This window comes from Schistocerca cancellata, chromosome 7 (genome assembly GCF_023864275.1).
Source record: "Schistocerca cancellata isolate TAMUIC-IGC-003103 chromosome 7, iqSchCanc2.1, whole genome shotgun sequence".
Taxonomy (NCBI): Eukaryota; Metazoa; Arthropoda; class Insecta; order Orthoptera; family Acrididae; genus Schistocerca; species Schistocerca cancellata.
Window position 1 is genome coordinate 205,788,354 of NC_064632.1, and position 576,716 is coordinate 206,365,069.

The window sequence follows — 576,716 nt, forward strand, 5'->3', positions numbered from 1 at the left end:
ATGAACAATAAATAATGTAAGATTTTAGAAATAAAGTGTGTGAGGTCCTCCACATGGCTACTGTACTGAAAGGAATTGTTAAATTTCAATATCACGATAAATACGATAAATTTAAAGGTTGTCGATTCAACAAAATACTTACAAGAATCATTACGGGCAACGAGAGCCAAAGACTGCGTTTCGTTCGCATAACAGAAGATACAATAAATCTACTGAAGAGACTGCCTACAACACGCTTGCTGTCCTTTGCTAGAGCGTTGCTGCGTCATGGGGGATCCTTATTTAGTACTGACGGAGGACATCGAAAAGGTTTAAAGAATGACACGGGTATGACACTCGGGCAGGAGTGGCAATCTTTAACACACAGAGTTCTTTACTGTGGCGGGATCATTTCACAAAATTTCAATCCCCATCTTTCGTCTCCGAATGTGTAGATGTTATGTTGACTTTCACCTACAGAGGGATGAAATGACCATAGAAATAAAGTGAGATAAATCAGAGCTCGCACGGAAAGATTTTGGTGTTAAATTTTTCCACGTTCCATTCGAGTGTGGAACAGTCCGGAAATAGTCTGAAAGTGGTTCCTTAGGTCTTTTGTGAAGCAGCTAATTGTGACCTTCAGAGTAGAAACAACACGATGTCTGCAGTATATTGGTGAAGGTGAAAAAACAGTGCTCGATTGCAAAAGAGTACACTCTAAAACAATAGAAATGACGCACCACGAAGAGATTGTCAGAATAGGATAGAAACCGGTATATTTGATGTATACGTACAGACTAGCAAATGATTACAATATCATAAGAACTGGATGATTTATTCAAGAGAAAGAAATTCACAAATTGCGTGAGTGATAACACTTTGGTCCCCATCTGGCTATTATGAAAGCAGTTATTTGGCTTGGTACTGAATGAAAGAGTTATTGGTTATTGTCTTGAAGGATATCGTGCCGAGTTATGTGCAACTGGCATGTTAGATCGTTAAAATCTCGTGATTGTTTGAAGGCCGTGCCCACAGTTCTCCAAAAGTTCTCAGTTGGGAAGAGATTCGGCGAACTTTCTGGCCAAAGTTGGGTTTGGCAAGCACGAAGGCAAGCAGCAGAAACTCTCACCGTGTGCGGGCGGGCATTATCTTGCTTTCCAGGAAGTGCAACAAAACGTGGCGTGCGGTGGTATTATGAAAAGAAATTGCACGTCAAACCGTTACCCCTGGATGTCAGTGCTTATGGCCGGTGACAATCATAGAACTGCTTTCTGGGACGTCTGCAGACACGTCTTTGACCTAGAAACTCATTGACTGGGGTAGAATTGTCTTCAGTGATGAGTCCTGTCTTCTGGGGCACCTCCACGCACCTTTTCGGACTGGAATCTCATTGGTTGGAGTCTTGAGTGATGAGTCCCTGGAAACGTTCCGGACACGGGGGGATACCAACATGACTGAATGTATGAAAAGCCGTCCTTATGACATTTGTTGTATAACTACCTGTCCGGAGCTTTAGTGCACCATCTTCAGGCCTTAGCTGACCATCCTTACACACGGTGCATCAGTGTTGCTGTAACAACACAATCACAGGTAGTCAGTATAAACCAGTTGCGTTGGCTACTAATAAAACGTGTATACGGATGGTGTTAAGCCCTTTAGTATCGGCTAAGGCCTGAAGATGGTGCACTGAAGCACTGATATTGGTAGCCAGACAATAAATGACATACTAAATACGGCTGTTAGTGTTTCATTTTCTTACAACAATGAACGGCTGAAATTCCCCAGGACTCCAATCACAAGGATGACTGTGGCCCGCCATACTGCCCTACAAACTCATGTGATGGTCTATGGTGTCATTTCTGTCCCCTTAGAACCTCTTTAGTTGCCATCTGTGGCGCCCTTACAACACAGCGGTACGTCGTCGATATTCTATGAGCAATTTTGTTACCCTTCATAACAAACCCTGGTCATAAGTTTCAGCAAGAGAATTCGTGTTTGCGAAATCTTCTTTTTCTAGGCGCTACTGTCTTGAACCGCGCGACCGCTACGGTCGCAAGTTCTAATCCTGCCTCGGGCATGAATGTGTCTAATGTCCTTAGGTTAGTTAGGTTTAAGTAGTTCTAATTTCTACGATGATGAGTACCATAGTGCTCAGAGCCATTTGAACCATTTGAAATCTTCTTTTGCCCAGCAAAGATGCCGAATGTCTCCAAAAATTAGAAGGTTTGGAGCATTATGTGCAGGATCCTCCAACCACGGCCACGATGGAACTTTCTGCTGAGCTACCCAAAATTTGACTTCAAAATTTGGCTTCAAAGGTTCACTTCCGGCTATCTGTCTCTCTCTGTCCTATTACCACACAGTGTGGGCTGCGAGAGCAAGTGGTGTTCAATGCTGGGATAGCTCAGTCACTACAGCAGGTTCCCCTGGAAGGCAAAGTTCGCAGGCTGGAGTCCTCGTCGACACACTTTGAAACTACCAGGAACTTTCGTAACAGCGCACACACCGCTTGATGTCCCTCCGAGATCTGCAAACCACATAAAAATGCAATCCTAAGTATTATTCCTCAGGGACATACCACATGTCTCAAAAACTGACAAAATACCGGCTACTGCAGAGACGTCTAACGACATTGGTACAAAACTTGAGGCCTGAAACATCGCCGATGAGAAATATGACAATACACTCCAGAAATCCGGAAGACAAAAATGGACTGTGAGTGAACAATTGACCGAAGATTTTTTTAATTACGATGGACTGAAAAAAAAACGGAAGTTTCACAGACATAAAATCGTGAGCCAACACGAAAATCGAAGACGAACGAATTCTTTGGCACTGTATAGACACGTAGAAATGTGAGGCTTTAGTATAGAACTATCGAAGACCAACAACTAGCGGGAGTGGTCGGGCCCTTTAGATCCGTAATTAAATTGGCGTTCCGGACTCAGCTATACTGTCACTGTCTGTCGAAGCCGTGACTCGCCTTTTAGATACACTCAACAACCACTACAAACCATTCTCACTGCCGATCTTTTCCGTGCAATTTAACTATCCACAGATATTGTAACAAAGCTGTATAAAAACTGATAAGTCGTTTCGGCTCCGTAGTTTCTGTTGTCTGTTCCTTTTAGTAGACAAAACGAAGACCAATCAAGAAGCAACTGTCCGAATAGGACGGAAAACGGTAAATGTGATGTACATGTACAAACAAATGATTACAATTTCAGGAGAATTGCATGATTCATTCAAGAGAAAGACTCTCACAAATTGAGCAAATCAATAACGCTTTGGTCCATCTATGGCATTATTGCGAGCAGTTTTTGGCTCGGAATCGATTTATAGAGTTTCTGGATGTCCTCCTGAGGAATATCGTGCGAAATTCTTTGAAATTGTCGAGTTAAATCTTCAAAATCCCGAACTATCATTGAGCGCCTGATGAGTCTGCGGCACAGCAGAACTGTTAGTTAGCTAATCTCGTGTTGTATTGATCAATCGCACGCTACGGTAGCCGTTATGATGTAGAACGTGTCAAGTGCGCAAGAAATTTATGTATGTACAATACAGAATCAAAGATTAATATTTCTATTAATTACCCCACTCCCTTAAGTGGTGCAAAATGTATATATTACATTTATAGATTTATTTATTCCTATTCAACAATTCATCTATGTTATAGGAGAAGTTGTCAAGGAGATATGATTATAATTTATTTTTGAAGCTATTCCTGCTGTCTGTCAGACAACGTATTTCATCTGGCAATTTGTCGGACGCCGGCCGGTGTGGCCGTGCGGTTCCAGGCGCTTCAGTCTGGAACCGCGTGAGCGCTACGTTCGCAGGTTCGAATCCTGCCTCGGGCATGGATGTGTGTGATGTCCTTAGGTTAGTTAGGTTTAAGTAGTTCTGAGTTCTAGGGGACTGACGACCACAGATGTTAAGTCCCATAGTTCTCAGAGCCATTTGAACCATTTTGAATTTGTCGCAAAATTTTATAGCAGCATATTTTACACCTTGCTGTGCCAAAGATAGGCTGAGCAAAGGATAGTGTATGTCATTCTTTTTCTGGTATTATAATCATGAATGTCACTGTTGTTTTTAAATTGGTCGATAATGTTGACAAAATATTTCATTAGTTAGTAGATGTACTGTGAGGCCGTTGTAAGAATTCCCAATCTTTTAAAAAGATGCCTACAAGATGTGTGACTATGAACTCCACACATTATTCTAACCACTTTCTTTTGAGCAGTCAATAGATTTTGTCTAAATGTTAGGTAACCTCAAAATATTATTCAGTATGACATAAGAGAGCGAAAGTATGCAAAGTACGTTAGCTTACTAATTTCTATATACTCAAATGTCAGGATGTAGAGGCGTATATCATTAGTGGTAAGGCAGATACTGCCTACAGGAAAATTAAAGAGACCTTTGGAAGAAAAAGAGAACCACTTGCATGAATATCAAGAGCTCAGATGGAAACCCAGTTCTAAGCAAAGAAGGGAATGCAGAAAAGTGGGAGTTGTATATAGAGGGTCTATACAAGGGCGATGTTCTTGAGGACAATATTATGGAAATGGAAGAGGATGTAGACGAAGATGAAATGGGACGTATGATACTGCGTGAAGAGTTTGACAGAGCACTGAAAGACGTAAGTCGATACAAGGGCCTGGGAGTAGACAACATTCCGTTAGATCTACTGACAGCCTTGGGAGACCCAGTCCTCACAAAACACTACCACTTGGTGAGCTAAATGTATAATACAGGCGAAATAACCTCAGAGTTCAAGAAGAATATAATAATTCCAATCCCAAAGAAAGCAGGTGTTGACAGATGTGAAAATTACCTAACTATCAGTTTAATAAGTCACGGCTGCAAAATACCAACGTGAATTCTTTACAGACGAATGGAAAAACTGGTAGAAGGCGACCTTGGGGAAGATCAGTTTGGATTCCGCAGGAATGTTGGAACACGTGAGGCAATACTGACCCTACAGCTTGTCTTAGAAGCTGGATTGAGAAAAGGCAAAACTACGTTTCTAGCATTAGTAGACTTAGAGAAAACTTTTGACAATATTGACTGGAATACTCTCTTTCAAATTCTGAAGGTGGCTGGGGTAAAATAAAGAGAGCGAAAGGCTATTTACAATTTGTTCAGAAAACAGATGGCAGTTATAAGAGTTGAAGGACATGAAAGGGAAGCTGTGGTTTGGAAGGGAGTGAGACAGGGTTTCAGCCTCTCCCCAACGTTATTCATTCTGTATATTGAGCAAGCAGTGAAGTAAACAAAAGAAAAATTCGGAGTACGAATTAAAATCCATAGAGAAGAAATAAAAACTTTGAGGTTCGTCGATGACATTGTATTTCTGTCAGAGACAGCAAAGGACGTGGAAGAGCAGTTGAACGGAATGGACAGTGTCTTGAAAGGAGGACATGAGATTAACATAAAAAAAAGCAAAACGAGGATAATGGAATGCACTCGAGTTAACTCGGATGATGCTGAGGGAATTAGATTAGGAAATGAGACACTTAAAGCAGTAAAGGGATTTTGCTATTTGGGAAGCAAAATAACTGATGATGGTCGACGTAGAGATGATATAAAATGTAGACTGGGAATTGGAAGGAAAGCATTTCTGAATAAGAGAAATTTGTTAACATCGAGTATAGATTTAACTGTCAGGACGTCGTTTCTGAAAGTATATGTATGGGGTGTAGCCATGTATGGAAGTGAAACATGGACGATAAATAGTTTGGACAAGAAGAGAATAGAAGCTTTTGAAATGTGGTGCTACACAACAATGCTGAAGATTAGATGGGTAGATCACATATCTAATGAAGAGGTATTGAATAGAATTGGGGAGAAGAGGAGTTTGTGGCACAACTTGACTAGAAGAAGGGATCGGTTGGTAGGACATGTTCTTAGGAATCAAGGGATCACCATTTTAGTATAGGAGGGAAGCATGGAGGGTAAAAATCGTAGAGGGAGACCAAGAGATGAATACGCTAAGCAGATTCAGAAAGATGTAGGCAGCATTACGTATTTTGAGATGAAGCAGCATGCGCTGGATAGGGTAGCATGGAGAGCTGCATCAAACCAGTCTCAGGACTGAATTCCACAACAACAACATGTACTCAAAATTGGCAATTATTCTGATCGCAACAATTGCTGAACCTAGTCATTTTAGGAGATCCAAAATATGAATTTTCTAATTAAAATTCTCATCAATATGTACACCCAAAACTTAGTATGCTCTACCCTGTCAGTTGATGTGTTATATTTATTGAAGGAACTGTACTTTTTGCAGCAGAAAAATGGATGTATTTTGTTTATTCAAAGTTTAGAGCAAGCCCATTTGCAGAAAACCAGTTAAAGAATTTTCCAAAGACCTTATTTATATCATTTTCAATTGGTCTATCCTTTTATTGGATTAATAATGATGCTTCTATCATCAGCAAACAGTGTCAGTTTAGCTTCGTGTTTTAGATAGGAAGGGAGGTCGTTCACATATATCAAGAATAGAACCCATGATTGACCCATGATTGAACCCTGTAGAACACCTAATGTAATTTCACCCCAGTTGGATGAAGTGGCAAACTTATTTAAATCACTTGACCCATATAAGGAATCTTTTATTGTGAGGACAGAGACACACACCAACAGGGAATCTAATATTCGCAATTGTAACTTGAAATTTGCATTCCACTGGTGTGTTGAACGAACAAAAGAATTCAAACTGGATGAGTGATTTCACAACAAAATGTATTTAAGACGCAATAAATTGAGAGGTTTCCAGTACAGTTTCGTTTCAAATGCGATGTACATTCAAATTTGCGAAGACAAAACTTGTGTTAGAATATCTATGAAAGGTAAGAGACCGCGGATTTTATGGGGATATACAGAGAGATCAATGAAGTAGCTACCAGTTGTGCAGATCTGGGAATTACGGCAGTCAGAATTTACATTGTTCGCTTTGAAGTTACAATGGACCAGTGTCGAAAGACATTTGTTTGTTACGGAATGGTTCTGTAAATAACCTAGTAAAATTGGACCGTCAGTAAGAACTTTCATGTAGGCGGCAGTGTAAAGAGTGCTGTAGCTGATTTACAGAAATATATCCTGTCATATTTATTCGTTCAGGGATTTAAAACTTAAGTAGTGTATGAATAATAACCAATCACTTACATAACTTGTGGTTCCATCCAGCACTTACATTCAACATACGGAAAAGTCAACAACCCGAGCAAAAGCTTTCACTTGCATCTAGAAGCGGAACTAGAAATCTCAACAAACAGTCCGACTTATGCGTGTGTATTTGCATACTCCCGGCACGCTAGCGAATAATCGGGAACAACAGGTCGTCCCTAAAAAGTAACTGCGCACTCACAGATATGGAAAGGAACATACCACATGTCTCAAAAACATGCAAAATACCGGCTACTGCAGAAACATTGCCGATGAGGAATATGACAATGCACTCCAGACATTCGGAAGACCAAAATGGACTGTGAGTGAACAAATGACCTAAGATTTTATTAATGACGACGGACTCGTAAAAAAACAAAAAAACTAGGAAGTTACATAGACACAAAATCGTGATCCAAGACAAAAATTGAAGATGAACGAATACATTGGCGCTGTATAGACGCGTAGAAATCTGAGGAACTAGAAGCGACTGAGTCGAACACAATACAAACTACTTTAATGTGGTCTAAGGACATCGGCGAATAAATATGAAACTACTTCAGATAATAGCTGTATTAGCATCATGCAGGATTAAAAATTCGAAACAGTGTACATTTAACAAAATAGAGTCGTGTATTAAAATTAAAATATTAAACCATTACCTATACACGACTGATTGTGGACATCATTTCTACCCAGGCAGTGGTGATAGTAATCCGCCACAATAAGTTATTAAATTTTGTAGTTTTTAAGATATTGAAAACCCGTTTCACTGGATGCGCCTCATTTTTCTGAGATCGCCATTGTATTCGGATTTCGTCTGTGATGTAACTGTATATAATTTCAGATATTTGCTTTATTGTGTAAGCGTACAGAAAATCTAAGAGTTGTAAGCAACCATATTTCAGAATGTCTAACCTTCAGCGATTTCTGGTGCATCAGCTGTTCTTCAGCTAAGCCAGCAAATTCCCTGCACCGGAGATTTTCCCATTTCCGACTGTGTTGACAGCCTTTGTACCTGGGCAAAGCCATAACCGTCGCTTTGCTGGTCCTGGGGCTATTGGCAAGCGTTCAGCTGCACAAACAAATTCACCTCACTTCGTGCCATTGTAGGTGACCGAATAACTCGCCTACATACGCGTAATCTGACACCCGCAGAATTTGCTGTTAATCGGGCTCGCTATCTGTCTAAGGAGGACTACACCTGGCGAACTTCATCTCTAAACATCGAAATGTTACGGCCTGCAGTTCTCTGTAGACATTACTTTTGTAAGGCTGAAGGTTCTTAGCCAAATGATGGTCGGTGGCACAGGATGGTTTTAAATTTAATATTCGTATACTGAAAATCTACAACTCTTAACTATTCGACAGCTGAGAGGCCAAACATGCTGTAGAAGCGACAACAGAAGAAGGTCCTACATGTAGGACAATCCCAAACATGCTTCTACTAACACAGAAACTGGTTTTCATGTAAATCAGGTCCCGGATAAGAACATTAATCCACTAAGTCCAGTAAGCTCAGATCTTTCCACAATTGCTCTTAAAATTTCTGACAAATTGACAGAATTGTAATACATTCAGTGTAATAATAACATACGAAATCGTCTTAACATGGGACCGCCTCAACTTTACGATAAATGTGTGACGGACGCAAGCAAACCGAAAATTTGTAACAGATACAGGAGACGCAGAGACCAGAAGGTGAAATAAAAGTATACTCGTCTTTGACCTACAAGTAAGCTTGCGGAAAACGACAGCACTCCACCGGCAAGATGGAATTACCGCACATTAACAACGTAAACGTAGACACCGATCCCTGTCCTTAAGTTTCATTCTTCCACCGTGATACCACGATCGGAGCTTGCTCGGGTCGACCACGGTCAATTACCTGAAACATAAACACATCAGCAGCAGACAAAATTCTGACACCACTGCTACACAAGGATATTAACCCAACAAGTTATCAAGAAACGTTTGGTTCTACGCTGCACAAATGAACCTTCAGCAGACTTAACGTACGTGATAGTGGATCTTAAGATTTGATTAGACAATCTCAGAGACAACAAATAAAATAATAAAATAGAAAAGGAATTATGGAAAATATTTCGGCCCGCCTCTGAACACCAGGAACATACTTACGCACTATTTGGTATGCATTAAACATGGCTTCATGTCTATTGGTTGTGCGTCACTAGCACTACTTTAAATGACGTCGACATATCAGGCAGCAGGATCAAAGGTAACTGGAACAGCCAAAATAGTTTTCAGTGCACAGGGGTATTCAATTATCATGAACCCATCGATGAACACTTCGATGACTCCTGTTCATTGACTTTGAATCACATGCAAGAGACACGAAGGAAATGTGTCCTTCACATATTCAAGAAATCCCAATCACCGTCGGCAGCGGATCTGCACTACAACGACTAAACAAGCTGCAGCAGCGGCCCAAGCTCCTTCGTCGAACTGACTCAGCCACTTGCCACGGTGCATACAAGCACAACGCCAGACACAGTTGATACCCGAAATGAGGACCCAGAGAGCGAGCGCGCCGCAGTTAAATAGCCGTCCGCCAAAGATACGAAGCCAAGCAGGCATCGAAAATCGACTCAGATGATCGTCATGAGAATCGATGGAGACTGGCGCCAGCGGCGAACCAGCTCAGTCGGGAAACATGATCGTCATGAAATGATGTACGTGGTCTCCAACCAGTGTACGATACACTTCGGCCTTTATGGTGCCATGCACGAGCTCCAATGGACCCATAGGTGCCAAGGACGCCCATGTGAATGTTATGCGGAGCGTGATGAGGTCGCCGCCGGCTTGTCTCCGTCCGAAAGTACAAGTGTCCAGGAGCTCTTCTGCTGCAAGACGACGGATTCGCGACGTCCCACGGGCTTGATAAAGAAAGTATAGGAATTTATCAGACCATGTAACGCTCTGCTACTGCGTCAAGTCCAGCGAGTCGTAATTGCCAATGTCGGGGTGTTAATAATGGCACACGCATGAGTCTTCGGCTGCAGAGGCCCATCGTTAGAAGTGGTCGGTGCACTGTGTATTCAGACACACTTGTACTCAGACCAGAATTTAAGTCTGATATCAGTTTCGCCACAGTTAGCCGCCTGCCCTGTTTTATCAGTCTGCCCAGCCTACTACGTCAGACATCTGTAATGAGAGGGGGCCGGCCAAACCCACGACGTCTGGACGTGGTTACACCTTGGTTTCGCCTTGTGTTGAAGATGCTTACCACAGCACTGCTCTAACACCCGAAAAGTCACGCAGTTTCCGAAATGCTGAGCATCAGAGCCATCGCAGTCTACCCTTGGTTAAACGATCGCCTTCTCCATTCTACACACCTGGATAGCACACTTACTGATACGACGTACATTGTGATGCATGTGTCTGACTAGAAACTGCTGTAGCCTGGACGGGTTTATGTCGATAGGAAGTCGGTGGCCATATTGTTACGGCTGAACAGTGTAAGTAATTAATGTAGTAGGATTTTTCACCTTCTTGTCGTTAGCCTGTATAAGATTTCACTAGCATACAGTGTTTACTGGTTATTACTTTGGGTTCCCGATTACAAAATAAATTAATCAAACATTATGTAATGAAATGGCTGAAAATACGTTATTTAATTAATCTGAGGCAAATACATGCTGTTGCGTCTCTATACGAGTTTTATTTTTGTATAATATTAACGATGCCATTAAGTTCACTAGTACTGTTTCCCATCTGTCACCCAAATGATTCTGTGTATGATACAGATCGACATATTTACTAACCTGCGATTCACTATCCTATCGTTGCATCAATACCTGCATGGCTTGAGCGGTGGCGCCACTGAGTTAGTAGACTGTTCTGTTCAAAAATGGCTGTGAGCACTATGGGACTCAACTTCTGAGGTCATCAGTCCCCTATAACTTAGAAATACTAAAACCTAACTGACCTAAGGACAACACACACACCCATGCCCGAGGCAGGATTCGAAACTGCGACCGTAACGGTCGCGCGGTTCCAGACTGTAGCGCCCAGAATGACTGTTCTGTCTGGCGCCACTGGCTCAGGTGTAGTATCGACCCCTCTTGCAGCCCCATTGCCTATATCTATGGGGAAGAGTTGGTATTTGTGGGTTGTGTCCTCTAATGGCCTTTGCTTGCCGAGGTATACACGGGGTTCGTAGGCTCGAGAGGGATTGGCGGTGGCGTCGCGACAAGAGGTGGTCACGAGGTCGATTGGTTGGCAACATTCGTGTCGGACGACCGCTCATGGCCTGGCTGCGCTCTTCTACCTGGTTTTCATCGGCACCACGCAGTAACCGCTCCGACGGGCCGTGGATCCACGAAACTGCTTGACGATAAAGGGGAGGAACACTCTGTAATCCCCGTGGTGATCTGTTTCATTCTCTGCCCGCCCTCCTTATTACTTTCTTGTTTGTACCCGACCCTCACAGCTTTACTCGGTCGGCTCTTTGGTCGTAGATATAGGCGGTAGTATTGTAGTAAGACACTAGTTGTCGTTTGAAAATTTGTCCCGCTATTACATTGCCTTTCCTTTCTGCTTTGAACACGATCATTAATGTTCTAATTAATCCGCTGTTGGTCGTCTATACAGCCGGAACATTTGTACTAAGACACAGGTTGCCGTTAAGCAAAAGAGGGTCCTTATGGTTAGATAAGCTGTTAACCGGTTCAGTTCTTTGCTTGTAATTGCATTTCTCAGCCATTAGTTACAATCTGAACAACCTGCTATACTAAGCTGTTCATTTCTGTGTTAAACAGTCCGAGTCAATTTTGATGTATTTTAGCTGGATCTTGTGGTTCCGCTGAGTGAGTTCTCTGGTAATAAGTGTCCACAAGTAATGTTTTAAGACGTTAATTCAGAGCGGTCCTAATAACTAACAGTCAGTTTAACTTTGAAAATATTAACAGTCAACTGTCACCACGGCCTTAGTCAAAATAAAATTGTCAGAATGGACGGGTTGGTATCCAGTCGCAAAATGATTGCCGAATGATATTAAGAGGTTGATTACTTTGAAGTAAGCCTTATCATTGTTATATTGTTTGCTAATCTGTTTAATCTTTAAACAAAGGTGCGTATCTTAACTCCGAACCTTTCGACATACAGCTTTCGAATTAAAAGTTAAGTCATCTGTTGTGAGTAATTGAACCACTCTTGTCATCAATGGTGCTTATATAGTTTTCATGTGTTGCAGAAGGGGGTTTAATAAGGGAGACTGTGTCCGGTGCGACAGTACCCACAGGTGTTTCACCAGATAACGGGCGGGCTGCAGGTCCGGCCGTCTTTTAATCATTGTCGTATTGTTCGCTGTTCTACAATACAGCATTTCAGATTTCTTTAGCAAAGATTATTCAACTTAAGATTTAAGGTCAAAAGAATTTGGCAAATTTGTTCCTTTTTGTTAAAGAAATTTTATGATTAATTGCTTCGGTTATCTGTAAAACACAGGTTATATATTGAAACTTCCTGGCAGATTAAAACTGTGTGCCCGACCGAGACTCGAACTCGGGACCTTTGCCTTTCGCGGGCAAGTGCTCTACCAACTGAGCTACCGAAGCACGACTCACGCCCGGTACTCACAGCTTTACTTCTGCCAGTACCTCGTCTCCTACCTTCCAAACTTTACAGAAGCTCTCCTGCGAACCTTGCAGAACTAGCACTCCTGAAAGAAAGGATATTGCGGAGACATGGCTTAGCCACAGCCTGGGGGATGTTTCCAGAATGAGATTTTCACTCTGCAGCGGAGTGTGCGCTGATATGAAACTTCCTGGCAGATTAAAACTGTGTGCCCGACCGAGACTCGAACTCGGGACCTTTGCCTTTCGCGGGCAAGTGCTCTACCAACTCCGCAATATCCTTTCTTTCAGGAGTGCTAGTTCTGCAAGGTTCGCAGGAGAGCTTCTGTAAAGTTTGGAAGGTAGGAGACGAGGTACTGGCAGAAGTAAAGCTGTGAGTACCGGGCGTGAGTCGTGCTTCGGTAGCTCAGTTGGTAGAGCACTTGCCCGCGAAAGGCAAAGGTCCCGAGTTCGAGTCTCGGTCGGGCACACAGTTTTAATCTGCCGGGAAGTTTCATATCAGCGCACACTCCGCTGCAGAGTGAAAATCTCATTCTGGAAACATCCCCCAGGCTGTGGCTAAGCCATGTCTCCGCAATATCCTTTCTTTCAGGAGTGCTAGTTCTGCAAGGTTCGCAGGAGAGCTTCTGTAAAGTTTGGAAGGTAGGAGACGAGGTACTGGCAGAAGTAAAGCTGTGAGTACCGGGCGTGAGTCGTGCTTCGGTAGCTCAGTTGGTAGAGCACTTGCCCGCGAAAGGCAAAGGTCCCGAGTTCGAGTCTCGGTCGGGCACACAGTTTTAATCTGCCAGGAAGTTTCATATCAGCGCACACTCCGCTGCAGAGTGAAAATCTCATTCTGGAAACATCCCCCAGGCTGTGGCTAAGCCATGTCTCCGCAATATCCTTTCTTTCAGGAGTGCTAGTTCTGCGAGGTTCGCAGGAGAGCTTCTGTAAAGTTTGGAAGGTAGGAGACGAGGTACTGGCAGAAGTAAAGCTGTGAGTACCGGGCGTGAGTCGTGCTTCGGTAGCTCAGTTGGTAGAGCACTTGCCCGCGAAAGGCAAAGGTCCCGAGTTCGAGTCTCGGTCGGGCACACAGTTTTAATCTGCCAGGAAGTTTCATATCAGCGCACACTCCGCTGCAGAGTGAAAATCTCATTCTGGAGGTTATATATTGTTAATTATATAGGTTGTGTGAAGTTATATTGTTTTTTTATTTTTATTTATTTATTTATTGTTCCGTGGGACCAAATTAAGGAGAAGTCTCCATGGTCATGGAACGAGTCAATACATGATATTATAACACGATATTAGAAACAGATAAAATGAAATATAAAAAAAACATATTCAGGTGACAAGTCGTAAGTTTAAATGAAGAAAATCAACAATGTAACACTGGAATTTGCTTAATTTTTTAGCTCTTCCAGGAGCTCCTCGACAGAATGGAAGGAGTGAGCCATGAGGAAACTCTTCAGTTTAGACTTAAAAGAGTTTGGGCTACCGTCCTCCAGTCCACTTTTTCCATAATTCCAGTAAGTACAGTAAGTACCACGCATCATTCGGGTAACAGAGAGTGGTTTTGGAACAGTAAGCGGCGTGGAAGTGAGGGGGAGGGGGGTTGAAACGATTTTCATTGCACCCAACCTGCTTCAGTTTAAATTTTGTACTTTATTCTTGTGGGACATTGTCTAATTATTTTCTTTTGACCATAACCGCACTATGGATCCACGTCAGTGTCCCGGTATTTCGTATCTAAACCGGGATCAGCTCGAGTATGAACTGAGCATTAGGCAACAAAATGTTCAAGGTACAGTGGGGAAGCTGGCAGCCAGGCTGCTGTCGTTGGAACATACTGTTCTTTTCTATTTCTAACGGCAGCGGGATTCCAGTCTGTAATTGGCTGTAATCGTTGGCCCTATTATTAAGGTTTTCCATCTTGTAAATAAGCTTTGCCTCCTTTGCCAAATAGCCCTAAAAGGACGAAACAACGGATATAGTCCTCGGCTTTTCGTACATCATCCTGAGGCAATGCTCTATGTTGAAGACCCTTCTGCCCTGGCGTGTATGACGACGTTGTTCATATCTTCGGTCTCACATTGTACGACGTGCGTCATTAATATACGATACACGATACTCACACGGAATGTTGAATATGCCTCGTTTCCGAAGGTTTCCTTTGGGTCGAAAGGCATATCGATTGTATCTGTCGAGGATAGCTCCGAAGCAAGGAGATACTGCCAAATAAAAGGAGGCTGCGTGCACATTGTTCGTGAGACCCATCTAAGAAACGCTGTTGAAGCGTTTGGGACCCATATCAAATAGGACTAACAGGAGACATTGAACGTACACAGAGTAGGGCTGCACGAATGGGAGAGTGTCAAATTGATAGTGCAGAGACTGGACTGGCAGAATCTCAAAGACAGACGAAAAATATCCAGAGAAAGCCTTCTTATAAAGTTTCAAGAGCCCTAGGAATATATTAGGGAGACCGGAGAGGTAATGTCGGTTCCGCTCTCGTCAGTATTCGCTTGCGTTTATCAGCACTTTGTGTTTTTCAAAATCGTCCCAGGGGGTCTTAAGGTTAGAGTGACTTATTTACTCGTAAATAATTAAATCTTAATTTTGTTTTTGCAACGTATGGTGAAATGTCCAGCGAAATATCAGAAGAGATACACACATATCCGTCACTGTATGACTTTCGTGTTCCGCTAGTGTAGTAACATAAGAGTTGCTACCAAAAAACATTTAACATGTTTATCCGTTAGACGCCCGTAAACGAAAAAGTGGGTTGTCTAAGTTTAGACCTGTTAATTTCTATCTTTCTGACTCTTATCGAAGAGGACGACCAAAAAACCGAGATAATGACATGTTAAAGGCAGATGTGGAAAAAAATCCGTGTCGGACACCGTCAGACACTTCTAACCAACCTTGTGTGACAATCCGAGAACATTTGCAAGAAATTGGTCAAGAAAAACAAAGCTAACCGATGCATCACGTGCAACTTATTGCTTCGGCGGCACAATACAGAACAGTTATTTGATCGCGTGATCACTGCAGATGAAAAATGGAACCTCTGCTATAACCCAAAATGCCAAAGATAGTCGCTCTTTCCGAATGAATGGCCACGAAGCAAAGCTAAGTTAGATTTACACCCTAAATAGGTGCTTTTGTGTGTTTGGTGAAGTATTCGCGGGGTTTTGAAGTGCTGGAACCTGGACTAACTGTGCATACCGATCTTTACTGCGAGCAACTGGATCTAGTAAATCAATCTTTAATTGGAAGTTTCCATGTGAATGTCAGTAGAGTTGGTGTTGTTCTTCAACACGATGATGCAAGACCGCACAGCGCAAGATGAACCACAGGAAAAATTAATGAATTCTGGTGGGGGCTATTCCACCATCGGATTTCCATTTATTCCGTTCGCTACAACATTTTCTAAGTGGAAAAAAGGTGAACTTTGGTTGATATCCAGATATTTTTCTCAAAAACCATTTTTTGTATCGTTCCGGCATTTAAAATTTTAGCTGCAAAATGTTATGATAACGGGGTTGAATACTACACTGATTAAGAATAAAAACGTGCCAACAACTTATCTGCTTGAACATACGGTAGGAAAACGACATTACTTTCCAGTCCTCCTAAGTAATATGTGTCGTTCACGGATGGATCGCGAGGTCAAAATTTTAACTACGGCGCCCACGAAAGCATTTAGTCATTCTTCCCATGACCCATACCTGAAGGCAACGAAGAAGGGCCTGCGCAACTGATACAAAGGGACGTACCCTCTGCTATGCACTTCACAGTGGTTTGCAGAGTATAGATGTTGATGTAGATGTTGAAAGTTCAAATGGTTCAAATGGCTCTGAGCACTATGGGACTCAACTGCTGTGGTCATAAGTCCCCTAGAACTTAGAACTACTTAAACCTAACTAACCTAAGGACAGCACACAACACCCAGCCATCACGAGGCAGAGAAAATCCCTGACCCCGCCGGGAATCGAACCCGGGAACCCGGGCGTGGGAAGCGAGAGCGCTACCGCACGACCACGAGATGCGGGCTGATGTTGAAAGTATTGTAAGAAATCTGTGTTAGTAGATCCCTCTGTTTCTTCCCCTCGGCAAGGATGTTCCAGAATACAGTATTCCTCTATTCGTTCGTTCATGTGCCTTGTGCTGCTACTTATAATCGCTTTCCCTTTTTTAATGCTATACTCAATCCAAATTTAGCTGTATACAGGGTTTTTCGATGACTATAGGAATTTCGCCTGCAGAAAGTGTCGGTAAATTGAGGACGAAAATTCTTCTTCGATGTTTATTATTTTTCCGATGATGTAGTCCGCAATTAAGAGCAAAGTATTCATCGGAACAGCCTTTGGAAATTCCCTTGTGGCCGAAACAGGCAGCAAGCCCTTGGTTATCGGAACAAGCTACTACGTGGGTAGCTACTTGACTTATGATGTTGATATGCTGTGGTTTCTCCGTTTATTCGATAATATTCACAATGTAGCGCTTCAAGCCAAGCCTGGAGGTCGATCAAAGCTTCTAAAGTTATGGTCCTCTGGACTTTCAGCTCTACAGAAAGAAGAAATAGTTTCGTTTAGATGATGCAGCTACATGAAATATTTGGAATGTAATCGTTTTATTAATGAATTAGCTAGTTTCACGTTCATGACGTGCTTCCAGCTGTTCAGTCAAGTTGTCATTTCAGCTTTATGGCAAATATTTTGTCAATGGAGGGAGCTGCTTTCTTCGCGCGAATGTGTTATTATACGTACTCGCTCCTCGGACTCCAATCAGACTGTGTTGTTAGTCTCGCGCTGCTATTTATAACAGAGCTTGACTCAGCACGCGTACTAAGCTCCCAGCTGCTCTTTAGTTTTCCAGAATCTTTACTGACATTCCGTGACATTCACGTTCTTTTAGAGTTTTCCAGCTCTATTGGACGTTGTGACTAGCAATATCTTAAGGAAATGAATACCAGGTTTCGCACAAGAGCTGGGAAATTTGATCACAACTTTCGAATTAAGTTTTATTGCAATTATCAGCAAGTTACTTGGTTTCCCATTCCCATAAAAAATTCAGTCTCTGTCGTATAAGATTGAGGCTTCAAGCAGAGAACATTATTTACAGAATGAGATTTTCACTCTGTGTGCCGAACAGGACTGAAAATGTAAGGACGGAAACGTACATAACCTCTACCCTCGAAACAGCTCTCCACAAATACTCAATAATTTTCTTCATGGCTAGTTTTCAGATGACAAGCTGTCAAAAAAATCGACGAAAACGAACACTAAAATCGATGTATAATAATACAATTTAATTAGCGATGTAATTTTAAGGTGGGTGTCCTAACAAAACGAAGCAAATTGGGAATATTGTATTTCTTAGGCCTACAGCCTAAGATTTTGTACTTTACAGAAATAAAAATTTGACCCACAGAAGATGATACATTGGCGTCGAAACATGTCTGGGTAAATATAAAAATAAACTAATTGTATTTGCATAAGGTTGATATCCAAAACCACCTAGTTTTTGTATCTCAAACACGGACGAAAGGAAAGAGTTGCTTAAAACCTTAGTAAAATGAGAATTCATGTTCTGAATCGACAAACAAGAAAGAGCTGCGACAGACCACTTCACTAATGGTATGTGGGATATGGAGCTTTGTGGTTTCACCCACCTCCTCCCCCCGCCCCCCACCACCACCACACACACACACCAACAAATAAGGTTCGCTCTCACGCATTTCGTCAAACATTACCACGTTGTGAGGATGAATGGAAATCCCGACAAGTGTAAACTAGATTTCGACCAAAAAGGTAATAGTATCGCTACAACAAAATCAGAGTAATAGTACAGTACCACCCATAGTTTAATTAAAGAGGTTTCTCTATAAATATAAGGAAAATCCTGACTGATCAACCAGATCAAACCTGTAAGGATAAAAACTTGAAATTTGAGTAGGGTGTCGATCTTATACTGTAGGTATCGTGTAAGAGTGCGGTTTTCGAAATTCCGGGGCTATAGGGGTGAAACAGAGGATGAAATGTATTTCGAAACTATGTCGCTGTAAAGGGGATTTAGAAGCTAGATCTACGATATCTGGTATTTGGTTTCTCGGTCAGAAATAAAAAGTTACATGTGTCAGTATTTTTTGAAACTCAGTCCTTAAAGGAAGAGGTTTGCAGCTGAAAGTGTTCTTGTACGCAAATCATTATTAAAGAACTGCTAAGGCGAAATACCCTCAGACTTCAAGAAGAATATAATAATTCCAATCCCAAAGAAAGCAGGTGTTGACAGATGTGAAAATTACCGAACTATTAGTTTAATTAGTCACAGCTGCAAAATACTAACGCGAATTCTTTACAGACGAATGGAAAAACTGGTGGAAGCCGACCGCGGGGTAGATCAGTTTGGATTCCGTAGAAATGTTGGAACACGTGAGGCAATACTGACCTTACGACTTATCGTTGAAGAAAGATTAAGGAAAGGCAAACCTACTTTTCTAGCATTTGTAGACTTAGAGAAAGCTTTTGACAATATTGACTGGAATACTCTCTTTCAAATTCTGAAGGTGGCAGGGGTAAAATACAGAGAGCGAAAGGCTATTTACAATTAGTACGGAAACCAGATGGCAGTTATAAGAGTCGAGGGGCATGAAAAGGAGGCAGTAGTTGGGAAGGGAGTGAGACAAGGTTGTAGCCTCTCCTCGATGTTATTCATTCTGTATATTGAGCAAACAGTGAAGGAAACAAAAGAAAAATTCGGAGTAGGTATTAAAATCCATGGAGAAGAAATAAAAGTTTGACGTTCGCCGATGACATTGTAATTCTATCAGAGACAGCAAAGGACTTGGAAGAGCAGTTGAACGGAATGGACAGTGTCTTGAAAGGAGGATATAAGATGAACATCAACAAAAGCAAAACGAGGATAATGGAATGCGGTCGAATTAAGTCGGGTGATGCTGAGGGAACTAGATTAGGAAATGAAACACTTAAAGTAGTGAAGGAGTTTTGCTATTTGGGCAGCAAAATAACTGATGATGGTCGAAGTAGAGAAGATATAAAATGTAGACTGGCAATGGCAAGGAAAGCGTTTCTGAAGAAGAAAAATTTTTTAACATCGGATATAGATTTAAGCGTCAGGAAGTCGTTTCCGAAAGTATTTGTATGGAGTGTAGCCACGTATGGAAGAGAAACATGGACGATAAACAGTTTGGACATGAAGAGAATAGAAGCTATCGAAATGTGGTGCTACAGAAGAATGCCGAAGATTAGAAGGGTAGATCACATAACTAATGATGAAGTATTGAATGGAATTGGGGAGAAGAGGAGTATGTGGCACAACTTGACAAAAAGAAGGGACCGGTTAGTAGATCATGTTCTGAGGCATCAAGGGATCACAAATTTAGCATTGGAGGGCAGCGTGGAGGGTAAAAATCGTAGAGGGAGACCAAGAGATGAATACACTAAGCAGATTCAGAAGGATGTGGGTTGCAGTAAGTACTGGGAGATGAAGAAGCTTGCACAGGATAGGGTAGCATGGAGAGCTGCATCAAACCAGTCTCAGGACTGAACACCACAACAACAACAAGCATTTTTACATCTGCATCTGTGGAATTGGGAAACTAACATCTCGATTAGAAATAAGAAATACTTATTTCCGTGTTTTTGGAAATTCAGCTCCTGAGGGGGCTGAAATAGAGGGTGAAAATATTTATAAAAATTATCTCTTTTTTGTCATAAGTACGTACGGAAAGGCTATGTTCCTATGGCCCAAATTAGCGTGAAAATTTTGAAGGTTTTGCATTTTGTGAACTAAATTCGAGAAAGCTATTTAACAATTATCACCGCAGAAGTGCACATAAAATGATACGAATCTTCAGTACATTAATTTTTTCAGAAGGCGTAATATGGGTTTATAAAATTATTTTTTTTGTGATTAGCATGGAAAGTATTCTTTACTTACGCTAAAAAAAGATACCACGCTAATGTTCGATTCCACGTGCAAGAATATCAATCTGAGAGGAGCGAATTTAGTATGGGTTCTAAGAAATTGGAAATTTGTAGTAAGTTCCTACGGGACCAAACGGCTGAGGTCATCGGCCCATAGGCTTGCACACTACTTAATGTAACTTAAACTAACCTACGTTAAGGGCAACACACACTTCCATGCCGGTTGGAGGACCCGAACCTCCAATGGGGGGAGCCGCGCGATCTGTGGCAAGGCGCCCTAAACCCCGCGGCGTTCGGTTGTTAGATTGGCGCTATAGAACTAACCTGATTTATCTCTTTCTTTTTAACTTGCTATATGAATTTAAATGAAACCCGCTAGAACACTTTAACTATCCAACGACTGGCTGCAGTGGACGTGACAACATCCAAATTCAATTAAAGTAAAAATAAATCTATGCAGGTTGAGACCATATAGTTTACGGTGACGAAGCAGCGGATGCTCAACTAGCAACCCCATCAATAATTTCTTCTTTTTATCATGATTTCTCTCTCTCTCTCTCCCTCTCTCTTTCTCTCTCCCTCTCCCTCTGTTCTAATTTTGCTTACTTTGAGTTTGTTAATGTCAATAGAGAGTGTTCTATTTTTAAGAAGTATAAGTTTGCACAAAAAACACTTTGTCAGATTTATTACAATGTGTTTATTGGGTAACAGTACGAGCCCCTAACTACCAATGCATTCTGTGAAAATCACACCACAACATTTCAGCATTATTTGCTGTGTATGTTATAGGTGATTCACCCTATATTTATATAGGCTGAATATATACATGGATTATTGTGTCAGTGTAACCTCAGTTTATACTTAGAGAGAACTGCGATGCGTATCCAGTTTACAATGAAGCAGTTATTTACCGACGATGAAATAATATCGGCTACAACCACGCAACATGACAGCTTAATAGGAAAGTGAACTCTGAGGCACTCTAAGTGGAACAAGTCGTCTGGTAAAGATTGAAGATTAGAGCAACATTACCGGTTCACAGTCGAAAAATGTCACTGTTCTGTTTTTTTATTTTTTCTCTTGGCGACGTCTTCAGCGTACTTTCAAATGGCTGAAATCGCACTGCTCACTATGGGACTTAACATCTGATGTCATCATTCCCCCTATAACTTAGAACTACTTAAACCTAACTAACCTAAGGACATCACACACATCCATGCCCGAGGCAGGATTCGAACCTGCGACCGAAGCGGTCGGGTGCTTCCAGAATGAAGCGCTTGGATCCGCTCGGCCTCACGTGGCCGGCTCAGTGTACTTTATTTTGAAGTAAACACTGGCGCAGTGATGCCTTACGAGACAGTAAGGTCATATTCGAGCAACAGTTCGTATTACCCATTTAGGTTCTGCCCGTTGTCAAAAGTCTTATATGACAGAAAAGGAAATTGAAATGCTGAGACAAGCGAAAAAAGTCATTTGACTTTTCGCTGTTAGCCACAAAGGAGGAAGAGGATGTAAATCATTCTGCTAACATAGGTAAACGTGAGAAGAACGGTTAGAACGTCACGGAACTGTAGGAGTAGATGTCACATTTTCATAGTGTATATGTCGACAGAAACTCCCACGCAGCGACACAGAACAGTGCCACAGAAGTTACCACGAGTTGAGCCGGCGAGACACTTGCCCCGCTGCCAAGTCCCCTCAGCGAACTACAGCTGCGGTCGGGCTGGAACGCGGAATGGCACGTCAGATCTGAAACTCCAGTCTCAGTTTCCCACTCGCGGCCGTATCGACTCGTCTTTCTGCCGTGGTGCGGTTTGCTCTTCGAACAAGTTGCACACTAGCAGCGTCGTAGACTGTTTGAATGTCCAGAGCCAGCTTCTGCCGAAATCTGATGTGTGGAGCAGATAGATAGCAGCATCGAAATCAATCAGACTAATAATACCGCGTACATTATAAATAAGTACTAATCCCACAGGCAATTTCGTCCTTTTATAATTAAATCTAGACATCAGAATAAATCATTAGTACATTGCCTAGCATTAGATTGTAGTATCTTTGGCTAATTAAGCCTATGCTGAGAGCTACAAATCCTGACACACCATTTTCCTGTATTGGGAAACAGTCATCCCATTTCAATGATGCTGCATATAGAAGCTGTAATAATGTGCACGGGAGGATATGTACAACGGTATGCCACCTGATGCTTCGTCATCAGGCACTGGGTGCGAGGTCGAACCGGTGAAACGACTGATAAATAAGTTACTCTCTTCCCAAGGGATATCCAAAGAACGTCGTTATAAGGAATTGTTCCCTTAACCCTCGAAATACCAAGGATTGGAAGGAGCGGGGATACATTATGCTCTCCATTTGAAAATAATGTAATAAGGTGATGTTCCTTATATTTTAAGGTTCTGACAAAAAACCATATGTTTTCTTTAATGAATTCTTATAGCAGATTCCGATTTTGAGTTTTTCAGTATCACAAGCCAAAAGAGTGTTAGAAGTGAGTGTGACTTTTATAAACAAACGTCATATTCTTTTTTCATGTTCAGTACCATTATTACACACGTACATACCTTTAAAAAGTGTGTTGCGAATGAAAATAAGCAAAAATTAACGAAATCTGTATTTTTTAATTTTTTTGTGTTGGCCATAAAGTACCCCTCCTCTTCGTGTTAACAAACGTTAACAGCATACTAACTAAATCTGTTTTTCCCTTTCTTTGTGGTGGGCGCAGAGTACACCCTATACCCCTTTGTAGCATTGGTAGTATGCATTATGGGAAATGCACTGCTGCATGGTATTGCTAGGGATAACTGGCCTCTGATTGACTAGGACAATACGTACAGCTCTCTGATGTTAGGTTCTGAATCAGACAAGACGGATTGCTGACGTAACTATTATATATATATATATATATATATATATATATATATATATATATATATATATATATATATATATATACTCCTGGAAATGGAAAAAAGAACACATTGACACCGGTGTGTCAGACCCACCATACTTGCTCCGGACACTGCGAGAGGGCTGTACAAGCAATGATCACACGCACGGCACAGCGGACACTTCAGGAACCGCGGTGTTGGCCGTCGAATGGCGCTAGCTGCGCAGCATTTGTGCACCGCCGCCGTCAGTATCAGCCAGTTTGCCGTGGCATACGGAGCTCCATCGCAGTCTTTAACACTGGTAGCATGCCGCGACAGCGTGGACGTGAACCGTATGTGTAGTTGACGGACCTTGAGCGAGGGCGTATAGTGGGCATGCGGGAGGCCGGGTGGACGTACCGCCGAATTGCTCAACACGTGGGGCGTGAGGTCTCCACAGTACATCGATGTTGCCGCCAGTGGTCGGCGGAAGGTGCACGTGCCCGTCGACCTGGGACCGGACCGCAGCGACGCACGGATGCACGCCAAGACCGTAGGATCCTACGCAGTGTCGTAGGGGACCGCACCGCCACTTCCCAGCAAATTAGGGACACTGTTGCTCCTGGGGTATCGGCGAGGACCATTCGCAACCGTCTCCATGAAGCTGGGCTACGGTCCCGCACACCGTTAGGCCGTCTTCCGCTCACGCCCCAACATCGTGCAGCCCGCCTCCAGTGGTGTCGCGACAGGCGTGAATGGAGGGACGAATGGAGACGTGTCGTCTTCAGCGATGAGAGTCGCTTCTGCCTTGGTGCCAATGATGGTCGTATGCGTGTTTGGCGCCGTGCAGGTGAGCGCCACAATCAGGACTGCATACGACCGAGGCACACAGGGCCAACACCCGGCATCATGGTGTGGGGAGCGATCTCCTACACTGGCCGTACACCACTGGTGATCGTCGAGGGGACACTGAATAGTGCACGGTACATCCAAACCGTCATCGAACCCATCGTTCTACCATTCCTAGACCGGCAAGGGAACTTGCTGTTCCAACAGGACAATGCACGTCCGCATGTATCCCGTGCCACCCAACGTGCTGTAGAAGGTGTAAGTCAACTACCCTGGCCAGCAAGATCTCCGGATCTGTCCCCCATTGAGCATGTTTGGGACTGGATGAAGCGTCGTCTCACGCGGTCTGCACGTCTGCACGTCCAGCACGAACGCTGGTCCAACTGAGGCGCCAGGTGGAAATGGCATGGCAAGCCGTTCCACAGGACTACATCCAGCATCTCTACGATCGTCTCCATGGGAGAATAGCAGCCTGCATTGCTGCGAAAGGTGGATATACACTGTACTAGTGCCGACATTGTGCATGCTCTGTTGCCTGTGTCTATGTGCCTGTGGTTCTGTCAGTGTGATCATGTGATGTATCTGACCCCAGGAATGTGTCAATAAAGTTTCCCCTTCCTGGGACAATGAATTCATGGTGTTCTTATTTCTATTTCCAGGAGTGTATATATATATATATATATATATATGATCCTAAGTGACCGAAATACATCGTGAAATGAAAAATGAGCCAGTTAGACTGAAGAATAAATGAGAACTGTTTTGATTGTCTGTGCAGTTGCTGTTTGTATTGAGCCGATTACGTCTGTCACAGAAATGTTTAAACGCACCTATTACATTATTCATTTCTCAATTGACTCACACGACAAAACAACAACTCGACACGCTTCAAAAGAACAAATACTCCATAGCCATAGTCGCTTAAGTTGGCGGCAATCGAAAACTGAAGACAATCTAAACGAAATGTTCCGATTAGTATAGAATCTTTTCCGCCTAGTAAAGTGAATCAGCTTTCATGATGTGTTCTCGCAGTGGAAATGAATATGCAACACGTATTACTTAAAATACACTTCCATTAAGGAATGTATATGCTAGAAAATGTAGCTAGTATATCTAATTCTTTGAGTAGGTTATGCTTTGTTGTTTTTGAGTTTGCACCACAAATGAGTCTCATTACACGCTTTTGCATTGTGAAAACCCTCTCCCCATTTGTGGAGTTAACGCAAAATATGGTATCATATGACACAATATAACAAAAGCAAGTAAAGTATGCCATTTATTTTGATATTTATATCACTACTGCCACCCGCTCCATGAATAAGTAATGTAGTTGAGCAGCTGTAATTTTCTTCGAGTAAATCTCCCGTAGTCCTCCCTAAAATAATGGTCAAATTTTGGTTAAAACCACTGACGAAAAATGGTCGCCATTTGTTTTCTTCAAAATGATGTGAATACCAGTGGTAGGGATTCGCCGATAGTGTCATAATGTTGCCTAATTACTTATTGCCAGTAGCAACGCAGCCTATTCATCATTTATAATGACGCTCATTGTAGTCAAGGTGAATGCTACCAACGTACCACCGTTTAAGATATCTACTGCGTAAGGGACCCTTTCTAGTGACGCGTGGATAAAACATTCGCCACGTCTAGAGTGCCCGTCTGCAAAACCTTTGTAAAATATCTGCCTGTTATAATCAGCTCATGTCGTTACTTTTTCGACAGTAACAGCGAAAGGACATGTTGCAAGCTATGTACAAATCAATGACAGCAGTGACGCGTCTTGATATTGAAGCCTTGTTAGTTCGCTGTAAGGAGTTGACACCACATCGGCACACACAAGTCACCAAATTCCCGTAAATTCCGGGGACGGTCGTGATGATCCCTGGCGCCACGTCCAATCACATCCTAGATGTGTTCGATCGGGTTCAGATCTCGCGAGTTGTGGGGCCAGCAGAGCAACTGGATCTCGCTTCTTTATTCTCGAACCACTCCATCACACTCCTGGCCTTGTGACATGGCGCATTATCTTGTTAAAACTGCCACTGGGAAACATGGTGCAATGAAGGGTTGTAAGTGGTGTGAAACCAGTGAACGACACTCATTTGCCATCATGGTACCTTCCACAAGCTCCAATTGACCCATGCATGCCCACGTGAATGTTTTCCAGGCAAGAATGGGGTCGCTACCAACTTGTCTCCGTCGTACATTAGAGATGTGAAGGAGTTGTTGCCCTGGAAGACGACTGATTGACGCCCTTCCATCGGCATAATGAAGAAGGTACCGCGATTCATCAAACCATGCAACACTCTGCCACTGCGCCAACGTTCAGTGCCGACGCTCACGCACCCATTTCAATCGTAGTTGCCTATGTCGTGGTGCTAACATTGGCACATGTATGGCTCGTAAGCTCCGGAGGCCAATCGTTAAGAGTGTTCGCAGCACTGTGTGTTCAGACACACTTGTACTCTGCGCAGTATTACAGTCTGATGTTATTTACTCCAAAGTTCGCAATCTCTGCTGTTTTAGCAGTCGCCCCAGCCTACGACGTCCAATATCTGTAATGAGGAGTGATCGGCCAATTCCACGACGTCTAGATGTGGTTTCGCCATGGTTTCGACACGTGTTGAAGATACCGTGATAGATCAAGCACCTTTCCCATTTGACACGCAGACAACACGTTCACTGATACTACATATTCCTCGCCAAGATACGCTGCAATCGACTGAGGAGTTTCTATCGATAGCAGGTCGGTAACCATAATGTTCTAGCTGATCAGTTTAAGTAGTACAGAAGCTCTACATTGGGATCAGCCGGTAGAAGACAACATTGTGAGCCCAGATGTATCTCGAAGAGAATGGTCTCTTCTGTGCCAACCAACATGTGTTCTGTAAACGTCAGTCATGTCAAACATAACTGCCCCTCTTGTCGCACGACTGGTTGGCCCCAACACACGAAACAGCTGAACGAATAAGAAAAAAAAAATGTTCGTCTATCAGCGGGCAGTTGCTCTTCACTGTTGTGGTGTTCTTCATTCCAACTTGGTCCAGAGATATTTGGATGACTTCACACAAGGAGTACCCATACAACGTGCGATTAACGTAGCCCGGGAGTTTATTGTTGCACACAGCACTATTTTACGAGCATGGGGAGCGCTCTGAACCACAAGCACTGCTGGCCGAAGGAGAGGAGACGATCGACCACGGCCACTTCAGCGTCTGATTGCAAGATTCTGCTCTATCAATTACAATCAAGACTTTAATAAAAATGGGAAAGGTAATGTTAATCAGAAAACTGGGAGGAGTTATGGTATAAATAACAATAAATTTATTCTTTCTTAACATCACAAGACAAAAATGGCTAAAGAAGTGAGAGTGCCCTGCAATCTCTCAAGATGATCGCTGCAGTTGACCGCTGCATAGTACCATAGGCAAAAACGAAATTGCATCAACCAGTGGGTGCAATTGCAAACAACTTTAAATTGGTTTAGGCGCACAGTTTGACGCTCTTAAATGGTACAGCGACTGCTTAGGTGCGACTTCTTTTTCCGATGACCAATACGTTGTGTCCCATGGACATCTGCTGATCAGCGGCGCCATTTGCGATTGTGCCAAGAGCACGGGGACTCGACCGACTAGGAGTGGAGTAGCGGATGAGAATGCGAAGAATAATCGATGCCACTGCATCGACAGCATCGCTCTTGCCTGCGCTGAGTGTTACCATCAAGCAGAACTGCTCCTCATTCGCTGCTGGAATGCTGGTAATTCTTCGTCTTTTAATGCCCCTGTTAATACATACCGATAAAACGATAATCTCTCCTGACTGATTTGAAACCACTCTATCCAGTTTCAAAGTTATTATGTAACTACAACCAAAGCGACGCTTCCTGTCGACGCTGGGCGTCGCATGAATGGTACGATGAGCATAGTTTGTTTGAGCTGAATCCTGCTACACATTCCAAAGTAGCTATTCCCAATATTTGCCGAAACGTCAGACAAAATGTGTACATACACAGGATGTTCCAAAATTAAATTACTCCTCTAAACTTCGAGGGGATGTAAAAATTGTCTAGAGGAATAAAAAGATCCTGGGAGCCCGTGTCCGGAAATGTCACCCTACGACACTACAGATCGTCGAAGTTATAGGCACCGGCGATTGAATGTGTATATACTGGGAGATTGCGTGATGACGTTACGAACTTTCAGGAATGACGAAGACGGACAAATGTACCAATTTGAGGTACAGGACATGAGTCCGGGAACGAACGAGTTGAAATTAGTAAACGTAAGTCTTTCTGATAACTCTGACAGTAAAATACTTGTAACGGTATTGTTTTGGCTAACGTTGGAGGGTAGGAAACATTCATAGGTAGTTGTATGGAAGAAACCACGGAAAAATTTCGGTTAACATGGACTCGTATATGCATACTTGAGGAGCTATGAGTGTGGATTATAGAGCTCATTTTAACTAGATATTTTGTCTTGGTTTGGTCAATACCTTGAAAGTAGCCTACCCAAAAATCTTTGCAAGAACAGTATTGCTGCATCTCTTCAACCATAAGAGGTATCAGAACGTTAAGCTTCCGAACCAAGGTCCCTTACATCACATTGCTACATTTATCATTCTTCATCATCCCCGAAAGTCTGTAACGCATCATGGATGACCGTGCATTTTCGCACATGTACAGCCGCCGGCGCCTATAGCTCCGACGCTCTGTAGCGCCACTGGATGACATTTCCCGACGCAGGTCCCTGTCGTCATTTTGTTGCTCAAGAAACCTTCTACTTCCCCTCGGAGTCTGTCGGTGTTTTTTCAAACACCCTGTATTTATAACGGGAAACATCTTCTGTTCGATACAAAATGTTTGCTGATGCTTTTAGCTACAATAAGCATCCTTCAGTAACTTTCAGGCACCTAACGATGAGACATGGCGAAGCAGGGGTGCTGCATACTTTTAGGCCCGTATCACGCTGGGACACTGGTGACGGTCACCAGTAACTGGTAATTGTGGTGAACACTCCTGGATCACCGGTGTCCGACACCGCAGGTATTGCCAACTGATTAGTTAGTGAAATGGAGTCGAGCGAGGAGGAATTTCTGTTAGTACTTCTAAGCAGGAGGAGGAGGAGAAGGAGGAGGAGGAGAGTGAAGACAAAACGTTCATTATACGTACATCCACTGCTACATGATCGGCTGGAGAAAGGATTGTTTTATACTCTTTATGTCGTTTGAGGATTCGTTAACTATTCAGGTATTGCAGGACATGTCACCTTGTTTAGTCTGTGGAGGAAATATTGCAATCAGTATCAGAGATGACTCTGTAAACTACTTCCTTAGCCCTGAAGTTGAAGTGCCATGGCAGCTGCAAATATGTGATTGCTCGAAATATTAAGTGAATGTTAATGTGGTTGGTGTTGTGTTGTCAGAAGAGCCAACACCGTGTTACTAGAGGAGGCCGCAATGCACGCGTTTTAGCTCATGCAGGCTGGCGTGAGGAGGGAAGGACTATACTGAGTTGAGGTCCGGAACATGACAAGGAATTAGAATTCAGAAAGCGGACATAATTAGTTTGATACTTAACTGTAATCCATTAATAATGAACGTCGCTCTAGACGGTACATGATTCACAATATTAGCTGTTCAGATTATAGTAACTGAATATGGTGCCTTGATAGGTAGTAGCAAATGACGTAGCTGAAGGCTATGCTAAACTGTCGTCTTTGCAATTGAGAGCGTCTGTATACAGTGAACCATCGCTAGCAAAGTCGGCTGTACAACTGGGGCGAGTGCTAGAGATTCTCTCTAGACTAGACCTGCCGTGTGGCGGCGCTCGGTCTGCAATCACTGACAGTGGCGACACGCCGGTCCGACGTATACTAACGGACCGCGGCCGATTTAAAGGCTACCACCTAGCAAGTGGGGTGTCTGGCGGTGACACCACAGTTAGGCCTCATTGTTCATGTGGCATTGTATTCGTGATGTACATTGTGTAATTATTACTATGTTAACTGTAAGAAGTTACATTATCGTATTCACTGAACTGATTGGATGGTTCAAATGGCTCTCAGCACTATGGGACTCAACATCTGAGGTCATCAGGCCCCTAGAACTTTGAACTACTGGAACCTAACTAACCTAAGGACATCACACACATCCATGCCCGAGGCAGGATTCGAACCTGCGACCGTAGCGGTCTTGCGGTTCCAGACTGAAGCGCCTAGAACCGCTCGGCCACAGAGGCCGGAAACTGATTGGGATGTACAACTAAAATTATAGCGTGTCAGGAACTTGAACCTCTATTATATTTCAGTAAATAAATAAAATTTATTATTGGACTAGCAACATATGTAAGTATGAATAATATTTTAACTCTAGTTTTTGGACCATAATGCGGAACGCCTTAAGTCGGCAATTAGACGCAACCCTAATTTTGTTATGTAAACTTTTAAATATAAGTATTGTTTTAGCCTTTCACTTCATTCACTCTGCAGGGGTGAGTTCATGGTTTCCACGCTCATCCGTTTTGTCCCTTCTTATCGCATTAAGACTGCATAACGGTACACTTGATCTGGTAAACGTAAAGGAAGAGTGGCGAGGGATGCAAATGTGCTTGAAGGTTACTACCGTCGTAGCCTCATACGGGAATAGCAACTAAATTTCGCTGGTCTTTTATGGACCTAAAAATAAGGTATTAAATTTGAAGAAAATGACATACAACTTACCAATTTGGTTTTTTGCATCCATGGTCTTCTCATTAAAATGAATCACAAACTTCGCTGTAATTTCTTGCCACGCATTCATTTTCACCACTTCGTTGCTGTAGTCATCACTTTTGACACACCAAATAGCAGCACGACTTTGTACTTCACTTATAAAATCTTCCGTGTTAATCAAATCTAAACTCATGGCTACGATGTGTACAGTATAATGCTAAACTCATTGCTACAATCTGTACAGTATAATGTACAATGTATGTTTTGCGTCACTGTCTCAGAAATGACTGCCTGCCTGTAGGCAAATCTGCAGAGCTGTGTCTGTGATCTGTGTCCCAGTGCGAACACTCCAATTCAAACTGACGTACATCCGGCGGTGACTGTTGTTGACACAGTGACCGTGTCTGTCACATGTGGCGAGGATCAGTCGCTGCTGCTTCATAGTGGCTCAGTGAGGCGATATAGTGTCCCGCTGTGAATGCTCCAGTTGAAACGAATGTACGTCTGTCGGTGACCGTCGCTGGTGACCGTCACCAGTGTCCCAGTGTGAAACGGGCGTTAGAAGCGAGTCAGAAACAACAGTTTTGCTTCGCCCAGACCCTTCACACAGTACAGATGACTGGTTTATGGTAACACACTTTACACATGCATGCAGCGTAGTGCCTTCACCCTGCCACCTCACAGGGGCCTAAAAGAAACAAAGGATGCCTACCGACACCGAGAAACATCAGTGAAAATTTTGTCTCTGACAAAAGTAGTTCCCGTCTAGCCGTTTGGTGGCAAGACACTGGAGCACCATATACATATGTGTGTTTAGGTAGGATGTAATGGGTATAAGAGCAGATATTCTCATGACTAAGAGGCTGGTCTACCGAACAGCGTTCAATCCGCATTTAAGTCACTCGCAGACTAATAAGTACAGTGATGACAGTTTGCACATCTACAGTTTGGTTAGTGCCTCCAAGAACATGCCCCTGGCAAGAGTAAGTTAGTAACCTTTATTTCCCTCTGGGCAGCATGCCAGGTATTGGACGGTGGACATGTGGACGCAAAATGATTAGACTATACTGAGAGTCATATCCGCCTAGTGGTGCAGTATGACTGTCCAGAAAACATCAGGTCGCGAAGTTTCTGACGGATTTGTTGGATGATTGTTCGAAGCAGACAAAAAAAAATACACTGATAGGTCTACATATTAACATATTAAGGTACGACGTATAAAAATATCTGCAGTGCACAGGGAGTAAGAGGTAAAAGTGCACATAATTTTATTTGTGGTACTTTAATACACTCCTGGAAATTGAAATAAGAACACCGTGAATTCATTGTCCCAGGAAGGGGAAACTTTATTGACACATTCCTGGGGTCAGATACATCACATGATCACACTGACAGAACCACAGGCACATAGACACAGGCAACAGAGCATGCACAATGTCGGCACTAGTACAGTGTATATCCACCTTCCGCAGCAATGCAGGCTGCTATTCTCTCATGGAGACGATCGTAGAGATGCTGGATGTAGTCCTGTGGAACGGCTTGCCATGCCATTTCCACCTGCCGCCTCAGTTGGACCAGCGTTCGTGCTGGACGTGCAGACCGCGTGAGACGACGCTTCATCCAGTCCCAAACATGCTCAATGGGGGACAGATCCGGAGATCTTGCTGGCCAGGGTAGTTGACTTACACCTTCTAGAGCACGTTGGGTGGCACGGAATACATGCGGACGTGCATTGTCCTGTTGGAACAGCAAGTTCCCTTGCCGGTCTAGGAATGGTAGAACGATGGGTTCGATGACGGTTTGGATGTACCGTGCACTATTCAGTGTCCCCTCGATGATCACCAGTGGTGTACGGCCAGTGTAGGAGATCGCTCCACACACCATGATGCCGGGTGTTGGCCCTGTGTGCCTTGGTCGTATGCAGTCCTGATTGTGGCGCTCACCTGCACGGCGCCAAACACGCATACGACCATCATTGGCACCAAGGCAGAAGCGACTCTCATCGCTGAAGACGACACGTCTCCATTCGTCCCTCCATTCACGCCTGTCGCGACACCACTGGAGGCGGGCTGCACGATGTTGGGGCGTGAGCGGAAGACGGCCTAACGGTGTGCGGGACCGTAGCCCAGCTTCATGGAGACGGTTGCGAATGGTCCTCGCCGATACCCCAGGAGCAACAGTGTCCCTAATTTGCTGGGAAGTGGCGGTGCGGTCCCCTACGGCACTGCGTAGGATCCTACGGTCTTGGCGTGCATCCGTGCGTCGCTGCGGTCCGGTCCCAGGTCGACGGGCACGTGCACCTTCCGCCGACCACTGGCGACAACATCGATGTACTGTGGAGACCTCACGCCCCACGTGTTGAGCAATTCGGCGGTACGTCCACCCGGCCTCCCGCATGCCCACTATACGCCCTGGCTCAAAGTCCGTCAACTGCACATACGGTTCACGTCCACGCTGTCGCGGCATGCTACCAGTGTTAAAGACTGCGATGGAGCTCCGTATGCCACGGCAAACTGGCTGACACTGACGGCGGCGGTGCACAAATGCTGCGCAGCTAGCGCCATTCGACGGCCAACACCGCGGTTCCTGGTGTGTCCGCTGTGCCGTGCGTGTGATCATTGCTTGTACAGCCCTCTCGCAGTGTCCGGAGCAAGTATGGTGGATCTGACACACCGGTGTCAATGTGTTCTTTTTTCCATTTCCAGGAGTGTATATAGACATATCAATGCGTTGGTTGTTTTTTTCTGTCAAACTGTCACCCCACGAACAAGTATCGCACTTTGCAACATGATGTTTTCTGCATGGTCGTAACTGCACCACAGAGTGAACTACATCTATCCGTGCAGACTAACTATTCTGCGTCGATGTGTCCATGGTTCGACACATGACCTGCTGCTGACGGGGAAATAAGCATTAACGACTTGCTCTTGTCCCAAATTCTTGGAGGTACCAACCAACCTAAAAACATATGACTTGTGGTAGCTGTAAATATTAGTCTGGATATGACGTAAATACTGATGTAATGTTGTTCAGCCACCATCCTCAGTCACTAATATAAATATACATACTTATATCCATTACAGACTGTATATATAAACGATGATCAGAAACAGTCTGAAAATATTGTAAGGATGTCATAGGATAGGTTTTGCTGGGAAACAAGTGTTAAGAAAAAAAATGGTATATTGCGCTGTTTTTGATTTAATTAACATTGGAGCTATCCAATCAGGACATTGTGAGCGCAAATTCAAGCAGCCTGCCAGAGACAGTAATGGCAAACGTTTTTTCGTTGGTTTCCTAAATTTAATTTTTCGCTTCCAAAAAAGCACAGTGTAAGTGGTAATAAGTATTTGAACCAGGACCCACAGAAGTTCGTGCATTGACATGTTTTAGCTCGTGCTTGTGCTTGAACTTGTGTGTGCGATGACCTGACTGGCTAACTTCAATGCTAAATAATTCGGAATCGGTGCAACGGATATCATTTTTTTCATAAGATTTATTTCGCAGCACAACCTCCCCTACAACACCGCTACAAGCTTTCCAGACTTCAACTGACCTCCCTGCCTATGTATACGTATGTGTGTGTGTGTGTGTGTGTGTGTGAACACACGGAGTACGACTCTGCCTTCACCAGGATGCAGATTAGGCAGCTTGAGAGGCTCTTGCAATTTGCTTGGCAGAGGAGATATTGTAGTGTTCTGCGCAGCAAACAGCGATTACGCCGGCTGATATATGGTGGCAATAAGCAGGTGCATGAACTTGTGTGGCACTACCTCGCGGTGGACGGAGCTGCGAACGCAATAAAAGCGGGCCGTGACTCCAAACGCAGTTACTGCGGCTGTATACGCCAACTGCCTATGGAACTGGCCGAACGAGACTGCTGCTCGAAATTGCGATGAAACGGACCACACACGGTGTTTGATGCGACGTGGACGCTATCTGCAGTACACTCCCCAACTTCGCCATAGATTGCATGGTAGGCGTGACGACACTGATATTGCATTTCCCCTCTTACTTTCCCCGTTTCAACATACACTTTCATTGTTACACTCTGCAATGGACAGGTGTTGATTTGGTCACACGAATTTTAGAGCAAATATCTTCAGGATGCACCAGCCATTAACACAAAAGAAGGATCTAACTACACATACGGCCCAAAAATCTATCCTACAGCCTATAAATAGTAGAATTTTTATAACCCTTTGCATCCGGTAATCTCCACTGTGCCCTCCCTTCTTAACTCGTGCTATTATAGTAATAATTGCCGGCCGCGGTGGTCTCGCGGTTCTAGGCGCGCAGTTCGGAACCGCGCGACTGCTACGGTCGCAGGTTCGAATCCTGCCTCGGGCATGGATGTGTGTGATGTCCTTAGGTTAGTTAGGTTTAAGTAGTTGTCAGTTCTAGGGGACTGATGACCACAGCTGTTAAGTCCCATAGTGCTCAGAGCCATTTGAACCATATAGTAATAATTGTTGGGTCAATCGCTTCTATTTAGTTTCTTATCTCTTACTACCATCAATAAAGGTAAGCAAGAGGTGACTTCAGAAAGCCAAATAACAGCTAATACCGGAAGATTTTATCGAAAATAGCATTACACTTCAAAGTGACACTGACATGTGATACTATTTCTGATAATGCTCAGCACGTCAGTGTAAATAATAGACAAGACATTCTACCAATCTTCCAATTCCTCCTCTGTCACGCAGTCATTCTAGAACCTATGTGTGAACGTTCTCAACGTCGGAAAATCCGTTTCCCTTGAGCTGTTCTTCATTGACTTCTTGGACAATGTCGTCTATGTCGGATACTTTCCTTCCACATCAGCATAACCTACATCTGTGCGGCTTTGGTCAAATTGTTGGCACCACTTTGCCTTAGCTGGATACGACAACACATGTGGTCCATAAATAGCCTGAATTTCGAGGCGAATATGAGTGCAGTTTAGTCGTTTTGCACATAAGAATCGTACTGTCTTATGTACTTGCGAATACGTTACCACTTGTCGCGCAATGTCACTCGCACGTTGTGCTGCATCTGTTATTCGTATCGCAGCAAAACTGTCTGTGCAGGCAACTCAGTCATCCAACAGAAAACCTACTAACTCTGTATGTCCATCTTTATTCAGATGATTGTGGGATCACAGAATGTTCAATCAAAACACCTTCCAGCAGTCTAAATTTCCAACAAGTTATTTTAGTGAGCAACGCGTTTCGTGGATATATTATGCCATCTTGAAGTCCCATGATGGACGTGTTCGAAGATTCCCACCTTTGTTCCAGTCTCAACACGGACTACCTTTCAATGGCCAGTATCCGTTTAATTTTGACACTGTGATCCCTTCTATCATCGCAAGAGACTTCATAGAGTGAACAGTTTTTTTCCGTCCACTTAGTCATCTGCTTCATTTAATGTCTACACATTTTTAATAATTCAGAGGTAAGTTTCATTCTTTGAAACAAGTAGTTCATCTTAGCAGAATTATTATATTTAGTATTATTCAGGTTCAGCTTTATGTAATACGGAGAGCCGCGTCTAATAGTTTACATGGTGAACGTAAGTCGTCAACAGATCAGTGTAGTCGTGCATTATAATTGTCCGTCTTGCCAGAATTAATCAACTTCCGTCACCGTCTCAGTACTGGGACGGCAGCCTCAGCACACGCTTCGACAACACACAGGCCGCTCGTACGTAGCATATGTTGTCAGCTGCTGTGATGGTGGGAAATACATATGAGCGTATCGGCTTTTGGTAAGTCTGACTGGCAGCATACGCTTCTCCCTTTCGGTAAATGATGTCACCCCACGATACGTAAAATAATTTTCAGTAGATTTCAATGGATTAAAATTACTAGTTTTCATCACTAATTTTATTTCATTCTTCATTCACTACAGGGTCCAGTACATCCCTGAATAATGTCTATGAGGGGCATTTTATTGCCCGACATAGCCGGACTAGAGCGTATTTTAGCCGTAATGTGTGCAGTTCGCAACCTAATACTCAGTCTCGTTTTTTGTAATTGATCCGCATCACATGGGGACGATCCCCAACTCATTTTCATTTGAGTTAGTGTTTCACTATATTTTAATTAAGGAAGGATCAGTTCTGATTCCAAATTATATTCTTCCGCTATAGACATGATTTACATAACAGCCGATGGTATTTTTTACCATTTGATGATGGCTTCTTATCAACTGAGGAGTGCTGAAAACATTACCTACCCACGTCAATTGGTACATAGCGGCATTCTGTAACCTCTGACACAGCATTTGCGAGTAATTTCTTTTAGCATGAACTTACAAGTATATTGCGCAAACACGGCGTAAACACGATTTTCAAACCGACAAGGAAGATCAAAGGATGTCTTAGATCCGCAAAGGAGAAAAGGGACCCACTTGCAATGTAGGGAATATACCGTATACCATGCACATGCGGAAAAGTTTATGTCGGAGTGACTGGACGTTCAATCAACATCAGTATCAAAGTACATAAGCGACATTGCAGGTCGGGGCAGGTGGAGAAATCGGCTGTGGCAGAGCACGCACAGAGTGAGTCCGATCACGTAATAAAATTCGCCGACACGAACTGGCTGTAGAGAATCAGTATCGCACCCGCTTGTTCAGGAAGCGGTAGAAACACAAAAGCAAGCTTCGACAAGAAAGAGAAAGGTAAACGCATCCTGGCTCCCGGAATGCAGCTAACGAAAGTCGCAGGTAGCAAGAGGAGAGCCGCATCCGAAATGATTGTGGAGAAGCCCTCGGACATTGCGGCGCCAGGAACTAGTAATCTACGGCCTCGTGCTCGGCTCCAGTTCACCACCGGCCATGGAGGTTGAAGCTTTGATAATGCCAGCCACTCGTGCTGGCGAAACGTCATTAAAATAATGAGCTGAACGTTGGCCAAAGAACCCGAGACAGATGCCAATAGGCAGTTCAATACGTAATATTTCTTTCCCAAGTTTGTCTAGTCATTCAGTATTTTAGGATATCTCAGATAAATGCATTAAGTTTTAAAAAACTAGCCGGCCGGTGTGACCGAGCGGTTCTAGGAGCTTCATCTCTGGAACCGCGCTACAGCTACGGTCGCAGGTTCGAATCCTGTTTCGGGCATGGATGTGTGTGATGTCCTTAGGTTAGTTAGGTTTCAGTAGTTCTAAGTTCTAGGGGACTGACGACCTCAGATGTTAAGTCCCATATTGCTCAGAGCCATTTGAACCATTTGAAAGGTGTTTTGATGCGACATTCTCCAAACTATTAACTGGTCGAGCATGCCTCTTGCATCTGTCCCCACCATCCAGTATTTCTACAAAGTCTTTCCAATTTCAAAGTTATTAGGGTATCTACTCCACCAATATTCTGCTAGTTCCTCCGAGGCGTTGAAGTCCATGCTGTACGCCTGGCTTTCTACGCTGCTCCCCTACGCCTAGAAAGAAGACGTCGATTTTGATCCGATAACGGCATATGCCACCTGTGGGGTAGTTGACGTGCTGATAATGGTTTCGACGTCGTCTGCCAACAGATAGCGTCGAGGCATAGCTGCCACAGCGTCATCAGTGTCTACCCATAAACAGGGAATGCCTACAACGAGGAACCTCAGTGTTGTGAGAACGTGTGAAGCAAACAAGAAACCATAACACGGCGGAGACGCACTCGTGTTCCTGCAGCCAAGAGAGGGAGTTCTGAAGAGGTCATATTGCGGCCTTCCGAATGGCGGGATGGTCCTTCCGGAGAAATGTCACGCAAGTTGGAAGTGCTGCGTCAGTTGTGCAACGATGCTGGTCTCAGTGGTTTCGTGAAGATTCTTACACCCGTAGGTGAGGTTCTGGTCGTACACGCAGCACAGTCGTCCACCAGGATCGTCTTACTAGAAGGGCAGCAGTGTGTAAAGCAGTAGTTATTACGAGTTGACATTCGTTGCAGTAAGCCTCGCAGCCATATAGTAGGGTGTCTGCAGTATGGCTATGTTTTTTTCGCTTTCCTGACAGCACAGATGACGTCGCCTGAAGTGAGAACTACGTAGTGCAACATTTAGTCGATACGAAAATTCATACCCTCTACGAATCTAAATAATCCATATTAGTTATTATCCCACTTTGCTCAAACTTGGTACGCAGTCTTTTGTTATTAATGTAATGATGCTGTCAAAATTTCAGATTTTTATTTACTATAGTTTGGGAGATAAAGAGAACTACCTAAAACTTCTAAAACCTACGCTTGTTTTTTAAAACCAAGTTAGGAACAATAACAGATCATGTTTCGTTACTATTTGATGCCATTCCAAAGTTATCAGTGCATAAAAATCAATTAAATAGAATTTTGTTTTTAAAACTTTAGTTGCGTTGGGTTGTTTCGGGGGAAGAGACAAGACAGCGAGTTCATTGGTATCATCGGATTAGGGAAGGATGAGAAAGGAAGTCGGCCGTGCCCTTCCGAAGGAACCATCGCGGCATTTGCCTGGACCGATTTAGGGAAATCACAGAAAACCTAAATCAGGATGGCCAGACGCGGGATTGCACCGTCGTCCTCCCGAATGCGAATCCAGTGTAAAACTTTAGTCACTGCGCATTACGTAATACAAATATCGGTCAAAATTATTATTTTATTTTACTTTGCCGTGTGAGTGCGTGACAATGATTGAGATAGTGTATGTGGGGCATACGTTAAAATTTATGTTTCATTTTACATAAAGACCTTGTACAAACGAACCTGGGGAAAGTTATGCTGTAGCCACGATTCAGGTGACGTATGTTGGTGGGTGCTTCCTTCTGTATATTTCGCTTCTGTGCAGAAGCAGCCAGAATGGAAGTTAGAGGCGGAATAAGTTTCTTTATCAGTTTGAAGAATATTTCCCACTTCGTTTATATTGATTAAATGAAATAAAACAATAAGAAGTTTTGCTGACATTAATTACTACAAATTAGTGATTGGGTAAGTCAAGATTTGCCGCCAGAACGGTATGGAAGGAACGCTCTGATTGGTCGTTTAGCCAATCAGAATTAAGCCGTTACCGCACGAAAAGAGGAGCGGGCTTAGAGGAGGGTACTTCGAGAGGAGTCGCTTGCGAGCCGGTCCACGGATAACATGATGTCAGAAAGCTCCTTAAAAATACTCTGTAAGATGAGGAAATAGTGAGATAATTTCGATTCGAACATCTCGTGATAAAAGCGAATGGAGCTACAAACATTTTAATGAAAGTTTGGTGTCTCTAAATTAAATAGTTTGAGAGATATTAGCGCGTGAACATTCTGGTCGTAGTAACAACTCCGTGTGGCGTGTTTCGCGCTTTGTACGGAATATTTTGGCGAGCATATCTTATGAAGAAGACCACTGAAACGACCGAATGCTTAGCTCGCGAATAGTTGTGGGTCTGTGACTGGTAGAACGTCAAAATTAGTCTGGTTGGACTTAATAAAATTCTGGCTGCTTTTCGAGTGAATATTTGTTATACAGACAGTGAAATTTGAATGATGACGTTTTTAAATACTGACTGGATAGCGATTTCATATGTTTCAATGTGAATAAAAAGCATAGTTAATCTAATTTTAAACGCTTTTCTGCAAGTAGACTGAAGATCCCGAACGTCCGACTTTTTTAATCATGGTCGTCCACTGTGCCCGAGCGGTTCTAGGCCCTTCAGCCCGGAACCGCGCTGCTGCTGCGGTCGCGGGTTCGAGTCTTGCCTGGGGCATGGATGTGTGTGACGTCCTGAGGTTTAAGTACTTCTAAGTCTAGGGGACTGATGACCTCAGATGTTAAATCCCATAGTGCTTAGAGCCATTTGAACCGAGCCATTTTTAATCATGAACTTTCAGGAACTGACTTTCATGAGTTACGTGGCCTCTGTATGGTAGGTATTAGGTGGTGGTTTCGTAAACACTGCCCTACACTAACTAGCATGTATCTGCTACCACAGAGTGAAGGGACGTAAGCGAGAATCCTATAGAGGTAGGTTGACTGGACGATAGCGTAGTGACAAAAACGCAGACGACCGACCCCGCTCCGCCCCGAGTGGCAGATCGTGCAGCTGCCACAGCGCCGGTAAGACGTCTTGTGAGCCCAGACGAACTGTTTCCAATCGGTTATTATCAGTGGAACTACGAACACCCACACCTCTAGCCCGCCACTCATGCCACAGCATCGACATTCACGGATTGACTGGTGCCGTCAGATTATCAGTTGGAATATGGGGTGGCGCTCCGTTGTGTTCAGCGATGAGAGCAGATTCTGCCCGCACACAAGTGATGGTCATTTGCGCGTACGAAGCAGATATGCTGAGAGCTGTCATAGACACATTGGTACGATAAGGCTGGCTCTGAGCACTATGCGACTTAACTTCTGAGGTCATCAGTCGCCTAGAACATAGAACTAATTAAACCTAACTAACCTAAGGACATCGCACACATCCATGCCCGAGGCAGGATTCGAATCTGCGACCGTACGGTCACGCGGTTCCAGCCTGAAGCGCCTAGAACCGCTCTGCCACACTGGCCGTCCGGTACGATAAGCTACAACTCTCGTTCATCTGTGTCGTTTCTGCAGGGGAAGCTAACCAGCACTTGTACATGCTAGATGTTTTGATACCCGTCCTTTTGGCGTTCTTGGTGCAGAAAAGTGATGTGCTGTTCAAACAGGATAATGCTCAGCCCACACACTGAGCGGAAACTCGACGTGCTCTGTAAGACGTGCAGCAACGTTACAGGCCAGCGTTATCTGCGGGAATTTCTCCAATCGAACACATGTGGGAAATGATGGTATGAAAAGTAACTCGTGAGACTCGTCAACCAACAACTCTTGCAGAACAACGTGAACAGGTCGAGTAGGGTGGTATAATGTATGCCAGGACAGTATTCGTCACCTGTACTATGGACTGGATGCCAGAGTCAGTGCCTGCATTGTCCCCTATTGAGGCTGCACCACGTACTAATATGTGTGTTTCAACATGCGTCGATACCTGGTGCCCCAGAGCCGCTTTTGGTCTTAATACGTAAATGCAGTCATTTCATGTATTCCATGAGTACTGTTACAACACTAAATCCTGAGTGCATTGTAAACCTCTATAACTGTGCCCTATTTTTTTACAGTAGTTAATATTCATTTATCTCCCTCTACAAGTATTTTTTAAACAACTGAGTTTCTCATGTCTCCACAATGAACATCCCATAAACATTTTTCAGTGATATACGTGGCGTCACGTCTGCAGTTCCATTGACAACGATCACTTGTGGCCCCGTATCGACACGAAAATGTATTGCAATTTGACAAAATTCTTTTTTTTTGTAGTATAATGAGCTAGACTAAGGTTGGTTTATGCAAAACGGAAATCGCTTAATACCATGACCTGGGTAACACAAGGGCTACTGCAAATCCACTGAAATATGCTGGAGGCTGCCGGGAGTTCCGCAAGAATTTCAGGAAAACTACACAGAAATATGAGGTCTGAAACAATGAAATTTCGAAGTTTGAATTTACGTATATTGAGTCATTGCAAATGATTGTTTACAGACCCTGCAAGCAGTTAACTGAAGAAGTAGATTATGCTAGACATATAGAGATAATAAATTAACTAGAAAGTAGAAACTGATTTCGAACGAAACTTCAGATAAGCGAAAATATTCAAAAATATACACACACTGACAGAAAAAAAACCGCAACACCAAGAGGGCGTTCCGCAAAATCTGAAAGATGGTGTCTATTAAAATTACGCGCCAGTCGCTTAAGAATGGCACTAGTAGTGAGTGTACTTTGAGGACGCAAATCATGTTAGCTTTAAATACGCACTGCAAAGGTCGTGAGCGTTACGTACCTTTGAGACTGGACGTGGTGAGCTGATGTTAGTCAAGAATGCCTTGAAGCGACAAAGACGGCATTATCAACAACTAACTGAGTCTGAACGAGGTCTTGCAATAGTGCTACGTCAAGCTGGGTGTTCCTTCTACAATACTGAACAAAGACACGGCATAAATATAGCCACTGCACATTATTGCTGGCAGCGGTGTCCACGACAATGTACGGTCGCAGCAAGACCGGACTCCCGACGGTCACGTGGTGCTACCGAGAGGGAAGACCATCGTGTTCGGCGTGTGGCTCTGGCGGCTCGTACTGCAGCTGCAGCAGCAACTTCAGCAGCAGTTGACACCACAGTGACACAACTAACCGCAATAACTCGGTTACTTCAAAGATAGCTCCGAACCAGACGCCCTGTAGCTTGCATTCCACTGACTCCAAACCATCACCAATTGCGACTTCATTGGTGTCAAGTGAGAGCTGTTGGACGGCACGGTGGAGGTCGCTTTTTATGAAAATAGCTGGTTATGCCTCGGTACCAGTGATGACCGCGTGTAGGTTACAAGAAGCCCAGTTTTCGACCTCCAAACAACCTGTCAGCGTGCTAGACACACTGGACCTGCACCTGGCGTTACAGTGTGGGGTGCGATGTCGGATGACAGTAGGAGCAGTCTCGCGGTTATCCCAAGCGCCCTTACTGCAGATTTGTACGTCAGTCTGATGATTCACCCTGTTATGTTGACTTGTGATCTTGTAATGTTAATCGCTTAACGTATGTTACACAAGCAAATGTACTCCCGCGATTTCATTATTCTAAATAAATTATATTTTGGTGCTATGATTTTTTATTCTGTCAGTGTATAAAAACTGATGATACCACAAAAGAATTTTGGTTATTGTTAATTCACGGACAAGTCAATAATATGGAATATATTGAGAATTTCACAGATGTGTATGAATGACGACTTATCATTTCTTATTGTGTTACCGGAAAGATTTTATAGCGTACTACCTCTTAGAATCCTGTGCTACATTTTCCTTCTCTTTCCTCGTTTCAGTATACTGTAGTTGTGAGCTAGCTTTATTTCTGGAGCAGGCCTTCGTTATGCCAATGTAATTTCGTAGCGGGGTACAAGTTAAACTAAGGTCTACCGTGAACTGTCAGAAGAAACTGTAATATAGCTTTTCTAGTGTTGAGATGGCTGTATGGGCACGTTCAGAAAGCCAGTAAATTGAAATGGAGTGACAGAGAATTTCGGTCTCTCGTATGCATCTCGCATTTCTTACCATCAAAACCTTAACATCGCAAAAATAGACAAATGTCACTTGTATGCAAATTTTCCATCCGTGCTCTATCATTTCTCACAGACCACATTTTGTGGAAAATATGTGTGCTTTGACCTGGTAATATACTATCGGGTGTTATTATCGTAACAGTATTTTTAATTTGGAGTCAGAGGAGATCTCCTTTTAATCGTTTTGCAGTTAAATCTACCACTCCATATTTCCATTTCTAATTAAGTGGACGGTCTTTAAATCCGGAGATGCGTCTCATTTATCCTTCCTAACTTTGAGAAAGTTTCGTTTCAGAAGTTTTTGATGCCGATGTCAGTATTGAATATGAAGATAAATCGTCTAAGATTAACTATGAAGATTACGATTCTCTATTAAGCAATGGTATTTCGTTGAGCAGAAGCCATTTTTATAGACCGAATGAGAAGGCTTAAATGGAAATATTTACATGTAATTCGCACTGATCATTGCAGGGAGTACAACAAAACGTTATACTTTAGTGCTACAGCTCCCGTCGAGTATTCTTCTCTATTGTTTACCTCCTGCAGTACTTACCAAAATACTTTCGGGTGTTTTAATATCGAAAATGCCATCTCCATTTCTCGTTCTCCAAGGTATTTCTATATCTTTCAGTGAGAACCGGGATGTGATTTTGAGCTTAGGCTACTAGGCGAACAAAAGTTTTCGATTAAGTGGCTTCTGTTGTTGCTTAAATCAGACCGCAATGAGAGATTGTATAATGGTGTGGCAATAGTGTTTGCACTGATCAATATTAACGGTCAGTTATTTCGGTAACGACATTTACTAAAAGCCTCATCAGTAAAAATAAGTGCCGCATTCCTGACGGCAGTATTAATGGCCAGTGGGATATTAGTGGATCGTAATGAAATTCCCAACGCGGTAATAGCGGAGTCTGGGGACGGTGGCAGGACTAATATTTTCAATGCGCTGAATTGGCGACCGTAAAGGGGACGTTCTCCAGCTCTTTTATTCCGCACAACGCTGCGACTGACACCCAGTAACGGCTGCACCGCACTCGTCGAGAGAAAGTGACGTGCCCTTTCGGCTGTGCCTGTTCCAGACGGCCGTCGCGCCCCACGAGTGGCTGTCGCGTCGGCTGCCTGGCCGATTTTCACGTGCCGCCGGCCGGCCCGCGACAGCCACTCGTGGTTATTGTTCGGCATTTGTTTTGGCCGCTCGCTGGCGCTGCGGCCGCGGCCTTTGTGTGATTCCACGAGACTGTTATCTGCGCTGCGCTCGCCCAAACTCGTGTGTGGACAACGCGCCGCACCTTTCTGGTTGTGTGTTCAGTTCTACTGCATCGCGCGCTGGCGATTCCGGCATGACGGTGCATACTGTTGGTTTACGAAAGTAAGGTGAGGAAAAGGAGGAGGGAAGGAACATTTGGGTTTTTTCACACATAACTCCACACCATTTTGGCCTGATGCAGCAACATTGGCTGAATGTCACAGAAACTGACGACAGTCTCTGTCGCTTCAGTCCGGAACGGCGCTGCTGTTACGGTCACAGGTTCGAATCCTGCCTCGGGCATGGTTGTGTGTGATTTTCTTAGGTTAGTTAGGCTTAAGTAGTTCTAAGTCTAGGGGACTGATGAGCTCTGTTTTATTGATAATGACGCGTTTCGCGCGGTAAGCGCTTCCTCAGGTTATCTGTAAATACCAATAAGAATTTCTTAGATAAGAAATGCAGCAGTCATTAATGGGATAGCAGAGCTGAGCCGTGTATCGACTCGTGCTACCCCTTGTGTTTGGATTGAATTGGTTTTCCTTTTCTTCCCCTGACATATTTGTTTGGTATGTTGTCTGTCATTAAGCGGCTGCTTGGTTGTCTTTTCCCTCTGCTATCGATATCTGAGTTTTTGCTTCACGGAAACTGCTATGGAGGAAGTGAGATCTTTGAACAGTGGTAACCTCGTGTGGTGGCGCGGAAGTAGGGGCGTTGCGCGCAGAGAGTGTGGTGGACACGGGAGGGCAGTGTGGCTCTCCAGCGCGAAGCAGGCGTGTTCGGTTGTACCGAGTCGCCACGTGATGTATGTCGATTGTGTGTAACGAACGGGTCGAGTTGACGGAAGAGCTCCCCGCGTGTTGGTTGTATACAGAATTGCACCACGAGTAGTTGCTGTTCATTTCGCCTTGGTGGGACGTTAACAAGCTTCTTTAAATCCTCCGTTTCAACACTGGAGTTTAAAAGGAGACACCTAACATGAAGGAGCGGTCACTACCCGTCAACGTTGCAGAGAAGACGTGAACTCCGGTGACAGTGCCTGTTGTCGCGTGACCATGGCGTGTTGGGCACGCTGGCGACGCGTGCGAGGTCGGATGTGTGGATCCTGGCCATTGGAGCTCGTATACTGCCTGTTCGAGCATAATTGCAAGTTAAGTTCGTGGAAGGTTTAATCATTAAGTAATAATTCTCCCTTGTGGCCTCCGGCGACCGGGTTTCCTGTCCCTGGCACTGGTGTAAATGAAGACAGTTATCTTTCCTCCTCCACTCGTTACTGTCCGATGGGAGGTGTAGTTTTGGCAGTTTAATTGTTTCGCTATTCTGTCGTGGGTTATGAGCAAATTCATGCTTCTTGTTGGTTGTTAATGTGGTCGCTCATTCAGGACTGCGTGGTGTAATGGTTCCTTGGACGAGGTTAGCTCTAATTCTGTCAGCAAGTTAAGCCATCTTATAACAAGTTTTCGCTGGCTAAAAGTCGGTGCAGTGAGCAGCCTGAGAGTGGAAATTGTGTTTACGGACGTATTTAAATTGGTCTGTATTCTGTCTAGCCTGAGCATCCCTTAGTGGGTGATTTGTGGCCGCCTTACACGGGTCAGTCATATCGGTTATGTTCTAACGATATTCCAAGACACTTTTGTTTAAATTTTTTTTTTAAATTCCTCCAAGTTTATAAATTCCTTTTATTGCCATTAATCGTGTGTTTGCTGAGACCTGTTTAATTTTTTAATGGCGGTGTTGGTAGCTTCATTACCTCACCGTACTTTATTAACAAAGTTCTGCATTTGCTTTAGTAGCCTGTTTACTAATGTTATTTTAATTTTTTAAATTGTTGTATTGCTATAAATTACTTTGATCGGCGTTAGCGGCGTGTTTTAAAAGGTAGCTTTTTGCCGTATTGTTAGCTTCTGTGTTGTTGTTTTTTTAATCTTTTATACTGTTGTATTGCTATAAATTATTTGATTGCCGTTAGCGGCGTGTTTCAAAAGGTTGTTTATTGCCGTACTGCTAGTTTCTGTAAGATACGAATAAAACATTGGTGAAAATCTCAACTCGACAGTAAACTACTAGAAATTTGGCCCCGTTTCCCAACTTGTGGTGTGGCTTGTAGTAACCGTAACCACTGTGTGTGTCAAGAGCTAAAGGTGAGATGTAATGTAATATAGTTATATGAACGCGTGGTGTCCGTTCTTTCGGACATTTACGGAAGAAACGACTCCTCGATGAATCCGCAACCGTGGGTACCATGTAAACAGAGGGCAGATGGGGGAGAAGGGAAAGGAAAAGGAAAGAACTAATTACATCAACTGCATCGGGACTTTATGCAGAATCAGCGGTGACGAGTGAACATGCGGGTAGATAGCGCTAGGTAGGTACGTGGGTCGTCTAAGGTGCGTGCCGACATAGTCTGCGCATTTACGATAAACAGTGTACGGGTGGCGCAGTGATTAACGCAACTGCCAAGCAAGCAGATCCCAGGTTCGAGTCCCAGGCAGGCACATATTCTCATTCGTTATTATGATGCCGCATAAACCCCCTATGCAGCTCATATCATTAGTTCCTCCTCTTCCCTTTCTTATGTCCTCCTTCTGTTTTCAATTTACATAATAATGTGATTCACTTCCGTTGAACAGCGGAGACAGCATTTGTCATGTTTAAAAGCAATTAATATGGTGGTATTAAAGCGAAGGCCGCAATCGTCGAATATAAACACAGGAAAGCCAGAATCGGGAAGTGAAAACTTCTAAGTTAAAAGCGTAAAATTACAACATTAATAATTAATTAAATTTGAGTGAGCACAGGATTAGAAACCAAAAAGAAACTTAACAACCCACGGAAATATGCGGTGCGAAGATAGCTTAGCGATCACAGCTATGAATCACAGTGGTAAACAAACAGTGCTCTAGACAACGTATATGCTGAAGAGAATGGGCTGCATAGTGGATTAACTTGAGAATAAAATTTGGTGAAATCGCCAATTAGTGGCGCTAATAGTGAAAAGAAGATGAAATAAAATAAATACTGAACAAAGCCAACTATGAACATGGACCGAAATGTCAACCTAAATGAATAGGTCTCCGTTGTTCAAGGCATAAGTGAATCACTTCTCACGTTCAGCTTAGCTATCCCATTGATCGGTACCAGACCTAACGACAGACAATCTGAAGATGCCCTAATTGAGCGAAGCCCCTCGCTAATAATAAACCACTTGCAACATAGACTGTTTTCCATTTTTGCAACGTTACGGTTTAATATCCAATCGAGGATTAGTACGGAGCACAAGTTCGGATTGATGCAGAGATGGGCAGGAAACTGGCAGTGTCCTGCGAAGGAATCTTTCGGCGTTTGCCTGGAGCGATTTAGAGAATTCACGGAAAACCTAGATCTGAATGGCCGCACAAAAGTTAGAACCATCATCTACCCGGATGCGAGTCCAGTGGTTCAAAGCTACATCCGGCCGTCCTGATTTATGTTTTCCGTAATTTCCCTAAATCGCTTTAGGCATGTGCCAGGGTGGTTTCTTCGAATTGGCACGGCCGGTTTCCTTCCACATCATTCCCTAATCGAAGATGTATTCCGTCTCGGAGTCGACGGGACGTTAAACACTCATCTCCTCGTCCTTAAGCTTAGTTGGGGACTGCAGTGACTGACTGTGTTGAAAGAAGTCTTTCGCCCGACAGTAGCACATTAATTTCAAGCGAAATGATCGTTTTCGTCTATCGTCTGCAATCCTCAGATCTACAAGATTTCTAACGTGTTTCAGCAAGTAATACTCGTAGTACAGAAACAATACTCAATAATAATATTGTACCATTCACCACATTGCATTAGTCGGCTAGGAGAACTGGTTCCCAGAATGTGGATTGTATTGGGAATATCGCAAAGCAATACCAACGGTGAATTATCATTTCTTGAACCCGCAGGTTTTTCACAATCAGCATGTATGGGCAGACGTAAATTCTCACGCAACCGTTGAAGAAAGTCGTCAACAAGGATTTTCTCTGAATGTTTGAGGCCGCGTTTTTGGTGCCTGTTTGGTAGGGCCTCACTTTCATCCACCGAAGCTCCACGGACAGAGTCATTATGATTTCGTTGAGAATGTTCTGCCGAATCTGTCTGGAGATGTACCCTTAGCTTTGCGATAAAAAGTGGAATTCATGCACGATGGAACACCTCGTCATTTGAGTTAATGTCCGTCGGTTTCTGTATAACAGATTCGGCGTCGGATTGATAGGTAGAGATAAACCATTTGTCAAGCCTCCACGCTTTCTAGACCTAAGCCCAATAGATTTTTATTTTTGGGGGGCTTTTGATAGCTCTTGTGTATGAAACCTGAGGACAATATATTCAGTCTCTGTGGGCGTATTATGAAATCAAAGGCTACATCAGCGCAGCCGAGATTCAGTACGATGGCCGGTTGATGCGTGTATCAGTGTCCACGGAAGGTATATCTCCTGTGAGAAAGAGTTGCCTGCGCTGTAATGGTGCGTTCTGTTCGTCTGTGTTTCCCATGATTAATGAGTTGGAGAAAATGAGATGTAACGCAGAAACAAGGTGTTTCCAGATTCATATTCATGTAACATAATTTCTTCGTCAACGTGTGAGGAACGTGTCCTGCATTTTGTGCCGTACATTTTTCTTACACGCTGTATATTGGAGGTTATCCACAATGAGGTAGGCAGCTGCGCGCCACATGGGACGCTATTGCCGCCTGCTTAGGCGTACTATGCCGAAGGTGGAGCTGCCTCGTGTTTCTCATTTCTGTAGGTTGCCGGTGCATTAAAACAGATACACGTGTCACAACCTGATGACGAGACATCTGAAACTTGAAACTTGTCCTGTTAAGACTAATTTATAGCGTGGTGGAACGCTACAACTTTCTTCTTGTTTGTACATTAATTGTCACCTCGTGTCTGAGAATTGGGTAAAATTTATATACATGGAATAGTTACATTAATATGACCCACCGTCTGTGTTCAACATCAGCCTGCCATAGACGGCATGTTGCAGTACGAGCAGTGGAAGTTATATAGTGTCAGGGGACGCGGAAAACGTGCAGTCTACTGCGGAAATGGAGCAAGTCATCTGACGTCCGAAACCACACGATCATTGCTTTTCCCGCCAAGGGCGGAAGCGTTTTCAAAACAGGTAAGTTTGTAAACTGTTCGAGTGCCGCCGTGGTTAAGATATACCGTGCATGACGAAATGGCGATAACCAACTTTAACACCGTGGTAACTGTGGTGCACTACGGCCCCTAGACGTAAGGTGCGAAGACTGCTGCGGAGATGTGTACGGAGGAATAGGCGTGCAACAGTTGAGCGACCGACCGGCCAGGTGAACCGAGGGGTTACTAGCGGTGTCTCCTCACCTGCTGTTCAGAGAACATAGCTCAGGTGGACTTTCGCAGCAGGCGCCTGGTTCATGCACCGATGCTGACTATTGTTCATAGGCGACGAAGACTGTAATGTCCTACCGCATCTCGATGTCCACTGAGTGGCGACAGGTGACATTTTCAGATGAATCACGCCTTATGCTTCATCGGACTGAAGGCGAATACCATGCAACAATCTCCGCAATGAGTGCAAGCTGGAGGAGAGAACTTACGGTCTGGGGAATGTTTTTGTGGCGTACCCGGGAGATCTTGTCATTCTGGAAGACACATTGGATCAACACGGGTATGCCTCTATCCTTGTCTAGCCCTACATACAATTTTTTCATCACAGCACGATGGCATCTACAATACGATGTGTCACACATCTCGCAGAGTATGTGCGTGGTTGGAAGAGTACCAGTATACGTTCACCACACGTTCCTGGCCACAAAACTGCGCGGATTTGAACCCAATCGAGACTCTATGGGAGTACCTCGATGGGGCTCTTCAGGCCATGGAATCCTAACCGAGAAATTTCTGGTAGCTGGCTGAAGCACTGAAGTCGACATGGCTCCATGTCCCTGTTAGTGCCTTCTGGAATCTCACTGACACTCTTCACGCACTTCTCTCAGCGGTCCGCGCTGCAGAAGGTGGTTATTCAGTCTTTTGACAGGTGGTCACGTTAAAGTGACTTGACAGTGCAGTATAGCACATAATGTTGTTATTATAAATTTTAAAGATATTGGCCGCGATATAATGTAATAAAAACTGGAATATTACAATTGTTGTTATTATAGTTATTATTACATTATATCGCGATCAAGTCCATTAAAGTTTATAATAAACAATAAAGACCGTCGTGCCTCTCTCACCTGGAGGCATGAAGTCTGATATATAATGTGGCTGATACAGACATTGCAACATAAACTAAATGCAGGATTGCATAAAAAATGTTTACGATTTCCGATCTGTGCATGTTCTTTAGATGTAACTATGTTATTTAGCATGAATGTGACACAAGCAGACGCTGTACAGTGGAAAATCTCTTTCGTGAAGGGAGAAGTATTTTGTCACCCAAACATCACTCTAAGGCCCATTAGAGACATACAGAGGCAGCGAGGTGGCGCAACTGGACTCGCATTCGGGAGGACGACGGTTCAATCCCGCGTCCGGCCATCCTGATTCAGGTTTTCCGTGATTTCCCTAAATCTCTCCAGACAAATGTCGGTATGGTTCCTTTGAAAGGACACGACCGACTTCCTTCACCGTCTTTCCTTAATTCGATGAGATCGATGACCTCGCTGTCTGGTCTCTTCCCCCAAAAAAAGAAACAACGACAAAACATACAGAAAATAGAAATCTGGTGCCATCTTATCATCAGTAACAGTCCCGCCAATCGTATTAAAACACTGTAATATCTTTTTCTAATCCTTGCTGGGAAACTAACATGACTTCCTAGTCCACTAACCATGCAACAGAAGGCCCAAAACCGGCTAAAATTGCTAAAACTACTAACGTGCCGGACAAGGAACTCCTACAAAAGCACTATTCATCGGATACTTGCCTTTTCCAACATAACACGCACCTCTGCATCTGCAAAATTTTACCACTCCAAACGTTCCAGAAAGCTAAGGTCTCCTTCCGCATCTATCTTCCCAGACCTCCAAGCATCCTCTTCCAATTGATGAAATCCCTACCCTCATGCCCCCCTCGCCCCTCTCGTCCACGTTATGACTTACCGGATGATGATTTTCCGCCTTCTCTATGTTCGGTATAGGTCTCTGACAAGGTGTCTCTTGAAACACCAAACGTTTCTGTTAACTTGGTTACTGAAGCACTCATAATAATAGTACCTACCATATGCCCAAGTACGAATATACTTCGACAGAATGTGCTCACAACTATAGAGAACATTGTTCTGACCAGTACTAACGTTTGCAAACTATTGAGGCCATTGTACCGATGCCATTCTTGGTCAAATACAGCAGCGCAACCCTCGGGCTTGGCTAGCATCAGCATTTATGTTCAAGCATGCGTTTCCCGTGGTGTGTCAATGTTTTTATCCTACCCCTGTAGATTCATATGAGATGGACGCTGTCTGACATAACAGATATCATTCAAATGTATATGTCCCGTATATTCGTTTCACCACCGTCAAAACTCTATTACTTGATGATATAGTTCCTTTTGGCAGTTACAGTGACTTCCTAATTCGTGTGTGGCTCCATAGAGATTGATGCAACAGCAACCTTTCTGGGCGTCGGGTTTTCAGATGTTCCACTTGCCTTCATTCGTGGTAACTTACTGCTATTACGCTTACACATTTTCCAAGATCGGGCTGTTTTTTTTTCTGAGTTGTGTCATTTTTATAAACGGTAACGTGTAATCATGTTTCCCCAATCCGATCTCTATCTGCTATCTTACCATAAAGGTCTCCTTGGTGTAAACCGCTTCATGTGGCAGATAAGCTTCTTTGTTTCAGATAGACCAGTCAAAGGACACGTCATACAGCTATTGCATTTGGAGTGGCTTTTGATGCTCACCGACTATTTGCGCACTTTATCGTTGAATTATCCGTTCCTCTCTATCGTCCAGAGGGCATTTGTCATCTTTCTTGGTAGTTTCTCCAGGAACCTCATTTGACCAATCTTTCTGGTGAGAGATTTTCGGTCTTTAGTCTCTTTAAGTGGCGTTCTGTTCTCCTGGACAGTCGATATGCCCTTTCCATCTTATTTACTAGAGATGAAAACGCTATTCTTTCGGAAAAATTGGGTACCTGTCATTGTTCGAGTTATTTAAACCTTTTAGTTGCTGTAGATCTGCACCGCATCAGGCGCCCACGTTCGACAGGAGCTCAGGACGTTCGACATCTACTATATTTGTGTCAAAGGAACCGTGGACTGAGTGCTCCAGAACTGAATTACGCTATCGAAGAGGCTACAGGGCGCCACGTATCGCTTCAGGCTGTTAGAAAACGATTGCATGATGCGAATTTCCATTCCCGAGGACCATTGCGGGCACCACGTGGCACACCACAACACCGTGTACGCGATTACAGAGGGCAAGCAATCACAAAGTCCTGACACCTAAGGATTAACATCGGATGTTGTTTGCTGATGAATCTCAGATCATTTTGCACTCTGATAATCGTACACAAGGTGTTTGGAGATAATTCGGTAATATCTAACGCCTGCAAAACTGTGTTCACACGTGCAACAAGGCGGTGATGGAGTGATGCTCTGGGCTGGCATTACAAGGGGCCACCATAAAACTCGTGGATCTTCAGGTCGTTCCGCTGCGCTTCGGCGCAGGGATGACATTCTGCATTCATTGGTAGGACCGCATCACCAGCATTTTGATGTATGAAACTCTCGTGCTTATCGCAGTGCACAAGTGAACACGTTCTCTCAGCATGTTAGGATCACCAGAATGGTTTCCTCTCTGCTCCCTGGACATGAAGACAATCGACTATATGGGGATCGATTCCTCTGACAAAGACCATTTACTCTGTACGACTTCGACAGAATCGCCATGATATCATTTGGACTAGGGTTCGTTTGATGATCTCACAGACGGTATACCGTACTACGTGACGTCCCATCACGTGTTTACGTTATTCAGCGGCGGTGTAAACCCTTCTCACTGGAAACCTACGTTTCGTCGTTACAGAAATGTTATTTTTTCATTTGGTGACATAAGTCCATTGAAAATAAATGATTATGCATGCCTCAGAGCCAACTTTTATTTATTTATTTTGGGTCATCAGTTTTCTGAGTTGTTTGAGGTGGTTTGCCTTTTCATCTGACTAGCACTTGCGATCTACATGCTCAGCAACTTGCTGAAGATATTTCAGCCTCTGACTTCCTCTACAGGTTTTACCATCTGCAGCTCACTCTGGTGTCAAGGAAGTTAATCTCTGATGTCTCTACGTATGTCCTATCTCCTGTACCTTCTTCTAGTCGGTGTTTTCCATACATCTTTTCTCGCCGTTTCAGAGGAGAACCTCTTCATTCCTTACCTTATCAGTCCACATTTTCAACATTATTCTGTAGTACCGTGTCTGAGATGCTTCGATTATCTTACGGTCTTCCCACAATCCAAGTTTCACTACCATACACTGCAGTGCTTCAAACGTAGATTCTCAGAAATTTCTTCCTAAATTAAGGCATATATTTGATACTAGCAGACGTCTCTTAGCCAGAAATTCCCTGTTTGCCAGAGCAAGTCGCCTTTTTTATTTCCTGATTGCCCTATCATGGGCTACTTTGCTGCCTAGGTAGCAGAATTGCTTAAATTCATCTACATCGTGATAACCAATTCAGATGACAAGCTTCTCGCGGCTCTCAGATCCACTACTTGGTATTCCTTATTATTTTATGTTGCCGCGCGGGATTAACCCAGCGGTCTACGGCGCTACAGTCATGGACTGTGCGGCTGGTCCAGGCGGAGGTTCGAGTCCTCCCTCCGCCTTGGGTATGTGTGTTTGTCCTTAGGATAATTTAGGTTAAGTAGTGTGTAAACTTAGGGACTGAAGACCTCAGTAGTTAAGTCCCATAAGATTTAACACACGTTTTTTATGTGCCCTCAGTTTCGAAATAAAGGGGTAATTCAAGTGGGGTAGCTCAGGACATTTGTTGATGGGTGCTCTTCCTCAGTATGTATGAAACTGTGACATGACATACGTGTCGACAGGTGCGGAAGCCCTGCGTGATGCCGTGTCCGTAACGGCATGGGAGGCTCGGGATCTACGCTGAAAGGTGGCGGCGCGGAAGCGGCCGCCGGCGGAGGTGGAGGTGGGGGCGGCAGCGGGGGCGGCAGCGGGCGCCGCTTCTCGCAGCGTGCCTCCTCGCTTTTATCGCCGTCCTCGCCGCCGCCGCCCCCACCGCCGCCGGAGATCTCGGAGCAGCAGAAGCAGCTGCTCACGGACGCCTGGAAGACTCTCGAGGACGACATCGCCAGCGTGGGCGTCATCACGTTCATCAGGTGAGGCGGCCGCTGCAGCAGCCTGCTTGGTCGACAGGCGAAGCTTTTGTCGTATATACGGGATTCCTGTTCTGATCGCAGGCTTGGAAAGGAACAAACCACAGAGGGTGTAAAAAGAAGGTATGAACAAACTTACTTTGAACAACCCTAGCACTTACAGGGAGAATATTCAGTAATAGAAAAGAAATCGCTACACGAAGAAATGATTAATGTAGAGTAACGAAATCGAGGGAATAGATCTGTCTAGGTAACATATTTAAGTGATTAATGAAAGCGCGAGGTAACCCATTGCCAATGTAAAATGCTGGTACATTAACAACTGGTGTAACCGCCAGAATTTTGCATCGTGTCGTATTAGTGCTGATATCAGTCTGTGAGATGGAAGTCCATCCCTGTGGCTCTTGGTTTGTCAATAGGACGATTGATGCTGGTTGTGGAAGACGCTGGAGTTATCGTCCGGTGGTGCCCACATTTGCTCGATTGAAGCCAGATCTGGTGATCGAGCAGGCAAACACAACGTGTTAAAACTGTGTAAAGCATGTTGGGTTACAGCTGCAGTACGTGGGCAATCGTTATCGTGTTGGAAAGCACCTCTTGGAATGTTGTTCATGAGTGGCAGCACAACAGGTCAAATCACCAGAGTTAATTCCAAATTGGCAGTCAGGATCGTGCGATAACCACTAAAGTGCTCCTGCTACCATAATAAATCGCATTGTAGACCACAACTTCAGGAGTAGGTCCAATATGTCTAGCACGCGACAAGTACGCTGCAGGGCGTCTCCTTGCCTCCTTGTATGCATCATCAGGCCAAACCGAGAGGCATAACAAACTTTTATCAGAAAACACCCTGCCCTCCAGTGAACTCTCGTTTGACACCACTAAAGTCGCTAACGGCGATAGTTTGGGGCCAGTGGAATGCACGGTATAGGGCGTTTGGCTCTGAGCTGTCCTTGTAGTGGAAGATTTTACCAAGTCGTTGTGTCACTGTGATACCAACTACTGCTAAAATTACTGCTGCAGATGCAGTACAAGTCGCCAGAGCCATATGCTGAACACCACGGTCTTCCCTCTCGGTGTCACGTGGCTGGAGTCCGGTCTTAGCCGGACGGTGTGGCCAAGCGGTCTTAGGCTCCTCAGTCTGGAACCGCGCGACCGTTACGGTCGCAGGTTCGAATCCTGCCTCGGGCGTGGATGTGTGTGATTTCCTTAGGTTATTTAGGTTTAAGTATTTCTACGTTCTAGGGGACTGATGACCTTAGCTGTTAAGTCCCATAGTGCTCAGAGCCATTTGAACCAAACCGGTCTCCTTGCGACCATACATTCTCGTGACCACTGCAGCCAGCAGTCACGACGATTGACTACATTCATGACAAGTCTCTCTGCAGTATCTCAGAAAGAATATTCAGTGTTTCGTAGCCATATTTCACAACCCCGTTCAAACTCAGTGAGGGGTCGATGAGAATGTCTTCGTCGCCTTGACTAACATCAACTCACCACGTCCAGTCTGATAGGTAACTAAGACTCACGATTGTTGCAGAGTGTATTTAAAGCAAACTCGATTTTCATCCTCTTAATGGCGCTATCAGCGCCACTCTTCTACGACTGGTACAAAATTGGAATAGACATCACCTTCCGTACCCGTCGCACAACTCCGTCTCCATTTTACGATTCTCCTTCCGTCAGCGTATGTTATATGGACACTGGTCCGGAAATGCTTTTTTTCTATGTTGTAGCTCAGCTTCTACAAACGCTCAACACATTAATCATAGGAAACACATAGGAAGGGAAGGAATCGGCACAGTGTGAAACACTGTCCTATGTGTAATATTCAAAATGCCCTCCGTTAGCAAGGATACCTGCGCCAATTTGCCATTCATTGGTTAGCAAGGATACCTGCGCCAATTTGAATTCATATTGCGCTGATGTATCCCTGGAGAATTCCATTTTGTTTCACAGCCTTCCACAATACCTGCGTGAAGACTCTGTGCATCTTGTAGCCGGGTTCCTCTACACAAGAGCTTCCAAATGCCCCCATAAATAAAATTCTAGTTGCACATGTTCTTAGGGAGCGATCTGCCATATAGTGAGTAGAAATATCTTCTGCGGCCTTGATCACTTGGTATTTTTATTTTACTTCACAACGACTGATTTCGACAAAATCTTTCTGCCATCAACTGATCTACAGTGTACAAAGGTAAATCCGTTAAAAAGAGAATTTATCATAGTGTACAAACCCGTACATCACAATAAGAAGTGCGTAAGTATTAGTTTACACTTGTTTAGAAAACTGATATTAACATGCATACATGCCATCAATATAATGAAAACTCTTTCTGCTGGTAGGATACGACACCACGTGGACTTGCAAAACACGTAAAACAGAGTGCAGTTATCCATCGCACCAACTGTATGCCTTCGAGTGGGTATCTGATCTGTGATCTATGAGGTCCTGCTTGTGTCACTCAATCTATGGTGTACGAATCGTTCCATACTCTACTAGCATTCCATGTGTATTCTACTTAGTCGCACTAGAGCTGATAGTATTTGCTGTAATTTACTATCTATGATGCTGCAAATACTCACTGCATCGTATGGTATATTTTGGATTCCGGGTCTAATGATTCTCCACTGCAGTTTTTGTGAGAATGTCCACTAATGATTCTCTAGTGTATTTCTGTAGGAATGTCAATATCGATTTTTGCACACATACACCTGTTGACCGATCACGCAACGGTTCGCTCTGCCCTAGGCTGCTTGCCTACTCACAGGGGAACGCGGATTTACTGCAAACTTCCCACACTCGTAGTACTCTGCGAGGACAACAAAATGTGTAAGCAGTATCTCGTACTTCTCAAGCGTTATTGAGAAAATCGCAAGATAATTTCGGTCGGCAAACATACCTGTGTGTGGCCATTTTCATCCTGAAGCGTTGGCAGCCGAGTGGTTAGCGTTCAAGTCCCGTAATCGATGAATTGAGTCCCGCTCGTCAGTTTTTTGTAGTTTCTAACACAGTAATTTTCTTTACTATTTATATTACAATTGATATTACGAGAAAAATACGTGTAATCAGATGAACTTTTATTAAATTTACAAATTTTATTTGGCAGCCTACAAATTTTAACTATCACAAATAATATAATATTCATAACTATGGACTAGTAAACGAGCAAACGCATAAAGTGATACTGAAAATGTATGCTTGTCTGTCATTTGAGTAATCCGTTATACCTGGAAGGAGTCCTAAACGACTTGTTTTGACCGGCACAGTCTGATTTCGAAAGATGTACAGTTAATCGTCGCTTTCGACATTACAAGTTGCAGGATGGTATTTTCCGTAAAAACATGGAAAATTTAAACGGCACCAGCTGAATAAATGCTGTGTTTCCGCACATGCAAGGTCTTTTGAGGTTTTCCGTGGAAAACAAACGTCGCTAGCATTTTCAAAAACCTCTCTTTCAGACGATAATTTGGAAGCAAATCATGCATAACGCAGCATTTCCTTAAATATCGGCGCTGATAATTGGTCATGCAGTATCGACTGTATTTTAATAGCGTCTTCACGAGAATCAATTTCTCGTTCTCTTTTGATTAAGTACGAACAATTTTGAAGACACGGACAATCATATATTTCCAGTATTACTTAATGCGTTTGGTCGTTTACTGGTCCATAGTTATGAATATTATAATATTTGTGATAATAAAAATTTGTAGACAGCCAAATAACACTGTACATTTGATTAAAAGTTCATCCGATTAGACGTATTTTTCCCATTATATCAATTGTAATATAAATAGTAAAGAAAATAACTGTTTTAGAAGTAAAAAGAAAAGCATGGCGAGCTAGACTCGATCCAACGATCCAGTGATTACAGGGTTTGAACGCTAACCACTTTTTAAAATTTTGTTTTTTTCTTTTTTTCCATTTTTTTCCACAGTGTCAGACTTACAACCTTTGGTGACATACATTTTGTTATACTACAGCATAAATAGTGTCTACAATGTCCATTATATTGATGGCATGTATGCATGTTAATATCAGTTTTCTAAACATGAGTAAACTAATACTTACGCACTTCTTATTGTGATGTACGGGTTTGTACACTATGATAAATTCTCTTTTTAAAGGATTTACCTTTGCACACTGTAGATCAGTTAATGGCAGAAAGATTCTGTCGAAATCGGTCGTTGTGAAGTAAAATAAAAATACCAAGTGATCAAGGCTGCAGAAGATATTTCTACTCACTATATGGCATATCGCTCCCTAAGAACATGTGCAACTAGAATTTTATTTATGGGGGCATTTGGAAGCTCTTGTGTACAGGAACCCGGCTACAATATGCACAGAGTATTCACGCAGGTATTGTGAAAGGCTGTGAAACAAAATGGAATTCTCCATGGATACATCAGCGCAATATGAATTCAACGCTATGGCAAATTGGCGCAGGTTGACAAATAGTGGCTAATTAGAAAATTAAGTAAGGAAATGAAAAAAACTGAAAATGTCCAAATGAAAATGACATGAAGACATCGCGGATAGTACAAATACAAAACATTTTCTCTGCCTCGTGATGACTGGGTGTTGTGTGATGTCCTTAGGTTAATTAGGTTTAAGTAGTTCTAAGTTCTAGGGGACTGATGACCATAGATGTTAAGTCCCATAGTGCTCAGAGCCATTTGAACAAATACAAAACAAACATGCTCCTCTAGTAATGAAATAAAATTCGTGTCGGGGGCGACCCCTGCTCACGACCTGACGTTCGATAGAGTAAGAGAGCCATCTATCGACCCGTTCTCCAGACGTTGGTGTAAGACTGAGTCGTCTTCTCGAAATTAACTAAGGGTCCGTAAGTGTGTTCGATGTATATCTCGGCTTCTTCGCCTATCTCATCTCTCACCCGTCACATCCCATCTGGGTGACGGATCGGTAAATGTAAGTCGCAGGTAAATTTCGCCGTCTTGCCTATGTTTCTTATGCTGTTGCAGCTTCTTGTGTCCATCCAGGTGAAATGCCAAAAATCTATTTTGACCTTTTCCGATTCGTTATAGACGTAGTCCGCAACCATTCTCCGCACCCATGTCACTGCATTGGTTTTTGGACCGGAAAATAAGATTCTTGGGGGAAAAACAGTGTGTCTGATGAAATTGTGTGAGGGGCGGAGCGTAACAGGAACGCCAATATCTGTTGTGCCAAGTACCACACCGGAGCCGTCCCACTACATGCTAAACGATGTTCATCAGTGTCCACTGTTGCGCAGCTCAAACATAGTGGAGTGTCTGCCAAATGAATCACGTGCCGCCGATGATTCGTTGCGAACTTCCTACTTACCACCACATACCATGTTGAGCGTACCGACGTTGGGAGGTAGACATTCCGTATAAAGCGCCATATCTGTTGCCAGTTCTTGTCTGGGTACTTCTTTTCCAGGGTATTCCTGGGCACCGGCGCAGTATGAGTTGGTATACATCTCGCGTCGTATTGTTGGGAAGGATTCTCTGGCATAGCTAAGCTACACAAAAAAAGACAAAAAGACTTGAAATGTGACATTTTCGGTGAAATATGGCCCACATTGACTGGGGGCAGCATTGAAGTGGGTGCTAGTACATCGTCCAACGCACCCGAGATATTGCGAAATTGACTGCGCCACTGTCGTAAAATCGTACTGACGAATAACGCCCGTACCTTTTCATATACGTTCACCAGACCAAGTCCACCCTCTCCAGTTGGTGGTACACACTCACGTAAGTTCCGAAAGTTGCTTGTATCCGTGATGCCATTGTGCGCGTTAAAGGCAGAACATAAGCTACGTGAGTGAGTCTCGGTGCTAGGTATACCTTAACATAGGTCACCCTCTGAATCATATCCAACGCTCTTAATTTCTGTAACAGCACCATTGTCCACATCAGCTTCAATATGCGTCTGTAGTTATCCGCTGCTGTCCGCTGCATATCCGTGTGGAACGTAACACCTAGACATTTTATGGTGTTAACTTACATGAGCGGGCCTTCCTCCCCCGGTTGTAATCCTCGACCGACTGCAGCGTGACTTCTGTAGATTAAGCACGCTTCCCGCCGCCATCCCGTACGCTGTATCCACGCCAACGCTGTGCGTACTTCGTCGCCTGTCCTTGCCATCAGCATCACATCGTCAGCAGAAGCGCGGCAATGAAAGGTCAGTTGTGGCAACGGCACTCGCTCCAGCCTTCTTCGGATATCATATAGACAGGGTTCCAAAGCCATTACATACAAAAATATCGAAAGGGGACAACCTTGACGAACTGACCTTGAAATAACAATGTAGTTAGTGCCCCGCCCATTCACCGAGACCTTTGATCGCACGTCGTGTAACAGTCGCATGATCACTAGAATGAAGGCCTGTATGATTCCCAATCTGCCCATCACTGCGTGCAAAATGATACGATCCACTCTGTCGAACGCATGATCGTAGTCACTAGCACTTAGTGCCCTACGCACTCGGCATGCCGCTGCTAATGCGATGAAATCTCGGTAGTCACCGAGCGCCGTATGTACGTTACTCTTACCGCCGAGGCATGTTTGATCAATGAGGAGTCTATCATAAATTGAAGACCGCAGGCGAGCCCCAAGAATGCGCGCGAAAATCTTGTAGTCGCAGTTCAAGAGAGTGAGTGGTCTACAGTCTCCTGGCCTTCTGCCACCGCGTGATTTGGGTATTGGGATGATGAAACCCTCCGTGAATTCGACTGGTATCTCAGTCTGCGGTAACAGGAGTTCGTTGTACATCTGAATCCAGGCCCGTCCCATGAGGTATGCAAAGGAGCGGTAGAATTCAATTGGGAAGGCGTCCTGTCCTGGGGAGTTGTTCGGAGCCCCCTGGCAATTGCGTCTGTCAGCTCGTCCTCCGTTATCTCTGTGATGAAAATCTCTGCATGCAATGGTGGTCCTTTATGTGGCATTTCGGAGATGACATCATGTAGTGTCTCGTGGTTCACTTGTACAGGTCCATATAACTGGCGGAAACAGTCAGTAAACCCATGCGCAATATCACGCTGGTTCACAACTTGCTGACCAGTTTCCGAGATTATTTCCCTGATCAATGTCTTTCGTCGTCGTTAGCGTTCACGTACTACGAGGTGCATGGAGGGGGCTTCGGCAGCAACTGTGTCCGCCAATCTCCCTCGGACCATTATCCCTTCCATTCTGAGTCTCGTCAGCTGTAATAACATGGCTTTTATCCCGCGCATGGCTGTGCGCCTTTCCGGCGATGGTTGTTGGGTCATCAGCTCCCTGAGGGCTGTAAAATAAAAATCCGCCGTTGTGCGGTTCCACTGCGCTTTGTCCTGCCAGTATCGTATCAACGTTCTCCGTAACGTTGGTTTTGCGCATTTGATCCACCACTGGAGAACCGAAGTATATGCTCGTTGGTGGCGAACGCAGGTCTCCCAGACCACCTCTATCGACCGGCGACATGCAGTGTCACGTAAAAGGGCATAATTCATTTTCCAGGAACCCTTACTCCGCCTTATCTTCTGACGCGTTAGTGAAATCGTACAGAGGTACGCCATATATCCGTAAAAGCCGCTGGACAGATTTCGGCATCCAGTATCGTCGTCCGTAGAGCTCGTGTCACATACACTCTATCAAGTCTACTCGCCGAGTGTCCCGTAACATACGTATAACCCGTTCTGTCTCCATGCTGCAGTTCCCAGGTATCCAGAAGCGCCATTTCGGTAATCAAAGCACGCAATTCCGTGCATGGCATATAACGAGGTACTTGGTCGTTTTGGTCGACGACACAATTAAAGTCGCCGCCCTCTACATAGTTATCAAAGGGTCCAGCTAACAACCGTGCTATCTCTTCGGTGTAAAAGGTCGCCCTTTCTCTTCGTTTTGTGGAACCAGATGGCGCGTATAAATTGATGAAACGAACGCCGTCGCCAGTGATCACTTTTCCACTTGCTGAAGGGAGAGACATGACTTCCTCCGATCCTTTTCCTTCCCTGCTAAGGATCGCCACTCCGCATCCACTCTCATTGTGCACTGAATAATGTACTTCGTAGCCGTAGAACTCCGGCGGCGATGTGAAACGCACTTCTTGTAGGAGTACAATATCCACGTCCGCAGCGTGTAACATATGTTTCAGCATTTCAATTTTAAGCGGTGTCCGAATGCCATTAATGTTTATCGTTGCAATGCGGTACGCGTGGCGTGTGTTCATCAGTTGTAGGGGGGTGTCATCAAGCGATGGTGTTGAAAACCGGACTGCTGTCGTCTATCGGCACCCCCGGCGCTCCTCGCCACACCAAGTTGTTCAACATTCCCCGGCCCCTCCCAGCGTCTGGCCAGGACTATCCCCAATCGTCGCGCTCATATCTTCATTCTGTTCCTGTTGATCTATTTCTTGCGCCCAGTCCCCCAGCATATTTCCGGAACTGGCCGAAGGGTTGTCACCGCTCTGATGTTGGACAATTGTCATCTCCATTTCTGCCTTCCGGTCACCAGAAGGAGAATTCAAGTTATCGTCGCTGTGCAATTCCTGCACGGTCATCTCGGTCGATACTATCATTGTCGTCCACTGTCCCCTCGGGACTGTGGCTATTGTCAGCAGAAGTCACTCGACGCTTCTTTCTTCTCTTCGGCGAACGCTGTTTCCGTTGCCTTGCTTCCGCTTCTTTCGTTTGGGATGCGTATCCTCCGTCTTGCGCCTTGCCTATCACGCTCTCGGTGGAAGCACTGGCAGCCACTACGGTTGATCCTGCAGCAGCCGTCAGCTGCATCTCTTGTGTGGTGTCCTCCGTCTGCTGTGGTTGAACCGGTGGTCGGAGTTCCAGTCCGTTGGTGTCCATGTTCTCTATGGGGCGCAGCTGCTGGTGCCCATCGGAAATCTCCCTCACGTCTCCTCTTAGGGCTTCCACAAAGGTCAATGGTAATAGTCATCTGTTGTGGCGCCCGAACGTCATCCAGTGGGGTTTGCACTAAACGTCGCTGGAGGCATACCGAGCGGACCTGACCTTCTTTCCCGCACCCCGAGCAGGTGCGAGGTTGTCCCTCATTGATTATAATCACTAGACAACCTCCTATGTACATATAAGATGGAACGTGGTTTCGCAGTTCTATCCGTATTTGTCTCACCCCATTTAGGACATGTTGTAAAACATGTCAATTTTTCGGCCATATGGGATAGAACTGTACCGTATGATCGAAAGGCGTCTGTCACAAGTTCAGACGGGATGTCAAACGGATGTTCGAAGACCCGTATAGTGCGTATCCCCATTCCCGCGTGATCGACCGTAGCACCACCAACATTCCCGTCGGCATGACAGAAACGATATCCGTTCAGTGATCGTTGTAGAAGTATTTCGCATGCAGCCTCGTCAATAAGCTTGACATAGAGGACACTTGAAACGATCGATAAATGGATTCCCACGATTTTCTGTGGATCGATTTTTACCTCTTGTCTTAAAAAACGTTCAATCTCGTGTGCCTTTGATCGTGTATAGTCGTTCGCAAAACTGAACTTCAAAGTATTTTTTCTGTACGAGTGTGCCATCTCGTTCTAGACTCACAACACCGTAAACGCGAAGCTGCTCCAGCGTAAACAAACAGACGCGCGCACCACAGCGCGGCCGGCGGGTAACACGGCCCGAACTGTGTCACTGCCGAAGGCAGACTGAACCACTCGGCTGCCGCCGCTTCATGGTAAAAATGGCCACGCACAGGTACGAGGTGCATTCAAGTTCTAAGGCCTCCGATTTTTTTCTCCGGACTGGAAAGAGATAGAAACATGCGCATTGTTTTAAAATGAGGCCGCGTTAATTGTCAATACGTCCCAGAGATGGCAGCACCGTACGGCAGATGGAATTTTACCGCCAGCGGCGAGAATGAGAACTGTTTTAAATACTTAAAATAACGACGTTTCCCTTACTTGAACAGCGTGCAATCATTCGTTTTCTGAATTTGCGTGGTATGAAACCAATTGAAATTCATCGACAGTTGAAGGAGACATGTGGTGATGGAGTTATGGATGTGTCGAAAGTGCGTTCGTGGGTGCTACAGTTTAATGAAGGCAGAACATCGTGTGACAACAACCTCGGAAACAACCTCGGGCTCGCACAAGCCGGTCTGACGACATGATCGAGAAAGTGGAGAGAATTGTTTTGGGCGATCGCCGAATGACTGTTGAACAGATCACCTCCTGAGTTGCCATTTCTGTGGGTTCTGTACATACAATTCTGCTTGACTATCTGAAAATGCGAAAGGTGTTATCCAGGTGGGTGCCACGAATGCTGACGGACGACCACATGGCTGCCCGTGTGGCATGTTGCCAAGCAATGTTGACGCCCAACGACAGCATGAGTGGAACTTTCTTTTCGTCGGTTGTGACAATGGATGAGACGTGGATGCCATTTTTCAATCCAGAAACAAAGCGCCAATCAGCTCAATGGAAGCACACAGATTCACCGCCACCAAAAAAATTTCGGGTAACCGCCAGTGCTGTAAAAATGATGGTGTCCATGTTCTGGGACAGCGAGGGCGTAATCCTTACCCATTGCGTTCCAAAGGGCACTACGGTAACAGGTGCATTCTACGAAAATGTTTTGAAGAACAAATTCCTTCCTGCACTGCAACAAAAACGTCCGGGAAGGGCTGCGCGTGTGCTGTTTCGCCAAGACAACGCACCCGCACATCGAACTGACGTTACGCAACAGTTTCTTCGTGATAATAACTTTGAAGTGATTCCTCATGCTCCCTACTCACCAGACCTGGCTGCTAGTGACTTTTGGCTTTTTCCAACAATAAAAGACACTCTCCATGGCCTCACATTCACCAGCCGTGCTGCTATTGCCTCAACGATTTTCCAGTGGTCAAAACAGACTCCTAAAGAAGCCTTCGCCGCTGCCATGAAATCATGGCGTCAGCGTTGTGAAAAATGTGTACGTCTGCAGGGCGATTACGTCGAGAAGTAACGCCAGTTTCATCGATTTCGGGTGAGTAGTTAATTAGAAATAAAATCGGAGGCCTTGGAACTTGAATGCACCTCGTATATATTTGACGACCGAAATTATCTTGTGATTTTCTCAATGACGCTTGAGAAGTACGCGCTACTGTTTACACATTTTTTTGTCCTCATGGAGTACTACGAGTGTAAAAATTTGCAGTAAATCCGCCTTCCAAACGTCGTGGCCTCCCCTTGTCAGTATTCCTGTGACGTTCTTCGCCACGACTGCACGGTCTATTTGTACATCTTTACTCCTGGACACACGGGACCAAGCATATTTTACATGTTCTTTTTCCGTGTTTGACAAGCCAAGTTGATGTTCATTCCTATTAAGTGGAAAGAATTCTTATTGTATTGCAGGCATGTATCGGTGTTAATAAAAATTTTCCGAAGGTAGACCCATGTAAACTAATACTTACCTACTTCTCATCAATGATATACGGGTTTGTAGACAGTTATAAATAGTCTTTGTAATAGCTTTGGCATTGTGAAATAAAATAAAAGCCGGCCGCTGTGGCCTAGTGGTTCTACGCACTTCTGTCCGAAACCACGCGGCTGCTACGGTCGCAAGTTCAAATCCTGCCTCGGGTATGGATGTGTGTGATACCCTTAGGTTAGTTAGGTTTAAGTAGTTCTAAGTTTGGGGGACTGATTACCTCAAATGTTAAGTCCCATAGTGCTTAGAGCCATTTGAATAAAATAAAAATACCAAGCGATCTTGGCTACAGAAGATTTTCCTTTTTACCTAGATTCTAGTTTATATAGATCTGGAGGGAGTAGAGTCCAAGGCACTTGTCCGCCTCTACCTATCCATCTGCCACAGAATCTGTTATTTAGAAGCATACGAGTAATAACACCGAAATGAGGAGGAGCTCATCGTGCATGAAGTACGCTTTCGTTGCACTCGTAAAGACACATCGTCTAGCAGAACAGGTGAGTATTCTCTATGAAAACATGCAAAGTTTCTCAGCTGAGCCTCAACACAAACAATCAGACGCCAACGATGCCGGCCTGAACGTTGGCAGAAAATCTTTGTTGATGACTTGATTGCACAGTTTCGTGAAGCCCATATAAGGAATAGGAGTGGACCCAAAATTGGACCTTGTGGCATCCTCTTTGTGGTCTCTCCATTGACAATCAAAATTTTTCTGCCTCCAATATTGTGTGAATCATTGAACACAACTTTTTACAATCTGTTTGTTAGGTATCATTCAAACCTGCTGCGTTAACCATCATCAATGTAATTACAAAGAGAAGTGAAAAATGAGTTCTATCATGAAAGTAAAGTGTTTCGGAATCGATGCTCATATAGCAGATTTTATTCCTCTGTGATTAATGTTTCCTGAAAGTGTGGCTATACTTTTTGTTACATCCTGTACAACAGAAGTTTTAATGTCAAGTGCGAATGCACATTCAGAAATCAAAAAGACAACTTCTTCACAGGCGCAAAATTCATTTTGTCAACTGCTCGGGATACGACACCGCTCACGGAAGTCACTTTTCCACTGGGACTCGCCACAAGTGTACGCTGGATAGTGTAAACTTCCTCCCACTTTCACATATACCGAGCGAGGTGGCGCAGTGGTTAGACACTGGACTCGCATTCGGGAGGACGACGGTTCAATCCCGCGTCTGGCCATCCTGATTTAGGTTTTCCGTGATTTCCCTAAATCGCTCCAGGCAAATGCCGGGATGGTTCCTTTCAAAGGGCACGGCCGAATTCCTTCCCCGTCCTTCCCTAATTCGATGAGACCGATGTCCTCGCTGTCTGGTCTCCTTCCCCGAACCAACCAACCAACCTTTCACATATTACACTGTTTGGTGTCTTGTGTCTACGTTTTAGGCATCGAATGTAACGTTTATAACAGTTCTGGAGGACAGGCTGAAGCCCAAAGTATAGGTGTGAACCTATTGAATTTTCTGACTGTGTTTTCTAACATCTGTCCTGTCGTAACCTCCTACGATTCCTGTAAATCACCCCCCCCCCTCTACCCGAAAATGATAATAATTAAATTATTGAAAGTTTCTCTTCAGATTAGAAACAACTGAAAACTGAGTTATTACTCTTTCGGCCAAGTAAACTGTACCTACGTTGCCTAATCGCCGGTCACATTATTCATAACCTCACGTATCTCTTGGTTACTCCCTACTCTTACTTAGAGATACGGCAGCGTACTGTTAAATATTCTTTCACTGAACACGAAATTAATGCGAGTGTTATATTAATACAGTTCCACTTCCGATTAAGTAAATTGCGCCCCCTCGGAATTCGATACGCTGGGTCTGATCTGGCCATGTCACTCATGCTCACGAAAACCGAAAGGCGCCAATGCTTCACCCAGCTGGTTATATGGGGCACATACGCTGCCACACCCGATTGAAGATAAGTAAGGGCAAATTCGTACATTGCCAACAATATAGATATCTGTACCATTACAATAAGTCTGACTACACAGCGTTAGTAAGATGTGTTTTCGTTTATCTCGCTCCCATTGCAATGACAATTAGTGGGATACTTATTGAATATATATAGCAGCGGGTAGGAATGGTGCTTGTATGAAGTTATTCGTAGAAATTTAGTTTAGGATGTGACAGAGTTAATTAAATGTTCAAATGTGTGTTAATTCCTAAGGAACCAAACTGGTGAGGTCATCGTTCTCTCGACTTACACACTACTTAAAGTAACTTAAACTAACTTATGCTAAGAACAACACAAACACCCATGCCCCACACGGGAGGGGCCGCACAATCTGTGACATGGCGCCTCAAACCGCGAGGTCACTCCGCGCGGCCAGAGTTAATTAAAGCAATTTCCAAATGACTGTAATTTATTCTGTGTTTGAACCCCGGTGACGGCTTTATCTTGCGTCCAGTTATAGCTGCTCCTGTTACACATGCATAATGTAGTATTATAAGTGCATTTGTAACGCTGCAGGGCGCAGATGTGAAGGTATGGGGCGAAGTTGATTTTGTCTTTGCAGGACAAAGTAGGTCTCCATTCCCAGGTTTCCTCAGGTTCAGGAATATACAGGCACGATCACGATATGAAGCGCCATACAATACAATAGCATTCCATACCACAATACGACGCAAACGAGTTCAGTGGCATATTTTACTGCGGAATGGAGCGCTTTTCGCGAGCGGCGCCGATCAGACCTGTTACGATGAAAGGGTACGACGATGTCCTACTCTGCTCTTTTTCGGTGACATGCAAGAGACAAAATAAACCGTTGCATACCGACATCGACTGCAGAGCCGCGAACTATTTCGTCAAAACATACACAGTGATTATTTTAATTTACATCTTTGACTCTAATATGTTTCACGTTCCAAAGCATGTATTTTCACTACTGCCTTCTTTGGGCCTTCCGTATTCGGAATTTTTAATGTACTCTCATGTAAGAGAACACAGAAAACACAATTTTAAGATGATAGATGCACTTTAGGAGATTACGAATTTGCAGGAAACCGAGACAGACCGGTGAAATAACAACAGGACGGTAGAGACCTGGAGGAGGACAATAGGGAGATACATCTTGGAAATCAAAGAATTTGTGATGAAGAGAGGAGAAGACGAAAACTGTGTGGAGAGAAAAACGTGCTGGAAGATGAAATATGGAGAGCCTTTGTTTTAACAAATCCAGTCTTTGGCTAGAAAACGTAAAACATGAAGAACGAGAAGAATCTAATATATTCAAGGTATTATGTAAGAATACCATAAATGCACCTAACGTCACTGAACTCTCCAGGAACGTAGTGCGGAAAACTTTTGTGGTACAACACTAGTCAACGTGCTTTTTGCAGTCTCCGTGTATCATTATACATTGACAAAACAGACCTCTGAGTTGAAAAGCATTTGACCCCTTAGCTTGGACGTGTTGTTTACGATAGGGCTGTGAACTGCTGCTTCGCCACTACTTTCCATATTGTGTTTTGCGTAGTGTAATTTCCCGTTAACTTTGGCGGGTGCTGAGCAATGAATCGTGACCAAAACGTTATGTGTCTACAAACTCCATTGCGTGAAAATTTTTGTATCTGGTATTTAGGTCACCTGACTGCGACTTATAGCACTTAGTTTCTTGATTTTATTCACTGCTGTCAGTGTTGCGTCTCTTTCTTACACTTTCGTAAAATAGATAACTAACACTCCCCCGGTCACAAATCGTGGTTTTTATTCCAATATTCTGTACATTTCGAGCCCTTGGTGCGCCTCTTCAACTGACTGTTCAGTTTAAACAATTTTTTGAATGTGGGTTGCCAACGGCGTGTTGTCCGCCCCCGGTAGCTGAGTGGTCAGCGCGACAGACTGTCAAACCTCAGGGCCAGGGTTCGATTCCAGGCTGGGTCTGCGATCTTCACCGCTCAGGGACGGGGTGTTGTGTTGTCCTAATCATCATCATTTCATCCCCATCGAATCGCAAGTCGCCGAAGTGGCGTCAAATCGGAAGACGTGCACCAGGCGAGCGGTCTACCCGACGGGAGGCCCTCGTCATACGACATTATTATTATTAACGGCGTGTTTCCAGTGGTGTTTACGTATTTTTTAAGGATGGTGGGTGTAGGCATATCTATACTCGTATATATACTCAGTTTAGTCTCACAGCATATTTCTGAGAAAAAAAAATCAAACTACAATGGCTGTTTGAATTTTATTTAAAGTGGTCGTTTCAATTTTTTTCATAAATATGATGGGAAACGAAAAGTTGTATGCTTACATAAACATGTCTACTCATACTGTCCTCAAAACTACGTAACCGGTATTGGGAACAGATCAGTTGCAGTCTATATAAGAAATGTGATGTAAACTGACAAAGCAGCTGCAGCTATATTGAAATAAAAATCACGTATTATGACTGAATGCCTTTTTTTGTAATTGATTTAGTTTCGTTACGATTCTGTCCTCAAGAATGAATATCTTACAGTTAGTTCACGCTTGTTGCCAAACTTCTCTTCTTACACTCTCTCTGCCTTCTAGAAAGTACAACCTGCTACACCACGTATTACATACGTCTGTGCAAGTTCTTGTAGACAGCAATGCTCCACAGTCGTAAACCACCCCCATAGGGAGGCATTTAGATGTAGGCTGTGTAGGACGCAGTCTACCTACCTGCATCAAAAAGGGGTCACCACCACAAAATTTTCAAATAAAAGCAAGTTTCCGCTTTAATAAAGTTGTGCGGGTTCTTTTATAATAGTAAAATACGTACTCGTTAATATTTAGTCTGCGCTTCTTCAGCTGAATTGTTCAGTGGACAAGCCTGTATAACGTCGTTTGGGTAATTCAGTAAGACTTATAAAAGAATGGATACAGGAAACCTTACAGGCTGAAGTGAAATTAATTTCGCGGAAAGCCGATTTATCCCTTCTCTCATTTTATCCAAATCAGGAGTCGTACTTTATTTCGTTTATTTCTTTTTAATTCTGTCACTTTATGCACATTATTAAGTCTTGAAGCTGTGGATAGTTGTTTCCAGTAACTTTATTTGCTGATGAGCTACTGTGCTAATTCATTGATAATTCAAATGCATTTAAAATTTGATTGTTTTCTAAATTTCTTTCTTGATCTGGCATTTAATTAAAATATGTTTGCTTACACTTACAACAAATTATTTTAAATAGGAAACACTGATTTATGCATTGATATGAATCTCAAGTTTACGTTCCTTTCTCTCTGTCTTTTTCTTAAACAGTGGTTTTTCATAGCAATCTTAATAAAGCATATTCAATACCTGAGTGAAATGAAAGCTTTTAATTTTTTGTCTCATCAGTCCATAACATCATAAACTTGGTTGTGAAATTTTATACAACTAAATAGTAAACCTTACAGCAGCATTATGGACCTTTAAGTAAGAAACTGTTCTAAAAATGTACTTGTTACACATTAGATAATACAAATTTTCTCCCATAGTGCCCGCCCCACAGGTCCAGCCTATGCACGGTGTAAACAGTAACTATTTACTATGTACCACGTAGTCGTAGGGGAAGTCGAGTCGAACAATTTAATATAGGATGCATGTTGTCTATCAAGCATGGAAAGAATCTCGAATCAGCCTACAAAAGCCATTTATTGATGTTGCGAACGCTCTGATAAGAGAGAAAGACATTTTTGTGGAAATATTAGACATAAAAGGTTCTCCTAGACAACTAACTACTAATGGAGGTGTTCGATAAGGGTGCAGTCTATCACCCACTTTACTTAATTTATATACTGACGATCTAGGCATGAAGTGAGAAAATTAAATACTTTTAGTAATTAAAACAGGATCCAGCGTACCTCTAAATAATTTTATGTGCTGATAACTAGATAATTGTATAGAAAACAGAATGTAATTTAGAAAGATCATTATTTGGATTGAACCTAAATGCCATCTATTATAACTTAACTACATATGCAAATAAAACAACGATAATGGATTTCAAAGGAAAGAATCCAGTCAGACCGAAAATAATATAAAATGAGTAAGTTTTAGGACACGTATCCCATCTCAGTAATCTAGGATGTGAGATTAGTTTCCAGTATGACAAAGACATTGAGAAGACGGATAATAAATATTAAGCTATCTGCGGAACAACTGGAAGAAACTTGGAAAGAGAAACAAGGAAAGAAATACAAATGAAATTGTATATAGTTATGGCTGCACCCACACCTGTATATGGTTCCGAATCATGGACAGAAACAGAAAAAAATGGCACGTATACAAGCAGGAGAAACGAAGTTCATGAGGTACATAATAAACTGGATAAAATAAGGAATGAAATAATGAGATCAGATTTAAAAATCTTTTCAGTTAATGATAAGATAGAAGAAGTCGTTTTGCCTACTCGTGCACGACTCACGGCCCGACATAAACTTCCATCTGTCGTCATTCCTGTGGCAGTACCTGTACTCTTACATGCATTAAGTAATTCCAGGACTGGGAGGACATTTTAATTGACAGTCGCTACCTGGTATCAGCAGAGAATTGCGATATTGCACTGTTTGTGTTGTTAAGAACAACAATGCAATGTTGCTTCCAGAGCGCATTCATGTCCGAAGGAACATTGCAGCTTTCTTAATACCAATACAGGCACTGCGGTATCATACAAAAACGATTTAATTATTAATTGTACGCTGCCAAAATTACGTAAATTTTACACTAAAAGGACAGTCTTAGAATTGGTAAGATTAATAACAAAAGTGTCTAATATTCGGGGACGATTTCTACGAGAAAATAAATGAGCTACAAACAGTTAAGGTCGACGATGGATCTGGCATAGAAAATAAAACGATTTTCAGAATCTCGCGCGGCGATCGCACTCTAGCTTAGATGGCCTTTGTGCCACGATTTGAGGCTGTTTCCCAACTTGATAGAGCACAAGAGTTCTGTATGAAGTTGTTCCTCTCGTCATTTCCAATGGTATGTTAACAGTTATCGTTTACACCTTGCAGACCCCATAGCGCCTACAATTTACGATACTTTTAGCCTTACAGTTGTTCCAATGGTTTTGAGGAACACGCATTCATATTTTAATGTCATCTGAACAGTGGCTACTTAGGTTATACTGTAGAGATCTGATTATTTTATTCAACATTATCGATTTTAGAAGATCCGCTCCCACTGTCAGAAGTTTCCGAAAACTCCAGTACATCAGTCGAAAAAACACACCTATACTGTGCGAAACTACTGTATCTACTCTTGACGCCATTCAGAGACCGCATCAGAGACTAACTGAAATAGTTATACTTCTCGTATTCATCTCCCAGAGGTGTAACTAAAAGCCGTGCTTTGGTATGGTGGCGGGTGAAGGGGGGGGGGGGTTGGAAGAATTACAGTTTGTTACTGTGGTCTACTATCCACGCTCCAATCTCCGCAGGTGATGACCAGTTTTAAATGGGTCACCAGACGTATACGAGAGGCGTGTCATGGCGATCAAAAGACCCCTTACCAAACCTTCCAATTCTCTCTCTCTCTCTCTCTCTCTCTCTCTCTCTCTCTCTTCCACTCTCTCCCTCCCCTTTCTCTCCTGCTCTCTCTCTCTCTCTCTCTCTCTCTCTCTCTCTCTCACTGACACACACACACACACACACACACACACACACACACACACACAAACACACACAAACACGCGCGCGCGCGCACATGCTCACGCACACCACCACCACAATCACTACACCCACACACACATATTCTGCTAAGAGCGTTTATATTTTTACCTACACCCGATTCCAAACTTCTCAGCTTTCGGTCTCTGACAAGGCAAAATTCGCACAGGAAGCGGACACAAATATTAATACCCCACTTACAGAACACATAACCAAGCGTAATACCATGTAAGAAAATAGCTGGCTCTCAAAACAGCTTCCAGTCGTTTCGGAACGGATAAATGTAGGTCCTGGGTTTTCAAGGTAATCTTCTACCATTCATTCTTCAAAACAATGACAAGTTCCGGTACCAGTGATGGAGGTGGATAGCAATCACACAAACTTCTCTCCAAATTAGACATCAGAGCTTCAATAATATTGAAATATGTGGTGGCCGGAACAGACGTGGCTATTCGTCCTTAAGCTCCCAAAACTAGTCCTGGATTACGTGAGCTCTGTGAACAGGGGCGATGTCTTCTTGGAACACATCACTACTGGGGAACAAAAACTGTACCATGGGATGTACCTGATTAGCCTAAATGTTCACGTAATTCTTAGTAGTAATGCAACTTCGCAGAGTTAACCGTGCGCTCTCAACATGTTTGCCCAAATCATCAATGAACCCTGTCATGTTTACTCTTGAGGCCTAAACTCGGCCAGAACCTGTAAACACTGTGAAACAACGCTCACCCAAGCAAATGACATCGTTATATTCTTCCATTGTTCCATAGTACAGATTTTAAGGCATAGGCATCACCTTGCCCTGTTACGGGCATTTGCATCACTGAGGGATGGTTAACTTTAACAAAGACAATTTCTCAGTCACGATCGCATTTGTACAAGCTTTATTTAAGGTGACCAGCTTCGGTGAACAGAGTTATCATCTTCTCACCTATGAACAGTATAGATAAACATATTACATTGTGTAAACCAGCGTACATGTCATTAATAAAACACATATTCTTAGTTATTATAATACACAGCTCAGTACAGTGGTGAATTTGAGAACTAAATGTACTCTAGTCTTAATCAGATGGACGGTTGACGTAAAATTCACAGGCAACTAAAACCAGTATACACAATATGTTCAAAGTTAAAACCAGTATTTACAAACTGTTTCGCCAAGTGCATCCGTCCCTTATTACAAATCACACAGAGCACATCACTGATGTAAAATCGCTGCTGAACTGAGACTTAGGGAGAGCCACTACAGAACATGTTGACATTTAGCGCCACTAGAGGCTGCGTATTTGGGTCATTGTCCACAGCACATATAAACTTCTAATTTCAATAAAATTATTTTAGTAGCAGGTCTAGCGCATCACTGTACAGTGATTTCAATTAGATTTGTTTTACATATTTACTGGTATACTGTTGATGAAATATGATGTTTGTAGAATAACCTCAGATTGCGTTTTGTGAACACGACAGACAATAAATGTTGTTTCAAAGTCAATATCACACTGGTCGTTAGATTTTTGGTGACCACGACTTACATTCCGATGGCAACTAACATTGTAAACTCGCCATGTCGTACATCAAGCGCAAACTAACCGCGCCAACAACGCGGCGCGTCATCCTCGTACTACGTCAGCCAAGTCTTTCGATCGTCAAGAGACGGTGTACTCTGTCAGCCGCGCCGCGCGCTGTCCACATGGAGCAGTGTAGCAGTGTCGGGCCTGGCTCTACCCGTCGACGTGTCCCCGAGCGCTCCAGTCATTCGTGTCGCTGTCAAATCACCACGTTTTTGGGAGCGAACACCATCTGACGGTCCGCGCAACTCGAAAGTCAACTCGTAGTCGCCAATGTCAGAGCGGACGAAACCAAGCACTGTTACGGCGTAGCCGCACTCAATAAAGACGTGTCTGTCGAGATACAGTATATCTTGGTCTTACTGCCGAGCGCTGACCGACATACAACTCCCAAGAACGCTCTGATTACGCAAATATAGCAATCTGAAGCAAAATTACTTGAAAAGGTACTGCGAACAGAGGAGTAGGGAGACCGCACTCCCCAGCAGTTGCTGCGCCGGTTACGAACAGTAGCGAGCAATGCCGTCAGCGAAGATATGGTGAATATCTGGCTGTCGCGTCTCCCCTCAGACGAAGCGGAAGATCCTCACAGTAGGCGCTTGAGACCTGGAAGCGTACGTGTTTCGAACAGTAGCAGTTGTCAGTTCACCACCGGATTCGGGTCTACCTTCAGTACAAGCGCAGATTACGAACTTCACCGTGCAACTCGCTGTACTGCGACAGCGTCGTCGTTTTCACCGGGAAAACGTAACTGATCGCACCCATCTAAGATATGCTGGTACGACAGAAGGTTGGGGTGTAAGGCGCTGAAATGCACATCCCCCACCAACCATTGATTTTGCCGTTGGTGGGGAGGCTTGCGTGCCACAGCTATACAGATAGCCGTACGGTAGGTGCAACCACAAAGGAGGGTATCTGTTGAGAGGCAAGACAAAAACGTGTGGTTCCTCAAGAGGGGCAGCAGCCTTTTCAGTAGTTGCAGGGGCAACAGTCTGGATGATTGACTGATCTGTCCTTGTAACACTAACAAAAACGGCATTGCTGTGCTGGTACTGCGAACTGCTCTAAGCAAGGGGAAACTACAGACGTAATTTTTCCCGAGGGCATGCAGCTTTACTGTATGGTTAAATGATGATGGCGTCCTCTTAGGTAAAATATTCCGGAGGTAAAATAGTCCCCCATTCGGATCTCCGGGCGGGGACTACCCAAGAGGACGTCGTTATCAGGAGAAAGAAAACTGGCGTTCTACGGGTCGGAGCGTGGACTATCAGATCCCTTAATCGAGCAGGTAGGTTAGAAATTTTAAAAAGGGAAATGGATAGGTTAAAGTTAGATATAGTGGGAATTAGTGAAGTTTGGTGGCAGGACTCTTGGTCAGGCGAATACAGGAATACAAAATAAAATAGGGATAACGCAGGAGTAGGTTTAATAATGAATTAAAAAATAGGAGTGCGGATAAGCTACTACAATCAGCATAGTGAACGCATTATTGCGGCCAAGATAGACATGAAGCCCACTCCTACTACAGTAGTACAAGTTTATATGCCAATGTAATGGCGACTACGAATTGACATTCGAGTTTCGCGTACCGTCAGATGGGGTTCGCTCCCAAAAACGTGCTGATTTGACAGCGACACGAATGACTGGAGCGCTCGGGGACACGTCGACGGGTAGAGCCACGTCCGACACTGCTATATTGCTCCATGTGGACAGCGCGCGGCGCGGTTGTCAGGGTAGACCGGCTCTTGGCGTTCGAAGGACGTCGGTGATGCACTACGAGGACGACGCACCGCGCAGTTGGCGTGGTTACTTTGCGCTTGATGTACGACATGGCGAGCTTATATGCTCTGCAAATGACGAAGAAACTGAAGAAATGTATGATGAAATAAAAGAGATTATTCAGATAGTGAAGGGGGACGAAAATTTAATAGTCATGGGTGACTGGACACCAGTAGTAGGAAAATGGAGAGAAGGAAACATAGTAGGTGAATATGGATTGAGGGTAAGAAATGAAAGAGGAAGCCACCTGGTAGAATTTTGCACAGAACACAACTTAATCATAGCTAACACTTGGTTCAAGAATCATAAAAGAAGATTGTATACATGGAAGAAGCCTGGAGATACTGACATGTTTCAGTTAGAGTATTTATAATGGTAAGACAGAGATTTAGGAACCAGGATTTTAGTTGTAAAACATTTCCATGGGCAGATGTGGACTCTGACCACAATCTATTGGTTATGAACAGTAGATTAAAACTGAAGAATATGCAAAAAGATGGGAATTTAAGGAGATAGGACCTGGATAAAGTGACTAAACCAGAGGTTGTACAGAGTTTCAGGGAGAGCATAAGGGAACAATTTACAGGAATGGGGGAAACAAATACAGTAGAAGAATGGGTAGCTTTGAGGGATTAAGCGGTGAAGGCAGCAGAGGATCAAGTAGGTAAAAAGACGAGGGCTACTAGATATCCTTGGGTAACACAAGAATTATTGATTTTAATTTATGAAAGGAGAAAATATGAAATTGCAGTAAATGAATCAGGCAAAAAGGAATACAAACGTCTCAAAAATGAGATCGACAGGAAGTGCAAAATGGGTAATCAGGGATGGCTAGGGGACAAATGTAAGGATTTAGAGGCTTATCTCACTAGGGGTAAGATAGATACTGCCTACAGAAAATCAAAGAGATCTTTGGACAAAAGAGAACCACTTGTTTGAACATCAAGAGCTCAGATGGAAACCCAGTTTTAAGCAAAGAAGGGAAAGCAGAAAGGTGGAAGGAGTATATAGAGGGTCTATACAAGGGCGATGTACTTGAGGACAATTTTATGGAAATGGAAGAGGATGTAGATGAAGATGAAATGAGAGATATGATACTGCGTGAAGCGTTTGACAGAGCAATGAAAGACCTGAGTCGAAACAAGGCCCCGGGAGAGCCAGTCCTGACATATCTCTATCATCTGGCGAGCAAGATATATGAGACAGGCGAAATACCCTCAGACTTCAAGAAGAATTTAATAATTCCAATCCCAGAGAAAGCTGGTGTTGACAGATGCGAAAATCACGGAACTATTAGTTTAATAAGTCACAGCTGCAAAATACTAACACGAATTTTTTACAGACGAATGGAAAAGTTTATAGAAGCCGACCTTGGGGAAGATCAGTCTGGATTCTGTAGAAATCTTAGAACATATTAGGTAATACTGACACGACGACTTATCTTAGTATCTAGAATAGGAAAAGGCAAACCTACGTTTCAAGCATTTATAGACTTAGAGAAAGCTTTTGACAATGTTGACTGGAATACTCTATTTCAAACTCTGAGGGTGGCTGGGGTAATATACCGGTAGCGAAAGTCTATTTACAATGTGTAAAGAAACCAGATGGCAGTTATAAGAGTAGAGGGGCATGAAAGGGAAGCAGCGGTTGGGAAGGGAGTGAGACAGGGTTTTAGCCTTACCCCGATGTTATTCTATCTCTATATTGAGCACGTAGTGAAGGAAACAAAAGAAAAATTCGGAGTAGGTATTAAAATCCATGGAGAAGAAATAAAAACTTTGAGGTTCGCCGATGACACTGTAATTCTGTCAGAAACAGCGAAGGACTTTGAAGAGCAGTTGAACGGAATGGACAGTGTCTTGAAAGGAGGATATAAGATGAACATCAACAAAAGCAAAACGAGGATAATGGAATGTAGTCGAATTAAGTCGGGTGATGCTGAGGGAATTAGATTAGGAAATGAAACACTTAAAGTGGTTAAGGAGTTTTGCTATTTTGGGAGCAAAATAACTGATGATGGTCGAAATAGAGAGGATATATAATGTAGACTGGCAATGGCAAGGAAAGCGTTTCTGAAGAAGAGAAATTTGTTAACATCGAGTACAGATTTAAGTGTCAGAAGTCGTTGCTGAAAGTATTTGTATGGAGTGTAGCCATGTATGGAAGTGAAACATGGACGATAAATAGTTTAGACAAGAAGAGCGTAAAAGCTTTCGAAATGTGGTGCTACAGAAGAATGCAGGAGATTAGATGGGTAGATCACGTAACTAATGAGGAGGTATTGAATAGGATTGGGGAGAAGAGAATTTTGTGGCATAACTTGACTAGAAGAACGGATCAGTTGGTAGGACATGTTCTGAGGCATCAAGAGATCACCAATTTAGATTTGGAGGGCAGCGTGGAGGGTAAAAATCGTAGAGGGAGACCAAGAGATGAATACACCAAGCAGATTCAGAAGAATGTAGGTTGTAGTAGGTACCGGGAGATGAAGAAGCTTGCCCAGAATAGAGCAGCAGGGAGAGCTGCATCAAACCAGTCTCAGGACTGAAGACCACAACAAGAACAAAAACATGCTACGATGGGAAACGTGGCAGGAGGTCAGTGATGGCGGCGACTGACTTTCCGAACTGCAGCCGTCGATTTTTCGTTACAGATAACCACAACTAACTCCAGGTTTCGGTGGATACCGGTTCTGACGTAGCTTTCTATCCATCAGTTCGTCTACCTTGCCGTAACTATGATGGTTCTTACCTCTTCGTTGGTGACGGTCGAGTGACGTGCACGATAAACCTAGGTCAACGTCCAAAAGTTCGAATGTCTATTTATCGTAGCGAATGTGAGACATCTCACAAAAGAAGCATATTTTCTGTCGTTTTCTGGCATATTACTCGTTCTCCTACATGATCGACCAAGATACGACTGCCAATCTAGCCAGTCGAGTTAGTGTAGGTTGTATAGATGGTACTGCTGTTCGAATGATCACTGGTGACTCGCACTATGCCGAACTTCTTGAGCAGTTCCAAGAGATCACCAGACAACTATCGACCCCACCTAAACGCCATCAGACAGTGCATACGTCCTCAGAAGTCCCAAACCGCCGATCCATGCCCTACCAACCCGTTTGACACCTGAGAAGCGGAGAATAGCTAAGCAAGAGTTCTTTTCTATGCTTGTGCAGGGCCCCCGCAGAACGTCTAGTAGCAGCTGGGCGTCACCGTTGCATGTCTTGCATATGAAGAACAGTGGATGGCGTCCGTGCGGTGTTTATGTTCGACTAAATGCAAGAACAATTCCGGATTGATACCCTGAACCATACATTGAGGACTTAACATTTAATCTCTACAGTAAGCCTTTCACATGGTTTACTCATTTTGTCAAGTACCAATGGTCTCAGACGATACAACTAAAACCGCTGCCCCACCCCGTTTCGCCTCTTCGAGTTTACAAGAATTCCTTTCGGATTGTTTAGTGGTACACTAACATTCCAGCTTTTCATAGACGAAGTGACGCGAGACTTGAGCTTCTGTTAAGTTTACAATGATGATGTACTAGTTATATGCATTTCCATTGCCGAGGATCTGGAACATCTAAGCCAGTATTCAGTTGCCTTCGTTCACATGAACCACTTGTCAACACCCTAAATATGTCTTTGGACCTTCGGAAGTTCACTTTCTGGGCTGCACAATCAATTCGCAGGTAATTTGGCAGCCACAAGACAAAGTAGACACAATAGTTAATTATCCACAACCGGTCACTGTTTTCGAATTGCTGTATTTTCTAGGCGTCATCAACTTGTATTGTCATTGTGTGTTGAACTAGGCGTTATTGGCACCTCTTCTGAACGATCTCCTACACGGTTCACATTGGCGAGGTAACAGACGAAGTGCACCCATAGTCTAACGGCAGTCTTTAATTAGCAGTCGAAACGTCCTCGGATCCGGATTCGAACAGCCCTCACCCCCCCCCCCCCCAGCTTAAACTCTGGCTCCCATTCAGCTTTGGTGGCCGAAGACTTGTGACATAAGAAGTCATTCTCGTTTGGCTAATGGCCTTGTCAAAGAAGTCGGAGGAGGATTCAGAGGTTCAGGTCACTCTCTTGTCACCGGGGTGGGAAACTGCCTCCGAAGGGGGAAAAATCAGCAATGATCAACGGCATGAGGATGCAGAAGGCAATGGAAACCACTGCAATAAACCCACATAACGTTTATCCACAGGACATGTGGCCTGTAATTAAAAAATTGAAGTGATGACCTCTGCATTGTCAAAAGATTGCGGAATAGCCCAATTTAGATCTCTGGGAGGGGACCGCCAAGGGGAATGTGATAATGAGAAAACGCATGAATAACCAACGAAAGGATAACGTTCTACGAATCGGAGCGTGGAATGTCGGAAACTTGAACCTGGTAGGGATGTTTGAAAATCTGAAAAAGGAAATGAAAAGCCTCAGTCTAGATATGGTAGGGGTCAGTGAAATGAAATAAAAAGAAGAAAAGCACTTCTGGTCAGACGAGTATAGAGTAATATCAACAGCAATAGAAAATGGTATAGCGGGACTAGATTCGTTGTGAATAGGAAGGTAGGGCATAGGGTGTGTTATTGTAAACAAGTCAGTGATAGGGTTATTCCGGTCAGAATCGGCAGCAAATTGACGCCGACAATGATAGTTCAGGTACACATGCCTACGTCGCAAGCTGAAGACGACGAGACAGAGAAAGTATATGAGGATATTGATAATGTAAAACAGTACGTAAAGGGAGATGCAAATCTAATAGTCATGGGGGACAGGAATGCAGGAGTAGAAGAAAAGGTTACAGGGGAATGGGCTTGGGACAAGGAATGAAAAACGGGAAAGACTAATTGAGTTATGTAACAAATTTCGGCTAGTATTAGCGAATACACTGTTCTAGAATCACAATTGGAAAAGGCCTGGTGATACGGAAAAATTTCAGTTACATTTCATCATGGTCGGACAGCGATTCCAAAATCAGATACTGGATTGTAAGGCGTACCCAGGAGCAGGTATAGAGTCACATCATGATGTAGAATTGATGAAGAGTAGACTGAAGTTTAAGAGATTAGTCAAAAAGTTTCAATGCAAATGGAAGTACTAGGGAATGACGAGATACATTTGAAGTTCCCTAAGGGTATTGATACAACAAAAAGTTATAGTTCAGTAGAGAGTACAGGTGGAGAGGAATGGACATCTCTAAAATGGGAAACCAGGGACGTTGAAAAGAAACACAGAGGTAAAAAGAAGGTAACTGCGAAGGGACCACGGGTGAAAGAAGAATTAATTAAGCTGATAAAGAAGGAAATACAAAAACGTACAGGGAAATTCAGGCGTACAGAAATACAAATCGATGAGGAATGAAATAAATAGGAAGTGCAGGCAAGCTAAGACGAAATGGCCTTATACAAATATGAACAAATTGAAAAATAAATGTTTGTAGGACAGACTCAGCATATTTTTACGTGAAAACAAGCTTCGGTTAAACTGAAGGCAAGAGAGATCACATTAAGAGTGCAGTGGTTAAATTTGATGAAGTGATCATTGCATAGTTAAATGCAGAGAAGAGAGCACAAAGGTGGAAAGAGTACACTCAAGGCCTCTGTGAGGAGGTATGTAATACAAGAAGAAACAGGAGTCGGTTCAGAACAGATAGGGGATCCACTACTAGAATCAAAATTTAAGAGAGATTTGGAGGAGTTAAAACTAAATGGGGCAGAATGGCTAGATAACGCATCATCAGAGTATCTAAAATCGTTGAGGGAAGTGGAAATAAAACGACTATTAACGTTTGTGTATAGGATGTATGAGTCTGGCGGCATACCATATGACTTTCGGAAAAATATCATCCACGTACTTCCGAAGAGTGCAAGAGCTGACAAGTGCGAGTAATATAGCACAATCAGCTTAACAGCTCATGCAGCCAAGATGCTATCAAGAATAATATATAGAAGAATGGAAAGAAAATTGAGGATGTGTTAGAGACGATAACTTTGACTTTAGGAAAGGTAAAGGCATCAGAGAGGCAATTCTGACGATGTAGTTGATCACGGAAGCAAAACTAAACGACAATCAGGACACGTTCATAGAATCTGTCGACCTGGAAAACAATTTCGTTGACGTAAAATGATGCAAGATCTTCGAAATTCTGAGAGAAATAGGTGTAATCTACAAAGACAGCTGCGTCATATACAATACGTACAAGAGCCAAGAAGAACCTATCTAGCAAGCACTCCCCTCCTTAATAGCTAATGCGTCAGCTACTGCAGTAGGGGCCACACAGATGAACGATCCGTTACAACCTTTGGCATTCAATGGCAAAAAGCTGTCTCTTTCACGTGGTCGAAGGCACACTCTTCACTCTCGTCACCGACCGCCAACCGTTGAAAAATGCACTTCATCAACGCCCAGACAAAGCGACGCCACGCCAGCTTCGTCATCTGGACTTCATAGGACAGGTTACATCAAATATTGTCCGCACTGACAGAGAACTTAATACCCTAACAGTTACTTTCTATCGCGCTGAGTGGTCTCAAAGGCAAACGATTACAAGGCACTAGATGTAGTACAACAGTCTGGCGGCGAACTGTGAGTTGTCTTGACTCGACCATCTTACCATCAGTTGCTTATTACTCAAGTGTCCCCCAGAAAACTTGATTTTGTATGTTAAAGGCTCTTCGTCGAAGCCACGACCCTTGGTGACTCAAGGTTTTCGACAGCAAGCAGTTGCTTCACTACACGAATTGTCTCATCCTGGTATTCGTGCTGCAGCGTAGTTGGTTAAAAGATCGTTTGTGTGGCCTAACCAAGACAGGTACTGTAAGACCTCGGTCTACCAGTGAATGGCCTGTGAGCATAATTCTCATCATGTTAGTGCAGCCTTCTACATGTTAGTTCCGTCTAATCAACCGCTCGAACATGCTCACAATGACATCGGTGGGCCGTTACCGGCTTGAGGGGGATGTACTCATATCTGACTGCCATAGACCGATTCACTTGCTGGTAGGAGGTAATCCTCATATCTGATGCACCGCCGAGACGTCGCCACTACTTTTCTCCAGCGATAGATTGCCACTTTTGGCGTACAATTATGCATCACTACCGACAAGGGCAGGCAAATCAAATATGATCTATGCAAGGCACACGCCACCCTGTTAGGTAGGAAACGCGTACGGAAAACTGCTTGCCACCGAGCAGCGAATGGTTTGACAGAACACACACACTGTCAGCTCGCAGTATCCCTTCCATTCATGAGTCACGGCGTTTGACTGAGACACTGGCGATCGTGTTGATTGGTCTCAGCGCAACCATCAAAGACGATCTTAATACATCCTCAGCTGAGCTAGTCTATGGACAGCCAAGTTGAGTTCTATGTAGCATGCTGGGCACTATCATCGCCGGCCGCTGTGGCCGAGCGGTTCATGGCGCATCAGCCCGGATCCACGCGGCTGCTACGGCTGCAGGTTCGAATCCTCCCTCGGGCATGGATGTGTCTGATGTCTTTAGGTTAGTTAGGTTTAAGTAGTTCTAAGTCTAAGGGACTGATGACCTCAGATGTTAAGCCCCATAGTGCTTAGAGCCATTTGAACCATTTGAACACTATCATCAACGCGTCGGATTTCGTCGGCACGTTACGCGCACAGATGCAACAACTTCGGCGTATTTCAGCATGAGAGCAAATGACTCATCACTTATTTGTCTTCATCGATTTGTCGAGCTGCATACAAGTGTTCATTCGGCACGACACAGTACGTAAACCTCTACAACCACCGTACTGTGGGCCATATAGCCAGCTCAGCAGTGAGGATAAAATATTAAGAGTTGACTTCATGGGAACAGTTTCCATCGACCGCCTAAAACCCTCCTTTAGCGCCGCTGATACTGGCGCACACCAATCAGCTAGCACACCAGCTAAGGACACCTCTGTACCATCCGCTACCCTGCCACATGCCGCCAATAACGCCAAGGACATCGAGTTCTACAACTGACGACTCCAAAACTGTAACATCAGACGTCTCGCTATCCGGACGACATGTCAAGTTTAATCTGAGATATCGTTAACATTGGGGTGGGGGAGGAGGGACATGGAGAGTGTTGTAGTGGTTGATAGTGTTTGTTTGGTGTAGTGTATGAAGGTGCAGAAGAGCGCAAGTTGCACAGTGATTGTATTTAGATGTAATATCTTTGACTTTGTGTTTATTCTTCGTTTTAAATATTGGGATATGCTGTTGGAGAATTTTGAAGTTTGTAGAGTCTTCTCAGAATGTGTTCTGTGAACACGCTAGGCAACAAATGTTGCTTCAAAGTTGATTTCACACTTGCCGTAATACGCTCTTCAACAGTGATATCCATATTCATTACATATCCATATGTGTGTGTGTGTGTGTGTGTGTGTGTGTGTGTGTGTGTGTTGCCGCGCGGGATTAGCCGAGCGGTCTGGGCGCTGCAGTCATGGACTGTACGGCTAGTCCCGGCGGAGGTTCGAGTCCACTCTCGGGCATGGGTGTGTATGTTTGTCCTTAGGATAATTTAGGTTAAGTAGTGTGTAAGCTTAGGGACTGATGACCTTAGCAGTTAAGTCCCATAAGATTTCACACACATTTCAACACTTTTTTATGTGTGTGTTCCACATCTCCTCCACGCGGACTGAGGCACCTTGTCATTGTCCGTGCGGTTTCCCCCGTCGGAGGTTCAAGTCCACCTTGGGCATGGGTGTGTGTGTTGTCCATAGCGTAAGTTAGTTTAAGTTAGATTAAGAAGTATGTAGGCTTAGGGACCGATGACCTCAGCAGTTTGGCCCCATAAGACCTTACCGCAAATTTCCAAATTCCACATTTCCTCCTTAACCATTGCACCGATTTCAACTAAACATCGACACACATCCCTTACTATCACAGAATAGTCGCTGTGGAGGTAAGAACCACCTACCTATAAAAGTTTAGGAGATGTGACTATTAAATGCACGAAGAACTATCATGCATGACTTTTAAATTTTTTGCTTCTTTGCTAGTAACTGTATTCACAACATATTTTTCAACCAACATTAACATACCCGGCTGAATTCTAACATTGTGTGACACATAGATTAGGAGATACGGCATCATAAACACTGAGTTTCACGAAAAAAGACGCATAATCAATGAAGTTTTAATAGATTTATTGTTTACTACTAAGACAAGTCTGAAATTTAGACAAGGAAATCCGTGACAGCTAGCAATGCCGTTGAGAGCTGTCAACTGCGAAGCGGAAATGGCTGTATACGAGAATAGCCAGCTATAAAGCCGTTAAGAGTCGTTGCTATAGATACATAGAAAATCGCGTTGTAGACACGGGTAGCAGCAGAACTCAGCCTAGAGACACTGTGTCATAATTTCAAACGTGTTTTCATGAATATATGGAAATATATATTTCTTTTTTCGATATAACAGTACACAGTTCATTTTTGGTTTTCACTTCTAATAGAAAATTGGCAAAATGAATGCTGGGGCAATGTCAGATTTCTCAGCTAGTATGGAATAAATCCATTCACAAGGAGAAGGCAACCAGGAGGGAAACTGCTAATCTGAACGTCAAAACATTCCTGCAAACCACCACCACAAAGAGTGGGAGCGCAACCTGTTCGATTTAGAGTCTGACAGGCAGACATTGCGTTCGCAGTTATAATCATTTACGTGAAATTTCGAAGTACATCAGAGAAAAGGGTGACACTAGGTGATTAAAAATTGGGAAATTGCTTAAAGTTTCTAACAGTCTTTCGATCACTGATAAAAGGCTGTTACGGTCAGTGAATATTACTTTGAAATTAAACATATTTTCTATTTATGCTCTGTATCATATTACAGATCCATGTTCTGAACCTTATTGGCGCTCATCGAATTAAAATAACTTTCTTCCGGAACGAAGAAGTAGGCTAGTGCCCTGGACGCGTGCCCCAGACGGCGTGAGGAATTGTTCCGGGTTTGCCCTCGACCCGAAGGGAAGACAAATTAGACGAGGGACACGTAGAGGCCGCAGGACACCGCAGGGAGCCGGCCGGCAATCTGGTCTGGGCTGGGCAGCGGCGACGGCGGTGGCCCTGAGGGCGTGGCAATTAGCGCGGGCCAACCTGTGGACACGGCTGACGAAGCTGGCCGCACGGCCGCTCCCTCAAAGGCACCACACGGCTCCTCACGCACAGGTCTGCTGTCTCGACTCCTGATGAAAGAGGAGGCGGCTAACCTTTGAAAGTAACCAAGGAAATAACGGAAAGGCTTGACGTAACATTTGGTTCAGTGAAGACAAATGCACGAGCTCTGTTCAAAAAATTCCGGGACATTATTCACATAATATTTTCAAGATTTACCCTTTACTTATTGTTCTTTGTCTCCTCCGAAATTCGCTGCTCCACAGTTGATACACAGCTACCATTACCTTTCCCACTTCAGGAAGCAGTCTTGGTACGCCTCTTGCTGGATCGCGCGAAACGCCGATGCGAATTTCTTTCATCTCTTCTGTCGTTCCAAATCTTCGTCCTTTGACGGGGTTTTCAACTTTGGAAATAAAGAAGAATCCGCAGGGGCAAGGTCGGGAGAGTATGGAGCATGAGGCAGCACAATGGTTTCGTTTTTTGTGCAATAGTCACCCACATACAGGGATGAATATGCTTGTGCGTTATCGTGATGCGAGGGCCATGAATTGTCTCGCCGTATTCCTTCCCATATTTTCTCACAGGTGCCGCAACACGTCCCGATAGTATTATCGATTAACAGTTTATCCCTGTGCCGAGAATTCATGATGAACTGTCCGCCCCTGGTAACTGAGTGCTCAGCGCGACGGAATGTCATACCTAACGGCTAGGGTTCGATTCCCAGCTGGGTCGGAGGTTTTTCTCCGCTCATGGACTGGGGGTTGTGTGATCCTTATTATCATCATTTCATCCTCATCGACACGCAAGTCGCCGAAGTGGCGTCAACTCGAAAGACTTGCACCAGGCGAACGGTCTACCCGACGGGAGGCCCTAGCTACACGGCATTCCCATGATGAACTGACCCTTCAAAGTAAAAGAAAAAACAAGAACTGTCACACGGCTTTGACATTTGACATAACCTGACGAGATTTTTTAGTCTTGGAGAACGTTCCCCGACTCATTGTGGAGGCTGAACCTTCGTCTCAAGATCGTAACCGTAGAACCACCTCTCGTCACCAGTTATGATTCACTTAAGGAACATCTCGTTCTCATGTTGCGTGATCCAAAGGCTCTTCACAGATTGTGAGGCGAAGGTCCTTCTGGTCTTGACTCATGAGGCGTGGGACGATCTTGGTGGCAACAATACGCATTCCAAGATGCTGTGTCAGATTATCAAGACATGATCGAACAGAAAAGTTACGAGTACATTCTTCTTCAATCTCACGGACAGTCAGACTTTGATTGGCTCGTACGATTTCGTTGATGGACCTGACACGTGCATCGCCGGTTGACGACGATCACCTTTAACTTCCGTCCGACCGTTCTTAAACCGTGTGAATCATACGTAACGCCGAGCACGGCTTAACAACTCATCACAGTAGGCTTTCTGCATTATTTGGTGGGCTCTATAAAGATTGTCTTGAGTTCCACGCAAAATTTAATGCAGACGCGTTGCTCCTCTTTCTATGTCATCTCTAAATTCGTAAAACGTTCAAGACAATGTTCTAATCAACACAGCAAACGGTTCAAATGGCTCTGAGGACTATGGTACTTAATATCAGAGGTCACCAGTCCCCTAGAACGTAGAACTACTTAATACTAACAATCCTAAGGACACACACACATCCATGTCCGAGGGGGGATTCAAACCTGCGACCGTCGCGGCCGCGCGGTTCCAGACTGAAGTGCCTAGAACCGCTCGGTCACACCGGCCGGCTAATCAATACAGCACTGAACAATACTTCCGGCAGTTTCACAGTACTCCCAGGCGTGTGAGGGATGATAGTTTTACATCTGTCATAGTTTTTTCCTCTAAAGTCACTTCCTTTTTACCAAACTACTGTCACTACATAAGGACGAAAGGTACTTTCGCATGATGTGTCACTACCAAGTAATATAGCGAAATGAAACTCGGAACTACTATAGAATAGTACAGAAGGTAACTGAATGACGTACGCAATGAGACAAACTGAAATCCCTTCTTTATTTAAGGGCAGTAATTGTGGTGAAGTCATCATAAGTCATGATGGTCCACTGGATGTTACAAACGGCGGTACATGATTATTAACAGATTGTGCCGTGACAACAGATGACAGAGCACTCTCTGAAACGTATTCCTATGTTGGCCACAAGGTTAGTAAAAAGTTCTTGCGCCAGGGAGATCCATTCTCCCACCAACGCGGTTGACAACTGCAGACCGTCGTTAGTGCATGCGGACGAGCTGCAATACGTCTCCCCAGAGCATTCCAAAAGGGCTCAAAAGGGCTTCAGCTGGGGCAACGGACAGACCACTCCATTTGCTGAATATCCTCTAGTTCCAAGAGTTCAGTGGCAAAATATTGTTGATTGGTGATTGTACCATGTTCCAAGATTTGGAGATCTATTCATGCACGCAACATTGTGCCTTCCCACATCATAATACATTGTCCACGATCATGCTTCATAATTGGCCATGGTGCATTAGATGTTGCACCTCTTGCCATATGAGGATACGTCCAACGTTCTAGATATTATTGTTTGACAGACATCCTAATCGTTGAACACAGTACACTCATCAGCGAACGACATTGTGGTACTGTACTCCTTCCCAATATCCGTCTCTTCAATTGTGCATATGACCCTGGCGTCATTGCTATGGGTGACAATACACAACCACATCAAGCAGCACAGGTCTCCACCTCCTATCTCCTAGAATGAGATGATATTAAGTGAATGGCTTACTGGCCCATTTCCCCTACTTTAGTCCTACACAATACATGTGGGATGTGTTGGGGAGATGTACTGCTGCACATCCACATGCAACGTGCAGCATGCCTGACACTCAGTCCCGATAAGTGCCATTTCGCTCAAACAAACGCTAAATGTGGCTTGTAATTAGCCAGTAACGAGTAATAACTGGTCCTTAGGTGATATCAGCGGTTCATGATTTTGAACTATCACAGACTACAAAATAGTTACAGTCGTTTGTAGACCTCTCTAATTATTACAGAAAGTTTGTGGGGATGCTACACAAATAGCCCATGGTTTCCACCACCCTATTTGCAGCAACACGTCATATCACGAACCATACGCAATGCGTGAGTGTAAATTGTGTCATCAACTATGCAAACATTGCCATATAGCACTCTGTACCAAAAGTCAATAAGTGACTATGGAAACCACAATATCTAAAAGTTCTAATTTCCTTTATTATTATCATTGTACTTTTAATTTGTGTGGCTATTTGGCAGCAATAAACTTATTATTATAACATTGAATCATTTTCCTCTGTTCATAGCAGTGATAGCAATTCTGGACCAGCATGCAAACACATTCGCAAATACAATAGTTGTTAACTGGATACTATCAGTTTGGTGTTACTGGTAGTATAATTGCAGATCAGTGTATAAATTTTATGCTGGACCTCTTGAAGCAGTTTTCTTACCTGTTCTGTGTCAAAAATCGTTTTACTAGTCCTGTCCACCCAGAAGTGAATGGGCATACCGAAAGCGTTCATTACACAATTTCGAAAATGGTGGGATGTTATATAAATAGTCAGCATATTATATGGGGCAAGGATCTTCAATACATTGCCTAAATGGATAATTCTACTTCACACGCTTGTGTAGGTCTTCCATCATATAAGGTGGTGTAACAGTAGAAAGATACCATCTCCTTTCAATGTTCTGAAACCTAAATTAGATATTAATAAGGAGTCAGTGACAAAATTCACGAAACGGTTAAGAGAAGTTTGGCAGAAAGTCAAACAAACAATTACAGAGGCACTCAAACATCAAGAATAGATGAGGCAACATATGGGGTATTTGCTATAATATTAGGTGAGTCAGTGGCTTTTGGTAATGAACCTTAGCACCAAATGGGAGCTATAAAGGTTTCTAACTATGTAGCAAGGTCCATATCAAGTTATAGAGATGACGTCGGTGGTAAATGTGAAGGTACAGCTTAAACAAAGACATCATTTAGTCATATAAGCCAAACCTCACCGTTCAGTGCAGTGGTAAATGCTTTACCAAATGTTCCAGCCCACAGATGGTCAGAAACACACGGTGAAGAAGCCAATGGCTAAAAAGGTGCAGGATTCATACAGCATGCCATATGAAATAAGAGCATGTGTTTAGTTTCCTTTTGTTCATTGTGTTCATTGTTTCGTTTCTGAACTATTGAGGTTGATGTTGTTTTGTTTTGGCGTCTGTGTCTTTTTTACACTAGGTATGCTAATGGGTTCACATTGTCATAGTATTCAGTAGTATTTTATTATATATTAACAGTTTTTGGTGGAGTGAGGTGTGACAGTACAGGCAGCCAGGATGAATTTAATAATACTGCTGTGCCTGAACCTCATCCAGAGAGGGGGGTAAGGGTAGGGAGTGAACTACAGAACCAGCCTCTTGCATCTTGTGCAGTGTTCTTAAGAAAAACCGACGTCCTGTTAACAAATCATCAGTGGATGCTTGGATTGACTGCGAATGTATGGACGATGACGAATGAAGTCCACAGGTCAGAAGACGCCTTTGAAGAACTGTAGAAGGAAGTGGAGACGGAGTTCTGGCAGAAGCTCAGAAAGAGTACTGAGGATTACAGTTCTTATATGATAAACTGAGGAAGCAGTTGAAAGAGGCGATCAACCTGTTGTGAAGAACTCTGAATCAAAGAAAGAGAGGCTGGATAAACAGAGGTGGCAGACTGATGAAGCCAGTTTTCGGGACAGCGTACATATGAAGATATTCAGAAGTTAAACATCACATTAGGCCAGATATAAATGGTAGCAGATACCACGAAGTGTAAAGTAGAATGACACGTCACCAAATTGGTGAACAGAAGGCAGGTTGTACTCAACAACACAATATGGCTAAGTTAATTGGCAGTGGAATTCATGCAATATATAGAAAGCACCAAGCAGACTGTAAATGATAATCTTCAAAGGATACAGTATTAGTTGAGTGCTATAGGTGGGCACATAGCTGTAGCTAGACTGTTATGAATGTTGGCAGATAATATCAATGACACAAGATTGTAAATGCTTACATTACAGGAATCTGTCTTCCATACCGTACATAGACAAACAAGTGCTACATTATTGCCACCACAGCAGGTCCTGTCTAAACTACAAGAAACACAAAAGGATGGTTGGGTTATGACACATAGCAGAACCAAATGAGTGAAATTTATCCATTTTTTCCCAAATGTCAGTAGTCAATGGGAAGTTAGATGGACTGAGACTACATGTCCCTATACGTTTTCTGGTGTAGGCTTGAATACGCAGTACCAGTGTTTTATTGTACACCATTATCCAGTGAAATGTGGCACAGAAGTAAAGCTCCAATAGTGTCATAGACCTCGGAAACTTATCCACTGACATCAAAAAATGAGCTACAGGGTTGCCAGCAGCAGTGTATCATGGTCTGCCCAAACAGGCATGTGAGATACAATTGTTCCTGAGGAAGTCTGAAGCAACAGAGTGGCAGAGAAACTGTTAAACCCCTGTTCACAATTTCAAAATATGGTCATGCAGGGGTATATTCGGTATACTTTCCAGAAATTATATTTTGGATTATAATTCTGGTGTTACAAAAAAGGAAATTCACAGAGTATGTCCAAGATGGAGCTAATAACAGTTGAATCGTAATAAATCAGTTATAGCTGGGACAACATTTCGCCAACCAGCCACAATTACGGCTATAACAATGATCGAACTGAGACACTCTTTGCTGTCTTGGCCAGAGAAGGCGTCAGATAAACTGCCAGTCCACATCCTAACTTCCCTAAACGATACCTTAAAGGTGGATATTTTTAACTCAGTATATAAACCAATAGCGTTCTATAAGGAGTGTATTTCTACAGAACAGATGGTCCAAGACATTCAACAATAGCATAAGAAACAGTATAACCAAATTATGAACAAAAACATTTCGGTTACCGGTACTATATCGATTTTGGCCACAATTTGTGTAACTTACGTTTGTTACAATTGAATAATGGTACAACTCTCGCAATTATTTCTGCACCATATACCTGTTGCCTGGTTTAGTAGCATGCCAGAGGATATTGTGCAGTAGTTAAAATCTAATCACAAACCTAAGCGCTAGGAAGTAAGAGTAAAGAACTGATTAGGAGCTAGAGTTCTAATTTAAGATTTATGAAATAACCTTCAATTTTGAAACAGAGACACTCCAGAAAGGTTTAATAAATAGTATGTGTATACTACACACCTGGAAATGGAAAAAAGAACACATTGACACCGGTGTGTCAGACCCACCATACTTGCTCCGGACACTGCGAGAGGGCTGTACAAGCAATGATCACACGCACGGCACAGCGGACACACCAGGAACCGCGGTGTTGGCCGTCGAATGGCGCTAGCTGCGCAGCATTTGTGCACCGCCGCCGTCAGTGTCAGCCAGTTTGCCGTGGCATACGGAGCTCCATCGCAGTCTTTAACACTGGTAGCATGCCGCGACAGCGTGGACGTGAACCGTATGTGCAGTTGACGGACTTTGAGCGAGGGCGTATAGTGGGCATGCGGGAGGCCGGGTGGACGTAACGCCGAATTGCTCAACACGTGGGGCGTGAGGTCTCCACAGTACATCGATGTTGTCGCCAGTGGTCGGCGGAAGGTGCACGTGCCCGTCGACCTGGGACCGGACCGCAGCGACGCACGGATGCACGCCAAGACCGCAGGATCCTACGCAGTGCCGTAGGGGACCGCACCGCCACTTCCCAGCAAATTAGGGATACTGTTGCTCCTGGGGTATCGGCGAGGACCATTCGCAACCGTCTCCATGAAGCTGGGCTACGGTCCCGCACACCGTTAGGCCGTCTTCCGCTCACGCCCCAACATCGTGCAGCCCGCCTCCAGTGGTGTCGCGACAGGCGTGAATGGAGGGACGAATGGAGACGTGTCGCTTCAGCGATGAGAGTCGCTTCTGCCTTGGTGCCAATGATGGTCGTATGCGTGTTTGGCGCCGTGCAGGTGAGCGCCACAATCAGGACAGCATACGACCGAGGCACACAGGGCCAACACCCGGCATCACGGTGTGGGGAGCGATCTCCTACACTGGCCGTACACCACTGGTGATCGTCGAGGGGACACTGAATAGTGCACGGTACATCCAAACCGTCATCGAACCCATCGTTCTACCATTCCTAGACCGGCAAGGGAACTTGCTGTTCCAACAGGACAATGCACGTCCGCATGTATCCCGTGCCACCCAACGTGCTCTAGAAGGTGTAAGTCAACTACCCTGGCCAGCAAGATCTCCGGATCTGTCCCCCATTGAGCATGTTTGGGACTGGATGAAGCGTCGTCTCACGCGGTCTGCACGTCCAGCACGAACGCTGGTCCAACTGAGGCGCCAGGTGGAAACGGCATGGCAAGCCGTTCCACAGGACTACATCCAGCATCTCTACGATCGTCTCCATGGGAGAATAGCAGCCTGCATTGCTGCGAAAGGTGGATATGCACTGTACTAGTGCCGACATTGTGCATGCTCTGTTGCCTGTGTCTATGTGCCTGTGGTTCTGTCAGTGTGATCATGTGATGTATCTGACCCCAGGAATGTGTCAATAAAGTTTCCCCTTCCTGGGACAATGAATTCACGGTGTTCTTATTTCAATTTCCAGGAGTGTAGTTAGTAAAGCGCAAAAATGTATGACCAGATTTATGAGGATGGGGGAATGTAGTACCTAAGAATATTATTTAAGTGTAGGAATAAAATTTTATTGAAATCAACTTCACGATGGTAACTGGAGCACATTTGTTGAGAATGCAACAATGGCGAAAGCACTGTTAACACTTCGAGGAACAACGGTGCAAACAAAAATGGAGATCATTGTCGCAGAGTCTGTGATAGAGGATCTAAGGATGTGCGTCAGCACTTACACACTAGTGCAGAGCAGGAAAAACACTCTTCTGTAACGGGGCTACATGTAGTATCTTCAGGCTGCAAACGTCCCTACTAATTTCTTCATTATAAGTAAACCTAAACGTTTGCACCTAAGAGGTGCAATACTACCAGTGACAATTGACGCAGATGTTTAGTTCGTGCGTTAGTTGCTGGATTCATATGAACGTTTTATTCCTGCAAGTATTAGATAATAATATTACGACATCTGATCTCCGCGATAAAGCTGCCGTGTTCAGTCTTGCATTCCCGATAATGGTCAATGACCGGTTTCTACATTTTGTTTTCCGCTGTATACAATGAAATGGCTCTGAGCGCTATGGGTCTTAACATCCGAGGTCACCATTCCCCTAGAAATTAGAACTACTTAAACCTAACTAACCTAAGGACAACACACACATCCATGCCCGAAACAGGATTAGAACCTGCCACCGTAGCGGTCGTGCGGTTCCAGACTGAAGCGCCTAGAACCGCTTGTCCACAGTGGCCGGAAGCTGTATACATATCTACTCCAGGGATAACATCTGAATATTGAATGAAAGCAAAATTTTCTTTACACTGTTCTGTTGTGATGTTACTTTCTTTTCCTGAAGTGCTTTTGGTTTGAGCAAACATCTGTCTCTCCGTGGTTAGTAGTTGGTGTTTCGGACTCTCAATCTCTGCGAGTGTATATTAGATGCAACTCGGCTTTAGACGCTTTACTTAAACATGTAGTTTTGAAACGGTAGTGCTTCAAGAAAAAATATTACCCTTCGTTTGTGCTCTCGCGATCTGCTGATTAAAGAAGACAATCTCGCTCTCTTTATCCTTACCTCCAAAGGGACCTTAATATTAATAAGTTTCCGTAGCTTCTGTTGTAATTTGTAGACGATGTTCTTGGATTAAAGACATTTTCTCGCGAAAAAGGTATTCTGTTACGCCACTATAAGTAAACCTTAATTCTGCGTTGTGGGTCTTGTCTGGTTATTAACTAAGTCTTCATTTCCTTACTGTACTTAATATTGAAAGTTAGGTGTTTTATCTGCAAATTTCTTTATTTCATGAGGAACTTTCACAGGTCTACAGTTTCACGTATTTGTTAGCGCAAGACTTCTGCAAATATACAATTCTGAGCCTAGTTATTATCAACTAAGTCTGTCTTCAGCCTGTTTCTAGATGTTCAAGAAGAGTCCTCTAAGTTCCCACTGAGACGACAAATCGTATTACGGCCCGTCTAGCGGGGAATTCACGGTCACCTGTTTAAAGCAATCAGTTGGTATTCTTCTGGGCGGAATAGAGGTTCACGTTCACAGTTTTTCTGTATAGTTCGTCGTATTTTGACGGAGTGCATTAGTGCATTTGTTGTATGAGTTTGCAATTTGTTCACGGAAACTGTTTACTCCATGCATAATTATTTTCCTCCTTCGTACTGCAAAATTGGAAACAGTGGCTCTCAGTGAAACAATCATAGCTTGGGGTGATGTATCTTAAGTGCTCATCTGCTCTTTGTCCTTCTGTGAAGAGAATAGACTAGTACACTTGGTGCTGTATATGTTCGTTAGCAGTTCATCCGAATGGTAGAATATTTAATTTCGTCACACTCGTTATCAATCAACATTGGTCAATGTTATGCTAATTTTATTTATTTTGCTTTGTTCTATTTTCTCCCTTGTTGGAATATTGCGTGACACGTTTTTTTCTGAAAATTGATTGTTTAGGTCCTACTATGGGTTTACTGACTTTGGTGAGAATCATATGGATCTATACCTAAACGTCCTTTCTAAGTAATTTAAGTTGTACAGGACTTTTCTATTTAGACGAGCTTTTTTCCGGCTCATACGTGGCAATGAGCATACAGTCACTTAATTAGTAGAGTTTTAATGGTGTTCCCACTGCAAATTGTATCTCAGCTATGTGAATGGAATACTTAGCATGTCAGTGCTTGATATTTTAGCAGAAAAGCCAAGTGTTCGAGTCGACGTGGCGATATTTCATTGTATATAAATTGTGATTATCTGATATGTTGTATTTCTGAGGAAATAACGTAGTATGTATCCATATACTCACAGTATTGCATGAGGTTAAGAGCCACGTTGCTTACTCATTTTCATGCAAAGTGAGATTTTTGTTACAGCTGTTCAGGTTCATGGAAATTCAGTGATCCTTTGCTGTGCTCACTGTAAATCTTTGCGGAAAGCAGCTGTTCGCTCTCTAGGTAATATGCTATGGAATAAGCAGACTGCAGTACTAGTGTGCTACATGGGGCTAAGCAACCTATATGAGAGTGAATTAGTTTCAGTTCAGGACATATTCAGACTCACTTCCACAGGCAACCCATGTTGAGAACCTTGCAGGATGCTTACAGTAGTGTATGGAATTAATGTTAACATTACATAGCTACAGTGCTTCTTATTATTCGTTAGGCGCCTGATATTAGGTGGTAGCCTCCGGAAACTGGTTGAAAAGCCAGTAACGAAAGCTGCAGTGGCAGAGTTTGACCATATGATGTATTATGATTCACGACCTCGTAAAACACGAATGTACCCAACATAGTGTTTCACAATTCTGATACGAATAGCGCCCAGCAGAAACGAAGCAATTACGGCAAACCGTACCAAAGGTTCGATATTGTACGATGTTGGCCAGAGTGTATGTGTAGCAGTGCAATGGAGTGTCGTTTCTTACACTTAGGGACTGGTGAAGTATGTACAAAATGACAAACACGTCACTGCGAAAGATGTTGCCACTAAACACGTTTGTATTAGACGCCAATGACCCTTCCTTAAACTTCATTTAGTGTCAACCCATTGCGTAATTGTAGTGGCTTTTCGAAAATTATACGCGGGTCCAAACCTTAAAAATGAAAGCAAACTGATAGAAGTAACTTTCACATGATATCATTTCCATTGAACACTGTTCGATGGAACATTTAGCATACACTTAAAAAACTGCTACAGTGTAGTACACAACGTAATTTAAAGAGATATGTAATGAGGCGAACAGATATTACGCTTTCATTCAAAGACAATAATTCCATTGAAGCCACCGCGATTCACGGTGGTCCCCTGGCCATTAGAAGAAGGTAGGACACGATACTGAATGGATAGTGTGATCGCTACGCATGGCAACGGAAGCCTGTGCTACGTACATCCACGTTGGCCGCAGGGTTGGTAAGCAGTTCTTGTGCTTAACTAGCCGATACCTCCACCAGCGTGGCTGAAAATAGCTGAATGCTCGTTAATGCATGTGGTCGTTGTGCAATACGTCTCTCCAACGCATTCGACTCGATGTCAATGGGAGTTAACCAGGTGGAACGCAGAGGCCAGCCGAAAATGCTCTCGTTCCAAACGCTGTTCCATGTGGTCGAGCATTGTCAGCCATAAATGAAATCAGGTCTAAATGCATCCTTGGAAAGACACACATTATGAAGGAATACAATGTCAAGAATAACGTTGAAAGTTGAGTGTACTGTGTTTAAGTATTTGGAGGTCAGTGAACGAATGCAACGTTATGCTTCCCCACATCACGACATCTTGAGCACCAACGATATCAACCGACAATTTTCCTGTGTGCATTAAGTATTGTAATCCTTCAACATATAAGGGTAAGTCTAGCACTCTGAAATATGACCGTTTTGTTGGCACAAGTGTTACGGTATGAGGACGTACAACGTTGCGTGGGCTTAGTGTCCGTCTAATCACTGAACCCCGTACACTCATGGGTCAACGTTCTTGTGGCATTTTATCCTCATGTGACTCTTTTCTGACATGCATTCGGCGCTCACTTCTTTTCTATGGGGGACAGTGCCTACCGAGTCAAACAGTGCGGTTGGTGGTTCGGTTGGGTTCTTTGGGGAAGAGACTAAACAGCGAGGTCATCGGTCTCATTGGATTAGGGAATGATGGGGAAGGAAGTCGGCCGTGCCCTTTCAAAGGTACCATCCCGGCATTTGACTGATATGATTTAGGGAAATCACGGAAAAAATAAATCAGGATGGCCGGACTCGGGATTGAATCGTAGTCCTCCCGAATGCGAGTCCATTGTGCTAACCGCTGCGCTACCTCGCTCGGTAGTGCGAGTGGAGGAGCTCTTGGAATAAGGGGATATTCGGCGATGACCGGCCCTCGTTCCGGCTTAATTCCCATCGAGCACACTTTGGATACATTGGGGAGAGGTACTGCTCCACGGTCACATGCACCAACCATCCAGCAGTTGTCAACAGCACTGGTGGAAGAATGGAACGTCCTACCACAACAAATACTCACCAACTTTGTGGCCACAGTGGGATCACTTTGAGGAGCACGCACTGACGTCCGTGGTTTCACACCCCCTGTTAATAACCATATTCCTCTTTTAAATGAGGAGCCAAAAATCTGGTACATTTATCGATAATCGCGTAGGGCACCCGCGAGTACGCAAAAGTGCCGCAATAGGACATGGCATGGGCTCGACTAATGTCTGAAGTAGTGACGAAGGGAATTGACGCCATGAATCCTGCAGGGCTCTCCATAAATCCGTAAGAGTACGAGGGGGCGGAGATCTCCTCTGAATAGCACGTTGCAAGGCATTCGACATGTGCTCAGTAATGTTATGTCTGGAGGGTGTGGTGGTCAGCGGAAGTGTTTAAACTCAGAAGACTGTTCATGAAGCTACTCCGTAGCAATTATGGACGTGTGAGGTATCGCACTGACCTGCTTGACTTGCAAAAGTCCATCGGAGTGCGCAATGGAGACGTATGGATGTAGATGATCAGAGAGGATGCTTACGTCGGTGTCACCTGTCAGAGTCGTATCTAGACGTATCAGGGGTCCATTATCGCGCCAAATTCACACACCCCACACCATTGTAGAGCCTCCACCAGCTTCACAGTCACATGCTGACATGCAGGGTCCATGGATTCATGAGGTTGTCTCCATAACCGTACGCGTCCATTAGCTCGATACAATCTGAAGCGAGACTCGTCCTACCAGGCAACATGTTTCCAGTCACCAATAGATGAATGTCGATGTTTTTTGGACAAGGCGAGGCGTAAAGTTTTGTGTAGTGCAGTCATCAAGGGTACACGAGTGGGTCTTCGGCTCCGACAGCCCACATAAATGATGTTTCGTTTATTAGTTTGCACGCTGACACTTGTTGATGGGCCAGCATTGAAATCTGCAGCAATTTGCGGGAGTGTTGCACCTCTGTCACGTTGAACGATTCTCTTCAGTCGTCGTTGGTCCCGTACTTGCAGGATCTCTTACTGGCCGCAGCGATGCCGGAGATCTGACGTTTTGGAGGATCCCTGATATTCACGGTACACTCGTGAAATGATTTTACGGGGAAATTCCCATTTCATCCCTACCTCGGAGGTGCTGTTTCCCGTCTCTCGTGGGCCGACTATAACACCACGTTCGAACTCACTTAAATCTTGATAACCTGCCATTGTAGTAGCAGTAAACAATCTAACAACTGCGCCAGACACTTGTTGTCTTATGTAGGCATTGAAGACCGCAGCTCCGTATTCTTACTGTTTACATATCTCTGTATTGGAATACGCATGCCTATACCAGTGTCTTTGGCTCTTCAATGTATAATGCTTAGAGAAGCAGTATAAATCCCTGAAACTTCATTGCAGTTATTGTTCGTCAATAAAAGTGACATGTCTGTTTGTCTCATTCTCTATTTCTTTAAGTTATGTTCTGTACAATACTGCAGCAGTTCTTTCTGTGTATGGTCCAAGTTTCATCTTGCCGTCCTACTTGTCAGTGACCCATGGTTACTTTCGAAATCTGCACACAAGGTAGCTGTATGTGAATTAGTATTCATTACAAAATTTTCTGCTATTTCCGTGACACCTTTTTTCAGATGAACTGGTGTTGTTCAGCACTGCCAACATTAAATATTTTAAAAGCGCTATCTTTGCCGTAACGATGACGTACTAGTTGCTTTTACGAAACATTTCTCCCATTGTCTTTACGTGGCTAGTGTTATATTGTATTGGCCAGCAGTAAATTCCACTAGCAGGTTAAACAAGCAGAAATTCAGTCTATCGTAATTCTCAGGACTGCCGCCCAAAGTTTAAATCTCGCTAAATTTCACTGCCCTGGGCGGTCGACTAGTTTGCGGATGAGGTACTACCGACGCTAGTTACCACGCCGTAAATGAAGCCTTAGGCCAAGGTACTGCATCGCGACCGTAATTACATATTTCTGACGGATTACCTCTTCCTATCTTACCTAGAGTACAAGCGCTGTCGTGCGTAATTTATCGCTGTTTGTGTGATAGCGTAGTTAACACAGGTGAGTAATAGCTGTTGTCGCTATCTGCGTTGTTTCGCAGACCTACGTGCACAGAATGCAGTCCGCAATCCCCTCGCTTGGAAATTCGATCAGTGCGACGCGATTCCCCGGGCGTTAAGCATTTAATTACAACAAGCTATTGTTTTTCAACTCTAAACCTGTGTAAGTCAATTCGAAAGAATTGCTATGCACGGATTACACGCTGCATCGAAATTACACGTGCTCTACTGCAGCATTAATTAAGAATTACAAAGCAATTATAGTTTTTTAACAGCACGTCTGTACCATTCGCAACATTGCTTGGTTGCGACTGTACCATCTGTATTCGTCGGATGTTCTGATTTTCCGGCACTAAAGGCAAATCGCAGTCAGCGAAGGACAAAATCATCGCATTTCGAGCTTAGTTATTGATACACATACGTGAATATAGAAATTGATAATCTGTAAGCCACAACAATCACTGGTCACGAATATTCGTTTATTCAGTTACCGGTTTCGACCGTTCTGATCATCTTCAGTTTGATCTAAATACAGAAACGTCGCTTTCTCTGCGAAACATATCAATGAAGAAATAAGAAAGTTACCTACCAAGTAACGCTGTCACAGCTTCACAGTTCAGCCACTTGCGTTTTAAAACAACATTCGGGAAAAGTGTTGGATGTGATGTTTTCTTTGTAGTTCTGTTAACTCATTTCTTATTCTACTCATCAATATTACGAGCCGACTGATATTTTTCTCCAGTGTTTAAGACTGCATAGTGAGTAACCGTCAAGAATCAAATAATTTTTTTATTATTTGGATGTGTAGGATAATGTTGATTATTGCTGATTTAAGACTTCCGAAAGTAGCGATTAATAGCGCTATTACTAATTCCTTCCACAGTGAATGTGATTAAAATTTATAAACCCATTAAATTTGAAGCCGTGAAAATATTCTTTTAAGCTCGACCGATACACGCCCCACACATACACTGTGACATATATAAACACAGACATTGAAAATCAGTGAGCTGTCACCAATCACTGGTCGCGAATATTCTTTTATTCGGTTACCGGTTTCGACCGTTGTGATCACCTTCAGATTGATCTAAATCCAGAAAAGTGTATATGTTACGAAAAAGGTTCATAATGGTAAGCTAACAACTGCTATAAACAATGTCGTAATGCACATGGACTGGAAAGTTAGCAATCGTACCAGTCTTCATGAAGTAAACAGAAAAAGTACTCAAAATACTTAGGCACAAGTGGCATTGGCACAACTCGTCACTAAATGAGAAGCCGCTAGCTGATAAAACAATGATTTTATTTATGCGTTTCAGGTAGTATCCGTCATCAGATTCTCCGAAAACCAGAAATACGTAGCAAATAACAGAAAATATAAATATATAAGGACTATGCAAGAGTATGAATCCCCAACTATCGTCAAAATTAAACAGCTGAGATACACACCATGAAAATCTTGATCATCAGATCATATACACAGGGTTAGTCACTAACTATTGCCACCTAGAATAATTCCGGAGGTATGACAGTAGCTGAGAAGTTTCTGGGACAAATGTTGCATGGGACAACGGGGGCCATAATATGACGTTGGTTTCTTGTTGCTAGGTGGGGTCGCCTCAGATATATCAAGGTCAACTTTGCTTTTGAAATGAGATGCTATATTTTGGTACTCATTTTCTGACAGCGGCTATCGAGACGAATCAAGTGATGTGTAACAGTAAGGTCTTTGACGGTCAACAAAGGTCACAAAGGTGGCATGAACTTCCATTTACGGAAAGTGTTCGAAGTGATGACCATTGGTGTCAATGCAGTGCTGCAATCTTCTTATCATGGATTGAGTTGTATCGCTTATCACATCGGCACTTATCGAAGCACATTCTCCGACAATTCTCTCTCGCATACCTTCAGGTGTGGTTGCAACCACTTTATAAACAGTGTCTTTACGAATCCCCACAAGTATAAATCCAGAGCGGTCAAGTCTGGCGAACGAGCCTGCCACGACACATCTCCACCGCGTCCAATCCTACGATATGGGAATTGTCTCTGCAACTCATATCTAGCCATCTGCGAAAAATGTGCCGAACACCCATCGGGTTGATGCCACATTCTGTTCCTTGTTCCTAAAGGTACACTCCTGGAAATGGAAAAAAGAACACATTGACACCGGTGTGTCAGACCCACCATACTTGCTCCGGACACTGCGAGAGGGCTGTACAAGCAATGATAACACGCACGGCACAGCGGACACACCAGGAACCGCGGTGTTGGCCGTCGAATGGCGCTAGCTGCGCAGCATTTGTGCACCGCCGCCGTCAGTGTCAGCCAGTTTGCCGTGGCATACAGAGCTCCATCGCAGTCTTTAACACTGGTAGCATGACGCGACAGCGTGGACGTGAACCGTATGTGCAGTTGACGGACTTTGAGCGAGGGCGTATAGTGGGCATGCGGGAGGCCGGGTGGACGTACCGCCGAATTGCTCAACACGTGGGGCGTGAGGTCTCCACAGTACATCGATGTTGTCGCCAGTGGTCGGCGGAAGGTGCACGTGCCCGTCGACCTGGGACCGGACCGCAGCGACGCACGGATGCACGCCAAGACCGTAGGATCCTACGCAGTGCCGTAGGGGACCGCACCGCCACTTCCCAGCAAATTAGGGACACTGTTGCTCCTGGGGTATCGGCGAGGACCATTCGCAACCGTCTCCATTAAGCTGGGCTACGGTCCCGCACACCGTTAGGCCGTCTTCCGCTCACGCCCCAACATCGTGCAGCCCGCCTCCAGTGGTGTCGCGACAGGCGTGAATGGAGGGACGAATGGAGACGTGTCGTCTTCAGCGATGAGAGTCGCTTCTGCCTTGGTGCCAATGATGGTAGTATGCGTGTTTGGCGCCGTGCAGGTGAGCGCCACAATCAGGACTGCATACGACCGAGGCACACAGGGCCAACACCCGGCATCATGGTGTGGGAAGCGATCTCCTACACTGGCCGTACACCACTGGTGATCGTCGAGGGGACACTGAATAGTGCACGGTACATCCAAACCGTCATCGAACCCATCGTTCTACCATTTCTAGACCGGCAAGGGAACTTGCTGTTCCAACAGGACAATGCACCTCCGCATGTATCCCGTGCCACCCAACGTGCTCTAGAAGGTGTAAGTCAACTACCCTGGCCAGCAAGATCTCCGGATCTGTCCCCCATTGAGCATGTTTGGGACTGGATGAAGCGTCGTCTCACGCGGTCTGCACGTCCTGCACGAACGCTGGTCCAACTGAGGCGCCAGGTGGAAATGGCATGGCAAGCCGTTCCACAGGACTATATCCAGCATCTCTACGATCGTCTCCATGGGAGAATAGCAACCTGCATTGCTGCGAAAGGTGGATATACACTGTACTAGTGCCGACATTGTGCATGCTCTGTTGCCTGTGTCTATGTGCCTGTGGTTCTGTCAGTGTGATCATGTGATGTATCTGACCCCAGGAATGTGTCAATAAAGTTTCCCCTTCCTGGGACAATGAATTCACGGTGTTCTTATTTCAATTTCCAGGAGTGTATTTCATCTAATAACTGACCTAAGGTTTCTTGCAGGAATGTAGTGTAATTCCTACCATTAAGATTTCCTTCGATGAAATGGGGGCCTATTATTCTGTCCTCCAGAATAACACACCATACATTCACCGACCACGATTTTTGGTGTGCAACTTGCAGCAGCCAACATGGATTTTCAGTTGCCCAATAATGCATTTTATGCAAATTAACATTTCCATGTTTCGTGAATGTAGCCTCGTCAGTAAATAAAATCAAATTAATAAGTGTGTCATCCCTCTGAACCTGAAATTGAGCCCATCGGCAGAATTCAATGCGACACATACAATCCGTACCAGTTAATTCTTGGTTAAAACTGATATGATGAGGATGGTATTTATGGCAGCGCAGAACACGAACGACACTACTCTGGCTCATGTCAGATTCCCTGGACACAAGTGGCAAGAGTACCAATTTCCGTTTCCTCGTTAATAACTTTCCTTTGTCGGATATGTATCCGATGCGTTAACGACCCAGTTGCGCTCAATTTATCATACACATATTTAAATGTATGACGTGTAGCGTGGTGATGAATAGAAAGGTAGCGCAACGTAGCGAAAAAGACAGAATTGTTTTTCTCTGTTTAGTAAGAACTGTGGTATACAAAATTAAACATTTACGGTAGTTTCCAAAGTGAAATAAATAAAATGAACGAAGAATAGGAGTACACAGTTATATAAAATATACTATCGCCAAAGAAGACAGATATGTAAACTGGCAGATGAACAGAGTAAAAATTCCAGAACAGTTACATAAATTCAGAGTTGCAGACAAAATCGCATAGCTACCACAAGTTTAAAAAGTTAAAATAAAATAAAAATAACAAAAGTAATCGTACGATTTGGCAAGATCTCAAGCCTTCATAACATGAGGTGAGGGAGATCGTGCAAGTAAAACTCGTTGAAAGATAAAATACATAATTTAATAAGAAAAGACCATATGCACGCAATGGAAAGTAAAGGACGTAAAATATTGACCAAATGCACTAGGCTAAGGAGTAACGACAGCCATTTCGATACTTGGGCATTTATTACTATATTATTAGACGCCTAGATTGCCAGGGTTTCGAGCGCTGATCTCGCTGTGTACAAAATTAAATGTGGTTCCTGTGATTCAATTTACGTATGTCAAACAGGTAAAAACTTTGTCACTAGGTTTCATGAACACTCTTACAAACAAAACTTTTTACTTAGTTGCCCTTCATCGCAAGAGGGCCACCTTATATTACCCATTTATAGAAACCTACAGATACTCCACAATGAACTAAAAAGGCGTTAGCTGGGTATATTAAGGGAATTACAAATCCTTATACCCAAATTGCGTAACTCATCTTGAATCTTGAACGAGCAGTTGTCTTCTTGACGAAAGTGGTTCTTTAAAATATTCAGTGATACCTGGGCGAGTAATTTCTAGCATTCCTGTACATATTATCCCATTCCTTATATCTCTACCTCCGTTCAGGTGTTTCCCATAATTACCGCATTTGTTATGGGTGTTTCATAAGGGTTCAAGTCCCCAGCATCCGTGATATTTACAATCATAATAACTAATGCCCACATATCGAACAGAATGTTGTTACTGCTTACCCTTGTACTTTGGGAAGTTATGTTACGTCTTTTAATTTCCTTTGAGTTCCTATGGTCATTTGTTATAACATTATTTCATCTTTCAACTAGTTTTACTTGGATGATCTACTCCGTTTAATCTTGCGAATGTTTCAGTCCGTGCCTTGTCTTATGATTACTTACGTTATTTCTGTTTTTTTTTTAAATTTTTTTGTACCTTTCTAGTTGTTTTCCATCATTGCTTTTTGTTTATGTAATTTTCTATGATTCTTTGAATTTATGTAACTGTTCTGGAATTTTTGTTCTGTTAATCTGTCAGTTTACATGAACATATTTTTTGTACATGGCATTTTTATATAACCGTCAATTTCTATTGTTCGTTCATTTTGTTTGTTTACAATTTGTAAACTTTTACAAATGTTTAATTTTGTTTGCTGTATTTTCTATGAAAAAGGCGAAAATAGGTCTGCGTTTGGCACTACTTGACGCTACTTTTGTATTGATCGCCGCTGTCTGGTGGCTTAAATTGTCTTACTGGTTATTGCGTTGTAGCCAGTTACTAAGTCTGCAATTACAGTTTCCCTTGTTCTAGACTGTCTTTACCCATGTTTTCGCCAAGTTCTTCATGAGGTGTATTTCAGCTGTTTAATTTTGCGCATTGCTTATATTTTCATATTCTTCGTATAATTACATTTTCTGTTATTTATTATGTATTCCTAGTTTACAGAGAATCTGATGGTGGGTTCTACCCGGACGTGTTAAACAAAATGTTTGGCTTATCTGCTGGTGGCACCTTATTAATGACCAATACAACAGTTGTGGAGTACTCTTATTCGTATATAGTATGGTCGCATTCTTCTTGCGTGACTATGTTTCACAATTACAAGTTACATAAAAATGTTGGAAATTAGATGGATTGATTAGGTACGGTATCAGGGTGTTCACCAAAGACTTGGCGAAGAAAGGAGTATGTGGGAAACTCTGACGAGAAGGACACAATGACAAAACATGTATTAAGACATTATCAAATGACTTCCATGGTAGCAGAGGGAGCTGTAGAGAGCAAAAACTGTAGAGGTAGACAGAGACTGGGTTAGATACAGAAAATAATTGTGGATGCAAGTCCCATGTGGGATGTAATTGTAGAAAGGCTTGACTAAGGCATAGCTTTCTGGAGAGGGGTAGCCGTCTTTCCAGTGGTTTCAGGGCTAACAGTCTGGATGATTCAATGATCTGGCCTCGTAACTTAACCAACATGACCCTGCTGTGCTGGCACTGCGAGCGAATGAAAGCAAGGGAAAACTACACCATAGTTCTTTTCCCGGTAGCATGCAGGTCCACTCTATACCTTAATGAAGTTGGTACGATCAGGGCAAGTATTCCGGCATAGAATAGTCCCAAACTGGGATCTCCAGACTGTAAATGCTTAGGGGGATGTCGTCCTCAGTTATAACGAAACTGATATTCTATGGGTCGGAACGTGGAATGGTAGGTTCCTTAATAGGTCGGGTAGGTTAGGGAGTCTGAAGTGAGAAAAGTATTAAGTTGAAGTACGATACAGTGAGAAAGGTGAAGTGCGATGGCCTGTAGAACAGGACTTCTGGTCCGGTCATTACAGGATTATCAACACAAAATCACAGTGGGGTGCTGCAGGAGTAGGCCTAACAATGAAAATGAAAATAGGAATGCGGGTAAGCTAATATGAAGACAATAGTGAACTCATATTTATAGCTAAGATAGATACGAAATGAAAACCTACAACAGTAGCACAAATCTATGTATCAACTCGATCCGTAGTCGACGAAGAGATTGAAAGAATGTATGACGAGATAACGATTATTTAAACAGCTAACCGAAGATGAAAATTTGTTAGTGTTGAGTAACTGGAATTCGGTAGCAGTGAAAGGAATTAAAAGAAATATAGCAGGAGAACGTGGACTAGGCGAAGGGAATGAAATAAGATTCAGATTGAGAGAATTTTACACGGAATCATCTTTAATTTTAGCTAAAACTTTACTTAAGTATCATGAAAGACGGTCGCAAACTTATACGTGGAAAAGACCTAGGGATAGTGGAAGATATCAGATTGATTATAGGACGCTACGTCAGAGATTTCGAAGACAGATTTTAAACTGTAACACATTTCCAGGAGCATATGTGGCCTCTGACGATAATGTATTAGTTAGGAAGTATATAGACTGAAACTCAATAAATTGCAAAAAGACTGGGAAGTAAGGAAATGGGATCTGGATCAACTGAAAGAACCAGAGGCTTTGGAGAGTTTCACGGGGAGCATTAGGCAAAGTGGAACTGGCACAGGGGACAGGAATATAACAGAAAACAATTCAGTAGTTTTGAAGGATGAAACAGTGAAGATAGGAGAGGATCAAATAGGTAGAAAGATAAGAGCTAGAACCAATCCTTGGATAACCCAGGAGTAGTTGAATTTACTTGATGAAAGTATAAAATATAAAAATGAAGCAGGTGAAGGGAAATGCAGACTCCTAAAAAATTATATTGAGAGAAAGTACCAAATGACTTAGCACGAGTCGATAGACAGCAAATGTAAGGCTGTAAAACATATATAAATACAGAAAAGCCTGATGCCCCCTTTTAGGAATATTAAGTGTATCTAGGGAGAAAAGAGAAGCAACTGCATGTATGTCAAGAAGACACGCATCGTCGTTCAATGTGATTGCGGCTGGCACTGTGGACAGTGCCAACTCATGCCAACATGCTCATAATTTGCTCAGCAGAGCCAACATTATTGTGTTTGTGTAAGTTTTCATTGGGGTATATCGAATCTTTCAAGACAAGTAATTTATTTTGCACAGAAAAATGTTCAGGTTTCGATGTTTCGGTTTTCGGACGCTCTCCACGCAATGTGCTATCAACTGATGCCTTAACGTTTTACGTCACAAATCATCCGAAAAATCTCGGACGTATTATCGAGAAACGGATTTGAATTGTACGTCTGGGGCGCGGTATCTTTCTCTTTGGTGCAATAAGAGGTCACACGAATGCGATACATTGGTGGAATGGGAGGAATACAATGACAGTCCGCAGAAATAGAATTTTTACTTTGTTTTTCAATGGATGATTGCGCCCCGGTAGAGCTGGGTGTAGAGATATTTTCATATGTGATGAGCAAAAACAATAAGTTATTTGGTATCACATTTAATCCAGGTGCCGTATTACGTGCGATGGAAAGTTTTAAACTGGATTTACTGAGGGATTATGCGCTTCCATTAATTATTTGTAGATACTTTTTATCATAATTATCATATAATGCATTTTTCTCCATTTAACAGAGTAATATCATATAATATAAACACTGGTAAAATAGCTATATGTAGAATGGTGAGCTTTCTGCTTAACAACAGATTTTCCACCCCACAAATGTGCAACCAGCGCTTTGTCCCTCACTTGCGCTAGCGTAGCGTCAGAGCCTGAGATCCACACTATCTGACCAGAAGAATCCTGACTACCCTATGTAATGCCAAAATTAGGAACTACATCTCACGACGTGTGGACCAGCTAGGATAAAAGAAGGTGGTGAGAATTGTCAGTAGAGAAACAGTAGAAGCACAGCGGCGCTGTAACAGCAGGAGTAGTCAGTGACGTTGAACGTGCATTAGTAACTGGACGTAATTTGTGTGACAAATCCATCAAGGACATTTCAGTGCTCCTAAAGCTGGCCAAGTTGATTCTCGGTTATCGGGCTGACAGGTGGAAATGCGAAGGAACGACCACGGCTAAACCGAGACCATGCACGTGCTGACGGACAGAGACAGCCGAGAGTTTCACAGGCTAGTTGTAAGGAATCGCATAAAAAGACCAGGAGAAATTACTTGTGACTTTCAACGTGTTACCAGCAATCCTGCTGCCACAATGATTATGAGTAGGAAGTTAAAAAGAACTGAATACAGCGCTCAGGCAGCTTCTCATAAGTCACACATTTCTGTATCAACAGTAAGCTGTGCTTCAGGTAGTGTCAAGAGCGACGTCACTGGACATGGAGGACTGGAAACGAGTGATTTGGAGTTATGGACACCATACGCCGTGGCAATCCCATGGATGGGTTTGGCTTGGCGAATACTTGGAGCTCGTTACCTGACATCAAGTGTAGTGCCAACCGTAATGTGCGGAGGAAGTACTTCTACAGTATGGAGAATTTTTTGTGGTGGGCGTATGGACCCTTATTGCGGTTAAGGAAACGCTAAATGTGGAAAGATGTGAACACATTTTAAAGCATTGTGTACTACTTATAATACAGGAAATTATAGGTGAAGATGATTGCTCCTCTCAGCACGACAATGCACCCAGTCATAAAATAGCATATATGAGGCTGTTGTTCGTGGACAAATTCCTAAAATGACAGCCTCAGGAATATGTAGGTGGCGGCCGCTGTGGCCGAGAGGTACTAGGCGCTTCAGTCTGGACCGTGCTGCTGCTATGGTTGCAGGTTCGAATTCTGCCTCAGGCATGGATGTGTGTCTTGTCGTTAGGTTAGTTAGGTTTAAGTAGTTCTAAGTCTAACGGACTGATGATCTCAGATGTTAACTCCCAAAGTGCTTAGAGCCATTTGAACCATTTTGAACTTGTAGGTGAAGACGATTGTTTCTTTCAGCATGACAATGCACGCTGCCATAAAACAGCATATATGAGGCAGTTGTTTGTGGACAACGTCCTGAAATGGAACAGTGTCAGGAACATATAGGTGAAAATGATTGTATCTTTCAGCATGACAATGCCCACTGTGATAAAACAGCATAAATGAGGCAGTTATTTGTGGACAAATTCCTGAAATAAGACAGCCTCAGGAACATATGGGTGAAGATGATAGTTTCTTTCAGCATGACAATGCATCCTGAAACTTCCTGGCAAATTAAAACTGTGTGTGAAGAAGTTTCATATCAGCTCACACTCTGCTGTAGGGAGAAAATCTGATTCTCTGACAATACACCCTGTCATAAAACAGCATATATGAGGAAGTTATTTGTGGACATATTCCTGAAATGAAACAGCCTCAGGAATGTATAGGTGAAGATGATTGCCTCTTTCAGCACAACAATGCACCCTGTCAAAAAACAGCGTATATGAGGCAGTTTTTTGTGGACAAATTCCTGAAATGAAACAGCCTCAGGGACATATGGATGAAGACGATTGTTTCTTTCAGCACTACAGTACACCATGTCGTAAAACATGGTTTTTTGCTTGTGGACAAATTCCTGGTATGGAACAGTCTGTCTGGAGTCCTGCTCTGAATCCACCGGAACTCCTGTATAATGGCTTAGAAGGTCGGATTTGTCCCAGATCCCAGTCCGACATCAGTATCTTCTCTGGTTTCGGTTCTTCCCATCAGAGTTCAGGCCGTCATAAAGGTGAAGGGTGGACACACCCCATATTAATGTCTACTAATAGCTGTCCGGTTACTTTTGGTCAGATAGCGTATGTCTTTATAAGTTGCAGTAAACCTCTGTTACTCTGTCAGAAATCTTCATGACAGTATGTTGTCATTATGCTGTCGTCAGTTTCGCTGTAGAATTACCGATCATCCTAAAATTACTTAATTATGTCTTCTGCAATTTTTTGACCAACAAAAGCAGATTTATTTGTTGAAAGTCAGTACGATAGTAGTGTTAGCTCCCAAAGTTTCAGTTACATGTTTATGTCTGTTTACCATGATAAATTCTTCACAAGAGCTAATACTGAATGTTCTGAAACATGTTTCATCTATCAAGGTTTTGCCCACATGTGTTTATATGGGTGTATAGTAATTTTCTGAGTAGTATTGTGCCTATTGAATTTCTTATGTACATTAACAAAATCAATGCTGATGTTTTCCTTCCGTTTTCCATGTATGTTTTGGAATCTCCTTGAGTAATACGAGCACATTTTATCCCTACCTATCCCTGAAATTTTACAGATATCTAGAATGGCGGTAAAGACTTTTGCTTGACGTAGTTTTTGCCATGAAGAAAGAGGAAACTGATGCATATCACATGCAGGCTCAGTAATATCCTCATCTTGAGGCAGTTCTATTTAGTTTCCCAAAATGTTGTAATGCAATAATGAAGAGTGTCCAACCGAACTCTGTTATCTGTGAACTGACAAACAGACTAGCTTTTGGAATATACTGAATTCATCAGAAGGAAATTTACAGCTATGATGCAATAATAATATTGAAACCAAAAGTTGAATTTCAAAAATGAAAGCAATACCTGGAACTAATAATAATGTGATAATTCGCAACGGGTAAAATGAGAAGAGCGTAAGAACTGGTATCTCTTCCAGCAAAATTCAATACACGACGCGATACAATAGCGAACTCCCATATTGGAAATTTTCCATTGCCTCCAGCTGCTTGTAGTGCGAACGCCCTACATAATTTCCTTGATTGAAAAAGAAATTTTGATTTTTCGCAAAGTCAGTTCCACCATTTTACCTGATAGGCTTCTAAATACTAACTCCACGCTTTTCGTTTCGTTTATTTTCTAGTGATCGTGGGTCTAGTACGAACAAAACGAAATTATTAAACAGTGTTTATAGTATATATTTAAATTTTTACGTTAGCGTCTATCTTTAGACAGTTGATGGTGCAATGGTCGTCAGAATCGGAAGCGAAGAATAAAAAATGGTAGATGAAGCAAAATTCGGTGATATTTCCAAGCTACACAGCAATACGGTCATACCGTTCGCCGGTACGGTATAAATCGCTGTAATATAAGCCAAAGTTATTCAATGGGTGCTCATATAGCGTGGTGCGTAGCGAGCTGGTCCGTAAAACCGGACGGTAACCCACATACGGAAGGAATTCGCTTGTCGGTTTAAAAAACTGTTGCTGTTATACAGCAGCTAGAATATTTTTTGGGTAGTTTAACCAAATGTGTAGCTACACGTCTCTGGCGCAGGAACACAAAACGTGAACGGAAAAGTTACGAGTTCTGAGCGAACACTGCACATATTATATATACGTATTTATAAAATATACAAGCTTCTTATATACATGCTGATTACAAAACTTTCCTGCATTAAGCCAGCATCTTTCAATAATACTGGCATATACCCACTGACTTTAAATGAAAGTAATTATTAGGTACAATTAGTACTTGTGAGTACTTGGTCCTGGAAGACTATGTCAGCAATCAGACTATACACATTATGATGGCCAGACTGTCCATTACTTCAGAACAGCACAGCTGGCTGACTCCCTGATATTGTCGTTTTTTAGGCATCTCATACTGCATTATGGTTCAGTCGGCCACTAAAACTTCAAAATATTCCCGACAACGTTATGTAACGGCTTCTAGAGTTACATTAAAAGATAAAAGAGTCACCGCGCATAAAATATGTCGTTCGTTCGAAACAGTAAATCTAAATTCAGCACCTTCTGGGAAGAGAAAATACCGAATTTGAGAGTGTTTCGGCATGTTTGTATAGAATTGTTTTCTTAAACGACAATTTTAACTATAGTTTTCGCTAACGCACCTGATTTATTTATTGCCTTTGTGTCGGCAATGCATCTCGTATAATGTTTATGAGAAAATTCAGTTCATGCAAACAATAGTTCCACAGTAGGAATGGAAGATGTATATTGATTACACGGTAAACTTAAATGTCGAGTCGGTCAGGAAACACATTACAGAAGCATTAAGCCGTGCTGTAACCGTTATGAGTGGTGACCAGCGAGGTTTCCACGAGAGCAGCAGTTTTCAGTACTCGCGACGAAACTGTCGCTGGAATTAACTTCTAAATTTATTAATTAAGTTCAAAATTACATGAAATACATTATCGAATGGTGTGAAAAATTAATTGCTGGACTGTCGCAAATAATGCCAGCATCAGCAGTATTGTATACAGCCATTTGTTATAGGAAGCGTTTCAGTGCCTAGAAGTGTAATAACTTTTTACTGTGGGAGAGAGTTATTTATGAATGCACGAGATTTAAATTTGGAACAAGTTTAACTCTGTAGTGTTACGTATTCGTAGCAATACAAGCACGATGAGTGACATTGTAATGAACGTACAGGGGACATACCGTGTCATTAACTTTGAATAAATACACTACTGGGCGTTACAATTGCTACACCACGAAGATGACGTGCCACAGAAGCGAAACTTAACCGACAGGAAGAAGATGCTATGATATGCAAATGGTTAGCTTTTCAGAGCACTCACACAAGGTTGGCGCCGGTGGCGACACCTACAACGTGAAGACATGAGGAAAGTTTCCATCCAATTTCTCATTCATAATCATCCGTTGACCGGCGTTGCCTTGTCAAAAGTTGTTGTGATGCCTCGTGTAAGGAGGACAAATGCGTGCCGTCACGTTTCCGACATTGATAAAGGTCGGATTGTAGCCTATCGCGATTGCGGTTTATAGTAACACGACACTGCTGCTCGAGTTGGTCGAGATCCAACGACTGTTAGCAGAATATTGAATCGGTGGGCTCAGGAGGGTAATACGGAACGCCGTGCTGGATCCCAACGGCCTCGTATCACTAGCAGCCGAGATGACAGGCATCGTATCCGCATGGCTGTAATGGATCGTGCAGCCATGTCTCGATCCCTGAGTCAACAGATGGGGACATTTGCAAGACAACAACCATCTGCACGAACAGTTCGACGACGTTTGCAGCAGCATGGACTATCAGCCCGGAGACCATGGCTGCGGTTACCCTTGACGCTGCATCACAGACAGGAGCGCCTGCGATGCTGTACTCAACGACGAACATGGGTGCACGAATGGCAAAACGTCATTGTTTCGGATAAATCCAGGTTCTGTTACAGTGTCATGACGGTCGCATCCGTGTTTAGCGACATCGCGGTGAACGTACATTGGAAGCGTGTGTTCGTCTTCGCCATACCGGCGTATCACCGGACGTGATGGTATGAGGTGCCATTCGTTACACGTCTCGGTCACCTCTTGTTCGCATTGACGGCACTTTGAACAGTGGCCGTTACATTTAAGATATGTTACGACCCGTGGCTATACCCTTCATTAGATCTCTGCGAAACCCTACATTTCAGCAAGATAATGCACGACCACATGTTGCAGGTCCTGTACGGGCCTTTCTGGATACGGAAAATGTTCGACTGCTACCCTGACCAGCACATTCTCCAGATCTCTCACCAATTGAAAATGTCTGGTCAATTGTGGCCGAGTAACTGGCTCGTCACAATACGCCAGTCACTACTCTTGATGATCTGTGATATCGTGTTGAAGCTGCATGGGCAGCTGTACGTGTACACGCTATCCAAGCTCTGTTTGACTCAATGCCCAAGCGTATCAAGGAAGTTATTACGGCCAGAGGTGGTTGTTCTGGGTACTGATTTCTCAGGATCTATGCACCCAAATTGCGTGAAGATGTAATCACATGTCAGTTCTAGTACAATATATTTGTCCAATGAATACCCGTTTATCACCTACATCTCTTCTTCGTGTAGCAACTTTAATGGCCATTAGTGTATTACGTTCTAGATTTGTTGGATTTATTCCAGCCTCTGACTTGACACCACTGGATGTTCGGGATTCGGCAGGCGTGACGCCACCAGTTCGAATCAGTCTGGCGGATTAACGATGGGAGCCGGTGTGGCGGTCAACCTGGATGTGATTTATAGGCAGTTTATCACTCCAGAGTAGGTGAACGCAGGGACGGTTCACCTGTTGCAACTCAGTTAGCCTAATCAAGGACAATTAGAATACATTCTCACACATTCACCAAGGAATGAAACTAGACGGAGACAGAGTTCCGTTGTCGAAGGGCGGTGGGGGGGAGGAGGCAGGGAGGGATGGCGACATCTGGATGTAACTCTAAGACTTTTCTGAGACATGTGAACCAGGTCACGAAATCTCAGCAGCTGTCGGTTCCACTTGCACACAAACAAAATGATTTTAATCAAACATATTAATCATTCATACTGCATACCTAATCGCTAATTCAACGATAACAAACATGGTACTATTGCTTCGTTGATGAATGAGGCAATAAAATCCACCGATGGTTTGCCTACCTAGGGTCGTTGCAGATCACTTTACACGCCTATTGCTCAGGTAAATAAGGAAAAAAAAAATTTGAGTAATCTGTTTTCTGAGTGATTTGACGCGGTCAGTCGCGAATTACTCTCCTGTGACAACCTCTTCATCTTAGAGTACCACTTACAACCAAGTCCTGAATTATTTGCTGGATGTATTCCATTCCCTGTATTCATCTACAGTTTCTACGCCCTAATAGATCCCACTACTACCATGGAAGTCAGCCCTGATGTCATAACAGATGTCCTATCATCCTCTCCCTTCACTTTGTCTGTGTTTTCCATGTATTCCTTTCCTCTTCGATTCCGCGCAAAACCTCCTTATTCCTTATCTTATCAGCCCACGTAATTTTCAACATTCGTCTATAGCACCACATCACTAATGCTTCCATTCCTTTCTCCTCCGGTTTTTCTACAGTCGATGTAGCAGTACCATACAATGCTGTGCTCCATACATACATTCTGAGGGATATCTTCCTCAAATTAAGGCCTATGTTTGATACTAGTAGACGTCTCTTGGGCAGTAATGTTCTTTTTGCTGGTGATAGTCTGATTCTGATATCCAGCTTGCTCCGTCCGTCAATGGTTATTTGGCTGCCTAGGTCGTAGGATTCCTTAGCTTCATCAGCCCCGAAGTTAAGTTCCTCACTGTTCAACACCTCATTAATTTTGTCTTTCTTCGATTTATCCTGAATTCATGTTCTGTATTCATTAGACAGTCCATTCCCTGCAGCAGATCATGTAATTCTTCTTCACATTCACTCAGGATAGCAATGTCTTCAGCGAACTGTAACATTGATACCCTTTCACCGCGAATTTTAATTCAATTCCTGAACCGTTCTTTTGTTCGCGTCATTGCTTCTTCGATATACAGATTAAACAGTAGGGCCGAAAGATTAGATCCCTTTCTTACACCCTCTTTAATCCGAGCTCTTAGTTCTTGTTCGTCTACTCGTATTATTCCGTATTGGCTCTTGTACATACTGTACATTACCCATCTCTTCATATAGCTTACCCCAATATTTCACAGATATTCCAACATCTTGTCGAACACCTTTTCTACGTCGACAAAAGCTACGAACTTGTCTTGTTTTTTCTTTAGTCTTGCTTCCATTATCAACCGCAAATTCACAATTGCCTCCTAGGTTCCTTTACCTTTTCTAAAGCAAAACTTGTCGTCATGTAACACGTCTTCAACTTTCTTTTCCATTCTTCTACATATTATTCTTGTAAGAAACTAGGATGCATGAGCTGTTAAGCTGATTGTGCGATATTTCTCGGACTTGTCAGCTCTTGCAGTCTTCGAAATTGTGTGGATGGTACTTTTCCGGAAGTCGGTTGGTATGTCACCAGACTCATACATTCTACACAACAATATGATCACTCGTTTTGTTGCCACTTCCCCCAATGATTTTAGAAATTTTGATGGAGTGTTATCTATACCTTCAGCCTTATTTGATCTTAAGTCCTCCAAAGCTCCTATGAATTCTGATTGTAATACTGGATTTCCTTTCTCTACTAAATCAACTCCTGTTTCTTCTTAATCACTGACAGAATTCTCCCCTCCCCCCTCCTTATAGGGGTCTTCAATGTACTCTTTCCACCTATCTGTTGTCTCCCCTGCAGCTAACAGTGGAATTCCAGTTGTACTCTTAATGTTACCAACCTTTCTTTTACTCTCACCAAAGGTTCTCTTGACTTCACTACATGCTAAGTCAGAACTCCCGACCATTATTTCTTTTTCTATTTCTTCACATTTTTCATGCAGCCACTTCGTCTTAGCTTCTCTGCATGCACTTCCTACTTATTTATTTCCCCAGCGACTTGTATTTCTGTATTTCTAAATTTCCCTCTACATTTTTGTACTTCCTTCTTTCATAGATCAGTGTCTCAGCTTTCATATCGGTAATTCCTCGTGGCTCACTACTTCCTTCCTCGTTATTTATCGCCAAGAGTTCATCTAAATTCCTCAAATGCCTCTTTCTAAGGATTTGACGAGTTATCGTTGTTTCTTATTGTTTCTAGATATATTTTTACTGTTGTAGAACAAGACGAATGCAACAGCATTAATCCATATTTGTGAGATGATTTAGTCCCAGTTGTGTAGAAATTCTATCTCGACCTTCTACTGTTTCCTGCTAACAGTACTCTTTGATTTATTTAAAACGGCTGTCTGCTACAGATCTGTTGTTTACGCTCCGTGCGCTTCTATCTTCATATTATAATCTCTGGCAACATATCCAGTTGTCCTGGAGCCAGGGTAACATTTTCCGAGAATATTCCAAGAAATATTTCAGTTACCTGCACAGAATGTCCAGCAACGACGGGGCTTGATATACAACATATAATTTACATTTTTCCAGACAGTCAGTCATGATTATGCTGCGTGGTAAGAGAAAGTAATAGTCATCAGCCGATGGTCACAAGAAACAATCATGATCAGCTGGCAGAACAGTTATAACTCTTCTCCGTTTCTCTCTGTTTTCCGAGTCACCTACCGGGACGGAATTACTACACCCGCCTGTCTAAGTCTAGTGTTATCCCCTAGAGAAAGTGTGAAAGAGGGTAAGGAGGAGATAGACAAAGAAATATCAGATCTGAAATGGACAGAGGGAAGAGGGCCGAGGAGACGGACAGATGGCGGGGTAGGCAATGGAAAGAGAGAGAGAGCAGGAGGAGACTGTGTAGTAAACGTGTCTTCCAACTTTCCAACTGCTACGGTCAGGGAAAATAACATCATACCCTCAGCCCAAGAGACCACAACTCATTGACCGCAAAGTGAATCATTAGTCTCGACCTATCGCCATGTTGTGTCTCAGCTGTTGATATCGATTCCATTGGCTAGCACACTTACATTGGTCTCCTGATTTTCCACTACCGTAGATTTTACACTTCGTATTAAAAATGGTTCAAATGGCTCTGAGCACTATGGGACTTAACTTCAGAGATCATCAGTCCCCTAGAACTTAGAACTACTTAGACCTAAATAACCTAAGGACATCACACACATCCATGCCCAAGGCACTTCGTATTAACTGCGTCTTAAGATCGTACTCTTTGATACGTTCTCTCGCTGTCCTTCATATTTTGTCTATATACGCTCTCAAGAATACAGTCGTATTACCATACTCAGTTGGAAAACTAAGCCTTTGTAGGAAAAATTGGTTACTGACCTCTTGTCCATTTAGATTCGTGTACGAATTGTAATTAAATTAGCAGGTCATTTACTTTCACACTCAAAGACACAAATTTCTTTATCAAAAATTTATTTCTTCAATAGTATTTTGATAAGTAGTTACGCGCTTTACAAAAATTCGAGAGACATTTACAAGTGCTGTTATTAATCGCATGGCAATTTCACATCACTTTAGAAATAGAAATAAAATAAATTCGTAATTCATAAATTTATTGACATATTATTTATATAATTGATCACATCTGGTGTAGTGTTCAGGTGGTCCTAGCTGTTTTTCTGAAAGTCTGTTTTGGAAAGTCACAGTTGCACAACGCAGTGGTAGTCTTTCCCCATCTCCCGTGGCTGTTTCGGATCCAGTTATGTGTAGCACACGTCATCTGGAGCAGATGGTTTGTTACTGAGTTGGAGGTAGCTATGGATATCTGGTTGGCTATTTGTTATATTAATCTTGCGTCCACGCATCTTAGAGACTGAAGCTTTGGTTCACCATTTTACTAGCTGTTTTCACTTGAGGATGTCTGTGGCGGAGTCTGTTGATTTGGGTGGCAGGTATATCCTAATTGATTGATAATGATTTTCTTACATTCCTGCAGAAGGATGCTGCTTCTTTTCGGGTTGGGTGGTGTAATGCGGTTCAGGGCAGGTAGCCAGAATACTGGAGTAGACTGCATTGTACCAGTAACAATCTGCAATGTCTGATGTAGCTGCGTGGGGGCTGTTTACCCAGCCAGTGCTGTGATATTCTGCTGCTCTGTAGACAAAGCCAAAGGCTGTTGACCGTAAGGTGAAAGCTGCAGAACCATACGTTGTACCATATTACTCTTGCAAAATATTGCTTCTTGAAGTTAGTTTAACTGTAATCTTTGTTAGATGCTGTTTAAATGACAGCATTCTGTCGAGCATAAATTCAAGATATCGTGGATATTTGTTATGTGCCAGGCAACTATCCTCGAAAAATATGTCCAGTTAGCGGTTGCCTACGATATTACTAGGATAAAACAAGTGTATGTAGTTTTGTTAGGGTTTGGCTGAAATCTCCATTTACAAAATAGTGTGCCTTTATACTGTTCATATATCTTCAGTGGCCTCGATTTATTTGTGCTATGTTGTTATCAACCATTCGTCAGCATAAGCACTTCCTTGACTGAGAGGCTGTCGTACCTGCACTGTACACGCTAAAGCCAAATAATAGCCTAATAGTGGCACTGTGCCTTGAGGCAGTCCATTGTTAAAGATCTTATGATCACTAATACCATTGCCTATAATTACCGAAAATAGTACATCATGTACCATATTGCTAAGAAACTGTGCTATTTGTCTACATGGTATTACACGGAGCAGCTGACAGAAAACACCCTGCCTCCACACAGTACCATACGTTGTAGACAGATCTTTAATTTTTTCTTTAAGTCAGCTTCTTTGTAAGCTTTCAGTGAATGTACTAGCACCACACATCTACTGTTTGGTCAAAGTCAGGCCTGCTCAACACGAGTATTTCCAGTATGCCGATGCATATTCATTTATAACGCAGCCCCTCAAATAATTTGCACGTGAAGCGTACGTTTCTGATGCTTCACATCCGTAGCTACAACCATAAAATGTACTTATTACACGTGACTCCTGGGTGATGCAAGGCAAGCAACAACACTGTTTGCTACACGAAGTCATGATTTCGTAGCACAACTCACCACTAAGACTACTATAATCAACAACTGTTGTTTTAAGGGTGAAAGACGTAGATACACTCTTGGAAATTGAAACAAGAACACCGTGAATTCATTGTCCCGGGAAGGGGAAACTTTATTGACACATTTCTGGGGTCAGATACATCACATGATCACATTGACAGAACCACAGGCACATAGACACAGGCAACAGAGCATGCACAACGTCGGCACTAGTACAGTGTATATCCACCTTTCGCAGCAATGCAGGCTGCTATTCTCCCATGGAGACGATCGTAGAGATGCTGGATGTAGTCCTGTGGAACGGCTTGCCATGCCATTTCCACCTGGGGCCTCAGTTGGACCAGCGTTCGTGCTGGACGTGCAGACCGCGTGAGACGACGCTTCACCCAGTCCCAAACATGCTCAATGGGGTACAGATCCGGAGATCTTGCTGGCCAGGGTAGTTGACTTACACCTTCTAGAGCACGTTGGGTGACACGGGATACATGCGGAGGTGCATTGTCCTGTTGGAACAGCAAGTTCCCTTGCCGGTCTAGGAATGGTAGAACGATGGGTTCGATGACGGTTTGGATGTACCGTGCACTATTCAGTGTCCCCTCGACGATCACCAGTGGTGTACGGCCAGTGTAGGAGATCGCTCCCCACACCATGATGCCGGGTGTTGGCCCTGTGTGCCTCGGTCGTATGCAGTCCTGATTGTGGCGCTCACCTGCACGGCGCCAAACACGCATACGAGCATCATTGGCACCAAGGCAGAAGCGACTCTCATCGCTGAAGACGACACGTCTCCATTCGTCCCTCCATTCACGCCTGTCGCGACACCACTGGAGGCGGGCTGCACGATGTTGGGGCGTGAGCGGAAGACGGCCTAACGGTGTGCGGGACCGTAGCCCAGCTTCAAGGAGACGGTTGTGAATGGTAATCGTCGATACCCCAGGAGCAACAGTGTCCCTAATTTGCTGGGAAGTGGCGGTGCGGTCCCCTACGGCACTGCGTAGGATCCTACGGTCTTGACGTGCATCCGTGCGTCGCTGCGGTCCGGTCCCAGGTCGACGGGCACGTGCACCTTCCGCCGACCACTGGCGACAACATCGATGTACTGTGGAGACCTCACGCCCCACGTGTTGAGCAATTCGGCGGTACGTCCACCCGGCCTCCCGCATGCACACTATACGCCCTCTCTCAAAGTCCGTCAACTGCACATACGGTTCACGTCCACGCTGTCGCGGCATGCTACCAGTGTTAAAGACTGCGATGGAGCTCCGTATGCCACGGCAAACTGGCTGACACTGACGGCGGCGGTGCACAAATGCTGCGCAGCTAGCGCCATTCGACGGCCAACACCGCGGTTCCTGGTGTGTCCGCTGTGCCGTGCGTGTGATCATTGCTTGTACAGCCCTCTCGCAGTGTCCGGAGCAAGTATGGTGGGTCTGACACACCGGTGTCAATGTGTTCTTTTTTCCATTTCCAGGAGTGTATTTTGGGCCCAGTACTAGAATTATACAGACTGGCATAGAGAGTGCTAGATAATCTAAATGCCAGCGTTTATCTTAACTTCTCCTGGAATATAATTGCAGTAGGAACATTATCTTATGGCGTTCTGAACTGCAAATTTTCTTATGTGTACTTATGTGTCTTCATTTATTCGATATAAATGCTAACGAACTGTTATCATCCTCTTTTTTTGTACCAAAAAAACAATAGTAAACAAGTCAGTTATCTTGTAACGTAAAGTGGTGAGTCGATTTGAAAATAAATACCACTAGACATAAATAAGATAGTTCCAACTGCAGTAGATTTATATGTTTACAATGATCGACTGAGCAGTGCTGGCAGGAGAAACGCTCCTGACTGGGTCACCCATGCCAGACCGGTCAGCTGCTGAGGTTCCAGACAAATTTTAGTACCCCTAGGGGGCTCTTGAGAGTATGTTGGTGGCACCCACATGGGCTCCTAGGTTAGTCTGACGTTTCTTCCACTTTCTTGTGTCAGAATATTTTTTCTTTTGTGTCCGCCCAACGCTTTTCTTTCTGATCTCTCATTTCCCTTCTCCTTTTCCTTTTCTATCTCTATAGGTCAAAGGTGGGAAAAGGATCTCAGTGTCTGTTCAGGTTGTCCATGTATGCTCAGAATGAAAGGAACAGCAACTGAAATTTGATGAATGAATAAGACCTTGAAGAATTCAGGGCGTCTCTCCCAATAAACCATACTCCCACGTCCAAGAAGACATGAGTCTCGTCACCTTTGCTCGATTCGTGGCCTACAGTAGCTGTACGTTATATGGTCAACTGGAGAGGATGAAAGGCGAGGTATTCCGGCGCCTTTAAATAACCAGAACATATCGGCTAAGGGAAATAGCCTCGAAAGGAAACCATGATCCTCTTAGAAAGGGGACTGAGCAGGTAAAAGGAGACGATACAAGTAAACAGTATTGAGGAAGAAAAATAGGTAAATAATTGCAAAGAATTACGGTGTTCTGGTTCAGCGCGTGAAACTGAAATTGAGACAGCAGATGATAAGGGACTACACTACTGGCTATTAAAATTGCTGCACCAAGAGGAAATGCAAATGATAAACGGGTATTCATTGGACAAATATATTATACTAGAACTGACATGTGATTACTTTTTCACGCAATTTGGGTGGATAGATCCTGAGAAATCAGTACCCAGAACAACCACCTCTGGCCGTAATAACGGCCTTGATACGCCTGGGCATTGTGTCAAACAGAGCCTGGATGGTGTACAGGTACAGCTGCCCATGCAGCTTCAACACGATACCACAGTTCATCAAGAGTAGTGACTGGCGTATTGTGACGAGCAGGTTGCTCGGTCTCCATTGACCATACGTTTTCAATTGGCGAGAGAACTGGAGAATGTGCTGGCCAGGGCAGCAGTCGAACATTTTCTGTATCCAATAAGGCCCGTACAGGACCTGCAACATGCGGTTGTGCATTATCCTGATTAAATGTAGAGTCTCGCAGGGATCGAATGAAGGGTAGATCCACGAGTCGTAACACGTCTGAAATGTAACGGCCGGCCGAAGTGGCCGTGCGGTTAAAGGCGCTGCAGCCTGGAACCGCGAGACCGCTACGGTCGCAGGTTCGAATCCTGCCTCGGTCATGGATGTTTGTGATGTCCTTAGGTTAGTTAGGTTTAACTAGTTCTAAGTTCTAGGGGACTAATGACCTCAGCAGTTGAGTCCCATAGTGCTCAGAGCCATTTGAACCATTTGAAATGTAACGTCCACTGTTCAAAGTGCCGTCAATGCGAACAAGAGGTAACCGAGGCGTGTAACCAATGGCACCCCGTACCATCACCCCGGGTGATACGCCAGTATGGCGATGACAAATACACGCTTCCAATGTGCGTAAACCGCGATGTCACGAAACATGGATGCGACAATCATGATGCTGTAAACAGAATCTGGATTCATCTGAAAAAATGACGTTTTGCCATTCGTGCACCCAGGTTCGTCGTTGAGTACACCATCGCAGGCGCTCCTGTCCGTGATGCAGCGTCAAGGGTAACAGCAGCCATGGTCTCCGAGCTAACAGTCCATGCTTCTGCAAACGTCCTCGAACTGTTCGTGCAGATAGTTGTCGTCTTGCAAACGTCTGCATCTGTTAAATCTGGGATCGAGACGTGGCTGCACGATCCGTTACAACCATGCGAATAGGATGCCTGTCATCTCGACTGATAGAACGAGGCCATTGAGATCCAGCACGGCGTTCCGTATTACCCTCCTGAACTCATCGATTCCATTTTTTGCCTACAGTCATTGGATCTCGACCAACGCGAGCAGCAATGTCGCGATACGATAAGCCACACTCGTGATAGGCTACAATCCGAATTTTACCGCAGTGGCAAACGTGATGGTACGCATTTCTCCTCCTTACACGAGGCATCACAACAACGTTTCACCAGGCAACGCCGGTCAACTGCTGTTTGTGTATAAGAAATCGGTTGGAAACTTTCCTCATGTCAGCACGTTGTAGGTGTCGCCACCGACGCCAACCTTGTGTGAATGCTCTCAAAAGCTAATCATTTGCATATCACAGCATCTTCTTCCTGTCGATTAAATTTCCCGTCTGTAGCACGTCATTTACGTGGTGTAGCAATTTTATTGGAAGTAGTGTAGATGAAATGCATTCTGATGAAATAAAATGTGCCTCAACAGCACTTAAGAACTGAAAAGCGACAGGAAGAGTTGGTATCAATGTTCAGTTGATAACGTAAAGATGAATGACGCTACATCTGCAACTCTTATGTCTCTTAAACGAATGTTGGAAGAGAAAAAGTATCCCTAAGTACTGGAAGCAGCTACAAATAAATAGGTTTAATGGACACAGCATACAGTGTACGTGCGGAGATTTTAAACACAAGACTCAAAGGCATAACGGAAGCAGTGCTGCATGAGGAACGAATGAGTCTTACGAGACGACTCACTATAATAGATACAGTTTCTGCTTTACAACAGGTAATACAAAACTTCAGAGAATGTAATAAAGAAACACACTTTGCTGTTTTCGATTTTTTTTTAAAAAAAAGCTTTTGACACTATCAACAGACAATTGCTTTGGAAGTTAAGTACGAATCGCTGATATCCAAAACATCTAATTAATGTGTTGGAAAGTGTGTATCACAAACCAAATATCACTCTAAATCGACTAATGAGATACTAACTAGCAAAGGAGAACGAGAAGTCTGCTGTATTTCCATATCCTTCTCAAATATTTACATACAGAAATAATACATATATTGAAAGAAGAATTGCGGAAAAGTACATACCTGGACAGGACGACTCTTTTAAGTAACTTACTACATGCTGACGATGCAGTGATTCTGGCAGATAATGATGAGGACCTTCAGAAAATAATTTATTCACTGACACAAATAATGCGAGACTTGGCATGGAGAAATGAACAGCAACAGCTAAGACAGTGACCCTCATGGGGAAAAGACACATTAGAATCAAAACACTGGTGGATCAAACGATGTTAGAAGAAGGATACCACTTCAGTTACGTAGGACGTGAAGTGACATATGGCTACAGCAAAGATATGGAAATTAGGCTTCGTTTGTTTAGCTATATATGTGGAACAATTAAAAGAGAGTTTAAAAAGAAAACTAGGAAAAATAATCAAACTAAATTCAACAACACAGTAGCAGTCCTCACACTGCTTTAAGGAAGTGAGACCCGGGTGGTTAGCAAAAAGCGAAAAAGCCGCGTTCTGGCTTCGCTCAAATGGTTCAAATGGCTCTGAGCACAATGGGACTTAACACCTGTGGTCATCAGTCCCCTTGAACTTAGAACTACTTAAACCTAACTAACCTAAGGACATCACACACATCCATGCCCGAGGCAGGATTCGAACCTACGACCGTAGCAATCGCGCGGTTCCGGACTGAGCGCCTTAACCGCGAGACCACCGCAGCCGGCGCATTCTGGCACATTGATAAAGTTGTAGAGTGTAGGAGAAAATGGAACGAACACACAGAAAGAATAGAGAGTGACAGATTCCCTTTAAGGGCTTGAACTTGTAGTTTCAACGAAGAACAGATAGATGAAGACCCCGGAAACAATTGGTACCGTAACAGGTAATTTCGCCTAATACCTGAAGAGATGATGAAGAAAAAGACAAAACAAGGAAAAAATCTCCATTCGGTAATGGGAAGCCGAAACCTGGTGTGATACGTCAACAAATGTATCCATGGCGTAAACTAGCTCATACCTGCAACAAAACACAGTTGGACACAAGCTAATACTTAGTCAGCTAAAGTGACATCAGAGCCCGACTGTCTGAAAAATCATCACTGAAGTCACAAAAAGACATTCTGTTTGATTTTGTAGCAATTCAGCCAGCGTAACTTGTTGAAATGCGCCAGTTTTAAAACTCGAATAACGACGAGTATGTCTTAATCACTAACAGTTCTTCCCTTTACAGCGAAGCAGACGTCGGTATACGTTTATTTCTTTGTGCTTTCCTCATTGCGGACACAAAAATTATCATATCCTTCTTTTCGTCTCAAATTGGGTATCTTTGCTTCTTGTCGACAGAGTAATATATCAGGGAACGGGAGCATGCTCTAGTTGTTAAACATGACTTCACCTATCTCACGCCACAACTTGAAGTTTCTGTCAGACCATTCCGCGTTCGCTGAGCTTAAAATTGCGTCTCCCTTCCTGATGCCTCCCGTCCCCCCCTCTCCCTGTGTGAGTGTGTGTGCGTGTGTGTGTGTGTGTGTGTGTGTGTGGTGGGGGGGGGGGGGGTAGGTGCAAATCTGTGCCTCTGCGACGCAGCTGAACATTAAACGCATTACGTGCGGTAATCCTAAGTTCTAATGAAGTCACAGTTACCCACCACACGTCTCTCCTAGTGAGATTCAGCCTTTGTTCCCCAGACTTCGTCACTACTCAGAAAGCTTGGCCGTCTGCCTCAGTCTTGAAAGTTGCTTCTCCATAAACATCTATACCCAGTACTGGATTTCGCATTGAAATGCACTGCTCGTATTATTTCGTTTCGGAAAGTCTTTCACAGCCAATACTTATAAATTCAAAAGTGTACACAGGCTGCTGTAAACTCTCCCGCGTAGTACACGTACGGAAGCTAATCACTGACGCCCCTGCATGTTTTCAAATGTCATGTACCAACTGTCTATTTGGTATGATTTATTTCTTATAAAGTATGATTTATTTCTTCTAAAGAACTTCAGTAATAAACTATATTCCATTACAGTCATAATTACATCTCTCACTTCAGTTTGGTCACTGATGCGTATTATTGTTGTCCTATCTTTCTTAGTAACACCATTGCAGTCCGACCAATCGTAAGATCCTAATGATGTTCTAGTTAGAAGCCTGTATGGCATTGTGAAGAGAAAAATGTGGTATTGTCAATGATTGAAAACTTCCCGTTTCAGACACTTCGAAAACTTTATTTTGACAACTCTATTAAAGACACACACACACACACACACACACACACACAAATGACAATTTGTCCCTATTTATTTCTTCGCTGTCGTGTCATCTACAGCTGCCTTAAATACGAAACTCATTAATTAGTTAAAAGAATTTAGATCATCATACCGCAACAACATGACACCGCAATGTATTAGCCGATCACAATATTATTACACTACAGATTGAGGGCGCTTCAGTCGCAATGTCGTGAGTAAGCACGTAATCGGAGTTGGAGAGTAAAGGAACTAAAGTACAACTAAAATTATGCAACGAAAAGCGTGTTGAAGTGGATGATTATAATTGTGAAGTAGATGAGCCATCAACCTAGGGGTAGGCACCAAGTTCTGCGTCTGTTGTATCTGTTTCACTGGAATCTGTTCCAGTTTCATCCGCCGTTTCAGTTTCCATGTCATTGTCGTCTTCTTCGTGTGTTGCATATCTACATCCATTCTTCCGGCCGGCACTGATTGTTATACTCTCCATTGCTTCTTCCATTAACCTATCCCTTTTCATTTTCAATTGCTTTTGCATGTTCGCAGGCCTTTAACCAAACATTTTGGGTAATCTTTGATGAAGACTCTTTCTTTATTTGTTTAAGGGGAGTTAATTTAATGGAAGCCACGTTGCTTCTGCAGTAATTTGTTGAGTTGTATTCCAGTTTAGCTCTATAGGGCTTAGATCACAATGGTGGAAGCCTCAGAACAATACATCCCTTACTCTTTAAAACTGTATCTGATTTATAAAGAGGCTTTGCTTTATTAAAACACTTTAATTTTAAAGGCCCATTGCGTATTAAGCTTGATTCAAAACTGATTTTGTTCTGAATGAGGCCTTTAATTACGTTTTTCTTGCGAGTTGTAGTACTGGTGTTTTATTGGGGTGAACAGTATGACATGTGCATGTTCAAGAACAATACTACCTACCAGCTGGGATGTTAGAAACAAGTTTCTCTTCGAACGATCTGTGATAATTATCCCCATTCACATCATAGTGATAGTCTTTCGATGGGGTTTCTAGAAGTAAATTAATTCCGCTCCGTCTATGAGACCCATTGCTCTTTCTGGTTGGTCCAAAGCAGCTATTTGACGTGCACTGATATTAAACCTTTTTCATGGTATAATGCATAATGCCCCCAAGTTTCGACCGAGAATACGATTGATTTACTGGGCTCCTTGTCATTTTTTCTGATTGCACGTAAGTATTCTGCACACTTGGCAACCATGTCCGAACATTCTGTTAGGATGGTTGTCTTGGTTTTTACATATTTTGAAAACTAATTCCCACCTACTTCGAAATTTTCCGAAGTGTTTCCCTTCCTCTCTGTACATTTATCTGCGTTTCTGAAACTATAAGTAGCTTTCTCAACGTTGGGATTTGCTTCTTCTGCTCATAACCCTCCAAATATTTTCTTCGAATAAGTGCTTTATCGCAGTTATCTAAAAAATAACCTTTCTAGACGACGTTCGTTTTCTAGGAGATTACAGTTTCCTCTCAAGTTTATTTCTCCTGCTTAAAGTATTTCAAAATATATTTTACTGTTCTTTCCGACTTGCCTAACACTTTTTCCGCCTGCTAATATGCTTTTTGTGGAGGTATCATTAAGTATTATGCTTTTTTCTTCCTGGTAAAATTGTACACCTCTGAATATAAGTTCCTTTTACCCAGAATACGTCCACTTTCGCGACATGTTCCTCTGTTTTCCACTCTCAGGCGTATTCATAATTGTAGATAAAACATCACTAGACTGCTGACGTTATGTCACGAGGCCAGGCTGATTCACTTGACACTGAGGACAACTCAACTGGAAGCACTGAGAGTGCCATGCGTTTCCTTTAGTCACTTCTTGTTTACTGTAACGTCATCGCGTTTTTGGGATAACGGCCACGGGAGACCAAGTGCAATAACATCGTAACTGGGTGGTGCACACAACCATTACACCCTCATAAACTCAACAAATTCGGTTAAACCAAAACATCTACAGGCTGCCAGCAAATGGGCCTATGTGTACAGAGGAAGAAAATTCTTTCCCATTCGATACTGAATCTACCCCTAGGGGTGTCTCAGCCAATAGTGCCTTACGACTCTATATTCTTTTTTGGAAACTCGCATAAATTAAGAAACCCATTTACATCGTGCATGGTTAATGGTGTGTAAAAGAGACGTTTTGCTTTTGCTACTACGTACACAGGCATATAGTTTTGTTACGTGTTTAATAATCATAACTCTTGTGCCAGGCTCGATACAGAAAAAATCATGTTTATTTATGTTTACTTATGCAGTGGAACACTTTTGTTATAATCATTTGAAAGCGCATGAAAATTCTAATATAGTAGTATTAAGCGCGCTGATGTTCAAATACTTCGCAAAAGTATGTGAGAAATCTATGAACTGTGCACCTCGGTAAAGAGGGTTCCTTCCGTGTTGTAATGATACGTATACGCTGATGCAGGTATCTGGAGAGACGAGATCAACCTTTGCTCTCTTTGAATGACTATAATGGGTTTAAAAATAGTAGCGACTTTTGACGTTTGGCTGATCTGAGGGGTGCACGATGCCGTTGCCCTGGTAGCACCAACGGCGATCAGGCTTTCCTTACCAGGCCGCACGAGGTTCGACTGGTAAAGAGCCCCTGTTGACACTGTAAATAAACATTATCACGTGGTTTGACGCATTAGATGCACCAACGTTCCTCACCTCTCGCTGTAAACTCGTATTGTCTGGCGTCGAAGTGTTTTGTAATCGTCAGGTATTGTGAACAAGTGTTTAGTGTTCTCGTTGCATTAATAACAACAGTGAAGTACATCTGAATACCAGATCTGGAATAAAAGTGTTGTCCAAGAACACATTCACCGGCTGGGAATCTAACGTTCTGATGCAAAACATTTTGTCCATTACTATACGATGATAGTAATGGAGAAAACGGCATACCAGTCTGTTAAGATGTATAAAGCTCCAACAGCTCTTTGGAGGAAAACGGGTATTTTGCTCTGGGCACAAAGAAATTTTCCATGGGATAAAGTTGTCTAAGGCAAAATTTATGACATTGAAGGGCTGTACAAGCCAATAACTCCACAGTACCAAGTTTATGAACTGGCTAACGGTAAAGGGAATAGTTTAATCAGGCTTCCTCCGTATCATGCTCGTTTACGTCCGACAGAGTATGTGGGCCTAGATGAAAACTGATGTGCCAAAAAACAACAAGAAGTTTACGTTCAGTGAGGTTGAAATTCTGACAAAAGAAGCCACTGCAAACGTCATACGGCAGGAAAGGTTTAGCCCGCCATACCAAGCAGGTAGATGAAGAGATATGATCAATGGATAACTATGACGAGTTTTGAGGAATATGTAACTTCTCTTGTTGCCGTGTTGAAATCTGCTTCTTTTGCTGAAACGCAGCAGAATATAGAAATATTCATGTCACTCACATTCTAATGCAGTTAAAATTGCGACAGAGTCCTGAAATAGTGTATTATTACACTAACAATTTATTGCAAGTCATGACGATAGTTAATGAAACAGCCCATCCTCAGAACAAAAACAGCACAGTACGGTAACTTCCATACATACATTGTCGCAAAGCCCACAGCAGTTCTAGTTTCACCACCTATCGATGACCCTCAACAATTACATTATTTCATTAAAAAATCTTTAGTCGCTTGAATATCGCAATAAGTTTCAAATATTAACCACATTCAAAATATTCTCATCTTTGCACACAATCATTTGCCAAACTTTGGCTTCGATGTTGTGAGGTACGAGGAACTTAAATCTAAAAGCACTTGTCCCGAAATGCCAACGTCCCGAGGTCGAGTGTCGGTCCAGCACACAGTTTTAATCTGCCAGGAAGTTTCTTACCAGCGCACACTCTGCTGCAGAGTGAAAATCTCGTTCTGGTATTTCATTCTAGTTATTTCATTGATATATGAGTTCGTGACGGTGCGCTTTACATTCCTTTCATTTTCTGGAGTTTGGAAAATGACAGCGATGTCCTTCCATGTTTAAACAATAATTCAATAGATTGTTTACGTTTAATACGTAGCATAATGTAACCTAACACGCACCAAGCACCAATCCATTGTGATACCTATTTTTCACTGGAAACTGAGAATTTCTTGCAGTAGTTTACCTACATCAAGATATTACAATAACTATGGCCATTAACGAAATGATAGGCTGTTGATCATGAAGCTGACGAATTTAAGTATGCCGGCCGCTGTGGCCGAGCGGTGCTAGGCTGTTCAGTCCGGAACCGCGCTGTTGCTACGGACACGTGTTCGAATCCTGCCTCTGCCATGGATGTGTAATGTCCTAAGGTTAGTTAGGTTTAAGTAGTTCTAAGTCTACGACAGTGATGAACTCAGACGTTAAGTCCGCTAGTGCTTAGAGCTATTTGAATTAAAGCTGACGAATTTAAGTATGCCGGCCGCTGTGGCCGAGCGGTGATAGGCGGTTCAGTCCGGAACCGCACTGCTGCTGCGTACGCAGGTTCAAATCCCGCCTCTGGCATGGATGTGTAATGTCCTTAGGATGGTTAGGTTTAAGTAGTTCTAAGTCTAGGACAGTGATGAACTCAGTTGTTGAGTCCTCTAGTGCTTAGAGCTATTTGAATTAAAGTATATGCGAACGTGCAGAACAATATTTCGCATGTCAGATATTCTGAGCGTGCGTCTGAGCGTTGACCAATGAAATGGCAGAACGCCACCTACGTCACACGTACGCCGTCTCCCTTCAGTATAGAGTTGTGAGGCGCCATATTAGCATCCATTTCAAGCCGGGAGTTATTTCCAAACAGTTGCTTTGGAATCGTTTGAGATAGATCTCAGAGGCCGTCTTACACGCCTTGCTGTCCACGCAGTCCGAGTCTGACAGGTTCCGTGCCGAGTAGTCCTGGCATTATACTGTGGTCTCCTGGTGATGTGCTCGGGACACGTTAGCAACTCCGCTTCTATCCACTCGCTCCGTACTGAGCTGTCAAATATCGCAACTTATTTTCAAGGCGCTATAGAGGAGTAGATGCCACCTAGGTAAAGGAAAGAGACGGTTGGAGAGAAGAGCCTGTACGAATAACCAGAGCTCAGATGGCAAACCTGTATTGTGCAAAGAAGGTAAAGCTGAATCGTGGAAGGACTGTAGAGAAGTACTTTACAAGGGAAAGGAAGACAAGAGGAAATAGATGAAGATGAGACATTGTGAGAATAATTTGACAGACTACTAAAAGATCCAACCCGAATAATGCGTCTGGTACAGATGAGATTCCTTCAGGTTTATTCAGATCGTTGGGAGAAGGTACCATGACCAAACAAGTATGAAAGAGGAATGTAAAAAAATCTAACTCCAAAGCGAAGAAGGCAGGTGCTCTCAAGTGCAAGTATTTCAGAATCATCAGTTTAATAACAAGTGCCGACCTCCGTGGCCGAGCGGTTCTAGGCGCTTCAGTCCTGAACTGCGCGACTGCTACCGTCGCAGGTTCGAATCCTGCCTCGGGCATGAATGTGTGTGATGTCCTTAGGTTAGTTAGGTTGAAGTAGTTCTACGTTCTAGGGGACTGATGACTTCAGATGTTAAGTCCCATAGTGCTCAGAGCCATTTTTTTTTTTTAATAAGAAGTCGTGACTGCAAATTAGTGGCACAAATTACTTACAACAGAATAGGGAGCCTAGCAGAAGTCTACCAAGTACAAGGTCAGGTAGGGTACAGGGAAGTTGGGAACACGCGAGGCAATACTGACCCAAGATGAATCAGCTTTTCAACGTGTAAATAATAAATAAACAAGTTTTCTATGCTGAACTCAAATGGCTCAAATGGCTCTGAGCACTATGGGACTTAACATCTATGGTCATCAGTCCCCTAGAACTTAGAACTACTTAAACCTAGCTAACCTAAGGACATCACACAACACCCAGTCATCACGAGGAAGAGAAAATCCCTGACCCCGCCGGGAATCGAACCCGGGAACACGGGCGCGGGAAGCGAGAACGATACCGCACGACCACGAGCTGCGGACTCTGCTGAATTCGGCCACGGAAGGATTATGAACACAAACCAAGAAGAGGTGTAGTAAATACTACGTATTTATTTAAACAATAATGACAACAATCCTAAGTTGTAACAACGAACAGTAGATTCAGGATTAGACATTAAAAAGTAATTTACGTTACAGTGATGTAGGCAGTTCCCCCCATGCCGTGGCTATGACGGCTACAGCGCCTTATATGCTCAGTGGCAATTGCCATCACAAACACATTGACAAAGAAAGGTCAGGAAAAATCTAAAACATACATGTTACAGCAAAAGAGACAACAGTTATAGAAGATCGGACTTAGTCGGCGAGTGTTGCTCTAGTTAAGAACTTGAATTTAGTAGTTACTCAGAGGACAGCGACTAGAACAGCTCTGTCTCTTAAAAAAAAGTTGAAGTATTTGACCAGTAAAATTCCAATAAAATAAATCACTCGTAAACTGGTCCGTAACTAAAAAGAAACTTGAGTCAATTGAACACAACAATGACTAACAGAAACATGTAAATCTATTAGCGGCTAGAAGAGCTCAGTCTTAAAATGGTTAACCAGAAAAATTCTAAGGAAGCTTTCTTCATATAAACCTTAAGACCAGAGCAACACAGGATTCTTTTTTTCAAAAAGGAGATGAAATAACGGAAGAAAGAAAGGAAGAACCGCTTTCGTTCTCAGCTTATTCCAAACTCTGAATGGAACACAGCCAGACAATCTGCTCTAAAAGCTTAGTTATCGAATAAGCTGTCGTTAACCAAGAAAGTGAACCAGAATGTAAACAAGCAAAATATTGCTCCAAAGAAACAGACTGAACTCTAAACAAGTTTTCTCAAGAAGAGGGTGCCTTTAGCCCTCTAGATGTCCGAAGTCTGCCGTAGTTTCCGTAGAACTAGGGAGGCACTTGTTCAAAGCCAACTGAAATCGTTTTACAAGTGTACACCATGCTCACCATTCCATGTATTGAAGTAATGATAAATTTCCAACATTGAACTTCATCAGCCATGTATCACAATCAAACGCCAAGTAACTAATCGATGAATGGCTTGTAAGCTCCGTCTGTTGCACTATTCAGACGTCCAATTAACATCAGTATCAGCCGGCTGTATTCGCCAACAAACTCTACAGCTCCTACAACCGGCTGTTTCCAATACTAACTGCAACTGCGAGTCCATTAAACAGCATCGGGTCACACAGACCGACACTAGCTCTTCCCTCTAACGAAGTCAACAAGCGCTCACTAGCTAGACCAGACACTGCTGGCTTAGCAGCTCGTTCACGAGGCACTTGGCGGGCCCTCCCCAGCCATGAGCCGGGCCGCGGGAATCCTTTATAAGCACCTCCTGGAAGGCGGCCTTAATCTTTGTTAATCGATAGAGCACCGGCACAGTTTATAGCATTTTTATGCTTAGAGAAAGCGCCTGCGAATACTGAAACACTTTCTTTGTCATTATGAAGGCACAAAATACAGCGAGCGAAGAGTCATCTAGAGCTCTTACAGAAAGCGGACTGCTGTTCTGTGTGTCGAAGGATATGAAAGCGAAGCAGTGATTGATAAGGGAGTGAGACATCTGTGCACTGAGTAGTAAAGGATATTATAGACAAACGTGGAATGGGAATTAAAGTTCAGGGACAAATTATACATATTTAGGGGTTCGTCCATGTAATTCTGCCGCAAACCCCAAGGGAATCGGAAGTTCATCGCACGAAATACGATGTTATTGCTTTTAATCAGGCGTTGCTATGAAATTTATACAGGGTCCCAGAATTTTTCCATGATCACAAACATACATGAGGTAGAAAATATGGCACATAGATACATATATTTTATTTTGAAGGGAAGGCGAAGCATTCAGGCTTTCAGATTTTCGTTGCACGAAGAATATCCAGGCGATATTCTATTTCCACCCATGTTTTGCTCAACATTTAGTGAAGACTAAAAATTATGACGTCAGCAATGTCGTTCACTGGTTTTAAGTAGTCCTTGACATGCCCCAAAGCAAGAAATCCAGTTTTATGTCCGGTGATCACGAAGGCCAGTTGATGCACCAACGAGCAGAATCCATCTTTCCAGATTTGTATCCAAATAGGCACAAACATTTAACGTCATATGAGGTGGTGCATCATCTTCTTTAAAATTAGGTCCAGAATGTCTGGAACAACAAACAACTGCAAAGTATCAAGGTAAGTATTGGTTGTGATTGTCGTTTCACTAAAGAAAAAACGATCTTATGATTTTATTGTGCAGAACACTGAAGCACGCGTTCACTTAAGTGTGCCTCTGACAGTGTGGCATTTCGTCTGGAAGTTTCTCTGGACTTTTTTTCTTTACTGTGTCTTATGATACCAGACGACACACTGAACTCGTTTGAGTAAATGTTGTTTGCAAATGGTATACGATTGTGCTCTTTTTACTTCACTGGGCCCTGTAACAAACAAAGTAACTAAATATGAATACACGTATGTACGTATGTACGTACGTATGTATGCCACATGTAATTAAAAATAAAATGAATTTATCTATGTGTCACACTTCATGACTTACGAATGTAAGCAGGGAATGACTTTAGGGACACCCATATTAGGAAATGAGACACTTAAAGTACATGAGCTTTACTATTTCGTTAGCAAACAAAAATATGATGGCGGAGTAGGGAGGATATAAAACGCGATTTTAGAATAGCAAACAAAGCATTTCTGAAGGTGAGAAGTTCGGTACATCGAATTTCAAATTACTGAGAAGTGTTTCATTAGGCGTATCGTGCGTAGACTTATACGGAAGTGAAACATGAACTATAAGCAGTTCAGAAAAGAGTGAAATAGAGGCATTTGAAATGGGTGCTACGAATGAATGCTGAAGAAGGGGAGATCGAATGAGGACGTACTGAATCAAATTGGAAAGGAAGAAGACTATCGCACAACGTGACTAAAGGAAAGTTCGGCTAATATGTGAATACTGAACCATCAACAAACAGTCAGTTTGGTAATGGAGAGGATTTGGAATGGGGGCTAAATTTATACAGGGAGACCATGGTTGAATCCAGTGACCTAATGCAAATGGAAGTATTTGGCAGTAGTAATGGAGAGATGAGGAGTGTGGCCCACTAAACCAGACTTCGGGCTGAATACAGCAACCCATGAGAATCGTTCTGAAATTGAGAGAGAAGACAGGCGTCAAGCAGGGCTTACATTGCAGGCTCCGTCGTTATGGGGAGCCGTGAAACTGAACGTATTTACAGCCCAACAGCTTCACCTATCGGTTACAGAACGTTACTCGGATACTTCCACGAAGCGGTTCCAACCTCACATTTACAAGCATTTTCTGTCTGTAACTCTCCACTGAAGATCTTTCGATTTCCGGAAATACAATTATGCCCCTGTATTAAAATTGAGGTAGTCCTTCAATATTTCGACTGATAGAGATACTTCAAGCTCTGACCACGTAACAAATTTAAGTGCCCCTTTGCATGTTACCATTTGCCGAAAATGTTATTTCGATATCCTCATATGGCAATAAAGGAAGCCTTAAATGACTCACACCAGTAGTGTTTGATATACATAGGGCGAAGCAAAAAGTTGTTTGTCGATGTCAGTACAAAGCTTTTTGTAAGTGAATCAGATGCTACTGCGAAACCATGGAAAGGGAGAATTTCATGGTATTTGTTCCGTTCTATGATTTCTTACAAGTTATCAAAAGTGCTACATGTACATGCTGTGATACTAGCATATTCCTTCGCTTAGTTCAAATCTAGTGCTTTTTATGCTCCTTTGGTCGATAACTTACACGTCAAGAAGAGAGTACTGATAGGTCTACAAAATTTTTACGTCTTTGGTGTCACCTGTCGTGAGAAGTACGAAGGTATTCTGAGAAGCAATACAGACATACTTATAGAAAACAAACAAAAACAATGAGGAAGATTGGGTAAAATTACGTTGAAGTACAATTATTAAGATTCAAAATCATTTTTTTAACATAGTCACCGTTGAGACTAACACATTTACGAAAATGTATGAAACGTTTATCCATTACGTCACTGAAAATATCTTTCGACTTTTCTCTAATTCTTGACTTAACAGCTGCCTGAACCTCATCGTCTGAGGTGTAATGATTACATTTGAAGTCTCTTTTGAGTAGAGGAATAAAAGATCTCTAGGCGCACTAGCGGGGGAGTGAGAGGGCGCGGATTCGTTTCAGACTTCAGGTTTCGCGGAGCCGTTTCAGTTTATAACACTGCAACAGCATTTACGTAGCTTGTACAATCAAATACCAAGTTTGGCTTATTACGTACTATGACCCAACAGAACAAATAGTCCTGTCACGGAAAAACCACGTATAACACTTCTGCCTGTTACTGCTGTACCATAACCTTAAAATTGGAGGCAGGTCGCGAAATATAACTATCTAGTTATAACAATTATGGTATAAAGCAACAGAGCAGTGTTACCCTCTGAGAGGAATTTTGTTATATTGACCGTGTTGTACCTAACGGAGGTGGCTTATCGGCCGTGAAAGTCAGAATTACGTAAATATTTGAACAGTAACAAACAAAATTTTTGCCTATCTGCACTGTTTAACGGATAAAGAAAACGGTCGCCAGCCTAATTAGGCAAGAGAGTGATTAACATTCTTGTTCAAGAAAATAGTTATTAGTAACATTAACGGATAAACACAACATATACTTTGTCACACGCGAGTGCAATGAACTCTGACACATACATATGTTTACGGTAAGATTGAAGCTAGCAGCTAGAGCAGCACAAACTATTTGCAAAAATATAACAGATACTGAAACACACTATTACTTTCAGGGCTTGTTCAAACTGAATGGTCTTTATAACATTACTATTAACATTCGTTGCAGAATCATTAATTGGACATAGGTTCAGTATTATTGTTCAAACATTTTCCTAGCTGGCATGAAATCATAAAAGTAGTTCACTGCAAAATTATGAACTGGTCACAGGTTAAGTATCTCTCAACTAAATACTATTCTGTTTAGAATGAAAATTAAATGGAATTCACTAACAGGTTACTTCTCACTTTCGTTTGAATAAAGAAACTATGGTTTTCATAAAAAGTAGTCTTCCTGTTACTTGTTACCTAGCATTAGCACAATAGACAAACTGTGGATCCTGATATACTATTAATATGTACTTTCAATACACAAGAGAGACAAACACTTAGCAAACATGAACATATAATTTTCCACTATTGCAGTTTTCCACTTTTACTACGGTGAAACACAATGTTGACAAAATTGCAAAAAACTGACACCTTCTGCGATTTACAACTGGCAGTAATGTGATCATTTACTAAGCAAAACTTTATGAGCCTCAGTCTTAAGGACTTTTAATTTTGAAGTTGGCAACAACACTTTAATAAGCAGTTTTAATAGGAAAATTATTTTCAGTAAGCATCATTTACTTTAACTCGCTCTCTTTTCACACTAACTTTAACTTTCTTTTTACTATGTTTGAGAGTCATTAATTAGCAAAACACTGGCCTTAATGTTCTTTCAGTAGGGACACTCGGTAATCACTTTAGTTCAAACGGAGAGAAACCTGAGAGGTTTTATGATAAGGAAAAAATTAAGGTAGGTACATAAATTCAGTTATAAGTTACCTTGTATTTGAGCACACTAACACATCCAATAAGCTGATCCTTCACTGTACGTCATTACAGTATTCCGTTACAGTGATTGCGCAATGTGGTGGCAACTGCATTTTGGTAGGCGGATTTGCAGACAGAATTGCTGGACTCTGGCCCTTCTTGGTGGCGATAATGAATACCAATTCCAGAATCGTTCCAGCTATTGATCCATCCATCCGAGGCATTGGAAAGTAGCAGAAAAAGCCTCTCTCGGAACCAGCACAATTTGCAACATTTACATGGTAGTGCACAGTTTGGTAGCTCGTTCCCGACTGACTCTTGATTCCACCTTTTCTACCTAGGCCAACCACAATTTGCGCGCGCTACTCAGCTCCGTTCGCGAGGGGAACCACACAGCTTTTACATACAGAATATCCAAGACTCCTAAGTGAAGGTCAGCAGTTTACATAACAGCAAACAAACATTTTAAATAAAACAGAACATTTGCACATATTGACATTTCTACAAAAAATTATTCACACAGAAATTACAGTTATATACAGTAAGTTTTGTTCCCTCCAAATGGGACAAAGCATTTAAATGACAGATACACTACTTTGCATAGATCCAATCATGACATCAAAGTTGGTACAAAGAAAGGAGTATACAATTTTATGTTATCGATCCAATCAAACAACATTTACAGAAGCTCAACGATGTAACATTAAATAAAGCAAAAGGCAAAATAAATCAGTAGAGTATTAGACCTATGGTGTTACAAGTTGCTCGCGAGATGTGTGGACGAGCGACGATTACTGGCGCCAAGCTGTCTGTAACATGACAGACTCGCAGCGGAGTGTTTTAGAGTCGCTATGTACTGAAAACAATTTTCAGTTGTCTGTCGTACAAGAAACCGGTCGCATTAGCTCCGATACCGTCCAAAAATACATCAAAACATTTTGTTTTTTTTTCGGATGGTGGAAACTGTGCTCCTTCGCTTTATTCGAACAAACACACAATAGTCAGTCAGCTAAAAGATCGTCTCTGACACTTCCAGCAGGCCGACCGCATTTTTGGAAGGGGGACTATAGTGTCAATCCGAGCTCTGGAATTCTTTAGCATTGCTATGTTGATAGTGCCGGGTTGCCATTCTTGTCAGTCAAGGTCAGGCATGGTGCCATGCTTTCATAGTGGTTGCAAAGCATGTGTCGCGTGTTCATCGTCTGTCGTATGACTTACCGACTTAGTTCATGTTAACGGTGGAGTGTAAAGTGTCGCTAATTTAAAATTTATTTGATATGGCCTCTCCCTCTACCCGTCGGAAAGTAGGCAGGGGCTCTACCTTAAGCGGAATAAATCGTGAGCTCGTACACAATGTACGATGCTATTTATACCGTTGTCCAAAGTCGTAGAAAGAATAGCTATTGTTCTGGAAATTGGGGCGACAGATTTGAAGAATGTAGCAGGGTCAAGTGCGTTGAAGATCTACAGCCACCAACTGATGCTGTTTCGATTTCAAGGAAAAATAGAATGCGTTCTGCTGAAACGACAGAACTGGATAATTTTCAAGAGGACGCAAATCGGCGACGTATTCATGACTAATACGCGTGGAAAGAATATCCGATCCGAAAGAACCTGCTTCTCTCACCTCGAGATAGTGAGATGTTTTACGGAGGAAAAACCAGTATTTAAAATGTACTGTAGAAATAGAGTTTCGATGGAAATCTTTTTTCGGGAAGAAGAGTTGTGCTTGAAAGATCGTTTTCTGGAGAGGCCGTTTTCTGGGGGAAATATCTGAGCGTAAACCTCAGGAAATCGTTTAGTTTGACGAAACATGGGTGAATGCTGAGTATTGCAGACCGGCAGCATAGCCTGAAGACACGGCACGACGGAAAATTAAAGCTCCAGTTAGGGAGGCAGTCGGCTCATGCTTTTTACAAGCTGGAACGATGGGTGAGTTCGTACAAACGCTTTGTTGCTTTTTATCAGAGGCATTTGGGGACAGCCTCGAGGAAATGACAGTAACGAGATTTGAAGAGTGGAAAGTACAAATGGTTCAAATGGCTCTGAGCACTATGGGACTTAACTTCTGAATTCATCAGTCCCATATAACTTGGAGCTACTTAAATCTAACTAAACTAAGGACATCACACACATCCATGCCCGAGGCAGGATTCGAACCTGCGACCGTAGCGGTTGCGCGATTCCAGACTGAAGTGCATAGAACCTCTCGGCCACACGGGATGGCGTGGAAAGTACACTTTTTGCTTCCGAACACATAAAGGAACTCCACTATAAACTGGATAATACACCATATCACTCTGTTCGGTTAAACAAAGCCGCTACATAAAGCATCAGAGAGAGTGACATAGTGGACAGACTACAGAAGAACGGCGTACATTAATTTGATAGGGAAATGAGAAAGACAGAACTGCTAGCAATCGTGAAAGAGCACAATCATATAATATCACTTACGAGATTGAAAAAAATTGCAAACTGGTATGGGCTATTGTATTTTGCAGAGGGAAATGGAAGTTTTAAATTAAAAGACGTCGACTTGTTTGGGTATTACACCCAGAAAATGGTACAATAATGTGAAACGTACGTGACACATTTGGAAGACATGGCAATGAGAAGGTGCATTGGAAGAAAGTATGGAAAAGCTAATAATAAGGTTAGAGGGTGAGAGCAGCAGCAGGAATTGTAATAATTGGGGCAGAGACATAAGAGACGTAGATTAAAAAGAAAAGCTGTGTAATCTACCATCTTCCGAAAAATGCAGTTCAGACAGGTATCTATGCATTAAAATGTCTAGTGAAATACAACTTTCGTGAAGTTTTCTCAAAACCCTTCTTCTTAATTAGGAAGAAAGTGTGTATAGAACCCCGATGTTATTAGTGTTTTTTCGGGCTACAGTGATACGGCATTACAGCAGACGTAAAATTGTCAGCTGGGATATCGACCGACACGGCGCAACGGTAAACAGGAGCGTAGTAGCACTGGAAATATAGCCTCTGGCTGTCAGGGACGTTCTTTCAGCGGATCGATAATAGTTACTAGTTGGGGACATGTCCGCTGTTCTTCCATCAGAAATCGAGGGAAACACCAATGGAAAAAAAGGAAGGAATAGGTCAATACCAGGGCAAGTAGCAAAAAAAATGGCTCTGAGCACTATGGGACTCAACTGCTGAGGTCATTAGTCCCCTAGAACTTAGAACTAGTTAAACCTAACTAACCTAATGACATCACAAACATCCATGCCCGAGGCAGGATTCGAACCTGCGACCGTAGCGGTCTTGCGATTCCAGACTGCAGCGCCTTTAACCGCACGGCCACTTCGGCCGGCAAGTAGCACTTTATTATGTGGGAATCATGTAGAATGAATACCTGAATAGGTGTCTTGAGACGTGGGATCACGTCGAATGACGTGACTTGGCGAAGGAGAGCGAGTTTCTGGCCCACTGCGGTGTTCACGCAGCCTGTCTCGCGTATGTAGCGACGCCGTTATTGGAAGCAAGTACATGGTTCAGCGAGACTGGCTGTAGCATCCCTACTTCCCTTTCCTAGGCGTGAATGGTTCGCGGGAAGGACAACTGTTATCTTTCTTCTGTATTACCTCAGATCCCTCTAACTTAAACTTCACGGTTTTTTCATGGGACACATGTAGGGGCTAGCAATAGATTGGCTGACCCACCTAAGCTCGTACGCTTTCGTAACTTAAATAACAAAAATGGTTCAAATGGCTCTGAGCACTATGGTATTTAACATCTGAGGTCATTAGTACCCTAGAAATTACAACTACTTAAATGTAACTATCCTAAGGACATCACATATCGATGCCCGAAGCAGGATTCGAACCTGCAACCGTAGCGGTTGCGCGGTTCCAGATTGAAGCGCCTAGAACCGCTCGGTCACAACGGCCGTCTTTAAATAACAAACAACACCGTCATGCTCAACGCCAGTTTTGTAGATTCTGCAACTGGAGTTGGATGATCTCTCCGTAACGTCTTCGAGTTACGAAACCACACCGAGTGGAAACGTATCACTCTTCACTGGAATTTTATTGTTTCAGCTGTCGGTCTATCATGATAAGTTCTTCACACAGATGTAAGTATGCAAGGTAAGGTCCGTCTTATGGCCATGACGCACATATCGGGCTCTACCGACAGCCGGGTCGTCCTCTGCTAATGTCTACATCTGCATCTCCATTTATACTCCGCAAGCCACCCAACGGTGTGTGGCGGAGAGCACTTCACGTTCCACTGTCATTACCTCCCTTTTCTGTTCCAGTCGCGTGTGTTTCGCGGGAAGAACGGCTACCGGAAAGCCTCCGAGCGCGCTCGAATCTAATTTTACATTCGTGATCTCCTCGGGAGGTATACGTAGAGGGAAGCAATATATTCGACACCTCTTCCAGAAACGCACCCTCTCGAAAACTGGACAGCTAGCTACACCGCGATGCAGAGCGCCTCTCTTGCAGAGTCTGCCACTTGAGTTTGCTAAACATCTCCGTAACGCTATCACGCTTACCAGATAACCCAGTGACGAAAAGCGTCGCTGTTCTTTGAATCTTCTCTATCTCCTCCGTCAACCCGATCTGGTACGGATCCCACACTGATGAGCAATACTCAAGTATAGGTCCAACGAGTGTGTTGGAAGCCACCTGCTTTGTTGATGGACTACATTTTCTAAGGACTCTCCCAACGAATCTCAATCTAGCACCCGCCTTACCAACAATTAATTTTATATGATCATTCCACTTCAAATCGTTCCGCACGCATACTCCCAGATATTTTACAGAAGTAACAGCTACCAGTGTTTGTTCCGCTATCATATAAACATACAATAAAGGATTCTTCTTTCTGTGTATTCGCAATACATTACATTTGTTATGTTAAGGGTCAGTTGCCACTCCCTGCACCAACTGCCTATTCGCTGCAGACCTTCATGGTTCAAAATGGTTCAAATGGCACTGAGCACTATGGGACTTAACATCTGTGGTCATCAGTCCCCTAGAACTTAGAACTACTTAAACTTAATTAACCTAAGGACATTACACACATCCATGCCCGAGGCAGGATTCGAACCTGCGACCGTAGCAGTCGCGCGGTTCCGGACTGCTCGCCTAGAACGCAGATCTTCCTGCACTTTGCTACAATTTTCTAATGCTGCAACTTCTCTGTTTATTACAGCATCATCCGCGAAAAGCCGCATGGAACTTCCGACACTATCTACGAGGTCATTTACATATAATGTGAAAAGCAATGGTCCCATAACACTCCCCTGCGGCACGCCAGAGGATACTTTAACGTCTGTAGAAGTCTCTCCATTGAGAACAACATGCTGTGTTCTGTTTGCTAAAATCTCTTCAATCCAACCACACAGCTGGCCTGATATTTCGCAGGCTCTTACTTTGTTTATCAGGCGACAGTGCAGAACTGTATCGAACGCTTTCCGGGAGTCAAGGAAAATAGCATCTCCATTTGAGCCTGTATCTAATATTTTCTGGGACTCATGAACAAATAAAGCGAGTTGGGTCTAACACGATCGCTGTTTCCGGAATCCATGTTGATTCTTACAGAGTAGATTCTGGGTTTCCAGAAACGACATGATACGCGACATGATACGCACCTGTGTGTGCGGATGTAGTGCCAAGCCGGACGGAGTGGCCGTGCGGTTCTAGGCGCTGCAGTCTTGAGCCGAGCGACCGCTACGGTCGCTGGTTCGAATCCTGCCTTGGGCATGGATGTGTGCGATATCCTTAGGTTAGTTATGTTTAATTAGTTCTAAGTTCTAGGCGACTGATGATCTCACAAGTTAAGTAGGATAGTGCTCAGAGCCATTTGAACTTTTTTTTTTTTTGGACATACTGGCTATTAAGTGGGTGGTCATAATGTTGTGACTGATCAGTGTGCATCAGCAACAAAAGTGTTTTGAGAGCTACGTCCATCATGAACTTACTGCACCTCGTGAGAATTCTCTCAACGGATCTTTTTCCTACGTTCAGCTTTATGTGCTGAGCTTTTGGCTGTCTTGTAATGAAACAATAACGGGAATCTTCTCCTGTTTATTAGTACTATGTTACACATGTTTATGTGCAGCCTAAAAGAATCCTTGTATCATGTGTTGGTCCCCTGCAGCCATTCCTGCATTTCACTACAGTTTTGTACTATGACTTCTCTAAGCACACCAGCATCCCATACGAACTCCCTTTTAGAGCTTTCGATGTTTTCAATTATCTATACTGTGAATGTAAAGGTCCTATAGCACGTGCGAGCTACTTAGAATTCTGAACATCAGTCTCCTTTCAGAATGACATACTATGTTTTTGTTGCTAGGAAACCACCAATACAACCCCAATATTTCCTCTGTACTGTATGACGTAGTTCAGTGGGTGACAGTGCGGGACTATACTGAACTTCTCTGGAAGTTAAAGCATACACAATAAACATGGTCTCCCTGCTCCCATGCTGTTATAGACGACCAAAGTACCTATAAAACGTGTTACTAAAAGCCACGATAGAGTGACATCTATGATGTAATCCTGTCGCTGTGTGTATCTATTCGACGACACTTCTTGAAATGTGATCGGTTCAAAATGGCTCAAATGGCTCTGAGCACTATGGGACTTAATATCTGAGGTCATCAGTCCCCCCCCCTTTTTTGTAATCTCATTTTGTACGTTATAGTTCGTTGCAATTGTTCGTGGCGGACGACCCCTGGCGCCCATTGTAGTTCAGTATTTATCCATTCACTCAGTTTTTTTTATTACAGAGGGCAGCTAGCCCTCTGACCGAACACGCTGAGTTACCGTGCCGGCGTCCCCTACAACGAAGAACTAGTTAAACCTAACTAACCTAAGGACATCACACACATCCATGCCCGAGACAGGATTCGAATCTGCAACCGTAGCAGTCGTGCGGTTCCGGATTGCAGCGCCTAGAACCGCTCCACCACTGCGGCTGGCTCGAAATGTGATCGATGTGATTCTTCCACTAGCCTGGAATACTTTAACCTCATATATCCCGCAATATATTCTGTTACACTGCGTATATCCTATTTCCTGTCTCAACCATCTGGATGGTACTATGCTTTTCCTCTACAGTCTTTGTGGACGTTCAATACAGTGAAAAGGAAGATAGGGTTTCCAGCTTCTATATCACAGTTTGTTTGTTTTCATGCTCTGCTGTCCTTGTTAAATTTTCCTCTCGTTCCATTTCTGGTTTGAATACAAACAAAATAAGTCTATGTATGTTGCCAAAGGCATTATAATTAACACTCATTTTATTTGACTCACTAGCCTGCGGAACTGAGGGCACTAATTCACACGGTGTGCTGGTCAACTATCGAGTGCTCACTGCAGCAATTAGTTCGATTCTTCTCTTTCCATTTCTTTTTTTGAATAATAATTGTAGCTGCCCTAATGAAACTATTCAAATACCTCATTCAAATGAAGCTAATGCGTCTACCGTCCGATATTACTTGCAAGCCTTTTGGAATAAATAGTAGTTTCCGCTTCCCGCATATTCGGTTATGGAATTCCCTGAACTAATATGAAGTATATTTAATGAATTATGAAAACTTATGTACACAGTGTCAGAAAACATAATAGGCTATTCTAAATTTTTGTCTTATGTAAGGAACATAGTGTGTCCAAAAGTATCTAATTTAGATATAAAGGGAATAAAAATAGGAATGTAAAGCCGTTTCTCGATAAAACTAGACCTAGAATATCCCCTCCCCACAGCCTTCCAGACAAAGCCCGGCCACCGCCCTCCGCCCTCTCCATTCTCTCCCCCCTTCCTCACTCCATTCCTCACTCCCTTTGCCTTCCCACGCCCACCCTCACCAGCGTCCTCTGCTTCCCCAGTCAACCCTCCAACAGCTCAGCATTTCACAGCCATGAAAACGAGACAGCTTTTCACATTTCTCAGCAGCATCGTAACCAAAGTCCCTTTCTTGGAAATAGCCCAGTCAGCGAACCTTTAATCCCGTTATGTTATACATTTTTAGCACTCTCAGTCACTGCTCAGTTGCCCCAAAAATGAAATTAAAGTTTTAAAGGAGTATACTGGAGCACTCCTGTATATGGCACCAGAATAAGATAAGAATATTAATAAATTAAAATGGAACTAGTATACTACAAACAGTGAATGTCACTCATAGGCTCGATAGTGGGGATCGCTGACTGTGCGCGACCGCAGAGCCAAAGATACTGCACTGCGTTGTTTGGAGTAAGAGAGCGCTGGGCGGTCACTTGTAGGTAGCTGTCTGTGAGGGAAAGACGATGGGGTAGGCAGTTTCTGTGGTGTGCTGAGTTAGATTAATGTAGGTATGTCAATATTGTAGAACCTGGAAGCAGAAGTCTTCCGGCAAATAAGGTAAAGATGTTCAATAATTATGCTTTCTGTTTTCGCCAGCACAGTAGTAGAGATGAGATGAGTGAAAAGTTCTTTATTGTCTGAAATACATCTTTACGATTATGTTAGATGAAGTCTGGACTGTGGAATGAGAACTGAACTCGAATTGTCGTGTTGGGTGTTGTAAGAGCAAATGGTTTGCGTATTCTGTCTTATTGTTGGCAAAACTTTACGAGTCAATTGGGCAATACGACTTCCAATACCAATAAAGAAATATAGTGACTGCAACATACATTCAACCCCTTAAGCACTGAATCATAAGGGCCTGTTCACATAACAAATAAATTAAATTGTCTTACCTCTAACCGCAGCAACAAGTGAACGATATATTCTGATCTCTCACAAAAAATATGACCATGCTAAGTACAGGCTCAGCAGTATGCAATGCTGGCCATAATACTTGAAATGCACTTGAAATTCTTTTGACTGATAAACGAGAACGTTTAAGAAAATACGACTTCCTTAAAAAAAAAGAGCTAGACTGGGAGACAGTACTGATTATGGTAAATTACTAACACCCACATGTTGAGCAAAATTACATTGCAAGTTAAGTCTGTCTTTTCGAAAACATCTGACAATTGAAGTACCATTACTCACAACTGATTGAATAACAATGAGATTTAAACAGCAAGTATTATCTAACTTCATTAATCCATCATAAATGTGTTTCAGCAAATTACAAAAAAAAAAAAAATGGTTCAAATGGCTCTGAGCACTATGGGACTCAACATCTTAGGTCATAAGTCCCCTAGAACTTAGAACTACTTAAACCTAACTAACCTAAGGACATCACACACACCCATGCCCGATGCAGGATTCGAACCTGCGACCGTAGCAGTCCCGCGGTTCGGACTGCAGCGTCAGAACCGCTAGACCACCGCGGCCGGCTCAGCAAATTACACATAGCTCTGTTAACAAATCTTAAAAACACCTCAATATTGTAATAATTAAATAGACTTTTCATCAAAACCGTTTACATATATTCTGGGTTGACTCAACAATTACAAGTTATCAGCCAACTTTTATCTATACTAACGCGCTGGTTAAAAGCATAAATCATTATTATTTAAACATTTACCATATTTGCGTGAAGACTTCTACTTCCAGGTTTAATAATATTAACATACATACATTAATCTAACTCTAGATGGCTTCACACAGCGAACCACAGAAGATAACTACTCCATCGTCTTTCCCTCACAGACATCAACATACAGCTGAGCGTCCAGCGCTCTCTTACTCCAACTACGCAGTACAGTATCTTTGGCTCTGTGGTTACGCACAGTCAGTGATGCACAACATCGAGCCTATCAAAGACAATCATTGCTTATAATACACTAGTTTCAATTTCATTTATTAATATTCCTATCTTATTCTGGTGCCACATACAGGTGTGCCCCAGTATACTCCTTTCTTAACCCTCCAGCAGAGTTTAAGAAATTTTGCACATATTTGAGAGTACCTTGTACAACAAATGTGTGGAAAATTTATCTAACGGTACAACACCTTTAAACTCAAAAGAATTGATAGTGCTCATGTGCACTAGTATAAATCATAATCTGGTTATAATCTGAGTAAATTATATCATAAACAAGGTTACTGGCAAACAAAACACGTAAAGCAGAATCAGCATACAATCCTAATTGTCAAGATAATGGTATAGGATTGGACAAGGGAAAGGAAGAGTCACGGCTGAAGCCTAAGAGCATGTTGAAGTGACTACATAAAGTCCATATCATCTTGTTTTGTGCAGGTTCAGCAACTAACAGTTATCCATGAGGATTGCATTCAGTATCCCAAGACATCTAAACTCTCTACTGTTTTCTTCAGTCATCTGCAGTGGCATAAGAGGTACTCAGCAACAGATTGCCAATAACGGTAGTGGGCCACTACCATAAGATCTGTAACGCGATGACCATCATCGTCACTGCTCTTTATAGTAGAGATTCTTCTGACATCCAAATAATATTTGCAGTCGCTTATATTGAAGTATGAATAGCAGTAGTAAATAGCTCCAATACCATGAACAGAGGAAGGAGACTGGACTGTGGAAGGTACAAAATTAGTAGCAAAGGCAAGGTAGTTGAACATGACCTATGTCAACATCGAGTAATCTTTCTCAACAGAATAAGTACATTATCCTAATGAAATGGATGAAGCAACAATGCTTTACATCAGAGTGAATATCAAAAAGGAAAGTGAACTCTGAATAAGATAAAATCAATAACTGTGGCATCAGGTTGCCAATTAGACAATGAATAAGCTAATATTACGCAGAACATGACTGGTTCATAACATACTGCGGCTCTCAGTGGCCATGTATACGCAATATTGTGCTGCAATTACATAAGAATGTAGAAGGATAATCAAGAACTGAATGCCTCCAGGTTGCCTTGTGCTTAGAATACCTGCAGATCTAAATAACTAAAACAACTGAATAGAAAAAAGTCAATCAGAGGCGACAAGAGGCATTTCTACATACATAAATGCTGATGTTAGTAGCTACAAAATATTACAGGCATCATATTTGTGATGAAGTTTTACAAATAAATAATTGCTGACCTTAATAACTAAAGGATGACAAATTAACCTTTGAGGTACACAGTGGTCTGGTTTTACATGAGATAAATGCTGATCTTAATAGCAGATGTGAAAGAAAACTTTTTTCTTGCTCAAGGTGGCTGAGAATGTATCATAACGTATCAATTACGTATTGTTTTATATGCCACTCAGAGGCGTAAGCATAATTCATAATGAGAAAACATAACTCGAGATGGCTTTTACAAGAACAAAGTGCATAAATAGCAGGATTATATAAAAGTACGACTCTGTATTGCCTGTACGAGTACATATTAGACAAATAGCGCCATAAAATCGAAGTATGGCTTTATATGAGTAAAGACACAATATTTATAGGTTGTGTAGCACATTCGGGGCCTCATAAAACTATCTATTAAATGACCTATATCTCTAACAATGCACATATATACAAGAAAGGATATGGGAATGATTGATGAGGGCAGTGCACTTAATCTGTAAAAAGAATGATTAACAGTCAATCATCATTCGTCTTGAGTCAAGAACTGCTATGGCCAAAGCAAAGAAAAAAAATTTGATTATAGAATACGCAAGCAAATAATGCAAGAGTAGTAAGACCAATATATCTTAGTGACTAGATAAATGTAATTTATTCCAAGAAATCAAAAGATAAATATAAAAAGATGAGGGTGAATTGCAGAAATAGTGGAACCTGGAAATGTGATTATTAATCTTAAAGAAAGACAGTCAGGCATGCTAACATAACAGGGCATTATCATAATCAAACTTAAAGGAACGTTGGAAAAAATGTTTTTAGGTGTAAAACTTCTGTGACAGTCTCCCAAAAACACCTCCAATTATGTAGCACAAGGCTAGACAGATATTCCTAGAAGGGACAAAACACACACACAATACATATTATAATCATAGAACATCATTAAGGAAAATCATCAGTATTTCAATATAATACTCGATATTGGAGTGGAGACTAGGCCATGAACACTCATTAAACATCAGCATTCCATCATTATCCCAAAACGTTGGTGCAGTTCAGGGCATGAGCACTCATTAAATATTCGAATAATACTCTTATATCCATCACTAAAAGCAGAGAAAAATTATTCTAAATCATAAATCTTTGTAGGCAATCTCCCTAATTTACCTAGTAAAGTATGAGAAAAATGTTTATGAAAGGTGTGCCAGGAAATAGTGTGAGAAGTGTCAACAGTATTTAGAATGCAATTTAAGTTGCTTATGTTGTGCTTTTCACACTATTGGCGATTAAAACTGCTACACCACGAAGATGACGTGCTAAAGACGCGAAATGTAACCGACAGGAAGAAGATGCTGTGATATGCCAATGATTAGCTTTTCAGAGCATTCACACAAGATTGGCACCGGTGGCCACACCTACAACGTGCTGACATGAGGAAAGTTTCCAACCGCTTTCTCATACAAAAACAGCACTCGACCGGCGTAATTGCTGTTTATCGTATTGCGACATTCCTGCTCGCGTTGGTTGAGACCCAATGACTGTTAGCAGAATATGAAATCGGTGGGTTCAGGAGGGTAATACGGAACGCCGCGCTGGATTCCAACGGCCTCGTATCACTAGCAGTCGAGATGAAAGGCTTCTTATCCGCATGGCTGAACGGATCTTGCAGCCACGTCTCGATCCCTGAGAGAAATGATGTGGGCGTTTTAAAGACAACAACCATCTGCACGAACAGTTCGACGACGTTTGCAGCAGCATAGACTATCAGCTCGGAGAACATGGTGGCGGTTACCCTTGACACAGCATGACAGACTGGAGCGCCTGCGATGGTGTACTCAACGACGAACCTGGGTGCACGAATGGCAAAACAAATTTTTTTCGGATGAATCCAGGTTCTGTTTACAGCATAATGATGGTCGCATAGTGTTTGACAACATCGCGGTGAACGCACATTCGAAGCATGTTTTCGTCATCGCCATACTGGCGTATCAGCCGGCGTGATGTGATGGGGTGCCATTGGTTACACGACTCGGTCACCTCTTGTTCGCATTGACGGGACTTTGAACAGTGGACGTTACGTTTGAGATGTGCTACGACCCGTGGATCGACCCTTCATTCGATCCCTGCGAAACCTTACATTTCAGCAGGATAATGCACGACAGCATGTTGCAGCTCCTGTACTGGCTTTTCTGGATAAAGAAAAAGTGTGACTGCTGCCCGGGCCAGCCCATTCTCCAGATCTCTCACGAATTGCAAACGTCTGGTCAATGGTGGCCGAGCAACTGGCTCGTCACAATACGCCAGTCGCTACTCTTGATGAACTGTGGTATAGTGTTGAAGCTGCATGGGCAGCTGTACTTGTACACGCCTTCCAAGCTCTGTTTGACTCAATGCCCAGGCGTATCAAGGAAGTTATTACGGCCAGAGGTGGTTGTTCTGGATACTGTCTTCTCAGGTTCTATGCACCCAAATTGCGTGAAAATGTAATCACATGTCAGTTCTAGTATAATATATTTGTCAAATGAATACCCGTTTATCATCTGCATTTCTTCTTGGTGTAGCAATTTTAATGGCCAGTTGTGTATGTACAGCGTTTTCTGCACTTTCATGTGCTTCTGTTTATGAGTATAATGTCTCGTTTGAATGCAATGAGGCTTCGGTACACTGCTTTTGCAAAATATGCAAAAAGTATGATTACATGTTATGGACATGTGTTACAGGGTACATTGATTTATTAAATGTTGATAGGTGAACGAATGTGAACTAGTGACATCATCAAGTACAAGAGATATATTGCGCAAATTAGAGCAAAATACTTGGCATAAATAATCTATGGGACCATTATAAAGTACAAAGAATGGAATGATAATTCATTAGACAATTGCGTAAATTTCAGCATAGTATCATAAAAGTAGCACATTACATGGTATCAGTAAAGACAAAGTAGCATCAGTAATAAAAGAACGTAAGATACATATAATCAATATACCAAAGGACACAAAATCTTATAATGAAATCAAAACTTTGAATTACAGTTTGCAGCGGTCAGACCACCCAAGGGATGTGATCCGCTGGACACATGTCAAAATAAACGTTGTCTTTTTCAATTGAAGTTTTCATTAACACCCGCATGAAAACAGAAAAAATGTGCTAGGCCTTAGCTCATGGTGAGAGAATCGACCTACAAGATTCTCTCTTCCGGGCATATCGCCACCTCATAATATGCTGAATAATCAAGGAAACGTGAAAACAAGGTACCAATAGAATTTGTGTAAACATGGGAAATCCAGCAGGTACTGGGGCTATTCTAGAAGTCGTCAAGGAGTGGGGTAATGGGGGGCGGGGTGGGGGTGATGGAATATATCTTAACAAAAGTAGAGTTGGGGTCCCCTACCGACAAACTGGTAAAATTTAGTGTTGATTATAGTAGTTTTTGGTAACTGTTGTGGAGTTCAGGGTAAAAAGTGTGTATTAATAAATAATAAGGCTCCTATTTTAAGTTAAATCATACTTATTGTTTTAGGTGGTAAGCTATTTGCCGCTATTTTTCTTTTGTTAAAATGTGTTTGCACCTATATTGCTACATAATTATAAAAAAATTATTGAATCTGTTGGAGTAATATTATCGCTGATTTCTGAAGTCATTTTATCTAGTGTAATATGATACTCCTTGGGGGCGGGGGGGGGGGGGCATAGACCTCACAGCCCTCCTGCTTGTCACAGCCACTGGGTACAAATATGTGTGTTGTGTCATATCATGTACACTCATATGTAAATCAGAATTATCATACATGAAAGCTGCCAATATACATACGCCAGTCTATAAAAAACTTGACAATTAGCTTAGTTTTTGAAAAATAGAAAAAAAAAGTTATACAAAGCTGAAAAGGGAGAAAATAAGAATTCTCGTGTGTTATCATCGAAAATTCTATATATCTACGTGAAATGAACCAAAGTATAATTTATAAAGTGCTTGACTTTGCTGATGTGATGACTGACTCGCGATTTCCTCGTTCGTAAAGTTTCAATGTGAATAACACTGGGATATGTAATATTACGAATCCTATAAGGTACTGAAATTGAAAGTTCAAATTTACTGCGACGCCGTAGTGTGTACGTACCAACACTATCTGTCATATATGACTTTCCTAGAGCTTACTCACCTATTTTTGTTGACATTTGCGGCGTTGTGCTGCCCGCTTTATATTGTTAAGTGCAATGTCTATAATTTTATGGTGACGTAATCTTCTTGTAGTAGGAAAAGAAACAATTTCACGAATTTTATTTGGTGGATCTATAGTTTTCAACACAGGATGCGGTGAAAGCATGGTGCAGCCATTTGGTATTGAACTGATGACGTCCTGAAAATCTGAAATGTGCTTGTCCCAATCAATATGTTTTTTGGGACAGTAGATGCGACAAAGTTTTCCTATTTCTTTCATGATGCTCCCTGATGGGTCTAGCTTTCAGTGTGCGCTTTCGTATTACTGATCGAAATTGCTGTCCATTGTCGGAGGTTACCTTCTGAATATGTCCAACATGAGGCAAGAAATTTTTAGTGAAAGCGTTAGAAGCAGTTGTAGCAGTGACTTTTTGTAACGGAGTGAAGTCAGCTATACTGCAACGAATATGTAACAGAAGCCTCTAGTAACTCTTGGCATAGGTCCAAATCGATCTACAGCTGTCGTATGTCTTAATTTCAGGGGTGCAGAGGGGCAGTGTGAGATGTTGTGGAGGATTTAGCTTTGTGACAAATTCTGCAAGTCACTAAGACTCGTCAAATACGCTTTTCCATGTTTGTAAAGTAACAGTTCTGTCGTAGTATCAAAAAGCATATTCGAACACCAAAGTGGGCGTATCTTTAGTGTGTATTCCACATTAATTTACTGACAAGTTCTTCAGGTACGCAGAGACTCAAATTACCGCTGTCAGGGTGAACACGGCGAAACAGAATATTATTGTATACAGTGTAGTAATTTCTGATTGTTGTCTGTGTCGTGTCACGCCAGAGAGGTTTGATCTCTTTCCAGACGTCTCTTTGCTCTGCTCTCGGGCGATATCTTTTAACGATGCTCAAATAAAATTTTCAAAACCTACTTGTTTAATGTAGAGAAGGTTGGAATTAGCGCCGATTTCTGGCCGGTTATTGCACAGTGAGCGAGAAAGCGCACTTGCTACTGTATTCTGGGTTCCTGGGATGTGGACAGTCGTAAAGTCTAGTTCCTGCAAATAAAGTTTCCGACGACTGTCGGTCATTTGTGAATTTAGCTAATAAAAGAAATTGAATAGCTCTCTGATCTGTTGTATATTGTTTTGTGTCTGCCGTACATAAAGTGAAGAATTTTAGTGAAGGTCCTAACAATACATAATGTTTCGAGTTCCGTGATAGAATAATTTCCTTCAGACGATGTGAAGGTGCGACTAGCAAACGCGATGTTCTTCTTAACAGTTGTACCATTTTCCTCTATATCCTGAAATACATGGGCACCAAGAGTAGTCTTGGAACTGTCTGTAGCAATCGTTAAATTCTCTGTCAGGTCAGGATGTGAAAAAAAGTTGAGCGTTAAGTAAAGCCTTTTTCAGATTGAGAATCTCGGACTGTGCTTCGTCGTCCTACCACCAGATAGTAGTTTTACCAGTAAGATGACACATCTAGGGGTATCTAGTGCAAAGTGATGTATGAAACGACGAAAAAAAAATGATGAAATCGACGTACCTGCTATGTAGGTTCTGACGGAACTTTAATGTCACAGATGACCTAGAAATTTAATGGGAGTGTTGCCAAAATGAGATTTACTGAGGTTCACGGTAACACTTTTTGTAATAAAAGTTTGCAATAGCATACGAAGATCAGAATTATGTTCCGACCAAAAAGGTTCTGCAATTAGAGTGTCGCCAATGTAAGTGGCGATTCTGTCTTTTAAATCATTTGGAAGAATAGTATTTATCGCACGGATGTACAGAGCTAACTTTTAAACGAAAAGGCAATGCACAAAATTGGCAGCTGTTACCAAAATAAAGGAAAGCAGTGTATTTTTTGCAATTAGGATGCAGTTGAATTAGCCAGAATCAAGATATTAGGTCCAAAGTAGAACAGAGTGACATTACGCCAAATTTTTACAAGAGCTCTTCCAGCGTTTCCGGACGATCGGTTTCAGCAATGATGATTTCGTTGGTCTGAGGTGAATCCAACACAAGACGAAGTGAAGAGCATTAATATATTGACTAATGGCTGGTTTAATGAAACCTTGCTCTAACATAGCCTGAAGTTGTTGCTTGTTTGATTTAGATAGATGAACGGAGTGGAATAATGTTTTGCCTAGAATGTTTCATGCGGTTTTACTTGAAATTCGTAAGCAAAACGGGACATGATTGCTGGTACATTGTTAAACACTTCATAGTGCTGTAAAAGAATATATGGCAACTGTTGGCGCTCTTCGTCGGTCGAAGCTTTACATTCATTCACCTTACTGTTGATCGTCTGTATAATGTCTTAGTCTACTTCCTCTGGGATATTGTTACTACGGAAATAAGTGTCTGTAAAGAATATTGTAAGCCAATTAGTATTCTTAGATGCTGAAATTACCTCTACTCTGTTAATGTCTTGCTCCTCAGCTGACAAAGTACTCTGAAAAGTGACAGATAGTTGTTGCGTATCGGATTTCAGTATAAGCAATGATTTCTTAAAGTTGATAACAGCATCATGTTCGACAAGGAAATACATACCTAGAATGACGTCGGTTGTTAAGAGAGGAACGATCGAGCAATTAGCATGAAATGTTCTGTTTCATTTATAACTGTTACTAGCGAACCAGAGTCGATAACTGCTGAAAATAAATAAAAACCAATTTGAATTTCAATTACAGGATGATAAGTATTGTTTTGAGTTTGGCGTCTCTCTTGTAATAATGTGTCCCTAGTGTCGTCGAAGATTATGACGTTTTGCTGAACGGTATTACGAGTAGAAGAACTGCACTGCACGTTTTCCGATTGAACAGCATCCATAGTTTTTAGTCATACGTTACTAGTGGGCTGACTGGTGGCAGAAGGTTGCTGTGTTAGTTCAATTATATGTACTGTACGGTTTTTTCTTCTGCAGAATGCCGCTGTGGATGGAAACGAAGATTAGCTTCATTAAGAATGAACTGAGACTGGTGGGGCGCATTATGGTGAAAGCTACTGTTGCCATAATTATCTCTAAATTGTTGATTATTCCCTTCATGCTTGTGGTGAAAATTTCTTTGCTCTTGATCTTTTTGAGGTGACTGTGACCATTGGTTTTTGTGAGAGAAGTTTTTCCCTTGGAGTTGGGTAAAATTACTGGGCTGGGCTGTACTGGCAAAGCTGGGAGGTTGGCACATAGACCTTGGGCTGGGCTTGTCGACCGTATTGTTGCTGGATATTTTCGGACTGCTGCGGCTGCGGCTGCGGCAAGAATCGCGGTTCGAAACTGTGATTGTTGGCGTCGAAATTGTGTTACAGTTGCTGCTACTGAATATACAGGTTGACAATATACTGTCTCTTATTAAAACGTCCATGAAAAACGTAATTGGAACGAAATCTTTTTTTTCTCTTGTTATGGAATGGTCGGGATTGCTCGTTGTAACCGAATGAGTTGTTACCTTGACTGCTGTTAATAAAGTTTTTATTGACAAATGAGTAATCCGACTGCTGAATTTTAAATGATTGTAATAAATCCCTGAAAGCTGAAATGGTTTCCTCTTGCTGTCCGGTGAGAAGGGAAACTCGTAATGAGCGCAAAGTTTTGAGATGCATAAGTGTAAGAGCGCAGATTGTCTATACGGTTCGGTCAGGTACTGGTTTTGTTGAACCTTATATTCAAAAAACAGAGTGATATTTGGAAAACTAGAGTGATTAAAATTGGGTAAACTGATTAACTGGTTTTTAATGCCTGGTTGAGTCGTTTCCGACCAAAACGCAGATAGAAATGCATTTTGGAACTTTTCGGAGGAGTGGAAGTGCCTTGCTATGGGTCTCATACGCATCGAAAGATCTCCCTCTGAAAAACTACAGATAAACTCCAGCATGTATGTCACTGGCGAGTTTGGTGGCAGCGAAAATAAAAATTGCTGCACCCAATCAAAGGGATGCAGATCTTTGGGCTTATTGCTAAATACCTTTAATTTGTTTACAGATAGGAAATGTTTATGCTCGAATCCTTCGTGTTGTAGATTCTGAGAGGATTCGGCGGCGTAAAAAACTGATTTTTAGATGAATGGCTTGTATCAAAGTCGCGCACTGTTTGTAGTCTGCTCAAATTATTGTGAGGTTGAAAAGTAGGTGACTGTTGCTGTTGTACGTTAGTTTGAAACTAATTATATGGAGAAAATTTTCTTATATTGTCCACTTCCTGATGCAAACTGTTAACTTTCCTATGTAGCGAACTGTTATGTGCACCATGCTGGTTTAATGTTTGCTGCATGTACTGATATTCTTAAGATTCAGTGAACGGAATGGGAGCTGTGTCGCATGATTTTCAAGTGTTACTAATCTTTCCGATAGCTCATATTCGTGTGCAACAGTGGATTTGAAATCAGTTACATCTGTCTGTATTTGGTTCTGTGATTGTTTTACTGTATTAACCTCGAGTGCAACAGAATTTATACCAGAGTCAGCATGGGTTGTACGACTAGTGGGCAACTGCTGTTCTACTTCCTGTGTTTTTACTGCTAATGACTGTAACAACAGATTCTCTTTCTGTGTGTGTTTACGGATAAATTCTTTGTATTGCTTTTCTGAGCTCTCAGTGTGAACTTTAAGACGTGCACCCAATCGGGTGTCTTGTTCATCTATTCTTTCATTAACTGATCGGATTTCATGAGTAAGCTTTTTATATAGTTCACAACATTGATATCTTAGAGCGTTAATTACATCCCTCAAAGGTTTTGTACTGTCTTCGCATTGCCTGGCTATATCTTTAATTTTATCGCAAAGACGTTTTCACTGTCCTTAATGTCTGTATCTGCCTTTTTGAAACGGTTATCAGTCGTTTCTGTGACGATTTCAGCTCGTAACGTATGATGGAAAATGATTCATAATTTTTATTAAACCGTTCGTTGAAGTGAGTGGTGGTATCACTCTGTATTCCTCGTCTTTCCTATCGAAACTGACTCGTGGTGTCAACTTGTATTTCTCGTATTTCTTGTCGTAAGTGAATATTAAGGTTAACCATCATTTCCATGAGATTTTCAAGCGTCGCTTACGTATTCTTTTCAAGTGATACGTCGGGTGTGGCTTGTGTCGCCTTTTTTGTGGCGTGGAGACATCATCTACAACTATGAACGTCTCGTTTGTTGCAGTAACAGCACCATTACCGTTAATTAAATATGATGGGTTTTTAGAACTGACTCAGTGCTGTCCACTATTGTTTCCTCTGACATACTGTTGGCAGTCTGATTAATTGTGTGAAAAGTAGTTAAAACACTGACCTCATTCGTTAAACAATCAAGTTTTGAATTGTGCACATCAGCCATGTGCAGATCAGCGGTGTCCGCAATACCGTAATCTATCGCCTAATTACGAGTCAAATTAGTGGGTGAAATTAGAGTGTCAGGAATTTGTTCACTATTTTTCGATAAGGAACTCACGTTTTCTGTGGTGCTTTGCAACTGTTTCACCGTAGAGTGGTCACTATCATTCTCAACATTTTTGTCAACAAGAGGAAAATCGTCTATTTTGGTATCTTTAATTGTGAGAATACGCTGCAACCTGTCTCCACTGTTGTTCATATTATTTATGGATCATATGTTGAAAACAATAGACTGGCTGGGTGAGATTAAGACAAGTGAACACAAAATAAGCAGTCTTGCATATGCGGATGACTTAGTTGTGATGGCAGATTCGATTGAAAGTTTGCAAAGTAATATTTCAGAGCTAGATCAGAAATGTAAGGACTATGGTATGAAGATTAGCATCTCCAAAACGAAAGTAATGTCAGTGGGAAAGAAATATAAACGGATTGAGTGCCAAACAGGAGGAACAAAGTTAGAACAGGTGGACGGTTTCAAGTACTTAGGATGCATATTCTCACAGGATGGCAACATAGTGAAAGAAGCGAGGTGTAGCAAAGCTAATGCAGTTAAGCGCTCAGCTACGATCTACTCTCTTCTGCAAGAAGGAAGTCAGTACCAAGACTAAGTTATCTGCGCAACGTTCAATTTTTCGACCAACTTCGTTGTATGGGAGCGAAAGCTGGGTGGATTCAGGTTACCTTATCAACAAGGTTGAGGTTACGGATATGAAAGTAGCTAGGATGATTGCAGGTACTAGTAGATGGGAACAATGGCAGGAGGGTGTCCACAATGAGGAAATCAAAGAAAAACTGGGAATGAACTCTATAGATGTAGCAGTCAGGGCGAACAGGCTTAGATGGTGGGGTCATGTTACACGCATGGGAGAAGCAAGGTTACCCAAGAGACTCATGGATTCAGCAGTAGAGGGTAGGAGGAGTCGGGGCAGACCGAGGAGAAGGTACCTGGATTCGGTTAAGAATTATTTTGAAGTAATAGGTTTAACATCAGAAGAGGCACCAATGTTAGCACTGAATAGGGGATCATGGAGGAACTGTATAAGGGGGGCTATACTCCAGACTGAACGCTGAAAGGCATAATCAGTCTTAAATGATGATGATGATGATGATGAATGATGTGGCTTCTTCGAGTCGTGGATTCAGTTGGGTTTCAACAGTCTTCTCCAAATGGGACGGTCTTGGGCAGTTCTCTGCCAGGTGTTACCAGCGATCTTCTTGATGTCTTTGTCCCATCTGAAAGAGCTGTCGCCAAGAGTAATGTTCTTTATTATGTGAAGTATAACTTTACGTTTACGTTAAATCAAGTCAGGACCGTGGAATGTGTACTGAACTCGAATTGTCGTGTGGCGTGTTGTAAATGCAAGTGGTGTGCTTACTCTGTGATATTGTTAGCAAAACTTTACCAATCGATTGGGCAATGCAACTCCCAATACCAATAAAGAAATACAGTCACTGCAAAATACATTCAGCCCCTTAAGCACTGAATCTTAAGGCCCTGTTCACATAACAAATAAGTTCAATTCTCTTACCTCTAAACCAGCAACGGAGTAACGCTATATATTTTGGTCTCTCATAAAAAAATTAATATGCTAACTGCAGGCTCAGCAGTGTGCGGTGCTGGCCTTAATACTTGAAGTGATGAGGAAGTCCAATACTCCTTAACAGTGCGTAGGGGAACGACGCGGGAGACCCGCGCCGCCTTACTAGGCAAGATCCTAGTGGAGGTGGTTTGCCATTGACTTTCTCCGACCGTAGTGGGGATGAATGATGATTATGAAAACGACGCAACAGAACCCAGTCATCTCGAAGCAGGTAAAAGTCCCTGATCCCACCGGGTATCGAACCCGGGACCCCGTGCTCGGAAATTGAGTACGCTACCGCGAGACCACAGGCTGCGGACATACTTCAAATGCACTTCAAATTCTTATGGCTGTTTATGGAGAACATTTAATAAAGTTAAACTACTTAAAAAATAAATGACCTGGACTGGGAGGCGGTACTGATTATGGTGAATTACTAACACTCACTTTTCAGCAAAATTATGTTGCAAGTTAACTTTGTCTTTTCAGAATCATCTAATAATTGAAGTTACATTACTCACAACTGATTCACAAGCAACGATATTTAAACAGCAAGTATTATCTAACTTCACTAATCCAACATAAATACAATCATCAGTTACACATAGCTCTGTTAACGAATCTTAAAATTACTACAAAAATGAGATATATAATTAGACTTTTATCAAAACCTGTGCGATGCGCAACAGGAAGGCGTTATTTACAACATTTCACACCGCTGACACCTGCAAGCGTTTCAACCATTCTCGAAGGACAGTGTGGGGTTTTACCTCCGTCACACGTTATCGAGCCATGTGGACCACAGGGCGACAGTAATTTTAGCTCTCATCGACCGTTAAAAACCATTCGACGAAATGCGGCGGTGATCCAAAGCAGCTAAATGTGCTTATGTTTTCTCAGAGCTCCTGTTTTGTTTTCTCCCGTGGCGTGATCACGGCATACGTGATATCACCACATGCGTAGATAAAATTGCAGAGGGTCGCTCTAACGACCCTCAGTTCGGTAAAACGCGCGTTAGCACCCGCTCTCCTTCACTGTGAATTTTAAACATGCACCTGTACAGAAAGAATCCATGACGAGAGTACCAGGCACGTGCTCGTTCGCCGGTGTGCAAGTGGCTAGGATGAAGTCAAGGCTTTTGTCTGTGTAGGTGCTGTTTTAAAATACAGAACTGTCGACAGAAAGCCTCTCTTAATGAGAAAATGGTATGGGTTTTATCTCCACCATGAATAATGTACCTTTCCAAGGTGGGATGGCTTGTATACCTCAAAGGTAAAACAGCTGTACCGAAGGCGCAGCCACAACGTTAGAATAGCTCTGGAGAGGCGAAACGAGCAGGTGGTTCCCGAGGAAGAGGAGCTGCGTTTTCAGTAGCTTCAGGCACAGTATGCAGAATAATTGACTGGCCTGGTCTTGTAGCATCAACCAGCATGGCGTTGCTGTAGTGGTACTGCTAACACAAGGTGAAGCTGTAATTTTTCCCGAGGTCATGCGAATGGATAGATGATGATGACTTCTCTTGTGTAAACTATTCCGAAGGCCAAATAAACCCCAGTCGGATCTCCAGGCGGGGACTCAGAGGAGTCGTCGTCAGGAAAAACAAAACTAGCAATCTATGTGTCGGCACGTGGAATGGTAGAGCCCTTAATCCGGTAGTTAGGTTACAAAGATATAAGAAAACGGGTAGGTTGAAGCTATGAATACTGGGAAGTTCAATGTCAGATTGAACAGAACGTCCGGTCACGTAAGTACAGGGCCATGGGCGTACCCAGCGAGGGGCACGGGGGGGGCAGCTGCCCCCCCCCCCCTAGAAGATTTTCGCAGTTTTTCACTAGTTTACTGTTTTATTTAATAAGATATGCTGCATGTTTTCTCGGATTGTACAAGTGCATTCTTGTATTTAAAATGTTTATTAAAAGCAGTTTTTCACTGGTTTACTGTTTTATTTAATAAGAAGTGCTGTATGTTGTCTCGAGTCCTTGTTTCCTGAGACTGGTAAGACCTGCCACCCGCCCCCCACCCCCAGTTCAGATCAAGCGTGAGCCCTTGTACAGGGCTATTAATACAAAATAGCGGTAATATAGGAACACACCTAATAATGAGAAAGAAAATTGGAGTGTGAGCAAACTACTATTAATAGCATAGTGAATGCACTATCATAGACAACACTCACCACAGTAGGCAGCAATTACTGCTGATGATGACGATATTAAAAGACTGTATGTTAAGGTAAGAGAAACTATTCAGATAGTTGAAGTATGAGAAACTATTCAGATAGTCGATAGATAGAAAAATTTAAAAGCGACGAGGGACTGGAATTCAGTAGTAGGAAAAGAAAGAGAAGGAAAATAGAAGAAGGATAAAGACTAGGGTAAAGGAGTGGCAAAATTTTGCATAGTGCATAATTTAATCTTTGGTATCACTTGTTTTAAGAATCACGAACAGGTCTGGAAAATCTGGAAAGCTTCAGACTGATTACAGAATGGTGGAGCAGAGCATTCCGTAACAGATTTTAAAATGGGCAGATGTGGACGCTGACCACGATTTATTGGTTATGAAACGTAGATTGAAACAGTATAAGTCGCAAAAATGTAAGAAAGTAGAATGACAAGACGTTGTTGAGAGTTGCAGCGGGAGCATTAGGCAACAATTGACTGAAACGGGGGAAAGGAAAATAGTAGAAAATGGGTGAGTGACTTTGAGAGGTGAGAAAGACAGAATATCAAGACCTCACATATACGGCGTAACGATGTGTAGGGTTCTCAAAAGTTGTAAATTTTTAACAAAGTGTGCATGGCTAATTATTGTATCTGCCGCATCAAAATACGGAATGACTCGAATTGTGTAGTACAATACATTTACTCAAGTACGAAGAAGCTCATAGTCGGCCGAAATTGATAAAATGATTAATAAATATTTGTACTCCATGACTCAATTTATAATAAAATAAAAAAGAAGACATAATTTTTTCGTTGTGCAAACTTACAAACATCATGGACTTTTCACCGTTGTCTAGTGGAATTGGTGTCTAGAGCTTGGATTTTACCGTATTAGCAAACTGATGGTCGTTAAACATTTTTGATCTTTATCTTAATGCGTATTGTCAAGTCCACCCCATTTAGATACAGTGCAACTATCCTTTTTAAGAAGATACAAAAGGGAATGGATGATTATTAATAGGTTTCTAGAATACAGTCTGATGCAATAAATATTCTTTGATTCAACGTTTTACATCAATGTTTCAACATATGGCCACTTTCCACGGTATTTTCAGTGGTCACTGATATCTTTTACTTCCTCAGTCATATCCAGATTTGCACATATACTTTCGCGTGTCCTCAAATGTAGTAAACATCCTTGGGTCCTTTATCTTCTGCGAGTTCTCACATTTACTGCCGCGTTACATGCTATTTACAGTAAGTGCTACGTTGCATTCCTCATTTGTATACATGAGTATGCAGTCAGCTGTATACAGGTTTTTCACTCCAGATTTCTTTTGTGTATCCATAATACATTAACGGCATTTAAAGGAGTAATTTCTGTACTAGGCGGTGTTTTAAATCTGTTTGACAAATGCTTCTTTTCCTTAAGACCTGCAGAATAACATTATTCGTGAGAACCAATCCCAACTCAGCAATTTTTATATTCGATGGTACTGTGGAGAAGACTGACCTTAGCTGAGAAAAATAAGTTTCCTCAGCTTTAATATAAAACATGTTGTCCTTATGGTGTCTCTGTTAACAAATTGCAATTAGTTTACAGTTCAATAACTAAAGTTACAGGCAGACAGAGCGTACACACAACCTTCTCTGGATCTTGATTGTCTGATAGGGTATCTTGTACACCAGTCAACTCTCACGTATTCTGTATGCCCTAGCAGATACATTGCAGAACTGCACTAAACACAACACATCTAGTGCTCTGTAAATTATCCAGTAGTTTACACCAAATGAAAGCAATAACCGCAGAGTATAACGAACCAGATTAAACCTATGTGCCGGACCGAGAATCGAACTCGGGATCTTTGCCTTTCAACGGCTAAATTAAAACTGTGTGAACGGGTCGTGAGTCATGCTAGGGTATCTCAGTCAGTAGAGCACTTGCCCGCGAAAGGCAAAGGTCCCGATTTCGAGTCTCGTTCCGGCACACAGTTTTAATCTGCCAGGAAGTTTCATATCAACGCACACTTCGCTGTAGAGTGAAAATTTCATTCCATAACGAACACCTCATAAATAGTGTTTCTTGGCATTTGATAATCTTAGGCCCCACAGGTTCAAAACAACATCCATTATGTAGATGCAAATTGTAGCTTCCAGTCTGGTAAAACCAACTTCTTTGGCGAAGGAAGACATAAAAGTTAATTATAGACATATCATGGCACTTTATACAGCCGATGATATGGTTACCTGTATCGCAGCTCACGCCAGGGCTTGTGATTTGATGTAAAAGTTTGTTATATAGCGTAAATTAATTCTGTGTAACGTGTTACACGACGTATGACCTTTGAATCCGCTAGTACTGTAAGACGTAAAACGTATGGACTGACAATAAGGCTATTTTCCTCGTAAGTATAAATGGTTCAAATGGCTCTGAGCACTATGAGACTTAACATCTGAGGTCATCAGTCCCCTAGAACTTAGAACTTCTTGAACCTAACTAACCTAAGGACATCACACACATCCATGCCCGAGGCAGGATTCGAACATGCGACCGTAGCGGTCGCGCGGTTCCAGACTGAACTCGTAAGTATAGCTACTAGTTTTAGATAGTATTAAGCTGTACATCAGGAAGTTCGACATACTTTTAATTTTTTAAGGTCACAGTGAATGCTACAATCGGACATATAGATGACAGATGGTGTGTAAGCTGCTATTTCGCTAGTACTAAAAGACTTAAAAATAATGAGATCTAAATGAGTCTGTTTTTCACAAAATTATCTATTCTTTCTGTATCGCATCACATTGTATAGTAATTTAGATGGCCCACACAGGCAATCCAGAATGGGTCCCTTCTCCTTCAAATAAGATCTATACTGTACTGTCATGGTGTAATTCATCCTTGATTTCAGTTTTTATTGTAACATTGTATATAGTGAAACTGCGCTTCGTATACAATCTGTAGCTTGTTCTTTAGTAATATTTTATTTTGTAGTCTGACTGCTGACTAGCATGCATCTTTTAGAGACCGGCATAATCTTCGTACTTTCTACTGTAACTGCAATACTACATGTGGCAAGACGTATGTATTGTGTGTGTCGATACGCTACTTTTAATAAGGTTGACATGAGACAACAAAGAACTTGATATGCCAATGAATATTGTGCCAGTAGCTTAGTTAATGTTTTCAAACTTCCATAGATAGAACTCTAAACATCTTTGGTCACATCACAACAGCTACGCCTATATCACGATATGACAGCTTTCTGTGTGTGTCGGGTAATGGTTGTCAACACGTACGCTATTGTATTGTTTTTATATCACATATTCACAGAAATATGATTATACCTGTCCACATTTACCAGTGATGTAGCAAAATTTGAAATGAAGGGTGAAGCTTAAAATATGTAAGGAATTTGGGTAATGAAGTATATGTATTCGCGAGAGCTTGTAGGCATATAACGTATACACGAATGTCACCGTTTTATGAGTTTATCACAGGAGCGTGAAAATGACTCATGGTTGAAACTGGTGGATTCCACAGATAAAAAACAATTTGCAACCTATTTGGACCATGTATTCATTCTCAAAAATTTATGCTACAATTTTAACTCATTATTTAAAATTACCTATCCAGCTGTTTTATCGTTGTTCACAATAATATTCTTGTGTCATCGGTAGTCTTCTTGCACTCAGAAGTCATGGTTTAATACTAGATAATCACAAATCTGCTTTTTGTTTCAAACTTCAACAAAATCTAGCACTATATCTGGGTCCATATGGTAATAATAGGCTACACAGGGTTACTGCAATATCCCAGGAAGTTCATCACTGAGAAACTACCACATAGATAACAGTAAAATACAACACACATTTCCTTCTTCAACATTAGAGGCCGTCCCCTTTCTAACTGTTCGTGGGAGTCCACCAGTACATACCTGTCACGTTCTTACAGCAATCTGAAACACTTACAGTCCACAGTTCAGTAATATGAGAAGTAAGCCATGTGCATGTTTGAAAATTTCAAAAATACTCGTGTAAGACGTTGCTGGCTAGGCATACATGCACAGCACAGTCTTCCTGATACTACATACATGTTGTCCCTTCCAGTCTCCCCACATTCCTCCACCCCGCATGCCTCCGTAAACATGAGGACTTCAAACTAATGCCCTTCACATCACTTTTCTCCCTATAACCACTAATGCCCAGAGAACTGAATACTGTAGGCGCTGATAGGTATACACTCTAAGAGTCAAATATAAAAACGAATAAGAATGACACATCACGAAAGAATAATCTGAATGGGACGGAAATTGCTTGATGTTACCTAAACGTACAACAACAAAAAAAGATTACAATTTCAGAAAAATTCGATGATTCATTCAAGAGACGGAGATCCACGAAATGGGCAATTCACCCTGACAAAACCAATTGTCTGGCTTGGCATTGATTGATGGAAGTCTCCTCAGGGAAATCGTACCAAATTCTGCTCAAATGATGCGATAGGTCGTCAAAATCTCGAGCTGTTTGGAGAGCTCTGTCTTTACTGCTCCAAAAGTTCTTAATTGAGGAGAGATCCGGTAGCACTGATGGAGTAGTTGGGGCTTGGAAAGGACAGAGACAGGCAGTAGAAACTCTCGTCCTTTGTGGGCGGACATTATATTCCTGATACGTATTCCCAGGATGGCTTCCCATGAAGGCAACACAACGTGGCGTAGAATATCAACGACGTACCTCTGTGCTGTATGAGTGCCTCGCGCTACGACGAGAGGGGTCCTGCTATGAAACGGAATGTCAACCCAAGCCACCACTCCTGGTTGTCGGGCAGTATGATTGTTATCACATCGCTGTCGGGGACGTCTCCAGACACATCTTCGCTGGTCAGCGGTGTCCAAAACGAATAACTGAAGACAATTCAGAATGCATCAGGCAGCGGGGAGGTACCAACCTGATTGTTACGAGCTAGGCGGCTAGACAGCTCATAGTCATGGTCTGGGACGCTACATCGTATCAAAGTACGATACCATGGGATTTCATCCGCGGTGCCTTTACAGCACAGCGGTAAGTCGACGATTTTCCACTACCTGTTTCCTAGCCCTTCTTGTGAAGCGAGCCCTGCGTTTACATTTCAGTTATATTATGTCCGCTTTCTACTGTTTTTTTTTTCGTATTTGCAAAACCTTACTTTGACCATCAATGTCGCCTGACCTCTCCCCAATTGAGAAAGTTTGGAGGGTAATGGCTGGTCCCTCCACCGAGCTTGGGATTCTGACGATGTAACCCGCTAGTTACACAGAGTTTGGCACAATAACCATCAGGAGAACATTCACTAAATCTATCAATCAGTTCGAAGCCGAATAACTACTTGCGTAAGGGCCAGAGGTAGACCGACGCGTTTCGGTCTTGCTTAGTTTGTGAAGCTCCTTCTCTTGAACAAATCATCAAATTTTTCTGAAATTGTTACTTGTTTGTCTGTACGTGTACATCACATCTCTCGATTTCCTTCATGGTGCATCGATTATTTATTTATTTGCGTGGTGTGTATTTTCTGTGTTTTCTCAAATATCTGGCCCCACGTCACATCGTTAAGAAACATAATATTTGCAAAACTTGTTCATGTTCATAGGTACGTTAATGAGATACGCAGGGGTCACCCACTGTTGTGTTGGGAGCCACTACCTTTTTTTCAGGATGCAGACGAAGACCTGTGTGGCAAAACAATATTCAAGATTAGACCATTTACTACTTCGAATACAAGTTGTTTGCCGTGTCCTCTGCGACGGCTGGTGACTACGTAATACGGAGACGAATGCACTGAATGCAACAGCAGACTCAATGCTCCATCAGATCGGAGTGGAGGAGTGATGCGGCGGTGTGACGTCCGTTGGTCAGGTAGGCACTCCCCGTAAGTAGCCCTAATTGGAGATGGTGACCGCGACGTGTGTATTTGATTCACATACCGTTTCTGTGAGCGCTCAGACCCACCCTCTCCGAACAGGCAGACCATGATGTCGGATGCCATGATGTCGTTCTCAACCTGGCCCGCCATTAGGATAGGCTGTCAGATTCGAGCGACGCTAATGTCTTGCAGGAGCTTCTGTCCTGGAGCGGAGACGTGTTGGTAGACCCCTGGACTAGCCATCAGTTCTGGGAGCTGTGCTGACTTTTTTTAACAGTGGCTACAGATTGCTGATCTTCTCGTAAGATAGCAAGTGTAAGATCATCACTAGAACTATTTCACACACAAGATGTCACCGTACCAGAACGCGGGCATAGTGTGCGAACGACATGAACGGCATCGATGCCACTGATCGGATCTTATAGGCTAGTGGGGGTTGAGTATTAATATCGTCGAGGAAAGGCTCCGCTCTATGGCGTTATTTGTAATGACCGAATCGGTTTTGCTCTTCTACAGTCGTCTGTGCTCTCCAAATCTGCTACATTTCCTTAACGAATTTCTTACGTTGTACTTACTCCTTAATCAAACCCCTGCTGGACGATGTTGCGTCCGACCTAGTACCTCTCCTATAACATTATGGAGGCAATTCGGTCCGTACTCTTCTAATTTCTGCTGTACTCGCTCTCAGTCTCGTTCAAGAGTGTTGATGTTACTGTCTTCCTGACTGAGTAAAGCTGATGAAACATTTACGCTTTCTGTCTGGGGGATGTTGCTACTTCCGGATGATTCCGTAATGCGGGCTGTCCGAACTTAGAAAATCTTCTTGTATCATTTCCTTACTAACCTCTCACTTAACAGGAATTTAGCACACGGTTTCAATGTGTAGATATAAAGCAGTTATAATAGGCTATTTAAAGCAAGAATTATCGTTCTTTGAAACGACAAATTTTGTAAGAGAAAGCATGTTTAAAAACTATGCTGTACTCAGAGAGTAAACTACTTAACCGCTCCAATGTGCATGGTGGACAGTTCCTTGAAACGTATTCAAACATTTGCGGACTTCATGCATCTCCCAAGTGCAAACACCACTGGATGAGAATAAACCTACGTCCCATCCCTCGTTACCATCTAACTGGCTGTTTTACTTTTATAGCAGTAAAATATGAGGTTTAGAAGCTCCTTGATTTGCTTATTTCGAAGAAAGGGGTATCACTCAGGATGGAGTTGTGAAATGTGGTCAACTGTTTAGGTTTTATGACAGTGAAATACTTAGCTGCTGTTGGGAGAGCCGAATATGTATAGCAAATTTGGTACCGGAAATCTATGATCAGCCTATTTAAAAAAAAATGGACATGGCTTAGGAAGCTTGGAGGGGGAGTGAGCGGAGAGGGATGAGCGGCAGGGAGAGGTTGAGCGAAGAAGCAGAGCGTTGGAGAGGGGGAAAATAAATGAGTGGGAAAGGGGAGGCGGTGAGAGAGTGAATGTGACAGGAACGGTAGCGGAGGCGAGGAGAAAAGGTTGTAGGGAGGGGTAGTCCCAAGTTAAATTTTATCCAAAAGTGGTTATTACCACTGATAAAGTTTTGAGATTGAGTAAACTATCCCTCTTGTATGCAAACTACCTCTCTTAAGTAATAAATGTCATTGACAAATTTTGCATGAATTACGTGATTTTGAGAATTGATGTAATCATACGATTTTATTCCACAAAGTGTACAGCCGATCAAAGAGAAGCCACTTCCAAATCAGTGAAAGTAAGAAAAGGAAGAAAATGTTTCGGTCGTAAGTTTGTGTCTATAAAATACATACGACAAAAAAATGGAAAAATCTGCGTGCTGCATCAAAACTGGTATTAGTCTCTGGGAAGACAATACATAGTCAGCTGTGAAATGTCCATTCCGCTTCCTTCCGATCACTATATACGGGGCAAACGGAAGAATGTGCTAATCTTAAAATTAGAAATAATGAGGTTGATCACATTTTCAGTTGTGGTTTCGATTTCACAACACGCTAGCAAGTCATTGTTCCAAATTTACCACTGGAGGACACTGTATGATTTATAAAATGTTTGCTCTAACTGAACTTAATTTCCCATCTTTGAATTGATTCGATTACGTAATATTTCAAACAAATCTCTTGTGAATTAGCAATTTCTTCCGCCTACCCCTGCAATTCGTGGGTGGTTGCTGAAGATAGAACACATCTGTTTGCAGGATACTGTAGACACGATTTAAGAGTATGCCGTAGCAGAAGCTTTTGCCCAGAAAACCAAAAGATTGTTTTCTGATAACTTTCGCATGTGGCGTCGTCCAAAATCGAGGAAATGTTTTGACGTGGATGCAAACAAATGAAAAACATTGCGAAAGCGAACCCCTTTCATCGCTACGCTACTGGGTAAAAGTCTACTTCTTCGTGGTTTCTCGGATAAGATTTAGATTAGACATAGTAAAGTTTGTTTTGATTCTATGATCTCGCTTAGGAACCTTATGTAACAGCATCACTTTCCGATGCGGCGAACGTGGATCTGTAGGCACAAAAGAGAAAGTAACACGAAGATGTTTTACCATCAGTACTGGTCAGTAACGAAAGTAACTAAAACTCTACCAATATTATGCTTTACTTTTAACATTTACTCTCACAGGATGGATTTCTACGGAACATTTCAGTAAATAAGACTACTGTAGCCATCCCAGCCGAATACTATATTAAAGCACAAATATAGTCACAACCGAATTCCGAGCAATACAGCGTGTACGAAATTCTCTTCAGTCGAATTAAGTTTTTCGTCAACCTACTGTTATCTGTATTTATGTCCCTGTTATAGGTTACATACCAATAATCCCCGAAAAGTCTGGTTAAATCACAGCGTGACGTAACCTTGTATGTGGCATCAATTGGAGGGGTGTGTCTGACGATGGTAGACGTGCTGAAAGACCAACTGGGTAGATGATACTTGAAGGCGCTGGAGACTGCCGAAATCATTTTACAGATCGGTCAACAAGTGGTACATGCAGAGAAAGCGACTCACTCTGTGTCGGAATTTCCTTAAAATTTCCACCCAACGAGCAACCACAGTATTAATTTACAGACTGTCCAAACGCAGCAATTCATTTCGATCAATACGGGAACACTGTCGTTTTTCTCTCGAATTATTAAAAAAAATTATTTTATATAATTGTCGGTAGGGAGTTATCCACGATCAAAGTTTCTCTAAAATATCCTTACTTTCCATCTGTCGATCGTTGTTTTTTTTCCCTCAAATTGCCCAACTAGGCTATGTGGAATCGTTCTCAGAATAGACGAATACATGTGCATACACTATTCACGCTTAGGAAAAAACATTGCAGTTCAAATAGATTGTTTGACAAGTTCTGTTTACACGTCATAATTTTTGGTAATTGGATATTTAATTTCTTCGTGTAATATCTCAGCTGAAATTAATTGGAATTACTTTTCGCTGATCCGCAGGAAATAAATCTCAGTTTCTGGTTTGGCTACATAAATTTTCAATTTTCTGTTACAGCTTGTTTGAGACACATCCAGATGTGCAACAGGTCTTCATGCCTTTCAACGGAATCGCCATAGAGGATCTGAAGCACAGCAAGCAACTAAGGGCTCACGCGCTAAGGTATGTTTACATTATCACTTGCAAAATCGAAACTCATACGTGTCATTGACATATGAATCAAACAACTTTACAGACACCGACTGTATTCAAAATAATCAATAGAATTAATTGTATTATTAAATATGTCTTGTCTACTCTGCTTTTGGAATGCTCTGCGAAATGTTTTGGTCCCAGTGTCATATTCAGTTGAAGGGAATAAGACTCATTTCTGTAACGGGAATGTGTAGGGATTGCCAAGAATTCTGAAATGACTAAAGTAACAAGATCAGCAAAAATCTGTCAAAAGTTTTAAAAATACGAAGTAAACGAAGTTTTCACAACTGAGCTAGAAAACTTGTGTTTTTTCACTATATTTGGCAGCATTCAGGAAGGCTATTCGTAGATGAAGAGGAAATCAATAAGTTAAGGACTAGAAAGCTACGAAAATATATTGCAGTGTTGTTTAATGATTTAAAGGAAAACAAACTGAGTCTGTCGTCCCTATGATAGTAAAAAATTTCCTGAACTAGCACTTTAATACTGTTAGGAAAACATTGTAAAGGAATGTGTGGACATCCGTGGAACTGCAGTTAACAGCAACAGTAAGCTTCAACTTGTACAGACTTATGTATATTAGTACAAGCTGCGACACAGACGCGAATAAAACAGTAAATTTAAAAGTGGGTAATATCTTTCTTTTATTTCCATCGACGTACCAAGAGTTTTGTGGTCATAGATGGAGAAAAATTTGTTCCACCTTATACTAATGCGTATGTCTGGTGCGGACGTCTTAAAAACCAATTTAGATTTCCTGAAAATGTATGGAGCTGTTTAAACATGTTAACAAGTAGAAAATTGTTCCCATTGTTTACACTTCCCAATTTCTAAGTGTTCTAGTTTACTTGGAAATACACTGATATCTATAACTTCAAAGCTGTCCAAAGTAGTAGACTGGACTGTAACACAACACGTCTTTTTACAACGTGGTGCGACTTCAGTAATAAATAGTTGTCTCTCTCCTGTGACAAACTTGCAAATTGCAATTTCAGCCTACGTTCTCAATTATTTGCTGGATGTATTCGAATCTCACACTCACTCTACAGTTCTTAACCTCTACAGTACATGGAAGTTATGCCCTGACGTCTTAACATATGTCTGTTATCCCGACCCTTCTTATTGTCAGCGTTTCCCATGTATTTCATTCCTCCCAGATTCTGCGGAGAACCTCCACATACCTTATATTAGAGGTCTACATAATTTTCAACATACTTCAGTAGCATCACATCTCAAATGCCTCTATTCTCTTCTGTTCCGTTTTTCCCACAGTCAGTATTCCACTACTATATAATACTGTGCTCCAAAAGGACTTTATCATAAAACTATTCCTCAGATTAAGTCCTACACAGACTTCTCTTGGCCAGGAACAACCTTTTCGCTAGTTCTGGTCTGATTTTTATGTTCTCCTTGTTCCGTCCATCATGGATCATTTTTCTTCACCTAGTCTATTCTCATTTCCCCTTCCGTTTTATTTCTGTCTTTCTTCAATTTACTCCCAACTTATATTTTGCATTCATTAGACTGTTCATTCAATTCTATAGTTTCTGTAATTGCTCTTCACTGAGGATAGAAACGTCATCGGCGAAACTTATCATTGATATCCTTTCATCTTGATTTTTAATCCCAAGGAACTATTTTCGTGGTATCCGATGGAGACACGGAGATCTAGAATAGTACGGTAAGACAGAGATTAAGTGCTACTCCTGGTGACAAGGTTGACACACGAATCATGATCCGAACAAATGAAATAAGAAACAACATCTCTCAGACAGTGAATGGACCAGTTCCATAGATATGTGACATCACTCGTCCATCAAAAATATCTTCGCTGGCATTGTTGTCTTACTGAATCACAAATAATGTCGAAACAATTCTCATTGTACAAATGAAGTATGGATTTTATAACGATTGCACGTTATTTGTTTGTAAAGTTCAATAGCATTTTATTAGAGAAAAGAAGAAATATATTGCAAATTTCAGTGCATTTTAAAAACATCTAGACAAATAAAAGCGTTCTCCTTTTTGAATACTTATTTCCATACTCATTTAGATCTCGAAATGGTTAGTTATCACTTGATACTGTGTAATGTTTTAAATCAAACAAATCATAATACATTCAACTATTCTTCGAAACTACCTGTAATATTTCACGTCCATGACCCTTGGTAAAGTGCTGTGAGCACGATGAAACATAGAATTAGCACGTACTGAGCTGATACCGTCTTTGTACCACCGCTTGTGCCATATGAATAGTCAGCATTGACGGTTAATCAATATGTGCTTCATCAAGTCAGAGACTGCGGCCAGATGCTGTTGCTGATATCATGAATAGTGTTCTACCACCGGGACTGTAACTAACGTGATTGTCTACTCGTTATTTACAAGGGGAGATAAATAAATGAAATGGCGGATCATTGCCAAAAAGCCAACCACAAACGAACTGTATCGACACCACGTAACATGGAGATACAATACGTAGCAGACGTGCAGTTGGAAATCATATTGAAACGGCTTGTTACTTCGACACCTTTGTGAATCCAGGTGCTTGTATATTAGCGTTGCGCGGGAGTGTACGGCTTTTTGTGAATATCAGTATCATACTCTGAGCCAAAAGTCTCCTGTTGAACACTATAAGTTGTATGAATTGTAATTACAGATTCTGGTACTAATGAAGTTAGCGATTTCATATCAGTAACGAACTCACATTTTGGTCTTTCTGTGAAAATGTTCTGACTTTCTGTGACCTCACTACATCTAAATATATTGACACCGCAATCCCGAAAATCAGTATTGCTTTTTGTAACATTTATTGTGCTACAGCTTTCCTCCCATACCGGTTCTTTCCCTTCTAGCATAACGTTTTCTTAGTGATTTTATTCCTAGTGAAAAAAATTCTTCCACTGCTTAATTTTGTATTGATTATGATCTGTTTTGGTCGAATCCTTTGAGGGTAGGATACATAATGATCATTAAAGAATTTTCTTAAATAAATTTTGGAAAATATTCTGCATTCAACGTTATTTATACAGAAAGTCTCATGAATAACCGTCATTAGAAATTGAGAGACTATTATTGATCAACGTATTTTGCAAAAAGTATACTACGGAATGACAATGTGAAACTGAGCTGTGGTTCTTTTCATGCTTCACTTTTTTGCTCTTTGCAGTTGCGTCGAAAGGTCGTAAACGGTGGAGGAAACTTTTTTGGTTGATATTATCAACATAGTATGCACTAAGGTCGCAGAAAGTGCTATGTGCCTACATTCCGACGGACATTATACGAGTACACCACTCACTGCAGTAGAAATTCTCGTGCAGTCGCTTCATAGTGAAGCGTTGTTTTGCTGTTCTTACTCCCATGTTGAACGTCATTAAACTGGAAAACAACGTCATAATTGGCCACACGTGCTAGGAGCGTTTTTTAGCCTAGTTTGTGACACTACGCCGGATACATCAGCTTACCAGTCACGGGATTGTTCATAATATACAAATGTACAACACTCTACGTACAGCAACGCCTTCTATACCTGCGTGAAAGTTCCGGCTAAGGCTTTTATTGTACTTAATATTCTGACTTGATGAATATAGTGATATTTAATTTAAAATTAATCGGAAATGCGTGAAAGAACATACGAAATAAATAGTACAAAGAGGCGAGGGAAAGCAAGCCGAAAATTCATACCAGGTACTTTCAGTAGGGAAGCAAATAGACCATGCATATTATTTTAAACTGAATTGTATTCACAAATAAAATATGGTAATTCCGACGAAAATATGTCACTGTGACCCCAAACAGTCATTTGCGGATTTGAAGTTTAGTACTACTAATTTCTTAACGTCGCCCTCAATGTTCGTGCAATGCTTCCGCAGCAGGGAAGCTATGGCGTTTTCCGCATCAATCTGCTATCCGCTAAAAAAGAGGGATACAATCTGTGTCTGTATTTAGTATCTCGCACAATGCGGCCTTAGTGCGTCAGTCACAGTATTTGCCTTAGCAATCGACAACATCCTACGCAATGTGGGCCTGTGATCTCAGAGCATATAACACAGCATTCTCTCTTTTCCTGAAATTCCACTCTGATGATCCGTTTGGTTATCAAAAGACATTCATTTCTACTTTTACGAAAAATTAGACATGATAATTAAATTCGAAACCTTGTTGTTCTTTGATCACAATGGCGTATGGTGACACCTCTTTGTAACTATCCAGCGTTTAATAGCTTTAATTTCGGATATAGCTCCAACAGAAAAATTTCATAACGTTTCTATTATCCGTCGGACAGGAGAACCAAGTGTAGGAAATTTCGTATCAAAATACTTGTACCTTGCAAGAGGAAAACTGCAGAACCTTCAAGAAAGATACTGGTTGTAACTGGTAAAAAGCTCTTAAAGAGTAAACATTTAATCACTAATAAACAGTTGCAGAACAGGTAAGAGACGTTGTACAGGGTGAACCAGAACTCCACCGGCAAGTTTTCAGATGAGGGCTTGTAACCGAAACCGGTAGCACAATAAAAAAAAACAAATACAGCTTTGTGTTATGAATTTTGTGAAACTTTCAGAAATTGTGCGGGGATACCTTCTGATTATTTTGGTATAAGGGACTCATGGTGTACAGCGACACGTTCGTTATGGAAGTCACCCGTACTTATCAGAAAATACCTCCACAACAGTGAAGACACTTTTAATGTGCCATACCTAAAACTTACAACGCAAGGCACAAAATAATGAAACAAGCCTAAGGCAAGACACAGGTCCTTTTATGACGGTGTAAGAAATCTGTTCTGTCAGTCTACAGCACAACATGTAACAAGTCACGGCAAAGTGTACGGCGACGCACTACTGTCTTAAATGCTCAAGAATTGCAGGAGGCTGGCGCACATCTTCCGCGGGTGCAACAATCCTAGCAATAAAGGTCCATGAGAGTATCTACTGAAGTCTCGTAAACTAGGCTCTCCACATACCCCCAGAAGAAGTCCATCGTTGCATTGTCCGATGCTTGAGATGGAAATGGAACAGGACCACAGCGACCAGTACAGTGTCGTCCAAACTGTACTTCAGTACGGTTTTTAAAACTGAGTATAATGAAGGCATAACTGTTAACAGAAGCAGTTACCGTGACACACATTACGTATTGTCGACATTTGCACTAATGTGCACTCTTTCCAATGCATTCAGACATAAAGCTATTTGGGGAAGGAAACCAAACGAAATACACTAGCTCTGTAACGACCCGATGGAGACCGTGAGTTCGTTATATAAGGTTCAAAAGGCATCCTTGAATAACCTCATACAATTTGTCACTGGAGTTCTAGTTCATCCTGTGTATAGAATGTCTCACAATTATTAGTGAAAACTGACACTGATGAAAACATACTGTAACGGAAGAACAAAAGTTTCACTAAACATGAGTCCAAAAACGTGCTGTTTGTGAGATAACTGTGAATATTTGGCTACGAGTAGAGTGACCAACGCTCTCGTATTTCCCGGGATCTTCCGTATTACAGAAAACATTTTTAATCCACCCGTATCCCTTACTGACAGCCTGCTTGTCGAGTATACTTCCTCAGAGGTCACTGTTATAAATATTTCTCTCGAGAAGTACTAACAACAGTTCCATTTCTCTGGCCGACATATTTCGATAGGTTCTCGTGTAGTAATCGATACTAGTGTCGACATACAGTCTTTTGCCTGTTCACGCTTATATGGAACGAAAACGGTTTGGCGAGTAACGCACAAGGAAAGGCATATCCTACGAGTCCAGAGGGGTCGTCAGAGAGTGAATGTTTACTGTTTCGTTGGTCAGTATTGGCCATCCACCGATGCGCTCACCTCGTGCCGCTCAGCAGCTGTCGTATAAATAAGGCATGGACGTAACAAGGGCTCGCGAAAGCGGTTTATAAGGCCATTCATGTTTAAAAACACACGGTACATTATTTATTTTTCAATTGCCTCACATAACGCAATATTTCGCAAACTTCGAATGAGCCAGAGCTGACTGGTAGTTTAAATTGGCAGCAATCGAAAACACACGAAACTTAATATGATATTTTTAATCTGTGTGGCCCTCTTTTCGTAATCGTACCTGCTCTACAGCTTAGTGATTACGTGTATCTTCATTTCGTTCTAACGTAGATCACTATTCATCACGTGCTCGTTCAGGGAAATTGAAGACTTAGAACAAACTTCAATAGGGAATGAATAGACTGAGAAGCATTTGTTTGTATATCTAGTTCTTTAAAAAGGTATCGGAATGCTGTTTTTGAGTTTATACCAGAAATGAATCTTAATACGCACTTTTGCCTTGTAACTACTTTCTCTCCGTATGTGGAGTCACTCCAAAATATGGTAGTATATGGCATAATACAGTAGAAGGAAGCTAAATATGCAAGATTCTCTGATATTCATGTTCCATCACTCTATGTCTACCGCTAATCGCTGAAACTGTATTATGTAATGATCAGCATGGTTTTCCAAAAGCAAATCATGCTCGGACTGTATATTCACCGTGAAACAGCTAATAGAAAAACAGCGAAAATTCAGTTTATCAACATTCATTGTCTTCACTGACAACGAAAACGCATTTCATAAAGTAAATCGAAAGAAACCATGGAAAATTTTAAGAAATATATGGATATCATCTCATCTTATAAGAGTTGTACATGGTTTATATATGAAAAATAAAATGCAAATATGAATAGCAGCTGTTGTACGGCTGACATAAGGCGGGGAGTTAGATAAGAGTGGCCCCCTCAGAAAATGCCTTACGTGAATCTGTCTTTATGTCAGCAAAATAGCGAGAGAATACAATCTAAATGTCTTCATCACAAAGATAAAGTCAATGGTGTTTTAAGAGACCAGCCTATAGGAGTTACGATTGAAATTGACAGGCAGATCTTAGATCAGGGTAATGGCTTTAAATATTTAGGGTGCTGTTTTACATAGGAGCGATAACGAAATACGACATGATTTAGACCTATTTAACTATTTATGTGGAACTTTATGCAGAACATTTGGAAAGACAGTCTACAGAGATTCTCTACTAAAGTTCTATAAGGTTATGGCTATACCAGCATTGCCCTAGCGATGCGAAAACTGGACTCATAAGAAGAGAGATGAAAAGAGAATAGAAGCATGCGAAAAGACTTAGATACGTGGCTGGATATGCTTTGACAGATCAAAAGGCAAATGATGGCAAAATGTATCTGCCATAATAAAATAAATATGTGTTATGAAACATGAAACAGTATAAACCAAGAGGCAAAAGGTCTTTAGGAAGACAAATGAGGAGATGGCTTGAACAATGTTGAAGGAGACGAGATTAGCCAAGAGGCTCAGTCCTTGATGTTAACGTCGATGATGGTTTCCATCGTCTCTCAGTCGTAGAAAATGCTATGTAGTTGTGCAGTTGAAATTTCCCTTGAAACCATTATAAAATGTTGGTGGCACTAGTTATTAGTCGTCACTGCTTTAAATGTGAGATACTGTCCTATTTGATATAAAATATGAACTTGAAATGAAAAGTTTTCGATTATATCCTCATTTAACTGGTGGCTAATTTGAGCCATGGCTAATCGTAAAAAGTAATGCAAGACAGCTTCAGCGCTTCATATGTCACGATTTATTGTTCCCATAGACTTCTTTAAGGACGAGTCCTGCACTCGTCTCTGCAGTCAGTGGCGAATGCCTTAAAACTTGTGTGGATCACCTTGTAAAGTTTGAGAAGAATGTGCAGTTGGCGGCTCCATGTCTTGCACCATATTCACGAGAGAGATGTACACTTTAGGGACGACACCAGACTCCATATTCCCAAGGATTCACGTCTCATTATCATGGACGTTGAGATGCAGACTCTGCTCAGTCCATCAAGAAATGGCTTTATTGGCGCGTTAGATACCTAATTACATCAGCAGCAAAATGTGCCGCTGCCCAATTCTCAGTCACATGCCATGGGAGAAATTTGAGCTCAGTCAGAGAGTTAACCATATTTCTGATATATTTCCACTGATTTGCACAATATTTCATACAGAAGTCATTGTGGGCGCTTACCCAACATCCGCAGTTCTGTCACCCACAGATCGTTTGTGGACCCAAGTCTCCTAGAACTTTCTGAATCTACTGTCGCACGCCTAATTTGGTCTTAGTTTTCAATATTAGCTGTGGCGAACACTGTTAATTTTGATACAAACGTTTCGCAATTAGCGAACTAAATAGACATAGGGAAGAACAAAGCAAAAGAACTCAAATGCTATATTTAAAATTGGCGAAGCACGAGTAGGACTCGTGAGTAGGACTCGCACTGAGGGTTCCGTACTAACTTAATTATATACATAGATAAATCTCGACGAGTTTTGCCTGTCATCGACATCGATGCTGGCAAGGGATCGGTCCCAGGAATTCCAAGAGCGTATCAAAATCCCTGTGGTATTTCCTGAGACATACAAACAGAAGCGAGCAAGGGACTTCAGTTTACATATGCATTGAGAGAGTTGATAAAATATTTTTTATTTAGTTACTACTAAGCGATTACAACTTACGTTTTATGTTTCCCTGCAGTAATACTTTTCTGTTAGACTTTTGAGGGATGTCGAATGTAGTATAAGTCTTGACGGCAAAAAGATGTTTTTTGTGTGATTTAATATCAGTTTAACACCTTTAGGATTTTTTACTCTCCTTGTACTGTGAAACATTGGATTTTGTCAAAAAATGTGTGTGAAATCTTATGGGACGTAACTGCTAAGGTCATCAGTCCCTAAGCTTACAAATTACTTCACCTAAATTATACTAAGGACAAACACACACACCCATGCCCGAGGGGGGATTCGAACATCCGCCGGGACCAGCCACACAGTTCATGACTGCAGCGCCTGAGACCGCTCGGCTAATCCCGCGCGGTTGGATTTCGTCGAATTTCATGATTCTAGGTCAAAGGGAATTACCATTAGGGTCTTGATAAGTAAGTCTGAGAGTATCAAAGTATGTCATATAAATTTCTGTACCTTTTGGTTGCACTAACAGAAGCTTCTAAGTTTTAAACGCCAGGGGACTATAGAGCTTAGTCTGTATCACAAATTTCAACATGATACTCTTTCCCCTTCCTGAGATAAAGGAGTCGTCACAGACAGAGGGAGAGACAGTTGAATAGCAAATGCTAAGAAAAAATTTTTTTTTGTGATACAATTACAACCTAACAATTTTCGGATATTTCCTTTAGTTTTACTGTGAAACTTAGCTCCTTGACTAATGTCATGATTCCAGGTCAACGGGAAAATTTACACGTTCTGATGATTGAGTTGGTATCAAAATATTTGTCATAAATTGTCGCATCTTTTGGCTGAATTGACTTGTACTGCTTAATTTTTTTTAAATTGTCGAGCGACCGTAGGCGTAGGTGGGTGTCATACATTTCAACTTAATACTCTACCCGTTCCTGAGGAAAGTGGTTTTTAACAGTCGGACAGAAATGCAACAGCGTGATCATTTTTACCTACTGAGGTACGAAAATCATACAGCATTAAGTCAAATCAAAACGATATATCGTTTACGGATATGATTGATGGTCTCTTCCCGAAACTGATAAGGGCAGTATAAATGCATAGTGATATTATTTTCACGTTCTCGTTAATAACGATCTCCGGACTTTTGAGGATGAGATTTTAAAGTGAAAGTATAAGAAACAACGGCGTGTAGAAGAAATGGCACATTATGTCCAAATATAACAGACTAAATGATATCCGCATATTACAATATGGCTGCAATGGGTTGACGCATACAACCGCAACGAAGACGCGAATGAGGAGAATCATATCGTCCTTCAACTGTTCGTGGAGTCACAAAATGGGACAATATCCAGCGTTGATAACAGATATTGCTCCTGCTGATGATGGTGCTGATTGCATACACAGGTGTGCAAATCTGGAGGACTAATCGAACTTTCAAATGATGTTACTACCAAGCACCATAGGTCGCGTCCGCCTGCTTAGATGGATGGTAACATGCTTGCCTCCCTTGCAATTCAATTAGTGGCCGGCTTGGAGATTTTCTCCGCTCGTGGACAGGTTGTCGTGTTGTCCTCATCATCATTTCATTCTCACCGCCGGCACGCGAGTCGTCCAATGTGGCGTCGACTGAAATAAGACTCGCATTTGTCGGTCGAACTTCCCCGGATGAGGCCTCCCGGCCAGCAGTGCCATACGATCATTTTTTTACTATAGGTGGATGAAACTTTTACCATACGTAGAAAGACTTACCCCAGAACAGTACAGTACAGTATAAAACAGAAGGTAACTTAAAGAAGTATGCAATGCGACGAAGAGAAATTTATTCAAACACAATAATTACACTGATGTCACCACGATTCATGATGCTCCTTACGACATTAAAAAAAGGCTAGGCATGGTTCTTGACAGAGCGTGTGATCACCACCTATGCTCTGCAACGAGCTCCAGTGATACCTGCAAGGTTGGTAAGTAGTTCTTGCCGTAAGGCCCTCCGTCCCTCCACCAGCATTGTTAACAACTGCTGGACGCTCGTTGGTGCATGTGGACGTGCTGCAGTACGACTCCCCAACGCACACCATACGTGATCGATGGAATTTGTCGGGGGAACTGGCAGACCACCTCATTCACCGAATACCCTCTAGTTCCAAGAGCTCCACCAGCTGCCCTGTTCGTTACGGTCGACCATTGTCGTCCATAAAATTGAAGACAGATCCGAATTCACACCCGATAGGACACACATGGGGATGGAGTACACTGCCACACACCAGTGAGTCAAAGGCTTTGGAGTCATTACGACTATGCAACATGATATCTCTCCATAGCATAACAGCTGGACAACCAAAGGTATCACGTTCGGCCGTGCTCGACGTACCATCATGTCGTGATAAGTGCAGACATGTATAAAAAATTATTCATTAATAACGATCTCCGGCCTTTTTTAATATCCAGTGATCCATCATGAATCGCAGGGACTTCATTGGAATTATTGTGTATTCCTTTCAGTTGCCTCCTACAATGCACACTTCATAACAGAATTAAAGGATCACTGTGACTGTCTCCCATTCCGACGCGTAAGTTACAAATTGGCTCAGAGGTGTCTAGAAACGTCGTCTGAACCAACAACGCGGGTCCGTTCGACCTCAACGTCCGGCTCGAGAACGCTTCAAACAACAAGATGTCGACACATGCGAAAAAAGAGGCCAGAGCTCAGAAGTTCAAGTTACGTGTAAGATGGGTTAATGACGACACGTTGTCAGCAAATTACACAGCAGTTCTGCCCAGTGCCATCGTAGTGCACGTGTCAAACGACGGGGAGGTTGCCACAGCCCTCTTCTCCACATTCCCCTCCTTCTTTTGATGCCTCTAAAATGCAGGTCAGAACCACGGTGCCTAACGTTGAAATCAAGGGCTTACTTATGGATGGTCGAATAAGCATTTCAGACACATCACCATTCAGAATCGACACAAAAAGGCCTCAGAGGATGGCATAAAGGGCACCAATGAAACCATCCCTTTCTTCGGGACGTTGATTCCCACATATTGCCCAGTTGAAAATGACAGTTTCCAACGAGCTACAGAAAGATGTTCCAGACACTCTTTGATGCTACTGACACCTCTCTGACACTTCGATCCTGAAAGGACGTCGTTTGTTAGCAACCGCATTTGTCCACAACCTTTCGACGAAATTTGTTTCGATGAATGCGCCAGTGCTCCATTCCTCTGTCATCATGCAACAGCAGGATGTGAAAGAGGAGCTGCTTCTGATCATATTGAAGTTTCGTGGAATGGTTTTTAACGGTCCTTAGTGGTTCACCATGCACACCAAAGAAAAACTACGACCGCACTGCACTCTAAGGGGTGGGATCACGTTCACTTTACATACTATCACACGATGTCTTTACATAAGGATTGAACCACCCAGGAGGTGTCACAGTGTCAAAGTTTGTCAGTGTGTCGTCTTCTTGCCCATCGCACTGCGAACTATCGTTTTCGAGAGAAATGAGTGTTTGTGTTTGTGTGTGTGTATGTGTGCCTGAAATATTTTCGTCCGCCACTCGTAAGAAAACCCCGGGATTTCAACGCTGGGCGTTGCAGATCTGACCTCCACAGCAGAGCGCCAAAGAAAAAGGATAAATGTGGTTAAAAGACGGTGTGACGACCTTTCCACCGAGTGACAAATCCACGCTGGCCTTGAAGAGAAATTTGGCGAAATATGGTGCCAGCTACCCGAATATCAAATTCTCAGCTGTGGCCTTCTTTTACCCATGTGGCATCACCCCACTGTTTGAAGCGTCACTGGGCCCGAGAGTGAAGTCTCCGGGACTGACACTTTTGCGCCGTCACGGAGGAAGGTTGTAGGCACCTTAGAGCCAAGTTTTCAACTTATTAGTCGGCATGGGAGACAATTAAGGAGTTTCAAAAAGTGAGCCCTTAAGTTTGTTACGCAGTGTGCTGCATTAGTTCTTTATACGTATGGACTAAGTTTCATTGAGCTGCACTGAAGAGTCAATGAGACTGGTACACATGCCTAATATTGTGTACGGTCTCCGTGAGCACGCAGAAGTGCCGCAACATGAAGTGGCGTGGACTCGACGAATGTCTGGAGGGAACTGACACCATGAATCCTCCAGGGCTCTCCATAAATCCGTAAGAGTACGATGGGATGGAGATCTCTTCTGAACAGCAGGTTGCAATGTATCCCATAAGTGCTCAATAATGTTCATTTCTGGGGAGTTTGTGGCCAGATGAAGTGTCTAAGCTCAAAAGAGTGTTCCTGGAGCCACTATGTAGTAATTCTGGACGTATGGGATGTCACGTTGTGCTGCTGGAATTCCCTAAGTCTGTTGGAATGCACAATTGACATGGATAGATACAGGTGATCAGAGAGGATGGCAATGTACGTGACGTATCTAGGCATATGAGGGGGCGCGTATTATTCCAACTGCACGCGCTCCACACCATTACAGGGCGTCCACCACCTTGAACAGTTCCCTGCTGACATGCATGAGGTTGTCTCCATAACCGTACACGTGCATCCGCTCGTTACAAACAGATACGCTCGATACAAACAGATACAGGACTCGTCAGACCAGGCAACATGTTTGCAGTCATGAACAGTCACATGGCGGTGTTGACAGACCCAGATGAGACCTAGAGGTTTGTGTTTTGCAGTCACTAAGGGTACACGAGTGGGCCTTCGGCTCCGAAAGCCCATGTAGATGCTGTTCCGTTGAATGGTTCGCACGCTGACACTTGTTGGAGGCCCAACAATGAAATATGGAGCAGTTTGCGGAAGCACTGCACTTTTGTCACGTTGAACGACTCATCTGTCGTCGTTGGTCCTTTTCTTGCAAGATCTCTTTCCGGCCGCAGCATTGTCGCAGACTTAATGTTTTGGAGGATTCCTGGTATTCATGGTACACTCATGAAATGGTCGTACGGGAAAATATCTACTTCATCGCTACGTCGGATATGCTGTGTTCAATCGCTCGGGCGTCGACTATAACACCACGTTCAAACTCACTTATATCTTGATAACCTGCCATTGTAGTAACAGTAACAGATCTAACAACTGCACCAGAAACTTGTTTTCTTATTTAGGCGTTGTTGACCGCAGCGCCGTATCCTGCCTGTTTACATGTCTGTTTATTTGAATACGCATGCGTATAGCAGTTTCTTTGGCGCTGCAGTGTACATGACCTTTGCAGACCAAGCAGTTTCATATACGAGAAAACTTATTGTGCCACTTAGTATCCACTAACGACACATTACTGTATGAGCTTCATGTTCAACAATATACGATGAACGGTGTGCTCCGAAACAATTGTGCAGTCACCATTATTGTGCTCTTTCGGCGTAGATGACACACATCACATCCATCCTATTTTACAAAGCAGACAAGCCTCCGACCCTCGTTCTGTGAACTGGAACGTCCAGCCATTTAGAGTCTATTAAAAATGGTTCAAATGGATCTGAGCACTATGGGACTTAACTTCTGAGGTCATCAGTCCCCTAGAACTTAGAACTACTTAAACCTAACTAACCTAATGACATCACACACATCCATGCCCGAGGCAGGATTCGAACCTGCGACTGTAGCGGTCGCGCGGTTTCGGACTGTAGCGCCTAGAACCGCTCGGCCACTCCGGCCGGCTTAGAGCCTATTAGAAGCTCCCTGTCCTTCTACCACTTCCCGTAGATTCACAAGACACTACCACGTGAACATTCGACCAACTTTGCCATTTTCGAGACATTCATTCACACGCTCATAATCTGACCTGTGTTAAAGCACGTATCTCAGTGGATTTCCCCATTTGCAGCCATGTTTTTGTTAGGGTGATCCCCCATCCGTGTCACGTGACCGCAACGCCACCAGGCGACATCCAACGTTACGGTGGGCAGTGGTCATGATTATTTTCGGCCATAATGGTTACGTTTGTGAACCATGACTGTGTGGGATAATTATTTGCTTGTAATTTCTGCTACCAGTCACTTTCAATTATTTAATGCTTAATCTAACATAATACAACACGATTCGAACATCTTTTGTTCATCATCGTGCGTTTATATAGTGACAAAATACAAAGTGCTATAGTGTAATGTTACTCAACAGTTCCGCCATTACACCAGTGATGCAAGTGAATCTACAAGGAGATAAAATCGTAAGTGATCAACTGTCATATAAAAGCCTTGCACACGATTTCCGCAACAGACAACTGGTGCTAATCTATCTGCATCCTATACAGGCTGTGATGTCATACGTAACCAACAGCAACAAAAACCTGGCGAAGACATCATTGACATCGATTTCTGACCATCCACTACCCCCTCCCACCCCTCCTCTCACTCAAATGCCAGACCAGCCACTACTGTAACGAACAAGGGACCAAAAGTTCTAGGTTAATTTAGTTTAAGATAATTTATTTTTGGCTCAAATGGCTCTGAGCACTATGGGACTTAACATCTATGGTCATCAGTCCCCTAGAACTTAGAACTATTTAAACCTAACTAACCTAAGGACAGCACACAACACCCAGCCATCACGAGGCAGAGAAAATCCCTGACCCCGCCGGGAATCGAACCCGGGAACCCGGGCGTGGGAAGCGAGAACGCTACCGCACGACCACGAGATGCGGGCTTTATTTTTAAATATCATTTCTCTGTATGTATGTATGTATGTATGTGTAATTCCCTGATGATGAACAGAACATGTTTTAAACGCGTTGTATTACCTTAGATTACACATAAACAAATAAAAGTGAAGCCGCCCAGTGTTAGCCGAGCCGTCTCAGGCGCTGCAGTCATGGTCTGTGAGGCTGGTCCCGGCGGAGGTTCGAGTCCTCCCTTGGGCATGGGTGTGTGTGTGTTTGTCCTTAGGATAATTTAGGTTAAGTAGTGTGTAAGCTTAGGTACTGATGACCTTAGCAGTCCCATAAGATTTCACATGCATTTGAACATTTTAAAACAAAAGTGACTGGTAGCAGAAATTATAATTAAATAATAAGTGATCGCAATGTTTTGACCTATAGGTGTATGTTTCTGGTATCCAGAATAATACATTGAGACAGCTCATAACTCATGAAATTAGAAAACAATGTATTAAGTATGATATCGTACCTCAGGAAATATTCTTTTGTTTTCCTGAAAATAAAATTTTAAACTGTAAATCTGACATAATGTCTACACTCGGCAGCTCTTATTTATTTTTCGTTAAAGAAATTTCGGTAGTGACTAACAGTGACACGTGTTTACTACTCCAGGGTGATGGCGTTCGTGCAGAAGGCTGTGGCGCGACTGTACGAACCTGAAGAGAAGCTGCTGACACTGCTGCAGGACCTGGGCCGTAAGCACGTCTCCTATGGCGCCAAACAGGAGTACGTGGATGTGAGTACCCTCCAGGTGCACGTTCTACCCGTACGTAGTGCAGCCCCGAGTGAGCCCCAGTCTCCTGATGAAGGGCCTTTGCTGCCCCCCCATATATATATATATATATATATATATTTATTGTGGGGGGCAGCAAAGGCCATGCAGCCAACAGGAGTTACAGAAGTTCCATGTTAACATAACTGCATTTTCCACAATAGAACAATAAATAGAGTTCGACATACAATCATATCTTAATATAAGATAAAAACACAAAATAACGGACACCATACAGCCAGTAGTAGTTATAACATTGCCATGTTAACAATAGTGCAATTTTCACAGTTGTGAAAGACTAAGAGTGGTTGGTAATGTAAATAAAAAACGCAACATTATCGCAGTTTTCGAACCAGACCGACTCCATAGGCTAATGGCATTCACAGCATCTCGTAATTGAAAGCTGGACAGCCGTGTGCTCACAAAGATAAGTTGCTAATGCGAATGGTAATGAAATAACCCTGCACTGCGTGTGATCTAAATCGTGGAGAGAGAGGTCCTGCATCTTCATCAAACACGTTGGCAGAAGAATTTGAGAGACAACGCTTGGATACAGTCTCATAATTATCTGCGTTGTCAACAGTGATTACTGTAAGTCAATTTAAACTTTTTCCTTTCAAATACTGAATACATTTCGTGTTACACTCATTTATACATTCGTCTTAACGTCTTCAGTGCAGTACAGTATCAATGGTAATTTAGCTAAGATTTGTTATAAGCCACTTCCGAGTGTTCATTAGTATTGTTGAGAATACTGAAACTGTCTCTGTACATCGTTCATAACCTAAACCGATCACAGAATTTCGCTGCTAAAATAAAAATAGCTACACAACATGATTAGTTGTCGTTTCATCTTATTCGCTGTCAATAATTCTGAAGTATACGCAGGTCGAAAGCGTACTACTGCTTGGAAAATAATAATTTACATTTGTCTAGGGTGTTTTTAACAACGTAAATTACCCTCTTTTCAAAGAAAATTACTTACTTTTGTACTCCTCAGAAAAATACAAACATAGGGAACTACCTCGTCATATTTAAACCTTCCGACAACAGATTTCCTAGTCTGACTTCATTCCCAGTGTATAAGCAACGTCGGTGCAGTAACTACAGAGGTAGCTTGAATTAACAACTGTAAACAACAGGTACGAATTCGACTAGTCAGTTATAGCCAGGCAGTGTTAAATAGAGGACGTGTGCCCGTAGTGTGTCAACGTTATTAAGTCGCAATTCGCAATGAAACAACATCTCTAAATTATGAAAAAAATTGTGTGCAAAGTTTGTCCCACACACCTTGTCTCCCGAACAGAAATAGCGATTTGTGCACACGTGCCCGGACTTGACTGATCTTGTCTGAAAAAAATTATGAAGGGTGACAGGGCTTAGTGTCAACAACATGAAGCTTGACGAAACGACGAATTGGAGAAATTGACTTTATGGTCAATGTTTTCACGATGTAGCCACCATGAAGGCCATTGTGACTTGCAAATGAACTACTTTTCAAAGTCCTAAAGAAAAACTTTTCTGACAGTTTCACATGGTTGTGTCAAAGTTCAGTGCAACTTCTTTCGTTCTTTTTTTTTGTGCCGTGAATTTGTGCCGCTATGAGACTTCTGCGCCGCGAGACTGGTGCAAAGGTCTTGGGCTTATAGGGGCCTTGGATTGACCAGTGGGTGAGCGAGACAGAGTAGTTGGACCTTGGATTGCTAGCGTTGGCGCGAAATGGCCTTCTTTCCATCGAGGGCAAGAGACAGCAACCCGGAATTGTCTTGTGGAGGGCAGAGGCTGTTCCTGATAACGTTGCGTGCCATGAGCAAGGCCGTCCAAGCAGTCTGGTGTTCGCTCGCGGAGCGGGTGGTGGACATATGCGGTGAACTCGTGGAGAGCCAAGAGCGAGAAGCTTTCTTCAAGCTTGTATACGAGGAGCTATCGACGAGGCTAATGATGACCGTGGAGAATAAGCTCCTTTTCGGACGCATACAACCCAGTGGAACTGTAGGTATCTTTTGCCTAGCGAGAGGACACCGATTGCAGTGCAGATGCAGTCCGGGGCTTCCCGATTAATAGACAGTCACTCTTTAGATCGGTCGAGTGGTGTCACATTGTGTACAGTGGTGACTAGAGGGTGTGCATCTGTGTATCGTATGATCATTAATATCAGGCGTGGTCGGTCCTTGGCAAAATGCAATGGTAACGGTAGTATGTGGTGACACGTTGGGCGTGCGGATGTTCCCTCTTTGTGAGAGCAATATTGATTTCGTTATTTGTACGCTGTGAGCTTGAATGATTTATACGTGCCACTAGCTGCAGTGCCCGGCGTTGCCCGGGGTATTTAATATCTGCCACACAAAGTGACTGGCCTGTGCCTTGTTGATACTGATAGCGAATGAAGTTGCATGGGCATCTGCTGTAGACGAAGCTCTGTTCGCTCCAAAGTTTCCCTTGCCGTAGTTGTAGAAGTTCTCGAACGCTCACGGTGCAGAAGAAGCTCCGTTGTTCGGGTGTTTCCGACGTCCGGATGGCATTTTGTCTTTTAGCTGCTGCGCTTTTCTGACAAATAAACTTCCTTTTCCTTGGCGGTGCTTCATTAAGTATGAACTGATATCTACCTTAATTAAACTTATTGTCTTCTAGTTCTAGCTGATGTAAACAAGATAGAACTTTAAAGTACTAAAATTTGCACAGTCACATAAGAAATGGCGATGTAAACGACATTCAAACTTTTGCTTCTAGTGGAAATTGAATTGTATTTTGTTACCAGTACTCGATAAACAGAACTTCGATAAAAAATTTCGATGCTTCTGTTAAAATTCGATAGGAACTGATTGTTTCTGTTAACGTTCAAAATTCATTTCTTGAAGTAAATTTTTGCAGGCTTTAGTTTCCCTGTACCAAAAGATGATAAGCTCGTGTCATCTTTTGTTACATTTTGCTATAAGTATTTCATTGGGTTTTTGAAAAATTCTTCTAATATAGTTTCAGCCCAGTTCTCACTATTTCAGGTAGGTAAGAACGTTCAGTAGCCTAGATCATATAAATATTTCTTAATTCAAGACAACAGGCTTCGACAGACGTTGATGTCATCTTCAGGTATTAAAATAAACTTTTTATTACGAAACGTGTTCATTTTATGTTGGACCTCATGCCAAGCTGCGATATGGATAAAGATCAACATTTGGGTTGAGGTCCAACGTGAAATGAACATGATTAATAGCAAAAAGATTTTTTAAGACCGAAAATAACAGACAAAATCTGTAGAAACCGGTTGTCTTAAACAAAGAAATATTTATGTGATCTACGACGTTGAATGTTTTTAGCAAGTAAAACAGATCGCTCCGTCGGTCTTCTGCAAAAAATAGGGTTGTGCCTGAGCACGAATCGAACAGTTCGAAAAGTTTACGTCACAGTTCCGGAAATCGCGGGTTCTGTTCAATCTGTTAACCAGTTCAAAATGTAGTGACTTTGGTCGGTACTATATCCACAAGTTGTCTTAGCGTTTTTATTGGACTGTGGATTTTAATAATAAAAATAATTGTGAAATACGGGCCACAACATCTTCTACGTTCCTAGGGTATGTGTCACATGTAACACCGGCAACTAATCAACAAATACGTGTCTGTTAACATGTTTATGTCTAATTCTCGAGCTTTCGCTGGTACCCCGATCTAGTGACGTCCCATGACACTATTTTCAAGATGGATATTGCTGCTGTAATTTATTTTCGCGGTTAGAAATACAGTCACTTTACCACGATATATTTCGCTTGCTGGGCATTTAATTTTTCATTAATTACCTTCGTTGTTTCATGCAAGTGTGTAGATTTTTTCAAAAAAGATTTGTGGTAACAGCTTCTCCCCTTTATTTATTACATACAGACATTTTTCAATCAGATCACGAAACCTTATGTGGACAGTGATTTTACTGTTGGTCTTGAAGGTGAAGTGTGCAAAATTTTATCAAGATGAGAATGAAACTACAGATTCGCTCGAATTACAAACGAACATTCTTCCTTTAAATGTATTGATTGTACAGAAAGTGATCGTGTTATTATGACTGATTTTATTCACGTCATTGTATCGAAAATTATCTTGTTGTATTACCATATTAGAGTGATCTGTTTTATCTCGTATTGTACAGAACATTATATTAAGAAATTTGTTTAGGTAGACCCCTAGATGGTTGACTGTAGCTCTGCTTCTGTAAATAGTTGTTGATGGGATTGGTCGTAGACGTACATTAAATTGAGTGCTAACGCAGGTAGTCTTAGTTATATAACAGAAATGTGTTCTAGTGGTTGTCCTGTGATTAATTTCAGAAAGTAATTAATTGCTAACTGTCGACCTAGGCCAGCTATTCTAAGCTATTATTGTAAATTATAATCGACCCCAATCAATTTGCTGGGACGAAGTCGATTTCAACATTCTTTTTCTTGAGTAAAAGGTATTTTATGTTATTATTCGCCTGAGCCCCATTCCACTACAATCCGAATTTACGCATCAATATTAATCCAGGCAGACCGCGTGTTGCTTGTAGACCTCGCCAGGAAGAGCACTTTCTACGGGCCGCCGAAAAAGAGGTGTCAGCGCAAGACAAGTGGCACTGGAATGTGGTACACCTCCAAGTTCAGCATGAAGGATACTTTACGAGCAACTCATGTATCAGTATTATCTTCAATGTGAGCAGGGCCTTAGCCTGCCGATCGTGCACCACGGGATAACTTTTGCCAATGCTTTGTTGCACGAGCTGCCAATCCGTTGTTTGTCTCTTCAGTTTTGTTCACAGGTGAGGCAACGTCTGAAAGGTATGGAGTAACAAATATCCATAACCAACATATATGGGCCAATCGCAGTACAATACAGGCTATACGTAACCATCAGTTTAAGAGTAATGTGTTGGTTTCAATTTTAGGTGACTGGTAGGATCATAGATTGTCCCAATGCATCTTACAGGTGCTGTCTACAGAGACGTATTCAGAAACTCTCAAAGACCTACTAGAAGATGTGAACCTACAATTAAGAAGAAATATCAGTGTTCGAGAACCAATGGATGTTACCTGTTATGACAGATGGATCGGTAAAGGAGAATTACTTCCATGGCCTCAGCGTTACACTGACCTCGGTCCTTTGGACTATTATATACAGGAGTGATCTCTGTAGCGAACCACTCGGATGCAGTAACTCTTCTTCAACTTGTCACGGAAGCTGGCGAATCTATTCAAAACTATCAGGGATTATCTGAAAGGATGCGGCAGTCCATGGTTCGAAAAATTCTTGCTTGTTTAGAAGCAAGAGGTGGACATTTCGAGCATTTTTTTCTTGGTTTATGAGCTGAAGAGCTCATATCACATAATTTTAAATTTTCGTTAATTACTGGAAAACGATTGTTTTTCAGACCTTTGTTTATAGGTACTTTTTTTCTTGTTTGGTGTTTAGAACTTGTCCCCTAAGTTTGTAAAAGTGTTCGACCACGGTCAATAATTTTACAGGTGACCGCTGCATTGTACAATAGGCAAAACGAGACCCACGTCTAAATGCGAGTGCAATTGCAGCTACATTTAACATACTGCAGGGTACACAATCTCATGCTCCACAGTGACACCTGAACTGCATGGGACTGGTCTCTCTGACCGACGACCACTACGATGTGTTCGGTTGACACTTGCACATCGGCGCACCGTTGCAGTGGTACCAGAAGCGAAGGGGTTAGACCAGGGAGGAATGTAGTCACGTGCTCTTCTAGGAGAAGGCCAGAATGAGACTGAGTAGTAATTCTGGACGTACCCTCATCCGGTGAGAGAAGTTAATACGTAATGCGCCCAGAAATATTATCGAAAACGGTCAGTTCGGTAGTCTACGTATTTTGACATGGTACACTCACCAATCAACATTATTGTGACACTGTACCATCTACCCCATGTGCATCTTTTTATGGCTGCATTCGGCCCTGACTTCACTTTTATGGATGACAATCCCTGATCGCATCAAACAGCGCAAGCAGGAAACCTCTTGGAACGAGACGATATTCAGAAAATGTATGAGCTTGCCCGTTCCCCAGACCTAAATCCCTCGAGCATGTGAGGGATGCAGTGGGCAGACATATTTCACTACGTCAAGATGCATTAGTCAGTCGCTTTGGTGCAGGAACGGAACGCCCTATAAAAAGAAATCCTTATTATTCCGGTGGCAAGCTTGGGAGCACGTTGTAGAGGATGCATTGCTATCTGTCCTGATCTCACACCCTATTAAGAATTATATCTCACCATTTGCAATTTTCAGAGGACCATGATAAACCGCGACAGCTTCATTGTAATCGCTGTCTAAGAAAATAAGTGTTATTTCTATGCGTCTCATTGTGTATTTCTCACAGTTACCTTCTGTGCTATACTACGCTATGCTGTATCATACTGTACTCTAACTATTCTTTCTGTGTACGGCAGAAGTTCCGTCGAACTTCGTTTCTTGGCAGGGTCACATCATGTGAAAGTTACTCTCCTCAAGTTTTGTACACGAGTGTAATATCAAATGTAGTCTTCATCCTCGTACTAGAGGTTCAGAGCGAGAGTGTTTTGAAAATTACCCTGAAGTTCTGTTGCTGCAGCTCAAAATCACTTATAGTAAGTCAGTTCTTGTGTTTTAAGTTAAAGGTGTATTAAAGAAAAATGTACTGGTGATTTCCTGTTTTATGTATTACACTTTTTGTCCGTGCATCTATTATTTACGTTTCCTGATTTTACCGTTAGTGATAACTCTCAGTCACAAACACCAAGATCGTCTAGGTAAATTATTCATTTGGATGAATATGTTCACCTGCCATCGGTATTCAAATAGCTGTAAGGAGTTTACTTAGTCGATTAATAAAATACTTGATTAAGAAGTATTTGGGTGTTGTAGGGCTTCGTGAATATCGAGTGTCTAGAAGACTAATGAATCGTAAAAGCAAGACAGAACATTTAGCGTTGATGATTTTCTACTATAATAGGAACGGAATGAAACTAGCAAATGTTAACTCTACACACTTATTAATCAATGTCTTAGTATTGTCGCAAATAGTCGGTACGCTTCCATTGTATTCCTTTCGGTTATTTGCTTCACCACTTCTAATAACATGTGAGATTTCATGCTTTGTTAAGTTTTGCAATTATGTTTTTTGTGATTTCCATCTCATTTGTAACCTCTAAAACCTTTATTACTTACTAACTGGTAAATGTAGAGAGGTATATTACATACCAACTAAACAATTCTTACAGCTCCAGACAGTTTATAGTGGCTACAAGCATCAGCTTATTATAGAGAAATAGACGCTTATTTCCTAATAACTCACATCCATGCATATCTTAATAAAAATTGTTATTCTTGACTGAAAATTTTAACATATGAAATGTTTACACGCTTTCATAAACGCTCTATTTCCGGAACGCACTTAACGTTGTTTGTTAAGCTCCACTTAAATATGTGCGGTTCCACTACTTGAGATGACATCTCAATTGTATACACCTCGGTGTAGTGAACAGCTGGAAGAGCTGATACCAGCATCAAACAGAAACACTTTACATATCTTAGGGCAAATTTCCCAGTTTTTGATTATCTTCAAATTCTATACTGAAGTACTTCGGTGTCCTGAGTTCTTTGAGGTACGTTCAGACAATGGCAGCTGTTAACGCAAGAAAGAGAAGTATTGCGTATTAAACACTATCGCGTACCTGAATTTCTTTGGAACCACTCTGGCCTCTGAACGACTTAAAGTTTTTAGTTGCCACTATCGTTATACCTTCTGGAAGGCAATTGATAGCCACAAGCTTAATCGTTATTTACTACTGTAATCTGAAACCATTACTTAATCCATTCCTGTTGCTGACAGCAATAATAAATTTTAACAACATTATCCAGTATTAATTGTGAGTAACGGGACAACCGAAAATCGAAAGCTCATAAAACATTCTGGCTTTGCAGGAAGTGAAGAGAAAAATCGGGGAATGTTCAGGCATAAGCGAAATTGCAGACCCGGAACTTTCTGCCGGAACGCACGGTGTAACAGTCACAATTTCGGGATAAGCCATGCAGGATATTTCTCATTTAAAATATTTGTTCTCCTGTTTACAGGGTTTCCACACAACGGATATAGCACTAATATTTCTAAAACAGCTTCAGATTTAGGCAACAATTTTTTCTCTAAACGCAGAGTGGTGAACCATTTGCTGCCGGGTTGTAGGGCTAACCAGTTTAGCTATGGAAATACTAGAACAACTATTTTGTAGTGGAAAGTTTCCTTTCGCGACATTCAGCAGCTTGTAAAACGAGTTTCATTTTTACCTGGTAGCAATTCAAGAACAGCGACCAAAACGTGCTAATGTAAGGCCGAAGAATACTAGCAGACCGCAATACACTGCTAAGTGAACATAGTGTAAGAAAATGGATACTCGGCGGTGAATACATACGTGGCGCATGATAGAGACTTTCAGCGCTTTGCTTCAAATCTTTACAAAAGTTAGAATACAGCGATCCTACTCATGTGCGTCACACTAAATACCTGTTTACTGCCGTTTTTTCAAACAGGGTCTCCAACAGTCGATATGTTACGCCGCAAAAGTTCTAAGTACAAGGAATGGGATATTTGGTGTTGCCAGTAGTAGAGTCTTTGCATTGGAGCATTCAATGAGGAGTAAATGAGAGAGCTGCGTATGTTCACGCTGCTGAGCAGTCTGGAAATAACTACCAGAACACAAACAAACAGTAAGAAAATAAAACAGTTACCAAGTGTGCGCTGGTCCGATTCAGTTTCATGTTTCTTCGATGTCTCTGTAGATAAAAATGTTATAAGTGCTATGCACAATGAACCCATTCGCCGTTTAAAGACTAACATTTGCCGAATAGATTCTTTCGTTTCATTGACTTAATGTGAGTGAACATAGTGTTTTCTTATTTCACATTCAATTCCTTCAGCGAAACTAAGGTGACTTAGTTCAATTATCAAGTATTTTCTCTCTCTCCCTCTTTTTTTTTAAATAAAAAAAAAGAAGTAATTATCCGATTGGGACGGAAATCGGTAGGTGTGATGTACATCTAGGGACATACATAATTACCAATAACCCGTCGATCCACATCTTGACCTTTTGCAGGCAGTTTTTCGGCTTCGTATTTATTGAAACTTGTTAGATGTCCTCCAGAGGGACATCGAGCGGAATTACGCCCAATTGCCAAGTTGGATCGTCAAATTCCCGAGATGGTTGGAGGGCCCTGGCCGTAATGCTCAACCGTTTTCAGCTGGGAAGAGATTTGCAACGAAGACAAGGAGTAGAGACTATCGCCGTATTTCGGCGAGCATTATATTGCCGAAATACAAGCCCTTTATGGCTTGCCCTGAAGAACAACAGAAAGGTGCGTGGAACACCGTCGACGTACTGCTGTGCTGTAAGGGGCCACGTATGACAACCACAAGAGGAGGAGATGGAGGAGGAGATTAGTGTTTAACGTCGAAAACGAGGTCATTAGAGACGGAGCGCAAGCTCGGGTGAGGGAAGGATGGGGAAGGAAATCGGCCGTGCCCTTTCAAAGGAACCATCCCGGCATTTGCCTGAAGCGATTTAGGGAAATTACGACAACCACAAGAGATTCTACTATGGACTGAAATGCCACCCTAGAACACGACTCCTGATTGTCGGCTCGTATGACAGCCGACAGTCAAATTGGTATCCCACCGCTGTCCTGAATGTCTCCTGCCAAGTCTCTTGGCCCTCGGGACCCGTTCGAATGCTGGATATCATTGCAAACGGTCTTGTTGGTACACAGATGTCAGTGGTACTCGATGCTAGGGGCACCGGGACCTGAATCCCCTTTCTGTGAGCCGACTATTTTTGGTCCTTATGGTCACTGAGGCACCAGCTGCACGTCGGATCGATGACAGCGATGAATCCGGGACTCTGAGTGCCTCTCTGACGGTTGGTCGGTACACACACTCTCTCGTATCTTAAGGTCGACCGCCTCCTTCTTGATGCTGTTTACACAGCTGCTCAACCATTCCTCCAAAAATTGACGAATTGTTAAACTGAAACTGCTAAAATGTCGATGGATTCACCGCTTGCTTTAGCCAGCATCTCTGAGCCGGACTACATGTCCCTTCAGTTGCTATGTACATATATTGTTCACTCGCCTGTCCACGAGGCATAGTTTCAGTCCATCTGAGTACGCGAAATGAGATCCTCAAAGACTGTATGCCCTGGTACCGAATGTGCCCTGTTTACTATCCTAGCCAGCTGCGCCTCGAAGTTGAACTGCAGTGTGGCAGATTCATCCATCGCCAGCCACAGCTTACAATTATGCATTTTTTGCGATAACACTATGTCTATCAATTGGTGATCAATTTGCTCCTTCGTTGTACGTCGTTTTATTTATCTTACAGGTTATAATTTAAGTTTAACATTCAAACCGCTTTCGAAATAACACCACTGGTCAGAATGACGTCAAATTGCAACGGAATATTATTGGAGAAGGAGGAAAACGTATGGCAGAAGAAAACTAAATGCAGCAATAGATGGCGTTGTAAGCATCATAAGTTAATAGTGGACGACTACAAATGATATATGAATCATACAGCAATGCCTGAGGTGTACGTTTGACGTTAAACTGACTGTACTACTCAGTGTGCAAGCGTGTGCAGGTGTGCTACTGTTAGTTACTTACGCCATCCGCCACGAAAAGGTCATTTCGCATTGGATGCGAAAAATCGAATTTTAACTGTCCTGAGGCCCAACAAGGCATAAAATCATCACTCACATCTGTTTTTAATTTCTCCTGAGGCCAAAAACCGCATGAAAACCATGAATCAAAATAAAATCGGATTATGAATTTCCCTGTGACTGGCACAAAACATGTCCAATATGCTGTCCACTTTTCTGAAACAAGTTTAAATCGATTAACTGTATGTTTCACAACTGGTCGTAGTGTTTCCGGGATCACGTTCAGATTGCGTTGGGCAATGCATGCCTTCAATCCAGTTAAGTTTGCAATCGGAACACTGAACACATCTTTCAGGCAGCCCCACAGCCAGAAGTCACACGGATTAAGATCAGCTTATCGGGAGGGACAGGCTGTAGGGAAATGGCGGCTGATAATTCTAACATTTCCGATATGGTGCTTCAGCACCTGCTTAACTGGATTTGCAATGTGCGGAGGTGCACCATCTTGCATAAAAATGTTCCTATCCACACATACACGCTGTTGGAGAGCTGGAATGACGTGGTTGCTCAAAAGACACTCAGAGTGCTTGCCAGTGACGATAGAGATAACAGGACGGGAAGCACCTGTCATTGGTCAGCGTGTGCATTTTCCGTTGCTCATATTCGACAGTTCTGTGTATTGACGTATCCTGTCAGATGGAAGTGGGCTTCATCTGTCCACAAAATCTTCCACGGACAATCATTGTCCATATCCATGACAGCAAGAAATTCGAACGCCTGTGCCTCCCTTGCTGGCAAGTCAACGGGAAGCAATCTTGCACGTGGGGGCCGAGCGGTTCTAAGCGCTACAGTCTGGAACCGCGAGACCGCTACGGTCTCAGGTTCCAGCAAATAAGATGTTTTTTTTTTTAGCATTTAACCCCCCGTGCTTACTGTTATGCCCATTGTTCGGGCAATTCTCCGTGCACTACACGATTGCACACCACCACTCATCTCCTCCTGCAGTGCTCTGGCCACCGCTTCCACTGACGTCGAATCAATTCATTTACTCCCTCTACCAGGTTGCATACCAAAAGAGACCGTCTTCTCGAATTTCTAAATCATTTTCTCCATACCCACAGCAGTCATCGGACCAACGCATTTTTATTTTCAAACCTTTCAGTGCCCGGAACTTCTGCAGAGCGACTTGTGCACAGTCATCATTCTTGTAATACAGCTTTTCAAGCAGAGCGCGATCCTGCATTGAGACAGTCATGGCGAACGATGCAGACGCCAAAGGAAGTAAAGCCTTTCTTTCTGTATTGCTAGCAGCAGCACAGTCCACCGCTCTACAGCCAAACAGTTTTACAAAATAAATAAAAGGAGACCGTTAGAAAAAAAGCGGGCGGAGTAAAAGGGGGACATAAAAAACATGTTTAAAGGAGATAATGGGAGTTAAAATATACACTAACAAGGGGACATGCACAGGGGGAGAGTTAAAAAGCCGACAAAGTTAAAAGAACACTGCTGGCAATTCGTTGCGCACTTAAAATCACAGGAGTCAATCAAACACAAGTTAAAGGTCAGAATAAAAATCTCAGAGAGCGAGACACTTAAAAACACACTGGAAACAACGGAACACTCACAAAGAAAAAAAACACTTGTAGGGATCTGCCGAGGGACTGAAGGTTAGAGATGAGGAAAAAGAGTGGAGAATGGATGGGGGACGGGAGGAACAGGAAAAGGGGACATGTGGCGCACCCAGAGGCAGGAAACGGGCCGGGCTGGAGATGAATAAGACAGGCAAGGCAGGAGAGAGTGCCGAGACAGAGAAGGGGAGCACGGGAGAGGGAGGAGGGAAAACCGTGAACCCGGCATGTTTATACCAACTTCAGAGGATCGTGTGCATGACAGGTGTTTTCATTTACGTATTCTGACACATACAGAGCCATCTATCAACCATAGGCCTCGAGCATTATGTAAGGGAGAGTCGGAGCTTCCTAGAACTTCTTGAAAGACAAGACCCAAGAAAGACACCTACTGGGCACTCTGAACATCAACACACTTATGAATGTTGGTTAACTAAACTAACGAACTGGCATTCTTAATAAACGCAACATTCTCATATTAGCACTTCAAGAAGCAAGGAATATGGATGATAATGCAACTGAGTCAGGTGTATACCGAATTTACATAGGAAAACCAGTCATTAGAAATTCCAATAATATGACTAAGTTGGGTACAGCATTTATGGTCAAACAGCAACTTACTGAATCAATAGCTAATTTTATGTCCCTGCCACAACGAATTTCATTTTTCACTTTTAAATCGGGCAATAAATGTTACACGATTGTAAATGCACATGCACCTATCAACCTACATAACAGATGGAACGTTGAAAAAGTGGAAGATTTTTGGGAAATGCTAAATTACAAAACATCCAAACTACAAAAAGAACAAATCAAAATTTTATTGGGGACTAAAGAAAGAAAATTTAAATGAGTACACTATCCAGCACATGAAAGAACAAATAGAAATGCGCTCATACACCTTTATAAACTACTTAACCTTAAATTAATGACAATAATTTTCAGGAAATTAGCAAAAATGGTTCAAATGGCTCTGAGCACTATGGGACTTAACTTCTGAGGTCATCATTCCGCTAGAACTTAGAACCACTTAAACCTAACTAACCTAAGGACATCACACACATCCATGCCCAAGAAAGGATTCGAACCTGCGATCGTAGCGGTAGCGCGGTTTGAGACTGTAGCACCTAGAACCGCTCGGTCAACGAGGCCGGCGGAAATTTGCAGAAAGAAAAAAACTTGGATATCTCCTAATCCAAATCAAGATTAATGGTGAATGTCAAATCTATTATGTGACATTAACTACTAGTAACCCCAACGAAAATCTTGGATGTCAGAGTGAAATAGGCCTTAGACATAGACTCAGACCATCATCTAACTGAAATAAACGCCAAGTTTCAACTGATTAGACCTAAACCGAAACCAAAAAGATTTCCAAGAATAAACTCAATATTTATCATACAAAATCGGGATAAATTCTGTGATATACACATGAAAAGTGAAAGATTAGGAAGAAAATAGAGAAGGAATGATAGAGTCAGTTAAAAATGGGACAATCTGGAAAAATACGAAGACACAGATAGTGGAACGACTTATGTGATGAAGAAATTGACACTCGACTGAAGACATGGGGAAAAAAAAACGAACAGTGATAAGAAACTTGATTATTGGGAAAAGCTTAAGAAAGAAAGAAAAAAAAATGAAAAAATCATCGACTCAATGAAGAAAAAATACGACAAAGGCAGACTAGAAGCAATAGATTCAGACTTTAAAAGGAACAACACTAGGGCTTCTAGGAGCCTTTCAAAGAGGTTTTAACAGGATTCCAGTCACAAAGTTTATATTTAAAGATCACAATGGAAACATGGTTTTAAGCAGTAACGAGAACTGCCAACTTTTAGCTGAATACTTTGAAAATCTACTAAATTCTGAAGACACTATTAACAAATTGCAATTTCAAGGACAACAACATGAAACTCCACCACCAGAGCCGCCTGCAATGGAAGAAACTGAAAAGATTATCGAGTCGCTGACGAATAACATGGCCACAGGATAGGCTGGGATACTAGCACAGATGTGGCAAGCGTGGGGCTTATCCGCATGGCAAAAAGTTCACTAGGTAATTAAAGACATTTGGACTAAGTAATCATACCCAGCCACTAAAAACGAGCACTGATCCATCGTCTCCACAAAAAAGGAGTTTAAGCAGACCTCAACGACTACAGGGGCATTTCCTTGTTACCAGTAAATATTGTATAAAAAACTTCCCAGTAGAATAGAGAAACAAGTACGATCTAATATAGGAGAGTACCGAGCAGGATTTAGGAAACGTAGATCATGTGCAGAGTAGATTCTTAATTTAAAAATCATTTTGAGACTGAATGTTATACAAAATAATAACACAGTAGGTGCTTTTGTAGAGTTCAAGAAGGCTTACGACTCATTTGACAGATAGATACTACTTCAGATAATTGATACTATTTCAAATACCTTACGAATGAGGAACAGATGAAAATACCTGAATACTTGTTGAACAAACGCTCGCGGGTGTGACACCAAGGATTAAGTTCCAAGATGAAATTTCTTAAAGTCCAAAATCAAAGCAGGAGTTCCACAAGGAGACGGACTGTCCCCAATTCTCTTTAACCTGGTTTTAGATAAAAAGTAACAACATTGGAAAACACATTTGGAAACAGAGATTAAAATTTATAAATTTGAAGTAAAATATTTGGCCTTTACAGATGTTATAACTTTGATAACTGAAAACCATACACACGCCAGTGTTATGCTTGATCTGTTACACGAGATCGCAAAAAAGACTGAGCTAAAATTGTCTAATGAAAGAAACGAGTCTGTAGTTCACAAACACAATGGATCCAAGCCAACGGACTGGATAACACCACAAATAAAGAAAGAATATAGAAGTTATAATTTATATAGAAATTAATACAAAACTAATACAATAACAAATTAATATCCGCCCAAGTGAAGACTAGACGTTGTAATTCAATTATTAGTACACAAGCAACATATAATGAGAAAGAGAAGACTAAAAGTGTATATAGATTAAAAAAGAATGGAAGAAACACGGATAACAAAGAAATCTCTTAATTGTGTTAATAAACTGAAGAAAACTGTAGGATGGGTAGAAGCAGTGACGAAAATTCAAGCAAAACAGGTGTTAAAATAAAACAATGCGTGACAGGAATCGCTTCAGGTTACTGTTAGAAAGCGCAACCTATGAAGAAGATAAGGCAAAACCCGGCTAGAGAGTGTGGACAGGTGATCGGAGACGAGCAGTTGAAGGGAAAATGAAGAAGTACTGGGAAGAAAGTAAGAAAAAGGGACACCATAAGTCATAAGTTTTATTGGTCCATAGCTGACTAAATTCATAATTAAAAAGCCAAAAATAAATGCGAATATGAACCAGACCTACAGGGACACACTTTCAGAAGTTGTTCAGCAGTGGTTGATGAGTATTTTGGTATAAGGGACCCATGTATCTATCATCTCTTTGCGATGTAATAAGGTAATTATGTTGTTCAGGTGTTACCATTTTTAGAAAATATTTACTAACAGTGAAAAATAGTGCCACAAACATTGCTCCGCCAGAACGATACGCCCACCTACCCAATAACCGTTAGGTACACCGTTGGCACGGTAACAGCGGCGACGCATCGCGGCAAGGAAGCAGTGAGGCTCTGGCAAGTCGTCTATGGGAGTTAGAATCACATCTGCACACGCAAGTCACCTAATTCCCGTAAATTGAGAGGAGGCGTTTGATGAACTCAGACGCCACGTTCAGTCACATCACAGATCGATTAGAATCAGATCTGGGGACTTGGGTGGCCAGAACATCAGTTGCAACAGGCCACTGTGTTCTTCGAACCTCTTCATCACTCTCCAGGCTTTGTGACATGGCCCATTATCTTGTTGGAAATGCTACAGCGGTCGGGAAACACAATCGTCAAGGAGGAGTGTACATGGTCTGCAACCAGCGTACGATACTTCTCGGCATTCATGGTGCCTTGTACGAGCCCGTCTTGCCCCATGGATACCCACGTCAATGTTCCCCAGAGAGTAATGGACCAGCTGCCAGTTCGTATCTCTCCCGCAGTGCAGGTGTCAAGGAGCTGTTCCCTTGGAAGACAAAGGATTCACGCCGTCCCATCGGCTTGATGAAGAAGGTATCAGGATTCATCAGACCGTACAATGCTCTGCCACTGCACCAAGTCCAGTGCCTATGGTCACGTACCCATTTCAGTCGTAATTACCGATTCGTGATGTTAATATTGGCACATGCATGGGTCGTCAGCTGCGGACGCCCATCGTTAGGAGTGTTTGGTGCACTGTGCATTCAGAAGCACTTTTACTCTGACCAGCAATCAAGTCAGATGTTAGTTGCGGCACAGTTCGCTGCCTGTCCGATTTTAGGAGTCCGCCGAGCCTACGACGACCGACATCTGTAATGAGTGGCTGCCGCCCAACCACACGATGTCTGGAAGTACTTTAACCTTGATCTCGCCACGTCTTTAAGACACTCACCACAGCACTCCTCGAACATCTGACTAGCCGTGCAGTTTCAGAAATGCTCGTGCTGAGCCTGCGGGCCATGACAATCTCACCTCGCTGGAACTCATATAGATCGCGCAACTTCACCTTTGTAGACACGGACAGTACGGTACCTGATAATACGTGCACCGAGCGGGTGTCTCAGGGGTGCTCGTTCCTCGCCATGTGACGCTGCTAAAGCGTGGACGGGTTTACATTAATAGCAGGTCGGCTGTGATAATGTTGATGCTGATCAGTGTATTTAAGCTCCAACAGGGGATTTTCTAATACTATATACAGCTGACGTTGTTAGCGTCACTATGGGGAGAGCCTCTGTTCCACGGGATTCTGTGAACCCGCACACGAGGTTCATATTGGGCAACTTTTCATCAGTACAACTCTCTATAGTACTTCTCTGTATCGCTGTTAATGAACAACAAACACTGCCAGAAAACAATACCCTAGACAGAACGTGCATTCCATAGGTCGAACTTTAAGGCAATGAGTTAACACTGGGGTACATTTGTCCACTGCAGTGGGCAGCTCTTAATGCCACCTGTTTGGCGTTTGTATTCAGCCCTGAGGCTGCACTCCATTGCATACTCCTTACTGTTTCTGTGAACTGCGTACATTTGCAGCTTCAGAACTGATCAAAAACGCCAAAGAAGCAGAGATAGCGGCTTCATTTGCACTGTTGTGCATTATTTTCAGTGCACTAGAGATACAAAGGTAAGAGGAAAAAGAAACCAAGCGAAGTACAATAACTCTGTAACGAGCTGCCAGACCATGGACCCCTTACACCAAAATACTGGGAAAGTGTCTGTGTCGAGGCAGTTAGAATACATAGTGTATATTCCTTCTGTAATAACTAGAATGGCATGGACATAAAACTGGGTGCCAAAAATGTAAATCGAGGGATACTGAGTCCACGTTATATGCTAAAATACGGCGAGTGATGAGGTGGGGATGCTGGAAAAATTAATTGATTTCTTGTTTTTTGGTCACCAGATTTCACCATGATTAACCAAATCAAAAGAACGCATCCTTTCACTAAATGTGTGTAACATGCTGGAATGGCTTAGATGTTTATATATATCTATATGGAACAGTATTTATATTAGACTACCAACTCTATTCAAATTACAAGTGTAGCATGGAAGTGTGCAATGGATTGAAAAAAACTCCAGTGACAGTGAATTGAATAAGTACTTCATTTCTGTGTGGTGCTGAAATATGTGTGTAATTTTTCCATGAGCCAAATCTGATGCCTGTCTGTGAGAATGCAATGTCCGCAGGGGTAGGATAGCAAAAGGGTTTTGAAACATATTAGTAAAAGGCAGAGTCGTTGACAGGTACGCTTTGGGCGACAGCCACTCTTTCGGATGACCACCATGTCCCTGTGTCATCCACAGCAGGAGACAGCAGACTGTACTCTGAAATTTATAACTAGTACTATGAGACAGAGAAGTAAACGCTTTCTAAAAAGATGAGGATCTGCAAGGGGATGAATAAATGTGAGACGCAGATCACGAGGAATCTGTAGGACTTAGAGGTCAACAGGAATTGATCCAAAACTTTTGTAAGGAAGACCAGGATTATCTCACGCAGCTTAATTTTGTAGTGGAGACGAAAACTCAATAGTGCCTATGTATAGCTGTTATCATTGATAGAAACTTGAAACCAAACTCATAGCGGGAGAGAATTTGTGCTATCTGCTCCCATTCGAAGAGCGAAGTGCCTATTACTGGATGACAGCAAATTCCTTAAAAGAAGGAGATTGCTAGTATTGAGAGAGGATGAGCCACACCCTTACTATACTCCACATTCAAGAGTACAATTTAATCTTTCTTTGACACCCAGGAGATCATTTTTGTGAGTCGACATGAAGTTTTCAGCATGAGCAGGAATTGACGGGAGCATGTACATTGTTAATGCATGCGAGATCTTTATGGCGGCTCTCCTTTGAATAGTAATTTCTGGAGTTGAGAACAGGTGGACAATATGGTCATTTAACAGTAAATGTTGCAGTAAATTTTTCAGGCTCGAAAGCCATGTGCAGCTATTAGGGAAAAGAACTTTTCAAATCACCTGCCGGTGACAGAATACTGGGCTCAAGAGATTCTTGCGCTGGTGTGCTGACAAAGCGTTCGGCCAAAGAGGCAGCAAAACTGTGTACTTGGATCCACCTGTCTGGCGACTCTTATTTTAGCAGCGGCAGGAGTGTGAGACAAATATTGCCCGACCAACATGTTACGACAGTATCATAAACGCCATTTATGAAGAGGAATGGCGGCCATAAAAATTCGCGAGTTTCCATGTTCACTATGAATTGGAGACTATCGAGGGAGCCATAAGGTGGTCTTGCCCCTCTGCTTGCCGAGTTTTTTGAGAAGCCTCAGGACCTCAACAACTGTAGAAGGAGCAGCACTAATTGCGGCTCTGGAATGTTCTACGTTGAGACACAAAGGGACTTCTCTTACTTTATACAGGGCACATGGCCGGCCACGAGGTAATGCACAGGCCTGGAGATAATCGTGTCCATGAAAAATATGTCTTTCACTTTACAGCAATATGGAAACTCAAATCACGCTAGTACGGCCGTGGGAAGAAACAAGTGTGGAGCACGTCTCCTATCTGTGCAGTAATTAGCGAGTCAGGGATTATCTGCTTCTCCTGAAAAGAGACGAATATTTTAACTTTGGTTAGGATTGGCTGAGGAGTAGATCAGATGTGTTATAGATGAGACATGGAGCTCGGGAGTCTTGTGGTTCGCATGAAACCCCTGTAGGTCCAGTTGTGGGTATACTTTTATTAACAGAAGTTTGATGGAAAGTAAGGAGAGGAAAACGCTGTGGCTTCAGATTCATACTCCAGTCTGGAGTAGGTTCTGGTCTTGACTTTTGATATGAGTGGGTTGCACTTGGGACACTCGTCTTGAGTGTGACTTCGCACTGGCACTGCTCTTGACTGGGGAGCCTGCAGGGAGGAATTAGCTGTACCGACCGTTTCGACCTCAGTCATCTCGGACAACTCGCAGTGCCGAGGGCAGTTGTATTCGAGACAGGTCTGCAGCCTTGGAGTTTGACAGACTTTTGTGCACTGCTGTATAAGTGCGTCAAAGTGGGCCATGGTATGACCGGTGAAAATATCCGGCGAACAAGAGCGTCTCATGCTGAAATCCGCCGAGATATCAGGGCTCCATCAGAGAGTAATTGCGATCCATGTAAGAGATCGCCAGCCACTTCTTTGCATATTTCGTGCCTAGAATAGCGAATTACAAGCGCCGCACATTGCAGATCTGCTGACGCTTAAATCATCACCTACACCTGAGACAGCACCACACATCAAGGAAACGGATATTGCATTGCTACTCCGGCTTGTAACTTCCGTGTAGTATAAATCCATCGAAGTCTATTCAGTGTTGGATGGTTTCAGGTTGCGGTATGCATATTTTGAGAAAGCCAGACCTTTCAATGAGAAAGCCAGACCTTGTTAACTGGCAGCCACCCAGGGGATTACTAACTGTTTGTGGCATAGCTGTACAGCCATCAGTTCAGGTTTAACTGTCATTTAATTGTCCTGCTTGTAATAAATAAACGTACGCCATAAATTTTAGAAAAGATTAATCCCATGTTGATAAATAAATCCCATGTTGAGAGAATTTCAAACGCACATCATAGGTAATTATAAGTTCCGTAACCCATTTCTTTCTATATTGTTTCTTTCTGACGATTCTCTTGAGGTTCAGTCTGTTATTAAATGTTACTGAATCATCACGATAGGCCATGTACATCGTATTATCGGTTACTATGTAGAAAAATGAACAGGCTTTATGTGTGTGTGTGTGTGTGTGTGTGTGAGTGTGTGTGTGTTCGTGTGTGTGTGTGTGTGTGTGTGTGTGTGTGTTCGTGTATGTGTGTGTGTTCGTGTATGTGTGTGTGTGTGTGTGTTCGTGTGTGTGTGTGTGTGTGTGTGTGTGTGTGTGTTCGTGTGTGTGTGTGATGATCATGTTGTAGTAATTAATTTGCTGGTCTCCACACTGACCGTTAAATTATGTGGTGATATATTGCGCTAGTACCATGTTGGGCGTCAATTATGTAGTGACCATAAAGGGTGTAAATGGTAACCATTTATAATATACCACGGTGGTGTATGAGACGACAACCCATTTGGTGCAGAGTCTTATGGTTATCAAGCCGGGAGATGATTCAAATTAGCCTACAGAAGCTACTTAATCTACAGCTCCTGCACAGCACGTCAGAATTTTAGAATCCCCTCTCATTATTATGCCAAATGCTATCGTTAAAATTTGTGAGACAACGCTTCTTGTGAGGATAACACGAAGAAAACACTTTTTAACACGCTATAAAAACTAAATACGGGTCAAAGTTTCCATAGTTGTCTTCTTCAGGCGAGGTGTCGGATTTATGTCATACGCTGGACCACAGGTTCCTCTGTCTCTTCTGCAACGGCTGGGCCAATCGCACACCTCTGGAGGGGTTTCGCGGCCGGTGGTGGGGAGGAATCATGGAATGTGTTGAGAGGCAGGGAGACTCTCGGTGTGTTGGAGGCTCCTGGCGTCGCTTCGTGATATTTCCTGTCTATTCCATCCACAGCTATCGCCGCTTTAACACCAGAGTGCTCTTTACGTTTTCTTGTTAGCGCTACATCCGATGCGGAGCTCAGTTGTAAACCTCTATCCCAGTTGACAAGATCATCATGGACCCATATTTCCACTGAATGTTTGACAATCGTTCATGCGGCACAACACCACTATCTGTTCAAACTGAAACATATGATCTTCACTGGAGATATGCTCTGCCACTGCAAATTTGTCCTTCTGGCCAAGGCTAATGCTTCTCATATATTCTGAGCAGCGTTTCGGAACACGCAGCTTGTTCTAACCAATATATTTCTTGCCACATTTCGGAACTAATGCTGTAAACTCCAAGTGCCGATAAACCTACCTTGTCTTTCATTGAGCGAAGCATGTTTTTTTATTTCAGCCGATTAGCGGAGAAAGGTTTTATTTATTTATTTATCTATGCATTTATTTTACCTGGCAAGATTAGGGCCTTCAGGCCCTCTCTTACACCTAACCAGGCATACTCAGATTGAACAAATTTCAGTTTCTACAGAACATTAAGGACATATAACATGTTATACAGTATTAAAGTTAAAGAAAAAAATAGAGATTATAAAAGTAGTACAACGATAACTATAATAATCAAAAAATTATTTTAACAATCAAGAATAATAATAATAATAATAGTAATGACTATATATATGAAAGTAAACAAATTTTTCTTTTATGAATGTCAGTCCTATTGCTAGTTGGGAATTTTCTCGTTATATTCTTTCAGCTTGTGAGTTATTCTCATCGAGCAGAGATATAAGACGATAGAATGGGGTGAAAGAGATATAGAAGAGGTAGATATGTTAGAGGAAGAGAAATAGAATGGTAAAATTCGAAGCTATGATGGAGAGGAGAAAGAATGAGAGGGGCACTACAATGGTGGCTATACCGTCCCTAATATGTAAGTCTTGAGTTCCCTCTTGAATGATGAGTGGTTCTGGATAAGACGCAGACCACAGAGGAGCGCGTTCCATAGTCGTATGGCTGAGATGGAGAATGACACGGAGAAAGATTTTGTGTTATGTAAAGGTACAGCCAAGATGCTAGACGTATCCGATCTGGTATTGCGGTTGTGGAATGATGATAGGTGTTTAATGTGAGAAGATATGTATTGGGGGCACTAGTGGCTAAGAAATCGATGAAGTAAGCTCATCGTGTGGAGATCGCGTGCCTTATGTGGGCGTACCCAACCTAGCAGGGAGTATGAAGGACTGATATGATCATACAACCGTATATTGCATATGTATCTAACGCAAGCATTCATCACTAACTCGAGGCATCTCGAATTTTCACTATTTGTGCCGTGTTGGACTACATCACAGTAGTAAAGATTAGGCAAGACTTGTGTTTGGACCAATTTTTGTTTAACATGGGTTGGAAATATTTTTCTAAATTTTTGAACTGCATGTAGGGAGGAGAGCGATTTCCGGCAAGCTGTGACTGTTTGTTCTTCCCAGTTTAGGTGTTCATCCAAGATTATTCCAAGGTCTTTTACTGTTTTTTGGTATGGTAGTTTTGAGGAGTATTTGAGTATTTGAGTATTTGAGGGACTGTTTCGCGAAAGTACCGGCTGATTAACTTTGGATGAGAAGTAAGTATGACCTGGGATTTCTTGGGGTTTAGTTTCAGACCTAGGTTCTGTGCCCATCGAGAAACAGAGCAAAGATCTGCGTTCATACCCGCCACTGCGTCAGCAATGTTCTTCTGCAATATCCTGGCAATATTGGCCTTGAATGTCCCAGCATACGGAGAACACCTTCACGTTTCAAAATACGTTTCGAATTCGGTCTATACTTAAACCTTACAAGCACCGTTGTCTCGCGTTAAGAAGTTCAGATAAAGAAAAGATTTAATTTTCAGGTTTTACGTCGTTAAAACTAACAAAGCTATTAGGTAATATTTATACAAACATCCTAAAACGAATTTTACCTTTAAGTATGCAAGGACGAAATCTCAGGTGAACCTCATGTGCTGCAGGTTATGTGGTTTTTGCAAGCCAATTTGTGGTTGTTTCCCCTCTTGATAGATTTCAAGTACGTATTTTAAATCATACTCTTCGTATCGACTTCCCCTACAGCGATACGTTGTGGAGAGTTACCGTTTATAAACTGTGTAGCTGGCCCGACTTTGGATGACATGTTTCGTAGCACTCTCCTGTCCTGTCAACAGTTTTTATGATTTCTGAGCGCCAGACCACTGAAGCAAACAATGATCACATTGCGAACAGATTACATAAAGGTAAACGGCTTTCAGGGTCCCACCAGAATTAAAAATACCAATCATTAGTTCGCGTTTTCTATGAATACATCTCAGAGCACTTCACCTGGATGGAAAAGGTATTGTTGAAAGAAACAAAGTCTCCTGAATGTAGTTGCGTAATGCAAATGTTCATTGAGTAGCTGAACATGTAGTCGCTACTCCAGGCAAAAGTAAAAGGACCTGTTACTCCATTGTGGCCTTGAGTAGTCTTCTTTGTCTGACGCCTCGCCGAGGTTGGATGTGAGGACGTGCGTGCTCACCATTCGAACTCTTCATGTGGCAGTGACTCACACATTGGTCATTGCAGCCAAGTCCGCCGCCGTTAGAAAATAACTTATGTGCGGGCAGCGCTATTAAAACTTTTTCTTCTCCTTGGGGGACGTCCTTTTCCTAGGCGTGGGAAAAAACGCACAATATTCAGTTTATATAGGGTCGCAGATATATAAATTTCATGCTACAGGAAGCGTTAACTATAACTGCACACTGAAAACATGTATCAGAAAGTGAGGAATTAAGCGAATGTTTTTGAATTAACGTAGATTCAGAAAGTCTTGAGTCTCAACTGATATCGACACAGAAATATTGGCGGATGATTGTGTGATTGCTTTCTGGAAGAAAGTATGGCTGCTTTGTTACAACCAGCTCACACATTGTAATTTTTGTAATCTCTCCTAGTCTCAACTTTTGAGATCAACTTGAAATCTGAACTCTGCAATGTGGGGCCACTTTTCCCTTTTACGATCTTTTATTAAAGCATCATCATCATCATCTTCATGGCTTAGAGCTATTGGCCTGTTCCATATCATAGCTATTCACGCCATCTTCATTAAATAGTAGCTAATATTTCGTTTTTGAGCGGGACGTTTTTACAAAGCGATCCAGTGGTCCTATTTCTTACAAACGTTGCACATAATTCGTCCTGTTTGTTCTGTATTATTTATTAGGCCACATCTTACTCCACGTCAATAGTTTCTTGTGATATAGGAGCGAATATCCTGCTACATATGGGAGAAACCTCATTTCGGACAATAAAGCTGGTCTCGTTCGGTCAGAATGTAGGGCCCGTCTTTCGCAGTCGTAGAAAAACGGCGGTTCGAGTAAAATCTTAGCTTATAATGCTACGTTTCACTGTTCTTTGCATTGAACCACGAAAATGCTTAACACTTTGAAGCTTTATTTCATTATCGCCAGATGCTGTACAGATGTTTCAATTCATTCACATGTTCGATTATTTGTCAATTTCTAAACTTTTTTTTGCTCGCTCTAATATTTGAAATTCTACCATTTACATATTTCCTCTGGAAATTGTCATACTACGTGAGCATCAACCGGGAAAGTGTATGTTCCGTTGTCTGTGGGAGGATTGCCTATTATAATGTGGTTTTCAGCAAACTGTACAGTTGTAAAATTTGCACAGCCAACAATAAAAGTACCGTTTTACGTTTTAGCCAAGATCTTGTATCCGTGTAATCGTACACATTGTAACGTTGTGGGGAAGTGAATACCCTTATATGACTTCTTAGTTAGTGTTTGAAGAGATTCTTGTTTCTAATACGCCTTAAAATACAGTGGCTAATGCCATCCTGTGGTCGAAAAATGCTTCGCAAATGAGTAAATTAAACACGTTTATTGTTTACGGGAATCAGAAACATGTATATCGACACCAGGAGTTAAGCTTTTATTTGAATTAGGTGTGTATTTCGTAACGGAATTACAATACTTTGTACTTTATCATGGTGACTTACCAACTTCACTGTTTGTTGACTATGTCAGGGCTTCATTCCATTCTTCTGATATATATCTGATCAGTCAACAAGTATTCATAAAATTTAGAAACCACCATATGGGACAGAGTAATGTATTTTGGTTTGGTTTCATACTGTTAGTGGCGGGCGTCTTATTTCGTAAGTTCAGTGATTACTTTAGTTCTTATGTTGAGATATATGTCAATGACACCCCAGTTTCTGCTAAAATAAAAGTACGTCGACAACATCTCAAAAGAAGAATATTTAGAGGGTAGTAGATACAAAGAAATTAGCAACCCAGTTACTCTGTCGTCGAGGTAGTGACTGCACGTATTGCATCAATTTAAGAGAATCGACAGGAGGTCTAAAACAAACTTATACCACTGTTGTAATATGCTTGATGTAGCACTCTAGTTTCGCTTGTACCTTTCAACGACATCTGGTTTGGAACTCCACATAGAGGGACCCACCATTCGATTTCCGCACTGGGTTGTGCGTTCAGTAAAAGGCCTTTGTTTGCGTAGTGCAGATTCGTCAGTACCAGACAAACGTAGACGTAAAGCCAAATGGTCCGAAAACAGCACTCTGTCGGCAGTACGAGTTTGTGTGGTCGGAAGCGTTGTCTGATGATAGAGTGGTGAAGCACTAACGAATACCGCAGCTGCGACACGTGTGCCGGAACTGGAGTGTGAGACACTGCAGCGACTCTCCCTTGCGAATCTCTGCCAGCACCCAGTAGCGCGGGAAGCTACTGAAGAGGACGTCAGTTCGTTGCGCATGGAACAGCACTCCGCTAATGTAGGCAACCAGGCGCGCAACGCCGGATATTCTGTAGACGTAACGAGTACCTCAAACCTGTTTCAACTGCGTCTCTCTGCGTTTACCAGACATCAAAGTAATTAAGACTTTTGTACACCTAAAATCGTTTAATATGGTTGGGGTGTGTAACTGAGATAGGGAAAAAGGAAACGCCCAGAAAGCACGAAGCTATGTCTCACTTTAGACATACTATGTGCAGAGTAAGGCGAAAGAATTTTGTCCCTAACGAACTTACTCGTAATTTACGTACTGAAACGGGAGTGTCCTAGCAGGATCTCGGCTGTTGCCGGCAAATAATAAGTGAAAATCCATTTTGCAACGCTGGTTTCAGGAATCTTATTAACCATAATCTTTTCGAATCAGACGTGTGATGATGGAATCTAGTGTGGACTATGGATGAGTGTGTTGTGACGCATGCATGTGGAGTCAAAGTTTTCGTAAGTACCCTGATTACTTTCGAACAGTTATACCATTTTTGCAGAACTAGACGTCACCGTGTTTGCACTTTTCCCAGTCTTTATTTGGCTATGAATGTTCTAACAAATATCCATTATGGAATTTTGTGTGGAGTCTTGTTTTCGTTCCGCTTAAATATTTCACCAAAAATACGATAATGTGTCATTATTTATTTCGTTCCAGCCGGTACGCCGTTCACATGGATATTCCTAACAGTTTATCTCACACATTTTACAAGTTTCGCTCTTTTATTGCGTGATTTCGTATATACAGGGGGTCCCAGCTATCTTGTCCACCCAAATTATCTCTGGAACAATAACAGCTACTGGAAAACGACTTTCACCGGTATCAATGTAAGGCTGGGACCCATGAATGTACATATTTGGAAACTTTCTAAAACGAAAGCATATGTATTTTTCAACACAAACTTATGTTTTTTTTTTTTTTTTAATGGACCTCCCATATTTCTTCTTCAGCAATCCATAGCATGACAAAGCACATACACAATGGCGTTGATTGCATCACAATACTCCCATTACATCCCGAGATACTGAGACGACAATTGCGTTGATTGCATCACAATAGTCCCATTACATCCCGAGATACTGAGACGTGAAGTTGACGTTTGAAACACCCGACATGCGCTGCTAGCGCACGTCCTGAGGCTCAGGCGTGAACCTCATGCTGCCCGTAATCGCGATGTGATTGACATGCGTAATCACACTTCCATACTTATCAAGAGGTCCCTGCAGCATGGGGTTCACGCCTGAGCCTCAGGAAGTGCGCTAGCAGCGCATGTCGGGTGTTTCAAGCGTCAAATTCGCGTCTCAATATCTCGGGATGTAATGGGAATATTGCGATGCAATCAACGCCATTGTGTGTGTGCTTTGTCATGGATGGATTGCTGAAGAAAAATTAAAATACAGGAGGTCCATTTAAAAAAACATAAGTTTTTTTCTTTTTTGTTTTTTTTTGTTTTTTTTTTTCTTTGTCATCAGTCTACTGACTGGTTTGATGCGGCCCGCCACGAATTCCTTTCCTGTGCTAACCTCTTCATCTCGGAGTAGCACTTGCAACCTACGTCCTCAATTATGCTTGACGTATTCCAATCTCTGTCTTCCCCTACAAAAAAATGACTCTGAGCACTATAGGACTTAACTGCTGAGGTCATCAGTCCCCTAGAACTTAGAACTACATAAACCTAACTAACCTAAGGACATCACACACATCCATGCCCGAGGCAGGATTCGAACCTGCGACCGGAGCGGTCACGCGGTTCCAAACTGAAGCGCTTAGAACCGCACGGCCACACCGGCCGGCTTCCTCTACAGTTTTTGCCCTCTACAGCTCTCTGTAGTACCAATGGAAGTCATTCCCTCATATCTTAGCAGATGTCCTATCATCCTGTCCCTTCTCCTTATCAGTGTTTTCCACATATTCCTTTCCTCTCCGATTCTGCGTAGAAACTCCTCATTCCTTACCTTATCAGTCCACCTAATTTTCAACATTCGTCTATAGCACCACATCTCAAATGCTTCGATTCTCTTCTGTTCCGGTTTTCCCACAGTCCATGTTTCACTGCCATGCAATGCTGTGCTCCAGACAGACGTACATCCTCAGAAATTTCTTCCTCAAATTAAGGCCGGTATTTGATATTAGTAGACTTCTCTTGGCCAGAAATGCCTTTTTTGCCATAGCGAGTCTGCTTTTGATGTCCACCTTGCTCCGTCCGTCATTGGTTATTTTACTGCCTAGGTAGCAGAATTCCTTAACTTCATTAACTTCGTGACCATCAATCCTGATGTTAAGTTTCTCGCTGTTCTCATTTCTACTACTACTACTCATTACCTTCGTCTTTCTCCGATTTACTCTCAAACCATACTGTGTACTCATTAGACTGTTCATTCCGTTCAGCAGATCATTTAATTCTTCTTCACTTTCACTCAGGATAGCAGTGTCATCAGCGAGTCATATCATTGATATCCTTTCGCCTAGTATTTTAATTCCACTCCTGATTCTTTCTTTTATTTCCATAATTGCTTCCTCGATGTACAGATTGAAGAGTAGGGGCGAGAGGCTACAGCCCTGTGTTACACCCTTCTTAATACGAGCGCTTCGTTTTTGATCGTCCACTTTTGTTATTCCCTCTTGGTTGTTGTACATACTGTATATGACCCGTCTCTCCCTATAGCTTACCCCTACTTTTTTCAGAATTGCGAACCATTTTATATTGTCGAACGCTTTTTCCAGGTCGACAAATCCTATGAAAGTGTCTTGATTTTTCTTTAGCCTTGCTTCCATTGTGAGCCGTAACGTCAGAATTGCCTCTCTCGTCCCTTTACTTATCCTAAAGCCAAACTGATCGTCACCTAGCGCATTCTCAATTTTCTTTTTCATTCTTCTGTATATTATTCTTGTAAGCAGCTTCGATGCATGGGCTGTTAAGCTGATTGTGCGATAATTCTCGCACTTGTCAGCTCTTGCCGTCTTCGGAATTGTGTGACTGATGCTTTTCCGAAAGTCAGATAGTATATCGCCAGACTCATATACTCCACACACCAACGTGAATAGTCGTTTTGTTGCCACTTCCCCCAATGATTTTAGAAATTCTGATCGAGTGTTATTTATCCCTTCTGCCTTATTTGACCGTAAGTCCTCCAAAGCTCTTTTAAATTCCGATTCTAATACTGGATCCCCTATCTCTTCTAAATCGACTCCTGTTTCTTCTTATATCACATCAGACAAATCTTCACCCTCATAGAGGCTTCCAATGTATTCTTTCCACCTATCTGCTCTCTCCTCTGCATTTAACAATGGAATTCCCGTTGCTCTCTTAATGTTACCACCGTTGCTTTTAATGCCACCAAAAGTTGTTTGTGTTAAAAATCACATATGCTTTCGTTTTAGAATGTTTCCAAATATGTACATTCATGGGCCCCAGCCCTACATTGATACATTGATACCGGTGAAAGTCGTTTTCCAATTGCTGTTATTGTTCCAGAGATATTTTGGGTGGACAAGATAGCTGGGACGCCCTGTATAGTATACAGCATAAAAATGTTTATTTTATTGGAAGATGTTGAGAGACAGCATTTTGGTATTTAAGACATTATATGTAGATGTGTTAGGACACTGAGAAAAATGATTAAAAGCGATGTATTTTAATGTACATTACTTTTGAGGTCTGTATATCTTAAATATTACATATGAAAAAGCTTCTTAAGTAAGGAAATATTGATATTTGGAAGAATTTCAATAGCAATCAGATTTCATTCCACATTAAAGTAGTTACGCTCTTGCTGTTTAACAACATTCTAAGTCAACACTCATACAGCAATCAGATCTCATTCGACAGTGAAGTAGTTACACATTTGCTGTTTAACAAGATTCTAATTCAACACTCATACTTTTTTTCCTATGTCTTACGAACTTTCGTAACACTACAAGATATTGAGCTCTGAGGCTACACGTTCCGACAAACAGCTTATCACATTTAGGTTTAGGGACGTAACCGGATTAAACATTGATGTGCATGAATGAATAGTCCTTAGACAATTTATATTGTTACTGGACATTTAAGTAGAGGCAACACAAAATTTATTTTAGAGCCGGCACTTGCTTGCTACGTATTATGTACGTACAGTACGCAACGTGCATACAGAGCCGTCCTGAGCCAGCTATGCTCCCTTGGCGGAACTGCCATATATATGCCCCCCTCCCAGCCCCCTAGAACTACATTTCTGCATGTTTCTACATAACTTCAGTTGTTTTCATTTATTCCATCAAACTATATTTGTATACAATAATGCACATAACCGATTGAAGTTACGATTGTAGTAAATAAATGGCAACTACTACAAACTTTTTAAAATAAATCAAAGTAAAACGGAATTGTTTTGTTTGTGGAGCTACTGTTCACTGGTTTTACTATGATGCTTAGTAAAGACTCGATATAGAATTCTTACTAGGCGATACCAAAGCACAACTTGGCAGAATAAAGTATACTATAAAACCATTAGCAATGTTCCAGCACATACATTCACTAGGAATGGAGACAGGTTCATTGCGTTTTGTCATGAACAGAAATTTAAAGCAGCGTCGACCTTCCTGGAGAAAAATTTGCGAAAGGAAAAGACTCGAAATTACCCATACTACTGCTTGATGAGTATCAAATCCATCGCACTGCTATCACATATCATTCTCAGAAAGAAATTCACGATGTACAAATTCTCATAGGTGAACGCTTCGACTAAGATCACTGTCTTGTCCGCATCGAAGTTAAATATACCCAAAAAGAGGGCACTGCAGGTCTACACACTTTTAGAAATTTGACACAAATAATATCCAAAGAATTAATTATGAAGAGGAATGGGATAAAGAAGAGACAGGCACCTGGGAACAGTTACATACTATATAGGTGACTATATAGAAAGCAGATTTACCATGATTTCCGTAAATCGCTTATGGCAAATACTGGGATGATTCCTTAGAAACTACAGGGCCGCTTTCCATCTCCATCCTTCCCTAATCCGAGCTTGTTTTCCGTCTCTAATGATCTCGACGACGTTGAACGTTAATATCTTCCTCGTCCTTTACGTAGAAAGCCGATAAACTAAATCGCAAAAGACGAATATGAAACAAACCTAGTGGGACTAAACATGTGAAGACACTTCGAAAGAGTGGCTTCCATAAACATAACGGTAAAAAAAAAATCACTGAGAGTGAACAACACCTTTCAGAGATCGGAAAGCAGACGGCAATATTAATCATGCAGACAAAGAGGTGATACATGAGAGAACAATACTAATTTATTGGAAATAACCTTGGGGTACAAAACACGCCTGACGTTTACAGGACGTCAGTGAGAAGATCCGTGGATATACACAACAGAAACTAGGTTCCATAGAGCGGGACGGTAAATCCGCTCTGACAAATCACGACAACTGCATGGAGCTATTCCTATACTTCATTGTCCTACAAAACTCCCCATAACTACCTACAAGATTTCCCAGGGAGACACCTGCACATGCACACACAGAAGCTCAACAACCCATCAAAGATGAAATCCTTAAATATCTATCCTTAGGTTCAAAAGTAACCGGACATCTGGGACAGATAGCATCTTTGCAGAGGTAACGAAGCATTGTTGAGATGCTTTCACAAATCAAAACGGGTATTAGGCAAACAGAGTAATAATTCCAGAAGAGTAGTTCACGGCTCTCATCCATCCTCTCCATAAGAAAAGTTACCGCACAGCCGTAAACAACTAACAAGTGATACTTCTCCTTCAAGTCACATGCAACGTATTCTCGCCTTGCTAGCTTCACAGAACGTAAGCACAGCGTGAATATAAGGTCGGTGAATACCTACTGAGTATTCTACTGAGGTGGTCGTGAGATGAGGAAATCTTCAACCTGAAAATAATACTGAAATAATATGGCAAGATGAAACAGCTCAGTCATTTACAGTTACGTCGACCTCGAGAAGACATCAAAACACTTTTGATATCTTAGATGGGTAGGGACTAGACCGAAATACATTAAGCCTCATTTGCCAAAGACTCACATAGAGAACTTTCAAGGGTGCAAAATTTCAGAACCGTTTTGAACTAAAACAGATGTTCGCCAAGGAGACAGACTGTTACAACACACTTCTGTCTCATGTTAGATAAAGTCCTTATGGATTACGAAAAAGAATTAAAAGCTCTAAATCTCTGGGTAATCTGCTCTGCTTCGAGGAACACAGATGAAAATATCTATTGCTTAGCTTTTGCAGACACTTTAGCGACACTAGTGGACAGTGAAATCACAGCAATAAGACTGAATTCCCCAACTAATGCAATGGAAAGGATGACCTGCATGTCTCTTTGAAGGAAGGAAAGGAAGAATAAAGCATCTGTGGATGTGTGCTAAACATTACGTTCAGAAATTACACACGAAATACAGGAAATCAAAAGCGTCAAGGGTCAAATTGTACTTCAAGTATGTCGGTGAGATCATAGAACAAACGAGGCTAGTAAAGGAAGCACTGAGAGCTCTATTACAAAAGCTCAAGAGAGCGTGCAGGAGAACGCACAATATCTACGACCTAAAAGTGCACAGCGAAGATCAGACAGTACACTGAAGCTCTGTAAGCCAGCCCGAACGAAGAATTACGAACTGTAAGGAAAAACCTTAGTCGGCGCAAAACGCAGGACCTAAAGAAAGATTAATCCTGTAAAGAGAGAGAGAAATTGTCAAACTTGGCCACAGACATGGGAAATAGAGCTTTTTAATTTTGTAGACGTGTTCCAAGACTGCCAACAACAAGGTTTAAACACAAGGTTATGGCACAGATTGGAAAATTAAATAATATACCGAAGATCTTGAGAAAAACCAGACGGAAGCAGTGGAAGTAGCACACAAGAATATGTTCAGTCAAAACATAAACTGTTGAGAAAAATGAGGTTCCGAAAAAGCCAGATCCAAGTGAAGTGAAGAAAGAAAAATAGCATATGGATAGAGAGTGAGAGCTGTATGGAAGAATGGGAAAACGAATCTCAAAACACTGTGTGATCCAACAGGGCTCGTACGCAAATAACAATATCCCTTTCAAGAGTTGTTCTTCTGTTATAATCTTCCTCTGCATTTCTTTGTTTTAAGTGCAGAAAAATCATTGAACATTGGCCTCAAGTTTGAGTTAAAAGTCTGCTTTCAACTAAGATACTGCAGTCCCTGGCAAAGTTATTTCGATTTGGATAAGAGTCTCTTAACGCATTCTTTGAAAACCATTCAGAGTATCTATATGAGAATCCGTTTCAATTGTTTTACTGTACTCTTTCACCTAAAACTTAAAACCGGCTCTTACTTTAAGTAGCTATGATGTATCAGTATCTCCTGCTATATTTGGCACCAAAATCAACAGCACCTTCTTCAAGGTAAGACACAGGCCTTCTTTTAAGGAGATCGTGACAGGAAATCAGCGTCAGATGAAATGTTTTGAAGAGTGTAAGATCTTTTTCCCATTGCACTTAATATTCTGCTAAATACTTTAAAGCGTTGCAGCTAAAATTAAATCGCATTTCATCAGTCTCACAGCATATCTACTTCACCAACGTTTGAGGTCCTCTGATACTGTATCGAAGTGGTAGCAAGAGCTCAGTTGTTGAACACGAGCGAACTGTGTAGGCGGCAGCTGCGTGAAACAAGTGCTGAGTTGCCAAATTTTATCCATGTTGCCAATGGACGTCTGATCGGTAGTAGTACTTTCTTCATCATGCTGCGTGGACGAAATCGCACTGTAGGAAGACATTATGACTACAGCCTACTTTTACTGACTCCGACCGAGGGAGAAGAGTCTTATCGTTGGCAGAAGACAGGGACACAAGGGCTAGCAGGACCGACGTACGTACCTCTCTTAGTTCATTTTTAAACTCCGTTTCTTTTCTTCAGATTTCGCGGCCTCTCTGTGTCTGCACATGTGGCGGGGTCCTATCTCGCCACACCCTCGATATGGTTCTGCGTGCATATAAGTGTTAGTCAATGTAAAATAAATTCATTTGCGAAGAGGTTTCCGCGTGCTTTTGAAGTAAATAAGGAAACAAATATCTGCTTATCTTTCGGGCATTCAATAAACCTAGCCTTTGTTTACGGTATCATGTTATCTGCTTTGAGCGGAGTATTTCATTTATTAGCAACTCCCATTTAGGCCTTGGGCCATTCTGTAATGGCAGTAAAGTGCCCCTTACGTGTAAAAAAAAAATAAAAAAATAAAAGGCCTTTATGCAATTAAAAACAACGAGTTTGAATGTTTGTATTCACATAAAGACATTTGTTTACCTTTTATATTTGCTGACGAACTTAATTTCCAGTTGATGATGACTAGAAGGCTGGAATTCTAACTACGAGTAACTAAAACAAAACACCCAAACCGACATGAGGATGCTCAATTAAATTTTTGCTATATGGATTTCCTAAGACGTTCATGATAGAAATGCGAAAAATCGGATATAACTTGCTTACATATTTCCATAGTATCATAAGTTATATTTTTCGATAGCTAATCGATCCAGATTAATGTTCTGACAATTCAAAAACGTTTAGTGCGAATTACAATCGTCCCGCGTAAGTATCGTTCGAAGGACTGGATATACTAACTACTGCTTGTCACTATACTTAAACTTTAACCAGTATCTCTTTTTCGAACTAACAGCTTTGTTCACGGAAGGATAACAATTTATGTAAATAGTTATTTTGTCAGGAGAAGAACTTACTTGGAGAAACAGTTGAGCCACTGCTGATATACAGTCTAATGCCTTAGTTAAGTTTTCCGACTTAAGTGCCGGCCGGTGTAGCCGAGCGCTTCTAGGTGCTTCAGTCTGGAACCACGCGACTGCTACGGTCGCAGGTTGGAATCCTGCCTCGGGCATGGGTGTGTGTGATGTCGTTAGGTTAGTTAGGTTTAAGTAGTTCTAAGTTCTAGGGGACTGATGACCTTAGATGTAAAGTCCCATAGTGCTCAGAGCCATTTGAACCGACTTCAGTCACAGATTTTTTTGCGTTTCAAATGGTTCAAATGGTTCTGAGCTCTATGGGACTTAACTGCTGATGTCATCAGTCCCCTTGAACTTTTAACTACATATACCTAATTAACCTAAGGACATCACACACATCCATGCCCGAGGCAGGATTCGAACCTACGACCGTAGAGCTCTTGAGGTTCCAGACTGTAGCGCCTAGAACCGCTCGGCCACTCCGGCCGGCTTCTTTGCGGTAGCAACTGAGTTATATACTACGAAAACCTCACACAACGTAAGTTCCGTACAACATATGATTAAAGTCAGATTTAGTGGAGAGCTTGAACGCTGTACCGGGTGCAGAAATAGATGTACGACAGAATATAGGTTACGAAGTAGAGATGTGGAAGGCGAATGTCTTCTTCACTTCTCCAATATTTTTCAAGTACTAACAGCAAATAAACTGTTAAAGCATAACAAGAGGAGGACGTATACTTCCTAAGAGTCTGGAGGCATGGGGAGACTGTATCTGGGTTAGATCATACTTAGACAGAAATTTCGAAGTACGGTATTCTACTGTAAGTTGCCCCCAGGAGCAGATACGGGCTCAGATCCCATTTTGGAAACGAATAAGAACAGCCTGAAGTTTAAGAGACTCTTCAAGAAGAATATGAGGATAGGTGACCTAATGGGTATTGAAGAAACATTATGTACGTTTGATGTCCTCTAAGGCTGTAGATACTGCGATAACAAATTCAATAGGAGGCAGTTGAGCTAAATAAGAATGGATGTCCCAAAAACTGTAAGTAATAAAAGTTACACAGATAAATAAATGTACAATTGCGAAGAAACCTTGAGGAACGGAAGAAATATTTCAGTTATTCAACAAAAAAAAGGGAATAAGAAAATGTTCTGTAACAGATAAGAGCACTGCAGTATATACTGCCTGAAAGAAACGTGAAGCATCCAAAAGTGGAGGAAGAAACGAAACGTTACCGGTTGACTCGGCAGGCGATGTTATTTCAGTAATTACAATATCAAGTTAAACTTACAAAGATTTTGGCAAAGTGAGCCCACATATCAGTATGATGTTTCATCCCCTCCGGCCTGGATGCACTCATTGATTCGGTTGGGAAGGCAGTAATAAAACTTAACAACCATTGTAACTGATCATCGATATCCTGGATATGGCACTGGGACGGAGTTGACGTCGGAGCCGGTGACAAGGATGTTCTATCAGGTACAGATATGGGGAACTTGCTGGCCATGGGCGTACCTCCTCATCACGCAGAAAGTTCAGACATATATGTGACGTATGTGCACAAGCATGGTCCTGTTGCAAAATAGCACTACGTACTGTCACTTGGAAGATACCACGTGAGACTGCAGGATGACACTGACGTACCGTTTCAGTGTCACATTCCGTCAGCTATGTAAACAGATGTGCTATTGTGCACCGTGTTTGTATGAGGTAAGAAGCGTCTGCGAGAAATATGTTCAAGCCCATAGCCTTTGGCATAAGGCACTTTATCTTTATAAAAATATTTAAATGCTTTAGCGATAGCAAACCTTTTATTATGTGTTGAGTTTTACTCACTTGACATCTTGTATGTGAGGTTCGGCATAAAATGGATATATTAGCACCTAAGATGACACAAAGTGTGTTGAAAACAGTTGTCTTAAATAAAGAAAAACTTTACGCGATAATGGTTGTTGAATGGATTTTTACAAATAAAACAGATGGATCTGGGTATTCTCAAGATAAGAAAATTCCTTCAGTGATTGCTGACAGTCACATTAAGTCATACCCGATGGCGCTCCACACCTTATCTCACTATGCCCTGCTGCGCATCTTCAAAACAGGAGACCTCTCCCCAGGTTTCCACCATATTCGCATATGATGATCATCCTAGGAGAGACACCATTAATCATCAGTGGAAGCTTCCTGATAGCAGTACCACTCCAAATGCCGCTGTTTGTGTTCTACGAATGGCAGAATTCGCTTGGGACGGTGTTTTCTGCAAGTTGCTTCCGTTGATACTTGTCGAACAGGTAACGGATTCCGAACTGTTCTTCGAGCAGAACCTGCTCATTCTGGATGTGTCATTGCATTCTCTTAGGTACAGCCGCTGAAATAATTGGTAAGGAAACACGTGGGGTGGTAATCCTTGAAGGATCATGGTCCCTTATCACGTTGGAAAAATGCCACGATCTCTGCGTGCTTACCTTCTCGCTGGAGGACTCCATATCTCTGAAGCGCATTGAATCCGTCTGAAATATTCACTATAGCGATATACTGCAGTTGTTAGAGCATCTTATTTGTCACCAGTTCTGTCCCTCCGTCTGGGGGTGGAACTGGACTTATTCTGCCGTGAATGAGTCGCCAAGTGCTCGTTGACCAGTGCAATGTGGGTGAGGTCTGAGGAATGTTCCACTGTAGTGAAATTTTCTGCGTCTGTTTCGCTGATAGTATTGTTGATATGTAGTGGATGTGTTCAGTGGGTCTGGCAGAGGAAACGCCGCGAACTGCCGATGCAGTCGCCGGGCCGGATATTAAATTCATGTAGCAGACCTACGTTCCCCACCAGGTGATATGTTTGCTGCCATCTCTGCTGTCGCGATTGCGAAATGTGCCCGCGTCCACAGTGCTAGAGCGACAGGCAATCAGAAATTCTATTGGTTCTTGGATAGTGTTCGTTAACTAGGTGCTCTTACCGAGAAATAGGATACAAGAGATGATCAACAATCACCCAAGAATAGCACCTATCGTCACAGAATGTGTGGAAAGATCGCCGGGAATTTCATAGACCATAGCGATCAGGCGCAGAAGGAGAGGCGTAGCGGGCTGCGGAGGGCTTTATGGTTGGTTTTCTGAAAGCCTACGTCACAGGAAAAGACAAGAAACATGTGACTGACCTGTAGTTCCGGATATGATCGTGACTTAACATCAGATAAATTCGAACTCATTCAGAGGTTCCTATCGCGTAGCATTCGCATTTGCTTCGGAACAAGACGTAAGTCGCAGTGGTTAAATGTACCCTCTGTCTGAAGGTGGTTCGTGGAATAAAGACGGAGATATAGATGCAACAGAGTTATTAGATGATGTCTTAGTCCATTATTATGTAACTATCTCTGCAGAAGATGATAAAAATCTATTTGCCTGTGACAGTGACTTCCGTTCTCACGCACGTAAAAAAATCTCTCGTAACTCTAAAATTCTTTCAGTATTCAGACATAATATCCCATCATTTTTCGGGCGTACTATCTTTATACCAATATTTTTTCTTCGATATTTCGTTTGATAACCTTGAAGATTGCTGTAGGGTAATCAGGGGAAACATCCAAAGACGAGATACTGATACCTAGATTGCACAGCTGAAAGATTATGCGATATTATTTCAGTATTGATATACATTGAGGTAATGGCGGCCGAAGACTTCCAGCATAAGAAGTCACCCTCATTCTGCCAACGACCTTGTCAAAGAGAGTGGAGGAGCGGGCAGAGGTTCATCGCATTCTCTTACTCTTGGGGTTTGACACTACCAGAAATGGCGGACGAATAGACAGTGGTCGACGGTATCGGGATGCAGAAGGCAATGGAAACCACTGCATTAAAGCCACATAATGTGATCCGCAGGAAACATGGCCTGTAATTTAAAAAAATTTCATTATGATCTCTCACTGGCAAAAGATTCCGGAATAGTCCCCCACTCGGATCTCCTGGTGGGGATTACAAGGGGAAGTAGATCATGAGGTAAGATTGCAATGTCACCGGAGGGATAACGTTCAAAGAAATGGAAGATGTATGAAAAATGTGCAGAAAACGAAAAAGAATGACTCATGATATAGGCAATACACAACAAACTTCTACATCTACATCTACAGCCATACTCCGCAAGCCACCTGACGGGTTGTGGCGGAGGGTACTTGGAGTACCTCATCGGTTCTCCCTTCTATTCCAGTCTCGTATTGTTCGTGGAAAGAAAGATTGTCGGTATTCCTATGTGTGGGCTCTAATCTCTCTGATTTTATCCTCATGGACTCTTCGCGAGCCGGCCGCGGTGGCCGAGCGGTTCTAGGCACCCAGTCCGGAACCGAACGACTGCTACGGTCGCAGGTTCGAATCCTGCCTCGGGCATGGATGTGTGTGATGTCCTTAGGTTAGTTAGGTTTAAGTATTTCTAAGTTCTAGGGGACTGATGACCACAGATGTTAAGTCCCATAGTGCTCAGAGCCATTTGAACCATTTTTTTTTTCTCTTCGCGAGATATACGTAGGAGGGAGCAATATACTGCTTGACTCCTCGGTCGAGGTATGTTCTCGAAACTCCAACAAAAGCTCGTAACGAGCTAATCTTCCAGAGTCTTCCACTGGAGTTTATCTATCATCTCCGTAACGCTTTCGCGATTACTAAATGATCCTGTAACGAAGCGCGCTGCTCTCCGTTGGATCTTCTCAATCTCTTCTATCAACCCTTTGTGGTACGGATCCCGCAATAGTGAGCAGTATTTAAGCAGTGGGCGAACAACTGTACTGTAACCTACTTCCTTTGTTTTCGGACTGCATTTCCTTAGAATTCTTCCAAGTGAAATTGAAAGAAAGGAAATCAAAGTTAAGTGAGCAATGTAACTTCCACTATTAAATTCAGAGAAGAGAGCAGATACGTAGATAGAGTCCACGGGGCGACGCTGTGAGGGGGCGATTTGCGTGATGTGATGTTAGAAGAAACAAAAGTCGATTGAGAAGAGATAGGAGACCCAGTAATAGAATCAGAATTTAAGAGCTTCGAAAGACTTAAGATCAGTATGGCAAAAGTAATAGATAACATTCAATCACAAAACGACTCTTCATGTCGGTGTGTAGAATTTATGAGTCTGATGATATACTATCTGACTTTCGAATATCATACACAATTCGAAACACTGTAAGAGCTGAAAAGTGTGAGAACTAATCTTCAATCAACTTAACGGCTCATGCATGCAAGTAGCTGACCAGAATACTACATAGAGGAATGGTAAGAAAACTGAGGATGTGTTAGATGACGATCCGTTTGGCTTTAGGAAAGGTAAAGGCACCACAGAAGCAATTCTGACGTTGCAGTTGATGACGGAAGCAAACTAAAGAAAAATCAAGACACGCTCACAGGATTTGTCGATTTAGAAAAAGCGCTCGACCATATCAAATGCTGCAAGATATATGAAATTTTGAAGAAAATAGGAGTAAGCTATAGGGAGAGTTGGGTAATATACAACGTGTGCAAGAGTCAAGAGGAAATAATAAGAAGGGAATATCAAGAACGAAGTTCAAGGATTAAAAATGGTAAGGGTATGTAGTACTTCGCCACTACTATTCAATCCATACGTAGAAGAAGCAAAGAATGGTTCAAGAGTGGGATTCAAATTCAAGTGAAAGGATACCTATGATACGATTCGGTGATAACATTGCTACTCCCAGTGAACGTGAAGAAAAATTACATGATCTGCTGAATGGAATGAACAATCTGATGAGTACAGAATATGGATTGAGAGTAAAATGAAGAAAGACGAAGGTAATGACAAGAAGCAGAAGTGAGAATAGTGAGAAACTTAGCATCAGTATTGATAGTCGCGAAGTTGTTCAGGAATTCTGCAACTTAGGCAGCAAAATATCTAACGATGGACGGAGCAAATAGGACGTCAAAAGCAGACTAGCACTGGCAAGAACGGTTTTCCTGGGGAATAAGAAAGTATCAAATATAGGCCATAATTAGAGGAAGACATTTCAGAGAATGAACGTGGAACACACCATTGCATGGTACTGAAACATGGACTGTGGGAAACACGGAACCGAAAATAATCGAAACATTTCAGATGAGGTGCTACAGACGAATGTTGAAAATCAGGTGGACTGATAAGGTAAGGAATGGGGAAGTCCTGCGCAGAATCGAAGAGGGAAGGAATAGTGGAAAACAATGACAAGAATGACAAGACATCTGTTAAGACGTCAGGGAAGTAATTCTGTGGTGCTGGTGGGAGGAGCTGTAGAGGGTAAAAACTTAGAAGAAGACAGAGACTGGAGAGTATCCTAATTTCGTGTCTGATATCCTCGTGCCCCGCATACTGCAGCAACTCGACGTGGCATGGACTCAACAAACCTTGGAAGTCCCCCAAGGAAATATGGAGTTATGCCGCCTGCAGAAAAGCCCATAATAGTGAAAGTGTTGCCAGTACAAGATTTTGTGCAAGAGCTGACCCCTCAATTATGTCCCACAAATGTTCGATGGGATTCATACTGGGTAAGCTGCATGGCCCAATCACTAGCTAGAATTTTCCAGAACGTTCTTCAAACCAATGCGAACAATTGTGGTTCGCTGGTATGATGCATTGTCGTTAAAAAAATGATCTTTGTTTAGCAACATGAAATCCGTGAATGATTGCATATGGTCTCCAAGTAGCCATACATAATTCTTTCTAGTCAATGATTGGTTGAGTTTTACCAGAGGACCCAGTCCATTCTAAGTACACACAGCCCACACCAATATCGAGCCACCATGATCTTGCACAGTGCCTTGCTGACAATCTGGGTCTAAGGCTTGCTGGGACTGCGCCATACTCGAACTGTACCATCAGCAACTAAACTGGGGACTCATCTGACCGGGCCATTTTCTCAAGTAGTTAAGGATCCAAAAGATATGATCACGGGCCCATGAGAGGCCTGCAGTCGATGTCATGCTGTTAGCAAAGGCTTTCGAGACACTCGTCTTTAGCCGCACTCTCCTAAGGTTACGTTCACTGTACATCCCATACTATGTAGCTTGTTTATCAGCACTGATAATACTACGCAAAAGCCGTTGTTCTCGATGGATAAGTGAAGGCCATTGGCCACGGCGTTGTCCTTGGTGAGAGGTAATGCCTGAAGTTTGGTGTTCTTGGCAACCTCTTGACACTGGATCGCGGAACACTGAATTCCCCAACGATTTGCGAAATGGAATGTCCTATGTGTCTAATTCCAGCTACTACTCCGAGTTCAAAATCTTAATTCATGCCGTGCGACCATAATAACGCCGGAAACCTTTTCAGACAAATCACCTATGTACAGATAACAGCTCCGCCAATGCACTGCTCTTTTATACTTTGCATACGCGATGCTATAGCCACCTGTTTATATGCTTATCGATGTCGCATAACTTTTGTTCAAATGGTTCAAAATGGTTCAAATGACTCTGAGCAATATGTGAGTTAACATCTTAGGTCAGCAGTCCCATAGAACTTAGAACTACTTAAACCTAACTAACCTGAGGACATCACACACATGCAAGCCCGATGCAGGATTCTAACCTGCGACCGCAGCAGTCGCACGGTTCCGGACTGAAGCGCCTAGAAGCGCTCGGCCACCGCGGCCGGCAAAACTTTTATCATCTCAGTGTTAATCGAGATGTGTTAAACTGATAAAGATTCAACCAGTTCGTCTGAACATTTGTTGTCTTGTCTCTTCGTCATACTCGGTTTTCGTTTGGTGACAACGATAAGCAGATGCACATTAAATGTATTCACAGTTGCGGATAAGGACAACCATTAGTTGTAGTATGTAATGACGACAGTGAAAATTTGTCCTGGTCCGGGACAAATGATCATTTCCGTCGTTCCATTTCACTGCTGATTGTTGTCCTCATCCGCATTTGCGAATACATTTAATGTATATATAACGGCTGTAGTCGTCACAGTGCCTGTTCCTTCGGAATCGTGATCAGAACGACACAGGCACAGCAATATCGTATATTCGTACACTGTGCTCCCCGTTAGGTTCCCCCTTCACGCACAGCTTCTGGCGGCTGGGTGTGACGTCCTCCTGCCGCGACCAATCAGGCGGCAGTACACGCTCCACTGCTCCGACGTCCATCAGGCAGCTAGCCGCGAGCGGAGCACTCATGCGCGATGAGACGATGCGCGCAACCGGCCAACGTCCTGATCGTGTGGCCGTCTGCGATCCCTACACGAACTGCTTGCTATGTGACAACCTCTTTCTCTCTCTCTCTCTCTCTCTCTCTCTCTCTCCATCTTTCTTTTTCTCTCTCTCTCTCTCTCTCTCTCTCTCGGTGTGTGTGTGTGTGTGTGTGTGTGTGTGTGTGTGTGTGTGTGTGTGTGTAGGGAAAAAGACACAGACAGAAGAGGGAGACAAAAAGTGAACCACATAAAAGAACCGGGGTAAAGTGAGTGATACGAACTGTGAAAGAGACGGACATGAACGAAGTTTTCTGAAATGCATTATTTCGTAACAGTTATTGTCCGCGTTATTCATACGGAAATCGAAGTAGGAGAGAACTGTAGGGTAAAAGTGAAAGAAGCCGGATACCTAGACTTGCAGCTGAATGTATAATATTCATTAAACTTGCAACATTTTTAGGGACGTAACATAGTGTTTGTTATAGTGGTGCTTCACGTTATGCAGTCACTCTGATCATTCATTTTCTTCTATGGGAAGTGGGTTTCTGTTCCCTGACTTCTTTGACCGTTAACCCAGGAGGTGCTGTCACTCAGATCACTAGAAAAATTTAGAACTCGCACTCCAGGGCCCGTTCTGGCAGAATGCTCCTATATCCTCTCTACCCCTCTTAACTCGAAAACAATGCAATGTTTTGCTGTCGGTGGCATTATCCCCTTCTGTGTTTGTTGAAGACAAATGGTATCGACAGTAGTTGGGGCTACTAGACAGAGACTCGTAAATTACGTACCTGCTTTCTTCACTATTGTGCAAACTGTGCGTGCAGAGATTTGTGACTTTTAACGACACTCTCTTTAGAGAAGTTGTTAGTCTGTGGATGTTTCATGAAGTCAATGATGTAGATCAAGAAATAGGCGGAAAAAAGCGATGATTTAGAAAAAAGCCAGTGATTACAGTTCTGCTAGCGAAGTATTGTAAGTAGGCTTTTAGGTTTTTTTATTGGTAAGGCCACGTAGCGCTCTGTATGAAAATCACTGGTTGTGCTGTGTGCAGTCTGTGGCTGGGTGGCATCGTTGGAAGTTTCTATTGTAGTGGGCAGTTAGATGTGAACAGCGCGTAGCGTTGCGCAGTTGGAGGTGAGCCGCCAGCAGTGGTGGATGTGGGGAAGTGAGATGGCGGATTTTTGAGAGCGGATGATCTGGATGTGTGTCCATCAGAAACAGTACATTTGTAAGAATGGATGTCATGAACTGCTATTATATATTATGACTTTTGAACACTGTTAAAGTAAATACATTGTTTGTTCTCTATCATAAACTTTCATTTGCTAACTATGCCTATCGGTAGTTAGTGCCATCAGTAGTTTGAATCTTTTATTTGGCTGGCAGTAGTGGCTCTCGCTGTATTGCAGTAGTTCGAGTAACGAAGTTTTTTGTGAGGTAAGTGATTCGTAAAAAGGTATAGGTTAATGTTAGCCAGGGCCATTCTTTTGTAGTGATTATTGAAAGCCAGATTGCGTTGCGCTAAAAATATTGTGTGTCAGTTTAGTGTTGATCAGAATAGGTAAAGAGCGAAATGTCTGAGTACGTTCAGTTTTGCTCAGCTGTTTGAAAATCAAATAGTGTAAGAGATTTATCAGCACAATAATTCAATAATTTTTCTAAGGGGACGTTTCATATGCCGACCCTTAGCCGAGGATACCTCACTGGAATCTTCTGATTTTTTTGTTGTAGTTTGTGTAATTAGTGTAGTTATTGTTTATTGCTAGCGCGTAATTATAGAGAGAATTTCATTTGTAGTTGTAGTTTTTCATTGTTGGACAGTAAAACAGTTGTGTCATGCATGTAGACTTGCACCAAGTATTTCGCAGCTGCGCTTGCAATTAAATTGATATTATTTTCAGTGCTATGTTAATGTGTTTTCTTATTTTGCTCTTCAAATTGTGCTTTTCTGTGTTATCGTGTGAAATATTATGACAAAAATGGGTGTGAAAAACGTAACACTAGGCTCCAAAGTAAACTGAGAAATAATAGTGACGACGAGCGTAGCTTATCAGCACCACTGTGTAATGAATTAACAGACTTTCAAAGTGGTAATTTGGTAATTGTGCATAGGGAAATGGAGCGGGTGGCAAATAATGGCGTAGACAGTGAAACAATTAGTGAACAGGGAAGCATTATCTATCGATCGGTCGGCAACAGCTCGCCTCAGGAATCGAAATAACAGGACCCAATGTCGCAAATACTGTAGATTCAGGTTTTGGGTCTTCACCGTTTCCTCAAACAAGTCAAGACACATTTTCTGCTTGTCAAAATGTGAATGTTGCCGGTGCAAATTCACTGCCGAAAACCACTGAGGAACATGTTTCAGACAGCAGTGCATTTTTATTACAATTAATACAACAAATGGGACAAACACAGCAAAAGCTTCAAAAGTTAGACACAATGGAACAAAATCTTCGAAAGTTAGACACAATGGAACAACATCTTCAAAAGTTAGACACAATGGAACAATATCTTCAAAGGTTAGACACCACGCTTGAACAAACACTTGAAGATTTAACTACTGAGTAACATAAAATCGAATCGAAATGTCAAAAAGTCTGCAATGACTCTGAAACTTGGTTCAGAAAAACACGCTGAGGAAATAAGTTCACTATCAGAGAAAGTAGCCGAACCTTCGGATCAGTTCACTAACTTATCTACGAAGGTGGATGATGATTTGAATGACACAAGACCTGTAGCCTTCAATGACGCTGAACAGTACGAACAAATTAGGAAATTCAAACAAAATCAGAATCAAATTAATACGCAACACCAAAGAGAAATCCGGGAAGTACAAGATCAGTTGACACAGGTAATACAAGAATTACATATTTCAGAGGACATTCGCGCTCCAATACCGGAAGAGGATCATAGAAACAAGGAACAGCCACCAAATAATAACACAGGGCACTTCGGAAATTATGAAAGAAATTGGCAAGGTACACCGAATTTTGAGATGGAACCGCAGAAATGACGTAACGATGACCGACATGCGACTCGCCGACATGATGATTTTGACTATAAGCTGTTCATTACTACACGTAAATGTAAAACATTTAAGAATTCCGGGAACAACATTCATCCACAAGCGTGGCTTCATCAATTTTCTCATTGTTTTCGTCCCAACTGGTCATTAGAGCACAGGTTAGAATTTATGTGTGGCTACTTAGAGAATGAACCAGCTGTAAGAATGCGATCGGTCATTCACGATTGCCACAGTGCAGGAGAATTTTACCATGCCTTCCTCTCAGCATATTGGTCTCGAGTAAAACATAGCATCATAATGTTGAAATATTTCGAACAAACTGAATTTTCCAGTCTTGTGAAATATTTTGAAGACATGTTGCACGAGAATCAGTACCTGTCAAAGCCTTACAGCCCCTCAGAACTCATCCGCATTTGCTTAATCACATTGCCTGAAGATTTACGACATATTATTTTGGCAGGACGTTGCAAACACGACATTGAAGCTTTTCAGGGACTGTTACAATAATTGGAAATTGACACTGACAATCGCGGAACGCGAAAACAGGAGCACAACAATTGAAGGTTACATCCGTCACAATTCCGTGATGACAGAAATTATAACTGGACACGACAAGGCTATTCTTACAACTTAAATCGTGACCAAAACAGACACCACCCGTATGACAACCACTGGCAGAGTAACAGTTACAGAGAAAGATCGCATTTCCGTAGTAATGAATATGACAGAGATAAATTTTCTAAGGGGACGTTTCATTATCAATTAGAGGAAGAGCTTCAGGGCACCTGTGATGTGGATTTTTCTGTTTTTCCAACAAACTATTTAAAGTGTTAATTAAACTCAAACCATGTGCTTTGTGTGGTGATAAAAATGTAGATCCCAGAAATGAATGTCAATTTTGTAGGGAAATTTTTATATGCAAGTTTAAACACTGGAAATTTGTTTTATGTGAGTATAATTTTTCGGAACGTAAAATTCCGTTCTCCAACAGTTCGTTTATATGTACTATTTAAGAAACAGCACAGATGTATGTGATGTAGTGCGATAAAACTACAATACTGCTTGCTATATTTAGTGCAATAAATTCAACAAGAAGTATTCAAACGACACTTAAATAATTTTGAAAACAAATTTTATATAATTAATATCAAATATTTCAATGATTAGCACCTCGGTTGAAACACAGGGGTCCCATAGACCTCTCCTCTTTGTACGTGTTTCAGAAAAGTAGCCTCGTGAGTTAAGATTGTTGCGGTTTGCTACGAATTCCGATCCAGTGCCAATCTCATCGCTGAGCACATTTCTCCTACTCCTCTTTACTCTTGACTTTCTTTAGTTTACTCTCAGCTCATAGTGTGTGCCCGTTAGACTGTTCATTCCATCCTTCAATTTTTCTGATATTCACTGATGACAGCAAAGTTGCAGAAAATCATAATATTGACGTCCTTTTCTTGAGTTTCAATTCCAGTCCTGAATCTTCCTTTTATTTCCCTCATAGATTCTCATGCATATTCATATTATCAGTCAAACGGGAATTAACATTGTCCATTAACAGGAATCTCCTTAAAACCGCCTTTCTATATCTGTCACTTTCATCCTCGTCACTACCACTACTACTACTATTATCTTTTTCGTAACCACTACTGCCACTTTCCATCTTTCTTTTTGCTCCTTTCTCCGATACCTCCAGCTTGTCTTTCACCTTTAGCTCACAGACGCTTGAGTCAGTCACGACCTTGGACACACCTGTAAATATGTCTTCCCCCGCGAAATCCAGCTTTTGTCCCTCTTCCGGCCAGCAGGTAGACGGAGCGCGCTCGGTCCTACAGGCGGCCACAATGGGACGGGCTCTTTGTGGCCCACGCGAACGCGCAGTCGCTAACGGCTCACTTCGACGAGTTCTGTGACCTGTTCTTCCAATCGCTGTTCCATGTTATCCTCGTCTCTGAAACTTGGTTGAAACCAAACATTTCTTCCGACGCTATCCGAATCAATGGTTACTCTCTCCTAAGGGCAGATCGTGAAACACGACGCGGAGGTGGTGTGGGTGCCTATGTTCGCTCTGATCTCAGACCTACTGTACTATGCACATCGGATGCAAAGGGCGAAGGAGAAGCAGAGTTCTTATTTTTCGAAATAAACACATCAAATCAGAAACTGCTAATTGGAGTAATCTATAAACCTCCAAACGTCGGTGCTATGTCCTCCTTTCAGTCTGCCCTGTCCTCGCTCGTGACACTGTATGAACACATAATCATTATGGGCGACACAAACATCGACTTACAGTTAAAATCTCCCTCTGCAGAAAAACTAAGGAGACTGTTCCACTCCAATGATATGAGTTTAACACCGCTGGACCCAACTCATCACACACCACACAGCCATACACTCATAGATATAATAGCAACAAAGCGACCAGATAAAATAATTCGCGCCAATCAGACATCCGCTCCAGGACTCTCTGCTCACGACGTGATATTCTTAAATTACTCAGTGCATACTACCAAAGAAAAATCTCACCTGGTAACCTACAGAAACCTAAAAAATGTTAACCATGACGCTCTTCAAAAGGATTGCTCAGACATCCCTTGGCATGATATAAGCAATGAACCGACTTTAGACGGAAAAATTCGGGAATTATGTCGCAAAATTATTACACTGTATGATAAACATGCTCCTCAACGCACTGTCAAGGTAAAGAGAGCTCCCGCTCCGTGGCTCACCACTGCATTACGCCAGTTAATGAATAAACGTGATGCTGCACATAGGGCCTTCAAGCGTAACCCAACTCCCGAGGCGTACGAAGCTTATAGGAAACTCCGAAATAGAACCAAGCAAAGCGTGAGGAATGCCAAAATCAGACATGCCCGCTCTGTCGTATGCGGTATAACAAAACCTGCTGCACTGTGGAAAAGCTACGCAGTTTCGGTATAGGGAAGCGAAGATCTGACGCTGTTTATCAAGCGTCTGCAGAAGAATTCAATGATTTCTTCTCAACAGCTATAAACTGCCACGCAGCGACAAATTACCAGCCCCAAGATATCAATCTCTCGAGAGACAAGTTTTTCCTAAAACATGTAACTACTGGCACAGTACACAAGGCAATTATGAGAATCTCTTCCGAGGCAGTAGGAAATGATGGAGTGAGCATTGGCATGATTAAGAACGTCGTAGACACTATTACTCCAGTTATCACAGACATCTTCAACCTGTCTCTTGTCAGTAGTACATATCCTACTGAGTGGAAGCAAAGTTTAATTCAACCTATACCCAAGACTGACAACCCTAAGTCGCCAGGTGACTACAGGCCGATCAGCATACTACCTGCAATATCTAAAGCCCTAGAATACATCGTCCATGAACAGCTGACGGATTACCTCAAAACTCATAACATCCACAACAAATATCAGTCAGGCTTTCGAAAGCACCATAGTACAGCAACTGCATTAATCAAAGTAACTGATGACATTAAACTTGCTATGGACAGACGTGAAGCTACCATCCTAACACTGCTTGACTTTAGCAAGGCTTTTGATACAGTTGACTTTGATATATTACTAATTAAAATGAAACAGCTGAATTTCTCAAACAGCGCTATACACTGGTTCGACAGCTACCTCAAAAACAGAAGTCAACAAGTCATTTGTGGGTCGGAAAAGTCATCATGGAAAAACGTGCGCTCTGGAGTTCCCCAAGGCTCCGTCCTTGGTCCATTACTCTTCTCACTGTACATTAATGATATTTCTTCAGTGATTCACTCCTGCAACTACCATCTATATGCCGACGACATCCAACTGTACATAAGTGCAAGCCCCAAGAACATTGCTGACGCAGTAGCGAGTATGAACGCAGATCTTTGCTCTGTTTCTCGATGGGCACAGAACATAGGTCTGAAACTAAACCCCAAGAAATCCCAGGTCATACTTATATCTCATCCAAAGTTAATCAGTCGGTACTTTCGCGAAACAGTCCCTCAAATACTCCTCAATGGTACCCAACTACCATTCCAAAAAACAGTAAAAGACCTTGGAATAATCTTGGATGAACACCTAAACTGGGAAGATCAAACAGTCACAGCTTGCCGGAAATCGCTCGCCTCCCTACATGCAATTCAAAAATTTAGAAAAATATTTCCAACCCATGTTAAACAAAAATTAGTCCAAACACTAGTCTTGCCTAATCTTTACTACTGTGATGTAGTTCAACACGGCACAAATAGTGAAAATTCGAGATGCCTCGAGCTAGTGATGAATGCTTGCGTTAGATACGTATGCAATATACGGTTGTATGATCATATCAGTCCTTCATACTCCCAGCTAGGTTGGATACGCCCACATAAGGCACGCGATCTCCACACGATGTGCTTACTTCAACGATTTCTTAGCCACTGGTGCCCCCAATACTTATCTTCTCACACTAAACACCTATCATCATTCCACAACCGCAATACCAGATCGGATACATCTAGCATCTTGGCTGTACCTTTACATAACACAAAATCTTTCTCTGTGTCATTCTCCATCTCAGCCATACGACTATGGAACGCGCTCCCCTGTGATCTGCGTCTTATCCAGAACCACTCAACATTCAAGAGGGAACTCAAGACTTACATATTAGGGACGGTATAGCCACCATTGTCGTGCCCCTCTCATCTTTTTCTTTCTCCTCTCCATCATAGCTTCGAATTTTACCATTCTATTTCTCCTCCTCTAACTTATCTACCTTTTCTATATCTCTTTCACCCCATTCTATCGTCTTATGTCTCTGCTTGATGAGAATAACTCACAAGCTGCAAGAATATAACGAGAAAATTCCCAACTAGCAATAGGACTGACATTCATAAAAGAAAAAATATGTTCACTTTCCTATACATAGTCATTACTATTATTATTATTCTTGATTATTATAATTATTATTTGATTGTTATAATTATCATTGTAGTACTTTTATAATCTCTAATTTTTTCTGTAACATTAATACTGTATAACATGTTATATGTCCTTAATATTCTGTAGAAACTGAAATTTGTTGAATCTGAGTATGCCTGGTTAGGTGTAAGAGAGGGCCTGAAGGCCCTAATCTTGCCAGGTAAAATAAATGCATAAATAAATAAATAAATAAATAAATAAAATAGATTCTTCCGTGTGTAAATGGAACCTTCCGTACCTATTTTCTCCTTGGTTACGTTGCATATTGTATATTAACAATCTTTCATTATAGCTTACAGTCATTTTTCCCGAGAATTTATAACATCATGTACGATTTTATGTTGTCGAACGCTTTTTCAAGGTCGATAGATCTAACGAACACGCATTTGTTTTTCTTGAATCGTGCTTCCATTCTCAAGCGGAATGTTAGAACAGCTTTTCTGGTGCATCTGTATTCAATAAATCCAAACTAATCGTCATCTAAGACATACTGAATGCTCTTTTCCAATCATTGTATGTTATACGTGTCAGCAGCTTCGATGCATGAGCGATAATGATCGCACTTATCTTCCATCGATCTTTGGGAGTTTCTGAAGATATTTCTCCAAAATTCTGGTGGTATATCTCTACACTCAGAGGTTTTACAAACAATTTTGAATAAAAATGTAGTTATTGCTTCCCGCAATAGTTTAAGTAGTTTTGTCTCTTTCTCCCACTACTTGATCGCAGTTCTTCCAAATATGTCTTCAATATTGTATCCAATACATCTTCCAGGTCGACTTCCATTTCTTCTTCCGTCACTCCCTCAAACAGTTCCTCCCCTTGTAGATGCCTTCAGTGTACTTATCTTTTACACCTATCCGCTCTCTCATCTGCGTTTTATGATGGCCTTCCTCTTGCTGTCTTAGCGTTGGCGCCTCTACTTTAATTCACGGTTCTTTTCAGTTTACTGTATGGTGAATCAACCTTTCACCATTTCTTTTACGCTTTAATCCTATTTTTCCTGCAGGCATTTCGCCATGGCTTCCCTGAAATAATTGCTTTGATTTATAAGTGATTGATGTTGCAGCATTGTTGTCTTTTCCTGAACACTTCTATACTCCCTTCTTTCAGCAATCTCCCAATATTTGTTCGCCATTCTCTTACTTGTACATATGTTTGTCTGTCCAACTACTGTAAACGCTATTTGTAGGGATGTCCACTTCTCCTCAACTGAACTGCATATTGTGGTACTCATTGTGATGATATAAATTCGTAACCAAAGATTAGCCGGAGACTATGTGAAGCATGCATGTGTTTAACCTACGTAGTCTCATTTGAAATTCTTGATAAATAAAAAACATCGGAAGCATTCGATTTTTACTGAGCCTCTTATTTCACGTATATCGGCCAGATTTTTGCTGTATTCAAATAGCTTAGCTTTCTTTTAGAGTCCTTTATCCTTTCCAATTCCATTTTTACAACTATAATTTGAGTACTGCGTGATTTTATTTAACAACGCCGAATAAGCTAGAACTGCACGTAGGTGGGGAGATGAATTTTCCGCGGATAGGAGTGAAAGTGTGCTAACAGGATTTCTGAATAGGGTCAAACAAGGTAACACTTTTCAGCTATGCGTAAAAAATTTTGGTGGGTGACAACCTAATAATTTTCTAATTACTGTGTATAATCTGAGATTGGAGAAACTCCACAGAATATCCTGAAGGGTATCATACAGAATATACCGATGGCTGCAAGAGAAGACATCAGGGGTTATCGCATTTTCTGTTTGAAGGATAATGCATCGAAATTACTTCCGAGGACAATTCCAGCAGAAGAGCGGAGAAGAAAACTGAAAATTCGCTAGATGACTTTCAGCTCACCTTTAGGAAAGATAAAAGCATTCATGGGGCTACTCTGGCGTTATGCTTGATAATGAAAGCAAGAACTAATATAAATAAATAGATATAAATAATAATAAAACCAAGGTACCTTCGTAAGATTTACCGACGTAAAAAAGCTTCGACAAAGTATAGTGAGGTAATTTGTTTGAAATACTCAGACAAAAAAATTATATGGTACATGGAAAGACGGATAATGAAAAATATATCCATGAACCTAGAGACACCAAAATTAATGGAAGACGAAGAGAGATTTGGAACGAAACGAGTGTAAGTGCGTAAGACACACATGAATATTCTAAACTCTACTGATCAACATGTATATCGAGAAGCAATGAAATAAATAATGTACAATAGAAACATTATGAAAATGAATAACAGCAAATTTCAACAGTTGGATTGAAATTTATATCAACTAGAAGCTTCGCTGAAGACGCTGCCGTTAAAGCGAAGAAGAAACACTTGATCTGTTGAATGATTCTGTGGTAACAGAATACTGAGTTGTAAAGCGAAGAGAGACGATACTACTGAGATGAGAGGAGGTTATAGACGTATTTAACGTCACACTTGTCACACTTGCAATAGAGAAGCGAAGCAATTTTACTACTTTGGAGCTCCAATATTGGCCATAATGGGAACAGCGAAACCACGGAGGACGTTAATCAGGCTGTCTGGTCCGACATTAAACCGACGTTCTCGCGAAAACCAGTCTTATGACTGTGTCATAAGTGTGAGCATTCGAGCAAATGTTGGACTCTTTTCAAGGGAAGCACATGTTCCGCCACTGCGCCTGAATGTATCTTTCGTTGCGGCACTATAGAGATAGAAATTACAATGAAATGAACACCCTTATCTGCTTACAGGCGTTGACATACGTCAACGGGGACGGATGAAAATGTGTGCCCCGACCGGGACTCGATCCCGGGATCTCCTGCTTACATGGCAGACGCTCTATCCATATTTTTCTTTTTTTAATCTCATTTCGTTCGTTTTCGTTCGTTGTATCTGCACGTGGCAGACGTCGCAAGACATCCTTTTCAGTTCGTCGTTGATCCATTAGCTCAGTTTTTTATTACAGAGGGCAGCGAACCCCCTGACCGAACACGCTGAGTTACCGTGCCGGCAAGTCCATCTGAGCCACCGACGACACAGAGGATAGAGTGACTGCAGGGATTTATCTCTAGCACGCCTCCCGCGATACCCACATTCTCTACGTATTGTCCTGCACTACTTTGGTAGTGCTCCCGCCCATTATACTCATTACTCGCGGCGCGTTGCCGATTCCCGTAAGAGTTCGGGCACTGTTTGTGCATTCGCACAGAAGAAGAAGATGGTCAAGTTGCCGGTGAGCCTTAACTATATATTTACTAAGATGGTATCTCTTCTTTCAGACATATCTCTTACGAGAATCGGCAACGCGCCGCGAGTAATGAGTATAATGGGCGAGGGCACTACGAATGTAGTGTGGGACTATACGTTGAGAATGTGGGTTTCGCGGAAGGCGTGCCAGAGATAAATCCCTACAGTCGCGCTATCCTCTGTGTCCTCGGTGGCTCAGATGGGTGCCGGCACAGTAACTCAGCGTGTTCGGTCTGGGGGTTCGCTGCCCTCTGTAATAAAAAAAACTGTGTTAATGGGTCAGCGATGAACTGAAACGGGTGTCTTGCGACGTCCACCCCGAGCAGATACAACGAACAAAAACGAACAAAACGAGATTTTAAAAAAAAGTGGATAGATCGTCTGCCATGTAAGTAGGAGATCTCGTGTTCGAGTCCCGGTCGGGCACGTATTTTCATCTGTCCCCGTTGACATGTCAACGCATGTAATTTCCTTCCAACGAACTGCTTGGTCACCAATGGTATCTGTTCCTTCGGACATGGTCCGAAAGAACAGATACCATCTTAGTAAATACAGTATATAGATAGAAATTAAATGAAATGATCGTATGTCAGTGCTGGCCGGAAGGACAAATCTGCGGAAGTTCGCCTACCGAGTGCGAGTCTCATATAAGTCGACGCCACATCGGGCGACTCACATGCCGGTGATGAGGATGAAATGATGATGAGGACAACACTACATCCAGTCGACGACCGGAGAATATCTCCAACCTGGCGGGGAGGATAACCCGGGCCCGCTGTGTGGGAGGCAAGCACGTCACCAGTCAGCTAAGCAAGTAGACTGTAGTGACAGATAAAGTAGAGTTTAAAATAAAAATAAGAAATCCCTACGTACTAAGGAAGGACCTCATAGTCCTAGCTCGCAAATGTGCGGACAACGTTGTGGTCGGTCGTTGCAGGAAGCATTGCTTTTCTCTACGTCTACGTGTTCGTGCTCGGTACTCACTAAGCACAGGCCGGCGACACACGACACCTTAAACCGTTCTCACACGGAGCGAGGTAGCTAAAGTTGACGTGGACGCAGACAGGAAAACCAACCTCACAAGAGACAGCGCCAGTGTCACATGGGTCATGCTGGTTAACATGGTTAACGTGATTTGCGAATGTAGCACTCACTAACCGTAACTGTCGGCTGTATCTGGCTCGCTAACCACACAGATTGTTTACGGAAATGGACGCGCGCAAAATTCCTACGTTAGCTCAGTTAAAATGTACATTTCCTACCGTGTACATATAACTAACGTGAGCAAACTGTGTGCAAGCGGCAGTCGACAATAAAATCAACAGTACGTCATTCTCACTTGTTTGTCCTTTCTGCCCACGTAGGGTTCTTAATCCATTACACATGAAAACATCCCTATACGTGTTTCCTCCAGTCACAGTGCCAGATTTCCACCTGGTGGGCACTAGTGGAATTTATTTTCTCTAGTGTACATCGATTACACATTAACGAATAAGCATATCTGCTATGTTTCGCTGCCATACGATAATTACAGCGCACGCTGGACAGCCGTGAGGAGCTGCTCTTCAATTATAACCACCTGATACATTCTTATCACGTGAATTATGACAGGGAAACACTAAATATGAAAATTTTTTTAACACCCATATTTGACTCTTCCGTAATTTTACTACAACAAGTCGTGCCAGTAAAGCCGCGTTTCTAGAGATCCTGAAGGTGCTGGGGCTTAGAATTCAATATATATGACAAAATTAAGTTTACAACGTGCGTGCGGCTAAAAGTCAGAACTCCCTGTATGATCAAGGGACTTACATGATGTGATAGCCCTCTATCCCCCATCCTTGGAAAAGGTCCGCGTTTTTACCTGAAAGACGGAAATTTTCGCTCTCTAGAGATTTCTAGAACATTCCTGAACATTCGAGATTATTCGGGAACATTACAGAACATTCGAGAGTATTCTAGAGCATCTCACAACATACCAGAATGTTTCGGAAAGTTCCAAAATGATTCAAAATGTTCTGAAATATTCTGGAATCGACCGGAACATTCGGGAAGATTCCAGACTGTTCGGAAACATCCTGAACATCCCAGATTATTATGGCACATTCGAGAACAAATTCTGTGGAATGTTCTGGAACATTGTGGACAATATGAAATCGGTTTTGGTGCGTCCCGGTAGTTCTATTAATTGGTAGCGGTATATACAGCAGGACCCGTCTTGGGTTCGAACGTCAGTTTCTTATCAGTGAGGATGGGAGGAACCAAAAAAGTAGTGCAGTGAGTGAATAAAAACAAACAGTGATGTGTCAGTAGTCCTAGTGATTCAGTGACTGAATGTAAATCTAAGACAAAGTGTGAAAATTATGTAAACTGTACTTAGTTTATTTTTTAATAAAAAGTTGATTTGGTTTATATTTTAGAAAACACCCGAACAAAATACAGGAGGAGAGCCAGCCAGTTCTGAAGCAAATAGCGAAAACAGAAAGACCAGCGAAAAACAATACAGACGAAGAGCGCGAAGTACGTTTAAGTTCCCAACGAACGAGAATGAGCCCCGGGCGAAGCAGAGAAACCCAAGAGCAACGAAATGAATGGATTGAGAGCAAAGAATTCCAACCCAATCTTATAATGAAAGACTGAGAAATCAAGTCAGCCACAAAAATAACATCCTTTGAGAGGCGCGGACGAGGACAACTAAACATTACAGACTAACAAATGAAGCATACCACTACGACGCGGCAAAAGAGGATAGAAAACGCAAACAAGTCATAATCGGAGAAATGGATAACATCTGTCAATTTAGCAAGGCGAAAAAATTCAGTAGAGAGACACCAGAATTCTGTTGCATGAATGGATATAATCGGTTTCTGCCACTAGAAGCACATTCGCAGGAATTTTTACGTTACATGACCTGTGATACTCCCGAATCAAAACACTTTCCTCAAAATTTAAAATCATGGAACGCCTGCTTCCAAATGTCCTCTTTCGGTGTCACTTCGATCATTACTGATAGAGACGAAATCGATTACGCTTCTTCCATCCAATCACAATCTATCACAACATGGGATCATTACTACAACTAACCAACGAAGAACACTAATCTCTGCAAGTACATTTCGGCGGAAATGAAGAAACAGAAATTGACCAACAATGCATAAATATCAGAGGATCTTACACGTAAGCTAACAGCTGTGCCACTGAAACGTCCCCTTTGAAAAGTAATACAGGACTGTGCTTAAACTGACACACAATATTTTTAGCGCAACTCATTCTGACTTTTAATAATCCCTACAAAACAATGGCCCTGACTAACATTAACCTATACCTTTCACAAATCACTTACCTCACAAAAATCTTCGTTACTCGAACTACTGCAATACAGGGAGCGCCACTACTGCCAGCTAAATAAAAGATTCAAACTACGGAAGGCACTAACTACTGATAGGCATAGTTAGCAAATGAAAGATTTTAATAGAGAACAAACAATGTGTTTACCTTAATAGTCATCAAAAGTCATAATATATACAGCAGTTCATGACATCCATTTTTACAAATTTCAAAACTCCGCCATTTCTCTCCCCACATCCACCACTCCTGGCGGCTCACCTCCAACTGCGCAACGCTACGCGCTGTTCACGTCCAGCTGCCCAACACTACAATGGCTGACAACAATGCAAACTGGCCACAGACTGCACACAGCACAGCCAGTGATTTTCATACAGAGCGCTACGTAACCTTGCCAATAGGAAAACATAAACAGCCTACTTACATAGCCTACTTACATAGCCCCCATGCTCCCACAAAAAATTTTACAAATTGTTTTGGGCAGTGGCCAATCATGATTTGATAAAATTTTTCATAATTATAATAACAAAAATATCCAATACACACACTTATTGATAAAACGTTGGTCAAAAGCTAATATTTTCTCACAGTCCGTAAAGACAGTCCAGATTGGTCACCACAGTAAAATTGCAGTGTTTTTCCCAAAGTCTGAGCAGTAAAAGAAAATGCGCACGGAAGTAGTGGATTTCCATGCAGTATTGAAGAAGTAGTGTTGTCCATCCAACAGAAAGACAATGCTGACTCTTGACATGCTGACAGGTAATGGGCTACAACAGAGCAAATCCACAGCAGAGTCATTCGACGTTTTGAAGAATATTGGTAGGTAGGTCATCACAGAGCAGACCCACTGTAGTCCTGTTAGAGAGTATGGTATTGGTGGGCCACCAGAGGTGCAGACCCACTGCAGTCCTTGTAGAAATTGTGGACAGGCCCACTGTAGTCCTGGTAGAGATTGTGGTATTGGTGGGCCACCAGAGGTGCAGACCCACTGTAGTCCATGTAGAAATAATGGTATTGGTGGGTCATCAAAGATGCAGACCCACTGTAGTCCTTGTAGAGATAGCCAGCAGCCATCTGCTGCGACTGTGCAGGTGCACAATCACCATCGAAGAGTCTTGCAGAGAAGATAGCAAGTCCATAAACCACCACTTGTGCACCCACAAAGTTTTTGGAATTGTCCTTAGAAGTCTTGCAGACAATATAGCAAGTCCATAAACCACCACTTATACACTCACGAAGTTTTTGGAATTGTCCTTATAACCAGCAATGCTGTTATCCAGTCACTTGCTGAATTAGTAACACACGTGCAAACACTAACAGCCCCTACTTCTCACATATTGTCCATAAACTATGACCAACAGAAACGTGTGCAGTGAAATATAACTTACAAGTTACTTAATGTGATGAACTGGTGTCAATTACAATTTTATAACATAAAAATACAATAACAACGGTACAAAATACATCATTAAAGAACATAACAATACAGATAACATTTGTAGTAGTACAGGCTTTACAAAAGAATAGAAATATACATATACATCAGTGTTACAGGAATTACGACATGAGTACATACATAAAAGTTCAGAATAACTTTCGAAACATCAACTTCACACATGAGCATTAAAACAAAACAGAATAAATAATGTCTAAACATCTTTACAAAGTAAATAACATAGTATTAGAAAAATTCTACAACATAGCTCTCATCAGCTAAACACATAAAGACAGGAAAAAGACAAATAAACTAGGATACATAAACACATAGTGGGATAACACAAGGAAAGGACAGGTTTTGTTTTATTGCAGTATTTTGCAAACAAAACTTTCTTTGCTTCTTGGAGATCTCCCTTCATTCATCATTATTCCCAAAACGTCCTATCTATACCTCCTTCCTGTATTCTATTCATATTTCTTTCAAAATAATTATTTCTCATTGTACAATACTCATTTTGGCCCAAATCTTTTTCATATAACTTCGCAATTCATTCTTTACCTATTCTCCATAGTCAGTTTCTTATATAGATTGCCCCTCTTAAGCTAACTTAAATCTACTGAGCTCAGATGCTAAACTAAGGGACGAGGCAATGCAGCAGCACAAAACAATTAACACAAACAGCAATGACAAAAAAATGGAAAGTGGCGAAGCAAGCAGCATTATAGAAATTAGCAAAGCAATTGCAATATTACAACTAATATAAGGCAATGTGCCGCAAACAGTAAAAATAAATCAGTAGTAAAACTGCCTTAACAGAGTAATACAAAGTCAAATTCAGTAACATTATGCCTGGCAAAGAGCAACAGCAAATGAAATAACATAAGTTATTATTTCTGTCATCGCAGAATTGTGACAGATGTGACCTGTAATTGTTGTGCTCCTGTTTTCGCGTTCCGCGATTGTCAGTATCAATTTCCAGTTCTTGTAAGAGCCACTGAAAAGCTTCAATGTCGTCTTTGCAACGTCCTGCTAAAATAATATGTCGTAAATCCTCAGGCAATTTGATGAAGTAAATGCGGATGAGTTCTGATGGGCTGTATGGGTTTGACAGGTACTGATTCTTGTGCATCATGTCTTCAAAATATTTCACAAGACTGGAAAATTCAGATTGTTCGAAATGTTTCATCATTATGATGCAATGTTTTACTCGGTCTTGTGTAGCTTGAGACCAATATGCTGAGAGGAAGGCATGGTAAAATTCTCCTTCACTGTGGCAATCGTGAATGACCGATCGCATTCTTACAGCTGGTTCCTTCTCTAAGTAGCCACACATAAATTCTAACCTGTGCTCCAATGGCCAGTTGGGAGGAAAACAATGAGAGAATTGATGGAGCCACGCTTGTGGATGAATGTCGTTGGCAGAATTCTTAAACGTTTTTAAGTTACGTGTATTAATGAACAGCTTATAGTCAAAATCATCATGTCGGCGAGTCGCATGTCGGTCATTGTTACGTCGTTTCGGCGGTTCCATCTCAAAATTCGGTGTACCTTGCCAATTTCTTTCATAATTTCCGAAGTGTCCTGTGTTATTATTTTGTGGCTATTCCGTATTTCTATGTCCGTCTTCCCGTATTGGAGCGCTAGTGTCCTCTGAAATACTTAATTCTTGTATTACCTGTGTCAGCTGATCTTGTACTTCCTGGATTTCTCTTTGGTGTTGCGTATTAATTTGATTCAGATTTTGTTTCAGTTTCCTAATTTGTTCACACTCTTCTGTGTCATTAAAGACTACCGGTTTTGTGTCATTCAGATTATCATCTACCTTCGTAGATAAATTATTTAGCTGATCTGAAAGTTCAACTTCTTTCTCTGATAGTGAACTAATTTCCTCCATGTGTCTTTCCACTGTCTCCTTTAAGTTTTCCTGAGTTTTTGCAAGTTGCGTAACCGAATCGGTAGATGCAACTGAGTCCATTTTAGCTTGCGAGGTCTCATGATTTTCATGAACAATAGTTTACAGTTCTTTTATGGCTGCTTCGTGATTCTGTAATGCATTTTCATGACGCGAAAAAATAGGTTGGAAATGCACACAAATTTGTGTTTTTACGTCATTACAGACTTTTTGACATTTCGATTCAATGTTATGTGACTCAGCAGTTAAATCTTCACGTGTTTGTTTGAGAGTTTGTTCCAATTAGTCTAACTTTTGAAGCTTTTGCTGTGTTTGTCTCTGATTTTTTTCCATTGTGTGTAACTTTTGAAGCTTTTGTCCCATTTGTTGCATTAATGGTAATAATAATGCACTGGTGTCTGAAACATGTTCCTCGGTGCTATTCGGCAATGCATTTCAACCGGCATTATCCGCAGTTTGAAAAGCAGAAAATGTGTCTTGACTAATTTGAGAAAAGGGTGAGGACGCAAAACCTGAATCTAAAGTATTTGCAAGATTAAATCCTATCATTTCGGATTCCTCAGACAAGCTGTTGCCGACCGATCGATCGATAATGCTTCCCTGTTCACTAATTGTTTCACTGTCTACACCATTGTTTGCAGCCCACTCCATTTCCCTATGTACAATTACCAAATTACTACTTTGAACATTAGTTAATTCATTACTCGGTGGCGCTAACACAATGCTTTCGTCTTCACTGTCATTTCTCAGTTTACTTTGGAGCCTAGTATTACGTTTTTCACACGCCATTATTGTCACAATATTTCACACGCTAACACAGAAAAGCACAATTTGAAGAGCAAAATAAAATAACATAGTAATGGAAATAATGTCTACTTAACTGCAAGCGCAGCTGCGAAATACTTGGTGCAAATCTACATGCATGCCACAACTATTTTACTGTACAACAATGAAAGACTGCAACTACAAAGGAGATTCTCTCTACAATTACGCAATAGCAATAAATAAAATCTACACTAATTACACAAACTACAAGAAAAAATCAGAAGATTCCAGTGTTGTATCCTAGGCTAAGGGTCGACATATGAAAGTCCCCTTTGAACATTTATACAGGACTGTGCTTAAACTGACACACAATATTTTTAGCGCAACGCAATCGGACTTTTAATAATCCCTACAAAACAATGGCGCTGACTAACATTAACCTATACCTTTCACAAATCACTTACCTCACAAAAATCTTCGTTACTCGAACTACTGAAATACAGGGAGCGCCTCTACTGCCAGCTAAATAAAAGATTCAAACTACGGAAGGCGCTAACAACTGATAGGCATAGTTAGCAAATGAAAGATTTTAATAGAGAACAAACCATGTGTTTACCTTAATAGTCATCAAAAGTCATAATATATACAGCAGCCCGCATCTCGTGGTCGTGCGGTAGCGTTCTCGCTTCCCACGCCCGGGTTCCCGGGTTCGATTCCCGGCGGGGTCAGGGATTTTCTGTGCCTCGTGATGGCTGGGTGTTGTGTGCTGTCCTTAGGTTAGTTAGGTTTAAGTAGTTCTAAGTTCTAGGGGACTGATGACCACAGATGTTAAGTCCCATAGTGCTCAGAGCCATTTGAACCATTTTTGAAGCCATATACAGCAGTTCATGACATCCATTTTTACAAATTTCAAAACTCCGCCATTACTCTCCCCACATCCACCACTCCTGGCGGCTCACCTCCAACTGCGCAACGCTACGCGCTGTTCACGTCCAGCTGCCCAACACTACAATGGCTGACAACAATGCAAACTAGCCACAGACTGCACACAGCACAGCCAGTGATATTCATACAGAGCGCTACGTAATGTTGCCAATAGGAAAACATAAACAGCCTACTTACATAGCCTACTTACACCACATATTCAAAATATCACTAACGGAAAGATTTCTGATGATTGTAAAGTTATAATTCGGGCCAAAAACAAATCCAACCTGAAAGAGGCGTAGAAACAAACATAAAACTCACTTCCGAGGAGTTCTGTGACTACCGCTTTATGATCAGAGACAATGAAATATAGAATCATGTTCTCAACACTCGTCGTTAATTCCAATTCCTGGTAGATACGTAAGCAAAAATAGAAGTGGATGTAAAGCTTTACAACACTCGTCGTTTATTTCAGTTCCTGGTAGATACGTAAACAAAAATAGAAGTAGAACGTAAGATTTCCATAAGACTGAATCAGAAGAAACTACACACGGAAGAATACATCCACCGTCGAGATGCAGTCATAACTAACGGAAACATTGATGACATTGGAGCACTGGTAATCTTATCGTCATCTTACATGGGAAGTCCGAGACATGCGCACGAATATACTCAAGATGCCATGACCTACAAAAGAAAAAAAGGACGATTTGACATCATTCACATGCAACTCCTCGTGGCTAGAAATCAAAGAACAACTAAGATACGGACAAGCACTCATGCATCGACATGACATAACCGCTCGAGTTTTCCGACAAAAACGAATGACATTTATTGAAGTCGTAACAAAACACCACATCTCTGGAACCATTAGGTGCTGGATGCGCACAATCGAATAGCAAAAACGTCGATTGCCTAACTCACACAATCTCATAGGGCTACATGACATAATTTATCCCACAGATATCGGAAAAATCTTCTAAGCTGAATCTCTCAATCCACAAAAATATCTAGAACTGTACGATGTATTAGTGAAAACAAACTTCATGGACCATACGGGTCATTAAACCCCATTTCGCCATGTATGAGTGATGGAATAAGTACAAAAAAAGTCCCGAAAATCCTTACTTGGACGACACACTAACCAGAGATGATAGGTATCCCAAATACAGGAGACGATCACCCAAAGACAGAGGCTTCATAGCAAAATACGAATATGAGGCAGCGACTGACTGGAAATAGATAATCAGTAGGTAAGCCATATAACACACTCCCTTCTAAATTGTTCCAAGCACAAAAAATTGTAGAATACTGCAGTTCAGTGAAAAACATTACGTATGTTTGTAACTATATGAGTGAAGGCAATGACATGGCAGCATTTCAAATAACCAAAGACAGTGAACAACGAAACAGAAACGACGAGATCCTCATGTATCAGATGGGAAGATACATCAACAGTAACGAAACAGCGTGGCAGATTTTCGGGTTTCCCATTCACGACCGCGAACTAGCTGAGCAACATGTGGCAGTACATGTGGATATGGACAGATAGTTTACTTGACAAAAGACACCGCCAGCAAAATTTGCAAGAGAACCACCTCAGAACATAACATTAAGAGCATTTTACCAAGTGTGCCAAACGGATAACTTCGCAAAGACATTACTACACGTCGACGTTAGCCGATCATTCAGGAATCATGAAAGATGGCGCACCAGGCCTAGTATACACTACACATTCGAACAATGCCGAATGTTTCTATCTCCGGTCATTGCTACACGAAACGCGGGAACCAATAAACTTCACATATCTCAAGACTGTTGACGGTTACCTATGCCGGATACACAGAGAAGCATTCCATCGCTTAGGGCTACTGTAAAACGACAGCCACTGGGAATCAACACTCACATCCTCAGCTGAACAAATGAGAGACTCATTCGCCATAATTTTAACAGGGAGAAAACCATCGAATCCAAAACAGCTATTGGACTCCGATTCAACGACGACATCTTCAATGACACATTCATCCGCCTAGAAGATAAATGTTTAGCAATATACAACCAGATCTTCGTACAACTTGGGACACAAGCAGCGAAATGAATTATAAAGGAAAAAAGCTACAACATCAACGAACTACTTCACTACACTGCTCACAACAAAACACTCCTCAAAGACAGCCAAAAAGAAATTCGCAACGTTATCATGGATCGGATTGACAACAACATTGGTGGAATTATTTACTTGGAGGCACCAGGCAGCACTGGGAAAACGTTTGTAATGAATCTATTGCTTACGAGGATACTCCTAAACAATACATCATACTTACACCGGCATCTTCCGGCATTGTAACCGTACTTGTGGAAGGAGGACGAACTGCCCATCCGCCCTGAACTGCCGCTGAATATAGCCGAAGAAAAATTCCCGGCGGATGAAATCTCAAGATCATCTGGACAAGGTGCACTTATAAATCAAGCTACAATTATCTTCTGGGATGAATGCACAATGCTACATAAAAAAATCACTTGAAGCCATGGCTAGAACATTACAAGACTTGTGAGGAAACTCTGAAGTGATGGAGGGAGCTCAACCCATATCTCAGAAGATTTTCGACAAACATTTCCTGTTATCCCCGAGTCAACACCAGCAGACGAGATTGATTCATTTTTAACAACAATACAAATACTGCGACTAATAAAAAATACGAGAGTTGAACTGTCGGAAAACGAAAGAACAACGCATATTGCTTAACAACTTGCACAAACATGCGAAGGCACATATCCTACTGACCAGACGACCAGTCTCATTAATTCAACATTGACTTCTAGACACTGCTGAAAACGAATTCATCGAGCAAATATATCCAAACATTATTCACAACTATATATACTCAGTACTCGCTATTTGAAAGGACAATTTTGGCAACTAAAAATAATACTGTTGACGAAATCTACTTCAATTTTCAAAAGAAAATTTCCGTTGAAGTGAGAATATACGAATCGATCGACACGATGGTAAACGTTGAAGAAAGTGTGAACTTCTTTACAGAATTTCTAAACTGTATGCAAGTACCAGGAAAGACATTACAATGCCTTCGACTTAAATTAGATATCATACCAGTAAGGAAACTCAGCTCACCAAAACTATGTAATAGACCAATGATGATCGTCGAACCGCTGTCGAATAACATCATTGGAGCCGAGCTTGTGACTGGAAGTGAAATTACACAATTTTATTTATCCCCGGATTACCACTGATCTATTACTGAACTACTATTCCAATTTGAGACACTGCAATGTGCTATCAAATTAGCCTACAGTTTTACAATTAATAAAGAGGAAGGACAAACTTTAAAATACTGCAGCATCAATCTCAGAAGACTTCTGCTTCTCTCATGGTCAACTGTATGTAGTTTGGTCTCCAGTAGGAATTTCAAAAAGAAAACTGTACATATGCACCTCGGATGACAAAATAAAAAATGCTGTTTATAAACAAGTATTGTAAAAAGTCAGAAGATGTATTCAATAAAATTTTCTTGCCTCTTATACTTTAAAGTTTATCCTTTCATTCCTACTACCACTAAGTCTCGCATCAACTTCTTGAGTGAAGCCGGGTACCCCAGCTAGTACCATGTATTTGTAGGGTGTAAGTTATGAAACCCACGAAAAATGTGCTTCAGCTGAAAGCGATAAAATGGGACTCAGAGAGCGCACTTGCCTGTTATTGGTTCAAATTTTCATAGCACTTTGCAGAAATGTTGCAGAAATTATTTTGTGTCTCACGCGAGACGATGGCTCCTCAACCTAAAATAACAGGAAGTGACGTCACAAATACATGTCAATGTCAGCTAACTCGTCCGGTGTGTAAACGGATATACACTGGCCTCTCCTAGCTGTGGTGTCAGCCATTGATCCAACATCTGTCCAGGCGCGAATCCCAGTGGAAGGCGGTGGTGTCACTGAGGTCATGAGCCCCACCACTTTCGTTGACACAGAGAACAGGATTCTAAAGGCATTTATGCTTTTACATGTGCGCACATTATGAAACATAGCCAATAACTTTAGAGGAACACAATGGTACGAAAATTAAGTCTTCCACATAAGAAATTCTAGAAATTTTCTTACCTCGTTTTCCCTTAGGAGACCTTTCACTCACTTGTCTGAGGGTTAGCCCATTTGGTTCTTCCTGCGCCCTTCCTTGTTGCAGGTAACATTCCACCCAGGTAAAGGAGCCTCTTCATACACTGACTGCATTTGATGGGAGTCACATATACGACTCAGTTCTTCAATTTTTATTTTCCAATACAATAACTCCTTGCTTCTGGTAACAAGTATCGCACGTGAAACGCAATTTTATTTATTATTTCTGCACTAACAAACAATAAGCTTAATAGTTTTCAGTAGTAAAACAATCAATAAAACAACTGTTATACCACTCTCGTTATTTCTATTGTTCCCAGATTGTAATGTCGACAAATCAGAAAGGTTATTTTCGTTTCATAAACATAATTGTGATTGAATAATTATAATAAACCCCATTAAACATCTAGATGCCGTTACCGAATGCTCAGTAGTTTCAAGTTGGTCCATATTACTTGTTGTGCTTCCTCTTATTGTAGTCGATGCCTGTCACGAAGTTGAAGAGAGTGCTATTAGATGATGTACTTCCAAATTATTTAATCCGTGTGTCCAAACAAAAACTTTCCTGTAATGTGTCGTCTGATATATGCGTCATGCAATATTTAAAGAATTGACAGTAAATAGTAAGGCATTGTTGACAACATGCCTCGAGGGATTGCACGCAAATGTTTATTCGAACTCGTTCACTCATCGCAATACACCAATCTACCCTTGCTATCAATAGCTTATCTGAATATATCTGACACTGTCAGAATAGGAGAAAGCGACCTTAGGGAGAAATCAAAAGTAGAATTATAAAAATTTTATAAACTTTTCAGAATTTTTCTTTAAAAGTTTTCTTTTTATTCTGTCAATCGCATTAACATTAATTTTTTTTATACAAAGTTATGACCAATTTCGATTGATTAACAACGATTTTTAAATGTGACAACAGACTAACCAAAAGAAAGTTATTTGAAAACTGCTATTGGCTTACTTTTAAAAACTTTTCAGGAAATTAACACACCACAGATAGTAATATAACTGAACTCGCAGTGTACAGTGCCACTGCATCGACCATAACATTTTTATTTTAAATAATAAAAGAGAAAATACCAGTTCTTTGAATGTACCTCGCTATCTAATAGAGTAATTATTTATGTCAGTCGTTAGCTGCAAGTTTAGTTCGGTATACCGCAGGGCGTAACCCCAGCAGTACCATTAAATGACAACCTTAACATCTTTGTTTGTCTGGTGATCTGATGAAAAATGTTTGTTCACGATTGAAACTTTACCGGTAAGACAAAAAATAATAAACATTACCATAACAAAGCACTGAGTATGACTGCCGCTTCTCTCCGTAAGCCCCAGTGCTAAGCAAGGAACGATCGCTTCCAAACATCAAAAAGAACGATAAAAACAAAATCGCTTTTGCGACTGGCTCTACTACTAGTACGCACGTCGGAAGAGAAAAGATCGCGTCTCTCGGTTTATTGCTGAGAAACTTTCTGCCTCTGTGAGCAGTCTGTTTGTTTTCGCAGCGAATGTCCGCCGCAGACTTAGAGGATGTTAAAGCTGGATGCGTGTGCGGAGAAATAAACCGAGCCAAGGTCAGCGGATCTGGCTGCCGTGCTTACTGTTTTGCTAACATACCACCGAAAAAAACCTGCCACACAGAAGTGATTAACGACGGTGGTACAGCATCTATATTAATATCATCGAACAGCATGTATTAACATCGTCTCAGTCAAGCAAAACTGGTTCATTGAGGAATCTTAACATTTGCTTTTTTAATACGGAGCAGCATTCATGCAGAGCTGTAATTGTCAGTTGAGACTCGCAATGTTATCTCCTTTCGCGTGTGTTACCTGTCCAAAGAGACACTGTATCTCTAAACACGAAGCACGCACACAGTCCCAGTTTTAAGTTGCACTTCCAACGGCTTTCAAGGCCAACAAAATTTAGTTTCCTTTAAGTTTTCATGTAATTATGGACGAAATATAAAAAGTGAAAGTGCTGTCTTTAAAATGTATAATTTTATGTTGCAGGTGTCAAATACTAAAAACAGAAAATGCATAAAATTCTCGAGGCAGCGTAATTCACAGCGCGTGAATTACCCAGACTTCATTCATCCAGTATTTGAGGATTACAGCCCTTAGCTAATTCCATCAAACACTACACACAATTTCAAAGACAGTCAAACATATTCTTGCTGACATCTCCACAAAATAATAAAAGTAAAAATCTTTATCGCTTACTAGATTTTGGCTGTTCATGGAGTAAGACTTCAGCAGCAGCACGACACTTTAGTTTATTCCTTCTTCACTACTATCTCTATAGGACGGCACACGTCGCAGATAATGTCGACATTTACCACCGAATGTACTACCAAAAGCATGACACAGTGTTCAGGAAAGATGACATCATAATTATGGAGGTGCGTGAAAAACAGCTTTTCTTAACAGGATGCACAAATTATTGAGACTATACTCGTCCAGTGTTGTTAGTGAGAGCACTGAGCAAGTTCCAACAAACTTTAAGGGTAATTTCAAATATTTTCTAAACATTTTCGTTAGTTATGGGTGAATATTTCGAACCTAAAAGGGCTTTTCGTTTTTGCCATGAAGGTAGTAGAACCATAACGTCAAATATTTAACACATTAATTCTTTTGCAAATTAGTCAGACTTTGAAGCTGCTTAATTCGTGGAGTTTGACTCTTCAAGAAATTGGTGGTGAAGGCGTTACAGGTTATTAATAAATAGAAACAGCTATTGTCATGTAACCGGTTTCGTACAAACGGTGATTATCCTCGGACTGTTCCGTAGGCTGACTCATTAACAGGGTTCCCATATGACCAACTGACGTAAGTTAAGCCTCCGACTCGCTTACATACTAACATTCTTATCTTCCAAACCCTTTAATGAAAGGAGGAAACCACAATGTAGCACTCGAAAAGTGATAGCCTGCAAAGATTATCATACTGATCATATACATTGTCGAGAAGAAAGTACTGCGTATTTGCTTGTCAATATAGCCTTGACGAGACCGCTTAATGATAAGAAAGTCTGCTATTACCATGAGCTTTCGTCTTTCGCCCGCATTACTTCACTTTCTCTTTTAAGTAATTTCGCTAAATACGAAACCGATTTAATGTCAGTGCTGACATACTAAATAACTGATTTTTAAATGTGTTTTATTGTAATACGTAGCTTCCGTGTTCTCTTTTGGTAAAACATTACGGCATCTTTTACCATACCTTATACAAGCAGGTATTTCTTATTTTCCCATTGACTGAGTCCATTACCAGCTTCACCAGCGGACCAGGCAACAGTAGACAAATATCCTTTATAAATAATCGGGTTAGAGTAATGTAGCACCACTCTCGAAAAATACGGAAGGAAATAATTTAAAAATACAAAAACGACGCAGATGTTAATAACAAATAATGTCATGTTATAGTACTGACATCTCATTTATCTCGTACTTTCAGTCTAATTAGCAAATCACTTTGTATCTACGCAGTCTGTCATTCATGTAACCCATCTGCTAACGCAAATTATGCAGGGTGTTAGGGCTACAGGTACAGATGCTGTGATGATTGTATCATTAATATGTAGGAACCTTAGTGTGTAAGTTGTTCTTTCTCTGCGTCTAACACTCTTCCGACAGACATATCACTTAATTTACTACACGCTGTTCTCTGAACGGTCGTCAGTGCACCACGAAATGGACTACGCACATCAGTATAAAGTATCATTCTGCCTTCATGCATCCACTTTTCATTACCTGATACGCTGCCCAGGGGAAAATAAACATTAATAGAAGTAAATATTCGTGTAATGTTGTATACACTGTACACAGCCATCACTAGAAATATTAGGACCCTGAAAAACTGTACTTTATTGTGAGTTTTCTTCGTACGTGAGGCACATTAATCTGTTTTATAATCGTGCGTACATTATATCTGTGCTCAACATTAATAAAGTTCTAAGTAAGCTGTCTGATGTGCAAGTGCATTAGATCATTAAGAAGCCTTCCAGAATCAGTAAATTCCTATCTAACACTGCTGATACGTCATTTTCACATATATTTCTGCTTATACAATATTTGTGTATTATACCAGCACCAATGATTTGATAATATCGCTAACAGTCTTCCTTAATTCGTCTCGAATCTTCCATTACCCTTCATCTCCCTGGGTGATGACCCAATCCCCAGTATCTAAGTACGCTATCGATCGCAGTTTTTCTATTCGAAAGCTAGTGCAGCATATGTTTCGGAAGTCGTCCTCCTCTTATCCTTTTAAAATTTACTCTGTTAAACTGAATAATCATCAACATCGCAGACTAGGCTATCTATGGTTTTTTCCACCTTCAGTAGTTTTCCGTGTCCATCTTTCCCTTTGTCAACGGACATTCCTTTTTCCTTGTTTTGCACTGTGACGTTACTTCAACATTAAGCCTCAGTTTATTACTTTTAATGTTTGCATATTCTTTCCGACGTCTCAAGAGTACTATCCTTGGAGTTAGAAATAGTGATTTTAGTTGCAACTTCCTCATCTTAACTTGACAGATAGGTAAGAATGTTCCCAATGATTCACTGAAACGTTTTTGTAATGGAGTCGATACTCATGCGTGTACAATAACCTGAACAATTTGATCAATGCGTTAAGTGTTACATCCTTTTCTCACTTTGGCCGGAATAATCTAATGCGTGGAAAAGGGTCACGAAATGTTAGGTACCAAGGCCAGCACATATGACGGTGCGGACATTTCATATTTTAGTTCACCAAAGGAACAGTGCTGCAGTTCATGAGGTTTCAGTTGCTGCACCGTCTGGATTTTTTACGGATGCCAGCGTAAAGTAGACCGCTAAACTTAGTCACTGCCGGAGAAAGCACTCTGAAGTGCCGTAACACGACTAAAGAAACACGGAACGAATGCAGGTGCATGTGTAGATAATAAAAAGACCAGTCTGTCAGCTTTCGGTATGGTAGTAGTGTCTTTTTCAGTCCTTACACAACCAAACATTGAGGATCTATTAAACGATCAGTTTGGCTACTGGCGCCAAAGAGATTTTTCTGACGCTGCGATTCATAAGAGCAGTAAGACTCACGAAAAATAGACACCCTGATATGGTAGGTAGATCCACAGGATCGTTGTAATTAAAGAACAGCTACTCGCAGAAGTTCACTGTGGGCTTTAATTATCATCTGATTGCGAAGCTCAGTAGATATGCTAATGTCTTTATGTGGACCCGAAGTGCGATGGGAAAGTATTGTTCCAGTTTTGACCATCAGGTGCAGATCTGCCGCTATACACTGTTTGTATAGTGGTACGATATCCACGTTGTCATTTGAGAAGCCGTAACCTGAGTGAACATTATGGCTATCGATACGAGAGACCGTGCGCTTTTAGAGAAATTGTTTTAGGCGAACGGCAGTAATGACAATTGCAATTGATACATTGGGGTCGACTGAAGCACCTGAGAAGAAGCCCGACGTCGTTAAATTGTTGGCAGAAGATGCAAATGAAATTCTAAAACACGGCTGAGCTTAGTGTGGTATCTGGAAGAGCAGGTGTCCTATCGCGGTTGATGTTATTGAAGAGATTGCCATTGCTGTAACTGGGCACGTAACCCGGATAGTGTAAGTGCCGGTGCAGTGTCACGAGAGTTGATCATCCTATGGTCAATAGTACGGAAAGTGTATCGGTCTATTTTACGCTGGTGTTCGCAAAAGATCCAGACGGTGCAGCAACTGAAATATCATGATCGGTAGCAACATTACGAATTTTCTCTTTGGCTTCTGGCACGGATCGGGTCGATGACATTTGGCCGGGCACTATTCTGTGGAATGACGTGGCACATTTTACACTAAAGTGTGCAGTGAACACATATAACTGCCGAATTTTTGGTGCTGTTGAACGACATCTTTTGCATGAAGAGCCACTGCATTTGCCTTAAGTGACAGTGTGGTGTAGATTCACAAGCAGCTTTACTCTAGGTTCTTTCTTCTTTGAAGAGAATACACCCAGAGGGCCTTTCAGGTATAGAGTGACGCCTGCACATTATCGAGAGCTCCTTGAACAGTATTTGATTCCTGTTTTGGGGGGAGTGCGACTCTGTGGAGCCCACTGTTTTCATTCTCACTTTTTCGACTTTCTCTGCCTGCGTCCCGTTCCTAATCCATTTTTATACGTCTAATCCATTTATATACGTCTTTCCTGCATTCAAAGAGCCAGATTTGCGCCTGGTGGCCAAAAAATAACTGATTGGTTTACTGCGTAAATCGGTTTCGCATTACCGCACTGCAATATACACTAAGTTTCACTGCTATACGATAATTACAAACCACACTGGACCCGGTTAGTAGTTGAACTTTAATTAAAACCACCTGGTAAATGAAACGTTCCGCAGTTTAAAGTACCGCAAGATGTTCTAAATTCTGACAATAGTAGGAGTAAGCTACAGGTAAATGCTGGGAACGTATAAACTCTACAAAAACCAAGATGGGACAATAAGAGTGGAAGTTCATGAACAAAGTACTCAAATTTAAAAGCGTGAAGACTGAGATGCGTTCCTTAGCACCTACCGTTCGATCTGTACATCGAAATAAAAGATATGTTCGAGAGCGGGATTAAAATTCAGGATGAAAACATATCATTGATAAGATTCGCCGATGTAACTCAGCAAAGACCTTAATTCGAGGAAGATGTTTGCGAGATAAGCCATTTGGAGCACAGTATTGTGTGGTAGTGAATCAAGCACTGTGAGAAAACCAGAAGAAATGAGAAGTATTTGAGATTTGTTCTTGCAGAAGGACGTTGAAAATTAGATGGACTGATAAGAAATCAAGAGGTTTTTCGCAGAATCGGAGAAGAAGAGAAGATATGGAGACCACTGACGTGAAGGAGGAACAGGATAGCAGAACATGAGCTAAGACATTAGGGAGTGGCTTGCGTGGTACTAGAACGAGCCATAGAGGTTAAAAACTATAGGAGAAGATAAAGACTGGAATATACTCAACAAGTAAATGAGGTCGAAGTGTGCAAGTGCTACTCTGCGGTGAGAAAAGTTTTACTACATTAATAAACTAATTTAAACCTAGACGAGTTCGCTAAATGGACGCTGTATGAATATTTGTGTACTGTGCTTCCACCTTAATGTTTAGCGTCCATCCACAGCTCTCCTATTTCAGTGAACAATTTCGCAAGATACTACGTTGATTTTGGCTGTAACTTACGTCTCTGTGTATTCAGGCATACGTCTGAATTAACCTTCGATAATACACTCCTCTCTACGTTCATTTGAAATCAGCAGCTGCACTGTAATCTATGCTTTCTTCACATTACCGTTCTGTTGATGTTGGGTCAGCGATGGTTCCCATTCTACCCTATGGTATCATTGTGCAACGATCCTGGCACGTTCAATACTTTTTTCATTTAGAGCCAGAATTTAATGTGTGCTGCATGTGGCCTATCTCCCACAACGTTAGCCAACAGTCTGCTACAGAAGAATAAGCGCTGCTCGTTCGCTAACGATGTTATCAGAGTGCGTATCTCATTACCTGGTCCCCTAAAGCCGCGCGATACCTGCATGCCTTGTGCTGAAACGTTTCGCTTCTTCCATCCCACCGCTTCCTTTACGCCCGTCACACTCGCAGAAAACGAGGACGCTGTAATTCCAGGATTCTGCTTTGTCACTCAGTTTCCTCCATAAGACAAGCTGTTGTCACCACTAAACAAGAATTAACGTGTTTAAGAATGTATTCATCCCCTTCGTATTCAAGCTGACCGAATTTTCGTCGCTATATTTATTCTTCCTATTTACAATTTGAGAAATGAAGAGAAATCACCCGTAAAAGAGAGGTCTTAGCAGATAACTGTCGTACGACGCACTACAGTATGGATGATCAACCTGAAGAGAGGGCCTTAATGTACAAGTGATCCTGGAAAACTATGGAATGTCATCACTCTGCATCATCCTCCACTTTCAGTTTAAAACTACAACAGTCAAAAGCACTCTTGTTGTGGTCCACGTTATTCTCTTCCATGCATTCCACTTCATGCCTGACAAATTACAGAAGCCTGCGTCTGTGAAAAACTGCTTACTTTACTCATCCCTTCAACTTTCTGTACACTTTTTATTACGCCGCACTTCCCTCGAATGCCATACCGATAATTCCTTGATACCTCAGAAGGTGTCCTATCAGACGCAGCCTTTACTGGCATCATGTTGTGCCATAAATATCTTTTCTTCTTACCTCCATTCAGTACTTCCTCATTAGTTACGTGATCTACACATCTAATATCAGCTTTCTGCTATAGCAACACACTTCAGAATATGTATTCTCTCCTAGTCCGAACTACTTATTTTACGACGTTTCTCGACTGAGAAATTGTTTCTCGACTAAAATCAAAAAGGTACCTTTGCTTTTCATGTTATGTAGAAGGTATGTTATATAAATGTATATTTTTGAACAAAATACAAGATACACTCCTGGAAATGGAAAAAAGAACACATTGACACCGGTGTGTCAGACCCACCATACTTGCTCCGGACACTGCGAGAGGGCTGTACAAGCAATGATCACACGCACGGCACAGCGGACACACCAGGAACCGCGGTGTTGGCCGTCGAATGGCGCTAGCTGCGCAGCATTTGTGCACCGCCGCCGTCAGTGTCAGCCAGTTTGCCGTGGCATACGGAGCTCCATCGCAGTCTTTAACACTGGTAGCATGCCGCGACAGCGTGGACGTGAACCGTATGTGCAGTTGACGGACTTTGAGCGAGGGCGTATAGTGGGCATGCGGGAGGCCGGGTGGACGTACCGCCGAATTGCTCAACACGTGGGGCGTGAGGTCACCACAGTACATCGATGTTGTCGCCAGTGGTCGGCGGAAGGTGCACGTGCCCGTCGACCTGGGACCGGACCGCAGCGACGCACGGATGCACGCCAAGACCGTAGGATCCTACGCAGTGCCGTAGGGGACCGCACCGCCACTTCCCAGCAAATTAGGGACACTGTTGCTCCTGGGGTATCGGCGAGGACCATTCGCAACCGTCTCCATGAAGCTGGGCTACGGTCCCGCACACCGTTAGGCCGTCTTCCGCTCACGCCCCAACATCGTGCAGCCCGCCTCCAGTGGTGTCGTGACAGGCGTGAATGGAGGGACGAATGGAGACGTGTCGTCTTCAGCGATGAGAGTCGCTTCTGCCTTGGTGCCAATGATGGTCGTATGCGTGTTTGGCGCCGTGCAGGTGAGCGCCACAATCAGGACTGCATACGACAGAGGCACACAGGGTCAACACCCGGCATCATGGTGTGGGGAGCGATCTCCTACACTGGCCGTACACCACTGGTGATCGTCGAGGGGACACTGAATAGTGCACGGTACATCCAAACCGTCATCGAACCCATCGTTCTACCATTCCTAGACCGGCAAGGGAACTTGCTGTTCCAACAGGACAATGCACGTCCGCATGTATCCCGTGCCACCCAACGTGCTCTAGAAGGTGTAAGTCAACTACCCTGGCCAGCAAGATCTCCGGATCTGTCCCCCATTGAGCATGTTTGGGACTGGATGAAGCGTCGTCTCACGCGGTCTGCACGTCCAGCACGAACGCTGGTCCAACTGAGGCGCCAGGTGGAAATGGCATGGCAAGCCGTTCCACAGGACTACATCCAGCATCTCTACGATCGTCTCCATGGGAGAATAGCAGCCTGCATTGCTGCGAAAGGTGGATATACACTGTACTAGTGCCGACATTGTGCATGCTCTGTTGCCTGTGTCTATGTGCCTGTGGTTCTGTCAGTGTGATCATGTGATGTATCTGACCCCAGGAATGTGTCAATAAAGTTTCCCCTTCCTGGGACAATGAATTCACGGTGTTCTTATTTCAATTTCCAGGAGTGTATTTTCAAAATAATATAAACGTTTAAGTTGCAAACATCTTATTTTCTGCATTTACTCTAGGCCACTAGTTTCACATCTAGTCATGTCTCAGCACAATATTTCAATTGGAAACGTCATACAGGTCGAATAAAATGATCTGAACAACGATCTGATATTTGGGTAATGTTGATTAACGTTTTAAATAGACTACAAACAATAATCCGTATATCACCATCAACCATTACTACAAAGTATGCACTTTAAACAAAAATTGCGATTTCAGGCAGTCGACAAACAGCAAATCTTCTTCGCTATGGCTTTATTTATACGAAATTAGTACTAACTATTGGGGACTGCAAATTTAAAAAGTGAAAATGGTTCAGAATGGTTCAAATGGCTCTGAGCACTATGGGACTTAACTTCTGAGGTCGTCAGTCCCCTAGAACTTAGAACTACTTAAACCTAACTGACCTAAGGACAGCACACACACTCATGCCACAGGCATGATTCGAATCTGCGACGGTAGCGGTCCCGCGGTTCCAGACTGTAGCGCCTAGAGCCGCACGGCCACCCCGGCTGGCAAAAGTGAAAATGGTTTTGATAGTTACCTTACACTGTTCTGATTAAGTTCTACGCGTCTGATAGTTAACAGAGAGAAAGAAATATTTTAAAAGGACATTAGAATACTGATAACTCAAACATTGCTGAGCGCCACCTTAAAGGTACTTGAGACAGAATTTTGTAGTTAATGGAATCACGTTTTAGTCCTTGCAGCATATGGCATTGTTTAAAAGTTACAATTTATATTTTTGTTTTAGGACAAGGTCAGTGTCACTTGAGAAATAATTTCTATTAGCGCACTTCTGCAACTAGTTATACACTGCATGAGACAGTATGGTGTGTGATGTAGGGTTCATAATACCAACATTAACTAATTTTGTCGCGTTAACTTCGGTACGGAGCAAGGTGTATACAGCACGTCCCAAAACAAATTTACAGGTTTTAAAGCTTGGTATGATTCAGTTATAATTAATTCATCAAACGAAAGAGCAGCGTAATTATTATTACATGTTTTTCTGTAGTAAGTGCTACTACAATGTTATTTCTGAAGTTGGGGAGGTCAGCTGGTAGCGGAGGCTCATACAAATGATCCTTTGTGGAACTCCAAAGGTAAATTCGCATGACATCGGGTCGTGTGTGAACGTGGAGGTTATCCAAAATTAGCCCTGTCAGCCGGCTCCTTGCACTGGGGCAACTTCGTTTACACAACCGCGTACTGAGCTACGGCAGCGAGGCGGGGCACCATCTTGCTGCCCGTTAAAGTACTGTGGTTCAGTTTCTTCCAATTGGGAAAGACATATAGTTCTAGAGCATCAATATAAGAAACACCAGTTACAGTTTCATCACCAAAATAGGAAGGTCCGTAAACTTTCCGCATGGGTATGGCACGAAAAACATTCAATATAGAGGAGCCTCTTTGCTGTTGTACCATCTCGTGAGGATTTGCTGCCCACAGAGTATTTGTGTTCACACTTCCGCTTTGGTGAAATGTCTTTCTATCACCGGAGACGATACGATTTAGAAAATCTCCATCGTCCTGCAGTAATATATCGTTTGCAAGGTTGGCACGTAAAACGTAGTTTGCAGGCTTTAGAGCTTGTAACAACAGCAAACGATAAGGATACAGTTGTAAGGATATTCTTAAACGTCTTCACAAAGACGTCACTGGAATTGCTAACTCTCGAGTAACTTTTCAGACTGATTTCTTGGGACTACACGCGAAAGTATCTTACTCGTTGCACACTTTCTTCAGTTACTCTTGGTCATTCCATGATATTTTTGCACACAAGGTATAGAAACAAAACTGTCTGAGTTTCTGAGTTGCCCTTTCATTTGATTTATTATTTATAATTTTAAATTGAATGTTGTACATGCTACAAAGCCTTGAAATCCGTATATTCGTTTTGAAACATCCTGCATGCTCTACATGCTTCCATGAGTGCCCGAATTCTATTCCCTTATTCTCGTAGTCCCTGCGCTTGATATACGACAGAAGCGCAGTTGTTGTCAAATAAAAACGTTATAAACGGAACTGATATCATTTCGCGAGACACAGTGTCGTCTTTATTATAGAAAGCCTCGTTACTCTTCTATAGGGGCTATACTCACTTGTCACGGTTCTTGCAACGCATCTCTGGATTCATTCGGTGTTTATAGTCTTCCATGCTCTTTAACATACACAAGCATTATAACAGCACTGTAGAATTCGTCACGCTAACTGTGACGGAGTTTAAGACTATTAAGCGTGGAGCAATAAATTTGCTTTGTTAAAAAGGCGTCTATTCGTTAAGAAATCAACAGTATAAAGTTAAGGCTACAGTGGTATCAATTAGAAATTTCTCGACTCCCCGCAGAAGATAAATTCAACGAGACAGATTACTACCACATGAAAAACGGACTCAGTCACAGATTTTCCAACAATGGGCAACGGTGTGTGAAAGTATACTTTTGGAACAAAGCATAACGATCAACGTCCAACGCTGTATTAAATACTACCTGATGTGTTGCAGGCTCGTCACACTGAACGGAATGTACACCAGTGTGGAAGCTTAAAGACAAAAGTATTGCATGATGTGGCAATGACAAGTAACATGCCTCGAAGAAATTTTGGCTAGATTCAGAAAGGAAGGAAAGAAATGAGCAATGAGGCGAAGAGAAACGACAATTGTATTCAAAGATAATAATTACATTGAAATCACCGCACTAGCGGTTCTGGCGCTGCAGTCCGGAACCGCGGGACTGCTACGGTCGCAGGTTCGAATCCTGCCTCGGGCATGGGTGTGTGTGATGTCCTTAGGTTAGTTAGGTTTAAGTAGTTCTAAGTTCTAGGGGACTTATGACCTAAGATGTTGAGTCCCATAGTGTTCAGAGCCATTTGAACCATTTTTTTGAAATCACCGCGGTTTAAGATGATCCCCTGGGCATCGCATATGCGGGACGTAATTCTTAACATGCACTGCACCTTCTCATATTGGACCTAATGATGGTAAGGAGCTCTTGTGCTAGGGTGTTCTATTCCACCAACGCGATTCACAACTGCTCGATGGTCGTTGGTGCATGTACACATCATGCACCCTGGAAGAGACCCACATGGGGAAGGAATATTGTGTCTCGGTAAGTGTACTGTGTTCGTAGATTTGGTTATCGGTTCGTGCTTGAAACATAATGTTTCCGCATACCACAACACCAGGACCCCAAGAACAATCATGTTCGAAAATGTTCAAATGTGTGTGATTTCCTAAGGGACAAAGCTGCTGAGGTCATCGGTCCGTAGAGTTACACACTATTAAAAATACCTTATGCTAAGAACAACACAGGCACCCATGCCCGAGGGAGGACTCGAACCTCCGGCGAGAGGGGCCGCGCAGTGCGTGACATGGCGCCTCCAACCGCACGGCCACTCCGCGCGGCAGCAATCATGTTCGACACCGTTCCTGGGTGGAGTATGAGTTTTCACCTCTGACCATATGGGGATGCGTCCAGCATCGTCACACATGAGTGTGTTAATGGTACAGTGGGAGGCGTAACGTTTCATGACGTACTGATCTCAAAATATTTTACCAACTTCTTCCCCATGTAGTTTTTTAGGAGGTGCATACGGCCCTGGCTTCATTTTTATGCATAACCAAGTGCGAGGGTATCGCAGAGCAGTGGAGGACCTTTTGGAACCAGAGGGCATTCGGCAAATGGACTGGTCTGCCCGTTCCCTCGACGTACCTACCATCAAGGACGTATGGGATGCGTTGAGGAGACATACTGCAACGCGTCCAGATGCACCAACACCAACCACAGCTGTCTACTGCACTCGTGGTGGAATGTAACGCCCTACCACAAGAATTCGTTACCAACCATGTGACCAGTACAGGAGCACGTTGCAGAACATCCGTTGTCATCCATTGTGATCACACACGCAAATAAGGACTGTATCCTGAATTTTGAAATGTCCTGGGGACCATCAAGAACCGCGGTGACTAAAAAGGTAATTAGTGTGTTTGGAAGCGTCAAATATATTCTTCTCATTGTTTACTTTTTTCAGGTAGTGTCTGCATTATACTGTAGATGTTATTTCTCTGTATGGTCTAGGTTTCATAGATCAATGTCACTTGGCAGTGACGCACTATGCGAAAGTTACTTTCTTCCTTAAGTTTCGCATACCAGTTTCGCTGATATAAGCGAAGGTGAAATGAATGGAAGCTGCATTCTACCTATGACAAGGGCCACAAATTGGGGTATTCGTCCGCCGCTCGTGGTCTCGCGGTAGCTTTCTCGCTTCCCGAGCACGGGGTCCCGGGTTCGATTCCCGGCGGGGTCAGGGATTTTTCACCTGCCTCGAGATGACTGGGTGTTTGTGTTGTCCTCATCATTTCATCATCATCCAGGAAAGTGGCGAAATTGGACTGAGCTGAGGTTGGGAAATTGTACGGGCGCTGATAACCACGCAGTTGAGCGCCCCACAAACCAAACATCATCATCAAATTGGGGTATTCCCTGATGTGACACTGGCAGACGTATGGTTGTTATGGCACGGATCCTGGGAATATGCATAGTGAAAACGGGGAAGTTGTTCGGCTGTCACGTGTTAGGGTCGGGAGGATCTATGGAAAGTTTTGAAAGGCGATGAAACCACGAGTAGGTGAGAAGGTGTTGAATCCCCAAATCTCATCGTAAACTTGGGGGTCGGAGGTTTGGTCCCACTGTAAAGAAGGGAAAGGCGGTTATCTGTGACAGATCTTACGACAGATTACAATGCATGTGCTTTGGAGGTCACCGTTCCGTGGACATTGTTAAATATGAGGCACTGCAGTAGGCGATGCCGTAGAAGTTACAATGCTGGCTCAAAGATTGCTGTGAGCACAGGTTCATCGAGGCGGGACCATGGAACAATGGAAACGTGTCACCTGACCGGATGAATCAAGTGTAGACACGCTGTCAACAGGCCAACAGCTTCTCGAAACTTGCATTCCACCATTAACTCGCATTGGTGGGGTCATTATTAAGGTACGGGGAACTCCGCCTGGGCTTCCACGAAACTTGTGATGGTAATCGAAGGCGCCATGACACCATAATAGATGTGAACCATGTAAATGTTATTGAGGACCATGTTTGATTCTTCCACGGCGGCTATGGCACTTTCCAGCAGGGAATCTGCCCGATACTCATAGCCAGAAATCTCCTAAGCGGTTTTAGGAATGTTACGGCGAACTCATGTCCACGATTTTCTACCATATTCGCCTGGCCTGACCCCAATGAACAACATCTGGAATGCTAATAGCACGCCATCTCCGCTTCACAAATCAAGGGGACAGAGATGATAGGAATTATGTGCCTTAGACATGTGATGCCATATACCTCCAGGAACCTACCAAGTGCCTACCCTATCGGTGCCAAGCAGAATCGTTGCTGTACCGCGTTCCGAATCGCTGCTGCACTGTGTTCTCATTGGCTCAACAGAATAAGCAACATTCTGGAACAGAGAAAATCGTAATCAGGTCACTTTGAACCTACTGAGTGAACGGGTCCTACAAATATCGATAATAAGTACTGGAAATAAATGAGGAGCTACGGAGAATGATAGGAGAATGAAAAGCTCCTGTTTCTTTATACCCTGTATTTATAAGTACATGAAAGGCTCTCTTTAACATATGGCAACAGCTGATGCAATTCCTTCTGTTCCACGTTTGCGGTAGAGATAGTCTGTTCTTGTGTCTCTGCTATCTTCCCTAAATTTTCCTTCAAAAATGTTGTTCTTGCAGTTATTATACTGAATTAGGTGACCAGTTTCTTCTTATTGTGCCAGCAAAAGATCGCCTGCCATCAAATTCTTCTGGAATTTATTCACTGAATAATTATCAGTTTGAATGGCTATTGTTGATGATCCCTCTACACATCCACAACTATTTTTCTCCTTTCTGTTTCCCAGACTTTCTTTCACAATCATCGCCAAAACTACTTCAAAGAGTAATGTATTTTATTCTTTCTATAAATTTATGGTCAGACACAGGCGCATTTAAAGCCACCGGCAGTTCTTAACGACTACTTTCATTTGCCTGACCAATTTAGAGACAATTGTCGATTTGATTTCGTTTGTGTTTATTCTAACGTTAACTACATCACTAGTCGAAATTCATAACGTACAGTTATAGTATTATTAAGAAGTTTAACATTTACTGTGTTGTACGTCGGATAAATAAGTAACTAGAGATCAGAGAGTAAAGGCAGAATGGAGGCCGCATTACTTTTCTTTAATCTTCTGGCGCCGTTTCAAGGATCGAAACAGATCTTCTTAGAACATCTCTTCCAAAACTACTTTCCTTGTACAGGCTGTCACAATGAGGAGAGAAAGCAACCATTGTCTGTAAGTAATGGTACGTATTAAGAAGAGTGCCATTACCAATTTCAAACCGACGGGCCTTACGACGGACAACTGTTCACGGATGAACGGTAACACAGGCTTAACGTCAAACAACAGTCCAAGTTTGAACGCGAACACCGGAACAACGATCAGTCTTGCTTTTTTCAAACCAGTTGAATCGCTACTTATTCTTAATACAAAAATTTTCGACAAAATAGTATTATTTCAATCTATTGACAGACGCAGCACTTCTTGTCACATTTTTTCTTTCCTTAGCTTGAAATCATTTCTTTCCAAGAACTTTCATGTCCCTCCTGTAATACTCTTCCCCTCCAGCACGTATTTTCCTAGCTCATATTTTCCACATCAACTCCAGTTCCTCAGGAGTTATGAAATTTTAGTTTGTCAAAAATTTCGCAAAAAATCCATAAAATTTTATGGCTTATTGTTTTATTCATTTCTGATCAGTATGTGTCTTGTAAAATTGTGGCCCCCGAATGTAATGCAGTCAGAAAACACAGCAATTCGAATTTCATGATAAACAGACGACAACTCGACAGCAAGTTTTTAATCTCATTGCAGGGCTAAGGGCTGTGAGAGCAGCTCGTAAGTCTCAGAGAAAAGAAGTGAGTACTTTCATCAGAGAGATGTTTCTATGGTTCTGTGCTATGACATAGTGACAGGTTATGTCATACATTGTGGCGTGACAGTATGGGTGAAACTCAAAGGAACACTGAAGGGCCCTTGGAGTGGACAGGGCCAGTGACGCTGCAGTGTAGTGGTAGGGCCTGGCTCTGTCGAGGAGGAAAGAGGGTGGGCTGGGAGTGGAGGGAAGGGAGTAGGGGTGGCGCGATTAATGAGGCTGTCCCTGGAGAGCTCTCCATTAGGCACCTGCAACGTAAACCACGGCCACGACGAGAACAAAGGTGCCTGTCGTCTCTCTCACAGGACAACAGGATGGGATGGCTTTTCTCCGAAGTCTTAGCAGGTACCCGGGCCCATGTTAATCAACGTGACAGCGTATCTAGAAAGAGTCATTCCTTGCGGATGTGTTTTGTCTGATTTAATTAATGACATGATATCTCTATTTACTTGTAAACGAATCCTTTAAGAATGCATTTCATTGTGCCTTTCACTTGGCGTTTGAGAGTACAGAATCGTATTTGGTAATTAGTAAGAGTATTCTGACAGCCTTTTGTATGCATGCATCTACAGCCGCTATGTTTTTCTTGAGGTAATTCGTTTCCTGTGTGAGCTGTATTTATTTTCCGAAATAATCACTTTATTCACTGATTTAGCTGTTAGTTTATTTCACCACTTTATGTATTTCCTGGTTACCTTGTAGTGAAAACAGTATCAAAATTTTTATCCTTAATTGGTAACATGTAAAAATATACTCTAATGGTAACATCCATCTGTACCACCAAGATTACCAAATTTTGAAATTTGTGTCCACTTTAGTGAATGTCGAAAATAGGAAATAGCTTAAAAGCGTGATGAAATACTAATAGTCAAATTTTTTGTGTTCAAATCATAATTTATGTTAAAATACGCAAAAATTGCTTATCTTTTTCATGAAATAGTTTATAAACTTGATTTTTCTTCTGAAAAATTAAAAAAAGTTGATATTAGTGTTTCCAATGAAATACTTTGTAACGTTTACGTGTCGTCTCAGATATATTGGTATACATGGAAGTAAATAAAAAATTACAAAATTTCTGCATATATTTTACATATTTTTATGGAACACTGAAGCGAACTGGTTGTATCACATTTTATGTACTTGTAGCCATAATTCTGTTCAATGTGTAGGGGCAGTAACAACAATTTTTTGACTTTTGTAGGTTATCGCTTCTTTCTCTTTCTTTCCGGTCAGCATCTCGCTAGTCTTCACCCAAAATATTTGAAATAGTTTTCCTAAGTTCATCAGTTTGGTTTGGAATCTAAAGCCTTCTCTGTATATATCTTCCGACTGAACTCATTTCTATGCGCTTCATCAACTCAAATTTTACATTGTACACATGTGTAAATGCGTAACATAGGCATTTGCGCAATTCAGTGGTATCAGAAACAGAGCCCGGTTAGCTGAGTAGTAGCAGCACTTCATGTCTAGAACGTGTACGCCACAAAATGGTTCAAATGGCTCTGAGCGCTATGCGACTTTACTTCTGAGGTCATCAGTCGTCTAGAACTTAGAACTAATTAAACCTAACTAACCTAAGGACATCACACACATCCATGCCCGAGGCAGGATTCGAACCTGCGACCGGAGCGGTCACGCGGTTCCTGACTGAAGCGCCTTTAACCGCACGGCCACAGCGGCCAGCTCGTGTACGCCACATTTTGTGATATTATAGAAATTCTATATTTATGGTTTGTTCCTTTTTTCATCTGTATACGCAAAGTGATGCATTCAAGAAACCATTATAACTGACTTAGATGTTTTTGGAACACGAGACGATAGTGTAAGATCTGTAATGAAACCATAAATACTGGAGCCCACTTCTTTCTTTGTTTGGAACTTCTGTTTTGTTGTATTTTGGAGTTCCAACACATGTCAACTTGTTTTTCAGCAGATCCTTACCCAAATCAGTGAAAATAAAGCAATTGTCTGTTTTGGTATTCCTATTTGTTCAATATCCACACATGGAAAGCCGAATCACAAATTGAGTCAGCTTTCGGTAGCTTTTCTCTTCATATTATAGTTTTGCTACATCGCTATCTTTCCCCACATAAATAAAAGCCTTATATATGATGAGTATGCATCTGTGAGACAAATTACCTTCACACCATATTTAGCAGTTTTATAGGTCATATATATTATGAATCGGTATCTGCATGAGTTCCAATGGTTTACATCTTCTGACAGTGAGAAATAAAAATGATGAAAACGTTGGACACAGCTGCTGCAGGAGCGACTCTTTTCCTTTGTTCGCGAATACATGCATCATCAGATCTGACAGCCACCAGTTAAACTTCCCATCGTTTTAGAGATATGGTTGCACGACAAATGTGACGTACGGCACAGTCATTTGCAAAAAGCGATGCAAATGTTTCACGTACAGATCTGAAAATGGAACGTAGAACCATAAAACCAATCAACGCCTCAGTTTCAGGTCTGTCTCTATCTTTAAACCTCGAGGATGGAGGATTCTTTAATTTATTCCTTATGCGTTGGCATGTACTACAGTCTCATTCAAAATTTTAGTGTTGAAAGAGAAATGCCATTTTCTTCTGGATATAAATCGTCACCTAACTCATGGCAGGGTCTAACTATGATGACAATCCAATTTGTCCTCTTTCTGTGCGTTGTCTTAGTGCCGCCAATGGGCGCTCTGGAACTTCAAGTGAAATAGTTCATCTTGCCATGGGACGTTATGTGAGTTTCGGTGTCATCATGACCCCTACCCTGAACAGAGTCAACACTATGTCGTCCATTCTCACGCGAGTCGAGAACATCATTCTCACATATCTCATAATCACTGTCATGGTCTGAATATGATAAGTAATCTTCTTCAGGAACAGAAGAATCATCTGAACTCTAAAGATAATCGCTTTCCTCGAACTACTCTAAAGCCATCTGCACCATTATTTTGTTCTTTGTGACACATCAGGTACCCCTTACTGGAACCTATCTATAAATACAGAGATATTTGGAAAGTAAGGAATATAACACAAAAAACGTACTCGTTTAATGTCATATCCGTCCTTTACGGTCTTATCTACTGAGAAGCACGTATCACAATACTCTTAAGATGATCTAGAAAGATGTAAAAATGAAGACCAATTAAAAATGTGTAACTGAGGTGAAAAATAAAAGAGAATTATGTTAAATATCCATACAACTGCTGAATCTCTCAGGACGGTTATATGGGCTGTGGTGACAATATCAAAAGTTAGAGCACCAGAAGAACGGACTAGAAATAAAATCAAAAATATACATGTACAGAATATTTACAATATAGATCCATCACAGTGAAAAATTATTATCATGCATTGAGGCATCTCACATTCCACTAATCTGCATGTAGGAAGCAATAACTGATTGTGTTTTTGACATCTGTTTCTTACGACCGTGGTAATTACAGCCACAATCTGTATACACGTCCCTCTTTGGCATAGTTCAAGTTAAAAATGTAAAACTTTGAACATCGTATGCTTTTACCGTCAAACGACGTTACACCGTCGTCCCTCGGGCTAAAGTCCGTTTGCAGTATAAGAAAAATGTGACTCTTTTGCGTGTTTTCTCTTTGTGCTAGCGTACAGTACATTGAAGTACGTTTGAGGAACATTTGAAACAAAATTATACGTGATGCTGTCATTGTCGTCTAATCAAACGGAGGGAAAATTAACGAATTTAGCAGCATGACTGTGTAGTCTGTGATATCAGAAAACTTGTAGAAACAGGAATACATACTTGGACAAAGAAATTACTGTATATGTTTATTCTAAACGTTCTTCCAAAAATCTCGCAAGCGGATGTTAATTATGTCGGAGATACGTAAACTTTAAAAATGTGGAAGTATTTGGAGAGAGAGGGCGTACAAGTTTTCTATATGAAGAACAAAGAAGCAACCACATCACTAGAGAGACTGTTGTACAATAAAATACTCGACCATGACTCCATCATAAAGCTGTTGTAATGCATAATGGGACAAATGACTGACGCAGCCCTTCTGCCTGTTCAACGAAAGACTGCGTGTAATATATCCACAGTCAGTGAGACATTTTCATACGGATGCTCCATTGTTTTCTGGGAAATTGGGACATCTTAAAATTGCATTGTAACTAACATGTTAAACACTGAAGAAAGTCCACAGGTAGTGTGTGTGTGTGTGTGTGTGTGTGTGTGTGTTTGTGAACCACTTATCACAATAGTCTGAAGATGATCCAGAGTGATCGAAACATGTAATCCAATTAAAAAATGGGGAATTGAGACGTAACGATAAATGAGGATTTCGTTAAACAACTATATAGTTGCTAAAGCTCTCAAGACGATAATGTGGATCCAAAGCACCAATATCGAAAGTTGGAGCAGCAAAACAATACGCGAGAAATAATAAAAAAAATATACGCTTACAGAAGTTTTAAAATGTTGACACCACTGTTATTTGCATCATTGTGAAAAATTGTAATCATATTCTATACAGCTGCATGTGAGAAGACAGATAGACAGACAGACAGAAACACACACACTCACACACACACATCCACACACACACACACACACACACACACACACACACACACATTCTACAGGCATCAGTATGGAATATGAGAAGCTATAAAATCTGTTGTTACGTTCCATCCTGAAAATATTTACACTTTTTATTACTGAATTCGATAGCTCTTGACACGACAGCTAAATTGGTATAGCATTTGTTAATGTTGACGTTGAATCCTCTACTAAATATGTTCGAGAAATATCCTAGAATGTTAGAGGACAGTGGCCGGAAGCGGAATTTGCGGTGCAAACACTGCCAAGCAGGCTGCGTAGTGTCGTACCATAAGGTAGATCTGGGCAACGAGAATAAAGCTTTATTTCCCCTTGAACCACATTACGACCCAGATGCAGGTTACCTTCGAATGCTGGATATGGAAATACGACATCAGCAAGAAGCTAGAGTATCAAAAAGTGCTCAGGAAAGCTATTTCGCATTTGTGTATACTCCAAGATTAATATAACCTGCAACACAGAAAGCAGCAGTTCATCCTCCAAAAATAGCGAGGTCTTACACACTGCAAAAAGCAGCTACTCTTTTAAATATCTAAATTCTATAAGTAAAATTCGACCTATATTTTCCTGTACGTGGCTGTGGGCTTTTTAGAGGTAAAATGCATGATGTCGGGCAGCTGCCTACCTACACTTCTCTAAATTATATCATATGGGATGCATTCATTAAACTAAAGGTTTTATTGAAAATACAGGTGTACATCGCAACATAAATATGCTTCTTAACGTTTATGCTTCTTGACGTTCAAGCTGAACGTAAGCATGTCTTGACAGTGTTACCAAATACCTGCAATAAAAGCTGTGGACTTATTTGACTTTACAATGCGATTTCTTACACACTGAAACGAAATAAACAATTTACTAAAGATGATTAAATAACCACCCAAATCTCACAACATAAATTTTGCCTTCCAGAAAAATAACTATACCCTTTGTTTAAGCATGTATTCAAACTGGTCACTAAGGGCTGAAAAGCAAATTTGCAATCGCCGTTCGAAAGAATGATGAACAAATATAATTACAATGGATGATATGGTAGAGCATGCACTGCATGACGACGCATAATGTCTGGCGTAGTTATGTCTTCGTCATAGACTTCCCAAAGAAAGAAATCGAGAGGAATCAAATTGGCGGGCCTGACAGGCCCTTTGACAACAGAATTTCGTCCTACCCAACGCCCAGGAAATTTCACGTTCAGTATTTGCGTTGCAACACGGGACGATTGAGCTGGACAACAGTCGTGCTGTATCCACGCACTGTCGAATATCCGGTGGTACCTCTTCTAGAAGAACCGGCAGAATGTTCGTCAGAAAATGGGCTTACGAATTTAGGACGCCTGAGCTGAAGCAAGGTATCACAATGTAGTTTCCTGTGATGTCGCACCGTAAAGTTACGACCCACGGCTGTTGATGTTGCACCAGACGAAGTCGGTGTGGATGTTCAGCTGCCAAGCAGTGCATGTTATGCGAATTTACATTAGTGCGGATAGTAAACTCTGCTTCATGTTGCACCAGACGAAGTCGGTGTGGATGTTCAGCTGCCAAGCAGTGCATGTTATGCGAATTTACATTAGTGCGGATAGTAAACTCTGCTTCATCGATAAAGAGCATGCGCTGGAAAAACGTAAGGTAGTTTCTCAGTTGCTGAAGGGCAAATCGACAAAATACTGTACGACGTTGGAAATCACGGTCGTTGCCTGATTTAGTGACAGTTGATAGGGATGGAAATTCAGTCGATGCAGGATGCAAATGACACTTGTCTAGCCGATTCCACCTTCCTTGGCAATATGTCCGGTACCACCGCGCGGATTCATTAGCGTCTCACTAAGAACAGGCTCTTCGTGTTCTCTATCAGTGCTTTCTTGTCTTTGTAGCTTCTTAATAATTCGTGCAATTTCCTGGCGCGTCTAACACTGGCGATCCGGATTGATGGCCCTATACCGCTGTACTCTTTTTAAGGTATTTCTTTTACATTCACCATGTACAGGGTGTTACAAAAAGGTACGGCCTAACTTTCAGGAAAGATTCCTCACACACAAAGGAAGAAAATATGTTATGTGGACATGTGTCCGGAAACGCTTACTTTCCATGTTAGAGCTCATTTTATTACTTCTCTTGAAATCACATTAATCATGGAATGGAAACACACAGCAACAGAACGTACCAGCGTGACTTCAACACTTTGTTACAGGAAATGTTCAAAATGTCCTCCGTTAGCGAGGATACATGCATCCACCCTCCGTCGCATGGAATCCCTGATGCGCTGATGCAGCCCTGGAGAATGGCGTATTGTATCACAGCCGTCCACAATATGAACACAAAGAGTCTCTACATTTGGTACCGGGGTTGCGTAGACAAGAGCTTTCTAATGCCCCCATAAATGAAAGTTAAGAGGGTTGAGGTCAGGAGAGCATGGAGGCCATGGAATTGGTCCGCCTCTACCAATCCATCGGTCACCGAATCTGTTGTTGAGAAGCGTACGAACACTTCGACTGAAATGTGCAGGAGCTCCATCGTGCATGAAACACCTGTTGTGTCGTACTTGTAAAGGCACATGTTCTAGCAGCACAGGTAGAGTATCCCGTATGAAATCAAGATAACGTGCTCCATTGAGCGTAGGTGGAAGAACATGGGGCCCAATCAAGACATCACTAACAATGCCTGCCCAAACGTTCACAGAAAATCTGTGTTGATGACGTGATTGCACAATTGCGTACGGATTCTCGTCATCCCATACATGTTACAATTTGATAACGTTGGAATGAAGCCTCAGCCGTAAAGAGAACATTTGCACTGAAATGAGGATTGACATATGGTTGGATGAACCATTCGCAGAAGTGTACTCGTGGAGGCCAATCAGCTGCTGATAGTGCCTGCACACGCTGCACATGGTACGGAAACAACTGGTTCTCCCGTAGCACTGTCCATACAGTGACGTGGTCAACGTTACCTTGTACAGCAGAAACTTCTCTGACGCTGACATTAGGGTTATCGTCAACTGCACGAAGAATTGCCTCGTCCATTGCAGGTGTCCTCGTCGTTCTAGGTCTTCCCCAGTCGCGACTCATAGCCTGGAATGTTCCGTGCTCCCTAAGACGCCGATCAATTGCTTCGAACGTCTTCCTGTCGGGCCACCTTCGTTCTGAAAATCTGTCTCGATACAAACGTACCGCGCCACGGCTATTGCCGCGTGCTAATCCATACATCAAATGAGCATCTGCCGACTCCGCATTTGTAAACATTGCACTGACTGCAAAACCATGTTCGTGATGAACACTAACCTGTTGATGCTACGTACTGATGTGATTGATGCTAGTATTGTAATGAGTCGCATGTCAACACAAGCACTGAAGTCAGCATTACCTTCCTTCAATTGGGCCAACTGGCGGTGAATCGAGGAAGTACAGTACATATTGACGAAAGTAAAATGAGCTCTAACATGGAAATTAAGCGTTTCCGGACACATGTCCACATAACATCTTTTCTTCATTTGTCTGTGAGGAATGTTTCCTGAAAGTTTGGCTGTACCGTTTTGTAACACCCTGTAAACGTAGTATATCCAACTTCTCATTGGTGTACATGCCTGCACCGCAACTAAAGTTGAAACAGAAATGAGCGGCCTGCAGTGCAGATAAGTGAACAGACCATAATGTTGACATTCTATTATAACCTAGCACGAGAGCTCTGCTTGGCATTGTTTGCCCCCTAGAGCCGATTACGGTAGCCGTGCACTCCAATTCTAGCACATTTCTTGAATTTTTTTACGGCAAGTTTCAACGTCAACATTAACAAACGCCGTATCACTGCAATTATCCTCTCAAGAGCTATGGAGTGGTGTTATAAAAATCATACGGTTCCATTTAAAAGAAAACGCACTGTCTTCAATATATCAGTTGATACTAGCACTAAAACATAAACCAACAGAAACACACGTGTACATCCATGGTCTAACACTAGCCGAAAACGCATTTCGATATGTGTAGCCGTTCACGAAATAAAACAGATATTACGTCTCATGTGACTCACCATATTTATTGATATCTCAGAACAAGGGTTTGCGATAATTTGAAGGAAAAACACGTGGAAGAGGGACCCACATATTTCGTCGTTTCTCATTTCATGGAACACACTTCATCTCTTAACAACACTTATTAGATCACAAATTAAAAACCTTGTCAAAAAATGAATAACAGTGCTCACAATAATTTAAAGAATTCGAACAGGATTAATTCATTAATAAAAATCTTGAACAATTTATACCGTTAAGAAGAGGACATAGATATAAGATATACGTAAGTCCACAAGTACAAGTAAGAAGGCACACTAGTTAGGTGTGACTGCAAGCTGGTACAACAAACTAAGGTTTACGAGTAGAATGAGGTACAAATGACTATCACTAACAGTTATAAAGATTTCCAAGCGTGGATAAAGCTGTAAACAAACAGACAATGCCCACCGAAAATACATGAAGGATAACTCACGCCACTGGTTGTGGCTGTTGGAAAGCCCTTAACAGTTTCTAAACCTTAATAAAACCCCATAAGCAATAAAAGACACATTCCCCCAAAATACAAGAAAAGCTGAAAAGGCATTTAAACCTGACTTCCAGCTGGTAGATTTCCCCCCCCCCCCCCTAAAAAAATTACAAGAAAAACTAGAAAGGCATATTAAGTGTGTATGAAGTCTTCACGGGTTGTCAGCCGAGTAGCATCGTCGTCTCGTAGCAACGTTTCGATGGAATTCGTCTCCATCATCTTCGCCTCAAAAACCCGCTAACTCCCAGTCACGGCCCGCCAAACCCCACATCACACTCGTCGACCAAGACCCTAGTCCTGGCACATGACCGGGATCGATATCAGCTGTACAAGTAGTTAGTGGCGCCAGTGTAGTAGTAAGTTCGCCAAAATTAAAGACATCACGACTCATATATATTAGCGCCAAAAGAAATGGTATTGACATGCACATTCAAACACAGAGACATGTTAACAGGCAGAATACGGCGCTGCGGTCGGCAACTCCTGTGTAAGACAACAAGTGTTTGGCGCTGTTGTTAGACTGGTTACTCCTGTTACAATGCCAGGTTATCAAGATTTAAGTGAGTTTTAACTTGGTGTTATAGTCGGCGCACGAGCGATGGGACACAGCATCGCCGAGGTAGCGATGAAGTGGGGATTTTCCCTACACCATTTCACGAGTGTACCGTGAATATCAGTAATATCGTAAAACATCAAATCTCCGACATCACTACAGCCGGAAAAAGCTCCTGCAAGAGCGAGTCCAATGATAACTGAAGAGAATCGTTCAACGTGACAGACGTGCAACCATTCCGCATATTGCTGCAGATTTCAATGCTGTGCCATCAACAAGTGTCAGCGTACGAATCATTCAAAGAAACTCAATGATATTGGCTTTCCTAGCCGAAGGCTCACTCGTGTGTACTTGATGACTGCACGACACAATGCTTTACGCCTGGGACCCTCAACACCGACATTGGATTGTTGATGAATGGAAACATGTTGCCTGATCGGACGAGTCTCGTTTCAAATTGTATCGAGTGGATGGATGTGGGTGGATATGGAGACAACCTCATGAGTCCATGTACATCTTATATTATTTGTGGCAGGAAGGTCGATTGCTAGAGGACAATATCAGATGTTACACTATTTTGGCACGAAGATCCATTTCAAGCACAAGGGCTAATCGACGTAAGGTTGTAAATGTTTCAATGTTGTACAAAAGTTTTCAGAAACTCTCTGTTTCCAACTCTGTTCGTTTAAAATCTTTGTGCCGGAGGCATGATCTAGTATTTTACTGCGTGTATGTCTTTATAGTTATTTCGCTGGCTCATTTCTTAACATGCACGTAACACAAAGCTTAAATACCCCCATCCCCTCCCCCAAATCGTCTTCATTTTTAAGTGTCACAATTCGATGATGTAATTATGTTCCTTTGCGGGATTTTTGTAAAAAGTTTAGGTTACGCATATCTTTGACAAATTGTGACTTTTTTGATATCTCTTAGAAGGCACAGTCGTGTTGCTAAATTCGTTGAATATAAGGCGTTTGCCACGCTATGTATAGTATTATTTTAAATGTTACACCAAAGTGAAGCTTCCTGGCAGGCTAAAGCTGTGTGCCGGACCAAGACTCAAACTTGAGATCTTCACCTTTCGCGGACAAATGCTCTACCAAGTGAGCTACCCTTCCCAAGCACGACCCACGACTCCTCACGCTCTACTTTCGTCAGTACTTGGTCTCCTATCTTCCAAACTTCACAGAAGCTCTCCTGCGAACACTAACGTACTTAAATTTGCTATACGCTGGCACTAACGTATCTAAATGTGGTGTACGCTGGCAAAGCAAGAAAACTCGTGTAAGGGTCGCATATTTCTGTTTTGACATACGGACTTCTTTCTGAGGTACCAAGCTATAGTGGCATTTGACGGTAATATCATATGAAAATGTAGTGTGAAATGTACCAACAGCGATGTATATACAGGTTTTTTTTTACGTAAGAACGATGATATTAAGAAACAACTATCAGATACAGCTTGCTTCCAGCATACGTATGGAATATAACATGGTATATGTTTACTGTTTTTCACTATGATGCAAGTAAAAGAGGTATGTAAGTTTGAAATTTTTTAAATGTATGTAATATACATATATAACAGACAGTAAACAAAACATATATGTCATATATTTTTTATTTTATTTCTTGTCTGTTCCTGAGGCTACCAATTCCTGCCCTAAGAGTCAGAGTTCTTCAGGTTCTCCCAGATTTCGGTACAAATCAATAACGTTGCAACTGTTCTGTAAAGAAATCATTCAGGAACAGCCCCATGGTTGTTTGGTTTGTGGGGCGCTCAATATCGTAGTCATCAACGAACAGCCCCGTGGAACTTTCGACGTTATCCACTACGTCAATTATGTTGTACTGCGAACAATGATGGTCGTAAAATACCTCCTTGCAGTACTGTTAGCAACTATGCGGATTGGCAGTCATAGTTGGATAGTCAAGCATTCAAGTGAGTCACGAGGTGGAATGAAACTCCGCCGGAACTTACTTGGTTCAGCGCCAAAGCCATCCTCTGCTGCTCTCTCTCGCTGACGCAGTTGGCTCGACGAGGAACGTCCGATGTCTTGTGTTTCTGAGGAGGAGAGCCGTCCTTGTACTGTGGCGGGGAGCGGGCGGGCCGTGGACCGTGGAAGCTGACCGCCGCCAGCTGCCTCTGAGCTAGGGATGCTGTGGCCACGCCAGCGACCATTAGGCGGCGGAAGCCGTTGCGAGAGCTGCTCGCAGCCCACTCGGCCGCGCTGGCCAGCCGCTCGTAGCCAGCTTAAACGCTCTTCGCAGCCCCTCACAGCCACTCACCGCCCCAAGTTACCGCAGGGAAATTGCCACTGGTTCCTCTCGCCGTGCACTGCTGCATTTGCAGTATCCAACGAGGGAACGTCTCATGTCACATCCAGTGCGATTATCGCAGTTCGTTCCCTAATAAAACGGACACAGCAAGCTTCCTAGGTTAAAGGAACATCTTCATGTTCCTCTTCCTGTATCTTCTTTTACTCGTGAAATTCTTATGCAGTCGGTCGCAGGTTCGAAACCTGTCTCGTGCATGGATGTGTGTGATGTCCTTAGGTTAGTTAGGTTTAAGTAGTACTAAGTTCTAGGGGACTGATGACCTCAGAAGTTAAGTCCCAAAGTGCTCAGAGCCATTTGAACCATTTTTATGGAGTGTTTTGAAAAACGGACATTACACAGTACACCATTCAATCCTTCTTGTTGGCTCCGCTATGTGGATGACAAAATTATTATATGGTCGCACAGAAGAGCTTCGTAGGTTCTACAATTTCTTAAATGACTTTTGTTCCAGGACCTTCCTCCTGCGGACACAGACTAAGATCGAAATGGTTCAAATAGCTCTGAGCACTATGGGACTTAACATCTGTGGTCATCAGTCCCCTAGAACTTAGAACTACTTAAACCTAACTAACCTAAGGACATCACACACACCCATGCCCGAGGCAGGATTCGAACCGGCGACCGTAGCGGTCGCGTGGTTCCAGACTGAAGCGCCTAGAACCGCACGGCCACACCGGCCGGCAGACTAAGATCGGTTTCCCATGATGTAGAGAGCACAGACTGTACAGACACATACTGTACTGTAGGACGCAGAGACTAAAGAAAAACTGCAAATACAAATGTGTTTAGATGCCACTTAGTAGTGTCTCTCTTTCCAGAGGCAGTCAGTTCTCAACGTTCTGTTTTCACGTACCTGCTGTATCAGTGACAGTAACAGCTTCGAAATGGAATACAATTTACTGGAGGACACCTTGAGAGACAACATCTCTGTTGATTTGTCCACAGGTAAGGGTTTACAACGGTGCAGTATTGCTTATGCTAACAAGGCGGACGTGGAACAGCTTTCTCCCATTGTGACGTTACCGGTGGTTTCTGCAGTTACTGACCGCATTTCCCAAAACGATGTAAAACATACATTTTTCAGTCTAAAGTAAAAGACTTTCTCCGAAGAAAAACGGACGCACCTTTTCACCTCCACACTGCGGCGATCTGTAAAGTGACATGGAACTGTAGCAAAATCTATATGGGGGAGACTGGAAGAACGTATTGGAGAGGCCAAACACCACACGCTTTTAAAATAAAATATATCAGTATCGAAACATCAGGACAGCTGCGATAAAGATATAGACTGGAATCGTACAAGTGTTATGCAAATAATTTAACTCTCATAGAAGGAAAGTCCGAGTAGAGGTTGAGAGTTCTAGGAATGAAAGCAAATTTAGAAATGTTAGAGTGCAAATCGCGCGACTGAAACGGGTTCATCGAACACTGAGTCAACGTATGCCCATATATGAGACGTCACGAGTGCCAGTGACGTCACAGCCGGCAGATAGTATATATAAGGGCGCAGCAGCAACCCACCGGTTATCGTACCATTTGACAGTGGCCAAGTCGTACTAGCCGAAAGCCTGTGTAGTCTTCATCGCTTGATGCCACAGGAAACCCGAGAAATTTTTATTCAGTTTCAATAGAAATGACAGTTAGGTGCTTCTAGTTTCGTTGCTTCTTGCCAACGAGAAACAAATATTCAGCTCCTATGGGCAAAGAATATAAATAACTCATAGGAAGCCACTTGCGCGGCAATAATATATCATTACACATCTCCACCCCACCCCCCTCAATTCTGCCTCTTCTTGCTACATTTTTATTGATGATGGCCCACCAATCACTGCCGAAAAGCATGCACAGGGAGACCCAGATGGGATCCAAACAGAAGGGTCGAAACGTGTGCTAACAACTCAGAAATTATAGCTGCAGTAACAAAGGGCAAAAGAACCCGCTGGCTTACGTATCTAAGTTAATCCGACTTTTCTAAGATGTGGGGTGAATGAAGTTGGCTTTTGAATTACTCACGTGAAGTTGAAAGTCATTTCGTACATCGATGGAACACAAGGAGAACATCTATGAAATGTCCCATACACAGTAAAACGTAACCGAATGAGTGCTATGCGGTCGAAGTGATAAGTTCAATTGAATTCTTTACTAAAATGTATTTTAGTAATAGTAAAGAAATTATTATTCCTTATTATTTTAAGAAAACTAGAAGCTGATCTATTATTTGGGAGGCCATCTGAAAGAAAAGTACCCTGCCATGGTTAGATCAAGTGAAAGATACTACAACACTACCTTTTGTCAGAGAAATCCTACTCAACGGTCGCCGTCATATGGAAAGACTGTAATCTTGGCAGGAGTCGCTAATTGGAGATACTTTTATACAGTGGGATTCAAAGACAAAGAATTGTTATTATAGATAAAATGTAAGAGATAGAAACACATTGCGTATGTCACTTGATAGATGAGGGATCAAAGTTTTGACACAGTTACGCTGGTATTTTTTTTATGGAATATGGCGACGAAAACACCAGAGAAACTATTCTGTATATTGGAATTTGCGTGAAGTGAATCCATTATTCGAGTGCAACGTGTATCCCACCGTCGATTCAGCAAGAGGCCGTCTGTGTACAAGTACATTTAAGACAAGCATAAAACATTCTTGGTGATTGATTTCTCAGGCGAAGAGAAGGGCAGTGGGCAGTCACGACGTGTGATGAAAATGTCGGTTGTATCCGAGACGCATTCACACGAGCCCTCGGAACTCCACAGCGAAATACTGAATTCAGTGTTCCGAAACTGTTTCACTGCGGAAAATCGTAACACGGTCCCTGACTTCAGCCGTCGCACGGACGCCAAAATGGAAGATATTGAAATAAACGATATCGGAATTGAAAAACAACTGCTATCACCTAGTAGCGGAAAAGCATCCGGACCAGACGAGATACCCTTAAGATTCTACAGTGATTATGCTAAAGAACTTGCCCCCTTTCTATCAGCAATTTATCGTAGATCGCTGGAAGAACGTAAAGTACCTAGCGACTGGAAGAAAGCGCAGGTCGTTCCCATTTTCAAGAAGGGTCATAAATCAGATGCGAATAATTATAGGCCTATTTCGCTTACGTCAATCTGTTGTAGAATAATGGAACATGTTTTGTGTTCTCGTATTATGACGTTCTTAGATAATACAAATCTCCTTCATCATAACCAACATGGATTCCGCAAACAGAGATCATGTGAAACTCAGCTCGCCCTATTTGCCCAAGAAATTCACAGTGCCGTAGACACTGGCGAGCAGATTGATGCCGTATTCCTGGACTTCAGGAAGGCATTTGATACGGTTCCGCACTTACGTTTAATGAAAAAAATACGAGCTTACGGAATATCGGACCAGGTTTGTGATTGGATTCAGGATTTCCTAGAAGAAAGAACTCAACATGTCATTCTTAACGGTTCAAAATCTGCAGATATAGAGGTAATTTCGGGAGTACCGCAAGGAAGCGTGATAGGACCTTTATTGTTTACAATATACATAAATGACTTAGTTGACAACATCGGTAGCTCCGTGAGGCTATTTGCAGATGACACGGTTGTCTACAAGAAAGTAGCAACATCAGAAGACTCGTACGTACTCCAGGAAGACCTGCAGAGGATTAATGCATGGTGCGACAGCTGGCAGCTTTCCCTAAACGTAGATAAATGTAATATAATGCGCATACATAGGGGCAGAAATCCATTCCAGTACGATTATGCCATAGGTGGTAAATCATTGGAAGCGGTAACGACCGTAAAATACTTAGGAGTTACTATCCGGAGCGATCTGAAGTGGAATGATCACATAAAACAAATAGTGGGAAAAGCAGGCGCCAGGTTGAGATTCATAGGAAGAATTCTAAGAAAATGTGACTCATCGACGAAAGAAGTAGCTTACAAAACGCTTGTACGTCCGATTCTTGAGTATTGCTCATCAGTATGGGACCCTTACCAGGTTGGATTAATAGAAGAGATAGACATGATCCAGCGAAAAGCAGCGCGATTCGTCATGGGGACATTTAGTCAGCGCGAGAGCGTTACGGAGATGCTGAACAAGCTCCAGTGGCGGACACTTCAAGAAAGGCGTTACGCAATACGGAGAGGTTTATTATCGAAATTACGAGAGAGCACATTCCGGGAAGAGATGGGCAACATATTACTACCGCCCACATATATCTCGCGTAATGATCACAACGAAAAGATCCGAGAAATTAGAGCAAATACGGAGACTTACAAGCAGTCGTTCTTCCCACGCACAATTCGTGAATGGAACAGGGAAGGGGGGATCAGATAGTGGTACAATAAGTACCCTCCGCCACACACCGTAAGGTGGCTCGCGGAGTATAGATGTAGATGTAGATGTAGATGTAGCGAGGCCGGGCTAGGAACTTCAACTTCGTCAAACAATGGTGTGGCGTGGTCTGTAACGAGCGTGGAAATAGCTAAAGGACAGAGCATTTGTCCTAACTATGGCAGTTACTCTGCAACAGCTGAGAAACTGAACTGTTGAAGCTGTCTGTTTAATAATCAGGGACATGAGGAATCGTGTGTGGAATGAAATTGACTACCTTTTCGAAGTTTCTCGAGCAACAGATGGTGCCGATGATGCGTGTGTGGTGTAGTGTAAGTACGATCACAGAACTTAGAAATTTCCGCTATACTGTGGCATTCACAATGTGTTTCTGTTCTTACTTTTCAAGTCATGCCATACAGTATTTACAGAAGATGGCGCACACAGCTCGTAAGTATTTGAGAAACTTCATAATTACCGCCTCAAAATGCTGGTAAACTTCCTTATGTAAGAACTAGTTTCGGTCGACTAACCATAAGCAGCTTCTTAAAAGCACTGCAGCATCGTATGAAGCGAATCGTCAATATATAAGATGTGCTGTTTAGTGCACTCTTACTTATTACATCAACAGTCGATGCTAACACTATGAATAGATGCACACCACACACAGCCTACTGCAGAACTGATCACCGTTTACTGATAGAATCGTTCGTAGCGTTTCCGCCGACTCCTAACGCGAGGTAAAGAAGTGCAATGCCGAGCAACAAACTAACAATTATTTAATATTTCACTAAAATAAGAGGACTTCAGATTAAATAAAAAGTAATGTAAATTTCGTAGTTTTGAAAGTTGCATATATGTTTTGGGTTTCTGATAGAGTTAATCATCTGAGTGATAATTGATGCTAATCAAAACATGGCTTATTTTGTAAACGAATATCTTCTACTCGTCAAAATTTATTCCCCTTGCAGAGTAACCGTGGGGTCTAAAGAATACGCAATGCCTGCTCACATCATCACTGAACAATGGCCATGTTTCTATCATGGGACGTAAACTCGGTCAGAGATTGGAAATAGTGGAACAAGACCCATCCGATTGAATGACTAGTTTCCATTGCTCCGTAGCCCAAGGATTTATGGCCTCGGTGTCACATTTTCCTATTACAGCCATTTGCATTTTCCTGATAACTCGTTTTGGAATTCCAGGTCACCCTGAAATTCCAATCTTATGGCCGTTTTACCTGTACGCGGCAAAAATTTTCGATACGTAGCGTCTTGAAGCACCAAACACTTCGGTTACTGTGGTGTGGTAGCACACACACCATACGAGCACGTTCGAATTGACTTAGCTCCGACACAATGCACTCACAACTACACAGTACATTGTTCTGACCACGAATGACGCGCAACGTATTGAGATCATTGCACAGGTGCCGTTCCTGGTGAAACACAACCTCCAGGCTTCGCTAGCGTCGTCTTTATGTTCAAGTGTGCATTTCTCGCCGTTCTTCTTTATTTCTGTCAAATGCCCATACATTGGTGTGTATGACACTTGAAATTAGCAAATTAATGAATGAATATTGTTGTTTTCGCTTGATTTCAGTTTCTATGCATTTGCCGAAATTGTAGATGTATGTTTGGTAGTATGCTTATTCATCCAGTTGTACAAGTTAATTGTATATTCCACCCTGTTACAGTTTAAAAATAAATAAAATACATATAATTCATTTATACAGGTATTACATACTTAGAGGTCTAGACTGACACGAAGAAAGTATTCTGGCATTTGGCGTAAGTAATTTAGGGAAATCATGTAAAACCCGGATGCTACAGTGTTCATTCATTTTAACTAGCATTTACTGCTCACTTTAAACACAGATTCTTTCATAATGTAATATTTCACACAATGACAGCGGATATAGGACTGTTTGGTTTACATTTTGCGTACTGCTAATTCCCATTTGCTTGCTTGAAGAACTGAGTCCATAGTCAATAAGACGTTGAGTTAAGGAACAGGTCCAGGAAACGATGTAAGCATTGGGAGAAAGGTTGTACAGAATATACAAATTATATTAAGGTGTGAATGTGAACTTTAACATGAGAAAACGTTTTGTTATTTACTTGTGTTACGTTTTCTTACGAAATCTCTAATCTGTGTTATCTTATCCTTCGCTATATAGTAAGTGATTCTTAACAGGTACCGTAATTTAAAAAAAAATTGTTTTACTGCACTAATTATCAAGGATATTTTTGATGTGGTTAATTGACTTATAAATGTACTTGCATGGTTTAGTTCAAATCCTCATTGCTTTGAATAGTACGTTACAATGAGGCCATTTACTATTTTTGGTTCTTATAGTTATGGCCCTCGTAGTATAAAAATTGTATTTGTATTTTGTTCATTTGTTCCCCGAAAAAGGCTTCCATACCCAATAACTAATATACGTCTAATAGCACTCTCCCTGTACTGTCGAACGATGGCATGTTTAGAAAACTTCATGATACATTCGGGAGATATATTGATATGAACAATCTTCACAAATTAACAATTTACCCTTTGAAAATTTAACTCCTTTGAAAATTGCGCTATGATAAAAAGTCCAATGCATCTGGAACAAAATTATGGAAGTGTTTATGTTATTATTGTTATGTAGCTGAAATTATTATTCATGATTATAATTAGGTTGTACGTCTAACGTCAATCCTGAAGTAAAGTTCTTTCATCAACTTTGTGGACTCTGTATTCATACTATCTGTGTCGCTTCCATAGGTGAGGTGTGTGATGGAGGAAATACCCAATCAGTTGACGCAAACGATGCAGACAGTTGAACAATTTGTTTCTGGTTTATCGCGGAGCATCTGCTTTCATCGCACGGTGTGTCGGTAGCTGCGGTGGAGGGATGCCGGGGGCGAGAAAATTTGCAGGCCGACCGCCCCTTCAGGAAAATTGCTCGTTCCTGTACAGGATTAGCTGCCGCCCGGTCGACTCCAGGATATGCTGTCAGTAAGGAAGACCCGAGCAGTTCTGGCGGAATCAGGCCTGGGGACTTGAAATTGAGTTCCGCCCCCTCCATCCCTTCGCCATCCGCTCGTCTTTCATAGGGCAGCATCCCGATAGCTCCCCAGCCTTTCCCCGTCGATATCGTCGAAGCCCTCTGTGTGTCATGGATGCGTGCAACAGCCTCGCATCGGAAATTTATTTCCTTTACTCCACCCGCCGCCGACATATGACGCATGTTGCCAGGTTGATATCTTGTCCCCATATTCGTGACGTATTGACGTTCCTGGAAGCTCCTCGATTTTCAGCGAGTGTCAACTCAAGCATCTTCGTATAAATGGCTTCCGCGCAAGGGGTTGTGAATGAAAAATCCTTTTTGCTATAGTGCCACATCATACTGCTTGAGATGCTTCGACGCCCCGAGGAAGGCTACAGTGACAGAAAACGTCACTTGTCGTTTCATCTATTTTATTTCATCTCACAAAATGTCAGAGCGTCTTACACACAACAATTCTATTCCATCATCTTCTTGTAATCCATAAGAATTTAGTTAAGTTACATGTTACCTTAGTCATGTTTGTTTCACAAACACAGTGTGACATGTCTATAAACTTTACAAAATTCACTTACTTGGAAGGCGATTGTCCATTAATCCCACATATAATTAAGGATAAGAGATTTTTACTTCGACACGAACAGCTCTGGTATGATTCCTAGGTTAGGTATAAAAAGATGAACCGTGTACTGGCTATTAAGAGGTGGATCTTGTTTCACAAATTGTTTTTTGCCTCTGATATTTCATAGCGAGCCTTTATTCTACCACGTTCTTTCCTCCATTCCTTCCCTTACAACAATGTTCTGATTACCCGTTATCATTAATTTTTCATATTTCTTTACTACTAAACTACTAGTTCATATTCTCGTACACTTTCTCTGCCTCTTCGTCTACTGGTTGTGACTCGCCCATGTACAGCTGAACTATTGCTGTGGGCGATAGTTTGCTACCGATTCTCATGAGAGTAGTCCTATTACTGCACTGATCTTATTAACTCCCTCTCGACCTACCTCCCCATTCACGAAGAAATCTGTTCCCGCCGCACGATTTTCTGCTTCTGTTGACCTTATCCTATACTCCTCTGCATAGGAATCCTTGCCATCTTTTGACTTCACTCACACATACTCCATCCAGACGGAGCATTTTAATTTCCATTTCTGATTTTCTGGCTTCAATATCGCATTCATTCTGACTTTCCAGGCTCCGACTAGTAGAATACTATGCAGCCGGTGGTAATTTAATCTTTTCGTCCTGGTCACCTCCGTGTCGGGAGTCCTCTCCCGGAAGATGTAGGGGACTAATCCGAAACCTTTTGCAATCGATACATCATCACGAGACTTTTTCAGTTACTGGCTACATGTCCCCTGGATACACGTTACGTGTTCTTAATTCAGTGGTGTCCATTGCCTTCTGCATGTTCATACCGTTGATCGTTGCTGATTCTGTCATAGTTAGGAGGTTTTCCCCCACCACAAGGACAGGAGAACGCCCTGAACTGCTGTTGGATCATCCTCCCTCTTTGGAAAGGTCGTTGGAAGGACGAGACTAACTCATATCGGAAATCTTCGGCCTCCATTGAATGATTTTCATTCAAAACTTAAGCAGTGACAGTGATGGAACCAGGGATCCTGGATGTTTTGATCACTAGTCGAAGACAGTACCCACTTCTTCTACTTTTTCCTTTCTTAAATTTTTGGTTTGTTTATACCTGGTGATCAAAAAGTCACTATAAATTCGAAAACTTAATAAACTAAGGATTAAAGTAGATAGAGAGGTAAAAATTGACACACATGCTTGGAATGACATGGGGTTTTATTAGAACCACCCCATATTGCTAGACGCGTGAAAGATTTCTTGCGCGCACCGTTTGGTGATGATCTTGTGCTCAGCCGCCATTTTCGTCATGCTTGGCCTCCCAGGTCCCCAGACCTCACTCGTGCGATTATTGGCTTTGGGGTTACCTGAAGTCACAAGTGTATCGTGATCGACCGACATATCTAGGGATGCTGAAAGACAACATCCGACGCCAAAGGCTCACCATAACTCCGGACATGCTTTACAGTGCTGTTCACAACATTATTCCTCGACTACAGCTATTGTTGAGGAATGATGGTGGACATATTGAGCATTTCCTGTAAAGAACGTCATCTTTGCTTTGTCTTACTTTGTTATGCTAAGTATTGCTATTCTGATCAGATGAAGCGCCATCTGTTGCACATTTTTTGAACTTCTGAATTTTTTTTTTTTGTTCTAATAAAACCCCTTGTCATTCCAAGTATGTGTGTCAACTCGCTATCTACATTATTCCGTGATTTATTCAGTTTTCAAATTTATACTGACTTTTTGATCACCCGGTATATATATTTTTATTTATTTGTTACGACCTCCGTAACTCTTCTTGTAGTCATTCCATTTGCTCATCTTTGCATGCCATCTGTACCTGGCATCTGTTCTTTCCTCCTTTTTCGATAAAACATAATAACTGTATCTGAAAGTGAAAGAAACTAATAGACTGTTTTTTTTTTGATGTTGCAACTAATTACTATTAATTACTTATATTTAGGTTTCTCAGAATTGTAATTGAATTGACGAGGAAAATTTTTCGTTTCGTGGAATCGACAAAACGCAATGATATCGTAACCTTGCTTATGATGCCTATATGTTTTTCCTTCTGAAGTTATCCTAGCTCTCTTTGTTGTGAAAATGAAATTGTTGCTTCTTTATAAATGCAAAGAATTCTGATACATTCCGTCTGTCACTATATGTATAAAGGATGACCGGGATAATCTCTGGTACCATTGTAGGGATTCTGATGTGATATACACGAGTTGGGATTGTGTATACAGGGTGGTCCATTGACCGTGACCGGGCAAAATGTCTCACGAAATAAGCATCAAACGAAAAAACTACAAGGAACGAAACTCGTCTAGCTTGAAGGGGGAAACCATATGGCGCTATAGTTGGCCCGCTGGATGGTGCTACCATAGGTCAAACGGATATCAACTGCGTTTTTTTAAAAATAGGAACCTCCATTTTTTATTACATATTCGTGTAGTAAGTGAAGAAATATGATTATTTTAGTTGTACCACTTTCTTCGCTTTGTGATAGATGGCGCTGTAATAGTCACAAACGTATAAGTATGTGGTATCACGTAACATTCCGCCAGTGCGGACTGTACTAGTTTCGTGATACATTACCCGTGTTAAAATTGACCGTTTACCAATTTCGGAAAAGGTCGATATCGTGTTGATGTATGGCTATTGTGATCAAAATGCCAACGGGCGTGTGCTATGTATGCTGCTCGGTATCCTAGACGACATCATCCAAGTGTCCGGAACGTTCGCCCGATAGTTAGGTTATTTCAGGAAACAGGAAGTGTTCAGCCACATGTGAAACGTCAACAACGGCCTGCAACAAATGATGATGCCCAAGTAGGTGATTTAGCTGCTGTCGCGGCTAATCCGCACATCAGTAGCAGACAAATTGCGCGAGAATCGGGAATGTCAAAAACGTCGGTGTTGAGAATGCTACATCAACATCAGTTGCACCCGTACCATATTTCTAAGCACCAGGAATTGCATGGCGACGACTTTGAACGTGGTGTACAGTTCTGCCACTGGGCACAAGAGAAATTACGGGACGTTGACAAATGGCTCTGAGCACTATGGGACTTAACGTCTATGGTCATCAGTGCCCTAGAACTTAGAACTACTTAAACCTAACTAACCTAAGGACATCACACACAGCCATGCCCGAGTCAGGTTTCGAACCTGCGACCGTAGCGGTCGCGTGGTTCCAGTCCGTAGCACCTAGAGCCGCTCGGCCATCCCGGCCGGCGGACGTTGACAGACTATTTAGCGACGAAGCGTCGTTCACCAACAGCGGTAACGTAAACTGGCATAATATGCACTATTGGGCAACAGAAAATCCACGATGGCTGCGACGAGTGGAACATTAGCGACCTTAGTGGGTTGATGTATGGTGCGGCATTATGGGAGGAAGGATAATTGGCCTCCATTTTATCGATGGCAATCTAAATGGTGCAGTATATGCTGATTTCCTACGTAATGTTCTACCGTGTTACTACAAGATGTTTCACTTCATGACAGAATGGTGATGTACTTCCATGATGGATGTCCGGCACAAAGCTCGCGTGCGGTTGAGGCGGTATTGAATAGCATATTTCATGACAGGTGGATTGGTCGTCGATGCACCATACCATGGACCGCACTTTCATCAGATCTGATGGCCCCCAATTTCTTTCTGTGGGGAAAGTTGAAGGATATTTGCTATCGTGATCCACCGACAACGCGTGACAACATGCGTCAGCGCATTGTCAATGCATGTGCGAACATTAAGGAAGGCGTACTACTCGCTGTTGAGAGTAATGTCGTTACTCGTACTGCCACATGCATTGAGGTTGACGGACATCACTCTTAGCCTTTATTGCATTAATGTGGTATTTACAGGTAATCACGCTGTAATGCATGCGTTCTCCGAAATGATAAGTTCATATATCACATTGGAACAACCGAAATAAAATGTTCAAACGTACCTTCGTTCTGTATTTTAATTTAAAAAACCTATCTGGTACCAACTGTTCGTCTAAAATTGTGAGCCATATTTTTGGGTCTATTACAGCGCCATCTATTACAAAGCGAAAAACGTGGTCCAACTAAAACATTCATATTTCTTTACGTGCAGGCTACACGAATATGTAGTAAAAAATGGGGGTTCCTATTTAAAAATCGCAGTTGATATCTGTTTGACCTATGGTGGGCCGGCCGAAGTGGTCGTGCGGTTCTAGGCGCTGCAGTCTGGAACCGCGAGACCGCTACGGTCGCAGGTTTGAATCCTGCCTCGGGCATGGGTGTGTGTGATGTCCTTAGGTTAGTTAGGTTTAATTAGTTCTAAGTTCTAGGGGACTAATGACCTCAGAAGATGAGTCTCATAGTGCTCAGAGCCTTTTGAACCGTTTGAACCTATGGCAGCGCCATCTAGCGGGCCAACCATAGCGCCATCTGGTTTGCTCCTTCAAGCTAGACAAGTTTCGTTCTTTGTAGCTTTTTCGTTTGACGCTTATTTCGTGAGACATTTGGCCCGGTCACGATCAATGGAGCATCCTGTATAATTTGGAACTATTTTTTTGTGGAAATTGGCGGAACTGTAATGACTTATCCCCCATTCATTGGCATCTAGCAACAAATAGGAAGACTCCTCGGAATCACCATAGCTTTCGCGTTGCTCTCTACGAATACCAATGTTACCTGGTGGAGAGTGCTTCTTATTGGTGCTGCTTGGCAGAGGGTGTTCAGTATCAATGTTGTGTGGTCGAGCGTATTTCTTACTAATATTGCACGGCAGAGACTTCTTCATCCCAGTGTTGTGTGGTGGAGGGTGTTTAGTAATGTTGTGCTGCGGAGGGTGACCCATGCCAGTGTTGTGTGGCGGAAAGTGGAAAGTACACCATACCACCTGTGCAGGCAGAGGATGCTTTGTGACTCCGTTGTGTAGCAGAGGGTGCTTTATACAGAAAATGTAGCATGGATTGGACTAGCATCGCAGTCGGGCAGCAGGCAATGGCCTATGGGTCGCTCTTAACTGGCGCTTCAGTCTGGTGGCACGATCGCATGATAGATGTCATCTCACAATACTGCCATGAGATGCTGCTCCAAACATTAATTAAATATCGGACAGGTAACATTCATGCCACCTGAGAACTTTCCTGACGTACACTGCTTGAAACATTTCAGTTGTATAAAAGTGATAACTTTCTGTTACCTTACTTTGTTCTCTGAATTTTTGTCATAACTCCGTGCAGTAATCTATCATTATTGAAAGCTCAGGCAAGTCATACAGCCATAGATAATTAGTGCTACCCGTGTGAAGCCAGAGCAGGATGCTATTTTTGTCTAAATCCAATTACTTGATCACCCTTACAAACCGAAGAAGTTCTTATACCTCGATAGGGAAGAATATGAATGTTAAATTAAAATTCGTCATCTTCATTCTAACAGATTTTTTTCTTAACACCGGCTATATTATTCGCGAAGCCCATAAGTTGATTTTAAGACACAAGTAACATAATGGATAAAGGTAATTTCACATATGAACTGAAAAATACACATTGGTCTAAATATCTCAGATACAAAGATATCAGGATCTGGCGTATTTTGCAAAATTCTTCAGATAATTTCATTTTTCCTGCTGTTGCTGGTGTAATGACATGACGAAATTTAGCTTGCATTCTGACCTTTTCTAAATACAATTCTCAACAAATATGAAAAGGCGGGTAGGGCGATTTTAACTAAATGCAGTGTTCAAGCGACAGACACTGGTAAGACTTCTAAGCTGTAGAAGAATGTAGTTAAAAACTGAAAATTCACTCTTTACAAATGTGTTATCTCCATCTGGAAGCAGCCGTAGAGAGGGGACGAGGGTCGAGTTCTTTAAATTTGGATCTTATGTCTTTCTTATCAGCGACATGGTGCAAAGTCGTATTTGGTGATGTCAGTTACAGTGCTCACAAAGAAGGTGAAAAGCCAAATTTTAACAGACGGGTTAGAGGCAACAGATGTAGACTCATTGATATACACCTACTTCACTAGTTATACAGTGAGCGGAATGGACTGGGGTTACAACCCACAAGACTTAGTGCGTAATCTCACTTCATCAGAAAACTAGTTTGTAAATTTTTCCGATCATTGCGCCTATATCACCAGGTTCAATATACAGAAACAAATACCTTTCTTTTGAAAAAATATTGGGTATTATATAATACCTTACTTCAAGCTGAACAGTAAATAATTTTGGTGTTGGAAACGTGGAAGGTCTGCTCTCATTAAAAAAAAGCACAAATTACTGTTATTGGTGAAATCCAAACTAAAGAGGCTCCTTAGACAATGTGATTATACAAAAAGTGAGTGGGAGCAAAATACAGTAGAATTTTATTTCAGTTGTGTCTCCGAAATGCATCAAATTACAAAACGTATAACCACCAGTAATTTACAGATCATGTAGATGATGGCAAAGCCACAGTGCGGAGAAGGAAACTGAGGATCTGAAAGTTTGGGCCAGAGCTCATATTATACAAGAGGAAAATGTATCCCTCTATAATTTGATCTGAACATCGAAAACGACAAAAGCACAAAATGATCCACGAACTCAAGACAGAAGTCGAGGCAACACAACAGGAGTTCACATAAAAAGCGGAGTGGTGCAACATCTCTCTGAGATGTATGCTGCAAGCGACAGTAGACGAGAACGTCAAATCTATTTACTGAATCTGAGTCAGGTAGCAGCCACCGGCCAAGACAGAGAATCAACAGGGAAGAAACCGATTTTGATATATTTTAAGAGTTCCTGGCCAGGAGCGATTTATATAGTTTCACCTGTGTGCTTCGGTAGTTTAGTTTTTGAATTTATGCGTGTTATTATAATGAAATGAAATGAGCGTGTGGCGTTGCTGGCCTCGAGGCCCCATCCGGGAAGTTCGGCCGCCGAGTGCAAGTCTTATTTCAGTCGACGCCACGTTGGGCGACTAGCGTGCCGCTGATGAGTATGAAACGATAATGAGGGCAACACAACACCCGTTCCACGTTCGGAGAAATCTCCAACCCGGCCGGGAATCGAACCCGGGCAAGCATGTAATGGGAGGCAAGCATGTGACCACTCAGCTAAGCAGGTGGACGTTAATTTAATAGTTGATACACAGAGTTATCCCGTTTTCGTGTCGGAAAGTAACCGATTTTGTGACAATTTGCAAGGTCCTAAGCAGGAGCGAGTTATTTAGTCTCAGCTGAATGCTTCCGTAGTTAAGTGTTTGAATATTTGCGTGTTAATCTGTTTTATTAGACGGTTCTTGTGTTTACGTAAGTGTCTACGGTAGAGATTCGTAGCGCGTGTCGATACTCGTTTATTGGGGAGTGTAGTTTTCCACCCCTTTTAGTAGGGGTAGGAGCTGTGCTTGTTGTGTACAGGTGTGAACTGCGTTGGTGACACTTCCATCCCAGCGGCAGGCTGTGTCGGCTTCGGTTACACAGGCTGCAGTGGATGGGTGTCGCTGTTGTGGCTCGCCCGTGGGATCCAACGGACGTTCAGCACGACCTACAAGTCCGTCTATCGGTCCACACCGGTGGTCGCAGGAGTCGAACGCAAGGCATCACTGGTTAGTCTGACAAACAGGTTCCAGGTGCTGTCTGCGGCTGACAGAGTCACTCAGCCAGTTGCAGTTACTTGTTCTTTTTCAGAGGAAACCTCTTTGCCTTTAAGATCCGGAAGGTCACAAAAGTTCAAATGTGTGTGAAATCTTATGGGACTATACTGCTTAAGTCATCAGTCGCTAAACTTACACACTACGTAACCTAAATTATCCTAATGATAAACACACACACCCCCGAGGGAGGAATCGATCCTCCGCTGGGACCAGCCGCCCAGTCCCTGACTGCAGCGCCGTAGACCGCTCGGCTAATCCGGCGCGGTGAAGGTCACAGAGGGTGGGATTATTATTAGCTGGGAGCTCTAATCTTCGAAGCGTTATAGGGCCCCTGAGATGCATGGTTGCCAAGGAGGGGAAGAAAGCCAATCTGCACTCCTTGTGCATAGCGGCTGGATCTACTCCAGGCGTGGAATGTGTTTCTCTTGATGCCATGAAGAGCACAGATGCAGCGAGCTGCAGTTGGTGGCTCAGATAGGTACTGCTTTGGATCAGAAAATGTTCTCCCGTGTTTCGAGCGGCCATCAGACGTGGCAAAGGCTAACACTCTTGTTTGAGAGATGAAAGCAGAGATCACTATTCCCAACATAGTCGATAGGACCTCTGGTACATAGCCGAGTGTAATGGACTCCTGACCTATTTACCTGAACCGGAAACTCCATAGGGTGGTGGGGTTTCAGGTTCCGCTAAAAAGGTCAGGAGTCCATTAGAAGCAGGAGGTAGCTACATGGGTAACGGGTGCTGTGTGGAGTGGACTGGGCAGTTTCTTAGGTTAGAGAGCGTCGGGGAAACACAGAGAGGCCTTCACTCAAACATAGCTCGAACATAGGAAGACAGTAGATCTATAAACCAACGGTATAGCAATTGTAAACTGTTGCAGCTTTATTGGGAACATACCAGTGATTCAAACGCTAATAGAAAGCACTGCTGCTTAAATCGTTATAGGCACTGTACGCTTGCTAAGTTGGAGATAAGGTCAGCAGCAACTTTTGCGAAGGACCGAAGGATGTTCAGCAAGGATAGGCTAAATACAGTTGACATTGGCGTGTTTGTTGCTGATAGATGTAGTTCATCTTGTAGTGAATTTGAAGTAGATAGTTTTGTGAATTAGTTGGATAGAGGTCATCCTTGTCAAACGGAATAAAATAATAACTGGGTCCTTTTACGAACCTTGCAACTTGGATGATACAATTGAGTCTAATTTCAAACATGTATACGACTCGTATATTATAGTTGGTGGTGAGTTTAATTTACCTCGATACGTTGGCGAAAATACATGTTTAAATCCAGGGTTACGCATAAAACATCATCCGGAACTAAGCCAAACGCCAATTCTGAAAATTACTACGAAAAATTAGTTCATGATCACAAACAAATAGCAAACGGTTGTGAAAACTCACTTGACCTCTTAGCAACAAGTAATACTGAGCTAATAACGAGTATCGAAACGGATACACGGATTAGTGAACACAGGGCTGCTCTAGCGCGACTCAGTACTGTAACTGCAAAATTCACCAACAATAAATGAAAAATATATCTACTCAAAAAGCAGATAAAAATTCGTTTGACGCCCTCCTGGGACAGATTCTCCACTCCTTCTGAACTCAAAGACATAGCATTGACAGCAGTTGTGAGATTTATACGAAGTGAGTTTACAGACGACGGAGCTGATCCCCCATTGTACACACAAGTCAGAACACTGTTGCAGAAACAACAAAAAAGCGTGCCAAACTCAAGCGAATGCAAAAGCACCAAGACAGGCGTCCTTATACAGAACCTCGAAATTTAGCTCGGACGTCAATGCCAGATATTTATAACAATTTCCACAACCAAACTTTGCCTCTTAACGTGGCAGAACATCGGAAGAGATTCTGGTCCTATGTAATGTATGCTAGCGACATGATATAATAAATGCATCAAAGCCTTCTCTGCTCGATAGCAATGTAGATACTATCGATGACAGTGCTGCTATGGCAGAGTTACTGAACACAGCCTTCCGAAATACCTTCACCAAAGAAGACGAAGTAAATATTCCACAATCCGATTCAAGAACAGCTGCCAACGCAAGTACGTTAACAGTAGATATTGACGGAATAGTGAAGCAACTTAAATCACTTAATAAACGTAAGTCTTCCGGGCCAGATCATATACCAATTAGGCTCCTTTCAGAGTATGCTGATGCAATAGCTCAATGCTAAACAATCATATACAACCGCTCGTTCGACGGAACATCCATACCCAAAGACTGGAAAGTTACACAGGTCAGACCAATACTCAAGAGAGGCAGTAGGAGTAATAGATTAAATTGCAGGCCCATATCATGGGTCGATATGCAGCAAGATTTTGTAACATAGACTGTCTTCGAACAATATGGATTACCACGAAGAGAACGGTCTATTGCCATATTCAACACGAAATTAGAAAACATCGTTCTTGTGAAATACAGCTAGCTCTTTATCCTGTCACGAATTGTTGAGTGCTATCGACAAAGGATTTCAAGTTTATTCCGTATTTCTAGATTTCCTGAAGGTTTCTGACACCGTGCCTCACGAGTGACTTGTAATGAAATTGCGTGCTTATGGAATACCGTCTCACGTATGCGACTGGATTCGTAATTTCCTGACACAGAGGTCACAGTTCGTAGTAAGCGAAGGAAAGTCATCAAGTAAACCATAAGTAATATCTGGCGTTCCCCTGGGAAGTGTTATAGGCCGTCTGTCGCAACTGATCTACATTAACGATTCAGGTCACAATCTGAGTAGTTCTCTTAGATTGTTTTGCAAATGATGTCATCATTCACCGTCTTATAAAGACATCAGATGATCAAAACGAGTTACAAAACTATTCAGCAAGGTAACTGTGTGGTGAAAAAAGTGGCAATTAACTCCAAATAACGAAAAGCGTGAGGTCATCCACATTAGCACTAAAAGTAATCTGGTAAACTTCCCTTACACGATTAATCAGTCTGATCTAAAGGCCGTAACTTCGTCTAAATGCCTAGGAACAGATTACAAACAACTTAAATTTGAAAGAACACATAAAAAATGTTGTCGGAAGGTAAACCGAAGACTGTTTTATTGGTCCAACAATTACAAAATGCAACAGATCTGCAAAAGAGACTGCCCACAGTATGCTTGCCCGTGCTCTTTTGGAGTACTGCTGACCGGTGACGGATCCTTACCAGATACGGGTAACGGAGTACATCAAGGAAGTTCGAAGAAGGGCAGCATTTTGCGTATTCTCGATAAATAGAGGAGAGTGTGTCACGGACATGGTGCAGCCTTACTGAGAAGCTCGAAAGGATAGTCGGCAGTTATTGGGTTATGTCGAACTAAGATTCTATGAATGGCCCTGCAATTGAGGTCGAACCCCTACTCAGAAAATGTAGCAGCACACTCGGAGCTCATCTTTTTAGGAAATAAAATCGTATGTCGAGTATTTGCAGATAATCTGAACATATTTGTGCCAGAACAAGACCAGATAACGCAAGTAAAACCTTTACTTAACACTTATTATTAAACAACATGATCCATTATGAAATACAACAAATCGGAAGTAATGAACTTCAGGAAGAGCTTACACCTGGAAGAACAACAATGGCTGCCCATAGCGACAAATAAACATGGCTTAAGGCTAGATCTGGTGCCAGACCCATTCAAGATGCTGACTACCAACTGGGATCGTCCGCCGCTCGTGGTCTCGCGGTAGCGTTCTCGCTTCCCGAGCACGGGGTCCCGGGTTCGATTCCCGGCGGGGTCAGGGATTTTCACCTGCCTCGAGATGACTGGGTGTTTGTGTTGTCCTCATCATTTCATCATCATCCAGGAAAGTGGCGAAATGGGACTGAGCAAAGATTGGGTAATTGTACGGGCGCTGATAACTACGCAGTTGAGCGCCCCACAAACCAAACATCATCAAACATCATCACCAACTGCGATTCGATGTTGAACATAGTTAAACCTAGCATACAGCGACATTTCGAGAAAAATCTGTATCCATGGCGGTGAGAAATAGGCTCAAAATTTTATTGTGGTGTTACAGGGTAAGGTGTGCTGTGGAATAATTATTAAGAAAAGTGATTCTACTCTTCGTGCCTTTTTCGGTTTATTCAGTATTAAAGTTGGCTAATCAGGTAGTTGCGGGCTCAGATTCAAGCACCTGCACTCCTAAAATACGGCAATTCACAGACATCTATAGGTTTGTGAGTTACGACTTGTTGTATTGCTTACTTCCAGTAAACTGAGCCTTTTCCGAAAGTGATAAATTTATACTAGGTGAGCTAATCTTCCTTTTGTTAGGTTTCAGGAAACCAAACGAAAAACATATTTGGCTTCACTGTCTCCGGGAGGCTTCTTGAATCTGAGCACGAAACGACCTGATTGGCTAATTTAAGACAATTCTCATTTAATATTCAGTCTCAGTCGAGCATTTCTGATTGGATTACATGTTTCGATCATTCAGAATCATCTACAGCAGTAAGAAGTAGCGTAGCAACCCGTCTTGTTTACTTTAAACCTCATATCAAATATCTGTAATATGGGATTCTGAATGCAGACGTGTTACTGGTGCAACTACTTGGATTGGATGATGAGGCATATAAACATATAGCCTAATTAAAAGGTTGTAATTGAGAGTGAACAAAAAATGAGAACTGTCTTCAATATTCATAGAGGTGCTGACTACCATCAGACGAATATTTCAACTACTGCCCTACCGACCTGCTAACTTCAATGCCATTTTAAGAGGAAACGGCGCAATGTGCCGAATTTTTTTCTGAACAGGACAACTTACCCTGCCACACTTGTCAACCTTTCCAGACTGTTACTGACCACCCTGCATAACGCAGGTGGGAAAACTAGTGATCGAGTTCATCTTATTCAAAATGTTTTACATTCAATTCTGCCAATACTAGAACCAGTAGGCAAAAGTCTGCTGTCAGTGACTGAATAGTTCGTAACCCGTCTAAATTTTTAGAAGTAAAATACGTAATGTACTCTACACTAACATCGCTATCTGAAGGTGGATCGGATCAAAAGATATTAACGTAAATTTAAAGCGTTACTGTTACATAGCGTCCTTAAAATATCGAAATTCAGCCGTACCAATCTGACATGAGTAATTATAAAAGCAGTTCATCCAGAAAGCCAAGGAGCATCTACCAGTGTTAGCATAATACAGAGATTAGCATTCTTTGACCTGTGATAGCAGAAAATGTTTTGTGTCCCCGAAAGACAAAATGTGCCACCCAAAGAAGCTTAGGTTCCCTGCAGTAATGCTATATCGATTTATGCAGCGTCTAACAAATGTTGGAGATACTTCAGTTTCTGAGAAGTTCTGTTCATAGGTCATTAATGTCTTTTGTTGTTGCGAATTATCTATATTTGTCGTTCCTAATCTTGTAATAGATCAGGATTTTGGATTGAAGTTTGTTGGTTGATTGGTTGATTCGGGGGAGGGGACAAAACAACGGGGTCATTGGTCCCATCGGATTAGGGATGGATGAGGAACGAAGTCGGACATGCCCTTTCAAAGGAACCGTCACGGAATTTGCCTGAAGCGATTTGGGGAAATCACAGAAAACCTAAACCAATATGGCTAGACGAGGGCTCGACCCGTCCTCCTCCCGAATACGAGTAAAGTTTGCTAACCACTGCACCTCTTCGCTCAGTGGGTTGAGTTGTGTTACCTGCTACTTGACGATATCGTGGGGGCATTTTTCTTCTGGACGATGCGAGCCCACACGTGACAATTGTCCTTATGAAGTATCTACGTTATGATAAGGTACTTTCACGGCTAATAACATCTACTGATCTGTTCCCTAAATGAGATGTATGGGAAGGGCTCGGACTTTAAATTTGTCCAGGAGGTAGCATACAGGATAACAAGCCACAGTAACTGCGGACCACCTGACCTCCGGTGACAATATAACGGCTCTGTGAAACCCTTACCAACCGCATCAGGGCATGTATTCAGCCCAGAGTCATATTGATAAGTGGGCTCAGACGGCCAATCTCTTTCTAACAAGGTGATGTCCCCAACGATGCGATCAACTTTTAATACCATCTACACGGTTATGAAGGTTAAGACCCCAGATGTCCCACCCTGAAGCCATTCACCCTAGTGGGTCCTCATTTTGTCGAAACAAAATTTCGGAATTTTGTTCAAATGGTTCAAATGGCTCTGAGCACTATGGGACTTAACATCTGAGGTCATCAGTCCCCTAGAACTTAGAACTACTTAAACCTAACTAACTTAAGGACATCACACACATCCACGCCCGAGGCAGGATTCGAACCTGTGACCGTAGCGATTGTGCAGTTCCAGACGGAAGCGCCTAGAATCGTTCGGTCACAGCGGACGGCGGAATTTTGTGTGACACGCAATAGCATTATAAAAGGTGGTTCAAGCAGTATGGTTGTGGGGTACAATTGGGAGGCTAGTAATTCACATGTAAGAGGTTGAGGGTTCTAAACTTGCAGGGCGAATTAGATTAATTTAAGTATTTATCGAAACGACTTTGATCATCATTGTTATTCAGTTAATCGATTTAAAAATAGTTTCTTATTTCCATTCCTCTGCCACATCATTTTAATAACGATATCAACTTCTTCATTCACTCTCATTTTTCGTCATATCATTATTTTTCCTTATGAATTCTTTGTTCATGTGTTTTCAATTAATTCTGTGTATTAATCCATTTCTTTTGTTTTATCATCCTGTTATTTAATCCACATTATTGCGTTCATGATTTCTGTTTCTCATTTTGTTTGAATTTAGTATTTTTATAAATCCTTCAGTCATTTAAATCTTCATCTACGTTATTTTGTCCGTAGTGCAATAGGCATTTAGGTTATGTTTTACATGTTTATATGACGATTGCAAAGCAAAAATGTGCACATCTGGTAACGAAAGATACATTTTCCACGGGACTGCACGGTCAATATACCTAGATTATTTGGTCTTTCGTTCTTTTAACTCACAGTAATTTTTAAATAATTTAATATTATAACAGATAAATATAATTAAATTCATATTTACAAGAATTCCAATTGGAAAGAGAAATGATGTAAACAAAAAAAATGAAAGAAATAACTAAAAGGTCATATGGTGACAAAAAGAGCGTAACAGAGGAACAGAAATAGCAAATTACATTCAAACCTATTAACGGTGAAAGTCGATTCGATAATTTTTTAAAATATTTATTACAGCTGACAATATTTGAACCAACAACCTCTTTCCAAAGTAGCTGTTACCCTACCGATTACACCACTCTAACAGTCTGCTTGAGCTATCTTTTTTGATTCTACTGAGTGTCACAATAAATTCCGAAATTTTTTTTCGTCAATTACTCGCAAACCACGGCCCACCAGGATGAATGGTCGTATTGTTTGATACCTGGGTCTTAGCCTACATAATTGTACATTACTGGCCATTAAAATTGCTACACCAAGAAGAAATGCAGATGATGAACGGGTGTTCATTGGACAAATATATTATACTAGAACTGCCATGTGATTACATTTTCACGCAATTTGGGTGTATAGATCCTCGGAAATCAGTACCCAGAACAACCACCTCTGGCCGTAATAAAGGCCTTGATACGCCTGGGCATTGAGTCAAAGAGAGCTTGGATGGCGTGTACAGGCACAGCTGCCCATGCAGCTTCAACACGATACCACAGTTCATCAAGAGTAGTGACTGGTGTATTGTGACAAGCCTGTTCCTCGGTCACCATTGACCAAACGTTTTCAATTGGTGAGAGATCTGGAGAAGGTGCTGGCCAGGGCAGTAGTCGAACATTTTCTGTATCCAGAAAGGCCCGTACAGGACATGTAACATGCGGTCGTGCATTATCCTGCTGAAATGTAGGGTTCCGCAAGGATCGAATGAAGGAGAGCCACGGGTCGTAACACATCTGAAATGTAACGTCCACTGTTCAAAGCGCCGTCAGTGCGAACAAGAGGTGACCGAGACGTGTAACCAATGGCACCCCATACCATCACGCCGCGTGATACGCCAGTATGGCGATTGAAACGTCCCCTTAGAACCTTTATACATGACTGTGCTTAAACTGACACACAATATTTTTAGCGCAACGCAATCTGACTTTCAACAATCCCTAAAAAAGAATGGCCCTGACTAACATTAACCTATACCTTTCACAAATCACTTACCTCACAAAAATTTTCGTTACTCGAACTACTGTAATACAGCGAGAGCCACTACTGCCAGCTAAATAAAAGATTCAAACTATTGAAGGCACTAACTACTGATAGGCATAGTTAGCAAATGAAAGATTTTAATAGAGAACAAACAATGTATTTACCTTAATAATCATAATATGTATGCCATCCAGTCTTACAAATTTCAAAACTCCGCCACTTCTCTCCCCACATCCACCACTGCTGGCGGCTCACCTCCAACTGCGCAACGCTACGCGCTGTTCACATCCAGCTGCCCACTACAATGGCAGACAACAATGCAAACTAGCCACAGACTGCACACAGCACAGCCAGTGATTTTCATACCGAAAGCGCTACGTGGCGGCGGCGTTACCAATATAAGAACCTAAACAGCCTACTTACACGATGACAAATACACGCTTCCAATGTGCGTTCACTGCGATGTCGCCAAACACGGATGCGACCATCATGATGCTGTAAACAGAACCTGGATTCATCCGAAAAAATGACTATGCCATTCGTGCACCCAGGTTCGTCGGTGAGTACACCATCACAGGCGCTCCTGTCTGTGATGCAGCGTCAAGGGTAACCGCAGCCATGGTCTCCGACCTGATAGCCCATGCTGCTGCAAACGTCGTCGAACTGTTCGTGCAGATGGTTGTTGTCTTGCAAACGTCCCCATCTGTTGACTCAGGGATCGATACGTGCTGCTCGATCCGTTACAGCCATGCGGATAAGATGCCTGTCATCTCGACTGCTAGTGATACGAGGCCGTTTGGATCCAACACGGCGTTCCGTATTACCCTCCTGAACCCACCGATTCCATACTCTGCTCACAGTCATTGCGTCTCGACTAACGCGAGCAGCAATGTCGCGATACGATAAACCGCAATCGCGATAGGTTACAATCCGACCTATATCAAAATCGGACCCGTGATGGTACGCATTTCTGGTCCTTACACGAGGCATCACAACAACGCCGGTGAACTGCTGTTTGTGTATGAGAAATCGGTTGGAAACTGTCCTCATGTCAGCACGTTGTAGGTGTCGCCACAGGCGCCAACCTTGTGTGAATGCTCTGAAAAGCTAATCATTTGCATATCACAGCATCTGCTTCCTGTCGGTTAAATTTCGCGTCTTTAGCACATCTTCGTGGTGTAGCAATTTTAATGGCCAGTAGTGTATATTTGGTTTCAAAAAGTCGATGTATCGCTGGGAACCCCTCCATGTAAGTTTGGCTCCAATTACTAATTACTGAAACAACATCACATACCCTCTCAACGCGTCAAGTTTCATTTCATTTCCTGCTCCCGGTCTTGGTGCTTCAGTTCTTTTACGCTGCAGAAAGTACTGAGAGGAAAAACGTCCTTGTCGGAGTGGCTATAAAACGCCGTTAGAAGGTAACGTGTCGTATTTCGGCTGGTGTACGCTGTCGAGCGAGCGTGCGGAGCGGCTCGTGTGTCGCTGGAGAGCGTCGCGGCGCCTGCGACCGCACGCCACAGAGCAGAGCCGCGCCGCGGCGCCCAGCGCTGCCAAGGGAAACAGAGCGCGCCTGAAATCACACCGACCGGCCGTCCCCGCCGGCCGCGCGCCAAAGCCCGCCCGCACTGTTTACGGCTAACGCCGCTGCGTATCTCGCCGCGCTGTGTCGTCACACCTGCCGTCCTGGGCCGACCGGCGAGCAGAGGCGCGGGCACCGCCGCCATTGTCTCTCATAATACGCGGCACGATCGCGCTGTCCTGTCACAATTTTCAGACAATTAACATTACCATCTGTGTATTACACAGTTGTACTACATCGGCGGAATATACTTTGCGTTTTCACCATCTTCTACATCTACATCTACATACAACTCCGCAGTCCACCATACGGTGCGTGGCGGAGGGTACCTCGTACCACAACTAGCATCATCTCTCCCAGTTCCACTCCCAAACAGAACGAGGGAAAAATGATTGCCTATATGCCTTTCTTATCTTATCTTTGTGGTCTTTCCGCGAAATCTAAGTTGGCGGCAGTAAAATTGTACTGCAGTCAGCCTCAAATGCTGGTTCTCTAACTTTCCTCAGTAGCGATTCACGAAAAGAACGCCTCCCTTCCTCTACAGACTCCCACCCCAGTTCCTGAAGCATTTTCATAACACTCCCGTGATGATCAAACCTACCAGTAACGAATCTAGCAGCCCGCCTCTGCATTGCTTCTATGTCCTCCCTCAATCCGACCTGATAGGGATCCCAAACGCTCGAGCAGTACTCAAGAATAGGTCGTATTAGTTATTAAATGAAACAACTAGTTCACTGTTACCAGTCACCGTTTTATTTATTTCCACGACGCGTTTCGAAGGTGTAAACCTCCATCATCGGGTGGATTTATATTAGTTAGTATTACATATGTGTGTGTGTTGTGTTAAGATTTTTGTAGGAACTTGTGGCACTGCCTAGTGGAGAAACCAGACACTATTCCAGAATATGGTTTAGGATTTCTTCTGATAAAAATTAAACTGATATCTAATGGTAAACGTTAAATAAGTAAACTAGGGTACCTCCAGTGGTCACAGGTTCCTTTTGCTGTCGTAACACATCACATGTATATTGCCACATTTGTAAACAAATATGGCGTCTGGAATCAGTTGGGTGCAAGTTTCGTATAGCAGAAGAGAAGACATAATCGCAAAGTACAAAGAATATACATCGTAACAACATTATTACAGAATAACTGTTTGAAGCATTTGGAGGTGTTTGTTTTGAGGTGTCGAATATATGTGTGTGTACTTCAGGTGGTATATAAATCCAATTTTGACAAGTTAAAACAGCTAAACATTCGTACTCGTTTATACAATCAGGTGAAACGTTAGAATAGCTTAAACTTCATACTAGTTAATAACAATTAGGTGAAATGTTCGCATTTAAAGGTCGTATTAGTGTTTTATAAGCGATCTCCTTTACAGATGAACCACATCTTCCCAAAATTCTACCGATAAATCGAAGACTACTATCCACCTTCCCCACAACTGCCATTATATGCTTATCCCACTTCATATCGCTCTGCAATGTTACGCCCAAATATTTAATCGACGTGACTGTGTCAAGCGCTACACTTCAAATATTACAGGATTCTTTTTCCTATTCATCTGCATTAATATACATTTATCTATATTTTGAGTTATCTGCCATTCTGTACACCAATCACAAATCCTGTCCAAGTCATCTTGTATCCTCCTACAGTCACTCAACGACGACACCTTCCCGTATACCACAGCATCATCAGCGAACAGCAGCACATTGCTATCCACCCTATCCAAAAGGTCTTTTATGTATATAGGAAACAACAACGGACCTACCACACTTCCCAGGGGCACTCCAGATAATACCCTCACCTCCGATGAGCACTCACACTCGAGGACAACGTATTAGGTTCTATTACGTAAAAAGTCTTGGAGCCACTCACATACTTGGGAACTAATCCCATATGCTCGTACCTTAGTTAGGAGTCTGCAGTGGGGCACCGAGTCAAACGCTTTCCGGAAGTCAAGGAATATAGCATCCGTCTGATAATAACATTAAGTTTCTCAAGATGAATCTTAAAGATCATCGAAACCGATAGCAAATAAAGTAACTAACTATAATAGCTGAGTGGGAAAAAGTAAGAAAGTACTGTTGCGCTCTATACGAAAATAATGAGTAAGTAGCATTTGTGATGGGAAACTGTGTACTACCAGCAAAATTTGTTTCTGCAAAAGTAAAATGCTATGGTCATGTGTAATTCCGTCCCCGTCCCCGTCCCCGCCCCCGCCCCGCCCCCGCCCCCGCCCCCGCCCCCGCCCCGCCCAAGCCCCCGCCACCGCCCCCGCCACCGCAAAAGTAAAATGCTATGGTCATGTGTAATTCCGTCCCCGTCCCCGTCCCCGTCCCCGTCCCCGTCCCCGTCCCCGGTCATTGGTTCAAATCTGCCCTCGACTGAAAATTTTGTTTTCTTTATTTTCGCAAAGTTATGATCTGTCCGTTCGTTCATTGACGTCTCTGTTCACTGTAATAAGTTTAGTGTCTGTGTTTTGCGACCGCACCGCAAAACCGTGTGATTAGTTGACGAAAGGACGTGCCCCTCCAATGGGAACCGAAAACATTTGATCGCAAGGTCATAGGTCAACCGATTCCTCCACAGGAAAACACGTCTGATATTTTGTATACGACACTGGTGACAGCATGTGCGTCACATGACAGGAATATGTTGTCGACCCACCTAACTAGTACACTTGGCGAATGGGTGAGAAGTTTCTTCTGCCTTGCCCGATTTAGGTTTTCTTGTGGATGTAATAATCACTCCAAAAAAAGTGATGAAAACATAAGAGTTTTTCACATAAACTGAAAATAAAAAGTTAAAATTTTCGGTCGAGTGAAGATTTGAACCAAGGAACTCTCGTTCCGCAGCTGTTCAAGCTAACCACGGGACCACGGAGCTCCTCGCCTTGCAGTGCTCTTAATATTGCCTATCTTACGCATGGACGACCCAGTTTGTATATTTTGTTTATTTTTTCATAGTTCCACACAACTTCTTCCTGTTTTCTCGATCGGTCTGTGTTCAGTTTTTCAAGGCCTATCCACTGTGCCAACTTGTAACTAAATCTGAGGGGGGTGCGATGGGGATGTTCCCTTGTGAGCACACTGAGGTCATCAGTCCCCTAGAACTTAGAACTACTTAAACCTAACTAACCTAAGGACTTCACACACATCCAAGCCCGAGGCAGGATTCGAACCTGTGACCGTAGCGGTCGGGCGGTTCCAGACTGAAGGGCCTACAACCGCTCGGCCACTCCAGCCGGCGGTATTTGTGTAATTCGCAATCGTAATAATGTCGAGTGTGTAATACACGTGTCGTCATTTGTTTCGTATTAACTGGTGATTGGAGTGACACCTCGTGGCAATCGTGGGAGTCACGATCTGGTCAGCTACAGAAGAGACGGTATCTGGGAAGGTGGAAGGTGGGAGGGGGGGGGGGGGAACAGCAGTAAAACGAACAGGTACCACAATACCATACAGCAGTGCAGCTTGACAATAATCTGTGCATATAAATGGCCAGACAGGTCGTTCGACTGTAAGTACTTTGTGCTACGTCTGAATAGATTTACTTTTTGGCTCACTAGCCAGGTCCCTTAATTGAAGAGAATCTTTTGCTTATTTTCTAGCTCTGTGCTATTGACAGACAATCGAAGGCAAACCTTCAACATATACGAAAGTACATTGCTCTACAGTTTCCTTAATACACATAAACGATTTACAGCATCATCCCTGGATTAATGAAATGCATAAATTCGACGGTATATCCACATCTGTCATTACTAGCGCCTACATGCAAGGTTGTACTATAACACCTCTAGTATCTGTTAACGATGGTACAATTAATTTGTGGCCACGTGGAAGTAATAAAAAAAGAAACAATTGGAATTCCTTCCGGTTTGGTGAATGCTTCCCGATAGGTAATTCACAGATTTAGGCACTGACAGTCACTTTCTCGGATGTAACTGTGCTTTACCCAAAGGAAACGGTTTCAGAATCCCGGTGGAATTGGTAATGAAACTAATGTCGTAGTCACAGAATCTGTATTTTCGCTCCTTCGTAATAGTTAGTTCAAATGGTTCAAATTGCTCTGAGCTCTATGCGAATTAACTTCTGAGGCCATCAGTCGCCTAGAACTGAGAACTAATTAAACCTAACTAACCTAAGGACATCACACACATCCATGCCCGAGGCAGGATTCGAACCTGCGACCGTAGCGGTCGCTCTGTTCCAGACTGCACCGCCTAGAACCGCACGGCCACTCCGGCCGGCCGTAATAGTTAGTCCCACAAGCCGTATAATGACAGCAAATGAGTTTTTCTTTATTTGGTTTCAGCCCTATGAATTTCAAAAACGTAACAATCAACGAGATCTAAATTACAGGAAGCGCAGAATTTACGTTACACAGTGATTCAGCTAATTTCACCCAAATTAATTGTAAATAAGTATCCATTAAAGAACCGTTGCCATTTTCCATAGATATTGAAGTGTTGGCAGAAGAGCCAACACTGTGTTGCTAGAGGAGGCCGAAATGCACGCGTTTAATTACACGCTGACTGGCGTGAGGTCTGGAGCAGTTAAGGGAATTAATAGTAGCAAATAAAGTACGTAGTTGATATAATACTTAACTTTAATCCACAATTGGTGTACATCGCTGTTGACGGTACATGTTATAATCTCAATATCAAATGCTATGGCGCCTTGCTAGGTCGTAGTAAATGACGTAGCTGAAGGCTATGCTAACTATCGTCTCGGCAAATGAGAGCGTAGTTGTCAGTGATCCATCTCTGGCTAAGTCGGCTGTACAACTGGGGCGAGTGCTAGTACGTCTCTCTAGACCTGCCGTGTGGCGGCGCTCAGTCTGCCATCACTGACAGTGGCGACACGCGGGTCCGTCGTATACTAGCGGATCGCGGCCCATTTAAAAGCTACCACCTATCAAGTGTGGTGTCTGGCGGTGACACCACAGATACAATAACTGAAGAGCAAAAGGAGTATCATCTTCAATTATTCAAATATATTTTTCTGTTTCTAAAGAAGGCTAGTTCGAGGGCGATGACCTCTTCAAAATTCGATCTCTACTTTTCCAGTAAATACATTATTTAGAACTTAACTTTATCTATTATGAGCAGGATACCGATTGCTGTCCTATAATGAAGTTGGTAATTTCACGCCCAAATGAAGAAATACGTGACGTCGGGAAGAAAGGGAACAGTGTTACACGACCTCAACATCACAAGAATAAATGGTCCGTACATTCTGTATGTGTGGTTCACATACGGTGAATACTCGACACCTTAAAAAAAAAAGTCTTTGGCAAACCAAGAGAAACAGGATATGGCACTTCTTTATGGAGAATCAAGAAGCAACACGAAAAGTACAGTTGAGTTTTATTGCGACAGATGATGTGCAACAAGAATAACAGTTCAATGAGTGTGCAAAAAAAAAAAAAAAAAAATACTGTTATTCGAAAGGTGCTGAAATACTAGGCGAAAGGTAAGGATATACACTGTCATGACCGAAGCGACCGAAATAGATGCTCTGGCAGCCGTTGCTCGTAATACACATTTTAGCTGCAGAAACACTGTGAATGTCTCTGGGATAAATCAACTCAACGTTTTTCTCATTTTACACACAGAACTGCTTCTTTCTGTATCATGTGCCACTTCACCTGCAAACTATCCAGCGGGATTCCAGAAGATGCAAGGAATTCTGTCGTTCGGTTATGTTGCGACTTCAGGGCAAAGAGTTGTTTGTTCAAACATTTCTGTTTTCCAATGAAGCTAGCTTTATGAAGTTGCCTACAGGAAATGTGCGTTATTGGGCGAATAAGAAACTATGAACGTTTTGTGCAGAGTTATTGAAGTCCTTACTTCATCCAACAAATATTAACGGGTAGAAGATACGCAAAATTTTCTACTAAAGTTCTATCGGCTCTCCTAAGGATGTACGACTTGAAATACGTAGAGGTTATGTGGCAGCAGAACGATGGTTGCCCTGCTCACCACTCGCTTGTGGTTGGGAATGCGCTAACCACTGTCTCTAGGGTCGAAGGACAGAACGTCACATCGTCGTCAGTTTATATGTGCATATGTCTCACACCCCTCCACTGGACTTTTCCTCTATGAAAAACTCAGAGATGAAATCTGGAGAGAGATCTATCAGATCACTCTCACGTCTTATTGCTTATCTAGATTGTTCTTTGGCTCTTGTCACTTGATCCATGTTTGCAAAAATAACCAGCTTCTCGGAAAACAGAATGTGATTTTATTTTTTTATGTTTCAGTATTTGATAATGATAATCTGAGTCCGTACTCCTCATTTCCTTCCTAACCCTACTATTATGAAAATCCAATCTATCAAAAACGACAAACATGCACCTTAACAAAAGTGACATGGGCGGGAACTGGCTTGTCTGTCACTGCTTGAATTTTGACAGAGACATCCACCTGCTTTAATTAAAAGTCAGTTTATATTGGTTTCTGCCAGTAATTTCAGTGTGAACAGAGCAGAAAGAAAAGTATACACCCTCGTTATTAACTCGTTTGAATTGAATCTAGGTAGACAGACAATGAACAAGCAAATCAGATTTTACTGAAATATAAGTTTTCGTTCGTAACATATAATGTTAGGCTGGCTGAGTTTCGCACATGGGTCGCGAGCCGATTCTGGCATTATGTCATTCAGACAGCCTTTTCGGAAAGCAGACGAGAGGCTGCCTAGCGTGATCACTTTACGTGTCCGACAGAGTTTCGTCGTGGTCCACTATCAGCGGAAAGTATAGAGGAGAATTTCACTGATTGACGGTGCAGACACACCTCTTTGAGACGTGACGACTTCAGCCCCGTAAAGATAGATTAGAAGCTGATGACCTTGTATGACCCCAGGCACCAGTAGTAAGTTGACACCCTGGTTATTAAGTAGACATTTATGGCCCAGGCAGACGTACAAATGCAAAAGCTGTTTACCAGAAGCGTGGGAAGGGTTAAGACGCTATCGAAATATTTCTGAGTGGTTGGGGGAGAAACGAGCGTTTGTTCATGTCTCACGTGCTAACGCCAACACTAGAGCTGTCACTGGCAGCAACTATGTGTCATAGATCTCTCTGAGGTTCATATGACCGGACGGCGAGACATACATGGTAAATTTTCTCTCTTCCAATAGGTCAAACAAATAAGCACGAGCATGGCTGGCTGATACATTTTCCATTAATAAGTTTGTTGAGACGCTAGAGTACGAGATACCTAAAAGTACGGAGAATATTCTAGTCCGGAGGTCAGTAGAGAGAACTTTCTGTGCTGGTGGATCGGTTGAAATTAGATTCGGCGTCGGAAATCGGTGGAGAGCAGTTGGTTTCTTTCAAGATCCTATGCGGCAGCCAGAATGGTATCTCACTGTGATAATAGCATTGAACTGAGGTGAGCATTGTGTGTAGTATAGGAACCTCTAAACCAATTTAGAGACGTTTAACAACCATGGTCCTAATTTTTTACTTTTCACAGAAATTCTTTCTCGTTTTGGGATGCACATTAGTTACAGTGAATCTTAAGGTACCACTTACTTCTTCGTTATCTCTTATGGTGCACGTATTAATTCTGGTGGACGTCTAACATCTCCTTAATACCATCGACAAGGCAGTTTTCTGACGCAAAATTTAAACTCCATTCTGCGGCGATCTGTGGAAGTAATGACTCTTTTATACTGTGATTCTCACTAGTTTGTGATCCTACCATATTTGCATTACTTGTACCTGAGGCATTTTAATACTTCATGTTTTCTGGTTATTCAGAACGAAAATATTAGCCATGTTTGATTTTTCCCAAGCGTGTGGATGTATGTGAAATAAATGTGTAATAATCTAATTCTTCTTGACATAATTTCGGTAGTTAATTAATTCTATTTCATTCGAATGTAATTAAGCAATGCCATCGGCCATACTTATGTGTGAAGAACATTGTTTTCTATGACAGTTTCGTGATGAAAATATTCTTTTAAATAAAAGATCGTTTCCTGTCAGACTCCTTTATTTTTAGGTAATCATTGATGCCCAGCCATCTGAGGACTCTTGTGTTGACTAATTGAGTAATTAGTAGATTGTAATAGAAACAGGACACTTAGTACCTCCCCGCATATTTTTTAGTAGCAGATATTTTTCATTTAACTCCCCTTGCCAGGCTGTCCACATAGATCCACCAAACGGCAGGTATTTTTCATTTAGCTCACCCTGTCAAAATATTACCCACATTAGTAAAAGTCTTTCATTCAACTCTCCCTGCCGAGATAGTAACAGACTTCTTTCAGTCTATTGGCAGGTTCAGACGACGCAAGAGAATTTAAATCATCGCAGTCTTGCATAATGTGCAGTGATATCGAAGGAATCTCTTCATCCCATCAGAAAGCCTTGCAATAACTGCAAACGTGTATTGCAGAGGACGGGGAATATTTCGAACATTTGACGACGCAAATGGAGTTTGAAGGAGATGTTTAAGGCCATTTAGCTTGTGATTTTCTTTTTTCGGCTGTTTCTGATGCACTTACGCAATGTAAGTGTGTATCTTGACATCGAACTCATGACACAAAGTTATTATTTAAGAATTTTTACATCTCAATTTCCTATTTTACCTATCCATTCAATTTTTGACTTGTGCCTGTTTCCTTGTGCTTTGATTTCCAGTTAGTCTTTTGGTCCTACGACATTTTGCCAATTCTTATAATTATCTGTTTTAGACTAAACTTTTCTCCACTACTCCGCTTTTGTAATTGGGCTATCTTCGTTGTGTCAAAGGGGGGGACATTAGCCTCATGTGACAGTTCCGTATAAATATACGAACTTCTCCGTAAGAGGAATTCGGTTTCTTGTTATAATCAGATAAATCGTAAGTTTTAAATACTGTAATCACTTCGAAAGTAAAAATCAGACGTTCAAGAGTAAAGATCTTTTGAATTAGTTTCATTTAGAAATAGATGCGGAAATTACTATAGTCGTGTTTGAGAAACGGAACCTTATTCCCTTACATACGATAATTTAGTTCTGAAAAGACACTATTTGTCATGTAATGAATACTTTTTTACGTTATATTAAACGGTTCTGGACATAATTGAGATGAAAATCCTCAGATGAACACCTTAGCTGAATCACTTTATATACTAATTCCGAAATCTAGATCAGAAATCTTGTTGCAATCAGTGTACTTAAAAATATGTGCCACGCGCTACAGTAAACTCCTGTCCTGCTCAGTTGATAACAAAATAAAGAACGACAGCTACTACACTTCACTGCTGGTAGTAGCACTACGTTTCAATGTAACCAGCTTTGAAGGAGGTGTCAATAAAGAAAAGAAAAGAAAAGAAAGAGCCTGATAGTGTGTCCGTCGACAAAATATGATACAGCTAATGAAACAAGTTTTTGTTAGAGATCAGATAAAGTATTGTGCACTTTTAAGGAAATCATTTGCTAACTTTTCTCATCCATCATACAGTACTCTACTGTTTCCAGAATGAGATTTTCACTCAGCAGCGGAGTGTGCGCTGATATGAAACTTACTGGTGGATTAAAACTGTGTGCCAGACCGAGATTCGAACTCGGGACCTTTGCCTGTCGCGGGCAAGTTTGGAAGGTAGGAGACGAGGTACTGGCAGCATTGAAGCTGTGAGGAAGGGTCGTGAGTCGTGCTTGAATAGTTCAGATGGTAGAGCACTTGCCCGCGTAAGGCAAAGGTCCCGAGTTCGAGTCTCGGTCTGGCATACAGTTTCAGTCTGCCAGGAGGTTTGCTTACTGTAATGTTGTTTGCGGTATTTACGAAAAATAAACTGGCAGAAGACTTCTCAGGAATTTAGAGATATGCTACCAGAAACTCCATAAGTATAGTTAGTTAGTACCTATGGTTCTTCTGCCGCCTTTAACCACAGTTAGTTACACTCTATACGACGCTGTGCTCCGGTGAACTACCAGAAAAGAATATTTTCAGTTCTTTGCTAACAATTATCTCACGTGGAATTGTTTTGTAGATGTTTTTCTTCACTTTCTGCTAATCACACAGTTGATTCAGCAGTATTATGTATTAATAATTCATAAGAAATACAGTTCTTTCACTTTCTTTCACTTCTTGTAGTCTCTGATTTGATTAGTAACACTATAAGTCAACAATGTTCAAGAAGGTAAGATAACAGTGTCATATCCCATTGCCGAACACTTATTTAAGGCGTTGTATAAATATCTTTCAATAAAAATGACTAAAAAAATCAATCAACTACTTTTTAAACCTGGCATGTAAGACAAGGCAAACGTAATGCGGAGTGACCCGGCAGAAACTTGTATCCTGCTTGCCCTCGTGACAGATCCTTGTCTTAATTATCACTGCGTCACGTCTATCATGAAAATAACACTCCTGTCTATCGGATCTGAAGCCCTAAATCACATCAAATTTTCCAGATTTTTCCATTACTTCAAAGCGTTTACCATTTCACTGTTGAAATAACAAGTTAGACACCTAATGTGAACGCAGCAACTATGTGCAATCGGACTATGCCTTTTTACAAGAATCTTCCAGCCATTGCACCCGACTACACGCACTTGATTTTATGATGGGAGATCGTGTTCCAACACTATAAGTATTTCAGTATTCAATCTAACTCATAACGTACATGTCAGCAACTATATGGACTGGAAGAAGATGACACTCACACACGCTTAATTAAAATCTGCTGTGGGCTTACTTTCATGTTTCATGTAATGGCCTGTACAGAAAGAGTCTGCTGAGATTAAACTAGGTGATTTGATATATCATTAATTTTCGGCTGAGTGTGAGATCGAGTTCAACTCTTGACATCCGCCACACACGCGCGCACACACACACACACACACACACACTAAATTCATGGTGTTTAGGGAAATCGAAATGAGCGTTTGGCGTCATTGGCTGGGATGCCTCTTACAGGGCAGGTCCGGCCTTTTGGTGCAGGTCTTATTACATTCGACACCACATTGGGCAAAACGCGCGCCGGATGAGGATGAAATGATGATGAAGACAACACAACACCCAGTCCCTGAGTGAAGAAAATCCCCGACCCAGCCGGGAATCAAATCCGGCACCTTAGGACAGGGCGGACATAGCGTTTAGGGTATACGTACAGATATTTTTGGGGTGACCGAGGACAATGTACTGAACAACATTACATCAGTGTTAACTTAATTTGCAGGATAATACTTGCAACTACTGGGTGCTGTATGCTTTTAGGTTGGTTAGTACCTGCAAGTACATGTGACAAGAGCATGCCATTAATGCTTATTTTAAATTTGGGAGCAGGTCAGGTGTTAGTGTGGATGCCTGGACTCAAAACTGTTAACCTATGGCATGTGTAGTTGTGAGTTAATGAGGATTGAGCTCTCATTTAAATATATGACCGAAGAGTCAGCCTAAAGAAATTGTGAAACGAACCCTGTCGTTGAGGACCATGTGCTACGAAGGGCGCAGATTCATCACGAGATGGGGGAATTGCAGGTCTCTATTGTCTATTGAGGCCTAAGCGCAGTAGTGTGTGAGACAAACGAGAGCCTACGTCATAGGGAAACGCAGTGCAAGCCATTTGTGGCCGAGGAGATGTAGCAGTGTTAAATATGGCGGACCTAAGATCGGCCATAATACAGCAGGGAATCAAGACACAGTAATTTTAATCTGCCATCCTCCATAAATTTTCATGGTGATCCCAACAAAACTTGAATATTGATCATATGTGTAATAGTTTAGGATTTACTGTTAAAGTGAAATTCACAAGTTTTGTAACAAAGACCTGAATGTTAAAACCAGTACGCTTTAGTCGATCTTAACGATCGACATTTCATATAGAAGCGCATCATAAAAATGACAAATGTTGTAAATGTCTGCTCTGTAATTTCATTTATTTAAAAGATATAGTAAACTTAAATTGTCAATATTTTCAGTTAACAATCAGACCATCATTTTCTCCACATAAATGACATTGAACTATGACAGCATGACACCTTATTGAATTATTGGGTAATAGGATATTTGTTGTAAAGTTTAGCGCCTAATAGTTGCTTTTATTCTTTATTTATTTATCAGAAAACACATTGGTCCAAGGCTACTGGCCGTGACATTCAAAGTTAAGAAGGGAATTGAATTGGCTTTATGTAAAAGAATTTAACAATTGATATTATTGTTACTTTATTTAGAACTTGAAAGTGGTCAAGCTTTGATTATTTCAATATGTTAAAATGTAAAATAATGTAGAATAAGCTGTAGCCAATCAGAAGGACGGCTTCAAGAAATGAAACTGCCCTAATCAGTTGAGGGAGGATATTCAGCGCGCGGGAACCTCGGCCGGGGTCGGGCATAGACGGTGCTGTGGCAGACGGGGAAGCGGACAAAAAAATGGTTCAAATGGCTCTGAGCACTATGGGACTTAACATCTATGGTCATCAGTCCCCTAGAACTTAGAACTACTTAAACCTAACTAACCTAAGGACAGCACACAACACCCAGCCATCACGAGGCAGAGAAAATCCCTGACCCCGCTGGGAATCGAACCCGGGAACGGAAGCGGACATTTCGGCTGGAAACACCAAAGGGTACAGTTCGGATTCAGACGCGAAAGCGGACAGTCGGCAGCTAGGAAGTGAAACGACATAGAAACTTCGCCGTTGTGTGGTATCGCTGGACTTAGTCTCTGAGCGATGAGCAGGCGCGCGCCTGGTGGTAAATCTAACTTTTCGCGTAGATAACTTGATTTTCGCGATGAGATTGTGAATGATCGAGCTGTGTGAAACGGATATGCGCTCGAGTGCAACAGTAATTCTAAATACGACCACTTTCGCTTTTAGTTTACTCTCTAAATATACATCATTCTAACCAAATTGCAACTGTGTGGCCTACATCATTTAAGGGTCGTAAATTTAGTTCGCGATATTGTCATTATTGTTATTATATGTTATTTTAACTTTGTATTTCACCAACTACCATGGAAAAGGAGAGTAACTAATTATCTAACTAATTAACCTAGTCTATCATTGGAAGCGCTAATGTGTTACTAGTCCATACTCATACGCCGAGCAGTCAGATGATAATTTTAAAGAAACTTCTGAGCTTGAAACTAAAATCCAAAGGATGACTTAGTTCATACATAACCTGTTATTTCTTAGAATAAATAAGTGTGGCGCAGTGTTGGAGAAAATGCACGCGATACTGGCAAACATTGTTCACAGACGCTTAACCGATATGGACGTGGATTTAAAAGCACCATTTTTTCCAAGCCTTTGCGCATTTCCCGGCGTCGTTCAGATTGGCCTTCTCCTGCGGCAGCCTTCTGTTTGCGCGAAACACGATGCCACCCGGCTCATCCGTCTCCCAGATTTGAGTGCCTTTTCTCGGGTTTCGTCTGCCATCGTGGTGCCACCGTGTTGTTTAGACAGAGGAATGGCGCATGTCCTGAAGGCCGCTGCGCTTCATGTGAATCACTGCGTGAATCAGTGACTCTGTTTCCGTGAAACTCTCGTTTTACGACAGACTTCTGTATGAGCTATTACTCCGATCAACAATATTTTTGATGCTTTGCTCTCAACAGTTGTTCTTCGCAATCGCCAGAAAGCATTATTTTATATTTCTGTTATTAAATCTCAACGTAGGTGGATAAATATTTGTTTTAAGTCTCTTGAATTTAAGTGGATAAAAAAATTAAATGAAATTAAATTAAATACAAATTAAATACAAACACAGTCTAAATCTTTTCAGTGACACATAATGAAACACATACCATCATGAAGAAAGTTACGGTTCGATAAAAGTGACTCACATCTAAAATATTCCATTCAGAAAGCGATTTTCATTTCAAGGACATCCATGTGTGGACTACTTTAGGGAGATGTTCAGATTCTACAGGTGGCATACAGGTTCATGCGTTGTCAACGCATGAAAGATGATCATTGTATGGCGGAAACCGGTTATGACTGTGTCATAAACATGTGATTGCAAAAAAATGGTTCAAATGGCTCTGAGCACTATGCTAATTAACTTCTGAGGTCATCAGTCGCCTAGAACTTAGAACTAATTAAACCTAACTAACCTAAGGATATCACACACATCCATGCCCGAGGCAGAATTCGAACCTGCGACCGTAGCGGTCGCTCGCTTCCAGACTGTAGCGCCTGGAACCGCACGGCCACTCCGGCCGGCATGTGATTGCATCTATAAATAGACATGAAATGCAGTCAGCGTTTCAGCTATGAATCTTTCATAGTTGGCAGATTTATTATTACCAATATAATTTTGCTTTAACATCACATATTGCATCCCAAAGCCCTTGCCTTGACATTCATCACTGTCATAAATTCTTTACCACATACAAATACCGTAATCTAGTGTCTGTTTAACACTTCAGCCTTTATCGTCTCGGCCGGCAGAAGTGGCCGAGCGGTTCTAGGCGCTTCAGTCTGGAAACGCGTGACAGCTACGGTTGCAGGTTCGAATCCTGCCTCGGGCATGGATGTGTGTGATGTCCTTAGGTTAGTTAGGTTTCAGTAGTTCAACTTTCAGGCGGACTGATGACCTCAGCTGTTAAGTCCCATATTTCTCAGAGCCATTTGAACTATTTTTATGATCTCAAGGGCAAGTGCAGGAAGAGTCCTGACTACGTAGTGGAAGCAGTCTACAACGCTTCAGTAAACTGTTTAATCAAACCCAGACTGATATGCAGTGGAGGAAACATCTTTTTCCTCGTCTGACTATTGGATCATTGACATCAGGCATACCGACATGCAGAGTCAGGAATGGGCCACTCCTTCTGGTTCCAGCGCCAATCTAGTGCTAGGCTGTCTCATATGCTAAGAAAGCGGATATACTGGATAATCCTCCGTTGGCCTAGCAGCAAATATCCCATGTGCTAAGAAAGCGGTGATAATTCGTAATTCTCTCAGTTGGCCTAGCAGCAAATTGACAATATTGAGGTCCACGCATATTGTCCAGTTATGCTCTTGTTATTTCAGTAGGATAATCGCAGTCTTTATGTCATTATTCTCTTCTCTTAAATACTCAGAATGACCAACTGGAACAGATGCACAGACATTTCCATCATGTAGTAGAACATACTTCAGTTTGGGGTTTGAACTGCGTACAAATAAACGCCAGTCATCCAAATTGTCCAATGTAGCCCCTAATTCATGGAGAAGACATTGAGGCAATGTGGCAATAAATAAACTTATTTTCCGCTGTAAAATATGAAAGGAAAACCTCTTACCGCTTTCGGTAATATGACACTTTTATAGTATCACTCAGTACACATTTACCTTGCAATCTAGATGCCAATACTTCAGCTGCAATTTTGGAGAGACGCAAATCACGCACAAGATCATTCAGCTCGGATTGTTTAAACTGATGAGCAGTTGAGGACTATGAGAGATTCGAAGAATACACACAAAAGTAACTTTCTTCACCTGTTTCCGGGTTTCAAGCGCTATCCGCATCTGCGGATGGAGTAAATATGTAAAATCTAGATGTGATCGCTGATTGCTGAGGGAATATTATTATATAATGTTTTGCATCAATTATTTGTACCAATTCAAATTGTATTAACATTACAAAAATAGCCGTTACTTTTGTGATTAAGTGGTTCTAGCCAGGGCATGGGGATTTCGAAAGGTAAACCTTTACGTTTTCCATTCGTCCGATTACAGAAATCTCCTCACAATTGTGATATATAATGTGTGGGGCCCATGTTTTGTATTAGTCGCCAAGAAAGTACAAAACTACATTTCAGAAGCTTGCATCACGAAGTATGTTATATTGCGTCTTCAAGAAATAAGGGTGTAGTATCTACAAATGTAACATAAACAATCTGGATGATTGTTACATTGACGTCTCTCCTTACCTATGAAGGTATATCAGATATGAATGGAAAAAGATATATTATTACAACCCTGTCAATAAAATAAATATGTGAGTAATTAATCCAACCAGGAAAGGTTGGAACGGAAATGTATGAATTGCATGAGAACCAGAGCGGGGAAAGCAAAACCAATTTCAGATCGAAAATTATAAGTTCAAATGCATTAAGAATAGTAAAAGAGTCTAATGCAACTGAGTGTTGTAAAATATTTATTGACCAGTGTTACCGATCATTGTAAGATACATTCGTTGAACTCCAAGGATAATTTACACTAAATATCTCGATTTTGACAGCAGTTATCCTCTCACGAGGATGAGTAAACATCCGTCCACGCCATTCAAGCCCTGATTTACGATTTGTGGCCGGATGCACAAGTGGATTTTTGTAGAAACTGTAGATTGGGAGAAGAGTCTGTTTTAGATAGAAGTTACATCTTTTTTTAAATATGGGGTGTGTGCAGCAACAGCAACAATCCGCACAATACACAACATTTTATTTATTTTCTAACTTTCACGTTCCTTCCAACCTGGTACATGCCTTCGTTTTGACCTGACTTCGGGGATTTGTGTATCAGTTCCTCTACTTATGTTACCAAGCAGTTTCTCATCTGGCCGCACGAGGACGACTGCTCGCTATTACAGATCCTTACATGAGTAAAAAGTTTGTAGTGTCCTTCACCAACAAATCGTCGAACACAGAGTTAGTAGCCAACGATGATTAACAGTGGAGTTCATTATTTAATTTATTATTCTCGCCCCTTATTTTCATACCATTCTTCAAATCACAATCAATTTCCTCGTGGAGGCGAGAGATTGTTTGCGATCTGGAACTGGTTGGATCAAATGGTTTTGAGCACTATGGGACTTAACATCTGAGGTCGTCAGTCCCCTAGAGCTCAGAACTACTTAAGGGGCTCCGGAACGCCCTATACTTGCAATGTTAAAATAACGCTTATACATTACATCTTTCCTCACAAAGTATTTGAGGTAGGAAGTTGAACTTTTTACAGATTATTTATTGTAATATGGGCTACAACTTAACACAGGGATTTTACAAAATTTTAGTTCAGTTATTAAAGATGATTTTTTTCAATTGTAATGAAAATTCACATCATTTTTTTGCAATTTTTTATTTATATATTCAAAAATATACAGTTTTTTGGGAAAAGGCTGTGTTAAATTATGCAGGAGGTACTGTGTAACATTTACTGAACGTTTGAAACAAATATGTTTGGAAGATCCTTAGAAAACATGTAATTAGTATGAGAAAATAAAAGTTTTGGGAATCGAGCGACAAAGATTGGATTAACTTTTTAGTGCATTCCAGGTCCATAGGATGGATTATCTTCATCCTCTGCAAACTCCTCCTCCAGCTTCCTCTTGTTCCTCTTCCTGTTTACTCTTGATTGTATTTCTAGACTCTTTACAGCCCTGTCTGCAGCCCGAAGGCGTTCCTTGTCTAAAGCAAGCATCGCTCGTACCATGTTAGAACCTATCTTCATTCCCATAATAACACATACCTTTGGCTTTCCAACATTTCTCCTTTTCTTAAAAGCCTTCAGAAGATTTCTAATAACTTTACTTTTACTCATTATTATACTTCAACAAAACGGAGACTCAAAAAACAGAATTAATTACGAATATTTTCGAGATAACGACAGAGTAAATAAACATGAAACAATCGACAATCACACCAGCGATATATATTGAACCATCACAGGTTAGCCACAACACATACTTTATCTCACATCACTAAAGTGTACCTGATGAACACGAACCATTTGACAGCAGTTTAACAGCGCCACAGTGGGTCACGCCCATGTAGAACACATTTCAAAAAAAATTTAAAAATAGTTGTAGTCTTCGGAATTGAATAAATTATATATCTATTAAAAAGTAATAGTCTGCAGATTCAGAAAACGCAAAAAAGTAAAAATTTAACTTTTCATGATTTTGAGCCTGAGCCCCTTAAACCTAACCAACCTAAGGACATAACACACATCCATGCCCGAGGCAGGATTCGAACCTGCGGCCGTAGCAGTCACGCGGTTCCGGACTGAAGCGCTCAGAAGCGCTCGTCCACCGCGGCCGGCAGTCTGGAACTGAACTTATATGTATTTTAGTACTATATTGTATGGACTTGGAAACTTTTCTTTTAGAATCTGGCTCAAATGTACTGTAGTTGTGAGTGTGTACTTTTGTAGCTCCATTGCGTGACTTGAACAATTTTATTTTGAACCTATCCTTAAATAATGTCGATAGAAAGGTTTTCCAGCGCAATTCATAGTAAAATTTTGCGGGACGAATGTATAAGCAAGTGGTTTACTAACCCATCAGTAAATGCTAACCGACTGTGTGATATGTCGCATGGTAAGATGTCCTGGTTTTGGTTTGGATGTCATATGACTCACAATCACGAGCCTGTACGCTTGAAAATGGCTGTATAGCTGAAATCGATCAAAACTGATTTAAATAGTATTCTATACAGATACGAAGTCTCGGTGGAAATAACGTCCTTCAGGCAATTACAGGGGAATGTGCAAATAATCCTAAAAAGACGCTTTCTTATTTTGTTTTTCATGTTGCAAACGGATCGGAGTTAACAAAACAGCAAATATACTTTTATACTGTAACACAATAGGTACTCCTTACTCTACCCGAACAGGCCTCGGAAGGCCCAACGGTACCGACTAACCATCGCCTCATCCTCAAACGACAGGAGTCACTAGATGCGGAGATGAGGAGCATGTGGTCAGCACACTGCTCTCCCGACTGTTGTTAGTTAAGGAGCTTCTCAAATGACTCCACAAGGACAGAGTGCACCCTGCTTGCAACAGCCTTTGAGAAACCTGGACGTTCACCCATCCAAATGCTAGGCCAAACCCGGCAGCGTTCAACTTGGGTGATCTGGTGGGAACTGGCATTACCACAGTGGCAATGCTGTTGACTACCACAGAAGGTATCAGCATATAACTGAACAGTCGTGTATTACGTAGAAGGAACTTCAGAAGAAATGATTTTTCGTTAGATTCGAAATTTGTTACGGGTCACACAACTGCAACTGACAGGTAGTTGGTCAAATATTACTGCGTCTGCTTACTGCACTACTCTATCGAACATTGACAGCTTTATTAATAAGGAAGGTAATTTTCTCCTCAAGTGCTGTACCTGCGAACATTTCATCCTGCGAGAACGACTGTTACGGATTTCTCATCGTCGAGTGACAAAGAGCCCCATGTTTCGCCGTAGTAACAGCATCCGCTTGAGAAATTTTCTGCTTCGCACCGTCCGGAGACAAAGACTGTTTGAGAGTTCAATCCGTTCTGACGGACGATGCGCACTGTTTTAATGAAAGGACAAGCGTGCAGCCAAGTTGGACAGGGTCCTCTTTCAGCGACGTAGAGTGCCATTGTGCAGGCTGCGACAGGCCCTCTCTCCGGCTCGCCTTCAATTACGCCAGAAGCGCCCTCCATCGGACGTTCGAATGGCTCGTCCAGAGTGGAAATCCACCAAAGGCAGCGATATTCCCCTATCACAGCCGCAAACCGTTAACAACGAACTGCCCTTGCAATAATAAGTTGTCTCCTCAGACAAACATTCATGTTTATTGGAATAATATTCAAGAGAAACGTAGGTGACTGTAGCAATATTTCCAGTTACCGCTGCTATTTTTATATCTGTCTGGTGGAGTAAATGACATCACCAACAAAAGGAAAAGTGGGCCTGATTCTACGCAGATGATGCAATGACTATCGCTCCCACTAAAGATGAACTGCAACAAACGTGCAGTACAGCAGGACCAATGAAAAGAACAACATTTCACTCGAACTGGAGATAAAAAGTAATTTACTGTCTGGCGTAGTCACACTAATTTCAGAACGAAATTACGAATGTCAGATTTCACTACCCATCATCAGATACAGACGCCGTGGGTAATCCCGCCAGTGCAGAACCCACACCGTCGGTGAAAATGCAAGAAAGAACCTACCTCTAGTGCGCTACAGCCAAAACGTAATGTTCATGTACCAGACACGTCACACTGTTTCTAAATTTAAAATGTACATTAATTAAATTTATTAATATACTGTCATACCATTTCAGGTAATGTGCCTGCTTGTCACAGACACATCACGTCTGTGTTATAATTGCCGAGTTTGTAACATAGTTATATACTTTTTTTTTAAATTTTTAGTGTGACAGAGCGGTTCTAGGCGCTTCAGTCCGGAACCGCGTGAGCGCTACGGTCGCAGGTTCGAATCCTGCCTCGGGCATGGATGTGTGTGATGTCCTTAGGTTAGTTAGGTTTAAGTAATTCTAAGTTCTAGGGGACTGATGGCCTCCGATGTTAAGTCCCATAGTTCTCAATTGAACATGAATAGTCAGTTAGTAGCACACAAGGAGTATACTTTGAGAACAGGACCATCCTCATGTATATTCACTGACAATGTGGTTTCCGCAGTGGTGGGTGTGAGCTACCCCATCTGTTTTATTACCCAGTTATCTGGAAATGGCCAGTGACTGCCGAAACTGGGAATTTCATTTTGAAATTAGTATTATTGTGGTAGATAAAAAATTATTTCCAGAGCAATACCAGACCTATGTTCCTATTCTGACGGGGGAAAAAGGAAATAAAGTGTACACTTTCAAATATGAAAAGTATGGAAAGAAAATTTTACAGCCAATCCGTGTCACCAGTTTCCGCTTCTTGCAGTGAAACTGGACTTTAAATGCGACAACGTTTCCATTTCTGACAGTTCTACAGCTAGAGGTGTATTTTGGCAGCACCTCGGAGGAACAGAAGCATGAATTTATCAATGAAGCAAAAGCCTGGAGGATAAGATGTAATTGTAATAAAAGTAAAATGGAAATTGTTGATACTCACAGAGCTCGTAAAGGATGTATTGGCCATGGTAATACTTTTCTTAATCCAACATCGAGGTCGCAATCTGCTTTGTCGATATGAGCTCTCAAAAACATGTATAAGAAAAGACCAATGCTATTATCTTTTGGGAAATGACTAGGGGTATGTTAGAAAAGATGTTAGACCAACGTGGCTACGTACACTGAAGACCGTAATGCTTGGATCTATCTGAAGAAGGTATTTATGCATTAATTTATCTAAAATACCTGATGGTGAAGATGACGATGATTATGAAGCCAAAACATATATCCGACATATGTCGCGAACATGAATGCTTCCTTACCAAAGCTAACAAAGGGAATGATGGATATGTTTTTTTGGTATTTAGCCCACCATTGTCAGTTACTGCCATCCTACCATGAAAGTAAAGAACCTGGTGCCATGTCAGGAAACAAAACATTATAATCATAGTGAAGTATCTTCAATAATCGTTGATACATCACTAAAAGAAGAACGACATTTACTACCTGAAAATATTTACTGGATGCTCATTAATAAGGTTTGTTATAGGACAGACGCTCCGTATAATTACAGATTCTCATAAAAGTGTCGGCAATTTTCAAAAGCACAAGAAAAGGCTGAACAATAATTAACATCTGAAAAAGCGATTCACCTTGTCTTTCAAAACTGAACGCCACTCTTGCGATCTCTAGGGTACTTTGCGACTTCAAATATTTGTTAATAATGATCCCACGTCTGTTTCAAAATTACATTCCACGTCTGTTTCAAAATTACAGTAGTCACTTTAATCATCGTAGGATGGACTTCTCTGAAAAGGGTAATCACACAAGTTGGACAGACAAAACAATAATTACACTAAAGGAAACTACGAAAGGAACTTTGAATAACAGAAGAACAACTTCAACAGGGGCGTCGAAAGGAGAATGTACAGGAATACAGGAAGTACAGAAATACAACAATATAAGACATTTAGGAGTGAAATAAACAGAAAGTGGACGGATGAGAATGACAAATGGCTGCGGAAAAACAAGAGAGAATTGTATAAGGAATGGTTGTCAGAATGGCTGACTCAGCACAAAGAAAAGTCTAAATAACCTTACGTGTGATGTAAAGCAGTGGCATCAACATTAAGAATGCAAGAAGTATTCCACTCTCAGGTGCAGAGCAGAGAGCAAATAGTTGGGAGGTGTGCACTGCAGACCTATAAACAAAGTGGTAAATCAGTGCGTTACGGTTCAATCCCTCTTCCGGCCATCCTGATTTAGGTTTCCCGTGATTTCCCTAAGTTGCTCCAGGAAAATGCCGGGATGGTTGCTTTGAAGGGCACGGCCGGCTTCCTTCTCCGTCCTTCCCTAATCCGCTGAGACCGATGACCTCGCAGTTTGGACTCTCCCCAGTCAACACAAAAATCAGTGCGTTAAAGCTTAACAGAACTTTAGCAGACTTGTTATCAAACGAGGCGGAAGGCGTAGACGTCATTCCTCTGACATTTATAAGATCGTCAAGAACCGGCTATTGAAGCCGATTCGTATAAACTGTGCTTCTGGAGTCATACCATCAGTTTTTCGGAAAAATAACGCCCACATTACTCTGAATATAGCGTGAGAAGGTAAGTGTGACAACCATCGTATAAGCAGCTTAATAGTTCATGCATCTAATTTGCTAACAGGATTGGAAAATAAAATTGATTATCATTTATATGATAGGGTAATGGATAGGGAAAGACGGCTAGTATACAATATGTTCAAGAACAAAGCTAAAAATGAGACTAGAAGTCCAAGAACGAGGTTTTGGGTTTAAAGTGGGTATAATGCATCAAAGAAGCAATGTCGGAAATAAAAAGTTTCAGGGATGGGATTAAAATTCAGTGTGGGTGCATATCGATAATAACGTAATATACGCTGTTGACGTTAATATCACAAGTGAAAGTTAGGATGAATTTCGTGACCCGTTGAATAGAATGAATGGTCTAACGAGCACACACTAGGAACTGAGCGTAAACCGAAACGTGGTTAACGAGGAGTAGGAAAAATGAAACGACAAACATGGAAATGTGTTTGGTGTACAGCACTGAACGAAAGTGAATCGTGGGGTCTTAAAAAAGCGGACAAGAAGACGATGAAGCGTATGGGATGTGGTACTGTAGAAGGATATTGAAAATTGGATGGCCTGATAAGTAATAAAGAGGTTCTTTGTAGAAACGGCGAGAATAGAAATATATGTAGACAGTGAGAAGAGCAAGGAAGAGGATGTTAAGGCGTATTGAGACATCAAGGAATACCTTCCGTGATGCCTGTGTGAGTTGTACAGGGTAAAAACTATTAAGGGAAGACAGAGGTTAGCATGTATCCGACAAATATTTGAAGACGTTCGGTGATATGTCGAGATGAAGACATTGGCTCAGTAGAGGATTCGTTGTGCATCGTATAAAACCAATAAGTAGTTTACTCAACGAATAAAGCCTGTTCAGAAATTCCACATAGTCGTGCCGTTGGTATGTTTATCGTACAGCGACACTGGAAACATCATCAAGGGGTGAAACGCCCATTATACACAGTTCCAAAAAATTTCCATAGCTCGTGAATTTCATTTAGCACTCATTTACTCCCGCGAAAGCTTAAGAAGTAGGCAACGGTCTTGTGTATAGTATTTTGGCCTTCAGATGCTTAGCTTTTGTTTGTTTGATGGCAATGCGTTGTGCACGGGCCAAAAACATCGGGGCTGCGTTGGCTCTCTCTTTTTCATCACTACTGGTAATGGCAGCTCCTACTAAATAGGATCCAACGGAATAGAGCTGTCTTCTTTAGGATGTCGTCTATGATTTGGAGTCTTAGAGCAGTAGGAACGAAACGAAGCACTCAGAGTTTTTAATATTCAATCTGGTGGAAATGAGGCTGCCATAAAGTGGCTTCACATGTCGGAGAAATCTTGTCGAAGCTACAGTAATGGTGCCATCACTGTAGAGTATGGCCCCTCGTATGTCCTGATGCAGATTTCGCGTGATAGGGTCCATTTCCAAGATGTAGACCTACCTTCCCTCCCATCTATCACTGAAAGGCAATTTGAAGGACAGCTGCACAAGGCACTCAACTTTGCATTCTCACCCAGATGGTTCAAATGGCTCTGAGTACTATGGGACTTAACATCTGTGGTCAACAGTCCCCTAGAACTTAGAACTACTTAAACCTAACTAACCTAAGGACATCACACACATCCATGCCCGAGGCAGGATTCGAACCTCCGACCGGAGCGGTCACGTGATCTCACCCAGACATTGAGAAATTAAGTTTGCAGAGCGTATTCGAGGAACACTTCGAGCTGCCCAGTAGGATTCTTCCTGTCAATATACATGTCACCATAAGAGGTCTGTGGACCTCTGACAGGCAGCTGCGTGCTTCATCAAACAACTTCGAGGTAACTGATGTTAGACAGTACATCTTTGCATAAGCCAATTAGCTCAGTACATTTATTTGAGCTGAGCCTTAGCTGTCAGTACCTGCAGCAAAAATCGTTTCTCTTTATGTATTCCTGTTTTCTCTACAGTTTTCAGGCGTTGCTACTTTCGCAAGCAGAGAGCGATCATTCGTACGCAGCCTCAAGGAGCGTCCCATCTCACTCCTACAGGGTGTTTCAAAAATGACCGGTATATTTGAAACGACAATAAAAACTAAACGAGCAGCGATAGAAATACACTGTTTGTTGCAATATGCTTGGGACAACAGTACATTTTCAGGCGGACAAAGTTTAGAAATTACAGTAGTTACAATTTTCAACAACAGATGGCGCTGCAAGTGATGTGAAAGATATAGAAGACAACGCAGTCTGTGGGTGCGACATTCTGTACGTCGTCTTTCTGCTGTAAGCGTGTGCTGTTCACAACGTGCAAGTGTGCTGTAGACAACATGGTTTATTCCTTAGAACAGAGGATTTTTCTGGTGTTGGAATTCCTCCGCCTAGAACACAGTGTTGTTGCAACAAGACGAAGTTTTCAACGGAGGTTTAATGTAACCAAAGGACCGAAAAGCGAGACAATAAAGGATCTGTTTGAAAAATTTCAACGGACTGGGAACGTGACGGATGAACGTGTTGGAAAGGTAGGGCGACCGCGTACGGCAACCACAGAGGGCAACGCGCAGCTAGTGCAGCAGGTGATCCAACAGCGGTTTCGGGTTTCCGTTCGCCGTGTTGCAGCTGCCATTGCTGCACGAGAGACATTCGCTAATGATATAGTGCACAGGATTGATGACGGCGATATGAATGTGGGCAGCATTTGGTTTACTGACGAAGCTTATTTTTACCTGGACGGCTTCGTCAATAAACAGAACTGGCGCATATGGGGAACCGAAAAGCCCCATGTTGCAGTCCCATCGTCCCTGCATCCTCAAAAAGTACTGGTCTGGGCCGCCGTTTCTTCCAAAGGAATCATTGGCCCATTTTTCAGATCCGAAACGATTACTGCATCACGCTATCTGGACATTCTTCGTGTATTTGTGGCGGTACAAACTGCCTTAGACGACACTGCGAACACCTCATGGTTTATGCTAGATGGTGCCCGGCCACATCGCACGGCCGACGTCTTTAATTTCCTGAATGAATATTTCGATGATCGTGTGATTGCTTTGGGCTATCCGAAACATACAGGAGGTGGCGTGGATTGGCCTCCCTGTTCGCCAGACATGAACCCCTGTGACTTCTTTCTGTGGGGACACTTGAAAGACCAGGTGTACCGCCGGAATCCAGAAACAATTGAACAGCTGAAGCAGTAGATCTCATCCGTATGTGAAGCCATTCCGCCAGACACGTTGTCAAAGGTTGCGGGTAATTTCATTCAGAGACTACGCAATATTATTGCTACGCTTGGTGGATATGTGGAAAATATCGTACTATAGAGTTTCCCAGACCGCAGCGCCATCTGTTGTTAAAAATTGTAACTACTGTAATTTCGAAAGTTTGTCTGCCTGAAAATGCACTGTTGTCCCAAGCATATTGCAACAAACGGTGTATTTCTATCGCTGCTCGTTTAGTTTTTATTGCTGTTTCAAATATACCGGTCATTTTTGAAACACCCTGTAAGACCTATTGCATATCTCACGAACGTACGTCGCGAACAGTAACAGTTGTACAACAAGCCATTGGTCTACTCAAGAAATTACTTTTAATTTCGGTGACTTGCGTCATAAAGATGAACAGGATGAGATCTGTCTTCTAGGAAAATGTTGAGTCCAGTTTTGTTCACTAAGTGATGCCTTCCAGAAGACATTGACCACGCAAGCTGGCGCAATGGTTCGCACAATTGTTTCGAATTCGGGATGACGACGATTCAGATCTCTGTCCGATCCTGCAGATTCAGTTGTTCCGTGAATTCCAGGATGGTCCTTTGAAAGGACACAGCCGATATCTTCCCCATCCCCCCTAATCCTAGCTTGTTATCCATCCTTATTGACGAAGTCGACGACGGGACTTCCATCTTGCTTCTTTCCATTAGAGGACAGGAAGTATGGCATAAACTTGGGTGCCGTTTTTCTCTGCCCTTTCAGTCCGGCGGAATAATCGGCGGGAAAGAGTTTTACGGGGTCGCTGTTTGGTTAATCCACATGGTTTCGTACTACATATTACGAGCTTTGATGGTAGTGGCTGACACTTTAAACTCCGTACTGAACCTACCCCGTCAGTCTTAAAAGCTTAGAGACTGGATTAATAAGAAATAGAACAGAGCTAAAACAATGGTTCTAATTCTTTATGTGTCCTACATGCGAAGCCTTCCCCCTCTTGAGTATAGCGCACAGAATGTCCATAGTGTGGAACTGTCAGAAAAATCCTTATTTGCGAAGTTGTCCAACCCACACATCGTATTGGTTTCATTGACAGTTTTGCCGTCAGAGCATTGACCCTTCCTGTGAATCTCAGCACTTTGTCGTATGTGGTAGGTTGGTATTGATAAAACCAAGCCTCGTTACGAATTCTTCCAAAAAGAGAACTGTCTGCAATATGAATTTCAGTCAACTGGTGGCAGACGTGCATGCGTTGTTTTTTTTCCGGCGTCAAGGCGTAAGGGACAATCTTTGCACATCTTCAGTGCGTTGTCGAGAATAACAAGCAGCAGTTACAAGTATATTTTTACCTTTTTTTTTTTTGCGTGATCGGTTTCGAGAGTTCCGTGTTAATTTCCCAGCTCACACTGGTTGTCAACCGAAATACCGCTAACCTCACCCAATGTCCACAACATCATATAAGTGACACTACACCTGTAGGCCACTACGATGGGTAATGAAGATATTACGGATAATATCTTGAACACTTAACTGCGAGATTTCGCTCCAAAGCGGTTTGTGACGTGAAAACGGCGACACACTACGTTCGCACGTCCACTACTTAACAATGCCTGCTGGTCGAAGGCACATCTGTTAATTGCAGTTTTCAGTTCAAGCCGCCGCCGTAACTTGTATGCTGACGACTATTACAACTCAGGAATTAAATCTCGGAACTTTTTTGGCGGCGCATATTTGTACCTGCATCGTTAAAAAAGTTTGTGATCTGCCATATAAAAGTGAGGATCGTATTTCGAATCGTACTCTGGCACTCAGCTTCAATGTTTTGTTGTGTGCTTTAAACGAAAATCCCGAGAGAGGACGAGGTTGTTTAACTTCTGCTCTGTGTCTATAGAAAATAGAAAATCGACGTTAGCTTTTAGTGACGATTGACACTTTGTGACAGACCAAGACGGCAACATGGCTTCCCTGTTTATCGGTAGCAGTTTCCTTATCTGTTTGGCTAACTAGTGCGCCTTTAGGCCTGATTAATTCATTGTCACTTTTGTTCCCACCTATGATATTCGATCGAACAGTATTTCCAGACTTTCTCCTAAGTGGACTCATTTTAATTTTCAAGTGGCATTACATACTGATAACTCTGCAGACTCAGCATATGTGAACTGTTTGCACTGATACCATTTCATGTCATTTTATCCTCACCGCTTTCATTCATATCTGTCTATTCATCTTACAACATCTCCTTTCGACAACTGCTGAAGGTGACAACGTGTGTTGGTTGTAAAAGCCAGACATTTCTTCAGGCTGGCGTTTCAGGTGGACATGTATCCTTGAGGCAGATGTTACGGATGTTTCCTCCATTCGCTTTGCGTCTTCTGAGGCTCTCTCACAATGAAGATATGACCTGGTTGTAAATCCATTGATAATATTTATCTTGACTTCACTGTGGATAACCGGAAACTGTTAATCCACCGCTTGGCTTTCGTAATGTGTATTAGAACAATTTTTAGGGATGAAGAGATAGTATTTATTATCACGAGATATGTCTTTGAAGAATGTTCGCAATCACTCTGATTAGTTATAACACACAATTGAAGTAAATCCTAATTAAATACCTTACTATTTACGGCTCGCACCCTCTGCATGTACGTCTTTATCCATGTACTTTCACCCTCAAACCAAGCACCCCTTTGTTTCAGGATATTCTGGAGTCTCTGTTGTCGAATTGTAGCTAATAACTCTTCCTTACGAGATCGTGCTATGCTCTGCCAATGGGAGATGAGAAACATATTTCTCAGCTGCTTCAGATATTCGACTACGCATCCAGTGAATGATCACAAAGCGAGAAGATGTCACCCAGTTTAGTTTATCACAGTTTGCACTACATTACAGTGTTCATGCATCTCATTTTTAGGCTGGAATGACTGTCCCCTAATAAATCAACACACCGTCCACTATTTGGCAGGTACAGGCATAGGGACTATTACCCAAAAACGTTACATATTTCATGGTATTTCATTCATTTCATTGAATTTACCGGAAAGAATTTGGAAAGCCGTACTCGGCAGCATTCTTCACCGAACGAAAGGAAAAAATAATAAGTAAGTAAAAATTTCCCGTCTTGATGTCGCTGAGGCTGCGACTTATCTCACAGTATACAGATATGTAAGAACGAGTGTTCTGTGCTTTTCATTGCTATTGCTGAGGGGAAAGTTGTTTAGGAAGTGCTTTCTGGAAACAGAACATTGCTTGGAGACAAACTGAAGACGGCAAGTAAGCGGTTTATCCGACGGGCCCCTCTGGCTTTCCGCAAACACTCTGAGCCGCTTCATATCCACGGGAACTCGTGGAAGAACTCGGCGGCGACCTCCGCTCCGTCACTTAGCTCTCCGCAAGGCGGCCGCAGTTCTGTTTACCCACGTCTGAGGCGCGTCTTCTACGGCAATGCTTTGATCCGCCCTCGGCTCGCCGCCGAGATTACTCTAAACGTCTCGCAGATCTTCCGCTCATCTCGCGCTGCCTCGCCAGAGAGCGTTTGCGGCAGATAATAATAGCTCCCAGCTCGTAACACGAGTTTCGTATCGTCTTGCTGACAGGGAAATTTTTCCCGGCCTATTCCACCAGCCCTCAGGAAGGAAGGGCTAAACTGTGACTTTCCGATATCAGTCATTTCTGTGAATGGTACTTTTCGGTAGTTCATAGTCACAGTTCAAAATCGCCGTTCAAGGATTCAAAACTTGTACTCTTCCACACAATATCGTCGTTAAAATGCGGTTCATGTGACTTCTGCTACTTACGCGATTCATCACAGTAGATGTTAGTTCAAAGAAAAGGCTCTGAGCACAATGGGACTCAACGTCTGAGGTCATTAGTCCCCTAGAACTTAGAACTAGTTAAACCTAACTAACTTAAGGACATCACACACATCCATGCCCGAGGCAGGATTCGAACCTGCGACCGTAGCGGTCTCGCTGTTCCAGACTGCAGCGCCGAGAACCGCACAGCCACCCGGCCAGCATAGTAGATGTTGCTCTGTGATTCATCACAAGAAGCAACTAACAGTTATTAACAAGTGTATCGGCTAACTGATATTTTTGGCCTGGTGAATTATGTCAGCGCAATTGAAGAGATATTTTCTCTCCTATAAAGTGTGTAAACTGAGTATTTGAACAGTGTACCATTCAGCACATTATGTGCTTTGAGATGGGTGTTATATGCGAAATACGCCTTGAGTAACTAATGAAATTTCATTCTCGCCTTATGAATTATCTAACATACGTTTCTTGAATTTACCTTGCAATTTTGGGTTTTATGATGAAAAGTGCAGTTAAATATGGCACGAGTGTAAATACTCGTATTAATTGACTATAGGTTAACCTGTTATCATATATTTGGCAATCACATTCGTAGACTTCATCTACCCTCAACCGAGTTATCGCCTTCGAAGACCTCGGGCTACATTCTTTATTTTTATTCCTTTCTTTATTTTATTACACCCCCCACACCCCATACGGGCGGTAGTGTCTGTCAGCGATACAGGCGACCTCCTCTTCAGCCAATTAACAACAAAAATTAAATAAGACGAAAAGAAACAAGGAACCAATACGGGGGAAAAGTTTTTTGAGGTGAGAAATAAAACTAAAGTATTAAGATGTACATGAGATATCTTGTCTTGCGCTAGTAGTTAAAAACAGTACCAATAAAAGATCAAACAAAACATAATAAGTGCACATTTAAAAATATTTAAATCTTGAGGCCGAAACACTGATATTTACAAGAAGCACTGTCCTGTCACTAACAACCAGAAGGACTTGCTCTGTGCTAGAGTGTCTGTTGTTGAAGGAATAAAGGTTAGCCGGTGAGGAAGGTAGGCACGTGGTGGTGTAAGGATGAGGTACAAGTGAGTGTTAGGACAGAAGAAGGGGTGGAGTAGAGCGGGAATATGGTGATGCTAATAGTTGCAGGGAAAAGGGGAGTGGGGAAAGAAATTCAGATGGTGGGAAATAGAGGATAAGGAAATAGGGGAAGGTGAGGGAGGGAAGGTTCTGAAGAGATTGAATGGTTAGGGTGGGCTTAAAGCTCGTAGGATGGGTAAATGTTGGGGATGGAATTCATGATCTGGGAGGGGGAGGTGGTTGAAGTTTCTTTGCGAGAGTATGTAGAGGGTGCATAGGTGTAGGGTACGTGGATTCGATGGTAGACTCACAGCAGCCTATGAGGATTGGAAAACTGAGGGGCGACTATAGGATTATATGATTCGAGCTTGCAGATGGTATAGATTGTTCAGAGGTGTTCAAAGTGAGTAAGAAGAGGCAGGAATATGGCGATATTTTAAAGCAACCTTTTAGGGGATGCAGAAAGCAAGGTTGAGTGTATGGTGATCCAGGATCTGGCGGGACTGATAGAACTTTGGTGGGACTGAGATTCATGCAACCTTTGCATAGCAAATGAGGATTGCATCAAGGTTTGTAGGTATGGAGGACACTGAGGGTTGCAATCCCCAAGTCTGGCCAGTTAGTAGTCTAAGTTGTTTTAGTCTATTGTGTGGGCGCTCTATTGGATGGTTAGTAGGTGACGTTTACACGTTATTTGCCTGTGAATGGTTAGTCCCAGGTATTTTAGTGAGTTAGCTAGATGGTTAGAATGTACCGAAAAGATAATGTTTCTGGATAGAGGGCGATGAAAGTAGTGTCAACAGCATACTGAAGGTGGTGGTTTGGAAGGTGGTGGTTGGGGGAAGGTGTTGGGGACGTGGTTTGGGCATATCAGCAGTGCATAAGAATTAAAGAAGGGGGAGACAACAGAACTTTAGGGCACTCCTGCAGTGGGATGTAAGGTATGGAAATTGAATGTATGGAAATTGGAGTTGTTAACTATGACATACGATGGGCGGTTGGAGAGAAAGGAAGCAATAAAGTGGGCATACTTGAGTGGAAGTGCATAGCCTGGAGTATGAAAAAGAGATGGGAATGCCGCACCTGGTTGTATACTTTCTCCATGTCATGGGAGACAAATATGGTTGATTTACAGATGTCGAGCAGTTGGGATAGGAGGTGGGACAGAAGCTGCACTGGTTAATAGGAAGTAGATAGTGTTGGTGCAGATGTATGTGGATGTGGTATGAGATGGTATCAGTGGGATGTTTGTTTGGTTTGAGGGAAAGCAGGATTTTGGAGGTTTTTTTACAGGTCAGGATAGTAGCCTGTCCAGAGGATAGCGGTATAATGGGCTGTGAGTGTGACGAGGAAGGAGAGAGGGCAATTTTTAAGGTGTCGTTAGATAAAACAGCTGTAACTGCAGGAAGTGTTGTGTTTCCTGTGTAGCACTTGTTTTGTGTTACACGCTGGGATTGTGGTATTGTTAACTCTTCTTCTGGTATGTACCAGAAGCTGAGAGCCAGGGGTGTGACTCAGTAGACTGGGTGTTTGCGGATAGTAGAGAATTGGAAGAGGTCAAAGTGAGGATCGTCACTGATTAAGAAGATGTAAGACAGATAGAATGCTAAGTAATTGGCTTTTCTCAGGTCATCAGGTATGGAAAGGTTGATGTGGAGCATTAGGTCGTGAGGTATGGGATCAGCGCCAGTAATTTAGGGGAATACTTTCCAGTGCTTTGAGGAGCTAATTGGTAATGTAGTATAGGGTCTGGTGTATGTCTGACAACAGTCCTGACATTTTGACACAGAGTAATTTTTTTACATTTTTCTGTATATACCAGTGGCATGTGAATGTACACTGGTCACAAACCCATAGGAATGAGCGATATAAACGACTAGTTTCACAGAGAACGATTATGGATAGAGAGAGTGTGGTCATAAGGATAGATGGCTTACTTAGTGGTAAGGGCAGAGATAGAATTTGACACAGTCTCCTGCAGGAACTCTTCGTCTTGGGGGATACCATCAGATTGCTGGAAGGTTAGGGGTGACTTCTTATCCGGATCCAGCAGGCATTCAGGTTGACACAGGAGTAGTCATTGACAACTTTCGTATGGAGACAGGGACAGGAGCACATGGGTATGGTAGTGTGTAGGACTGGTGAGAGGACAGATTGGTGGTTGAGAACTTCTGCAGTAGGTTTCTAAGAGGGTTTTCGGACAGTATCTAAGGTGGTATTCCTTCCAGGACAGGTGCTCTGCAGTAAGGGGGCACCCTCATCTTGTAGTGAGTCTGTAGACAGCCAAACCACTGAAGCTCTGCAGGGTACCTACTATATATGTTGATGTCAGGGGCAACAATTTAGGGGGAAAAGTATAATCATCAAATAGGATGGGATTGTTAGGTCAGATGTAGATAGTAGCAGTAACAGTTAAGGTTTTGAAGAAGAGGCTAAGGATAACGTGTTCAGTTTAATTATTGGGTTAGATTTGTGGTTAAGCCGGCACGTTTTTGTGGTGGACGATTGTATCTCCACCTACGCCCAGGGGAAGCCGATTTTCTTATGAAGGCATATATAGAGAAAGATTCAGATAGTGTGATATAACTGGAGGAATATTATACACTCCTGGAAATTGAAATAAGAACACCGTGAATTCATTGTCCCAGGAAGGGGAAACTTTATTGACACATTCCTGGGGTCAGATATATCACATGATAACACTGACAGAACCACAGGCACATAGACACAGGCAACAGAGCATGCACAATGTCGGCACTAGTACAGTGTATATCAACCTTTCGCAGCAATGCAGGCTGCTATTCTCCCATGGAGACGATCGTAGAAATGCTGGATGTAGTCCTGTGGAACGGCTTTCCATGCCATTTCCATCTGGCGCCTCAGTTGGACCAGCGTTCGTGCTGGACGTGCAGACCGCGTGAGACGACGCTTCATCCAGTCCCAAACATGCTGAATGGGGGACAGATCCGGAGATCTTGCTGGCCAGGGTAGTTGACTTACACCTTCTAGAGCACGTTGGGTGGCACGGGATACATGCGGACGTGCATTGTCCTGTTGGAACAGCAAGTTCCCTTGCCGGTCTAGGAATGGTAGAACGATGGGTTCGATGACGGTTTGGATGTACCGTGCACTATTCAGTGTCCCCTCGACGATCACCAGTGGTGTACGGCCAGTGTAGGAGTTCGCTCCCCACACCATGATGCCGGGTGTTGGCCCTGTGTGCCTCGGTCGTATGCAGTCCTGATTGTGGCGCTCACCTGCACGGCGCCAAACACGCATACGACCATCATTGGCACCAAGGCAGAAGCGACTCTCATCGCTGAAGACGACACGTCTCCATTCGTCCCTCCATTCACGCTTGTCGCGACACCACTGGAGGCGGGCTGCAAGATGTTGGGGCGTGAGCGGAAGACGGCCTAACGGTGTGCGGGACCGTAGTCCAGCTTCATGGAGACGGTTGCGAATGGTCCTCGCCGATACCCCAGGAGCAACAGTGTCCCTAATTTGCTGGGAAGTGGCGGTGCGGTCCCCTACGGCACTGCGTAGGATCCTACGGTCTTGGCGTGCATCCGTGCGTCGCTGCGGTCCGGTCCCAGGTCGCCGGGCACGTGCACCTTCCGCCGACCACTGGCGACAACATCGATGTACTGTGGAGACCTCACGCCCCTCGTGTTGAGCAATTCGGCGGTACGTCCACCCGGCCTCCCGCATGCCCACTATACGCCCTCGCTCAAAGTCAGTCAACTGCACATACGGTTCACGTCCACGCTGTCGCGGCATGCTACCAGTGTTAAAGACTGCGATGGAGCTCCGTATGCCACGGCAAACTGGCTGACACTGGCGGCGGCGGTGCACAAATGCTGCGCAGCTAGCGCCATTCGACGGCGAACACCGCGGTTCCTGGTGTGTCCGCTGTGCCGTGCGTGTGATCATTGCTTGTACAGCCCTCTCGCAGTGTCCGGAGCAAGTATGGTGGGTCTGACACACCGGTGTCAATGTGTTCTTTTTTCCATTTCCAGGAGTGTATTAAGGTGAACCCAGGGACTGGGTGATTTTGTTGTCCCTGTCATTTCATCATCATCATCATTTATGAACGAAGCTAAAATCGGAATGTGTAGAAGTTGGGACACTGTACATGGGCTGATGACTGCGCAGTTGCGCACCCCACAAAACCAAATATCATCATTAAGGGTGATGGTACCGACACTGTTCTGGGACAGGGTAAGCATGGAAAGCATCTTGTTCATAGGTAGGAGTCGGATGATGTCTTATGAGATGCTGTATTGCTGTCAAACCATGATTGGAGCCTAGGGAGTGGATTGTGTGGATGAGGGGTTCGAGAGGATAAATGAGGTTCTGAAGATGAGTGAAAATGAAGTGGACTCTGTCATGAGAGGAGGTGGACTCTATATTGATATGGAAAACAGTGTGTACACAAAGACAAATTTCCTGTACGTTACAGGGTCATTGGATGGGGTGAATATTTTGGATGACAATAGTGAGGAATCTGATGATGTCTTTGGCAGTGAGAGTTGGGCATAGTGAGTTACTGGGACAGAAAAGATTATTAATACGACAGACAGGTACTGTTAATTGCATTTGACAAGTGGCAACATAGCCTTGCACTTGGTGGAGTAGTTAGGGTGGGCATCATTGCATGTGGAGTAGATGCGTGGAGAGGTGAAGTTGGGACATTCTTTGAGGAAATGGAAGTCTTTTACAGTGAGAACATGTGGGGGGATGGCGGGATTTTTAAAACTTTAAGTGAGATGGTCACTATTACGAGTAACAAAGCAATTTTGCCAATGGTAGGACTGGGGGGAGGGGGGAGATTTATGACAGTGTTAGTAAATCAGGACTCTTTCTGTGAGGAGGTGATCAATGGAGGGGGCAGACTCCGAAGTCTCACATATATACATACACACACACACACACACACACACACACACACACACACATATATATATATATATATATATATATATATATATATATATGTGTGTGTGTGTGTGTGTGTGTGTGTGTGTGTATATGTGTGTGTGTGTGTATATATATATATATATATATATATATATATATATATATATATATATATATGCCCGCCCCCATGGACCATGGACCTTGCCGTTGGTGGGGAGGCTTGCGTGCCTCAGCCGATACAGATAGCTGTACCGTAGGTACAACCACAATGGAGGGGTATCTGTTGAGAGGCGAGACAAACGTGTGGTTCCTGAAGAGGGGCAGCAGCCTTTTCAGTAGTTGCAAGGGCAACAGTCTGGATGATTGACTGATCTGGCCTTGTAACAACAACCAAAACGGCCTTGCTGTGCTGGTACTGCGAACGGCTGAAAGCAAGGGGAAACTACGGCCGTAATTTTTCCCGAGGGCATGCAGCTTTACTGTATGATTAAATGATGATGGCGTCGTCTTGGGTAAAATATTCCGGAGGTAAAATAGTCCCCCATTCGGATCTCCAGGCGTGGACTACTCAAGAGGATGTCGTTATCAGGAGAAAGAAAACTGGCGTTCTACAGATCGGAGCGTGGAATGTCAGATCCCTTAATCGGGCAGGTAAGTTAGAAAATTTAAAAAGGGAAATGGATAGGTTAAAGTTAGATATAGTGGGAATTAGTGAAGTTCGGTGGCAGGAGGAACAAGACTTCTGGTCAGGTGACTACAGGGTTATAAACACAAAGTCAAATAGGGGTAATGCAGGAGTAGGTTTAATAATGAATAGGAAAATAGGAGTGCGGGTAAGCTACTACAAATAGCATAGTGAACGTATTATTGTGGCCAAGATAGATACGAAGCTCACACCTACTACAGTAGTACAAGTTTATATGTCAACTAGCTCTGCAGATGACGAAGAAATTGAAGAAATGTATGATGAAATAAAGGAAATTATTCATATAGTGAAGGGAGACGAAAATTTAATAGTCATGGGTGACTGGAATTCGAGTGTAGGAAAAGGGAGAGAAGGAAACGTAGTAGGTGAATATGGATTGGGGCTAAGAAATGAAAGAGGGAGCCGCCTGGTAGAATTTTGCACAGAGCACAACTTCATCATAGCTAACACTTGGTTCAAGAATCATAAAATAAGGCTGTATACATGGAAGAACCCTGGAGACACTAAAAGGTATCAGATAGATTATATAATGGTAAGACAGAGATTTAGGAACCAGGTTTTAAATTGTAAGACATTTCCAGGGGCAGATGTGGACTCTGACCACAATCTGTTGGTTATGACCTATAGATTAAAACTGAAGAAACTGCAAAAAGGTGGGAATTTAAGGAGATGGAACCTGGATAAACTGAAACAACCAGAGGTTGTACAGAGTTTCAGGGAGAGCATAAGGGAACAATTGACAGGAATGGGTGAAAGAAATACAGTAGAAGAAGATTGGGTAGCTTTGAGGGATGAAGTAGTGAAGGCAGCAGTGGATCAAGTAGGTAAAAAGACGAGGGCTAGTAGAAATCCTTGGGTAACAGAAGAAATATTGAATTTAATTGATGAAAGGAGAAAATATAAAAATGCAGTAAATGAAGCAGGCAAAAAGGAATACAAACGTCTCAAAAGTGAGATCGACAGGAAGTGCAAAATGGCTAAGCAGGGATGGCTAGAGGACAAATGTAAGGATGTAGAGGCTTATCTCACTAGGGGTAAGATAGATACCGCCTACAGGAAAATTAAAGACACCTTTGGAGAGAAGAGAACCACTTGCATGAACATCAAGAGCTCAGATGGAAACCCAGTTCTAAGCAAAGAAGGGAAAGCAGAAGTATATAGAGGGTCTATACAAGGGCGATGTACTTGAGGACAATATTATGGAAATGGAAGAGGATGTAGAGGAAGATGAAATGGGAGATGCGATACTGCGTGAAGAGTTTGACAGAGACCTGAGTCGAAACAAGGCCCCCGGAGTAGACAACATTCCATTGGAACTACTGACGGCCTTGGGAGAGCCAGTCCTGACAAAACTCTACCATCTGGTGAGCAAGATGTATGAAACAGGCGAAATACCCTCAGACTTCAAGAAGAATATAATAATTCCAATCCCAAAGAAAGCAGGTGTTGAAAGATGTGAGAATTACCGAACAATCAGTTTAATAAGCCACAGCTGCAAAATACTAACACGAATTCTTTACAGACGAATGGAAAACTAGCAGAAGCCGACCTCGGAGAAGATCAGTTTGGATTCCGTAGAAATACTGGAACACGTGAGGCAATACTGACCTTACGACTTATCTTAGAAGAAAGATTAAGGAAAGGCAAACCTACGTTTCTAGCATTTGTAGACTTAGAGAAAGCTTTTGACAATGTTGACTGGAATACTCTCTTTCAAATTCTAAAGGTGGCAGGGGTAAAATACAGGGAGCGAAAGGCTATTTACAATTTGTACAGAAACCAGATGGCAGTTATAAGAGTCGAGGGACATGAAAGGGAAGCAGTGGTTAAGAAGGGAGTAAGACAGGGTTGTAGACTCTCCCCGATGTTATTCAATCTGTATATTGAGCAAGCAGTAAAGGAAACAAAAGAAAAATTCGGAGTAGGTATTAAAATCCATGGAGAAGAAATAAAAACGTTGAGGTTCGCCGATGACATTGTAATTCTGTCAGAGTCAGCAAAGGACTTGGAAGAGCAATTGAACGGAATGGATGGTGTCTTGAAGGGAGGATATAAGATGAACATCAACAAAAACAAAACGAGGATAATGGAATGTAGTCGAATTAAGTCGGGTGATGTTGAGGGTATTAGATTAGGAAATGAGACCCTTAAAGTAGTAAAGGAGTTTTGCTATTTGGGGAGCAAAACAACTGATGATGGTCGAAGTAGAGAGGATATAAAATGTAGACTGGCAATGGCAAGGAAAGCGTTTCTGAAGAAGAGAAATTTGTTAACATCGAGGATAGATTTAAGTGTCAGGAAGTCATTTCTAAAAGTATTTGTATGGAGTGTAGCCGTGTATGGAAGTGAAACATGGACGGTAAGTAGTTTGGATAAGAAGAGAATAGAAGCTTTCGAAATGTGGTGCTACAGAAGAATGCTGAAGATTAGATGGGTAGATCACATAACTAATGAGAAAGTATTGAATAGGATTGGGGAGAAGAGAAGTTTGTGGCACAACTTGACCAGAAGAAGAGATCGGTTGGTAGGACATGTTCTGAGGCATGAAGGGATCACCAATTTAGTATTGGAGGGCAGTGTGGAGGGTAAAAATCGTAGGGGGAGACCAAGAGATGAATACACTAAGCAGATTCAGAAGGATGTAGGTTGCAGTAGATACTGGGAGATGAAGAAGCTTGCACAGGATAGAGTAGCATGGAGAGCTGCATCAATCCAGTCTCAGGACTGAAGACCATAACAACAACAACATATATATGCTAGCATTTAATCACGTCTGATATAAATTCCATGTATCTGAACAGTCGGTCGGCAGGTCACAGTAATTGTATGAGCATATTGTTTGTGGACAAATTGTAGTTTTCCAGTATCCCAGGAGTAAATTAAGGTTTTGGGTACATATAACGTTGTGAATCGTTGTTAACAATCGAAGGTTCAAATGGCGAAAGAACTACAGGAGCAAACCTAGAACATGTTATAAGTAGGCTGTTTATGTTTTCTTATTGGCAACGTTGGGTAGCGCTCTGTATGAAAATCACTGGCTGTGCTGTGTGCAGTCTGTGGCTAGTTTGCATTGTTGTCTGCCATTGTAGTGTTGGGCAGCTGGATGTGAACAGCGTGTAGCGTTGCGCAGTTGGAGGTGAGCCGCCAGCAGTGATGGATGTGGGGAGAGGGATGGCGGAGTTTTGAAATTTGTAAGACTGGATGTCATGAACTGCTATATATATTATGACTATTAAGATCTATTAAATAATTATTTTATGATCCACATACTTCGAAAAAGGAGCTCTTGGAACGGACAGAACAATAAGAAGGGACTAATGACAGTAACTGCATATATAATTTTCTTTTCAAGTACTTGGTAATTTTTTGTAGAATTAGTTTTTGTGGTGCACCACTTTAATTACATAGACATTACGATGTGAATATACATTTCCCTTGTCTGCATTGTTGTCTTTAGTGTAATGTCTTTTTTTTCCCTTGAGCTATGTCATGTTTAGATATAAGTTATTTCATTTGCTGCTGCTGTTTGTCAGGCATGGTGTTACTGAATTTGACTTTGTGTTACTCTGCTAAGCCAGTTTACTACTGATTTATTTTTCTTGTTTGCTGCACATTGCCTTATATTAAGTGTAATGTTGTTGCTTACTTTGCCAATCTGTATTTTTTTTGTCCTTGCTGTTTGTGTTAATTTGTTATGTGCTGCTGCATTGCCTCATCCCTTGGTATATACATCTGAGCTCAATAGATTTAAGTTAGCTTAAGAGGGGGTAGACTACATAAGAAACTAACTATGATGAATTGGAAGAAATACATTAAGAAGCTATAAGAAAATGGTTTGGCCAAAAAAAGTAGTGTACAGTGGAGAAAAACTATATTTGAAAGAGGATGTGAACAGAATACAGAAAGCATGCTTGGATAGGAATTTTGTTGGTGGAAACAAATGTTGAAATAAGAGGAAGGATGGACTGCAGTACCAAATGTCACACTGAAAACAAACCCTGTCCTGTATTTTTGTGTTATTACACTATGTGAATTTATGTTTTTCCTGTCTTAATGTTTTAGCTAATAAGAGTTATGTTGTAGAATTTTTCTAATAATATGTTATTTTCTTTGTAAATATGTTTAGACATTATGTATTCTGTTCTGTTTTAATGCTCATGTGTGAAGTTGATGTTTCGAAAGTTATTCTGATCTTATACGTATGTACTCATGTCATAATTCCTGAAACACTGATGTATATGTTTTTTTCGATTCTTTTGTGAAGTCTGTTTTACTACAAATGTTATCTGTATTACTATGTTTTTAATGATGTATTTTGTACCATTGTTATTGTATTCTTATGTTAGAAAATTGTAATTGACACCAGTTCATCATATTATTTACTTGTAAGTTCCATTTCACTGCACGCGTTTCTGTTGGTCATAGTATATGGACAATTTGTGAGAAGTAGGGACTGTTAGTGCTACACGTGTGTTAATAATTCAGCAAGGGACTGGCTAACAGCATTGTTGGTTCTAAGGACAATTCCAAAAACTTTGTGAGTGCACAAGTGGTGGTTGTGGACTTGCTATAATGTCCGCAAGACTCTTCGAAGGTGATTGTGCACCTGCACAGTCGCAGCAGACGGCTGCTGGCCATCTCTACAAGGACTACAGTGGGTCTGCATCTTTGATGACCCACCAATACCATTATTTCTACAAGGACTACAATGGATCTACACCTTTGCTGACTCACCAGTACCATTATTTCTACAAGGACTGCAGGGGGTCTGCACTTCTGGTGACCCACCTATACCATACTCTCTACCAAGACTATAGTGGGTCTGGTCTGTGATGACCTACCTACCAATCTTCTTCAAAACGTCGAATGACTCTGCTGTGGGTTTGCTCTGTTGTGGCCCATTACCTGTCAGCATGTCAAGAGTCAGCACTGTCTTTCCGTTGGAAGAACAACACTACTTCTTCAAGACTGCATGGAAATCCACTACTTCTGTGTGCATTTTCTTTTACTGCTCAGACTTTGAGAAAAACACTGCAATTTTACTGTAATGAACAATCTGGACTGACTTTATGGACTGTGAGAAACTTCGAGCTTTTGACCAACATTGTATTAATAAGTGTGTGCATTTGATATCTTTCTTACTGTAATTATGAAAATTTTTTTCAAATCTGTATTGGCCAGTTCCCAAACCAATTTGTAAAATTTTTTTGTGGGGAGCATGGGGGCTATGTAAGTAGGCTGTTTATGTTTTCCTATTGGCAACGTTACGTAGCGCTCTGTATGAAAATCACTGGCTGTGCTGTGTGCAGTCTGTGGCTGGTTTGCATTGTTGTCTGCCATTGTAGTGTTGGGCAGCTGGATGTGAACAGCGCATAGCGTTGCGCAGTTGGTGGTGAGCCGCCAGCAGTGGTGGATGTGGGGAGAGAGATGGCGGAGTTTTTAAATTTGTAAGACTGGATGTCATGAACTGCTATATATGTTATGACTATTAAGGTAAATACATTGTTTGTTCTCTATTAAAATCTTTCATTTGCTAACTATGCCTATCAGTAGTTACTGCCTTCAGTAGTTTGAATCTTTTATTTAGCTGGCAGTAGTGGCGCTCGCTGTATTGCAGTAGTTCGAGTAACGAAGATTTTTGTGAGGTAAGTGATTTGTGAAAGGTATAGGTTAATGTTAGTCAGGGCCACTCTTTTGTAGGGATTATTGAAATTCAGATTGCGTTGCGCTAAATATATTGTGTGTCAGTTTAAGCACAGTCGCATATAATTGTTCAAAGGGGACGTTTCAGTGTCTATAGAGCATAAATTTGATGGCGTAGAATGCAGTGGATAACAATTTATATTTTACAAACAACAAGAAAAGAATGTATCAGAACAAATTTATGGTAGACGACGAAATCAACACGACCAGTATTACTTATCAGTGAGCCTCAAATATTGTGCTGCTTCAAGTCTCCGAGCATTTGCTTATATCAGCTGATTTTTGTCTGATTACTCCTCCTGGGACAGTGATACGTTTCGCGAAGCGCATGTGTTTATTGCACTCCTCATTTTGTGCTGCGAAATTTTTTTGTCAGGCGCAGATTTTGTCCAAACATGACAGCACATATTTATAGTTTTTACTCGTTATTTTTATCTAATACACAACGGGATCATCTGTTTGAAGAGTGAAGTCTCTGTTAGTACTATCCGAACTTAAAATATTTATATTTGGCCTTTGACTGTCAGTTTGATATCAGTCATTACGACTGTAAATCAAAGCTGAAGGCTATTTTCTCGTACACGATTTCGCGCCTGCTTACATACAAAATTAAAATTTCGACACGCGTTAACATTGCATGCCGTAGTCAAAGACAGAACTGGTTTGACAACAGCATGGAATATTTACATACGTAAGAAAATTTCAGTTTTTAATTTTTGACGAGTGAATACACATGAAATCCTTCTCATGACCGTAAGGTATAACTATCAGTAGAGGTGGTTTCAGTTAAACAGTAAGAAGGGAAGATCGCATCCGTCAGAACAATGACCTCTGCAGAAGGAAAAGAAAATGTTATCCAGCTATGAATTTACCGGTTGTACAGCGTTAACGGTCTTACGACGTTTCCGTGGGCCGCCTGAACGAAAGGCGGCGTCAATCGATTACTGTCCTACCGGAAAAACATTTCACATGTATAATGTTTCCATTGTAAACAAGGTTGTTCATATTTAGTAGTTTTGTAATTTAGTATCGTTTATTACGTTCGCAGCGAGGAATCTCTGTAGTCGGAATACCGCTCTACGAAGTGACGTCAGTTCGCCAGTTCTCTTCTCCGTCTCTAATGACCTCGCTGTGGACCGGACGTTAAACTCTATCCTTCGTTATATTTTATAGTTCCACACCACGATCGGTAAAAGCTGAACGATTATAACATCACTTAGTTGTTCGTATGTCTAACTGTCCGATTATAAAAAACACTTTTTTTTCTTTTAGGAACGGAGAGACGTATCAAGTTGAAATCTATGCCACACACTAAGGTGTTCAGTGTCTTGGCGATGCAATAAATGTAGATACAATCAAAAGATACGGCAATTTAGTCATAATTTGATATCTCAAACTCAATTACGAAAAGTTATGTGGTGCTTCCGTTGGCCGAGAATCATGAAATTTGGCAAAAAGTGAGGATTCGCGCCGGTCGGTGTGGCCAATCGGTTAAAGGCGCTACAGTCTGGAACCGCGTGACCGCTACGGTCGCAGGTTCGAATCCTGCCTCGGGCATGGATGTGTGTGATGTCCTCAGGTTAGTTAGGTTTAAGTAGTTCTAAGTTCTAGGGGACTGATGACCTTAGAAGTTAAGTCCCATAGTGCTCAGAGCCATTTGAACCATTTTTGAGAATTCGCGGTATAAGTAAATAAAAACAAAACGATAGTTGAGAATTTGTGATTATATAACACCAAAAGCAATGTTTTTCCATTTGTTGTCTGACTGACAGTCAGTCTTTCCGTCGGACTGTTAAAAACCCTTTCCCTCAGGGACGAGTAGGGGTATGAAGTCGGAAATTATGTCACATATTAAAGCTTGTGGGTACTTGCAGCTACTAAGTCAATGCAGTCAAAAGTTACGGCTATGTACACTACTGGCCATTAAAATTGCTACACTACGAAGACGACGTGCTACAGACACGAAATTAAACCGACAAGAACACGATGTTGTGATATGCAAATGATTAGTTTTCAGAGCATTCACATAAGGTTGGCGCCGGTGGCGACACCTACAACGTGCTGACATGAGGAAAGTTTCCAACCGATTTCTCATACACAAACAGCAGTTCACCGGCGTTTCCTGGCGAAACGTTGTTCTGATGCCTCGTGTAAGGAGGAAAAATGCGTACCATCATGTTTCCGACTTTGATAAAGGTCATATTGCAGCCTAACGCGATTGCGGTTTATCGTATCGTGACATTGCAGCTCGCATTGTTCGAGATCCAATGACTGTTAGCAGAATATGGAATCGATGGGTTCAGGAGGGTAATACGGAACGCCGTGCTGGATCCCAACGACCTCGTATCAATAGCAGTCGAGATTACAGGCATCTTTTCAACATGGCTGTAACGAATCGTGCAGCCACGTCTCGATCCCTGAGTCAACAGAAGAGGACGTTTCTAAGACAACAACCATCTGCACGAACAGTTCTATGACGTTTGCAGCAGCATGGACCATCAGCTCGGAGACCATGGCTGAGGTTACAATTGACGCTGCATCACAAACAGGATCGCCTGCGATGGTGTACTCAACGACGAACCTCGGTGCACGAATGGCAAAACGTCATTTTTTCGGATGAATCCAGGTTCTGTTTACAGCTTCATGATGGTTACATCCATGTTTCGCGACATCGTGGTGAACGCACGTTGGAAGCGTGTATCGTCATCGCTATACTGGCGTATCACCCAGCGTGATGGTATGGGGTGCCATTGGTTACACGTCTCGGTCACCTGTTGTTTGCACTGGCGGCACTTTGAACAGTGGACGTTACATCTCAGATGTTTTACGACCCGTGACTGTACCCTTCATTCGATCCCTGGGAAACCCTACAGGATAATGAACGACCGCATGTTGTAAGTCCTGTACGGGCCTTTCTAGAAACAGAAAATGTTCGACTGCTGCCCTGGCCAGCACATTCTCCAGATCTCTCACCAATTGAAAACGTCTGGTCAATGGTGGCCGAGCAACTGGCTCGTCACAATACGCCAGTCACTACTCTTTATGAACTGTGGTATCACGTTGAAGCTGCATGGGCGGCCCTACCTTGACACGCAAACCTAGCTCTGTTTGACTCGATTCCCAGGCGTATCAAGGCTGTTATTACAGCCAGAGGTGGTTGTTCTGGGTACCGATTTCTCAAGATATGTGATCCCAAATTGTGTGAAAATGGAACCACATGTCAGTTCTAGTATAATATTTTTGTTCAATGAATGCCGGTGTATCATCTGCATTTCTTCTTGGTGTAGCAATTTTAATGGCCGGTAGTGTATGACATATTTTAAAGCTCAAAATCGCGCTCTTCAAACCCGAAAGCAGTCTTCTCGTTGGCATACACGTATCATATTTGGCAAGAAATAAGGTTTCACAGTAGACCAAAAGCAAAATATTCCAAAATTGTTGTCTGTTATTATATAACATTTGTTATGTGACGGCTGTTGGTCCGTCTGTTAAGGACTCCTTTTCCTCAAGAACGGACATAGTATCAAGTTGAAATTTATGTCACATACCAGGATCTACAGGGGCTTAGCGGTATAACAATACATACCTCAATTCGATTCACATGCTTGATACACCCAAGCTCATTGATCAAAACGTGTAGGGTATTCGCTGACGTACAATCGTGAAATTCCGCGAGAGGCAATGTTTCACAATACAATATAAGGAAATAAATCCTAAAACTTTTAATATGTAAATGTATAACAAGAAAATTATTTCTTCTGTAATTTGTTGTCTAATGGAAAACTAGAAATTAAAACAATTTCCAAAACCTTAGAATCACTGGGATGGGAATCTTGCCAGTATCAATGTGGATAACATGCGAGATGGTAGAAATTTTTATTTCCTGAATGGATGAACTGCCTGCATACACAATTAAGTTTGCACGGAAAGCTCAGTGCGCGAGTCCTACTCTCACATACCCAGTTATTTCTTCCTTTTATTCTGTTCACTTGTCGAAGAAACTTGAATCAGATTTCGCAGCCAAATCGTCTTATCTTCCCTTTCCCTCCCTCCCCCCCCCCCTCTCTCTCTCTCTCTCTCTCTCACACACACACACACACACCCACACACCCTCCCTGTCCTTCTTCGTCACTACTTGCCAGAAACTCTGAACAGGATCTGCGGATGATGAAAGACGAGATAAGCACTCAATGGAAATCGACATTATAAATTATGTAACAACAGCATGGCTGCAGACAACTCGCACCCCTTCATGACTTCACGTTTCAGGACAGCAGTGGCAGGTAGCTGAAGTAACGAGTAGTAAAATCTGGAGAGTACACTTGTATTGATGTAGTTGTCAAATGGCTGAGATGCTATAATGGTGGTAGTGATGATGCATTCTTGGTGGTGATGGAGATGATTTTGGTGTGCTTATGGATAACGGTGATTTTGTTGTTGGTGGGTCAGTTTTATGAAAGACTTTGTCTGTGACATCTAAATACGCCATTCCATAAAACTTTACTTAGATACTATTTTAGACATAGCGTTATCACCCGGTAGATTCTAAACCTCGTCCTTTGTTGAGTAGCAGCTTTTTCTGCTATAATAAATACAACTTATAGAAACCGTGAACTACAGCTCGGAAATGAATCCACGGGTATATTAAAAATGTGCACTGATCATCCAGAACATTATGACCACCTACCTAACAGCTGGTATGTCCACCTTTATATGGATAACAGCGCCGGCGTGTAGTAGCATGGAAGCAGTGATGCCTTGGTAGGGCGTTGGAGGGGGTGTCACCACATCTGCACACACAAGTCACCTAATTCCCGTAAATTCTGGGGAGGAGGTGATGAGCTCTGACGCCACTTTCAAACACATCTCAGATTTGTTCGATCAGGTTCAGATCTGGCGAGCTCGGGTGCCAGCACATCAACTGGAACTCTCCACTGTGTTCCTCCACCCACTCCACCACACTTCTGGCCTTGTGACATGGAGCAACATCTTGCTGAAAAATGCCACAGCTGTCGGGAAACTTGATTCTCATGAAGGGGTGTGCATTGTCTGCGGCCAGTATACGATACTCCTTGGCCGTCATGGTGCCTTGTTTTGTTCTTTTTTTTTTGCTTTAGGGCGCAAAAAACAACTGGGGTCAAACGCGCCCAAGTCAAAACTGTAGAACCCAAACACAGAGAGGAGCTAAATGGCTTTACGTTAGTCCCAATGGAAGAAAAAGAGACAGCTAAAAACAGGCACGTGGAAAAAGCTAAAAAACACATACAGGAATGGTGGTTCTAAATTAAAAATAAAATGGCTTTCGCCATATTGCTTCGGCGGACAAAAAGTAACATGCGGGCGACAGCCCGCACGTCATTCGCTGAAACGGCTGATTAATCAGACGGCAAACCCAAGTTGTAACGAAAATTGTTAAAAAAAGGGCACTCCAGCAGGAATAAGCCTATGTGTACAAAGTTGTAGGGTAGCGCCACTTAGCAACTGATCATGGCTAAAAAGGCAGTGTCCAATACGCAGCCGAGTTAAAATCTACGGTAGGTTTCCAAGGCGCTGTGAGAGGCTTAATAAGCCGAAGCTTATTCCCTTGAAGGAAGGCCCATTGGCGATGCCACAGGGACTTCACCTCCTGACAGACAGCAATGAAGAAATCATTGGATGGAATATAGGTAACCGCGGCCTGAGGTATGAGGACAGCAACCTTGGCAGCAGCGTCAGCAGCCTCGTTTCCTGGGTGACCGACATGACCCACATGACCCGACATGGACCCACACCAACTGGCTCCATCAAGAGCGAGCAAGTGACAGTTTTCTGAACCCACTGCACTAAGGGATGAGCAGTGTACAGCGCACTGCACTGTGGAGGGCGCTGAGTGAGTCTGAGCAGACAACTGCAAAGTCTGTGTCACCAAATGTACTCTGTGGCCTGATACAAGGCGTAAAGCTCGGCAGTAAATACTGAGAAGTGTGCTGGAAGACGATATCGACAGAAACGGGTGCCAAAGACGGAGGCACACCCGGCCCCATGGTCAATCCTAGAACTATCAGTGTAGACAAAGGAACTACACAAAGTTCCATGTGAATGTCGTGAAACTGGAGGCGATAGACCGAGGCTGGAGTAGTGCCCTAAGGAAGCGAATGAAGGCCAAGTTTAACATGGGCCGCTTCACGAAGCCAAGGTGGTGAAGGGTTTACACCCACCGGGAAAGTTTCAGATAGAGTGAAGTTAAGCCACAGTAGCAAGTGGTGAAAGCGGACTCCAGGAGGTAAAAGGTAACACAGAAGAGGGACAAGCCCCATATTGACGATCAAAGGAATCATCAAACAAGGATGCATAGAACTGGTGGCCACGCATGGCAATAAACGGCATGCATACCTGCTGAGAAGAAAGTCATGGCGGCAGGACAGTGATAGTTTAGCAGCTTCAGCATACAGACTCTCATCCGGACTGGTGTAAATGCGCCTGTGACCAAACAGATGACATGATGGTGGATAGTGTTGAGACGGTGTAAGAGGGATGGGCGTGCAGATGCATAAACAAAGCACCAGTAGTCAAGTTTTGAATGGACAAGGGACCGGTAAAAATGAAGGAGAGTGGTTCGATCCGCACCCTAGGAAGTACCACTATGGACACGTAGGAAGGTTCAAATGGCTATAAGCACTATGGGCCTTAACATCTGAGGTTATCAGTCTCCTAGACTTAAGGATACGTAGGAGATTGAGGGACCGCATACAGTGGGCTGCCAGGTAAGACACATGGGAGGACCAAGAGAGTTGCCTATCGAGCATGATCCCCAGAAACTTCGTAGTTTCAACGAATGGAATGGCAACAGGCCCAAGATGAAGAGATGGTGGGAGGAACCATTTGCATTATCAGAGATTCATACATACAGTTTAGTCAGGGGAAAAGCGAAAGCCATTGTCGAAGGTCCAGGAGTAAAGACGATAAAGACAACGCTGAAGACGCCGCTCAGTGAGACAGATCCGTGGAGAACTGATATAGATGGCAAAGCGGGAGATGCCTGTCGGGAGAGAGGCCATTATAGGGTTAATGGCGATAGCAAAGAGGACAACGACGCTCAGGATGGAACTCTGAGGCACACCATTTTACTGGATAAAGGTGTCCGACAAGGCAGAATCCACAAGCACCTTGAAAGCTGGATCTTGTAAAAATGCCCGAAGAAAACAGGGCAGTGGCCCAAGGAATCCCCACGTGTAAAGAGTACAGAGGATACCAGTTCTCCAGCAGGTGTCGTAGACCTCCTCCAAATCGAAAAAAAGGCCACAGTCTGGTATTTCAGCAGAAAAACATTCATGACATGGGTTGACAATGTAAAGAGATGGTCAACAGCAGAACGCCGCACTCGAAATGCACTCTGTGCATTTGTTAGTAAATGTCGAGACTCGAGCCACCACACCATCCGTGCCTGAATCTTACGCTCCATCACCTTGCAAACTCAGCTGGTAAGAGAGATGGGCCGGTAACTAGAATGTATATTCCTGTCCTTACTGGGCTTAAGTATGGCTATGACGGTGGCTTCACGCCAGCGTCCAGGAAATTGGCCCTTTGCTCAGATGCTTTTCTACGTGTTAAGCAGAAAGTGCTTGCTCGGAAGAGAAAGGTGTTGCAACATCTGAATGTGGATGGCGTCTGGCCCTGGGGTGGAGCATGAAGATGAACTGACAGCATGACCTAGCTCCCTTATAGTAAAGATGGCATTGAATCACTCACGATTCGGAAAGAGAAGGGTATCGCCCGAGCCTCCTCCGCTCGTTTGCGATGGAGGAAGGCAGGTGATAGAAGGAAGAGCTCGAAACTTCCGCAAAATGGCGGCCCAAGGTGCTGGAGATAGGAATAGCGTCCACGGTGACATCGTCAGGCCGGAAATTGGGGAAGGGATCTTGGTTCCAGAGAGCAGTCGGATGACAGAGGAAGGTGTGGAACTGTTAAAAGAACTAGTAAATGAAATCCATTTAGCTCTTTTGCTATCCCAAAGAACGCGATGTCACCTTTATAATGAATGAAGTTTTCCAGCTAAGGGTGGCGGTTAAAAACGGGAGAACACGTCTACGTGCGCGAGTTGCGTCGTGGCATGCCTCAGTCCACCAAGGGACTGGGACGCGATGTGGTAGAGAGGAAGTGCGGGTAAAGGCACGTTCTACAGAAGTATTGATAACATTTGTGAGATATTCGACCTGGGCATCACGACCGGGGAATTTTGTTTTTGAAGGGCGCCAGGGAGGAGTGAAGCTGCCGGTCAGACCTAGGAAGCTGCCGTTTAGGCGCGCACAAGGATGGGTAGGGGTCAGCAAATAGATAGCACTTGTGAAATGGTCGTTCCAGTAGGTGTCAGAAAGAACGGACCACTCAAGACAATGTGGAAGCTGCGCAGTGCAGAGGGATAGGTCCAAAGGCGAATTGGTGTGCGAGATGTCGGAAAGGAAAATGTTTGCTCCAGTGTGAAGGCAGATGAGGTGAAGGTCAGCCAAGAGTGCACTTCTCTAACAGGTCCTGGGAGAATCCCAAAGGGGATGATGTGCATTAAAGTCATTGGATAGCAAAAATGGGCGAGGTAGCTGCCTAATTATTAGAAGGAAGTCTTCTCTGGTGACAGCGAATGATGGAGGAACATATGTAGTATAGAAGGAAAAAAGTCTGGTGGGGAAGGAAAATTTGACCTGCCACTGCTTGACGATTGGTAGTCAGTGAGATGGGCTGACTATGAATGGCATCCCATATGAGCAGCATGATGCCCCCATAACAGGGAATACTGACCTCAGGGGAAGGTCAAAACGAATCGGTAAGAAATGTGAAAGCTCAAAGTGGTCGCGAGTGCGCAATTTCGTCTCCTGAAGGCAGAGCGCAAAGGGACGCTGCGACGCTAAAGACGCTAAAAGCAGTCCTAAATTTTCTTTGTGGGACTGTAGGCTGCGTACGTTCCATTGGAAGAGAGTCATGATGAAGAAAGGAGCGGGTGTCACTTTGGGCACTGCCGAGTGACAGCAGGTGAAGAGCCTCTACTACGGGGCACAGAAGAGGATCTTCGAGGTGGCAAAGGAAGAGAGTGTTTGCATTTGGAAGACTTCTTCGAGCCTTTCTGGGTAGATGAAGACTCGGGTGTTGTTAGGCTGGAAGGACGGAGAAGGTCTTCATGGGAGTACTCCTTCTGTCCTTTCCGGCCTCTTGGTTGTGTAGCTGGTGGTTTTACGCCTTGAGTCGAGGGTTTGACGGCTTGTTGCACAGCCGGACGGGTGGATGGCGATGCCACCTTGACACTGGGCGATTTCAAGACCTCAAAGCTGAATTGGAGGCCACATGTCTGCGAGGTCATGTCCTTCACGGAGCGAGGGGGTAGCAAGAACAGAACTATAGGTACCAGACGAAAGAACACAGAGTTTGCGACTAGCCAGTAACTTGCGAGAAACTGTATAAGGCACCTTTCCCTTTATCCAGATCCCTTGAACAGCCCACTCATCAAGATACACAGGACACTCGTGAGAGGAGACGGCATGGCCGTCATTGCAGTTGATATAGTGGGGAGAAGGAGGTAGACAATCGCCCTCGCGTGAATCCATACCACAGGTGACACATAAGGCTGGGTGTCGAGAAGATGTTCTAGTGTGGTTAAAGCGATGACACTGATAGCAGCGCATCAGGTTCAGAAGATATGGCCGGTCAATGATAATGTCAAAGCCTGCTTTGAGCTTCGACAGAAGCACCACTCTATCAAAGGTGAGATAAAGATTGCAGGTGGGCACTAAGGAGGAATCTACCTTTTCCATGACATGATGAATGGCCATGTCACCCTTATCGGAGTGGTAAGATTGTATTTCGGCCATGGCTAGGCCGTCCAGCAGCCTGGTGTAAATCACACCACGGGAAGAATTCGAAGTTCTATGGGCCTCGACACGAACAGGGTAGCCGTGGAGAAGCGAGGCAGCAATCAGTTGCTGTGCTTGAGAATCAGAAGTGTTCTCCAGAAGCAAAGTGCCCATCCATAAATGAGAGCAGGATTTCACAGGGCCAGCAATAGCATCTATACGTTTCTGAAAAATAAACGAATTTACTGACGCGAAAGACTGACCATCTTCAGTAGATGAGACCACGAGGACCTGTGGTGCAGCGGGAAGGGTCTTTGAATCATTAGCCTTGTTGCGTTTACGTTTTATAGTAGTTGAGTGGGAAGGTGATTGACTCATTGCGATTGGCGGCATCTCCGATGGCGAGCTCCTTCCAACTGGCGGCTCCCTCCACAAAGGGGCGCACACGCCTTAGTTGATTGTTCACTCAGGTCACATATCCCGAACACCTGACGGAGGGACCAATCGGCAATTGTTAAGGTTGCAGCTCAGGTAATCACCCCTCACTGGGAATGGCCTGTACCAGGGTGTACGTCCTAACCCTACCTGTCGACCTGAGGCTGGGAATTACGCGTTACCAAGATACCTGTTAAGCATGAGATGCATGGGCCAGCCTTCAGGAGTGCACAGAGAGAAAGAAGAAGAAAGAGGATCCTCAAACGCCGAAGCAGAAGAAAGAGAGGAGATGGGAAACAAAGAAAGGAAAAGGGAGAAAAAAATAAAGGTAAGACTGAATCTCGGGTTCGAGGCTCGGTCCGGCACACGGTTTTAATCTGCCAGGAAGTTTCATGTCGGCGCACTCTCCGCTGCAGAGTGAAATTTTCATTCTAGAAAGGTAAGACTGCTCGCACGTAACTGACAGAATGCACAACCTTCCCAAGAATGGCCCAGACATGTTCTCCTCTCCCCCCCCCCCCCCCCCCGCCACGAATTCCTTTCCTGTGCTAACCTCTTCATCTCAGAGTAGCACTTCCAACCTACGTCCTCAATTATTTGCTTGACGTATTCCAATCTCTGTCTTCCTCTACAATTTTTGCTCTCTACAGTTCCCTCTAGTAACATGGAAGTCATTCCCTCATGTCTTAGCAGATGTCCTATCATACTGTCACTTCTCCTAACCAGTGTTTTCCACATATTCCTTTCCTCTCCGATTCTGCGTAGAACCTCCTTATTCCTTACATTATCAGTCCACCTAATTTTCAACATTCGTCTATAGCACCACATCTCAAATGCTTCGATTCTCTTTTATTCCGGTTTTCCCACAGTCCATGTTTCACTACCATACAGTGCTCTACTCCAGACGTACATCCTCAGAAATTTCTTCCTCAAATTAAGGCCGGTATTTGATATTAGTAGACTTCTCATGGCCAAAAATGCCTTTCTTGCCATAGCGAGTCTGCTTTTTATATCCTCCTTGCTCCGTCCGTCATTGGCTATTTTACTGCCTAGTTAGCAGAATTCCTTAACTTCATTGACTTCGTGACCATCAATCCTGATGTTAAGTTTCTCGCTGTTCTCATTTCCACTACTTCTCATTACCTTCGTCTTTCTCCGATTTACTCTCAAACCATACTGTGTACTCATTAGACTGCTCATTCCGTTCAGCAGATCATTTAATTCTTCTTCACTTTCACTCAGGATAGCAATGTCATCAGCGAATCGTATCATTGATATCCTTTCACCTTGTATTTTAATTTCACTCCTGAACCTTTCTTTTATATCCATCTTTGCTTCCTCGATGTAAAGATTGAAGAGTAGGGGCGAAAGGTTACAGCCTTGTCTTACACCCTTCTTAATACGAGCAATTCGTTCTTGATCGTGCACTCTTATTATTCCCTCTTGGTTGTCGTACATATTGTATATGACCCGTCTCTCCCTATAGCTTACCCCTACTTTTTTCAGAGTCTCGAACAGCTTGCACCATTTTATATTGTCGAACGCTTTTTCCAGGTCGACAAATCCTATGAAAGTGTCTTGATTTTTCTTTAGCCTTGCTTCCATTATTAGCCGTAACGTCAGAATTGCCTCTCTCGTCCCTTTACTTTTCCTAAAGCCAAACTGATCGTCACCTAGTGCATTCTCAATTTTCTTTTCCATTCTTGTGTATATTATTCTTGTAAGCAGCTTCGATGCATTGCTAATTGAGCGATAATTCTCGTACTTGTCTGCTCTTGCCGTCTTCGGAATTGTGTGGATGATGCTTTTCCGAAAGTCAGATGGTACATCGCCAGACTCATATATTCTACACACCAACGTCAATAGTCGTTTTGTTGCCTCTTCCCTCAATGATTTTAGAAATTCTAATGGAATGTTATCTATCCCTTCTGCCTTATTTGACCGTAAGTCCTCCTAAGCTCTTCTAATTCCGATTCTAATACTGGATCCCCTATCTCTTCTAAATCGACTCCTGTTTCTTCTTCTATCACATCAGACAAATCTTCACCCTCATAGAGGCTTTCAATGTATTCTTTCCACCAATCTGCTCCCTCCTCTGCATTTAACAGTGGAATTCCCGTTGCACTCTTAATGTTACACCGTTGCTTTTAATGTCACCAAAGGTTGTTTTGACTTTCCTGTATGCTAGGTCTGTCCTTCCGACAATCATATCTTTTTCGATGTCTTCACATTTTTCCTGCAGCCATTTCGTCTCAGCTACCCCGCACTTCCTATATATTTCATTCCTCAGCGACTTGTATTTCTGTATTCCTGATTTTCCCGGAACATGTTTATACTTCCTCCTTTCATCAATCAACTGAAGTATTTCTTCTGTTACCCATGGTTTCTTCGCAGATCCCTTCTTTGTACCTATGTTTTCCTTCCCAACTTCTGTGATGGCCCTTTTTAGAGATGTCCATTCCTCTTCAACTGTACTGCCTACTGCGCTACTCCTTGTTTCTGTTTCTATAGCGTTAGAGAACTTCAAACGTATCTCGTCATTCCTTAGTACTTCCGTATCCCACTTCTTTGCGTATTGATTCTTCCTGACTAATGTCTTGAACTTCAGCCTACTCTTCGTCACTACTATATTGTGATCTGAGTCTATATCTGCTCCTGGGTACGCCTTACAATCCAGTATCTGATTTCGGAATCTCTGTCTGACCATGATGTAATCTAATTGTAATCTTCCCGTATCTCCCGGCCTTTTCCAAGTATACCTCCTCCTCTTGTGATTCTTGAACAGGGTATTCGCTATTACTAGCTGAAACTTGTTACAGAACTCAATTAGTCTTTCTCCTCTTTCATTCCTTGTCCCAAGCCCATATTCTCCTGTAACCTTTTCTTCTACTCCTTCCCCTACAACTGCACTCCTGTCGCCCATGACTATTAGATTTTCGTCCCCCTTTACATACTGAATTACCCTTTCAATATCCTCATACACTTTCTCTATCTGTTCATCTTCAGCTTGCGACGTCGGCATGTACACCTGAACTATCGTTGTCGGTGTTGGTCTGCTGTCGATTCTGATTAGAACAACCCGGTCACTGAACTGTTCACAGTAACACACCCTCTGCCCTACCTTCCTATTCATAACGAATCCTACACCTGTTATACCATTTTCTGCTGCTGTTGATATTACCCGATACTCATCTGACCAGAAATCCTTGTCTTCCTTCCACTTCACTTCACTGACCACTACTATATCTAGATTGAGCATTTGCATTTCCCTTTTCAGATTTTCTAGTTTCCCTACCACGTTCAAGCTTCTGACATTCCACGCCCCGAGTCGTAGAACGTTATCCTTTCGTTGATTATTCAATCTTTTTCTCATGGTAACCTCCCCCTTGGGAGTCCCCTCCCGGAGGTCCGAATGGGGGACTATTCCGGAATCTTTCGCCAATGGAGAGATCATCATGACACTTCTTCAAATACAGGCCACATGTCCTGTGGATACACGTTACGTGTCTTTAATGCAGAGGTTTCCATTGCCTTCTGCATCCTCATGTCTTTGATCATTGCTGATTCTTCCGCTTTAGGGGCAATTTCCCACCCCTAGGACAAGAGAGTGCTCTGAACCTCTATCCGCTCTTCCGCCCTCTTTGACAAGGCCGATGGCAGAATGAGGCTGACTTCTTATGCCGGAAGTCTTCGGCCGCCAATGCTGATTATTTATCAAAATTTAGGCAGTTGCGGGGATCGAACCCAGGACCGAAGACTTTTTGATTATGAATCAAAGACGCTACCCCTAGACCACAGGTACCTAGGGACGGGAAAAGAAATACCAATATAATAGACATGCAGCACGGAAGGGAAAAATGCCGCAAAGTTTGGGGCCCTGTGGTAGATAAGCACGAAGCCGCCAAAGAGTGGCGAGCCCTCTGGGGGTTCATGGTGCCTAGCACGAGCTCCACTGGACCCATGGATGCCCATGTGAATGTTCCCCACAACATAATGGAGCCACTGCCAGCTTGTCTCCGTTTCGCAGTACAGGTATGAAGAAGTTGCTTCTCTGTAAGACGATGGATTCGCGACCTCCCATTGGCATTATGAAGAAGATATCGAGATTCATCACACATTACAACGCTCTGCCATAGCTTCAACGTCAGTCATAGTTGCTGATGTCTTGGTGTTAACAATGGCACAAGAATGGTTCGTCTGCTGCCGAGTCTCATCGTTGGAAATGTTCGGTGCACTGTGTGTTCATAGACATTTATACTCTACCCAGCATTAAAATCTAATATTAGTTCTGCCACAGTTCGCCGTATCTTGTGTTTTACCAGTCTGCCTAGCCAACGACATCCAACATCTGTAATGATGGGTGGTCGCCCAACCCCACTACGTCTGGACGTAGTTTCACCTTGGTTTCGCCATGTGTTGAAGACACTCACAGCACTCCTCGAATACCGACAAATCTTGAGTTGTCCAAAATGCTTGTGCCGAGGCCCGGGCCAATACAATCTGCCCTTGGTCAAACAGCAAGCTGACTGATAATACATGCACTGTGCATCTGTCTGACTGGCATTCTTTCCTCGCCAGGTGACGGGACTGGTTTATGTCGATAGCATGGCGGTGGTCGTAATGTTCTGACTGATACGTGTGTGTGTGTGTGTGTGTGTTTGTGTGTGTGTGTTCGTATGTGTGTGTGTGTTTGTGTGTGTGTGTGTGTGTGTGTGTGTGTGTATTTCCACATCTCCAAAACCACAGAATCGACTTCAACCAAACTTGGAACGAATATCCCTTACTGTCAAGCAACACTTCCTCTCGTGGTTGGACCCACCTACCTGTTATAGTCACAAACAATGCTATGCACCAAAATTTAATTCCCTATTAGCCACCAACTCTATTCACAATAGTTTCCACATATGGTATTTGCCTATGCCACTAAGGCACCTACAATATACCATAGTACGAGACAGTTTTGGAGATATGACGCCATAAAAGCTGAGACGCATGAAAAGCTACCACGTCATGTATGAAGCTTTAATACATTTATTCTTCGTTACTAAGGCAGTCCTGCGGTAGAGCCAACTGCAGGAAATCCCTGACACCTGGAAGCTCGTTGAACAGTTTTCAGCTGCAGCTATGGCCAGTGTACAAAAATACTTTGATTCTTAATCTGAATACGGCACGTTATACTTCTGTACATTACGCGTAATTCTCTGTACGACTGTTTTATAATTTCAGACCTGTTGTCACAAAGACTTTAAAAGGAATTTTTGTTTCAGATATTACACTACAAACACAATACATACTGGCAAAACAGGCAATGCAGGGTTTCTCATCTAGTACAAAATAAAAATAAAGTATTGGCCTATTGACGTAAGGACGAAAAGATTTTTGTTTCTACGATATGTGGATTGGTGTGACAGCATTTTTTGTTCTTGTAACTCAGAGCAAACATAGCACATCACCTCTGCTATCAGCTGGCGTACTTGTAAATAAGGATATTTTTACGAGAAACGGGAATGTGAAATTCTATCATCTCTGCCGCTGTATTTGCGAGACGTGCAAGAACGAGAGTAATCCGTATGTTTTTTTTTTTTCATTACTGTATGTGGAAGGTTTGTGTATAATTTTCTCTTTCCATTGTTCCGTTTTGATGATCAGCAGTGAAAATATCCACACTTGTTTTCATCCCATCCGTTGTTTGACCGAGGAACACGTGCTCGGCGGAAGCTTCGATCATGGTGAGGTGCTGCTTTCTCTTCGTATTTGCAGAGACTGGTGTCCTGCCGAAGGAGAGGTAGGCGGGCGACTCCGAGAACAAAGGATATGCGGGTGGGAGGGGCTTACATGGGAAGCGAACATTGAGTGCAGAGGCAACGGAAACAAAACGACCCCTTCCCCCCTCCCACCCCCCTCGCGCGCACCCATTTTACGGTAATACTGGATAGCGTGACGGCCGCACGATGTATTCCTTCCTGTAACTTTTTGCTTCGTTAAGGCCTCTTGTTTCTTCACATCACGTTGATTATATCGATAAGTGAACCCCACCTTTGAATATATTACCTGTCATTATGAGAACCACAAATCGCTCCTATTGGAACCTGCAGAGTGTACACTTCATCATATGGTTAGTTAAGCAGCACTTATGATCCGAACACAATATATGTCTTGCTCTCTTTTATGACTATTTTTGTGTCATATAGGCTTAAGAAATTCGTATTTTGGCTAGGAATTACTTAGGAGAAAGCTGTCATCAGAAAAAGTCGACTCTGGTATAGTCTTAGTGTGCTATCTTAGATCTACTAGCAGTGTACTAAACAAACAAATGGATTACCTCTGCGTTATACCTATAAAAAATTCTTTCACTATCATTTGCAGAGACAGCTGTACGTACCATATTTTCATTGTTCTAGACCACACATTTTTGTTACTGAGGCTGTCATTTTAATGTAAATTGTAATAAATTCAGTTATTTTACAATAAGTGCAGCTCAGCTCCATAAAGCCTTGCCTGAATCTGACGTTTATGTAGCACTTTTAACGGTTATAAATTTAGATTCAGGCATAGCGTGATTTCTTTTAGCTCATACTATTTTTCTCCCCACCCACACAACACCGCAACCTCTCTGCCCTCCGTCACTCCAGTTATACCTCTTGTAAAAAGATTAATTTCTAGTTTACTATTAACGTCCTCTGATGCATCTCTCTCACGATTACTTTCTATTTACCGGAATATTGCCAATTATGTTGTAGAAGATCTGTCAGACTTCTTTCCTTCTTTTTTTTTTTTTTTGCATCTCGCTCACTGTGTGTAATATCTGTTTCAAAGTTTATAAAACTTACGTTCTCACTACAGTTACTTTTCCTACCCAATATACGGGATGATCCACTTGTAAGGGCCCAAAGAAAATGTAAGAATCTTGGTGGCAAAGGATATTTGACCAAATTTGTACCTGACACACACTTTAAGGTTGAGAAATGAAGGTACAAAAGATATTGTGAGGTGACTTCCTCCCATCTGTGTAGGCAGTTCAACACAACACTGCCAAAAAGATGTTCACATGTGTGTGAAGTCTTATGAGACCAAACAGCTGAGGTCATCGGTCCCTAAGCTTACACACTACTTAACCTAACTTAAATTAACTTACACTGAGGACAACACACACGCTCACAACAATGCATGTTACTGAACGTTACTGCTAGAGTATAAGATTTCACGTCAGATATTCTCACGTAACTCGTCGACATGTGAGCATGTGTGAAATGTGACAACAGTGAGGTTCTTTGACCTGTGTGTAGGTCTCGTGTTCCAGTGTAGCGTGATTTACTGTACGTGGTGTTCTGTGTGACTTGCTCCTTCTGGTGGCGTTTGATTTTGACGGTGTATCGATATTTCGCATAAAAGCTGGTGTTTCCTCTGTAACAGTATTGGATTCCTTTAAGCAGGGGTAGCCCGCCTTTCTTACTACTGCCCGCTTTTATCTCTCTGTTAAGAATAAAATTTTCTAACCGCCACCACTTCACGGTAATGGTGATTTATATAGCAGCGAAGTAACTTATAAAGCAGACTTACAGAAAGTTAAAGCATATAATAATTCCTAACAAAAATCTTTATGTCAAAATCTTAAGAAAATGTCGGTCTGTTTAATTACAGTCCACTTTCGCATCTCTGTTGAGAGTAAAATTTACTATCCGCCCACTGGTTCCACAGTAATGGTTTTTTTATGAAGCTGGAAATACAGAGCCCCAGCAAGTTCTTTATCAAATAATTTATCTCAAAGTTTAATGAAAACTTAATGAAAATATTTCTAGAACCCATACCATCCACCGTCCACCATGAAAGCTGGAACGCACACCAGTGGGCGGTAGCGACTAGGATACTGCCACTGCTGTAATAAATGTCAGCGACCGTTTTCAGAACGATTCAGTAGTCGACGTAAACTATCTAAGTACTGCATTCAAGCCTTGGTGACAAAGCTGGAAACAAATGGAACGTTGTTAGATCGTTGCGACAGGAGGCGCCCTTAGTCTATCGAAAAAAAATGCGGTTGAGATACTAGCTGAAAATCTGAGTAGTTTGAGAGGATTATGGCCGTCAAGGTCACTTGACTTGACAATCCTGCTGGGGTATTCTATGGAATCATCTTAAATGTATCGTGTACAATATTAAACCACGCATCATCTACGAGGGGCTACGTGAGAAAATCCACCGTGAAATCCTAGCGATTACGTCCAATAATCTGGCGGCAACGTTCACCAACATGCAGCGCCGTGTTTAACTATTTATACAGGTGAGAGTGGTGTTTCCTTTGATCACCTATTGTAATGTACCTCTAGTTCTCTACTATAAAGGTATGTCGTATACAAATTTGGTTTCATATCTTCATTAATATTTCTATAACAGTTTACTTGGGCCACTTACGTGTGGGGTATCCGTTATATTGGCACGAGTTTCAACCAAATGCGGCCATCATCAGATGACTAAATATTAATTACGCACCAATTATTAATTACCAATCCTTGCGTAAAGTCGAGAAAAGTATTATTGGGTGTGCGAGTCAGGTTATGTTCCAGATGATTTTGCTCCTGTCCAGAAATATTAATTTACACTGACGATTATCTGTTGAATAACGTCTTGGCTTAGATTTCTCAATCAATACAGCAACGATTTAGCGTGACATGAACTCGACAAGTACTACGGAACTGAAAAAAATTATATTGCAACAGCCGCTATTTTTATAGCTTTCTTATAAATACTTCTAGTCCAACCTAATGAAGAAGATGTAAGAATAACAACAACAACAACAACAACAGGTCTTACCACTCTAACCGCATTTTGATACCTAGTAGCACGTAAAAGAAGCTGCAGACAGTGCCTTAATGAACAGAATCAAACATACACTACCGGCCGGGGTGGCCGTGCGGTTCTAGGCGCTACAGTCTGGGACCGCGTGACCGCTACGGACGCAGGTTCGAATCCTGCCTCGGGCATGGATGTGTGTGATGTCCTTAGGTTAGTTAGGTTTAAGTAGTTATAAGTTCTAGGGGACTGATGACCTCAGAAGTTAAGTCCCATAGTGCTCAGAGCCATTTGAACCAAACATACGCCACTCGATAAAGCTGCGAAGCAAGAAAAGTAATTCACATTTAAATAGCTGGAGCAAATGGCTACGTGGCCACACTTGTTGATAGTCTCATTAAGAAACGAAAAGTCAATAACTACAGAAAAACTACTACGCAAAATATTCAGATGAAACCCACTGAGTAGTGCTCGGAGCCATTTGAACCATTTGAATCCCACAGACTGCACGCGGTCATTAGTAAGCTCTCCTACGAAATAATTAATATACACTCCTGGAAATGGAAAAAAGAACACATTGACACCGGTGTGTCAGACCCACCATACTTGCTCCGGACACTGCGAGAGGGCTGTACAAGCAATGATCACACGCACGGCACAGCGGACACACCAGGAACCGCGGTGTTGGCCGTCGAATGGCGCTAGCTGCGCAGCATTTGTGCACCTCCACCGTCAGTGTCAGCCAGTTTGCCGTGGCATACGGAGCTCCATCGCAGTCTTTAACACTGGTAGCATGCCGCGACAGCGTGGACGTGAACCGTATGTGCAGTTGACGGACTTTGAGCGAGGGCATATAGTGGGCATGCGGGAGGCCGGGTGGACGTACCGCCGAATTGCTCAAAACGTGGGGCGTGAGGTCTCCACAGTACATCGATGTTGTCGCCAGTGGTCGGCGGAAGGTGCACGTGCCCGTCGACCTGGGACCGGACCGCAGCAACGCACGGATGCACGCCAAGACCGTAGGATCCTACGCAGTGCCGTAGGGGACCGCACCGCCACTTCACAGCAAATTAGGGACACTGTTGCTCCTGGGGTATCGGCGAGGACCATTCGCAACCGTCTCCATGAAGCTGGGCTACGGTCCCGCACACCGTTAGGCCGTCTTCCGCTCACGCCCCAACATCGTGCAGCCCGCCTCCAGTGGTGTCGCGACAGGCGTGAATGGAGGGACGAATGGAGACGTGTCGTCTTCAGCGATGAGAGTCGCTTCTGCCTTGGTGCCAATGATGGTCGTATGCGTGTTTGGCGCCGTGCAGGTGAGCGCCACAATCAGGACTGCATACGACCGAGGCACACAGGGCCAACACCCGGCATCATGGTGTGGGGAGCGATCTCCTACACTGGCCGTACAGCACTGGTGATCATCGAGGGGACACTGAATAGTGTACGGTACATCCAAACCGTCATCGAACCCATCGTTCTACCATTCCTAGACCGGCAAGGGTACTTGCTGTTCCAACAGGACAATGCACGTCCGCATGTATCCCGTGCCACCCAACGTGCTCTAGAAGGTGTAAGTCAACTACCCTGGCCAGCAAGATCTCCGGATCTGTCCCCCATTGAGCATGTTTGGGACTGGATGAAGCGTCGTCTCACGCGGTCTGCACGTCCAGCACGAACGCTGGTCCAACTGAGGCGCCAGGTGGAAATGGCATGGCAAGCCGTTCCACAGGACTACATCCAGCATCTCTACGATCGTCTCCATGGGAGAATAGCAGCCTGCATTGCTGCGAAAGGTGGATATACACTGTACTGGTGCCGACATTGTGCATGCTCTGTTGCCTGTGTCTATGTGCCTGTGGTTCTGTCAGTGTGATCGTGTGATGTATCTGACCCCAGGAATGTGTCAATAAAGTTTCCCCTTCCTGGGACAATGAATTCACGGTGTTCTTATTTCAATTTCCAGGAGTGTATTTAAACCACACACCGTCAACTTCACTTTCAATACACAAAACACACTACAAGACGCTTCATACTGAACATACACACACAAGCAGATGAAAATACATATAAAGAATACACAAAACAGTTTACGCTTGATGTAGGACTCCCTATGAAGGGCAAACTGACAGTCTTTCAGAAAACATACAGTAAACACATCAGTACCTACCACATAAACTATTATTCTAAATCAGTAATGGCAACCCACATTAAGGACATTGGGCTCTCTCTCCGTGATTTCAAAAGTGATCTTCGAATGTTGTATAAAGAAATCAAATTTTTCGTAAATCTCCACAGGAGCTAAAAGGATCTCCATCTTACAGTTATGGAGTGTGGGACTGCGGCTGGCTGATGAATTGTAAAATTCCAACAGCCGTTGTTCTTATAGCTTTCTATTTTGGCTGAATCGGTGGACTGTTCGTTTTTTATGAAACTGTAAAAAAGTGCAGCCACAAAGCCATTTTCTCCAACTATTTGGTTAATTGTGCATAGTTCTTCTTGCTTATCAGCTTTATCGGGTAGCGTATTATTGGTTCTGTTGATCAGCGGACTTTTTGAAGGTATCTATTGTTGTTTTGTTGTTGTTGCTGTACTGTCGAATTTTGAACATATGTTTCATGATTCCTTTCATAATATTCCTTCCTAGGAAACGAACACTACCATTGTTTTCACATTCAGCAGAACTGTCCTGTTTATTTAGTGCATCAAAGATACTGTTAACATTATTTGTATCACCAACCACTAATAGGAATGTACCACCAAAGTAGCACGTACCGTAAATAACCTTTCCCATCTGCAGTTATTTTATTGAGAGGGTCTTCCATGCAAGATGGTTAACATGTACACTGACCATTGTACCTGCTACGCATGAACACATTTTTCCAAATGGTTCAAATGGCTCTGAGCACTATGGAACATATCTTCTGAGGTCATCAGTCCCCTAGAACTCAGAACTACTTAAACCTAACTAACCTAAGGATATCACACACGTCCATGCATGAGGCAGAATTCGAAGACATTGGTCCTCTGTGTTGCATATAAATTGTATTTTTGGAAGTGTAGTAGTTACAATTTGCTGTAACTGAAGCAGGTCCATGAGATGCATTATTTCCGGCAATTTGGCTCTGTATATTTTGCAGTATTTGACCTGTTGAATTTGAGTGTTTCTATATTGTATGTTTGTGTGTAGATTTTTGACGTCACTTGATACTAGCTGGGCTTTATGGGAGGGGGGAGGGAGGGAGGTGGTGACGATATTTTTAATATAAAAAACTATAAAGTCAAAGTTCAAAAGTTATTTTTATATAAAAATAACGCGTTTCGCCATAGTAAGGCATGATCAGATTGTATGAAAGCGAATAGGAGGAATAGAAATTATGGTTCCAAACTATGCAAAAATCTCATTAAAACCGTGAACAACACTCACTTCAAATTGTGAAATTAATTTCGTTGCGCCTTCTACCAAAGCTCTGTGTCAACCTCATACAAATAAATCTGGCGCTCAGAATTACTGTTGTTTTGCTGTACTGTCGAATTTGAATATGTGTTTCTTGATTCCTTTCATAATATTGCTACCTAGGAAATAAACGCTACCACTGTTTTCACATTCAGCAGAACTGACCTGTTTATGTGGCAGATGTTAATGAAAATAACCAGGCGTTATTCATCAAGCATTCTCATTGATTTGAAACAAACTCTAACAAATTGGAAGCATTTAAGAAACTTTTGTCCCTGACGCACCGTATTTTCTTTTAATGAATGAAAGGAAAAAACGTTTGTCGCATACTAAATTTTTGTTGTTCATAGGGTAAAAATGTCACATCGGATATGAAGTCTTGATTTGTGATTTCTTTACTTCTGTGTTCGCGATTCGCAGTACTCTTTGCAGACAGTATTCACATGATCACTGATTTTACCGGCAAAGTTATACTACTATACGACCCATAATTTAGGAGACACGACGTCATAAACACTGAGTTATGTGAGAAGCTATCGTTTTAGCATGATGTTTAGCTTCATTCCTCCGTTTCTACTATTCACAATACATTTCGCAGATAGTATTCTCATAAGTCGCTGAATATACCTACAAAATTATATCATTGTAGAACACCTAGCTCAGGAGATATGACATCAGAAATATCGAGGTCCGTGAAAATTAAAACTCATGGGCGAAATTCGCAGTAAATGCATGTGAAATATGTATACAGTTATGTATGAAATGCGTTAAATATTTGTGAAATGTAAGTGGTGTGTCTGTGAGCGGAAAACAGCAGACAAAAAACTCCTTCAAAACGTCAGGAGCGATATCATTGCTTTTGCAGCGTAGTGCGACCGCAGTTTTTGCTGTCGTATATAGCGTGAAGCCACGAGGGTCAGTCTAAAACTGTTCGACGAAATATGAACATGATACGAAGCAGCAGAGAGTGTTAACACTTTCGCAGACTTCCTGTTTCGAGTCCTCCTGTGGCGTGATGTGCAACATTCACACGTGCCTGAACAAAATGGCAAAGTGTCCTTCTAAGGCCACACAGTTTGGTTATACCCTCTGCGACACCCTTGCACCTGGTGCATCTGACTTCTTTAAAAATGTTACTGTGCAAGGACTTCGATATCCCATTTATCTGCTACGTTTTATTCACAAACTTCTCAATGTTGCACCCATTCCTCCCCCTTTTCCCCTTCACCCCCTTATAAGCGCGCCACAGAATGACGTTAACCATAAAAGGTAAAATCACATAAACAACACTTTGCTGCTTCGGATCACGTTCCAGTTTCCTCGAATGGTTTTGAACTGTCAAAAATTTGCGGTCGCACCTTACTCCGAAAGGGTCAGATCGCGCTCAATGTGGTTCCAGCTCCGAAGATCATTAGAGAAAGAGAGAATCGTCTGGGGTAGGGCGGGCTGTTAGCATTATCAAAGACTGTCGAGATCGTCAGTCTGTGTCACATCATAACACAAACTGTCGTTTTCGCCACAGATATGTGAGGTAATCAAAGCTCCAGGGGAAATAGTGGTTTTATTGTCACACTTCATGTTACCTGCTGAGGTCTTATCCATTCGCGTCTGAGAGGCGGTGTGTCTGAAATTTCTTCCTCTGCCACCCATAAGAAGACTTAGTGATTTCAAAGTTTGACGAAAGTTTGATGAATATAAATTACAATATGCCATATACAAGTATGGATAGCTAAGTTAATAAAACGAAGGTAGGCGTATTATTGGAATTGAATAAATTAGATAAAATGTCATTCAATAACAGAATAACTGACACAGTTAACAGCTTTAATTACTCGTGGAATCATGTGTGTTACCAGTGTAGCTGAGAACAGGCAACAAGCTTCTTCTGTTTTGATGTGTACATATGTGGTACTATTAATACACTCCTGGAAATTGAAATAAGAACACCGTGAATTCATTGTCCCAGGAAGGGGAAACTTTATTGACACATTCCTGGGGTCAGATACATCACATGATCACACTGACAGAACCACAGGCACATAGACACAGGCAACAGAGCATGCACAATGTCGGCACTAGTACAGTGTATATCCACCTTTCACAGCAATGCAGGCTGCTATTCTCCCATGGAGACGATCGTAGAGATGCTGGATGTAGTCCTGTGGAACGGCTTGCCATGCCATTTCCACCTGGCGCCTCAGTTGGACCAGCGTTCGTGCTGGACGTGCAGACCGCGTGAGACGACGCTTCATCCAGTCCCAAACATGCTCAATGGGGGACAGATCCGGAGATCTTGCTGGCCAGGGTAGTTGACTTACACCTTCTAGAGCACGTTGGGTGGCACGGGATACATGCGGACGTGCATTGTCCTGTTGGAACAGCAAGTTCCCTTGCCGGTCTAGGAATGGTAGAACGATGGGTTCGATGACGGTTTGGGTGTACCGTGCACTATTCAGTGTCCCCTCGACGATCACCAGTGGTGTACGGCCAGTGTAGGAGATCGCTCCCCACACCATGATGCCGGGTGTTGGCCCTGTGTGCCTCGGTCGTATGCAGTCCTGATTGTGGAGCTCACCTGCACGGCGCCAAACACGCATACGACCATCATTGGCACCAAGGCAGAAGCGACTCTCATCGCTGAAGACGACACGTCTCCATTCGTCCCTCCATTCGCGCCTGTCGCGACACCACTGGAGGCGGGCTGCACGATATTGGGGCGTGAGCGGAAGACGGCCTAACGGTGTGCGGGACCGTAGCCCAGCTTCATGGAGACGGTTGCGAATGGTCCTCGCCGATACCCCAGGAGCAACAGTGTCCCTAATTTGCTGGGAAGTGGCGGTGCGGTCCCCTACGGCATTGCGTAGGATCCTACGGTCTTGGCCTGCATCCGTGCGTCGCTGCGGTCCGGTCCCAGGTCGACGGGCACGTGCACCTTCCGCCGACCACTGGCGACAACATCGATGTACTGTGGAGACCTCACGCCCCACGTGTTGAGCAATTCGGCGGTATGTCCACCCGGCCTCCCGCATGCCCATTATACGCCCTCGCTCAAAGTCCGTCAACTGCACATACGGTTCACGTCCACGCTGTCGCGGCATGCTACCAGTGTTAAAGACTGCGATGGAGCTCCGTATGCCACGGCAAACTGGCTGACACTGACGGCGGCGGTGCTCAAATGCTGCGCAGCTAGCGCCATTCGACGGCCAACACCGCGGATCCTGATGTGTCCGCTGTGCCGTGCGTGTGATCATTGCTTGTACAGCCCTCTCGCAGTGTCCGGAGCAAGTATGGTGGGTCTGACACACCGGTGTCAATGTGTTCTTTTTTCCATTTCCAGGAGTGTAGAACTAAGAAAAAGGATTCATCAAGGAAACTTAAACTACGTTTTGTAATACAATAGCAGTGACATTCCTGTTATTCAGGAGTGAAACATGCTGAAGGTAAAATATACGCCGCTGAAATGAGATTTCTAAGACAAGTGAAAGGTACTTACCCCAACACCGCAATAACCTCCAAAATATTAAATATAATAAATAAGGTCTAACATTCAAGCGATAAACAACACAATAGAGAAATAGAAGGTAACATGGAAAGTGTATTTTAATGTCAGAAGAAAGACTGAAGAAACAACTTTTGAGATACAGCCCAAGAGGAGAAATATACCCTGGTAAGCCGAAAATGACATAGGCTCAACAATAACCATCAAAGACTGAACAGACAGTTAGCCTAACCCCTGAAAGTGATGATGATGATGTTTATAGAAACTGTGCTGTTTCGTTGCGGAAAGCTTCTTCTCATCAAATAACGTCATAATTTTCTAACCAAAAATGTGTCCTAGAATCCACCAATAGGTCGAAGTCTCCATATCGATTTACTGTTGTATACATCTGTTCAGTTACCTGCTTTATTTTCCAGAATTGCGAGATTATTCATTGTACGAAAGATTAATGTTTAATATGAAGTGGAATAATGCCTAGTTTTTCAGTCAGTTGTGTAATTTTGCTTAGTATGAGTACAAACATTTTTTTATTTAATGACACAAAATACATTAAAGTTCCGTTAGATTTACTCATATATCATTTTATGATGACGCTAACAAATGGAATTTGTGACTAAGAAAGAACTGATCATCAATGAAACGACGCTGCTCCGCTCGTATACCATTCTGTCTCGATACTGACCCCTCGTACACGCATTCCTATTTCGAATAGGTAAAACGACACGACACCGCGGTATTACTTACAGTATACATCAGTTGTTGTCTCAATCACTTGCATAGAAGTGAGTACTTACGTTTGATATTTCTTACCTCCGCACTCCACACCCAAATGTTAGGTTGGGAATTGTCCTGTTCAAGTTATGAATTGCTAATTTCAGTGATGACGGAATACATGATATGAAATACATTACAGACTATGTTTTATATATTTATCGAGTAACATCTTTTCTGCACACTACCAGCGCTAGGATGTTGAATATTGTAAAAATAAACTATACGAAAGCGACATGTAAAGGGCTACTCATCTCAATATCAGGATCTTGAACGGACGGTCAACTCTGACCAGCAGCTGTCTAAAAATTCTCTCAAGCGCTTTTCCCAAGTCACAAGTGGTTTTATGCTTATAGAGGAATGAGAATAACATAGTGGTATTGTCATTGCCATTGATAAGTCATTTTATACTTACACTGCAAAATAGGTGTAAAGTTTGGCAAAATACGTTATGAAGATTTACAGACGTTGCGTCTTGTTCTCTACCTCGTCAGCAGTTTCCATTTATAATGTTATGGTGAATGTGTATTAAAACAGACTAACATTTTACTTCCAGTGTAAGCTACAAGTATTACAAAAAAAATATCTCCTGCACATTACATACTACAAAAGTATAATTACTATGACTGGCATTTGAGTCAGTCAGTTCTCTTTCCCTTATGTCACATGGACGTTTAGTTAGATAGAATTTGGCTGAATAAATAACAATTTAAGTTCTTATTTCTATCTTTCCATTAATAAATATGAGATAAATCATTAGCTTTTGTGTTACAGAAAATAGACCCCTCGAGATATTCTACCATCTGAACAGACTGAGCTAGTTGCATTGTTTAAATCCAAATCCTCAAATGTGTAAGTTAATGTAATGGCACATGTGCTTTGAATAACATATTTTGCATAAACCGATTTTTAATGTTGTTCCTCATAAAACTCTTATCTCACCCTGTAACAATATTTCCTTAGAACGTCAGTGTATGGCAGTAAAGTTAGATAAAATCAATATGCTGAGAGTTGACAAAACTTTCTTTGTTAATTTAGGTAACCAGAACGATCTAAAGTGAAATGGCCGTATAAAACTAATTGAACGAAAACCAAATGCCAGGTTGAAATACATTGGTAGAAAAATTTAAGGAAAAGCAATTCGCGCATGAAAGAAATGCGCGAAAAGTATAAAGAAACATATTGGCGTCTCCATTTTAAACAGTATCTTCGGCATAAAAAGCTTTTAAATACTGTATTCTTTAATTAATAACAATTAATACAACAGTTCTTATGTTACAGGAAGTAGATTGCTCGAGGTTACATTCCCATATTTCTTGTCTTCATTATCTGCGACATGCTATGGTCTATTTGCTTGGATCACTTCAACACAATGAGAAAGCTCGTATGATATTTCGTAAGGTTGTGTTTCACTAATGAGCCGAAAATGCAGAACGTTTTGGACTCCTTGCAGAAGTCAAGGAAGATGTTATCAACATGTTCCAGTAAACTGTTTCTTATGTAGGTAGAAAACAGAGGAGAAAGCAATCAATGGCAGTGACGCAAAACTGTTAAATCGATACGCTTTTGGTAAAGTAAAAACGTACGTTAGCAGTTAACTTAGAATACCTTAACTGTTTATACTGCAGGTAAAGGCATGGTGGGCGCACTAATCAAAATTTTATGCTTGCTTTATATTCAGGATCATCTGATAGTCTGTACACCACACATCTGTTCATTGAAGGTTTCCCTAAATATCCTTACCGTTCTCGTTTGTTGCTACTATTCTGTTTTCCGCTTGATAGTAAAAGTGACGATGAAGTACACGTGATCGAATGTCAATTTAATTGTATTTACGTACACAAAATTACCGAATATGTGGATGATTAGAATTTTAATTCTATGTGAACGGACACTAGTTCGCATTAGCGTTTTCCGGGCTTAGTATTGTTACCAGTCTGGTAGGCCATACAAGGGTTGTGAACAGTGGGAGATGTTAATGAAAGACATTGAAGGGCACAGAGAATCTGCATGCACTTGTGCGACAGAGTTATCAGCATGTAATAGATCTGAAAATCATTGGATATGGGCTCTGCCTTTTATACAAAACACAGTTTTTTCGTACTATCCAAACATATTTCGGCACCGCTGTGCCATCATTAGTGGGTATAGTTTACTGAAAAACTGTAAAAAGTGAACATATTTTAGGTTGTAACTTATCTGACAAAATGAGGCCTAAAGACAGGTTTTGTTCGTTTTTGTTCTTACGTTGATTTTCAATTATCTGTATAGTGTTCTGCAGTGACAGCTTCTCATGTGCAAGCCAAAATATGTAAATTTGAATTTGATCTGCAGGTTAACGCTTCCCTTGATTTTTAAAAGCGTGATTTTGTTGTGGTAAAAAGTTTTGCTTTCTCCCTCCATGAATCATGGACCTTGCCGTTGGCGGGGAGGCTTGCGTGCCACAGCGATACGGATAGCCGTACCGTAGGTGCAACCACAACGGAGCGGTATCTGCTGAGAGGCGAGACAAATATGTGACTCCTAAAGAGAGGCAGTAGATATTTCAGAAGTAGGAGGGGCAACAGTCTTGATGATTGACTAATCTGGTATCGTAACATTAACAAAAACGGCCTTGCTGTGCTGGTATTGGAAACGACTGAAAGCAAGGGGAGACTACACCCTTAATTTTTTCCGACGGAATGCAGCTTTATAGTATGGTTAAATGATGATGGCGCCCTCTTGGTTCAAATATTCCACAGATAAAATAGTAGTCCCCCACTGGGATATCCGGGCGGGGACTACTCAGGAGGACTTCGTTATCACGAGAAACAAAAGTGGCTTCTACAGATAGGAGCGTGGAATGTCAGATTACTTAATTGGGAAGGTGGCTTAGAAAATTTAAAAAGGGAAATGGATAGGTTAAAGTTAGATGTAGTGGGAATAAGTGAAGTTCGGTGGCAGGAGAAACAAGACTTCTTGTCAGGTGAATACTGGGATATAAACACAAATTCAAATACAGGTAATGGAGGAGTTGGTTTAATAGTGAATAAAAAGTAGCAGAGCGTATATGCTACTACGAAATCACAGTGAACGCATTATTGTAGTCAAGATAGACACGAAGACCACGCCTACCACAGTATTTTATTCCAACTAGTTTCGAAGATGATGAAGAGATTGAAGAAATGTATGATGCCGCAAAATAAATTATTCAGTTAGTTAAGGGAGAGAAAATATAATGGTCATGGGGGACTGAAATTCGATTTTAGAGGAAGTAAGAGAAGTGAAAGTAAAGGTGGACAGGGGGTAAGGAATGAAAGCCGAAGCTACCTGCTAGAATTATGCACAGATAGTAATTTATTCACAGCTAACACTTCGCATAAAAAACATTAAAGAATGCTTTATACGTGGATGAGACCTGGAGACACCGGGAGGTTTCACATTGATTATATAACGATTAGACAGAGATTTCAAAAGCTGATTTTCTAGAGGTAGATGTGTATTCTGAGCAAAATATAATGCCTGTGAACTGTAGATTAAAACGAAAGAAACTGCAGAAAGATAGGAGTTTAAGGAGATTGGACCTGGATAGATGGAAGGAACCAGAGGTTGTAGAGAGTTTCAGAGAGAGCATTAGGGAACGATTGACAAGAACAGAGGAAAGAAATACAGTAGAAGAAGAATGGGTGGCTTTACGAGATGAAATAGTGAAGGCAGCAGAAAATCGAGTAAGTATAAAGACGAGGGATAGTAGAAATCCTTGGGAAATAGAAGAGATATTGAATTTAATTAGTGAAAGGAGAAAACAAAAAAATGCGGTAAATGAAGCATGCGAAAAAGAATGTAAAAATGAGATCGATAGGAAGTGCCAAATGGCTAAGCGGGGATCGCTAGAGGACAAATGCAAGGATTCAGGGGCATATATCACTAGGGGTAATAATACTGCCTACAGGTAAATTAAAGAGACCTTTGGTGAAAAGAGAACTACCTGTGACTATCAAGAGATCAAATTGGAAACCAGTCATAAGCAAAAAAGGGAAAGTAGAAAGGTGGAAAGGGTGTGTAGAGGGTCTATACATGGAAGATGTAGTTGAGGGAAATATGAAAATGGAACAAGACGGAGATGAAGATGAAATGGTAGATATGCTGCTGCGTGAGGAATTGGACAGAACGCTGAAAGAGCTAAATCGAAACAAAGCCACAGGAGTAGACAACATTCCATAAGAACTACTGATAGCCTTCGTAGAGCCACCCATGAAAAAATTCTATAATCTGGTCGGCAAGATGTATGAGAGAGGCGAAATACCCTCAGACTTCGTGAAGGGTATAAGAATTACAATTCCATAGAAAGCGTGACTTGACAGGTGTGAAAATTATCGAACTATCAGCTTAATAAGACATTGCTGAAAAATACTAACACGAAATCTTTAGAGAGGAATGGAAAAACTGGTAGAAGCCGACCTCGGTGGAAGATCAGTTGGGACTCCGTAGTAATGATGGAGCACGCGAGGCAATACTGACCTTATGACTTATCTTAGAAGATAGATTAACGAAAGGGAAACCTACGTTTTTAGCCCTTGAAGACTTGGTGAAAGCTTGCGACAATGTTGAATGGAATACTCTCTTTAAAATTCTGAAGGTGGCAGGGATAAAATACAGGGAGCGAAAGCTTTTAACGATTTGTACAGAAATAAGATAGCTGTTATTAGAGTCGAGGCGTATGAAACGGAAGCAGTGGTTGGGAAGGGAGTGAGACAGGGATGTAGCCTATCCTCGATGTAATTCAATCTGTATATTGAGCAAGCATTAAAGGAAACAAAAGAAGAACTTCGAGTAGGAATTAAAGTCCATGGAGAAGAAATTTTAACTTTGAGATTTGCCGATGACATTGTAATTCTGTCGGAGACAGGAAAGAACATGGGACAGGAGTTGAACGGAATTGACAATGTCTTGAGAGAAGGATATAAGGTGAACATCAACAAGAGCAAAACGAGGATAATGGAATGTAGTCTAATTAAATCAGGTGATGTGGAGAGAATTAGATTAGGAAATGATACACTTAATGTGGTAGATAAGTTCTGCTATTTGGGAAGCAAAATAACTAACGGCGGTCAAAGTAGGCTCAAAATGGCTCTGAGCACTATGCGACTTAACTTCTGAGGTCATCAGTCGTCTACAACTTAGACCTAATTAAACCTAACAAACCTAAGGACATCACACACATCCATGCCCGAGGCAGGATTCGAACTGCGACCGTAGCGGTCGTTCGGTTCCAGACAGTAGCGCCTAGAACCGCACGGCCACTCCGGCCGGGGGTCAAAGTAGGGAGGACAGAAAATGCAGACTGGAAATGGCAAGAAAAGAATTTCTGAAGATGAGAAATTTGTTAACATCGAGTATAGGTTTAAGTTCAAAAATGGCTCTGAGCACTATGGGACTTAACAACTGAGGTCATCAGTCCCCTAGAACTTAGAACTACTTCAACCTAACTAACCTAAGGACATCACACACATCCATGCCGGAGGCAGGATTCGAACCTGCGACCGTAGCGGTCGCGCGGTTCCAGACTGTAGCGCCTAGAATCGCTCGGCCACCCCGGCCGGCTAGGTTTAAGTGTCAGAAAGTCTTTTCTGTAAGTATTTGTGTGGAGAGTAGCCATGTATGGAAGTAAAACATGGACGATAAGCAGTTTAGACAAAAAGAGAGAACCTTTCAAGATGTGGTTCTGCAGAATAATGTTGAAGTTTAGATGGGTAGATCACGTAACTAATGAGGAGGTACTGAATAGAATTGGGGAGAAGAGGAACTTGTGGCAAAACTTGGCTAGAAGGAGCGACCGGTTGTTAGGGCACGTTCTGAGGTATTAAGGGATGATCAATTTAGTACAGGAGGAAAACGTGGAGGGTAAAAATCGTGGAGGGAGAACAAGAGATGAATACGCTAAGCAGATTCAGAAGGATGTGGGTTGCCGTAGTTAGTCGGAGATGAAGAAGCTGGCAGAGCTTAGTATTGGATGGAGAGCTGCATCAAACCAGTCTCTGGAATGAAGGCCACAACATCACAATAGGTTTTGCGTATTTATTTATTATTAGTCACGTTTAGTTGTCACTGATCGATCTTCTTTCGCGTTCTGAGTACACATATTAGATGTTCCTTGTACAATTTTGGTTTAACAAATGCCTTTTTACTTCGAAAAATGCTGTGAAACCGATATTGTTCTTTGTCCTAACCGCGTCAGCGTTCACCAGTGTGCGTGCAAAAATTTTTTTCACACTAAAATCACATTTTAACAAGGGATTGGAGGTGTTAACTCGCTGATTTACAGTTTAGGTTGCAGATGACATGCTATCGGCCCAAGACATATCTCGATGGTCTTGTAAAACTGTATAATGTAAATTAAGGGTAAAAACGAAAGCCATCAATGAACGGTCTTTAGGCTTCACCTTGTTAGATCAGTTGCAACCTAAAATATGTTCTCTTTCTTACAGTTTTTCAATAGACAAAACCCACTTGTTATGACCAGATGTGCCGGAACAAGTTGGGCTAACTAGAAAAAAAATTGTCTTTTGCATAAAGAAAATTTGTCACATCTTGTGGGACTTAACTGCTAAGGTCATCAGTCCCTAAGCTTACACACTACTTAACCTAAATTTTCCTAAGGACACACACACACACCCATGCCCGAGGGAGGACTCGAACACCCGCCGGGGCCAGCCGCACAGTCCATGACTGCAATGCCCTAGACCGCTCGGCTAATCCTGCGCGGCTTTTGCATAAAACGGAGAATCTGTATCCAATAATATTAACTGCAAACTCGTCAGATATACAAGAGCGGCAAATCCAAAAGACCCGCATTTGGCCGGCTGGTTGGATCATGCACTCACCAGATACAGTGTGCACCTCGTTGTCAGACTGCATGGGAATATTAGCGCAGGCAGAGTCGTCATTGAGGTTCTGGACTTTCCACGGCTTTACACCGCAAGGCAGGGTCGCCATATCACGCACCAAGGACACCGCAAGTCCTTCACAGATGTGGCTGTTTTCACAAAATCAGTAATGGACTCCCTGCCACGTCCTGTGCAATTACAGACCATTGGTTAGAGACTAGGGCGTTACCGCCCCAGGCGTGGACTGGTGTTAACACAACAATAAAAAGGACTGCGTTTGGAGTTGTACTTAGACTGGGATACATCGGCTGCTGAAGTTTGGCATAGCTGCAGTTGCGGTTCTGAAATATGACAAACGACCATCATAGCTGAGTATGGCGGCGACTTGCGGACAGGTCCCATTCTTCTAGCGTTTGGAGGAGGTAAAGCGGTTTTGCTTCTCGCCTCATAGTTTTGGGAGCCATCAGGTATGACTTCAGGTCATGGCTGGTCGTGATTTAAGGAACTCTGTTGGCCTAACGATATGCCATGGTGTTATCTCTCAATGTAGAAGTACTATTTTTCAGTGGTACAACGTTCGTCCACAAATGGCATGTCTGTATGAAATGTCTGCATAAAGTTGTGGTACTTCTCTGGGCAGAAAGAATCCCAGGTCTCTTCCTGATAGAACATGTGTGGGAGAAGCTTACATGTCAACTCTGTCCCAGTGCCAGTATGCAGAATATCAAGGATCAGTTACAACAGTTTTGGGCAAGCTTCCGTCAGCAGAGGATAGAATGGCTGTATGACACCCGAACTAACTCAGTCCAGAGGGAGTGGAATGTCATACTGATAAGTGGACGTAGACTGCCAGTTTTTTACCCGATTTTGTAATCATTGAAATAACATCACATAACCTCTTACCTCTAAAGTATCAGTTCATATACTTTACCCTTTTGGATGATTAATTTTCTTTGTCAGGTAATGTATTTTAGAGTGCTGCAACGCTCAATGTTTGATCGGTCACGGCTCGTCTGTTAACGGGGGGACCGAGCCGCTCGTGTCCGGCCCCATACGACTCGGCTCGGTCACGTACTCGCCCCATGTCTGATGTCCAGATTCCGGACACACGGATAACCGAGCACGGCCGGTCACCGCTGACGTCTTACCTCATGTCGCCCCGGCTCGCTGCACTGTACTGTACAAAGCAACGCCCCACTCTCTCTCTCTCTCTCTCTCTCTCTCTCTCACGCACACACACACACAATGTATTTATCTCTGTCTCTCACTCTTTTAATACAAAAGTTCTATAGAATGGCGGATAGAAGGCGAGTCTCATTTCCAATCAGAAGATATACAGGGTGAGTCACCTAACGTTACCACTGGATATATATCGTAAACCACATCAAATACTGACGAACCGATTCCACAGACCGAACGTGAGGAGTGGGGCTAGTGTAATTGTTTAATACAAACCATACAAAAATGCACGGAAGTATGTTTTTTAACACAAACCTACGTTTTTTTAAATGGAACCCCGTTAATTTTGTTAGCACATCTGAACATATAAACAAATACGTAATCAGGGCCGTTTGTTGCAATGTAAAATGTTAATTACATCCGGAGATATTGTAACCTAAAGTTGACGCTTGAGTACCACTCCTCCGCTGTTGGATCGTGTGTATCGGAGAGCACCGAATTACGTAGGGATCCATAGGGAACGGAAATGGATCTTAGGTACAGAAGAGACTGGAACAGCACATTACGTCCACATGCTAACACCTTTTTATTGGTCTTTCTCACTGACGGCCATGTACATTACCATGAGGGGTGAGGTACACGTACACACGTGGTTTCCGTTTTCAATTACGGAGTGGAATTGAGTGTGTCCCGACATGTCAGGCCAATAGATGTTCAATGAGGTGGCCATCATTTGCTGCACACATTTGCAATCTCTGGCGTAATGTACGTCGTACACGCCGCAGTACATCTGGTGTAACGTCGCCGCAGGCTGCCACAATACGTTGTTTCATATCCTCTGGGGTTGTAGGCACATCACGGTAGACATTCTCCTTTAACCTACCCCACAGAAAGAAGTCCAGAGGTGTAAGATCAGGAGAACGGGCTGGCCAATTTATGCGTCCTCCACGTCCTATGAAACGCCCGTCGAACATCCTGCCAAGGGTCAGCCTAGTGTTAATTGCGGAATGTGCAGGTGCACCATTATGCTGATACCACATACGTCGACGCGTTTCCAGTGGGACATTTTCGAGCAACGTTGGCAGATCGTATTTTGTGCTCGCTTACTCGGTCATGCAGGACTGTAATGTTTTTCTGCAGAAGGGACTTGATAGGCACAAAAAGCGCAAACACGCAAATCAAAAAGTATGTGAAAGATACGTAGACAGAGAGAGCTGGTCAGATTCTGTGGACGGTGGAGGCCGCAAAGGGAGCTCGCCGCGGGCAACCGCAGCGCGGTTCCTGCGTCGCGCCGCTCGCTCGGTAAACACTGCGCCCCGAGGCCGTGTCGCGAGGCGCTGCCGCGGCGCCTGAATGCAGGCCGCCCGCGCGCGCGTCTGCCTTTCACTGCGCTGGCTTTTGTTTCTGCCTTTCAGCGGCGCACTTTGCGGTGGCCGTGGCTGGCGACGAGTGCTCTCGGGCTCGCCACCGGCTACTGAACCTTGTAAAAGAGCTTCCATATCGGACGTCTCCCCTCGGTAAATAGCTGCAGTGCACTTAGCGGTAGTGTGGCTTCCGTGCACGTGTGCGTATTTAGCATGAAGCCGCTTGCGACCGACGCACTGGTGCCCTTTCTCCATCAACAGCGGGAGAGCTAGAGATGTGCATACTGAAACTTGTAATTTATCGTTTCCACTTGTAATCTTAATTAAGATTTTCTTATATTCTTTTATGTGTGTTATTTGAACCGCAATTTATTTTCAAAAATTTTCTTAAGAATTTATTTTATTTACTAGCGATTCATCAAGACCATTAACATATTTAATCACACTATGTAAGCGTGTAAGTAGTTGCCAGGGAGTAACCGATGATAACATAACCAAATTCCTTTAACAAATGGGCATTTTATTCACTTTAATAGTGTCAAAAAGAATTTTTTCAAAGAAACACTTTTAAAATTATAATCATAAAGCACCCTCTAAATATTAAGTTACAATTGATTCAGAGGCAGAAAGAAAGAAGTTTTGGCTGTATGAGCTTTTGGGCAGAGATCCTTGCCACTCCCTTTTGACACGGCCGTAGTTACAACCGCTCACAACAGCCTCGGAAAGACTACACTGGCGCAAATCTGCAACACAGCACGTTACTTTAAACTAATAGTTTTGATAAGTTACACAAGCACACAAACTATGCACCCCCGTAGGAGGATTGAAAATGGTACAAAATACTAAAATTAAAATAATAACTTTGCACCGAAGGTGCAACTTGATTTTAACTTCCAAGAAGTCTTATGGTGAGAGGGTGGCAACTTTATATACTAAAATGATTATTTATATAAAATCCCGTGAAATGCAATCTTATATAAAATCCTACAAAGTTGGCTAAACACAGTACACAGATACCGCCTCTCAAGGTGATAGGCTAGATCAAAACATATTTCAGGAATTAGGCCGTTACACTCCAAGCAATAAATTCGTTAACACACCAAATCCGACATATATGACAGAGGCAGCTCCGAACGACTGACAGACACTAACTGCCTAACAAATGCGGACGCGAGACAGAGGAGCAAGGGGGGACGAGAGACTAACCAAGAAAACAAGTAGAATTTAACAACAGTAAGTGACACAATATATCACCAATCACTTAACTTCAAATAAACTGCGATTTCTCGAGAAGACCTGGCGCAGCACCCCCAAATCGCTCCCATGAATCGTCCGCTGACAGCCGCTTCAACGGACGCAGGAAGGCGCACCGATCTCCCGTCTCAAGGCGTCGCAGCTCTCACCGGCCTGACTGATGTCGTGGGTTGTTTCCTGTAACTCTCGTGTTGACCGCGAAGTCACTACCCCTCGCTATACGCCGCGACCCACTGGACTCACGTGGCGACCTCACATTCGCCGACGCTCAAGAATGACAAGTCGTGTCTCAGTGCGCGACCAACCAACCGATCGATCCAACCGCCAGTGACCATTGCCTGAGCCAACTCGAACAGACTGGCGGCCTAACGTTCAGACTCAGACGCAGGAACTAAGCCCCGACCGGGCGACCACTTGCTGAGTTCTCCTACTGGCGGAGTGGAAAGACTCTCATTCTGCCGGCTTTAAAGGTTGATCCGAACGACAGACATACTAGCACTCCGAAGGAGGAGGAGGAGAAGATTAGTGTTTAACGTCCCGTCGACAACGAGGTCATTAGAGATGGAGCGCAAGCTCGGGTTACGGAAGGACGGGGAAGGAAATCGGCCGTGCCCTTTCAAAGGAACCATCCCGGCATTTGCCTGAAAGGATTTAGGGAAATCACGGAAAACCTAAATCAGGATGGCCGGAGACGGGATTGAACTGTCGTCCTCCCGAATGCGAGTCCAGTGTGCTAACCACTGCTACTAGCACTCCGAACGACAGACATACACTAACTGCCTAACAATTGCGGACGAGAGACAGACTATTAAGCTGGGGACAAGAGACTGACCCAGACTGACTGACTGGTGAGTTTTGTTTTTTTTCCCTTTATTGTAATTTTAATCACCTGATACAGGCGGGCAGCAGCATGGTACGCTGCTCTTCAGCCTTAAGTGGAACAATAACATGACACATAGGTGATACAGACAAGACAGTAAAAACGACGGGCAAAAAGAGTAGATACAAAAAACAATAAACAAGAAGTCGTTCACGCTGGACACGAAAAAAACAGTAACACTTGGGGACACGGCGCACAGAACACGGATGACGGCGATGGCATACGTGAACAGTTGAGGCGTGACGGTGACAGAATACTAAACACAAATCGAGGCACACACACAACACACAGATGGCGATGATCTCCGGCGCGCGAAAGTCCACTGAGCGTGTACGAGTCCGGGGACCTGCCAAGAGCGGAGGAGGAGGAGGAGGAGGAGGAGGGCAATGGGAGAGGGGAGAGAAGAGAGAAGGGAGAAGAGATGCCATGGGCAGAGGAGGGGGGGGAGGGAGGAAGGGGAGGGGAAGCCCGGGGGAAGAGGGGAGGAGGAAGGGGGGAGAGGAAAGAGAAGGGAAGCGAAGGGAGGGAGGGAGGGTGCCTAAAGGAAAGGACACAGGAAGTGGGAGGGAGGGTCAAAGTTGATAGGAGGGGTAGATGGAGGGGAAGAGGACATCATCAGGGAGGGGGAGCCTGCGGAAGCCACCTTGGGAGAGGGTAAGGAGGGTGGAGAGATGGAGACCGGGTGGGACGTGGGAATACAGGTGCGGCAGTGGGCGGGGGTGGGAGAGGATCGGGGAGTCGAGCGGGTGAGGAGGATCAAGTTTACAGGAGGTGTACAGGATCCGTATCCTTTCAAGGAAAAAGAGGAGGTGGGGGAAAGGGATGAGATCATACAGGATCCGCGTGGGGGAGGTGAGACGGATGTGATAGGCAAGGCGGAGAGCATGGCGTTCAAGGATTCGGAGGGATTTATAAAAGGTAGGGGGGGGCGGAGATCCAGGCTGGATGGGCTTAACAAAGGATAGGGCGGATGAGGGATTTATAGGTGTGGAGGAGTGTGGAGGGGTCCAGACCCCACGTACGGCCGGAAAGGAGCTTGAGGAGACGGAGGCGGGAAAGTGCCTTGGCTTGGATTGTCCGGAGATGGGGAGTCCAGGAGAGGCGACGGTCGAGGGTGACGCCAAGGTACGTAAGGGTGGGAGTGAGGGCGATAGGACGGCCACAGACGGTGAGATAGGCGGAAGGAAGGGGTGGTTTTGCCTACAATGATCGCCTGGGTTTTGGAGGGATTGACCTTGAGCAACCACTGGTTGCTGACTGGTGAGCTCATAGCACCGCTTATATGCACGTGAACATGCAACCTTTCCCCTTTCCCACCAGAGGGGGACACCAAAGCTGCGATTGCCAAAGCGGCGCCACTGCCAGACACGGATGGCGACTGCTTCACATTTCGCGCCACGGCGCGCTCTTGAAAATATCAATTTTTATCACGGCTCATTATTCACACGTGAGTGCCATCTATAACTCAATAACTGAAATATGTGTGCCCTGATAAAATCTAGCCCCCTCCCCTCCACTTTTTAATACTCCAGTATGGATCTTGGTTGCCAAATATAGGCACTGATATCTACATGTCCACACATTGGTCAGAAGCATGTATTTTACAATTTAGTGACAGGATACAATCCGTTCCTATTGCTACTATGCCAAAACTACCAAACATATCTGAGTTTGTAATTTTTCTCTGAAATCAGATTCAGTTCCAACTGGTTATCCCGTTTTCCTTCAAAAATAAAATACAGGTGTTCTTTTCTTCCTCTTTTTGTTGCATTATCAAACAGTAACGATGAATAAACCAAATTTGTTTTCAATGTTCGCTAGTGCTGTCATACTTTTGTCCATTATATACAGTAAATGTGACAAAGTCATGAGGAGGCAGCCGACCATCAATAAAATGATTAGCAGTTCTGCAACTAGTCTGACTGGATCGTAATGGTAAAAGTCAAACATCAGGCAAGGAATGACTTCATTGCTCATATGACCTGTTTCGCAATTTATCCCTCATAATATATCTATGAGCGACAGCAGCATGTAGGTAAGGCATTTTCACTCGTATGTGAAACGAACATTCATAGAGTTTGGTGGGAGGACTGGAATGGAATGCAGTCAGCCTCGTGATGCCAACTAATTAGCTACTTGAATAACAAATGCATCTGAATGACGCATTAACACACGATGGCACGGCCGTCGGTCGGTCGCCATTGGCCCGTCTGGGGTTGAACGCGGCGCACTGTTTTGCTTTGCTATCAGTACAACTATTTTCAGTATCAGCTGCTTTCACATTATGATTTGTTCTGTATTCGTACGTGCATGATCCACAAAAACAGACTATCCTTTTACGTGAATTTTGATTGGAAGTATGTCATCAAGTATTTCACACAATCTGCAAAGGAAAATCTCTGTGGTATAAAATCTCAATGAAGAATCAGGTTATTTGGTGGCACAGTGTTACGCATTATGTGAAACTAAGCTATCCTAAACCGAAAGATTGGTCCCGCTGAATTTGGTATGTACTTGCATTCTTCAAACGTTTTCACTGAGTTTCTCAGTCAGTTATTGGTGGACACTGAACTATAGAATGACATAACTGCTTTCACGAAGATAAATTATTTCCACAGGTGAAAGAAGTAATAAACGAAGCAAACTGTGGTTCTCACTGAGGACTGTACTAAACACCTTTGTATATGTAGTCTAGCTACCTACCCACACAACTAATTAAATAAATAAGAGTTAGATATCCAAATATCCGTAAGTCCACATCTCTGTTGTAGAAGGTAGCTACTAATTCGAGTATTTAAAGTATTCAGACCTCTCCCCGTATTGTTATTGAGTGATAGGGGTCGATTTAGGGCGGATCTCAAATCCTCTAGCCGCTGTTATTATGTATGGCGACTGTTTTATCTTTCTGCCGAATGTTCCGAAGGTTCCCTTTGCAATCCCACCGTAAAATTCGATGTACCCTAAAACACAGGCCCTATTTAACTATTACTCTCTCAGTAGCAGTCACCTTTCTAAGGGATAATGATACTAACTACTTTGATTCTTGTCACATCATGTAGAGCAGCAATCCATGCGACAGTGTAGCACTGAAATAACTTTACTCTGATGGACAGATTGTTTTTTCAGGTCCTAGTGTCTGCCTGGGAGAGCCTCCAACCACAGAACTATTCCATCTTCTGTGCAGGATATATCAGACAGGCGATATACCGTCAGACTTCAAGAAGATTCTTCCACTCTCAAAGAAGACAGGTCCCAAGTGGTGTGAATACCACTAATAATCATTTTAATATATCATGATAGTCAAATATTGACACATTTACTGAATAATGGAAAAACTGGAAGAATCAGATCTTCAGGGATGATCAGCTTGAGTTCAAGAGGAATGTTGGACCAGGAGAGGGAGGGTTATTTAAAAGTGGACTGAAATTACGTACAAACGGCCGAAGGTCACGAAAGGAAACAGGTTGAGAAGGGAGTGAGAGAGATATGCAGATTTAATTCAGTCTCTACGTTGAGCAAGCAGTAAAGCAAGGAAAGTATGGGAAAGCGTTGGAGTTCACACAGACGAATTATTAATTTTGTAGTTTGGTGACGATACTGCAGTTTTCTGTGCGACGGTAAAGGACTTGGAAGTGGAGCTGGCTGGAATGGATGTTTTCTTGAGAAGAGTAATTGAATGTAGTGGAATTTAATCAGACTTTGCGGAGAGATTTATGTCAGAAAATGAGATAAGAAAAGTAGTAGATGAGTTCAGCTTTTTGGTCAGAAAAATGTCTAATGATGGCATAAGTAGAAAGGATTGAACATACAGAGTACGATAGCAAGTAAAGCTTTTCCAAAGAAGAGGAATTTCTTAAAACCGCGTGTAAATTTGATTATAAAGTCTTTCCTGATGGTATTTGTCTGCAGAGTAGCTTTATGTGGAAATAAAATGTGGTTGACAAGTAGAAGAGCGGTGAAGTTAGAAAAGCAGATCGAGTAGTTAATGAGCAGATGCTCAACGAATTGTGGAAAAGAAAAGAACGTAAGGCACAACTCGATTAAAATAAAGGATGGGTAGATAGGTCTCGTCCTGAGGCACCAAAGAATAGTCTGTTTGGTAATGTGGAGAGGGCAGGCGTAGAAATTATAGAAACGGCGCCAAAATAGAGGAAACATTGACGTGATTACTGTACAAATGTTTCAGTGGTTCTTCAGAGAGGAAGAGGCTTGCACAGGACAGACAAGCGTGGGGAAGCCACATCAAACGAGTCTCTCCGCTAGGGACTATGAATCAAAAGTCATGAATTACAATAATTATAGGAATAGATGCAAAACGGTGGATGCGACGGCCAACGAAATAGTTCAAAAACGATTGTTGCACGTGGGGCGAACAAAAATTGGAATCATGAATGCACCACAGTTAAAGCAATAGCATCCACGTAAAGACTTCGTATCACGTGAAAAATACCATCCTGACTACGGTAGAATCGCTGTATTTCACTGGTGTTTTAAGGAAACATTTTTATCCATCATGAAGACCACAGGCTCGTGTCACGTTCACAACAAGTACATATCCTCCAACAATGTACCTGGCGACCCTGGAATGGGGATTGGCACCAGTTCCTACACACATTGTACATTACCTGCATAATTCAGGAAATGGAGTCGCTGCATGTCTCGATATACAGTACATGCACTGCGTGGCCAGGCAACTGAACTTCTGAAAAAACGACAGTACCTCTGTCTATTCATCCTTAACACTCACCCCCCCATCCAACACCCCCCCCCCCCCGCCTCCATAGGCACACACACGAACACGTAGTCGCAGTATACCTAGCTCCAACAGCAGATAACTGGGCCTAAGTCAGGAAATTAATATGGTGCAGCTTGGTCAGTTGGCTCCTAAGTTACATACACTACTGGCCATTAAAATTGCTACACTACGAAGACGACGTGCTACAGACGCGAAATTAAACCGACAAGAACACGATGTTGTGATATGCAAATGATCAGCTTTTCAGAGCATTCACATAAGGTTGGCGCCGGTGGCGATACCTACAACTTGCTGACATGAGGAAAGTTTCCAACCGATTTCTCATACACAAACAGCAGTTCACCGGCGTTTCCTGGAGAAACGTTGTTCTGATGCCTCGTGTAAGGAGGAGAAATGTGTACCATCACGTATCCGACTTGGATAAAGGTAGGATTGAAGCCTACCGCGAGTATGGTTTATCGTATCGCGACATTGCTACTCACGTCGCTCGAGATCAAATGACTGTTAGCAGAATATGGAATCGGTGGGTTCAGGAGGGTAAAGCGGATCGCCGTGCTGGATCCCAACGGCCTCGTATCACTAGCGGTCGAGATGACAGTCATCTTATCCGCATGGATGTAACGGATCGTGCAGACACGTATCGATCCCTGAGTCAACAGATGAGGACGTTTGCAAGAAAATAACCATCTGCACGAACAGTTCGACGATGTTTGCAGCAGCATGGACTATCAGCTCGGAGACCATGGCTGCGGTTACCCTTGACGCTGCATCACAGATAGGAGCGCCATCAATGGTGTACTCAACGACGAACTTGGGTGCTTCAATGCAAAAAGCCATTATTTCGGATGAATCCAGGTTCTTTTTACAGCATCATGATGGTCGCATCCGTGTTTGGCGACATCGCGGTGAACGCACATTGGAAGCGTGTATTCGTCTTCGCCATATTGGTGTATCACCCGGCGTGGTGGTATGGGGTGCCATTGGTTACATGTCTCCGTCAGCTCTTGTTCGCATTGACGGCACTTTGAACAGTGGACGTGATTACATTTCGGATGTGTTACGACCTGTGGCTCTACCCTTCATCCGATCCCTGCGAAATCCTACATTTCAGAAGGATGATGCACGGCTGCATGTTGCAGGTCCTGTACGGACCTTTCTGGATACAGAAAATGTTCGAGTGCTGCCCTGGCCAGCAGATACTCCAGATCTCTCCCCAACTGAAAACGTCTGGTCAATGGTGGCCAAGCAACTGGTTCGTCACAATTCGCCAGCCACTACTCTTGGTGAACTGTGGTATCGTGGTGAAGCTGTATGGGCAGCTGTACCTGTACACGCCATCCAAGCTCTGTTTGACTCAATACCCAAGAGTATCAAGGCCGTTATTACGGCCAGCGGTGGTTGTTGTGGGTACTTATTTCTCAGTATCTATGCGTGAAAATGTAATCACATGTCAGTTCTAGTATAATATATTTGTTCAGTGAATACCCGATTATCATCTGCATTTCTTCTTGGTGTAGCAATTTTAATGGCCAGTAGTGCATATAGCCTTTGTAGATTCTCGACTGAGTATTGGAAAACGGTCAGAAATGTCACCTGTTTCATTTTATTCTTCTTCGATAGATGTGCAAACTACATTGCTTAGATGTCGAGGTGTCTGGCTAGACAGGCTGCACTCAGACGCTCAGTTGCTTGCACAAGTAATTTGTGTGCGGTTTTGCGTCATACATTGCAAGAGTGTAACAATAATCTTCATTGATCTCTGTTCTTTGACTGTGACCGCTGTTGTCGATATATTATTATTGGATAAATTTTAACCTTTTACCTGCAGTCCCATGCCATATGTGTTCCGTGTCTGCTGAATTTGTTCCAGTTATATGTGAAATGTTTTAAATTTTTTATCACAAGCGTACTCCAGCGCAGCTGATCATAATTTCCTTATGTCATCAGTATCGTGGTGGAACCTTGCAGTCCTGTCTGTCTTCAGAAAACTGTTAAGACACATATCACATTCGCAACAAAACTATGTTGTAACTACACCATGTAACTTTTGCGCATACCTATTTCTTTAGTAAGCTAGTGGTCTTTCTTCGAAGCTTTACATCTGTTACATCCAAAAGGAAACTTATTTCGCTGCTCTTTTCTTGATTTCTATTTCTGTTCTCCTTCAGTACTTTAAGTTGCACCAGCGACCAAGAAGGCCCAACGTAAGCCGACACGTTCGAAGCAGTTGGCTGTCGTGGCCGCTGATAGACTGTGACGAGTGACAAGTATTGCTACGTACACTGATATGCAGAACTCGAGAACGAAAATAGCTTTCCCATGGTGTGCCACTGCCAAGTAACACTGCTCGATGAGACTAGGGCCACCTAGAGAAAGATCTACAATAGTGTGGTACATAGGATAACTGAAAGAAATACGCAATGGGAAGAATTATGATTGTGCTCTGGAGGTTACAAGAGCAGAAAATGGTTGTTAATATGGTATGTGATCACCAGGGGTGCCAATTTATCCTGTGCAACGTGGTACTTTGCTGGGCACAATATTGGTACGGAGTTCTGGTGGTAGGGCGTTCCATTCGTCCATTAATGCAGTTGACAACTGCCGAAAGATCGTTGATATATATGGACGTGCTGCAAAATGTCTCCCTATCGCATCCGATGGTAGTTGAATTGGAGAATGGGCCGGGCAGTCGATTCACCGAATATCTTCTTGTTCCAAGAGAGCTGCTCGATGAGGCCGTGCATTGTCATCAGTGAAACTGAAGGAAGAGCCGAATTCATCCCTGAAACGATTCATGTAGGGAAGGGGCACAGTGTCTCAATAACGTTAACTACTGAGTGTACTCTGTGCAGTGTTTCGCAGGTCTGGCGATAGCATCGCGTTCACAAGATATAAAAAGGCAGTGAAGTGGCAGGCTGCCATTTGTACTCACCCATTTCGTTGTTTAAACGTTTCCGACGTGATTATGGCCACACGACGGAAATTAACAGGCTTTGAACGTCGAATGGTAGCTGGTACAAGACGCATGGGTCGATCCATTTCCGAAATCTGCAGAAAATTCAGTATTTCGCGATCTGCCGTGTCAAGAGTGTGCCGAGAATACCAAATTTCAAGCAAAACCTCTAACCACGAACAACACAGTGGCCGGCGGCCTACACTTAACGACCGAGAGCAGAGGCGTTTACGTAGAGTTGTCTGTGTTAACTGACAGGTCAGGACGTCAGTCAACACCATAACACCTGGACCAACAATACGATCTAGTTCGACAATGTTCCTGGATGTATTGCGTGTTACCAGGGCTCGGAATCTGAAGTCCAGAATCATTATGCAGACGGAATCTACTATCACGCAAGAAAAGCACGCGACCTTACTCCTCGTTGGTTTAGTCCCTATGGTCTGGGCAGCATCGTAAATGGTACCGGCGATGTGCCTTTGTCAACGGAACAGAACATACTGGTAATCGAGCAAAAAGACCACCCCATGCCGCCGCCGTGCCACATTGAAGCATGAGATGGAGTGACTTGCAGTCCAGTTAGAACAGTTAAGTGTGATTGCAATTGCAACCACTGTTTCGGGTGGGTCCCTTCTTGCCTTTTGCACAAGTTAGCGGTCATATGCTGCTGAAACTGACTATGTTCGATCGCGTCCTCTCTTTGGATAGCAGTAACTGTGATTCGGTACGCTCCCCATGCACTTGAAACAATTCTGTGAGGGTTACCAAACTCCTGGACAACGCTTGTCAAACCTCGTCCTTCTTCCAGTTTTGCAATGATTCTTCCCCGTGCAAAGACATTCGGATGTTGTCCCCAGGCCATGTTGTAGTGAAGAATACCACCGAAATGCATCTTAACTGCTTGCTCAGTCAAACACACTCTCTCACCGACTCACCCACACCCACCTACCCGCTCACCCACCCACCCACCCACCCACAAACACACACACACACACACACTAGCTCTTTTTCCCGTTTCTTGAAATACCTCGTGTTTAGGTGCCAGACCAATTTCTCGCTACAGTCACTTCGGGCTTAATCCATGTGACGCCCAATTATCTGTGCATCTCTGGCACATGCTTCCGCACTTCCATTCTCTTCCAAGGAGTTGTTATGTGCTATGTTACAGTATGCATCTCATCATTAAATTTTTCAGCGCAGTGTATAATGCTTGATATTGCATTGGTATTACTACAGTAATTTAAGATATGTTTAGAGTACTGGAAACGAGAAACACAGCAGCCACAAAATAATCAACGTGTCATGACAAATGGAAATTTGTAGCAGATTGCGATTCAAATACAGTCAACTGTCTTATTGCAGCAATGTTCTTACATGCAAAGCTACCCTTCTTTTTCTTTTCAGCTTTTGTCTTTTTATTTATTTTTTGTGTCGACGCGACTTCTTACAGACCCGTTTCTATTGGCGAGTACTACATTCATCGATCTGGCGTCTCTCTCAGCTGTTTTTCTATACCAGCCTTATGCCTTCTGCATTTAGTAGTTACGCTTGACAAATAACATACTCATATTTGGGAATCAAAATTAAATTTATATCACTGTTTTTTCTTCTCATGCTTTCGAACATTTCTTTGCATTTTACTCCTTTGATTCCATCTCTATTAATTCCAGGCTCCACCTACATAGATCTCCAAATAAAATTCTCTACAAGGTACTGTGAATTAAATCGGATAGGGTATTTACCATTTCAGCACAAGTTAGTATTTCTTCCAGATAGATTCTCGTATGGAGTGCACGAAATACAACTTTTGGGTATCGCTACCTGCTCCTGTGAATGAAACCTTATAGTCATGATTTTGTGGTTGATCTCAATTTGAAAACTTAGCAGTTAAATGGAAGGTGTAGTGTTATATGGTAATTCTGCCAACTTACTACGAGGTGGTAATAGTGGATGCGGTTGGCCGTCATGGACAGTGTACACTTGTTTTAGCGTTGGTACCGTTAGATTGGCCAGTGCCGATATCGTTACTCGATGTACTCTCCTCTCTGCCGTTTCAACCTGGGAACGCGTCTGATTCACGCCTCTCATGCACGGTATTATGCACAAACGACTGCCTCGATATTGGGTGCAGGTAGTCGAATGTCTCGTCTTAGAGTTGTAATAATGATTAACGTTTCTTTTTTTTCAGTCTTATGATCTTAGAGTGTCTTTAATGTGGTTCACTTTCTCTTAATTTTCCGCACCTGATAACACTTGGGTTGGGTTTATCTGATGGTGGAGACCAAACGACGATGTCATCGGTTCAAAAATGGTTCAAATGGTTCTGAGCACTACGGGACTTAACTTCTGAGGTCATCAGTCCCCTAGAAATTAGAACTACTTGAACCTAACTAACCTAAGGGCATCACACACATCCATGCCCAGGCAGGATTCGAACCTGCGACCGTAGAAGTCGCGCGGTTCCAGACTGTAATACCTAGAACCGCTCGGCCACTCCGGCCGGCGAGGTTATCGGTCTCATCAGCTCAGGGAAAGATGGGGAATGAAATCGGGTGTGCCCTTTCAAAGGAACCATCCCGGCATTTGCCTGAAGTGATTTAGGGAAATCACGGAAAATCTAATTTAGGGTGGCCGGAGGCGGGATTGGACAGTCGTCCTCCGGAATGCGAGTCCAGTGTGCTAACCACTGCGCCACCTAGTCCGGTGTGTGCCTATAGTTAAGATTTCTGTGAGGAGGCTTGGTTACAATCGGAACCGCTGCCACGTGAACTGAGCGTTCACTGTGGTAGTGCTTTTCTTAATTATTTACTAATTCAATTCCTCGCCAGTGTCGTTTCTCTAGCAAGTTTTAATTACGTTTTCCCTTCTATATGGAGGTAAGGTAATTCAGTTTTATCTCCGACATGAGGGAAAACGGAACTAACGTTGCACGAATTACTGACGGTCGCGATAAATTTAGTTAGCAAATTCTTTGGGGAAGATTAACCACACATTGCTATCGACATTTCAGGTTGGATATCGGTATCAATTTACGGCATGTTATGATCTTGTATCTTTGTTCAGTAACATCCCATGTTGTAAGGGTAGTACCTTAGGAAACAGATTGTTTCAACTTAAGATAAAGCAATAGCCGTAGACCGTCCATAGACTAAGCAGCAAAAGTTACTTTGCTCACTCTAGTTGCAATAAATTCACACGTGAGTACACAACACCTTGAAGTAGACTGAAACTCTTCAGATCAGTGTACGTCGAATTATTACTGGTCACCAGTTCCTTCTTTACCTTGTAGGCTTACGCTTGCCCGAAGGATTGTACAGGACTGATTTCCAGATTGTGTACGTTTTTGTCAGTGGGCACAGCAGCAAATCCTCGCTAATCAGAACTCCTTGTCCTACGCTCTTTTGACTGATGAACGTTCCTTCTGAATCATCCGACAGGTAAATACAAAACAACAAGTATTATTGATTTGCCGGAAACCCACGATGGCCTAAGAACGGTGAAAGCCTGCGTCAAGGGAGATTATGTCTGGTTCTTATTCCATGAATGGCAACCTAAACAGCAAGGTTTATACCAATTTCTCACATGAATTCTACCTCGTCTTCCGAATGAAGTGCCTTTAAGGTGCATTATGTTTGTGTGATACCAACACGGCGGATGTCAAGTACATAACGCTTACCGTTCACTTAGTGTTCTTAGCCGAAGGTATCCTGCGAGATGGATTGGTCTTGGAGGATCGGTGTATTGGCCTTCTCAGTCTTATGACTTAACTCTGTTGGATATCTCTCATTGTAGATGGTTAAAGCACGTTGTCTATTGCGATATTCTAATAACTAAGGCAATAAGCAGAAACGTAGCATTCTTGCCTGTAATTCACTTCATACGACAACAGTGGAAGCAGCGATGAATCCAACGCGCGAGCAAGTACATCACTGTCCATCGTTACCGCTTAGAGCAGCTGCGAATGTTCTGTCTATGCCCATGTGAAAAAAGGAGTTACAGTACAACAAAATGTTGTTAAAGATCGTCATTTCATTTTGTTTTTGAATAAAATGTTGTTTGTGCATGAGTATTTGACAAGACTTTGAACGGGCTTTCAGGGGAGTTGATGGATTAGAAATTAATAAATACAAATTGCCATTTAAAAGGGACGTACTACTTTTCATAATTTCGAATCGAACAACCTTACAAGAAAGACAATCATAATGGTAAATTTCCCCTGAGGGACAAACAACATGTGCACGATTCTTCTTTTTATTTTGCCTCTGGGCAAAAAGTAGTTGGGGTTGTCTAGAGACGTAGGACACCCTACATAATTCAATTCCATCAATCTGCAATTTCACTTACGCCTCGCTAGGACAGTGGAATATTCCGAATTCAGAACGCATTCAGGGAAGGAGGTTCCGTATCACGAGAACGGTGCTCCAAGAAACCACACATATTATAAAAACTGATGTATGTACACTAAGTGATCAAAAGTATCCGGACACCCCCAAAACCCTACGTTCTTCATATTAGGTGCATTGTGCTGCCACCTACTGCCAGGCACTCCCTATCAGCGATCTCAGTAGTCATTAGAATTCGTCACAGAGCAGAATGGGGCACTCCATGGAAATTAAGGACTTCGAACGTGGTCAGATGACTGGGTGTCAATTGTATCACACGCCCGCATCTCGTGGTCGTGCGGTAGCGTTCTCGCTCCCCACGCCCGGGATCCCGGGTTCGATTCCCGGCGGGGTCAGGGATTTTCTCTGACTCGTGATGGCTGGGTGTTGTGTGATGTCCTTAGGTTAGATAGGTTTAAGTAGTTCTAAGTTCTAGGGGACTGATGACCATAGATGTTAAGTCCCATAGTGCTCAGAGCCATTTTTTGAATTGTATCACACGCCTGTACGCTAGATTTACACACTCCTACATATCCCTAGGTCAACTGTTTTGGATGTGATAGGGAAGTGGAAACGTGAAGGGGCATGTACAGCATAAAAGCGTACAGGCCGACCTCCTCTGTTAACTGACAGAGACCGCCGACAGTTGAAGAGGGTCGTAATGTGTAATAGGCAGACACATATCCAGACCATCACACAGTAATTCCAAACTGCATCAGGATCCACTGCAACTACTATGATAGTTAGGCGGGAGGTAAGAAAACTTGGATATCATGGTCGAGTGGCTGCTCATCAGTCACACATCACGCCGGCAAATGCCTAACGAGGCCTCTCTTGGTGTAAGTAGGTAAACATTGGATGATTGATCTGTGGGAAAACGGTATGTGGAGTGACGAATCACGGTACACTGTGTGACGATCTGATGGCAGGGTGTGGGTATTGCGAATGCCCGCTGACCGCCATCTGCTATTGTTTGTAGTACTGACAGTAAAACTCGGAGGCGGTGGTGTTATGGCGTGGTCGTGTTTTTCACGGGAGAGGACTTGCACCCCTTGTTCTGTTGCGTAGCACTATCATAGCACAGGCCTACATTGATTGCTTCCCACTGTTGTAGAAGAAATCGGGGATGGCGATTGTATCTTTCAAACGATCGAGCACCTGTTCGTAATGCACAGCCTGTGGCGGAGTGGTTACATGACAATAACATCCCTGTATTTGACTGGCCTGCAGAAAGTCCTGACCTGAATCCTATACAACACATTTGGGATGTTTTGGAACGCTGACTTCGCGCTAGACCTCACTAACTGACATCGAGACCTCACTGTAACATCCCGTGAAGAATAGGCTGCCATTCCCGAAGAAACCTTCCTGCACCTGACTTAACGTATGCCTGCAAGAGTGTCAGCTATCATCAAGGCAAAGTGTGGGCCAAAACCGTATTGAATTCCAGCATTACTGATGGAGGGCGCCACGAACTTGTAAGTCACTTTCAGCCAGGTTTCCGGATACTTTTGATCACATAGGGTATTTGTGTGTGTGTGCGTGTGTGTGTGTTCCTAAACCTGAGGAACCATCTTAATCAGTTTTGGTGTACTTGTCTCTTACTGTCAAACGACACTCGCTACTTACCTGTCATAGCACAGGACACATCAGATAATAAACAATGAGATGCGTGAAAAACTGCAGCATTATGATGGACGTTTAAATGTATTACTTCTGTAACATTAATTGTATTCGCACTAAATTTCGCTGACAGTATTCTTATGACTCTGAATATATCTACACGAAAATATCCTTATATAGTTTATAAAATATGGTGTCATAAACATTGAGATACATGAAAATACATTTGCTCAATACTACTAAGACACTCCTACAGTCTAAACAAACTGAAAATTGGCAGCGTTATGGACGGTTTTCGATTGCGGAGCGCAAACAGCTGTAGACAAAAACGATAGCCGTCTTATGAGCTATGAGGAGACGTTGTCACAGATGTTTAAAACTCGAGTTGTAGATACGCGAAGTGGCCGCGCCCAGCGTACAGAAATTGTCCGGAATCACGTTTCTTAATTACGATACTGTAGTTAAACATTCGTACATAACGCATATTTCATTGTACAACTGTTTCGTACTTTTAGATTTGTTTTCCCGAATGCGTGTAAATGAAATTCTTTCGACACTTCACTTCAAACACAGTGCACTTTTTTATTTTAGTTTTGAGTAGGAAACTACCAAATGAATACACGGTTAATGCCAAAGCGGATGCCTAGTAATGAAAAGATGTTAAATCTTATGGGACTTAACTCCTAAGGTCATCAGTCCCTAAGCTTACACACTACCGAACCGAAATTATCCTAAGAACAAACATACAAACCCATGCCCGAGGGAGGACTCGAACCTCCGCAGGGACCAGCCGCACAGTCCACGACTGCAGCGTCTTAGACCGCCCAGCTAGGATGCCTGGAAATGGGAATAAACCTCTCAGGCAATAGTGTAATCTGTATAACGGTATATAGGATAGAGTGTTCTAAAATGAGATTTTCACACTGCAGCGTAGTGTGCGCTGATATGAAACTTCCTGGCAGATTAAAACTGTGTGCAGGACCGAGACTCGAACACGGGGTCTTTGCGTTATGCGGGCAAGTGCACTTGCCAGCGAAAGGCAAAGGTCCCGAGTCCGAATCTCGGTCCGGCACACAGTTTTAATCTGCCAGGAAGTTTCATAGAGTGTTCTACGTCGGTACACTTTTCAGACATTCACCTCCAGCAAGCCCAGTAAAAGAAGTTCAGTATATACCGACTAAAAAGAAATCGGAACATCAAAAAGTAGATAACATAGGGTAATGAAATTTTGGGAATACATTTACCAGGTGACATATGTAAGTGGTTATCATGGCAAGATAACAGGTTAATGTAAGTGCGCCGGCCACTGCGGCCGAACGGTTCTAGGCGCTTCAGTCCGGAACCACGCTGCTATAACGGTCGCAGGTTCGAATCCTGCCTCAAGCATGGATGTGTGTGATGTCTTTAGGTTAGTCTCTGGGACTAATGACCTCAGATGTTAAGTCCCATAGTGCTTATAGTCATTAGAACCACTTGAATGTAAGTGCTAAGGAGTCCATTGCATATGCGAAATTCTGGTATGTTAATAACCGTTGTATACGCCAGAATGTTGAATGCAAGTATGCAATTTTGTGCATGCATTCTGTTGCATAGATGCCAGATATAAGATTGTGGGATGGGGTTCCACGACTGTAGCACTTGGTCGGTCAATACAGGGATGACGCTGGAATTCTCGTCCAGTGATGTCCCATACATGTTCCACTGGAGACAGATCTGGCAATTGAGCAGGCCTAGGCAACATTTCGATACTCTGTAGAGCATGTTGTGTTACAACATGGGTATGTGATCGAGTACTATCGTATTGGAAAATGCCACCTGGAATGTTGTTCATTAACGGCAGTACAATATATCGAATCATAGGAAATCGCACTCCAGGTCACAACTACAGGTGTAGATCCAGTGTTTCTAGGACGCGGACGTGGCCTCCTAACGAAATACGACCATCACTGGCACCGAGGCAGAACCAGCTTTCGTCGGAAAGCACAACAGACCTCTACTTCGCCTTCCAATGAGCTCCCGCTTGACACTACTGAATTCGATAATGGCAATGTTGCAGCCAGTGGAATGCATGCTACAAGACGTATGCCTCGGAGCAGTCGTTGAAGTAGCCGATTTGTTATAGTACGGTGTGTCACTGTGACCCAAACTGCTGCTCAAATTGCTGCTGCAGATGCAACATGATGTGCCAAAGCCATACCCCGAGATCGATGTGCTACATGGACATCGGTACCCCCGTCTTCTTGTGACCGTACACCCAAGTGACCATCGCTGCCATCATGCATGTACAGGGTTATTACAAATGATTGAAGCGATTTCACAGCTCTACAATAACTTTATTATTTGAGATATTTTCACAATGCTTTGCACACACATACAAAAACTCAAAAAGTTTTTTTAGGCATTCACAAATGTTCGATATGTGCCCCTTTAGTGATTCGGCAGACATCAAGCCGATAATCAAGTTCCTCCCACACTCGGCGCAGCATGTCCCCATCAATGAGTTCGAAAGCATCGTTGATGCGAGCTCAAAGTTCTGGCACGTTTCTTGGTATAGGAGGTTTAAACACTGAATCTTTCACATAACCCCACAGAAAGAAATCGCATGGGGTTAAGTCGGGAGAGCGTGGAGGCCATGACATGAATTGCTGATCATGATCTCCACCACGAACGATCCATCGGTTTTCCAATCTCCTGTTTAAGAAATGCCGAACATCATGATGGTAGAGCGGTGGAGCACCATCCTGTTGAAAGATGAAGTCGGCGCTGTTGGTCTCCAGTTGTGGCATGAGCCAATTTTCCAGCATGTCCAGATACTCGTGTCCTGTAACGTTTTTTTTCGCAGAAGAAAAAGGGGCCGTAAACATTAAACCGTGAGATTGCACAAAACACGTTAACTTTTGGTTAAATTGTGAATTTGCTGCACGAATGCGTGAGGATTCTCTACCGCCCATATTCGCACACTGTGTCTGTTCACTTCACCATTAAGGAAAAAATGTTGCTTCATCACTGAAAACAAGTTTCGCACTGAACGCATCCTCTTCCATGAGCTGTTGCAACCGCGCCGAAAATTCAAAGCGTTTGACTTTGTCATTGGGTGTCCGGGCTTGTAGCAATTGTAAACGGTAAAGCTTCTGCTTTAGCCTTTTCCGTAAGATTTTCCAAACCGTCGGCTGTGGTACGTTTAGCTCCCTGCTTGCTTTATTCGTCGACTTCCGCGGGCTACGCGTGAGACTTGCCCGCACGCGTTCAACCGTTTCTTCGCTCACTGCAGGCCGATCCGTTGATTCCCCCTTACAGAGGCATCCAGAAGCTATAAACTGTGCATACCACCGCCGAATGGAGTTAGCAGTTGGTGGATCTTTGTTGAACTTCGTCCTGAAGTGTCGTTGCACTGTTATGACTGACTGATGTGAGTGCATTTCAAGCACGACATACGCTTTCTCGGCTCCTGTCGCCATTTTGTCTCACTGCGCTCTCGAGCGCTCTGGCGGCAGAAACCTGAAGTGCGGCTTCAACCAAACAAAACTTTATGAGTTTTTCTACGTATCTGTAGTGTGTCGTGACCATATGTCAATGAATGGAGCTACAGTGAATTTATGAAATCGCTTCAATGATATGTAATAGCCCTGTAGTATGGCTACATTGGTCCGAAGTCATTCTACAATATCACACAACTAATGTCTCGTAACTCTGTTACGCGACCTCGTTCAAACTCAGTGAGGTTTCGTCGCCATAAAGGCATTCTTGACTATCCTCAACAGCCCATATCGAATCTCAGCGTTAACTGACGCTGACGATCGCTGCAGCTTGTATTTGAGGCATACCTGAATTTCATCCTGTTAGTGGCACAACGAGAGTGACGCTTGTGCGACTGGTGCGAAATTTGAAATTTCATCATCATTCATACGTAGAGAAGACGCCTGCCACCTTTCGTTTATGTCGCATAATTCCTTCTTGGCGTTGCGATCTTTTTCCGTCAGTCTCTTTCCGTATTCCATTTTAAAATGATAGCATTCACTTTATGAGTTGTGCAGTCTCTAACTGAAACGACAAAAATAGCTCCGGAAAATTAGGATTTATCCCAAACACGAAAAACGCTTCCCAAGTACAACAATATCACTTATCTAGCAACAAATATTCCACTAAAATTTAAAATTGTGGCAACCGTGAAAAACTTGTAACTAGTGATTCTGTATTGTACGTTATACATTATTACTGCACTTTCCAATAGTAAGAACGTCAGGAATCCGGTAAAACAACAAATCTCCGACATCTCTGAGGCCGGAAAAAGATCCTGCAAGAACGGGACCAACGACGACTGAAGGGAATCGTTCAACGCGACAGAAGTGCAACCCTTCCGCAAATTCCTGCTGATCTCAATCCTGGGCCATCAAAAAGCGTCAGCGTGCGAACCATTCAACGAAACATCACTGAAATGGGCTTTCGTCCGCACCGACATTTTGCAATTGATGACTGGAAACATACTATACTGCCTGGTCGAACGAGTCTCGTTTGAAATTGTATCGAGTTGATGGACGTGTACGGGTATGGAGACAACCTCATGAGTCTATGGACCCTGCATGTTAGCAGCTGGCGGAGGCTCTGTAATGGTGTGGGACGTATGCAGGTGGATTGATATGGGACCCCTGATACGTCTCGATACGGTTCGGACAGGTGACATGTCCGTAAGCATCCTCTCTGATAACCTGTATCCATTCATGTTCACTGTATATTCCGACAGACTTGGGTAACTCCAGCAGGACAATGCGACACCTCAAACGTCCAGAATTGCGACACAGTGGCTCCAGGAACACTCTTTTGAGTTTAAATACTTCCACCGGCCACCAAACTCACAAAACATAAACATAATTCAGCATATCTGGCAGGCCTTGCAATGTGCTGTTCAGAACAGATCTCCACCCCGTCTTACTCTTACGGATTGATGGACAGACCTGCAGGTCACTCCCTCCAACATTAGTCGAGTCTATACCACTTAGTGTTGCGGTACCTGTGCGTGCTCGCGACGGCCCTACACGATATTAGGCAGGTGTACCATTTTCCTTGTTTCTTCAGTGTATGAAACAATATAAATATTTTGACTGATCCCCTGCACAACAAAGCTCTTCATCGACTATTCTTCATGAGTTTCCAAAGGTCCGATTATAATGCTAAGTGTTTAACACTGCTTTGTCAGGTTTTTACAGATGCTTGAGCTATAGACATCATTTAGGTTAGTTAGTTTCTGACGAGTTACATGCCATTATTTAGCGAATCGATTCAAGCTGTAGTTCGAGGAAGTGGTACAGCAATCTGAAATAAGGATAGAGAAACTTTTTTAATATACTGATTCAGAAAATTTAGCTAAACTGATAGGTACATAGCGTCTAACTTTACAAAAATGTAACAAATGTAGCTTTCGGTTTGAGTATGGAAAATGTTTCTCTTACAGTGATTCATTATTGATACATATATGTTAAATATATCTCTACAGTAGACTTCAAAACACTTCAGAACATATACCTAAACTCAAGTACATCGTGATGACGGAGAAAATCATTCCTTCCCTTCCTTGAAGACCCGTGAGTAAGGTATAGACGGTAATGTAAGCTGTCAACTTGGACAGCAATGGAAATGAATCATTCAAATCACATCTTAAAACTAGAGTCGTTATGTCACTCAGGAGATTAACAGTATCATGGGAAATCCGAGCGAGGCTTCTTATTTGTGATTTCGAAGGCAGCCTTATTTACCTGCAAATTTGTCCTTATCGTTGCATATTTTGTACGTTCCTTTCTCTTTTCTCTTTTAGGTACAGACATCTGTGAAATACCGCAAACTCTCAGGGTTTAACTTGGCATTGGAAGCATAATACAGACTTCATTCTTAAGAATTTGATATTTTCGAAAAGTATTGCATATAATCCAAAGGAGATAAACCATTTCCTTGCTGAATAATGTAAATGCACAGTCGTTAACTGTTGTCTACCATAGTACGTGTTTACAGAGTTGCACGAAGAGAAATCACAGATTTTTGGGCGTTATGCACTTCTTTCATTAGAGTAGGTAATTTAAAGCAAACTGTACTTTTAGACACTTCTACTGAATTACAAACAAATAACATGTGTGAAGACTGGCGAAATTTTATAGAAGTTAGCTGACCCGGAGACATGTAATTTCTTTTAAGAGGTAGTGGATGGAATGGCTCTGAGCACTATTGGACTTAACATCTGAGGTCGTCATTCCCCTAGAACTTAGAACTACTTAAACCTAAGGACATCACACACATCAATGCCCGAGGCAGGATTGGAACCTACGTCCGTAGCAGTCGCGCGGTTCCGGGCTGAAGCGCCTAGAACTGCTCGGCCACCGCGGCCGGCGCAGTGGATGGATGTTATTATTGCTTTTTTAGCTTTACTGGAACTGCTTTCTTGAGTGATGGAATACTTAATAAAGACACTCTGTGAGTCCTGAAGCGAGCAGCAAATATTAATTAGCCTTCGTACTGCTACCACGAGACTTGCGATTTCGTTAAACCTATCTGTCCTGAGTTTTAATGTTGAAAAGTTACTTTGCTTGACAAGAAGAAGAAGAAGAAGAAACGTAGACTCCTCCCAACTTCGTTTGCTCGGCTGCACAGGAACCAAAGTCCAAGAGGCACTCGCAGAAAAGATACGTGACTTCATTCCCTCCTGTCCAAACAGGGAATGTGCAACGGTCATTTCGTATTCTGTTCCGACGTCTTTCTGTAGTAAAAAAAAAACACCCCAGATCTCGTAGAAATACCTATTCAGCGGATATATAACTTGTTCGCTTTAATACTTACCCAATATAGTCTTTGATGTTTCAGCAGAAAAGAAGTTTCATAGAAAGCGCACGGGTTATGCGCTCTTCAATTTTCTTAACAGGTGGTTGCTCTTTGCTGTCCAGCATGACAACGTATGTAAAAAATCAAGGAAAGTGTGTAAGATCGATATCAGATAAGGGCGACAGAATACACTGAACTCATACAGAGATGTGTTAACGTGAATGGTCGCAGGCTTCAATGCCTCGCGAGAGATGCAGAACGAAACGTTGGAAGAACTTAAATGACGAAATTCAACAAAGGGAAGCCAAATATGTCACGAAACATAGTTTATCTCATCAGACTTGCAAAATTCTAAAATACAGTTTGCATTGGAGAACAGGCGGTATTTTGTAGCCCGTGACCCATTGCTTCCGCGAGATACTGGAGGCAAAATTAGCCTAGTAACAGTACAAGTAGACGCATAGAAACATTCATTCTTCGTGTGCAGCGGCTTCCGTTTAAATAACTCGAAGGAGACGTCATACGTGATAAAATGACCCCTACACTCTTTTCTTATCAGTGTATACAAGGGGAAATTTTCCAGATAATTGTTTCGTCATAGAACAAGTATTTTTGATCAAATACATACACACAGAAAACGTGTAAGATATCCTGCGTTTTTCTTTCCTTTTTACGATTCTGTGCCTCACTCGGAAAAAAAAACGGAGCACTTAACAGCAGCGCTGTGTTGTCCGTCTGATTGTCCGGCTGCTAAAAACCCTGTTTGTAAGGAACGGACAGACGTCTCAAGTTGAAATTTATGTCACATATTCAAGTCTGTATCCATTCGCGGTGTAATAAAGTGAAGTTTCATTTATGTTTCATATTTTGATAGCTGCAAACTCACTCATAGAAACCTATACAGAACTTCCCATGGCAGAGAACCATGAAAATTGGCAAGAAGAAGAAATTACAGTTTGTAATTATGTCACGCCGGCCGTCGCTACGGTCGCAGGTTTGAATCCTGCCTCGGGCATGTGTGTGATGTCCTTAGGTTAGTTAGGTTTATGTAGTTAAAAGTTCTAGGGGACTGATGACCTCATGTGTTAAGTCCCATAATGCTCAGAGCCATTTGAACCGTTTGAATTATGTCACACGAAATAATATTTGGTACCCTACGTCAAACTCGAAATTAAAACAGTCTGCAGTTCTTTATTCAAGCTAACTTCATCTCTACGGTGAAACTCAAACATCAGGCAAGGAATGACTTTACTCCTCGTATGATGCGTTTCGAAATTTATCAATCTTCATATAACCAGGAGCGATTACAGTACGTGGATATAACGTTTAAAGTTGTACGTGAAAGAAATATTCGCAGACTAGTCTTCGAATGTAATTGCTCTTGGATATCTGATGATGGATAAATTCCGAAACGCGTCATATGAAGCAATAAGGTCATTCCTTGCCTGATATTTGACTTTCTGTATTGTGACCTCATCAGCTTAAATGGAAATGGTCACCTACCACCAACATGACTTTATGTTACATTTGTATTATTGGAATTAAAACGTTCTCGAAATCCTGGAATCCTTGGGACCGATATATTGCCAGTATTAATAATAGGAAAAAAATGATCGAAATTCTCTATTCCCGGAATGTATACGCCTGTACGCGAGATTTCCACAGTCCTACACATCCCTAGGTCAACTGTTTCGGATGTGATAGGGAAGTGGAAACGTGAAGGGGCATGTACAGCACAAAAGCGTACAGGCCGACCTTATCTATTGACTCTCAGAGACCGCCGACGGATGAAGAGGGCCGTAATGTGTAATAAGCGCACATATATCCAGACAACCACACAGGAATTCCAAACTGCATCAGGATCCACTGCAACTGCTATGACAGTTATGCGGGAGGTAAGAGAACTTGGATTTCATGGTCGAGTGGCTGCTCATCAGCCACACATCACGCCTGTAAATGCCAAACGATGCCTGTCTTGGTGTAAGTTGGTGTAAGAAGGTAAACATTGGATGATTAAGTTTGTCCGAAACCCCCAGTGCGCGACTCTTACGCGCACGTGGTCAGTTTTTGGAAATTTGTATTACTATAATACAGTTGAGCTGCAAGTCACTTCGGCGGACAATGATATTTTGGGTAAACATTCCCCCTCGCTTGCTCTGCCCGTTTCACATCTAGCCAATGATGACGGCCAACAAACAGCAGTAGGAGGAATTTCATTCAATAACCATTTTCCAGCGTAAGTGTTGAATCGTACCTTTCTATCCAATGACGAAGGGCCACCAATAGAATCCACAAGACTTTAGCCAACAACGCCACTTCTTCTGCATCAGCGCGGGAATATTAGCCTATGACGATGACCCACCAATGGTAGCCACAGGAATTTTGTCCAATACTCCTACTCCTCCAGCACAAGCGCGGGAAAACTCCCTTTAGAAGAGAGAGCGACACTGGTCTTTGACAGTGTTGTAGCAGTAGTGGATACCGGAAGATCCGGAAGGACATGCCAGCAGAGGGGTCGTAACGACCATTATTTTAGAAGATTTTAACTTTAGTGTCAAATATAATGGTCAAACTAATAATTAAATCGTTCGTGAAAATAGTTTATTCCTTAATATCGTACATAGCACTCGTATAAACGGCTCTGAAAGAATCCATCACTAACATATACTAAAAAAAAGGCAGTAAAAATGTAGGGTTATTTACATTTGACTTGCACTTATTAAAAAGTTCCGAATTTGCAGCAATATATAATGGATTTTCTCAAATACTGCTGCTGCCACGTGTTTGTCGCAGATGTTTTCTTCTTTTGTTAGTTGATCCTAAGGATCACATTTAAGCCGCTAAGTCAGCTTTGCTCTTTCATCGATCTGGCTTGTTTTTCTTCTCTTCTCCTTTCCTGGAACTTTTTTCTTTAACCAGTTACTTCTCTTGATTTTTTGTTTATGTTTTGATGTACCTTCATATTGTTGCTTGATTATGGCATTTGTCGAAGTCGTCATCCACGTAAATAATTTACATAGGTTACCACGTTATGTTTTCGAAATATTATACAGTTTTTCATGTAAGCCCACGTTGATTTATTCTTTGGATGTGGCCACAGAAATTTAGCCTTATTAACCAAAAATAATCCGTTCTTTCTTCTACATATTCATAGATTTTTGCGCTACTTCTTGATTTACAGAGCTCTGTTGTTGAATTTCTAATATGTATCTTCCTGTCTACCTTTGTTAAATATTTCCTCATTTCTTCGTATTCTTTAATCAATCCTAAAACTAGTTCCTTTAGGGCCACTTTATTATCTTAACATTATACATATTCACTTTTCAAAATGCTTTTAGTGTCAATACAGCGGAAGAAAAGCGGTTCAGATTCACATGGAGGCATTCGTATTTCAGTTACCGTGACATCTCGAAATAAGGTGTACGCCGGGTTGTTCATTCCCCAATCGTTGCACTAAGTCCTTAATTGTCTAGTGGTCGACGGAAAGTTAAAACATAATCTTCCTTCCGTCCTTGTTTCCTTCCTTCCTTTCCTTTACTTTCCTTGGTTCAGATAGCTACTTTTTACTCGTCGTCAAACCTGATGACATCTCTCAGATACTTAAACTTGCCTGATCTCCTGATTTTTCCATACGTTAAGGGACATAGTAAATCCTCGTAAGTACCGTACGTATTTCGACTAATATCACGAAGAAACATTTTCTCAGATGAAGCTACACTTAATGGCACAAAACGTGTGTTATGAAGAGTATGACGTATCCTTTTCATGATTACGACCAGCCCACATGCCGAGAGCGTTAACGCGCCCACTGCATGGAGGCGGGGAAGCAAGCCGGCCGGAGTCGAATCCACCTCGCGGACTAACGAAGAGCCATCCAGCCACGATGTGGTTTTTAGGTGGTGTTTGACATTAAGCTAAGTAAATATCATGCTGCCACCTGCGTTCCGCTTCAGACACACGTTACGCAAAAACTTCGAAGATGTCATCACACTTGAACATGTTTTCTACATTCGACGCAGACAGTTGTGGTACGCAGATTGCTTCCCGCAGGGAGTGCTGGTGACAGGAAGAGCTTGCAACTAACGTTGTCGGAACCGATTTGCGACAATGCTGAAGGCATATAGAAACGGAGAAAGGTTTAAAGGAAAAGAAAAGAAGAAATAATGTTGCACATAACTACACGAAGGGATAAAATCACAGTACCATGAACGAATTGTGCGACGTAAACGATAGAGGGTAGGCACGTTTGTGCAACTGAAAAATAATGTCTAATCAGATTTCGCACCAGTAGCTTAAGGGTGGTTCCAGTATGAGGATGCAAATCAGTTTGGCTTTAAATAAACGCGATAAAAGTTCGTGAGCGTCAGTTACCTTTGAGATTGAACATGGTGAGTCGATGTTAGTCAAGAACGCTTTTAAGGCGACAAACACACCATTATCAGACATTATTGAGTTTCAACGAGGTCGTGTTCCTTCTGCGATACTGCAGAAAGATTGGCTGGAATGTAGCCACTGCACATGACTGCTGACAGCGATGGTCACGAGAGTGTACGGTCACAAGAAGACCAGGCTCCTAATACCAATGTGGCACTATAGGCAGGAAAGAAAATGATGTTCGACATGTGTGGCTCTGGAGCGACGTACTGCATCTGCAGCAGCAATTTGGCAGCAGTTAGCACCATAGTGCTACATCGAAATATTACAAATCGGTTACTTCAAAGACAGCTCCAAACCACATGCCATGTAGAATGCGCTCCACTAACCCCGTAACACCGCCATTTGCGACTTTACTGGTGTCAAGCGAGAGGTCATTTGAAGGTGGGGAGGATGTCTGCTGTGTTTTCCGATGAAAGCTGGTTCGGCCTTGGGGCCAGTGATTTCCGTTTGTTGGTTAGGAGGAGGCCAGTTGAGGGTGGAAACCAACCTGTGTGTCTGCTTGATGCACTGGATTTGCACATGGAGTTACTGTTTGAGGTGCAATTTCGTGTGACAGCTGGGGCACTATCGTTATTATTCCACGCACTCGGACTTCCAAAATTGTTCCTAATTTTGGTGATTCGACATTTTGTGCTGCCATTCATGAACAGCATCCCAGGGGGTTTTATTCCAGCTCGATAACGCTCGTCCACATACCACTATTGTAGACCAACATGGTCTACAGAGTGTCGATATGTTGCCTTTGCCGACTGTACACCAGATCAGTCTCCAATCGAGCGCGTAAGAGACATCATCGGATGACAGCACCAACGTCATCCATAACCAGCATTAACCGTCTATTTACTGACCCACCAAGTGCAACAGGCTTAGAACCTCATTCCACAAGTGACATCCGGCACCTGTGCAATAGAATGCACGCAGGTTTGCATGCTTGCATTCAATATTGTGGTGATTACACCGTTTATTAACGTACCAACATTTCACATTTGCCATGGCTCATCTCACGATGAAACCTGTGATCTTGCTAAATTAATCACTTAAGTACAGACAAATGTAATCACGAAATTTCATTATTCTACATTACTTTTCGGAGATGCGAATTTCTTTCCGTTAGCGTATATCAGGAAAAAGACAGAGGCTTATGCATTGGAATAACATTGTGGAGTAGCGTTGGTATCTTTCTTCAACCATAGTGGCCAAGCTTTTCAAAATTTCTATGCGCCAGTGAAGTGTATAACCTCAGTTATGAAACAATCATTACTTCATTACTCTTATACAACCGAGGTAGTAATTTCCCTCACGTAACCTCACTGTTGACAAGAAATCTAATTCTAATGTTCCTTTCGTCCTTATTTTACGTGATACCCTCAAACGTCATATACTCTGCAGAATGAGATATCCCCCAGTCTGTGGCTAAGCCATGTCTCCGCAATATCCTTTCTTTCAGGAGTGGTAGTTCTGCAAGATTCGCAGGAGAGCTTCTGTAAAGTTTGGAAGGTAGGAGACGAGGTACTGGCTGAAGTAAAGCTAAGAGGACGGGGCGTGAGTCGTGCTTGGGAAACTCTGTTGGTAGAGCACTTGCCCGCGAAAGGCAAAGGTCCCAAGTTCGAGTCTCGGTCCGGCACACAGTTTTAATCTGCCAGGAAGTTTCATATACTCTGTTTCTGACATGAATTTTTTCTTTAGCAGTCGCCGGCCGCTGTGGCCGACCGGTTCTAGGCGCTTCAGTCCGGAACCACGCGACCGTTACAGTCGTATGTTCGAATCCTGCCTCGGGCATGGATGTGCGTGATGTCCTTAGGTTAGTTAGGTTTAAGTACTAAGTTCTAGTGGACTGATGACCTCAGATGTTAAGTCCCATTTATAGTGCTCAGAGCCGTTTGAATCTTTACCAGTCTACAAACATTAAGAAAGTGATACTTCCCTTATCATTGCACTACGTAGGAGCAGAACACGACATTTTTTGTTAACAGTCAACTCTGTTGTTCCACAGAAAGAAGACAATCATCCAGCTGGAAAGACATTGTGTCATATAAAGTAAATAAATAGACCTGATTTACGTCCTTTGTGCTTTCAATACTTCCCAATATAAAACACATTTATTTACACACTTTCACACGTGTGATTTCTCTCAGCTTAGGAGCATGCGTGCTAGTTTATTTGAACTGAGAATTTAGTCTGGCATGAGTACAAGCCTCGGAGAAAATGTGTTAGTTTGTGTAAGTAGCTGAATCGACCTATTTTATTGTGAGTTACGGTAGAAATTCTGCGTGTATCATGCAATTAATTACTGGTTCGCCCTATTTACAGTTTCACTAAGAAACACGGGCAGTGATCCACGGAAATCTAATCCTGGGCCTTTCTCAAGTTAACAGTTCCGCTTTTACAGCTGCTACTTTAATGTCACAAGGAGAGGACACCTACTCGTCATCGCCGAATTCGTCCGAATTCATGGTACATGAAGGGCATGGTGAGACATGAAAGTACACCAAGTGGGAACTTCAGATGGCCAAGCGTTTAGGAAATAAAAGGAACTTTAATACGTATCTGTCACCATGTGCTCCTTATTAATTGTCCCCGTGAAACTGCGTTTAGGGAGCATTGTTAGGCTAAGCGATAAGAGAACGGAAGGGTATTGAAAGGGTTGCGGGTTCGACTCCGCCCAGCGGTAAATATTTTTGAGCTCCTTGGCAATGCGTTCATTACTCACGTCACAATTAACCAGCATTTCATCCGATGCCTATACTTTCTGCGCTTATATAAATTAATAAAATAACGTATATGACGTTGCAGTTAATTGTGTTGTACGCAGTGCACCCATTGCCAAGGAGCACAAATATATTTGCCACCGGGCGAAGTCGAACCTGGAACCCTTTCAATTGGAATCCGATCTGTTACCGCTGAGCCAAACACCGCTGCCTAGTCACGCTCACACAGGGACAATTGATAAGGTGCACATGGTGATAGATCTGTATCAAAATCCCTTTTATTTCCTAAACGCTTGGCCATCTGATGTTTCCACTTGGGGCACATTCCTGATTCGCCACGTCCTACATGTACCATAAACTTGGACGAATTCGGCGGTGACGAGTAGGCGTCCTCTCGCTGTCAGTACGCTACAGACTGAAGCATGAGGCTCTGCAACCAACAACGTGGCCGCGAATTATGTGTACTTTCTTCATAACCTTTTGTGTCGCCGTGCTGTATTTCCAACGCACAGCCTTCTGCCTTTACAGCAGACAGAATTCCTTTGGGTAGTCCAGGCTAATCTCATGTGTTCGTCTTCTCTCCCCTTGCTAGTTCAGCGGTAAGGAAGAATCCCGTCTGTTGAAAGATCTGCTCGTTCAATCTGCTAGTGCATCGGAGAAAGGGGACAACGAGATCGTAGTCTTATTGTTCGCTGGATATGTACTTAACTGTCTGTAATAACCGACAGATTTTGTAACAACATCGCAGTGAAACGTAGTCTAATAAATTTTCTTCTGTTAATTGTTTAAGTAATTTTATGTTCTAGTGATGACAACTATCGCAAGATATTGCACAATTGTCGCAATAAGGATGACTGACAAACCGAAAGCTTTTGTAGTCTCAGTTCTCTTACAGACATGAAGGACACACAGAGAGTGATTTTTGGTCATCGACCTCCTTATTTCTGAACTCTAGTCGTCTTCATAATATTTTTAGGCGTCTAATTAGTTTAAATGAAGTTTGAATAATCTTATGACCTAATAACCATGTGCTACCAATAACGTAAATAAACCTATGAATCGTAAAGTAGGACACATTAGAGCGACGAAGCGTCTTTTATGTTTATCACGGTGTTATAGCAAGAGAACATATTGTGATTGCTGCTTGATTTGGATCGAAACTTGTCTCACTCGCCTTTTCTCGCTGTGCTAATATGTATTTTGAGAAGCAGTAGTGTATGTGAACAATGGTTTCATTAATTGTTACATTCAAGTGGAAGATATGTACATCAGTTACATGACCATGTGGTCAAGCAAACACCCAACTAACAATTCTTTTAAAAAAGGACGCAAAACAAGAGATTTGAGATTGTGTAAAATGATCCCAATACAGACCAAGTCCTATGATTACGGCTCTGCTAATCCTCAAATAAAAAAAAATAAAAAAACATGCGTGCCTCCATAGAGGCTGTTATCTTCGATTACGAAAGTTCTTTGGCATCCTGCTGAATGTGAAACATGCAGAATAGTATACATCTCACTGCATAGTGCTTCGTGAAATGTAATCCGAGAGCAGATTGATTTCCTGTCTCGTGATCGCGGAGAAATGCTACAATTCTTTCTGAACGAGGTTTCGTTTGAGGGAGCATGCGCCTAGACATGGTATTCGCCATCTCTAACCACAAGTGAGCATTCCGAGTCCCTCGAACAGTGCACAGCATGACGTCTGAGACCTGACATCGAAGATAGTCCTTATGCTTACGTTTGTGGGCTTAGAACATTATTTATCAACTAGCAGCGTCGTTCTGTAATTTGCTGCTGTTAAACGTAGTACAGCGACAAATCTGATAGTAAGTGAAATTTCGCTTATCATTGGCAGTGACCCTTGAAAGCCTACGGTCGCAGGTTCGAATCCTGCCTCGGGCATGGATGTGTGTAACGTCTTTAGGTTAGTCAGGTTTAAGTAGTTCTAAGTTCTAGGGGACTGATGACCTCAGAAGTCCCATAGATCTCAGAGCCATTTGAACCCTTGAAAGCGTTCTTATGGTGAAGAAAGCGACACCGTTCTCGCAGAAGATACTGGATGTTACACTTCGAATAGAGCTGTTCTTCTTTCTTTGCTCGTAAGAAATCAGAAATTGTTGATCATCTTCTGAGAACAAAAGACTGTTTTAAGAGGTCATGTGTTCTCCAGAGCCACGAGCTTATGTTACGACGTTATCCTCCACCCTGTTTTCTAAGTTATTTGCTGTGTGCTCAAGTTTTTCACAGTACGGCTCAATTCAAAAAGTGGAGAAACTTGTTTTAGTTATCCGTAATGTTTAGTCGCCTCTTTCATACAGAACTAGTGGACCCAAAACGGAACTCTATGTAATCCTGCAGCTTTAGGATCACATGCAAATTTCCTGACTTGTGGCGCTAGGATATACTTTTCTATCTTCTTTTTATGTAGATGTTGTTCCCCGTCCATATACACTCCTAGAAATGGAAAAAAGAACACATTGACACCGGTGAGTCACACCCACCATACTTGCTCTGGACACTGCGAGAGGGCTGTACAAGCAATGATCACACGCACGGCACAGCGGACACACCAGGAACCGCGGTGTTGGCCGTCGAATGGCGCTAGCTGCGCAGCATTTGTGCACCGCCGCCGTCAGTGTCAGCCAGTTTGCCGTGGCATACGGAGCTCCATCGCAGTCTTTAACACTGGTAGCATGCCGCGACAGCGTGGACGTGAACCGTATGTGCAGTTGACGGACTTTGAGCGAGGGCGTATAGTGGGCATGCGGGAGGCCGGGTGGACGTACCGCCGTATTGTTCAACACGTGGGGCGTGAGGTCTCCACAGTACATCGATGTTGTCGCCAGTGGTCGGCGGAAGCTGCACGTGCCCGTCGACCTGGGACCGGACCGCAGCGACGCACGGATGCACGCCAAGACCGTAGGATCCTACGCAGTGCCGTAGGGGACCGCACCGCCACTTCCCAGCTAATTAGGGACACTGTTGCTCCTGGGGTATCGGCGAGGACCATTCGCAACCGTCTCCATGAAGCTGGGCTACGGTCCCGCACACCGTTAGGCCGTCTTCCGCTCACGCCCCAACATCGTGCAGCCCGCCTCCAGTGGTGTCGCAATAGGCGTGAATGGAGGGACGAATGGAGACGTGTCGTCTTCAGCGATGAGAGTCGCTTCTGCCTTGGTGCCAATGATGGTCGTATGCGTGTTTGGCGCCGTGCAGGTGAGCGCCACAATCAGGACTGCATACGACCGAGGCACACAGGGCCAACACCCGGCATCATGGTGTGGGGAGCGATCTCCTACACTGGCCGTACACCACTGGTGATCGTCGAGGGGACACTGAAGAGTGCACGGTACATCCAAACCGTCATCGAACCCATCGTTCTACCATTCCTAGACCGGCAAGGGAACTTGCTGTTCCAACAGGACAATGCACGTCCGCATGTATCCCGTGCCACCCAACGTGCTCTAGAAGGTGTAAGTCAACTACCCTGGCCAGCAAGATCTCCGGATCTGTCCCCCATTGAGCATGTTTGGGACTGGATGAAGCGTCGTCTCACGCGGTCTGCACGTCCAGCACGAACGCTGGTCCAACTGAGGCGCCAGGTGGAAATGGCATGGCAAGCCGTTCCACAGGACTACATCCAGCATCTCTACGATCGTCTCCATGGGAGGATAGCAGCCTGCATTGCTGCGAAAGGTGGATATACACTGTACTAGTGCCGACATTGTGCATGCTCTGTTGCCTGTGTCTATGTGCCTGTGGTTCTGTCAGTGTGATCATGTGATGTATCTGACCCCAGGAATGTGTCAATAAAGTTTCCCCTTCCTGGGCCAATGAATTCACGGTGTTCTTATTTCAATTTCCAGGAGTGTAAAACCTCATTTTCAGGATCTTTCTCGACGAACAACAATTACATGGAGTTTATTGTTATTTCTGATTCATTCATACTGCAATAATAAGTGACTGTAGACGAACGGGTGGTGAAGAAGTTAACTGCTCAGAAACACATTTGAAAGTACGTGTTCACCGTTCTGTTATAAATGACCTTTTTCATGTGTCGTGCTTTGAGCAGGATAGACCTCTAGTTTACATAAAGCTACCACCGGAGAGGTGTTCGCCGAAGGTGAAAGTGCACTGTTAATAACTCTCGGATGGAGCTTTCCGACTACAATTGTCTCTCAGTTACGCACAACTTCAAACGGGGTAGCACTTCCCAGTGATTCAGTTGAATGCAGCGATCAAGCATCTTTCATAAAATTTTATCAAAATTGTATAACTTCCCAGTTTATGCTGAACCATACTATGTCCACAAAACCTATCGCTTTTCGTTAAATCAATAAAAATAATTATATTTTTCTACTGTGTAAGAATGGAACGGCATCAGAACCAGCAAATGCTGTTATAATGAGTATGTTTTTACAGACCTTTAGTTTCGCTCTAGTGACCATGTCGTGAAGTACCACTGCACAAAGTTTAAGGAAAATTCCTTGATGGATACATGAATGAAACTTCTTGCCCGTGAAAAACATATTCATTACAACAGTTTTCGGTGGTTCCACGATCCAGTTCCTTAAATCATTGAACTGAGCGGCTCTATCAATAGAAAAAGTAGTGAATGAGTGCTCACCATCCGAATGTCTGTCGTGTGTTTCAGTTAATTGGGCCGCAGTTCATCCAGGCGATTAAACCGTCGCTGGAAGCTCAGTGGAGTGACGAACTCCAGGGGGCCTGGGAGCGCCTGTTCGAGTACATCGCGTTCCACATGAAGGCGGCCATGGAACGCGAGAAGGCGGAGAAGCGGCGCTGACCTCCGCTGCTGGGCCGCGCGGGATCCACGCCCTGATCTCTCCGGCGCGGCGCTACCCGCTCTCACCCCGTTGCTGAGGACGCAGAGCCAACAGCGAGTCGAAACGTCGAGTGGTGATTTCTGTGCACCGTGGCACCCCACACGGAGTTTAGTTGTGAGAAATCATCTGTGAACCATGTGACTGTAAAGTGCAATCTCTCTTATATTTCGACTCTTCAGAAGGTGGAGCCAAGCACAAGAATGCGTGGCTGACCACTGTGGTACTAAAAAAAAAAATATCTTTGTACATTTTCAAAACAAGACGTGTCCTCCACTTCAAACAAGGTTTTCTACAGACGTTTTTCCTTTTCATGAAGCATGGTGAGAACAGTCTGACAACCGCAAGTACCTCGCAGAATGCTGAGGCAATGAATTGATTAACGTATGGCCTCCAGCACTTTTATGAAGTAGCGCGCACGTCGCTAGCTCTTTCCAACTTTGTCTCCTGGTTGAGGAAAAACCGAGTCTGGCAGAGTGTGAGCATTATCAACTTCGAGTGCTAACGGCTTAGAAGCTACGCTGCCGTTAATAAGATCTCAATAGCCTCGGCTCTGAAAATTTTAGTAATTTGAATTGCGTAAGCGGTTTGATGTTGCTGGCATTTAGAAATTTTAATTTTGTGCTGATCCTGCCGGGGCTTGTGCACACTATAGACATAGATTCAACGTGTGCTGTAGTTCATCCGCCTTTCTGGTACCATGAGTTTACTTGAACAGTAATTGTGACAGCTACAGAACTGCAGAAAACATGTGAAGAGCTTGTGCATAGTCTCAGCAGTACTTTCTATAAAGCCGGCCGGAGTGGCCGAGCGGTTAAAGGCGCTACAGTCTGGAACCGCACGACCGCTACGGTCGCAGGTTCGAATCCTGCCTCGGGCATGGATGTATGTGATGTCCTTAGGTTAGTTAGGTTTAAGTAGTTCTAAGTTCTAGGGGACTTATGACCACAGCAGTTGAGTCCCATAGTGCTCAGAGCCACTTTCTATAAAAGCGTTTTAAACCTAATCATGTAAGAATGACAGTTTTAATATATTTTCAACCAGATTAACTTCTGAGACAGTAACACGTAACTCGAGTCAAGCATGAAAACATGTGATCAACCTCGATGTCCGCTCCTAGCTAGGGAATGAAGCAGAACTATTGGCCAAAAACTGCTGGTCCAGTATTTTCGTACCAATGCTCTTTTTAAGAAACCCTGCTAACTTAGTACTTTAACATATTTTCTGACGAGCTCTCAGGTCTTTATGTGCCCTGTGTAAAATGTGAGTTGAAGTCTTCGAAGTTGTACATGCCACTGTGTTTTGTTTGGGAACAAATTAGGCTACTAAGACTCTTTCGGATCAACAATAAAAAATTAAAAGAAGAAAACTGTATGTAATGAAATGAAGAATTCGTCTTTGCCTTGTCATTCTAACAAAGAATGCTTTGAAACATATGAAAGAAATTATGTAACACATTTTAATTTATTTTTTTCCCTTCGACACATCTGTTTTTAATACATGGTCCAATTTTTACATTAAGTACATTCTCTTATAAAATTAACCTATATGAAATACACGATGTCTAATAAAAGTCGATTACAATAGGTAAATTGAAATGATCGGAATTCAGTTAATGAATGCGAGAGTAATATGGTGACGGTAGGACGAAATCTAATAGTTCCCTTCTTCAGATCAAGTAAGATAATATTAGATTTTCGATCAGTTAAATAAAACCCTTCCATATCGTTCGACCCAGCTGTCAAATGAAACGTTTTAGAAAACAAATCTGTAAGCTTTGATTATGAACTTGAATTGATTCTCAAATGTGATTCCACTGTGAATAACATTCGTAACTTGTAGAATATATCAACGAAATCTACAGATAGTATGTTAACGCTGCACAATGAAAATTGGCAAACATGAATAAATATTTCTATCTTATTTCTCCTCGTTCGGTTCCTTTGTTTCGATGTATATTAATTTCTGCGTGTCGGAAACCCGAAGTTGTCCCCGAAAATAACAGTCTTATAGCACCCAAGTTGAAGAAAAAAATTCTGGAACTTCCTCTTTTACCTCAGTATAATGTATTATCATTTCAAGACTCGCTCGACTCTGGTTTAGTGGCACTTACAGTGTCTGGAGGCGGACGAGGATCCTGCAGTATGGCACTGCACACGAAATCATGGGGACCAGTCCCTCGACATAATTGAAACTATCACTTACTTATCCACTTCCTGTAGAAGAGCTTTTGGAATAATAAAACTGCTTTGTGTGTATTTAATTCTTTTCGTATTACTTCAGTGAAAGCATCAGTGGGAAGTTTATTCACTGCACAAATCATAAAGGAATATCTGTCGAAATTAGGAACTAAACCTTTGTGTATCATAACCCATATCAGACTAGTTCTACATTTATTGTTCTATATAAGAAAACATGATACAGGTAACTTCCAAGACGATCACCAAATACTCTGAACACCGTCAATGAATAAGCTAATAGTGTAAAGTGCTTATTTTTTATTTGCGTCTCTTGCATATTTTAGGCGCATGTTCAGAAGGCTCCCATAAATAGCGTAGGATGACCATGGAAATTTACGTTTGAATAAGAGTATTAAAGGGGTACCTTTCACAAATCACTGATTCGCTGTAAACAGCCTCAGTTATTTCGTTCGCAACCACATACGTTAAAAAAATTTGGTAAACCGATTTCACTTGTTCTCTTTGCACCGAATCTAACGGTGGGGTTATGTGTATGGCTTGTGAGATCAGTATTCCCGAATTCGACGTTTTGTAATATTAGAAAAAATAGTTCCACTACTTTTTCCAGCTTAATTTTTATATTTCACTAATTCTGAGGCCCCAGGTTTGTATCCAGTGCGAGAATTTTTATACTCATAGCTTCTTCACTTCTGTCATTCTTTTTTCCTTTTCGACAAAAGAATTACAACTGGTTTTCCAACGCAAATATTTTCTTTTGCCACCTCACGTTAATGCGTAGTCACATGCACGAAGTTACGTCCATATTAGTACTCTGTCGCACTCAAAGTGTTGACAATACCCATATGTCCTTTAGCAGGTCACTAAAGAGTGCTAAGGGATGCATATAATTCACGTTTCGAAAACAGTTAACAGGTAGCGACCAGGGATATCTTCCAGATCATGTCTCAGAATATGCAGAAAAACTCATCAATAGGAAACGTGGATAAATAGGTGCAACTAAATACACCGTATTTAGGAAGAACGAAATCAGACTCTCACTTCACGTGGGCTGTCAAATAATCCCAGAATACCGGCAGACTGATAATGATCTGTTGCACTTACGTCGTTCAAAATTTGTTTTACCTTGTTGAAACAGACCTTTTAATGCTAATCGTCAAAGTAAATATTGCTACGAATATCCTAAAATACGTAGGTACGCCCGTCTTCATATACTTTTGTCCACAAAGTACGTATTACGGTGAATAACCTCAGTTTCTTCCGCTACTATTCACACCCGAGTAGATCTCTATCTTCAATTCATTAACAGACTCTTTAATACTGCGTGAAAATTGGACGAGAGATATTTAATAATAAGAGATATTTAATAATAACATTGTGAGCACCAACTGCACATGATCATAAATCATGGTAACTACCGGAAGAAGGATTTTAATTGTCTTTTACCATATAACATGGATTACTAATATTTTCTTTCAGATATTCGTAGTAACATACAATAAACAGAAACTTGTTAAAGCCTTCTTTTTTCTTTTTGTTTCTTTTCTTTGTAAATTGTATTTTTCTCAGTCTTTTTACTTCGGGAATTAAAATTTGTCTGTTGAAGTTTGGGTATATCATTATGCTGCAATTGCAGCTTTACTAATTGGGGTTAGGTATTTTGAGAGGAACTGTTATTAAGTGATAGTAAAAGAGAATTTTATTAAATCTGCAGAATACACGTCATTCTCAATAATTCAGTAAAACTCAGTTTCAGTGCGAAACGACTGATCAGTTGTCTTGTTATCTTACATCATGTTATGTCTGCCTTCGACAGATGGTCTAAAAAGACGAATAATTTGTTCAAGAAACAAGGAAGTATCAGAAACACACACACACACACACACTACACATTCCCACTATATAGCAATGTATAAACATGTAAATATTTCTTCTCATCTCTTTGGAAAATCTAAGAGACAAGTTCTTGAAACTGAATCTTGTATCTAAGCTGATCACTTCATTTTGTTTTATTTATATACGACATCGACTATAGTTAAGGAAAAATTCACAGCGGCTGACATAGTCGTCTGAGTGACTACATTGGACCTATAGACAGTTTACGAGCTTACAACACATTTAAAGTGAAGTGAATTAAAAATGATACAAAATTCGATAGCATTTGTAAGTCGAAAGCTATTTATACTAGTTCCTGTAAACTTGTACTGACAGAAGGGTGAATGAAATCATAGACTGTAAGGTGTGTGAACCTTCTACGACAAAATATATCCCAAACGTGCTTAATTGCTTCAGTATAGAAGCACACTTTCCCTATAGGTTGAACTGCTCCTCCTGTGAAATCACAACCTTGAATCATTTCTCGTAGTTGCGTTGTGTGTCATGTGCCACTTGACAAATGCTTAGACGGCAAGTCAGCTAATGTAAATGTTTATACTGCTGTTACACCTAAGAGGGTTCAGATACGGTTCAATACCGCCTGGTTGTTTGGTACGAAGCTTTAGTTAGACTATAAATAGTATACTAAAATTTTTGGAAGATGTAAAAATATTGTATTGTCTTAGACATGATGCGTTGTGAACATATTGTAATACTTAAACCTGTATTTTAAATGAGTGTTGCACAGAGAGGTACTCATTGATGTTAGTGCGCATATTTTGTATTATTGTGTAAACGTACTTTAGAGCAGACAAGTTACAAGTGATATTATCACGTAAAGATTAAATATTTTTATGGTTAAAAAAGCTTCAGACTCCTCGTCTTAGAAATAGATTATGGCCTCAAGTTATTGTCGCGATGTTAATGAATCAGGATTTCAGTTTATTCCTTGTGAACATGTACAAAACTGTGAATAAATATGTATTGAACTGAAGAGAAGTGTACCGAAATAAATTAAAAGAAACCTTTAGTATTATGAAAGTTAATTTACTTGAGTCAGGTACATTACAGCTTATGACTACTATTTCGTTAGCAATGGTGCTCACGTTGAAACACAGATCTCATAAATGTAGGAATGACGCAGCTTTACTAAATGCGATGGATCCAATTAACTCATTTTTATTTAATGAATTATTAGTTGGAAATGAATAGACAATACACCGTTGTAGAAAATGATGTAATGTTTCGATTAACATCATTACATTCCTTAAAGGTGTTTAAATGACAGAGTGATCACGCAACGTTTGTGGGTCTTTCCTTTTTTCGGAGAGAACTCATAATGCTTTAAAGTAACTGGGCTCATTGGAACAATGTATTTTTCACCAACTTGCCGAAGATTTAGAGTTACTATTTGAACAGGATTGATCTCAGCCTCATTGACACCTTGATATCGGATCAACTTTGTATTAACGACTGAGAAGGAGAAGGGAAAAGGAAGACCTCCTCCTTAGGTTCCGGCCGCAGATCTGCTCTCACCTCATTTGAACTTTTCTTGTGGAGCTTTGTAATGGAGACAGTTTTATTTTTCGTCTCTGGCCGACGTGTGTAACAGTATCACAGCTGAGTGGAATTCAAATACACAAGAGATGATCCTCCGTGTGTGGAATGAATTCCGCTACCGTATAGATATTTGCCATATAGCGCAACAAGGACATTATTTTGTAACCTTTGTTTGTAAACTTATGTCTGTTTGTGTCGGAAGACGGAATATTCATATGGAATTCATATTTCATGAAATAAAAATCAATTAAATTGAGTTCATCTTTATGAATAATCCTTAATATCAGACTCAAGTGGAACACATACGAAAATAAACTAGTGACCTAATAAAATGGCATTATACAGGGTGGTCACAAACTTTTTAAAAGCTTCTAAAGCCACGTGGGGTAGCCGCGCGGTCTTGGGCGTCCTGTCACGGGTAAGTCAGATTAAATAGTGTGTAAGCTTAGGGACCGGTAACCTCAGCAGTTTGGTCCCATAAGACCTTACCACAGAAAAAGCTTCTAAGGGTGTTTCAGGGTAGGATGTGCCGCGGACTAAATGATAAGAAAAAAATTCAACCCATTCTGCCGTTTTCAAGTGAATTACTGTTGAAATTAGCCTATGGGGCTGTTGGGTGTACAGACTGAAGCAGCCCGCCGGATACGGTGTCGCCAAAGGAATGCTTCGTTTGGTTTGCTAAAACCCAATAAGAGAACGATACAAAACTTGCACGTGGGGGTGGTAGTAAAGATCGAACCCGATACAGGGCTGCGTAAGGTCGTACTTTTTCATCTACGCTGTGAGAATTTACATTAGTTTCATCTGCCAGGTCCCTTGAATTTGGGCGCGCAACGGCCAACTTTAATGCTGATTAATTCTGAATCGGAGCAACGTACCGAATCTTAACAATTGTTTCTCAGTATAATCTACCCTGCATTACCCTTCCAAACTTTTAGACCGCTTATGACCACCGTGTGTATAGTTCAGTTGTCTTCTGAATAGAATCTGATTTATTTCAGCAATATAATACATCAATGTATACACACTCTTACATTAACTTCAAACGCGACCAAACTGCTTTAAAAGTAACGTCGATATGGTGAGCAAGTGAGTAATATATATAGATATAGTGATGAATCACGCTATATCCTCAGATGGAAGGGTTTGGGTTTTGCGAACGCCTGGAGAGCGTTACGTGTCATCAACGGTAGTGCCAACACTGAGATACATTGGATGTGGTGTTACAGTCTCGGGGTGTTTTTCGTGTTTAGAAAGTGATCCCCCCCATACTGCGCTTAAGAAACCGATAAATGTGGAAGGATGGGAACACATTATACAGCAATGGATAATGTGTACAGTAGGGGAACAGTGCGGAAACGATGATGGATTATATCAGCATGTGAATGCATGCTGTCATTTACAAAGAATCTGTCAGGCAACGGTTTTTGGACATTAATATTCTTGAATGGACAGACCTGCCCAGAGTCCCTCCCTAAGTCCAATGGAATACCTCTGGCATACAATGTCTACTTCGTTCCAGACCCTAACGTTCAACACCGTCACCTTCGCTGGTTTCGGCTCAAGAGGAATAATGGGCTGCCTTACATTCACAGACATTCAGGCACCTCACAAAAAGTGTCACCAGCAGGTTTGAAACCGTCAAAGATGAAAGCCAGGTACACCCCATACTAATGTCCAGATTATTTTGATTAGATAGTATGGACCAGCTCAACACAAAAAACGAACAAAGTACACATGAATATAAAATTCGTAATAGAAAAGAATGAACGATTGTTCGTTTCTAGGAGAACAATGATAAGGATCATAGTAAATTTTACTGAATCTATTCTCCGCTCAAATAATTGTAGTATCATGGATTTGGCAACACACTATGAAGATGGCCGAGGTCGATTTACTATAAAACCACACGTTACATACGCAAAATACTTTTCGCTAGATGTGCCTACTATGGATTGCATTTCATATTATTACTCAAACTGGCGGATTTTCAAAAACAAAATACTCTGTGGTAATAGTGCGTTTATTAAGTTCAGAGTTATCATCAAATCTAATTTTGAATATCTAGTCATAACAATTTAATGTTTGTCACACTTCTGTTTCCGTTAGAGGATAAATGACGTCACTAGGATATAATTCAAAAAATAATTCAGGTTTATGTCCAGTTCTCACCACACTTGCCTGTCTGTATTTTTGCCAGGTAAAGAAATACACGACTTTCCTACACTCAGTCACAATTAATATCACATATTTTTATGGGCGACATGCGTTAATTTTGTGCAAGGAATTGATGCTTTTCAGTGATTTCCGTTTTGAGATACTGTTTGCCTCTAATTCTCTTCTCATATCACGGTTCTGTGATGATTATTTATTGAGCAGTGAACGTACAACAAGTTCTTTCTAAATATTTATGCGTCAGTCCATCACATCTTATTGAACAATGATACGTGACGTAAGTACTTATACTTAAGTGTATCTATGTATGTGAAAAGTACCTTACTTAAACCTCCCTGACGCATTGCATGATTGGAGCTTTATGCTTTACCCTCTTCCTAGAGCTTATGTGAAACTTGTATTAAATGCAGAACGTTTGAACTTTTATATAAACTAGAGGGACTTGCGTGGCTAAAGTAATTGGTTTGCTGCAGACAAAGACATACGTTTCTATATCCCCCTTTTGGCACATCGAATTCCGCGGATGTTCTGGGCTCGAGTATTGCTAAACACCATTTTCTATGTGGGAAGGTCTTGAGCGAGCTTCAATCATCCTTGTAGGAAATACGAGAAGTAGCCTGAGCAAGTAAGCAGCAAAGTTGACATGCAACTGATGAGGGTGGGAGCAGTTTTTTCTTACCTCCTAGACTCTCAGGTAACTTCCCTCTTTAAGTACTATACAATATGAAATAAATCCACCTATAAAGTAAAAAATCTTAAGGCCCATATCCTCATACATTTCATATGTTTTCTCACAGTTTTATTAACATACATCTTACTAAGTTTTAATATTGAAATTCAGAATAAAACGTCAGGTTGTAAGGCTGTTACAGGGACACTGGAATATCAGTCCAAGGGTGCTGACACTCACAGAGATTCACTGAGGGATGAAAGGAATTGGCGGGAGAGGCCACAGTGAATGGCGTAGATTCATAGTCGGTCATGATTGCACAGAAATAACGAATACTAATGATTTTCAAGATCATGTCGAGGGTGTAAGGAAGGCTCTAAGTATCAAGAGTGAATATCAATCAAAGTACTATGTTTATTTCAATGTTGGCCAAAATGTCTAACAAGATTGTCAGATTCGGTACAATCTGTATTAGCTTTCTACAGTAACAATTACTGCCAAGAACCAAAATCCTTAATAGTTATTATTTATCTACGAATATTATGTCAGAATGTTTTAGTGACGCCACCATTGTGGAAAAAGACCATGAACCAGTGTACGCCGCTAGGGCAGGTAAAACAGACACGGCAGCGGTATTGTTGACCATTGTCCACGCTCATGGTACTCCTCGGCCACGAATTCACACGATTAAAGGAGACCTGAGTAATTTAGCTGAAAAAGCATTCTATTAGAATAACGTTGGTGATGACCGCGGTGTGACCATAGTTAGGCCGGCCGGGGTGGCCGAGCGGTTCTAGGCGCTACAGTCTGGAACCGCGCGGCTGCTACGGTCGCAGGTTCGAATCCTGCCTCGGGCATGAATGTATGTGCTGTCCTTAGGTTAGCTAGGTTTAAGTAGTTCTAGGGGACTGATGACCTCATTTTTAAGTCCCATAGTGCTCAGAGCCATTTGAACCATTTGAACCAGATTTATGGTTCAGTTCAACTGGTCCATCTTAATTCACGAGAGCGCGAAGCGAGCGGCTTCCACCAGTGTCACGGTGTGGGGTGATATTGGCCGAGAAACGCAATTCATTGGGGCGCTGGCGCAGACAATACCTCTGGAACTTTCGATGTCGGGCGGACTGTGGCGGATTTAAAAGTTTTGCGTCCCTAGGCACACCATATTATATGCGGCCCCCTCCCTATCTGCCCTCCCCCCCCCCCAAGAAAAATATCTTTTAAATAGTAACTGTCTCCGGGTCACTTCATAATTGCCGTTTTGGGTGGGAACGCTGTGAGCTGTTTCCGTACTCAGCAATTCGTTGTTCTGAAGGGCGTGTCAGCGGTCTAGTCGCGCTCAATCAAAATGTAACATGGTACCCGAACTGTAGTTGATATACGGCAGGAAGTAAAACAAACTTAAAACTGCATTGTGTTAACATATTCTTCTGTCGAAAGACAACAGAAAAGAACACAAGGAAAATAACTTTTCTTTTATGGCAAAAAAAAAATTCATCAGAGCGTGTGGGAGACAACGGATTTTTGTCATATATTCACTTTCAAAATGTTCTTTTACACGAAACCGTTGAAAATTAAAATAAAAAATTTGTGTTACGATCTAAAAATTGAAGCAAACTTGTCATGAATTTCAAATTAATACGTACTTTTACAGACATGCGTTTAAATTGAAATTAAACTGTGGTTTTACGATCTAATTAGTTGAATGTGTAGCAGATAAAAAAAACACGCTCTTTATTAATATGTGAACCTGTAGGAAAGCATACGAAATGAAAATAAATAGACATTTCGGTGCAGGAACTACTAACTAAGTACAGACGAACAAACACAGAACTGGATTTGCTATTACATAATTTTACAGACTAATGTGGAAAAATCAAATCTGCTTTATTATCTAATACTTAACGTGTAAAGCATTACTGTCTGTGTAGCTAGATGCTGCACAATAACTGTACAAAATACCTTCAATCCATGTAAGGGTTGAACAGTTTTCTACAGCAGCTACTGCTTTCACCATAGCTCTTTCTAACGGTATTAGCAAAGCTTTTACGTATTTATCGACAGAACTGAACTACATTATTTGTTAACTATTTTTCGTCTGAGCGTACTCTCCAATAACGTGTATTTGCGCGATAACTATACATTTCAGCAGACGCCAAGAATGCACATCAGTTGTAATACACTTCAGTATCAGTATGACTTGACTGTACAGCGCCGACGGCCTGCGTCTTACGGGTATTTTTTAGTATAGTCGGCCGCATTCGAACACGGCTGCAAGTATACGAGGTTTAGTTCCGCGTTCTGCCATCGGCAATCGTAAAATAAACAGGTAATACGTAGTTTGTAAATCCAATGAATGTGCTCTTATGTTATAATAAAAACCACTTTACAATCTTAAATCTTTAACGGTGATATGAATTTAAAAAAAACTCACTAGTCAGCAAATTTTGTGTCTGGCTATGACGGCAGAAAACTCGTTCATCATATCTTCATAGTTTAGACAGTTATCAGTTAGGAGGTCGGCTTCGATGTGAAGAATGGACAAGGCGTTCAATCTCTCATCAGACAACGTAGAACGAGCGATCTGCTGAACAATTTGTAAAAGCCATACTTAGAAATACTCTGAGAACAAGGTCATCATTCGGAAACACGGACTGTAACCTCTCTTTTCGTAAAAAGTTACTCATTTCGACTCGTATATCACTAATCGCAGAAGATTTGAAAAGTTCCGCAAATTGTACACAGTCACTATGGAAGGACGGGTCTAAACCTGTGTCATATGACGCTCGGAGTTTTGGTGCACGTTCAGCAATATCGTCAACTGAGCTGTTCTTAAGGTTACTGAAAACTGTGAAGCAGACCAATTGTGTTCTACAGCTTTCCTTCAACCTCACTTATTCGGTGTACAAGTTGCCGAGTACTGGGAGAAATACTTCGAGTCGAAATTTTTCCCTTCCAGTCACCAAAACTTGTTCAGAGTGCACTTCTTCATCATGATGAAGTTTGCGTTTTTGCGACCTCTTATAGATGCATTCATAGCCTATATCAGTCACAATCTCCATTGATTTATTTACATAATAGTCGAACATGCCACGAATAGATACAATAAATCCTACAAGTGATTCATTTAATTCATGCAATATTTTAGTACCAACATTTACGCTTTGGGATTTCATATTTACACTATTAAATCTCTGAGTATGTCGTTCCAAACTGTCATCATGAATGCCGTTTCTAGTCTGCTGAGATGATTCAATAACGCTGAAGCCTCATTTCGCACAAGTGGTTTTTCAAATGTATTATTGGCACTACGTGTGAGAGCATTGATAACGCCCTCCCTGTTTTCATGTAGACTTACACCCGCTTCCTCTCTTGCTGACCAACGTGTTTTTGGTAAACTTTTTACCGTTTTGCTTCCTGGCTTCATGAAAGAAAGAAGTTTATCCCAGCGATGTGGAGAATCAGAGAAAAAAATATAAAGATTTTGCACTACATTGAAAAATGAACATGCTTCCCTACAACAGCTTGCTGCACTAGTGCCGACTAAATTCAAAGAATGCGCTGCACAAGGCACACAATGCACTTTCGGATTTCGTTCTTTAATTCGTACCTGCAAAGCAGTGTAGATTCCTGATATATTGCTTGAGTTGTCATATAACTGGCCTCTATAGTCAGTAATATCAATGGAATTTGTAGACAGGACTTTCAATACGACCTGAGCTAAGTTTTAGGCCTTGTGTCCCGGGTTTGAGGAAAACAGAGGGAGACATTCAAAAGGTTCACCATTCTCGTTCGTATATCTTATTATGAAAGATAACTGATCAATATGTGAAATGACCGCAGTAGAATATACTATTATAGAGAAATATTTGGCCTGTTTTATTTCACTTATGATAATTCTTTTTATTCGTTCTGACAGAAGCTCTTTTATTTCATCACAGATTGTTGAAGAAAGATAACTTTTATGTCCATGCCCTGGATTTCCATGTCTTTCAATGTGCTCCGAGAGAAAAGTTCAAGAGGCATCATAAATTGACCACTATGTAATGAATGGAGTGTGTCAACATGTCCACGTAGGGGAGGTCCACGACTTGTTAGCATCTTCACTGATGCAAACACTCTTTTCAACACGCTGCACCAGTGGATTTTTTCTGTTTCAACCTATCACTCGAATGGTTATCTATTGTTCCAAGTGACTTTCTTCTTGTTAAGAGTGATAACTCAGAAGTTTTCCAATCTGCCTTACCTCCGAACAATTTACATGGTGCACAAGAAACAGCACCGGAGCTACAGGAGTATACTAGAAAAACACGCAAAGTTAATTCACCATTTAAAAGTTTACGTAAAATACATTTTTGTTCAAATGTCTGGTTTTATCGCCTATTGATCTTCTTGAATTAGAAAAATCACCCTTGCAATTTTGACTAATACCACGTTTTAAGAGAATGTCGAGTGAATTTGCTTTTCTTCTTTTTTAACTTCTGTTTCATCTGTACTTACTTTTTTTACAAGAGCCGCAGAGCCAGAAATATCATCCGTACTACCTTTAACTCGAAGTCGAACCAGCAACATTTTTCGCGAAAAATTTATCTACTGCCAAGCGTTTTTAGAACATCGGCTTCTCGTTTCCGCCTTTCCTCCGACAATTTCCGAAATGATTCCCCACTTAATTTGACGTTTGTTTTTTTACACTGTAACTCATGTGCCAAAATTTACAACCAACGGTCAAAACAAAAGAAAAAAATTGTAAAAGGAAAGAGAGAAAGACTGTATCCAGTTCCAGTCGTACTACACCACACACGAGCGCAAAGATTTTTCCTTTAAATACGGAGCGATGAACCGACTAACTCGCATTACTCGACGTAACTGTGCTATGAAAGAACGACAATGCAGAATACTTTAATTTCACTGTCGCCTGTTTCTCTGTTATCAGTGAATAGCACAAGCACACGTGTCGGCTGGAATTCGTCTCGTAAAGAAAATGGTACAGTCCCTTTTTTAGCTTCTGTTTCCCGCGTCGCCTAAATTTTAGCTGGGACGCAAATATGTTCTGACTATTGTTAACACTGTCTTTCTAATTAAAAAAAAAAACAAATAATTTTTGCAGTGTCTTGCAGCGAGATGTGCTGGATCGACCCTTATCCCACTTATTCTTATAACATTTTAGTGGTTCCTGTGGGCAGAGAAGACAAAGTACAAAGATAAAGTAGCCTTGTTGGCAGTTGATGTTGTGTGTTGTCATTTGTGTGAACACTGCTGTTATGTCTACACGCAAATGCACCTTTAGTTGCAACATAAAATAAATGTAACCTTTCCTAGAAGAAAAAAAGGCTTTGTTAAGAAGTTTAATATAAAATTTGCAGTGCCACGTACTATTCGATTGAACAGAGCGGGAACTTTGGTATCGTGCAGGCTGCAGCACAATAAATGAGACAAATGAAAGTTGGTTTCTTCTTCTTTTTCGCCAAAAAGTAACTAAGTAAATAAATAAATAATTTTTTAAAATGTTGTGAAGTGTATTTCACACATTATTAGATATTCTGCTAATGTTATTATCGTATGAACATGGGTTTAAAAGTGTAAAACATTCCCAGTGTCAACAATTTTTGTTAAACGGGTGTCATTAAATCAAGGCTCACATATTGAAGACCACAGAGCTTTCACATCAATGGAGGGTTAACATGATACTTCCCTGCAATTTCTACAAGAAATTCGGTTTTGTGTACTGAGGCGTGTTACAGTATTTAAGAAACTGCTGATTAATTTATCGCAGCTTTTCAGTGCTCTCGGTAATTTCACGGAGAAAGTGTGAGAGGGTGAAGTAGAAGCTGACAACATTTTCGGAATAATAACGTTTCAAACATTGTATTGTACATTGCCAAACTGCCAGCCTCAAAATATTTTTAACAATCATGAAGATGATACCAGACAGAAATGCAGTGTTAATTTTCCATTCAGTCACCAAGTATATTTCCAAGCATGTATTGCCGAATTTCGTTCTCAAGGCAAATTTAAACTAGGACGTTGTTTAACAATATTACAAATTTTTGTCGTTTGTAGGCGCAGTTATTTTGACACGTAAAAGGTTAAAATGAGTAGAGAGTAAAAAATGCCTCCCCCTTAAGGTGCAGCCCTATGCCGGTGCCTAGTGGGCCTATATGAAACGTGTCCGAAGCCACAAATACTCCGCAGTTGGCAGCAGCGGGCATCCATTCTTCACGAGCGCTGCGACGAGTGCAGAGTAACAGGAAAAATTTGAGACAATGTATGGCTTCATAATGTTGAGGATTAAAATGGGAGAGAGGTAAAATCGTGAGAGATATCATTATGATAGGGTCTCAGTAAGAGGCATCAGCGGAAGGTATTCTACTCGTAATAACAGAAACATTAAAAATTATTAAAGGTGACAGCGTGTCATCGTTTTCGTCCTGGTGGAGCAACAGACGGGAGGAATCGCCATGACTCAGGAAACAAGGCTTGGGTCTTACGTGAGCGGACGTATCGCGAGGAGGCCAAATATGCTTTGTCTTTGCACGTATTCCAAAAATTACTTTTGCTAATGTAAAGTAGTACTGAAAGTGAAATTTTATGGTGACTGTAACTGTTTTTGGTTTTGTGACGTACTAGCAGGTTTTGACGATATGAGATAACACACAAAGCTTTTGCTAGAGATGGCGGCATTACTGCAGTGCAACTAAGTAAGATCGTTGTCCTTACTGTTCCGATGTCTGCTATCTCAATGTTGTGAAATTATTGTCGCTGATGACGAATTGCTTGCGACAGGGAAATATTTTAGTCAGCGTTCGTTGCGAAAGCGGCAGCATTTCCGGAACTGTACCAGTGGTGTGTGGTATCAAGACCAGCCTGGCTGGTACTGTTTGAAATAGAAGGAGATTATTATTGTGGCTTCTGGTTCAAGTAAAATCTCTTGAGTATCGGTGGTTTCGGGCCAGTATGGAAACCTACGGTTCGGAGTTCCCTGTGAATTTTGATTGAAGCAGCTGGAACTTTGTGCCTTTGCAGTAACGAACGTACGCATACAAAACTGGAAGACCGTGGACTTTGACAATATTCCACGAGTCTACCAGGTTTGCCTGATTTATTTACGAGGGCAGTCACTTCCCCACAGTATTATTTTCGTACTTGTTTCGCATTTAGAATTCACAAGTTGACCTACAACGTGAAGTTGTTCCTGTGGGTAAGTCAGGTAAGTGTGACAAGTTTAGATCATGTGCTTGGACTTCAGATTTTCAGAATGTCAAAGGTAGGACTGCTAAGAGCTTCATCTAAGTAACTTTCTTCGACTACGGGTCCCGATACATTGAGTTTACAGGTTGTGTTTCCTGCGTCAGAGTTTGGACCATTGTGCTTTCCTCTCGTAGCATACCAATGTGCTTCTTTTGGGAGACAAGATCGTTTAGGTTAAAGGAAAAATTACTGGCATGCTCTGGACTGTGTGTAACGGACAGATTAAGACACAGGCTTTAAACATGGAGACAATGGGATTCATAATTCAGGAATATACAAAGGAGGTTATAGGTCAGTCGTCAAAAATGAATTTCTTGCAATAACAATAAACAAATGAAATACAAATTTATTATCAATAGACACATGTATGCAGGGGTCAATGACTCTACGAAAGGTTCTCAAAGAGGTTTTCATGCTGTTCTAACCAAAGACTGCATCTCTTCAACGCTGATTTAGAAATTTAGTCGCAAAACTGTAGGTTTACGGATTCTGTTCTATTCATTTTTTCAAATGCTCAACGTCACGAATTTTGAAGGGATAAACTTTCTTTGTTAGTATACCTCAGACTGAAAACTCCATGGGTTTAAATCTGGGTATGTAACAGGCCATTCAATGGTATTCCGTCTGCCTGTCCATTCATCAAAATTTTCATTTATAAAGTGTCTCATGGTACAAAATGCGATGGTGCTCCATCTTATTGCCATATCAACGTTCCGCTCACCGGCTTCAGATGTTCAAGAATAGACTGTTGTCCAACTGTAACATTATTTCTAGAAGGTAATCCAGGTAATTTACAGATGTGATCGTACTGTTAAAAAATGCCTGACTAAACTACCGCTGAAAATCTCTACCCAAACACTCTCGTCAAAAGATTTTTAACTCTGTCTCCATCGCCTCGAATCCCAGTAGATATAGCTGTATCACTTCACTCTGCCGTTCATCTTAAAACTCACTTAGTCGCTACAAAAAGTGCTTTTCTAAATCTTGATACCGGAATCTCATCGAATTGTGTACTACTTGCTGAATTACGTACACCTGTCCGGGTCATCATCATTTAGTGGCCACTCTGCTTGCCCGCTGGCCTGTCAGCCAGTACTCCCTCCTCCAACCGTCTGCTAACGCCAACCGTTTGTCACTGATGCGCGCACGGCACGACGGACCTGAGTACTTCGCGTCATTAGCATCATCGGTGTCGAGGTCTCGGTGGCGATCATCGAAGCACAAAATTAGTGATAGGAAAACGAATGAGGAGGAGTTAGGTCCTCAAAACGAAATTCAGTCGAATGCCTATGCTTCAGTCAACAGTGGGAAGAAGCCAAATGTCTGTTGAAACACAAACTGGCCCTCTCTGTGTGTTTTGTAATGCTATTTTATCGCCATGGAACAAGAACAGTGTCAAGCGACATTTTCAATTTATTCATTTGAAAATAGTGATTACTTTGCATACTGAAGAGACGAAGGCCAAACACCTCAAATTGAAACGGGAACAAGAGAAAGAAAGAAGTTCATACAGATACACGTAATTTCCTGACAATATTACCGTTTTTTATTAAGCATTTTGTCGTTTTGACCTGGATTTTACTTCTCCCTTGTAACATATCTACGGGAAGAGAACCACGTCGTTCACAATAACGATGGTGGAGTGAGAGTGAACTCTCATATAGCTTTAAAATAGCCGAAACAGTGAGTCCCTTCGGCGATGGAGAATCTGGTAAAAACTGTTTTACTCACTTCCACATAGGCATGATTCAATGAAATTACCAAACCGGTAAGTCGTACAGAAGTTTGTATTTATTTAAATGGTAACTAGTTTCGGACCTTACTCAGTTATCAAGCCACGAACATAAGTGCTACCACAGCCTGTGTACGCTGGCCATCCACGATCTTGTGTTCAGAGACCTCTTCGCTTTTGGAAACAGCTACTCTTTCAAGGAGAATGGTCTGCAGACGTATCGAAGAAGGGGCAAATGACTGGAAAAGCAAGTCAAAGGTAAGACTAGTAACAAGGTTTTATTTTCTCACTAACCTTGGATGAAATACGAAGGTAATGGATGTTGCCTATATTGTTGTGCTTGTGAGAGGTGTGGACATTGAATTCAGATTGATGGAGGAACTGCTTGATTTAGTGTGCACGATACAATTTCGGACACTGCTATTGTATTGACAGGTCAAGAGTCTGGTGCTGTTGCTTTGGTAAGGAACAAGGTGCAAATAGAACTCAACACTTTTCACTAAGATTTCAAGAATTAAGTTAATAGACGTTTAGTAAAAAAAATTGTGTTATGTTCATATTACTTTATGTATGTGTTGTATATTACTTTATTTCTGTGTAGTATTTGTGATCAGGAAACCTGATATTTTATTCTCCCTCTGTTGAAAGCTGTGGTCCCACTCCTGCTCCCCAACCCCCTGGCTCGTTCTGTGCGAACGCAATTTGAATGATTAAGTACACCTAGTAATAGCTGTCAATCTAAATTAAATTTCACTCACAGACATAGGATAACAACTAATCTGTTTTAGAACTTAATAATTTACATCCAAAGTCTTATATGAGGCTCATAAAACCATGCAAAATATCACACATTCATTTGCATTTTCTCACGACAGAATTGTTATGAGCGGTTATTACTTTCTCATTCTTCGGCATTTTTATGTTAAACACAAAGTATACCTCCGTTGACTGCAACAGATGGAGCTCCTGCAATGATTGGTGAAATACTAGCACGTGTTATATTGAATGTTGTATTCTAAGTATTCATTGCATTGTCATACCGTATTAATTACGACAACGCAGAGAACACGCATGTGACTATAAACTCGAGCGCCAGCTGTCTTGTTCGCGTGTAAAAGAGTGCGAGCTGTGTGCACAACGTGCCCTGATTTAGGCCTTGAAGTAAAGCAGGTGTATACGATCTCAATCTCAGCTGTTTCCGAATCCTTCGTAGACTCATTACTGCTATTCGAATTACTTGGACGCCTTTCTCTGGCATTTAGCCGATTAATGCATAAAGCATTTCTCGACAGCACTGAGTTTCCCTTCTGTAGCAATATACAATGGCCAACCTGAACGGGAAAGCACGGCTACCGACACAGTCTCCTCAGATCTTGATTTTAATTTGCGAATACCTTGTCAAGGTGGAAGTTGGATGTTTGGAATGCGTTCCATATACAAATCACAAACACCAGAGTTATTATTAAGGCCATGTTGACATCACATTTCAAAAAAAAACACACACATTCCTGTATATATATATATGTCTCAGATAACAACAAACAACATCTTTTTTGATTTAGCTAAGGGATTTGATGGTGGTGATAAAAAAATATTGCTCCAGAAGTTGGAACATTATCGAATGTGGGGAGTCTCTCGCATACGGTTAACCTCTTACTTAAAGAGCAGACAGTGCTGTGAATGGTCATGATGTGGGGTCCGAGTGGGGCACGGTAAAATGGAGTGGGGGCGGGGGGGGGGGGGGGGGAGGGTGCCCCACACCCTGATCAGCTCTTGGGCTACTCCTGATCCTTACTGATATAAATGTATTTCTAGTATTACAGGTGATTCTAAAATATTTCAGTTTGTTGATGACACTAGCTTGGTAGTAAAGGATGCTGCGTGAAACATCCGCACTGCTTCAAACACTGGAGTTCAGGACATAAATTCATGGTTTGTAGAAAATAAATTAACGCCAAATCACAGGAAGAATCAGTATTACAGTTTATGACACACAGTTTAACAAATCATGAAGTTTTAATTACATGGAATGGTTAATGGTTAGTGAGACTGTACAGTTTCAATTTCTAATCAACTTACGTGGAAAGCCCATATTCTGGGTCTTGTTCAAAGACTTAGTGCTGCCATTTTTGCTATTAGAACGGTACCTGAAGATAGTGGTAATTCGACACGAAAAGTGTGGTGTTATATTTTGGGATCACTCTTCCCATTCTCAAAGGGTATTTTTGGCTCAGAAAGGGGCTTGTTCGGACAACATGGTATTCAAGTTTGCGAACCTCTTGTCGATCACTGATCATTAGTCTGGATATTCTTACATTATGCTTTCAAAGTACGTATCCTTTACTGTCAATTCTTGATAACAACATCAGCTTATTCCCTAGAATTGGCACCTTTCGCTCAGATCATACTAGACAGAGATCCAATGTACATTTGGATCGCTCTTTCCTGACTCCTGGGCGGAAGGACGAGCAGTATTCTGCTGCAACCATTTTCAGCAAGCTACCTCAAGAATTCAAAAATCTTACCAGTAATTGAAGCCCTTTCAAATTGAAGTTGAAGAGTTTCCTCATGGGTAATTCCTTCTATTCCTCGAAAAATTAAGCTGATTCTGGCGTTCTGTTGTTGATTGTGTTTACATGAAGTTATAAGTTGACATCTTTTCAGGATACATAGACATTTTATTTTATCTGTTATTACTTGTCTCTTGTAATTTCATGTATTGACTCGTCCCTTGACCATGGAGATTTGCTCCTCAATTTTGTCCAACGGAACAGGACGTGTAAAAGGGGAATCTCAAATTGTGTCAACCAGAGGTGTACAAATTGCTGTTTTAACCTGCCCATGCTTGTCTGTTAATGGGGCAGGCAAGCTGCCTCACAGTATTACCAGAACTGGCACGCTGCTTTAATCCAAATCAAGAAGGCTAAAGGAATCCTACATGCCTGTTCGTCTTCCCGATGTGTTACGCAAGGTAGCAGTTATTTCTGTACGGTCTCATTGTTGTACTATGACTAGGGTTGGGAAGTTGATGAAAAATCTTGTTTTAGCCGAGTATCGCAAGACGAGATTCAGTGAAATATATATTCACTATGGGTCACTGTAGGCCAGAAAATTGCGAACTTAAGTTTTCTTTTTCCTTTCTGGAATTATTGGTTCAAATGGCTCTGAGCACTATGGGACTCAACTGCTAAGGTCATTAGTCCCCTAGAACTTAGAACTAGTTAAACCTAAAGAACCTAAGGACATCACAAACATCCATGCCCGAGGCAGGATTCGAACCTGCGACCGTAGCGGTCTTGCGGTTCCAGACTGCAGCGCCTTTAACCGCACGGCCACTTCGGCTGGCTCTGGAATTATTATTTCGATACAAACAGTTTTGTCTGGAACTGCAACCTCTTTCAACTAGTACTGGCAATACTCAATTCTATCATCTTGTCACTTGTGATACAAGTTTTCAGTAGTAACCAGAGCCGTCTCTGAAAGTCAAGATCCTTTGCACTTAAGAACCTGAAGATGTCGGTTATGCTGTAACGCCAACTAAAGTAAGGTTTTGGAAATCCAGTTTCTGTAACTTTACGGTGTTTCGGTCAATTACGACACCAGTTATATCCATTTGAATACCTTTTTTCAGGATTCATATTGCGGATTCGCCGAGTTCGTCCTAAGTGTCCAGAATAGTTCATAATAATTTCCCGAAATGACTTTTAGTAGAGACAAATTTTTTTTTCACATTATGTTAATCTAAAGAATATACGTCTGAAGGAAGAAGTTTTTTACACAATATTTTACACAATCTTCTATGTGAGAGACATCCCGATTTATTTGAAGCTGCCTCATAAAGAAACGAAAATTATTACCCCTCTAGACTCTGGCTCTACATATGTAAACATATGCCTGTTTATTCTGTCGTCACGTTGGAATGATAGCGAAGCCTGTTGTCAGATCCACCAGGTTGAACGGGTCCCGTGAAGCTTACCATGCTGATGGAAGCCCAAGTTGTATTACTTTAATCCCTGTGCTGCCGTACACATGTAATCTTGTGTCTCTGTTTCGTCAGGTTGAGGTGCTTTAATGGTTGTGGAGGAGATAGGGGCAGGAAGGCTGGAAGGAGAACTTGCGCATCTCTGGTGTCAACGGACTTAGGGGCACTTCGCACTACTCAGGTTCACAATTAACTACTACTGTGCTAGGGAATCAAAGTATAATGATTGCTGCTGACATGTGACTTATGGTCCATCTCGCACATTGCATGACACAGATTTTCTAGTACAAGCAATATCATGTCGTCAGATTATAACAAAATTAAAAGTGCTTCATTGGTTCACGGGCGTCGCGTCGGAGCTGCATAATATTTCGACGAGACAAGTGCTCGTCATCCAGAGGTGCTTACTGACTTGTTGTTGCAATGGCTCGCCAATATACAGGGCGTATCATAATTAATGGGTTAAACGGATACAGTTGAAAGTTCACGATACTAGAAGCAAAAAAGTCCCAGTAAACATAGGGTCGAAAATGCACACCTTAAGAGCTACGAGCAATTTTTCATCCTCGATAGTGTGAAACAATTCTCTTCTGTTGCAATTTCTTTGCTTTACATATTTTGGGAACTGGTAGTATGGACCAAAACAGAAAAAATGTTTAGTAAACATGTGCTCCAAAATGCATTCCTTAAGAGCTATGAGCACTTGTTCACCTTTGCTACTTTGAAACACAACTCTTCTAATCAGCAAGCACTCGTAACTTCTAAGTTATGCGTTTTAGAGCATATGTTTGCAGGACACTCTTTTCTTGGTTCAGACGGCTCTGAGCACTATGAGACTTAACATCTGACTGTCATCAGTCCCCTAGAACTTAGAACATCTTAAACCTAACTAACATAAGGACATCACATACATCCATGCGCGAGGCAGGATTTCGAACCTGCAATCGTAGCAGTCGCGCGGTTCCACTCTAAAGCGCCTAGAATCGCTCGGCCACAGCGGCCAGCCATTTTTATCTTATTTTGGTCCACACTACCAGTTCCCAAAATATGGAAAGCAAAGAATTTGGAGTAGAACTGATTTGTTTCACAGCGTCAAAGATGAAGAATTGCTCGTAGCTCTAAGGTATGCATTTTCGACACTATGTTTACCGAGACTCTTTTGCTTCTAGTATCGCGTACTTTAAACTGCGATTACGCCATTAATTATGATACACCCTGTATACGCTGATTCTCAATAAAAGCTCAGGCACCGAGTGAGGTGGCGCAGTAGTTAGCACACTGGACTCGCATTCGGGAGGACGACGGTTCAATTCCACGTCTGGCCACCCTGATTTAGGTTTTCCGTCATTTCCCTAAATCGCTCCAGGCAAATGCCGTGATGGTTCCTTTGAAAGGGCACGGACGACTTCCTTCCCCGTCCTTCCCTAATCCGATCAGACCGATGACCTTGCTGTCTGGTCTCCTCCCCCAAAAACAACCCAACAACCAAAAGCGCAGGCGAGAAGGGTTGAGGCTATAACGTCATCGGAGACGAATCATAGAGCGCGCCGACATCCAGTGAGTGCCCCTTGCGGTACAAACGGGTCAAGGGCTTCTCATTCTCGGCGCGGGAAAAGCGCGGCCGCAAAATAGCGCCCCAGCGCACTGCGGGCAGAGTGTTGGCGGACTTTGATCCGCTGTCTGTGTTGACTCAGATTTGTTCGTCTGCGGCCGACGATACCACAGTACCACCAGTGCTGGTTCCCATGCCTTGTTGAGCTGAAATGTTGAGTTCCTATTCATCAGGACGTTACTTACACGAATTTCGCTGCTTCTTAAATGATGGAATCCCAGTACGTGGAAGCAGACGTAAGAATGTTTGTCCCTTCGTAGTTCATGCCGTGTTCCACGTCAAAACGGTGTTCTGCCACAGTTATGGAACCAAAGATCAAATCACAGCCTCATGAATATAAGTAATGAAGAAGATAGTTTGGTACTACAGATTTAATATTCAATGCTAGTGCAGTTAATTTACGCTTGGCTTTCGATGACAGAGTAAAATCAACAAATTATTATATTTCAATACTATTACAATAGGCTTTTAGTTCCAAATTCATATTCAGTAACTGTAATCTAACTGTAAACTCCCGCCGGCCGCTGTGGCCGAGAGGTTCTAGGCGCTTCAGTCCGGAACTGCGCTGCTGCTTCGGTTGCAGGTTCGAATCCTGCCTTGGGCGTGGATGAGTGAGATGTCCTTAGGTTAGTTGGGTTTAAGTAGTTCTAAGTCTAGGGAACTGATGACTTCAGATGTTAAGTCCCATAGTGCTTACGGCCATTTGAACCATTTGTAAACTGTCTTTTATATCGAAATACACATCTGTACTCAAAAAGCCACCTTACGGCGTATGGCAGCAGGTTCCAGTCACGTATGGTTTTCAAGAAGAACGATTGGTGATCAGACTGTGTGGGAGTTAGAGTCTCTCTGATCTTACCTTCGTGGTCTTTCCACAAGAAATACGTAGGAGGAAACAATACATTCGCTGAATCCTCTAGGAACGTACCCTCTCGGAATTTTAACAGCAGGGCATACTTCGATGGAGAACACTTCTCTTGCAGCATCTGCCACTGGAGTTGGCTGTGCATCTCCTCGAAGGCATCGTGCATACTAAATGAGCCTGTAATGAAATGTGTTGCTCTTCTTTAGATCTTCTCTTTTTCCTCAATCATACCTCTCTAGTTTATGTTCCATACTGACGAGCGATATTCAGGTATTTGGCGAACGAGTGCTTTGTAACCTTTGTCGATGGACTACTTTTCCAGTGGATTCTCCCAGTGAGTCTAATTCTGGCATCTTCCTTAATTTCGATTAATTGTAAGTACTCATTTGACTTCAGATCGCTCCATAGATATTTTATAGAAGCAACTGCTTCCAGTGTTACTGTGTAATCACACAATTAGTGGAGTTTCTGTCTATGTATTCGCAATACGTTACATTTGTTTTAAGGTGACGGTCAGTAGCCATTCTGTGCACTAATGGGCGATCCTCTGCAGGCCTACTTGCATTTCGCTACAATTTTTTAGAAACGCATCTTCTCTGCATACAACACCATTATACGCGAAAGTCTCTCGTGACTTCTCACCGTATGAGCTAGGTCACTTACATTTGTAAAAGTAATGGTCTTATAACATTCCCTGCAGTATGCCGAATGTTACTATTATGTCTGAAGATTTGAGAGTGACGCGATATATTCTGTTTGCTACAGGCTATTCAATCCTGTCACACAGTTGGTCTCATATTCTGCACTCTTGTATTACGTTCATAAAGCAGCAGTGTGGAACTGTATCAAATGCCTTTCTAAAAGTTTTCTAAAATGTTTTGGACAAGCTAACTAGGCTTCAAAGCAAAGTCAAGTGTAAGTCTGTATCATTTAGTCAGGACACGCCTTCTCATTTTTGTTATACAACGACGCCAGTAGCGTTCCAAGGGGACAGGAAGCTAAATTTATTAATTCGCTATTACACGAGTGTGAATGTTGTTGTTGTGGTGGTCTTCAGTTCAGAGGCTGGTTTGACGCAGCTCTCCATGCTACTCTATCCTGTGCAAGCTTCTTCATCTCCCAGTACCTACTGTAACCTACAACCTTCTGAATCTGTTTAGTGTATTCATCTCTAGGTCGCCCTCTACGATTTTTACCCTCCGCGCTGCCGTCCAGCACTTAATTGGTGATCCCTTGATGCCTCGGAATATGTCCTACCAACCGATCCCTTCTTCTAGCCAAGCAGTGCCACAAATTTCTCTTCTCCCCAGGTCTGTTGAATACCTCCTCGTTAGTTATGTGATCTAACCATCTAACCTTCAGCGTTCTTCTGTAGCACCACATTTCGAAAGCTTCCATTCTCCTTTTGTATACACTATTTATCGCCCACGTTTCACTTCCATACATCGCTACACACCATACAAATACTTTCAGAAACGACTTCTTGACGTGCGGGTGGTCCCGGCAGAGGTTCGAGTCCTCCCTCGGGCATGGGTGTGTGTGTTTATCCTTAGGATAATTTAGGTTAAGTAGTGTGTAAACTTAGGGACTGATGACCTTAGCAGTTAGGTCCCATAAGATTTCACACACATTTGATTTCGACTTCTTGACACTTGAATCTGTACTCTATGTTAAAAAATTTCTCTTCTTCAGAAACACTTTCCATGCCACTGCCAGTCTACATTTTATATCCTCTCTACTTCCACCATCATCAGTTACTTAGCTCCCCAAACTGCAAAACTCCTTTACTACTTTAAATGTTTCACTTCCTAATCTAATTCCCTCAGCATCACCCGACTTAATTCGACTACATCCCATTATCCCCGTCTTGCAATTATTGATGCTCATCTTATATCCTCCTTTCAAGAGACTGTCCATTCCGTTCAGTTGCTCTTCTAGGTCCTTTGCTGTCTCTGACAGAATTAGAATGTCATCGGCGAACCTAAAAGTTTTTATTTCTTCTCCATGGATTTTAATTCTTACTCCGAATTTTTCTTTCGTTTCCTTTACTGCTTGCTCAATATGCATATTTAATAACATCGGGGTTAGGGTACAACCCTGTGTCACTCCCTTCCCAACCACTGCTTCCTTTTCATGCCCCTCGCCTCTTATAATTGCTATCTGGTTTTGTAGACTTAAAGAAAGATTTTGACAATATTGACAGGAATACTCTGTTTCAAATTCTGAAGGTGGCAGAGGTAAAATACAGGGAGCAGGCAAAAATAGCCTTTCGCTCCCTGTATTTTAACTCTGCCACCTTCAGAATTTGAAACAGAGTATTCCTGTCAATATTGTCAAAAGCTTTCTTTAAGTCTACAAATGCTAGAAACGTAGGTTTGCCTTTCCCTAATCTACTTTCTAAGATAATTCGTAGGGTCAGTATTGCCTCACGTGCTCCAACGTTTCTAGGAATCCAAACTGATCTTATCCGAGATCGGCTTCTACAACTTTTCCCATTCGTCTGTAAGGAATTCGTGTTACTATTTTGCAGCCGTGGCTTATTAAACTGTCACATGTCAACCCCTGTTTTTTTAGGGATTGGAATTATTGCATTCTTCTTGAAGTCTGAGGGTATTTCGCCTATCTCATACATCCAGACCACAAGATAGTAGAGTTTTGACAGGGCTGGCTCTCCCAAGGTTATCAGTGGTTGTAATGGAATGTTGTCTACTCCCGGGGCCTTATTTCGACTCAGATCTTTCAGTGCTCTGTCAAACTCTTCACGCAGTATCATATATCTCATTTCATCTTCATCTACATCCTCGTCCATTTCCATAATATTGTCTTCAAGAACATCGCCCTTGGATAGAGCCTCTATATACTCCTTCCACATTTCTGCTTTCCCTTCTTTGCTTAGAACTGGGTTTCCATCTGAACTATTGATTTTCATGCAAATGGTTCTCCTTTCTCCAAAGGTCTTTTTAATATTTCTGTAGGCAGTATCTATCTTACCCCTAGTGATACACGCCTCTACATCCTTACCTTTGTCATGTACTCTAGCCATTCCTGCTTAGCAGTTTTGCACTTCCTGTCGATCTCATTTTTGAGACGTTTGTATTCCATTTACTGCATTGTTGCATTTCCTCCTTTCATCAATTAAATTCAGTGTGTCTTCTGTTACCAAAGGATTTCTATTAGCCCTCGTCTTTTTACGTATTTATCCTCTGCTGCCTTCACTATTTCATCTCTCAAAGCTACCCATTTTTTTTCTGCTGTATTTCTTTCCCTCATTCTTGTCAATCGTTCCCTAATGCTCTCCCTGAAATCCTCTACAACCTCCGGTTCTGTCAGTTTATCCAGGTCCCATCTACTTAAATTCCCACATTTTTGCAGTTTCTTTAGTTTTAATCTACAGTTCATAACCATTAGATTGTTGTCAGAGTACACATCTGTCCATGGAAATGTCTTACAATTTAAAACATGGTTCCTAAATCTCTCTCTGTCCATTATATAAACTATCTGAAACGTGTCAGTACCTCCAGGCGTCTTCCATGTATACAACCTTCTTTCATGATTCTTGAACCAAGTGTTAGCTATGATTAAATTATACCCTGTGCAAAATTCTACCAGGCAACTTCCTCTTTCGTTCCTCACACCCATTTCATATTAACCTACTACGTTTCCTTCTCTTCCTTTTCCTACTATCGAATTCCAGTCACCCATTACTATTAAATTTTCATCTTCTTTCACTATCTGAAAAATTTCTTTCATCTCATCATACATATCATCAATGTCTTCATCATCTGCGGAGTTAGTCGGCATATATAGTTGTACTACTGTCGTAGGCGTGGGTTTCGTGTCTATCTTGTCCACAATAATGCGTTCACTATGCTGTTTGTAATAGCTTACCTGCATTCCTATTTTTTATTCATTATTAAACCTACTCCTGCATTACCCCTATTTGAATTTATATTTATAACTCTGTATTCACCTGACCTGAAGTCTTGTTCCTCCTGCCTCCGAACTTCACTAATTCCCACTATATCTAACTTTAACCTATCCATTTCCCATTTTAAATTTTTGTGACCTACCTGCCCGATTATGGGATCTGACATTCCACGCTCCGACCTGTAGAAAGCGTCTTTCTCCTGATAATAATATTGTTTATATGGACTTCTAACAGAGTTGTTACAATAGCGAACAAGTGTAGTGCCCAGAATTAAATATTCACTCTGCAGCTGAGTGTGCGCTTATATGAAACTTCGTGGCAGATTGAAACTGTGTGCCAGACCGAGACTCGAACTCGGTACCTCTGCTTTCCGCGGGGAAGTGCTCTACCATACACAGTTTTAATCTGCCAGGAAGTTTCATGTGTAGTGCCGTTAAAAGAGACAATAACTAAAAAATACACCAAATCTGTCTTTCCTTAGCTCCCTACAGACACTGTAAGTTATGAAACGATTCTTCGCACGACAGTTTATTTACGATTCTCTTGTGATACAGTGATACTTAACGGAAGAATTTGTTTGTCTTTTAACAGCAAACACTGACTGGTAAACAACAGAAGAACTGATCCGTTGCAGACAGACCTCGTATATCTATTCAACAAAGCAAGTTTTCTTCACGACAGTTCCAGTCAAATCAGTGGGTGTGGAACGAAGGAAACTTGAATGGAATGCAAGTCCTACCTAATTATCGTATCAAACATAACTATAACTGAAGTGAAAAGCCAACAGTCATGATAATAAAACGTTAAAAGCAACATAACTGTTTTTCAACACAGAAGAAACCAATTCCACAGTTGTTGCTACGTATGAGCCATCAATGGCAACAACCTACAACACATTCGCTTTTAATGCAAAAGTAATTACATTTACAAAAATATTCGTATATTAGAAAGTCGAGTGTAGTATAATAATTTGAAAATTATTAGATTGCAAACAAAATTGTCCGTTTCGAGGATAGTCCCCGCGATAATAAGACAGACAACAACATGCATGAAATACGTATTTCTATTCTCTTGAGTTCCTCGAAGTAAGCTGCATTTATAAACCTACCCGCATATTTTCATAAAATAGTTCTAACTACTGCCACTGAAACACTGAGATTCGACTGTTTTTACAGTTAATTCACAGTCATTCATGTCTCTTGAGAACCTTCCTTGGAAAGCTAAAATGTAACAACTACATTTTTTTATTAAATAGATAATTAATGAAAAACAATCATTTATCTTCCGCTTGTGTTTCTTGCTGCTAGGGGTGCTAATGTCGTTACAAGTGTCAGACGGTAACAACTTCCACAGGAGTGTGTGCTGCAGCCGTCTATATTACCCTATGATTACAGTGTACGCAAAGTTTCGTATTGGGGGCAAACACTTCCGATGTTTCACGATGTTATGGGGGCGCCATAAAAAACGTCGTAAATACATATAAAAGAAATTTACAGCCTCTGTAATTATTATTGATGTGTCGCTGTGCATTAAATAGTTATAGGCGTTTGCAATCGATAGATTAATTTTGAACTGCTTTATACCGCAGTGTCTGATGAAGTAAAGCATCTAAAGAAAGATCTTTCACGACTAAATATGACAGAATTCACCTGATGTAACAAAAGTTCAGAGGGCAGCGCAGCACAACTGATTTAACATTCTGAGCGGAAATTAACGACAGCATTTGTTGCCAGTTACTTTACGGCAATACTTTACACGACATTCATGTGTTTCGGTTCCGAGCCGGAGATTATCTAGCTCGTAAATCCCGCGGCGCAGATTTATGAACATTCTGTCAGGTGAAATACAGTTTCTCTGGAAATACCGTTTTGCTCCAATCCACTCTGCAGTGGTGCAAAATTTATTCAGTATGGTGGATGCAAGAAGACGGCCATGGATGTAACAATGTCGCAACGTAGGGAAATTAAGATTTTGGCGCGAAAATAGGTCATATAGGCTACCTCTATTAAACCAACTCCACTCACCCACTTCCGCCACTCCCCTCTCCACCCTACGACAGTACTTGCATCCTCGATCTGGAAACTGGCGGGAAAAGCACTCAGTTTGTGCTGGGTTGATACATACGATGGAGGTAATTCTTTATATTCCATGCACTGCGGTATGTTGTTTATTTAAACGATTTGAGTTGCCATTCATCGAGCACTAAACAGTAGATCCATCCATTGTGTACATCTTGAGCTTCAGAGACCAACTGACCTAGTTGACACCACCACCTAGGGTACTTTTGACCCTCCCCTCCCTGACGGAACCCAAGACGGCGACTGGTGAAAAATGGAGGTAAATTCGCTCACTCTCTGTCTAGCTTCTGGACCTCATGACGACAAGCTAAAATAGCGTGCACAAGCCACTGTTTAAACAATTTTTTTGAAGCACACTGTTTATTTATTTCCGAAGTCGCAACACACTTCGACAGTAATACTAGATTTAAACAATTTAGACAATGTGAAAGAATTGTGGTACATTCCAATAGCAAATGGAAAGGCATAGTTACACTGTCACAGATTACGATAAATGTATCTGAGAAACTTCCTCGCGCTTTTGGAAGAAGCCTTGCTAGCAGCAACTGCAGGACTGCGCACATGGCACTTTCTGTCGTGCTGGAAAATTTACACAGCCTTCCCCCTCATTCTGGCACACTTTCATTCATTCTGGCACACAGATATATCTTCTCGTTGAACACGAACTGTTTCAGGAGTTACCAAATGTGGTGTTTAAGCAATGTACGGAACATTGTCACATACATATCTTGAAGATGACACATGAATTAAATGTACGACTGCATAACGAGAGGGAGAGAGCTTTTCAGATGACCCAAGAATATTTAAAATATATGCGATATAACTACGCGTTATTTTCCGAGGAATACCGCCAAACTTGATCACTGAGTCCAAGAAAATCGCGGTGCGCCTGAGAAAACTCGCAGCCTGCCTGCCTGAGACACTTCGCGTGCACTTGTGGGAAATACCTTACCCTTCAATAGTCCTTGAGCATAGGCTGCTTCAGGAGCTATTAAATCCAATTGGTGAATATTCCTCTAAATACACTTTCAAAGAGATCTCTGCACAGCAGTTTACTTCAATTTTGCGATGTAATTCACTTTACACTCCCAGGAAACCACTACACTTTAACACAGGTTCCAAACAGATCACGATGCTCTATGACACACACTTTTGTAACCTCCAGTTTTCATCCAGTCTTTTTTCCCTGAGACACGAGCGCTTTTGTGGGTAATAGATCCTGAAATCGAGGACGCTCACCACCTTTGGAGTTTTAGCTGCTTGTTTCAAGGCACGGCAAGAGAGAGCAAAAAATTCTGAGTCCTACAGCTCCTGTATTGTTCATCACTTTTCTCAAACTCCGAGTGGGCTTGAATTATATTTGTTGCTGGTTTCAAGGACTTAAAGGCTCTTATTATTTATTTTCCTCACTTTGCAAAGCACGCTAGTGTCTAAGCACAGATGGGAAAATCAGAACACGGAAATCTGAGAAGATTCAATATAGGAGAGTGTTTGCGCTGGACAGTTATTCACTCCCATGTAAATTGTCTGGGTGACTGCTTGTGCTGTAATTCTACACATTTCCCGCCTTTATTTAGTTGAGAGATCATCGGTTGTGATGTGTGTTGCGTGTATCTAGATGGTGAAAAACTGGGACATTTGCAGGTTCTCTAGACATGCGGAAGACATACTATTATAAGTATTAAAACCTTGTGTTGTATTGTATGTTAACCGGGGGCCTAGAAACGACGGAGGGGCTCCGTCCGCACCGAAGCCGCAGCAGTCCTCAACCCGACGACGACTACCGCAGTCCACGTCACCCCTCCGCCGCCTTACACCGAACCACTCTTTCAGTGCGATTCTGTCCCCGAAGAATAACCCCCCCTCAGAGAACGTCTCACACCAAACGAGTGTAACCCTTATGTTTGCGTGGTAGAGTAATGGTGGTGTACGCGTACATGGAGAACTTGTTTGCGCAGCAATCGCCGACATTTATAGCTGAGGCGGAATTAGGGGAACCAGTTCGCATTCACCGAGGCAGATGGAAAACAGCCTAAAAACCATCCAGAGACTGGCCGGCTCACCGAACCTCGACACAAGCCCGCTGGGCGGATTCGTGCCGGGAACCAGGCGCTCATTCCCAATCCGGAAAGCCGTGCAACGACCGCACAGCTGAGCGGGCGGGCTATTAAAATCTTAGTTGCCTTTTTAAAGTACAAGGATAATTTGTAGTCTGTCATTTCAGTGACATAGGTATTCGTTAAAAATACGAGTTGAACTAAAATTTTTCCCCTACTTTTGAGTTTCCACGAAAAGATCTTCGCAGAAGAGATAAGTTTCTAGCTTTGCAGCACGGTGTAAATAATGACCTAGTTCAAGTTTCGAACTTCTAGAGATATTATTTACGCTCTCTATCTTCGGAATTACGCTGTGCAAGCGATAGGTAGCATACTGACAAATGTCGAGCAAATGGTATGATGTTCCCGAAAACCATTTGAATATATATATATATATATATATATATATATATATTTTTTTTTTTTTTTCTTATAATCCCAGAGACTGGAGATGATCGTAACTCGTTGAAGAAACCATGGTAGCAAGCAGGCCAAATAGGAATCAATACCATCAGCAGACGCCTTTGTGTCAGGGGAACGAGTGCACCTTTTGTCCACCAGTTCGGAGAATCGCCGCTGTCCACAAAGGGCGCTCTGATAGCACATCAGGGGGCCAGTGTGTGTGGGTGGCAGTTGGCTCGTGACCGTTGGCCGCGGTAGATGACAGACCGACCTCACAGGAAATATATAGTACTGGGATTATATGAGGCGCAGTGCTTATGTTCTTTTTGGTGGATCTGTCTGTCTATGTGGTATATGTATGTGTGTCTGGTGGTCGATAGCTATATGCGAGATGCAGAAGTGATGATTTGTATGGTGCAGGATACGAATTGTGTTTACTACGTCGGTATGGTATGGTTATACAATCGTTCGTGTTGATATAGCAGTTAGAGATCGGTTTCACGCCAAAAACGTTATATTTCCTGAACATCAGCACAGCCGTGTAACTGAGGAAGTGTCTTTGGCGGTAGTTTGCGTATTTCGTGATCTGTAGACCAATCTTGCAGGGTTTAACTGTCAGTGTAATAAGTCTGCTGTATGTTTTTCGATCTGTACTAAATAGAATTGCTGTTGAGAGTCTCGTAATTTTTCTAAATGCAGGAAGTGGTGGCCAGTGCTCCCACACTAACAGCAGCAGTTTGGCGAGTAAATTAAGTAAGAACCAATCAGAATGCTCCACTCACAGGAAGTTCTATAACGTCAGAGAGTCACAAGGTATCCAATGTGTGGGGCGTAGGAGCCTTTACAGACTGATTCAAACCAGACATGGGTACGGTATCTATGGAAAGTTCTGTGACGTCTGAGGGTCAAGTGATGCCATTTTTGTTGGAGTGTTCAGAGACAAGTCCAAGCAGACCATCCTCCTCGGGTTTGGGCAGTTGGGATGCTGTCCTCCACCCACCATTGTGGCTTTAGAGCATCTCCAACCCGGCTGTTGTAGGACATCGAAAATTCAACGACAATTCCAGGCATTTTCTCTTCTGTACGTTACTGGTATGAATTCAGTTTGTGTGTGTGTGTGTGTTTTTTTTTTTTTTTTACGATCTGTTTTGGGAATCGAAATACGTACAGCAACTTTTAGATACGTAATTGTTATAATTTTCACGTCTGTGCTTCGACAGAGTCTTAACGTCCTTAAATTCGGTAGGAAATATAGACTAAGCCCACCCAGCGTTTTAAGAAAGTGATGAACACCAAAGCAGCTGTAGGAGTCGAAATGGTGGGCGCCCAATTTAGAGTTACAGAGATACTTATTTCGTCTTGCAAATATCATCGTTTTGGCGTGTAAAATCGGATATTGCAGCTGATATCAGTTACATGATATATTTCCCACAAAATCGCGTTTCCAAGTGTCTGCGGGAGAAAGGCTGGATGTGGGGTGGCCGGGCGGTTCTAGGCGCTATAGTGTGGACCCGCGCGACAGCTACAGGCGCAGGTTCGAATCCTGCCTCGGACATGGATGTGTGTGTTGTCCTTCGGTTAGTTAGGTTTAGGTAGTTCTAAGTTCTAGGTGACTAATGACCTCGTAAGTTAAGTCCCATAGTGCTCAGAGCCATTTGAACCATTTTGAGAAAGGCTGGATGAAGACTGGTGGTTTCAAAGTGTGTGCCAGAACACGTCGCGATCTTTTCTGAGACTGCGTTGAAGTGTGGTGGTTTCCTGGGAATATAAAGTATAGTTACATCGCAAAATTGAAGCAAGCTACTGTGTGGCGATCTCTTTGAAAGTGCATTTAAAGACATTTTCACCAATTGGATGTAATAGCTCCTGAAGCAGCCTGTGCTCAAGGATAAAGGAAGGATATGGTATTTCCCACATGTGCGCGGGAAGTGTCTCAGGGAAAAAGGCTAGGAGGTTTAGCAGATGTACCGTGATTTTTATAGCCGCAGTGTTGAAGTGTAGTGGTGTGGGGGCATGGAATTAGGTTAGTGGAGGTAGCTCAATTGACCTATTTTCCCACAAAACTTTAAATTTGCACGATGATGTCAGTGCGGTTTTGCCACATCTATGGGCTCTACCTTGGGTCCGCCATTTGGCATCAAATAAGAGCTGCTACTAACGAATATGATAAAGGTATTAAATCGAACATTAGTAATTCTATATAAATCTTACTGTCACAGAGAAATGAAGCTTTTATTCGTTCGGTGATAATGTTTCGATCGTATGATGTGAAGGAGACAAGACACTGACACGGTATATAACACCGGCGTAAACATGTTTAACTAATGTGACTTTTGTTTGGAAATACTTCTTCCGATACATTAATGTAGCCCCTACTTGCTGCACGCTTACAAGGTTAGGGAATTAACTAAGTGTGGATCAGACAAGTAGAAACGTTTTGGAACATTCCATAGCCGCATGAGATACACAAAATACGAAACACGCATCTTCAGTAGCAGGAAAAATTTATAAAGCACTTAACTCAACCATGAAAATGCTGAAAGCTGTATTGGGCTTATTTGTGCCTTTTCATATATTTAATTTTGTTGTTGCCTCGTGCATTCTCATGTCTCTTCGTGCAGCAATGATATACGGTGAATTGGAATGGCAAAATGAGGTAGTTGCAGTTGACAATAATTTTAGATAAACATGATTACTTTCCATCGTAGAATAATGAAATAGATAGCATAAAGGTTGTTAAAGGAAGCGTACTTCGGAAGTTTCCAGATGCTGAGATGGCTACCTAGCCGAAGGCGTTTGCTTCCAGTAGAGGACATCTACACAGGAAAATGGTTCGGAACACTGTTGTACTCTACCAGAATATCACATTGACTAATCAACTGGAAATAATTCACAGCAGCAATAACTTATCTTGAAACTACACATCATGTTAGAGTGAAAGGCCCTACGGTTGAACTTTCTTGGTATGCATGTAGATCCACTATCATTAGGTGCAGAAATCTACTGAAGTTAAAGCAGCTGTAAAAGGTACAGAGTGTATAGAAAGGATCCTCTTTGAGTACACTAATAGAGCTGATCGCCATCTGTGGAAGCTGTCCAGTAATCACACAGTTAAATATTTTCTGGTCCGAATGTTTTAGGTTGTCGTAAACCGATACACATTGGTTATTTAGCTAAATGTGACGTAAGTAAATCACTATTCGTCAATATAACTGACTGTTTACTCACTCCACATACATGCATACAACGTCCGGTCAGTGATAGTTCCAAATGTGAATAACTTTGTATTTTGAGTGGAATGAGAAATTATTCATGTCAGATACACCGCACATATTACGTACTCGGAAGCCCTTATCAGAATTAAGAAAAATGATGCAGACATCAAAGTTGGAGAAAGAAATACGAGAGCTTAAGGAGAAAAGATAACAGAGGGAGTAGTGGGAGGTAAGGGATACGAAAATGAAATAAGCTAGAATTTCACAGGAGGCCACAAAAGAAAGAGGAATTAAGAGGAAATAACTTTACGAGGAAAGGACGTTATATACAAGCAATTCAGTCAGGACAGAAAACATCCGACAAGAATCAACGGAAAGGTGTTCGTGAATGTGACTCAAAACATCATCTTTCCCAGAATAAACCGCAGAATAAAAATCTTTTACAATCTAAAGAAATGGATGGAGCCAGGTTACTTTTTTATAATACTAACTTTTTGGAAAGAGAAAAAATATTCTAGTTCCACCAGAATCAGAGGTGGATGCCAATGAGGACTCGTCAGACACAGAAATTGTTGTGGCACAATCAGTTATTAATGAGGTGCTGGGAATGACAAGTAGTAAGGGGTTTCAGAATATAATCTCTACAACTGTCGGATTTACATGACGAGAATCCATTCTGACTAGATTAAAAAGTTGATTGTAGCTATGAAGTAATATGCGGTCATCTTCCTAACACAAAGTACCAACTATATTCTATAGTGAAATAAGTAGATAAAGTAGTCGTTCTTGCGTAACCTGTGGTATTAAATATTTGCAAACTGGAGAAGAAAGAGATTCACCTGGATAAGTAGAGGAAACCGAAAATTTTTGCGAGATAACATTTACACAGTTGTCAAGTGTCTGTGAGAACGTTTTCTAACACAAGAAAAGCAGAGAAAGAAAATAAAGGAAACCAACTTACTGCCCGCGGCTTCATAGTTATAGAGTTATGTTTATGTTCATAACCTACAGTTCCGTAAATTTATTATTGGTGTTGACTTTATTTTTGTTTGGAAAGAAATGGCATTTTGAAATGCACAGAGCGGGATGTCTAAACGTCAACCGTTTTGCTTGTGAATATTGGAAGTTTCCAAAGAATATTTTCGAATCCAAAATACTGTGTTTTGTGATTAATTGTACAAGAAGGCCGACACCAGTAACTGAGTGTCGTTCCAACAAAAAGGGCAACTGTCGTATTCTCCGCTGTTTTACACTACGATACTGTAGCCAGGATCTTAAACACTAGCATATCTGTTTCAACGAGACTTGTGACATGTTCTTTGGTCCCGAAACACGCTAGCAAAATTAATGGTTCGCTGCGATCTTGTTTTGTACCATGTGGTTAATGCAATGAACACCGCAAATGAGAGCCATATTAGGCTTAAAAATATTTTTGAAATATTCGAAGTGAGCTGGTTACAGGAAAGAAATACCAACAGATGGTTTTCGGATGTTTCTACTTGTCACACCTCGTCATCAGCTCGTCACATAGCGGTAGTAAGGATACCTTACTCACATAATATTTGCATACAGATAACGTATCATTTATGTACCAAATTTGGTTGAATATCTTCCAGGCCTTGCTGAGATATGCTTTTGTACCACCGCTTTTCTCACCTAACCGTCACCGAAATGGGTGCCTTGGGTATCTTACTGTCGCAGCAATTGTTTCCGTATAACAAGTGATATGTGTGTCAGTTTCGCAAATCTTCTATCAGGTAGTTCTGATTAACATTGTATGATCAATCTCAAGTCCTCCAGAAATTGGACCCATTCAGGTGCTGGCATCGATTTTTAAAAATATCTCACACAAGAGGGACTTTAAATCAAACTGCTTATAAATCGCTAATCCGAAAGTGCTGAGAAGTTGGGAATTATATACTTATCAGTCTACAAGAATCAGTATGGCGAGAAGTCGCAACTACCATACTTGGAAAAATTACTAAGTTCCACAAAGTATCTAGCCTTTCCTAGGAGTAAATAATCAGTCACTTCTTCGCAAGAATTTTAAATGACAAATTAAATAGAACTGCTTGGCCCTCAATTTTCATACAGCATCCCCAATAACAAAACCACTTCGTCAAAGGTAGTCTACTAATCACAAGTCTCATATTACAATTGAAATACAATGTCCCATAAACGTGCAGCGCCGTTTGAGTCCCGGGCTAGTATCAAAAGACGTTAATAGTTTCGAATCCAACATTAAACAAATCCGAGTATACGATGAGTAGTACACAGTACAGCAGGTAACACAGAATCGTTAATTAACAATATCTTCATATTTTTTCCAATCTGAAGCCGGTACCGACAGATATCTTTGACTCCTGCCGCCTTATGGCCGTGCTGTCCGTTGTTCGCTGCCGAAGGCTGGTAACTGTCAGTGCACCCGTCGTATCGTTGGGAACGGAGATCAGTCAGTTAAAGTATTCGTAACATTTTCAACTGCATTAATACGAAGATAGTCCCAGGCAACGGCATTCGTTGACGTCTCAGACGATCTTCTGTTCAACATCACCTGGAAACAAGCTCTAAGAATAAATCAGTAGGGACGTAACAGGTAACCTGTCATTCAACTTTTATAGAAATGACTTTAGACGTATGCTGATGTAACTATCTATGCACCCAGTCCTCTACTCCTAACTGTACAGGTGTGGCATCATCACGTCTGTTGCCAGTAAGTCTAGCGACCCTGCAAACTATGCAGTTGATAATAATATTACTCGTTATCGGTTATTTTTACGTGTTACGTCTTCTCACCGCCCACTCAAACCTGTAAGAGCGATTGGGATATATTACAGGTTCAATATTTTTGTACAGATAACTACACGTAGAATCAATCATTTACACAATGATTCAGCAGCCCCTGCTGATTACGTTTCTTGCAACCAACACCACGTCTGTATCAGGAACGGTATCCAGACAAGTCGCAACCACGTAATCGACATAAGTTCCCACTCAAAGGCTTGGGTAACTGTTTGCAAACAAACGCATACCGTAAAAAATAAAAGTAAGGGTAAGCCACGAGTTACACGGCATTTTAGGACCAAAATATATCCTAACTCTTACATCCTTATCCAAATGTCTCCAATCCTCTTTTGTTTTCAATTAGCGGTAACATCATGCAGGTTTGGATGTTTCTGTAACTTTATTACGTCTGTAGTACTTAATTCTTCGTAAATGGTTCAAAAACGTTGCCTTATAAAGTGTGTTTGACCATCAGAATCAACGAAATTGACAGACATATCAGAATGGGATGCGTGGAAGTAACTACTTTCCGATATCTAACGCATTGAAAAGATAAATATACAAGATTTGGATAAGAGATCTAAGATGTCTTCACATACTTTACAGGTTATCCTGCGAGATTTTGAAAATATGTCTTACATCTCCAGAGCGAACTGGCTAACTACATAAATCTGTCATTTGGTGCTGCCTGTAACGACATCAGTAATGACAATAAGTCACCCTGTATATTGATATTTTTACTAGGTTCGATACCGGAAAGTTGTTACTTCGGCACTTTCCATTTCGACCTATCTTATTAATTTCGTTGTTTACGATGGTGAAATAAGCTTTATAAGGAAACGTTCCTGAACCATTTATGAAAGGCAAAGTACAGTAAACGAATAAACGTACACAGACATCCAAGACCTGCGTGATTACATCGCAAATTACACTGGATTCACCAGAAGAAGTATGGTAGATGTAAAGTATACCTATATAACTGATGGCCAATCTTCACACGCGTTTTTACAGTATGATTCCGTTTGCTAACAGTCGCCCAAAGCACTAAGAGAAAACTTACACCGATTATGTGGCTGTAACCTGTCTGGGTAGCGTTCCTGATACAGACGTAGTGTAGACTGCATGAAACTAAATCGGTAGGGACTGATGAATCGCCTTGTACATACAAAAGTTGATTGAAATTGCTGCGGACCTCCCTAGGGTTCCATATCACCGCCATCCCTGTGGGTGGTAGGTCTCCATAGAAACCCTCATCGGCCCACAGACGACAACTCATCAAAGTTTCATTGTAATCGAATGTATGGTATAGGAACGAGTGAAAGACGAACAATTTATTAAATATTTATTTTGATGTATTAGATCTACTGAACTAGTTCAGAGTTTATCTGTGAATGGAGAGGACGGGAAGAGCTGTGATAAATTTGGGAAATCAGTACGATTCTAAAAGTGTGACGCTACTGGGACGGACCAGTTGCACACTGTCACGGTTACCAGGGCGGCTTGTTCAATTTTTCACGCAGCCACAACGTATGCGACATATGAAGCGGAGATCACAGCTGCGAAGTGCAGACCAGCCTCGGTGACTAAAGTCTGTTGGTGCATCACCGACCGAAGTAATCGGACCTCAAAAATTCTAGCGCTTCCCGAAGGCCTTTGTGATCTCATTACAACAGCCGCTACACTCCTCTTCCTCCCTGAACCTGGACTCCCCTTACAGATACAATTATGAGTTGAATGTGCAGTGAATTTCGCTTATACGTGTGTAAAATCAAGCGCGCCAAGTACACGGCCACATTATGTTTAAAATTCCCAGTGAACCTGCGTCACGAATATAACGTGGATGTTCACGTGGCGTGATGTTTAGCGGACTGGATTCGCATTAGCGATGACGCCGGTTCTAATCCTTGTCCGACTATGCTGATTTAGGTTTTCCGCGACTTCTCTGAGTCACTCAAGCAAAATGCAGACACAGTTCCTTCGAATGGACACAGCTGACTTACTGAGTTTGTGCTCCGCCTTGAAAGATTGTGATGTCGAGAGGGCGTTAAAACCTAACATTTCTTCCTTCACGTGGTATATGGACGCTGAGAAGAGGTTGGCAAGTGATTTGCGATGAGCGTTAATCCTCTTCTCTTTTGGGTGATGATACGCTCTTGTGCTGCAGTATGGATTAACGGCGGTAGCGACTATGGTCGAAGGAGCTTTTACGTTTCATTTTAACTTCTTTCTTTTTTTTTTAGCTTACACGCAGTGTGTTCCTCAAATTTTTCACCTGCCACCTGCTGCATATGCATTTCATGTATTGTAACATGGTACACGGTAGGTCAGAAAAGGGTGTGTATATGTGTGTTTCCTACATTTCTAAATCACTTTTCTTAGGTTACTTGCTTTCATATAAATTAAAACCAGCGTTAGAAATCTGTGATTTTTACTATTAAGACTGGCGATTTTCATTTGTTCTGAGCCTAGAGACTCAGATGGTTACGAAGTTAGATTAAGTTTCATGTTAGATGGTGAGGTTTTTCCTTATTTGCGTATTTTTGTGTTTATATTTGTAACGATTCCCTAATGAAGTAATAGTATACTAAATGTGAATTGTTGTGTTGATTTTCTATATTTTGTTTTAAGCACACTAAGACAGGTTGTTACGCCACCGATACTTGGGGAGTCTCCAGACAAGTATTCGCTGGACAGCGGGGCCTATTTAGAAGAGGCACTCATCACTGAAGACAATTGTACTCCAGTCAATGAGATTAGAGTGCGAAGACGTTTCTTCATATGCCCCAAAAAGCAATAAATAACCATTCCGACTACGACCCGCCATATGGTCCGACAGCCAGGACTGATGGTTTGGGATACCACTTCTTTTTATAGAAGTACCGCTTTGGTAGCCATTCGCGGCATCTTACAGCACAGGCGTATGTCGACGATATTCTACGCCACGTTTTGCAGCTGCTCATGTCAAGCCATCCTGAACTTACATTTAAGGAGGATAATTCCCACCTACGCACGGCTTGTCTTCGTGCTTGTCTTCGTTCTCGCCATCAAGGTCATCGAATCTTTTCCAGACTTAGAACGTTTGAACCACTATGGGCGGGTCCCTCCTACCTCTCGACATTTTCACGATCTAATGCGCCAGTTGGGCACAATATGCGTGATTTCTCTAAGAGGGCATCGAATAACTCTTTCAGTGGCAAGCGGAATAATTGCTTGCTTAAGCGTCAGAAATGGACGGACGCGTTACTGACTTGCTCAAATTTTGGAGCTCTTTCTCTTGAATAAACCGTCCATTTTTTTCTGAAATTCGAATGACTTGTTTGTCAGTACATGCACATGATATCTACCGATTCCCGTCCTGTTCGGATACTTCCTTCGTGGTGCGTCCTTTTTTGCTGATTCTAATTTTTGTTGAAACTTTTCATGCAACAAGTACTAGGTCTCTTTATACCGTTCACTTAATTAGGCCAGTTACTTGAAACTATGCCAAGTGTAATGAAGATATGTGTGCCAAGTTTCTGTTTCCTAACTGTAGTTATCGAGAGGTGTATTCGCAGCCTACGTAAACAACATTCGTCTAGCCAACGTTCCACTATGACACGTAGACTTTTCAGCACCAAAATTGTCACAATTTTGTCGAAGGATAATTTTATTTATCGTCAAAAGATGAGGGCCTGTGCAATGTGTTATTCCCCGTTGTTAAGTTCCCCTAACATATGTTTGTGAGTGAAACGGAGCCCAGATTTACCTGCCACTCTATAAAATGTCTACGTATTTCCAAAATTATACGCCCACAAACTGTTATCCAACTTCAACTCGTATCCTAACCTTTGATTAAAAAGAACCTAATTGTAACTGAACTGTAACTGGTCTGAAAATAACTTGCCATTATATTAAATGTGCAACTGAAGTAAAACAATTACCTGGCGCTAATCAGAATTTCCACGTACCTTGCGTATTGACAACATTGTCGCAGATTTTTCGAAAATACAACAGCAAACAGACTGTGGCTAAGCCAGACTTTTGTTTCTAAACAAAACTTTGAAACAGAATCAAAACTGTTTGTACCACATGGTGCAATGTGATAATGCGTAATGATAAACGTTGTTTGAAAAGTGGGATGGAGAGAGTCACTATTCGGCTGAAATGATAATCCGAGACAACGATTTTAGAATGATGTATGTATTCAAAAAGACAGATAAAATTTTGCATGATCTTCACAAGCAACATTGGTTTGAACAACACGATGATAAATAATCATAACCAAAGTGCTAATTAGTTGATATATTCATGAAAGTCTCAAGGAAGTGGGGTGGTCTTTCTCTCAGCGCTAAGCAAGTTAACAACGCTAACTAGATGGCAACAATCATTCCAACAAACTTTCTGTGCACTGCTGCAGTCTCTCCTCAAACTTCTCTTCAAACAGATAACGTTATTCGAAATTTGTCTTCCTTTCACTTTCCAAAATATATAATATTAATTTTTCTGTACCTTACAATAAATCTTTCTTCATCTAATAAATACTATCACAAGTCAACAAACCACCAGTGAATACGTCGATCACATAACACGCTTCAACTAAGTATGTATCAGACAGTATCGAGGCAAAGACTGAGTCACAACAAGACCAAATGGTGCTGTTGCCATGACCTCATCCCGTTAATTGAGTGATGGTCGGCTGCTACTAAGCTGGTGCGGGAGACGGCAGTTATTTTGCAGTGCCTGTCTCAATTTAAAACTTGTAAAGTCACGCCACAAAGCAGCTGAGTTTTAGGAGCCGGAAACTGAAATGGTCAGTGGGAATGCTTGAGTTCTGTTCCTGAGCCTGACTGTGACCGAACAATGCAAATGTTAATATAATTTCGTGGAGCGGTCTGTAGCTTGCAGTCTGTAGCTTCGGCTGGCAGCCACTTTTTGATGCAGCAGGCAAGTATGGAGCCCTTTGAGAAGGAAGTAGTGCTGCGATGTGTTTTTAATAGTCGGTACTGTGGGTTCATTATAGTTAGCAGACTGTGGAGCCGTTAGGCGGACTTGGCAATGTTTACTGAAAGCATATCAATTCCATTTAGTACCAATGGACAAAGCAAGGCTGCAGACGGTTTAGTGGCTGCAGTGCTCGCCCACTAGTCTACTGGTTGGATCTGAAAGTCTGCTGAAGGTAATTGCATTGCTAGTGGAACAAGAGTGGTGACTATTGTTATTATGTCTCACGTGTTAAAGCGTGGCGTGTGACCTATGTTTACACTTAGTAGGGCAACACGGGGCGGAACGGGATACATAATGTGTTCCAATTTTTCTAAAATAAACGAATACAAGATAACAATTCACAAAGTTATAAGACACCTGCAAACCTAATAAACTACGGGTTATATAGTTTCTTTTATTTTTTGAAGAAATATTTAAATATTTCTCGTTCTCCCCCAGCCATATGTCTTCTTAGAACTATGACAAACAATTATTTAATGAACACTTTAGATACAGAAGAATGGATCTTCAAAAATAGTTAAAATAAGAAAATATTGTAATTTCATTTTGCGATATTGTGCAATTATTTTCATTGATTAATACCAAGTCACTGTTACTGCTACTTTCACTGTTAACTTTACTCAAAACCATCTCTCGTGCACCAGGTGTATATTCTGGCTTGCCAGTAAACAACGTAGGATGCTTGGTAATAACTCCTATTACCCAGTCTTGCCCAGCAATCATTCGCTCAAATTGTCCAGATCGCTTTTGAAATAAACTGCTGGTTACTGTGGTCCCATGAGTTGGTGCATTGTAACCATAAAAATGTTACCGTTGTTCGGGAACATGAAATTTATAAATGGCAAAAAATAGTCTCCAAGTGGCCGAATGTAACCATTTGCAGTCAACTTCCGTTCAGTTGGAGAAGAGGCCACTATCCATTCCATGTAAACACAACCAGCATCACTATGGATTCACCACCACCTTGGATAGTGCCTTGTTGACAACTTGCCTCATGGCTTTGTGGGGTCTGCACCACACCCCAACCCCACCATCAGCTCTTACCAATGGAAATCGGGGCACATCTGACCAGGCTACGATTCTCCAGTCGTCTAGGGTCCTGCCGATAAGGTTAAGAATCCAAGAGGGGACCTGCCAACGATGTGGTGTTGTTAGAAATGGCACTCACATCGGTAGTCTGCTACCATAGTCCATTAACGCTAAATTGCATCGCACTGACCTAAGGGTTACGTCCGTCGTGCATCCCACATTGATTTCACGCTGTATTTCTGGTCCGTTAGCACTGGCAACTCTTCACAAAAGCCGTTGCTCTCAGTCGTTAAGTGAAGCACATCGGCCACTTCGTTGTCCGTGGTGAGTATTAATACTTGAATTTTGGTATTCTCGGCACATTTAGACTCCGTGGATCTCGGAAGGTTGATTTACCTAACGATTTGCGAAACTGAATGTCCTAAGCGTCTGGCTCCATCTACCATTCCACGTTCCAAGTCTGTTAACTCCCACCGTGAGGCCATAATCACGTCAGAAGCCTTTTAACATGAATAAGCTAAGTATAAAAGAAAGCTGCGCCAGTGCACTACCTTTTTACACCTTCTTTAGGCTATACTACCGCTATCAAAATATGTGCACATTACTGTCACATGACTTCTGTCACCCCAGTGTGTGCTACCAGCTCCTGTTCCACAGTGAATACATTTCTAATTTTTCCATCTGATTTGTGAACTCTTTAGGGTTTAGTTTTCTTTGCTTACGAACACATCTTTCCAAAGTTGATTTGGGTACCGTCCGCTAAACTCCTTAGACCCTTCTGAAATACCCATTGCAGAAGATGAAACGGCTGGAATGCCATTTCCTTTCATTTAGTATCCCGTTCATGTTTATCAGTCTTTCTTACGTACGTTCACACCACCTGGAAAAGCAAGGAATTAAAAAAACTAAATAATCACTTGCATAAAAAAGTTATGGGCATAGCGGGACACTAACCATTCTGGCCGGTCCCGTTACGCGTTAATAACTTTCCTGTAGTTTCATAACTGATGCACTGAAACGTGCTATACGGGGTGATTCACGAACATACGCAAATAGTTTAATATGTCATTCTATAAGTAAAACTAAAGAAAAGAGTTCACTTAAATATAGGTCCACAAATGTTTAGTTATGGAGTTACGGCTAATAAGAGATTTTGTATGAAATTTAGCAATTTCGCTAGTATGAAGCCATCGTAAACCTGTACGAGGTTAAAAGGAAAGCATGATTTCCATTTATTTTCTTGTTATCGGTCTGGTATAATAAAACATGTCCCAGACGTGCATGTGCAGTAGTTTTCCAGAACATTCACGGAACGACTGCGGGTTTTGCAGGAGGGCCTCTGTGAAGAATGGAAGGTAGAAAACGAGGTACTGGCGGAATTATGTGCTTCAGTAGCTCAGTTGGTAGAGCACGTGCCCGCGAAAGGCAAAATGGCGAGTTCGAGTCTCTGTCTGGCACACAGTTTTAATCTGCCAGGAAGTTTCATAAGATATATTGAAACATTCCTAGCTCCTCTACATCTCTTCTTTTGAGTTTCTCAAAAAATAATTCAATAATATTAGTTCCTCTTATGATAATAGGTGATGTCTCTGTACATCCTTTTATAATCTCTTGTAAATCATAGCTGGTGGCTGGCAGATACACCGCTCCTCTCAACCTGCTACCGACTCGCTTCATATCTCGCTTACTACTGACTTTCTACCAACGCTAAAGTGCGGTCTCTCCTGCCAACAGTGCTTTCTGGTGCAGACAATCCCTGCTACCATTAAAAAATGTTTCAATGTGCGGTCTTCCCCGCTCTTTTCTTAAAATGTATCCATACGCGGTCTCTCCTGCCCTTTATTATTTCCAACATGACAAATATAAATTATTCCTACTTAATCCTAAATATATACGTCTTACAATATCTTGTCCAAAAGTACCTTATAACTCATAGCCAATCCTCACTCGTATATTTACAGTACGATTCCGCTTGCTGACAGTCTCCCAAAGTTTTGAAATGGAGCTTATATCGATTACGTTGTTGTCGCCTGTCTAGGTACCATTCCTGATAGAGACGTAGTGCAAGTTGCATAAAGCACCGTCGGTAGGGGCAGCTGATTTAGTCACATTTAAAGTAAAATCAACGTAATCACATCAGGCACCCGTCGTCTTACTTGCTCACCATTGCAGAGCAGCGCTTGCGGGAAGACTGGAGTTGTATCTACAAGATTTCGTATGCTCTGAACCTTGTTTAAGCTTCTGAGAAACCTTTTTGATAATCAGTAATTTAATTTAGCCCAACTCTAGTGATAAACAGCAAATAAAGTTTGCGAGCGCAGCGTCTAGTATAACGCTGCCCTGAACACTATAAACTTGGCACCACCTGGTCGCCTGTCCTCAGGAGAGTAGTACTGTGGGGTAAGGGCTGCGTCCCGCACCACAGGGACAACTTAACCTCGCGGGCGCGGGCATCGACCGCGTGGCGGGCTGTTTACACGCTGCCTTGTTTGTCCGGCGCCTATAGCTGCTTGCTAGTGATCGAGGTGGACACTAACCGAGAGGAAGCTGGCCGCCGCACCTTCGGTGGTAAACAAGAAGGTTCTGGGAACGAGCAACGGACCAGCAGCCTGACCTCCTCTTGCACTGGCGAGTGTCTGTTTATTCGATCACCCATTGTCGTGTTTACTTTTATATCTTATCTGATTTTAAGCATCGTCAGCCTCCATCAAATTAGCCCTGATGATCACTGGCATTCGTGTTAGGCAGTCACGTGACGTTGGACTCATTCTTCGTGATTTACTGTTTTTAGGGTTAGGTCCAAATCTTGGGCACCGTTATCTGAACGAACTTTCACAACGTGCTGCGGAAAAATTTGTGGGGTGGCTATGTGTTTTATAAAGGGTTAAATGCATCGAATAATATTTTTCGTTGTCTGCTTGGAATTGCAAACTTGATCAGAGAGAGATGAATAGAGTCTCCCCTGTGTTAAAGTGTCTTAATGAAGACAATCATATTTGTCCTCTCTACATCCCCCCCCTTCTTCTCCACCTCGAATCTCTCTCCCTCTTCCTCTCTTTACTTCCCCCTTTCTGTGTCCCCTTTCTCCCCCTCTCTTTCTCCCTATCTCTACTCCTCAGACCAACTCACAGACACAGACAAAGATCACACCTGCATGCTCTTGACATTAGTACAATAAAATTTCTTTCTAGTGGTCCCAGCCTCATTCTGTAAAAACACAACACTCATTGGACCGCATCATTCGTTCGTCCGTCTGTTTGCCTGTCTATCTGACTGTTAAGAATTATTTTTCTCAGGAATTAGTAAAAGTATCAAGTTAAAATTTATCACACATATTAAGGTCTATGATTCCTTAGAAATGTAAAAATTATAAGCTTATAAGTCACTTCAGTCAAAAGATAAGGCCGGTTATGTCACATACTTTCACACACGGAAACTTACTCATCAAAACCTATAAGGTTCTTAGCGTTAACCTACATTCAGGAAATTTTGGCAATAATAAAGGTTTCGGTTACAATTAAAGAAATATCTCTGAAAATTATTAAATCGTAATAATATCGTACGAAAGAATATTTTTGTTATTGTTTTACCCATATGATCGTCTGTCTGTCTTTCTCCCTCTAACTGGTTGGAGCACCAAGTTCAAATTTCTGCCACTTACTTGGTGGTGCAAAACATTAAGCTTCTAATTGAATGCAATCAAACGGTTCGGTCATTTATGCGTGAACTCTGACGTCAATACCTATAGGGTACTTCCCATTGACCTATAATCAAGATATTTAGCGGGAACAAGATTCCACAGTACAATTACAGCAAAAAATGTGAAACGTGTTCAATTGTAATTATATCATATAAAAATACCTTTTGCTATTTGAACATATATTGCATTCGTTATTCGTCAAAAGCATAATAGACGAAGTTATTCATCTAGAAGTTCTGTCTTCCTAAGCTCCATCTATATTTCTAAGAGGACACCTATTTTAGTATGGTATCAGTTTCTAAGCGATGTAATTTTTCCTGCTAATATTGCGGAACACACGTTCTTTTAGCTAATTTCACGAATGATTTGTTTTTCATTTTCTTGATATAGAGATTGAAAATTTTCTGTAGTTATCTAGCTGAATGAATAATATTTTAGTTTTAAACACGGTGTTCTGAGTGCCGTAGGTATTAAATACCAGTAGTTAAAAGAATTCCCTTTTAAACGGTCCTCTGTGGTTACTATTGTACCTATAAATGCCCCACACTGATGCAATAAGCATATCAAGGAAATGTCCGAATTTAATTTTCTTAAAAATTGTTATCTTACATTCATACTAAAGCAGCTTGATATTCTATAGTGTCTACTCTTACTCCTAGAACGGGAAAGATGTGTTATTGCAACCATCTACATCTACATAGGTACTCCGCAATTCAACGTACGCACGTTGCGGAGGGTACCCCACACCACTACTAGTAATTTCATTTCCTGTTCCCCTCATTAATAGAGTACTACTGTCTATATGCCTCCGTATGAATCCTAATTTCACGTAGCCTACCTTATCTTCGTGGTTTTTACGCGCAATATATGTTGGAGGCAGTAGAATCGTTCTGCAGTCAGCTTCAGATGCCGATAAGAACTTTTGCTCTACATTTTCTCGGTAGCGATACTCGTATACCTCCTGGGATTCCCATTTGAGTTCCCGAAACACCACTGTATCACATGGGTACTGTTCGAACCAACCGGTAAAAAATTTAGCAGCCCACCTCTCAAGTGTTTCGATGTCTTTCTTTAATCCGATCCAGTACAGATACCAAACACTAGAACGGTACTCAAGAAAAGGTCGCACTAGCGTCCTGTATGAGTTCTTCTTTACGAATGAACCACACTTTTTCCCAATAAACCGAAGTCGACCAATCACCATCACTAACACAGTGCTCACATGCCTGGTCCACTTCATATCGCTCTGCAATGTTACGCCCAGGTATTTAAGCGACGTGACTGTGTCAAGCAGGACATTGGTAATGATGTATCCGAATGTTACAGGTTTGATCTTCCTATTCATCCGCATTAATTTAGATTTTCAAAATGATGGAGCCCAGCAATCAGTCGTCCTTTCCTTTCAAGATTTTTTTTCAGCAAATCTAGATTACGGCTAGTGAATAGCCATTACCAATCACGAACTGTGGGTTCTGACACGTTTCGTTCAAGACTTGAACGTACTCTAACGGAAGCCCAAACAACAGATGACTGGCGTACTTGGACATGTATTGATACTGTGAAACAGTGCACTGATAATGGCTAGGCACTAGCCGAAATCTAGATTTGCTTAACAGAACCTGAAAGCAGAGGACGACTGATTTCTGTGCTCCAACATTTTGAAATTCATGGCCATTGAGTGAATGCACTTTACTAATGGAATGTAACATGTGTCTACATTTTCTACTTGAACACTACTGCTGATGATATTTTTGTAGAAATACTGGAACCCTTAATTCAATCTGGACATCCTGTAGTGAATAAGCTATAGTCAACAATTTGTAGGAACATGGTATTCACCCGCTGACGTAAAATATCATGGGAAGCCACAAGTGCAACACATGCTGAATGATTTGAGTGTTTTCAGAAATACTTTCTTGCTACAGATTGCACAACACATCCGATGTTAAAGTAAATTCTGTAATACACACATAGTGTAATGAGAAAACTGCTACCCAATAAAATTAATTTACATAAATCGGTTAAATGGTTCTCTATGCTCTGTTATAAATTGCATGAGAATATGAGAAAAAATATGAACAACCTTCATTTAACATTAAAATACTCCGATGATATCAAGCGTCACTCACACTAAAAACCGTTCTAAAAAATTCTAATCGAAGAAATTAGGTCACAATTAGTGAAATTTCCAGAAAAAATCTGTGCCATCAGCAACGTATTAAGAGCTAAATGGGATACTGAAATATTATGTCAGGAAAAATGAATTAGGTTAAATATGGTTGAAATGGCTCTGAGCACTATGAGACTTAACATCTAAGGTCATCAGTCCCATAGACTTAGAACTACTTAAACCTAACTAACCTAAGGACGTCAGTCACAGCCATGCCCGAGGCAGGATTCGAATCTGCGACCGCAGCAACAGCACGGTTCCGGACTGAAGCGCCAAGAACCGTTAGCCACTCCGGCCGGCAATGAATTAGGGGTATGAAGAAATTTCTGTAAAGCACCTAATCTCTTTTTTAATACCTCTTTGCCCAAAAGAAGTCGATAATTCAGTAAATAGACCACAGTTTTCAAGGAACGTTTTTTAAAATGTTTCAATAATATTCAGCTAGATGTTTCATTTCCAAAAGAAAGTCTCAGTATTACCAAATTCCATGTACAATACCACCAACAACGCTTTTTTATATGGTAATCTGCGTTGTGAATGAATCTTTCCTAATCAGTCTCTAGCATACCACTGTTCGAAAACGACGACAAACCACTGTTTAGAGTACTTCTAAAAGCTTACTAGAATTAGAAAACTGCACCTACAGGGTAATGTTTTCATTAGCAAACAGCTCGGAGTGCCTGACACAATAGATAATGAATGAGGAAAACTAAGTTATAAATTGTTACCATGGGCAATATTCTTTTATTTTGCTGGGGCTTTTGATTAAGTGAAGCATTATGTACAAATGCAAAAGTTAAAACATTACGGAACAGTGACACAGCTGGTTGCTGGTTTTTATATTTCTTCTTCACTGAATGCTATATGTATCAGATTCAGTTACTGGCAGTCGCAAATTCAAATAATCAGATATGGTGTTCCACGGCGGAATTATCTTGTATCCTTACTTAATTCAGAGAGGCATAAATAATATTCTACTTGAAAAGCCACAAGACATTTTTCTTTTTGAACGCAAATAATTAACGAAGTTTAAAAAATTCTCTTAATGAAATACTGGAAGTGCTACGTTTATTCTATTAACGACGAAATAATACAGACAATAAACTGATCTCTTTAACACCCTATACTGGCAGAATTGGCACAAAAATAAAGAAGGATAATTTAAAAACCTTACCAGCAGACAAAACCAAATCGCAAATCAAACATTCCTCACTGCACGTAAAATGTATAAAAGTTAATGAATAACTATGCTATACTATTTTAGAAACTTGTTTATTTTTGGTGCTAAGAAAAATGTATTGTTGGGACAGCTGTTACTTTTGGCAACACAGTTGTAGATGGGTAATACACGAACCTAGTTCCGCAGAGAGATTTGGCGCTTTTATCGTATTGCTGGGAAATATTTATGGCTCTGCGAATCATAAAGGTACAGTCACACTCTTCACTTCTTAATAGAGTTAAAACGCTTTAGCTGACGTATGATTTATGGAAGAGATGTGAGGTGCAGATTGTGGTGCAGGCAACAAATAATACAACGAATAACAGTCCAGTGAGACACTGCAACAAGTCAGTAATACAATCTGATTTGGTGCCACGACAGAAGATTGAGGTATTACCTCAGACTAGAGAGCCAAATTTCCCAGTTTCATTTACTAATCTTCGTTAAAGTATCATTCAGATATCGTTGATAATCTCAGAACAAAATCTCTCAATGAAAGCTATCCTCCACTTAGATCAGTTTTCGTAACAATAGGTATTTCTGATAGCATTTTATTAGTGGTACGCAGACGAATCAGTTCGTGTGCCTTCGGCTTTCCGGCAAAAGCACGCCGAAACAACTGATTCAGGCTGCGCCGTCATCCGTAAATTTCTGGAGGAGGGGGCGCACGGAATGATCTAATTTGCGCGCCGAACGTGGTAAGCTTGAGCAATCGTGACTCTGCGGGCACTGCAGAGTAGAACAGAGTTTAATTTGCGCAATTAGTTCTTCGACAGCAAGTTCTGCAGCGCATATAATGCATCTAAATTGTAACTGTAACACATTTGACTCACTTCAGGTATTACTTCGTATGCCTTTCCTGTAGCGACTTTCTTACAGCCTCGCCTGAAGGTCAACGGATCTGCATCCGAAGTACTACTTCTGTGAAGGACGAGATCATCGATTGAAGATTCCAGGTGAGCGACATTTTAAAAAGCCTAGTGGTCTACCCTGATGCAGAAAAACACAAAAAGGCCCCTCACATGTTCTACCGTTCGAGTACAAATGTAGACAATTACGTGCAACCTATGGTAATACGGGAAATAGATCTTCACAGTTCGTTGGCAGACGTTACTGACTGACGTCACATTCAGTTGTCAGAGTGTAACTCACTGAAAATAGGAGTTTCGGGGTCAATCTCATTATCAGAATAGGAACCGTAAAGGTGGGAGCCTGAGAATGCTCACACGGCAAAGTTTATAGTCCAGTTTTCAGATTTGTCATGTATTGCGTTGAGAGTCTACTTTGTAACTGTGATACTGATATCGACTGGACTTTGACGGGACTCTCGTATGAAAGATGAAAGGAAAGAGCATGAAAAGAGCAAAACTGACTGCAGGATGTCTTCCGACCGAATAGTGACGACATTCCCGAGAGTTGAGGTGGAGTCCATGCTGTAACTATATGTCCCCTGCTTGTTCTAAGGGGAGGCGAAGAAGATGCATGCACATTGATTGCATTGGAAGGGAGAGAGGATTTTAATGGTAAGGGTCCCCGGCGTAAGGAAGCACTTCCCTCTCTGCTTATAGGACTACATAACAAAGGACACTCAACAAGGGCACCGGGAAACGTTAAAGCAGAAAGAGAGGTAAAATCCTGCATTACGTCTGGTTGAGGGGAGATACCTCTACACAGGAGACTATGCCGTCATATGAAACAACTGAAAAAGTGAAGTGGAAGTATCGCACAGTCTGTAAGCAGAAACAAAGGGAGCTAAAGCTGTACCTAGAGAACGCTACTTACAGACGCTTCGTCCAGGCCTGTTCGTGACTTACCTTGGAGGTTAGGAAAACTCTTGTTATATATCGTCCTCAGTGGATTTATCTTACAAATTGTTAAGACTGAGGACAGGAACTTACTAACGAAAATATTCCTTCCTAGACGATTTCATCAGTTACCTACAACATGTCTCAGTGGGATTCTTATTATTCATTATCTAGATCAGACGATAGCCATAGGATGTTTTCAGTGAATCACCTTATGTCTGTCATATGTAACAGCCCCTGTAGCCAAGCTGAATAATGAACACAAGTGCGATGGTGTTCGATCAGAGAGCGCTACATGTTTTCGCTATCAATATTTAGAATATGGCAGCGCTTCACCAACAGTTATAGGTCTATAAATGAATCAAAAGCAGTTGCAACAAAAGGTAGTTTTCTTTAACGTTTGACCATGGTTTCGACTCATGTAAGCCCGTCTTCTTCAGAAATACCTGTCACCTGAAGACAATGTTACAGTAACAACCACAAACGCAGAAACTTGCATAACAAAATTACGCGTCATACACGGACCATATCCCCACAAGGGGGTGAGAATATCACATGTATCATGAAAAATAACAAAAATAAATAAAAGCTAGTACTTGCTAAAATTTCACGTAATGAAAAAACCAACATTTTCTGTCAGTGCACATCACTGTATACATGATTAAGTATGTTGGCCTATATGATTAGAGCTTGTCAAGTAAAAAATGGTTAAAATCAAGAAAAAAAAAACAGAAATTATATGTCATGTCATGTGATGAGTTGCACGCCGACTGACAGGAAACGGAGAGCGTGAACAACAGGGAAACAAAGTATGTGGCGTGTGCGCCGAGATCGAAGTACTTTCCGGCATATAAGACTAATAAGTGCATTGAGATAGGGCGGGGGGGGGGGGGGGGGGCGCAGCGTGGGAGAAAGGAGATAACAGTGAGGAAGTAAAGAATGTTAAAGGTCCCTGTTGTCACCTTACATTAAAACCCTCATAAAACCAAAAGTGCATTGTTGTACGAATAGTAATAAACTAAATGTCTGAACACGCTGCATAAACGTATGTGACGATGAAAGGGACTAATGCACGAGTCATCGTGTAGTGGAAAACATGTATCAACGAGAGTGGGTAAAATCAGTATCTTCACAAAATATAAAACGGGGCAAACGAACACGTATGCACAAATAATGATGAATGGAATTTTGAGGAATGAGCAACTCGCAAATTTCCGTTTTTAAGTTCTTTCGTAAAGCAAATTTTCTTATGGATGTCATTGAATGTATCGACAGTAAGCTGTATCTCGTGATCATTATAGTCGAACGCCTTGATAATATTGTCAATATCATTGACGGTGGGAACCATATGTAGAATTTCTGCACAGTATAAGTTTGAAGGTTTCAAAAAATTACCTGCAAACAAGATGCAGCTGATCATTCAGAGTTTCCGTCCCTGAGCTCTAGAAGTTTAAAGTCTCTAGTTCTTCCCGAAGATCCAACTTGCGCTTTTTTTACTTCTCTCTGCAAAACAACTGTTTGACCGGCGTAATGACATGGCCACTCATTGTAGGTCAATTTTTAGATTACTGAATTGGAAAAATAATCACCAACATTGTCCACTGCAAACAGAAGGTTTTTCCTTAAAACTGTGTTCTGTAGAGAAGGAAACATTGAAACTCATAATTTTTCACAGAAGACGATTAATCCTGTAAGAAACATTTTCCAAGAATGGAAGAGACATGAATTTACTAGCATCTTTGTTTCAATCGGAAGAAGTGTTGTTGCTCAAAGTCAAGTATTTATTAGACGTTTTCTTAATAAGGATGCAATCTACCATGCCGTGGTAATATCCTTTCTGGCCTGTGGTATACTTAATCACATTTAGCTCATTTTGACGACTGGTAGGCGATAAAAGAGTGGTTACAATATGGTGTACAGAGGAATGAAAAAAACGCTAGTTTATGTGCTTTCCGGTTAGTCGAGTCGGCAGGGATGATATTGTACGAATATATTTTCTTAAGGAAGATATTTGAACTGACATAATCATTTTCTACAAAAATTGTTCAGTCGAAGAAATTGAGTTCACCTTCTTCACCTAGTTTATTCGTAAAGCAAATTATCTAATGGAGGTCACTGAATGTATTGAAAACAAGCTCTAACGCGTGGTCATTATCTTCGAACTCAATGATAATGTCGTCAACATACTGCGCATAAAATCGAAATTTTTTATGTAATTGTCGATTCTAACTGAGGAATTTCAGTTTAAGAGCGTTCTTGAAAACATCCGGAGAGCGCACAAGTCACGGCCAAACCGTACGGTTGAATGTACATTTTGCCGTTGAACGCGAAGTAATTATGTAGGTGCAGCTTCTACAAAGCTCATCTTGTATTTTGGCGGATGATCACGAGTCAGAGCGCCTCTTCCTGTCCGTCAGGTCATTACGTATACATAGAATAAAATCGATCCTCTCACACTCCCCTGGGGCACTGCTGACGATATCCTTGTCTCTCCGTCGAGAGCCACGTACAGCATTCTATTACATAAAAAGTCTTCGAGCCACTCACATATCTGTTAAAGTAAACCATATGCTCGGCCCTCCGTCAACAATGTGCAGTGTGGCACCGTGTCAATGCTTTCTGGGAAACTAAGAGCTACCATTACTTGCTCAAATAGCATTTCTGTTCCAGTCACCAAGACGACCATGTTAACTGTATTGCAGCAAACAACGTGACTACAACATTCAATTAAAATGGTCCTTCTCATGACGCGCAAGAATTACACAGTGGGTATAGCCTTGAAGATCTGTGATCAGAATGTCGAAGGAATTTCTAAACAATATCTTCACGTCTGTGTTTTGGACGTAATTACCCTGCAAGGAATACACACAAAAGTTGACAGAGATCTCCAAAGCAAACGAAAACCTCCCAGGATATAAGCTTGTAGATGCTCTTCACGATAGACACCAGGTGTACGGAATAGCAACATAAGCTAGGATGGACATGCTGATTACTGAGTAGGATGCAATACTCTGTAAAAAATATGTTTATTTTGGCAGGGATGGTACCTCGAGCTACTATTACCAACACTCACTACAGTGATCTGGTCAAGACCTTTATTCTGACTTCTCACTGACTCAGCCATGTCCACTGGGCACTTTAGTAGCTACCAACATCAACAAACTCCTATGGTGGTCTGGCCAACGCCTTTGCTCTGATTTCTCGCTGACTCACCCATCGACTCTGGAGACTTTAGTAGGTACCACCATGTTTGGAGATGTATGTGTAATGATATAAATGGCAATATCTTACAGGTTTGGTTGTACTTGAATAATCTGAATCTGGTTTTTCGCGCAAAGGACAGACGAACGTTCCAGTCTGCAGGGTATCAGAAAGAAACATCCCGAGGGCTATGCTTTATCACTCCCATCACGCTAATGGAAATGAAATGGCAAACAGGAAAATAATGCAATCTATTTCAACCAGCCAACAAGGTTCATTCTATGTGATTATGTGATCCAAATACTGCTTGTTAGATCCGCTCCTGAAGCTCTTTGCAATTAAAACAAAGCAAAATGGCAACAACAAGCTGACAAACTCGACGAGACTGTTGAATTCATTCCTGTGCAAATCAAGAACTATATTAGATTTACGAAGGACGATGTACAGAGGTCACGGGAAACTATACACTCCAGGATGGTGTAATTGTTGTGATGAGCTACTCGAGGAATTTCAACTTACACATTCAAATGAAACGGCAGATGAACTTCTCCTAGCTGTGAATGATCGCAGAAGAAGGAGTCGGCAAGAAACTGTAGAGGGTCTCGATTTCACCTATCCGATTTGCAAAGGTTGACAACTAATGAAGAAATTAGTTGCAGTTCCAATCCTGAGGCATGCTAACGCAAGATCACTGTAAACGAAATCACGACACGCTTATCGCAGAAGTCTAAACCAGCTACCAGCACTAGCCGTGAGACTAGTAAGGACACAGTTGGGACTCAAAAGCTCTCAATTGAATCCGTATCGAGATCTCCTGCATGAGTTCGCAACTGATGAACTAGAGTAATTTCTGGTAAGTGGGCGTGCAAACAAATTGGTTGGTTTAAATGAAATGTATGCCCAGCTCCTAAAAAACTTACGCCCCAGTTAAGTGACAAGATTTTGATTAACGGAAAACTGCCAACAGTATTGGGGCTGCCGAAAATCCTGGCAAAGGGTGAAACGAAGCAACACGTTACAGGGTTTTATCACTACCTAGTGTAGTTTATACACGATTGCAAAGAATGTTACTAAATTGAATCAAACAACTTACTGACCGAATAGCTCCACTTCAAAAATTCTGTTTTCGAAAGAAACACAGCTGCGGAGCAGGTTACGAACGTAATACGGCACTAGCATCTGTTGATATTACGACTCCATTTGATACTGTAGGGCATCATGGCCTGATGCGTAAATTCGTGGAAATTATACCTTGCAAATTCTTAGTTAATCGACTGGAATGCTAGCTTAACAACTGAGTATTGCAAGTATTCCTTCGAGGAAAAGGTAACAGATGGAAAAAGCCGAACGATGGGCTACCGCAGGGATCTGCGCTCTCACCAGCCCTATCTAATCTCAGTACCGACGATATTCCCAACTGTAATACTATAAGGCCTAACGTTCTGACGACCTAGCACTAGCGTATCCAGCAGGAAACGTAAAAGAGTGTGATGGAACTTTGGCCATAGATTTGCAGTTAATGGGTGATTACTTCAAGAGCTGGGGTTGAAAGCCAAATCTATCTGTAACAGATACATCTATACCATCTTAATTACCGTAAGGCGAACCAAAATATAAATATGTACTTCAAAAATGTTCCCCTGGAACATAATGCATCGTCAAAATACTTGTTGGTAATTTTGAACTAGCCCTTACTTTTAAGAACCGGGAAAAAATGAACATCAAATCTGGTTTTATTAGAAAAGGATGGGGTACAACGCAGATATTCTGTGTACGGATACATTGCCATGATTTAACCTATAGCAAAGTACAGTGCTCCAGCATAGAGAGACAGTGCTCTTGAACGCAAAGTTTATGTTAATGGAGCAACTAAATGAACACAATTTGTATGGCTGCCCCTATTATCTAATACTCCAGCAACGTCAATTATACGAGAAGCAGCAGGTGTAAAGGAGTTGCAGCCCTATACTACTCACCAGAACTCACTTCCTTATAATCAGTTACAACGTACACCTGCCAGCACACTTAAATCGCCGGCCGAGGTGGCCGAGCGGATCTAGGCGCTACAGTCTGGAGCCGCGCGACTGCTACGGTCGCAGGTTCGAATCGTGCCTTGGGCATGGATGTGTGTGATGTCCTTAGGTTAGTTACGTTTAAGTAGTTCTAAGTTCTAGGGGACTGATGACCTCAGAAGTTAAGTCCCAGAGTGCTCAGAGCCATTTGAAGCAACACTTAAATACAGGAAACCACTGTAGCCAACACAAGACGCACGTCGTGTATTGTGTGCAAAGAATTTAAATAGGTTTAGCAGAGGTTCCCTCCCCCCTCCTCCCAAATTGCCGCCTTCTTATTGATCCTACTAATCGTGTTTTTGTCTTCCCAGGACACGGACAGCTCTGAATGGATTCCGTACAGGGCATCGCAGATGTGGAGCCTGTTTGTACGAAAAGGTTTCAGAGATGCTCGATGTGTGACTTTGGGGCTGCTGTGCAGGCTACGCACCTTTTGAGTAAAGAATGTCTAACATGAAATTTCCTTGGTGGACTCTATGAACGTTTTATTTATTTATTTTTATTTTTATTTATTTATTTATTTTTTGCAGTGACAGGCCTCCACAGCGGGTCAGGCGCCATAACCGTCATCCAGATGGTACAAACTCTTACGATGGCCAGTAACTAAAAGGCCGGAACAGGTCAGATGTTGACATCAACTGCTGATCCGTGGCGGCTCGGTTTGCTGGCCTAACTTTCTCTGACACTGGTATCGATAGGCTTCTCCCTTGTGACTTATCTTTGGTTTTGCTGGTTGAGGTGTGGAGGCTCGGCGCGGAAGCAGTGAGTTGTGAACGGCAGGTGGCGGAAGCAGGAGGTCTGGAGCAGCAGTGACTGGCGGTGGGGTTTCGTTGGGCCGATTTGGGTTTGTCACGCATGTAGCCAGCCGGATCGCCGAGCTACTTGTCGGATGTTGGGAAGCCGCTAAAGATGTTGACGAAGGTCGTGCTCTGGAACTCTGGTGATGGGGGGCCTTCTCCTGTTATCTGAAAAAGAGTTAGAAGGAAGATTGACGCTAAGACGCTGCAGTCGTGGACTGTGCGGCTGGCCCCGGCGGAGGTTCGAGTCCTCCCTCGCGCATGGGTGTCTGTGTCTTTGTCCTTAAGATAATTTAGGTTAAATAATGTGTAAGCTTAGGGACTGATGCCTTTAGCAGTTACGTCCCATAAGCTTTCACAAACATTTAAACATTTTTTTGGTGACTGACGGTGGGGAGAGTGCTACTGATATTCTGGCCCTATGGTTTTATTGTTTAGAAGGAAGACTGGCGCAACATTAATGTGTCTTGTTCAGTGAATAATATGTATTTGTTTGTTCTGCAGTGTGCCTTGGCTTGAGAGTGGCAAATAGTTGTTAGTGCGTCTTTTTTGAAGCAACATGACTCCGTTAATTGGTAAAACGCTTGTGTGATTCCGCTTGGGGTGCCGTGTTATGAATTGAAGTGATAATACCGGTGAATGGCACTGTATTTCGTGGCAATGTCATGGTGCTGTATCAGATACTGGGTATGAATTTAATGAAATCTAATTGTGATTGTAATCTACGTTGATGAGTTTTAGTCATAATTGAATTGCATAGAGCTACTTCTGGGTTAAATTTTCTTCTTTGTTTAAGCTCACCTTAACTAGTGTTTCTTAAGGCGTTTTAGCAAAACTTATTCACGCCTCATGGGTTTTAACTGCTACTACTCTGTTTGTACTTGTTCCTTGTCAGTTACATGTACTCACTTATGTTACCTAGACGGACGCGTATGTACTTATTGTGTAAGACAAAATCCATTATAATTTTTAATCCGATGAAAGGAAACTCGCTAAGATCATCAGAGCTAATTAGAATGGATTTTGTCTTACACAATAAGTACATACGCATCCGTCTATATATATATATATATATATATATATATATATATATATATATATATATATATATATATATATATATATATATATATAAGTGTAATTATTTAAGTTTGGCTTGAACTATTGGTTTTATCTGAGGTTAAGAGTTCAATTTATCTTGCTATAGATCATTTGGTAGTATATGTTCTGTGATTGTTTGAGGGTGCTGTGTCACGTGTGACATATTCGCAGTTGATTGTGAAACACTCGAGTCTAGCTTCGTGTTAGCACCTGTGACTTCTGGGTCGCGATCTTGGCAGCATCCTGCCCAACGCCCGAGGTCTAAGTTATTGCTCTGGGAGCGCTTGCCGCGTCGTCGGTCATACCTACCAAATGTTGAATAGTTGTCCTGTGCCTTGGAGCTATAAGCGACTACCGCCAGGGCTGTAGGCTGTGGAGCTTAGCGGGATTAACTCATGAACTTTTGTAAATTATAATCATGCTGCTGACCCTCTTACTGTTCATAAGAGAAGAGTGTTCAAATTCTCTACTAACTGTTCTTCATAAGATCGGATGTGCACTGTATTTGGTTAATGTAGTTTCCCTTTATTGAACGAGTCAAATTCCATTCTTACTGTCTATAAACTCACATGCTTTGTGTTTATTGAATAGTGTTTCCTTTTACTTACATTGCTAAATTTCAGTAGTGTGTCACTTTACATGCCAGTATAATTCTGATGAATTTTATGCTGTTATATAACATTGCTTCTCTTCATGGAATTCTGTATCCGACTACCACCAGCAACTGACAATAATGTCTCAGACTCAGAGTTTTTTGTATGCACGCAACAGTAGAATGAGTAGCCAACTATCCAAAAAGAGTAAAAACATCCATCTATCAAGGGGACGTACAGTTTAAGTTACAATACGAACAACGTGCTTTTTCTGGCGAATCTTCACAAAAGTGATACGTAGATTAATACTATGGCTGAAAAGCCCTTGGTCTGATCACGATTCGATCCCGTGACCTCCCGATTCCCAGGCGGCTTCTTTAACTCTAGACCAAGTTTTTCCATATATATTTGAATTTGTTTAGTAGTCCTTGACGAGGCCTGCATGTAAAAGTATTTCGTCTATATATTTTGGTCAGTGAGTTTTCGGTTATCAAAATATGTGACTTATGGCTCTATCTTTTGACTACAATGACGTAGAAGCTTAAATTCTTTACTCCGCTAAGGACGTAGACTTTAATGTTTGATATACCTCTTCGTGTTCCTGAGGAAAAGGTGTCTTAGCAGACGGACGGGAATACAGACTATCAACAAACGACAAAACAATTATGTGATGTAATTACATATAAACAATATTAAGATTTTTTCCTTTACTAGTATTGTTAAATCTTACTTCTAGAAAAATGTTATGATTCTCAGTCAAAGGGATGCACGCTATAGGTTTTGATAAGGGTGATAGCGAGTATCAAAATATGCGACATTAGTGGACGTATTTTTTCAATGCATAGACTTAGAAGCTTAAATTTTACTCGCCGCCAACGTACCGTAGACCGTATAACATGACATAAATTTCATGTTGCTAACAATACCTGTTCTTGAAAAAGGGTTCTTAACAGTCGGGGAGAGAGACAGACAGACGGACAGTAATCATATAAGGCTTCCCTTTTTACCGATTGACATACAGAACCCCCCCGAAAAACAGAAACGGAATTTCCTAATATTCTTCTTGAGGACAGACTAAAAACATTTGCTCACTTTTTGAACATCTAGAACGGCAGCTTATATAAACGTAAGAAAGTAGTGCATTCCTTTAAATGCTTTCTGAGATAAGGCTTTCAAGCGATCTATTTTTGTTTGGTGCAACGTTGAAAGCAACTTGCACCACGGAAACATTCTGCATTAAAATGTTTGTGTTTCAAGATCTTAGCAGTCCGTAAGGTACAGAAGACAGGGGAAGTTAACCGTGTGGGTGTTCATTACGAGCGGAAACTTAGCTCGTGGCGCTGACAGGATAAAGCAATAAGTTGCCTGAAGCAACAAGCTAAGGATGGCGTAATAACATTTATCTACGTAAGCGCAACGTTTCACTTTTAAGATGCAATACTGGGTGGTGTTTTGGAGCCACCTTAATCATTTCAGAAACAGACAGCACAGTCGACTCACTATCTTCCCTCTTACAATGGTTCAGTCACTATGTGCTTAGAGTGAGAACTGCTTAGTAGTAATATCCGACAACGGAGGAACCATGTAGTCATTGTTTCACCATCCGTCGTGGGGTTGGAATTCGAGGTCCCGGATTCGAGATCTGGCGGGCGTGACTTTGCCAACATGGATTGATTGATGGCGTCAGTTCCAAACGGTAAAACAAGTATGGTAGGATGACATATTACAGAATTTGATTCGCGAGCTGATTGTGAAAGGAAATTATTGCACAATGTAGCAATGTTCCCTTACAATGACGTTGATTGAGGAGAGAAGCTTCTACATTCCTTAATTATATCGCTTGTTTTCATTGAATTGGTTACTTTCCAAAAGTTGTTTGGTATTCAGGTTGGAAACGGTACAACATTTCATGTTCATTTGTTTGGTGTAACCACTTTCACACACTCTCTCTTTACAGTTACATATTCCTCTTGAAAGTCACGATATTTACAAACATCTCTACTACATACGAAACCTGTTCTGCATTTTCAGAATACAATTTGAGCTCTGCTACATTTGTATTGTGTTACTGGAGTAATTTTACAGATCATAGCGCAGGCACTGCATATCTATTTTATTTACAATCATTATTCCACAGCTCACAATTTCTGAACAATCTTGTAGGGTTTCGCGTCTACACACTCGTTGACTGCACGTGTGACATTTGCAGCCATCGTCAGCTGACACACACCTATGCACTCCTACCTTATCTACATGTTGCTCAAGCATGTGGATAAACCAACCAAAAGGCTAAGTTCTGCCTGATGTACACATTATCTGCCACAGGGGTGACATGCGGAGAGAATGGTAGTGTACCTTCTGTCGATACCGTGTTAATGTCAGAACCCTCTGTGAGAATGGAAAGTTTAGAAAAGTATATACCTTACAGAATATCATATTAATAATATTGCGTGAAAACTATACCTTCATGCATAAGCTTTTTCAAGTATATAACGAAATAAAAGCAACTAGATGCATAAGAGAAATTTAATTTCTTTACCGGTTTCAGGCACATAATGCGCTTGTACAGAAGACTATGCCCATCGCATTATTTGTTTATGCAGACACTGTGAACTAAATGATCATGGCATTTTGATGTATGCACTTTACTATTGACACTCGCCAACAGTACGATAGACATAACGTTCCCCGAGAAGGGCACTGAGTGCCCCAAACCGGTACAGAAATGAAATATCTTTTATGCAACTGGTTGCATATTATTTCGTTATATACGACTATAGTTGCTGAAGATGGATAAAGTACAAAACTTTTCAAGTATTTTTATCCTCATGTGCCAATTTATTTACTCTATTACTGTGTTTTGTTTGAAAGCAAGATTGCATATATGATGTGTAACGTCCCCTTAGAAAACTTAATGAATTACTGTGCTGATAAACCTCTTACATTATTTGATTTTCAAACAGCTGAGCAAAACTGAGCGTACTCAGACATTTCGCTCTTTACCTATTGTGATCAACGCTAAACTGACACACAATATTTTTAGCGCAACGCAATCTGACTTTCAATAATCCCTACAAAAGAATGGCCCTGACTAACATTAACCTATACCTTTCACAAATCACTTACCTCACAAAAATCTTCGTTACTCGAACTGCTGCAATACAGCTAGCGCCACTACTGCCAGCTATATAAAAGATTCAAACTACTGAAGGCACTAACTACTGACAGGCATAGTTAGCAAATGAAAGATTTTGATAGAGACCATTCAATGTATTTACCTTAATAGTGTTCAGAATCCATAATATATATAGCAGTTCATGACATCCATACTTACAAATGTACTGTTTCTGATGGACACACGTCCAGATCATCCGCTCTCAAAACTCCGCCATTTCTCTCCCCACATCCACCACTGCTGGCGGCTCACCTCCAACTGCGCAACGCTACGCGCTGTTAACAGCCAACTGCCCAACACTAAAATGGCGAGTATTACAACAATGCCAAAGTCTGCACACAGCACAGCCAGTGATTTTCATACAGAGCGCTACGTGGCGTTACCAATATAAAAACCTAAACAGCTTACTTACAGATGAAATGTGAACAACAACGAATGTACAAGTAAATTAGTTTTCGCAAAGAATTCCCGTGTGTCAGGGCAGTGGGGACTCACTACACTAAGTGCTGGTCGCCGTCACGCCTTTATTTGAGACAGCTCCTGCATTCTCTAAGGAAGGGATAACATGAGGTCTTATAGTTTCTTAAAATGTTGTTTCAGTATCTTTCTTTCATTTCGCTCAGGGTCAGCTAAATTGGTGCAATGAAAATCTCCGATAATGTAACAGATACCTCTATGGAAAGCAACTAAAGTAGCAACTAAAAAAATCGATAAGCATCGCAACAGGAGAGAAAAAGGTTATTTTTCTCCGCAACCTTTTCATTAGTAATATTACAATATGGGATTACCGAACATATACTACCAAACATTTTAATTGAATCAACTGTGGGTTCTTGGTGAAACATTGTAAATTAACTAAACAGTGTTCTTGGCCTTATTTCACAATTTTATTGTTAATGTTATTGCACAACCTAGGTTTCGAGTTATAAGCCTATTTTCAGGTTCATCGTCATCATCATCATCTCTTTCCAACGATCATGGGCTATAATCAGATTTTCCGGTCTCTGACATCCATCCATCCGTCTCTTACGAAGTCTACCTAGTTCTTTCTCTTGCCGTCAGCAGTCTACTTTCAATTATTCTATCAACACGATGCTTCCATTTCATTCTGTTCCCTTCTGTCTAGAATTTTAGATCCGATTTCATTGTTTCGTTCCTTATGCAATCCATTTTATTACATGTCCTTACACATCGCATGAACTTCATCTCCGCTGCTTGTGTAAGATATTATCTTCGTTTTTCTTTACTGACCTTGATTCGAAACCAAAACAAGAGTTGTTATAGTCAGTACTTTATAGCGTTTCATCTTTGGTTCTTTTATTGCTTTTCTTCCCAAAGTACTTCCAGTTGTTTTATTTACTAACTTTCTTCTCAATGTCTTAGTCGTAGTTAAAACTAATGTCAAACACATCCTAGATAATTGAAGTGGGGTACTTGTTTCACGATTTTCTCATTTGTTATTGTTTTTTATATGACTGGATTCTTTACTTTGAAGTCAATCATTTTTATTTTATTTACAGTAGAAGTAACTTGTAATACACTGCGTTTTGAATCAGTCTTATACTGAACTTTCTAAACTATCGTTAGTTTCCTGTACAATTATCTGGTAATCTGCATGTAACAGACTATTTAATGGTACATTAGACCCTATTAAGAGAGAAGAATAGGAGACGTAGATCTCTTATTCCCAGGTCAGCATTCTATGTAGGAGAAGGTACTCTGATTTAAAGCCTGGTCCCCCGGGGTGGGAGTTGTGCGGTAAGTTGATTACCAATTTAAAAAAGAAAAGAAAAGAAAGTAACTTATAATTCTCTAAGGTATAACACGGATCGTTCTCAATTTTCAGGCTAATGTTTAAATTACATGCCAGATCGTAGGATTCGCTGTTACTTTATGTAAGTCTTTCACACTTGCACAAATAGCATGTAAATTTGTCTCTCCATTCCCTCCCCCACATTGTTGTTCTTGTAGTCTTCGTTCGAAGGACTGGTTTAAAACAGCTCTCCATGCTACTCTATCCTGATAGTCTCCCATCTCCAAGTAACTACTGCAGCCTACATCCTTCTGAATCTGCTTACTGTGTTCTTCTGTTGGTCTCCCTCTACGGTTTAAACCCCCACAGCTTCCTCTAGTACTAAATTGGTGATCACTTGATGCTGATGCCTTGACGGTTCAGAATGTGTCCTTACCAACCGATCCCTTCTTCTAGTCAGGTTGTGGCACAAATTTCTCTTCTCCCCAATTCTACTCAGGACCTCATCATTAGTAACGTGATCTAATCATCAAATCTTCGGCATTCATTTGTAGCACCACATTTCAAATGCTTCTGTTCTCTTCTTGTCTTGACTGTTTATCGTTCATGTTTCACTTACATACACTGCTACACTCCATACAAATACTTTCATAAAGGATTTCTTGACACTTAAACCTACACTCGATGTTAACAAATTTGTCTTCTTCGGAAACTCTTTTCTTGCCGTTGCCAGTCGGCAATTTATATTCTGCCTACTTCGACCATCGTCAGTTATTTTGCTTCGCAAAGATCAAAAGCCATCTACTACTTTAAGTGTTTCGTTTCCTAATCTAGTTCTCTCCACATCATCTGATTTAATTACACTACATTCCATTATCCTTATTTTGCTTCTGATGAAATTCATCTTATTCTCTCTTTTCAAGACACTGTCCATTCCGTCCATCTGCTCTTCCAAGTCCTTTGCTGACTCTGACAGAATTACAATGCCATCCGCAAACGTCAAAGTTTTTATACCTTCTCCCTGGGCTTTAATTCCTACTCCAAATTTTTCTTTTGTTTCATCTACTTCTTGTTTAGTATACAGTTTGAATAACATCGGGGATAGGCTACAACCCAGTCTCATTCACTTCTCAACCACTGCTTACCTTTCATGGCCCTCGATTCTTATAACTGCCATCTGGTTTCTGTACAAACTGTAAATAGCCTTTCGCTCCCTGTATTTTACCCCTGCCACCTTTAGAATTTGAAAGAGAGTATTCCAGTCAACTTTTACAAAACCTTTATCTGAGTCAACAAATACTATAAACGTAGGTTTTCCTTTCCTTAACCTATTTTCTATCGGAAGTCGTAGGGTGAGTACTATCTAGCATGTTCCTACAGTTCTCAGGAATCCAAACATTCCCAGAGGTCGGCTTCTACCAGTTTTTCCATTCATCTATAAAGAATTAGTGATAGTGTTTTGCAGCAGTAACTTATTAAACTGATAGTTCGGAAGTTTTCACATCTGCAGCAGCTGCTTTCTTTGGCATACGAACATTCTCCTTGAAGTCTGAGGGTATGTTTCATACATCTTACTCGCCAGATTGAAGAGTTTTATGATGGCTGCCTCTCCCAAGGCTATCAGTGGCTCTAACGGAGTGTTGTCTACCTACAGGGCCACGTTTTGACTTACGTCTTTCAGTGCTTTGTCAAACTCTTTATGTAGTTTTATATGGCCCTTCTGATCTTCATCTACGTCTTCTTTCATTTCTATAATATTGCCCTGAAGTACATCTCCATTGTATAGACTCTCTATATACTTCTTACACCTTTCTGCTTTCCCTTCTTTACTTACGACTCGTTTTCCATCTGAGCTGCTGATATTCATCCTGGTGGATCTCTTTTCTCCATTGGTCTCTTTAATACTACTGTAGGCAGCATCTATCTTACCCCTAGTCGTATATGCTTCTAAATCCTTACATTAGTCCTCTAACCAATCCTGCTTAGCCATTTTGCACATCCTGTTGATTTCAGTTTTTAGACGTTTGTATTCCCTTCCGCCTGCTTCTTTTATAGCATTTTTATATTTTCTCTTTTCAACTATTAAATTCAACATCTCTTGAGTTACCCAAGGATTTTTGCTAGCCCTCGTCTTTTTACCTACTTGATCCTCTGCTGCCTTCACTATTTCATTCCTCAAGCTAGCGATTCTTCTTCTACTGTATTCCTTTACCCTTTTCTTGTCAGTCGTTCCTTAATAATAGCTCTGAAACGCTCTAGAACCTCTGATTCTTTCAGGTTATCCAAGTTCCATCTTCTTATGTACCTGTCTTTTTGCAGTTTCTACAGTTCGAAGCCAATAAATTGTGATCAGAGTCCACGTCTGCGTTTGGAGCCATCTCGTAATTTAAAACCTGGATCCGAAAGCTCTGTCGCACCGTAATATAATCAATCTGAAACCTTCCGTAGTCTCCAGGTCTCTTCCACGTATACAGCTATTTTCATTATTCTTAAACTACGATTAAATTTTATTGTGTGCAAAATTCTACGAGGTCGCTTCCTCTTTCACTCCCCTCTCAAAGTCCACATTCACCTACTACTTTTCCGTCTCTTCCTTTTCGTACCATCTAATTAGTTACCCATGACTATTACATTTTCGTTTCCCTTAACCATCTGAATTATTTCTTTCATCTCTCGATATATTTCCTCTATCTCCTCCTCATCTGCAGAGCTAGTTGGCATATAAGCTTGTATTATTGTGGTAGGTGTGAGCTTCGTCCCTATCTTGTCGACAATAATGCGTTCACTATGCTGTTCAAAGTAGCTTATCGGCATTCCTATTTTTTTATTCATTATTTACTTCTGCATTACCCCTGTTTGAATTTTTATTGATAACCATTTATTCACCTGACCAGAAGTCCTGTTCCTCCTGCCACAGAACTACACTATTTCCCACTGTATCTGCCTTTAACCTATCTATTTCCCTTTTTTAATTTCCTAACCTACCTACCTGATTAAGGGATATAACACTCCACTCTACGGATCGGTGCGTAATCCAAAGAACGCAAGTTTTGTGTTTTCCGAGAACGACGTCCTCCTGAGTGGTCCCCGTCCTGAAATTCGAGTGGGGGACGATTTTACCTCCAGAATATTTTACCCAAGAGGATGTCACCGCTATTTAACCATGCAGGAGACCTTCATGCCCTAGGGAAAAATTACAGCTGTAGTTTCCCCTTGCTTTCAGCCGCTCGCCGTACCAGCGCAGCAGGGCCGTTTTGGTTGATGTTACAAGGCCAGATAATTCAATTATCCCTACTGTTGCCCCTGCAACTACTGAAAAGGCTGCTGCCTCTCTTCAGGAACCTCAAGTTTGTCCTGCCTCTCAACAGAGGCCCCTCCATTGTGATTGCAACTACGGTACGGCTATCTCTATCGCTGAGGCATGCAAGCATCCACATCAACGGCAATGTCCTTGGTTCATGGGGGCGAAACTCTCCATACGAAAAGATAAACGACTGCAAAGCTTCTGTCATTTCGTCGTTCCCATTTATACATTAAAATAAAGTTCCCTTGGCTATTATCCAGCAATTTATAATATTATTTACATTATTATTACAATCAATTATACAGAGTCAGAAATAAATACGCGGTTACATCCATTACACATTAAATATTGGTTCTGTAATAAAGCTCACTATTCCGGAATCAGAAGCACAGTACAAACTAACAACGGAAATTAAACCGCCGACATTTTTTACGGTGCAGAATTTATATTACTTGCCTTTTCGGTGTTACACGCTTACGACCATGTACTTCAAGCGAACCTGATTTTGTGTTCTCGTAGTGGCGCTATTAGCACCACTGTAATGCGGCTGGCTCGAAATTTGAAGACATCATGTCTGAGTTCTAGAAACATGCCTACCTACATGCGTTTATGTCGTACATCTCGTACCTGATACTACGATGTTATTTACGTCACTGTAAATTTGTATGACCGGAATTTTCAAGGAGCCATGTGGCTATTGACTTACACATTCTTCAGTATTGAGATCCAACTGGTGTCTTTTGTCTTCGGCACTATTATCTTCTCAGAGAGATTAGCTTCTGATATAGTACACACATTCAAACATTGCTTGCCGTATTTTAGTAGATACCTCCCAGGCTTCCGAACACAGAGTTCCGTTGATATTTCTGGTACAGCATCTACTGTGCTATATTCCACACAGTTTTCTACAAAAATTCATTACAGTCAAGTTCTTTGAAGAAATGTATTCTGGGTTAGAGCTGTAAGCCAAGCATGCTCAATGAAAATGTTTTGATTATTATGCTAGACATACGAAACATTTGGAAAAATTAAGTGTTAGTTCCTTTTGTAGGTTATGAAACACGATCGTTAAAAAGTGTTGAGCAATCCAGGTATCCGACTTAACTATTGCATGTAGTAAGTTTGGTTGTGTTAAATTACATATGAAATGAAGTCAGTTTGCGTCATGAAAATACTTATATAGGTTAGCATTCATAGAGAAACGAGGAAATCCTCATCTGACCAATTCGCTGTAGGGATTTAGATACCAACTCAAGTCAGTTATAAAATACGGGCAGTTCACAAATGTAACGATGTCATTTTATGAGTTGGTGTCGTTCGTCCGAAGTCTGAACGTGGTACAGAAATAGTAAACCTGAATACAAACGCTCAACATGGTTGCAGTAAGTGTGAATAAAGTGAAATATAACGTGCGTAAACGGTCAGGGAAACGCATAAAAAGTAACAACAGCAACAACAAAAAGATTAATGATGGCAACATTCGTTGAAAAAAGGAAGGTGGCGTTAAGAGTACTTTCATTAAACAGTTCAGTATTCTAACCTTGAAATCATTGAAAATGCAGTTCGGTATGTAAAGGAAGATGATAATGTAGTAATCACAGGGTTTCGAAAGCGGAAGTGTGAGAAGGAATGTGGGAGAAAGGAGGAGCTTTGGGGGTCTGGTTAGCAACCAGACTCCAAAATACTTTTAATGTCTTCAGAAACAATTGAAATAATTCAGCGATCCAGAGCTGAAAGTTCTACCTGGGGACTAATTAAGATCACTAGAGGAAACTTGTTGCCAGATATGCTAGCTAGCATTTGAGTAAACTTCAGCTAATAGCAGTTGTTGAAACCCGTGGTGTGGGGGGTCGCTTGTGTACAACCGGCCGAATATGGAGTGTGAGAGACTGGTCCGGAGAAATGTCCGGAGGCATTAGAAACACCTTAATAACATTTATTCGCCAGGATACGTTTACAGAGTAATGAAGCTGACTCAGTGCATCATAGAGCGGCCGAGCCGTAGTGTATGCCATGAAGAACCAACCACTAATGCACGTCGACAGCAAGTCGTGACGTCGGAGTGGCAGGTCAATATGCGGCGGTCGCGTGTTGCCGTGAACTCGATACTGTGGAGACCGGTATTCATTACTCACCCCAGACTTTCTGCAATTCAAAGTGCTCTCATAGACCCTTCGTTGTATGCTTAGGTCATGATAGCCGACTCTGTGGTTCAGGATGTTAATTGTCATGAAAGTTCGACTCTGGTCTCCCACCTTGGACCAAGAAATGAATTACAGGAAACTGGTAAGCATTGAAGTCATTCCGTGCCAGACACGTAGCTTGCACTTAGCCTTAATAGCAGGTTCGTTAAACATTATTGTAATAAGATACAAGACACCAGTGAATTACAAAATGCTAGGGAGTCTTTAATAAGTAACACGCCAGACAGATAACTTAACAGAATTATTTGACAGATAGAGCAACACACGTACACAAACAAGCCAGCCACACACTCAGTAATGTAGGGAGATGACAACAAAATAAAGATATATCCACGTTAGCTACAGATCGCCAACAAGTGTCTAGGAAATCGGCTAATCACAGCCTAGTAGCAAAATAAAAACACTTGCTTTTGGTTCTCTGCAACGAATCCAAGGAACAAGTACAAATCATTGTTCGATCCGAAAGGAACCAGGATTTATTGGCTCACACATCAATTAAGAACGATATTATTGCGCTTTACAAAAGGCCTCATCACGATATGTGCATGCACGGTTCCCTGATCAGGCTCGGTTCCTCCAACGATAGAGGAACTGACAATTGAACTCCAGCCGAAATAATGGCGCCAATTACAGATCACAGACCACAGCACCACCCTCCACGTTCGGCCCAATAGAGCGCTCACACGCCAGACTTGGACCCCAACTGCCCACCTTACTGCCAGCAGGTCACTTCCCCATCGATTGCCGAGAACTCCCATATATCCACGTACACCGCTGCGTAGGCATCATCTTGCGAGCAGCCGTCCCCTGGTATCCCAGCAACGGGCCAGAGATGAACACTAGGGCGTAAAGAATGTTGCCCGTGCATGAAACAAACTGATAGAACAAGAAATGGTAGTTGATATGGAAGGTATTGGGGACCCTGAGTTAGAGCTTAGGAAGTCTTGTGATCAGATAAGCCTAATGGCGTATCTCAAGATTCATAGTCTACAAACCAAGTTAAATATTCATTTTGTTGTCACTTCTCCCAATGATTTTACGAATTTCGAAGGTATGTTGTCTATCTAGCGCTGTTAAAATATCGATATCTATTCCAAAAGATATCGATTAGTCAATCACCTCTCTCATTCCTACAGGCGAACCCGTCTTCAGCCTTCGTCTTCTGTTCTTTTCCCGACTATCGCTTTTCAACCGCACTCTACATGTTGAATTACGAAACGAAACGAAACCCTGTGATCACACTCCTGATGTCAACACAACTGTCGATAGTGAATTACACTTTCAGTGTTAACATATGCTCTCATATAACTATTCAGCTGCTGCTTGTAACGTAATAACTTGAAAGGTAACACTAGTGGGACTTTATAACTGACTGAGAATGTTGTCAAAATTTAGTGTAGTAACATAATTTATTTTTTCAAACCACACATACCTAAATTATGCTAAACAAGTTATTGATAGAATTCCCTAAACAACTAACAGATTATTTAATACTTCACTGGGTGGATACTGGTTGGCAAAGACAGGTGATCAGTGAGTCAAATACCCTGGCCCTAAAAATATGGATAACGCAAGCTGCATTGATCTAACACTGAGCAGACTTAGACTGATCAAATCTACTGAAGTTTCTCAAGATAGGTGCAGCTGACAGCAAGTTGTGATTGAGATCTGTACGCCCTGAGAATGCCGGAGCGGCAGTACGTTACCCTGTTTACTTTGTGCGGCTATGTGGCTTGTAGCTGACGAGATGTATGCGGCGGAGGTGAGACGTGGCGGCGTCATCAATGAATCGATCGCGGCCACGAAAGAAATGCAAAAATCTCACGGTCTAGCGATCAGGCAGACTGATCTCTCTTTACTCTAAATGGCTCAAATGGCTATGGAACTTAACATCTGAGGTCATCAGTCCTCTAGAACTTAGAACTACTTAAACCTAACTAACCTAAGGACACCAGATACATCGATACCCAAGGCAGGGTTGGAACCTGCGAACGTAGCGGTCGCGCGGTTCCAGACAGAAGCGCCTAGAACAGCTCGGCCATACGGGCCGGAACTGTTTACTCTCTACCAGAGCCCTGAAATCACGGCAGATTTCAGTGTATGACACACCCGCTCGCTGGTCGTACCGAGGACCAATTTGGCTCACTTACACAAAAGAGCGCACAAGGATACCAAACGTCAGGTCTGGTAATCCAAAAACGAGTAAGTGTGCCGTCGGCAAACGAGTAGTCCGAGACGTTTGAAGTAAGAACTTTACCACAAGGTCCCCAGCCTAAACCACTCGCAAGTGAAGTCAGTCCCAGGACAGGTCCCAAGTACCAACCACACATGCCAGAGCTTCGACCAGAAGTGCTTACCAGACCAAAGGCCCGCACTCGAGTGCTCCGCACCTCTTTAGAAAATATTCCGTTTTCCCGCAAAGTACACAAACGACACCGCCTACGCCGAATCTTGAGCCAATCACAGGGCTCTAGAGGCGCTAAGTCTCCCCTTCTACACAACAGCACAAACTCATGTTAAACCAGGGCAAGAGTTAAGTAACCTGCATCTCTGAAAGAAAAGAAACTGCCAATTACTGGCCTTTTTTAAGTTTTCGCAGAGGGGGAACATGATTTTTCTCGAATTCGTGTCTCTTTCCACAGCAACAAGCGAACAGATACAATCTCATAGACCTTTATCTAAATATGTTGTGCCTTGTAGGTAGTTGGTTCTAGCTATGAGATGTAATAAAGATTCTATCTCTAAAGATTACTCAGACGTCGGAGTTTTCTTATACAACCAAGGCGGCCAGGGGTATGGTTCACTGGCCCATTTTCACAATTGGCGAACACAAAAACGTGAATTTTTATCACTCGTGGCTCTGCACACAATCCCCAGTTTACAACTCCACTGTGTAGATGCATTCCTTTAGACCGCCTCTCCAGCCCAGGCTTCTGCTTGCGCTGTGACAGGCAGTGTGGCTTTGTTCTGCTAGAGCCCTGTGTCGATAAGGGGCTCCCCTGTCTGGCTGTCCAGCAAGATTTACTATTGGTGGGCTTGCCGCCAATTGCTTTTACTTCCCAACAAGCCATTTCTATGGGCTAAGAATCATAAAAATACCTCATGCTTTTAGTGCCCTACCGGCTCCATCAACATCTGCTCAGACTGTCTACTTTCTACATTATCGCTCAAGGTACATCAGGTTATAATAAAATCTTTCATAATTTTCTGTATGCGAAAAATAGGTGGGAGAGTAACTTGTCCTCTCTCAAGCTTACATTGTTGTCAATGGTTTTGCTGCTGAGTACGAAGATAACAACTGTATCACAATGAATTTCTGTTATCTGTTATTCTGAATGATGAGTCCTGCTTTCGTTACAACCTCATCTATTCTGTCGCTGTTACCGTACATTCATCTGACCAGAAATCCTTATTATCTTTCCATTTTACTGATCCTCACTATACCCAGATTGCACTTTGTACTTCTCTTGTCCGACTTCCTCATTTCCATACCACATTCAGGTGTCTGTTATTCCACACTCTGACGTTTAAAATGTAACCTTTCCGTTGGTTAGTTATAGATTTCTGATAGTCAGCTACCTGTTAACAGTCCTTTCCCAGAGATTCGAATACGATAGCCAGTGGAGAGATCATCACTTTTTTCAATTACATCCAGTGGGTCCTATGGAGCCACATTACGTGTCTTTAAAGTAGAGGATCCCATTGCTGTTTGCATCCTCATTCTGCTGTTCATTGCTGATTCTGATGTGTCATCCAGAGATCTCGGTGCTACACCCAAGTCAGCAACGCGAATCGATACACAAACATTATCGAGGGCTCGCTGCAATCCGGAACAAACAGTGGGAGGCACTGCAGAACATGCGGCCTCCATCTCACCATTGCAACGTCCTCGAATCGGGGTCAATATAGTGTCCACCCCATGCAAAAGCTCTGTCCCATCTCGTGACCTCATCTACAGCACTCAGCTTATCGTGGAGGACAGTGATTGTTGTTAAATTTTGATGATTTAGTAGATATTGAACATTGTCCCTGAGGAGAAAAGTTAATTAATGGCTGCATCACGTGATGCTCTCATAGTCAGTTGACTACACGGCAGTTGTAAATTATCTTGTACTCCTGTGATAAAGAAGTGTATCAAAGTTACGTAAATCTTTTATTCATAACTGTGACAAAGTGAACTATTATTTATGGAGTTAGAGTTCCTGTGTGCCAACTCACCGAACAATCAAAGAACCCACAGTTATGGCCGGACGTAAGTAGTTTCGTGTGGTCACAGTGATTCTACTGCCTCTTAGGGGCCCATTTCCCACCCCAGGAGTAAGGCGATGCCCTTGAACGTCCGTCCGTCCACTCCTCTCTTTGACTAGGCCGTTGGTAGAACAAGGGTGACTCGTTTTATCGGCCGCCATTGCTGATGATTTTTATTCAAAATGTAACCAGTTGCTGGGGTTGAACACATGATCCAGGCTGTTTGGATACTAGTCAGACAAGCTACCTTCAATTTCTTATCTCGTTACGACACCCATCTTTATCTCGCTGCTATGTTAGTGAGTTTTGTATTGTGTGTCCTACATTACATGGGATATAAAATATGTCATTCACGTAATCTAAAGATTAATTCGTAGGCTACATAAAACTCCAAAAGAAATTGGCATTAAAACTAAAATTATTGAACAAGAAAATACTCCATATATCTCGTCTTTGGTATAATACACAACTATAACAAAGGCGTGGAAAAGAAGATGAATACGTTATGGAATATCTGTGTAACAGTTTGTAAGATGTCTAAACAAAGTACCACTTTTACTATCACTACTGTTTCTACAATATTTAGGTTTTATAAAGCTTTTGATGTACTAACGGAAGTTCTTTTGTATAATATTTAGCAATGAAGTGATGCATGCCCTGATTTCAGAGATAAGTTTTCTGAGAGGTTTAAAGGTATGTAAAAGATTGGACAGGTTAGTAACTGCTGATAACAGAAATAAGTATATTCAATGTAAAAGAATAGTAAGAAGGCAGCAGAATGTGGAATGAAAATATGAATATGCTGGACACTGAAACATTACCAGTAAAAGCAAAGAAATAATACAACAATAAGACCCTAATATTCCGAGGAGAAGGTGGAAGTTGTAACAGGAAATAAATAACCTACAGCGGGAAGGGAAAAGAAGAAATTTCCTGTTCCGAAGTACTCCTTTCTGTTTACAGATGTAGTCCCTACCACATAAAGCTGAATTTGAATGTGTTCACGTCCTTAACTAGGTCCGTCGGGTAACGTGGGACAGCAGTTTCAGTTCGCGGTTGGGTCAATGCTACGCTCCCTTCCTCGGTGGACCGCCCGACTCGGCTCTGGCTAACCGCAACGCCGGGTCGGCCAAACGCCACTCTCGCTCTCGACAGCGCTAGCGGTTTTGCCGTAACGTCCCCAACCCCCTCACCACTGCCTCCACGGCGAAGTTTCATCTCTGTCCGCTTACACCACTTCCGTCCTCCTGTATGCACATGTCATAGCTGGCATGAGCATGGCCTATGACTAGACCTTCTATATACCGTGGAACTGCAAATAAAGGTTGGTCAACTGATTTCACTCCTGTTTTTATGGGCTTTCTCCCACTTCTAAGCGAAAACGCTTACGCTAAATTGTAAAATGTCTAAACTCTCCTTAGTAACGTTAGGGCACAGTCTTTCGGCATTTGGAAAGACTAAAGTATTCTGGATAAGTGAACGATATTGTTAAATTTCCTTTCGTTTACAAATATACAAATCGCCAAAAGCCTGACTAGTCACTAACGAACTACCACTTCGTACTCCTTGATCCTTTGTCCCGCATCGGCGCAGGGTCGGCAAGGTTAACTTCGGGACGCAATTTGCGTACCCAAACTGTCACCGTGTGGTCCCTTAATACCCAAGGCTATCCTGGCAGGCTATCCTAACTACCGTTCGTGGAACAAAATCAAAACTATTAGATAAATAGAAAAACGTGACGTAGGTGTTATGGGCAGATGTTCGCTTAAGAATACATCATAACGTAAGCAATACTTAATAAAAACCCCCCATGCACCTGTGTTCAGTGTATGTCGCCTTTAGAATCTGAAGATGGTCAATGTATGGCCGAAACCGGTTATCACTGTGTCATAAGAATGTGATTGCGTCTATAAATAAACAAAAATTGTTACAAAATATCGTCACTCACTCCATTGACAAAATGCCTTTTTTTTCATAACACTTAATAGTTGTTGGTTCTCATTAAAGGAAAAAATGGAAAAGTTGCATGTTTAGATCAATATTTTGATATGAGGCAAGCTATGAAAGCTGGAATTTCGACACACATCAAGGGCTCTAAATTTTTACTAGTGTAAAAAGTACCTAAATCAGTTTTTAAATGAACAAACTGATATTTGTAAGAAAAGCTTTTTCGAAGTATCAGCTGATTATTTACGACGTCTCATCTCACTTTTTTGGCCTTTTTCCTATGTTCGGTTACCATTTACTGCCAACTCGTGGTTGTTAAATAGTAGCCTAATTTATCAGTTCGTTCATAGTGATTAGTGTATACGTTCTACGGTCAGATACTAGATCACTATTCGCGGATCGTGTTTGCAGCTGATTGTCATCTGCCCTGCTTGTAGTGAGCACCTAGGATATCCACAAGGGTAGTTAAGTAATATTTTACTTGTTTTTGTTTTGAGACAGCCTAAACTGTTAACTGCAGGTTACTGTAAGCAAATGTACTTAGTGTAAATGCCAAATGGTATTGCTGGCTGACGTATTCCGCGGAGTGGGTTTAGTTGCCTGTCGGAAAAAAATGTTCTCCCTTCACCCACAACGGCTCCTTTCGTTGCGGATAGGGAGGTTGCGGTGTGTATGTGCTTTTACAGTTAGATGAATGTAATTTTCACGTATATATCACGTGGTGTTATGTTTCAGTTGTGTGATAATGACAAGAGATGGGAGAGGGTGAAGCCAGGTTCCCGCGTATAGACCACTACTCTCGAAGAGCACCACGGGCGCACCGAGCTTAAGAGAAGACCGCACCTTGAAACTTCAATTTTTTCTTCAAATAAGTTTAACGGCTATTTCAGCATTGGAGTGTTTATTCTTAGATCCCAAAACGATTTCTCTGTACTCGAATTACAAGCACGTCTAATAAATATTTGAAGTACGAACTACTTGAGGGGCTTTGGAATGCTAACACCTGCCAATGCGGACAAGAGAGTACCTATATGTCAGAGATTTGCATCTGATGGACTACTGGAAAGATGCAATGATGGCGGGACATAAAATTTAAATGAAATTTGGCACAATTTCCTTTGGTCTTCGAGTTCGAAAGAGAAAAAAGTAAAAAAGAAAATTTGGGTCTTGTAGAGAAGTTATATTTATGTTCAATACGCATTGTTTGAAGAATGAAGAGAGCAGGAGTAGCAGCAATTCTTTGTCACCCTCCCAGAAGAAAATCTGCTGCTCTTGAGATCAACGATGTATCCATGAGACGTTACCTGGAGGATGAAAAATGGAATAAAAAGTCTCCCCTGATCTAGAAATTATAAGAAGAAGCCTCACAGGAGCTGGAAGAGAAAACGTATGGAGCTGGTGAATGTTAGTGGGTATGTGTCTTGTACCAGAGGCGTTCAATAAGTAAGGCACATATCATTTTCTCCATTAACTCCGGTTGAAAAAATACAGAAATCGGCTTGGGACATGGTGGTATATTCCCGCTGCAGCCTCTACAGTGTCATGAAGTTCTGATAGATGGTGGTGCGATACATAGCCTTCAAAATAGTGCCTGTAACGGAGGTGCGTTCCTAGCAGAGCTCTTTCATTGGGTTTCTTTTGGCTGAAAATCAGAGCATCGCAGACATTTGTAGGCACGTGCCGACTGTGCACGGATACTTTGCAGTAAACAAAAGCACGGTGAGCCGTTGTGCGAAGCGTCTAGTATAATCGCACCAAGATCGCGCAAATCTTTCCTATCTCCCGTGTGCCGGCCAGCTGCATACAGCTCTGACTCCTGCAATGTTAGAACGTTAGAGACGCTCGTTCGGGGTGATGACTGATCTCAACAAACACCTCGTTGTGCATCTGAACCTCTAAGTGGTAGTGGCGGCATGCTCTTGGCACTACCAGTTGGTAGTGCTGCCACACCCGTTCACATGTGTCTGTCCGCTGGGTTCTTTGCCACTTAAAGGATAACATAAAGATGAATGAAGGTCTATCTGTGTGGAGTTGCTCGCGATCTGTGAGGTTGATCGCGACAGTTATTTGTCGAACATCGTCACAGGCAATGAGTCGGTGCTTCATCACTTCTGATCGGAAACAAAATGACAATCTAGGGGTGGCGCCACACCACCTCTCCTCCGAAGGAAAAGTTCAAAGCTGCAGACTTAGCCCGTAACGTCATGGCGACGGTCTCCTGGGATTCTGGAGCGGTTATTCTGTTTGACTCCCTACGTCATGGTGCAGAGATCAACTCTGAAATGTATTGTGGAACCTCAAGAAATGGAGGAAACGACTGCAGCCTTTTAGTCGCTACAAAAATGCAAACGAACTTCTCTCTCCAAATGACAACGCATGGCCGCACGAGTCTGCTCACAAACTTCACTGTATAGCCCGGATCTCTCGCCTCCAGACTTCCATCTGTTTCGCCCTATGAAGGATGCGCTCTGTGGGCAGCTGTACGTGGGAGGTTATTGATGCAGAGAGATATTGGGCGTTGGCTTCGACGTCGGTCAGTAGAATGGTACCAGCGTCAACACAACCCCTTCCACTAAGATGGCGTGCGGCCGTCGCACTGAACGGAGATTAGGTCAAAAAATAGATTTTTGCAGCCAGAGTAGTAGGGAATAACATGGCATATTTTAATCTTGAATAAAAACAACATGCCTTGAGGAAAAAAGTGTTACGTTGCTTATTGAACGCCCAATGTAATGGTACTCGTTTTTTAAAGAAAATTCTAAATTTCATTTTCCCATGAATTTTATTTGTGTGCAAGGAGGAATTTAGAGTGGACCGGGGCGATAGTGAGGATTTGGAGCGAGGAGAGAGGCATGCCAGGATACTGGCACAAGTGAAGCTGTGAGACCGGGCATGAGTCGTGCTTCGGTAGCTCAGATGGTTAGTCTGCCTTCGGCGGCAGAGAAGTTCGCGCTCGCGCAGTTGTTTACCTCGTCGGCGTACTAGTGCGTTTAGACGACTCGATATAGAATGGCACATGCATACCGAAAGTCGACTCTCAAGAATAGTTTTTCGAATGAATATGCGAGACGAAAGCCTACGAAATAGAAAGGTTCCTACGAGACGAAGTTAAACTTGACTACAACGAACTTATCGAAATCCACCTCTCCATAGTGAGCAGTGTTGTTTACGTCAAGCTGATTAACGACGCAGTATGTGACAGAATCATCCGAGATACTAAACATGGACTCAAATTTTGTCACTCTGATGGACATGTTGGAGAAGTAACTATTGATCATGCAGGACTGGGCTTACGGAACATACGTATTTTCGAACTTCCCTTCGAGGTTCCGTCTGACTTGGTCGTTGACGCCTTACGCCCATATGGAAGAGTGCTTAGCCACGTTGAGGAAAAATGGTCCAACTTCACGACTTACCCCGTTCTCAATGGGGTGCGTCAAATCAGAATAGAACTGACACGACATGTACCCTCGTACTTGTTCATCGGCGGATGCAGAGCTATAGTCATCTACGATGGACAACCCAAAACATGCTCAGGCTGTGGGAAAGAGGGCCACGTCCGTTCCGAATGTATGCAGCGGAGGATAGTGCAAGTTCCAAACGGCGAACCCGTACCTCCGTCCACGTTGACGCCGCTGCCACTAACGTATGCGGACGCATTTCGAACGGATCCCATCCCGAAGAATGACCAGCTACAGAATCCTGACAGTTTACGGCAACCGACTGCGGCAGAGACCGCCTCCAGTGACGACACGACGCACACCTCTGCCGCTCCGGCGCCGACGACGCACTTAACCGAGCGGAAAGGATCGGTAGGAGAAATGGAAATTGATCCTGCTGTTGTGCCGACAGCTGCTTTCGTCCCTGAGCACCGGGAGTCACTTCCGCACTCGGATACGGAGGCGCACGCGCGCAAACAACGATCACCGAAGCGCCACAAGAAACGACGGCTCGCGCCGTCGGATACCTGCTTACTGCAGTCCACGTCAGACAGACTTGGGTGTAACGTCGATACAGTGCATCCGGATGCGCAACGGGAGGATCTACCTACCACACAGCAGTACGACGCGAATCATGCTACGCAGGGATTGAATACAGACACACCGGACGGAAAGCCGACGGACGGAGTCCCTCCACCCACCGCAGCAACGCCACCGCCTTCGGTCAGCCCGGCCGGAGAGACACGACGGGAGCTGGACCTCCAGCACAGGAACTGGGCCGACGAATCCGATACTGACCCCCACACCGACGACGCACCCGCAATGGCGAGTGCTGCGTCCACCGGATGTTAACCGCGCAGAAGATGCAGACTGACGCACAGACAGCATGTCACTGGGCAGCAGCACACAAATTAACATAAGCGTTCATGTGCGCTTTACGCACTAAAGAACAGCGGCAGGCATATCGAACAGCCTCTATTAATATTAATACGATCAGAACGCCTGTCAAATTGCAATTATTACGAGACATGTTGCATGCGTCAGACGTCGACATCGTTCTGCTGCAGGAAGTATGTGTTGAGAGCTTCCCAGACCTCTATGAGTACGGTACGTACATTACACCTACTACCGACGGCGGCAGCGGAACAGCGATACTTCTACGTAGCGGCACAGTAGCCGAGGACGTGGTGTACCTGCCGTCAGCGCGAGGACTAGCGCTCACAGTGTTGGGAGTACGGGTCGTTAACATTTACGCACCGTCGGGGTCAGACAGACGGCGCGACCGATCCCGATTTTACGCAGAGGAGATTGCAACACTATTCTTAGGTCGGTATGAACATGTCTTATTTGGAGGCGACTTCAACTGCGTGCTCGCACCAAAAGATCAACACCCCCGTTATACTTCATGCCCGGAGCTGCGGCAACTCATACTGGACATGAATCTCATTGATACATGGGAGCAGATATATGGCGACGGACGTGGATACACCTACGTCACGAGTCACTCTGCAAGTCGTCTCGATCGCATTTACGTAACACGTCGTCTCGAACCTGCGATCCTCGATGCGGAATTGTGGCCTGTCGCCTTTTCAGATCACATAGCATATATATGCACGGTCTCCCTGAGTCGTCAACAGGTGTGGAGGAGTCGCAGTGTTTGGAAACTGAATACAGCACACCTTAGGGAACCTGAGTGCAGACGCTTAGTCGAAGACACTTGGCATGTGTGTGAAAGACGCCTCCCGACATATCCGACGACGTTGCAGTGGTGGCTGGAATGCGTTAAGCCTGCATTGCGCCGAGCGTTAATTGCATACGGAAGAGAGCAGATGATGTGGAGGCGGTACACGACGGAATTTTATTTCACGATGCTCCGCGAACTATCTGTACAAGCACCTTCACAGGAGCGTCGTGCCGGTATAAAACGAGCACAGGCCCAAATAATTTCCATAACGCGCCGCCGACTGGAGGGTGTCGCAATCCGTGCAAGGGCCTTTGAACGAGTCCGTGGAGAATCCCCGTCGATGTATCACGTTATTAGAGAAAAACAACGTAGCCGCAGAACCTTAATACAGACGGTCGTACTGCCAGATGGTCGCCGCATGACAACGCAAAAAGACATTGCCAACGCTTTCGTGGAACACTACGGTCATCTCTATGAAGAAGCGGAACACGATCAGGCAGCCTTTCATGAGGTCCGGCGAACGCTCTCCGCGTGTCTCGACGAGTCGGCCAACCTGGAGTTAACAGGTGAAATCACAGTTGACGACGTAATGGAAGCGATTGATAAGGGAGCGTCGCACTAATCGCCGGGGCCCGACGGGTTTCCGTTAGAATTCTATCGTACATTTAAAGATCTCATGACTCCACGATGGACTGCCATGTACGGCGAATTGATGTCTCCCAACGTGCCTCTTCCACCCTCCTTCGTGGAAGGAATGATCATCCCCATCCACAAACCATCTGGCGGCACAGGGATACAGGCCTACCGGCCACTGACCCTTCTTAATTGCGACTACAAGATCTACGCCAGGATACTTGCAGCACGCTTTAAACGCGTAATACGACAAGTTATTTCACTCGACCAAACCCAACTAGGAGGAGCTAGCAATATACAAACGGCACTCAGCGACTACCGCGATGTTATCGCACTGGCATCAACATGTCGTCTCCGGGGTGTATTGGTATCGATAGACTTCGATCGCGCATTTGACAGGCTGAGTCATGCTTATCTCACGGACGTGATGATGAAAATGAAGTTTCCGGAAAGTTTTGTCACCGTCGTCATGCGACTACTCCACGGAGCCGCATCCAAAGTGCTCATCAATGGACGCTTGGTGGGGCCCATCACCACCTCACGATCGGTCAGACAAGGGTGCCCGCTGTCAACGATATTGTATGCCATCGCTGTCGAGCCGCTGCTTTGCGGGCTCCGGAATCGACGCCAAGGAATGACGATAAGGCACACCAAGTTTGTATGCCGAACATACGCAGATGACCTAGTGTTTTTAGCAAGGTCAGGCGACGAGGCAGGAGCGGCCTTGCATTGGATTAATTTGTATTGTATGGCTACGGGAATTCGCCTGAACATGGCAAAGTCGGGAGCGATGAACATCGGGAGAGGACTCCCAACAGGAAGTGTAGCACCATTACAGCCGATCAACAAGATGAAATGCCTAGGAATTACCTTCACTACCGACGTTCGACGCACGGTGGCACTGAGTTACAGAAATCTTCTGCAAACAATTCGTGCGAGTGTCCGAAGTCACAGGTTAAGGGCACTGGATATGATACAACGGGTCACCTTTGCCAACACTTATCTAGCCTCTCGCATCCCCCACCTGGCACAAGTTCTTCCTATGCCGATGGTGTTGGCCCGCCGAATCCTGGCGGCACTCGGATATTTTGTGAGCACAGGTCTGCTTTTTAAGGTAGGGTACGAAACCCTCACCCTTCCTCGTAGTCGTGGAGGTCTTGGACTAGTCCACGTACGCGACCGAGCAGTGGCTATTTATGTAACCACAATGATAAAGATGTGGACACGACACCAGACAAGTCTGACGGGCAGCTTGATAGACGAACTCGCTCCACCTTCTCTTTCGGCTCCGGTAACGGTGGCTCACATCTCACCATCGCTTGCCCATATGCGAACCTTCTTTGTGGAACACAGTTATGTACATATGGAACTACCGACTACCAGGACGGCAACGGCACGTGATATATAGCACATCTTCACTCGCCGACGGCCGAATAATCCCGTAGAGCGCCGCCAACCAACAGTTACGTGGTCAGTGGTATGGCGTACAGTGCACCACCCACACCTCGATACGGGAACGCGCGCATTGTGGTATCAGGTGGTAAATGGGAAATACGTGACTCGTTCCAGGTTGCATACAGTTCATATGGCGGACGAGCCACTATGTCCGCAGTGCAATGTTATAGACACTGAGGAGCATCGCCTGATATGCGGTCCTTCGGCGGACGTCTGGTGTTTGGTCAAAAAAATGATCGCCTTCCTCCTTCGGGTGGGGCCGCAAACAATAGAACCACGCACACTACTTTTCCCAGATAGGACATATTATCCCCGAACGAAGACAAACGCAGTGACTTGGATTCGAGGTTTGACTGTGCGTTATCTTTTCCGAGACGGCAGTAAGAATGTGCTTGACTTTTGGGTCTTACTACAGGAACATCACTCACAGCTTATGAGACATCCGAGATATCGAACATATTACGCAAATTTTTTAGGGAGTGCCTTGCTTGATCCCCCACCCAGTTGGGGTGTCCCGGGTAGGAGAATGTAATTATTGTCTATAAGTATCAGAACAAGAAAGGACCAGGACAGTGGAGAGGATCCACAAACACACGTGAAGACGTACCCGACACCAACGCGAGGTGTGACGGGATTAGCGAGGTACGCGCCTAAAAGAGGAACGTAGACCGTTATTGTTTGTACTGCCAGAAGCAGGATTTTTTTTTTTCACTATTATGTTTAAAAAAATCCACTTATTTACGTTTCCCAGAAACATTTTCTTTTATAGTCATCGTCTTATATATTAAAAAAAATTCTAGAAGCAGTTTATGTTTGTTATTGTAAAAAAAAAAAATGTTCTGCACTTTCGTACCGCAGGTCCCGGGTTCAATACCGCTCGGAATCAAGTATTTTTCTTTTTTCTTTTCACTTTTTATTATCTTGTATGTAAATATTATTTATGTATTTGTATAGATGTATGACATTTAAGATAAAAAAAAGTGGGTAGAGCACCAGCCAAAAAAAAAAAGGCTCTCCTCAAAAGATGTCCATTTCTACAGCCGTGGGATACGTAAGCTGCCCGAAATAGAGGGAAAGTAATGGCCAGCGATGATAATTACTCTGTTTCGTAAAAAAAAAAAAAAAAAAAGGTAGAGCACTTGCCCGCGAAAGGCAAAGGTCCCGAGTTCGAGTCTCGGTCGGGCACACAGTTTTAATCTGCCAGGAAGTATCATATCAGCGCACACTTCGCTGCAGAGTGAAAATCTCATTCTGGAAACATCCCCCAGGCTGTGGCTAAGCCATGTCTCCGCAATATCCTTTCTTTCAGGAGTGCTAGTTCTGCAAGATTCGCAGGAGACCTTCTGTAAAGTTTGGAAGGTAGGAGACGAGATACTGGCAGAAGTGAAGCTGTGAGAGCGGGAGTGTGTAGTGCTTCGGTAGCTCAGATGGTAGAGCACTTGCTCGTGAAAGACAAGGGTACCGAGTTCGAGTCTCGGTCGGGCACACAATTTTCATCTGCCAGGAAGTTTGCGACCAGAGCAGTGCTCGAAACCGATCACCAGTAGATTATAGAAACATCATCATGCAGTTCAGACTTTTTTATTGTATAAAAAATCATGCGAGTTATTTTTACGTGAAATATGAAATTCTGATCGACACACTACATTTTATGGTTATCAGTCATGGTTTTGGGGAACTAGTAAATTATTATTCAATACTTTTAAATGCACTTTAAGTAGAGTAAGGAGTTGTTAACATGCTTCTCCTTGGTTCATGTTTCTGTCGGTCTCATTTGACAATGTCTTAAGAAAACCGAAAGTTCCTAAACTAATCGAAATTATTCAGTTGGTGTTGAGTTTCAATATAACTTTAGTTTGAGACAATCCTTTAAATTAGTTAATTCTCGTTCACATTGTTTGTCATTATGCTTGTGGATAAAGTTAACATGATGTTCCTGAGACCCACTGTAGCCAGCTACCTATGAGGGTTTTGAGTTTTGGCTAGCAGCTAAATTAATTTTAATCGTACATATAGCGCAGTGATTTCTTTCAGGCGCATGATGCTTAGCAATTATCTCAGGTAAAGGAAATGTATTCGCAATTCCGATTATGAACCACCATCGGCTGTTTATTCGAATGACAACAAGAAAATTTGTGCTTGACTGGCATTCGAACCCAGACTTCCCGCTTTACCCGAGAGGTCACCTTAACTGCTTCAGCTATCTGTGTAACTATCACACAAGATCTAAACTTCCATTTGCCGTCGTGTATATGTGAAAGGGTGCACTAGTACATTACGTACATGTCCTTATTTATTGAGAGCCGAGGGCCTGGTATTGGCGAACACAAGCGAAACAGCAATCCCTGTAGTATTAAGAAGAAAGACGCAATGTTCCTTTGAAAGTGCATGTATGTCTTCTGATGACAATATGGCCTAAAAGCGACATCCCTCATTGGGATGATTTAACTTAATGGGTTTGACCATCAGGACCACTTCTGTTAGTTGCATCAGAACTTCAAAGCATTAATTAAAAACAAGAGAATCTACATAATACACAAATCTAAATTTATATCCAAGACATGCGACAAAACGAAGAACCAATTGTTCGTTTCAAAGGCTACTGACTGTAAAACGCATTTTAGTTCTAGCCGATTGTGAGATAATGAGCGAGTTGTGGCGCCCTGGAAATAATAAGTTCGCACTTGGCGTGGCCATGCTGGAGAATCTCGGCGGGCTGGCCGTGGGTCGTCGGTAGCCACGTGGTGCCGAACATTAGCCAGGTTTCATGAGCCGCGTGGCTGGGAAATCCATGGTGACGTTGTATCGATGAAGGAGACATGCAGGGAGTGCCAAAGATGTCGGACTTTGTGAAACCTTAAGGCAGACATTTCACAGTTCATATAGAAATTAAAACGAATACCTCAGAAAGAAACGTGTACATTACCATTATTTGCACGACGATTCTGATGGTGTAATCAGATTTTCAATACCTTTATCAGTTTAAATTTTAGTATCTGACGACAAATTATACAAGTAATACCCAGCAACGAATTTCCAAAATCTAAACGGTTTATCAGATTTTGTCGATCGACATGTGTTTAGAAAGCTATTAGTGTAAACATAAATTTTTATAAATCACAGGCATGTAACCTGAATAGTACATATTGAAGGTCAAAGTGGCCGATTACCATCGATCGCGTCAGGCCATATGTACTCCACAGTTACACACACACACACACACACAAAAACCGTAGCAGCATGCTAATAAATATATTTATTCATCTATGTCATTGTTTATATCCGATATATACTATTCATGAAGAAGTTTGTTAAATATTTACTGTGTTTTAGAAACCACAGAGACATTAGGCTACTGGTATACCTTCTGATCTATCCCTTTGATATATGTTTATTTAATTTGTTTATGTATTTAATAATGTGTGTTAGAGCGTGTTAATGGTCCAGCCGTGGGAAAAGTTATTGAATTTCAAGTTATTTAAATATAAATCCAGTATTTAGAATGTGTTTCAAAATGTTTGTGAGTGTGCTTTAGCTTGCAGACATGATGGAAGCCCTATCGCCAATCACAGCGCTCGTTACTAAGGGCGGTGTCTACCGAAGTGCGGCGTGAGGGACAGTATGGCACAGGACACGGAAGGTGCTGGACAGTACAGTGCTGGATGGAGAGTCGCGGAATAGCCAAAGCTTTCAATATTTCAACTTTGAGTCTGAGGATACGTAGTTGAGGGTCACCACACCACCATTCCATCATTTGATTTGAAAGCCCACAGGATTACAATTGCGATTAGTGGCTTCGAGTCTTGTTTCAATGGTATTTGGTATATATGTTGGTGAGAAACAGTCTAACAAGATTGTAAGGGTTTTGCATGGTAGATTATACTGAGAGATAACTGTTAACGCAGAAGTACGGTACCTTGCACCGTTTCCGATGTAACTGGCATTGAAGCGGCACCAATGGCTTCCAGTAGCCAGCTAGAGGTCGTATAGCCGATCGACCTCTTCGTTCGGTTCCCATAAACCGACAGGGCATTGGACGGGAGCTAGGATCTAACTCACTACCGTTCAGTGGATTCCGGTGCTTTTGCGTGAACAGGTGGAAAATACGGCGATTTAGATGACCTAATTATCCCCTAATGCAGCCTTTGATCGATAATCGCCTTATTTAATGCGCTGGGGGAGATTTCGTCCGGGATTTTCCTTTCAGGAATTTTATCGACTTCTTAAGTTTTGTACTGCAGCAAGTTATCAGAACATTATCGGGAGAAGATCGACATATCTCCTGTAATCGTATAACTTCCACAGGCAACAAATTACAGGTTCGAAACGTCACGATAATACAGCGGAAGTCGTTTTATCACAATCATCTGCTTGGCTCTGAATGAAAATCGCAGTCTCAGCTAATTTCTATCGTACCTAACTGACTCTGGGAGCATTCAGCTTAATTCAACACTACTTTCTAGAGAGATAGGGATTATGACATTTAGAAAAGGAAAATCAGGGAACAAGATCAAGATGTGCCGTGCCTGTTGTAAGTTTAAAACCATATAAATTTTTGGTCACAGAGGTTGCTGCTATTTATTTTACTAGAATTCAAGTCATAGTAGCAATCGTACGACAGAAAGATCAAAATTTCTTAACAAACTCAAGGTGTTGGAAGACAAGGCAGGTTAAAATTCTCTGTGAGCACTTTTCGTCATTTTGTTTTTGACAACAAAAGAGAGGGTTTTATTATAACATCTACAACGCTCAAAGGGCAGATTTGTCATATTATCCTTCTGGGTCTCCAACGTACTCCACAGATTGTGCCTGAAAAACTATCGTATCCCTCAGGTAAGGATCCAACAAGTCTAATAAATGTAGGACTTGGAAAAACACCGACATTTTGTTCCTCATCAAGACCCACGTCTAACTGAAGAAAGTCTGAAGGGCCACGTAAAGAATTAAAGAATTAAAAATTGGGGGGGGGGGGGGCATGTAAACAATGACAGCAATATGATGAGTAAATGTACTGTAACACCGACTATGATACATTATGATTGTGGAATGCAGAAATGTACGTGTTACATTGTATTAACCAGGGTAATGTTAATACAAGAAATGTACGATCTCGGTACCTTTTACATCTATGTTTAAAAAAATAACCAGTATCTTGCTTCTAATGATTAATTATATATCCAAAATATAATACCAGTAATTGAAGCACTGGTCTGACAGTTAAATTTGAATCCTAACATAACAATGCCAATAAAGATGCCCATGTACAGTCATTGTACAGTTTAAGTAGTTTTTCTCTATTTTTCATAAACATCTGCCTGTTCGCTTGTACCCATTTTAAAACATGACATGTAGCTACCGAAAGGTGTAGTTTAAGAAATGTTGTGACATAGGCTCTGCTACCATTGTGATACCGGGCAGAAGGTGGGTCGGAGAACTGGGTAGATTGCGTCCAGTATATTTTACAGAAATTCACAACAAATTTACTAAACATTACACAGTATAGCTAAAACATTTATGCTGCCTGGCGATATTTGGTCCTATCTGAGCATTCGACTTTTAGACAAATCAAACTCTGTAACCCTGAAGAAAATCATAAATACTATTACACTAATAAACTATATGACACCAAAAGCACTTTAAAAGACAAATTTAGCTTCGCAAGATGTAAAAAGTAGAATAATAAGTAACATCACTGTTGTACAGATGCGAGTCTACTATCACAATCAAATAATTTAATACACACGGTCAGCGAAAACAACAGTATTTATAAGAATGATGCCAATAACAGAATATTTGTGGAAAGAATCATTATTTTAGGCTGCACTGAAACTGGTGACAGGTTCGTTAAACTGTCTTTGTCGCACCAACGCCATCATGCCAGGTTTATTTCTCTGGCCTTATGGTTGCTGTCCAATCGAACTCCTGGAAGATAATTCTCGAATTAGGCATATTCGTCCATCTTAGCGGGTGAGGATCAGCGCTCTCTACATCGCCGTCGGAAAATTCATGTTGGATGATTTCGTGGTTAAAATGGAAGAAACTGAAACGTGCTGCGCCCGTCTTGGCATAATTTCTACGCCAGTATTATATCTTACCGAAATTGTGTTTGGCTTTTAATCATTTCCAACAAAGGCTGAAGGTAGGTGGATTGACGGTTGCAAACTCTCCTCCATCATAGGGAATATTTTTGGTGAATTCTTATAACAGAAAATACTAAATGGACGACTGATGTTGAGATGGAACCAAATGATGAAGAAGTTAAGATTGGACAGCAGAAAAATACAGTAAACATAGAGTTGATTCAGTACTGAAGCGGCATTGATGTGTCGAAGTGTCTGTTCCTGTAATACCACTGTAACTGTAATAAGCCAGCACAGCATTTCGACTCCACAGCCATTCTGATGCACTATAACAACCACTTGGTCACTGACCAATGGTATTAGCGTAATCCAGGACGCTTCGTCGTCACTGCAGCAGCCACTGCGCTCCCAGCCACTGATTCATCTGACATCCGCCAGATAGACATCAAGGCCTTGGTTTGCATCCCTAATGTCAATGCCTCCGTCAACCTCTGGGAAATCCCTGCAGCCTCCTTCCCAGTTGCATAGTAGTGCTATTGACTAATGGATCTCGCACCACCGCCGAAGAATGCTTGTCACGCGTGGTCGACACACTATTGCGATGCGACTGGTGTAGCATCTGTAGGTATTTTATTGACTATGCTTTGTGTACCACGGGCCATGGATTCGACGCCCACCATACATGGACACGCGACTTCTGTAGTAAATTGTGAATCAATAAATGAAACGGCTGCCTTTAAGCTGAACAGGAGTGGAACAGCCTCGCCTACCCACCAGGAGAACGCCAGCCCCCATGGTACAAAGGTGTCCCTCTATCTCATACTTCTACGGATATGTCACGTGTACTGCGCAAGATATCATCTGATTAATGAGACATAAAGAAAGTCATTTCTCATCTTAGCTCAATTTAATGGTAAGAGCTCACAAAACATAAGCCAACAAATTAAATTAAGCACTCTGGACATAACAGGTTTAGAAGACGGAGAACCTCACAGAGACAGTATTGTTTTGATACAAGAGGCTATGAAGAAAACGAAGTAAGTGGAGACTTAAATTGCGCTCACTATCATCAACGCTGCGTCTGTTACGTAAGGACCCACATTGCTATGTCTACGTTCTAGAAATTTATATATAAAATTATTATTGCTGATTCCTTTTGTGTGTGACATCAACAGTGAATTAACTCTCACGTGTTCAAAAACTCATCTTTGAAAACCCTGTGTGCTGAACATGCGGGAATTACTTTATTGTGATGTCAGATACAAAAGAAGTAAAATTTTCAGTTACACGTTACCGGAGTTTTGTCATAACAATATAGGTCCTTACATCTGCAACCTGATGATGAAGCTGTGGCGTCCAAAATGTGCAGTGTCTTAGCAAATCCATCGTGGTAAGAGAAGGGGCGACATTATTATTAAACTTTCCACATACATGACCAGAAAGCTGGTGCGTGTTAAAGCACCGATTTCGGCACGGGTATCGCCCTGGCCTCGGATCAAATTCGTCTGACAGGTTAACGATAAGGCTCGGAGTGATGACCAGCCTGCACATGGTATTTTAGGCGGTTACTCACATCCGACTACTTGACGGCCGGAGCGGTACCCGAGTTCCACCTCAGTTACACGATTCACTACCATTAACAAAACTTCCTCACACTTTCACAAGAATTACTGTACACGCTGGCATTTGAGGTCCACAGATTCAGTACTGGGGGTTTGCAAGGTGGCCACAGGAAGGGTACCCTGCCACCCCTGAAATTATTCATACGATAAACGTTAATACTATGTGGAACCTATGAGTATGTAGAACATAGGCATAACAAAAAAAGAATTTTTCCATAAAGTATTCTATTCTAATTCGTCATATTCTCAAGCAAAACTATTTCTAACACTATAGTAATCAAAAGAAGGAAAAGGAGACTCGAAGCATTTGAAATGTGATGCTATAGACAAGCCCTGGAAATGAAGTGAATTAATAGAATAAGAAATGAGGAGGTTACTCTCTCAATCCGCTCGGAGAGGACAACTTAGAAAACCACAACTCAAGGTTTTGTGTTAAGACACAAGGGTACATGTTCCGTCATGGTAGAAGGTACTACACAGATCAACAATTTTTGGGGAAGGTAGAAATTGAAATATATGACGTAAATAATAGACGACGGAGAGTGTACATGGTACTATGAAGAGAATAAACTGGCACAGAATCGGAAATTATGGCGGGCAGCATCAAATCAATGGGAAGACTGATGACGTAGGAAAAAATATTCAGGATACCGGACTGAGTGGTGAATTCAAAATGCTTGCGGAACCACCGTCAAGGACATTTTAGAAGTTAATCGAAACACATCAGTTGAAGCATTTTGTCAAGTTACAGAACGTTTAGGACCAAATAAATACGAACAACGCTCACAGTTTCAAATATGGCTGACAGCAGCAACCGTAAATATGCGTACAACAAATGGTGTACAGGAGTAAAGTTTACTGTAGGAAATCCTGACCGGATTTCGGTACCACTAGGGGTATCTTCTTCAAAATAATAGTCACATAACGCACACAGCTTCAAAAGTACAAGCACACATTATGAGCTAAGATATTAAAGCAGAAATCATAGATTAAATCCTCCATGAAAAACAGCTTGCAACTTCATGCCACCGATCGGCTGTGTACATTATTTGTTGTAAAATGAGGTTTTTGGTAGACTCTAGTTTTATCTTTATCTTCCTTGGAATATTCCATCCGCTATCACTAAATGCTTGTATGAATTGTTTATTTTTTTCTTGCTGAATGTAAGTTACGTCTTGTTTGTATCGTTACTTTTTCTAGTGACTATTCGTATAGCAACTCTCCTGTAGTTTGGAATGTGTATAAATATTTTGTGCATGTTGCTTATAAAATTTATTTACAGAGGAGGATGGAGGACACAGGAACCGTATGTAACTACAACGGACGGACTGAAGGCTGCTCGATGGCCTTGACTGCGTAGCGTCCTCTTGTTTGCTGTTGCTGGTGTCACTTTCTCCAAACACACCGAACACATGTTTCCGCTCTCGAAAGAAGGCAGTGTATTGCCTCTGAATCACCTCTCTGTGCCTGCTCTAAATATAATTCACTCCACGCCCGTAAACGATTTAGATCCAAGCTTTGCTATCACTTTTTCCCTTGCGACACATCGTGTATAGAACTCCAGGATGATAACATGCGTGCCAGTTTGCAAATAATTTCTAGTCAGACACAGCCTTTTCACTGAGGGACGTTGGCTATATTGTTGACTCACGTCGAATTAGCGTCATCGCAGTGGTGAGGGGTATTCGTGATTGGAGCCTCTGCTTCTCAATCAAGCAGTTTGTATTGGCCTAACAAGGGCCGAGTGCAAACCGCTTGGCAACAGAGCTCAGTTTGCAGTGGCCACTGTGTCTCCGGATGCCTCAGAGCTCTGTGCATACGCCTAGCAAAGCCGACACGATAGCTGTCGCTGTAAATCGTAGACTGAGTGAAGCTATGAATAATGAACTTGAATGGGCGTTTGGTGACAAACAATAAATAGCAACATGGAGAAATGATGTAAGCAAGAAACGCTAGTTAGAATCCCAGTCCAGTACAAATTTTCGACGTTCCCCATTGATTTCAGTCAGCGCCCACTCGCCGTCGAGGTCTGTAATTACTTCGTGTATTATTAGGAATGCCAAAATATGCTGTTTTCCCCCACACTAATATTTTGAATAATGCATACAGTAAGAGTAAAAAAATTATTGTGATGTAGCTTAGTAATATCCAAGAAGGCAAAATTAGTTGACTGCTAATTATGGATTAAAGCTTTTATTTCAAAATAGAACAACAGCCCACGCAGGAATATGACTTCAGTTACTAAATTAAGTATTCCTTAGAGATTTGTGTCCGTGACATGCTGTTCAAATTTTCGACAGAATATTTATGGTATTTCTTTCTGGTCTGTGTTTTGTTCGGGTAAAATCCAAATCGATACGACTGGATTTAGGTAGTAGTTGGATGCAGATAATCGCTGACAGAACTCGTCTTTTTTTTAATTTTTGTTGCGCTATACAGAGGTTTGGGCTTATTATGTCTAAATAATGTCTAGTAGTTTTTCTAGGTCACTGTCATCTATCACCGCGATGTTGTTCTCCCTGAAGCGAGAAAATTTATTTTTTCTGCGTAAATAATAGTAGCTGCTTTTTTTTTCTTGAACTGGTTGTCACCTTTGAGCTGCGACGCCTGGCAATGAAATGAGTCCTCACTTCAGCTCCATATTTCTCATAAAATTTAATGATTTGTGAAAAGCAAGGAAAGACGGAAACCAAAGATTTTATTGAAACTGATAATGTTCAGGAGCGAATGATGATTTCCACAGTGAGCATTGACGTCTTGCTGGAGGATTATGTCAGTGCGTTTGTTGGCTGGGAAGGGAAAAGACGATTAATGACTTTACGGCCGTTTTCAAACAGGTTGACTTGATGAGGCATGAGGAGGGAAACAGGAGTGAGATATGCACTGCCGGACAAATACAGTGAAGTACCAAGAAGGGGAGGAGGAAAAGAAATGAAACTTGACTGTTAGTGTAATTTCTCTGTTTGAGAAAGTATGTGATATCATTTCAGTGTTTACAAAATCGAGTCAAATTTACGAAGAACTTTGCAGTATGTGCCCATCCATCAGTATGAAGTTGCACGCTCTCTAGCATGGAGGTACGCACTGAATCGACAGGAAAGGATATCTTAAAGCCGATGTATGATCTTTAGAGGAACTATAATAGTTGCTACTGGACGTTGATATCCAGGATACTGGGAGTGGTACGGGTACATATCCGAGCTCGTGTCACACTTTCTATGGGGGACAGATCTGGGGACTTGTTTGCCACAAGAGCTCATTAAAAACATGAAGACCAATGAGACCCTTGCCTTCTGTGGGAAGTGTTGTGGTATTAAACAGCCATCATAATGATGTCGCGTGTGAGTTCACACATGAGGGTGACATCAGAGTTCCCTCAGTCACAAACAGTCGAGGCCTGAAGTCAACCTAGATCGTTCCCCACATCATGGCACCAGGGCTAACATCGTTGTGTCTCTCCTAAATATTGTGAAAATATGGGCTGTCCTCGGATCGTCGCCGTAATTTCCGACGAGGATGGGCGGGGGAGAGGGGGTTTGGTCAACCAGGGTACTGAAGAACCGCGATTCATCGCTGAATAGAATGCGACGCCATGCTTTCCGGTCACGACACCATTTCAAAACAGCATTTTGTGTTGCAGTGTTAACAGTAGCTTACGCATGGGACGATGACTACCTTGTCTGGCTGCTGCTAGACTCCAACCAATTGTGCAGAATGGCACAGAATGATGCAGGAAGTCCAATACCTGTTCACCGATGGCTGGCGAAAATGTGATGGGATTATGATGTGCCTGATAGGCAGTAAAGCGATCCTCCCATGCGGTATTCAAATTTCTTCGGCTGGAAACTTGACGACATGTAATGCTGCCCTCGCTTTCACATGCGGTCCAACATAAGGCCACTATCACCTCTGACCAGGAAAGTACTTGGGCTCGAACAAACACAAATACACCAAAATCGTGTGAGAAATAATGTAAAGGCCTCTTACTGGCTAGTGATACTCCCGCATCTACAAAACTCTGCAGTCGTCCGTTAGAGGCCTCTGCGTATGCCATGCCGCATTGCACACTGACCTGCCGGTACGCCAATCGGGACCAGTAGGGACGGTACAGTGTGCCTCTGAAGTTTCGTTTTGTGACATTATTTATGTTTTGAAGCGTCAGATGGCTCGGCGATTGGTACTCTATCCTGCTAATGTATTGCGATTGGTTGAGATGAAGTTACGAAGAACCCTTCTTCGTGAAGATGGTATTGGCGTTGAAGACGAATCATTCGCATGTATTCTGGTACCTACACTCCTGGAAATTGAAATAAGAACACCGTGAATTCATTGTCCCAGGAAGGTGAAACACGTATGTAACATAGCAGCGATGGTGAGGGACGTTAAAATCTTTGACCAGAGAGCCTATTTTCGCGGTTAGTCTGCGCTTGACCGCGCGAGTGTTGCAAGCAGTTGGGCAGTACTCGTCGAGTTGAGCGGTATTTGTCATGTAGAGCAGTACAGTAGTAGCCGTCGTGCAGTACGCTAGTAGTCGTCATGCAGAGCGGTCGGTCAGTAGTAGCAGCCCAGTGCGGTTGTGTGATGTAGTCTGTCGGCAATACTGGTCAAGAGGCTGAATGAGGTATATTGTTAATTAAGGTAATCATCAGATAATGTAAAGTTTATTTATTGTAATTAATTTCCAACAAGTGCCCCAATAATAATTTTGATTTTCGAAAGCAATTTTACAAAAAAAAAAATTATTTAATTGAATTAACGATTTCATTCCACTTCCCTTAAAGACAAGTTTCAGTTAAATTACAAAAAAAAAGGAATATTATTATTTGCAATGCAGTTCCTCCAAGCTGTGCGCAAGCAGTTACAATGAGGTAAGAATTTAATTCTGATTTGCACAGGGCCAAAGACCGATATTTCGATTTAATTGAATTATCATTATCACTGAGATTTTCTTATCACTGAATTGACTTTCATTATTTTCGTGAGGAATTTATACTTGGGTCAGAAGGCTAATTTTTGTCTAATTGTCATTGTCAGTAAATTTATTTGCTGGGAGATTACGTTAGGTTGTATTCTTGTTAATATTCAAATTATTGTCCGGTCAACATTTTTGTGGCAAGGTTTCTCTTGGCTCCATTTATATTAAATAATTGTCTTACGAAATTTTTGTGGGGAGGTTACACTTGGCGACACCCAGTCCAGGATCGTATTTCGTTGAGAATCTTTTGAACAACAGTCAGATATCTGCTCTTATTTGCTTAAGTATAATTAGGATTTGGCGCTACGCTTTTACTAATCTCGTGACCTTCTTTCTACAGGTCAACGGCAATTCGTTGCTCTGTTGTATTTGTGTGTTGCTTTTGCATTTGTGCTTATTTGTTTTGTGAATAATTGTGACTATTGCAAAAATGCCGCGGAAGACTGTGAATAGTGTATCGCGAGGTATTATGAATGAAACAACCGACTCAAACGACTTTACCGATAGGACATGTGACACGCAGTGTAATGATGACAATCCTGCGTTCACTAACAATCAGTGCATTACAACCATTAGTGATGACTTTTGTCTTAATGATGAACGAACGAACTCGATTGTGTCTTCTGTTGATTTGACGACAATCAATGATGCGGAACGCTCTATTGTAATGAGCGCTATCCAGCTTAACAAAACCGGTTTGGAAAATTCAAGTAACATACAAACAAATTTTTCGAATGAAAATGGTCAGTGTAGTGAAAGTACGACGGATTTATTTAATTCCGAAATAGTGTCTGACAGTGTACATCCGACTGATAATCCCTTTTGTAAATTGCAGAATGACCAAATGGTCACACAAAGCGCGACAATTGCAGGTACACCACTAAACAGCACTGAGAATAGAAATGCTAATTTTGGCTCGGATCAAATTATGGCACTATTGCTGCAACGAGTTAACCAAATTATTGAAAAACAAGACAACCTTAGTGAGGGTAACAAACAACTAGATAAAAAACAAGACAAGCTTAGTGAGCAGAATAAACAGTTAAACGAAAAATTAGACGACAATTCCAGACAGCTTAGTGAACAAATTAGAGCTGTTGCCGCGCAGTGTCATGACACTAAGGAATAGTTGCGCGCAGAAATTGAGGCTTGTTCAAAAAAAAATAGTGAAGAAATTAAGTCTGTTGCGCAGGAATTAAGGGAAATGCAAACTGCCGCAACAGACACACTCAGAGACGAAATTAGCGGAGTCGCTAAACAATGCTCTGAAAAAGCTACACAATTACGGGACGAGTTTAAAGCAATGACGATAGAACTTTCGCGCACAATGGATGAAAAGATCGACGCGAAATTCGACCAACAGAACACTCAGATTGACGAACGCTTTAATCTCCACATACAAAACAGTGATACGCGTTTCCGCAAATTTATTCAAGATCAAAATGAAGTAAAACGTCAGGTAATGGAAACAATCACTGCACAGAGACAGGAAGACAAACGTAAAATGTTCGCGAAAGCGAAGACGTATGTAGACAATAATGTTACTACAGTGTCCGACAAAATTAATACCATAGAACAATTGAACGCGGAATTACGGGATGAAATTTCTGATCTTAAATCAAAAACAGATACACACACAGTAAATATTCAAACAGTGACAGACAGATTCGAACAATTAGAACTAACACAGGATTGCGATGTCATCAAAGCTGATGTTAAAAAACTGAGCGAAACTACGCGTAAGTTGCAAAAACAGATTAATGCGTCCGATTCTAAAACCGATGATCAGGCAAGAATACTGACTGAAAAATATGATGAATTAGCCAGTCGTATTGATGCTATTGAAAGTAGTAATGATAATAAATCAGACGATACGGCACCGGTTTCATTTAACCAAACACCTGAATTTCAAAATTTACAGCAGACAATTAATGAGATCGATTCGTCTAATAACACGTTGCGTAGAAAATTGTCGAGTTTACAACAAGAAGTAACAGAGATGAAAAACATTTCAGTTAATAACATACCACAACAGACGCCACTTTATGAACATTTGTCAGACTCGCGCAACGCGTATAATTTGAGTAATCTACAGAGAGTACGGGACTTAGATTCCGAACAACCACAGTTCAATAGATTCTCTTACGATCCTGAACATGTTCCATCACACAGAGATGATAATTTCGATTACAAACATTTTCTGTCAGTGAGAAAGTTTAAAGTTTTTAAAAACGATAGAACGCAGATTCACCCGCTGGATTGGATCCAACAATTTAGCTTTGCTCTTCCACCGACTTGCCCTGTTACGCATAAACTTGAATTTATTTGTAGTTTTTTGGAAGGCGAGCCGGCAACTCGTATGAGACCGATCGCGAGGCAATGTTACTCGGTAGAAGAATTTCAGAATGCTTTTCTGTCAGCGTACTGGTCGAAGACGACACAGCGCGGAATTAAAGACCAACTAATTAGTATGCCAAACTATGAAAACTCAAATTTTCCCAGTGTAACGCAATTTTTTGAGCATATGGTACAACAAAACCAGTACCTGAGTGAACCGTACAGTGAATCTGCACTTATACAACTATGCATTTCCAAATTACCACGGTCATTACGAGTGTCACTGCTAACGGGCCAGCAAAAAGAAAACATTTCAGCATTCAGGGATCTGTTGCAGCTTTTAGAAGTACAGCAATCTGATTATTCATTTGTAAACAAAAACTTTTCGTATAATAGCCAAGGTCAACAAACTGACGGTAATTATGATCAGGGACGTAATTTCCATAGGAAAAGTAACAGACGCTTTGGGAACGACAACTACCAGAACTTAAATCGCAGACAAAATTCAGATTATCAATATCGTCAAAATTTTCAGCAACAGGAAGCACATTTTGGTAACAATAGAAGTTTTCCACCGCAACAGCATGAAAGTCAACCGGTTAGTATACGTAACCAACAATGTAATGCACAAGGTCAACCAGGCTTTAATGTTCCGCCGCGTGCACATATAGTCACAGATCCAACAAATAGTAACGCACGGCAGCAAGGAAACAACTACGTACAAAGAAGACAATATTTCAATTCCTATCGCAATGTACCGTATAGGAATGACTATCACGACAGACGTAAAAACGATGAACACAATTATCAGCGTACATATAATAACAGTCGGTCTTACCAGCAACAAAGTAATCAACAAGAACATATTCTCATGAATGAACCCGACAGTAGGTATCATCCAGAGCGTAATACGTCTGGAAGAAGTAATAGGACAGTTCAAATCGTCGAAATGCCACAGAATCCTCCTAATAATAATAACACGTCAGACAGAATCTGACTAGATACTGTACAGGACGCATCTTTCAATAACACAAGCACTACCTTTGACAAGCAAAATGTTGTTCATGAAAATGTAATTACTTTTGATGATATCAGAGACACTCTCTTGCAGGAAAGACTATTTGTTCAGAAAACTATTTCACATCCTGTTATCGAAATTAAAATTGGTTCATCAAAATTCTCAGCAGTAATTGATTCTGGATCACCTATATCAGTAATAAACGAGGAGACTTTTAACGAGTGCAACAAAGAGAATACTTATCCGACATTACCTTTAGGCAAAACAAAAGTGAAAGGAGCAGTATCGAGTAAAGGAGTAGACGTTAAATTGCAGACACATTTATCATTTTGTATTGGAGGTCATACTTTCCACTCTAATTTTTGGATTGTTCCTTTATTGACAACAGACGTAATTTTAGGTACTAACTTTCTGGTACAACACGACGCAGTTATTGATTTTCAGAATTCTTATTTAATGCTAAAGGATGAAGATGTACAATTGGCTTTAGAATTTCAGCACTCATTATCTGCGGAAGAACAAACAATTAACCGCACAGAGGTCATTTCCGTGTCACGTAGCATAGACAGCAATCCCACATTGTTCACGGATACGTACGTACACAACGATAATACTCCAGACGAAGCTGACTACGACGTAATGCAAATGATTTCCGATAAAGTTAGACAAAGCAGTGCAACTACAGACGACGAACGAATGCAACTACACAAAATTCTTTTACAGCAAGCTCCAGTTTTTGACAACATTCCTGGTACTATGTCCGGATTTATGTATGAATTTCAAGTGAAACAGCACGACACTTTTAAAGCAAAGCATTATCCCATTCCATATATTCACAGAGAACAAGTTAAAAAAGAATTGCAGGATATGCTTGATCAAGGAATTATAGAACCAGCAGTTAGTCCGTACATAAACCCGCTACATATTGTTAAGAAAAAAGATGGCTCACTTCGCCTCGTACTTGATTCACGTCACATTAATGACATTATTATTAATGAAACAGATCGACCACAGACACTAGAGGAACTTTTACAGAAATTTAATGGTACAGCTATTTATTCTACATTAGATTTGAAATCGGGATTTTGGCAAATTCAACTTCATCCAAATTGCAGAAAATATACAGCTTTTCTCTGTTTCGGCGACTGTTATCAATTTTGTAAACTACCATTCGGCTTAACTATTTCTTCTGCAGCTTTTATTCGCGGTTTGAACACAATACTTCCGAGAGAACTTAAGGACAGAATTACGACGTATGTGGACGACATTCTTATTGCAGAAGCTAACTGGTCCGAACACAATCTGATTCTTGAACAACTGTTACAAACTTTCCATGCACAAGGACTCACAGTTAATCTTAGTAAATCGCACTTTGGCAAAACTTCTATAAAATTTCTTGGACACGTAATTTCAGCGGAAGGCATTGCACCTGATCCGGAAAAACTTCAAGCTCTACGTGACATTACTGTTCCTACGACAAAAAAGCAACTACGCAGTTTTTTAGGCTTAATTAACTTTTTTCGTAAATTTATTCATCACTCTGCTTTAGACACACCTCGACTATGTCAATTAACAGGTAAAAACACTATTTGGTCTTGGGATAAGCAAGCACATTCTGAATTTGTGAACCTGAGACATGCTTTGTTGAATGCACCACTTTTATCGCACCCAGATCTTACCAGAAATTTTTCCATTGCTACTGACAGTTCGAACACTGCTTTGGGCGTGCATGTTTTCCAGGAAATTGAAGAAGATGGTTCAATAGTAATTAAAAACATCGCATTTGCAAGTCGCATTTTGTCACCTGCTGAACGAAATTATTCCGTTACAGAATTGGAAACATTATGTGTTGTATGGGCTTTTACGAGATTTCGGCACTTTCTTTATGGCAGACATACCACCGTGTACACAGACCACAGAGCGATACAATTTTTACTTTCGGCTAAATTCACTCACGACAGATTAAGCAGATGGAAACTTTATTTACAGGAATTTAATTTTACAATAGTTCACATTCCCGGTACACAAAATGTTATAGCAGACGCACTATCGCGTTCTCTCGGCAACAATCAGCAAGACGTAGCAACCAACTTCTGCAAAACAAATTTCAGTGTCATGTACATTCAGCAAGTTGCATTTGAAAATTTTATTTCATCGTCATTACAGGACATAGCACAAGAACAAAATAAAGACAATGTGTGGAAAGAAATTAAACACCTTTGGCAAGATAGGAATAATGTTACGATTAGAAACCATTACACTGTACGCAATGACATTCTGTTTCGCCGCTCTCATCCTGACAGCAACAATTGGTTATTATGCATTCCTGACGAACTGGTTAACAAATTAACATGGTACACTCATTTAAGTTACGCACATTACGGAGCACGAAAATGTTTTCTTATACTGAGACAGAACTGTTATTTTAACAACATGGAGAAACGTATACGACGAGTTTTAGCGTCTTGTAAAATTTGCCAGAAAGCTAAATCAGACACCACTTCACATATTCCTCCTTTATATCCCATTGTACCTGTTAAATTAAGACATATGGCCGCAGTAGATATTTTTGGTCCGATTCCGAGAACTAACAGAGGTTTTTGCTACATCTTTGTCGCTGTTGAGCTCACTTCAAAATTTGTTACTTTCACTCCGTTACGCAAAGCTACTGCTAAAACTGTTTCGAAAGCATTTGTAAAACATTTTCTATTTCATGTAGGGCATGTGATGAAAGTAATTTCTGACAATGGATCTCAATTTCGTAGTAGCATATGGACACGCATGTTACGAGCCAGAAACATTTCTCCGATCTATATATCCAAGTACCACGCTTCTTCGAACCCCTGTGAAAGATTAATGAAAGAAATTGGTAAGCTGTGCCGAATATACTGCCACAAAAGACATATTGATTGGGATACACACATACTCTCATTCCAAGATGTAATTAATTCCATTCCAAATGAATCCACTATGCTATCTCCGTCTGTTATACTGAAAAACGTTGAACCACCAAACAAAATTAAAGAATTTGTAAATTTTCCTACATCTCGTCGCTTACGACACCACGAAATAATTGACATTGCGCTGAACAACATCAAACGTGCCGCAGAGCGCCGGAGAAGACAGCAAAAACAGGTTTGTACACGCCGCGACTTTCACGTTGGACAGAAAATATTAGTACGTACACACTATTTATCCAGCAAATTAAAAGGTAAGTGCAGTAAATTTGAACTTCTATACGCAGGTCCATATCGGATTCGCAGCATCCCTCACCCCAATGTTGTACACGTCGAAACTTTGAGAACCAGAAAATCGAAAGGCAGTCACCATATCTCAAACATTAAACCGTTTATTGAATGAAATCACTTTATGATGTAACATGCTATGATGCCATTTACTAATGCAATTATATTCACCTGACTAATTACTGATGATTATCGTATTTTTTCTTGGCAAGTGCCCGGCAAGGTAAGGTTAGCAGGTCGCTTTTCTTGTCGTTACACATCAGACCATGCACATTTTCCACTTTTTATGTACGATTGTATTCCAGTTTTGTCTATATGCACTGTGAAATAGTTAAGATATAACACACACCAGTCGACTTTGACATTTTTTTTTTGGCCTTATGACATCTCAACATCGTGACTTTTACATTTTTTGCTGCTGCATTGTGATATTCTCTGTACATTTTGGCTTCGAACACTGTCAATGTCTTTGACATATTACGTTGTCTGTAATGTTATGCTGTATGGTTAATTGTGTCACCATAAACCAGTCATTATTTAGTGGGTATATGATTTAAATGCAAGACGTTAGTCTCTGTTCACCAATTTCTGAAAGAAATGATGCGTGTAAGAAATAAATTCAACAGAAATGGGAATTTCACCTACGGAATAAACGATAGAAGATGCAATAACTTTATGAGGAAGAGTAAATGGATCAGGATTAACAAGAATTAACAAGAATATACTATACTCATCATAGAATAGCAGTCTTAACTAATTTTTTCTTTCAGAATACGAAGCGATTGATGCAGGCTGTCGGACCGAACTACACATCTTAGTTTTAGTGATGAAATATGCTAGAGATAAGGAATAATGAATAATGAAGTGATATTTTTTTTCAGATGATAATGAGTGATGATGAATAATGATGAAGAATATGCTATTATGAATAATGAAGTTTTTCTTTACAGGTGATGATAATAATGAAGTTATGATAATATGGATAATGAAGTGATTGATAATGAAGTTTTTTTCTTTACAGATGAGGATAATGTTGAAGTTGTGTATTTATGCTACGTAGTTATTTAAGTATTTGTTGCAGTTTGTTTTGACAGCAGGTGTTATATTGCATAGTAGGATGACGGAAAGTTTTGGAAAGGACAGCTATGGAACACATGTTTATACACATTTCACTACTTGTTAATTCGAAGTTCACTACTTTTCAGCATAGTGTGCGTTTCTTCTTTCAGGTCAATAATCCATTTTGTATTTTTTTTTTCCAGCAGAAGCTTTTCAAGATACTTACTAAACCTGTTACTTATTATACCTGTACTAGCACTTACATTTTTTACCCATTTGTGTCTATCATTTATACTTGTGATCACATTACTGCCTTGTTTCACAACCTTGCTACAGCTGACTCATGACGAATGACGTTACACATTTTTCATTTACAGGAACAACCCAGAACCAATTTTTTTCTTTTTCTCTTCTTGCTTTCCCTTATAATAACTCCACTGTTTATTGTAATGAGACTACTTATAATGTGTATGATTATTAATGCTATGACTGTAATTAGCTGATTTTTAATAATGACTTCGTAATGATCTGAATGTCACTCAATGAATTGTTATTACTTCTTAATGATCTGAATAATACTGAATGAGGAACAATGTTTTATACTATTCGATACTTGATGGCCACTGAGTGCCAATAATTAATGTCACTCAATGAATTATGTTATTAATTATGCCATACTTTGTAACTGGAAAAGAATGCGATTGCTTCATAATGCTTTGTAATTAGGAGAAGGCTAATGATTATTACTATTGAAATAACAAATAATTAATTAACGATGCCATACTTTGTAACTGGAAAAGAATGCGATTGCTTCATAATGCTTTGTAATTAGGAGAAGGCTAATGATTATTACTATTGGAATGACCAATGAATAATTAACTATGCCATACTTTGTAACTGGAAAAGAATGCGATTATTTAATAATGCTTTGTAACTAGGAAAAGAAGGTTACTGATTCTATGTAAAACAATTAATGAACATTTTTCTGTAATACTACATACTTGGTACAGAAATGTTCAATCACTGGGCTATGAATGCCGCACACTACTAATGAAGACTGTAATTGTCAATATTATGTGACTTAATGTCCTTCACCTCATGAGCTAACTACCCTGAATTACTGCAATGTCCATTTGTCCTGTCTATCCTAGTGATCATGGAGCACTATCTTTGGTTTTGCACTAATTCTACGTTGGTGTGCCTTGTAAGAGCGTGGTGTTGACACGACATGCTGTCCACCACCGTGAGCGATGAAGACGTTATTATGGTCCCACTGTTTGGTGTACCTAGTGTACTGCCAAAATGAGAACATGGAACATTAGTACGACAGTTCAGTGTCTTGGCTACACTGATAAATTCTGATGGGAAAAGAACTTCAAATTGTGTCACTTGGTGTTGTACTTCTATGGAAAGATATGGACTTTCAGAACAGCTGTGTGCAATCTGAAGAGCTACAACCATGATGCAATCCTTCCCTTTCCTATCCTAATTCTTGTCACATAGTGAAAATCATTTTTTTTGCTAACATTATTTATGTTCATGGGTTATACATTTTTTTTTTTTTTTTTGATTCGCTGAACTCCAGTGCGAGTACGCTTATGTCACTTGTCGATATGATTTTTTGCCATTATGTTTATTTATTGCAAAAATGCCTAAGACATTTTTTCGATTTGTTCTCAAATACAGTATGTGCACTCTTGTCTTTTATATTGTATATACATTTTTTATTTATTATTTTATTTTAATGATATGTTCTGAACTACAGTGCATGTGCACTTATGTTGTGTGTTAATATGTTTTCTACTGAACTTCAGTGCCTGTGCACTTTTCTCATTTTTCAATATTGTTTGTACTCATTCTGTATATTCAATACTTCAGTACGTATGCACTTATGTCATTTGTTACTAATTGTATATACATTTCGTAAATTGCTAATATGTTCTCAACTCCAGTGCGAGTACACTCATGTCACTTATCAACACGATTTTCTGCCATTCTGTTTATTTGTTCTGAAAATGCTAAAGAATTTTTTCAGTGCGTGTGCACTTTGCTATCTGTCAAATAATTTGTATATACAGTTTTCTGATTTACTACTATGTTTTGTATTCACATCCTGTCTTTGTCTGATATATTTTGTACTCGGTGCATGTGCACAACATTTAATTTATGTACTAGATTTGAATATTCTGTAAATTGTAAAAATTTCTTGCGATGGCAAGTCCAAATGACTCACCATCGCTGCCAAATTTTTGCCCCCCCAGTGGAGGGTTATGAAACACGTATGTAACATAGCAGCGATGGTGAGGCATGTTAAAATCTTTGACCAGAGAGCCTATTTTCGCGGTTAGTCTGCGCTTGACCGCGCGAGTGTTGCAAGCAGTTGGGCAGTACTCGTCGAGTTGAGCGGTATTTGTCATGTAGAGCAGTACAGTAGTAGCCGTCGTGCAGTACGCTAGTAGTCGTCATGCAGAGCGGTCGGTCAGTAGTAGCAGCCCAGTGCGGTTGTGTAATGTAGTCTGTCGGCAATACTGGTCAAGAGGCTGAATGAGGTATATTGTTAATTAAGGTAATCATCAGATAATGTAAAGTTTATTTATTGTAATTAATTTCCAACAAGTGCCCCAATAATAATTTTGATTTTCAAAAGCAATTTTACAAAAAAAAATTATTTAATTGAATTAACGATTTCATTCCACTTCCCTTAAAGACAAGTTTCAGTTAAAAAACAAAAAAAGGGAATATTATTATTTGCAATGCAGTTCCTCCAAGCTGTGTGCAAGAATAAGAGCAGAAATTTGACTAGCAGTTACAATGAGGTAAGAATTTAATTCTGATTTGCACAGGGCCAAAGACCGATATTTCGGTTTAATTGAATTATCATTATCACTGAGATTTTCTTATCACTGAATTGACTTTCATTATTTTCGTGAGGAATTTATACTTGGGTCAGATTGCTAATTTTTGTCTAATTGTCATTGTCAGTAAATTTATTTGCTGGGAGATTACGTTAGGTTGGATTCTTGTTAATATTCAAATTATTGTCCGGTCAACATTTTTGTGGCAAAGTTTCTCTTGGCTCCATTTATATTAAATAATTGTCTTACGAAATTTTTGTGGGGAGGTTACAAAGGGGAAACTTTATTGACACATTCCTGGGGTCAGATACATCACATGATCACACTGACAGAACCACAGGCACATAGACACAGGCATCAGAGCATGCACAATGTCGGCACTAGTACAGTGTATATCCACCTTTCGCAGCAATGCAGGCTGCTATTCTCCCATGGAGACGATCGTAGAGATGCTGGATGTAGTCCTGTGGAACGGCTTGCCATGCCATTTCCACCTGGCGCCTCAGTTGGACCAGCGTTCGTGCTGGACGTGCAGACCGCGTTAGACGACGCTTCATCCAGTCCCAAACATGCTCAATGGGGGACAGATCCGGAGGTCTTGCTGGCCAGGGTAGTTGACTTACACCTTCTAGAGGACGTTGCGTGGCACGGGATACATGCGGACGTGCATTGTCCTGTTGGAACAGCAAGTTCCCTTGCCGGTCTAGGAATGGTAGAACGATGGGTTCGATGACGGTTTGGATGTACCGTGCACTATTCAGTGTCCCTTCGACGATCACCAGTGGTGTACGGCCAGTGTAGGAGATCGCTCCCCACACCATGATGCCGGGTGTTGGCCCTGTGTGCCTCGGTCGTATGCAGTCCTGATTGTGGCGCTCACCTGCACGGCGCCAAACACGCATACGACCATCATTGGCACCAAGGCAGAAGCGACTCTCATCGCTGAAGACGACACGTCTCCATTCGTCCCTCCATTCACGCCTGTCGCGACACAACTGGAGGCGGGCTGCACGATGTTGGGGCGTGAGCGGAAGACGGCCTAACAGTGTGCGGGGCCGTAGCCCAGCTTCATGGAGACGGTTGCGAATGGTCCTCGCCGATACCCCAGGAGCAACAGTGTCCCTAATTTGCTGGGAAGTGGCGGTGCGGTCCCCTACCGCACTGCGTAGGATCCTACGGTCTTGGCGTGCATCCGTGCGTCGCTGCGGTCCGGTCCCAGGTCGACGGGCACGTGCACCTTCCGCCGACCACTGGCGACAACATCGATGTACTGTGGAGACCTCACGCCCCACGTGTTGAGCAATTCGGCGGTACGTCCACCCGGCCTCCCGCATGCCCACTATACGCCCTCGCTCAAAGTCCGTCAACTGCACATACGGTTCACGTCCACGCTGTCGCGGCATGCTACCAGTGTTAAAGACTGCGATGGAGCTCCGTATGCCACGGCAAACTGGCTGACACTGACGGCGGCGGTGCACAAATGCTGCGCAGCTAGCGCCATTCGACGGCCAACACCGCGGTTCCTGGTGTGTCCGCTGTGCCGTGCGTGTGATCATTGCTTGTACAGCCCTCTCTCAGTGTCCGGCGCAAGTATGGTGGGTCTGACACACCGGTGTGAAGGTGTTCTTTTTTCCATTTCCAGGAGTGTATTATAGTGCAGAAATATGTGCTAAGTTACAAACAGATACCGTTGTAATGCTATCACATAATGATGATGATAGGGATGATAATGACGAACAACTCATTGGAAACGGTAGTGCTACGGCAAGTGCGGGATAAGTCGATTGAAGCAGTGACAGTGAATACTAACCGTCTCCCAAGAAGAAGGTTAAAGTTGTGAGTATCATCACGGCGTTTGATGACAACACACTGGAGTACATGTACGATGATTATTACGTAAGAGGTTTCGACACATACAACAAGCTTCTGAAAAGATACCCTAAACTGAAGTCTAAAAGCAATATTAAAGACATACTGGATTACGTGGCAAAGAAAAGAGAAGTAAATACAGTTTTCAAAGGAAATCGTACACTGCTGTTGAAGACCATCAAGGAGCGTGTAATGGCGAAATTCGATGAAGCGCGAAAATGCGGTTCCGCCGTTCATTAATGGCATTTACAACATTGGGCACTGGACGTAGCCAGAAATCTCGGGTGTGCAAACTTTACAGCTTCACTAGGATTTATCACTAATTTGAAAAAGGAGTTTAGGATAACATCACGCCGTATCACTATGCTCCAAGCACGAAAAGATAAAGATGACGAAGAAGAGCTGATTGAAAGAGCTCACACGTTTGTTGCTGACGTCAATGAGCATATCACGTGAGAAAACATCAATATTAGTTCTGTATGGAACTGTGATCAGAGTCAGTTCAACTATGAACGTTCTTGGGACAGAACACTATCCATGAAAGGGGAGAGAAACACTGTCGCGATGTTGCAATCAGTTAACTGTGCAACACATAGTTACATGATCGATGTTGCTATATCAATGGACGGACGATAGGCAGACAAACTCTATATTTGCTTCCAAGAATCCAGTGGAAAGTTTGGACCCCGCGTGTCAAGGGAAATAGAAACGCGGTGCCCTCCAAATGTCGTCGTCGATGCAAGTGTGAGTGGGAAGATGACGAAACAACATCTGAAGAGGTTGTTTCTGTCAGTTTTCAATCCACATTTGTCGAGAAAGTCATTACTACTTTGTGAATCCTGGTCTGTACATAAGGTTGAACGAATACTACTGGAAGCATCTGGCGGAAAACATGTAGATTTAAAAATCATTCCGCCTAAAACTACAAAATAAGCACAACATCTGGATGTGAATTTCTTTAGGCAATATAAAACATATGCCAAGAGAATAACAGACTTCATTAAACTACGTTCCAGTAATATGCAGCCGAAACTTCACAACAGATTCTTTATCATGAATATGCATTCTGTCATTTACAATCAGTTATCTGCGGGAGCATACAGACCAATGCTTCATTACGCGTGACAGAACGCTGGCTACGATATTGGTGAACCAGTGAACAACTTCAAAAGTGTCACTGACGTGGCGTTCAACACTGTTATTATAGAATGTGCAAATAACGCCATGCGATCTACTTGCGTTTCTTCACTGTGGGTTTTGCAGTCATTCGTATTGCTCGGAGCATTTTATTGACATTCCGCATTTGTTGTTGTTGTGGTCTTCAGTCCTGAGACTGGTTTGATGTAGCTCTCCATGCTACTCTATCCTGTGCAAGATTCTTCATCTCCCAGTATCTACTGCAACCTACATCCTTCTGAATCTGCTTAGTGTATTCATCTCTTGGTCTCCTTCTATGATTTTTACCCTCCACACTGCCCTCCAATGCTAAATTTGTGATCCCTTGATGCCTCAAAGCATGTCCTACCAACCGATCCCTTCTTCTAGTCAAGTTGTGCCACAAACTTCTCTTCTCCCCAATCCTATTCAATACCTCCTCATTAGTTACGTGATCTACCCACCTTATCTTCAGCATTCTTCTGTAGCACCACATTTCGAAAGCTTCTATTCTCTTCTTGTCCAAACTAGTTATCGTCCATGTTTCACTTCCATACATGGCTACACTCCATACAAATACTTTCAGAAACGACTTCCTAACACTTAAATCTATACTCGATGTTAACAAATTCCTCTTCTTGAGAAACGCTTTCCTTGCTATTGCCAGTCTACATTTTATATCCTCTCTACTTCGACCATCATCAGTTATTTTACTCCCTAAATAGCAAAACTCCTTTACTACTTTAAGTGTCTCATTTCCTAATCTAATTCCCTCAGCATCACCTGACTTAATTTGACTACATTCCATTATCCTCGTTTTGCTTTTGTTGATGTTCATCTTATATCCTCCTTTCAAGACACTGTCCATTCCGTTCAACTGCTCTTCCAAGTCCTTTGCTGTCTCTGACAGAATTACAATGTCATCGGCGAACCTCAGAGTTTTTACTTCTTCTCCATGAATTTTAATACCTACTCCGAATTTTTCTTTTGTTTCCTTTACTGCTTGCTCAATATACAGATTGAATAACATCGGGGAAAGGCTACAACCTTGTCTTACTCCTTTCCCAACCACTGCTTCCCGTTCATGCCCCTCGACTCTTATAACTGCCATCTGGTTTCTGTACAAACTGTAAATAGCCTTTCGCTCCCTGTATTTTACCCCTGCCACCTTCAGAATTTGAAAGAGAGTATTCCAGTTAACATTGTCAAAAGCTTTCTCTAAGTCTACAAATGCTAGAAACGTAGGTTTGCCTTTTCTTAATCTTTCTTCTAAGATAAGTCGTAAGGTCAGTATTGCCTCACGTGTTCCAACATTTCTACAGAATCCAAACTGATCTTCCCCGAGGTCGGCTTCTACCAGTTTTTCCATTCGTCTGTAAAGAATTCGCGTTAGTATTTTGCAGCTGTGACTTATTAAACTGATACTTCGGTAATTTTCACATCTGTCAACACCTGCTTTCTTTGAGATTGGAATTATTATATTCTTCTTGAAGTCTGAGGGTATTTCGCCTGTCTCATACATCGTGCTCACCAGATGGTAGAGTTTTGTCATGACTGGCTCTCCCGAGGCCATCAGTAGTTCAAATGGAATGTTGTCTACTTCCGGGGCCTTGTTTCGACTCAGGTCTTTCAGTGCTCTGCCAAACTCTTCACGCAGTATCTTATCTCCCATTTCGTCTTCATCTACATCCTCTTCCATTTCCATAACATTGTCCTCAAGTACATCGCCCTTGTATAGACCCTCTATATACTCCTTCCACCTTTCTGCCTTCCCTTATTTGCTTAGAACTGGGTTGCCATCTGAGCTCTTGATATTCATACAAGTGGTTCTCTTCTCTCCAAAGGTCTCTTTAATTTTCCTGTAGGCAGTATCTATCTTACCTCTAGTGATACAAGCCTCTACATCCTTACATTTGTCCTCTAGCCATCCCTGCTTAGCCATTTTGCACTTCCTGTTGATATCATTTTTGGGACGTTTGTATTCCTTTTTGCCTGCTTCATTTACTGCATTTTTATATTTTCTCCTTTCATCAATTAAATTCAATATTTCTTCTGTTACCCATGGATTTCTATTAGCCCTCGTCTTTTTACCTACTTGATCCTCTGCTGCCTTCACTACTTCATCTCTCAGAGCTACCCATTCTTCTTCTACTGTATTTCTTTCCCCCATTCCTGTCAATTGTTCCCGTATGCTCTCCCTGAAACTCTGTACAACCTCTGGTTCTTTCAGTTTATCCAGGTCCCATCTCCTTAAATTCCCACCTTTTTCCAGTTTCTTCAGTTTCAAACTGCAGTTCATAACCAATAGATTGTGGTCAGAATCCACATCTGCCCCAGGAAATGTCTTACAATTTAAAACCTGGTTCCTTAATCTCTGTCTTACCATTATATAATCTATCTGATACCTTTTAGTATCTCCAGGATTCTTCCAGGTTATCAACCTTCTTTTATGATTCTTGAACCAAGTGTTGGCTATGATTAAGTTATGCTCTGTGCAAAATTCTTCAAGGCGGCTTCCTCTTTCATTCCTTCCCCCCAATCCATATTCACCTACTATGTTTCCTTCTCTCCCTTTTCCTACTGACGAATTCCAGTCACCCATGACTATTAAATTTTTGTCTCCCTTCACTACCTGAATAATTTCTTTTATCTCGTCATACATTACATCTATTTCTTCATCATCTGCAGAGGTAGTTGGCATATAAACTTGTACTACTGTAGTAGGCATGGGCTTTGTGTCTATCTTGGCCACAATAATGCGTTCACTATGCTGTTTGTAGTAGCTAACCCGCACTCCTATTTTTTATTCATTATTAAACCTACTCCTGCATTACCCCTATTTGATTATGCATTTATAACCCTGTAATCACCTGACCAAAAGTCTTGTTCCTCCTGCCACCGAACTTCACTAATTCCCACTATATCTAACTTTAACCTATCCATTTCCCTTTTTAAATTTTCTAACTTACCTGCCCGATTAAGGGATCTGACATTCCACGCTCCGATCCGTACAACGCCAGTTTTCTTTCTCCTGATAACGACGTCCTCCTGAGTAGTCCCCGCCCGGAGATCCGAATGGGGGACTATTTTACCTCCGGAATATTTTACCCAAGAGGACGCCATCATCATTTAATCATACAGTAGAGCTGCATGTCCTCGGGAAAAATTACGGCTGTAGTTTCCCCTTGCTTTCAGCCGTTCGCAGCACCAGCACAACAAGGCCGTTTTGGTTAATGTTACAAGGCCAGATCAGTCAATCATCCAGACTGTTGCCCCTGCAACTACTGAAAAGGCTGCTGCCCCTCTTCAGGAACCACATGTTTGTCTGGCCTCTCAAGAGATACCCCTCCGTTGTGGTTGCACCTACGGTACGGCCATCTGTATCGCTGAGGCACGCAAGCCTCCCCACCAACGGCAAGGTCCATGGTTCCGCATTTACATTTATAATTAAGATTGCTGCATTGCGTATGGCGTCTACAATTACATCTACAGTGATATCTAGAGCATGACTGCAGAGTCTTGCGGAAAAACGACACCCACCAGCACATTCAGAGGTACATAATGGTCCTGGAACCAAACGTTCATACAGATCTGTTTGTTCGAGCCCAAGTACTTTCCTGGTGAGTACCTCATAAATCTGAATATCGTGTCGTTCGACCAGCCGGCCAAATGGAGCCCTTGAAAGAAGCCCTTTTCGAAGTCTGTCTGGTGTGCTAACGGTATGTCACACTAGTAATGGCATTTCCATGTTCATCGTAGTGTTCATTCAATGTCTGACGCTGTTGGCGCTTCTTATATATCGTATGAGGCCTGGTAACAACTTGAAACTCGAACATCATTAATGCACTGGTGGCCGTTCTGCGACGGAGAATTTAATTTCCTATCATTTGCACAACCGCCAGTGGTGCTAACGTATACGAAGCAACAATGACATTCCACCATGTCTTTTAGATGTTTTACTTTTTTGTCAGGCATTGTGTACGCTAATTTGAGTAAGTAAATGTTGTATTGTATTGCGTTGTATTGTATGGAACTGGGGACTTAGAAACGACGAAGAGGCTTCGTCCATGCCGTAGTCCTCTGTGGTTCACAACACCACAACAGGCTACGACAGTCCACTCACCCCACCGCCGCCCCACACTGAACCCAGGGTTATTGTCCGGTTCGGCCCCCATTGGATTCCCCCCCCCCCCGTTTCCTCCCCTGGGAACGTCTCACACCACACAAGTGTAACTGAAATGTTTGCGTTGTAGAGTAATTAAGAGTAATTATGGTGTACGCGTACGTCGAGGAAGTGTTTGCGGAGCAGTCGCCGACAGAGTGTAACTGGGGCGGAGTAAGGGGAACCAGTCTGCATTCGAGGAGGCAGATGGAAAACCGCCTTAAAAACAATCCACGGACTGGCCGGCACACCGGACCTCGACACATATCTGCAGGGCGGATTCGTGCCGGGGACCGGCACGCCTTCCCACACGGAAAGCAGTGCGTTAGACCGCACGGCTTACCGGGCGGGCCAAGTCTATGTTTCTTGGAGAGTATTGCTTTACTTGAGTTAACCGAACAGGATCTTACAGTTTTTGTTGTCACTGACACTGGCAGCAGTAGGGGTGAAGAAGCTGCGCACAGCAAGATGACGATAGGATTAAACAGAAGCTTCTAAATGGGAGAAAATAAATTCTTCAAGCAGTGTGTGGTAGTGACTTTCGGGACAACTTGTATGACTTTTTGAAGTTGTAAATCAAAGGAGCAGGTTTCTACGAGTAATATCGAAACAATTAGATTGGGGTTTTCACAGACAGGGGTGGATCTTTGGAACTTATCTGGACCGGAGTTGTGGAGATTGGCGGTTGCGGACAGTAGTTTAAAGTGATTCTCGAGCAGACTTTTTCTTCGGATCGTAGGTGTAGTTCGATTGGGATAAGCTATGGGCATTACATGTAAGTGCCTACTGCAGTATTTTACCGGTATAGTGATGTAGTGTTAGGCTGGAACAGCATCAACAAATCTAAGATGATGATTTCAGCACTGGCATCCACTCTACCCTTCTTCGATAAACACCAACAAAACGTTAGGTTGCGAGTCAGTATTCACAAGTCAGTGTAAGTAGCAATGTAGGGCAATGTGATAGATTCCCCAAGGCGTCATTCTGTTTTCGCAGGGTAAACGGTGCGAACTACCTACCAAATATAGCACAGAAATAAGTATTTGACAATTTAAACACTTGAATGAGCTGAGTAAACCTAAGTATGTAATAATGATATACACTCCTGGAAATGGAAATAAGAACACATTGACACCGGTGTGTCAGACCCACCATACTTGCTCCGGACACTGCGAGAGGGCTGTACAAGCAATGATCACACGCACGGCACAGAGGACACACCAGGAACCGCGGTGTTGGCCGTCGAATGGCGCTAGCTGCGCAGCATTTGTGCACCGCCGCCGTCAGTGTCAGCCAGTTTGCCGTGGCATACGGAACTCCATCGCAGTCTTTAACACTGGTAGCATGCCGCGACAGCGTGGACGTGAACCGTCTGTGCAGTTGACGGACTTTGAGCGAGGGCGTATAGTGGGCATGCGGGAGGCCGGGTGGACGTACCGCCGAATTGCTCAACACGTGGGGCGTGAGGTCTCCACAGTACATCGATGTTGTCGCCAGTGGTCGGCGGAAGGTGCACGTGCCCGTCGACCTGGGACCGGACCGCAGCGACGCACGGATGCACGCCAATACCGTAGGATCCTACGCAGTGCCGTAGGGGACCGCACCGCCACTTTCCAGCAAATTAGGGAGACTGTTGCTCCTGGGGTATCGGCGAGGACCATTCGCAACCGTCTCCATGAAGCTGGGCTACGGTCCCGCACACCGTTAGGCCGTCTTCCGCTCACGCCCCAACATCGTGCAGCCCGCCTCCAGTGGTGTCGCGACAGGCGTGAATGGAGGGACTAATGGAGACGTGTCGTCTTCAGCGATGAGAGTCGCTTCTGCCTTGGTGCCAATGATGGTCGTATGCGTGTTTGGCGCCGTGCAGGTGAGCGCCACAGTCAGGACTGCATACGACCGAGGCACACAGGGCCAACACCCGGCATCATGGTGTGGGGAGCGATCTCCTACACTGGCCGTACACCACTGGTGATCGTCGAGGGGACACTGAATAGTGCACGGTACATCCAAACCGTCATCGAACCCATCGTTCTACCATTCCTAGACCGGCAAGGGAACTTGCTGTTCCAACAGGACAATGCACGTCCGCATGTATCCCGTGCCACCCAACGTGCTCTAGAAGGTGTAAGTCAACTACCCTGGCCAGCAAGATCTCCGGATCTGTCCCCCATTGAGCATGTTTGGGACTGGATGAAGCGTCGTCTCACGCGGTCTGCACGTCCAGCACGAACGCTGGTCGAACTGAGGCGCCAGGTGGAAATGGCATGGCAAGCCGTTCCACAGGACTACATCCAGCATCTCTACGATCGTCTCCATAGGAGAATAGCAGCCTGCATTGCTGCGAAAGGTGGATATACACTGTACTAGTGCCGACATTGTGCATGCTCTGTTGCCTGTGTCTATGTGCCTCTGGTTCTGTCAGTGTGATCATGTGATGTATCTGACCCCAGGAATGTGTCAATAAAGTTTCCCCTTCCTGGGACAATGAATTCACGGTGTTCTTATTTCAATTTCCAGGAGTGTATATCTGTTTTGGGAAAAACGTAGCAAAATATAAAGTGGCAGTTGTCGACGAGTTACGAACTGCGTTTTTCCGAAATGAAAGTTCAGTGCCTTAAACGAAATGTTACTACGTTTCGCTCATATTATAATGAAGGCTGTGTGACTAATTAGAAAATACTCCCGTGTGAGAGGAGGCACTTATGTAAATAAGAAAGCTTTCTTGAGAGTTTGAGACCTACTGAACTCAAGTACGTTTCACTTTAATAAGGAGCTTTCACAAATTTCTATTTGTGTTCAATCAGTTTGAAGCCCATGTTGAGGAATCGCTTAAACGAAAGTTCTGTGCTTGTAAAAAATTCGAATCTATTCCGCGAACCAAATCAGCCGTCAGTCACTAATCAACAACACTTTCTAGTAACACAGCGGAGAATACTATTTAATTGAACTCTATGCTATAGAAAGCTACACTACAAGTTGTGAATTTAGTGTAAATTAATGGATAGCTAGAAGCGGATCTAATTTCCAGTAAAATAACTGAATGAAGGTTTGGTCTACGTAGAACAGTGTTACCGTAAGTCGTTCAGAAAGTAGTGGCTCCTAAGCTTTAAGTCCAACAAGTGTAATGTCTTTGTCAACGTCTCGTTAAAATCACTTTTTTTCTAGCAGGAACACAAAGGCCACAGAATGAGAAGAAAAACGACTCATCACGTTGACCTAAAAGTGTGGAGAAGTTATAATGAGGACGTCACCGCGCTAGGGTTGTAATAAAAGTTTCAGACTTAAAATTACGCAGATTAGTGAAGTATGAAACTGGAAATTAGTCGTAAGGAATGGAGACATTCGTAATATGTTGCCGTTGAACTAGAGAATGTGTGGAATTTTGTATTCTGATTTATGTTTTTCCTCGTTCACCTCTCTTCGAAAGTCAACACGAACTGAAAATGACCAGACCAAATATTTTTAAAAGGATTACATTATCGACGTAAAACGGAAATTTTCGATTCAGTTATTGCATTCTTTACTTCCAAATTGACGGAACAGAACAAAAAATCACAGACAATGTAAATACATTAAATGGTACAGACCATCAGAGTTCCTAAGCGTTCCTCTAAAATATAGGCATGATTTAAATAACTGTTTGTGACAAGTGGTCATCCTTAAAATCAGAACTTCAAAAAATAGGATAATTCCATAACGGATAAAATGCACTAATTGTCTGGTAAGAGCACTTATTCTTTAAGATGACCTTACAACTCATAGTTAAGGGAAATCGCGTAACTTGAATTATTAAACTGAGAGATTCGATATTATTGATTCTTTCAAGTTGTGTCCGGCTGATACAGAAACTTTTTGAGTTGACAAAGAGTGTAGGCTGCAAAGTTGTTTAATTTCAACAGAGCATTTCGCATTTTTGGGGCATCATCAGTCAGTACAGTAATAACGGGATATAGAAACACATCAGTCATAGAGTCATATAGAATGAGCAGTGGTCCGTAGGTACAGCAGCAGATACCGCCATAACACCACAGTATAGGACCATCATTAGTATGACAATACAGGGAGAACATTAATAAAATCGATAAACTGCATGGGCGTATTCCTCAGCAGAAGTGCAGGAAACAAGATCCTATGAAAATGTGCCCAGAAATGCATCGTTTTCACGATAGATGCCAATGACGAATGGCAGTTCCTTTGACTATGTGCCGTGTGTTCCGTATGTGTTGCACGCTGTGTCATTGACGCAGTGTACTGTAAGCAACAGAATGGTCCGGCATTCGTATCGGGAACGAGTCGAGATGGTGTTTATGAACGGCCAAGCAGATGGCTCCAAGCACTATGGGACTTAACATCCGAGGTCATCAGTCCCCTAGACATAGAACTTCGTAGATATAACTAACCTAAGAACATTACACACATCCATGCCCGAGGCAGGATTCGAACCTGCGACCGTGACGGTCGTGCGGTTCTAGACTGTAGCGCCTAGAACCTCTTGGCCATCCCCGCCGGCGCCAAGCAGATGGAAACGGTCGAGAGGCAGCACGGCCATACCAAAATAAGTACCGCCACAGGCACCAACCACAACATTTCAAGCCATTTTTGGACATTTGTATGATCATTGGTCCTATCAGCCTGATCAACGTGCAGGCAGGCGGCGGAATGAGCGTACGCCAGATTTGAGGGACCGGCTGCTACAGGATATTGAGAATAACCCTAGTACAAGCTCCAAACAAGTGGCCCGCTAATAAGGCGTAAACAAAACAACGATCATCTGTATCGTGCATGGCGGCCACTTTGAACATCTGTTGTGACATGGATGCACTGCTTCTCTGTACTTGGTTCTGGGACGATTTCTCGTCGTTTCCCGCACACCGTTCATTTCCGGACACATGTTTATAAGACCGTTTTTCCTCCATTTCCAGTCAGGTATCCACCCCTGTAGTTTGTTGGTCCTACTAATGTTCCCCCAGTACAATCACATTCCTGTGAGCACACAAGCGTGGGGTCTGTACACTGTTCGCTTGCCGAAGATGTTAAAGTACACTCTTAACGGCAAAATGGTGCTATTTATAACCGGGACAGAGTCAAATGTAATGCATCACGAGCCACATATGACAGGGGTGAACGGCCGGCCAGTGTGGCCGAGCAGTTCTAGGCACATCAGTCTGGAACCGCGCGACCGCTGAGATCGCAGGTTCGAATCCTGCCTCTGGAACGGACGTGTGCGAATCCTTAGGTTGGTTTTGTTTAAGTAGTTCTAAGTTCTACGGGACTGATGACCTCACATGTTAAGTCCCATAGTGCTCAGAGCCATTTAAACCATATTCAACAGGGGTGAATGAAGGCTGCAGAGACCTGTACGGACGAATAGACGTGCAACTGTCCAGCACGTGATTACCCAGACGTGCCAATGGACAACCAACAGCGTCTCCTCAACGACCGTTCGTTGGAATTTGCTGCTTATGGACCTTTGCAGGTGGCGCTTGTCTCATGCACCCATGCTGACTGTTGTTCGACAGGGACTGAAGCTGGAATTCGCGCCATGTCCACTAATGGACGTCTACTGAGTGGCAAGAGGTGACGTTTTCAGATGAATCGCATTTTATGCCCGATCGGACCGACGTAAGTTGGGCTGTATGGGTCTGAAACAATCGTCAGAAGGGTCTGAACCGGAGGAGGGAGCATTATTCCCTTGGGGACCATGTTCATCACTATGTGCAGTTTGTTTTTCTGTCCTCTGCACGTCGGCCGACATTGCTACGTGTCACAAACCTCGCATTGCACGTGCGTGGTCCGAAGAGCACCAGGACGAGTTTACCGTACTTCTCTGGCCACCAGTCCTCCCGGATTTAAACCTAATCGACAAATCTGTTGGACACCGTCAATCGAGCTCTTTTCGCCATAGATCCTCAAGCGAGAAACCTAGCACAGTTGGCCTCGCCTCTGGAGGCGCCGTGGGTCCGCACCCCTTCCAGAATCTAAAAAAAAAACGGCTCTGAGCACTATGGGACTTAACATCTGAGGTCATCAGTCCCATAGAACTTAGAACTACTTAAACCTAACTAACCTAAGGACATCACACAACACCCAGTCATCACGAGGCAGAGAAAATCTCCGACCCCGCCGGGAATCGAACCCGGGAACCTGGGCGTGATAAGCGAGAACGTTACCGCACGACCACCAGCTGCGGACCCAAATCAAAAGAACTCCCAGTGAAGTCAACACAACCATTTAGTATCATTATTAGGACTGGAATAGAAATGTGGTATTACGAATGAGCAGCGCACATTTACACCTGTTGTAATGACATCTGAATATTCTTTACTGAACCTGTGCGAAACATATGTGAGCACTGCGGTTCATCACTAACAAGCTAGAACTTTTGTTCACAAAATAAAGTGTTTTCAATTACACTGTGGCGAAAGGAAGCAACATCACAAGGTAATTAATATCTAGTACTGAAATTGCGGGAATACATTTGTCCATGAAACATATGTAAGTGAATAACATTGCAAGATCACAAATTAATGTAAGCTCGAGATAATCCATTGCAACTCCGAAATTCTGATACATTAATGACGGTGCAAACACCACAATGTTGAATGCAAGCGTACAAGCGTAATTGCATTCTGTTGTACAGTAGACGGATGTCAGTTTGTGGGATGGAGTTTCGTGCCTGTTCCACTTATTCGGTCAATACAGAGGCGGTTAATGCTGGTTGTAGGTGACGTAGAGTTATCGTTTTATGACGGCCAATGTGTGTTCGATTTGAAATAAAACTGGTAATTGACCCCAGGATGATAGCTGTGTAGACCGTGTTGGGTTACAACAGCGATATGTGGAGAGCTTTGTCCTGTTAGGAAACACGCCCTGAAATTCTGTTGATGAATGGCATCACAACAGGCCGAATCACCAGACTGACGTACTATTTTGCGATCAGGTTGCGTCATGGAAAACAGTCACACAACCCATAACTCGAGGTGTTTGTAGTACGCAGACGTTGTTTGAAGGCCATCAACAAACTTTCTTCTTGGCATCACCAGCCATAACGGGCACCAATGCCGGACTACCTCTCATCAAATAACACAGCGAACATCCACCCTGCCCTCCAATGAGCTCTCGCTTGACTCCACTTAAGTCGCAAAAGTCAACGGCTTGGGGTCAGTGAAGTACACGCCACAGGGCGTCTGGCTCGTTGCTGTCTTATAAGTAACCCATTTATAACAGTTCGTTGTGTCGCTGTGTTCCTAACTGCTCATCAAATTATTGCTGCAAATCCAGTTACGATGAGCCAGAGCCATACGCTGAACACGATGGTCTTTCCTCTCGGTAATGGCGGCCGTCTAGAACGACAGTACGTTTTAGCGACCATCGCTGGCAGCAATCATGTACAGTAGCTACATTCCTGTCAAGTCTTTCTGTAGTATCACAGAAAAAAACATCCATTTCCTCATAGCCCTATTACACGACCTCATTAAAACTCGGTGAGTTACTAATAGTGACTTCGTTGTCACCTTAGAGGAATTCTTGACTGACGTCAACCCACGAAGTCCAGCCTGAAAGGCTGTCGGCCATCACAGAGTGTATTTTGAGCACACATAATTTGCATCTTCTAAGTGGCGCTACTACCACCGCTCTTATGGGACCGGCGCGAAATTTCTATAGACTTCATCTGTCGTTTATATCGCACAACTCGTTTTTGGTGTTGCGACATTTTTCTGTCAGTTTATTTAACAAAATCCCTGTGTGTCAACTTGTCACGAAGATAAAAATATGTACTTCATCGTGTTCAAGATTATGACGAGTGCTTCGGCAATACTGCTTACTGCTTGTCTTGTTATTGCGCAATGAAATTTCCCTTCCTCATCCGGCACCATAACAGCGTTCTCAAAGCCTCAGTCCTAGAAATAATATTGTCAAACCCCTCATTGAACCTCTACTGTCACATTTAAGACTGAATTAAGAACATTGTCGCACAGTCTAGTGGAAAAATTATTATTTTTGTGACCAAAACCTAGTGTTAAATATTAATTCCACCTTCATGTAAACTACAAGCTAACACTATCCTGTGTACAGTGATTGATTGGTGACAGGATCAGCTGACTGTGAGCTCCACTCCCCACTAAAAGGGATTTATATCAGCACAACAAGCTATGTGTAAACAACGTGCCACCACGTGCCTCTGCCTGAGGGCGGGGGGGGGGGGGGGGAGGAGGGGGGCCGGCGGCCGTAGGGGAGTGAGGAGACTAAGAACGAGTAATTAATTAAGTTTTCATCAGTTTGGGGCATCATGCGATCTGCCACAGCATTTTGACCATTTCCCAGTATCATATAAATTTAAAAAACGCAAAAAGGCAAGGGGGGGGGGAGTTAGGGGGAAAGGAATAGAAAGCGCCGCGCGGAGTGGCCGTGTGGTCTCGGGCGCCATGTCACAAATTGCGCGGCCCCTCCCGCCGGGCCGGCCGCGGTGGTCTAGCGGTTCTGGCGCTGCAGTCCGGAACCGCGGGACTGCTACGGTCGCAGGTTCGAATCCTGCCTCGGGCATGGGTGTGTGTGGTGTCCTTAGGTTAGTTAGGTTTAAGTAGTTCTAAGTTCTAGGGGACTTATGACCTAAGATGTTGAGTCCCATAGTGCTCAGAGCCATTTGAACCAACCTCCCGCCGGAGGTTCGAGTCCTCCCTTGGGCACAGGTGTGTGTGTTGTTCGTAGCATACGTTAGCTTAAGTATTGTGTGAGTCTAGGGACCGAAGACCTCAGCAATTTGGCCCCTTAAGAATTCACACACATTTGAACATTTTTTGGAAGAAAAGCGACATCCTAATTAGGGTAAGAGAATGGATGATTCAGTTTATTGGACGCCTACAAATAAAGTTATTTACTAATTATAATCAGGACAAACCATAACTTTACTGTACCATGAGATAATAGAGTTAGCTTTTAATAATTGAGACTGACATACTGGGATGATGATTTAGTGTGGGTTGCGTGTGATAGTAATTACTAAGAACTTCATATATTGTTTATTAACAGAGAAAAGGAGCGCTCATTGCACAATTAATACACGTAAAGAAAATATGAGAGTGGCCCTCTTTACTGATGATATGAACCATTTAGTAATCACACTAAGACATTGAACTTCCCTTTAAATACATGTTGAGAGTACTCTACATATTAACGGATGCAGGATGGGCATGTAGTACCGGTTTGTTAGGGCACACAATAGAATATCGACCATGCCTCCCTACACGCAAAAGTCGACACCAAATAAGGTTTCTCCAAACGGGGGGCATTCAGTGATCCGTGAAGATAATTGGTCAAATCAAGAACCATGCATTGTGACGAAATTTATGTCACGTATAGGTAGCAGACCGACTTCGTCAATCCAGCTCTTTTCATTCAGGTACAAACAGCGGTCTACGGAGCGTCTGAAGTACTCTTGCTGGTTCAAGAACGAACATCGAACAACGGAAGATGTACTGTCTCTCCTGGGTGGACTTGGGTTTAAAAAAAATGTAAACTAAATATTACGATAAATTTTATAATCGACAAGTACGCCAAGAAATATCTTTCCTTTGTCTTTCACTTATCTTACCTGCTTGGATTCGGACCTAAGAGGAGGTGCTTGTGTAAAGCTCATCTTGCTGTTCCAGCTAATAATGTAAGTTGTACTTAAAACCAGAAAAATATAAGGGTTATTTTGTCAAAAGAATTTGTGTATGTGGTCAGTCAATTGCTAGTCTGGTACCTGGATTGTCTTAAGTAGTTATGGGCGTTAACAAAGAATTTTCATTGTTAGGCGCCATCTTAGAAAAATCTTTAAGATTTTTCTTTTAGCTCATCTACGAGACGTGCCATCGGTTAGGACAATTAACTTTATTTAAGATCCCACGAGACCGGAGGCAGCTACTAATAATTTAACAATTTTACTTACAGATTTTCATTATATAACGAGATAACATCCCAGGCAGAAAAGGTCTGGTCACAGGATTCCAGTTCCATTATAGGATTTCATTTGTAGATGCTACTCTTGTTATCTTATATTGTGGAATCGAGACGAAACCACGATGGTTACGTTACGTATTGCAGTAGTGTACATCGAACAGACTTGGCAAATATTCTCTGGTGCAATAAGCACATGACTTCTCACGAGCCTGAAATAATATCTGTGGTGTTGGGTAGATAATAAAAGAAAAATTAATTATCGACGATTACGTTTACCCTGAGAGCTGAGCTAGTTTACTCAGTGCTTTTACACGTCGGGCTAACTTAAACAACATATGACACTGTTAATAATATTCCTACTTTAGTTATTTCTCTTTTATGCTAAGCCATTGCACTAATGTGTTTCTTTTTTATATAAGTCACGGCTCATATTTAGTCCATTACATTACACTGATAGCAAAGAGAAAGAGCCACAAATAATTTTTATTTTATTACATTACTAAGAACACGTATTTCAACACAAAATTAAATGGAAATTTGAAAACTTGACACAGATTAACTAACTAAACCACTCACTAATGATATCATTCATTCTCTGAAATCCCTAATGCAACACACAAAGGCACTAGCTCAACATAAAGTATGGTTTCCTAAGTCTCCTAGTCTCACAAAACATTAAAGTTTTAACTTACGTTAAACGCAACTACTCCGTCTAATCTATTTCTCAAAGATGATAGTGAATTTACCTTAATAAATTTTAAGCAGAAGGTCGGTTCCTTTGTAAAACCCAGAGCAGATGGCCCATTTGGCCAACACACAAAAAATCCCCACAAAAGTTGTAACACCTAATTTAATTACAAAAACAACGCACTTCCACGAACAGAACTTCAAATAGTGCCATAAAACTGTAATTAAGAATGGTTAATCCGAATATTAGTACACTTAAATAATATTCAAATATTTTCCATGTACTCATTATGGAGTGAATGTCAATCACGCCCGTATTCCCTAAAGTCCGCAGTCAGAGTGTCGTTTCACTATCGATACCTATATGTACAAAGCCATGGTGGGGGAAACGGCCGTTTTGAAGAAGCTCGCCGCATTCCTCACCGACATACGGGGGCAACATAACTACTACCTTCGGATCGCTACTGCTAATCTCTCTGTTCACGCGCTAGTATGGCAAAGAGTGTCAAGACTGAATATCAGAAATTGATGATGGGTTCGATTCATTCTGTAATTCATTACGATTCATACATTAGGTTGGGAACAACGGGAATACTTCTGATGCTCTTTTGACAGAATAGAAAATAAAGGCATCAGCCACCGTCACAAACGACTAGTGCGACGTATTAACAACATAGAGCAAGATTAATTTTCTAGAAAACGTTCTAGTGGTCCACTTTGGTGACCGCAGTTATATTATCCAGCTTAGCTATATCGGATGCAGAGATCGATGTAGAGCACATACTCTGCATCTGAGCAAAGAAAATTTTTTTAATATGTAGCTTTGATTAACAACCAACTGGAATAAACTATGGGAAGCAAACAAACTTTATTCCATTTCTAATAAGTGGCAAATCATAAGATAAAAGAGGGGAACTTAATTTTTACTCAAGTGTTTGACATAAGCCTTCCCAAAAACTTGAGATGTTTTTGCGTGAAGAGTAAAACAACGAAGAGAAACCAGTACCTTGTTAAGGGAGAGTAGACTTCTCTACATGTGATTAATGTTATTTTGGAGAAGATTAGTTTTCTGGCTTCCCAGCAAATTATCGCATTGCGACAGCGAAGACCTCACGTTACCCTTGAAGGTTGATGAATATCCTTTTCGTTCCGGGAAGTAACAAACTTGCACGTCGTTGCATCTGTGTTGAGGCGGCGTTCTAACTCGTTTCCCAGAACGCAGCAGCGAAAAGGTAAGATAATAGTTGGCAGATGAGAAACTTCTGAGACGAGTTTGAAATTACAAATTAAACTCGCTCTTAAATTTCATATTTTTTCTTTTTATCTCCTGATTTTCGCCTGTTTTTAACACAGAATGACGATTCTGGAATGTTGTACAAACGTCATTATATCCGTCTTGTACGATCTACGAAAAAGATCGTAGTCGAAATCGTATATATAAGTTGCAAACTCGTTACAGTTCTCAATTTCTCCTCCCCTTTTTTTCCCTGTCATCTTCTTGCTTTAATCGTAGGTCGCCCTCATGCAGTCCTGGTTTTTCATGTTCTCGCTTTTTTCAATGATGAGGATCCCATTTTCATGTCTCTCTCTGCAGTATTATCACGCATCCTATCAAAGTTTCGACACCAAAGAATTTTTTACTGTCATTTCGGATTTTTATAATTGTATCCTCTTATATATTCAGTTTCTGTCCCTTTTTTCAGATTTTTCTCATATTTTTACCTTAGCTCGCATACTTCCTCATCTTTCCCTTTGCTCACATTCTGTATATTCTGTAATAGACCCCTTAACCTACGGTTGCGATATACCTAACGTTTGTCAGAGAATTGAAACAGCAGTGAACGGATGGAAATAAGTTTATACACAATTTCATGAATATAATAATGATCTCTCAATTATTGCGCTTCGTTAACCCTTATAGAGCTGTAAGTCCAAGGTTTCTCTACAGAGTTTGAGGCTCTTAAGTATGTCTAACGATTTAGATAACTGATAAGCGTAGAGAAAACGTTTGCTGATTTTAGCATATCCTAATAAAATACATGCTAGCACAGACTATGGCTGGATTTGAAATCAGTGATGATATAATGGAAAAGTAAGAACGAGACAAGTAAGACGTGTGGCAAACACTGCGTCACTACATGTTACCTGCTATATAAAGCCAACAATAGAATGAGACAGGTTTTTTAAACTTGTGTCTCGTGAATAATATGAAGATGGTAGCAATAGAAACATCTACATCTACATCAATATCTACATGGATGCTCTGAAAATCACATTTAAGTGCCTGGCAGAGGGTTAGTCGAACCACCTTCACAATTCTCTATTATTACAATCTCGTATAGCGCGCGGAAAGAATGAACACCTATATCTTTCCGTACGAGCTCTGATTTCCCTTATTTTATCGTGGTGATCGTTCCGCCCTATGTATGTCGGTGTCAACAAAATATTTTCGCATTCGGAGGAGAGATTTGGTGATTGGAATTCCGTGAGAAGATTCCGTCGCAACGAAAAACGCCTTTCTTTTAATGATTTCCAGCCCAAATATTGTATCATTTCTGTGACAATCTCTCCCATATTTCGAGATATTACAAAACGTGCTGCCTTTCTTTGATCTTTTACGATGTATTTCGTCAGTCCTACCTGGTAAGGATCCCACACCACACAGCAGTATTCTGAAAGAGGACGGACAAGCTTAGTGTAGGCAGCCTCCTTAGTAGATCTGTTACATTTTCTAAGTGTCCTGCCAATAAAACGCAGCCGTTAGTTAGCTTTCCCCACAACATTTTCCATGTGTTCTTTCCAATTTAAGTTGTTTGTAATTGTAATACCTAGGTATTTAGTTGAATTTACGGCTTTTAGATTAGACTGATTTATCGTGTAACCGAAGTTTCACGAGTTACTTTTAGTACTCATGTGGATGACCTCATACTTTTCGTTACTTAGGGTCAACTGCTACTTTTCCTATCATTCAGATATTTTTTCTAAATTGTTTTGCTGTTTGTTTTGACCTTCTGGTGACTTTGTTAGTCGATAAACAACAGCGTCATCTGTAGAGAAACCTAAGATGGCTGCTCAGATTGTCTCCCAAATCGTTTGTATAGATAAGGAACAGCAAAGGGCCTATAAAATTACCTTGGGGAACGCCTGAAGTCACTTCTGTTTTACTCTCTGACTTTCCGTCAATTACAACAAACTGTGACCTCTCTGACAGAAAATCGAAAATCCAGTCACATAATTGAGACGATATTCCATAAGCACGCAATTTTACTACGAGCCGCTTGTGTGGTACAGCGTCAAAAGCCGCCCGGAAATCCAGGAATACGGAATCGATCTGAAATCCCTTGTCAGTTCACTCAACACTTTATGTGAGTAAAGAGATAGTAGTGTTTCACAGGCACGATGTTTTCTAAACCCATGTTGACTATGTGTCAATAGACCGGTTCCTTCCAGGTAATTCATAATCTTCGATAGTCTTGAATATTGGTGTGACCTGTGCAACTTTCCAGTCTTTGGGTACGGATCTTTCGTCGAGCGAACGGTTGTACATGATTGTTTAGTATGGAGCTAATGCATGAGAATACTCCGAAAGGAATTAATTGGTGAACAGTCTGGACCAAAAGACTTGCTTTTATTAAGTGATTTGAGTTGCTTCACTACTCCGAGGATATTTACTTATACGATACTCATGTTGGCAGCTGTTCCCAATTGTAATTCTGGAATATTTACCTAGTCTTCTTTTGTGAAGGCATTTCAGAAGGCTGTGTTTAGTAGATCTGCTTTGGCAGCGCTGTCTTCTGTAGTATCTCCATTGTTATCGCGCAGAGAAGGCAATGATTGTTTCTTGCCGCTAACATACTTCACATGTGACCAGAATTTCTTTGGATTTTCTGCAGGTTTCGAGACGAAGTTTCGTTGTGGAAACTGTTATAGGCGTCTCGCACTGAACTCCGCTCTAACTTTCAAGCTTGTGTAAAGGTTCGCCAATCTTGGGGCTTTAGTGCCTGTTTAAATTTGGCATGTTTGTTCCGTTGTTTCTGCGTCAGTGTTCTAAATCGTTTTGTGTACCAAGGAGGATCAGCTCCGTCGTTTGTTTGTTTATTTGGAATAAACCTCTCAATTGCTGCCGATACTATTTCTTTGAATCCAAGCCACATCTGGTCTACACTTATATTATTAATTTGGAATGAGTGGAGACTGTCTCTCAGGAAGTCGTCCGGTGACTTTTTATCTGCTTTTTTGAATTGGTATATTTTTCACTTACTTTTCGAGGATTTGGGGATTACAGTATTCAATCTCGCAACGAAAACCCTGTGTTCACTAATCCCTAAATCGGTTTTGATGCTGGTTATTAACTCAGGATTATTTGTTGCTAAGAGGTCAAGCGCGCTTTCACAACCGTTTATTATTCGCGTGGGCTCCTGATCTAACTGCTCGAAATAATTTTCAGAGAACACGTATAGCACAATTTCGGATGATATTTTACGTGTACCTCCGGAATTAAACACGTATTTCCGCCTACATATCGAGGGTAAATTAAAGTCACCACCAACTATTATCGTATGAGTCTGATACGTGTTTGAAATCAAACTCAAGCTTTCTTTGAATCTTTCAGCAACTGTATCATCTGAACTGGGAGGTCGGAAAAAGGATCCAATAATTATTTTATTCCTGTTGCCAACAATGACCTCTGCCCATGCTAACCTACAGGAAGTATCTTCTTCAATTATGTTAAACTACTTCTAACAGCAACAAACACGCCACCGCCAACCATGTATTAGCCTATTTTTTCGGAACGCCGTTAGGTTCTTCTCAAAAATTTCGGCTGAGATTATACCCGGCTTCAGTCAGCTCTCAGTGCCTATAACGATTTGAGCATCACTGCTTTCTATTAGCGCTTGGAGCTCTGGTACTTTCCGAACACAGGTACGACAATTTACAACTGTTATACCAATGGTTCCTGTATCTATGTTCTTCCTGTGTTCAACCTGCACCCTTTGTGAATGAAGCCCATCTTGTGTTTTCCCGAGACCCTCTAACCCAAAAAACCGCCCAGTCGACGCCACACAGCCCCTGCTACCCGTGTAGCTGCCTCCTTCTTATAGTTGACACTTGACCTATTCAGCGGAACCCAAAACCCAAACACCCATTGGCGCTAGTCGAGGAATCTGCACCCTACACGGTCGCAGAACCGTCTGAGCATCTGATTCAGACCCTCCACTTGGCTCTGTACCAGGGTGTCTGCAGTCGGTCCTGTCGATTATGCTGCAAATGGTCAGCTCTGCTTTCATCTTGGAAGCAAGAGTGGCAGCCTTTACTACTTCTGTTAGCCGCTCAAAGCCAGAAAGAATCTCTTCTTATCCAAAGCGACACACAACTTTCGTACCGACGTGAGCAACCACCTGCAGTTGGTTGCACCCTGTGCTCTTCATGGCATCCGGGAGGACCCTTTCCACTTCTGGAATGACTACACCTGTTGTGCACACGGAGTGCACATTGGTTTTCTTACCCTTGTTGACAGACAAGTCCCTAAGGGGCCCCTTAACGAGCCTAACGTTGGAGCTCCCTACTACCAATAGTCCCACCCTCTGCGATTGCCCGGATCTTGCGGGCTGAGTGGTTTTCTCTGAAACGCGACAGGCGACAGCATCCGACTCAGCGACAGTGTCAGCTACAGACAGCACCTGCTGGAACCTGGTTGTCAGACAAACCGGAGAGGCCTTATATGCGGCCGCCTGGGAAGTCTTTCGCCGCCTGCTTCACCCTGGGGCGACCTCCCACTCGACCACAGGTGAGGGATCAGCTTCAGTGCGTGCAGTAACTGGGTTGGCCACTGGTGAGGACCGATCGGAGAACTCTGACGCGCTGGACGTCCGTTGGATCCCCACGGCCGGCCCAAAACAGTGGTTCGCATCCACTGCAGCCTCAATCTGTGTAACAGAAGCCATCACAGCCTGATGCTGAGAGCGAACTGTCAGCAACTTGGCTAACATCTGCAAACAACAATCGCAGTCCCTGTCCCTAACGAAGACCGTGGAAAACTAAACTATGCAGATAAATGGACTATCGACTCGCGCTACGGAAATCTACTGCAGACTCTGACGAAAACGCACGAACTGTGTCTAGTAAAACAAAAAACAAAGTAATACCTGTATTTCTAAAATTAAAGTTAAACGCACATTGCCGCACCTGTCCACCGATTCATCATTTAGGAAATATTAATCTGGGATCATATTTTGTCTAGGTGACATCTATGACAAGTAATCGGTGGTTAATTCATATACATCAAAAAATCTTCCTGGGAGGGAAACAAGGTACATGACTTGGAGAATTTTTATCTCCTACTTCAATTTCTATCAGCCATTTTCTTGAAGAAAGACAAACTAAAACTGGTACAGTACTTCCAGTGACATTGGGTAGGTTTAGATTAAGTGGGCAGCTTTCCACAAAGCACTTTTCCTAACTGCAAATAGTTATGAAGGTCAATAAATGTTAACAAAGATGGGCATAATTTCTGAAAAGAGTCAAAGTGAAAGCCTGGAACGTACGTCAACTACTGACTGAACTGATTGGTTCATTTGAAGTGAAACAGGAAGTTGTAGGTAATATTACAACATTTTAGAGAATGGATATCATATAACAGCTTTCTGAAACTTTGAAAAATCGAATAGAATGGTGAATAAATAATTTTTCCTCGAATCAGGGGAGAGAGCAGTCTCAGAATCTCAAGCTAAAGATTACTGCATTTACCAGACCTTGCTGTATGTGGGTGCTAATGATAGATTACCTGAAGAATTATCACGATAACATTTTCACAAGAATCATAAGACAATCATTTTAATATAAATTTTTAACCTTACAGTTTCTTGCATAAATCTTGGTCTGAGTAGTGATTAGTTTCGAAAGCAGTTGCTAGTTTTTAAACTGTTACTTGAGGTGTTTCCACGCGATTAGTGAAATAATATTACAGTATGACATTTATACACTTCGAGCTTTTTTCAGAACTTCAACTTCATCATTCTGTGTTCTACTTGCAATTGACTAGCACACATTGACTGATTTCGTATAGAAATAACTGTTGGGCGTTGTGTATATTGTGTGTCCACTCTTCTCTTTAGAAGCCTCATCGATCAAGAAAAATTTTATAGATAAAATTCAATGATAAAAGTGAGATAAAAGACATGGAAAATTTTAGAGCACGATGGTATATTCGCCAGCTAAAATGTTCACGTACTAATGCCGCTTGTAGGCAATACGTTGCATTCATCGCCACGTGATTGACCGTGTAGCTCAGATGGTACACTAGTGCAAGGAGAAGTACAAAAAACACTTTGGTACTCCATTCACCGACCTTTCGCATGGTATTAACAGAGCAACACTGAGGCGCGCGCGCCATCCCCAGACTGAAAGGAAGTTTAAACTATAATGAATAAAATTTGTACCCTTTCAGCTCCAGTACTGTCTCCTCACTGTTACGAAGCCCATTCTTAGCTGTGTGCACAGATTTCCAAAATTAGAAGATGACTGCTGTAATCAGATGGCGTGCATGTAGTCTTCGCAATAGATGACTGGTATTCAGCAGAGAGGAGTGTTTAGGTCACTCACCCAGTCTAAATCTTATATTTCCGGCTTCAACTCGGAAGTGGATTGTGGTTAACTTAAACCACCACCGCAAAAGGAAAGATAGTGAACACAGCTATTATATATTCAAAACAAGCAAGTGAAATGGTATATCTATATGCTAATATTGAAACGATCGTGTCAGTGTCTTCATTTTTGAAAACGTTGGTCTCTAAATTACAAGATTGATTTCTATAGGTTTCCTCTAGTAACTCCAGCATACCTTGGTCAGCCTATAGGCTTTATTTAATCAAAAACGAATCTCCAAGATAAGCTGTCTTAACTTAAAGTGGTTCTAAAATTCCCGTGTATGTGTGTCTGACCACGCTAATTTTCCAAACTACTAGACGAATCATCGTGCCGTTATCGCAGGTAACGTCAGTATAGCTCTGGCCACCGTATAGGCTGTATAGGCTTCATTTCATCGAAATTGGATTACGAACATGAAGATATCCATACATGTTCTGAAAATGTGTGTATGTCTGAATGAACGTTCCACATTCCCCTCTGAAACCACCACACCAATTTCAACCAAAGTTGTACATATATCTCATACTTTCAGGAATGAATCAGTGTGGGGATAAGAAACACCTACCTGTCAAGCGGGTGTGGATGGGTGAAGAAGAAATGTAGCACACGATGCACGAGTACCCGATTTTATTCATCCAGTATTTGAGATGAAAAGGTTGGCACAGGACAGGAATTCTCGTGGGCCACATCAAGCCAATCAGAAGACTGATGACTCAAAATAAAAAAAAAAATGAGTGTGAGAGGTCTGAGCGATTCTCTACTCTCTGCGCAACACATTATGCTGACAGTATCCACATAGGCCGCTGAATATACCCACAAAACTATATAGTTGTACGACACACAGAAAGGAGGAGGAGGAGATAGGCAGAGATAGTTAAGAGGAGATGGACAGCAAGAGGGGAGAAGAGGAGATGGAAAGGAAAAACAGGGAATGGGCACAGGAAGGAAATACGAGTTAGATAGAGGAGGAAATGGACGAGAAGAGAGGGGAAAGGGAAATGGACATACAAAGCAAAAAGGAAGTACGAGATGGACAGAGAGCAGAGAGATAGAGAGCCGGAGATGGACGAGGAGAGGAAGGAGTAGCAGATGGAGAGGAAAGGGGTGGGAGGAGAAGAACAGATAGTGGAGATGGAGGAGGTTGGCAGAGAGGAGGGGGAGAAGCAGGTAGACAGGGCTTGGGGACAGTGTAGGATGGACAGAGAGGTAAGGGGGAGCAGGAGATGAACTAATAGAATTGAAATAATTACACAACCGGGCAACGCCAGGTACTCGGCTAGTTTCAAAATAAAATTCAATCACCAGTTGCACAGATATTTTTATTTCGCTTTACCGGTTTCAACAAATTAACTTATCGTCTACAGAACATTACTAATCTGAAGATCACATATTAATTTCCTGAAACAGGTATAGCAAAATACAAAAAATATGTGTAAATGACGACTGGACTGTTTTCTGAAATATGCATTGCAATAGGTGAAAAATAACAGCTAGAAGTAAAATAATGAATTAGTATACTCACTCCACACCAACAAGCGTTTACAGTTAGAGTTGAGCTCATGACGAAAGCTGACAGCTGTAAGTGCTACCATTGGGTGGACGAAATACTAGTCAACTCTTAAAATGGTCGCTCTGGAACGATGTAGATGGCGTAGAACTGATAAGATTCTAACGGGTTGCCCTTTACCGCTGATGTAAGACACGGCTGTGCAGTGACGTGTCAGTTCCATTCAGCTGCATGGAGTAAGCGCAGCAAGATGGGTCGATGTAGAGACAATTTAGGACGCGTTAAGACCGCGTCATGAACATACAAGAGGCGTGCGATAAGTAATGGAACACTTTTTATTCTCGGCCAATCTCGGTTGAAGAAACTGCGGAATTCGTGGAATAATACCGCTTCAGTAACTATAGTTTCATGAAGTTGAGATAGGTGGCGGTGCTATAAGTAGCCTTCAAAATATCGCCTGTGGCGGAGGTGCGTTCCAGACAGAGAGCGTAGTGGTTGGTGGATCACGTCGTCCATAAACAGCCCTTCTCAGTCCATCCCAGGCATGTTCGATAGATCGCATGATGCATGGTGCACTCCATGACCACAGCGGTGTACATTGGCCCCACGTAATGCCACTTCAAAACAGCAGGGAACCTCCACCTTGCTGCACTCGCTGGACAGTGTGTCTAAGGCGTTCAGGCCGACCGGGTTGCATCCGAACACGTCTCCGACGATTGTCTGGTTAGAGGGATATGCGACACTCATCGATGAAGAGGACATGATGTCAATTCCGAGCGATCCATTACGCATGATGTTGGGTCCATCTGTACCTCGCTACGTGGTGTCATGGTTGCCAAGGTGGACCTCGCCTTGGATGTCGGGAGTGAAGTTCCGCATCATGTAACCTATTGCACACAGTTTGAGTCGTCACACGACTTCTAGTGGCTGCACGAAAAGCATTATACAACTAGGCGACGTTCCTGTCAGAGTTCCTCCGAGTCATAATCGGTAGAAAGCGGTCATCCGGTCATCCTTTGCAGTAGTAGCCCTTGGGCGGCCTGAGCGAGGCATGTCATCAACAGTTCCTGTCTCTCTGTATCTCCATATCCGAACAACATCCCTTTGGTTCTCTCGTACAGGCGGACACTTCCTTTGTTGAGAGCCATTCCTGGCACAAAATAACAACGTGGACGCTATCAAAGCGCGGTATTGACCATCTAGGCAGAGTTGAACTCTAGACAACGCGAGCCATGTACCTCCTTGTAGTGGAATGACTGGAATTAACTGGCTGTCGGACCCCCTCCGTCTAATAGGCGCTGCTCATGCATGGTTGTTTACATCTTTGGACTGGTTTAATAATATCTCTGAATAGTCTAAGGGACTGTGTCTGTCAAAAAATACCCACAGTCAACGTCTATCTTTAGGAGTTCTGAGAACTAACCAAAATTGGCGTATTTTGGGGACTGAGGATCCGCATTTCGCGTTCGAGAAGTCTCTTCACCCTCAGTGGGTGACTGTGTGGTATGCAATGTCCAGGCACAGTATAATCGCTGTGATATTCCTTGATGGCACGGTAACTACCGAACGATACATGAAGATTTTGGAAGATGATATCATCCCCATTGTACAATGTGACTCTGATTTCGACAAGATTTGCTCCAAGCAAGACGGAGCTCCACGCCATAAAAGCTGGAGAATGTTTGATGTCCCAGAGAATGCAAAACTCTTTTTGATGTGTGTAGTACAATCGCGGTTGAGCACCGTGTAATTTGTAGGTGCAAGACACATGATGTGTCCCACATTTCTAAGGACCCCATGTAGAATAGTGGCTCAAGCTCCGAAGGCAATGAATCGTCCAGTCATGACCAAAGCTCCTGCCTTCCACACACTCGCAATTCTTATGCTCTCCACTGTAAAACTGGGTTACTGCCATTCCAAATTTTGCTTGCCGACCTCAGATCCAAGTTGCTTAATGGTCTGCTACAATAACTCATCTTTTTACATACGTATAAGGGTTGGGCAAAAGTTTGAAAACATCGTGAGAAATGCATGGTTGGACATAAATGCAGATGTCAGCCAAATCAGCATGTGGCACCACAGTGTTTGAACACTAACGGCACCTGGATAATGTCCTCAATACATTGCAAGTGTCAGTCATATTCGAAACAGTGTTCCGTGTACTTGTGAGAGCGTTATGTCGGAGATATGTGAATTCGAACGTGGGAAAATTGTTGGTATTCGTATGGTGGATGTTACTTTAACGGAGAAGTGTTTAGTGTTTCAAGAGGTACCGTACCGATAATGTAAGCCGCATACAAATAAAGGTGAACAGAGATCATCAGCAAAGCCACAACCCCGATGGAAGTGTTTGTTGAGTGATAGTGACGGACGATCATTCAAGAGGATTAAGAGGGGTAGGTAAGAGGAGGACCGTTGAAAAAGTCACTGTAGATCTGACCGTCGCACTCGTGAAACATGCCAGCATCAAAACAATACTAAGGGACCTGTGGAAGCAAGGGTGTGTTGGAATTCCATGAGTGATGCAAATGGCGGAAACAGGAGAACGCGGTGCCAAATGGAGGAATGGAAGAAAGTCATTTGGTGAAATAAGTCTTCCTTCGTGTTGGTTCCTAACTGTGGTCGAGCTTACCTTCCAAGAGTGAATGTTTTCGGGTTTCTGGTGATGATTTGGACGTCCATATCATCCATATCGGCTTGGGACAAGGAATGAAAGAGGAGAAAGACTAACTGAGTTCTGGAACAAGTTTCAGCTAGTAATAGCGAATACCCTGTTCAAGAATCACAAGAGGAGGAGGTATACTTGGAAAACGCCGGGAGATACGGGAAGATTTTAATTAGATTACATCATGGTCAGGCAGAGATTCCGAAATCAGATACTGGATTGTAAGGCGTACACAGGAGCAGATATAGACTCAGATCACAATATAGTAGTGATGAAGAGTAGGCTGAAGTTCAAGACATTAGCCAGGAAGAATCAATACGCAAAGAAGTGTGATACGGAAGTACTAAGGAATGACGAGATATGTTTGAAGTTCTCTAACGCTATAGATAAAGCAATAAGGAATAGCGCAGTAGGCAGTACAGTTGAAGAGGAATGGACATCTCTAAAAAGGGCCATCACAGAAGTTGGGAAGGAAAACATAGGTACAAAGAAGGTAGCTGCGAAGAAACCATGGGTAACAGAAGAAATACTTCAGTTGATGGATGAAAGGAGGAAGTACAAACATGTTCCGGGAAAATCAGGAATACAGAAATACAAGTCGCTGAGGAATGAAATAAATAGGAACTGCAGGGAAGCTAAGACGAAATGGCTGCAGGAAAAATGTGAAGACATCGAGAAAAATATGATTGTCGGAAGGACAGACTTAGCATACAGGAAAGTCAAAACAACCTTTGGTGACATTAAAAGCAACGGTGGTAACATTAAGAGTGCAACGGGAATTCCACTGTTAAATGCAGAGGAGAGAGCAGATAGGTGGAAAGAATACATTGAAAGCCTCTATGAGGAAGAAGATTTGTCTCATGTGATAGAAGAAGAAACAGGAGTCGATTTAGAAGAGATAGGGGATCCAGTATTAGAATCGGAATTTAAAAGAGCTTTGGAGGACTTACGGTCAAATAAGGCAGAAGGGATAGATAACATTCCATCAGAATTTCTAAAATCATTGGGAGGTAGTGGCAACAAAACGACTATTCACGTTGGTGTGAAGAATATATGAGTCTGGCGATATACCTTCTGACTTTCGGAAAAGCATCATCCACACAATTCCGAAGACGGCAAGATCTGACAAGTGCGAGAATTATCGCACAATCAGCTTAACAGCTCATGCATCGAAGTTGCTTACAAGAATAATATACAGAAGGATGGAAAAGAAAATTGGGAATGCGCTAGGTGACGATCAGTTTGGCTTTAGGAAAAGTAAAGGGACGAGAGAGGCAATTCTGACGTTACGGCTACTAATTGAAGCAAGGCTAAAGAAAAATCAAGACACTTTCATAGGATTTGTCGAACTGGAGAAAGCGGTCGACAATATAATATGGCGCAAGCTGTTCGAGATTCTGAAAAAAGTAGGGGTAAGCTATAGGGAGAGACGGGTCATGTACAAAATGTACAACAACCAAGAGGGAATAATAAGAGTGGACGATCAAGAACGAAGTGCTCGTATTAAGAAGGGTGTAAGACAAGGCTGTAGCCTTTCGCCCCTACTCTTCAATCTGTACATCGAGGAAGCAATGATGGAAATAAAAGAAAGGTTCAGGAGTGGAATTAAAATACAAGGTGAAAGGATATCAATGATTCGATTCGTTGATGACATTGATATCCTGAGTGAAAGTGAAGAAGAATTAAATGATCTGCTGAACGGAATGAACAGTCTAATGAGTACACAGTATGGTTTGGGAGCACATCGGAGAAAGACGAAGGTAATGAGAAGTTGTAGAAATGAGAACAGCGAGAAACTTAACATCAGGATTGTTGGTCACGAAGTCAAAGAAGTTAAGGAATTCTGCTACCTACGCAGTAAAATATCCAATGACGGACGGAGCAAGGAGGACATCAAAAGCAGACTCGCTATGGCAAAAAAGGCATTTCTGGCCAAGAGAAGTTTACTCATATCAAATACCGGCCTTAATTTGAGGAAGAAATTTCTGAGGATGTACGTCTGGAGTACAGCATTGTATGGTAGTGAAACATGGACTGTGGGAAAACCGGAACAGAAGAGAATCGAAGCATTTGAGATGTGGTGCTATAGACGAATGTTGAAAATTAGGTGGACTGATAAAGTAAGGAATGAGGAGGTTCTACGTAGAATCGGAGAGGAAAGGAATATTTGGAAAACACTGATAAGGAGAAGGGACAGGATGATAGGACATCTGCTAAGACATGAGGGAATGACTTGCATGGTACTAGAGGGAGCTGTAGAGGGCAAAGCTGTAGAGGAAGACAGAGATTCGAATACGTCAAGCAAATAATTGAGGACGTAGGTTGCAAGTGCTACTCTGAGATGAAGAGGTTAGCACAGGAAAGGAATTTGTGGCGGGCCGCATCAAACCAGTCTGTAGACTGATGACAAAGAAAATAAAATCATGGTATTCCGTGAGCTCCAAGGTCATTTTGTATGGTGGCTTTACTGCTAAGGATTACGTGAATATTTTCGCCGACCATTTCCACCTCATCGTACAATGTTTGTTATAGGGATAATGTTTTGTAAGACGACACGACACTCGTTCACACACGTCGTATTGTCCAGAACTGGTTTTTTGAACATGGAAATGAATATTCGCATTTCCTCTGGTCACCGAAGTCGCCATAATACTATTCAGCCTCTTGATCTGCCTTGGACAGGAGATCGTGTGATCACTATCCACATCCATCTCTGTTAACGGAACTAGCCATTATTTCGCAGAATGTATGGTATGAGAACCTGTATTTCACCATTACGACACCACTGGAAACTGTTTTGAATACCCTTTCCCGTTAGGCATGACAACGTGTGGTGTATGTGATGTTACCATATTCTGTGCACCACTCTTACGTTCTCAGTGCACGCTCCGCAGTACAATTTCGTTTCCGGCTAGGCTCGGACACGGCAGTCGTTTACAGGCGACGTTCCTACAAGGCGACAAGTATTATACTACATGAAATAAAGTCGTCATAACTTATGAACGGTTTGCATTAGGACGTTCAAACTGCATGGTTGACCGCGGGCCACGATGAGAATTAGAATGCGCATGAGCACGCATCTTGTTGTGGTCGGCCATTTGCAAGTCAAAATGTCATGGTACAGGGTACCTGAGCGTATAGGGCATCTTAAGTCCTACTATAAGAGCAATAACAACCCAACTGCGGGTCAAAGGAAGTTTGCGACAGAGTTCAAGCTGAAGACAACCGGTCCAAATGTGGTAACAATCAAGAATTTGATTCAAAAGTTCGAGAGAACGGGTAGTGCTCGTGACTATAGTGTTGACAATATTGGTCGTCCAAAAAGGGTGATAACGCCGGAAAACATAGAGAAGGCACGCGTTGTGTTTCAAGCAAGCCCCAGTAACTTCACATCAGGTGAGAAGGAAGTGGCAGACCCTGCGATAAATCGTTGAAGAGCTGCATCTCTTGCCATAGAAAATTAAACCCATTAGCCATTATGCCCCAGGGCCATGGAACAGCGGTTGTGTTTCGCCAACACTGTTATCCACAGACTTAAAGAACAGGACTTTGATGTGAATATGGTGTGGTTTAGCAACGAAGCCCACTTTCATTTGGATGGGTTCGTCAGTGACCCAAAATTAGCGCATTTGGGGGACTGAGAATCCGCATTTCGCGATCGAGAGGTCTCCTCACCCTCAGTGGGTGACTGTGTGGTATGCAATGTCCAGTCACGGTATAATCGCTGTGGTATTCCTTGATGGCACAGTAACTACGGAAAGGCACGTGAAGATTTTAGAAGATGATATCATCCCCATAATACAATGTTACCCTGATTTCGACAAGATTTGCTTCATGCAAGACGGAGCTCCACCCCATCGAAGCAGGAGAATGTTTGATGTCCTGAAGGAGCACTTTGGAAACCGCATTCTGGCTCTGGGGTTCCCAGAGGCCACTGGAAATGGCCTCGATTGGCCGCCATATTCACCGGATCTGAACGTATGCGACTTCTTTTTGTGGGGCTACATTAAAGACAAGGTGTACAACAATAACCCCAACACCTTTGCTTAGCTGAAAACAGCCATTCAGACCAACGACAGCATCTCCGTCCCGACACTTCAGCGGGTTAAGCAGAATTTCGCTATTCGTCTGCGGCACATCATCGCCAATGATAACATGTCATAACCTAAATTTGAATATCTGTAGCGACGTTTACATGTTGAACAATTTGTGTGCTCGCCGTAGTTTGTAACTAATATACGTTTCTTCCATATACGTAGTTCTATAACTGTCACACGCTACATGCCGGCACGCACTACCAATTCACTGTGGATGGACCGGTACCTTCTTCCTTCCTGACTGTAGACTCAGATTCAGATTTGAAACTTATGCGGAACGGGAGCAAAGCGGACTTACCGACAGGTCCAGAAGGCATGGAGTACCATTCAGAGCCAAGCAACACGACGTGAGAAAAGTCATCTTTAATTGACCTTAACTGACAGAGGCAGGAGTCGACGATCACGTCTCGTCAATGACAGTTGAATACAATTTATTGCCTTCTACAGCTGGTTTCAAACGCGATAGGAAGTGGTGCTGTCATTGAATAAATCTCCGTCTCAACCAGCTTCTCATCGACGATTAAGAAGGAAATAGCATGCAATGGACAGTCGGAGTCTGGTACCTGGAAAAATAGTCCAAGCATTATGAAGAAGTGGGGGGACAATGCGCTCTGTCACTCTGAAAAAATGTAAAAACAAACAAAAATTTAATTCTTCTGGGGATATTTTACTTGTAAGGCGAAAATGATTGTAACATTCATGTCCATTTTGTCCAACTACCTAGAATATGAACAAATGATTTTGTACGAGGTTCAGAAGTCGAAATGTCAAAGATTATCGAAGCTCGGGCCTTTTAGAATCAGTTTTCAAACCTCCCCCTCTCCACCGCCCGCTCCTGCTGACGCACTCCGTGCTTGGCACATCATTTTCCTACGCAATACTGATGATAAGAATCAGTGAAATATTTCCCCAGCATTTTTTTTTTCTGAAAATATGAGTTGTCGGTATAAACCTCCATCAAGCGCATCACTGTAAAATGTTAACTGTGTTCGCTCCATTCTTATTAATGAAATGAGTTATTTTGGCTCCAGAAGGTCTTAGAAATTTTATTAAATTCATAAAAAAATGACAGGAAGTTGTTTTTTTCTCCTTTAAAGTTATTTTCATAAAATAGGAACTCAAATAGTCGGTTGAAAGAAAGCGCCCAACAAAACTGCCGGTTCTTCGAAGCGAGATTTTAACCCTTACAATTAATGAAACCGTGAAAATAATTTGATTTCATGGTTGTGTTGTTTTGGCCTTCAGTCCTGAGACTGGTTTGATGCAGCCCTCCATGCTACTCTATCCTGTGCAAGCTTCTTCATCCCCAGTACCTACTGCAACCTACATCCTTTTGAATCTGCTTTGTGTATTCATCTCTTGGTCTCCCTATACGATTATTACCCTCCACGCTGCCCTCCAATACTAAATTGGTGATCCCTTGATGCCTCAGAACATGTCCTACCAATCGATCCCTTCTTCTAGTCAAGTTGGGCCATAAACTCCTCTTCTCCCCAATCCTATTCAATACCTGCTCATTAGTTATGCGATCTACCCATCTAATCTTCAGCATTCTTCTGTAGCACCACATTTCAAAAGCTTCTAATCTCTTCTTGTCTAAACTATTTATCGTCCATGTTTCACTTCCATACATGGCTACACTCCATACAGATACTTTCAGAAACGACTTCCTGACACATAAATCTATTCTCGATGTTAACAAATTTCTCTTCTTCAAATACGCTTTCCTTGCCATTGCCAGTCTACATTTTATATCCTCTCTACTTCGAGCATCATCAGTTGTTTTGCTCCCCAAATAGTAAAACTCCTTTACTACTGTAAGTGTCTCATTTCCTAATCTAATAGCCTCAGCATCACCCGACTTAATTCGACTACATTCCATTATACTCGTTTTGCTTTTGTTCATGTTCATCTTACATCCTCCTTTCAAGACACTGTCCATTCCGTTCAACTGCTCTTCCAAGTCCTTTGCTGTCTGACAGAATCACAATGTCATTGGCGAATCTCAAAGTTTTTATTTCTTCTCCATAGATCTTAATACCTACGAATTTTTGTTTTATTTTCTTTATTGCTTGCTCAATATACACACTGAATGACATCGGGGATAGGCTACAACCCTGTCCTACTCCCTTCCCAACCACTGCTTCCCTTTCATGTCCCTCAACTCTTATAACTGCCATCTGGTTTCTATACAAATTGTAAATAGCCTTCCGCTCCCTGTGTTTTACACGTGCCACCTTCAGAATTTGAAAGAGAGTATTCCAGTCAACATTGTGAAAAGCTTTCTCTAAGTCTACCAATGCTAGAAACGTAGGTTTGCCTTTCCTTAATCTAGCGTCTAAGGTGGGTCTTCTTTCTTGTAAGATAAGTCGTAGGGTCAGTATTGCCTCACGTGTTCCAATATTTCTACGGGTCCAAACTGATCTTCCCCGAGGTCGGCTTCTACTAGTTTTTCCATTCGTTTGTAAAGAATTCGCGTTAGTATTTTGCAGCCGTGACTTATTAAACTGATAGTTCGATAATATTACACATCTGTCAACACCTGCTTTCTTTGGGATTGGAATTATTATATTCTTCCTGATGTCAGAGCGTAATTTCGCCTGTCTCATACGTCTTGCTCACCAGATGGAAGGGTTTTGTCAGGACTGGCTCTCTCAAGGCCGTCAGTAGTTCTAATGGAATGTTATCTACTCCCGGGGCCTTGTTTCGACTCAGGTCTTACAGTGCTCTGTCAAACTCTTCACGCAGTATCATATCTCCCATTTAATCTTCATCTACATTCTCTACCATTTCCATAATATTGTTCTCAAGTACATCGCCCTTGTATAGGCCTTCTATATACTCCTTCCACCTTTCTGCTTTCCCTTCTTTGCTTAGAACTGGGTTTTCAGCTGAGCTTTTGATATTCATACAAGTGGTTCTCTTTTCTCCAAAGGTCTCTTTAATTTTACTGTAGGCAGTATCTATCTTACCCCTAGTGAGATGAGCCTCTACGTCCTTACATTTGTCCTCTAGCCATCCCTGCTTAGCCATTTTGCACTTCCCGTCGATCTCATCTTTGAGACATTTGTATTCCTTTTTGCCTGCTTCATTTACTGCATTTTTATTTTTTTCTCCTTTCATCAATTAAATTCAATATTTCTTCTGTTACCCAAGGATTTCTATTAGCCCTTGTCTTTTTACCTACTTGATCCTCTGCTGCCTTAACTACATTATCCCTCAAAGCTACCCATTCTTCATCTACTGTATTTATTTCCCCTATTCCTGTCAATTGTTCCCTTATACTCTCCTTGAAACTCTGTACAACCCCTGGTTCCTTCAGTTTATATAAGTCCCATCTCCTTAAATTCCCACCTTTTTGCAGTTTCTTCAGTTTTAATCTACAGTTCATAAACATAAGATTGTGGTCAGTGTCCACATCTGCCCCTGGAAATGTCTTGCAATATTAAACCTGGTTCCTAAAACTCTGTCTTACCATTATATAATCTATCTGAAATCTTTTTAGTATCTCCAGGGTTCTTCCATGTATACAACCTTCTTTTATGATTCTTGAAACAAGTTGTGATTAAGTTGTGCTCTGTGCAAAATTCTACCAGGCGGCTTCCTCTCTCATTTCTTACCTCCTATCCATATTCACATACTACGTTTCCTTCTCTCCCTTTTCCTACTACTGAATTCCAGTCACCCATGACTATTAGATTTTCGTCTCCCTTCACTATCTGAATAATTTCTTTTATTTCTTCAATTTCTTCGTCATCTGCAGAGCTAGTTGGCATATAAACTTGTACTACTGTGGTAGGCGTGGGCTTCGTGTCTATCTTGGCCACAATAATGCGTTCACTATGCTGTTTGTAGTAGCTTACCTGCACTCCTATTTTTTTTATTCATTATTAAACCTACTCCTGCATTACCCCTATCTGACTTTGTATTTATAACCCTGTATTCGCCTGAACAAAAGTCTTGTTCCTCCTGCCACCGAACTTCACTAATTCCCACTATATCTAACTTTAACCTATCCACTTCCCTTTTTAGATTTTCTAACCTACCTGCCCGATTAAGGGATCTGACATTCCACGCTCCGATCCGTAGAACGTCAGTTCTCTTTCTCCTGATAACGACGTCTTCCTGAGTAGTCCCCGCCCGGAGATCCGAATGGGGGACTATTTTAACTCCGGAATATTTTACCCAATAGGACGCCATCATCATTAACCATACAGTAAAGCTGCATGCCCTCGGGAAAAATTACGGCAGTAGTTTCCCCTTGCTTTCAGCCGTTCGCAGTACCAGCACAGCAAGGTTGTTTTGGTTATTGTTACAAGGCCAGATCAGTTGCCCTTGCAACTACTGAAAAGGCTGCTGCCCCTCTTCAGGAACCACACGTTTGTCTGGCCTCTCAACAGATACCCCTCCGTTGAGGTTGCACCTAGGGTACGGCTATCTGTATCGCTGAGGCACGCAAGCCTCCCCACCAACGGCAAGGTCCATGGTTCATGAGCGGGGGGGAGGGGTGATTTCATGGTAGCACAGCATTTTGGGAAGAAAATTCGCCTGAAAAGTTTCTGTATGGCATTCCGATGTTAACGTCAAGCCAATTATTGAGAGCGCCTTTTGTTAAATAGTCGAAATATGTGGGAAAATAATTAATATAGTTTTTAATTTTTCAAATTAGCTGTGAGCGGCTTACCGCAGGCTATACTCACAGTGTATAGCAAGTATAGAGACGTTCATGTCAGGGAGATATAGAGAACTCGATTATAAAAGTTTATTTCGATGTGTCTCGAACATTAGAAAGAAATCAGTACTTATCAGAATGCAATCCACAGATTTCTTTTGAGCGCTACAGCTTCCTTATTTAACATTTTTCGATTGGGGCTGTAGGTTTTTCCTTATTGAAGAAAACCCGTTTCCAGCAGTTTTGTGTATTTTTTGGCCATGTTCGTCGTTTTGGGGCAAGTTTCATTAAGAAAGAACGCCTTATATTTTTCTGCTTTCAGGTAACAGTTTTGGCGAATGTAGTGTTGGGCCATCACAGTACTTTTGGGCTAAAAGGCCATTTCTCTCAGCGGCACCTAACGCTCCATGTTTTAAATTGTTCAAACAACACAAACAGTACAGAAGATGAATGTAGTAGCGACCATATAGCAACTCGTGATGTTCTCTAAATCAACTGATGATCATCTCGTAGATAGTCTAGGACCATTAGAACTGAGTCAACCGTAATAATCAAATGCGGCATCCGGTAGGTGCCTCTATTAGACCTTGTCATTAATATCTAAAGTTGTAAAACCGCAGTAGACTACGATAAGTAAAGGTAGACTACGGACGTTTTCTAGCAGACTTTGCCAGTTAAGATTGTAACCGCTCTACCAGTACGTTAGCTGCATTGCATACTCATCGGGCTTTATATTAGTTCGATCGCTTTCCGTGTGCCATCTGTGTCGTACTACAATCCTCTATGAATAGAAAGCGGTGAACCGTCTGGGAATTGAATGAGGGTATACGAAGGACAGCGTAACCTACGACAAAAAAATAGAAAAAAAATTGTTCAGATGTGTCTGAAAATCTTATGGAACTTTACTGCTAAGGTCATCAGTCACTAGGCTTACACACTACTTAATATAATTATCCTAAGGACAAACACACACACCCATGCCCGAGGGAGGACTCGGACTTCCGCGGGACCAGCCGCACAGTCCATGATTGCAGAGCCTTAGACCGCTCGGCTAATCCCGCGCGGCAGCCTACGACACATAGTTGTTCTACAAAGTTACCATTCGGTCTGTTACTTAAAACAGTATTTATAGCAAAATTCAAGTCGTCAGTGTTTAATTTCGGTTTTATTCGAAAATTGCAGAGTTAAACGTGAACCGGAGGGGTATGATTTGGAAGGGTATGAAATGGAGGGGTATGAATTGGAGGGGTATGCTATAGTAAAAATACAAAAAATACAGATTTATTATATAGCGCTATAAAAACCAATTTCTTTATAAAAAAAAGTGAAAACAAACGAAAAACAAAAATATAGCGCACCTCGTTTCAGTGCTTTGTCAAACTTACAGGAAACACGTTTCTGCTATTCTTATGCAATTTTCGCACTTATCAGTAATAGCAGGAAATTCTTGCCTTTGTTCGTGATGAAGAACTTATATTAAGTACAAAATAACAACAACAATTATATCAATTATATAGATGTTTGTGTTTATACGAGGGTGGAACTTTAGTAGTGGCAACTATTTATTTACAGCTCGCACAAAATATATACGTGTTTCAAAGCCTTAGTCAACATCATCTATTGCCCGACGAATCTGTAGCAGTGCTGAAGCAAATGCCGTGGAGTGTTCCCTTCAGTTTAGGAATCGAGTTGAACTCACGAGAGCTTAAGTCAAGGGAGTGCAGTATGTGGTGTAGCACTTAGCAGCCCCATCAGTCAAACAAATCAGTAACAGCTTTCACAGTACGTGTTTCAGCATTATCCTGCAAAATGATGGTCAGGTGCTGCAGAAAGTGTCATCACTTCTGTCTCTCTGCTGTTCATTTTTGGAACACAACCTACGACCAGCATAGAGACAGAAGTGATGACCCTTTCTGCAATACCTGACCATCATTTTGCAGGACAATGCTCAAACACGTACAGTGCAAGCTGTTGCTGATATGTTTGACTGATGGAGCTGCTAAGTGCTATACCACCTACTGCACTCCCCTGTCTTAAGCCCTCGTCAGTTCAACTCGATTTCTAAACTGAAGGGGACACTCCACGGCATTCGTTTCAGAACTGCTACAAATTCGTCGGGCAATAGACCGCGCCGCTCGAACTGTCAGCACAACTGGCACTGCTAAGAGTATCCTACGACTTCCACATCGCTGGAAACGGGCTATACACAATTCTGATGACTACTTGGAAGGTTAGTAAAACTTTGAAACACATATCTATTTTGTACGAGCTGTAAATAAATAGTTGCCTCTATTAAAGTTCCAAGCCTTGTACATGTAAAATGTAGCTGCATTGAAAGTAATTGCTTTGGTTGGATAAAGGCGCAAAAGTTAAGCAATCAACTAATTTGTGGGGCAAATAAAAGTGGCTTAGAGGAGAGAGGTCCAGAGAGCAAAGAAACACAGCAGAGGAAAGCAAATACTGTACTAACCTGACTACAGCAGATGCTAAAAGTGACCACCATTCATGTCTCGGCAGTTGTGGACCCTGGTCAGAAAGTAGCTGATGGTGAATCGAAGCTGGAATTGCTGCAGTCTCATACGAAATGTTTTGCTGCTGTTTTCGAAGAGTATGAGGTTTTTTTCGATACACCTTAGACTTGAGGGCTCCCCACACAAAGTAATCGTACACTGGCAAAAGAGGTGACCTGGATGGCCAGCTGGGATCATCACCAGACTGGTAACGACTCAGTTAGGCGTAAAGATAGTGTAAATGTGCTCCACGATTCGGCCGGTTGTATAGGCAGTTCTCCATCCTGTTGGAAGTAGCTACACATCCTTTCCTTCTCCGTTAATACTCCCACAAATGGTTTCGCTATGCTGTCAGTGTAACGCTCCGAAGTCAGCGTCTGATAAAAGAAGATGAGACCAGTAATGCGGTGTCCAGTCACTCCATAGCAAACCACAACCTTCTGATCATGCGATAATGTCTCGTGCTGCCGAGTACCTGTGATTCTGCGAATTTGGAGATGAACGGTATTTGCAACATTCATTCTAGGTTTAAACATGCCCCACCGTCGAGTATGTACTCTCGTTGAATAACTTCAACCATTTGAACGAAGTCGCATTGTGGCCATGTGGGAAACTGGATAGACGGGATGTTGCATAAGCTGAGCACAATGTGTCGCTCGTGTATCGTAGCTTTCTGCAGTGGTCTGTGAAACATTCTCACACCCATAGGCCGAATTCTGGACCTCCACAAAGGGCAGACGTACATCAAGATGGACGCTTTGTGTGGACAGAAGAGACCGACCGACTATCATCCAGGGGAGGCATCCGGACACATGTTACACCTTCTGTTGCTAAGGAACATTGGGAATTGTCTGCTTTTGGCAGGACCAAGATCACGAGCACCTCTGGCCACGCTACCGGACACCATTATACCTTCTACTCTGGTGTCGTGAAAAAGTCTTCATTTAAGAGAGTCGGTTCTGTTTATATGTGAGTGGTGGACGTACACGAGTACGGCTAGACCAAGTGGGCGGCTGTTTCGGAGTGCATTTGCCCATGACACACAAGTCCCACAGCAGCCTTCCTGGTGTGAGGAGCCATCAGTTACAACTCGCATTCACATTTGGTGTTTTTGCATAGAAAGTAAACGCTGCCCATTGTTATGTATTGGGTGATTAACGCATTCTTTGAGTGGGACTATTGGTGGCATAGGCAGCGAGAGCAGCAGAATTCTTTATTAGAAATGGGAAAACTCAAACATCCAAGTGGAAGCAAAAGAAACAGTACAATGTAATGCTTCGAAATGCGGACTCTCAGCAGAATTCCAGATTAGAGATGGGCCAACTTAAACATCCAAATGCTTGGTAACAAATGAAACAGTATAATGTAATGATTCGAAACGTGATCTCTCCAATCATATAGACCCAAACATTATATCATCCTGCGGGCCTACTGTATAAATATTGATACATAAACATAAGCCCGCCCGGCTGGCCGAGCGGTTCTATGCGCTACAGTCCGGAACAGTGAGACCGGTACGGTCGCAGTTTCGAATCCTGCCTCGGGCATGGATGTGTGTGATGTCCTTAGGTTAGTTAGGTTTAAGTATTTCTAAGTTATAGGGGACTGATGACCTCAGAAGTTAAGTCCCATAGGGCTCAGAGCCATTTGAACCATTTGATAAACATAAATGAGGTGCGAGAGCACCAATCATATCGCAGAAAGTATGAAACGTTCGGTCGGGCGTCATAGCACCTCCATATTTCCTGCATCAAATGCCCTGCTTTCGTGTCATGTGACTTTCATACTTTCTAATTGGCTGAGGACAGACTCTTCTATGTTTGACATAACAGACTTTGTCAAACTCGTTTCCCTGTATTCAGGTGCCTCATTATGATAGGTTTTATGAGTGATACTCTGCATGTGCTCTTGAAAAGGCATATCATGAGCTGAAATTTATTGAGATAGTATTCTGAGAAGCAGGGCACTGAGTTAAGAAGTTTTGCTCAAAGGTCTGCAGCGATGTATCCATCATCTATTTAGTGACTGGATGGTAACGTAACTATGGGGACACGTATCTGTTTGCACCACTTTGCCAGCATGAACTATAGCTAAAATATGTTTCTATATGTTCTTCCTATTGGCAGCAGCCAGAAGCTATTGATTCTTGTACACTTGGACTTAAATGACAGAGAACTCAAAAACGTTTTGTATCAGTCCAGTGGTATTAATTCTGTCCCATTTGCGATACTGCATAATAATATGGACCAGAGCAGCAAATATACATCCATAAACAGGCTGCAAAAGCTTCAGAAGAAATCAGTAAGAGATATTCCAGTGGTGTTAGCGAGACTGTCTTGCAGGGATGATTTCAATGAGTACTGAATACTAACGGTTCCCTATATGTACCTATATAGAAGGATCAAGTTTTTAAAAATAAACAGCATGCTTATGTTAAACAAAGAAGGGGACAGTTATCACACAAGACACAAAAATAATTATTATTTCAAGACACAAACTTGCTGATAAGATCCCACCAAAAGTATAATGCTTATTATTCGACAATGTAATTGAGAGTGTGAAGTATGTGGAAGCGTTACCAGACTTCAAGAGAAAACTTAGAGAGTACTTGAACACAGCAGTTTTCTTCATTGTAGAGAAATATTTGGAGGCCAGTTCTAAAAAACCAGAACAATAATTGTGGCTCTACACCAGTTCGAGGAATATTTTTATCTATAGTGTTGATTAAAAACTTGTAGATTTTGTATGAACCTTATATTTTATTTATTTTAAACATGCAACTGTAGAACCTTCCAGGTGCTCCAGTTGTGATTTACATTTTATTCACAGCTATTTTGATGTTTTCAATATCACTCTCGACAGTGGTCACAAGGTAAATAAGTATGTTGTCCGTCTGGACTATGTTCACCAATCAGTCACAGCACAATGAGCACTTTAGAGGCTTGAAATGCACCTAGTAGGAAACCTTGACTCACTTTGCAAGTCAAAAGCTGAATCGCTATTATTTAACTTTTTTCAACTAGCCCCTTGTGGTACTTGAAGTACAGCACTCCTTGTGGGTGATACACATTTATGAGTGTGCCTCTCTCACTTTTCTTACTCA

At 42.2% G+C, this 576,716-nt stretch overlaps 1 protein-coding gene across 1 annotated transcript; it reads left to right on the plus strand.

The window, feature by feature from the left end:
- Positions 1-45,536: 45,536 nt before the first annotated feature.
- On the plus strand, positions 45,537-425,308 carry LOC126092701 (uncharacterized). The gene is made up of 5 exons (XM_049908424.1): positions 45,537-45,565; positions 55,615-55,791; positions 174,829-174,933; positions 190,729-190,852; positions 424,387-425,308. Exons 1-5 carry the CDS (start codon positions 45,537-45,539, stop codon positions 424,537-424,539), a joined length of 588 nt encoding a protein of 195 aa, XP_049764381.1. The 3' UTR covers positions 424,540-425,308.
- Positions 425,309-576,716: the final 151,408 nt, after the last annotated feature.

What these genes read in the sequence shown, in the direction of transcription:
- LOC126092701 (XM_049908424.1), top strand. Translation starts at nt 45,537, where the DNA reads ATGACGGTGCATACTGTTGGTTTACGAAA. An exon ending in CATACTGTTGGTTTACGAAA is followed by an intron (nt 45,566 to 55,614) that starts GTAAGGTGAGGA and finishes TGGGGGCGGCAG; the next exon opens with CGGGGGCGGCAGCGGGCGCC. An exon ending in CCAAACAGGAGTACGTGGAT is followed by an intron (nt 190,853 to 424,386) that starts GTGAGTACCCTC and finishes CGTGTGTTTCAG; the next exon opens with TTAATTGGGCCGCAGTTCAT.